Genomic DNA, 542,365 nt, shown 5'->3' on the forward strand with positions numbered 1-542,365 from the left:
CGGGCCGGTTTTGTTCAATATCTTCATAAGTGATCTGGAGGATGGTGCGGATTGCACCCTCAGCAAGTTTGCAGATGACACTCAACTGGGAGGAGTGGTAGATACGCTGGAGGGTAGGGATAGGATACAGAGGGCCCTAGACAAATAAGAAGATTGGGCCAAAAGAAATCTGATGAGGTTCAACAAAGATAAGTGCAGAATCCTGCACTTAGGACGGAAGAATCCCACGCACTGCTACAGACTAGGGACTGAATAGCTAGGCAGCAATTCTGCAGAAAAGCACCCAGGGGTTACAGTGGACGAGAAGCTGGATATGAGTCAACAATGTGCCCTTGTTGCCAAGAAGGCTAAGAGCATTTTGGGCTGTATAAGCAGGGGCATTGCCAGCGGTTGGAGGGACGTGATTGTTCCCCTCTATTTGGCATTGGTGAGGCCTCATCTGGAGTACTGTGTCCAGTTTTGGGCCCCGCACTACAAGTTGGATGTGGAGAAACTGGAAAACGTCCAGCGGAGGGCAACATGGGTGCCTCCATCCTCCAGAGATCAGTGAGACCTGCAGCCCATGGATTACTGCACCCTCCTGAAATCAGCAAGAACCACAGCCCGTGGGTGCCTCCATCCTCCAGATATCAGGGAGAACTGCAGCCCGTGGGTTGCTTCAGCATGCAGAGAGCTGCGAGAGCCACAGCCTATGAGTTACTGGAGTCTCCAGAGAGCTGCCAGAGTTGGAGCCCATGGGTCACTGCACCCTTCAGAGAGCTGCCTCAGCCGCACCCCATGGGTCACTGCATCCTCCAGAGATCAGCAAGAGCCACAGCCCGTGGGTCATTGAGTCCTTGAAACAGTTGTGAGAGCCACAGCCCACGGATTATTGCACCCTCCAGAGATCTGCAAGAACCGCAACCTGTGGGTCACTGCATCCTCAAGAGATCAGCGAGAACCAGACGTCCTGTCTCTGCAAAGAGAATGGCCGACGCCCTGTTCACTGCACCCTTCAGAGAACAGCGAGAGACATAGCCCATGGGTTACTGCATCCTCCAGAGATCAGTGAAGCCTCAGCCTGTGGGTCACTGTACCCACGAGAGAGCTGCGAGAGCCGCAGCCTGTGCATGACTCCATCCTCCAGAGATCAGAGAGAACTACAGCCTGTGGTTCACTACACCCTCCAGAGAGCTGCGAGAGCCACAGCCCATGAGTTACGTCACCCTCCAGAGAGCTGCCAGAGCCACAGACCATGTGTCGCTGGATCCTCCAGAGAGCTGCCAGAGCCACAGCCCGTGCGTCACTGCCCCCTACAAATATTTGCGAGAGATGAAGCACATGGGTCACTGCATTCTCCAGAGATCAGTGAGAGCTGCAGCCCATGGATCACTGAACCCTCCTGTGGTGAAGTGGGACTGTTCTTAAAGTTTTCTCTGAATACTGTGTGGGTGCCTCAGTTTCCCCTAGGCATGTCTTAAGTATCTAGGTGGTGGGATAAGGGTGTGTGATTGTCGCAGAGCCCTAGCGCGCCAGTGTGATGGTGTCTGCACAGAGAATGGTTGATGCCCTGTCTCCTGGCAACTGATGGTCTAGCCCCTCCTATGCAAAGGTGCCAACCGAAGGTGTTGCAGAACAAAGAGATCAGGTGGCCTCCTGGCCTGGGAAAGAGACAAAGGCCAGAGAAGGGGCTGGAAAGTTCAGTTTGGAGCTGGCTGAGGAAAGAGAGGGAGGCCCAAATGTACCTCACACCGTGAATGGCACTTCTGGCAGTAAGTGACTGGGGAGCAGTAAAACAAAGGGGGATTAACGAGGACCAGGTATGCTGAAGGCTCAGAGAGGGGCAGTTTCAGGGGGTGAAGGAGCTACGCTTAACCCCTGGGAGTGTGTGACCAGCAAGAAGGACAGTTGCAGTAACGGGGTCCCCCTGGCCACTGCAGCAAGCAGTCCCACGGAAGGAGGAGTCTGCGGCTTGACCCTGGAAGAGAGGTGGTGACCTGGAGAAGGGCTGGCCCACTAGGGGTTCTTCCTGGAAACCATGGGGAGCTGAGAGCACACAGGCCTGTGAGTCCACAACGACTTGGGAACAGCAAAGTGATGGCCTATCACCATCTCCTTAAGAAGGACATTGTAAACCTGTGCAAAAAGAGAGGGTTACACATTGGAAAGTTCACCAAAGCACAGTTAATCATGCAGCTGGAAGATGACGACCACTCTAAGGAGCAGATTCCTGACCCAAATGGGGCTACAAGAGGATCTGGGAGCAGCTGGAGCAGGAGCCAGGCATCCCCAAGACTACCAGACTGACCAGAAGGGGGTCTTCATGATTGGGTTCCCCATGAGGGGATCGGAGATGGCTGGGATTGGAGCTGAGTCCGAAGGAGTGAGGGGACCGTGAGAGACAGTGAGAGCCTGAAAAAGAGCTACAAGAGAAGCAGCAGCAGCATGAACTGGCGATGGTGGAGTGGAGAGGCATAGGGGACTTCCCAGGCTTGAGTGGGGATAGACCCTGAGGTGCCAGTTCCACAGGGAACCTCGATACTAAATTGCTGCCCCTGGTTAAGGAGTGGGGAGGGATGTGGTTGCCCACCTCACTGCCTTTGAGCAGGCTGGCGATTTCAACCAGGGGGACCCTGTGGAAAAGCCCCAGTATCTAGCTCCCTTGCTGGGTTCCACAGCCATAGATGCTGCCAGCCAGATGGGTGGGGTGGTAGACAGACTTCCACTCGTGGCCCCAACCTATATGTCTGCATGGAGTCTCCTGGGCTCAGGCCCCTTGGACCCACAGTGGGAGCAGAAGGTGGTGGTCAATGGGGAGACATTCCTGGGGTAGCGAGACCCTGGGATAGAGAGAACTGGTGGAGCCCCACCGGGTGCTGAAGGGCTGTGAGACCTGGGTGAAGGCCCCAGGGATGAAGTCTCTTGCCCTGCCCATGGCCCAGATCCCTGTGCAGACACAGGAGGGGTCGGGCTGGATGGTCGTTGGGTTTCTCCAGGATAACAGCTGTGAGGTCCTGTTGGGGGATGACTGTGTCTCTTTGGGACAGGATCCAGCCCTGCTCCTGTAACGGCCGAGGATTTGAATTTGAATCCAGGGAACCATTTGGCTGAGACTGAAATTGTCAATGAAAATGGAAATGACCTGGCTGGAAGGGGGGAGGAGCTGCTAAACTTGGGATACCTGCCTGCCTGTAACTAGACCCCTGGGGCTGAGTGGGACAGAGAGATGCTTCCTGCCCCACTGCACACTGGAGAGGGGGCGCACGCTGGCTGTGAGGAAAGCAGTGAGCTCACTGTCTACCCCCACTGGGACAGCAAGGGCAGCGCTGAGCATGGTGGGAGCTGAAACCCCAGCTGAGTGGAGGGACACATAGGCAGGGCAGGATAGCTGCCAACCAGGTTTGCCTTGTCCAGACGTTCTGCTGGGAAGTGATTCCACGGCAGGGAGGGCGCTACCAGGGACAGGGCTCAGCAGGGCTGTGACCCCAGGCCCAGCCAGCGAGAGGGAACAGGCTCCACTCCTTTCCCCAGCAGCTGAATTCCAGACTGAGCTGCAGAAGGATCCCTCCTTGGAGAAGCTGAGGGAACCTGCTGGCCACAGCTCTGCAAACCCCCTTGGGGAAGGCTGCCAGGAAAGATTCCTCTGGGAGAAGGGATTCCTGTACCAGGAATGGGCTCCCCAAGAGGAAGTAGAACTGTGGGGAATCAGGAGGCAGCTGGTGGTCCCCCAAAAGTACCGCCACAGGCTATTGTACCTGGCCCATGATGTCCCTATCTCAGGACACCAGGGGATCCAGAGCACCAGGCAGCAGCTGCTGCAGAACTTTTACTGGCCCAGAGTCTGTGATGCAGCCCAGCCGTACTGCAGGTCCTGCGACTCCTGCCAGAGGGTGGGGAAGGCCCAGGATAAGAGTGACGCTCCCTTGAGACCCCTACCCATCATAGAAGAACCTTTCCAGAAGGTGGCTATGGACATAGTGGGGCCTCTCAGCAAAGCGACCCGGTTGGGGAAGATATACATCCTCGTGGTGATGGATTTCACCACCCACTACCCAGGGGCGGTGGCTCTGTCCTCCACCAAGGCAAACACCATAGCAGACACGCTGCTGACCATCTTCAGCAGAGTGGGGGTCCCCAGCGAGGTCCTTACAGACCAGGGGTCCAATTTCATGTCAGCCCTGCTCCGGGGTTTGTGGGAGAAATGTGGGTGCTGGCCCACCTGGGCCTCTGCATATCACCCTCAGTCCAATGCACTGGTGGAGAGATTTTATGGGACCCTGAGGATGATGCTGAGGACTTTTATGAATCAGCATTCGCAGGACTGGGACAAGTACCTTCCCCACCTGCGGTACAGGGAAGTGCCCCAGGAATCCACAGGGTTCTTCCCTTTCAAGCTGCTGTATGGGAGGAGAGTGAGGGGACCCCTGGACCTGGAAAGGGACAATTTGGAGGAGAAGGGGGAAGACCCCCTGGTGGATCTCTTCCCTGAGATGGGAGCCAATCCTCCCATCAGGTGTCCCCCATTCACAGTCACTGGGAAAAACACACAGAACCTGGAGAGAGAGGTCAAGGACATGTTGGCATTAGAGGTGATCCAGCCGTACAAAAGCCCATGGGCCTCACCTGTGGTGCTGGTCCCCAAAAAGGATGGGTCAATCTGATTCTGTGTGGACTATTGCAAGCTTAATGCCATCACAGTGTCTGATGCCTACCCCATGCCTGGGCCTGGTGAGATTCTAGACAAGCTGGGGGTCGCTCATTACCTCTCTACTATAGATCTCCCCAAAGGCGACTGGCAGGTCCCTTTAGACCCAGATGCCAGGTTGAAATCTGCCTTCCCCACCCCTTTGGGGCTCTTTGAGTTTCTGGTCCTGTCTTTCGATCTCAAGGGGCCGTCGGCCACCTCCCAGCGCCGGGTGGATCAGTTACTGAGGGGGATGGAGGATTGGCCCTGGCATACATTGATGACATCTGTGTCTTTAGCCTGACCTGGAGGAACACGAGTCTCAGGTGAAGAGGGTACTGGGGTGCCTCAAGGAGGCAGGACTGACAGTAAAAGCTGAAAAGTGTAAGGTGGGAATGGCAGAGGTATTGTACCTGGGCCACAAGGTGAGGAGTAGCTGCCCAAGCCCAGAGCCAGCCAAGGTGGAGACGATCAGAGATTGGCCAGTTCCCCAGACCAAGAAACAGGTCCAGGCCTTTATCGGGATGGTGGGGTACTACCGGAGGTGTAAGCTTTAACTCCCTAGCTGCCCCCATCACTGAGCTATGTAAGAAGGGGAAGCCAGACGAGGTGGTCTGGACCGAGCAATGCCAGAGGGCTCTCTGGGCGCTGAAGGAGGCTCTAATCTAGGGTCCAGTAAATCTAGTAAACCTGGACGGTGCCAAGCCCTTTACAGTGTTTACCGACGCCTCAGACGCAGGACTGGGCATGGTGCTGATGCAAGCCGATGCTAAGGGGGGAGACACCCCATCGGGGACCTGAGCAAAAAGCTGCTGCCCTGGGAGCAGAACTATGCAGCCATAGAGAAGAAATGCCTGGCCATGGTGCAGGCCCTTAAAAAGCTGCAGCTGTATCTATTTGGGCTTTATTGTGTATACTGACCACTTTCCTCCAATGTGGCTGCCATCAAATGAAAGGGGCTGATGCTGAGCTGCTGGTGACAGAGACACCTGGTCAGAGGGTGGCCCAGGTCAAGATGGGGGCTCTTAACCAAGAGAGCCAGAATCACAGCCCTCCAGACTGGAGTGCTGGGAGAAGACCCAATCCCAGTTTGAACGCCAGGGGTTTTGGGGTGGCAAAAGGGCACGGGCCGCATAAACCTTCCCACATATGGACTGTGAGTGCCATTGAGCACACCCAACCTAAGGGAAGGCGTGAAACTGGAAGAGCCTGGTGTAACTCCCACCAAGGAATGGGAGAGATGTTGGGGCATCCATTGGAATGTTGGTGGATTCGAACTTCCCCAGGTCACCAGCTAAAGTGACCCTGCTCAGTTCAGTCTCGAAGGAGGGAGAGATATGACAAAGTGAGACTGTTCTTAATGTTCTCTCTGAATACTGTGTGGCTGCCTCAGTTTCCCCTATACATTTCTTAAGTATCTAGGTGGTGGGATAAGGGTGTGTGATTGTCGCAGAGCCCTAGAGGGCCAGTGTGATGGTGTCTGCAAAGAGAATGGCCGATGCCCTATCTCCTGGCAACTGATGGTCTGGGCCCATCCTCTGCAAAGGTGCCAACTGAAGGTGTTGGAGAACAAAGAGATCAGGTAGCCTCCTGGCCTGGGAAAGAGACAAAGGCCAGAGGAGGGGCTGGAGAGTTTCAGTTTGGAGCTGGCTGGGGAAAGAGAGGAAAGATGGACCTGACTGAGGTGTCCTGTTTCCTATCACTACAAGCTCTGTTTTGGACTATGTTCCTGTCGTCTAATAAACCTTCTGTTTTACTGGCTGGCTGAGAGTCACGCCTGACTGCGGAGGTGGGGTGCAGGGCCCTCTGGCTTCCCCAGGAGCCCTACCTGGGCAGACTCGCTGTGGGAAGTACACGGTGTGGATGGGGATGCTGAATGCTCCGAGGTCAGACCCAGGAAGGTCGAAGCTGTGTAAGCTTCTTGCCCTGGAGACAGTCTGCTCTCCGAGAGGAGGCTCCCCCAGAGTCCTGACTGGCTTCATATGGAGTAGTTCCAGAGCATCACCCTGGTGACTCAGTGACACCTCCAGAGAGCTGCGAGAGCCACAGCACAGCGGTCACTGAAACCTCCAGAGATCAGTGAGAACTGCAGCCTGTGGGTCACTGCACCCTCCAGAGATCAGAGAGAACTGCAGCCTGTGGGTCACTGCACCCTCCAGAGATCAGTGAGAACTGCAGCCTGTGGGTCACTGCACCCTCCAGAGATCAGAGAGAACTGCAGCCTGTGGGTCACTGCACCCTCCAGAGATCAGAGAGAACTGCAGCCTGTGGGTCACTGCACCCTCCAGAGATCAGTGAGAACTGCAGCCTGTGGGTCACTGCACCCTCCAGAGATCAGAGAGAACTGCAGCCTGTGGGTCACTGCACCCTCCAGAGATCAGAGAGAACTGCAGCCTGTGGGTCACTGCACCCTCCAGAGATCAGAGAGAACTGCATCCTGTGGGTCACTGCACCCTCCAGAGATCAGTGAGGACTGCAGCCTGTGGGTCACTGCACCCTCCAGAGATCAGTGAGAACCACAGCCCGTGAGTGACTCCATCCTCCAGAGATCAGGGAGAACTGCAGCCCATGGGTCACTGCACCCTTCAGAGAGCTGCCTCAGCCGCACCAGGTGGGTCACTGCACCCTCCAGAGATCTGTGAGAGCTTCAGCCCATGGGTCACAGCACCACCTGGAGATCAGCAGCCCTTTGATCTCTGCACCCTCCAGAGAGCTGCGAGAGCCACAATCCGTGGGTCACTGCAACTTACAGAGAGCTGCGACAGCCACAGTCCATGGGTCACTGCCCCATCCAGAGATCTGCAGAGTTCTGCGGAAAAGGACCTAGGGGTGACAGTGGACGAGAAGCTGGATATGAGTCAGCAGTGTGCCCTTGTTGCCAAGAAGGCCAATGGCATTTTGGGATGTATAAGTAGGGGCATAGCGAGCAGATCGAGGGACGTGATCGTTCCCCTCTATTCGACATTGGTGAGGCCTCATCTGGAGTACTGTGTCCAGTTTTGGGCCCCACACTTCAAGAAGAATGTGGATAAATTGGAGAGAGTCCAGCGAAGGGCAACAAAAATGATTAGGGGACTGGAACACATGAGTTATGAGGAGAGGCTGAGGGAGCTGGGATTGTTTAGCCTGCAGAAGAGAAGAATGAGGGGGGATTTGATAGCTGCTTTCAACTACCTGAAAGGGGGTTCCAAAGAGGATGGCTCTAGACTGTTCTCAATGGTAGCAGATGACAGAACGAGGAGTAATGGTCTCAAGTTGCAGTGGGGGAGGTTTAGATTGGATATTAGGAAAAACTTTTTCACTAAGAGGGTGGTGAAACACTGGAATGCGTTACCTAGGGAGGTGGTAGAATCTCCTTCCTTAGAGGTTTTTAAGGTCAGGCTTGACAGAGCCCTGGCTGGAATGATTTAACTGGGAATTGGTCCTGCTTTGAGCAGGGGGTTGGACTAGATGACCTTCTGGGGTCCCTTCCAACCCTGATATTCTATGATTCTATGATTCTATGATCTGTGAGAACTGCAGAAGCCAAAGGGTTATTTTACATCTTTATTCCATTCCAAGGATAGGTGGCAGTAATTAGGAGCAGAGCAGGGCACAGCCTCCCTCCCACCTAGTCTATCCTTAGGAAGCTCATTTTTCAAGCAACCTCATGAAGAGGAGCATAAATATAAATATATCGATGAACAGTTATGTTTGGAGTAAGCTGCAGGCGTGTTTCAGAGTGAAGCCGTGAAGCGAGTAAGAGAGCCACTTGCACTTCCCCAGCTCACCCTCCTTGAGGCCTCCAGAGCCCAGGCAACCCCCATCCAGCAGCAACCAGGTGGGGACAGGAAGTTCTGGGGTGCTGTCCTGGAGTACCTTTGGCTTTGGGATAAGCAGTTCTGCCCTCCTACCTGGGGGATGGACTGGAACATCAGCTCACTTCTCTGTAGCTCCTCCAGCCCCAAACTCTATGAAAGTCACTTTGCCTGCTTCTGGGATGCAGCCACCTCTGGTGTAGAAGGACAGCAGCCAGGCAACACAGCAGTGTGGGCTAAAAGGAGGGCGGGGGGGATTGGCCAAGGATACCAGTGGCACCAATTAGGGGGAGCACATACCCCTCTCCCCCCAGACATTTACACTTGCTCAAAGCTGCATAGGCTCCTGAGCTGGGGGGGGGGGCAGGGCCCAACCTCTTTGAAGCAGTGGCCTCATGTTAAATGAGCACAACTCCCTTGGAGCGGACTGGAACATGCTCCGACTGTGTGGGGTGGCCAGGCCAAATGGCATCATGTCCTGGCACAAGGGAGCCCGGTCCTGAGTCCCCCGAGAACTTGACTCCAGACTGCACCAGCTCATGTGCTGGGTGGGTAAGAGACGGAGAGACTGCCAAGTCAAGGGCGACCCAGTGTCCCTGTGTAGGGAGGGGGGAAGAGAGGAGCAAGGACTGGAACAGGGTCCCTGTCAGGGGAGGGAAAATAGGGGCTGGAATTTGTCGTCTCTTCCCCCACCCCCTGCAGACCCCCCCTCCCTCCAAAACGTTGGCACCACTAAGGAGAGGAACTCATACAAAACTGTCATGGAATCTGCACGAGAGCAGCCTGGTAAGCTCTGCTCTGAAAGACCCTTCCCCCCACCCACCCACACTAGTAATTGGCATGAGACTCGGTTAATCGACCAAAGAAGGGTGAAGGGCTGAGCCAGTCCCAGCAGGGCTCAGATCCGGGCTCCCAAGAGAAACGAGGTAAATCACTAATCACGCCCTTGTAGCATTATATTCAGAGGTGCTGTATCCTGCCGGGCAGCATCCCTGCCCCGCACACAGGGCCTGAGTATGCTGCTGCCTGACCATCACTCCCAAAGCCTTTCCAGCAAGAGGCCAGGTACTGAGCCTGGTCTCTTACATGGAGCCCAGCCACTGCATGCCAGCAGTTCTCACGCATCCATGCAGGGCGGTGCTTCTGCTTTCCCACATCCTTGCCAGCTAGAAGAGGCCACAGGAGTACTTTGCTGAAGGACACCTCTCCAGCGCTTTCAACAGCAACAGACACAAGCCTGCACCTGACACTGAACCACGGTGCCAGAACCGTGGCATCCACAATGCATGTGATTCCCTCTGCCTCCGCGCTCGTGCTGCGAATACCACAGGAATTCACCCATTGAAACAACAGAACCCTCATAATCATCTCAAGAGCGGTCACCGCTGCAGTGCAGCCATCTCTGGGACAGAACATGACAGCTGGTCAATGCCACAGAGCAGCGCTACACAACAGGTTCAAAGAGATGAAAGGAAGGCCAGCCCCATGGTTAAGGCAGTGACGTGTATCCCACGAGAGTTCAGTTCATTTCCTGGATTTGCTACAGGCTCCCTGTGTGTCCCTTAATCTATCTGGGCCCCATCTGTAAAATGGAGATAATACTCCCCACTCTATTTACATTGTCTGTGTTGCAGGACAGGGGCCGCCTCTTGCTATGTGCAGTGCATGTACTAATCTGAGCAGGGCTGTAAGGGGAAGTGGGCATGCAGGCCTTTGAGTTGCCATGGGTAGAGCTTTAGGTAACAGCAGGGACAGTTTCTTATCTCTCAAAAAAGAAAAGGAATACTTGTGGCACCTTAGAGACTAACAAATTTATTTGAGCATTAGCTTTCGTGAGCTACCGTTCACTTCATCGGATGCATGCAGTGGAAAATACAGTGGGGAGATTTATATACACAGAGAACATGAAACAAGGGTGTTACCATACACACCTTACCTGATCACTCTTGTTACAGTGTGTATGCTAACACCCATTGTTTCATGTTCTCTGTGTGTATAAATCTCCTCACTGTATTTTCCACTGCATGCATCTGATGAAGTGAGCTGTAGCTCACGAAAGCTCATGCTCAAATACATTTGTTAGTCTCTAAGGTGCCACAAGTACTCCTGTTCTTTTTGCAGATACAGACCAACACGGCTGCTACTCCGAAACCTTTCTTATCTCTGTTGACTGTCGGCATCTAATTTTGATATTGTGTCTAAATTACCTCCTGGGTAGCCCTGAGAGAACATGCAGGACATAGTCCTGTATAAATCGGAGAACACAGCCATGAAACGACACCTTGCCCCCCATGACCCAGCTAGCTTAATTCCACGCTAGGAATCGGATTATTATTCTGCACAAACTCACACACATCCAGCCCTCTGAACCAGTCTCTCACCAAGAGCACTTGCAGGTGAGATGCAGTTACAGCAGCGAGCACTGGGAATGTGAAAGGAACAGAACAAGGTGGTTACTTAGAGCACAACAGCATCCAGTTACTGACAACAGTCACTCATGCTTCACAAGTGCCCATTTCTTTACAGTGCTTTTCCTCCCCCTAAAATGTGATATCTCACAGCGGAGGGAGATTATCCATCAAGATTTGGAGTTTTAAAAGAACCTAAGGGAGTCAGGCGCCCAAACCCCATTGATTTTCAATGGAAGTTGGGTGACTAACTTTGAAAACGCCAGCCCTAATTCTTTTATAGCCACCTATTATCTGCCAAGGTGATTTGTGAATTGTGCACAGGCCTCATCTGAAAACTACTATCTTCTGAGATCCTGTGCAGGCGTAGATTGGCATCGAGCCGGTAAAGGTCCCTTCAGCTCATGGAGTGCAGAACTTGCGATAGCAGGCTCAGGGCGGCCTGTTTGCTAGGAAGGTCAGGGAGAGAAATCAGTCCTCTGTCTTACAACAGTGAAAGAAAGAAGTACATTGCCACCTTCTGGGCTAAAGTCTCTCCCTAAAGCTCCCTCTTCGCTTCCAGCAGGTACATCAACTCATCTACATCAGTGTTTCTCAACCTGGGGGGGCATGACCCCCAGCGGGGTCACAGGATAGGTGCGGGTAGAGTCACAAGTGCAGGGCCGGTATTGGGGGTTGGCAAGCAGAGCAATTGCCAGGGCCACATGCCACAGGGGGTCCAAGCTGTGTCATTTGCTTCAGCCCCAAGCAGCGGGGCTCAGGTCTCAGACTCCTGACAGGGGTTTGCAGTCGGGAAAGGCTGAGAAGCCCTGTCCTAGTCTGTTCTGTAGGACAATGATTATGAAATAATAGCTTGAAACCTGGACCTAGGATAAGTTTACTGAAGCCAGAAGCAGCACTCAGGCCTAAGGAGAGTAAATCAGACTTAACTTGATGAAAGCCATAATCCAGAAGTGTCATTACATTTCGGTCCAGATTTCTCACCCCATCTCCCCTTGCCAGAACTGGCAGCTGGGAAAAGTTGATGCTGAGCACCTTGGGGATAACAACTTACACCTCACTAGCGGTGCGGTGACCATTCCCCATTTCCAGCCACCATGCACAGAGGTCAGGGAAATCCTGCAAGGGCCTGGGGAGTGGCACTAGAGGATAAAGGGAAGGCCCAATCTGTAGGAGATAATCCTTCAGATCGGTTGCGCAGATCATTATTAGAAGCAGACGTGATTTCTTTCCCCTCCCTTTGATCCTCTGCTTTGCAGAATTGTCATTCCTGCCCCTCAGTTCAAACTCACCTTCCAAGCCCTGTTGCTTCACCCTTGTTAATGTCTATTCACACAAACAGGCCATGGAGACTAGTCCACACAAGAAAAGAGGGCTGAGGCTTAACTCCTCCCCACCAGGCTTGGGGCCCAACAGGAGGCTGCAGAACAGAGAGGAAAAAACACCTGCCCTGCAAACCCTCTCCTTCCTTTCCCATGTCTGGCGCCTTAGCGCCGTGCTGCTAAACAGTCTTCACGCTGCATTTATCACCCACCTTGCCTGTTGCTGTCACTGCTGCATCTGGGCAGACAGGAGCACCTGGCTGTGTTGTTGGGGAGCAGCGCGCCTACCTTTTGACCAGGCCAATGGGTCAACTCTCAAATCCCAGCTGGGCCGTCTTGTGTTCTGATGCCACCTGAAGGGAGTTGTCATCTGGAGTTGTTAACATGAGGGAAAGAGCAGGAGGTACCTGGGGGGTGTCCTGGCCAGGGTTCTCTCTCTGCAGAAGCTGTTGCTTAGCAAACAACATTTGCTGCATACCTGAGGGCACAGCCAGCATCTGTGATGTCCTTAGTGCCCAGCCTAGTACAGGACAATGGAGCACCTGAAATGGGGTCAGTCCTGAAGGAACCATCCCATGGTTTGCCCCATGACCACTGCATTAGGAGACGAGTTGTCATTTGCCTGTCTAGATGCACTCCCACCCCTCCACCGGATTCAATAAAGCTGCTGCTTCTTTGAGTCTCAGGGATTATTCTAGGCTCCTGGCCACCTGAGACACAGCAGCACCAAACTCATGGCTTTGGCCAGCATCCTGAGGAGCCTTTGATTAAATATCTAACACCACTGGATCTGTATTAAAGGTCCCTGTCAGCTGGTGGACACCACAAACACTTCATAAGCTTTAGGGGCCTGCTCCTTCTTGGACTCCTTCCCTTTGCTGCCCTCTGGTGCCACATGGCGGGATGGAACCTGGCCCTATGTGGATGTGGAGCCAGCTTAGGTAATGGTTGCTGTGGGGGGATGCGTGCCAGCTGGCCCCCAGGCTGCTCTAAATTCCACCAAAGCCAAGGCTGGCACAGAACCAGGCAGAGAAGCAGGGAGCCATAAGCAGCTCCCCCATCTTCAAAGAGGGGAACACTGGCCCACCAAAATCAGTGTCCGTACAGGTCTAGGCTTTCTCAGCTACATCCACCCAAGGTGCTCAGCAATGGGAAGTCCACTGTGAGGAGACTGGGGTACAGGAAAATGACCAAAACCCACCCTCTACTAGGTGACCCACAGGAAATGGAGCACTCCAAAATTAGCCTTTCTGTCTGGAGAGGGGAGCATAGTTCAGTGGCCACAGCACCAGTCAGTGCATCCCCTGAGGGGACTCCGCCAACCCAATGCCCAAGGGAGGGTGGCAGTGGAATCGCTGGCCATGAATCCGCCCAACAATGGGCCTCCTTGAAAAGCTGTCAGCCTCTTCTGAGAGATTGGGGACTTTAGGATGACTCAGTTCCCCTCTCATCCCGTGGTCAGGATCGAAGCACATTCGCCTGGGGACACCATAGAAAAGGTGGCATGGCCACTGCCCATAGAGTCATAGAATCATAGAATATCAGGGCTGGAAGGGACCTCAGGAGGTCATCTAGTCCAACCCTCTGCTCAAAGCAGGACCAATCCCCAACTAAATCATCCCAGCCTGCGCTTTGTCAAGCCTGACCTTAAAAACTTCTATGGAAGGAGATTCCACCACCTCCCTAGGTATGCATTCCAGTGTTTCACCACCCTCCTAGTGAAAAAGTTTTTCCTAATATCCAGCCTAAACCTCCCCCACTGCAACTTGAGACCATTACTCCTTGTTCTGTCATCTGCTACCACTGAGAACAGTCTAGAGCCATCCTCTTTGGAACCCCCTTTCAGGTAGTTGAAAGCAGCTATCAAATCTTCTCATTCTTTATTCTTCTCTTCTGCAGACTAAACAATCCCAGTTCCCTCAGCGATTCCTCATAAGCCATGTGTTCCAGTCCCCTAATCATTTTTGTTGCCCTCCACTGGACTCTTTCCAATTTTTCCACATCTTTCTTGTAGTGTGGGGCCCAAAACTGGACACAGTACTCCAGATGAGGCGTTACCAATGCCGAATGGAGGGGAACAATCACTTCCCTCGATCTGCTGGCAATGCTCCTACGTATACACCCCAAATGCCATTGGTCTCCTTGGCAACAAGGGCTCACTGTTGACTCATATCCAGCTTCTCGTCCACCGTAACCTCTAGGTCCTTTTCTGCAGAACTGCTGCCTAGCCATTCGGTCCCTAATCTGTAGCGGTGCATTGGATTCTTCCGTCCTAAGTGCAGGACTCTGCACTTGTCCTTGTTGAACCTCATCAGATTTCTTTTGGCCCAATCCTCTAATTTGTCTAGGTCCCTCTGTATCCTATCCCTATCCTCCAGCGTATCTACCTCTCCTTCCACTTTAGTGTCATCTGCAAACTTGCAGAGGGTGCAATCCACACCATCCTCCAGATCATTAATGAAGATATTGAACAAAACCGGCCCCAGGACCAAACTTTGGGGAACTCCATTTGATACCGGCTGCCAGCTAGACATGGAGCCATTGGTCACTACCCACTGAGCCCGACAACCTAGCCAGCTTTCTATCCACCTTATAGTCCATTCATCCAGCCCATACTTCTTTAACTTGCTGGCAAGAATACTGTGGGAGACCGTGTCAAAAGCTTTGCTAAAGTCAAGGAACAACACATCCACTGCTTTCCCCTCATCCACAGAGCCAGTTATCTCATCATAGAAGGCAATTAGATTAGTCAGGCATGACTTGCCCTTGGTGAATCCATGCTGACTGTTCCTGATCATTTTCCTCTCGTCTAAGTGCTTCAGAATTGATTCCTTGAGGACTTGCTCCATGATTTTTCCAGGGACTGAGGTCAGGCTGACTGACTCTTCCCTTTTTTAAAGATGGACACTACATTAGCCTTTTTCCAATCTTCTAGGACTTCCCCCAATCGCCATGAGTTTTCAAAGATAATGATCAATGGCTCTGCAATCACATACGCCAACTCCTTTAGCATTCTCGGATGCAGCGCATCCGGCCCCATGGACTTGTGCTCCTCCAGCTTTTCTCAATAGTCCCAAACCACTTCTTTCTCCACAGAGGGCTGGTCACCTCCTCCCCACACTGTGCTGCCCAGTGCAGTAGTCTGGAAGCTGACCTTGTTCGTGAAGACAGAGGCAAAAAAAGCATTGAGTACGTTAGCTTTTTCCACATCCTCTGTCTTTAGGTTGCCTCCCCCATTTAGAAAGGGGCCCACACTTTCCTTGACTTTCTTCTTGTTGCTAACATACCTGAAGAAACACTTCTTGTTACTCTTAACTCCAGGTGTGATTTGGCCTTCCTGAATTCACTCCTGCATGCCCGAGCAATATTTTTATACTCTTCCCTGGTCATTTGTCCAATCTTCTACTTCTTGTAAGCTTCTTTTTTGTGTTTAAGATCAGCAAGGATTTCACTGTGAAGCCAAGCTGGTCGCCTGCCATATTTACTATTCTTTCTACACATCGGGATGGTTTGTCCCTGTAACCGCAATAAGGATTCTTTAAAATACAGCAGCTCTCCTGGACTCCTTTCCCCCTCATGTTATTCTCCCAGGGGATCCTGCCCTTCATTTCCCTGAGGTTGTCAAAGTCTGTTTTTCTGAAGTCCAGGGTCCGTATTCTGCTGCTCTCCTTTCTTCCTTGTGTCAGGATCCTGAACTCGACCATCTCATGGTCACTGCCTCCCAGGTTCCCATCCACTTTTGCTTCCCCTACTAATTCTTCCCAGTTTGTGAGCAGCAGGTCAAGAAGAGCTCTGCCCCTAGTTGGTTCCTCCAGCACTTGCACCAGGAAATTGTCCCCTACACTTTCCAGAAACTTCCTGGATTGTCTGTGCACCGCTGTATTGCTCTCCCAGCAGATATCAGGGTAATTGAAGTCTCCCATGAGAACCAGGGCCTCATGTAACTTCCGTTAGTTGCCTGAAGAAAGCCTCGTCCGCCTCATCCCCCTGGTCCGGTGGTCTATAGTAGACTCCCACCACGACATCACCCTTGTTGCTCACACTTCTAAACTTCTAAACCCATGTTGTGTGATAGAGGGCATCAGCCTTCACAGCTGTCAGCTCAACACTCCCCGCATGAAGAAAAACCACTAGCACCAACTGGTTAACCCACGCTCCCATGAACAAGCAGGTTAAAGAACTGAATCATTCCCATGCAGTCTACTTGCTTATTGGACATGGTGGCTAACACTGGAGCTGGTTGTGAATTGTATGACTGGCGGGGAGGAGGGAAGGAGTGTCAGAAAATGCTGATTTGGCAAAACTGATACTGCTGGCAGGAAAGGGTCGGCTTTGACAAATCTCCCACTTTGAAAGCTTTTGGAATTTTTTTCCAAAGTATACCAAACATCCCATTTTCACATTACCTAAAGGACACTTGCGACTTTTTGTGTAGAAATTTTAGTTATTTATACTAACAGAAAAAAGGTTAAAACAGTTTTTAAAAAGTCGACTGAACACAAACCATCCTGACTGCCCGGAGCTGAGTGGTTTTTCAGATTACCAGTTTGAGACAATTTTCAAGCTTTCAACTTTTTGTCCCAACTGGAGATGGGGAAAATATTCCATATTTGGAAAACTCTTGCAGCCTAGGAAGACAGTTTCCTGCCCAGCTCTTCTTAGTGTGGCCAGAGCCTCAAAGGCCCAGATCCTCCAAGGTACTTTGGCACCTAACTCCCATTGATTTCAATGAGAGCTGGGCACCTAAAGACCTTTGAGGATCTAGGCCTAATAAACTGGCCCCACCTCCTGTAGCAATCCATTTCACCGCTGTCTCACCCCTACACTGCAAACTAGGTTGACTTTGTGTTGGAGTCAGCTGTGTCTTTCCCACAAGTCTTGTGCATGGGGTAGTGCATGGTTGTGCTTCCCTGGAACAAACATGGAAACCCAATAAAAATTGAGAATCACATTCTGCCTCCCAGAGTCTCCCTGTCCTGAGGAAAGATGTAGCCTGCACCAGTCCTAACCTTGACACATCAGGCATCCCCAGCAGACATGCACCAGCCAATGCACTGGGAGGATGGAGTCAAGTCTCCGCCCATTCCCTGACCTTCCCCACCCACAGGGAGCAAGACAAATAGTTATTTTCTTTAAATTAATAATTCACTTGAAGGCTGGCTCCAACGCATCACAAAGGGTGCTATATAATGCACTATGTACAGCAGGCCTGAGAGTATAATGTATACTCGGAGCCATTCTGAATCCCTCCAAATTGATAATTAGGATCCAGCATAGGCTGGCAGAACAAAGTACCTATTCAGGTGCTGTTTGTGCAGGGAAAATTAATGATAATAAAATAAAGGCCCTGTAATTAGAGACAGAGAGAGTGTGTGTGTGTACAGGATACAATGGTGTGATGGTTCCGTTGGCGTGGGGGTTGGGATGGTCTCATGCAGTCTTGGGTGGGGAAGCCATGACTGAGTTACACCAGCAGTCCCCACTGAATGCAGATAAAACATCTGCCCCACTCCTCACCATTGTGTAAGAGCACAGGACTGGGCCACCAAGTCCAGTCCCCTGCTATTACAGCCAACCCCATCACACAATCCCATTCATAAACTTAGCAAGGGCCTTCTTAAAACCAGGTAGATTGTTTGCCTTCCACTGCTCCCACTGGGGGGCTGTTTCAGACTCTTGCTCCCTCCCTCTAATGGTTAGAAACCTGCTTCTAATTTCCAGCTTCATATTACTCATGGCCAGTTTGGAGCCATTGGTTTGTGGACGGTCACCTAGCTCTTGTCTAGCACGGTTCATCAGCAGATCTCCAGCCTAAGTCTCATAGGATAGGCTCTCCAGTCCCCTGATCATCCTACAGCCTTTCTCTGCATGTGCTCTGGATACGCCTCATGTGCAGCGGCTTTTATTTTGTTTCATGGAGTTCTGAGACATTTTTATCCATGCAGCTTTAAAGCTAAGCGTGTGCTTTTGTTACCATGAGTCCAACTAGACAGGGGTAGAGGGAGCCACAAAAATGACCTGAAATAGTGTCTCTAGGACTAAAATGTCATGATTTTAAAATCTGATATCTCAGGCCCTTCTAGGGGCAAAAGAACCCCTGTTTCGCCTGGGAATCTCCCCTGTCCCATGGTACAACATTCTCATTTCTAGCTGCGCTGGACAACTCCACAGCCCCAGCTGATTTCACCAGCTCCTGGGCCCATCCATCAGTGTCTCCTGAGTGCATGGAACTGAGGAAAATTCAACCAGGGAAGATGCTATTTTTGTCCCTTCATGACACAAACCTGCTGTTGCCAAAGAGACCGACCCCTTCCCATTCAGCTCAGCTTTGTCCCCCAAGGAGAATGGGGAGGGACAGCTCAGTGGTTTGAACATTGGCCTGCTAAATCCAGGGTTGTGAGTTCAATCCTTGAGGGGGCCATTTAGGGATCTGGGGCAAAAATTGGGGACTGATCCTGGTTTGAGCAGGGGGTTGGACTAGACGACCTCCTGAGGTCCTTTCCATCTCTGATATTCTATGATTCTGTGACCGAGAACTCCTGACCCCAAGGAAGCATTTGAATCTCTGAGTGAGGGCAACCCCAGTCTCTCAACCGCTTGGAACATTGTCACAGGTCAGGTGGTTCCAGGGTTCCATCATGCCTTCTTTCCATGGATGATATAGGATCCCCAAACTCTCTGGGTTGCAGCAGCAGCTCAGCATGCAATGTCTGCCATCGCCTCCCCAGGTCTGATCCATCCTGCTGCCGCTTTCCTGCTATCAGTCCTACACAGACAGAGAAATGGGCTGCTAAACATGCCCTTCACATTATCTGTCCGCTAGCCTGTCCCTGCTGGAAATGCAAAACCCTTTCAGCCAAGGAACCTGACTTCCTGGTTCCCTGTATTCCACACACACCCTGATTATTTAATAGCACGTTGCTGTTGACAATAAAAGACTGACTGCGACAAAGACAAATGTGATCAAATGGCTTATATTTCTTCAGGTGACTGCTGGCTAGTTGCATTTTCTCAGCACCGAGGGTCCACACCAGCCAAAGGGTGCTTGGCATGGTCCTTTTGTTTCAAGAACACCCCTGTGGCTGGCAAGGCCCCGGGCATTCCTACGCGCTCCCCAGTCCAACGAAAGGTCCCATCGCAATCCGTGCGTCTCCTCTCCCCCTGCTGGCTTGTAAATCACGCTCCTGCATTCTCAGCTTCTGGCTCATTAAATGCTCTTCTAGCTTGCCTCTCTCTGTATTCTCTGGCCCATGTTATGCAGGAGGTCAGACTAGATGAGCTAATGGTCCTTTCAGGCCTTAAACATCTCTGAATCCATTGTTTCTCTTTCCTTTTTAACTCCCACCTCTTCCTCTTTTCTGTGTTCTTCTCCTTCCCTTTTTTTTCTCCTGTTCTCAAAAGCACAAGGACATATACCTGCCTTGACATTTTTTGATTTATCTCCCACATCTGTCTAGGGTACCAAACGATCCTCTTTAACACGCACAAATGTTCTCCATCCCTCTCTCCTTTTTTAAAACAATGCAGAGGAGTTTCTGCCAGCACAATTAATCACCTTAGAAAAACAATCTCTGGGTCTTGCATTAATCAAGTGAAGAATCAAGTGTCCATATTTGTTCCTTCAATGAGGCAGTAAGTTTAGCACACTCCGGTCATTGCCAGAGCTTTGCTCAGTGGCTAGGAGGCTGTACATTCAGGGTTTACCTCTCCCCGCGCTGAAGGTCTCCATTGGGCCTGGAATGGTCTCTTCTGTCAGACTTTTGGCACAATCAGAAGTAAACATAATCCAGCATTTTGACATAAAAAGCCCTTCAGCCAAAGGGGGCAAGAAGAAAACACCCTGAATATTAAAAGCAAAGCCAGTGGCTATTAAATTTCACTTCATACCTTGGCTGGTAAGCTAGAGTGAATCAGAAAAAGCAGCGAGAGCTTATTAGCTGCTAGTGTAACGATCTCATCTTCTGTTGGCCACAGGCCTGGAAAGAAGATTTTAGCACTGACGGTGCTAATAGCATCTCTTCCAAGCTCTCCAAAGCCTCCAATTTCTAGTCCTGCTCAGAACCCAAAATCAGGGTTCAACTAAACCAAAAGTCCCAGGTCACTGGCTGCCAAATTGCCTAGGCTGATTGCTGACAATGTCACATCACTAGCCAACTAGAAGGCAAGTGGCTCCATCTTTCAGTGCTGGCCATCACCCAGGCTCTGAATTAGAGGGTTTCCACTGGCCCCAGAGGATCCACCCATCTTGTCACAGCTGTTAAAAGCTTGATTTAGGAAGCCATTTCCAATGCATAACAACTTCATTGAAGTTGCTGATTAACGAACAAGACAACAAACCCTGCTCTTATCTGCCAATAGTTGTCGCTCATTATAAGATGTTATAGGTTGGCTTAAACCTAGCTTAAACTGTCTTTCATTAAGTGTAAAAAGTAACTGTGGTATTTTGTGGAACCAGATAGCTGATACATAGAAGCCAGCTCCCAAAATACAAGCCTATATCCAGGCTTGAGTAGAAACTGAACCATGTGACCCAAGGGTCAGTCCTGGGGCCAGTTTTGTTCAGCAAGTTTGCAGATGACACTAAACTGGGAGGAATGGTAGATACGCTGGACGGTAAGGATATGATACAGTGGGACGTAGACAAATTAGAGGATTGGGCCAAAAGAAATCTGATGAGGTTCAACAAGGACAAGTGCAGAGTCCTGCATTTAGGACAGAAGAATCCCATGCACTGCTACAGACTAAGGACCAAATGGCTAGGCAGCAGTTCTGCAGAAAAGTACCTAGGGGTTACAGTGAATGAGAAGCTGGATATGAGTCAACAGTGTGCCCTTGTTGCCCAGAAGGCTAATGGCATTTTGAGGTCTATAAGTAGGAGCATTCCCAGCAGATTGAGGGAAGTGATCATTCTCCTCTATTCGACATTGGTGAGGCCTCATCTGGAGTATGGTGTCCAGTTTTGGGCCCCACACTACAAGAAGGATGTGGAAAAATTGGAAAGCGTCCAGTGGAGGGCAACAAAAATGATTAGGGGGCTGGCTTATGAGGAGAGGCTGAGGGAACTGGGATATTTAGTCTGCAGAAAAGAAGAGTGAGGGGGGGAGGGTTGATAGCTGCTTTCAACTACCTGAAAGGGGGTTCCAAAGAGGATGGATCTAGACTGTTCTCAGTGGTACCAGATGACAGAACAAGGAGTAATGGTTTCAAGTTGTAGTGGGGGAGGTTTAAGTTGGATATTAGGAAAAACATTTTCACTAGGAGGGTAGTGAAGCATTGGAATTGGTTACCTAGGGAGGTGGTGGAATCTTCTTCCTCAGAGGCTGGGATGATTTAGTTGGGGATTGGTCCTGCTTTGAGCAGGGGGTTGGACTAGATGACCTCCTGAGGTCCCTTCCAACCCTGATATTCTATGATTCTAAGCAGTTTTCCTGAGGGCTGATATACCAAATGCAGGGGCCCGGGCCTGGATTGGTGGAGCTGTCCATGTGTGAGAGAGAGAAGCAGAAGAAACCCAAGCACACAGCTAAGAGAAAAAGCTAAGAGAGAGCTTTTGGGACAAGTGCTGCCTAGAAAGGGGCTTGGAACTGTGAGCAAAACTGTCCCCGGTTGTCTGATTCCTCCTGTGTTCAAGGAAACAGGGCACTGTACAGTCCTCTGTAAATAAACAGGATTGCATCAAAGACATAGCTGACTCCATCATCAATTTCTCTTTCTAATGGAAACAACCAGCTAGACCTTGAAAATTTCCTAACTCTTGGGTGAAAAAGGGGTCAGTTACTAACAACATTTCTAACTGCTATACTATATTCTGTATTAACTTATGGGACCACCACTATCCTGGCTGAAACTTGGGATTGAACCTGAACCCTCTACAGCTAAACCCGTCAGTTCTCACATTGAGAGCTGTAACTGATCCATAACCTCTAGGGATCAGGGTGAAGCCTGACATGCTCTGACCAGTGGGTCATAATAGCACAGACCCCAACTGAAGCAGCATATCTGACACTGCATAGAAAATACAGCCTTCTGATTAGGGCCCTACCAAATTCATGGTCCATTTTGGTCAATTTAATGGTCGTAGGATTTTTAACACTGTAAATTTCATGATTTCAGCTATTTAAATCTGAAATTCCAAGGTGTTGTAATTGTAGGGATCCTGACCCAAAAAGAAGTTGCGGGGGGGTGGGGAGGGGTTGGGCGTTGCGGTACTGCTACCCTTACTTCTGCACTGCTGCTGGCGGCGGTGCTGCCTTTAGAGTTGGGCAGCTGGAGTGCAGCGGCTGCTGGCTGGGAACCCAGCTCTGAAGGCAGACCCGCCACCTGCAGCAGTGCAGGAGTAAGGATGGCAAGATATGGTACTGCCACTCATGCTTCTGCACTGCTGCCTGCAGCACTGGGCCCTCTGTCAGTAGCCACCACTCTCCAGCCACCCTTTTATGGCAGCAGTGCAGAAGTAAGAGTGGCAACACCATGACCCCCACCCCAAAATAAACTTGTGAGCCCCTGAAACTCCTTTTTGGGTCAGGACCCCCAGTTTGAGAAATGCTGGTCTCCCCCTATGAAATCTGTATATTATCGGATAAAAACACACAAAAGACCAGATTTCATAGTCCGTGACGCATTTTTCATGGCCGTGAATTTGGTAGGGCCCTACTTATGATTCATGTAAACTTGTAGCTGTGACCAGCTGATGAACAGCTTGGATTCCTCCCGCTTGGGCTGAACGTAAATATCCTATTTGAAAAACAATAGTATAGATCCCGAGTGGAGTGACATGGCTGCTTATAAGGCGCAGCCTTACGATTCACATAAACTTATTCCAGTAAAAGAAAGAAAGAAAACCACATGCTTAATTTTTTGTAGCTCCTTGGGGAAATCATCAGCTTGTGCATAAAACATGAACAGTCTAATCCTTGAGCTAAAAAGGTTTTAGCCAAGGAAGAGCATGTGGCTTCTGCATTATTTCACCTGATTTATTTTTAATTTTTAGCCCAAATGTTTAATTCTAAAAGAACATAACCTGGAATTGACAGTCTTATGAGCACAGCATTAGGCCCTTAACATCCCATCCAGTTGCGGGGTGGGGTGGGGAGGGAGGGTCACTCCTGCCTTTGCTGTCATTAGAAGGTGCAATAACAATGCACCAGTTTTTGTAACAATACCACCATAAAATCAGCACCAGCCACCTGCCTAGGGGCTACAGACTAGATTGTGAATGTATTTCAAAATCACATTCTAGGGGTTAGAACATTATGGGCTGCATGTTCTCAAGAACTAAAAGGAACATTTCCCAGCAATCCATAGACCCATTTGGGCCATATGATTGTCATTACCACACTTCAGAAAGCACCAGCAAAGGCTAATGCTACAGGGATACCTCATGCTTATTTACATTGTTCTTTAGGATGACTGCACAGCTCTGGCTGCTTTATTCCCCATCTAGCACCAGGCCTGAGCCCTCTCCCTGATTCACCAGGTCAAGGAAGGACCTAGCACAAGCATCATGACTCTGCAGGGAGGACGCAAAACCAAGTGCATGTGCTTTCAGGATAATAAACCAAGCAGAAACTGAGCAGGGACCACTGGGAATTTGCTTTGGAGTGTGAGAATATAACCAGTGCTGGTCTGGACAAAGAGTTACACTTCTGACAGATCCCTTCCCTCTTACTGCTGTCTTTGCATCTCCCATGGGCATGCTGTCCCTACAATGCAAAGTGTTGAACTCTATTACTATGCTATGCATCTATAGCACCAAGCAGAGAAAAGCCCTATTTATGGGAATGCAGATGGCTGGGTCAGATTATCTTTGCCATTCAAGCATCTGAAGTACACAACACACCAGTGACACCTTCACCAGTAACATGCACTGGAGTAGATCTACTATACAAAAGTAGATCCTATGATGGCAAGTTTTCAACTTGGTGTCACATGGGAGAACAGTTGTATAATTATAAGGGGTTTAATACAGTCAAAGAAGTGTAGAGGCTGGATCAGCTTCACACTAGGCACTGCGGAGTGGTGCATCTGTAGGACATCACCGGAATTTGGGTGATTTGGGTTAGATCATGTCACTAAAGAGGAGGCCCATGGCTTGTTTGGCAAATCAAATGGCAAGGAATCTGCTGGACATGGGGTCCCTGGTCATGGTCCAGGAACCAATGGCATTGCCTCCACAGGGATTTTGATAGCCCTTTTGAAGACTTGTGAGCTGTGAAGGTTACTCAAAGTGGTCAGGCATTTGTGGATAATGATCGCCCAGCCTATCGGCAGTTGTATACACCCTCCAGTTGCCATGACCTACCTGAACACCAAGTAAGCAACAACAGAGCTCAGCTAGGTCTCATGAGTCTGAAGCTTTTCTGAAGATGTGTACATCAAATGTGCCCACCCCATCCAGTCACCAAGAGCTCAGCAGAAATAGACATTCAAGTAATTAAACAAGCCTTGGGTTCTTCCCAAGAAGCATTTCTTCCTGAAGATCAAGATAATTTAGCACCGTACCAAAATGCAACTAGAACTACAGTGCCGCCCCCAGCGAATAGCATAGTCCGCAGGCAGCGTAAACCCTGCTTCAGATTGCTGACATCACCAGGGATGGCATACGTGACCCAGGCAGGACCACAAGCAAGGTTATAAACCAGGACAAGCAGCATAAACTGATGACTTTACTGCGGGGACTAATGACTGCTCGGTGCAACAAAAATAACCCTCCTCACAGGATCATTGGCTTGGAACTTGCTACTTTATGTATCTGTATCACAAGAGTGTACAGGAGGGAGTGGGGCAGGAGGCACAGCCTAAACAGAAAAAAGGGGTGCTGCATGGCTCCACACCATAATACTCTGGGCTATGCAGGTAACCCTATCATGACCACTTTACAGCAGCTCCTGCTGTAGCTGTTGCTAAGACACAACCAGTGAACACACAACATGGTACACATGGTGGGGAGATGTCTGTCAGGCACTGCAAATGCCTTCAGTGGCTGAATCAGACAAAGCTTTGAACGTTTCATGCAGAGAATAGCTTGACGAGGCACTTCTGTGCCAGAACCCTCCATTATGGAGCCATCTCAGCAGAGGCTCATCCCAGGTCAACTGCTATTTCCATGACTACTCATTTCAGTGGAGGAGACCAGGCCAACAGCTGTTTCCAGACCAGTCCCTGATTTGCCATCATGTCTATCACACCAGGCACTGATGAAGAAAATCAAGCTCCCCATCATCCTGCTGGCATTTAGCAAAAGACAGGCGACCATTTCAATGTATAATTAGGAGAGCTGACGTTCATGTCTGAGGGCAGAATAATCCCTGGGCTGAACCACAATTTGAAGTTGCCTACTGTCATTTCCTAGTCAATACAGCATTAATACAGGGAATATTATAGGTTTAGCTGGTAGCAACCCCTATTTTTAAGGCTGCAGGATGCAAGTGTTTCATGGGGAGAACAGCATTAAGAGGAACCTTTCTCCCGTTCCAAAAAGGGGGGACCTCTGGGGCTGGAGCCCTTGGACCCAGTGAATATCACATTAGATAGACCATATTTCCAATGAGGTGAGTTCATGCAGGACAAGGCAAGTCCAGGAACAGAGAGATGGACAAGGTAATTAACTAATACCTTTCCAAAGTCCTCACCTACCCCACTCTACCCACCCCCTCAGGTGCCACCTTAAGACTTTGCCCTTCTCCCAAGGAATGGGTGTCTCCATGCAATTAACATCTGAACTTTCAAATGCTTCTTTGTCTTGCATCTTTGAAGCTCTAAGCTTCAGACCCTGCGCTAAGCTGGAGTTTCAATTCCTTCACGTCTCTTTGCTGATAGCAGTGTTATACCCATAACTGAAGGAGCCAGGTATTTGAGTGGCATTTCCTGCTTAGCTCCATTCCTTTCCTAACAGGCTAACATTACCTTGTGCTGTCCCTACCCCTGCAAGTTTTTCTTTGAATTTAGTCACAAAACCATAAGTTACAGAAGGTGCCTTCCGTTACCACCACTCTAGGCTAAATAACTGGGGCAGACGGCTCCCTTTGTCACCTCACACCACTTGGGTCATCCTTAAAACCTTGTTCCAAGGCTGGCTTTGGACAGAAATGAAGTAGGAGTGCTGAGCTCAGCTGAGTTCCATGAGTAGATGCAGGAGTGGTCTCATTTCCTTGTTGTGAGGCTCATGGGCTGGGACAACCCTAAGCCGCAAACTGCTCTCAACAGCAGCAGCCTTTTGACAGTGTAACGCAGTTGGGAGCCTTAACTCAAGCAGCTCATACTTTTCACTGAAGGGCCCCAATGTCCCAGCCATGGCCCCAGAGAAAGCTGCTACCTTAGCAACATACTGGAAGTGACATGTAAGCAGCTCCATCAAGCCAGCTGCACATGCTGCTCTCTGTCATTGTGACTGCTTGAGAGCAGTACAGCTTCTGAAGTAACCATGCCCTTGCAGGGCCAGGTGCTGTCAGAACAGCTTGTGAAGATGGGCACAGGGAAAAGGAGAGATCAGTTCAGAGTATAGTTGGGGAACTGACTTTATGGGAGATGGGCTAGTCTCCACCTCAGGGCCAAACCCTTATGGATAATGGAAGCCAGGTTAGATCTACCCATTTTAATCAATGCCAAAAATCAGCCTTATGTTCACACCCCATGCACTGGTCTCAGCCAATAGTACAAGGGTCCAATGACTTAGAAGCCTTTCCCCAGAAAGCCTCTTCCTCTCCCTAGAGGAGGCCAAGAAGATCTAAGGGCCAGCTGAAGGACTCCTCACAGGGGGGTGCATGGGGACATTACATGTAGTTTCCACACCTGAAAAGTGAAAAGGTCTGGGGACAGACTAGGCATCATTAGTCACCCCCCAAAAAAGTCACTTAATTAGATCACAGCTAGAACCAGTTGCAGCAGCCCTTAAAACTGCCTCAGCCCTGTCTGCTATCTTCCATCAAGCACTGTCCAAGTTCCTATTGGTGACATCTCAGCCAATCAACCAAGGTCTGACCCCAATCATAAAATCCAAAGCCTGCTGGAGACATTCCATGTTCAGGGTGAGCATAGTCTCATTTAGTGGAGAGGGCCAGAGGGTGTTGCTGTGCCCAGAAGATGCATCGTTATATGAACTGGACCTAGCATGCACTGCTAACCCAGCAATTTCTACCCTGCACTCCCCACCAGGAAAGAATCAGCAGAATCATGACTGGAAGTGCCACCTAGTGCAGCATCCAGGTGGTATGGGAGAGCCAATGGATTTCTGCAGCCCCCTTGTCTGACCAAAAATATTCAGTCTTGATTTTCCACTGGCCCAGCACTACAGATGGCTGGTGGTATGAACCGTATAAGTACGTGTGGCTTTTCTTCCCTGAGCAGGTTACAGTTGACACCATGAAGTGTCCTGTGTGATGTTAACTGTCTTAAATAGACAGCCTGCACCCTACCTGTGAAACTGCTATGCTATCACTCAAGAGCACCAGCATCTCTTCACACCTCATGGGGACTAGGACTCTAGGTCAATAAACAACTGAGACTGAGATGGTATCACTGCCTGGAGCCAGATCAGATATTAGCCATAGTAGGGAACAATAGTTGCAAACTGATGCAGCAGTTCATTAGCAGCATCCACGCTTCAGTTGTTTGCTTTCATTTGTAAGTACAAGTCATCCCCTCATTAGAATCAACTTTAAAGGAAGGCTTCCATATTTAGGAAGGCTTGCATCAGAGAGTGTTGTACCTGGCTGCCTGCAACACACACCTGCAGCCACGTGAACAACTGGGTGTATAGGAAGAGGTTCTTGAGGCAAGGCTGCTAATGGTGAGGAGAGCAGAGGCAGGGGCAGGCGACTCTACCAATTTTGCCACCCCAAGCAGTCGCTGCCAAATTGCTGCCACCCCAACAGCAGCGGAGCTACCGCCAAAAGCCGCCGTGGTGGGAAGAGGGGCAGAGCTGTCGCTAAATTGCCGTCGCAGGACACGGACGGCCGCCCCATTCTGATGCCGCCCCAAGCAGCTGCTTGGAAAGTTGGTGCCTGGAGCCGGCCCTGAGCAGTGGGAGCCCACACTGGGTCTTGAGGGCTGCTTTTGCTAGAGCAGAGCACAGCGCTGTTTCAGAAGCAGATATGAGAGCAGGTAGCTTTTATGGGGGAACAGCCGGTGGCAGCAGGACTGCAAGCCTGAGTGCTCCAACAGGGCTGCCTAAGGAGCCCCAGTCAGTGAGTGCTATTCCAGATTCAGGTCACTGACCACAAGGTCCCATTGCCCTGCCCATAGCTGTCTGGCAGGCATTGGTTTAGAACGGGGTGGGCAAACCTTTTGGCCCGAGGGTCACATCTGGATATGGAAATTGTATGGCGGGCCATGAACGCTCACAAAATTGGGGTTGTGGGTGAAAGGGGGGCTCTGGCTTGGGGTGCAGGCTCTGGGATGGGGCCAGAAATGAGGAGTTTCAGGGTGCAGAAGGGGGCTCTGGGCTGGGGCAGGGGGTTGGGAGGGGATGAGGGTTCTGGCTGGGGGTGCAGGGAGGTTGGGATAGTTGGGTTTGGAGGGCAGGAGGGGGATCAGGGCTGGGGCAGTGGGTTGGGGCCCAGGAGGGAGTGAGGGGGGAAGTCTCCAGGTGGCGCTTACCTGGGGGAGGGATAGCTCAGTGGTTTGAGCATTGGCCTGCTAAACCCAGGGTTGTGAGTTCAATCCTTGAGGGGGCCATTTAGGGATCTGGGGCAAAAATTGGGGATTGGTCCTGCTTTGAGCAGGGGGTTGGACTAGATGACCTCCTGAGGTCCCTTCCCACCCTGTGATTCTATGATTCTATGAAGCAGCTTCCAGAAGCAGCGCCATGTTCCCACTCCAGCTCCCATGCGGAAGCTCAGCCAGGTGACTCTACATGCTGCCCCATCTGCAAGTGCCTCCCAGCAGCTCCCCAGTGGCCGCAGTTCCCAGCCAACGGGAGCTGCTTGTGGTGGGGGCAGTGTGTGGAGGCCCCTGGCTGCCCCTACACATAGGAGCAATAGAGGGAACATGCCGCTGCTTCCGGGAGCTGTGCAGAGCGCCCCCCCAACCCCACTCCCCGACTGGAGCGCAAGAGTGGGGCAAGCCCCAGATCCCTCTCCCCAGCGGGAGCTCGAGGGCCAGATAAAATCAGTTAGCAGGCCGGATGTGGCCCACGAACCATAGTTTGCCCACCCCTGGTTTAGAATGAGGAGTTAGATAAGGTGGGTCAGTACACAGCACCCACCACAAAACAACTCAGAAGGAGTGCTCGGAGGGACAGAAGGGCTGCATGACAATAGCACCTGTCCACAAGCAGAGCTAGTTCTGTCAAGAGGGGAATTAAGAGGGACCCAACCATGTCTTTTAGAAGTTACTGTAGACATTTAGCTGTCAGCTGGACATCCCAGAGAGATAGAAAGGACTAGTGTATTCACATGTGTCCTGGTGCACAGCCAGAATCCTTCAGCCTTCAATCCCAGCAGCAGTTGTTTGCCTTGTTGCCAAGTTGCATCCACCAGTTCTGTCCCTCCCTGACCCAGTGTCTGCAGTAAGGAGAGACACGTTAGCCAGACTACAGTTGAGTTCTCTTTATTGCAGAGCTGCTGTTACAGGACAGCTCAGGAATTAGGACGGCTGCATTTTTTGTACACAAGACAGAATCCCAGGGCAACTAAGGCCACAGCCAAGGCTGCTGCCACCACTGCTAGCCCACCATCAAGCTGGGCCCCTCTGCTGCACCTGTAGAGAAAAGAAGTTAGTTTACAGCATGAGCAAGGAGCTTTCTACCCACTTCTCCCATCAGTTAATGGCCTCCATACCCTGCAATGACATCTTCAGTGCTGCCACTTGGCCTTCTGAGGGACCCCACAAGCCTTGAGCTGGGTCAAGGATGAACAGTGGTCCGACTGCAACATCAGCCTCAGATCCTGATACTGAAGACCCATCTGGATAGAGATGAGATGTGAATGAAGATTAGTAAAACGCCCAGGTCTGAGTGGAATGACTTTATGGTGCTCATTTTCTTTAGGCCACTAGTCCTCAGCTCCTGGGAGAGCAGGGTTAATAAGAGTTTCTTTTATAGATGGAGGGGAAGGAGGTACAGAGACTGCATGACTCACCCAGGGTCAGATGGGGGCCTGATCCTGACTCCTAGCTTCTCCCCAAGTCCCAGTCCAGTCCTTCCTCTCAACCCTGGATTTGGGATAACTGCCGTTGACAGTCTGAATGATACCATCTCAACTGGAAGACATGGCCACCCCATTCAGTAAACACAGTGCATTAGACAGCTCACGATTCCTAGAAGGCATCTCTCTCTGGAAGCGCCTTCCCGGCCAGCTGTCCAGAGTGTTCACTCTCCTGGACTGTCCAAGTTGTCCACAGTTCCCAGTCTCACAGCAGCTGCAGATGTTTCTGGCGCCTTCCACTGGAGACCAGCTGGAACAGAGCATGAGCTAGAGTGAGAATTGTTCTCTGGGTCCATTTCCCCCTTCTTTATGTTTTACTCCAGCTACTCACAAATTGCCGGCTTTGTAGAAGGAACAAGCCTTGTTCAAGGGATCTGGAGCTTGGTCAGCTGAGGTGACCTTCAAATGTCAGGTGATGTAGATCTGAAGAGGGAGTGAAAGCATGGGGATCATCCCAGAGGTTAGTTACAATAAATCTGTTTAGCCAGCATTACAGCTGTGCTAGTTGGTTTGGCCAGTGAACCAAAAAACTAAGTTAAAAAAATTTTGGATTGGGTCAAACAAAGCATTTCACTTGACCCAAAGTGAGTTGTTTCATTTGAAGTTTTTACTTTATAAAAACACTAAGATTTAAACAAAGTTGTTTTGAATAAAAGTTATTTTGAAAGTGTCAGAACCAAATGTTTTTATTTTATAGTTTTTGTTCACTGAATTATTTGTTAGCCCAAGTTCACATTTTCAGCAAAGAAGTCTTGGCTGAAAAAAAGTTTTGCCTTGCTCTGATCAGATTAGCAGACTCAGGAGAGGGATAAAGGCATCTCACCAAATTGCTGGTGTCTCCTGCAAACCTGAACGCATCCACCATGAATTTCAGCATGTCCTGCCTGGGCCTGGGGGATACGAAGGCTGAGATGGGAAATCATCTGATTTCCCATCCAACAGGCAGCTAGACACAAGAGTCATGGTCAATGAGGTGCTAACCAAGCATAGTTCCTTACCAGCTACATCGGTAAATATCCCCTAGAAGGGACGCCCCAGCTCTTACCCATTAAAGTCAATGACAGCATAGCTGGGAGAGGAGTCCCTGTCTGGGCTCAGGGTAGCCACACAGCTCTCCACAAAGAGCCTCAAAGCCACATGGTTCCCAGTGCTAACATCAGCTTGGATATGCATGACCTCCCCAAGCTGGAATCCATTGGAGGGTCTCTCAGTGCTCCAGTCATCTGCAAGGCAAGTTCACCATGAAGAATTTCAAAGGTGCTGGGTGCTTTATGAGGCCCTGACTGTCCAAGGGACAGTATAAATCAGCTAGGGAAGGGCCTAGACACTAGTACAGGGATCTCAAACTCAAATGACCACGAGGGCCATATGAGGACGAGTACATTGGCCTGAGGGCCGCACCACTGACCACCACCCCCCGCTGCCCTGGCCCCTCCCCCACTCCACCCCTTCTGTGAGGCCCTGCCCCTGCCCCGCCTCTTCCCACCCCTTCCCTGCCCCCATTCCAACCCCTTCCCTGAAATCCCCACCCCAACTCCACCCCCTCCCTTCCCCCAGGGGGTGCAGGAGGGGTGCAGGGTGTGGCAGGGGGCTTAGGGCAGGGGGTTGGGGTGCAGGAGGGGTGCAGGGTGCATCAGGGGGCTCAGGGCAGGGGGTCAGGGTGCAGGGTGCGGCAGACGGCTCAGGGCAGGGGGTGGGGTGCAGGAGCTGTGCGGGGTGCAGCAGAGAGAGAAGGGGGGGCTGGTGAACCACAGAAAATAACCCCACGGGCCGCGTGTTTGAGAACCCTGCACTAGTATACCATGGGAAAGGAATTATTCTTCTTGGGAGAGAAGTTCCTGCTGCAAGCACATCATTGCTCTGCCATTCAGAAATACTCAAACCTTGGGAGATTTAGAGTGTGGCAGCTGCCGCTGCAGTCCATCCCTAGTGGAAGTGGTTGTGCTATCAGAGTGAATAGTGCTTCCTTTTCTTAAGTAAACTTGCACCTACATCAGGTGCAGGGAGAAATCCAGCCTCTCCTCCGCAGACAGGGTAGAGCTGAAGGGAACCCATGTCAGCTTGATGGCTCTACTGCTCACATTGTCCTTCCTGGGAGAGGAGGAAACCTCAGATGCTGAACCTGCTCCTAGGACAGGGACTGGACGCAAGCGATAGGGACAGAGAATCTGTCAGGGTTCCCTCCACACTCTGAACTCTAGGGTACAGATGTGGGGACCTGCATGAAAGACCCCCTAAGCTTATTTCTACAGCTTAGGTTAAAACTTCCCAAGGCACAAATTCTTTGCCCTTGGAGGGTACCCTGCCACCACCAAGTGATTTAACAAAGAATCAGAGAAAGGACCACTTGGAGTTCCTATTCCCCCAAAATATCCCCCCAAGCCCTTACATCCCCTTTCCTGGGGATGCTTGAGAATAATATCCTAACCAATTGGTTACAAAGTGATCACAGACCCAAACCCCTGGGTCTTAAGACAATAGAGAAATCAGTCAGGTTCTCAAAAGAAGGATTTTATTTTTAAAAAAAAAGGTAAAAATCACCTGTGTAAAATCAGGATGGAAAATAACTTTACACAGTAACAAAAGATTCAAAAACACAGCAGAAGTTCCTCTAGGCTTAGTTTTCAAGTTACAAAAAACGGGAATAAACCTCCCTCCAGCAAAGGAAAAATTCACAAGCAGAACAAAAGATAATCTAACATGCCTTGCCTGCCTTTTACTTACAATTTTTGTAATATGAGAGGCTTTTAGGATGGTTTTAGGAGAAGGAGTTTTCCTACCTGATGCTTCTCTGCTTCCCAAAAGAACACACCAAAACAAAGCCTTTCCCCATTGGTCCTTTTGGTCAGGTGCCAACCAGGTTATTTGAGCTTCTTAACCCCTTACAAGTAAGGAGGAATTCTAAGCTACCCTTAGCTGTATGGTTATGACAGCATCTCAGTCACCCACCTGGGATAAAAAACAACAAGGAGTCCGGTGGCACCTTAAAGACTAACAGATTTATTTGAGCATAAGCTTTCGTGGCTAAAAACCTCACTTCTTCAGATGCAGACATAAATATACTGACACATGAAGAGAAGGGAGTTACCTCACAAGTGGAGAACCAGTGTTGACAGGGCCAATTTGATCAGAGTGGATGTAATCCACTCCCAACAATAGATGAGGAAGTGTCAATTCCAGGAGACGCAAAGCTGTTTCTGTAATGAGCCAGCCACTCCCAGTCCCTATTGAAGCCCAAATTAATAGTGTTAAATTTGCAAATGAATTTTATTTAGTTCTGCTGTTTCTCTTTGAAGTCTGTTTCTGAAGTTTTTTGTTCAAGAGTAGCTACTTTTAAATCTGTTATAGAATGTCCAGGAAGACTGAAGAGTTCTACAGCTGGCTTTTGTGTGTTACCATTCCTGATGTCCGATTTGTGTCCATTTGTTCTTTTACGTAGGGACTGTCTAGTTTGGCCAATGTACATGGCAGAGGGGCATTGCTGGCACATGATGGCATATATCACATTAGTAGACATGCAGGTGAATGAGCCTCTGATGGTGTGGCTGATGTGGTTGGGTCCTCTGATGGTGTCACTGGAGTAGATAGAAAAAGAAAAGGAGTACTTGTGGCACCTTAGAGACTAACCAATTTATTTGAGCATGAGCTTTCGTGAGCTACAGCTACATCGGATGCATCCGATGAAGTGAGCTGTAGCTCACGAACGCTTATGCTCAAATAAATTGGTTAGTCTCTAAGGTGCCACAAGTACTCCTTTTCTTTTTGCAAATACAGACTAACACGGCTGTTACTCTGAAACCTGTCATTAGAGTAGATATGGGGACAGAATAGGCAACGAGATTTGCTACAGGGATTGATTCCTGAGTTAGTGTTTCTGTGGTGTGGTGTGTAGTTGCTGGTGAGTATTTGCTTCAGGTTGGGGGGCTGTCTGTAAGCAAGGACTGGCCTGCCCCCCAAGGTCTGGGAGAGTGAGGGATAGTTTTCCAGGATAAGTTGTAGATCATTGATAATGTGCTGGAGAGGTTTTAGTTGGGGGCTGTATGTGATGGCCAGTAGCATTCTGTTATTTTCCTTGTTGGGCCTGTCCTGTAGTAGGTGACTTCTGGGCACCCATCTCATTCTGTCAATCTATTTCCTCACTTCCTCAGGTGGGTAGTATAGTTTTAAGAATGCTTGATAAAAAGATTTTGTAGGTGTTTGTCTCTGTCTGAGGGATTAGAGCAAATTTTGTTGTATTTTAGGGCTTGGCTATAGACAATGGATCGTGTGATGTGTCCTGGATGGAAGCTGGAGGCATGTAGGTAAGTATAGCGGTCAGTAGGTTTCCGGTATTGGGTGGTGTTTATGTGACCATCACTTATTTGCACTGTAGTGTCCAAGAAGTGGATCTCTTGTGTGGACTGGTCCAGGCTGAGATTGATGGTGGGATGGAAATTGTTGAAATCCCGGTGGAATTCTTCAAGGGCCTCCTTCCCATGGGTTCATATGATGAAGATGTCATCAATGTAGTGCAAGTAGAGGAGGGGCGCTAGGGGACAAGAGCTGAGGAAGCGTTGCTCTAAGTCAGCCATACAGATGTTGGCATACTGTGGGGCCATGTGGGTACCCATAGCAGTACCGCTGACTTGAAGGTATAAGTTGTCCCCAAATCTGAAATGGTTGTGGGTGAGGACAAAGTTACAAAGCTCAACCACCAGGTGTGCCTTGGCCTCATCAGGGATACTGTTCTTGACAGCTTGTAGTCCATCCTCATGTGGAATATTGGTATAAAGAGCTTCTACATCCATGGTGGCCAGGATGGTGTTTTCAGGAATGAAGGGTTCATGTTTAGCTATTCCACCTGGAAACAGGCAGGGCACACCCTGACTGTTTTGTAGAAGCAATGCACACATTGCTCTATCCAAGGACAAGGGCTAGATATGAACCATGAGAACTTGATTGTTGGGACAGCAACTGTGGGAAGCTTTCTTAGCCTGGGCTCAAGGCCTGAGAACCAGGATTGTAGTAGATAAAGGATGGTAAATAAGTATATTAATCAACGTCATACATTCCTTTGTGTATCTTTTTGCGGTAGCAGTGTGTAATGCTAAGGGGGGAGAAATATAATAAAAGGAGAAGGTGGAAGGCGGGGGGGCAGAACAGCCCATCTCAGCTGACCAGCCTGCTTGCTTGCATAACGCTGTGTTCTGTCTCATCATTGAACCGCCACAACTGGCGCCCAAATGTGGGGCCCTCAGCACTCACCTCGCCCGGCAAGGGTTTCAGACGCGTCACTCATCCGCTTCGTGGATCCCGGTGAGTATTTTTCATTGTGGTAAGTATGGGAAGCTCCCTCTCTGCTTTGCAAGTGCAACACCGCAATGAGCTGCAGTATTTGCTGCGTAAGGCTCAGCATGACTGCCCGGCTCGAGCACTTACTCTCCTGCTACAGGAGGTGCGTGCCCAGTGCCCGTGGTACCCTGAAGCTGGAAGCCTTAAGCTAGCAGACTGGGAGCAATTGGGCCAGACATTGCACGAAGAGCCTCGGGCGCCCGTGCAGGCTTTACATGCCTGGCACCTCTGTCGCAACGCAATACTGCGTGTCACCTCGGATAGGCCCTCTTTCACGAGGCTGGTGATCTCGCCACGCCCGTCGGCTCCTGTAGCCATCCCCGTTGGAGCTCTCCCCCCTTCTACTGATGCAACCCAGCGTGTCGCTTCGGAAAGACCCTCTCCTGTACCCACAGCCCCCCCTCTCCCTGATTTGCCCCCAGTGTCTTCATTACCACCGCCTCCCTTGCCTTCCCCACCGGAGCCAGTGTGTGATCACCCTCCCCCCGTGGGGCCCCATGCTCTGGGGCCCCCCGGAGGGTCATCTGCATCTGCTCAGAAGCTTTCGCTGGTGCAACAAATGGTTCACGCAGCGAAAGCTCGATCAGATCTTACAGCGGAGGAGCTGGCTGATCTGGTCTCAGTTTGCCCGGTGACCTGGCAGAATGATGACCAGGGCAACCCCGTGGGCACCTGGACCACTTTGCCATACTCGGTGGTTAGAGAGGTAAAGAAAGCAATTTGTGAGTTTGGCCTGACTAGCACCTTTGTGCGTGGTCTCATTGAAGGGATAGGTACTGGGTACTCCCTAATCCCTGAGGATTGGAAAACGCTGCTGCGCATGATGTTATCACCCAGTCAGTATGTTATTTGGCTTAGTGAGTATCGGCAGATGGCAGAACGCCAAGCTCAGGTACATAGAGAGCACGGTATCATTTATGAGCATTTGGCAGGGGAGGGCCCGTTTGCTACTATTGAGATGCAGTCTCAACTCCCTCAGGCCGTCTTCCCCATTATTTCCACCTGTGCCCAGCATGCTTTCAAGAAGGTCCCGGATTCAGGCAAGCCTACCAAAAGCTTTGTCAGTATCCGTCAGGGTGCCTCAGAGTCCTTTTTGGATTTTACCAACAGATTGCATGAGGCTATCCTCCGACAGGTGGATAACACTGAGGCAGCTCACGAGCTCCTGTTAAAATTGGCAGTTGAAAATGCAAACGAGGATTGCCGCCGTGCTCTCCAGGCAGCGCAAGCCTCTGGTATTTTAGAGCTCTCAGACATGCTGCGGGCGTGCCAGAACATTGGCACACAAGCCCACAAGGCTGGAGTTCTGGCTGCCGCCCTGAGAAAAACCGGGAAGGAGGGGAAGCGTTGTTACCGCTGTGGTAAGGAGGGTCATTTTCAGCGGGAGTGCCGCTCATCTAAGGCACCAGCCCGACCCTCCAAGAAGTGCCCCAAGTGTGGGAAAGGTTATCACTGGGCTAATCAGTGTCGTAGCGGGTCGGGAAACCGCGCGACGGGTCCCCCCCGAACCCAGGGCCAAACGGGGGTGTTTCCCACTCAGACAACCGCTCCTCTGCCTTAAAATCTGTAGACTCTATGAGGGCGGCGACTGCTGGAAGTGCAGGGCTTGATTTGATCATGCAGGAGGACACTGACTTTCGGCTGCCAGGGGAGGTCTGTGCCATACCTACACAGGTGACGGGACCTCTCCCTGCCGGCTTTGTAGGTCTTGTTCTCCCTCGCTCACATGCTGGGAAACAGGGCTTTTTTGTCATTCCAGGGGTCATTGATGCTGATTACACTGGCATTATTAAGGTTCAGGTGTGGACTCATCTTCCACAGTCGCTCCCGCGTGGACGGTCAATTGCACAATTGATTTTAGTCCCCTATCAGGTGCCAGCTGCCGAGGATCGAACTCGGGGCGGAGGCGGCTTTGGATCGACGTTGTCTCACTCGCCGTCTCACAGCGCGTCTTCTCCACTTGTTGCTCTGACAATGTCAGTCTGCTCCTCGAAACCTCAGTTAACACTTCTCTTAAATGATGTTCCTTTTACAGGTCTGGTGGACACTGGAGCTGACGTTACGGTGATTCGTGATCTGGAGTGGCCGGTTAGTTGGCCTACGGTTCCTTCTAAAGAATTGTGGGGGATAGGGGGTAGTAAACCCGGGCGCCACAGTTTGTCTTGGGTCACAGTCTCTAAACCGGGAGGCCGTACCCTTGCTACTATCCGCCCTTTTGTACTCCCTGTCCACCTCAATATTTGGGGCCGTGATTTACTTACAAAGTTAGACACCACCCTCGATATTAACATCTGATGGCCCAAAACCCTCCCTCACCCACCGTGCCCTCCGCCTTACCCTTGGTATGGCAATCCTTAGAGCCCGTATGGATTGATCAGTGGCCCCTCCCTCTAGAAAAGCTAAAAGCACTTCATTCGCTTGTGCAACAGCATTTGCAAGCACAGCGACTGGAGAGCTCCACTAGTCCCTGGAACACCCCGGTGTTTGTTATTAAGAAAAAATCTGGTGCTTGGCGGCTGTTACATGATTTAAGGGAAATAAATAAACGCATCCAACCTATGGGCCCCTTGCAATTTGGCTTACCAAATCCAAATTTAATTCCTCAAACCGATCAACTTTGTGTGTTAGATTTAAAAGATTGTTTTTTCACCATCCCCCTTTGCCCTCAAGATCGCGAAAAATTTGCATTTACGGTGCCACAATATAATAATCAACAACCCTCTCAAAGGTATCAGTGGAAGGTCTTGCCCCAGGGAATGCAAAATAGTCCAACCTTGTGTCAGCTTTTTGTGGATCGGGCCCTTGCCCCTTTCCGTGCCTGGTACCCTTCGCTAAAGGTCTACCCTTACATGGATGACATTTTGCTAAGTGGTCCCCGGGTCACGGCACAACAGCTTGAATCTTTATCTCAGATTCTCGGCCAAAATGGCCTGTTAGTGGCACCAGAAAAAATCCAACGCTCTTATCCCTACCACTACCTCGGATATAAGGTTTTACAAACCTATGCTGCTCCGGTTCGTCCGGAATTAATTCTACCTCAACCCCTAACCCTTGTTAAATTACAACAGATTTTGGGCCATTTAAATTGGATTCGGCCCTACTTTCTTCTCCCCACTTCAATGCTGCAGCCATTGTTCGAGCTCCTGCGTGGAGCCCGGGCACCGGGTGCGGTTATTGCCATCACTGAAAAGCATACTGCCTGCATTCGACAAATCAATGCAGCATTGAGTCAGCAGTTTGTGGACAGACTCCCAGAGGTCCGTCCCTTGCGATTGGTTCTTCTTGCCACCCCTCATACGCCAACTACGGCTCTGTTTGTACCCCGTACAGACACAGCCGTCTCTATTATAGAGTGGCTGTACCTTTCATCCACCCCCCCTTGAAATATTTATCCGTATTTAGATGCCCTATCTGATCTTGTTCGTAAAGCCCGCCACCGTGCAGTGCAACTCACTGGCACTGATTTAGTTGCCATTGTGCTCCCCTTGTCCCGTACTGAATTTGACTCTTTGTGCCACACCTCCTTGGCCTGGCAGGTTGCTCTTTTTGATTATGTGGGAGAGATTTCTTACAATCCTCCAAAAGATCCTCGGTTGGTCATTACCCAAAAGGTGCCCCTAGTTGTTCATCGTCTTAGCCGCTCTCAACCCATTGTTTCCGCTGTCACTCTTTTTACTGATGGCTCTCCCCACCGAGGTGTAGTCACTTATCAGTTGGGTGACCCCCCTCGTTGGCATTCTCGTTTTACACTGCCTCAGTGTTCTGCACAGCGTTCAGAATTGGCTGCTGTTATTTTGGCCTTTCAACTTTTTGTTGATTGTCCCTTTAATTTAATTGTGGATACCCATTATGTTTATCAGGTAATTGATCATTTACCCCTTGCCCTCATTACCCCTCAGGTTGATGCAGACCTCCTTCGCCTGTTTTTGTCTTTGCAGCACCTTCTTGCCACTCGTCATTTCCCTTACTTTGTTGCTCATATTCGCAGTCATACCCCTCTGCCTGGGCCACTCACTGAGGGCAATGCACGCGCCGATCGCGCGTTGCGTGGTCAGGTAAATTCCCTTTTTTCTGACCCCATTGAAAGCCATGCCTTTTTTCATCAGTCTGCCTCTGTTTTGGCCCGGCAGTTTCACATTCCTGCTGATCATGCACGTTCCATTGTTCGTTCCTGCCCCGACTGTGCTGCTGCTGCTCCTACTTTTTCTTATGCCGTTAACCCCCGAGGTACCGCAGCAAATCAGCTGTGGCAAATGGATGTTACTCATGTGCCATAATTTTGCCCCTATTCGTTTTTACATGTTTCCGTTGATACTTATTCAGGCTTCCTTTGGGCAACCCCACAACGTGGGGAAGCCACTACCAAAGTTATTCACCATTTGCTGGCCTGCTTTTCCGTTATGGGTCGCCCCTGCCAAATTAAAACAGATAATGCCCCAGCTTACTGCTCTGCAGCCCTCTCCACCTTTTGTGCCTGCTGGGACGTCCGTCTTAAACACGGAATCCCTTATAATTCCACGGGCCAAGCCATTGTTGAACGTGCCCATTGCACACTCAAAACCTTGCTAGATAAACAATTAAAACAAGGGGAGCTGCGTCTCCGAACCTTAGGAGACATTCAACAACAAATGCATATCCTTTTGTTTACTTTAAATAATTTAACACTGAATGCAGATCAGCAGACCCCTGCGGATAGGCATTTTCACAAATCTGAGGTACTGGAAAGACCGCGTGTCTTTTACCGTCAGCTGCCCGATCCACAGTGGCTGGGCCCAGTACCTCTAATCACTTGGGGTCGGGGATATGCTGCTGTGTCTCTCCCTGCAGGACCGTTGTGGGTTCCAGCTCGGTGTGTGCGACCGGCACTGAAGCAGCATGGCGTGGCACCAGGGACTGTCGAATCCCATACCAGAGTTTCAGCTGACTTTGGAGGAGACCGCGTTGCCCCCCGAGTCGACAACGACGGGACGGAAACGGAGGAGGCGTAGTGTCCCAAACCGGCCTGTGACATGGGGAGCAGTAAAAGCATTGGTCGCCGCGGCCCAACGAAGACTGGCAGCAGATCAACAGCCAGAGACTCCTGAGACTTTGTTTGTGGCGATTCTCGCCCAAATCACTGCTAATTCTGTGATGATTGTGTGCCTTTTGTGCCTGCTATTTCCTGTAGGGGTTGGCTCGGAAGCGCTTCCCCCGTTACGAGCCCGAATGACATATAACATATGGGAAAGATTGGCTTCAATAGCAAATGTTACCCACTTTTGTCTATCTAATTCTGTAGCAGACGGAGATTTGTTAGGTACATGCCTTATTCCAGTATGTCATCACCCTGAGGAGATGGAGAATAAGACACTGTTCTCTGCTTATGCGAATCTTTCCTCCCAGTACTCTAGCATGGCTAATTGGGGCCCAGCCAACTATACTCTGCCTCGCACGGCTATATCCCTCCACACACCATACCCGGCCGGGGCTCACAATGTCACCTGTGCGCGTGTAGTTAACTGCACTAGTACAAAGGTGCCCTTGGGCTGTCGAAAAATTTCTCAACCCCTTTTAAATTGTTCCCATGCTGTTAATGTTTCATATAATTATGGCCATATCATCCTACCATCAGGATGGTTTTTTACTTGCGGTTCACGCACCTTTAATTATATTCCTGCAAATTTAAGTGATGGCACCCTTTGCTGTCTTAGTAGAATGACACTTATATTGCCTTTTGCTGGTCAAAACCGTAGTAAAAGAAGTGTACCCCTTTCAGATGATTGTATTGCAGATGTTGAGCTTTTTAGTCGTGCTGAGTATACTGCCTTAGCGGCCTCTATTGTTGGGGTCCCCGCGCTTGCTATGTATTCCGCCAGAACTTTAAATAACCTGGCATGCTTTGCAGCAAAGGCAATTAATACAACATCCCAGGCTATTGCCTTACTTAACACAGAACAACACGAATTAAGGGATGCAATTTTGGATAACAGAGCAGCCATTGATTTTCTGCTCCTGAAACACCATCTAGGCTGCTCCACATTTCAGCACATGTGTTGCTTTAATTTAACTGATAATAGTCGCTCCATAGAAACTAGACTGGCTGAATTGGCCAGTCTTACAACATACATACGCCAAGATCTGGGGTTTGAGGGTTTTTGGAATTGGCTTACAGGTTGGCTGCCCTCTCTAGAATGGCTGCGACAGCTTTTTGGTTATTCTGTGTTTGTAATCATTGGGCTTATTTTTTGCTGCTGCTGTGTACAATGTATTCCTTCCTTGTTAAGACTTTGTAAAATTTCGCCCTGGAAAGCTCCCCAGGTTATGTCCTTGTCTGTCTGGGAGTTAAATAGCATGACAAAACAAATTGACGGCTACCATGAGATGGCCAAATATCATTAAATAAAAAACAGGGGGATGAAGGGTTCATGTTTAGCTATTCCACCTGGAAACAGGCAGGGCACACCCTGACTGTTTTGTAGAAGCAATGCACACATTGCTCTATCCAAGGACAAGGGCTAGATATGAACCATGAGAACTTGATTGTTGGGACAGCAACTGTGGGAAGCTTTCTTAGCCTGGGCTCAAGGCCTGAGAACCAGGATTGTAGTAGATAAAGGATGGTAAATAAGTATATTAATCAACGTCATACATTCCTTTGTGTATCTTTTTGCGGTAGCAGTGTGTAATGCTTAGGGGGGAGAAATATAATAAAAGGAGAAGGTGGAAGGCGGGGGGGCAGAACAGCCCATCTCAGCTGACCAGCCTGCTTGCTTGCATAACGCTGTGTTCTGTCTCATCATTGAACCGCCACACAGGAAGATCACCAATGCATTGTAGTTTCCTCAGGAAGTCGGTCGTGTCTAAAAGATAGCTAGGAGTGCTGGTAGCGTAGGGTCTGAGGAGAGAGTCCAAATAGCCAGATAATCCTGCTGTAAGAGTGCCGATGCCTGAGATGATGGGGCGTCCAGGATTTTCAGGTTTATGAATCTTGGGTAGCAGATAGAATACCCCTAATCGGGGCTCTGGGGGTGTGTCCGTGTAAATTTGTTCCCGTGCTGTAGCAGGGAGTTTCTTGAGCAGATGGTCTAGTTTCTTTTGGTACTCCTCAGTGGGGTCAGAGGACAGTGGCCTGTAGAATGTGGTGTTGGAGAGTTGCCTGGCAGCCTCTATTCATAATCCGACCTGTTCATTATGACTACAGCACCTCTTTTGTCAGCCCCTTTGATTATAATGTCAGAGTTGTTTCTGAGGCTGTGGATGGCGTTGCGTTCTGTACGGTTGAAGTTATGGGGCAAGTGATGCTGTTTGTTCACAATTTCAGTCTGTGCACGTCTGCGGAAGCACTCTGTGTAGAAGTCCAGTCTGTCATTTCGACCGTCAGGAGGAGTCCACCCAGAATTCTTCTTCTTGTAGTGTTGGTAGGAGGGTTCCTGTGGGTCAGTGCACTGTACAATGGTGTGTTGAAAATATTCCTTAAGTCGGAGACGACGAAAGTAGGCTTCCAGATCACCGCAGAACTGTAGCATGTTTGTGGGGGTGGTGGGGCAGAAAGAGAGTCCCCGAAATAGGACAGACTCTTCCACCGGGCTAAGTGTGTGGTTGGATAGATTAAAAATATTGTTAGGTGAGTTGAGGGTACCACTGTTGTAGCCCCCTGATACTTGTCACCTGGGATAGTGACACTCAATAGGGATCACAGCTGGACTCGTTCTCAGGATTGTTCGGTTGCTGGCAGGGGTGGAGCTGTAGGGCAGGCTTGTGCTGTAGACCAGGTAATCTGGGATCATCTGGGGAGAGGCAGACAGTGGGGCGGTTAATACCATGTTAACAGGATGAAGCTGGCAAGACTTCTACAGTTCAATAGAAGCAACATTCTTCCCCCTGCACCCACCCTCCCCATGGGCAGCACAGAAGACAGCCAAAGCTTGGCTCCATCACTGATTATTAGACTATAGAGCTTGGTAGTGGCCCTTCCCCTATCAGCAGCACCAAAGCTCAGAAGAAAGCTCTGTACTACTGGGACAGGACAACTGCATTCTGGTCCACAAGAGAGGCCGCAGGAGCAGCCTCTTCTCAACAGTGCAGCCAAGCCCACCCCTTGGCCAAAGGTTACTAGCTCCCAGCAGTGTGCAGTTTGGGCATTGTAGAGCATGGGTTTCTCTCAGGGTGGCTTCACCCTAAGAGAGATTTTTTGTTAAATCTGTTCAGCCAAATATGCCTTTGACTAACTGTAGTGACCTTTAATAAGATCAAGGCCCATCAAATTAAATATGGTTTACAAGCTGTCTCCAACCCCCTAGAGCTGGCAGCAGGGCCTAGTCTTTTATCTGTCACAAGGCAGAGCACCTAGGCCCCAAAGGTACAGGAGGTACAGTCAGAATGGTACCTCCAATTCCTGAAACCTAAAGCCCTACACCGTGCCTCACAGGGCTACAGGCACCAGACAGCAGCTGTGCTCTTAGCTCTGGAAGGACATTGGGCACCCTAGCCGTAATGGGAGACAAGCTCTGGGTGCCACAGCTTCCCTACCATTTCTTGGAGTTACTTGACTAGCTTTTACGAGTGACAGCTGTGAGACAGGCAATTCAGTTGACTAAGGAGCCCTATTGGCCTCTCAGTGAGGTTTCGCAAAAAGAAAAGGAGTACTTGTGGCACCTTAGAGATTAACCAATTTATTTGAGTATAAGCTTTCGTGAGCTACAGCTCACTTCATCGGATGCATACTGTGGAAAGTATAGAAGATCTTTTTATACACACAAACCATGAAAAAATGGGTGTTTACCACTACAAAAGGTTTTCTCTCCCCCCATCCCACTCTCCTGCTGGTAATAGCTTATCTAAAGCAATCACTCTCCTTACAATGTGTATGATAATCAAGGTGGGCCATTTCCAGCACAAATCCAGGGTTTAACAAGAACCTTAGCTGTGCAGAACACAATGCCATCCACAGCCTCAAGAAACAACTCTGACATCATAATCAAAAATGCTGACAAAGGAAGTGCTGTTGTCATCATGAATAGGTCGGAATATGAACAAGAGGCTGCTCGGCAGCTCTCCAACACCACTTTCTACAAGCCATTACCCTCTGATCCCACTGAGAGTTACCAAAAGAAACTACAGCATTTGCTCAAGAAACTCCCTGAAAAAGAACAAGATCAAATCCGCACAGACATACCCCTGGAACCCCGACCTGGGATATTCTATCTACTAGCCAAGATCCATAAACCTGGAAATCCTGGGCGCCCCATCATCTCAGGCATTGGCACCCTGACAGCAGGATTGTCTGGCTATGTAGACTCCCTCCTCAGGCCCTACACTACCAGCACTCCCAGCTATCTTCGAGACACCACTGACTTCCTGAGGAAACTACAATCCATCAGTGATCTTCCTGAAAACACCATCCTGGCCACTATGGACGTAGAAGCCCTCTACACCAACATGCCACACAAAGATGGACTACAAGCCATCAAGAACACTATCCCCGATAATGTCACGGCTAACCTGGTGGCTGAACTTTGTGACTTTCTCCTTACCCATAACTATTTTACATTTGGGGACAATGTATACCTTCAAATCAGCGGCACTGCTATGGGTACCCGCATGGCCCCACAGTATGCCAACATTTTTACGGCTGACTTAGAACCCATGGAAAAGAAGCCCTTGAGGAATTCCACCATGATTTCAACAATTTCCATCCCACCATCAACCTCAGCCTGGTCCAGTCCACACAAGATCCACTTCCTGGACACTACAGTGCTAATAAACAATGGTCACATAAACACCACCCTATACCGGAAACCTACATGCCTCCAGCTTTCACCCTGACCACACCACATGATCCATTGTCTACAGCCAAGCTCTGCGATACAACTGCATTTGCTCCAACCCCTCAGACAGAGACAAACACGTACAAGATCTCTATCAAGCATTCTTACAACTACAATACCCACCTGTGGAAGTGAAGAAACAGATTGATAGAGCCAGAAGAGTTCCCAGAAGTCACCTACTACAGGACAGGCCTAACAAAGGAAATAACAGAACGCCACTAGCTGTCACCTTCAGCCCCCAACTAAAACCCCTCCAACGCATTATTAAGGATCTACAACCTATCCTGAAGGATGACCCAACACTCTCACAAATCTTGGGAGACAGGCCAGTCCTTGCCTACAGACAGCCCCCCAAACTGAAGCAAATACTCACCAGCAACCACATACCACACAACAGAACAACTAACCCAGGAACCTATCCTTGCAACAAAGCCCGTTGCCAACTGTGCCCACATATCTATTCAGGGGACACCATCACAGGGCCTAATAACATCAGCCACTCTATCAGAGGCTCATTCACCTGCACATCCACCAATGTGATATATGCGATCATGTGCCACCAATGCCCCTCTGCCATGTACATTGGTCAAACTGGACAGTCTCTACGTAAAAGAATAAATGGACACAAATCAGATGTCAAGAATTAGAACATTCATAAACCAGTCGGAGAACACTTCAATCTCTCTGGTCACGCGATTACAGACATGAAAGTTGCGATATTACAACAGAAAAACTTCAAAACCAGACTCCAGCAAGAGACTGTTGAATTGGAATTCATTTGCAAATTGGATACAATTAACTTAGGCTTGAATAGAAACTGGGAGTGGCTAAGTTATTATGCAAGGTAACCTATTTCCCCTTGTTTTTTCCTACCCCCCCCCCAACGTTCTTGTTAAACCCTGGATTTGTGCTGGAAATGGCCCACCTTGATTATCATACACATTGTAAGGAGAGTGATCATTTTACATAAGCTATTACCAGCAGGAGAGTGGGGTGGGGGGAGAGAAAACCTTTTGTACTGGTAAACACCCATTTTTTCATGGTTTGTGTGTATAAAGAGATCTTCTGTACTTTCCACAGTATGCATCCGATGAAGTGAGCTGTAGCTCACGAAATCTTATGCTCAAATAAATTGGTTAGTCTCTAAGGTGCCACAAGTACTCCTTTTCTTTTTGCGAATACAGACTAACATGGCTGTTACTCTGAAACCTGTCAGTGAGGTTTAGCAATCAAGCTTGTCTACAGCTAAGGCAGGGCATGAAGCTATTTCCCTGCTGTATAGTTTGAAGAGTTACTCTACTGTAGAGAGTACAGAGATCAATACACCATCTGGCTGCTCTTGGTGTTCTTCCCCTCCCCTTTTGAACTTAGCAGGATTTGAAGCCAAGGGACTATAGGTGATCCACAGGGCCAGCTGGAGAGTAGAGGTCTTAATTTTCACAGGATGGCTGGAGATGAAGGTGTCATTTACAACCACTAATAATAGCATTCAAGGAAGCCTTGAGAGCCACATCTGCAAGAACTCAGAGCCCATCAGCCCAGTTTGACCCAGGTGATGGTACTTAAGAGCTGGTTGGAAAAAAACCTGACAGAACAGTTTTCCATCAAAACATGCAGTTTCACTGAAATCTGTTTCATGGAAACGATTTCAACAAGAAGTTAAAGTGTTTTGTTTTGATTAATATTTTAAACGCACTGGAGTCAAAGCACATTGACTCAACAGGATAGAAATGAGATATTTCATTGGTTCCAGAGAAAGACATTTTCTGGAATTCTCGTTGTGGGAAATTTCCTTGTGTTCCAGCTTAGAACAGAGGTTGGAAGTTTCAGAGTTCCCCACGGAATGGAAGTTCCAGTTCCTGACCTCTTCTAGTGATACTTCCCAGGCACCACCCACTCTCCCATGTCCCAGGACTGTGGCAATGGGCAGATGCCATCATGACCTGTGCCTGAACACCTTGACAGAGCAGTGCAACACCATGATGCATCACTACAATGACTGCACTGGGAGTGCACTGGGATGTGTTGGGGCCCCATACTGCACGGGATGCACAGGAGTCCCTCAATAAGCTGTACTCTTCCTGGGCAGAGGGTGCTTCCCAGATGTAGCCAGACAGATGGCCCTTGGAGCCTGCTGCTCCTCCAGCAGGCAAAGGACTCTCGGCAGCAGCTCTTGCCACTCTCCACCCCCACATGTTCTCACAGGTGGCGCAGCAGCTGCCTCTGCTGAGGATCTTAGGCCAGTCTCAGACACCCAGACTTTTGAATTTTTGCACCATTGGCCAGGGACACTGGAACAATTTGTATAGTGCAGGGGAGGGGCTGAGAGCCACTGAACCAAATAAACCCCAGCACCCCTAGTTCCAGCATCTATGGCCCTGGCCACATTTGGCCAGTGACTCTAACAGAGACCAGACAAAATGGCAGCAGCTCAGAGGGACTAGCACCGCATCTACCAGCTGTTTGAGCCTCATTAAGGCCAGACTTTGTGCAGAGCTCAGCTCCTGTTCAGGTACCTAGAGGAAGGCCAGGTCCCCAGGAGTACTTAGCACCCAACATGCTGCACTCATGTGTAAGGTCTGGCCCGGTTAAGGGTGTTAGGATATAGATATTCAGACCTGTCTGTAAAGGCCTATACTCTAAGAATTTAGGTGTATTCTTATCACTTGGCTAGTGATAGAGGTATAAAAGAAAGAGTCAAAATCACTGTCTGCTGGTGTAAGGGCCTTCTCTTACTGTGACAGTCTGAGGCCCTGTTCTTAGGCTAAGGCCTTTGGCTAAGCAGCAGAGGCAGCCATAAGCTGGGAAGCCAACAGTCACCTCCTCACATTCCAAACTAGTCACACTGAAATAAGGTGCTATTTGGCTGTTAGGAATACAATCCTGTCCTGATAGTTCCTATCACCTCCAGAGAAAGAGAAGTGCCTAGAAAATGTAAAAGGAAACTTAGTTTGATAGCATCCTGTCTTGCAAGAACTCACTTATCAATAGCTGGGATGTGAAATCCTCACTTCTGTATTGTCTTGTCATTATAGTTCCCACTTTGCTGTTGTTTGTCTGTATAATCTCTGTCTGGTTCTGTGATTGTTCCTGTCTGCTGTATAATTAATTTTGCTGGGTGTAAACTAATTAAGGTGGTGGGATATAATTGGTTACATAATCATGTTACAATATGTTAGGATTGGTTAGTTAAATTTCAGGAAAATGATTGGTTAAGGTATAGCTAAGCAGAACTCAAGTTTTACTATATAATCTGTAGTCAATGAGGAAGTGACTGGGTGGGGGTGGGCATGGGCATGTGGGTGTGTGAGATGGGAACAGGGAATGGGGGTAAGAAAATTGGAATCATGTTTTGCTAAAGGGGGAAATGGGAATGGGAGTAAGGAAGTTGGAATCATGTTTGGCTAAGGGTAGGAATGGGAACAGGGACACAGGTGTAAGGCTCTGTGGTGTGAGAGCTGGGAAGGAGGATACTAAGGAAGGAAACTGGAATCATGCCTGCTGGAAGTTCACCCCAATAAACATCGAATTGTTTGCACCTTTGGACTTTGGGTATTGTTGCTCTCTGTTCATGTGAGAAGGACCAGGGAAGTAAGTGGGTGAAGGAATAAGCCCCCTAACAAAGGGTACTGCTGTCTCTTGGGATTCCCAGCCCTGATTAGATGTAGGTAGAGCCTAGAGAACAGGACACATTTATCCCTCTCACAAGTTTGCTATTGGGGGGACAAGTCTCAGCCTGTACCTCACTTGGGAGTGGAGATAATATACCTGCTTTAATACCGGAGCTGTGCCTTGGTCACTTAAGCCACATGGTATTGGGTCCAATACCCCATAGCATAATTTAATTTACATGCCGGACTTCCAGACAAGACAGGGTTGTGTCCATCACAGAATGACAGCTCAGGCTGAAGTCTGATTTCCATGATAATTTGTATGACTAAGACTGTTTGCAGAGAGAGAATAACCAGCATTGTAAACAGTCCAAATGAAACACTACTGGGGCTAGTTAATGTACTTGCAAATAATCTCTCCATCTGACCAGCTCTAATCACAACCAAAGTTACGATGCTCCATCCCAGACGTACATCTCTGAGCTCTTGTCTGATGCTAAGAGGAGACTGGGGAGGGGAAAGAGATTCTGTACCCATTTGGGGCATCTTACTTGCAAGGTGCTGCCACATTCATGGAGCCCAGCTGCAAAGGTCACCATGTTTTCGGCAGCATTAAGGGACGTGTACCCGCAGGCAGCTGGGCCAAGGCTCAGGTCAGCAGCTTTGGTCAGTTGCCTCATCCCAAACAGACCCCTGTGCACAGTGATCACCCTTTGAGCTTCCTCACACTGCACCGTTACAGGCTGCAGTGGGGACACAGCCCTGAGCTGGGAAGCATCTGCCCAAGACCAAAGGTAGGGCTGGGCAAGAGAGGGCACATGGGCTTGTCTGAGAGGGGGCTCAGCCCTGGGGGTGGGTCTCCAGATGGCTGAGTCACTCCTAGAAAAATCCCAGGAATTGTAACAGGCCACCCTACTGACTGCCCAGGATAGGAGAGCAAAGCAGAGGTTGTGCCCCATCCTGCCTGCCTGCAGCAAACCCAGCCTGGAGGGAAACTGCTGCTCTGGGGCCCTTTATCCTCTGACCTAAAGCCAGCTCCCAGCTGCCCCAGGTAATTAACACCCTCCACTAGACTGCAGGCAGCCGGGGCCCAATCACAGCCACTGCCCTGCCCCTGGGGCAGGGAAATAATGAATGGGGATTCATGCCTCCTGGCAGTCAGTGCCCTCCAGCCTTTGGGAAGTTCCTGCTGCGGTTCAGAAAACTGATCATAGAATCATAGAATAACAGAGTTGGAAGGGACCTCTGAAGGCCATCTAGTCCAAACCCCTGCCCAGAGCAGGACCAATCCCAACTAAATCATCCCAGCCAGGGCTTTGTCAAGCCTGACCTTAAAAACTTCTAAGGAAGGGGATTCCACCACCTCCCTAGGTAACGCATTACAGTGTTTCACTACCCTCCTAGTGAAAAAATTTTTCCTAATATCCAACCTAAACCTCCCCCACTGCAACTTGAGACCATTACTCCTTGTTCTGTCATCTGCTATCACTGAGAATAGTCTAGATCCATCCTCTTTGGATCCACCTTTCAGGTAGTTAAAAGCAGCTATCAAATCCCCCTCATTCTTCTCTTCCGTAGACTAAACAATCCCAGTTCCCTCAGCCTCTCCTCATAACTCATGTGTTCCAGTCCCCTAATCATTTTTGTTGCCCTTCGCTGGACTCTCTCCAATTTCTCCACATCCAACTTGTAGTGTGGGGCCCAAAACTGGACACAGTACTCCAGATGAGGCCTCACCAATGTCGAATAGAGGGGAACGATCACATCCCTCGATCTGCTGGCAATGCCCCTACTTATACACCCCAAAATGCCATTGGCCTTCTTGGCAACAAGGGCACACTGTTCACTCATATCCAGCTTTTCGTCCACTGTCACCCCTAGGTCCTTCTCTGCAGAACTGCTGCCAAGCCATTCAGTCCCTAGTCTGTAGCGGTGCATTGGATTCTTCCGTCCTAAGTGCAGGACTCTGCACTTGTCCTTGTTGAACCTCATCAGATTTCTTTTGGCCCAATCCTCCAATTTGTCTAGGTCCCTCTGTATCCTATCCCTACCCTCCAGCGTATCTACCACTCTTCCCAGTTTAGTGTCATCCGCAAACTTGCTGAGGGTGCAATCCACACCATCCTCCAGATCATTAATGAAGATATTGAACAAAACCGGCCCCAGGACCAAGCCTTGGGGCACTCCACTAGATACCGGCTGCCAACTAGACATGGAGCCATTGATCACTACCCGTTGAGCCCGACAATCTAGCCAACTTTCTACCCACCTTGTAGTGCATCCATCAAGCCCATACTTCTTTAACTTGCTGACAAGAATACTGTGGGATACCGTGTCAAAAGCTTTGCTAAAGTCGAGGAATAACACGTCTACTGCTTTCCCTTCATCCACAGAACCAGTTATCTCATCATAGAAGGCAATTAGATTAGTCAGGCATGACTTTCCCTTGGTGAATCCATGCTGACTGTTCCTGATCACTTTCCTCTCATCTAAGTGCTTCAGAATTGATTCCTTGAGGACATGCTCCATGATTTTTCCAGGGACTGAGGTCAGGCTGACTGGCCTGTAGTTCCCAGGATCATCCTTCTTCCCTTTTTTAAACATGGGCACTACATTAGCCTTTTTCCAATCTTCCGGGACTTCCCCCAATCGCCATGAGTTTTCAAAGATAATGGCCAATGGCTCTGCAATCACATCCGCCAATTCCTTTAGCACTCTCGGCTGCAACGCATCTGGCCCCATGGACTTGTGCACGTCCAGTTTTTCTAAATAGTCCCGAACCACTTCTTCCTTCATTGAGGGCTGGCCACCTCCTCCCCATGCTGTGCTGCCCAGTTCAGTAGCCTGGGAGCTGACCTTGTTCGTGAAGACAGAGGCAAAAAAAGCATTGAGTACATTAGCTTTTTCCACATCCTCTGTCACTAGGTTGCCTCTCTCATTTAGTAAGGGGCCCACACTTTCCTTGGCTTTCTTCTTATTGCCAACATACCTGAAGAAGTAACCTTCTTGTTACTCTTAACATCCCTTGCTAGCTGCAACTCCAGGTGTGATTTAGCCTTCCTGATTCCATTCCTACATGCCCAAGCAATATTTATATACTCATCCCTGGTCATTTGTCCAATCTTCCACTTCTTGTAAGAGACTTTGATGGTTCAAAGTCTCTAATTTACGCTGTTGGGGCAGAGACCATATTTCTGTTCTGAGTCTGTCTTTACAGTGCCTCACCCAATGGGTGCCCAGTGCTCCCAGATGCTACTAAATAATCATTGGATGACACGTCTCAGTTGGGGTTAATTCATACAGCTGCTGAATCCCACAGGGGCAAGGCATATTACATAGTGGCACATCCATTGCTTGGCTAACAACTGTACCTTTGATGGGTAACGTGATTAAGGTATCGTCGTAATCAGAGTTTCATTGGACTCATTTTACTCCTGTGCCTTTTCTGGAAGCTCACAAATTGAAAGATGGTTGTAATAATTATACTCAGCACTTTTCATCAATAGATCTCAAAGCACTTTACGAGGGAGGGCAGTATCATTGTCCCCATTTTATAGGTGGGGAAACTGAGGCACAGGACTTTCCCAAGGTGGACCAGCAAAGCAGCAGTAGAGCCCTGGCTCTACTTGAACCCAGGTCTCCTGAGGCCCCATCCACTATGCTCTCTACTACCCTGCCTCTCCACTGCGCATACACCCAACAGGCTAGACTAGCTGGGGGCTACAGGCCAAGATTGAGGTGCATGGGCTGAGCTGTGTGTGGGAGTCCAGAAATGGACTAGCAGGGAATGCTGTGGGTCACTAGTGAAGGGCATTGCAGAACAATCAGGGAGACAGATCTAGAAGAGCTGCAGGTCTCCCCTCCCCCATATTTCCATGCTGATGTTGGTAAACTGTATAGTTAATTGCTGGACCACTCTTCAGCTGATTATGAAATATACTCAAGAGACCAAATAACCAATATCAATCAGGTTTAGTGCTAAAAGTCAACACTAGTATAGGTTTCAGAGGAACAGCCGTGTTAGTCTGTATTCGCAAAAAGAAAAGGAGTACTTGTGGCACCTTAGAGACTAACCAATTTATTTGAGCATGAGCTGATGAAGTGAGCTGTGGCTCACGAAAGCTCATGCTCAAATAAATTGGTTAGTCTCTAAGGTGCCACAAGTACTCCTTTTCTTTTTGCGAACACTAGTATAGTACAGGAAAAAAGGTTTCGTACAATACTCAGGTCTGGGGTGCCATTTCATGCAGCACTGGTGAATTTGAGTTACAAAGAAGGCTTGCTTCCAAAGCCACACCCCTAAAGCTCTCCTTTCTGTACCCAGCGTGCTTATCAATAACAAGGCAACAGCTGAGCTAGAGGTAACCAATCATCTTTCTGCCTTGTTTTTCCAGTACCATGGTGTACCCTTATCTCTCTGTTCTGAACACATCCATTCCAGGTACCGAAGGCACTGCCTAGCCTTGTACCAGGGGAGAACACTCATATAGCTTGTCCTTTTCTTTGGGACAGTCCAGTCCTGATTCTGATGGAGTCCAAAAGCTTACTTTGGCGAATGCAAGGTGTTATAGGAAGCTTAAGCATCGATGAACAGGATCATAGAAAGACATAGGCCAATTCAGGCCATGTAATGCTAGAAATATATATACACTATAATGTTATATTGATATTGTGTGCTGAATGAATATATGTGGTGTGAATAATACATACTGATAATGTGAGATAGATAAGATAGATAGAGGAGGTGTATGGGGATAGAGAGATTAGATGATTAGATATTAGCCCAGCATGTATTGATCAGCACTGGAAATTACAGTACCATGTAGGCTAGAACTCCAGTTTATTCTCAGTCTCTCCCCACAGTGCCCAGCCACGTGATTTGCACTATGTAGGGTCCTTAGTTGCAGATGTCCCTGCCACCCATCTTTAAGCAATCCGGTGTGTACCCAGGTGGGTCAGCCTCGATGCCTATACTTCTCTCTTTGCACCTTGTGGCCAAAGAAGTCCTTGGCATGGTTTCAGGGTTGAGGAGGCCTTCTGCTCACCTTGGCCCAATAATTTTGAGGGGACATGTTTGATCCCTTTGAATCTGGGGGGGGTGTTTGGGGCTGGAGCCATCCTCCTCACCAGCTTCCAGTGGAGTATTATCACAGTTGATTATCTGGATTGCCTGGACCAGTGCCTAGGTTCACAGGTTCACCTTGGTGTTGCAATGCCTAACTCCCTGGCACATAACCACCCCAGGGAATTCACAGCCCGAGTTAGGCACCTAAGGAAGGAAGCCTCAGCAGCCAGCAAGCTGAGTGGGGGAGCCACCCAGGCCAGCCAGGAGTGAAATGCAGATGGGCTCTGGGCCCCGATCTACCAGGTATTTAGGCACCTCTCTCCCACTGATCTAGGCCATAGGCACCTGAGTGACAGGCCCGAGGGAGGAACCCGTCTCTGCTCAGGATTCTCAGCCAGGAGCCCTCTCCTGGAGTTAGATGCCCAACCAAGGTCAACCCCTTCTCATAGAAAGCCAGAGGAAGGAACCTCGCCCATCATAGCCAACAGCACAGTAGTTAGGGCAGGCACCGCCCTGGGCTATGGAGCCCCTGCTCAAATCCCTGCATTTCCAGAGCGGGAGCAAGGACTAGAACTCCCACTTGCCAGGCGGGCACGCTGACCACCAGCCTGTTCTGGGGGTCTCCCCATGCTCTCCTGCTAAAGCTGTTCCACTTTGTATTAAATAATCCTTAAATGGACCAGCAAAAGAGAGCAATTGTCCCTGAAGCCCAGTGGCCACCTGGGCTCACCAGCAACTGGAAAAACCAAGTCCCTGATCTAAGTCTGGCAGAGTCTTCCACCTCCTGGGTGAGTGCGCTGCCCACTGGGTATTCCAGGGTGCACACAGCCCTGATGGCTTCCCACCCTGCTCACCCCAGCAGTTCTGTTGCAGGCAAGGACACTCAATGCACACAGCTGGCAAACTGGGGGCACCTCATATGAGAATCCCACTGGGACTTTTGCTTGAACAAAGGCTCCAGGCAGCTCAAGACTTGGGCAGCTCTGCCAGGGCCCCCCGGGGGATTGAGACTTCAGCTGCTGAAAGGTTTTGAGAATGTCCGTGGCCCCTGAAGGTTGGAATCAGGCACCTAAGGGCAGCTGGGCTCCTAATCTGGCCTAGGACCCCAATGAGCAGTTCTGTGCAGAGAGATTCTGGCCTGAGGCACTTCCTCCAGCTCTCTCCTCCCAAAGGCCTCTTCCTCTCCTGTCACTCTGCATGGCAACTGGGGGGTTGCTGGTGGGCAAGAGGAAGGGAAAGAGGAGCTGGAAGCTCCTTGTAACCTTGATGGTGATAAATGCCTAAAAACCCATTGCAGGAGCTCCTTGTATGGGGTGGGAGTGTCTCCAGCCACCAAGCCAGCAATAAAACGGCATCTGGCTAGTGCTCTGAGGTCATGGTGAGCCACCCCATGGCGGGCGACCTGCACCCTCAGTCTAGCAAGCTGGGGAACATTGCACGATAGGCAGGCTGGCGGAAAAAATGGCATTTGACTAGCAGCATAATAAACCATCCTGGCAGCCTCCCCTCCACCTGCTCGTTGAGCACGGACGCACAGGGAAAGGAGGTGTGGCTGGCGCAGGCTGGCAGGAGGACAACAGGCACAGTTGGGCCTGTCTGTCAGGGGCACATGTGAGGTAAGGAATGGGGGCTGTAGAGAGCGCATACATGGAAGCAGAGTGCTTGTGCATTGCCAGAAGCGTCGTGAGCGCCAATTCCAGGGCAAAAGGTGGGCTGAGCTCCCTGGTGAGTAGCACTCATCTGACATGTGGCCTCAGTGCCCACGGGGGCTGCAGTAAGTGTAAACATGGGGCTAGAGATGGGGCAGCAGATCCTTCTGGCTCTGTCTGCTGCCTGGGGTAGGCAGAGGCTGGGGCGGGGTGTAGACAGAACATTCCAGTTCGAACCCAGGGGGCAGGAGGGAGAGCCTTACACTGCTGCAGTGCTTCCATCTACAGCAAGGCATTGAAGTGTGACTCATCTGGAAAGGGGTTGGGCATGTGTAGGGCAAAGAAGGGCAGGGCTAGTGGGGCTGGGAGTCAGGGCATGGCAGTTCTATGCCCAGCTCTGCTACTGAGCTGTTGCAACTGTGGACAAGCCCCTCATTGGGCCTCAATGTCCCCATCTGGGGAAAATTACACTGACCTGCCTTTATAAAGTGCTTTGGAACAGATGGACAGCAGCTAAGTGTTGTCCATAGGAAGGGGCTGTGTGAAACATGGCAGAGGCCTCACAAATGGAGTGAGAGAGGAACAAGAACAGGAGAAACAAGAAGCCCCCAAATACCCAGCTCTGCCATGGCATGCAAACCCTGCCCGACAGCATCCCTGCAGTTCCACTCCCCAGGCACCAATGTCCCTCAGTGCCAGTTGCCAGCACTCACATACCTAGACCTGCTCTCCCAGGACACCTCACAACTCACCTGAGGTGCAACCTCCATGGGAACATTCCTCCATCAGACTGTGGCTCATGAGAAACTGACTCTGAAAGGAGAACTGCCAGCCACCAGCGGACTTTGTGCCAGGCCTGAAGAGGCCATGCTCTTCCACCATCCACACAGTGTGGTCCATGGCTCCCTCCATCCCTGCCCTACAGGGCAACCTGGTGGATGGCAGCTGGGGACGCCAGCACATATGCAGCCCATGCCTGAGTTCCTGTCAGCCCAGAAAAAGACAGATCACAGCCGGGAAGGAGAAGGGAGCTGCCCCTCAGCTCCCATTCATCCCCAGAGGAGATACATAATGAGAGCACTTCACAAACAGAAAGAGCTGGTCCTCCATTGCTATTAAACACCAGCAATTACAGTGATGAATCCTGCATTAGCAGCAATGACAGAGCTGGGAAATAGTGAGTGGGGTTTGCTGCTTATTGATCACAAGCTGCTAATGCACCAGTGTGGGATTTAACACTCCCCCACTCAAGCCCCAAACGAGCAGCATTTAGAGCCCAGCACCACCCATTATCCTTCCCTCCCAGGGGGTGAAATTCCCTCCTGAGCAGACACACATGACCTGGTTTAGCACTAACCTCCACATTTGCAAATCCATTTAGGGCCAGATTTTCAAAAGGGCTCAGCCTGTTAGGGGATGAGGTTCAGATATTGCCAGGTATTCAGGTGCCTAACTCCTACTGGAATCAATGGGAGTTAGGGATCTAAATACCATGGAGAATCTGGGCCTGAGCTCTTTTGAAAGTCCACCCACAAGTGGTTCAATGGGAGCCTGGTGCAACTCTGACCCTTATTTCAGCACCTCCATGGCTGCTGACCTCTTTGGAACATCTGGCCCCGATGATGGGTGCTGAGTCCTCAGAATTCCAGCTCCGTGTCATCCGTGGGTTGTAAGTCAGGTCTTGGGCTGGCTCCCTGCACATGGGCAGATTTCACAGAACAGAACTGTTGTCAGAGGAGCCTCCTCAGGCCAGGAGACGCTTTCAGTGTTTGAAACAGGTACCTGATTACAGAAGCCATAGATTGATTCAGTCAGCACAGTGAGGGAGCACAGGCGTTATTAGAGGTGCCCAAAGACCAGTGCCACTGAGCATCATCAGCATCAATTTATAAGGTGGCCGATTTCAAGGGGATGATCTCACATGTCCTATCCTCATATCTGCTTGAAAATATCCTCCAGATTCTAAGGGGTCTCAAAGCTGCCTAAGGGATTTGGACATTGCTGAATTAATGGTCTCAATGGCTAAGCAGAGTTAGTACGTGAATGGGATTCCAACTACAGTAGGGGATACATTTGGATACAAGTGGTATAGATGAGTCAGCAGGAGGTACCTGTCACTTACTCAGTGCTGAAACACGCCCCTGCCTGGTGCTAGGGGTGCCAGGCTGCTTGCGTCCCTGATCTTGCAACTAGCTCTGAGTGGGTGGATCCTAGGTGGGCACAGGGGTTTATCTGAATGGAGTTTGCTGCAGGATTGGGTCCAGGTCTGGTCACCAATAGAACATTCCAGTGACTATTAAGCAAGACCAATTAACCATGGGAAGAGAGTGCACAATTTCCCTTCACCTGGAGTCTTTACATTGGGACTGGATGTCTGTCTAAATGATAGGCTGCAATTCAGCCACAAGTTATTGGATATGATGCAAATCACTGAGTGAAATTTCATAAGCAGGAAGCCGGACTAGACAGAAGATCATCAAAGAGTTATTTAAGTGGAATGATGATCCAGTGGTTAAAAAGATAGTCTGAAACTTGGCTGACCTAGGTTCAATTCCTAGCTCTGCCGCAGACTCCCTGCATAACATTTGGCAAGTCATTCATCGTCCCTGTGCCTCAGTTTCCCCATCTGTACAATGGGGGTAATAGCACTGCCAGGCCTCACAGGGGTATAGTGAGCATCTTTCTTGCCTTCATCATGTCCCGCCAATCGGGGTCAGCAGCTCTTGTTCTTCGTCTCCAAGAGTTCTTGTCAAGAGCGTCTTCCCAACTGACACCAACCTTCTTCATGTCCTCCTACAGAGTCTTGACCCACCTTCCTCATGGGCTTTGTCCCATGACTACCCGCATTTATACTGTGAAGCAAGGAGATTCTTTTCCCCAAGGACTAGGCAGCACAGACAAAACTGAAGAGGTTTATTCATGGCACCGGGAAGACTGATAAACAGCTTTAAAAGTGTGATGTTACAGTGACCAGTTATATACATTTTTTTATTAATTTATTTTCATTTATTTTGTATTTACAGAGACAAACATTGTTTCAGAGAGAGAATGAGAGAGAGAGAACACTTAACATGATAATGACAGGAACAAAACATATGCATAGAAACCATCCTGATTACATTAATTATTTATGACTACCCTTAAGGTGAAGGGGTGGGGTTGGGGGTAGGGGTGAGTGTTCACAGATATCCAGAGAGCTGTGGAGGGTTTGTACTATTCTTTCCCTACTGAGAGGCCGAGTTAGGAGGCAGACATCTGACCATTTAAGTTCTTAAGTGTTTACAGCTGCCATTGTCCTTGGGCCTTTGGTATGCCTGCTTGTTAGTTATGTGGGTTTCTGCCTCAGCTGCTAACTGAATTTTTAACTCTTGCCTAACAATACTCTCTGGGCAGCATAGCCCCCATCTCACATGACACAGCCAACTCAGGTGATACTCCCTCAGCCTTTCTGTGATGGAGGCTACTCTCATCTTACCCAGCATCCACCTGGGCATTCTCATTTCAGCAGCGTACAGCAGGGCGCTGGGACATTTTGTATAGTGTGGGTGCGGAAAGCTATTGAACCAAACTGTGAACCCTGAAACCACTTCAAGCCAGGGGTGCAGGAGCACCCCTAGTTCCAGCACCCTGGTGTGCAGTGGTTGTTCTTTGCTCTCCCTCATTGGCCAGCATTCCGACCAGTATGGCAAGGCTGGTCTAGTCATGATTTAGAAACTTTGCCCTTTAGCTTACTTGGCATATTCTTATCACAGAGAATTCCCATCAACTCCCCTCCATGTACACCAAGAGCTCCTCATGCAACACTAAACATTTACGTCCACATTTCCACCATGACTCAGGTTGAAAGGATAAATACACTGAATATTGTGAGGTGCTCAGATCCTATAGTAATAGGGGCTGTATAAGTACCTAGGATGGTACAATATTCCTTCTGGCCATCAATTCTATGAGCACTTATGCACCTGCTTATCATCAGTGATGATATTTTTAAGGCCAACACAAAAGCAATGTAGCATGCTCCCACACTTCTTTTCCTGGCTAGCTTCCAGCCACAGTTAGGTTACAAACGCTGGTCCCATTCCTGCACCCAGTACTCCCACTGCATCCAGGAAGACAGAACTTGGCCCATTATTCCATGAGCTGTAGCAACCGGGATGGTGGCAAACAAAGACATGAACAACAGGGGAGATCAGTGAGTGCTGGAGCCATGAGAAAGGCAGGAGGGGAAATGTCAGCAGGTCTGAGGGTATGTCTCCACTGCAATTAAACACCTGTGGCTGGCACATGCCAGCTAACTCAGGCTTGCAGGGCTCAGGCTAACGACCTGTTTAATTGTGGTGTAGACATTCAAGCCCAAGATCTAGGACCCTGTGAGGTGGGAGAGTCCCAGAGCTCGGCCTGCAGCCCAAGCCCAAACATCTACACTGCAATTAAACAACCCCTTGGCCCAGACTGCGCAAGCCCGAGTCAGCTGGCACAGGCTAACTGCAGGTGTCTAATTGCAGTATAGACACACCGAGAGTCACCACTGATGGTGCAGGCAAAAAAAGCCTTATTACACCTCCCTTTCCCAGTGAAGGCCCCTAAGGCCTGAGGGCAGGATGGTTTTGAATCTCCCTTAGAATCCCTGCCAGCTAGAGGAGTAGCAGTACTTTAGAGCTGGGAAACCAGGGGAGACAGCTGAGGGGATGTGCCTCATGAATACATTTCCCCATTGGCCTTGGCTCTGTCCCTTTCCCATGCTGTGCCAGCTGCTTTGAGAAGCTCCCTAGTGGTCTTTCTGCCTTGGGTGCCTCTTTGATCCAGCAGAGATTGGTGTAAATCCAGGCCAAATCCAGCCCAGAGGAACGTGGCAGGATCTGTATGGAGACTTAAGTGCCATTTTCTAGCATGACACAAGGCACTGCAGTCCAGCATGCCCAACCTTTAACTGCGCAATCCATTTGGCTCCACACACTGGTAATCTGTCTGCATTAGATTTCATGGGTATCAGCTCCGGGTAATTGTATATTGGTAATGAAGGCATCATGACTTAGTTATTTGCATAGCAAGCAGAGGTACAAAAGCTGATCTTAACATAATAGCTTCAGATAAGTGAATGGCAGGCATAATCAAGAGATTAATTGGCCTTTGTGTGTTAATTATGTTAATTGGTACAACTGTTTTTATGTACAGTACAAAGAAAAATGACTCTCTGGCACCGGGCTGTAGAAAAAGGTTGTGGTCATGAGCAAATATTTGCTGAAGTGACACACGCTGTACTCGTAATGTCACACTGTCATGTTTCCCTGTGCACAAAGAGTAAACTGGTGCTTTCCATGGCCATTATAATAGATAACCCCTGCTCTACACACACAGTTGGTACAGGTAGGGGTGTGATTTGTTACTGGTATAGTTAGACCAGTACAACCCCGAGTGTGGCTGCAGTTACACTGGTATAAAGCAGGCTTATACTGGGTAGCTGTGACATTATTGACATGAACTATGACCGTATAGATCATTGTTGCAAGCATAGCCCTATAGTGGCATCAAATCTTGTACAAAGGAGGTCATGTAAGGTGTCCATCAAAAGGTTATAATTTGGTAGTTATAATTATGCTGTCTGTATGTGTGTATCATTTTTCTATTTGAAGTTATGAATATTGGCTATGTACTTATATCTCAATGTATTTGATTCTAAATAGCATCAGTGAAGCATTTAGTCAGCTTCTTGAGAAAGGACTATTCTGACTAAGCGCCCCATCAAGAAACACTTAACTGACAATGGACCTTGGGAGACTCCAATCCACATCTGAGGAGTCTTCCTGGGACCTTCAAGGTAGCATGTGAGCAATGGCTGCCGCCTGCAAACTGAGTCATGCATGGACATGTGACTTGCCCATGTGACTCCAAACTCCATCTTGCTGCTGTGATTTTCCACAGTAAGAGCAAAGGGATTTACTTCTGCATGACAGAGGATATAAAAGGCCCTAGAAACCCCTCCATTTTGTCTTCAATACTGCTTCTTACGTCTGGAGGAACTTTGCTACAAACTGAAGCTCTGAACAAAGGACTGAATGACCCATCCCAGCTGTGGATGTACTCCAGAGACTTGATTTGAAACTGCAGTTTATTCCATCACTGCTACAAGCCTGAATCAAGAACTTTGCCATTATTGTATGTAATTCATTCCATTTAACCAATTTTAGCTCTCATCTATATTTCTCTTTTTATGAATAAACCTTTAGATTTTAGATTCTAAAGGATTGGCAACAGTGTGATTTGTGGGTAAGATCTGACCTGGGTCTGGGGCTTGGTCCTTTGGGATCGGAGGAACCTCTTTTTCTTTTACTGGGGTATTGGTTTTCATAACCATTCATCCCCATAAGGAGCGGTGCTGGTGGTGATACTCGGAAACCGGAGTGTCTAAGGGAATTGCTTGTATGACTTCTGGTTAGACAGTGGGGTAAAACCGAAGTCCTCTCTGGCTGGTTTGGTATGCCTTAGTAATAAAGGACACCCAGCTTTGGGCTGTGACTTCCCTATTTTAAGCAATTTGTCCTGAATTTATACTCTCAATAGTGTCCCCCAAGAGCACACTTGGTTACAGTAGCTCATTCCCCTTCCCAGACGGGAATAAGCTAGACTGATATAAGCATTTTTCTACCACTAGGGGAGGCTGAACAGCTTTAGAGTTAATTCAGTACAACTTGTGTGTGTACACAAAGCCTGAGAACCCAGCAAACCAAGGAAGAGAGCCCAGAGTGTGTGTAACTTGGGCCCTGGTGTTCTGCCATGAACTGACCACAAAATGGCTGCCTGGCACTGCAGACCACAGACTCCTTAGAGATCGGACACATGGGTATAACAGGTATGTACTAGGCTAAAATAAAAGGCTCAATATACCACAGTCAAGTGCTTATATACAAATGCACAAAGCCTTGGAAACAAGCAGGGAGAACTGGAGGTCCTGGTGATGTCAAGGAACTATGACGTGATCGGAATAACAGAGACTTGGTGGGATAACTCACATGACTGGAGTACTGTCATGGATGGTTATAAACTGTTCAGGAAGGACAGGCAGGGCAGAAAAGGTGGGGGAGTAGCACTGTATGTAAGGGAGCAGTATGACTGCTCAGAGCTCCGGTACGAAACTGCAGAAAAACCTGAGTGTCTCTGGATTAAGTTTAGAAGTGTGTGCAACAAGAGTGATGTAGTGGTGGGAGTCTGCTATAGACCACCGGACCAGGGGGATGAGGTAGATGAGGCTTTCTTCCGGCAGCTCACGGAAGCTACTAGATCGCATGCCCTGATTCTCATGGGTGACTTTAATTTTCCTGATATCTGCTGGGAGAGCAATACAGCGGTGCATAGACAATCCAGGAAGTTTTTGGAAAGCGTAGGGGACAATTTCCTGGCGCAAGTGCTAGAGGAGCCAACTAGGGGGGCGCTTTTCTTGACCTGCTGCTCACAAACCGGGTAGAATTAGTGGGGGTAGCAAAAGTGGATGGGAATCTGGGAGGCAGTGACCATGAGTTGGTTGAGTTCAGGATCCTGATGCAGGGAAGAAAGGTAAGCAGCAGGATACGGACCCTGGACTTCAGGAAAGCAGACTTCGACTCCCTCAGGGAACGGATGGCCAGGATCCCCTGGGGGACTAACTTGAAGGGGAAAGGAGTCCAGGAGAGCTGGCTGTATTTCAAGGAATCCCTGTTGAGGTTACAGGGACAAACCATCCCAATGAGTCGAAAGAATAGTAAATATGGCAGGCGACCAGCTTGGCTTAATGGTGAAATCCTAGCGGATCTTAAACATAAAAAAGAAGCTTACAAGAAGTGGAAGGTTGGACATATGACCAGGGAAGAGTATAAAAATATTGCTCGGGCATGTAGGAATGATGTCAGGAGGGCCAAATCGCACCTGGAGCTGCAGCTAGCCAGAGATGTTAAGAGTAACAAGAAGGGTTTCTTCAGGTATGTTGGCAACAAGAAGAAAGCCAAGGAAAGTATGGGCCCCTTACTGAATGAGGGAGGCAACCTAGTGACAGAGGATGTGGAAAAAGCTAATGTACTCAATGCTTTTTTTGCCTCTGTTTTCACTAACAAGGTCAGCTCCCAGACTGCTGCGCTGGGCATCACAAAATGGGGAAGAGATGGCCAGCCCTCTGTGGAGATAGAGGTGGTTAGGGACTATTTAGAAAAGCTGGACGTGCACAAGTCCATGGGGCCGGACGAGTTGCATCCGAGAGTGCTGAAGGAATTGGCGGCTGTGATTGCAGAGCCATTGGCCATTATCTTTGAAAACTCGTGGCGAACCGGGGAAGTCCCGGATGACTGGAAAAAGGCTAATGTAGTGCCAATCTTTAAAAAAGGGAAGAAGGAGGATCCTGGGAACTACAGGCCAGTCAGCCTCACCTCAGTCCCTGGAAAAATCATGGAGCAGGTCCTCAAAGAATCAATCCTGAAGCACTTGCATAAGAGGAAAGTGATCAGGAACAGCCACAATGGATTCACCAAGGGAAGGTCATGCCTGACTAATCTAATCGCCTTTTATGATGAGATTACTGGTTCTGTGGATGAAGGGAAAGCAGTGGATGTATTGTTTCTTGACTTTAGCAAAGCTTTTGACACGGTCTCCCACAGTATTCTTGTCAGCAAGTTAAGGAAGTATGGGCTGGAAGAATGCACTATAAGGTGGGTAGAAAGCTGGCTAGATTGTCGGGCTCAAGGGGTAGTGATCAATGGCTCCATGTCTAGTTGGCAGCCGGTATCAAGTGGAGTGCCCCAAGGGTCGGTCCTGGGGCCGGTTTTGTTCAATATCTTCATAAATGATCTGGAGGATGGTGTGGATTGCACTCTCAGCAAATTTGCGGATGATACTAAACTGGGAGGAGTGGTAGATACGCTGGAGGGGAGGGATAGGATACAGAAGGACCTAGACAAATTGGAGGATTGGGCCAAAAGAAATCTGATGAGGTTCAATAAGGATAAGTGCAGGGTCCTGCACTTAGGACGGAAGAACCCAATGCACAGCTACAGACTAGGGACCGAATGGCTAGGCAGCAGTTCTGCGGAAAAGGACCTAGGGGTGACAGTGGACGAGAAGCTGGATATGAGTCAGCAGTGTGCCCTTGTTGCCAAGAAGGCCAATGGCATTTTGGGATGTATAAGTAGGGGCATTGCCAGCAGATTGAGGGACGTGATCGTTCCCCTCTATTTGACATTGGTGAGGCCTCATCTGGAGTACTGTGTCCAGTTTTGGGCCCCACACTTCAAGAAGGATGTGGATAAATTGGAGAGAGTCCAGCGAAGGGCAACAAAAATGATTAGGGGTCTGGAACACATGACTTATGAGGAGAGGCTGAGGGAGCTGGGATTGTTTAGCCTGCAGAAGAGAAGAATGAGGGGGGATTTGATAGCTGCTTTCAACTACCTGAAAGGGGGTTCCAAAGAGGATGGCTCTAGACTGTTCTCAATGGTAGCAGATGACAGAACGAGGAGTAATGGTCTCAAGTTGCATTGGGGGAGGTTTAGATTGGATATTAGGAAAAACTTTTTCACTAAGAGGGTGGTGAAACACTGGAATGCGTTACCTAGGGAGGTGGTAGAATCTCCTTCCTTAGAGGTTTTTAAGGTCAGGCTTGACAAAGCCCTGGCTGGGATGATTTAACTGGGAATTGGTCCTGCTTCGAGCAGGGGGTTGGACTAGATGACCTTCTGGGGTCCCTTCCAACCCTGATATTCTATGATTCTATGATTGTCATTACTGGCTGGAAGTGTGCATGTGACAAGGAAACTTGAAAACACAGAGACTCCAAATAACAATCTTCAAGGCAATGGGAATTAACTAGAGCCAGGTCTCAACGGTTCCAAAGAGTAAAAACATTGAGAAGGTCCATATCCTCTAGATAGTTGGGTGCCTACCTGATTTCAATAGGAGTTAAATGCCTAAATACCTCTGATGATCTGGGCCAAGTAAATAACCCATACAGGGTGGGATATTTCACTGGCAAATGGGAGATGTGGTTGAAGCCTTCACTGCTTTGGTGCCCAATACTTCCAGGGGCTGACTTCCTGCTGTGAAGTGCTGAGTGTCCTTAATTCCTATGAACTTCAGAGGGAGTCAAGGCTGCTCAGCCCCTGAAAGGATTGGGCCCTTAGCTAGGAAAGAAGCTGGCAAATGCTCATCAATGAGCAAGTCCTCTTCTGATGGAGGAAACCAACTACTTGTGAGTTAGGAATTCTGTGTTTTGCTACAACTATCATGGCTGGCTACAAAGAGAGACAGTACAGTGTCAGGCAATAGTGTAGAAACAAGTAAGTTGCCAATAAACTTCCTGCACCGTTGCAAGTTCTTCCAGGTCTCATGCTTTTGTGTTCAAACGCATGGTAAATACTGATACTGTGCCCATATGATATGCTTTCTTACAGGGGACTTTGCCACCCTGTGTTTGAGCTGTGTTCAGGACATCCAGCTGGCAGATATTGCAATAATTTTTCTGTCTGCTAGCAGGATGTCCTGGATTCAAGTCAAACCATAGGGCTTCACAGCCACATGTAAGAAGATGCACCCAGCCCTTTTTCTTGGCCAAGTTGCTGGTGTCACCAATCCAGGAAGTCACCCCTAGGTTTGTTGAATTAGTTGAATCCATGTGGGAAGCAACTGAAAATCCACCCCATCCTGTTTAGAGTGAAATGAGTTGGTAGGTCTCAGTCCAGTTCCCATGTCCAGATCCTCAGCTGGGGTACATCAATACAACTCCACTGAGGTCAATGCAGCCACGCTGATTTACCCCAGCTGAGGATCTGGACTAGAAGGGCCTGGAGACTGAGCTAACCTAGCACTTCTGGAAGAGTTCCTTCGAGGTCAGAGTTGATGCTCTATGAACCAGGAACAATGGGCTAGGTGGAAGGGAGGAGGAATGCAATGCTACTACTTGACTGCACCTGATCAATGAAAACATAAAGGATGTCAGTCTCCAGGGCTGTGAGACCCCGCTCCTTTCATTATTGATTTTACACTGGCACCCACATTGTACTAGGTGATGGCCAAACACAGGGCTGTCCCTAGCTATTCTGGTGCCCTACACAGCCCACCCATGGGAGTGGGGGGGGAGGCCTCTGTGGGGCGGAGCAGGGGGGCTGGCCCCAGGCCTCCATGGGAGGAGTGGGGGGTCAGGCCTGGCTTGGGGAGCAGGGGGGAACCACCCCCCAGCACTCACCGGTGGCGCGGAGCAGGCTGGGGCTAGATCGCTGCACTTCCCGCCTCCGGTGAGTGCAGCCCCGGCCCTGCCGCAGAGCTATGGGGAGTGGGGGCAGGGCTGGGGCGGAGCAGGGGCAGGAAGAGGTGGGACTGGGGTGGGGAAGAGGCAGAGCGGGGCAGAGTGGGGGTGGGGGCCATGGGGAAGAGCCGGAGCAGGGGCTGGAGCAGCACACAGCTGCGCAGGGCACCATTTCCTGGTGCCCTACAGAGATGCGTACTTTGCATATGGGTAAGGATGGCCCTGGCCAAACACTCTTTTTTTTCCCTCTGTCTTCACGAACAAGGTCAGCTCCCAGACTACTGCACTGGGCAGCACAGCATGGGGAGGAGGTGACCAGCTCTCTGTGGAGAAAGAAGTGGCTTAGGACTATGTAGAAAAGCTGGACAAGCACAAGTCCATGGGGCTGGACGCACTGCATCCGAGAGTGCTAAAGGAGTTGGTGGATGTGATTGCAGAGCCATTGGCCATTATCTTTGAAAACTCATGCCGATCAGGGGAGGTCCCAGATGACTGGAAAAAGGCTAATATAGTGCCCATCTTTTTAAAAAGGGAAGGAGGATGACCTGGGAAACTACAGGCCAGTCAGCCTCACCTCAGTCCCTGGAAAAATCATGGAGCAGGTCCTCAAGGAATCAATTCTGAAGCACTTAGACGAGAGGAAAGTGATCAGGAACAGTCAGCATGGATTCACCAAGGGCAAGTCATGCCTGACTAACCTAATTGCCTTCTATGACGAGATAACTGGCTCTGTGGATGAGGGGAAAGCACTGGACATGTTATTCCTTGACTTAAGCAAAACTTTTGATACAGTCTCCCACAGTATTCTTGCCAGCAAGTTAAAGAAGTATGGACTGGATGAATGGACTATAGGATGTATAGAAAGCTGGCTAGATCGTTGGGCTCAACCAGTAGCAATCAATGGCTCCATGTCTAGTTGGCAGCCGGTATCAAGCGGAGTGCCCCAAGGGTTGGTCCTGGGGCTGGTTTTGTTCAATATCTTCATTAATGATCTGGAGGATGGCATGGATTGCACCCTCAGCAAGTTTGCAGATGACTCTCAACTGGGAGGAGTGGTAGATATGCTGGAGGGTAGGGATAGGATTCAGAGGGACCTACACAAATTGGAGGATTGGGCCAAAAGAAATCTGATGAGGTTCAACAAGGACAAGTGCAGAGTCCTGCACTTAGGATGGAAGAATCCCATGCACCGCTACAGACTAGGGACCTAATGGCTAGACAGCAGTTCTGCAGAAAAGGACGTAGGGCTTACAGTGGATGAGAAGCTGGATATGAGTCGACAGTGTGCCCTTGTTGCCAAGAAGGCTAACAGCATTTTGGGCTGTATAAGTAGGAGCATTGCCAGCAGATCAAGGGACATGATCATTCCCCTCTATTCGGCATTGGTGAGGCCTCATCTGGAGTACTGTGTCCAGTTTTGGGCCCCACACTACAAGAAGGATGTGGAAAAATTGGAAAGAGTCCAGCGGAGGGCAACAAAAATGATTAGGGGGTTGGAGCACATGACTTATGAGGAGAGGCTGAGGGAACGGGGATTATTTAGTCTGCAGAAGAGAAGAGTGAGGGGGGATTTGATAGCTGCTTTCAATTACCTGAAAGGGTGTTCCAAGGAGGATGGATCTAGACTGTTCTCAGTGGTAGCTGATGACAGAACAAGGAGTAATGGTCTCAAGTTGCAGTGCGGGAGGTTTAGGCTGGATATTAGGAAAAACTTTTTCACTAGGGAGGTGGTGAAGCACTGGAATGCGTTACCTAGGGAGGTAGTGGAATCTCCTTCCTTAGAGGTTTTTAAGGTCAGGCTTGACAAAGCCCTGGCTGGGAAGATTTAGTTGGGGCTTGGTCCTGCTTTGAGCAGGGGGTTGGACTAGATGACCTCATGAGGTCCCTTCCAACCCTGATATTCTATGATTCTGTGAGAGGGAGTCCCTGCCCCCAAATGCTTGCAGTTTAGTGAGATGGGGATGTAACTTTCCCAAGGTCACCCAGCGGGTCAGTAGCACTCAGGCACAGAACCCAGGGTTCTTAAGCCCCCAGTAGCACTGTACGGCAGCCAGTATTTCTGTTTGGCAGGAAATTCCCCTCTTTTGACCTTTGTAGTCATGCCAAATTTGAACAAAAACAAAGATTGTCAAAATGTACTGCAAAACAAAACATAAAAAAGAGTCGTGGGTCAATCCAAATGTTTTGTTTTGATGAAACTGAATCGGTTCGTTTCAATTTTGACTTCTTAAATTGTATATTATAATTTGAAATAAAATAAGTTACTAATTGTAGTAATTTCACAATGAAAAATCAAAATGTTCCATTCTGATTGGGCCAAAACAACCTTATCAAAATGCTTCATTTGTTTTTTTTGTTTTCCCAAAACGGAATTTTGTTGAAATTGTCACATTTCCACACTGGTTTGATTTTGATGAATCAGCGTTTTCGGACAGGAAAATGTTCCGTTGGGAAATTTTCAACCAGCGCTAGTCCCATTCTGGTTCCAGATCCACTCAGCCATCCTGCCTCTCTAGGTAGCCCTGCTCACCAGTACTCATCTAAAACTGACTTCATATCAATGGCTCAACTAATCTAAGCAGGAAACATGCCCATTGCAGCAGAAAGCCCCTTTCTTTGGGAGGAAAATCTGTCACATAAAATCACATCCTGGAGATTCTTTTTGCTCCCCTCATTTCTGTCTCAGAGCAGGGCACATCTCCAGAGCTCTCTGGGCCCTTCATGTATAATAAATATACAGTACGGGAACTTCTCTTAAGTGCTTATCAGTCCCCTGCTTCCATACCACACTGTAGCCTCAGCTACAGCGTGCAGTGTAAGCTCATGTTGGACAAATGAGGGCCACATCAAGGCAGCGTTAACAGAGAGGAAAAACAGGGTGCAAAGTTTGCTTGCAGGGATTTCCGAGTGCATGATAACACAACCAGTGGCATGTATCCCCAGCCAAGAAAGGCAACAGTGACTGTGTTTGCAATCCCTAGAGACACCACTGCCCCATGCCTTATCCTTTCTCTATGGTCTCTTTGTGCCGAGAAAGCCATCAGTAAAACATGAACAACTCCCCACACAGACTGTCTTGCTCCGAGTAGATCTACATGTCCTGGAGTTGCTCCATGACATTTTTAGTAACGATGAATAAGTTATGCCACAAGAAAAACCTTTTTGGTGGTGCGGCTGCTCTTTATTAATTCAGGGAGGGATATAGACAATCTAGGCACCCCAGCACATTGTGCACCTCAGCCTGCCTGGGTTACCTTAGCTGTGCCGGGTTACCCAGCTAAGACCTATGCTGAGTGAAAGATCTCGATGCATCCCATTCAGTTGTGCTGCTCAAACTCACAACAGAGTTAGATTGCAAAACTGGACACATTAGAGTCAAGCAGGCTCTCTTGTGCACCAGACTGCATGCAGCTGAGTGCAAGGAGAGACGTGGTGGTGCACTAGAGCCTAGCACAGAACTTCATCATTAAAACAAGGAGGGTGAACTCAGAGTACTGGTCATCGAGACCTGAAGTACCATTGTTGATACATATACTGGTGGTTGGGAACCACCAGGTTAGAGTGTGTAGAAGAATATGTACTAGGAGGACAAACCTCATCACTGCTGTTTATATTTCTATATACTTCATAATGCTTATTAGTGAGCAACCTCATACCTCAGTGCTAGAATGTAGGCAAGCATCTTTCCAGTCATTTTGCAAACAAGTTAACTGGGAGGCAGCAAACACCAATTTCTGGCACTGCTGGGACTAGACCCCTGCTTTTTAATAGGGCCAATTAAGTCTCACCCACTTTGTCACATTTGGTACATTCATTCTGAAAAGCAATCTATGTACTTGACTCTCCTGCCTGTAACCACTGCTCTAAGCAATAGACCACCCATTGACAGGAATAGAATCAGGATTCTTTAGTTCCTAACTTTTTTATAGCTGCCTCACAAATGGTTGTATAACTCACTGGCAAAGTCTATGCCAAGTCCCCCTCTAGTGGCTGCTCCACATGAAAGAAAAAGGTTATGCAATTAGGAGGCAGAGATCTGCACTGGGGATCCGAAAAGCTAGTGTGGAAACCCTGCTATCTCACGTGACGAGTCCTTAGGGTTGTTTTTCCACTTTCTTCTTAAAAGCCTAGTGTATTGAATTGGTACAGTGAGAAGAGAACCTTAACAAATGGTTTTATAGTTAAACGTTACAAACTGTCAATTATGACACAACTCATAGCAAATTCCAGGTGCTCTCTATGACCATGCACTGTCAAACACACATTTCTCTTGCTCCTAACACGCACTGGCAGGGTTGAAGCTTGAGAAGCATGATGGATATATTTATCAACATTAAGTTATGGGAGAGAAAGTTCCTGGGTGTAAGTGCTGCTGGTTCTTGACAGAGTTGAAGAGGATAAATTTTGGGGTGAGGGGAGTGTTAAATCCTACACTGGTACATTAGCAGCTTGTGATCAATAAGCAGCAAACCCCACTCACCATTTCCCAGCTCTCTCATTGCTGCTAATGCAGGATTCATCACTGTAATTGCTGGTGTTTAATAGCAATGGAGGACCAGCTCTTTCTGTTTGTGAAGTGCTCTCATTATGTATCTACTCTGGGGATAAATGGGAGCTGAGGGGCAGCTCCCTTCTCCTTCCCGGTGTGATCTGTCTTTTTCTGGGCTGACAGGAACTCAGGCATGGGCTGCATATGTGCTGGCGTCCCCAGCTGCCATCCACCAGGTCGCTCTGTAGGGCAGGGATGGAGGGAGCCATGGACCACACTGTATGGACGGTGGAAGAGCACAGCCTCTTCAGGCCTGGCACAAAGTCCGCTGGTGGCTGGCAGTTCTCCCGTCAGAGCCAGTTTCTCATGAGCCGCAGTCTGATGGGGGAATGGTCCCATGCATGACTCCAGGTGAGTGATGGAGCACAGTGGGCAGGAGTGAGATGTGTCCCAACAATCTGTGCCTTTATTCTACACTTTACCAAACGATGTGCTCTGTCTCACTGGGGGCTTCACCAAAGGATATTGCAAAGGGGAAGGTCCCATCCAATGCTGAGTTTCAGCTAGTGCTATCATTCAGTGGTCAGGAGAGTTCTTGCACTTGACACGCAGTGGGGCTGCAGGTCATGACAGGGGTGCACTGTACTGGCAATATGGTGTGAGGTCTAGGACTGGAGTAGAAGGTGCTGCAGAGTTGGGAGGCAACAATTTTTCCTATTTCTTCTCTGGCATCTTTGCCTGGTCTTTTCATCTGGCCTGAACATCCGCTAGGGTCTGCTCCCTGCTGCACTCTGCTGACATGTTCCCTGCATTGATGTCATAGCCCTCTCACCTGCATATGACAGGGACATACACTGAGATCTCTAAAGAGACTCCCTGTTCCCTCTCGGCAGCAGATCCACAGTTCCACTGCTCCTACCACTCAGCCAGAAAATTCTCAGTGAGCATGGCCCAAGACAGTGTATCTCTGCTCATCACACAGTCCTTAAAGGCCCTGTTCTAAGGGCATGCTCACCACCAGAGCCACCCCCGGGGCCACGATGTTGCACTGCAGAGGTTCTCCCACTCTAGCACCCTCTGTTGTCGGCCAGTTTGGTTCTCCAGCAGGCTGTATCTGTCATGGCCCAATCCTCCAGCCAACTCAGCTTTCCAATTCAGTTCTCTTCTGGGAAAAGCCAAAAACCATCCAAACAAAACAGTTCTTCTGCCCCTCTTAGGCTACATGGACATTCTCGGACTTATACCCCCACTCTTGGGCTCTGCAGAGGCTAAGCATGGCCTCCCAGGGCTTTCCAATGGAGGCTCTTTTCCTCCTAGCTGCTTCCCACTGCCTCCCCTTGCCAGGAACTCTGGCAGCTTCTTCTAGGGACCTTCCTCCTTCCTACAGAGCCTATCTCAGGACCCCCGCATGTGCCCACCTGCTGCCCGGGCTTCCCTTTCCCTGCAGGAGTGTCCCCCTCTCTGCAGCCCCTGCCATGACTTTCTCCTCCCAGCTCTGTTCTCTCAAGCCTTTTTCTGAGCGCTGGGTGCTCCCCATACTGAGCCCAGAAGTCCCACCTCCTCAGGCTAGGAAGAAGCTAATTGTGGCACAGATGGGGCTAATTGATCAGGGCTGGCTGGCCCAAGGCCCCTTGGCCATAAAGGGACAAGCTTCCCTGTTCCACATGCCCTTCCTACCCAGGACACCTGGAACCAACTGATACAGCTGCAGGTTTGGAAGTACCTCCTGGCCTGGGTCAGCAGTTCCTCAGCATGAACTGAGGGTTCATTACCATGCTGTTACGGTCAGATTCCTCCTCTTCCCCATTATCCCTGCTATTGCAGGCACCCAGGCCCTTTGTGAGTAAGGTGGGGCCAAACTCACGCTGGAACAAGCCACTGGCCCCTCTGTTGATTCCACGATGAAAGTGACATCTGCTTGGGCGGAGGGAGGGGAAAAACACTTTCTGGAAACGGGAGGAACTACCGAGACTCAGCAGAGCGAGTGGAGCTGGGTCCAAGCCAGGAAGGATGGGGGTGGGGTGATTCACACTCATAGGCTTGCTGTGTGAAAAGGGTTGCCAGTAAAAAAGTTTGAGACCCCCTGCTCGAGAAGCTCTGAGGATTCCCCGTGGCCAGAGGGTGGGGTGGGGACCAGGAGGGGGAGTTACAGGAGTAATCCTGGATTGTCATTCAGCCCTAGCAATTGAAGGCCTCCCCAGAACAAAGAGGGTGAGGCACTTAGGCCCAGATCCTCAAAGGTACTTAGGCTCCTAATTTACATTGATTTCAATGGGTGTCAGGAGCCTAACTACATAGAATCAGAGAATATTAGGGTTGGAAGAGACCTCAGGAGGTCATCTAGTCCAATCTCCTGCTCAAAGCAGGACCAACACCAACTAAATCATCCCAGTCAGGGCTTTGTCAAGCCAGGCCTTAAAAACCTCTAAGGATGGAGATTCCACCACCTCCTGAGGTAACCCATTCCAGTGCTTCACCACCCTCCCAGTGAAATAGTGTTTCCTAATATCCAACCTAGACCTCCCACACTGCAACTTGAGACCATTGCTTCTTCTTCTATCATCTGCCACCACTGAGAACAGCCTAGCTCCATTCTCTTTGGAATCCCCCTTCAGGTAGTTGAAGGCTGCTATTAAATCCCCCCTCACTCTTCTTTTCTGCAGATTAAATAATCCCCTTTCCCTCAGCCTCTCCTCGTAAATCATGTGCCCCAGCCCCCTAACCATTTTCATTGCCCTCCACTAGACTCTCTCCAATTTGTCCACATCCCTTCTGTAGTGGGGGGACCAAAACTGGATGCAATACTCCAAGTGTGACCTCACCAGTGCCGAATAGAGGGGAATAATCACTTCCCTCGATCTGCTGGCAATGCTCCTACTAATACAGCCTAATATGCCGTTGGCCTTCTTGGCAACGAGGGCACACTGCTGACTCATATCCAGCTTCTCATCCACTGTAATCCCCAGGTCCTTTTCTGCAGAACTGCTGCTTAGCCAGTCAGTCCCTAGCCTGTAGCGGTGCATGAGATTCTTCCTTCCTAAGTGTAGGACTCTGCACTTGTCCTTGTTGAACTTCATCAGATTTCTTTTGGCCTGAGCCTCCAATTTGTCTAGGTCACTCTGGACCCTATCCCTGCCCTCCAGCATATCTACCACTCTCCCCCAGTTTAGTGTCATCTGTGAACTTGCTGAAGATGCAATTAATCCCATCATCCAGATCATTAATAAATATCTTGAACAAAACCGGCCCCAGGACCAACCCTTGGGGCACTCCGCTCGATACCGGCTGCCAACTAGACATGGAGCCATTGATCACAATCCATTGAGCCCAATAATCTAGCCAGCTTTCTATCCACTTTATAGTCCATTCATCCAATCCATACTTTTTTAACTTGCTGGCAAGAATACTGTGGGAGACCCTTCTTGTTACCCTTCACATCTGAGCACCTGGACTTTAAAAAGGAAAGACAAGGTTTGCCCTGACACCTAAAGGGTTAATCGCCCATCCCACACCCAGTTCTCCATCTCAAGCAGCTGCTCACATGGAGCCCGCAACCTTCAGTGTCTCTCCTGATTTTTAGACCCAATTTGTTCAAATCTGCCCCCGGTGCTAGTTCTCCAGCAGGGTTACACACAGGAGCAGTGGGAACTCATACAATAGGGTTTCATGCTCCTCTCCCATACATTGGCTTTACACTAGGGTTATTCCCTTGTCTTCAGTAGCGTTACTCCAGATTTATGCCAGGGTGAGAGGAGGATCAGGTTCCAATTTGTTTCTTAGCTCTGCCTTCCCAAAGGAAGTATGAGGTGCTACATTTTCAGGGGACTTGAACTCAGTCAATTTGCTTTTCAGATAGTTCTACTGTGGGCTGAAAGAAGCATAACCATTTCCAGGCCAGAAGTAACTGGGTATTTGTTTTGGGGGGGGTGGGATGAAAAAAAAGGTAGGGTCTGATCCTGCTCCCATTGAACTCCCCAGCAGATCTCCCAGTGGGAGCAGGCCATTACAGAAAAGAAAACAAAAAAAGAACTTATATTGGAAGCCTGCTTGCAACTATGAGATCGCAACTGTAGCTTCATAATTCCAGGGACTTTATTTCTAAATTCTGCAGCAACTATTGTTGGATCAACCCCTGAGGGCGAGAGCCCCCGCTGCTCCCATAGCCTTCAGGAGGCCTTCTGGGTGCTCAGCAACTCTGAATTTGGCCTGGCTACACCAAGTGTGAGGGCTCTGACATGCAGTTCTGTAGCCACAGTCCTATGGTAGGTCATGTCTGTCGGTGAAGCCGGGCCAGTGCATTTGGACTCTGCCTCTTTACCTTGCTTTCCCAGGAGTTCTCAATGATAGGCAGTAAGTACTTGAACTCCTTTAAGGATGTGTCTAATCTAGGGATTTTCAATGGGCCAATAGCAATGGTATCCATAGAACAAAGACTGGCTCATCTGAGCCTCTCACTACACCCCACAACAGGTCACAGCTTGGTGGCCCGTGCAACAGTCTGCCAAGTTCCCCAATCCCTGGCGGGTCAGAGACCCTGTTTCATGGATATCCGGCTTGCGGTGGCAGCAGGGAGTGCACCAGTGCTGCCTGTTCAGCCTGCCTCAGTCAGTCACGCGTTAATTCGGAAATAGAGTCAGTGAACCTTGTGAATGTCTGAGTCGCTCCTCATTACAGTAGCAGCTTGGCATCCAGCCTCTAAAAAAAGACCTGTCAGCTGAGGAGAGTGTGCCAGGCTGCATTAATGGGGAGAGTGCCCTGCTTCAGCACTGAGCAGAGATGTGCCTCTTGTGGTTTCTAATGGGCCTGGCCGAAAAATCAGCAAAGACCCAATGAGTGAAACCCACCTAACGTGAAGGTAGTTTTAATTCCCAAGGTCACTCGGATGCTCCTAAATCCTAAGACCTCGGTAGGTCTTTTCCTTATATGAAGAGCAAACCACATGCTTTGAGTCTGACGGGCTGTTATTTTGGATGAAGGAAAACAACAACTTCAAGAAAGAACAAAAGCAAAGCCTCCATGAGAGAGCACAGCATGTGTGCTCCTCTGTAGCAGGCTGTAGCAAGCATGACAGCTAAATGGCAGCTGTCTGTGGAGAAAGACAGAGTTTGTAGAAATATTTAAAGGTGCAGTACAAAGAACATTAGAACGGCCATACTGGGATTAGAGCAATGATCCATCTAGCCCAGTATCGTGTCTCCATCAGTGGCCGTACCAAAGCTTCAGGGGGAGTGTATCAAACAGAGCAATTTTGGGGAGATCCACCCCGGTCTTCCCCTCCTGGCTTCTGGCCGTCAGAGGTTTAGGGTCACTCTGAGTATGGGTTTACATCCCTGACCATCTTGTCTGATAGTCATTGACCACATCTAGTTCTTTTTTGAACCCAGTTATACTTTTGGCCATCACAACATCCCATGGCATCTGATTCCACAGGTTAATTGTGCGTTGTGTGAAAAGGTACTTCCTCTTGTTTGTATTAAACCTACTGACTATTCATTTCATTGGGTGACCTCTGGTTTTTGTGTTGTGGGAAAGGGTAAATAACACTTCTCTATTCACTTCTCCATAGCATTCATGATTTTATAACCTCTATTGTATCACCCCTCCTTAATAGTTTCTTTGCTAAGCTGAACAGCCCTAATCTTTTTAGTCTCTCCTCATATGGTGTTGTATGTTCCACACCATGATTATCTTTGTTGCCCTTCTCTGAACCTTTTCCAGTTCCGCTGTATCCTTTCTGAGATGGGCCAACCAGAATACAGGGTGACCAGATGTCCCGATTTTATAGGGAGAGTCCTGATTTTGGGGTCTTTTTCTTATATAAGCTCCCATTACTCTCCACTCCCATCCCAATTTTTCACATTTGCTGTCTGGTCACCCTACCAGAATAGGACACAGAATTCAAGGTGTGGGTGTACCATGAATTTATATAGTGGCATTATTAAATGTTGGGTCTTATTTTCTAACCCTTTCCCAATGGGTCCTAACATTCTGTTAGCCTTTTTTGACCATTTGTCAAGGTTCCCTCCCCACTCTGAACTCTAGGGTACAGATGTGAGGACCCTCATGAAAGACCCCCTAAGCTTATTTCTACCAGCTTAGGTTAAAAACTTCCCCAAGGCACAAATCCTTCCTTGTCCTTGGATGGGTACTGCTTCCACCACCAAGTGAGTTAGACAAAGATTCAGGAAAAGGACCACTTGGAGTTCCTGTTCCCTAAAATATCCCCCCAAGCCCCTTCACCCCCTTTCCTGGGGAGGCTTGAGAACAATATGCCAAGCAAATAGGTAAACCAGATTCTTAAAAAACAGAACTTTATTATAAAGAAAAAAAAGTAAAAAAAGCATCTCTGTAAAATCAGGATGGAAGGTAACTTTACAGGGTAATCAGATTCAAAACACAGAGGATTCCCCTCTAGGCAACACTTTACAAAAAACTGGGATAAACCTCCCTCTAAGCATAGGGAATATTCACAAGCTAAAAACAAAAGATAATCTAACACGCCTTGCCTTATTTACTTACTCTTTTTGCAATATTGAGACTCATTTTAAGATGATTTTAGGAGAAGGAGTTTTCTGACCTGATGCTTCTCCGATTCCCCAGAGAACATACAACACAGAGCACAAACAAAGCCTTCCCCTCCCCGTGATTTGAAAGTATCTTCTTTCCCCATTGGTCCTTTTGGTCAGGTGCCAACCAAATTATTTGAGCTTGTTAACCCCTTACAGGTAAGGAGGAATCCTAGGCTACCCTTAGCTGTATGTTTATGACACCATTGCTGAGCATTGAGCTGAAGTATTCATAATGGCTTCAAGGTCTCTTTCCTGGGTGGTAACAGCTAATTTAGACCCCAGCATTATATATGTGTAGTTGGGATTATTTTTTCCAATGTGCATTACTTTGCATTTAACAATGTTGTATTTCATCTGCCATTTTGTTGCCCAATCACCCAGTTTTGTGAGACAAAGGAGTTAGCATTTCAAAGTTGCTTACATCACTGCCTTGAGAATGAGGTAGGTAAGCAATTAGCATTATTGAGCCTGTCAGCACTGTGTGAGCTTTCATGCAGCTCTGACAAAGTCCGCTCCAAACATGTATTCATAGGGCCAGTGTAAGAAAGCCCAGGATGGCAGCCTCTTTGGTCACCGTGAAGTCCCATTCAGCACTCTAGAGTGGATGCAGCCAGGCCATTACAGCAACTGGGGATTTTGAATGCACGAACAAACTTGATTTGACCTTCACCAACAGCCTGTGAGCAGCTGAAGGCCATGCTGTATGTCACTGGGAAGGTTATTTCCCCCCCACTCTCAAATGAAGTCTAGGATGTGGCCTGTTCACCCAAGGCTGTGAATAGCTGGACATTGTCAGTTTACCCAGTACTCAAACCTCACTCATGCAGACCCTGATTTCCACATGTGTGCTGGAGGCGTCCTCAGTCCCATTCACCAAACCATACCGTGCCTCCCTCTGGATTAACTGTGGTAAGACACAGCCAAGAAAGCAGCAGGATGACTGACACCTTTTAGCCCACATCAGCAAGTTAAGGAAAGGCTTTGCACTCCGTAGGAAAGCCACAGCCACTCCTCGTTGGGTGAGAGGAAGGCAGCTGTGAATTGTGATGCCATGATAAAGACACTAGGGGTGTTAAAGTCTAGACAACACAGGTGGGAGTGTGTAGCAAAGTTGCCACTCCAGCACATCCCTTGTGTCTGGACATAGTGATGCAGCAAGTCTGCCTCAGTTTTCCCACTGTCCTTTCTCCTACTCTGGCCATAGGAGTGTCTTGGCCCTCCAGCCAGACAACCTGGCAGAATCTAGCTCCTTCCAGGGTCATGGAGTTCTTTACCAAAATCCAAGAGAAACAGAAAAACATCCAAACCTTCCCCTTGCTCAGCTGGCCAGCACCTTGTCACAGGCATGCCTCTGCTGCTCCAGGCTGCCCTCCTGCCTAACCACAGGCTCCTGTGCCTTGCGCAGCCTCATGGCCCAGGGGCTGGCAACACTTCCCCCCTCACTCAGCGGCTCTAGCTCAGACTACAGCTCCTCAGGACCCTGTCTCCAGTCAGGCTTCAGCTCAGGCCTGGCAAAGATTTTCTGCTCCTTCCTAGTCTTCTCTCAGGCCCCTTCCCAGCCTCAGAACACTCACAACATCCTCTCCAGCTGATGCTGATCTTGGTCCTCTTTCACTTCTACCCCTTTGTTGGGGACACTGGGGCATGGCAACTAGGTAACTCGAGGGGATGGAAGACCATGAGTGTCGATGAAGTCCCCTCGCACTAGGCCCAGGTGTCCTTGGCCCCCCCTCCCGCCTGGAGGCACTCGCAGCAGCTCTGCGTACTAGGCCCAAGTGTCCTTGGCCCCCCCGCCTGGAGGCATATGTTGCAGAGTCAGACTGCCTGAAACTAAGCAAGGCCAAACAGGGGAGATATGGAAGAACAATGCTGAATAAAGCAGCTTTATGTATAGTTTAACAAATGATACAGAGAACCAGGGAACTAGCTGGGAACTGGATTGGCTAGCTATATGGATACTTGGGGCAGCTTGCTATTGGATAAGTATGCTGGGAAAAAGGATGTATAAAAGCCTGTGTAACTTCCTGCTCTGTGTACAGGATTTGAGATTCAAATCTCCCTGTACCTTTTTGAAGCTTCAAATAAACTTTTCTGCTTCTCCACCCCGTTATGATTATTGGGTGTAGCACACCGGGTCACGAACCAACTTCAGCTGTTGTTTAGCCTCTTGGCACTGGGTGCCGGCAACACCTTCATCTGGCCACACCCTCTTCATCCTCAGGGGCAGTCAAGGCTCCCTTAGCCCTGGCCGGGGTTCACACCATCACACAATGCCATAGGGGTTGTGGTACACCCCAGGAGAAACAAACCAGCCCAAGCTTATGCCTGTGTGTCTCTGGAATCCACTGCACAGTGTGTACAGGCCCCCTCTGTGCCCACAGCATACAGGGCACAAGTCTGTTAGAGCCCCGCCTTGACACTTTCGTTCATGCTTTTAGCTCTGGAGGGCCCCAGTACAATCCCCAGGGTGTGAACCAAGATGGCTGCACTCACCGGTGTGTGTATTACATCTCAGTGCTGCAGCATAGGTGGTGTCCAATGGCACCATCTCCTCTGGCCCCCTGGCAGATGCAAAGCACGGATAGCAGATCAGTGCTAGTCAGAGCTGGGATTGCACCCCTAGCTGAGCCCATATGCTAGTGCAGCAGATGGTTGGTGAGTGGAGCTCTTGGGGCTGACCTGATCTCATAAAGGGCATGGGTGGAACGCTGTGAACTACTGTTCACCAGCCAATGGGATAAGCTCAGCAGCAACCATACAAACACAGAAGCAAGGTTACCACCACAGTCTGAGTTCAGCATGCCTTTTTTCAAAAGGCTCTGGGGGGTGTGGATTAGAAAGTGTGTGGAAGCTCAATTTAGTAACAGCATATAAAGTGCTCTCTGATCTCCACTGGAATCTCCTCCCTCACCACATCACCCCCGGGATTCACCACCTGTTCCTCATACCTAGCTAGCAATAAGAGATCAGACTAGCACCATTACATTAATCCAAATTAAACCCGCTGGTTTCCAGGCTGCAAGATGGGTGGAGGAGAGTGGGAAGGGAGGGCATGGAGTTAAATATGAGCAGTGTCTTTACTTTCTTCCCCTCTGTAATTAGGTCAATAGAAGAATCGGGCAACCTTTATTTCTTATTGATGGAGGGAGTCAAGCCTCCATTGATCAGAGCCAGGGGAGTGTAGCCCTGGTGCTTTCGGAACTAACCCAGCAAATGAGATGTTCGTTTTGAAGAAATGAGGCTGTTTGGATCAACTCTCAGCCTCACCTGCTCCTCCAGAGGCTGCATCAGAAAGTGAAGAACACACACAAGTGAACTCTACCAGCTGAACTGCAGCCAAGATTCCTGCAGGCTTATCCCTCACTCTGTGCACGTGAAGAGCATTAGCCTCTCCACTGCTATCTCCATAGCAGCCATGGGAACCTGTACTGGACTCTCCTGCTAAAGGGGGTGGCACTGAATGCAAGAGCTGAGCTGAGCAGCTGCTGTGAGTGTCCCTGCACCAGCTCTGGCACATGCTGATGACTACCTAATAAATAGCAGGGTCTTCTCTTCCTTGACAGCCCACCCACTCTTTCCTCCTGTATCACCCCGCCCAGAGAGACACACACTGTAGCCAAATGCCGCACCCATGGCACAAGCATGTGTGGTACCTGTTATTACAGGTGCACACTGCCAGTGGTAGTTAGGGAATTGCACTAGTGGGGGTGTTACATTTGGGTCTAACGGGTCGCATGTTCCTTTTCCCATCAGTAGATAGAGGGAAATGGGTGCTCCAGACTCTCTGAGCTAATGCCACACCTCTCTTCCCCCAACTCCTCCGGGTTCGGGTCAGATCAGCTGGGCATGCAATGGAGCCCCTGAATCAGACAGGGAGCCAATGGAGAACTGCATGGACCCTGATCTTTCCCTGCAGAAGGCCATTCCCTCTGCCCAGGTTTCTGGGCTCCTCTCCATAGCAGCATGGGTCCCTTTGGATCTGTTATTGCCCCTGCACCACCCACCTCCAAGCCTGCACCCCCTCCTTCCTTGTGAAAAGCGATACTGTGAGCAGAGAGGAATCTGCCTCTGAATTCCCTGAATGTGCAAACCTGGGCAGGAATCTCAGGAGAGCAGCTTTCTGACTCTCCCAGGCCAGGGTGGGCCCAGGAAGGGCAGATGTTCACCAGAAAGAAATAATGGTGAAAAATTATCCCCAAAATGCTGAAAGATGAAGAAAAGTTGTTCTCTTGTGCCACAGAGGGCAGGACAAGAGGCAATGGGGTCAAAGAACAGCACAGCAGATTTAAATTAAATCTCAAGAAAAACTTCATAGCTGTAAGCACAGTAGGACAATGGAACAGATGCCTAGGGAGGTCACAGAAGCTCCTTCACTGGAGGTTTTCAAAAGGAGGCTGGGTTGACATCTGTCCTGGAAGGTTTGGACACAACAAATCCTGCATCTTGGCAGGGGTTAGACTACATAACCCTTGCGGTCCCTTCTAGCCCTTCTAACAGTTTGTGTTTCTGCAAATGGGCATTTTTCAATGAAAAAATCTTTTGTCTAAAAATTCGCAACCAACTCCTCTTATTTTTTCTGCACCTGCTATTAATGGCTGAAAGAAAGAACAAACAGCATTGTATATTTATATATCACCTTTCCAACCCACATTATGTCACAGACACAGCGTTACGTCACCTGCCAGTGACAGGCAGCCACCTCTGGGGTGGGAGAAGGCAGCAGATGTTTAGCAGTGTGCAATAATGTTAAACAAAAGACTGTCCAATCAAAACTGCAGGGGAACGTCAGGGAGACTGTATGATGTTACCCGATGTTGACTTTACTGTGACTGTGGGCCTAACGCCTGTAGCTTTGGTGGAAACTGTGAGGGGATCTTTAATGCTGAATTCCCAAGACTGTATCTCAGCCGGTAGTCAGGGGATCAGAGTCACACCAGCATTAATCCACAACAACTAAGAGCAGGATGTGCATAAACCCAACCCTGCCCTACACAGAGTTGGGGTATCACCCTGAGAGGCTGAGAAAAGAGCGCCCCCCGCTGAACCACTTCCTACATCCCGCTGGGTTTTCTTCACTGGGCTCCCATCATGGTATTGGCCAGGCCCGGACCCTGCTTGCTTAACTCATGAGATCTGGTGGGATCACTGGCTGGCTGTACGGAAGGCGCCGGTGATACCCAGATCAGAGTGGCCAGCATTTGCTGGGGGTGTCACACAATCCCTGACCTCTGGAGACACCTGGGAGCGTGTCTGTTTTCTTGCCTTGACTGGAAGAGTTAGCGTCCCTTCATGGCTTATTTCCCAGCAGAGCCCCTGCCTGCAGCCGTGCCGTTGAGAGCAACGAAATCGGCTGCAGCTGGGCAAAGAGTTCTGGGGGGCACAGGGGAGGGAATGCCCTTAAAGGACAGTGTAGGATGAGGTTCCTGGTGCCCACAGCCGGGAAGTGGGGATAGGGCTCGGTGAGTTGGGGTGAAGCTGGGGGTCCATGGCTACCATTCACTTCTCTCAAAAGGGGTGTTGGGAAATGGCTCTACTGCCACTCCCTGTCCTGAGGCTGAGGGTTCCTTCCCACCCCATACCCCCTGCAGCTCTCCCCAGCCTGGTTCTACTGGAGTTTTTACTTTTCTGTCACTCAGGCGGTACTGGAGGCAGGACTGTGCCCATAGGAATGGGCATCTCTCTGGGAAGAGGAGAGCTGTCCCAGCAGCTGTGGTCTCTCTCTGTCCCCAGCCCAATCTACTCACTAGTTTGAATCCAGGCCCTTATTCCGGAGGCCAATCAGCAGCCAGACTGATTGTCAACCTCTCCTGGCTGTGATGGCAGCACACACCTGGCTAGCGGGCGCTAGGCCACGCCTCACTCCATCCCAGAGCTGGGGCCAGCCTGAACTGGTGCAATTAGGCCAAGATCTCCCTATCCCCAGGGACTGACGGCCTGACACGGGAAAGAGAAGGGAACTGATCTAGGCTCATTACCCTACATCTCCTGCCTTGACCAGGCCTTTAAAAGAGGGAATGCTGTGGAACGGCCAGGGAAAGGTGTCCTGTTGGAGGCGAGCGCAAGCAGCATGGGTGCCAGCAAACCTCACTTTTCCCACCTCTCTGAGCCTGACAATTCATGCTAATTGGTGGCTCTGGGCTGTGAATGCCTGACTTGGTAACCAATAAAGTCATACCAAGGAAGTCTGTTCAAACTCGCTGCTTGGAACTAGACTAACCCCGCCTCCTCCCACCACATCCGGACTACTAAACAGCTATCAGATACTAATAACTTTGGATTGCTACCAGCCAGCATGGACTTAAACCAGTGACCTACATGTACCAAGATCCATTATGCCCTTGGAGGCCTCCTTTATTCCATTCCCCAATTTTCTGAGTCCCCCCATTCTCCCTTTACCCCAGCCCCTCATCCATTGTGATCCCCTGACTGCACCGCACCACTAGAATTATTCACAGAGCAACAGGAAGCAGAGCAGACAATCGCAGCCCCACCCAGAAGCTGCCCACCTGTCTGCCTCGCCCCCAGAGCCAAGGTGGGGGAACAGCAGTGGGGGTGTTCTGCTGGCTAGATTCCTTCGCCTGTGGCATTGCGCCTGGGTGGTAAATTATATTAATGGCACTTCAGGGCCCTCTTTAAAAATTGCATCACAGCTTGAGTCAGACCATATATACAAGGGGAGTTTGCCTCATGCCCTGACGCTGGACGAATAACTGATTTTTCAGCTCACAGGCAGTTCCAATAGATTAAAAAAAATGGGTCAGTTCAAACTGAATTTGGAATTTTTGGTGAATTGAAAGAAGGCCATTTCTGGGTCTGCTCCACAAATGAAATAACCATCCATTCCCTCTTTAATACGACTTTGATACCTACAGGTTTTAACTTGTCTCACTCTCAGAAATATTTTTTCTATTAAAATGCAGAGCCTGGCTTTGTGCCCAGGAAGGATGGCTAAAAATAATACTCTCCCAGCCACAGTATCCGTCCCACCTCTCCAAAAGGCTGTCCTACCTCAGGCCCTGCCCCACTTCCTTCCCTCACCCTCCCCACCTTGACATCCAAGTCAGAGCTCGGGTCTGAGCTCACGGGTGAAGCACGTGCCTGACTCTGCCGTCTCCTGAGCTGGGATTTACAAGCCTCTTGCGGCTGGCAGGGGTGTGAAAGGCTGGATGTCAGACAGATTCTCCAATGGGACACACACATAGGTCAGGCTGCCATTATGTTTATGTCGCTAATGTCAGGACATGTTTTTGCTGCAGCAGCATGTCACAACACAGTTTAGCACACTGTCACTGAGCAGAACGTTACGTTGGTTACACGGGCCCTGCAGTAATGTCAGGGCAAGGGGTGCTGGCAGGATGTAAGCTGGCCTCTTCGAAATCAGGGTGTTCTACTCAGGATCTTACACTGCTCCCATCTCCATGGTATCTGAGCACCTTCAGAATAACAGAGTGGCTAGTCTGGGACTACTAAGACAGGTGGCATTGCTAGGAAAGCAGCCTGGGGAGTTTGCCTCATGCCCTGACGCTGGACGAATAACTGATTTTTCAGCTCACAGGCAGTTCCAATAGATTAAAAAAAATGGGTCAGTTCAAACCGAATTTGGAATTTTTGGTGAATTGAAAGAAGGCCATTTCTGGGTCTGTTCCAGAACAGGGATTTGAACCAGTGTTGTTTCTGCCTCCAAGCTAAGTGCCCTAACAACTCAGCTAAAGGCTATTTTGGGGGGAGAATGTTGGGGGCAGCAGTGGCAGCAGCTGCATCTCCTCCTCCGACTGTTTCATGAATGGACAAAATTATTCATGTAAAATTCACCCATAGCTCCAATGGAAACTGCTTTTGTTGTTGTTGTTGAATAAACTATTTGTCCACAAAATTTCCCCCAGCTCTGCTCATCACACGTTAGATGTTTCAACTAGTAGGTGATTTTCTTTTCACTGCTGTACAGTGCTGTTCTGGTTCTTTCGCACTCCACTATTTGCGATATCTACAGCAAATAAGCTATTTTTCCCTTGGGGGATGGTCATGGATTGAGAAATGCTGCATTCATTAGGACTCACATGTTCAACAGAGCTGTCTAAACAGCAAACCTGTGCCAGGCTCTGACTCAAATCGAGAAACTATCCAACAGCGCCAGTGTATCAGCTGCACAAATCTCTACCAATTGGTAATGTGCAAGGACTTTGTTCCCCGCCCCACAAATTCTGCCCTCTGGATGGCCATGAATTCCGTGAGCTGGAATTCCATGGTAGCACAATGGAGAAGTCTTTGTCAATCGAACACTGGCAAAGCCACAATATCCCCTTGCATTGGCTCTCCACAGTGAGGTGCTAGCGAGCCTAGTGGCTGGAGCTTGAGATGGGGACTCAGGAGACCTGAATTCTACTCCCAGCTCTGCCACTGACCTGCTGTGTGACCTGGGCCAGGTCACACCACCAAAGCAGAGAATCCCATTAAGTCACGTGATGAGTTTCCTCCAGTCTCAGAAAGGGGATGAAAGCCCAGCAGTGGGAGCAAACTCTCTTGCAATCAGCACTTAGCATAGCTGAGAGAGACTTTGGTTCCCAGGGAGAGGGCAGATCCTCATTGACTTGAAGAGAGGTCCTAGCTAAAACAGAAACAGGAGGAGGAGGTAATAAGATTCTCCTAGAGCGCAGTGAGTGGGAGAGAGGCCGGGTGTGATTGGAAGAGAGATAGAGCCCGGCTTGAGCTTAGACATGAAAATACAACCTCCCTTTGGGAATTGGGTCTAGATGCTGCTGTTCTAGTTATTAAAATAAAGAGATGTTACCAGGCAGGGATCTTGCTCCTGCCTTGGCCAGAGGGATTTTCTCTCCGTACCTGCCGCTGGCTGATGGATGAGCCTGTCAAGGTATCAGGTGCAGCAGCACTGGCAAGGCGAGCGAGATGCTTATCTGGAAGGTGGGTTGAGGATGATCCTCCTCACGTGCAGCCGGTCCTTATCTGCTGACTCATAGCTTGTGCTAAGGAGCATGGTGCTGGAGCTACAGGATGTGTGTGCTGAACCTGAAATGCTCCCTAGACTCAGCTCAGGTTCCGCTGCCCTTAGGAAGCTGGGGCACATGAGCGCTCAAGGCTTTCTGCAGAATCAATACACACATTTTCCTCTCCTCTCATGCACGAATCCATATCTCCCCATTCACATCCAGAACCGGGCACTAACTGCTTGCCAGTGTTGGCCTTGCCATGGGCTGGAGCTGAGCAAACTTCCAACCCAGAGCTCAGCCATTGCACCTTGATACTGAACTGCAGCACGCCCTGCTGGTCCAGACCTGACCAATGACAAAACTTGGTCAAAGCATCTTAGATCTGACCCACGGAGTCTGCGGTTCTAGTCTAAAATCCCCACCGGGGGCCTGCAGTGCCATCTTGTCATCCAGCACTGACCTTCCCCCTCCCCTATCTAGATCTGCAGCCCTCCTGTTCTTCTGGCCCTGGGCCCTGCACAGCTCTCTGAATGCCCCTCAATCCAGATCTGCAGCCCCCCCTCTCACCCCATTCCCTGCTATTCTTGTCCTGAGCCCCTATCCAGCTCTGTCAATACCTCTTGCATTGCCCCTGCTGGTCTAATCCTGGAGCCACCTGAGCAATGCTTGCCAGTGCCCCTGTTCATAAAGTGCTGTATGCTGGCATCACTCGACAGATAATTTTCATTATTAGTAGCTAACATAAAATTAATAAGAATTCATCCTGGTGGCAGTTTGGGGATAGGGACAAATATCCATAGGATGAGACTGACCAAAGTCACTGCATTGGTGGCCAAACTTTCCTATTTTAAGTCAGCTCCCAAAAGTGCAGTAAGTCACTGTGACACACTGGACCTCAAAGTAGCACCCTGTAACCCCCATATTTATTATTTGTATGTGGTTGTGATATTTCATACAAAGCATGCCTTGTAAGGTACCACATGAAAGGCGACGGTCTGCTGAAATTCATTGTTCTGTCAAAATATGTATATTGTTAGTGTGGATGAAGTTATGAGATGTGCTGTATGGCTGTTATTGAAATATGCTGTGAGTTTGGGAGACGCCCACAACTAGCTCTCCAGTGACTAAAAGAGAGGTGACCCAGATAGGTGTTAAATGATCATTAATCAGCAGGGGAATTGTAAAAAAGGGATTTACAATTTTGTAAGAGACAGTTGCACAAGCACCACACAATGGGAATTGCTCAACTCTGACTCAGCAAGCCCCACCAGAACATGCCTGGGTCAGTATCTTCCCTGGGACATGGATTGAGAGTATAAAATAAAGGACAGTGGCATCATGAAACCACCTCTCCCCTCCCCCACATATACTGAAGACAACAAGAACGCTGGAAAGACAAAGACTTTGAACTGGGAAGATTGTTCCCAGGTTAAGAAGGAAATTCAGCCTGTGTATTAAGAATTATAACCTATCTGTAACATCCAGTGGGGTGAGAAAAGCTGTTTGATTCCAATCTTGCTTAGTCTGATAAAGTTCAGAATTTAGACTGCGATTTTACTTTTATTTCTTTTGTAACTATCTTTGTCCTGTATGTCCACCACTTACAATCACTTCAAATCTGTCTTTCTGTGGTTAATCAATTTATGTTAATGGTGTATCTTAACCAAGTCAGTTTGTCTAAAGTTCTTGATTACAAAGGCTGGTGCAGGTCCATTATCCTTTGATGAAGTGGAGAACTAATTAATGATCTTGCATTGTTCAAGAGGAGGTCTTGAGCCGTGTAAGACGGTACAGGTATAGGGTGCAAGGCTGGGGGCTCAGGTAGATTTGCTGGTGTTTCCCATTTCCTGTTCACAAGTGTCTTGGAGAGCATTTGTTCAATATAGCTGGGTGTCTCTCTCCATACTGGTGGCTGAGTGATGATAGCTCCCGGAGGGGGTTGCTGCTTGTCACTAGCAAATCATCGTGAGAGACAACCCAGGCTGGAGAACTAGGGGGGCACAGCCATCCCCCAGTTTCAGGTTGTACCCCAGGATCTCATCACAGTCACAGCCCTCCAATCCCCTGCACCATGGCCCAGAGACTCCTGTGTTAGAACACATTCACATAGCACTTACTGAGAAGTGGCCTAGCAATGATACAACCTGCCCCACAAACTCACATCTGATTCCTTTGGGTAGATAAATTATGGTCTAATATAAATACCCTTTCCTACTAATGATATTTGGGACCTCTTCCCACCCTGAGGCCAGATTAATGGAGTGCTATACTTAACGCCTTTGATAAAGGCTCCAATGCCCTTTGATATATGGACACATCAATAGAACGCATGTAGGCATTTGGAGAGGGTGAGGTTTCTATTTCATTCTGCCCCATCCACCACAGTTAGACGCTGTCTCATGAACTCAGAAGTTCCCAGGGGCTATCTAGGAGAACCTTAGAAAGAACCTCATTTATATATATCTTGGGCTACACACACACTCACCTGCCATTGTCCGGCTGCTTATTACTATGATGCATGGTGCAAATACTGAGCCAGAATGTAACAGGGATTAGAAGACACTTGATACATGATACAAAATATGACTCTCAGTTTATTCCCAGCAACCATTCCATCCTCCTCCTCCCTCCACTATTCCTTGTCCTTCAGGAGCAATCTGTGTCACATATTTTAAAAGGCGGTAACTCCCATCTTTGGTAACCTCTGGATACAGGGAGCAGAGCTGGTTGGGGGAAAATGGGTTTTGTTTCCATGACAAATTTTGACAAAACTGAAAAATGTTTTCACTTTTTTCTTCAAAGTTTTCAGAACCTCCAAAATTTTAGTCCAAACCAACATTTTCAATTTTCAGCAGAATTCTTTCAGTTTTCAGCCAACATTTTTCAGCTTTTGATTGCCAACATGTGAAATTTTTTTTTCCAGTTTTTTGATCAAACCCCCAAATTATTATCAAAAATGGATATTGTCATTTTGACAGAAAAGCCATTCCTACTGAAAAAATGTTTTGAATGAATTATCTGAGCCAGCTCTCTTAAGGAGAGATGCTTACACCCATCATGCCAAATTCTGATCTCACTTACACTGCTGTTAATCTGGTGTAACCCTATTGATTTCAGTGGCATCTCGCTACAGTGGTGTAGATCTGGAGCAACCCCATTGACTTAACTAGTGGGTGAACCTTGTAAACTCCAGAACTGGGGAAGCAGTGGAGATGGACTTTCTGAATGGATCCATACCCCAGTGCTTTTAGCAAGTGCCCCAAGGCTCCCAGGCTGCTTCATGGCCATTGCATGTCAGATATCCTTAAACCATACACTCTCCACCTGCCCCCCATGACCTCAACACTTGAAAAGTTGGCTTCATGGCCAGAGTACAAACCCTTCAGTGACACAGCATGAATCCCAGCACCTTCCCAGGGGCAAGACATCACCACAGGAGAACCTGAGATAGCTTTTGCAGGCTGGGTGCACAGGGCCTGGTTAGCACTTGTGTGTGCTGCCCCTGAGTACCTCTTGTATGCTGGGACAATGACTGGGGAGAGTGGCTTGAGGTTGAACGCAGGATGGAAACAACCCCACATGGCTCCAGCCTTGACTACTGACAGAACTATGCAATGTAGTAACACCTAAGACCCCTCTTTACACCCAGCTCCAGAAAGCGGGAAGTTCTTCTGTGACCTGGCTCTCTCGTTTGCAGGAGCCCGTGCCTCTAATATGGGAACCCCTCACAGCAGGTTTGAATGGAAGGAGTTTTAGCCTCTCCAATACCCACTGGAGCTGGAGAGCTGGAGTGTCCCCAACAGCTGGGATGGGGCAGCTGAGGATCCCTGACAGTGGATGTGGGTGGAGGCTGCCTCTAAAGGGCTACGTCTGCACGCCGTTCACATCTGGCAATGAGTCCTACCATGGGATGAGGACATCAGGGACTCCTCTTGGTCTAGCCAGAGATCTAGACCCGCACCCCTCTCCCTAACATAGGGCTGACAGAGGAGTCCCAGGTTCTCCAGGGTAGGGAAGTCCACAGGTTCTGGCAGGGCCCTAGCAGGCAGCTGGGTTCTCCTAGAACCCCCAGTAGATCATAGGAAAATACATATCCCCCAGCTACTGAGTTACAACTCAGGTCTTTCTACGGCTGATGTTCTCTCCTTATGCCAACGAGGACTGCTGGGCCTGCACACCAAACCATACTACAAACCACACCAGACCCCAGGAACTTTGTCAAAAAGAACCAAGCATTTATTCCCCCCAAAATGTGTCAAGGCACAAAATACTCCAGCTTCCAGAATTTAAGTAATTAAAAAAAATACCAAATCAGACCTTGATTCTAGCACAATGGTATCTCCCTGCCTGAGTGGGGCCAGAGACGAGTGCTGAGGATATCTGAATGCAACATGGTTGGGCCTGAGTGTGAGAAGCAGGGATGGAGGGTGAAGAAGGCAGCCAGGGATCAGAAAATGTGCATAAGGTAGGCTGGCTGGACAATGCTGGCATCTCCCTGACTTTGGTCTGTCCCTTTATGTTTCCGCTGGTGCTGTGAGCACAGCTTAAATGGCTCTGCTCCTTTTATGGGCCAGAACATTCCATCTTAGGCCCCTTAACTCAAACATTCCGTGGCCTGCACAGGTCTTTGTTATGCACAAAAGCTACATTAAAAGGAAGCTATTTAGATTGCAAAGTCAAGCCATCAAAAGTTAGGAAATGTCAGAATTAAGGCCACCGTGGCCATCTAAATTCGGTCCCTGGTGCGTACGCTTTATGACAGTCTTTAATTACACAATCTCATACTGTTTTTTCCATCATGATGCACGGTGGACTCTGTTCCCTTAATGGGCAGTTAGTCAATATTTTGTTTTCGCCTCATTGTTCCATGTGAGGCCCCTATGCCCCATCTACTGCCCACTATTCAAACCCTGCTCTGAGACAGAATTATTCATTTCCTCATGGGCTTTTCTCCCGCACTCATCATTAGAGTAGCGAAGTGCTTCACCAAAATTAACGAATCCCCCATCCCCAGCATCTTGGAGAGATGAGAGATATTATCCACATTTTACAGGTGGACAGCTGAGGCACAAAGAGATTAAAGTCAAAAGTATCTACTAATTTTGGTGCCCAATACGAGGCACCTAGGGCCTGACAAGCATTATATAGCACTTTCTATATTCAATCACAGTTCTCACTGACCGGCTGCAGCAGGGCGTGCTCAACACTTCCACGCAGGGTCTCCAGTCAGGCACCCCCAAAATGAGGAACACAGTCAGTGGTCCCCTGTTAAGAATTGGTTTGACTTGCCCAGCATCACACAGGGACTCAGCCTCAGGAACAGGAATAGAATCCACTTGTCCAGGGCAGCATTCAACTGCCTTTCCCATGAGACCCATGCCTTTCTCTTCTTGAAGCTCCGTTCCTCAGCAACAAACGAGACAGGGTCCTGCAGACTCCATTCATTTAGTTTGCAGAAGAGAAGAATGAGGGGGGGATTTGATAGCTGCTTTCAACTACCTGAAGGGGGGTCCAGAGAGGATGGATCTAGACTGTTCTCAGTGGTAGCTGATGACAGAACAAGGAGTAATGGTCTCAAGTTGCAGTGTGGGAGGTTTAGGTTGAATATTAGGAAAAACTTTTTCACAAGGAGGGTGGTGAAGCACTGGACTGGTTACCTAGGGAGGTAGTGGAACCTCCTTCCTTAGAGGTTTTTTGAGTCAGGCTTGACAAAGGCCTGGCTGGGATGATTTAATTGGGGATTGGTCCTGCTTTGAGCAGGGGGTTGGACTAGATGACTTCCTGAGATCCCTTCCAACTCTGATATTCTATGATTCTATAATTCCTAGAGTAGGTCTAGCCAGTGCACTGAAACAGGAAGGGATCCTGTGGAAACAACAGTATGTGACCATGTCATTAAACACTGTACCATAATACACATGCACAAGGCGGTCACATATTTTCCAAAGTTTTAAAAAAATAAACTGAAAGATCAGGAATTCCTTTGTGTGGCATATTGACACCGATATGCATCAGCAGCAGGGCTGGAACTGTTAGATTCACCCCACAGACCTCTGCCACTGGAGCTCATGGAGTAACTGGTAACAGTAGTGGGTTGTCATCCTCTATGTGGCTCAGAGGGGGATGAGATCCACACTTTGCCAGATGCTTGCTGATGGCAGAGGAATGAGCCTCAGTTGGGTTCCAATCCAGCTCTGGAGGGCATGGGCTCTAGTGGCACAGACTCTTCCCATCATTGCTCCCAAGCTTGATCCCTTCTCCCCAACAACCTATTTCTGTCTCTGTCCCAGCCCTGGTTCCTTGTTCCAGTCCCATTCTCCTGGCCTACCCTGTCGCCTTTACTGCTCAGGCTTCTCATCCCAGCCCATCTCCTTGTCCAGCCTGCATTAGTCTCCCTCTCCCCCACTCCACCCCCCCGCTTGCTCTCCAAATACCAAACTCTCTCCCAAATCTCACTCACACCCCATCACAATTCTCCCCATTTTGCCCCAACTCCTCTCCCAGCCAGTTCCCTCTCCCAGTTCCACATCTGAGATCCCTCTTCTTCCCACCCCCACAGGCTCCCACTCCTAATCTCCCTCCCTGGGCTGCTCATTTAAATTCAGTCTCCCCTTCCCACCCTCCTTGCCCTGTCTCTTTGCCCAAGCAGTCCCAATTCTCCTCCCACATCCCAACTCCTTCTCAGTTGTCCTCCTCCTTTGCCCCCCACCACTGGTCCCTAATCCCAATCTCACTGTCCAGCCAGTGTCAGTCCCCCACCCACCCCAGCCAACTGGCTCCCAGTCCTGTCCCATTTCTCTCCCTGGTTCCCAGTCCCTCCCCCAGTTGCCAGTCCCAGCCTCCTTATCCCGCTAGTCCCAGTATCCCTCCCCCCTGCAACCCCAGGCTCACTAGATTCACCAATTTACTCCTTCCCTTGTCTTGATCCACCTTTTGTCCCCTCTGCACTCACATCAGACAGCTTTCTCCCCCAGAGTGCCTGGATCCCAGCAAGGCAAGGGGGCCCTGAGAGCACAGGAGAGACAGCCTCTCTGCTCTCAGCTCTAGTGCCTAGCCACACCTGGCCTAGAACAGCAATCATAGGGCAGGCCCAGCTTTATCCCAGCAGCCCTAGTCTAGCAGCAGCATGCACAGCTGCTCTGTGGGGATGGCACATGCAGAGTCTGGTCAGCGCTAAGAGCTGAGAGAGCCTTGAGCATGCTCAGTGAGGATGGAATCATCAGAGATTTTTGCTGGTAAAACTGAAGTCTCTGGGCACATGCAAACTGCAATTTTAAAAAGAAATTTGAGCAAATGTGGGCAGATTTTCACCAGGGTGGCAACAGGCACATCCGACACAGAGGCCATGCCCCCACCAAATTTCAAGTGTCACTCCAAAGCACAGGGTGCTAAAGCTGCTCAAAGAAAAGGGTGCCCAAATTGTTTTTAATGTGGACTAAACAATGTCCTTTCCCTTAGCCTCCTTCTCAGAAATGGCCAAGCCATTCTGGCTGAAATTTGCCAAATGCATTCAGCCTGAGGCAGACCTCTGGCATGGAAAATCTCTGCCCAAACAGCTAAAGCTTGGCAAAGCTATAAAACAAATGAAAGCAGGGTCTTATATAGGGAGGTGTCAGCAATCTTAATGATAGGAGGTGCTCCCCACCACCCCCTATAATAGCCCCTCAACTGGGATACGAGTGCATCCCCAGTGAAGTTAATCGCACCACCCCCCATCGACAGAGCTGGGAAGCCCATAGTGATTTTAGTGCTGGTGAGAGGGCCAATGGTAGCCTCAGAAACCAGAGCCTTTAGTCCATCAGATAGGCCCTGGCACCCATCCCCTGCTTTGCTCCACCATGGGGCCTCTCTCTGGATTCAGATGAACAATGTGTGGAGCTGAGAAGGCAGGTGGGCCTCCATGGTCCATTGGATTCTCTCAGCCTAGCTTCCCCTTGCTTCTCGCTTTCTGATAGGAAAAGCTTAGGGTCACAGCCAGGTACCATGCTGCTCAGTCAGGTATTTTCCATTCACCTCAGGATTGCTGGCTCCGAACACATACTTTAGAGGCATCAGCTCATGGGAAACCTTGGCTTCAAAATGGCTACCAGATGCCCAGGAACACACTGGCCAGTGTGTTAGAGCTACAGCCATGGGGGAACTCCCATTTAACTTCACTGAGGTGCCTGACCCAGCGCTCCTCACAGGGAGCTGAGGTGGTGCCGTTGGCCTCTCTGGCCCTGGAACCGATGGACAGATGGACAGAGCAGGAAATGGGAATAGCTTTGTTGCAGAAAATTGTGGATCATCCCTCCCAACCAGGGATGCAAAAACCGTGGGAGAATCCATCTCTGCCTCTGCTCATGCCCATCCCCTTCTCCAGCAGGGATGCAAGCAGCTCGGGAGATAGTAGCCGAGGGTCACATCTGACCTGCAAGTTCCCCTCCTCACCGTTGGCCCAAGCAGGCACAACATCCAGTTACCGATACTTCCTGACTCTTTGTTAAAGCAAGGCCAAGGCAGGGGGGTGAGATCTATGAAGTTTCCTCTCCCTCTCCTGCCCCACAAAATCCTCTGGGCCAAACCCACCCCTGGGGTAACTCCACCAACCTCAATGGAATTAAGCCAGGGACAGATCTGGCTCCAGGGGCTTAAGGCAAAAGACAAATGCTGGTGACAGTGGTACAACATTAAAGATAACAAGACACTCTCTGGAGCTGTGCCTCTGCCATAGCCAGGACCAAGAGCATGGACCACTTCCACTTAAGTCTATGAGCTCCATCCTCACAGAGCCTCTACAACCATACTAGGCCACTCTCCATCTCTACAGCCACCTGGACCCACTGTCCATCTCCAAGGAGCTTCAAAGACTTTCTTGGGCCCATTGTCCACCTCCACAGGCCTGCCTCTTGGAGGTTGTTGAACCTTGTCCATGAAGGCATCTTGGGGGGAGGATGGTCCAACGATCAGCAGGCTCCCCTTGGTTGAATGGAGGAGAGCAGTTGTGGTTAGGCATCAGGCACCAGGTGCAGGACAGGAAAGACAGACAGGAGGGCACAAGGATACTCAGAGCCTCTGTCTTTAGGATCTTCTGAAAGACATGGACACCTGGTCCCATCCCCTCCCCCCTGTCCGCCTGCTTTAGAAGCTGAATTTGGGGTGTGGGAATAAGTGGAGCCTGCTTTGTGGTGAGAGCGGGGGAAGGATGGCTGGAAGTGGGGAGTGGGGAGGAGGGACATCCATGGAGCCATAGAGCTGGCTCTCACGTTAGTCACATGCTACAAGGGCCAAGACACCAAGAGCTGGTGCTGTAATGGGGCACTGATAACCAAATATCCCCTTAACCATAGATATTGCCCACCCTACCACCCACCCCACCTGCCCACACACACGTTTGACACAGGACAAGAGTCCCCACTGCATCCCTCCTGGCTGCTCAGATTCTGCTGGCTGCACCTCCTGTGCAGGGAGGGTTCAATCTCACAAGGGGCCAGAGCCCTCCAACCCATCCAGCAGAGCACTTAAGCGCCTGCTTAACCTTAAAAGCAGCAGTAATCCCACTGATCTCTAAGTTAATCACCTACAAGAAAGGGCCCTTCACATCCTGGGCCCAACTCTCCACTGCCCTGCATCTTGTGCAGTCATTTCCACCAGGGCAGCGTGAGTGCAAATGCTCACCATTGGGAGCACTATGCACCCACTTTGCACTGGTAGAAGTGAGCACCCAAGGTGCAGGACAATGGAGAATCAGGCCCCTTTGGGCTGCTTGGGCCAGGAAGACAATAACTCCTGGGAATAAAGTGTATCCAGCCCCGTGAGGAAGCGAGCCCTACATAGCAACACTGTCGCGTCTACCCTGTGTGTGTGTGTTGGTGGGGGAGATGGTTATGGTGAAGCAAACAGAGAAAACAGGCTGAAGCTGCTGTCCTTCATGGCCAGGGTATGTAGCAATGGTGGCACAGGCGATGGGATGTTCAGTGTCTCCTATAGGACATCCCCCAGGAGGCTACAATGGTCCGAGAGGACAGGCTGCTAGTCTGTGGCATGTGGCATTGTTTCTGTGTCTCCTCCATTTCCTGTCAGTCAATTTCTTGTTCGTTGCCTGAAAGTGAAAGAAAAGTGAATAATCAATCCACTGACCTTATGCGGGGGGAGGGGACAAGGTGAGAGAAACAGAGAATACAGAGAAACCGAGAATGGCTCCCAGGCGGGTCAAAGGGCACAATCCATACAAGGGGCCAGTTTTCACAAGATTCAGCCTACTGGGTGAATGTTAGATGATTAATAGGACTGGTGGGAAATTTTATGTTGAAACTTTTTTGATGCAGAATTGGGATTTCGACGTAGTGAAAGTTTTCACAAAGTGTCTATTTTCCATAGAAAAATTCAAATTTTCATTTAAAAAAAATGAACGCCAGAAAGCCAAAATATTTTAATTGTGAAATGCCATCATACTGCTTCATGGGAATGGTAGTTTGGATGCTTGTATTCCCATTCTCTTCTATGGGTGGACTTCATTTCCCATGATGCCCTGCGGCTACACCACTGCCATGATGGATCACCTCCCCTCCCCTCATCAGGTAGTTCAACCAGGGATTCCAACCTATAGAGGAGAATGGGGACATGAAGTACCTGAACTACAATTCCCATGCGCCACTAGGTCGGCATTTCAGAATCACAGTATTTCAGCTTTTCGACAAAATACTTCAGATATTGATTTTTTCCACCAAAAACTCAAAAAAACCCAGTCCTGTGCGCCAGCCACTAGCTCACACTCCTGCCCTCATCCCAGTTAACAAAAATTGTCAGGAAAACCTCGACCAGCCCAATATAGCAAAATGGCTGATATTTAAAGTAAAAAAAAAGAAAGATAAATCCATCAAATCACCCATTTCAATAAATGACCATTCAAAGTTACAGCAGCTCAACCGGTGCCCTGGGGTTCATGCTTATATCACTCATGCTCTGCTAAGGTTGGCACCGGATGAATAATTTATGGAGAAAATGCTTTACGAGTCTCCATGAGGATACAGACAACTCACTTAGCATTCCCCGCGGGCACAGGAAGGGACTGAGGTAGGTTTTAGTTACTGTAAGATGCATGCATTGAAGGGCATGGAACTGTTGCATTGAGCATGATACGGGGAATGAAGTGGGATCTAATGCAGTGGTATGTGTTCTATCCCATCCATGGTCCCTCTTCCATAGCAGGAGCCCCTTAGGAGCTCCCTCCCATCCCTATGGGACTCTCTTTCATTGAGCAATCTGGGAAGGATTGGGTAGCTTGCTGCGTTGTGACCCCCAGTGAGAGAATATCCCAGAGTCTAGTGGATAGAGCAGGGGACTCACAAGAGAAATTCCAGGCTCCTTCACTGCTGTGTTGGAAGACCCTGTAACTTCACCCATCTGAAAAATGGGGATATTCACACTTTCCTTCCACGAGTGTAAGGAGACTTCCTCCATTCCCCTTTCCAACGCTCTCCGGAGAGCCTCAGGAGAGAAGAGTTCAGGGAGCGGAGAGTATTGCTATCATACCATGGCACACTGTGGATCCAGAGCTCATGCTGCAGGGCCATAAAGCTTTTCCTCCAGCACTCTCATCAAGGCAGGTGATGTGCCATAGGGCTTGTCTGACCAGCACGGTGCTTTTACTGCATCAAAATCCACACTTCTCCTACCACACAGGGACCGCCAGGAGGCCAGCACAGAGAGCACGGTTGTGCACCTCCTGCAAAATGCCACGCATTTCCAAGTGCTTTACGGAGCATTAGACGCTGGCACTGCAGTGACTGCACTGGCAAAGGCAGCAGCTATTGTGTGGCCAGTCCACTGTGAGGGCTGTTTACACTGCAGGCATGGATGGTACTCCTGAATGTGAACAACCCCACCTGGGAGCAAGTGCCTCATGCCTAGGAGATACAGCCTTTAGTAATGAGGCTGTGGGTTCAAACCCCATGTGGGCTGGAGTGCCCACAAGCTGTTCTCCTGTGGCAGCTTTGCAGCGGCCTGCATGGAATGCGTTGGTGTCTCAGGACAGTTCTCAGTAACCTGGTTCCCACACCACAACTGGTCCCAGTGATTCCCCGCTGCCAGCCTGGGCTGGGGGCATCATGGAGGCCAAGTTCCTCTCTTCAACCTAAAGGTGAACCTGCCCAGGCAGGTAAGCATGGAGAAGCCTGCACCACTGCTGTCCAGCCTGGGCCTGCTTCCGACTCCAGGCCCGATCTCCCTCCTCACCACTGGATTCACTTACAAAGCGAAAATTCGTAATCTCAGAGTGGTCGCGAGCCTGCTCCTGGGAGATGCTCAGCTCCTGGCACGCCCCTCGATGTCAATGTGGGTTCCAGATGCTCAGCACCTCTCCGGATCAGGCTCCACAGGCCTGAAATTGGATAATCTGGAGGCTGTTGCGCAGAGCTTCAGTTTTACATGGTCATTTAAATGCCCTCCATCCTATGGCCCCAGACCAGTATGCCCAGGCTAGAACGGGGTAGGTCTTTGTCCCTCTCTAGTGGCTCGTCCCCACACACAGGCCGAAGAGCCTTTTACTGCGGGCCCTGGCAGCTTTGCTTCTTTCGTTCCAGCCGTAGCAGCACATGCTCTTTCAATCCAGCTGCCCAGAGTCTGATCCCTGCAGACAGCCCCAGCAGGGTGGTGTTACATTATGCGACTCTACATGCTGCGGTCCCTGCCCACAACCTTCCCCTCCATACACTGGGATCTCATGCTTGACACAAAACCAGGAAGCAATGAAATGATGGCCCAGTTCTGCTCACGCTGGTGAATGAACTGAAGTCACTGGAGCTGCACTGGAGTAAGTGAGAGCAGAATCAGATCCAGTATTTACAAACCTCTGATGAAGTTTGGGGTTTCTTAATACTGGACAGAGCCCTACTCTGGAAGTGGACACATTGACATCCATGGGATTAACAGTGTGGGGACCTTTCTGGCGTGACCATAACACTCAAGGTCATCTCTGCTCTGCAGGGGCTTGCAGAAGCCCAGGATGATCTTCCCCTCAGTCTCTGGCCAGCCCCCAAGTTTCAGGGTTTGCATGGGATGCAGGGCTCCCAGGCAGGCCCTTGCTTTGCCTGAGCTGATGAGGGGCAGTTGGCATGTATCAGCTGATTTCCCATGAGCTGGAGAGCAACCCCCATCACTGCTTCCAGCTAGCAGAAATGCTGCCCAACCATGACGTTAATCTGCATCCGAGCAAAGCACCTTGCTCCTCCCCCCGAATCTGCTTTGTGTTGCTTTAATGGTTGGCTGTTTGTTTGAATGATTTACAACCGGCAGTAGCTTAAAAATATGGCTTTGGCACAAGGTGGCTTGTACCCAGTGTCCTGGGTAAGCAGCTTTCTGGCCGAGCTCAGCCAGCAGGCTGGCACGGGCAGGCTGCCAGCTTTGACAGCAGCCCTGCAGCACGCAGACACTGCTCGGTAGGTAGGACAGACCCTTCTCTTCTTGTCGTGGCTGTTAGTGGGTTTGCCACTGGGTTTGTTGGGGGATTTTCATCCCTTGTGCTCATGCTGGAATCCCCTAGTTAGCTGCCTCTGTATGGTGAGCAAGCACAGTCCCTAAACAAGCATAGACACATGTCCATGGACTCACTGCTGTGCCCAACTAACAAAGGCTGGACTACTAAGAACTGTGCATGGCACGTGCTCGCAGGCCCACCAGGTCTGAGGATAGGAAGGTTGGTCACCAGCTCCCATGCCTTCTCGGTTAGAGCTGGTTTTCTGGACTACAACAATATTGCATTCTCCCATTGCTGCTGCAGGCCATGGAACTTAAAGGGGTTTATAAACCTAGATGAATATAGCCCCACAGGAGGTGCTATTACTGTCTAATTACATATGATGAAACCAAGGCACAAAGCCAGTAAAAGACTTGTCCTCGTTCACACAGTGATTGAGGCTGAAATAGACCCCAGGAGCTCAGATCCGTGGTGCGGGCCATAAGCACCTGGCCATCCTTCCTCCTCCCACACAACACTGGAACAACTCCAATACGTTTACAACAAAGTGACATCTTTAATTTGGAGTGCAGTGCCACAGTGGGAACACTCCCCCCTGTGATGACTGACTCAAGATGCAAGGAACCCAAGAGCGCACCCGGGACGTAGGGAAAATGAGAACACAGGTAGGAATAGAGCTCCAGGCAGCTGTGCAGAGGACCCCATGCCTCCTGCAAGCTTCACACAGGCCTAATCCTTATGATGCACCCAGTGCTGGAGGGCACCAATCTCTATGCTTGTTGGAGACCCCAGCTTCCCTTAAAGTCATATACACCTAAAGGGAATAATAATTACAATACAAAGTGCCCTATTTATGGTGCATTGAGCCAGCACTACCTTTCACTTTAACCAACATTCTGCTATCGAGTGTCTGCAGGCTGTGTTGATGGGTTTCCCTAAGCATTGATTTGTCCGGCAATGTAATGGTTAAACAGCCAGTCTCACTCAGCCATATTCCACAGGAACTTCTCCTTACACTAAGGCATAGAGACAGGGAAGCAGGAGTGGTCAGATCATCAGGGTGGGGTGGTTTGTCAGACAAAGCCAATGTTGCAAAAGGTCTGGGCTGCCAAAGTGCAGAGAGTAAAGGCTGAGAGATTTCCCCCCTCATTCCCAGAGGCTGAGCCTGCCTACACAGCAAGGCCTGTGTGCATGTTGAGAGAGAGTGTGTTTTCAAAGCTCATTGTACAGCACTGAAAAACCCTCATCAGCTGGAGAATCCTAGGAGATGCCATTATTCATACTACATTTCTGCTAAAAAAAAAAAAAGCAGCAAGGAAGGATGCAAAGGGATTCCTCAAAGCTGTGGGGTTAAGCAAACAATCTGGCTTGGAGATGAAAAGTGAGGAGGCAATGACAACAAGCACAGACTGTTTAGGCTTGCAGGGGAAAGATAAGGGCAGCAAGGGGAGGAAGAGAAAGCAGATTGAGATAATGCTCTAGCTAACGGAGTGAAGAGGAGTAAGAAAAGGTTTTTATAAATCCAGAAGGAAAAAACGCAGCACTAGAGAGAAAGCAGGGCCATTAATAATGGAGGAGAGGGGGTGAAATTAACCATGACTTAACAATAGCTGAGACCCCAAGCTGCTTTAGGAAAATCTGCCTTTAACACCAAAAGAAATAAATTTTGATGACTGAGAAGGAAATCTGCATGTGCAACCCAAGGTAGTTGGACCCTAGGATATTAAAGCAACCAGCTAATTAATCAGGGGAAGAAGGGAGGAGAAATTTCAAAGGCATAAATGGGAGTTAGGTGCCCAACTCCCATAGATTTTCACTGAGTTGGGCATCTGGTTGCCTTTTGGCCATTTCCTCCGCAGTGCACCTGGGAAATGATTGCCTGTATCGCAGAGAACTTGGGAAGCCAGGATGTTCTCAGCAAAAAGGAATGAATGAATCATTCTGGCAATTACTGTCTCATTAGCCCAGCTTCTAGCACTGGTGAAATGATGGAAATTAAAAGAAAAAGTCAATAAATAGCTAGAGCATAATGGATGCATGAGCAATAAACTGCGCTGGATGTTGGGAAAGAATAAATCTTGGCAAACTTGATTGCTCTTTTTGGGAGAATTACAAAATCAATGGACGAGGGGAATGCAGTAGATATCAATAAAATACACTTGGATTTTATTAATGCGGTTAATATTGTATCTAGCAAAAACCTGATTGGCTTGGGATAAAATCATTGATGTGAACTGAAAAGTGGCCAAGAAACCACAAACAAAGGGTAGAATTAAACAGCAAGGGATCTGTTGTGGGGGGGTTATGGCCTCCGAATCCAATCTGGTCTAATTAACACCTTCATTGCCAACCTGGCAGTGAGAGCCAACAGGGTGCTAATGAAATACACAGCTGACACCAAACTGGGAGAAGTTGCAAACACCATGGAGATGAGCAAATCTAGAAATCAGAAGAGTGGGCAGAAAACAATCATCTAAATCCCAGATACACAAAGCATCCAGCAGATGGTTGGGGTTCTGCATTAGGCTTTGGGTTGCTGTTTTTAGATAACCAACAGCTCAGATCTCCAACTGTCCCTGCTGAGCTAAACAGCCAGTTGGCTGTAATAGCAGTTAGGTTTCAGAGGTTTAAGGGTACAGAAGCCAGTGGGTCTGCCAGCCTGTGTAGTTGTTGCAAGAGACCCTGTATGCGAGTGCAAAAGAAGAGAAGAAATGCCCTTTACCTTCTTTGTTCTCTGGGGTCTTCAGAGGCTGCAAAGCTGTTGTTGAGAAGAGAGAATTCTGTCAAACTCAGGCCTGGGACCACAGCATGCAGCAAACAGAGCATTAGAGCAGCAGAGCATTCAACCACACTGGGCCCAGATCCACCAACTCGTCAGGGCATCCTGGACATGCTCTTCCTCCCAGCTCTCCTCCACCCCAAATGGATCCTTTTCTTCCTCCCCAGTGATGTAGTCCTGCCCAGCCGGTTCTGCTGGCCCTGGCTGCCCTGCCCGGGACTCACTGCCGCATCTGAGCTGCCTCTGATCAAGGAGCCAAACAACCCGATTTAATTGTTTTGCAAACTCTGTCTTTGCCTGCTCCCCCTGTTTGTGATCCTGCCTGTTTGAATCCCAGGTCGGTGGGCAGAGTCCATGAGAACAACAAAAGCCTGCCCCCTCACATGAGAGAGAGGCAACAGAGCCCAGACCTCAACTGAGTACAGGTCAGACAATCAAAACAAGGGACCCAGAGGACACTGAGCAGAGCCCCTGGCCTGACTGCCCTAGAGATCACATTCTCTACATACCCAAAGCTGCCCCTCTTTTATGAGCCAGAGTCCAATTCTGGAGACACCACCCCTAGGCATGAGTGGAGAGTTTGAAATCCATTGTCTGCTCAGTCCTTGGCTTCTTTAATTTAGTCTGCTATCAGTGTCAATTATTAGTAGTGGGATTGTGATGGGGATGCCTACTGATTAGGAAATGGACAGAGACCCAGCCATATCTTTGAATGATAGTAAAATCCAAGATCTCCCTTCCCCTCCACTCAACCCCTGTAATTTGTAACGAAAGCAACATCTCCTGAGTGCGGTTTCAGGAATGCTCTAGTAACTAGCCCATTAATAGATATGGCACTCAAGATACGGAGCTGATTTTGCTAAACACTGGTGGTGACTGTAGCCTGCACATGGCTTCCTCTGGGCAGCTCTTGGCATCAGCGCTTAACAAAAGTGAATTTCCTGATCAGGCAGGGACAGGGTGCTTCGTTCTGACTATGATCTCCCCACACACAAACCCCCCCTATAGAAACTACTGCCACAATATGAAAAGAAAAAAAGAGGACAAATACCAGGCTATGCTACCATATCCTTCAGCTTCCAAATTCTGACACTGAGGCTCTGGAAATTAATTGCTGAAATTTATAGTAGAGATCTGAAATCAGTCTCCTGTTGGTTTGGGGGGTTAGGAGAAAGGACTAGGCTAGAGGAGGGGAGGCTGTATGGTTTATCTCCCACCACTAATGAAGGTAGGGGGAAAAAATCCATTTAACAGTTCATAGCATTTATCAGCCTTCCACAGTAATTACACTCGCCAACTTCCACCACCAATCAAAGCCCCAGCCCTTAAATCTCACAGGCAGCTACAAACATCAAGAAGTCTGCGTTGGGAGTGCGCTCTCTCCCAAGGAGAGATTAGGCGCAAGCCAATCTGTATACAACAAAGCTATTGTTGTGCTCAGAGCAGATAAAGGGAATCACCAGGCATATAATTAACTCATTTGAGTAAAGCAGAGCGCCACTATCACTTTTTATTAAAAGATAACACAGCTTATCTCGGCCCTGCGAAACTGCCAGTCTGCTCACAGCTTGGAGGGGTTCATTGACAGCCAGCTGGCCTGCCTCAAAGAGTCGTGCGAGAGGGCACAGGCGCCAACGTGAGACTGGCTGTGTTGGCATGTGTGTGATCATGCACACGACAGTGCACTTCTGTGTGAGACTATGCGCATGTTCATGTATCAATGTGTGTGTTTGCAACAGTCCATGTGTACACCATTGTCAAGGTTCCTCCCCCATTCTGAACTCTAGGGTACAGATGTGGGGACCTGCATTAAAAACCTCCTAAGCTTATCTTTACCAGCTTAGGTCAAAACTTCCCCAAGGTACAAAATATTCCACCCTTTGTCCTTGGATTGGCCGCTACCACCACCAAACAAATACTGGTTACTGGGGAAGAGCTGTTTGGAAACGTCTTTCCCCCCAAAATACTTCCCAAAACCTTGCACCCCACTTCCTGGACAAGGTTTGGTAAAAAGCCTCACCAATTTGCCTAGGTGACTACAGACCCAGACCCTTGGATCTTAAGAACAATGAACAATCCTCCCAACACTTGCACCCCCCCTTTCCTGGGAAATGTTGGATAAAAAGCCTCACCAATTTGCATAGGTGACCACAGACCCAAACCCTTGGATCTGAGAACAATGAAAAAAACATTCAGTTTTCTTACAAGAAGACTTTTAATAGAAATAGAAGTAAATAGAAGTAAAGAAATCACCTCTGTAAAATCAGGATAGTAGATACCTTACAGGGTAATTAGATTCAAAACATAGAAAACCCCTCTAGGCAAAACCTTAAGTTACAAAAAAGATACACAGACAGAAATAGTTATTCTATTCAGCACAATTCTTTTCTCAGCCATTTAAAGAAATCATAATCTAACGCATACCTAGCTAGATTACTTACTAAAAGTTCTAAGACTCCATTCCTGGTCTATCCCCGGCAAAGACAGCATAAAGACAGACACACAGACCCTTTGTTTCTCTCCCTCCTCCCAGCTTTTGAAAGTATCTTGTCTCCTCATTGGTCATTTTGGTCAGGTGCCAGCGAGGTTACCTTTAGCTTCTTAACCCTTTACAGGTGAGAGGAGTTTTCCCCTGGCCAGGAGGGATTTCAAAGGGGTTTACCCTTCCCTTTATATTTATGACAAACATGCACAACTGTATGCACATACTTGGCAATGTGTTTGTATATGCAAGTGTATCTGTTTGCATGTATGCAATATACATGGACAACTGTGTGCACATGCTCATGCCTTAGTATGTATATGTGCGAGCTTGTGCTCTTAACTGGATGCACGACTGGGTGCTTATGCTTGTGCATCCATACGTGCACATGGAAGAGTGTGCGACACTATGCATTAGCATGTGTATGTGTGCGTATGCCTTTATATTCATGCACGACTGTGTGCGCATGCTCATGCATCAGTGTGTGCACATGCAAGTGTGCACCACTCTGTGTATGCACATGCTTGTGCATCAATGGGTTCACATGCCACAGCGTGCATCGTTCAACGCATACATGACTGTTTGCTTACGCAACATGTATGAATATACCAGTATATGCAAGCAGAACTGTGCATATGTGACATGTGTGTTTCAGTATGTGTTCATGATATGTTGTGTGCACACCCAGGCTGTGGCACATCGGCTCCATCTTCCAGGTCAGACATATTCTCTGACTCAGGGCTGGGCTCCTTTTTTCCTTAATACTCTTGTGAGTTTCATGCAAGAACATACCCTGTCTCATCTGCACTAGGGAAACTACTTCCTGCTGACCACAAGGTCAGCATTGGGTGTAGCTGACCCAGCAAGGGTCACTGTTTAAGAGCAAGAACTGTGTGTGGCCCAGTCACAGTGCTAACCAGAGCCACCAGGGTCCATTTTCAACTGTGTGTTCTGGTTGAAAACCAGATGCCCGGCAACCCTAGCTAAGACTGAGCAGGTGACAATAAGAAACAAGCCAGGCAGCACAGAAACCAGTGGGAAGGTGCAGGGAGGAATTAGACCCACCCACCCATTCCAGCCCCCTCCACAGGGTGCCCCCTGGAACTCATGCAGGAGGCTGGGGTGGGAACACAAGAACCCACCTTCCCAGCATGCACGTTGGTTTCTCCTTTAGCAATCCCAGCCCCAACATGAAATTCAGTGCCCCAGCCTCCACCCTGGTCATCTACACAGAATGTGGGCTTTGAGATCTCACCAACCTGTTTTGGGTTCTCCATCATCCTCAATCTGCTCCTCCATCCCTGAAAAACAAAAGCCATGTGTGCATGAAGCCTCCGGAGGTGCGCAGAGAAATCACTGAGAAAATGGGGATGGGTAGGTAGAGGAGGCTCTCAGACCCAGCTCTACGGATAGTCCCCATCCCACAGCGCTCTGGCTATTCCAACCCTGCCAATGCCCCTAGGTCTGAATCTGCAGCCCTATTATCCCAGCCCTGCCCTGCCCCCACAGCTTTGCTGATGCTCCTCAATCCTGGCCCACAGCCCCTCTTGCTATCTTAGCCCTGGAACCCCATTCATTATCTGAAGCAGGGAGGACTGAGCAGAGGAGAGAGCCCGATTCCAGCTCTCAGGAGCCCATGCACCTGCAGTGGGAACAGGGGAGGGAAGCATTTATATGCAACAGTGATGGGCATGCATACTCTGATACAGATGAAACAGGCAGGAACTTGCTGGGGATAATGGCTCATCCGCAGCTAACAGGAAAGGGGGGAGGCTGTTTGCAGGTTGAGTCTGTCTGACGGGGCTGTGTGTACAGCTGTGTGTACAGGACTCTCCTTGAGCAGGGGCCTGCAGAGAAGGCAATTTTAGCCTCTGGTAGCTGGTCAGGCAGCAGACCCTGTGATCCCAGACACAGAGCCTTGTCCTGTCCTAACTGTGATGCTTTGGTGCTATGCTTTGGTGCTATGGCAGTTCCTCTCCCCATCCCAGTGCAGAGCTAGGCCCTTGGCTGAAGCAGCGATTGGTAAGCGTGATCCCCTCTCCTCAGAGTGTAGAGGACACCCACCAATCAGTATGACGTGACACAGATGCCTGGCTGCCAAACAAAGGCTCTCCCGCCACCAGCTCCCCTATTTATAGCAAAGCTGCCATCTGGAGCAGTGCTCTCTGAGTGGCTTAACAAGGCTCAGCATCCCCAAGCAGACACCTGGAGAGGACAGGTCTGGAGAGCTCCAAAGGGGCCTAGACCCAGGGGAGTTCCGATCGCTGGCATCTGCTTTCCAAGGTGTGCTCCTTCTGCTTCCATGCACGCACCACATCGTGAACACATACTGGAACACACGTCACATATGCACATTTCTGCCTGCAGATACTGGTACATGAACACATGCTGTATAAGCGAACAGTCATGTATGCACTGAATGATGCATGCTGTGGCATGTGAACCCACTAATGCACAAGGCCAGCATGACTGCACTTCACGCCACCTTCATCCTCCTCACTCCAAGCCCATCGCAGAGGGACACACCAGTCACACTAGGCTGTGCAGTCTCCAGCCCTTTGTATTTGTCCTGTGGGGCACCATAAGGGCAGGACTGCATCATGCCATTGTAACGTGCACAGCCTGCTGTGACACTGCCTCCGTGCAGGGTGACAGGCCACTGCTACTGACAGGCTGTAACGACGGTCTCCTAGCTGACTCACCCAAGGCCACAGAAGAGTCCTTATCAGAGACTGCTTTGAGCAGGGGGTTGGACTAGATGACCTCCTGAGGTCCCTTCCAACCCTGATATTCTATGATTCTAAGACACTGAGCTAGAACCCAGGAGCTCCTGGCTCCCCAACCTTGTGCTGAAGCTGCTAAGCCACAACCAAGATGTAACATCACCCTGCTTTGGTTCTGCCTGGCAGGGCCCTGCAAATTCTACACTCAAGACTGACCCACCACTTGTGACACCTTCCGAGTGTCTATGGGATTGCACCTGCCCTCAACAGAACAGACCCTGGACGTGCACCTCGGCTGCTCTGCAGGAATCCATCCTGACAAATCCTAGAGAGCATCCTCCGCATTCCTTCCCTCCCCTGGGTCCTTCGCAGGGCAAGTCGCTCTCCCCACCCCACCCCAGCAGCCAGACAGCTGAAATGGCACCAGGCGTGCCGAGATGGCAACGTCACCAGGGTCCCACATCAGCCCTGGAAGGTTCATGTAGCAAGCAAACAGGCCAGAAGGCTCCACGTCTATTCCATAACACTAATGCACTGTTAAAGGGGCACTACCGAAGTTAATAGCCCCCCAAGGGCAACCTGCACTTAGGAGCATTGGGATTGCCAGACTGGATCAGAACAGAGGTCCAGTGTCCTGTCTGCAACAGTGGCCAGCTGCTCCACAGGAAGGGATAAGACCCCACACAACAGCTGTGGAATAATCTGCCCCCTCGTTACAATTTATACTGATCTCTACCAGACAGAAACTGGCTGAAGTACCAGGCATATTATCCCTTCCAAAATTTGTTAGCATTAACTAAGATAACTTTGCATATTTTTGTTATCCATCTAGACGTAACAGTCTCTTAGAAACGAGCTAAGATCTTGGCCTCAACAATTTCATGTGGCAGAGAGTTCCACAATCAAATGATACAGTCAAATTTTTGTGGAAAAAAGTATTTCATTTTATCAGTTATAAATTTGCCCTTTTAATTTGGTGGAGCAATGGAACATTTTTTGTTGTGTACGCTAGTGGCGGCAGGTTCAAATCCCACCTAATCTGCCACAGAAGCAAAGAAAATGGCTGGCCCTGTTGTGTTGGGTTATGGTCTTGCTTTATATTGCCAAAGATCCCGGATTTAAATCCTGGGGCAGCAGAAATGAAAAATAACTATGACCCGTGTTACACAGACGATTTGACTAGATGATCTTAATGATCCCTTCTGACCTAGGAATCTATTAATGTGACATTATTGACATGAACTGTGACCGCATAGATCATTGTTGCAACCAAGGTCCTATAATTGCACCAAATCTTGTACAAAGGAGGTCAAGTAAGGTGTCTATGAAAATGTTGTAATTTGTTGGTTAGGATTATGCTGTCTGTATGTGTGTATCATTTTTGTATTTGAATTATGAATATTAGCTATGTACTTGTATCTCAATGTGTTTGATTCTAAGTAGCATCAGTGAAGCATTTGGTCAGCTTCTTGAGAAAGGACTATTCTGAGTAAGTGCCCAATCAAGAAACACTTAACTGACAATGGACATTGGGAGACTCTGATCCACATCTAAGGAGCCTTCCTAGGAACGTTCAAGGTAGCATGCGAGCAATGGCTGCCACCAGCAAACTGAGTCATGCATGGACTTACCCATGGGACTCCAAACTCCAGCTTGCTGCTGTGACTTTCCACAGTAAGAACAAAGGGGTCCCTCCACATGGCAGAGGATATAAAAGGCCCTGGAAACCCCTCCATTTTGTCTTCAATCCTGCTTCTAACTGCTGGAGGAACTGTGCTTGAAACTGGAGCTCTGAACAAAGAGCTGAACGACCCATCCAAGCTGGGATGTTTGTACTCCAGAGACTTGATTGGTTTAAATCAGCAGTAATCCCAACAAGCCTGAACTAAAAACTTTAACATTGTTGTATGTATTTAATTCCATTTAACCAATTTTAACTCTCATCTATATTTCTTTCTTTTTATGAATAAACCTTTAGATTTTAGATTCTAAAAGATTGGCAACAGCGTGATTTGTGGGTAAGATCTGACTTGTATATTGACCTGGATCTGGTACTTGGTCCTTTGGGATCGGGAGAACCTTTTTTCTTTTACTGGGGTATTGGTTTTCATGACCATTCATCCCCATAAGGAGTGGTGCTGGTGGTGATACTGGGAAACTGGAGTGACTGAGGGAATTGCTTCTGGTTAGCCAGTGTGGTAAAAAACAAAGTCCTCTCTGTTTGGCTGGTTTGGTGTGCCTTAGTAGTGAAGGACCCCCAGTCTTGCTGTGACAGCCCTGCTCTAAGCAATTTGTCCTAAATTGATACTCTCAGTCGTGTCCCGCCAAAGGCCGCTTTGTTACACCTGTTGCATAGGGTTATGGTCTTGCTTTATAATGCCAAAGGTCCCGGGTTTAAATCCTGGGGCAGCAGAAATGAAAAGTAACTATGACCCATGTTACAGAGAAAATTTGCCTAGATGATCTTAAAGATCCCTTCTGACCTAGGAATCTATTTATGGTTTCACTGATTGTCCCTTTGTTCTTGTGTTAGCAGACTCTCCCTGTCTACCTTCTCTTGACCATTCATCATGATTTGCTTACTTCACTGACAAAAATCACTCATCAGTCATGTAGAAGCAGCCCACCTACCAGGAGAGCCAGCCGAATTCTATTCTGCTTGTGCAACAACAGACTCATGAAGCGAGTTCCATCTGTAGAATCTTCTTCATCTCTGGCTCCGAGGCTGAAGGAGGAGGAAAGAACCCAGCCAAACTTCCCACACCTGGGTGGAGTTTGAGTGGTGGCAGCTAGAAAAACCCACCTTTTTTTGCTTTCGCAAATTGAGCCCATTGGTTCCGGAACCAGTGGGAGACAATAAGTATGGAATGCCAACAAAGCTGGTTTTACAGCCACTCCGAATGTGCAACTGCACTTAAAGGAACAAAGATCCCCTTTTCATACAAATACCTTTCAGAAATAAAGAGCAGGGAAAAGGACAAGGATGCAGAAAATAGAGAGCGAGGGGGAGAACAGTTTTTCAAACAGGGGCTTTCAAAGTGCTTCCAGCGAGACATTGGCAGGGCTTTAATTAATTCTTTCAAAGCTGAACACACATGGGCAGGGATAAAGGAACAAGAGAGGCAGAGCACAGAGCATCTGTGTCTCATGCTATTTCCTTGACATTTCCATGGTGGCAAACGCTAGTGATGTCTTCTCAGATGAGAAGATGGGTACAGAAAGGAAAGGAGCTATCCCGAGTGCATACTACCCTTTGTGTGTTTGCACTTGGCCAACTGTCACTTTGCACGTCACATCTCCTCCGTCGAGGGTGGGGTGAGGAGTCGCGAGGGAAGGGAAATGTCAGAGAAGATTGAGAGGCAGGTTCTGAACATCTGCCTCTTGGCTGGCGCCACCTCGCTGCTTCCAAAATGTCAGCTGCAAACCTCAACAACAAAGATTCCACCCCCCCCCAGGCAGATCATCTCTGTTTGCTCCCCAGGGAGATGATGCATAATGTTTGCAACAGGCGCATCCATCCCAAGGTATCCCAGGGGATAGACTGCTGCTGCTAACTTGGGTCCTTGCCCCACCGCTGTGGTTAGGCAGACACGTGTGGACAACACAGGACACCCTCCTTGGCATAGGGTGCATCCAAACTCTGGGAATGCACATGGCTGGGGAGAGGAGAGATACCTGGTGCATCTATTACGACCCCAGAGAGTAGGAACCCAGCTTGGGCTAACTGGGGCATCGCACTAAAAGGGATTAAATCCTGTGGTCCAATTTCTTTGGTCCCACTTTGTAGTAGCAGCATTGCAAGCTTTCACCCAGCCGCCCCCACAAAAATACTACCACTAAATGTGACTTGACTGAAAAACCAGCCATGTAACCCAGAAACCTGCCTCTCAGTCATTTTGATTCAGCCTTCTGGTAGAGGTGGAACACTAGTTTGCCCCTTTTCCAGCATCTTTCATCTAGGGATTTCAAAACCCTGGAATGAGTTATGCCTCCCAACCCTTCTGGGAGGTGGGGACATTTCACAGCTGGAAACACTTTCTACATGTAACACTTTACAAAGGAGTATCATTATCTCCATTTTACAGATGGAGAAACTGAGGCCCGGGGAAGTGAAGTGACTGGCCCAAGATCACCCAACTAACCAGTAGCAGAGGTACAAACAGAACACAGGTCTTCCCAGTCCTGTGCTCCATCCCTAAGGCTCACCTCAAGTCAGGGCAGAGCCCAGCACCCAAGAGCCTGAACTCCCAGTCTAAAGAACCCAGTGTGTCATTTACAGAACCCATCACTGCTGGGTGATTTTCCCTGGTCCATTTAGAGCAGGGAATCGGTGCTGGAGCATAGGAAATACACACCTTGCTTCCACTCTCTGTGCCTTTATTCAGTTCTCTGCTGGGATTGTTTAGCCTACAGAAGAGAAGAATGAGGGGGGATTTGATAGCTGCTTTCAACTACCTGAAAGGGGGTTCCAAAGAGGATGGCTCTAGACTGTTCTCAATGGTAGCAGATGACAGAACGAGGAGTAATAATGCGTTACCTAGGGAGGTGGTAGAATCTCCTTCCTTAGAGGTTTTTAAGGTCAGGCTTGACAAAGCCCTGGCTGGGATGATTTAACTGGGAATTGGTCCTGCTTCGAGCAGGGGGTTGGACTAGATGACCTTCTGGGGTCCCTTCCAACCCTTATATTCTATGATTCATGGCAGAGGATTAAGGAGGCGGTAGAAGAATTCTTAGATTATTTTGCCAGTTTTTACGGACATTTAAACATTTTCACAGATTTTATTGATGGGCAATTCCCCCCCTCCCATCCCTGGTTTCTTTTTTTTCCCCCCTCTCTCCTTTTTGCGACAGGCTGTGAATTTATCCACAACCCAGATGGCACTGGGACTAGAAGTTAGCATCATTTGTAATATTAAACCAGTTCCTCCACTCCACTTCCCTCCCACAGTAGTACCCCTTTGCCAAACACAAACCTGCACTCTCCCCACAACTGTTCCATTCAATGTAGCAGGTGCCTGGGTGCAGCAGCCAGCATGGGTTGTAGGTAAACCTGCTATTGAAAGTGCTAGTTAGTGTATGTGTATTTACCATGGCCTTCTAGTGGCTGGAGGCCTAAAGAAGATAAAAGCCCTACTGCTCGTGCCAGCAGCTGTTTTCACTCCAGTGTGCTGGGTTCTGTCTGCAATGCTGCATGCATGTGGCTTCGCAGACAGCTCAGGGGTCTGTAGGGATGCAGCTACTCAAACATGGCAGCCCTCCAGCACTGCCACTTTCCAGGGAAATTCTGGCTGTGTTAACTTCCGAGGCATGATGCCATTTTTGGAAGCCAGAGAGCCATACAGAGGGGCTCACCCTGAGACTTCTCCGTACCTTGGCAACATTCCATTGCTATTGATTGAAAGGGCCATTCATCAGTGCCAGGAGCCTTGATATTCAAATTGCCTTGTGTCTGGGCCACATGGAAGGCAGCAAGCCTGAGGCCCTCTCACAATGCACTCCCTGACTGTGAGAAGGCAGGGGTCTGCGCCAGGTAAGCATCCTGCTCTCCTGGTACCCTGGAGGATTCTCGGGTGTTTCAGTCCCCTGCTGTGCTGCAGTCCCCAGCACTCCCTTCTGCAAACCACAGGATCCTGTCTGGGTCCAGCAGCCTGAATTCAATAGCAGTACAAATAAGCCCCCTTTCTTCTCTCCCACATGGGGGCACTGCACCTGGCCATTCAATGGGCATGTCTAGACAGCAATCAAGATGTGTGATTGCAACATGTGTAGACAGACCCAAGCTGGCTTTGATCCAGCAGTAAAGCTATGGCAGCTGGACTTAGCCCTGCCCCTGCAGGACCCTGAGCTTTGATCAAGCTAGCCTGGGTATCCCTACACATGCAGCAGTCACATGTCCGGAGAGCAGCAGAGACACACAAGGCGCAGAGAGTCTTGTGGGCAGGCCCATTCCTGTAGTATGGGCCTCCCTCCCGTGGTACTGCAATATCAGCACAGGCAACACATTGGCTAGGGCTACCAGACAAACCCCTGAGACTTTGCAACACAAACCCAGCAGCCACAACCATCCCTATGTACACATGGGTTCCTTGATCTTCTGTCACCTCCCGCTGATAGATGCACAGGGTTCTTGGACTGGCCTGCCTCGTTCTCACCCCTTGCCCCCAGGTGTGCAGCCCAACAGAGGGTTGATCCGGCAGAATGCAGCTCATCTGCAAGTGTTTCCTTCCCCCACCGTGAGATGATGGTGATTGCGAAAGCAATCAGTGCCAGGTGGGGGAAGAAAGACACTTCAAAAGCAAGCGGGACTGGAGTTGGGAGGCTGCACCCCTCTGGCACAGCTGGGTCCCCCAGAGGGGGGCACTAGCCCCTCCCGTGGGGGGTAAGGAAAGCAGAGCACATGCCATAGGCTATTTCAAATGAGTTAGGGGGTGCTGGAGGCACACAGGAGCTCAATAGGCCATTAGCTCTCCATGGAGTCAGGTACAAGGCAGGCCGGCACTATGGCAACCTTCCCATACCCAGCTCCCCAAGGGCGCTCAAACCTCCAGCCGCAGCTCAGCTGGCTGGCACAGTAGAGGGACCAGTGCTGCGATGTGCTGGCCCCAGGACTGGAACAGCAGGGCGTGTGCAGACTAGGGCAGACAGGGTGGGGTTCCAGGGCACAGGCAGGAGGTACAGTGTGCGAGTTTGAGCAGCACCGGCCTGAACAGACCCCATATTGCTCACATTTAAGTTCACTAAATTCACTCTAACCCAGGCTCCTGCCGGAAGCTGCCTGCAAACCTCCTGCCCGCCCGCCTGTTCCTGGACAGAGCCTTGCTGAAATCAGGCAGCAGTGAAACACACATGGACATGTAGCTATTGGTACCTCCCCATTGGCCATGTCACAGGTCTGGGATAGTGGAGCTGGCGGCTTACGACCATCCATCAAGCAGAGTGGGAGAATTTCACACCCAACACCCTACTGCCTCTCACTTAGCAAAACCCTCACAGCTCTGCTCCAAGCTGGGCTGCCACATAAACACCCCTCTATCGTCTCCAGCATACAGGGCTTCTCACCATTGGCAGAGCCTTTCACCCTACACTGACACAATTAGAGGCCTTTGAGTGGTAAAGTTTCCCCCAGGCACTGTGTGCATACTGCATTCTCCACCGCGCACAGCTGCCTGCAGCAGGGCGAATTCCCTGGAGCTGGGCTCATCCTTAGAGGTGTAGGTAGTGGTGATCATCCATAGTTCAGGAGGTTTTCTCCACCCAGTCAATAATATTTGGAATAATCAGCTCCTCCCAGGCCAGCAACATCAAAACTGCCCTCAGCAGGGAAGTCACAGCCAGGGAGATGGGCATCAGATCTGCCAGAAGCCCAGCATCTTCCTCCCCAAAGTGCTTCAAGCACGCCAGGACAAAGGGAGTGGAAACTGCCTACATCTCCCAAGCAGCAGAATTGCTGAGCCCATTGAATTCAGAGGGACTCAAGCCCGTGCATAAGTGCTACCCTGAATTGGGCCCTGTCATAAATATAAAGGGAAGGGTAAACACCTTTAAAATCCCTCCTGGCCAGAGGAAAAACCCTTTCACCTGTAAAGGGTTAAGAAGCTAGGATAACCTCGCTGGCACCTGACCAAAATGACCAATGAGGAGACAAGATACTTTCAAAGCTGGAGGGGGGGGAACAAAGGTTCTCTCTGTCTGTGTGAGGCTTTTGCCGGGAACAGAAAGGAATGGAGTCTTAGAACTTAGTAAGTAATCTAGCTAGATATGCCTTAGATTCTGTTTTGTTTAAATGGCTGATAAAATAAGCTGTGCTGAATGGAATGTATATTCCTTTTTTTTTGTGTCTTTTTGTAACTTAAGGTTTTGCCTAGAGGGACTCTCAACGTTTTGAATCCGATTACTCTGAAAGGTATTTACCATCCTGATTTTACAGAGGTGATTCTTTTACTTTTTCTTCAATTAAAATTCTTCTTTTAAGAACCTGATTGCTTTTTCATTGTTCTTAAGATCCAAAGGTTTGGGTCTGTGTTCACCTATGCAAATTGGTGAGGATTTTTATCAAGCCTTCCCCAGGAAAGGGGGTGTAGGGTTTGGGAGGATTCTGGGGGGAAAGACGTTTCCAAGTGGGCTCTTTCCCTGTTATATATTTGTTAGATGCTTGGTGGTGGCAGCAATAAAGTCGAAGGGCAAAAGGTAAAATAGTTTGTACCTTGGAGAAGTTTTAATCTAAGCTGGTAAAAATAAGCTTGGGGGTTTTCATGCAGGTCCCCACATCTGTACCCTAGAGTTCAGAGTTGGGAAGGAACCTTGACATGGTGGAAGCAGTGGGATTAACTTGAAATCATTTTGAGATCAATTTGAGATTTTTTGAACAAGAAGCACAGATTTTAAAAAGCGATTTTTTTTTTCCCTTTGGGCTGCTGGAAAGCAGGTTTTCAGCTGAAAGCAGTTAAGAGTTTTTTTTTTTGTCTCTGCTTGGGGTCCAGAGCAGAGACAAAAGGGAATTGTCTTTTGTGAGCTGGAGTTTTCTCTACCAAAAGGCAGGGTAGTTAACCTCCTGCAGGGAAATTCACAAGTCTTCACAGACCTGAAGAAGATTTTTTTTACCTAAGAGCAACTAGAGGAGTTTTCTGTCTATTTGCCTGGAGACAAAGGTGTTAGGGGTTTTTTTAAGGATTTTTCTGTAGGCTGACAATCACTGTCAGAGAACATAGGTATCTGGTTACAGCACAGCAAAATTTTACAAGCCAAGTTTTTTGTTTGTTTTATTTCTAACTCTCGGGTGTAAAGTTAGTTAAAAATAGAGAGGCAAACATGACAGAGCCCAAAACAGAAACAGCCAAAGAGGCTGCCCACAGGAGAGCTATGGAGGCAAAGGAAAAAGAAATGGAGGAAAAGGAAAAAGAGAGGAAGCATCCCTGGAGATAGAGAAGGCAAAGGCTCAGCAGAATAGCAATCCTTCTCCAGGTACCATTTCACATCCCAGGAAGTTCCCCACCTACAAGTTAGGCGATGATACCGAGGCCTTCTTAGAAAACTTCAAATGGGCCTGCCTTGGGTATAGCATCTCTACAGACCAATACATGGTAGAGCTGAGGCCGCAGCTCAGTGGACCCTTAGCTGAGGTGGCGGCTGAAATGCCTAAGGAACACATGAACAAGTATGAACTGTTTAAAACCAAGGCGAGAGTCAGAATGGGGCTAACACCCGAGGATTCCTGTAGGCGGATCAGAGCCCTAAGATGGAAACCAGACGTGTCATTTACCCGACATGCCTACCACATTAACCAAGGGGTACTGGCAGGTACCGCTAGATGAATCCGCCAAGGAAAAGTCAGCCTTCACCACACAGGTCGGGCTGTATGAATTTAATGTATTCCCTCTCGGGCTGCGGAATGCACCCGCCACCTTCCAAAGACTTGTAGATGGTCTCCTAGTGGGATTAGGAGAATATGCAGTCGCCTACCTTGACGATGTGGCCATATTTTCAGATTCCTGGGCAGAACACCTGGAACATCTACAAAAAGTCTTCCGGGGGGAGGGATAGCTCAGGGGTTTGAGCATTAGCCTGCTTAAACCAGGGTTGAGAGTTCAATCCTTGAGGGGGCCATTTAGGGATCTGGGACAAAAATTGGGGATTGGCCCTGCTTTGAGCAGGGGGTTGGACTAGATGACCTCCTGTGGTCCCTTCCAACCCTGATATTCTATAAGAGAGGCAGGACTAACTGTTAAGGCTGAGAACCTTGACAGGCCCTCCGGGCTCGGAGCAGACAGGACTCTGAGAATTCACACCCTCGCCATACACACACACACGAGAGAGAGAGAGAGAGAGCGCTCTGGGCTCCTTACCGGCATTCTCTTCCTCTTCCTTGCAGCTCTGGCGAATTTTCTTCCGGCACACGTAAGCCAGGGCGCCCAGTAGCCCCAAGATGCAGATAGCGAGTCCCACGGTCACCCAGAGAGCCACGGCAGGGAAGGTGAGGTGCTGGCCTTCAGAGAGAAAAACAGAAATGCCACCATGGTCAGTGCTGCTGCTACAGAGAGAGAGGGAGCACATCCCAGAGGAATGCCAAAAGCTATGCCCTGGCTCCTTGCTCCCCTCCTATGGGAAGGGCGTTTGGTGGGACAGAGACACTGAGGGGCTCTTTGTCCTGTGCCTCCCCCATTAGCAAGGTACTAGAGCACACACCGAACTACATGCTGGGGAGCACTGCCACTGCCTTCAATGGGACAACTCACGTGCTTGGAGTTAGGCATGTACTGAGTCAATGACTGAGTGCATCATAGAATCATAGAATATAAGGGTTGGAAGGGACCCCAGAAGGTCATCTAGTCCAACCCCCTGCTCGAAGCAGGACCAATTCCCAGTTAAATCATCCCAGCCAGGGCTTTGTCAAGCCTGACCTTAAAAACCTCTAAGGAAGGAGATTCTACCACCTCCCTAGGTAACGCATTCCAGTGTTTCACCACCCTCTTAGTGAAAAAGTTTTTCCTAATATCCAATCTAAACCTCCCCCACTGCAGCTTGAGACCATTACTCCTCGTTCTGTCATCTGCTACCATTGAGAACAGTCTAGAGCCATCCTCTTTGGAACCCCCTTTCAGGTAGTTGAAAGCAGCTATCAAATCCCCCCTCATTCTTCTCTTCTGCAGCCTAAACAATCCCAGCTCCCTCAGCCTCTCCTCATAACTCATGTGTTCCAGACCCCTAATCATTGTTGTTGCCCTTCGCTAGACTCTCTCCAATTTATCCACATCCTTCTTGAAGTGTGGGGCCCAAAACTGGACACAGTACTCCAGATGAGGCCTCACCAATGTCGAATAGAGGGGAACGATCACGTCCCTCGATCTGCTCGCTATGCCCCTACTTATACATACCAAAATGCCATTGGCCTTCTTGGCAACAAGGGCACACTGCTGACTCATATCCAGCTTCTCGTCCACTGTCACCCCTAGGTCCTTTTCCGCAGAACTGCTGCCTAGCCATTCGGTCCCTAGTCTGTAGCTGTGCATTGGGTTCTTCCGTCCTAAGTGCAGGACCCTGCACTTATCCTTATTGAACCTCATCAGATTTCTTTTGGCCCAATCCTCCAATTTGTCTAGGTCCTTCTGTATCCTATCCCTCCCCTCCAGCGTATCTACCACTCCTCCCAGTTTAGTATCATCCGCAAATTTGCTGAGAGTGCAATCCACACCATCCTCCAGATCATTTATGAAGATATTGAACAAAACCGGCCCCAGGACCGACCCTTGGGGCACTCCACTTGACACCGGCTGCCAACTAGACATGGAGCCATTGATCACTACCCCTTGAGCCCGACAATCTAGCCAGCTTTCTACCCACCTTATAGTGCATTCTTCCAGCCCATACTTCCTTAACTTGCTGACAAGAATACTGTGGGAGACCGTGTCAAAAGCTTTGCTAAAGTCAAGAAACAATACATCCACTGCTTTCCCTTCATCCACAGAACCAGTAATCTCATCATAAAAGGCAATTAGATTAGTCAGGCATGACCTTCCCTTGGTGAATCCATTGTGGCTGTTTCTGATCACTTTCCTCTCATGCAAGTGCTTCAGGATTGATTCTTTGAGGACCTGCTCCATGATTTTTCCAGGGACTGAGGTGAGGCTGACTGGCCTGTAGTTCCCAGGATCCTCCTTCTTCCCTTTTTTAAAGATTGGCACTACATTAGCCTTTTTCCAGTCATCTGGCACTTCCCCCGTTCGCCACGAGTTTTCAAAGATAATGGCCAATGGCTCTGCAATCACAGCCGCCAATTCCTTCAGCACTCTCGGATGCAACTTGTCTGGCCCCATGGACTTGTGCACGTCCAGCTTTTCTAAATAGTCCCTAACCACCTCTATCTCCACAGAGGGCTGGCCATCTCTTCCCCATTTTGCGATGCCCAGCACAGCAGCCTGGGAGCTGACCTTGTTAGTGAAAACAGAGGCAAAAAAAGCATTGAGTACATTAGCTTTTTCCACATCCTCTGTCACTAGGTTGCCTCCCTCATTCAGTAAGGGGCCCACACTTTCCTTGGCTTTCTTCTTGTTGCCAACATACCTGAAGAAACCCTTCTTGTTACTCTTGACATCTCTGGCTAGCTGCAGCTCTAGGTGCGATTTGGCCCTCCTGATATCATTCCTACATGCCCGAGCAATATTTTTATACTCTTCCCTGGTCATATGTCCAACCTTCCACTTCTTGTAAGCCTCTTTTTTATGTTTAAGATCCGCTAGGATTTCACCATTAAGCCAAGCTGGTCGCCTGCCATATTTACTATTCTTTCGACTCATCGGGATGGTTTGTCCCTGTAACCTCAACAGGGATTCCTTGAAATACAGCCAGCTCCCCTGGACTCCTTTCCCCTTCAAGTTAGTCCCCCAGGGGATCCTGGCCATCCGTTCCCTGAGGGAGTCGAAGTCTGCTTTCCTGAAGTCCAGGGTCCGTATCCTGCTGCTTACCTTTCTTCCCTGCGTCAGGATCCTGAACTCAACCAACTCATGGTCACTGCCTCCCAGATTCCCATCCACTTTTGCTTCCCCCACTAATTCTATCCGGTTTGTGAGCAGCAGGTCAAGAAAAGCGCCCCCCCTAGTTGGCTCCTCTAGCACTTGCGCCAGGAAATTGTCCCCTACGCTTTCCAAAAACTTCCTGGATTGTCTATGCACCGCTGTATTGCTCTCCCAGCAGATATCAGGAAAATTAAAGTCACCCATGAGAATCAGGGCATGCGATCTAGTAGCTTCCGTGAGCTGCCGGAAGAAAGCCTCATCTACCTCATCCCCCTGGTCCGGTGGTCTATAGCAGACTCCCACCACTACATCACTCTTGTTGCACACACTTCTAAACTTAATCCAGAGACACTCAGGTTTTTCTGCAGTTTCGTACCGGAGCTCTGAGCAGTCATACTGCTCCCTTACATACAGTGCTACTCCCCCACCTTTTCTGCCCTGCCTGTCCTTCCTGAACAGTTTATAACCATCCATGACAGTACTCCAGTCATGCGAGTTATCCCACCAAGTCTCTGTTATTCCGATCACGTCATAGTTCCTTGACATCACCAGGACCTCCAGTTCTCCCTGCTTGTTTCCAAGGCTTTGTGCATTTGTATATAAGCACTTGAGATAACCTGTTGATCGCCCCTCATTCCCAGTATGAGGCAGGAGCCCTCCCCTCACAGACATTCCTGCCTGTGCTTCCTCCCGGTATCCCGCTTTCCCACTTACCTCAGGGCTTTGGTCTCCTTCCCCCGGTGAACCTAGTTTAAAGCCCTCCTCACTAGGTTAGCCAGCCTGCTGGCAAAGATGCTCTTCCCTCTCTTCGTAAGATGGAGCCCGTCTCTGCCCAGCACTCCTCCTTCATGGAACACCATCCCATGGTCAAAGAATCCAAAGCCTTCTCTCCGACACCACCTGCGTAGCCATTCGTTGACTTCCACGATTCGACGGTCCCTACCTAGGCCTTTTCCTTCCACGGGGAGGATGGACGAGAACACCACTTGCGCCTCCAACTCCTTTATCCTTCTTCCTAGAGCCACATAGTCCGCAGTGATCCGCTCAAGGTCATTCTTGGCAGTATCATTGGTGCCCACGTGGAGAAGCAGGAAGGGGTAGCGATCCGAGGGCTTGATGAGTCTCGGCAGTCTCTCCGTCACATCGCGAATCTTGGCCCCCGGCAAGCAGCAGACTTCTCGGTTTTCCCGGTCAGGGCGGCAGATCATCAAGGGAGATGATCCCAGGCCAGTGCCCGGGGGGATCTCAGTGGCCCCCAAAGCTCAGGAGCTATCGCAGTCCCCCTTGCTGCGGCGATGGGCAGCCCGCAAAAAGGTGGAGGTGGCTCAGTGGGGATGACACAGCCCTAAGTCAGGGTTCATCTCCGAGTCTCGGAGTGTGCAGAGCAGAGTGGGAAATCTGACCAGAACAGGCGGCCTTCCAGCACCTCCTGCTTCTGGGAAGCCAGCCCAGCTACGGACACCTCAGAAATAGAGTGATGGGGGCTTTGGGGTAAATATGGGGGAGTCTGATTTTATCACCCATTCCTACCCTGCTCTGCCACGAGGGGGCGAGGCTAGCTGATGCCCAGAGTACTAAGGAAAAAGGCAGTCAGTTCAGAGGGTCTCCTCTCCCCACGGCAGAGCGTGTTTTAGGTGGGTTAGGCTGACTTCCTCCGCCAGTTACTTGCATTTCAGACTACCTCAGTCAAACACAATGACTGGTGCAAAAACACTCCCACCATGGGGTCACGGGTGCACACATTACACAGAATGTGGATGGCCGCCAGGCCTGCAGCTGACTCATTCAGCTGAGAGATCTTGAACCAAGCCAAAAGGAGAGAACGAGTCACTCCCAAAAATATGTAGCAATAAAAAAAAAAAAAAAAAAGTGTGTGAGAACTGCAGTTCTCAAAAAGCCATTCAAAACCACCTGGTTTCTAAGTTCTCTCAGTCACTGCTTTGTGCAGCCTCGGTGTAATGTTTTATGCGAAATAGCCTAATTTGCATAAACACAAATAATTTGCTTATAACCATAAACTTCAGCACAAAAGGAAAATCTGCATGGGTTTAATAATGTTGAAAAGCGTTGGCTCAGCAGCCCTGGTGAATGAAGCGCCCCGCCAGCTAGTTGCAGGGAAAATGGGTTCTCGATGTGAGAGCTAGGATGGCCCAGTGGTTAGGGAGATCTGGAGATCTGGATTCAAGTTGCTGCTCTCCCATCATCATCCTGTGTGACCCTGAGCAAGTCACTCTCTCTCTCTCTGTGCCTCGGTTTCCCCATCTGTACAATGAGAACAGCCCTGCCTCCCAGGGATGCTAAAGTTTATGAGGTGTTCCAATGACATGGTAATGGGGGACAGCCAAGTACCAAAGTCCCCATCCTGCCAGCTTAGCTAAACGCCATTTGCCTGAGCAGTGGGTGTAGCCTGAACTAATACTAAAATGGCTTAATTGCAAAAGTACCGTAAAGACGAAAGCGTGTACAATTGAGATCAAAGCCAGGCCCAGCTGTTGGTGCTGACCGGGGGTTAGTCCTGCCTATGGTTGCAGCTAAAAACTCTTCAGAGCAGGATTGGTCCAAACTGCTAACAACAAGAAGGGGGAGTCGCTCCTGGTACAGCCAAGACCTAAACTATCCTAAGAGTGAGTGAAGATGAGAAGGCAGAGGCGGATGTGTGTCTGTATAAATTAGATAGAGGAAAGCTGTTTGCTGTGACAGTACTTTAACCACAGTTCATGCTACTGGGTTAATATGTTTAACTTTCTCTCTTCGGGGTTCATTAAATAGTATTTAGATGAACACACTCTAGCTCTCAGCATAGCAGAGGAAGAGAGACTGCAGTGCATCCTACGGGATATGCTGCATGTTCTGGTGAAGTTTGCTGGGGAAGATAGTGTGAGGATTGGTCCCATTATTTAGAATATGCTACAAGTGCCTCACCATCAGCAATCATCTGCAAAGATGCTTCTCAGAACTGCTAAATTTCCTCATTCCATCCCATATGGCTGAAGTGGGCTATAAGTGAGGCAGCATGGCCTAGTGGATAGAGTATCAACTAGCACTCAGGAGAGTTGGGTTCTAGTCCCAGCTCTGCCACTGGCCTGCTGCCTGAACTTAGGCTTCACCGCCCTGTACCTCAGTTTCCCCATCTATAAAATGGAGCCAATTCTCACCTCCCTCAAGATCTACAGGGGAAAAGGGCTTTGTGAGAGCTAGGTATTATTACAGGGTGCCTTGGCCTTGTGCCCATGGTGATGGGGCTTTAGAGTTAGATTAGCTAGTGGTAGATCAGGTGACTGTTTGTCAAACTAGGCCAGCTGCAGCCTCTCAGCCATCTCAACAGCACCTGTAGAACCGTGTGGTGCTCTCAGGCCATTTGGATCTTTGGATGTTCTAACTGCCACCTTCCACCATGGTTCTGGATGCAGCAGGCAACGCAGGAAAGCAGCTGGTTGAGTCACTCCATAAAACACTTCATCAACCTTTAAATAATTATACTAATACATTCAGATCAAACGCTGATCTGTCTCATGTTAGGAGTCTGGAGAGGAGACTCAGGTGCTGCTTCATCCTTCCCCTGCAATCTAACTCCAGCAGTGAGTGATAGGAGCAGGCACGGCACGTTCCCACCACAGGTTCAGAGGTATTCACGCACGTCCTGGCATGCACCTCAGTGGGTCACCCATGCCACCCATGGGCTGGGGGTGGTATCTGGCCACGGAAACTAAGCTGGGGCATATACAAAAGCAGCGGACGTGTTGTTCCTTGACTTTAGCAAAGCTTTTGACACAGTCTCCCACAGGATTCTTGACAGCAAGTTAAAGAAGTATGGGCTGGACGAATGGATTATAAGGTGGATAGAAAGTTGGCTAGATTGTCAGGCTCAACGGGTAGTGATCAATGGCTCCATGTCTAGTTGGCAGCCGGTATCAAATGGAGTGACCCAAGGGTCGGTCCTAGGGCCGGTTTTGTTCAATATCTTTGTTAATGATCTGGAGGATGGTGTGGATTGCACGCTCAGCAAGTTTGCAGATGACACTCAACTGGGAAGAGGGTACACTGGAGGGTAGGGATAGGATACAGAGGGCCCTAGACAAATTAGAGGATTGGGCCAAAAGAAATCTGATGAGGTTCAACAAGGACAAGTGTAGAGTCCTGCACTTAGGACTGAAGAATCCCATGGACCGCTACAGACTAGGGACCGAATGGCTAGGCAGCAGTTCTGCAGAAAAGGACCTAGGGGTTACAGTGGACGAGAAGCTGGATATGAGTCAACAGTGTGCCCTTGTTGCCAAGAAGGCCAATGGCATTTTGGGATGTATAAGTAGGGGAACTGCCAGCAGATCGAGGGACGTGATCATTCCCCTCTTTTCGACATTGGTGAGGCCTCATCTGGAGTACTATGTCCAATTTTGGGCCCCACACTACAAGAAGGATATGGAAAAATTGGAAAGCGTCCAGCAGAGGGCAACAAAAATGATTAGGGGACTGGAACACATGAGTTATGAGGAGAGGCTGAGGGAACTGGGATTGTTTACTCTGCGGAAGAGAAGAATGAGGGGGGATTGGATAGCTGCTTTCAACTACCTGAAAGGGGGTTCCAAAGAGGATGGCTCTAGACTGTTCTCAGTGGTAGCAGATGACAGAACAAGGAGTGTGGTCTCAAGTTGCAGTGGGGGAGATTTAGGTTGGATATTAGGAAAAACTTTTTCACTAGGAGGGTGGTGAAACACTGGAATGTGTTACCTAGGGAGGTGGTGGAATCTCCTTCCTTTGAAGTTTTTAAGGTCAGGCTTGACAAAGCCCTGGCTGGGATGATTTAGTTGGGGCTTGGTCCTGCTTTGAGCAGGGGATTGGACTAGATGACCTCCTGAGGTCCCTTCCAACCCTGATATTCTATAATTCTATGATCTACAGGGGGAAGGGAGGAATTGAGCTAGAGCTGCTGTTATGGTACAGCATTGGCCCAAATACTGTAGCAACTCTACAGCCTGTGTAATATGTTGGCTAAGCGGACTCCTCCCTCTAGCAGCTGGTCCAAACAGAAGATAAAAAGCTGCCTACTAGTGCAGTTTTTCTTTTAGCTCAGGTAGCAGAGGCCTGTGCTTATAGTGCCAAAGGTCCCAAGTTCAAAGCCTGCTGACAACCCATGATATGGGGATGTTACACAAAGTGGAAGTGTTTGGGCTACTCCTGAATAATAAACAGCTCACTGGGTTTGTTTTAAATAAAGGAAGATGCAGACCTGGGCACCAGTCCTTCAGAGGCAGCCAAGTAGTAAATAAATAGGCAGATTCTTTTTTTCATCCATTTTGTCTTCAAATTCCTTGATCATCAGGAGTAGCTTTGGTCATAAGAGATCTGGATTTTGTTTGAGGAATGAGAATACAGGAGTACCTCTGGTTACACGAGCTGGGATTAAAAACAAAAAGGCCCCTCAATCCTCAGGCTTCAGGGAAACAGCCAATCGCCCTTAGGGATCAGGAAGGGATTTCTTCCCATGGCTCTGCAGGGTATCGCACAAGCAGGTCAATTACAGTGGCTTGCACGTATCTGGCACTGGCCGCTGCTGAAGAAAGGAGAGTGGAGTATATAGGACACATGTACGTATGGTCCCGCCACAGGAAAGCCTGCTACCTCTGCAGCCGCCACAAAGGACCTGAAGCAAACCCAACACCGGTCTCCCCTACACATACACACACCCCTCTTGCCCAGGAAACAAAACTGGAGCAAATGAGTTTACATTTACATGCTAATTTGCCCAGCAATTAGTTCTGTGGTGCAAGGTTGCTCTGCTGGGAGGGAGGAGAAAAAAAAGCTGGGTACAATGCCAGAGCAGCATGACAGGACACACATCAAATGCATGAGACACAGAGCAAGGGCTGCCAGCCAGCTACAGAAAACGCTGGGCAGTTCTGATTCCCAGAGTCCTGCCCTGGAGCCTGCTGGAGGAGAAGAGAATCCTGGACTTGAGCATTGGACACAGGATGTGGGGGAGTAAATGCCATATCATTATTTTGCCCATTGGACAAACACATGGAGGTGGCAACTCCATTAGGAAAGTACCACGACTCCCAAGGGAAACCTCAAGTGGGCTGCACATGATGAATGGCAATGGATTCAACAGTGAGTCTGTTACACAACCGACTGTTGTGTGCTCTACTGAGAACATACCAACCAAGCTTTCTCTCCAGACATAGAATTCTGTTGTCCAGGGTCTGCAGAGAGAGAATCCAGGGTACAGGCTGAGCAGTCTGAGGGTGGGACTCTAGTGGCAGGCAGACCGGACAGCAGCGTCAAGGGGATGTGTCTGCATAGTGCAGATAACTTCATGAGCCCAGAGATTTGCCATGGCCTGTCTTATTGCAGGAGAACTTTCATCTGGGAAGTTCTGTTCAAAGGAGACAAGCCTTGGGACTCCGTCTAGCTCTGCAATAGGTTGGCCAACAAGCTGCACACTTGCTTTAGTAGGTTGGCCTTGCTCAAGAGAAATGAGTTTGCGAATCTTACTGGGGATGGGGAGAGGATTAAAGAGCGATAAACAGCGGTGTTCAAACCCATCTAGAAAATTGCATGACTGGGGCAGTTATAGCCCTATCCACTCACATTCCTTTAGTGCTCTAAGAGGAAGTGCTGAAAGTCTGGGAAGATACATGTTCTTCACAACCAGTGGTGCCCTTTATTCTTATAAATATTCCATTCTGAGCCTAGAATTGCCCTCAACTGAGTGGTAGACAGCAGGAGTCCAGGATCTTGCAGATCAGCTTCTCAGTAGAAGAGAAATCAGTTATGTGAAATCCGGGTAAATTCTAAGTGTAATTTTTTTATTTACCTGTACATCAGCCCCTCAGAATCTCAGCTCAGCACCAATGTTTGGTTCCCAGAGGGCCATGCTGCCTCAGGAATTAACTCTCAGAGATCAAGGCACACAGAAATCTCTCCTAACGCTCACACAGCTCCCTCTTCACAAGACACTGACTCTACCCAGAATCTCACCTCACCAAAATCTAGCAACAACACAGCATATCTTCCCAAGGCATGTTCCAAGACTTTTTCCTCACAAGAAAAAGACTTGGATAACTATAACAGCACCACCTGGTCCTCCCTGAAATAAGCTTATCCACTTCGGCCAGCCTATACAGCAGGCCCCTGGGCAGGACAAGTAGTCTGTATCCTCCCTCTTTCTCTTCACAGGTCAGGATTCTGGGACCTTTACCCGGCAGGCTCTGCCACCCAAGCCAAGAAGCAGCAGGCTGGAGCTATTGGAATGATATGTGACCACCCACACTCAGGTACCAGACTGAAGCCAGACACCACAGACGTATGTTTGGCGCTGAGAGGCGGCAACAGCACTCCAGCTTGAGACTTATCGACTCAGTAAGCAGAACGACCATCTCACCGAGTGCTCTTCAGTACACGTCCACCCTTCTCCGGCAGAGGACATATGCTGGATCTTAGTCAGCACGGCATCACTCCCATGCTCAACCCATGTAACTACACTGAAATCACAGCTTACCACAGCTGGACAAGATTCCATTAGTGCTCTGCAAGGAGTGTTGTCTAGCGCTCACCCATCACTGCCCTCCCCACGCGTTCCCCTGGGACATTCAGCAGAGGTCTGGGACCCGGGGAATGCAGTTCCCTGGTGCCACCTGAGCCCACCACCTCTATTCCTCTAGTGGTGGTGCCTAGCACTAGCTGTGTCTGTACGGAAGAAATCCTGGTCCTCCATCCTCCGCCCAGCATCTGCACAGCAGTGCTTAGCTTGCTGGAAGGAGCGCCATGAATCTAGCCAAAAGCTTTATGCTCCACCCGGGACCCTCCTTCACATCCCAGCAAGTGGTGTACCAAGGATAATTAAGCACTAAATTAATGTTACCGGTAAGTGTGCAAGGTTATAAAGATCTCCAAGGCAGCTATAAAAGGAGAGCTAGCAAGGACAATTGGAAGCCCTTTATAACCCAGCTGCGACCTAGTCACCTGCGCAACTGAGACAGGCCCATAAAGTATTTTACTGAGAAGTCGAACTTCTCCTGCCAGCTCAGCTTCCACGAAACGGAGCCTGGGACCCACCTGGGTCCCGCTGCATACAATGGGAGCGGCTCTGCCCGGGGCCAGAACTGGGCAGAGATTTCAAGCACCCCCTTTACCAATGGAGTAGCTGGGGTAGTTCAATCATGCAGCAGGAACACAAAGGGCAGAAAATGACCCAGGACGAGTAGCCAACCCAGGACGCCTGGCTACTCCCAGACCAAATTCACTCCGTTCTCCTTGCTTTCCTCTTTAAAATGGAGCATGAACATCCCCAATCCCCCCAGAGTCTGGACTATCTAGGCACTAATGAGAGGGGGAGGGGAGCTGACCACAGAGCAGGGGAACACGACAGGTGTCCAGGAGAAGGGGAGCAAGATTCCTCCAAGAAAACAGGAGGAGGGTGGAAGAGCAAAGCCACATGAATGTTCCCCTCTGCCCTCCCAGAGCTGGGGTTGAGCCCTGCTCCCTCTTCAGGGATGGCAGGGGACAGTGGGGCAGCCAGCACCGTCTGCACCCCAGAGCAGCCTGACCCATCGCTCTAGGTGAAGCACACCACACAAATTGCACCCCTACACCCATTTCCTCAGGAGTCGTGTCCCCCAGCAGCAGCAGCTGGATGGGTGGACTGTGTGTTTTGGAGAGGAAAGGGGACCGGAAGGGGTGCCAAGCAGGACTGTAGGGCTGGGTGAACTTCATCGAGGGGGCTGAGGGGCACCAATTATGTCTCAGGGCAGTAAAGGGCTGAGCCACAGCACAACCCGTGGCTGGACAAGAGAGACCCAGGTGGAACAGAGGGTCTGGCTGGACTGTTGCCTATCTCCCCTTCAGATGGGGTCCCTAGTCCCTGGGGAAGGTTAGTGCTGCCCCGTGGTCTGGGGGAAGGTGTGGCTGTTACAGCTCTGCTGACCAAGGAACTCTGCGTGCCCCAGATGGCTCTAACCCTCCCAGCCCTGCTGCTCTCCTTTGCCAGTCCTCCTTCGGCTAAGGGCTGCGGACGGTGGCCACTCTCCTTAGGTCCCTCAGGCTCACAATACCACAGTCAGGATCCGTGCTTCATGTGTCCTGGGCCTGGCTCGTGCCCATTACGCTGCAGTAAGAAGAGCTGCTCTGCCATGGGCTGTCTTGCAGCCAGTCAGTCTCACCCAGCTGGGTGGAGGGGGTGGCACATGTGTAACCTGCTCACCCACTCAGCGCGGCACTCTTATCCCCTCTAGCCGGGGCTGGGCCCATACACAGGTTAAGCCTGCTGCAGCCTAGGCTGACAGCTCGGATTTGGCTCAAGTAGTAGAAGGTCACGCTTTAAGATCCAGCATCCACACCCCAGGTGTAAGCCCCACTGCAGACAACCTGCGCAGGGCACAGGCACTGCAAGTGATGGCCTGTATGGGGAACTAGTCTGCAACCTTGGTATTATCAGTTGCCAGTCTCCTTGAGCGACAGTCTCCTGACTGTGCTCCCTTGGCAGCCCCAGCTGTGACAATTCTTTATTTATCGAGCCAGCAGAGCAAGACACTTTCAGAGGGAAGTGGCTAAGTTGAACAATGCTCTTATGGCGCAGAACCTCCTGTACGATAAACAGTGTTTAATAAACTGGGCCTGTTTATATTTATGATCTGTTTTCTCAATTCCCTCCTCCTCCTCGCTCAGTCATCAAGTGGAGGGAACAGCACTGAACAATCAGCCATCAACAATCCAGTGGTGCCACTGACAGCCTGTAGGAATCAAACTGCCAGCATATTAGCTGAACGGAACTACCCAAGAACTTCACCAGGACATGAAAAAAGAAAAGGAGTACTTGTGGCACCTTAGAGACTAACCAATTTATTTGAGCATGAGTTTTCGTGAGCTACAGCTCATTTCATCGGATGCATACCGTAGAAACTGCAGAAGACATTATATACACACAGAGACCATGAAACAATACCTCCTCCCACCCCACTGTCCTGCTGGTAATAGATGGACAGTGGGGTGGGAGGAGGTATTGTTTCATGGTCTCTGTGTGTATATAATGTCTTCTGCAGTTTCCACGGTATGCATCCGATGAAGTGAGCTGTAGCTCACGAAAGCTCATGCTCAAATAAATTGGTTAGTCTCTAAGGTGCCACAAGTACTCCTTTTCTTTTTGCAAATACAGACTAACACGGCTGTTACTCTGAAACCAGGACATGAGTTACACTGGAAAACGGTAGGCTCCTGGTTGGAAGGATTACTGTAATTATAGGTATATTTGTAGCCCAGGAATAGCAGGGATTTGCTCAGGGAAGTTACTTATTAGGATGGTTAGTGGAACTTAACAGTAATCTTACAGCCCCAAGGCTCCCAGTGTGCTCTGTGGTGAACACATAGGGATCACTGCAGCTACTTCTAGGGTGGAACACACCAACTCTTTAACAGCTCACAGCTGCACAACAGTGTAAGAAAAAGAGTGAAAAACACCTTACCCTATTGAAACATACTGAGGTGATTTAGGTTGGTGGAATGTAACTGCCTGAGTTGAGATCTATGCAGAATGCTGGGGCTTTACTAATAGGATCTTTAATGATCTCAAGCAGTCAGGACCTCTATTTCCATTTCAGCTGGGACTGCATCTCTGGCAGCATAGCACCCCCTGGTGCCATGCTGGGCACTAGCTCCATGCTGACTCAGAGAGAAGAGCACCACCTACCAAACCATGCACATCACATCCCCTCGCTCCCAGGCGTCCCCTGGAGGTCTGTCATACAAGCAGCTGGCAGGACTGCAGACAGAGTAGAGATGCACATGGAGGCGAGGAGCCAGATTCTCCAGCAGCATATAGGGGCAAGGGAGAACTCCCAGCATAAGCAGCCCCACACTACCACACTCCTCAGGCCCCAGTGTTGGTGGCATGCCAGGAGTAGGAGAGAACGCAGGGATTTGGGGCTGCTGAGCAGTGCAGGGGAGGCTGCCATAAGACCAACCCTCTGGGCTACTCCAAGTTACGGTGAAGGTTGCTTCCGTCCCTGCAGCAGCCCAGAGTGCAGGCGATGTGAAGCCACCTTTGCCCCCCTGCTCCTCCCAGGCTGCACCTTCCAAGCGGGGTGTCTTCCACAGGCCAGCATCTGCCCCTCTATGGACGCAGGTGTCCAGCTGGTGGAATGATTTGTCATGCACTCCCCTTGACTCGGCCCAAGGTCCCCCTGAAGCGTGGCACATCAGAGAGACTCAGATCAGCCAGTGAGGGCCAGATTCCTGCAGCATGGCGTGGAGGCCAGGAAGAGGCAAAGAAGCCAAAGGAAAGACAGGAAGACGGCTGCCTAGGCAAGCTCTGGGCCCCTTGACAGGCTGGGCTGGCGTCTAGGGGGAAGATTTGGCTCAGACCTCATTTTCCAGGACCACCTTCACCCTTCTCTAGGTTTTATCTGGGAGGCCAAAGCTCCAGCCTGAGGATCTGAGTTCTGGATGCCCAGGGCTGTTGGGCAGTAGGCCCATCCCCGCCATAACGCCCTGCCCGGCTCACCAGTGATGGTAACAGAGGCGTGGGTCTCCTGCTGCAGCACGGGGTTCCGCACCAGGCAGGAGTAGGTGCTGTTGGGCTCCAGCACCACCTGGAGGACACTCTGCACGTCAAAGAGTCCTTCCTCATTGGCCACCTGGGAGGTGGTGACATTCTCTGTGATGTTGTTGCCCTGGCCATCCTGCCAGAGTACCGTGGCTGCAGGGTAGCCGCGGAAGGCGTGGCAGGTCACTGTCACTAGGTCCCCTGGCTTCAGGTTCTTGCTGGGCTCCAGGTTCAAGTTGGGCTTGGAATACAAAGCTGAAAAGGAGAGGAGAGCCAGTATGATGCAATGGAAGTTAGCCAGCTGGCCAGAGGTGGGCACTGATGAATAATGCAAGGTCATTTCCCCTTCCTCCCCCATGGCCTTCTCACCCCATAGTTATCACACCACTGGGACCCAGGGCACCATTCCCACCCCACCCCTTCCCTTCGCCTCAGAAATACAGCAAAGGGCATGCTAGGATAACTTTCCCACAATGCTCTCGGCTGGGAGGCCATGGAGAAGCTGACCCACGGAGCTGGAGATGGGGGAGGGAGCTGCAGATGCCCCAGACAGCTTAACAGCCTGCCAGGCAAAACGCTGAGCTGTGCAGAAACACCCCACAAAGTGCAACCCCTCTGCGCCCTCTTGCTGGGCATTGGTTTGGCTCATGGTGTCTAACCCCCAACCCAATATACATGACACCTATTCACTCTAATGGGACCTGGGGGCTGAGAACGTATGCCCTCTCCCCTCCCCATAGCGTGTTTCTGTGGACAGCAAACAGCATCTAGCACATCAGAGGCCAGGGTGAGCCAAGGGGGACTGGCAGGCTGGGGCCATCCCTTCACATGCTCCAGGCTGGGCAGCATCAACGACCCAGCTGCTGTGACTGCATCCCCATGAGGGCTAACTGCACTGGGCCGGCTACAGGATTTTGGTGCAGTGGGGAGGTCTAGGTTGGATATTGGGAAACACTATTTTACTAGGAGGGTGGGGAAGCACTGGAATGGGTTACCTAGGGAGGTGGTGGAATCTCCATCCTTAGAGGTTTTTAAGGCCTGGCTTGACAAAGCCTTGGCTGGGATGATTTAGTTGGTGTTGGTCCTGCTTTGAACAGGGGGTTGGACTAGATGACCTCCCGAGGTCTCTTCCTACCCTAATATTCTATGATTCTTTGGTGCAGTTGTTTAGCCGAGCTCCACAATGGATTCCTGGAGCTAGCAGCTTTCCCCAGGGGAGGGAGGTCAGGCAGGCTATCCAGATAATTTAAATTGTCCCCATCCCCACAGCATCTGAGAGGGGCTCTCCAGGGCAGGGGAGTACAGCGGGACGGGGTAGAGATGGGCCCAAATTGCCGAAGTAGGGGAGCCCCATGTCTAACCCTTCCCAGACCTGGGGAGGTTGGATTTCGGGTTCAAGCTCAGCCCTTATTGAAAGAGAGAATCACAAAACTCAGCTCAGGACCCTGAACCCTCCTAGCCCCCACCCACCCATGGTTGGGCTCTGGGTCAGGCAAGAGGGGAAAGAGACAGGAACCGTGTAGGAAAACAGGGGAAGGGATGGAGCGGGAGAGGGGGGGACTATGGAGAGCAGGACAGCAGGTGCTGTGGGAGGGCAGTGGGTGAGGGGATGAGACACTAGATTGCAGGGCGAACCTGGGGTAAGCCCCAGGTGAGCATGGCTCTGCCAGGGGGACATGAGGGGCTGGGCCTGCCCAGGTGTCTCTCTACAGCCAGCACCTCCTCCCGTCTCTCACCAGCCACCTGTAGCGTCACCGCCGCGCTGCTGTAGCTATGGACCCGGACAAAGCAGGTGAAGCTGCCCTCATCGGAGATCTGCACCCGCCGCAGCAGCAGCGAGACATTGCCCCGGGGCAGCTCCTCGTAGAAGAGGGCCGTGCGGTTGACATAGCCGCTGCCCTGGTCAGCCAGCTGGTCCCGCCCACTGGCAAAGCTGTGCACCAACCGCTTGGTGTCCGTCAGCTGCCAGATGAGGCTGAGCTCGGCCAGGCTGAAGCTGGTGTCAGGCAAGAAAGAGCAGTGGAGGACGGTGTCCCGACCAAAGAGGGCGATCACAGGGTCATCGGGTACCCGGATATCCACTGAGCCTGGGGGCAGAGGAGAAAAAGGCAAACAGCAGTGAGACACCGCTAAAAACACTGCCATGGCACAGCCCCTCCCAGCTCACGGCACCATGCAAACCAGGGCTAGAAGCAGAAGGCCCCTGGACAAGGGGGTAACCTCAGCCTAGCTTTCCCTTCCCCTAGACTGGGAGGGGGCCTCTGGGGAGGTCACGCTTTACCCCCCAGGACCAAAGTGCTGAGGTGCCTTTCCATTTCCTTCTCTGCACTGGAGTCAACAGGCGCTACCCACACCTGGGTTTTGCAGGATAGTGCTGCATATACAGACACAACCATTATGGCCACCTCTGGGGAGGAACATGGCAGCTGCCTGGCAACAGAACATAGCAGTTTAGGGCAGGAAGCAAAGGAGCACTCTGAACCCAGCTGGCACTGCTGGAGGGATTTGAGGAAGGCAAACTACAGTTAGAATTTGGCCAGGACACTACAGGTTAACAACCCTGCCTCTTCTGATCCTTAATGATCACAGTGGTCAGGATGTGAGCTCTCACCCAACAGCACAGCATCCCCTGCTGCTGGCCAGAGCTGGCTGTCAGGGAAGAGTGCCCCCTATTGATTCACCAGCACTCTGTCCTGCAGCGCTCTGTTTTACTTGGAGGTCTCCCATCCCAGCAATGACCCAGCCAACCCTGCTTAGCTTGTGGGAGCTCTCAGGAATACAGCTCACACTGGTGTGATTGCAGAGAAAGCACCATTAAATCACAGCATCCATATCAAGTCCCTTTGGGTTAGGGCATGCCAGAGCTGAGCCAACACAGCCTGCTGCAGCAAGAGCCAGTCTCAGCAGGCATCACAGAATAGGCACCCACATCTGCACCACTGCTGCCCTCAGCTGGCCACCACCACTAACTGAACCCTCTTCCAATGGCAGAGACCCATGGATGGCGCTGCCCAAGGGGAATCGCAGGGTACGGATCAGCTACCCAAGCCTAGAGGGGACCTTCTGCTCTGCTCAGCTCAGCATTGGTGCAGGGTATTCATGGCTGTAACTTCTGCCTGGGCAATGTGCCTGTAAGTCAACCCACACCTTCCTGCCAGTTCTGCGATATTGTTAGCAGCATGCCCTACAGCAAACAAACATCCTCTGCTGAAATCCTCTTCCATTTAGGTCTCTCATCGCCACAGGGTGCAGCCATCCTGAAAGAGTAACTCAGCATTACTAACGAGGGCAGCGGTCTCCTTTTATACCCAGGGCTCCTGCCTTGGCTGTAACAGGAAGGTGCTAGCAGGAAAAAAGAGTCTCCACATATTTTACCCTTGGCTGTGTCTCTGCTGTCAGAGGAATCTGGAGACCAAGCTGACGTTAGCATGCTGTACCGGATGTTATACCAACAAAGATTCAACCCAATTGCTAAAGTGACAATAGAGGTATCGGTCCCAAAACATTATTATTGATATTCCACCACTGCCCAGTGGCTCTAGCTGAGATCAGGACCCCATTGTGCTAGGTGCTGTACAATCACATAGTGAGACAGTCCCTGCCCCAAAGGGCTTACAAGCTAAAGAAACAAGAGACAAAGGGTGGGAGAGGAAACTGAGGCACAGAGCAGGGATATGACTTGTCCATGGTCACCTAGCAGGTCAATGGCAGAGCTGAGAGGAGAGCCCATATCTCCCAAGTGCCAGGACAGTCCTTAGGCACCAGCTATCTTTGGGCATTTAGGGGAACATTCTCAATGACCCATGTTCTCTCAGTGAAGGGTGCATGAATGTGCATGTGTACACACACACGCACGCACGCTCTATGCTTTGCTCTAAAGAAGCAACTTGATTCTGGAGGAACACACTCTGTTCTTTTCAACTCTATTGCCACCATTCCAGAACTAACATGACATTTCCCGTCTGTTCTCTGTGGATCTCTTTCCCCTCCCACGATCTCATTCAGACAACAGACAGTGACACAGCCCTGTGCATGTATCCCCACAGGAAGGAGTCGTTCTGAATCTGGCTTTAATGGCCCTGACCGTACTGCCTCAGGATGAATGTAATTTTGTACATTTCATCACTCTGCCAGTTTCCCGTCTTGTGGGGTCTGAGTTAGATGCCCATCTACTTCAACCAGCTTCACAGATGCAACCATTCCCTGCCTCTGCAATTCTCCCAGCTGCCTTTCTCTGGCCTCCTGCTCAGCTCAGGGGCAGGGCGAGCCTGCACAAATGGCACTTGCCCACCGCATGCAGCTCTGCCAGCACAGCTTTTACCAACATTCCCGTTTCAAATATGGATTGACAGAAAACAGAGAGATGGGGAGAAAAAGGGATTTAGAAATTATCCGGATATGAACGAGGCCTGATCTATACTCCAGAGTTAGGTCGACATAAGGCAGCTTACATAGACCTAACTCTGGAAGCGTCTACTCTACAATGTCGCTCCCGCCGATGTAACTCACCTGCTACGCCAACTTAATAACTCCACTTCTACGAGAGGAATAGCGTTTAGGTCAACATAGTTAGATCGATGCAGCATCAGCGTAGACACTGCATTACTTATGTCAATTTTAGTGGCCTCCAACAGGTGTCCCGCAATACCCCACACTGCCAGTCTGGTCACCGTTTCGAACTCTGCTGCCCAGCCGCCCTTTTAAAGCCCCATACATTTTTGAAATTCCATTTCCTGTTTGGTCGTCATGGATAGTTCACATAGCAACTGCCCAGTTGACCCTGCTGGCTCCATACAGCAAACATGTTCCTGCCTGGGCTACACAGGAGGAGGGGGATCTCCTAGGTCTGTGGGGAAAAGAGGCTGTTCTGGCATGACTCTAATCCAGCAGTAGAAACAGCGACATATAATGAGCAGATCGCCCCAGGGGAAAGGACTACGACAGGGACCCACAGCAGTGCTGTGTGAAAGTCAAGGAGCTGTGGCAGGCATACCAGAAGGCAAGGGAGGCAGTCACTCTGGTGCAGAGCTGCAGACATGCCGCTTCTATAAGGAGCTGCGTGCCATCCTTGGCAGCGACCCCAAGTTCCCCATGGATACTTTGGGGGAGCTGGAGACACAGGCCCCTGCAATGCACAGTGAGCAGGAGATGTTGGGTGAGGAAGAGGAGGAGGAGAAGTATGGGGGACAGGCAACCAGGGAATCCAGTGGGGTGGCCAGCCAGGACTTCTTTCTGATGCCACAACAGTCGAGCCAGTCCCTACCATCCAGCACCAGCAAGCCAGATGCAGGGGAAGGAACCTCTGGTAAGTATGCAGTTTGCTTTGATATTGCAGGGACACATCTGTTCATTTACTATTTTTTGATCAGGCAACAAGAGGTAGTGAAATAAACAGTGGAGGTAGAGTTACTGTCTGCTTCTCATTCCCCTGTACAGTTAGACAAAGGGGGCCCTGTGAAATAGTTTGTTTATGCGCACTGGGATGTCCCATGAATCCTCCACAGAGATCTTCAGGAAACTTTCTTGGAGGTGGTTTGCAATCCTCTGCCAAAGGTGTATGGGAGGGTGCTGTCTTGTTTCTTCCACTGCAGTAGGACACTATCCCACACCACTCAGCAATTACTTCAGCAGGCACCATTGCAGCACACAGGCTAGCAGCACGCAGACCCAGCCTGCAGCCGGACGTGTGCAGGACCTGTTCCCTTTCAGCCTCTGTTACCCTCAGGAGTGAGCTATCAGCTAAAATCACCACCGCCTGTGGAAAACGGTGCCAGTATTCGGTTCAGTTGCTGTATCTGCAACCACTGATCCCTATGTGCTCCCCGACCCTTACTGTCCCAAATTAACCGCTCCACCAGGCAGTACTCACCATGGCTGGGACTACTGCCGTGCTCTATGAATCCCAAAGGGAAGTGAGAATGTAGTGCTTGTAACGTGTGTGAATCAAGGGGAGTGAATACACTCACAATAGTACCTCCGTGCATTATGTCTTTTGCAGATGGAAATGTGGCCTTGAGATCCCTCCATCCACATCAGCAGAGCGGCTCAGCAAGATAAAGAGCAGAAGAAAGAGGACACAGGACAACATGTTCTAAGAGATCCTGCAAGCTCTGATGCTGCAGATACCAAGCAGAGGGCTTGGAGGAGCCGCCTTGCAAACAGAATGGAAAGGGAGAGTGTGGAGAGCAGAAACGCGTATCAAAAGGACAGAGACTCAGCAGGACATGATAGCACTTTTCAGTGACATGTTGGAGACTCTTACAGACCTTCAGGTGGAAAGAATGGTTGAGTTTAGAAAGGGGTTCGAGCAGATTATGGCGCAAAGGCATGAGGTATCTGAAGGGAAAAGCTCAGACTTGCAGATGGAAGCAGGACTGAGGAATTCTGAGGGGAGACTGGGTGAGGAAAGTGGTCAGTGGAAGCATGTTACTAAAAGAACCAGGCAGAGAAAAAGAAGGGCGAGTGAATGAGAAATAGAGCTCAAGAACCGGTTTGCAGAGTTGGAAAATGACGAAGGGGCTCAGCAGGTAGTCATTGAAGGTGGAAGGGCAAGGAAGAAGAGAAGAACGGCTAGTCCTATAGGAAAAGGGGAAGAGGCAATGGAGACTATACCAAATATGAGCCCCAGGAGGATACAGGATGGGTTGAAGAGGATTAAAAGGGAGAATAGGAATGGAAAGAACTTGCAGCCAGAGGGGACAGGGGATAGACTGGAGAATAGCACCGTCACCAGGAAAAGGCAGGTCTATGTGATCGGGGACTCTTTGCTGAGAAGAATAGACAGGCCTGTAATCAGAGCTGATCCAGAGAATAGAAGGGTGTGCTGTCTTCCAGGTGCTAAGATAGGGGATGTAGACCTGAGGTTGAAAAGGATCCTAAAGGGAGCAGGAAAGAATCTCCTAATTATCCTTCATGTGGGAACAAATGATATGGCTAGATTCTCGCTGGAAAGTATTAAGGGACACTATGCTAGGCTGGGGAAGACGCTTAAGGAAATCGAGGCTCAGGTGATCTTTAGTGGGATTCTGCTTGTTTCTAGAGAAGGGCAACAAAGGTGTGACAAGATTATGACCATCAACAGATGGCTTAGGCAGTGGTGCTATAAGGAGGGCTTTGGGATGTATGGCCACTGGGAGGCATTCATGGACAGAGGACAGTTCTCTCTCGGACTTCATCTGAGTAGGGAAGGAAATAGACTTCTAGGATGGAGGCTGGCACAACTGATTAAGAGAGCTTTAAACTAGGAATTTGGGGGAGATGGCTGGGAGATGTCCAGGTAATCTCCACGCCGGATTTTAGCATTGAGAGGGAAGAAAATGAAGTAAGAAAGGATACAGCCGTGGGTAGGAGAATGTGTAGATAAGGAGGAAGGGTAGCGTGGATACCAGTCTAGTAGGTTATACTGGCTGTAGAATGACCATGCCTAATAGGGTACAGAATGTGAGCGAGGCCAAACAGCAAAAATTAAGATGTTGGTATACCAATACGAGGAGCCTACGTAACAAAATGGAGGAACTAGAGCTACTAGTGCAGGAAGTGAAACCAGATATTATAGGGATAGCAGAAACATGGTGGAATAGTAGTCATGACTGGAGTACAGGTATTGAAGGGTCGTGCTGTTTAGGAAAGACAGAAATAAAGGTAAAGGTGGTGGAGTAGCATCGTATATCAATGATGAGGTAGAATGTAAAGAAATAAGAAGCGATGGAATGGATAAGACAGAGTCTGTCTGGGCAAAAATTACATTGGGGAAGAAAACTACGAGAGCCTCCCCTGGGATAATGCTTGGGGTGTGCTATAGACTGCCGGGACCTAATCTGGATATGGATAGAGCCCTCTTTAATGTTTTTAATGAAGTAAATACTAATGGAAACTGCGTTATCATGGGAGACTTTAACTTCCCAGATATAGACTGAAGGATGAGTGCTAGTAATAATAATAGGGCTCAGATTTTCCTAGATGTGATAACTGATGGATTCCTCCATCAAGTAGTTGCTGAACCGACTAGAGGGGATGCCATTTTAGATTTGGTTTTGGTGAGTAGTGAGGACCTCATAGAAGAAATGGTTGTAGGGGACAATCTTGGTTCAAGTGATCATGAGCTAATTCAGTTCAAACTGAATGGAAGGAAGGATTAACAAAAATAAATCTGTAACTAGGGTTTTTTATTTCAAAAGTGCTGACTTTCAAAAATTAAGGAAATTAGTTAGGGAAGTGGATTGGATTGAAGAACTTATGGATCTAAGGGCAGATGAGGCCTGGTATTACTTTAAATCAAAGCTGCAGAAGCTATCGGAAGCCTGCATCCCAAGAAAGGGGAAAAAAATCATAGGCAGGAGTTGTAGACCAAGCTGGATGAGCAAGCATCTCAGAGAGGTGATTAAGAAAAAGCAGAAAGCATACAGGGAGTGGAAGATGGGAAGGATCAACAAGGAAAGCTACCTTATTGAGGTCAGAACATGGAGGGATAAAGTGAGAGAGGCTAAAAGTCAAGTAGAGTTGGACCTTGCAAAGGGAATTAAAACCAATAGTAAAAGGTTCTATAGCCATATAAATAAGAAGAAAACAAAGAAAGAAGACGTGGGACACTGAGCATGGAGTGGAGGTCAAGGATAATCTAGGCATGCCCCAATATCTAAACAAATACTTTGCCTCAGTCTTTAATAAGGCTAAAGAGGATCTTAGGGATAATGGTAGCATGACAAATGGAAATGAAGATATGGAAGTAGATATTACCACATCTCAGGTAGAAGCGAAACTCGGACAGCTTAATGGGACTAAATCGGGGGTCCCAGATAATCTTCATCCAAGAATATTAAAGGAATTGGCACATGGAATTGCAAGCCCATTAGCAAGAATTTTTAATGAATCTGTAAACTCAGGGGTTGTACCGTATGATTGGAGAATTGCTAACATAGTTCCTATTTTTAAGAAAGGAAAAAAAAGTGATCCGGGTAACTTCAGGCCTGTTAGTTTGACATCTGTACTATGCAAGGTCTTGGAAAAAATTCTGAAGGAGAAAGTAGTTAAGGACATTGAGGTCAATGGTAAATGGGACAAAATACAACATGGTTTTACAAAAGGTAGATCATGCCAAACCAACCTGATCTCCTTCTTTGAGAAAGTAACAGATTTTTTAGACAAAGGAAACGCAGTGGATCTAATTTACCTAGATTTCAGTTAGGCGTTTGATATGGTGCCACATGGGGAATTACTAGTTAAATTGGAAAAGATGGGGATCAATATGAAAATTGAAAGGTGGATAAGGAATTGGTTAACAGGGAGACTACAGAGGGTCCTACTGAAAGGTGAACTGTCAGGCTGGAGGGAGGTTACCAGTGGAGTTCCTCAGGGATCGGTTTTGGGACCAATCTTATTTAATCTTTTTATTACTGACCTCGGCACAAAAACTGGGAGTGTGCTAATAAAGTTTGTGGATGATACAAAGCTGGGAGGTATTGCCAATTTAGAGAAGGACCGGGATATCATACAGGAAGATTTGGATGATCTTGTAAACTGGAGTAATAGTAATAGGATGAAATTTAATAGTGAGAAGTGTAAGGTTACGCATTTAGGGATTAATAACAAGAATTTTAGTTATAAGCTGGGGACGCATCAATTAGAAGTAACGGAGGAGGAGAAGGACCTCGGAGTATTGGATGACCACAGGATGACTATGAGCTGCCAATGTGATATGGCCGTGAAAAAAGCTAATTCAGTCTTGGGATGCATCAGGCGAGGTATTTCCAGTAGAGATAAGGAGGTTTTAGTACCGTTATACAAGGCACTGGTGAGACCTCACCTGGGATACTGTGTGCAGTTCTGGTCTCCCATGTTTAAGAAGGATGAATTCAAACTGGAACAGGTACAGAGAAGGGCTACTAGGATGATCTGAGGAATGAAAAACCTGTCTTATGAAAGGAGACTCAAGGAGCTTGGCTTGTTTAGCCTAATTAAAAGAAGGTGGAGGGGAGATATGATTGCTCTCTATAAATAGATCAGAGGGATAACTACCGGAGAGGGAGAGGAATTATTTAAGCTCAGTACCAATGTGGACACAAGAACAAATGGATATAAACTGGTCATTGGGAAGTTTAGACTTGAAATTAGACAAAGGTTTCGAACCATCAGAGGAGTGAACTTTTAGAATAGCCTTCCAAGGGAAGCAGTGGGGGCAAAAGACCTATCTGGCTTTAAGATTAAACTTGATAAGTTTATGGAGGAGATGGTATGATGGGATAACATGATTTTGGTAATTAATTGATCTTTAAATATTCATGGTAAATAGGCCTAATGGCCTGTGATGGGATGTTAGATGGGGTGGGATCTGAGTTACTACAGAAAATTCTTTCCTGGGTATCTGGCTGGTGAATCTTGCCCATATGCTCAGGGTTTAGCTGATCGCCATATTTGGGGTCGGGAAGGAATTTTCCTCCAAGGCAGATTGGAAGAGGCCCTGGAGGTTTTTTGCCTTCCTCTGCAGCGTGGGGCACGGGTCACTTGCTGGAGGATTCTCTGCTCCTTGAAGTCTTTAAACCACGATTTGAGGACTTCAATAGCTCAGACATAGGTGAGAGGTTTTTTGCAGGAGTGGGTGGGTGAGATTCTATGGCCTGCATTGTGCAGGAGGTCGGACTAGATGATCATAATGGTCCCTTCTGACCTTAGTATCTATGAATCTAAGCCATCCGTGCTTACCTCCCACTGCAGTCTATCGATAACTGCATTCCAGAACCTCCCTACATGCCCCACCCCCCATCACATTCCACATATTTTCCAGGGCTGCTGCACTACCCCTACCAAATCAGCAGCCAGCTATTCCACCTCCGCACTCCACCCTGGCGGAACTTTTCTCCCCTTTGCTTCACAGATATTATGAAGTGCACAGCAGGCAGCTATAACCAATCCATGAGTAGAGAGCACCAGCAGCCTTTCAAATGGCCAAAGACACATTCAACAGTTATGCTGCCCCTGCTGAGCCTGTAGTTGAAGCTTTTCTTGCTGCTGTCAAGGTGGCCGGTGTACAGCTTCATGAGCCATCGGAGCAAGGGACAGACTGTGTTGCCCAGGATCACGACTGGCATTTCCACATCCCCAGTGGTAATCCACCAGTCTGGAAAGAAAATCCCTGCTTGCATCTTCCTGAATAGGCTTGTGTTTTTAAAGATGATGCTATGCACCTTCCCTGACCAGCCCGCACTGATGTCGGTAAAACATCCAGTGATCCACCAGCACTTGCAATACCGTAGACAAGTAGCTCCTTCTGTTGACGTACTCCATGGCAAGATGGTCTGGTGCCAAGATAGTGACATGCATGACATCTGTTGCCCCACCACAGTTCGGGAACCCCACTGATGCAAAACCATCCACTATGTTTTGCACATTGCCCAGAGTCACTGTCCTTTGTATCAGGACATAATTAATTGCCCTGGACAGTTGCTTCACAGCAACCCCCACAGTGGATTTTCGAATTCCAAACTGATTCTCAACTGATCAGTGGCAATCTGGTGTTGCAAGCTTCCACACGGCAATTGCCACTGACTTATCCACCGTCAGTGGAGCTCTAATTTTGGTGTTGCTGCGCTGAAGGGCTGGTTCCGCAAGCTGATCCAGAAATGTGGCTTTGAGCATCCGAAAGCTCTGCAGTCACTGCTTGTCATCCCATACCTACATAACGATGTGATCCCACCACTCAGTGCTTGTTTCCTGGGCCCGGAACCGGCACTCCACCACGTGCAGCTGCTCAGTGAATGCCAACAGCAATCTTGAATTGTTTCTTTCAGTATCAGGTCAGCAAGGCATCCTGCAAGGCACTGTCAGATCCTTCGCAGCTCCTCCAGCAGCTCTGGAAATACTGAAGTACCAGGCACATTATGTCGGTGTCGGTCAGCACAATACTGAAAAGCTGTGCAGGATCCATGCTTCTCACAAAGACGGCAGATGCACAGGTTTGTGGGGATTTTGAAAAGAGGCATGAAACATTATAGGATGCAGATAATATTATGGGATGGAGAAAACTGCATCATGGGACATTGACCCCATGTTCCCAGTCACCCCTGCGTGACTCATTGCCCCCATAAGGCTTTGCAAACCCTTCTCAAAACACTTTGCGCCAGATGGTAGTGAGTTGCACAGTGGGATAGCCATGGGCAGCGGATATCATAGGCTGCGGGAGGCTGTGCCTACCCAAACAGCCAGGCATGGCCCCACCCACACTCCGTCCCCAGGCTCCCTCCTGCTTAGCACTCTGGTGCTCCGGGGCTGGGCCCGCGCCATCCACCCTCCCGGTGCTCCAGGGTTGGGGGCACAAGCCTGGGGCAGGGGCTGAAGGCCATGGTGGGGGGCCTCTGGGCTTGGGGCAGAAGGGGCGGGGCCTCTGGCAGAAGGGGCGGGGCTGGTATTAGCCTACCCCAGCCAGCAGGTCACACGCCGCCTATAGGGATAGCTACCCATGTTGCACTGCTATCCACATTGATGCACGCACGGCTAATGAGGACGCACACCACCGAAACAAGAAATGTGGTGTGGACAGGCAAAAGCAATTGAACTACTGTATATCGATGTAACTTAGGTAGACTTAAATTATTAGTGTGAACATGCCCTGAGAAAGAGATTTTTTTAGAGGAAAAAAGAGAGGGAGTGAAATATTTTAAAAGGAGGAAAAATAATGGACTAACTCATACAAGGGGAACACAGGCAAAGGAAGAGAGTGAGGAAAGACATCACGGCCTAGGGAAAAGTGGAGACTAGAGAAAAAGGAAAGAAGGAATCGGCTCGGGAAAGGCAGTACGCCACGGATTTTATGCTGTAGGAAGTTCGCTTTAGATCCAGCACTTCTCACACTAGGCGCTCAGTGTGGCTTAGATGTTTCAAGAAAAAACAAAATCTGAAAATTATCCCAGCTCTGGAAGCGGGGGTGGTGACACCACTCTGGACTCCTACCATCCTGCAGCTGCCACAGGTGTTAGGCAATTAACAGGTACTGCGCAGCAGCCACATCAGTCCTTGCAAGCTGGAATAAAGCCCAGTGGAAGATGTGTGTGACTCCTTCTCAGACACTAGATGGAGCCAGAGGTTTGACTTTATCAAACCTCCAGCCAAGTCAGGGAGTGACCCTACCTCACCTGCCTGTCTCTCCCTCTCTGGGAGCTATCTGTGCTGGCCTTTAAACCAAGTTTGTGAAAACGAGACCTGCTAGATCAGGGGTGGGCAAACTTTTTGGCCTGAGGGCCACATCTGGGTGGGAAAATTGTATGCAGGGCCATGAATGTAGGGCTGGGGTAGGCGGTTGGGGTGCAGGAGGGAGTGCGGCGTGTGGGAGTGGGTCCGGTGTGCAGGAAGGGGCTCAGGGCAAGGGGTTGGGGTGCAGGAGGGGGTGCGGAGTGTAGGAGGGGGCTCAGGACAGGGGGTTGGGGTGAGGGCTCTGGCCCAGCACCGCATACCTCGAGCTGCTCCGGGATGGCAGCAGTGTGCAGCAGGGCTAAGGCAGGCTCCCTGCCTATCCCGGCCCTGCGCCGCTCCCAGAAGTGGCCAGCATATCCAGCAGTGGCTCCTGGGGGTGGGGCAGGCAGCTGGGTGCGCCCTTCCCTTGCTTGTGGGTCCCACCCCCAAAGCTCCCATTGGCCACAGTTCCCTGTTCTCAGCAATGGGAGATGTGGGGGGGCAGTGCCTGAAGGCGAGGGCAGCGCACGGAGCCCTCTGCCCCCCTCCTCCGGCCCCAGGGACATGGTGCCGGACGCTTCCGGGAGTGGCATGGGGCCAGGACAGGCAGGGAGCCTGCCTTAACCCGTGCTGCACCACGGGGCTGGCAATCCCAAGGGCAGGATTGAAAGTCCTGACAGGCCAGATCTGGCCCGCGGGCTGTAGTTTGTCCTCCCTTTGCTAGATGGTTCAGTACTGTCCAGTGCCCCCTGATGTTCTGGTCCTCCCCTCCTCCCCCTCCCTCTGATCTGCCATTGCAACCTGTTCCCAGCCCAGCCGTTACCCCTGCTCCCCCACCTTTCCATTTGCACTATCTGACCAGGGCTGCAACTTCCCACACTCAGCCCTGCCCTGCCAAGCCTACTGGGGACACCCATTGCAGAGGCACAAACCAGCCTGGCTCCAAGCCCCTGAGCTGGACAAGAGTCACACCGCTGGAGCCTCTTCCTCCAGCCCCACACTTCCATGGCGCATCGCCAATTAAACAGCTCCTCCAGGACTTGGAGGTGGGACAAACAAAGACATCTGAATTCAGCTGGTCTCCCTGCCACACAAGATCCGTCTTTCAATCCTCTATGGCATTGGCAGCAAGCAGGACTACATGATCTAATGGGGCTGCTCCACCTCTGGATTTGATAGGGCTGCCCCAGTGTGGGGGCACAGCTGGAGAATTCGCCTTTGCCAATGTTGCTCCAGAGGAGCCAGCCATGAGATGGCTGCAGAAGCTCCTGTGAACACAAGCACGGAGGCCACTAGTGCTACCAGCAATACTGGGCCACGGCTCTGGTCCCGCCCTGCCAGTCTCCCCTTGCAGTGGGTGCAGGGGGAAACCAAGCGACCTCTCTCCCAACAGTGTAGCAAGGGCTGCTGGTGAGCATGTTTCTCCCACCGGCACCATGCCTGCCTCTGCCCTTTGCTGCCAGAACATCTCCCACCCACCAGCATGCCCCTCCCAAGGACCACAGCCAGGTGCTGTGACTCTAGGGAAGTCAAAACCTATCTAAGTTTACACCCAAAGTGGGAAACAAACACTATGTCTGTGTTGAGGTTTCAGTCAGGAGTGGGAGCAACTGAAATGCAGCCAGACAGACCATTCTCCTGACAGCCCAGCTGAAACCTCCAGATCTGAGACGTGTCTGAGAACATCTGTTCCCAGAGACTCCCATGGGATCAATTGCAGGGCCAAAGACTCTATTGTGGTTCATCAGTCCATCTATTGATGGCCTGCTCCCCTGCCCACACCCAGCACATAGGTGACAGGTACTGTATTGCGGGAGATGATCTGGCCCCTTCTGCTGGAGTTTTCGCCCCACATCTGTCCGTCCCCTGCCCAACAATTAATCCTATCCCCACCATCCATTCTGCCCCCTCCAGCCTCACCTCTGCTCCTCCTGGGGTCTCCATCCCTCTCCCAGCCCTGGGAGGGCTGCAGAATGGTCCTCTCTCCCCCTTCCAGGCTGGGGAGGAGGGGGGAAGCTCCAGAGGTTCTTCATCTTCCCTCTGCTCCTTCCCAGACTGGGTGCTGGAGGGAAGGAGCAGGGCCGGGGGGGGAGAAGAACCTTTTTGCCCTGGTGCTCACAGGAGAGGAGGGAGCAAAGCCGCACCGAGCTGCTGGGCTCTTTGCTCCTTCTTCCCGCCCTGCAAGGGCTGAGGAGCAGAGGGGAGAGACAGCCGGGCGAGAGGGTCTCACGTCATCGCCAGATGAGCTCCAGCCCCCTCTGAAATCCTGACGCTCACACCACACATCCCAGGAGTCAGCGCCATGGAGAAAGGTCCCGATCCTGTTCCTCCCCAAGTCACAGCCCCCACTGACCCCAATGGGAATGGGACCTGGGCCTACGGCAGCCTGTGGGGATTGTAACTCAGGCCAAAGGTCTCACTCGGGGCATTGCACCATCCTAGTGCCCCACCTCCCATCCTGAAGTGCCCCACACCGCCCAGCCCCACTCACCTGCTGGAGCGAGCACCAGCAGGACCAGGATGAGCAATGGGCAGGGCATCTGTGATGCAGGGCGAGATCCCAGAGCGTCAGTGGGGGGTAGTAGGGAGGGGAGAGCAAGGCTCTGTGTGTCCTTGGAAAAGGGAATCTTCCCTCTCGGCAGGAGCTGCCCTGAGCTGAAAAGAAAGAGACACAACAATCAGCATGAATTGCCGTGGACAGCAGGGGCTCCGGGCTGGGCCCACCAGGAACAGAGCTGAAGGCACAGCTGAGCTCAGCCCCACCAGCACAGAAGAGTCAGCACATCGGCTCAGCCAGGGACCCACCTCGGTCTGTGTCCTGCCGCTACCTATCTCCCTGAGGGCTTTACACTGCTGCCCATCACCATGGCATCTGAGCACCTTCCATGTACAACAGCAATAGCAAGGTCCCTGGTGCACATCATGGATTTTCTGGCACTCTTCTTTCTTGGAAGGGTCAAACTCGGCTTGCCTCTTGCATTGGCTCAGACAGGCCATCGGCCCATACAGCCCAGTGGCCCACTGTCTGGCCATTGGTTCTCCAATTCGGTATTTCCCCCCGCGGCTGCACCAGCTCAGAGTGTGGGTGCATCCAGCTCAGGATCCCACCTCCTGCCATGCTCAGTCCAACCGCCCGAGATGGCTGAGTGGGTCAGGCACTGGCCTGGGATTCCAGAGAGCTACATTCTACTCCCTGCTGCCACCAACTCCCGGCACAGCCCTGGGAGGGTCAGTTGGTCTCTGTGCCTTGGGAATAAACAGCCCTTGTCTTATCTGGGGCAGGGGCAATCTCTCCTGAGAAGGCCCCAATCTCAACAGGGCCGCTACACACTACCAGGATGCAAATAATCCTGCCCCAAGCAACGGCCACTATTACCAGCCTCTCTCACCCACATGCTTCAAAGAGGTCAGGCTTGTCCAGCTTTGTTCCCATTGGAATACGTGCAACAGGACAGACTCCAACCAGCTTCGGAGCAGCCCAAGGGCCAGAAGAGTCACAAGACCTCGGCTGGCACACAGGGACCCTCCATATGCGTTATACGCCGCGTGGGGATTTTATCATTACGTATTGCTCTCCTCCCCACATTCCTTCTCCTCTTTTTCAGTCTCTGGGCGCCACTTTTCACAGCCTACCACTACAGAGCCAAGACCCACAGGTGGAGTCAGAGGTCTCTCCTCCAGGAGGCAAGGCAGCCAAGTCTCATGAGCCTCATGCTGTTGGTGGCTAGCCTCATCTCCTGGAGTCAAATGAATACAGCAAAATCTCAGCTTTCCTTTAAAAAAAAAAAAAATGTCCATTTCTGGCAGAGACAAGCCGGAAAGCGAGACACCCCCCCGAAGGCTCAGGGAGCCAGAAATAGGCTGTTCTTGGTCAAAATTAGGGTTTTTAAGCCACTCCCATTATTTTTAGGGGGCCCAACTCAAGATTTGTGAATACATGGGGCTGGCAAGGCTGAGAAGGGCTAAGCAAGCTCAGAGCAAGGCCTGGCAGCCCTGCTCGGCTCTAGGGTGCAGGGGCTGAGATAGCATAGGGATGGGAGGCAGAACAGCGGGGGCAGGGGGGGAGCGATAGAGGTGGGGAGAGACCAGGAGGGGAGCAAAAAGGATCGTTGCCCTTTAAAGGCTTTGGTAGACCCACAACGCTTTCCCCTTCTCTTTGGGCCAGACCCTGGGGAGTGCTGAAGCCAAGGGCAGGGGAGGAAGCTCAGCCTCCCTCTCCCCGCCACAGGACCCAGCCCTTTAAGTGCTGCCAGGGGAGCCCACAAAGTCACTGGCAGAGTTTGCATTAAAAGGCAGGATTTCCCCCCACCCCCATGCCAACCCCCTACCTGGGCATACCCAGTTCTCCAGCACTCTTCTGCAGTGGTCATGCAGGACGGGCAGCAGAGCACGAACCAGTAGGGAGGGCATGAAGGGCAGAAGAAGAGACCAAATAGCCCTGAAATGAGTGTGGGGACCCCCAGACCTCCCTTTGTCCCACTGACATTGCTGGCAACTCTGGACTCTACAGCTGAAAGCGAACATGGCAAGCCCCAGATCGCACACAGCCCTGCAGCCAGTGGGGCCCAGCAGTCCCCAGCCCTGAAATTGAATAGCCCACTGAAATAACGTACACTGTGATAGCATCCTAGAGCTAGGGATTAAGGTCTCACTGCACTAGGTGCTGTACAGCACACATAAACTGGCTGGTGGCTACCATGACTGGCTTACACTCCAAGATGGCAAAGGGTACAGGCTGCAGCAGAGCTGCCAGGATCCACTTCTCCTGCAGAGGGCACTGGTTGCCACCCAGAGCCTCCCACACACCCTCAGTTCATAGAATCATAGAATATCAGGGTTGGAAGGGACCTCAGGAGATCATCTAGTCCAACCCCCCGCTCAAAGCAGGACCAATCCAAAATTTTTGCCCCAGATCCCTAAATGGCCCCCTCAAGGATTGAACTCACAACCCTGGGGTTAGCAGGCCAATGCTCAAACCACTGAGCTATCCCTCCCCCCAGAATATTGGTCCCTGACCGGGAATCGAACCTGGGCCATGGCGGTGAGAGTGCCAAATCCTAACCACTAGATCACCAGGGAAGAGCTAAATGATCCTGGGATGGTTTGACAGGCCAGCCCAGAAATAATCATGTCACTAGCCCTCCCAAAAATCCTTCATCCCGCCTGACTTGAGCCCTAAACTCACTCGGCCCGGGAAGACCTGAGCCCTTCATTTCCCCACCACCCTGCACCTCTGGCCCTCATTTCCTGGGTTAGACAATGCCCCCACACTTTTAGCAAAACAAGCAGCCCCATTGCCTAAGCCCGACGGTCTCTCCTCCAGTCATCCTTCACTGCCTCCCTGCTGGATGCCTTGGTTTGCTTTAATTAGATCAACAGGGATTTTAGTGCCAGGTGGGGGCCAAGGGGAATAAATTACATGTAACATAAATCAAAGTATGCTGGGTAATTTGGGGAAATTAAAGTAGAATAGTGGTCTCCAAACTTTTTTGGTCGCATCTCCCCTTACCTGGTCTTGCCCACCCAGGAGCCTAGGTCTGGAGCTGGGACCAGGGCCAGGGCCAGGAGCCGCAAGCCAGGGCTGGGGCCAAACCTGGAGCTGGCACCATGGCTGAGAGAGGGGCCAGAAGCCAGGGGCCAAAGCCAGGGCCAGAGTTGTCGCTGTGACTGGGCCAGAGCAGAGATGGGGACAGAGCGGGGCTGAGAGGCACTCCTCCCTGGCCCCCATGGGGGCTGGCCCAGACCCCATTGTGCCCTACCGTCACAAATGTTCCTCTGCACCCCCGGAGGGGAGCACACCTCACAGTCTGGGGATCATAGCAGTTGAACCTCAGAGTTACAAACACCAGAGTTACAAACTCACTCGTCAGCCACACCCCTCATTTGGAACCAGAAGTAAGCAATCAGGCAGCAGCAGAGACACACACAAAAAAGCAAATACAGCACAGTACTGTGTTAAATAGAAACTATGAAAAAAATAAAGGGAAAGTTTTAAAAAAATGTTTAACAAGGTAAGGAACCCGTTTCTGTGCTTGTTTCATTTAAATTAAGCTGGTTAAAAGCAGCATTTTTCTTCTGCATAGTAAAGTTTCAAAGCTTACTCCTGGGGGAATTCTGCACCACTGCGCAATGCAGAATTTTGCAGAAATTAACGTCATGCACACAGAATTTCCTTTCCCCCCACAGAAACGGGCTGCAGTGCTGCTGGTGGCCACTAGGGGACGCTGGACCTGGCATATCCCAGCTTACACATAGAAGACACTGCTGGGGGGAGGTGAAGGGAACAAGAGGGTTCCTGGCTGCTGCAATTCCCAGCATACTCTGAGGGAAGGACAAGGCGGCGCACAGGAAACTCCATACAAGCCTGGGATCGAGCATCAGGCTATGTCTCCCTCTGGATCCCTGGGCTCTGGGGAGAAGGGGGGTGGGAGTCTGGGCAAGTGGGGCCCTGCGGCTGGGCTCTGGGGGGGGGAAGGGGGTTTGGGTGTATTGGCTGGGGGGCACGATGGCTGGGCTGGGCAGGAGATGTGAAGGGGGCAGAGAAACAGGAACTGGGTAGTAATAGGGGTTTCTTTAATTCCCTACTCCTGGAATTTGTGTGTGCATCTGTATAGTTACAGACATAGTTGCTGACAAGTATTTGGAAATAAATTACCAAAATAATTGAAACTGGAGTGATTATGTAGTGTTATTTTGACAAATAAAATTTGCAGAATTTTGCAAAATTTTAAAATATCGTGCACAGAATTTTTATTTTTTGGCACAGAATGCCCCCAGGAGTAAACGCTGTATTAAGTCAATGTTCTGTTGCAAACAGTTGAAAGAACCATAACCTTTTGTTCAGAGTTAGGAACATTTCAGAGCTACAACCAACCTCCATTCCCGAGCTGTTCGTAACTCTAAGGTTCTACTGTATTGTCCTTGCTGAGACGTCAGCTCTCCTCCTGGGAAGTCGGCAATGCCCATGGGAAGGGGAGAACCTCTCTGGGAGGCATGAGGTGCTCAGAAGACCCCCACTTTCCAGGGGCTTTGCAGTTTGTTTTGGTTGGTTTTAGTCTTGCTGTGGAAGCGTGGGATGGAGGAGATAGGCTGAAGATCCAGAGGCAAAGGCAGAGCATGTGCCAGTGTACTCTGCTCCCCAACAGCCCTGCTATTGTAGTCCAGAAACACCCCCCACACACACACTCCCCACAAACACATCCCCTCACTCTGTCAATGCACAGACCTGCAGCACCCCATTACTTCAGTCCTGGACCCCCACAAAGCCATGTCAGTGCACCCCCCCCTTGAACCCCTGCAGTGGGAGCGCTTCAGGGGAGGCTGGGAGCACACTGCTCTGCAGCTGCTCTGGGCTGTGCTGGGGGCAATCGTTGACAGATAGAGCTTGCTTTGGAGGTGCTGCCGTTTACATTGGGGAGAGGGATGAGGACAGCTCCCAGCCACTTTAAGCATCCAGGGGGCCATAAAAAGGTGCCCTGTAGCTACCCGTTCCCTGTGCACTCCCTTTTGCCTCCAAGGTGCAGCCAACCACATTCTTTTACAAGAAACCTCCTTTTAAGGGCCCGATTCTGCTCCCACCAAACCCAATAGCTAAACTACCACTGACTCCAATGGAGCAGGATCGGGCCCTGCATATGCATTTCAGCTTAGTTTGATTTCCCATGGAATCAGAGCCAGTACAGGCTGGGAGACAACAAACAGACAGAAAAGAGCACCCACTTGGTTCCTGTCAAAAGCAGCTATTCACCTTTCATACCAGCACCTCCCCAGCCACATCAACAGCCTCTTTATTCAGCAAGGCCCAGGCATTTCCATGGGTTGGCTGCGATGGCATAAAGCCAGCAGCACCCAACAGAGCTTCCAGGCAGCGGAAATGAAATGAACAGCAAGCACAGGCAAGGACTAACACAGGGTTTAGAATCATAGAATATCAGGGTTGGAAGGGACCTCAGGAGGTCATCTAAGTCCAACCCCCTGCCCAAAGCAAGACGAGTCCCCAGTTTTTGCCCCAGATCCCTAAATGGCCCCCTCAAGGATTGAACTCACAACCCTGGGTTTAGCAGGCCAGTGCTCAAACCACTGAGCTATCCCTCCCGCAGTTTCCTCCAGCCTCTCCCAGGAGAGGCCTGGCTACACCCAGACAATGGGAACCCCGTTAGTGTTATCTGTATTACACTAGAACCTAGCAGCCCAGACAAGCCTCTAGCAGGGATCGTGGCCCTACTGGACAGGGCATTGTACAGAGAAAGAGACAGGCTTTGCCCTGGAGAGCTTACACTCTAAATAGACACAACAAACGGCAGTAGACAAGCCTGTTACAAGCAACCACTGTCAAGTATTCTCAAGAGGTCTACAGCACAATCTAGTTCAGTGGTTCTCAATCCGCAGCCCGCTTGCAGCCCCATCAGAACACAGCTGCAGCCCATGTGATGTATTGTGTGGCTGTGGCCCACATAGAGAGCTGCATATGCAGTCCACAATGACAAACAGGTTGAGAACTAAGTTCCCTGTAAGCTGCGTGGCCGCCCAGCAGCCATCTTAGCGCCATGCAGGCACTCAGGGAACCCACCTGGGGACCTGCCACAGCCGAGGGAGGGGTTCCCCTCCCCCAGCCCCACCTAGCCCAACCCCCCGGGGGGGGGAGTCCTCTGTCCCCGCTGTAGCCCCGGAGCATCCTCCTGCACCCCAAAACCCTCACCCCCGGCCCCACCCCAGAGCCCGCATCCCCAGTCGGAGCCCTCACACCCCAACCCTCTGCCCCACTTTCAACCCCTTGGCCCCACCCCCACCACATGAATTTTTTTATGTGCACCGATATGAAGGTGATGTGTCACACATCACCTCCATATTGGTGCACATAACAAAATTCATTCCGCACATGGGTGGGAAAAATTAGAAGGAACACTGGTTGAAAAATCACTGATCCAGTTCAACACGGTGTTAATAACCATCTACCAGGGCACTGATTCCTGCCAATCCTTTGTGAGGCTGTCGCTAAGTCTCTCTGGTGCTTAAAAAGCACAGCAATCAGTAGGCACCCATTAGAGAGCTAGCAATCGCCAGACCAGTATCCCGTCTCTGAAGTACCTGGTGCCGGTAAGGGCAGTGGCTTCAGCAAATGTTACTGAGCATGCTCAGTTTGTGTGAGTAGCAAATTAAGTAAGTTGCAAATTAAGTCAGACAGCAGTTTTTCACATTACAGACTTCGGAGGTGTCAAGGTTCCTTCCCCACTCTGAACTCTAGGGTACAGATGTGGGGACCTGCATGAAAACCCCCAAGCTTATTTTTACCAGCTTAGGTTAAAACTTCCCCAAGGTACAAACTATTTTACCTTTTGCCCTTGGACTTTATTGCTGCCACCACCAAGCGTCTAACAAATATATATCAGGGAAAGAGCCTGCTTGGAAAAGTCTTTCCCCCCAAAATGCTCCCAAACCCTACACCCTCTTTCCTGGGGAAGGCTTGATAAAAATCCTCACCAATTTGCATAGGTGAACACAGACCCAAACCCTTGGATCTTAAGAATAATGAAAAAGCAATCAGGTTCTTAAAAGAAGAATTTTAATTGAAGAAAAAATAAAAGAATCACCTCTGTAAAATCAGGATGATAAATACATTACAGGGTAATCACATTCAAAACATAGAGAATCCCTCTAGGCAAAACCTTAAGTTACAAAAAGACACAAAAACAGGAATATATATTCCATTCAGCACAGCTTATTTTATCAGCCATTTAAACAAAACAGAATCTAACACATATCTAACTAGATTGCTTATTAGCCCTTTACAGGAGTTCTGACCTGCATTCCTGCTCTGGTCCCAGCAAAGGCAACACACAGACCGAGAGAACCCTTTGTTCCCCCCCCTCCAGCTTTGAAAGTATCTTGTCTCCTCATTGGTCATTTTGGTCAGGTGCCAGCGAGGTTATCTTTAGCTTCTTAACCCTTTACAGGTGAAAGGGTTTTTTCCTCTGGCCAGGAGGGATTTAAACGTGGTTAGCCTTCCCTTTATTTTTATGACAGGAGGAAAGGGAACCAACCCCAGAGAAGATAGTTATGGGATAACTTGCCCCTAGAAGAACATTCTTCTTACCCCGTGGCCGTTAGAGGTTGCCTTACGCCGTGAACCATGAGTTTAGATTCCCTCCATCCAACGTAACTGCACATGTTTCTTACACACTGGCCCAGCGATAGAGTGGGGGCCAGCTTAAGCCTCCTCTCTTCTGGGTTGCACAGGCCAGCATGCCCCAGGCACAGGCTAAGTGAGCCCTCAGGGTTGCTCTAAGTTGTACCTTTGCTTCATAAACCCATTGGAGCATGCTGGGGTGGACAATCCCTAGGAGACAGGTCTGCCCTGGCCAGACCCCTACAATCCCAACATACCCCTCCCTTCCTGGCCCGCCCCCACCCAGAATGCCCTGTGGATCAGGGCTGCTGAGGAGGCTTGGCTCTTTGTTTCCGAGCTGCTATGGTGGAGGTGTGGGTGCCCCAGACTTTGTGGCCTGGTACCTGCTCCGTAGGTTTGGACAGTTCCTTCCTCCCTCGAGCGAGGTGGTTTGAGCCTAGTTTCACACAGAGCTCAGCTGCTGTCATGATGTGTGTGTGCATGCTTTTTATTTCATTTTCCTCTGAGTCCCAGTGTCCAGACCACGCCCGTCAGCACCGGGCATGCTGGGAGGCTGTGGTGGGAAAGCAACTGGAACAGAATATTCAGTAAGCAACAAGACATGAATTATTACTAGAGATGGGACCAAACCTGAACTCCAACTTCAAAAGCTCCCAGACTTTAGATTTGCATTTGAGTGTGAATTTGCTGGCTTTGGGGTGGTTCTGATACTAATTTAGCTATCACCGACATCCACTATTCTATAGACAGTTCAACTTTTGAGGAGGAAATCTACCAGGACAATGAGTCAGCACACAAGAGAAATACCAAAGCGAGAAGTATTTAGGCCCAGGTTTCTAAAAGGTATTTAAGCACCTCTCACTGAAATCAACCTCATCTCGGATCAGCCCAGGAGGCCAGCTTCCACTGCCCACTGGTGAAGTTTTCAAACAAACACCTTCCTGCTTTCTGCCACCCTGCCCCATACACTTGTGAGTTGCTCCCAGTAAACATCTGCAAAGCTACCTCATTATCTGTCAAAGACCCTCCTCAGCCCTGTGGCCTACAAACAGCTCAGCAAAAGGCAGGCTGTCAGTGTGCAGAGACCACCCACCATGCTGACCAATACTAGCTCCTTGTTTTCATCTACTCCCCTGTGTCTATACCCAGCTGTTGTCTCTAACCGTGGGGGCAGGGAGGGACAGTCATTTGTTCTGTTTGTGCAGCACCTTGCACAATGGGTCCTGGTTCATGTCAAGGGCTCCCAGGCACTACAGTAATAAAAATAACCAATAACAACAATAAACACTGTTAATAATCTGGCCCTTAGACTCCAGCCTGCAAAGAGACCTATAAATATGGATTCTTACTCCTACAGGGTTCATAGCTGTAGGTCCCTTTGCAGGATCACAGCTTTGGAGATCAAAAGAATGGGCATCTTATAAATACCATACACAGCCAAATGCAGGGAGAGACAGACAGAGCAACAAGATCTTACTCTAGGTGGTCAAGCCACCCTTAGTTTCACATAACTGGGGCCACAGCAGGATTGTTACAAGGCAGGAGAATATTCACTATGTCCAAGATCACCACTATCCTAGAGAGAGGCCCAGTCTAGGCTGGAGCCAGGAACTCCTGAGTTCTCCTGTCTCCGACACTGTGCCCCTATGTCCGAGGCCTTGGGCAGCTCCCTTAGTGTCTCTGCCCAAATCACTATCAGTAAAGCAGGGATGGTAAGACTGCATTCACCCACGTCCCAGGAGTGGGGACTGTAACATGCTTTGCAGACAGAGAGCATCAAGCAAGGCATGTAACACCATGTGCTGTGCAAGGACACCCTCTTGCTCCCAGCTCCTCACTGTCCAGTTATGGCTCCATACCTTCAGCCCTATTTTTGGCAGTCCTGGGATTTGGCTGTTTAGAAATCTATGTATTTATATTTTTAATTCCATGGCAATTTCTCTCTTAGTCTTTTCCCATCTCTCCTTCCTCCTTGCCCCAAAAGCTTTTTTCTTTCCCCTACCAACCGTCAGTTTAATCACTTGGTTTTATGCACACAACTAGCCTGTACACGTTCCCTCAGCCCCACTCGTACCCTTGGCTGCCTGGCCTTTACACAAGGGAATCTGCCACTTACGGCAGCCAGGCACCCAGAGGGCAGGCATGCAGCCCTCTGCAAACAAAGCCAGGTATGCACAGCCTGCAGCCACAGAGAAAGTCAGACAGGCTGGGCTGCAGCAGCCCATTAGTCATCACAGCACCTGGAGCTGGCAGCTGATGACACCCTGCATACCAGCTCCATCTAGAGCGTCCACCTTTAACCCAGAGAATGGCAGAGAATCCACCCTGAAAGACAAACACACAGCTGTTGCTCACCCAAGCAGGGGGTCCAAACTTTGTCCAAACTCTGCCCAACCAGAGACCTCTCTGGCCTCAGATCAAGAGGACTATTAATGCTGCAGTCCCTTAACCCAAATGGTGAGCCAATACTGGGGCCTTCCTCAGTTCTTTCCATCAGAAGGAGAACATGAGGATGGACTCAGGTATTTCTGTAGTGAAATCCTGCTTAATTTACACAGAATGCGCACAAAGTCCTGTTTCCCTGAACACAGTAGGATCAAACTGAAGGCAGTTTCTTTGCTCACAATTTTCAAGCCAGTCCTGTACCCCACGGGGCTCTGCCTCTGTCCCTCTCAGGGTCACACTCATGACAGCTGCCCTCACAGTCTGCTGGCTTTTCTCTGTGCTGTCCAGTTGCTTTTCTCAGGCTCTCTCTCTCACACACACACCCTGCAACCAATGCCCCAGCTTCTGTGTTAGTAATTAGAGAATAAGCCCCTCATTCTCCCTGAGTTAGTCCTTGCTAAGGCCTAGTGCCTCGGTGGTGGCCGTGACACACTGAATTTCCTGCAGTATCCTGAATGAACTTTACTGAATTAAGTTAAACCTGAGTGAATTAGATATAATACCTTGGGATCCATTATATTAAAAATGCAATTGTGCATGTATGCAACTTCTCTAGGAGAGGGACTCAGGGCTTGTCTTCACGTACAGCATGGCAGCTGCACCGCTGTAGCGCTTTAGTGACAATGCTAATAAGTCAATGGGAGAGCTTCTCCTGTCAGTGTAGTTACTCCATCTCCCCGAGAGATGGTAGCTATGTAGATGGGAGCAGCTCTCCTGTCGAAACAGCGCTGTCCACACCGGGGGTTAGGTCAGTATAACTATGTCACTTGGGGAGACATACCGACACAGGTCAGTAGTGCAGACCTGGCCTAATGCAACCTCCAGAAGATATTAGGAACTTCCTGATACATGTGAAGTGGATTTCCTAGGAAGTACCTGGGAATAAGGGGAATTCAAATGATCCACTTGGAATCAACCCTTTTGGAAGCTATGCCCTGGGGACCAAATCCCATGATCTAATATTTAACTGCTCCTGGAAACTCAAGAGCAGAGACTCCTGAACTGTATAAAGGTGGACTATTTCTGAACAGAGGCTGTTATGAACTTGTCGCCATAGAAGAGACCCCCCTTGTGGGGCGCTGAAGGACTGCTCTTGCCAGAGCCCATGTTGGAGTTGGGGTGATCTCCAGTATTAGCATGTGTGCAAGTTATTTCATTGGTCTTAATGTTTTCTCCATAGTGTCTTTACCAAGACAATAAAACAGGCTTGCATAAAAAAAGAGCTGGGTGGTATCTATAACCAGGGGCAGTCACACTGTTAACCATCTCTGAATAGAAGCAGTCAGATGTCCTTGGGCAGCCTGTCTGTGCTAGGAACAACACAGTGAAGGCAGGGAATTGCGCAGCCTGGAAATACCCTGCTTAGAATGGATTGAGACGTGGGTCTCCACCCAAGAAAAGCAACAGCTGGGGAGCTGGGAGTGGGTGCCCATGCTGGGCCACTAAGGGGAGATATCAGTGCAGCTGCCCTGACCTGGGACAGTGGCTCCCAATTTTTTCTAGAAATCTCACTCCATAAAGGAGTTATTCATTCTTTCCATTTAGCTGGAATAAATGGTGGCTACATGCCCATCAGCTTTAAACTGTCTCTGTGACTGATCCATAGAGCAAAGACACACTCAATGGCGGCCACTGACATCTTCTAGTATAGTAGCACCTAGAGGCCAAGATGAGGGTCCCATTGTGCTAGGTGCTGTACATGCAACGGCAACCACCTTGGCCAACACACTGAGAACTAAAACACCCAAATCCCCATTCGCAAGGTGCGGATGCTTAACACTCACTGACCAGTAGGTTACAGCCACACACAGCGAGAAACAGTCGCTGCCCCAAAGAGCTTACAGTCTAAACAGACAAGACAAAAAGGCTAGGAGAGAAAACCAAGGCACAGACGGGGGAAGGGACTTGCCGCTTTACAAACGCAATTCCCCAGCAATGGCCTCAAAACATGACAAGCTCACCACAGTGCCACAGCAGGACTCTTCCCTGGAGAGCACAGCACTGAAGGGTTGCACAGAAGAGATTTCAAACCTTTTTCTGTTGGAACTTCAGCTCCTGCCCACCACTCTTCAAAGACCCCCCACAGCAACGCCTCAGGATCAGCCCCAAGCAGTGCAGGTACCCTCAATCCGTCACTGTCATTCTGGGGACCAGACTGCAGACCACCACATTTTTTATTTTTTAAATCTCACATGGGCTTGCAGAAACAGAAAAGAAAAGCCATACTGCTATGTAGCAACCCACTAACGTTTCACTCATAGGTCTCAAAGCACATTAGGAGGTGCCATTATCCCCATTTTACCAGTGGGGAAACCAAGGCACAGAAAAATGGAAGTTCTTGTCCACCCATTGCCAGATCTAGAAACAGAACCAGTCTCTCCTGACTCCCTGACCACATTTCCTCCCAAGCAATAGCTGTCCAGGCCTCTGTCCATCACCTGTTACCCTTACATAGCAATTCTGGTTGTTGGGAAAAGAACAGAGATGAAACAAACCCACTTCTCCTTCCCAGGCTCCTCTATTCTCTTTGAATCACATGGTTTCTGTCCTGGAAATAAATGGTTGGGCTGGGCTGGTTTTAACCACTGACCTCTGTCTTGATGAGCACAGCTTTTTCTAAATCTGGAGAGAAAGAAGCCAACCTCCCTTCCCCACCCCACCCCACCCCCAAAACCCCAAAGAGGCAGGAAGCGAGTGAATCATGGTGGGAGGGAGCAGCGGGGCACAGACACATCACACTCCGCTGTTCAACTGACCACGGCTCTCCTTCAGCTAGAGTGAGTCATGACTGGGGAGTTTTATATTCCAAATCATTTCTTTTAACAGAGGATTTTCACCAGCAGAGATAAGGGCTGTGTGTGTGGAAAGTGGGGTAAGCCTGCACGTCTAGCTAGCAGGGTTCCCAAATATGCTAGTGGCTAGAGCACTGGATTAGGACTGGAAGACCAGAGTTCTAGTCCACTGAGTGGCCTTGGGCAAGTCACTTCCATGCTCTGTGCCTCAGTTTCCCCATCTCTTTGGGGCAGAGCAGAATAAGGGATCTGGGGAACCAGCCACTCCATAGAGCATACCTCCCATCAGGGCAGTTAACAGGGAGTTAATGCTGAAGTAGCTTTAGATCCCACTGGGCCCATCTGAATCTCCTAGTACCCCAGGGGGACATGCTCAGTGCAATGCAGCTCCTCTCTGCTGCCAGGAGAGGCAGAGCAGCCATCCATGTGGATTGAGCCTCCATCCTTTGAACTGAGGTTTCCTCCTGGCAGACCTCCAAGAAAAAACGGATACCTATCTTTCGTAACTGTTGTTCTTTGAGATGTGTTGCTCAAGTCCATTCCATTCTACATGTGTGTGCAGCCGAAGATTTTTGCCTTAGCAGTAACAGTAGGGCTGGCTGTGGCCCTCCCACGTGCTACACTCACACTGCAGTATATCACGTGCCGCTGGCCCACGCCCTCTCAGTTCCTTCTTGCCAACAACTCCGACAGAGGGACAGGAGGGCGGGTAATGGAATAGACATGAGCAACGCATCTCGAAGGACAACAGTGTTTCTTCTTTGAGTGCTTGCTCATGTTGATTCCATTCCAGGTGACTTGCAAGCAGTAACAATGCAGGTGGGCTCGGAGTTCACCGTTGCGCAGCTTGTAGCACAGTTCTGCCAAAACCAGCATCGTCTCGTGCCTGCTGGGTCAGTTCCAGGTAGGTAAGCGGCTACCAGTGGCTGGCGTTCTGCACACAAAGGTTCCAGAGGCTGAGCACCTCTTGACAGGGCCGAGGACCTCGAGCTGTCCTGCCTGTTGATGCCATGCACAGCACAGCCATGTTGTCCATGAGGACCTGCTCCACCTTGCCTTTCAGGTGGGACAAAAATGACTGACGGTCAAGGCACACCACCTTGAGCCCCCTGACTTTGATATGAAGAGCTCAGTTGTGCTGCATCCAGTGACCTTGGGTGCTGAGCTTGTCCAGGTGGGCTCCCCAGCCCAGAACTGACACGTCCGAGACCAGGGTGAGCGACAGTGATGAGGACGCATAGGGAACTCCTGCAGCACTGACTTAGGGTCTAGCCACCAGTTCAAGGATGAGAGGATACAGTCCGGCACTGTGACCGCTTGGTCCAGGGGGTGCCTGCTGGGAACATAAACCATTACCAGACACATTTTCAGAGGTCGCAGATGAAGCTGGGAGTGCCTGACCATGTACATGCACACCGCCATGTGGCCCATCAGCTGCAAGCAAATGTGTACCATGGTGATCGGATGTCTCTTTATGTGGGCAATGAAATCCACCATGGTCTGAAAGCGTACTTCCAGAAGGAAGGCCCTGGCATGCATGGAATCAAGAACCACTCCGATTAATCCTGATCCAGTGCATAGAGTTTAAGTGCACTTTTCTGTGTTTATTACCAGGCACAGATCATTGCAGGTGGAGCGCACCAGATCGAGGCTTCTCTGCACCTGTCCTGGAGACCTGCCCCTGATGAGCCAGTCGTCGAGGTACAGAAAGATCTGGACTCCCCTGATATCTGAGGTAAGCCGCGCCACGCATTTCGTGAACAACCTGGGGGCTGAGGACAGGCCAAAGGGTAGCGTCATGAACTGGAAGTGGTGTCCTGCCACTATGAAGCGTAGGAAACATCTGTGTCCTGGGAATATGGAGACATGGAAGTAAGTGTCCTTTAAGTCAAGAGTGGCGTACCAGTCCCCCAGATCCAGGGAGGAGATAATGGAGGCCAGGGAGACCATGCGGAACTTCAACTTCTTGAGAGACTTGTTGAGGCCATGCAGGTCCAGGATAGGTCTGGGGCCCCCCTTGGCCTTTGGGATTAGGAATTATCGGGAGTAGAATCTCTGCCTTCCGTCTCCACAGCCCCCAACTGCAGGAGTTTGTCGACCTCCTGGACCAAGAGGCGCTCATGAGAGGGGTCCCTGAAAAGGGATGGGGAAGCAGGGGGGTGGGAAGGAGGGGTATCCACAAACTGCAGGGTGTAGCCCCAAGCTACTGTGTTCAGGACCCAGCAGTCCAAGGTAACCCACGACCAGGCCAAGTGGTAGGGAGAAAGGCAGTTGAGGAAAGGATGGGCCGGGTCTGACCAGATGACTGGGGCGTCGCTCTCGAGCGCACCCTCAAAACGATCGCTTTTGGCCCCCGGGTGCTTAGTAGGTCCAGGCTGGGCTGGCGAGCGAGAGGAGGAAGGGCGACGATGGCTAAACCCAGCATCCCTTCTTCTTGTAGATCCCTGCCAGGCTTGGCAAGGCATCGACAGCGGTGGAGACCGGAATGGCTTTCTGGCAGACTGCGGGGTATGCATGCCCAATGAGTGAAGGGTAGCCTTAGTATTCTTCTGCCCGTGTAGCCTAGCATCTGTCTGATCGAAGAAGAGCCCAGCTCTGTCAAAGGGGAGGTCCTGAATCGAGGCCTATGTCTCCTGGGAGGGGCCCACTGTCTGGAGCCAGGAGCTGGGTCGCATAACCACCACCACTGATGTGACCACCCTCGCTGCTGAGTCCGCTGCATCCCATGCCATTTGCAGGGAGCATCTGGCTGCCACAGTCCCTTCCTCTACCAGCGTATCAAACTCCTGAGCCTGACCCTGAGGAAGGGAGTCCTGGAACTTCTGGAGGCTGTCCCAAAGCTTAAAATTATATTGGCCCAGCAGGGCCTGATGGTTCACCACCAGGAATTGTAAGCTGGCTGTTGAATATTTTTTTCTGCCAAATAAATCCAGTTTTTTGGCTTTTTTGTTCTTGGAGGTAGAGGCGGTGGGGACCTCCTTGTCCTTTTTGCTGGCTGCCGACACCACCAGCAAGCCGGGGGAGGGAGGGTATACAGGTACTCGAAACCTTTAGCTGGCACAAAGTACTTTTTCTCAGCCTAATTCGAGGTGGGCAGGATGGAGGATGGGGTCTGCCACAGAGCTTTAGCAATCTTGAGGACCCCCCAAAGGGTGTCCTCCTGCTCTGCCATCTCCTGTACTTCCAGCCCCAAGTTCTCAGCCACCTGCCTGAGAAGGGCTTGATGTTCCTTAAAGTCATCCGGGGGACTGGCCCTGGAAGAATCATAGAATATCAGGGTTGGAAGCAACCTCAGGAGGTCATCTAGTCCAACCCCCTGCTCAAAGCAGGACTAAGCCCCAACTAAATCATCCCAGCCAGGGCTTTGTCAAGCCTGATCTTGAAAACCTCCAAGGAAGGAGGTTCCACCACCTCCATGGGTAACCCATTCCAGTGCTTCACCACCCTCCTAGTGAAAAAGTTTTTCCAAACATCCAACCTAAACCTCCCCCACTGCAACTTGAGACCCTTACTCCTTGTTCTGTCATCTGCTACCACTGAGAACAGTCTAGAGCCATCCTCTTGGGAACTCCCTTTCAGGTAGCTGAAAGCAGCTATCAAATCCCCGCCGCATAATTCTCTTCTGCAGACGAAAAAATCCCAGTTCCCTCAGCCTCTCCTCAGAAGTCATGTTTTCTAATCATTTTTGTTGCCCTCCGCTGGATGCTTTCCAATTTTTCCACATCCTTCTTGTAGTGTGGGGCCCAAAACTGGACACAGTACTCCAGATGAGGCCTCACCAATGCCGAATAGAGGGGAATGATCACGTCCCTCGATCTGCTGGCAATGCCCCTATGTATACAGCCCAAAATGCCATTGGCCTTCTTGGCAACAGGGGCACACTGTTGACTCATATCCAGCTTCTCGTCCTCTGTAAGCCCTACGTCCTTTTCTGCAGAACTGCTGCCTAGCCATTCGGTCCCTAGTTTGTAGTGGTGCATGGGATTCTTCCGTCCTAAGTGCAGGACTCTGCACTTGTCCTTGTTGAACCTCATCAGATTTCTTTTGGCCCAATCCTCTACTTTGTTTAGGTCCCTCTGTATCCTATCCCTACCCTCTAGCGTATCTACCTCTCCTCCCAGTTTAGTGTCATCTGCAAACTTGCTGAGGGTGCAGTCCACACCATCCTTCAGATCATTAACGAAGATATTGAACAAAACCGGCCGCAGGACCAACCCTTGGGGCACTCCACTTGATACCAGCTGCCACCTAGACATGGAGCCTTTGATCACTACCCGTTGGAAGGTCCTGTGACCACCTCATCGGGGAAGAGGAGGACGCTCTGGCCACCGGTGGAGGCACTGAGGGCTCGGCAGCCGCTGGAGAGGGAGGTTTGGGGGTGGGTACCAGATCCTCCATCCCGACCTCGGAACTAGCTTCCAGTACCAGGCCCGGTGCCAGTGGGGCCGTCAACCTCTGCTCCGATGCGGCTACTGAAACACACTGAGACGGGGGCATCGTCATCACTGGAACGCCCCAAGCTCCCCAATACAGCCACTGTGTTGGCCACTGGCCCTGCTGCCACTGCAGTGCCAGCAGTCACCAGTGCCCAATCCTGTCGCAAATGGGTGATGGGCTGAACTGGGTCTTCATGCCAGAGGAACCGCTCTCTTGTGACCAGAGAGGAGCCGTCAACACCTGGGTCCACTTGCTGGTCATGGCTAACGGTGAGCACTGACCAGGTATAAGCGACCGGTGGCTATACCAGGGAGAACGGTCCTGGTGCCCGGAAGATTGGCTTCAGGGGCAATGGTGCTGCAGAGACCAGTAACACAAGGGGGAGCAGTCCCATGGTGCCGACAACCAAGACCAATGTCTAGACGCGGATTGGTGAGAGAGCAAACGGCATCGGTCATAATATGGGCAGCGTTGACCCCGCACTAGGGAATAACATCTCGGCGGCCAGGGGGAGAGTTTGGGCGACCGACAACGCAGTTGCAACCTGCCACGGGATTGTTTGTTCTGCGACCGACGGCATTCCCCCACTCCCTGGAAGGGTCTTAACGGCTGGCTTGCCCTCTCAGGGAGCCTTACCCAGAACTGTGGCACCAGAGACATCATAGGAGCAGGTGGAGACCTGTGTTCTCTCTGCACTTGGGCTTGGAACGAGGACGGTGCAGGCAGGATGGTGGGTCCCATACCTCTCACCAGAGTCAGCGATGGACCTTTAAGAGGGCTAAGAGCCCCAGCTGTGGAGGCATACTCACACTGCTCTGGAGAAGGCTGGCAGGCAGGCCTGGGTTCTTTACCAGATGACCCCTGGGCCTTCTTGCTTGGCATCAGCGAGCACTTCTTTGACTTCTTTTTCAGCACCGGCAACAGTGAATGGTGCTGAGAGCAGCCGGGCACTAGCAGCACACTGCGCACAGAGGCCAGAGTACTTGGTGCAGCCTGTGTAGAAGGCTCGGAATCTGGACGCAGGGCAAACTCCATCAGGAGGGCACTGAGGCGAATGTCCCTCTCCTTCTGGGTGCGAGGCCGAAACTTCTTACAGATCCAGCAACTCTCCTTGACATCTGATTCCCGCAAGCGCAATGCTATCTGTACACAGGTGAATCCCAGCTCTAAGACTTATTGTCACACACCCCCAGATGGTGCAGTACATTTGCTTTCCCTGTGTCCAGCTGACAGCAAACTGGTTGAGACACCCCCAGCGAGGTGGAGGTGATGCTGGCTGATTTGTGGAAGCACATGGGAGAAGTGCAGGGATGGTGCTTGCTCCCTTGACTGAAGGAGTACCAGAAGTCCTTCTAGACCCCCAGTTTCTCCCAGAGTCCCAGATGGTGCCAGTAGCCAGCAGTAACTCCCCCCAGCCCATCTGGTTTTGGAGTGACAGTTCTCTGATATGTCAGGCTCAGCAGAGGGATCCAGACTGCTGGGGGAATCTCCAAGTTGGGCTAGATAGGTTTCTCCCAGTAACCACTCTATTCCAGTATCACACTTTCTCAGCTGCGTTAGCCGCAGAGAATAAAAATGTTTAAATTAAAGTTTATGTTTAAAATCAAATGTACACAAGTTAAGAAGGAAGGTACTGTACATCTGGGGTCAGGCTTAAATTATGAAAGGTTACAAGTGTCGGTTACAAGTGTCGGTTACAAGGTTCACAAGATATATACATAGTACATAACCAGCATAGCCCCAGATTGGGGAGCAGAAGTTTTTTAAAAAGTCAGTGGATAAGTGATCTCGGGTACATTGGTATTAACATCAGCCTTGGCTTCTGAATGCCATTCATGGTCTTGACGCATTGACTTCTTGATCTTAGGCAATAACACAGCGACAGTCACCATGGTATCTAGGCTCCAAGTGACCTGTAAAGCCCGCCTTGATTTGGGTCAAAGCTACCCACGTAAGTGCCTCTTCCCTTATGCACCATTGCAATTAGCTCTTGCACTCATCGTCCCTAGATCTGAACAGCTGAGGCAGGACATTCTCACTGACGGGCTACCACCTCTGGATTTTGCTCTCCTCATTGGTCCAGCAGCCCAGGCACATTGGCCTTTATGGCACTACATAAAGCTTTCGCTCAAGGTGGCAATAGTGGAGCCTCTCTGCTTACAGTGGTTGTTAATGGCGAGTCTCTTTAGATTTAATTTGATGTTGGTGAGCTAATTTAATGGGGCTTAGCAATCTATGTGTACATGTCCAGAAGCAAAAAAACAAACAAACATGCAACTAACCAGTCCTTAATTTCATACCCATCCAGCACACTGACACTTACAATGCAGTCCTAAGGATCTAGGGGTCTACCTTTTTGCACAATCCCCATGAAAGGAAGGGACCTTTTTTCTTTCATAGATAGCAAAGGGAGAGGAAGCATGGGAGGCACTGTGTTTAGTGGTTAGATGAAGACCAGGACTCCTGGGGTCTGTTCCCAGCTTGGGGAGGGAGCTTGATCTGCACAGGGGACTAGAAGTCAGGATTTCTGGGTTTCAAATGTCCTTCTGCCACTTGCTGTGTGATTTCAGGCAAGTCACTTCACCTCTGTGTCTCAGGGTCCCATCTGTAAGAGACAGATAATGCCCACTGCACATACGGAATGTCAGGCTTCAATAATTAACATCTAAGTCACATTGACCCACTCTGATGATATGGCAGTGGTTCCCAACCAGGTGTCTGGGGCCCCCAAGGGGGCCATGAGCAGGTTTCAGGGGGTCCACCAAGCATGGCTGGCATTAGACTCATTAGGGCCCAGGGCAGAAAGCCGAAGCCCAGCCATGCAGGTCTGCAGACCGGGCTCTGAGTTCCACCACCCAGGCTGAAGCCACAGCCTGAGCAACTTAGCTTTATGGTGTTATGGGGCCACCCATACCCCCTGTGGTATGGGGCCCTGAGCAATTGCCCTGCTTGCCACACCTAACACTGACCCTGGCTTGTATACGCAGAAAAGAGTTGTTGTTGCCCAGGTGGGCCGTGGAGCTTTTATAGCGTGTTGAGGGGCCTCAGAAAGAAAAAGGTTGAGAACCCCTGCTCTAGGGGAACACACAGGTTTAAGTTCTAACCCTCCAGACACTGAAGGCCAAACACTGTTCACTCTGCATGAGAAATGAAGGTCGTGTGTGTGTGTAAATCAGTGCTCCGGGATATAATCTCCAGTTTACATATCCTGGACATGCAAGTGTTTCCAGTCCGCAGTTTAGGAAAATACATGATTTATACAGCAGTATAAATCACAGCCAGCACAGCCATATAAATTAGTGCCACGCTCCCATAAACAGTTACAGTCACATTCTACACTTAATTAGCACTGGATCTCACAGCCCATGATATTTCCGGAGAGCCTTTTCAAGGAGGGCATCGCTGATGCCAGAACCAGGCCACACCTTGGTCCCACAAAGCCCAGGGCTGCGGTCCTGCGAGGCATACTGCAGTCCAGTGATCTTAAACCGGTATTGGGTTGCCTGGAGGAAGATTTTGTTATTTGTTTCACAGAGTGGCTGACTCAGGGACTTTGTCCTGTTTGACTGTATTTTTAAGAATTCCTATAGCCTGCAGGAGGCTCCAGGGAATCTCAGGGTGAGGGGGCCACCTTTGTTGGATGGAAAATTAAAGGAAAACCACATTAAAAAAAAGGGGGAGGAGAATCCTTCATTTTAAAGGGACATTTTAGAGACACACACTTCTCTTGTGCAGTGGGGGAGGTTTAGATTGGATATTAGGAAAAACTTTTTCACTAAGAGGGTGGTGAAACACTGGAATGCGTTACCTAGGGAGGTGGTAGAATCTCCTTCCTTAGAGGTTTTTAAGGTCAGGCTTGACAAAGCCCTGGCTGGGATGATTTAACTGGGAATTGGTCCTGCTTCGAGCAGGGGGTTGGACTAGATGACCTTCTGGGGTCCCTTCCAACCCTTATATTCTATGATTCTATGATTCTTAGCATATGTATTTTTCTCTCAAGTGTACATGTCTACTGCCCCCAAGTATACAATGCAATTATCATAAGCTTCAATTTATTGTTTGAAATGTAATGTATCAGAACTGAAATATACCATGGGAACACATCTTAAAATAAGGGCTGGGTGGTCACCCTGTCTCAGGGACAGATTCTGGCACACCTACACTGAGTCCCATTGAAGCGAATGGACCTTATTTGTGCCGTAAAGATATTACTTTGGTAGGGTTGCCAACTTTCTAATCACACAAAATGGAACACACTTGCCCCGCCCCTTCTCTAAGGCCCCGCCCATGCCCTGGCCCTTCTCCAAGGTCCTGCCCCCGCTCACTCCATCCCCCTTCTCTCTGTCACTTTCACCAGGCTGGGGCAGGGGGTTGGGGTGTAGGAGGGGGTATGGGCTCTAGGCTGGGGATGCAGGCTCTGGAGTGGGCTGGGGTTGAGAGGTTTGGGGTGCAGGAGGGTGCTCTGGGCTGGGGCAGAGGGTTGGGATGCGGGGGGGTGAGGGCTCTGGCTGGGAGTCTGGGCTCTGGGGTGAGGCCAGGGATGAGGGGTTTGGGACACAGGACAGGGCTCCGGGCTGGGGCCGAGGGGTTCGGAATGCGGGTAGGGGTGTGGGCTCTGGAATGGGGCCAGGGATGAGGGGTTTGGGGTGCAGGATGGGGTGCAGGGTCCTGGCAGCGCTTACCAGGACTCCGAGGAAGCAGCCACCAGATCTCTGCAGCCTCTAGGCACATGGGCAGCCAGAAGGCTCTGCATGGTGCGCGCTGCCTTTGCGCATGCAGACACTGCCCCCCACAGCTCCCATTGGTCGCGGTTCCCTGCCATTTCTGCAGCTCCCATTGGCTCTCGGGGCGGGGGCAGCGTACGAAGCCTCCCAATCCTTGGCTGCCCCAGCACCTAGGGGCTACAGGGACCTGGTGACCAATTCCGGGAACCGCACAGAGCAAGGGCAGGCAGGGAGCGTGCCTTAGCCCCAGGCCCCCACTGCGCAGCTGACCAGACTTTTAATGGTCAGGTCCAGAGCAGCCTGGATCCCCTTTCGACCGGGCATTCCAGTCGAAAACCAGATACCTGGCAACCCTATATCAGAATCTGGCCCTGAACAAGTATATAAACAGATGAAGTCACTTCACCAAACATGTAAACAATTTAAAATCTTGGTTAACACACTTTCACAGAGCGTGTGCTGTTTAGTAAACTAAATACAAACCACACAGAGCATAAATCACTAGTTACCATGCACTATTTACTAGTGAACTCCATTTTTAGAGAGATACAGAATTTCTACCTCCATTTCAGAAGAGTACTTTACTCCCTTCAAAGCATCATGTGATATGAAAAGAACCTATCCCCTTTGCATAGATCCTCTAAGCACCCAAAGGAATCAAACCTAACACCTTCTGCACAAGAACCACTTGAGCGAAAACAATAACCATGAACCACACTTAAGTAGCAGGGCATTATAGTTGCTACTAGAGAGAGTTATGCTCGCACATGCTAAGCCAGTGCACAGCACACCTGTTAGACAAGCTTGCCCCAAGTGTATGAGATCTGCGGATGCAGATATCCACGATTGTAAAGCAGATAGCCACAGATTTGCAGAGCTCCAGTTACATGCTCTTGCTCCCTCAACCTGCTCTTGTTACGGAAGTGTGGCTTGTCCAACTGATGCTCCTACCAGCACAGGAAAAGCAAATTAATAATGGTTTCCTTTACTGATTTGTATTGCACATGGTTAGAGTGCTGGAGCAAAGGAATCCGTGTGGCACCTCGACACTGAAGTCCTCCAGTTAGCTTCAGAGCAGAGCAAGGTTCTCCCAGCACAAACATGAAGAGACCAAAGCTAGGCTGAAAGGGGAATTCGGCCTCTCCGCTGTGATCATGAACATGGGGGGGACTTAGTGTCAGCTGCGGTGGTTTGTGAAGAGGACACTTGCTCATTAGGAAATGCACTGAAGTTACCAGCTCAGGCATAATCCATTTTTAGCTCAGGTTCATAGAATCATAGAATATCAGGGTTGGAAGGGACCCCTGAAGGTCATCTAGTCCAACCCCCTGCTCGAAGCAGGACCAATTCCCAGTTAAATCATCCCAGCCAGGGCTTTGTCAAGCCTGACCTTAAAAACCTCTAAGGAAGGAGATTCTACCACCTCCCCAGGTAACGCATTCCAGTGTTTCACCACCCTCTTAGTGAAAAAGTTTTTCCTAATATCCAATCTAAACCTCCCCCACTGCAACTTGAGACCATTACTCCTCGTTCTGTCATCTGCTACCATTGAGAACAGTCTAGAGCCATCCTCTTTGGAACCCCCTTTCAGGTAGTTGAAAGCAGCTATCAAATCCCCCCTCATTCTTCTCTTCTGCAGGCTAAACAATCCCAGCTCTGAAGGGTTCATGTAGCGTTCATGCACCTGGAAACAGTCAGGGCACACCCTGACTGTTGTGTAGGAGCAATGCACACATTGCTCTGTTCTATCCAAGGACATGGACCATGAAAACATGGACCATCTGGGAAGTCAAAATAAGGACATCAGCCATGGGAAGCTTCCTCGGCCGAAACTCAAGGCCTGAGAATAAAGATTGTAGTAGATAGAGGCTAGTAAATAGGAATATTAATCAAAGTCATATTATTTCCTTTGTTGATGCCTTTTGCGGTCGGTTGGGGTATGTGATGCGCAGGGGGGAGAGAAATAAAAGAGGTGGAAAAGCTGACAGGGAGATCCCATCAGCAGACCAGCCTGCTTGCTTGCCTAAAGCCGTGTCCTATCTTGTATTGAACCGCCACAACCGGCGCCCAAACGTGGGGCCCTCAGCACTCACCTCGCCCGGCAAGGGTTTCAGATGCGTCACTCATCCGCTTCGCGGATCCTGGTGAGTATTTTTCATTGTGGTAAGTATGGGAAGTTCCCTCTCTGCTTTGCAAGTGCAACACCGCTGTGAGCTACAGTATTTGTTGCGTAAGGCTCAGCATGACTGTCCCACTAGAGAGCTCACTCTCCTGCTACAGGAGGTGAGTGCCCAGTGCCCGTGGTACCCTGAAGCTGGAACCCTTAACTTAGCGGACTGGGAGTGGTTGGGCCAGACATTGCACGAGGAGCCTCGGGCGCCCGTGCAGGCTTTACATGCCTGGCACCTCTGCCGCGACGCGATACAGCGTGTCGCCTCGGACAGACCCTCCCTCGCGAGGTTGGTGATCTCGCCACCCCCGTCCGCTCCTGCAACCATCCCTCCCCCTGCTTCGCCCCCAGGGCCTCTATTACCACCGCCTCCCTGGCCTTCCCCACCGGAGCCAGTGTGTGATCACCCTCCCCCCGTGGGGCCCCCCGGAGGGTCATCCGTGTCTGCTCAGGGGCTTTCGCTGGTGCAACGAATGGTCCATGCAGCGAAGACTCGCTCAGATCTTACAGCGGAGGAGCTGGCTGATCTGGTCTCAGTTTGCCCGGTGACCTGGCAGAATGATGACCAGGGCAACCCCGTGGGCACCTGGACCACTTTGCCATACTCGGTGGTTAGAGAGGTAAAGAAAGCAATTCGTGAGTTTGGCCTGACTAGCACCTTTGTGCGTGGTCTCATTGAGGGGATAGGTACTGGGTACTCCCTAATCCCTGAGGATTGGAAAACGCTGCTACGCATGATGTTATCACCCAGTCAGTATGTTATTTGGGTTACTGAGTATCGGCAGATGGCAGAACGCCAAGCTCAGGTTCATAGAGAGCACGGTATCATTTATGAGCATTTGGCAGGGGAGGGCCCGTTTGCTACTATTGAGATGCAGTCTCAACTCCCTCAGGCCGTCTTCCCCATTATTTCCACCTGTGCCCAGCATGCTTTCAAGAAGGTCCCAGATTCAGGCAAGCCTACCAAAAGCTTTGTCAGTATCCGTCAGGCTGCCTCAGAGTCCTTTTTGGATTTTACCAACAGATTGCATGAGGCTATCCTCCGACAGGTGGATAACACTGAGGCAGCTCAGGAGCTCCTGTTAAAATTGGCAGTTGAAAATGCAAATGAGGATTGCCGCCGTGCTCTCCAGGCAGCGCAAGCCTCTGGTATTTTAGAGCTCTCAGACATGCTGCGGGCGTGCCAGAACATCGGCACACAAGCCCACAAGGCTGGAGTTCTGGCTGCCGCCCTGAGAAAAACCGGGAAGGAGGGGAAGCGTTGTTACCGCTGTGGTAAGGAGGGTCATTTTCAGCGGGAGTGCCGCTCATCTAAGGCACCAGCCCGACCCTCCAAGAAGTGCCCCAAGTGTGGGAAAGGTTATCACTGGGCTAATCAGTGTCGTAGCGGGTCGGGAAACCGCGCGACGGGTCCCCCCCGAACCCAGGGCCAAACGGGGGTGTTTCCCACTCAGACAACCGCTCCTCTGCCTTAAAATCCATAGACTCTATGAGGGCGGCGACTGCTGGAAGTGCAGGGCTTGATTTGATCATGCAGAAGGACACTGACTTTCGGCTGCCAGGGGAGGTCTGTGCTATACCGACACAGGTGACGGGACCTCTCCCTGCCGGCTTTGTAGGTCTTGTTCTCCCTCGCTCACATGCTGGGAAACAGGGCTTTTTTGTCATTCCAGGGGTCATTGATGCTGACTACACAGGCATTATTAAGGTTCAGGTGTGGACTCATCTTCCACAGTCGCTCCCGTGTGGACGGTCAATTGCACAATTGATTTTAGTCCCCTATCAGGTGCCAGCTGTGGAGGATCGAGACCGGGGCGGAGGCGGCTTTGGATTGACGCTGGCTCAGTCGCCATCTCACAACACGTCCTCTCCACTTGTTGCTCTAACAATGTCGGTCCGCCCCTCGAAACCTCAGTTAACACTTCTCTTAAATGATGTTCCCTTTACAGGGCTGGTGGACACTGGAGCTGACGTTACGGTGATTCGTGATCTGGAGTGGCCGGTCAGTTGGCCAACAGTTCCTTCTAAGGAGTTGTGGGGGATTGGGGGTAGTAAACCCGGGCGCCAAAGTTTGTCTTGGGTCACGGTCTCTAAACCGGGAGGCCGTGCCCTTGCTACAATCCGTCCTTTTGTGCTCCCTGTCCACCTCAATATTTGGGGCCGTGACTTGCTTACAAAGCTGGACACCACCCTCGATATTAATATCTAATGGCCCAAAACCCTCCCGCACCCACCATGCCTTCAGCATTACCCTCGGTGTGGCAATCCTTAGAGCCCGTATGGATTGACCAGTGGCCCCTCCCTCTAGAGAAGCTAAGAGCACTTCATTCGCTTGTGCAGCAACATTTGCATGCGCAGCGACTGGAACGCTCCACTAGTCCCTGGAACACCCCGGTGTTCGTTATTAAGAAAAAATCTGGTGCATGGCGGCTGTTACATGATCTAAGGGAAATAAATAAACGCATCCAACCTATGGGCCCCTTACAATTTGGCTTACCGGACCCGAATTTAATTCCTCAAACCGATCAGCTTTGTGTGTTAAATTTAAAGGATTGTTTTTTCACTATTCCCCTTTGCCCACAAGACCGCGAAAAATTCGCGTTTACGGTGCCACAATATAATAATCAACAACCCTCTCATAGGTATCAATGGAAAGTCTTGCCCCAGGGAATGCAAAATAGTCCGACCTTGTGTCAGCTCTTTGTGGATCGGGCCCTTGCCCCTTTTCGTGCCCGGTACCCCACACTAAAGGTCTACCATTATATGGATGACATTTTGCTTAGTGGTCCTCAGGTTACGGCAGAACAACTTGAATCTCTGTCCGAGATTCTCGGCCAAAATGGCCTATTAGTAGCACCAGAAAAAATCCAACGCTCTTATCCCTATCACTACCTCGGACATAAGGTTTTACAAACCTATGCTGCTCCGGTTCGTCCGGAATTAATTCTACCTCAACCCCTAACCCTTCTTAAATTACAACAGATTTTGGGCCATTTAAATTGGATTCGGCCCTACTTTCGTCTCCCCACTTCAATGCTGCAGCCGTTGTTCGAGCTCCTGCGTGGAGCCCGGGCACCGGGTGCGGTTATTGCCATCACTGAAAAGCATACTGCCTGCATTCGACAAATCAATGCAGCATTGAGTCAGCAGTTTGTGGACAGACTCCCAGAGGTCCGTCCCTTGCGATTGGTTCTTCTTGCCACCCCTCATACGCCAACTGCAGCTCTGTTTGTACCCCGTACAGACACAGCCGTCTCTATTATAGAGTGGCTGTACCTTTCATCCATCCCCCCTCGAAATATTTACCCGTATTTAGATGCCCTATCTGATCTTGTTCGTAAAGCCCGCCACCGTGCAATGCAACTTACTGGCACTGATTTAGTTGCCATTGTGCTCCCCTTGTCCCGTACTGAATTTGACTCTTTGTGCCACACCTCCTTGGCCTGGCAGGTTGCTCTTTGTGATTATGTGGGAGAGATCTCTTATAATCCCCCTAAAGATCCCCGATTGGTAATTACCCAACAGGTGCCCCTGGTTGTCCATCGTCTTAGTCGCTCTCAACCCATTGTTTCAGCCGTCACTCTTTTTACTGATGGCTCTCCACGTCGCGGTGTTGTCACCTATCAATTAGGTGACCCCCCTCGTTGGCATTCTCGCTTTATGCTGCCTTAGCGTTCTGCGCAGCGCTCAGAATTGGCTGCTGTTGTTTTGGCCTTTCAACTTTTTGCTGATTGTCCCTTTAATTTGATTGTGGACACCCATTATGTTTATCAAGTAATTGATCATTTACCCCTAGCCCTCATTACCCCTCAAGTCGATGCAGACCTCCTTCGCCTGTTTTTGTCTTTACAGTATCTCATCACCACTCGTAATTTCCCGTACTTTGTTGCTCATATTCGCAGTCATACCCCTCTGCCTGGGCTACTCACTGAAGGCAATGCGCGCACCGATCGCGCGTTACGTGGTCAGGTAAATTCTCTTTTTTCTGACCCCATTGAAAGCCATGCCTTTTTTCATCAGTCTGCCTCTGTTTTGGCCCGGCAGTTTCACATTCCTGCTGATCATGCACGTTCCATTGTTCGTTCCTGCCCCCACTGTGCTGCTGCTGCTCCTACTTTCTCTTATGCCGTTAACCCCCGAGGTACCGCAGCAAATCAGCTGTGGCAAATGGATGTTACTCATGTGCCACAATTCCGCCCCTATTCATTTTTACATGTTTCCATTGATACCTATTCGGGATTCCTCTGGGCAACCACACAGCGTGGGGAAGCCACTCCTAAAGTCATTCACCATCTGCTAGCCTGTTTTGCTGTTATGGGTCGCCCGAGCCAAATAAAAACAGATAATGCCCCAGCCTACTGCTCCACAGCCCTTTCCGCCTTTTGTGTCCAATGGGACGTCCGTCTCACACACGGGATCCCTTATAACTCCACGGGCCAAGCCATTGTTGAACGTGCAAATCGCACACTAAAAACCTTGCTTGACAAACAATTAAAACAAGGGGAGCTGCGTCTCCGAACCTTGGGAGACATTCAGCAACAATTGCATATCCTTTTGTTCACTTTAAATAACTTAACGCTAAACGCAGATCAGCAGACCCCCGCGGATCGGCATTTTCATAAATCCGAGGTGCTGGAAAGACCACGTGTCTATTACCGTCAGCTGCCTGATCCGCAATGGCTGGGCCCAGTACCTCTAATCACTTGGGGTCGGGGATATGCTGCTGTGTCTCTCCCTGCAGGACCGTTGTGGGTTCCGGCCCAGTGTGTGCGACCGGCACTGAAGCAGCATGGTGTGGCACCAGGGACTATCGAACCCCATACCGGAGTTTCAGCTGACCCTGGAGGAGGGAGCGGTGCCTCCTGGGTCGACAACGAAGGGACGGAAATGGAAGAGGCGTAGTGTCCCAAGCCAGCCCGTGACATGGGGAGCAGTAAAAGCATTGGTCGCCACGGCTCAACGACGGCTGGCAGCAAACCAACAGCCAGAGACTCCTGAGACTTTGTTTGTGGCAATTCTTGCCCAAATTACTGCTAATTCTGTATTGATTGTATGCCTTTTGTGCCTGCTATTTCCTGTAGGGGTTGGCTCGGGAGCGCTTTCTCCGTTACGAGCCCGAATGACATATAACCTATGGGAAAGATTGGCTTCAATAGCAAATGTTACCCACTTTTGTTTATCTAATTCTGTAGCAGCTGGAGAATTGTTCGGTACATGCCTTATCCCAGTATGTCATCACCCTGTGGAAATAGGGAATGAGACGATGCTCGCTGCTTACGCGAATCTCTCTTCCCAATACTCTGGTATGGCTAATTGGGGCCCGGCCAATTATACTTTGTCTCACACGGCCATATCCCTCCACACACCGTACCAGGCCGGGGCCAACAATGTCACCTGTGCACGTGTGGTTAACTGCACTAGTACAAGGGTGCCCTTGGGCTGTCGGCAAGTTTCTCAACCCTTTTTAAATTGTTCCCACGCCGTAAATGTTTCATACAATTATGGCCATATCATCCTACCATCAGGATGGTTTTTTACCTGCGGTTCACGCACCTTTAATTATATTCCCTGCAAATTTAAGTGATGGCACCCTTTGCTGTCTTAGTAGAATGACACTTATATTGCCTTTTGCTGGTCAAAAACGTAGTAGTAGAAGTGTACCCCTTTCAGATGATTGTATTGCAGACGTTGAGCTTTTTAGTCATGCTGAGTATACTGCTTTAGCGGCCTCTATTGTTGGGGTCCCCGCGCTTGCCATTTATACAGCCAGAACTTTAAATAACCTGGCATGCTTTGCGGCAAAGGCAATTAATACAACATCCCAGGCAATTGCCCTACTTAACACAGAGCAACACGAATTAAGGGATGCAATTTTGGATAACAGAGCAGCCATTGATTTTTTGCTCCTGAAACACCATCTAGGCTGCTCCACGTTTCAGCACATGTGTTGCTTTAATTTAACTGATAATAGTCGATCCATAGAAACTAGACTGGCCGAATTGGCCAATCTTACAGCACACATATGCCAAGATCTGGGGTTTGAGGGCTTTTGGAATTGGCTTACAGGATGGCTGCCCTCTCTAGGATGGCTGCGACAACTTTTCGGTTATGCTGTGTTTGTAATTGTTGGGCTTATATTTTGCTGCTGCTGTATACAATGTATTCCCTCCTTGCTAAGGCTTTGCAGAGATCCGCCCTGGTAGGCTCCCCGAGTTATGTCCTTGTCTGTCCGGGAGTTGAATCACTTACAAAAGCAAATTGATGGCTACCATGAGATGGCCGAGCATAATAACAACAAAAGGGGGGATGAAGGGTTCATGTAGCGTTCATGCACCTGGAAACAGTCAGGGCACACCCTGACTGTTGTGTAGGAGCAATGCACACATTGCTCTGTTCTATCCAAGGACATGGACCATGAAAACATGGACCATCTGGGAAGTCAAAATAAGGACATCAGCCATGGGAAGCTTCCTCGGCCGAAACTCAAGGCCTGAGAATAAAGATTGTAGTAGATAGAGGCTAGTAAATAGGAATATTAATCAAAGTCATATTATTTCCTTTGTTGATGCCTTTTGCGGTCGGTTGGGGTATGTGATGCGCAGGGGGGAGAGAAATAAAAGAGGTGGAAAAGCTGACAGGGAGATCCCATCAGCAGACCAGCCTGCTTGCTTGCCTAAAGCCGTGTCCTGTCTTGTATTGAACTGCCACACAGCTCCCTCAGCCTCTCCTCATAAGTCATGTGTTCTAGACCCCTAATCATTTTTGTTGCCCTTCGCTGGACTCTCTCCAATTTATCCACATCCTTCTTGTAGTGTGGGGCCCAAAACTGGACACAGAACTCCAGATGAGGAATAGAGGGGAACGATCACGTCCCTCGATCTGCTCGCTATGCCCCTACTTATACATCCCAAAATGCCATTGGCCTTCTTGGCAACAAGGGCACACTGCTGACTCATATCCAGCTTCTCGTCCACTGTCACCCATTGGTCCTTTTCCGCAGAACTGCTGCCTAGCCATTCGGTCCCTAGTCTGTAGCGGTGCATTGGATTCTTCCATCCTAAGTGCAGGACCCTGCACTTATCCTTATTGAACCTCATCAGATTTCTTTTGGCCCAATCCTCCAATTTGTCTAGGTCCTTCTGTATCCTATCCCTCCCCTCCAGCGTATCTACCACTCCTCCCAGTTTAGTATCATCCGCAAATTTGCTGAGAGTGCAATCCACACCATCCTCCAGATCATTTATGAAGGTATCGAACAAAACCGGCCCCAGGACCGACCCCTGGGGCACTCCACTTGATACCGGCTGCCAACTAGACATGGAGCCATTGATCACTACCCGTTGAGCCCGACAATCTAGCCAGCCCTCTACCCACCTTATAGTGCATTCATCCAGCCCATACTTCTTTAACTTGCTGACAAGAATACTGTGGGAGACCGTGTCAAAAGCTTTGCTAAAGTCAAGAAACAATACATCCACTGCTTTCCCTTCATCCACAGAACCAGTAATCTCATCATAAAAGGCGATTAGATTAGTCAGGCATGACCTTCCCTTGGTGAATCCATGCTGGCTGTTCCTGATCACTTTCCTCTCATGCAAGTGCTTCAGGATTGATTCTTTGAGGACCTGCTCCATGATTTTTCCAGGGACTGAGGTGAGGCTGACTGGCCTGTAGTTCCCAGGATCCTCCTTCTTCCCTTTTTTAAAGATTGGCACTACATTAGCCTTTTTCCAGTCATCCGGGACTTCCCCCGTTCGCCACGAGTTTTCAAAGATAATGGCCAATGGCTCTGCAATCACAGCCGCCAATTCCTTCAGCACTCTCGGATGCAACTCGTCCGGCCCCATGGACTTGTGCACGTCCAGCTTTTCTAAATAGTCCCTAACCACCTCTATCTCCACTGAGGGCTGGCCATCTCTTCCCCATTTTGTGATGCCCAGCGCAGCAGTCTGGGAGCTGACCTTGTTCGTGAAGACAGAGGCAAAAAAAGCATTGAGTACATTAGTACATTAGGTTCAGGTATTAAAACCCATCATTTGCACAGGACAACTCCAAATGTTCAAAAATCATGAATCAGGGCCCCAACAATCCTAAGACTGGTTTAAAAATCAGGGGATTAAAAAAACTGGAGTTCTTTGCCCTCTGGATTTTGACCTTTAAGATGCACTCGCGTCACATTTTCAAGCTTCTCTGCAACCATGAGGGCTAGAAACTCTCATTTAAAAATAGGAAGATGGGATTCCCTCATAATCCCTGTTTCCAGAAGCTGGAGCTGTAAGTAAAACTTGCAATATTGGATGGACTGGCAACACTGCATTTGTATCCTGCATACTGAACTGGAAGTTCTGCCCTGGCCAACTCCTAAGTGGAAATGATCCAACAAGAAAACAACCTAGCCAATCTGCCCTTATCCATGTGTTTAAAATTATGCACCAAGGTTTCAAAAATGTCTGAAGGAAGATTTTCCTTCTGCCTTCACCCGATCTCCTTTAAACTATTTCTCTCAGAGGAGAGGTGAGGATTTGTGCTAGCCCCAATAGTTTCTCTCTGGCAATCCAAAACCCCCTACACTGGGACAGATTCTTTCATCCATTCCTGGTTCCAACCCTTACCCTCCCCCAGCAGCAAGAGAAAAACCAGCAAGGAATAGTCTGTTTCCAAACTGCAATAGGCCAGGCTGGCCTTTTAAGGGATCAGTCTCTGCCTGATTTTAGCCTCGAATGGGGCCAGCACAGCAGGGAATGCTGGGAGAGGCGGGGCTATAGAAGGGGTGTCAAACTTGTTCTTTGGGGAGGGAGGCAAATTATCCTTTCACCAGAGTCTAGGGGCCAGGAATAACAAATTCACTAGCAATAGGCTACTTGTCCCAGTGCAGAATGTGCCTCTTGAAATGCAGTATTTATTTAGCTAAAGGCAGACATTTTATAAGAGAAACACATTTATGAAGCCACCCCTCTTCTGCCCATTAACTCCCCACCGTGCATCCCTGGGGACCCCTACACTGCTTTGGGAATTGTCCTTTCCCAACACTTTGGAAATCTCGCCATCTAAGGTACGTAAACAGCTCCATGACCACAGAATCCGAGTGCCTAATGCGCATAACCTTACAACATTCCCTGAGGTAGGGCAGTGCTTTTGTCCCCATTGTACAGACAGGGACCGGAGAGACTAAGTGACTAGCCCAGGGTCACACAGGATGTCTGTGGTAGAGCAGGGAGTTAGATTCAAGTCTCCCAAGCTCAGATACCCACGGCTCAGCAGGAGGGGACGAGGGGCAGGGGTCTGGCTCCTGAGCCCAGCCAGGCTCCTCATCCCCTCCCACTCCAGCTCTGGCCCTTCTTCTCTCTAGCTGGGTCTCTGAAGCTGGGCTGAAGGTAATACCCTGATTGACGCCCATGATCTCGGAGCCCAGGGACAAGGCAAGGCCTGGTATGGGTTTCCTCACCAAAGGAACACCAGAAGGAGCAGCAGCAGTAATGACGTGCTCTCAAGTGCCCTGGGCCTGGCTGAACCAGGGGCAGTTCCCTGTGGAGAGGGAGCCCAGGACGGAGGGGAGGGGCTCAGAGGAGGATTGGTGGAGAATCCCAGACACTGGTTGTGTAGGATGGTGCCCTGGGAAGCACGATCTTGAACGCCGCGCATAAAGAGACTTTCAGCTGCACATGACATGGACAGAGGCACTGGGGAGAGGGCTGCATGCACATGCACACACAGAGTGAGTACCAAAGTGTGTACACTCTTAAGAACATAAGAATGGCCCTACTGGGTCAGACCAAAGGTCCATCTAGCCCAGTATCCTGTCTTCCGACAGTGGCCAGTGCCAGGTGTCCCAGAGGGAATGAACAGAACAGGTAATCATCAAGTGATCCATCCCCTGTCGTTCTTTCCCAGCTTCTGGCAAACAGAGGCTAGGGACACCATTCCTACCCATCCTGGCTAATAGCCATTGATGGACCTAAATAAGGGGAGAGAGACCACTTTTTGTCCTGTGTTAACAAATGTGATGGGGCGCCTGCCCCACACTGGGCTCTCAGGGGTTAATAGTGCCCTAGGGAGGATGCATAGGAGGCAGCCAATCACAGAAAGGCTTATAGGAGCAGCCGGTCAGGGCCGGACAGGCCCATATAAGAAGAGCTGCAGTACAGTGCAATTTCAGTCATCCCTGGAGTGTGAGGAGGGAGGTGAACTGGCTACCTTGCAGGCGGAGGGCAGAATGCACCCTGGACATAGCAGTGCTGCAGGCAGAGACCCAAGGAACTAAAAGCAGCTCCTGGCAGGGTGCAGGGATCTCTCAGGCTGAGGCAAGGGCAAAGAGGGTGCTAGGGCTGCGGGAAATTGGCCCAGGGAGATCTACAGAGGAGTCAGCAAGGACACAGAAAGTGGCGGCCATCTACAGGGCCCCTGGCCCATGACCTGGAATAGTGGGTGGGCCTGCGTCCCACTCACCACTGGGGAAGTGGCTAGACTGTGATACTGTCCTCAGGAAGGGGGGAACAAGGAGTATGGTACAGCTGAAGGGCTGTGTCACAAGCAGGGTGCTGTGGTTCTGGGAGTGATGTGGGTCCCTGGAGCAGAAGTGACAGTGGGAAGATGCCACCAGAGGGGGACGCACTAGCATATATAGTTAATCCCCAGGACAGCCATCAGGAGGCGCTGCAGTGGTGAGTCAACCCTGTTACAAGTGTTGGAGAACATGGGTATTCGGTCACCCCTGAGGGAAGGGGACTCAGTGAGGGACTCAGAGACTGTTTGACTGCTGCGCCTGATACAAGGGGAATTGGAAAGACTATCTGAGAGACAGTAAGTGTGGAGAGACACTGGAGCCACAATATGGAGAAGCATGTTTTGCTGAGGGCTTATATATCCTACCAGACTGGACAACTGAGTCAGTGCCGCTATGAAAAGGGGCTGACAAGCAGCCAGGGCAACTTCAGGCCCTGCTGCAGGTACTCAAGACCCAACAGAGACAGTGGAAGGTACAGGAGTACTTGCAGCTCTGTGTGGCTCAGCTAGATGAGCAGCAACTCTATAGACTTAAGATGCTGTGAGGGGGGGTCCATAGAGGCCACAGGGAGCGAGAGGGGAAGCAAGGCACCAGGGCCGTGAGGCTAGTGGCTGGGCCAAGTGAATGTTATGCCTATGGACAACAAGGACATTGGAAGAGAGGTTAGGGGACAGAAGCCTCTCCCGGAGACTGGGAAGAAGTGAGGGCCCAAAGAGTCCCACCTGTGAGGAGAACAGGGCAGGGATGGGCATGTTGGGTCTGTGGGCAACAGGGACACCTGAGGAGGGAGTGCCCTCTTAGTTGCAGGGCTGAAGCTAACCCAGGGAAAAGGGCTGAGCAAGGGAAGAACAATGAGAGGAACATGGCCAAGGGAAGGCAAAGGACTTCCTTCCGGTGCCATGAAGAGGGCCATATCAAACAGCACTGCCTCCTTAGGAGAAGGTGGGATAGAAGAGGGCTGCCCAGGAATCCGGCTAGGCCAGGGACTGCCAAGAGGAATGTGGCAGTGATGACCATGGACCAGGCAGGGGGCTATCTCCCACACTCAGCAGGGGCTGGTAGGGAGATGATGGATATGATGACTGGGATGGAGAGGACCCAGAAAGACAAGAGAATCCACACTGTAGCAGGACAAGCTGTGGTAGGGGCTCAGACCCTGGGAAAAGGGATACTGGGAAAGCCTGCGGAGTAAGGGCCAGGGTTATGGGAAAAACTGAAAGCCACTGTGCTGCGGGCTGCCTGGAAGAGGGTGGGAGGAGAACGGACCACAAGGCTCACCCCACTCTCTCTGAGGACAGTAGAGAATGGCCCCTGCGTCCTGAAGGCACTAAGGGCCAATCTAGCCCAGCTCAGCCAGGTCGGGCAAGCAGGGCCTTGAGGTTTTATGGTCTTCCCTGAAAGTTCCCCACACAGGTGACTCCCATTTACCTGCCTTGGAAGGCCTAAGCTGATCATGTGTGTCCAGATAGCACTAACCTATCACACGTGAGGCTCAGACCGCTACACCACTCCTGCCAGGCCCTGGACATTGTTTTTCCCGCCCCCGACCTCTGGAAGAGGCTCTTTTCTCTCTCCATTATTTCAGGTGCCACTGAGTGACTGGTGCTTAATAAGCTGATGAAGAGGCAATCATTCTACAGTGCACTCATCCCTTCTATACATCCTGGATCTGAATGAAGCATCTGTTTCAAACTCATTTTTGCGGGGGGATCAGTGTCATCTGGCTGCCTCTGGCCAAAAGCACAGGCAGGGATTGATCTCTGTGTGTCAAAACCTGGCGTGTAAATAATGCCTCCATTGATCTCGTTTGTGGAGTGTGGGAGGAGAGCTGAGGGGCCTGCCAGGCTCAGCCTACATGTGCTGAATAGACCTTGGAGTATGCTCTCTCTGGCCAATCAGCTCTGAAAACCACTTAGGCAATCAAATAAACCCAAGCACTTTGTTACTGAAGGGTCTGCACACTACAGACCTGACACCTCCCCTTAGTTAAGTGCCAGGACAATGCTGTGAGCTACCAGAATTCCCAATCATAGAATATATGGGTTGGAAGAGACGTCAGGAGATCGTCTAGTCCAATCCACTGCTCAAGGCAGGACCAACACCAACTAAATCATCCCAGCGAAGGCTTTGTCAAGCCGGGCCTTAAAAACCTCTAAGGATGGAGATTCCACCGCCTCTCTAGGTAACCCATTCCAGTGCTTCACCACCCTCCTAGTGAAATAGTGTTTCCTAATATCCAACCTAGACCTCCCCCACTGCAACTTGAGACCACTGCTTCTTCTTCTGTCATCTGCCACCACTGAGAACAGCCAAGCTCCATCCTCTTTGGAACCCCCCTTCAGGTAATTGAAAGCTGCTATCAAATCCCCCCTCACCTCTTCTCTTCTGTGACTAAATAACCCCAGTTCCCTCAGCCTCTCCTCATAAGTCATATGCCCCAGCCCCCTAATCATTTTCATAGTCCTCCATTGGACTCTCTCCAATTTGTCCACATCCCTTGTGTAGTGGGGGGACAAAACTGGACACAATACTCCAGATGTGGCCTCACCAGTGCCAAACAGAGGGGAATAATCACTTCCCTTAATCTGCTGGTAATGCTCCTTCTAATACATCCCAATATGGCATTGGCCTTCTTGGCAACAAGGGCACACCGCTGACTCATATCCAGCTTCTCATCCACTGTAATCCCCAGGTCCTTTTCTGCAGAACTGCTGCTTAGCCAGTCAGTCCCCAGCCTGTAGCAGTGCATGGCATTCTTCCTTCTTAAGTGTAGGACTCTGCACTTGTCCTTGTTGAACCTCATCACATTTCTTTTGGCCCAATTCTCCAATTTGTCAAGGTCACTCTGGACTCTATCCCTACCCTCCATCATATCTACCTCTCTCTCCAGTTTAGTGTCATCTGCGAATTTGCTGAGGGTGCAATTCATCCCATCATCCAGATCATTAATAAAGATGTTGAACAAAAACGGCACCAGGACCGACCCCTGGGGCACTCTGCTTGATACCAGCTGCCAACTAGACATCGAGCCATTGATCACTACCCATTGAGCCCGAAAATCTAGCCAGCTTTATATCCACCTTATAGTCCATTCATCCAATCCATACTTCTTTTAACTTGCTGGCAAGAATACTGTGGGAGACCGTATCAAAAGCTTTGTTAAAGTCAAGATATATCACATCCACTGCTTTCCCCATATCCATAGAGCCAGTTATCTCATCATAGAAGGCAATCAGGTTGATCAGGCATGACTTGCCCTTGATGAATCCATGTTGACTGTTCCTGATCACCTTCCTTTCCTCCAAGTGCTTCAAAACGGATTCCTTGAGGACCTGCTCCATGATTTTACCAGAGACTGAAGTGATGCTGACTGGTCTGTAGTTCACCAGGTTCTCTTTTTTCCCTTTTTTAAATATGGGCACGATATCTGCCTTTTTCCAATTGTCCGAGACCTCCCCCGATCGCCACGAATCTTCAGAGATAATGGCCAATGGCTCTGCGATCACTTCAGCCAACTCCCTCAGCACCCTTGGATGCATTGGATCTGGACCCATGGACTTGCGCATGCCCAGCTTTTCTAAATAGTCTTTAATCTGTTCTTTCACCACTTAGGGCTGCTCACCTACTCCCCATGCTGTGCTGTCCCGTGCAGCAGTCTGGGAGCTGACCTTGTCTGTGAAGACCAAGGCAAAAAAAGCTTTGAGTACTTCAGCTTTTTCCACTTCTGTCACTACTTTGCCTCCCCCATTCAGTAAGGGTCCCACACTTTCCCTGACCTTCTTCTTGTTGCTTACATACCTGTAGAAACCCCTCTTGTTACCCTTCACATCCCTTGCTAGCTGCAACTCCAACTGTGCTTTGGCCTTCCTGATTACACCCCTGCATACTCTAGCAATATTTTTATACTCTTCCCTAGTCATCTGTCCAAATTTCCACTTATTGTAAGCTTTCTTTTTGAGTTTAAGTTCACCGAAGATTTCACTGTTAAGCCAAGCTGGTTGTCTGCCATATCTGCTATGCTTTCTGCACTTCGGGATGATTTGTTCCTGTGCCCTCAATAAGGCTTATTTAAAATAAAGCCAGCTCTCCTGGACTCCTGGCCCCCTCATATTAGCCTCCCAGGGGATCCTGCCCATCAGTTCCCTAAGTGAGTCTAAGTCTGCTTTTCTGAAGTCCAGGGTCTATATTTTGCTCCTCTTCTTTCTTCCTTTTTGTAAGCAGCAGGTCAAGAAGAGCATGGCCCTAGTCAGTTCCCCTAACACTTGTACCAGGAAGTTGTACTAATCAATGAAGCACGGTCTGCACAAGTTTCCAGACAGCCATGCTGAGCGACTGGCTTCCTCTTGCATCCATCTTTGCTTCTCCCCCTCCCAGCTGGCTTCCTACAAAGTCCAGCTTTGCTCTCTCCACCCTCAGGCCCCAACCCCAGTCTTCCTGCCATGGCACAAGAAAACAGGATGCTGAAAGACTTCCTAATTTCTTCTTCCTGGAGCAAGAACAAACAGCCAGCACCAATTCCAGACCAATGACAGATGAGCCTTGGAGGTTCAGTGCCCAAAATTTATCCTTTTTAAGGAGCCTTAGAAAACTCTTCCGGTGGGGCTAGAAATACTTTGCTGATGCCATCTCTACTTTTCCCATCACACCTCAGAACTGGGGGGCAAGGGGAGGGGGAGGTCATTTAAAGGGATACTGTCCACTTGAATCTAATTGTCAAATTATCAGAAACTGGATTTTTTTTAAAGATCCCCCTTTAAATAGTATTGACTTGAAAACATCCCTATTTCTTTAAAGCTATTAGAGGGGTTCGTGTTGTCTTGGCTCATGTTCAGAAGGGTCTTTGGGGTGGAACGGAGACCAATACCAATGAACGTGGTCAGGCCCACCCTTGCCCCTCCACTCTGCACACTCCTGCCAGCTGCCTCTTTAGTTTCTGTTTCAGCTCCATTACTGACCACCCTCTTGCAGGGCCTGGTACACAGGAAGGACTGTCCACCACTTAGGGCGCTAGCCAGAGACTCAGGAGATCTGGGTTTAATTCCCTGCTATGCTGAAGAGTTGGGGACTTGGTCAAGTGACTTAGAGACCAACAGCCAGAGAGACTATGGGAATGATGGTACTTGTGAAGACGAGTGCATTAGAGGTGCTCACATAATGTGATGATGGGAGCCATATAAGTACTTGCACATTTGCTCACCCAGAAGATAGGGTTTAATGAGCAACCACTGAGAGAAATTCTAAGATCTGTGTCATGCAGGCCACACTAGATCACAGTGATCCATCCTAGCCTTACAAATCTATTAAGATGTGAAGGGGTGAGTTTCCTGCAGACCGGGATCTGGGACAGAGCGTGTCATAAATGAGCGCCTTGCCAAGGAGTACAGACTAGGAATGATGTTCTCACGCTAAGCCTTAAGATGAGAAGTGCATCTGATTGCAACGAAACAATGAAACCGGCAACACGGCAATTATTGTCAAATGCACAAAATGAACTGGAAAAGAAATAGAGTTGTTTCCCCCTCTTGTCACTTTCACCAATAGGAATCCAAGTGTCATCTGTAAGTACAGCAGGTATTTTCAGAGAGAAATGTAACTTTCAAGTTGACAATGTCCCTTTTAATTGAACTTTTTTGGAACACAGTGTTCGGTTTAATTCTGGACAAAGGTTCTCATCCAGTTATGGCTGGAACATGTCCATTTTCCCAAACGCTGGAGCCAGCTGGCATACTTATGGGCACCCATTGCCCAGTGGGAACTTCACACAGGGATTTGTTTCTGGCTAAGAACACACAGAGCTCCCTGATGGAACTAGGTCTGGGGTCAAGAGCCCACCCTGTGCCTGCAACAATGCCCCTCAACCCACGCTGTGTGCCTGCAGTTTTATAAGCACCACCTTCCCAGCCTTACACCAAAGCTCTGCAATCAGCATTTTCCAGCACTATTGCCACATGCACCATGCTACTGACACAGCTACTTCCAGGAACAATAAGAGGGTGGGGGAGAGAACATGTGCCCACAGTGGTGGATAGCATAGTATCCTAACCAGGACACAGAGTCTCCCAAGCAGGTCTGGTTCCTGTCTAGATGAGGATTGTGAAGCGTGGCCCTCCCTTTCCCCAGGACACCCTAGGCAGAGAATCTTATATTGGTGTCTGGATCCCTCCCCATCCCTTCAGTCACTCAGGAAGCTCGCTCTGGCCAGCAACCCTCCTGCTCTAGGCGCGTGATAGAGAAACAGCAGCTAGCCAGCTTCTTCCCGCACTGAACTCCACAGTACTCCCTCCTGCCCCAGCGGGCCACGCCAAGCGGCCTCCAGTTCCGAAAGCCAGCGCGGGCCACGCCGGCTCTTTGCTCCCTCTTAAAATGTTCCTAATCCAGCAGGACGCTCCTAGGGATGTCTCGATCCCACAGCCAGGTAGAGCTCCTGGCGGTGCTAAGACTGAGCACACAGTGAACTTAATGAGTGATTTTTATGAGACACACACTGCAGCGTGTCTCTCGTAGATAGGCATCGATAAATATGTGGCAAGAAGGATATACACTATAAAGGGGTGCGTGGCTGTAGGGTGGGGGTAGCCAAAGCACCCAGGGGAGTTAGGCGGTGCGTACCTAACTCCCCTGGTGCTTTGGCTAACCCCACCCCGCCCGCAGGCATGGGGCAGCCCGCTCCTTGCAAACTCGCAGGGGAACTGCAAGCGACGGCGGCTGAACACCTCCACGGCCGGGCCCAGTTTCTCTCCCCCCAGCAGCTGCGGGCTGCTCCCCGCCCAGCCCCTCATTCAAACAATGGCCCCGCGAGCACTCACCCAGCCTAGGCCGGCGGCGGCAGTACGCGGCAGAACCGGCCGGTTTCTTCCCCCGCCTGCTACGGGGGGCAGCGGCCAGGGCCCCGAGCCGGCCGGACAAGGCAGGCCTTGCAGCGAACTCCACGGGAGAAGCGGGCAGAGGCGGAGGATAGTGCGGTACCAGCTGGGAGCAGTGGGGGCCGCCTGTCTGAGCCGGGAGTGATCTCATCCCAGCCCCCAGGCTGCGGGGGAGCTACCCGATTGGCTAGGCCGGCTGCCCCCGGGAGGGGCCCGGATCCGGGCAGGCCTGGGGAGCTACCGGGCAGGGTTGGGAGCGAGAGGTGGGGCTGCGGGCGGGTCTCGGGTTCTTGGCGCGGAGAAAGTGGGGTGAGGAGCAGCCGGTGGACAGGCCAACTTAACTTACCCTATTTCGGAGAGACGGTGCCTGTGTTACAGCAAACCCTTCATCCTCGTACCCCAACCTCCCCTCCATTGCGTTCCAAGGGGCGTCAGGGGGGACATCTGTGCAAGAGGGGGAATGGTCATAGAATCATAGAATATCTGGGTTGGAAGGGACCTCAGGAGGTCATGTAGTCCAACCCCCTGCTCAAAGTAGGACCAACACCAACTAAATCATCCCGCTATTGTGGGGAACTTTCCGAGCTTATACACTACCCTGGTGAAGAGGGCTAGCGAAAGGAGCTGAGTCCTCACTCCCTTTACCCAGAGGCCTGCCTGACCTTGAGGGCTCCCTTTCCATGCTCTGGTGTGGCAGAGTCCTTGTAACCCCAACAAGGCTGGGCTCAGGACTTCTGGGGGCTTGACCTTCAACATTGTCATGATCACTTAGGGCAGGGGCTAGGGTGTCCCAATTCTGGATGCTTCCCTGACCCACTGATCATTACGAACAGTTTAAAGCAAATACAATTTATTAAACAGCAACTAATTACAAAAAATAAGTGGGGAAATGGGAAAGGTCAAAGGAAAACTCATCACCCCGCTCTGTGGGCACAGGGAACCACGAACAGCCATCGCTGACATGTCAGGGCAGTTCACAGTCTGTTCCTCATATTCCCAGGCCTCCTGCCCAGGCCCTGGCTGTGCTACAGGGATGCCGCAGGTCGGACACTTGCTCTGGAGGTGGTAGGACCCTTCTTTCCAGCATCAGCCTCTCCCCCTTCTCTATTGGGGTTACATTCCCCCTCCAAGCCTGGCCTGCAAGGCATCTTTCTGCCTGGGGGTGTCTCCCTGCACTGGACCTGCTGTCCAGAGTCCCCCCTCGCTCTCCCCAGGTGCTCACCGCACCCAGCTCCAGACTGCTCCAGCCCCAGCACTGCTGCTGCTCTGCCTCCAGCCCTGTGGGCTGCTTCTGTGGCTCTGGTTGCTGCAGCTCTCCTCCCAGCGCAGGTCTGCTCCCTGGGCTGCTTCTCTGGCTTTTGTTGCTGTGGCTCTGCTCCCTTTGCTGCTTCTCTGATTCTCTCTGGCTGGCAAAGCCCTGCTTCCCAGCTTAACTCAGGCCCAAGCTTCACCATCATGGCTGTCACCCCCACCATCTCCTGTAACCTTGGACCTTCATTGTCCTGATCCTGAGATATGGCCTGACCAGACTGGGTCAAGAAAGAGGGACCCAGATAACATTGGCATCTCCACTGGCTCTGGCTAAATCCCAAATACCATCTGGTACGTGAGAGTTTGTCCCACACACCATATGTGTTCTTTTTCTTCCCCACCTTATTTCTTCCCTCTCCCTTTCCCTCCTGTCTAATAAGAGTCTTGCTCAGCTGGCCAAGACTGTGTATTTTGCAACTCTGCTGTAAGCCTGTGAGCAGAAAGAAAAGGAGTACTTGTGGCACCTTAGAGACTAACCAATTTATTTGAGCATAAGCTGTAGCTCACGAAAGCTTATGCTCAAATAAATTGGTTAGTCTCTAAGGTGCCACAAGTACTCCTTTTCTTTTTGTGAATACAGACTAACACGGCTGTTACTCTGAAACCTGTGAGCAGAAAGGCAGCTAAAAGCAGTGCCCTGAACAGCCTGACATTGGTACAAGTTTGCCAGGTCTCAGAGTGGCTGATAAGGCCATGTGCTGGGCCTCTGTTTTTCCAGCAGTGAGGGTGCAAGTGGAAGTTGACACCAGAAACAGATTCTGCATTTTCTATCTTTGCTGTTCCTTTATCTCCTCTTTTGTGTGTGTTTGTCTTGTTTTGTCATCTAGGACACAGGTTCGGACTTTAACAACACTAGCAACAATGACAGCTCCAGCCCATATCTACTAACGTCTTTGTTAGGACAGTTATTACCATCTTTTATACCATCTAATTCCATCACAGGGAAGGAGTTCATTCTAAAAACTCTCCCCAGTTACAACAACGAGGAGTCATTGTGGCACCTTAGAGACTAACACATTTATTTGGGCATAAGCTTTTGTGGGCTAAAACCCACTACACCAGATGCATGGAGTGAAAAATACAGTAAGCAGTATATATATTACAGCACATGAAAAGATGGGAGTTGCCTTACCAAGTGGGGGGGTCTCCATCTAAATTAATGGGGCTTCAAAGCCACTTATATCTGGGAGGGGTACAATGTGGTGTTGGGGGGCCATTGTGGTACTGTGGCTAAATCACAGGACTGGGGCTTTCGGGTCCTGAGTGCTAAACATAGGTCTGCCCGTGTTTGATTGTATGGCCTTGGGCAAATTGCTTTTCCTTGAATCCTTTGTCTGTCTTGGCTAGTTAGATGGTAAACTCCTGGAGACAGTTCCTGCCCCTTACTGTGTCATTGCAACGCTTAGCACAATGGGGTCCTGATCTCAGGTCCTTTGGAGCATTTAGCAACCCCTGCAGAGCACAGTTTGAGCCTTAATCCTCCACCACCAGGAGTTTGTATTTGCCAAATGCAAACCAAAAATCCCCCTCCACCTTTGTGACCTGTCAGGCTTTATCCTCCCCCAGCCCTACTTCCCTGGGAACACACCAACTGCAGCAAATATTCAAGCACTGGATGGATCTTAGCTCAACACTGTGACGTTCCAATTTTTAAAACATTGCTGAGGCCAGTGGGATTGGCTTGTTGTGAAGAGGGGGAGGATTGAGAACTACCCCCTCCCCTGCACATGCAGACAATGTGGTCCCTTTGAGCTGTGGCCAAAAACAGTCTGCCTCTGTGCATACAGCCAGGACCACAACCCTCCACTCCCAGAAATGGCTGGGGTAGATAGGAAGCATGGACATATAATAGCATGGGGCAAGGGTGGCCAACCTGAACCTGAGAAGGATCCAGAATTTACCAATGTACATTGCCAAAGAGCCACAGTATTTCATCAAAAAGAAAAGGAGTACTTGTGGCACCTTAGAGACTAACCAATTTATTTGAGCATGAGCTTTTGTGAGCTACAGCTCACTTCATCGGATGCTGTAGCTCACGAAAGCTCATGCTCAAATAAATTGGTTAGTCTCTAAGGTGCCACAAGTACTCCTTTTCTTTTTGCGAATACAGACTAACACGGCTGTTACTCTGAAACCAGTATTTCATCAGCAGCCCCACATCAGCTCTCCCCACCTGCTCCCAGCACCTCCCGCCTACCAGCAGCCCCACTGATCAGTGCCTCCTCCTCCCTCCTGATCAGCTGTCTCGTGGAGTGCAGGAGGCTCTGGGGGGAGGGGGAGGAGCAAGGGCATGGCAGGCTCAGGGGAGGGGCTGGGAAGGGGTGGAGTGAGGGCAGGGCCTGTGGCAGAGCTAGGGGTTGAGCAGTGAGCATTCCCCAGCACATTGGAAAGTTGGCACCTGTAGCTCCAGCCCTGGAGTCGGTGCCTATACAAGGAGCAGCATATTAACTTCTGAAGAGCCACATGTGGCTCTGGAGCCACAGGTTGGCCACCGCTGGTGTGGGGGTTGGGGACAGAGAGAGATCCAATCAAACAGGGAAGGGAAGAGGAGAGGGAAACAGGAGAAAAGACCCGTGGTAAGAGAAGAGTAAGTGGGGTTTGCTGGTGGAGTTGGGGGCATTCTGTTGGGGGAAGGGGGTGAACGACTCTGTGCATGTGATGTATTTGTGCCAGGAAGCTCTGCTCAGATGATGGCTATGTGATGTATTTTCTTAGAGGAGCTCATTTTCAGATGCATGCAAGTGTGCGTCAGATGTGTTTCCCCACAGGAAATGGCTTCTTGTTTTTAACCTGTTTTCCATCCTGGCTGACAGGCTGTATGGACGCATCAGTGTTGCCAGCTTTTGTGAACTGATCATGAGTTTCATGATGTTTTGTGTTTGTTCCTGAAGCCCCAGCTCCAGGGGTCAGGTGACTAAGTGAAAATCTTGGCTCACTATTTTTTAAAAAAGGAAGTTTCTAGCCCTCATGATTGGGAAGAAAAGCTGAAATCAAAGAGCTCAAAAAGAATCTGACATTCTTTATTTTTATAATCTCAGGATTATCTGTTAGGGGGCTCACTCCGGATTTTTGAGTCCTTGGGCTCGACTTGCCCCAGGTCATGGCTCATATGAGTAGGGGGAAGGATAATCCTGCAAAAGTCTAGGACCGAGGCTTAGTCTGCATGGCACAGTTTTTGCCAGAATAGCTGTGTTGACGAGGAGTATGAAAAAGTCACACACATCCCAGTGGATGTAGCTATGCCATGCCAGCAATTCCCCTGCTGTAGGTGCAACTGTACTGACAGAAGAGTGCCTTTGGCGGCATAGCTAAGGTCATTCGGGAAGCGGGGTAGCTAAGCTGGCGGAATTCTTTTTGTGAGTATATGTTGTGTCTCCCCTAGGAAGCTTTGCTTGCATAACTGTACTGGGAAAGGTTTCAGAGTAATAGCCGTGTTAGTCTATTCGCAAAAAGAAAAGGAGTACTTTTGGCACCTTAGAGACTAACCAATTTATTTGATGCATCCGATGAAGTGAGCTGTAGCTCACAAAAGCTTATGCTCAAATAAATTGTTTAGTCTCTAAGGTGCCACAAGTACTCCTTTTCTTTTTGTGTATACTGGGAAAGGCTCTGTAGTGTAGACAAGCCCTAAGTCAGGAGTTCTCTTTGATGCTGGGCAAGTCAGCAGTGCAACTGGGTTTTTTGGGGTGCTCAACTTGAGATACCTGCAGCCTGATTTTCACAGGTGCTGAATACTTGCCCCTGAGCTCAACTGGAGGGAAAAGCACTTCAGAAAAGCAGACACAAGCTGTCTCATGTTTACCACCCAACAATTGGGGCACCCAGAGTCACTTTAGGTGGTAAACTGTGCCTCAGTTTCCCCCAAGGAAAAGCCTGGTTCTGAGACAAGCAGAATACTCATAAGCCCTGTTGATTTCAGAGAGAGTTGCAAACACTCAGCACCTTACAGGATCAGATCTTTTAAGTGATTTTAAAAGTGGCAGAATTTGATTGTAATCAGTAAATGTCTGTCACTGTCAGTTTCTCCCTCAATGCAAAAAACAATTGATATCCTGAGCCATCAAAAGGCCTGGAGAGGTTAAGTTACAAGCATTATTTATATTGCAGTAGTACCTAGGAGTTGCAGTCACAGACCAGAACCCCATTGTGCTAGGTGCTATACAAACAGAACAAAAACAATCCCTATCCACAAAGGGCTTACATGCAACATAGGGCACTTGTAGGCAATTGATGCTGGTTGTTTGTTTTGGGGGGGTGGGGTGGGAGAGGTTGGCTGTTCATTCCTTCTGGCAATCAGGTCTCTAAATATCAATATTATCAGATAGCATGGTTTTCATATAGGATTTCACTTGAGTCTGCCACAGATCCTGACAACTGCCCTCATTAGGCTCTGAGGAAGTAACAATCAGTATCTGAGCATTGTTGACTTTTTTCCCCAATCCAAACAACCATAAAACTCAAAAGAAATAATTGAAAATGAAGGCAGATTGAGGAATTGAAATTCAGTTTAAAGTTTAAATTAGACCCTCCTAAGTCTGCTTTGAATTAATAAAAGAGTTGCAGGGAAGGAATTTAAATACTGTATGTTCTTTGTCCAAATGATTATTTCTGGCTAATTTTTCCTTCTCAGAAAATGAACTATCCAAGGTATGTCCGTAAAAATGTGCTTAATAATGAAGCCATCGCCCCCTCCCCAAAAGGGGGGGGGGGGGGAGAGGAAAAAGAGCAATCTGCAATTTTAATTTTGCACTCATCTAATATTTGATCAAGGAGCCAAGTGAAAGCTGGAAGGGAAGTTTCCATTATCTTGGCAAGACCTTAGTATTCTGACAGGGCTTCAGAAGTGGCATGGAGATAGTGAGCAGAAAGCAAAGAGTAGGCTGAAGGTCAGCTTTCTGCTTCTCAGTTCTCCCAGTGTTTATCTGGGAGGTGCTAATGTTTGTTCTTTTTTTCATTCAACAGCTGGTTAGAACTATAGGCTTAGATCATTGGCAACCGTAGTGACGTGAAGACTCACCAGCACAGCACCTCCTGCTGGTCATCTCAGGAATTAACTCTTCCAGCCCAGAGCACCCTCTGCAGGCCGGTGTCTCACCTGCCACTGGCCCCCAGTGCCCCTTTAGCTCAGGGTTCTGCCCCAGCAGTACCCCTACACTCTGGGTCTCCCCTCCCTGGGGAGCTTCCAACCCTCTAAATCCACCTTGCCTCAGTGGCTACTGCCAGTCATCATCTAGCCCCTGCTTACTGGGGCAGACTGCAATATAATGGCCACTCATCACTGGAAAAGGGTTAGGACCAACTGCCTCTGCCTATTCCCAGGCTGCCCCTCTGCAGCCCCAGTACCTTTCTGGGCCTTTACCAAGGCCTGCAGCCTGGGGGTTTACCAGGCTAGAGCTCCCCAGCTCCCTTTGCCCTTCCCCAGCACTGCTCTACTTAAGGTACCTTGTTCCCAAACAGCTAGCCCTTCCTACTCCAATGCTAGAGTGAGATTCCTCCAGTTTCTGGCCCACAGCCCTCTTATAAAGGCCAGCTGTGGCCTGATTGGGGCATAGCCCCAGCTGTGGCTGCTTCCCCCAATCAGCTTAGTTGTTCCCAGCCACAGCCCTCTCCAAGGCTGCTTTTAACCCTTCAGGGCCGGAGCAGGGTAACCACCCTGCTACAGCAGCAAATCTGTGGATGTTTAGCATTTCACACTGTGGCCACTTGGGATTTCAGGGCAACAGCAGAGACAGAACCTCAGGCTCCAAAAGACACAGACATCTACCAAATAAGCTAAAGGAGAATCTCTGCTAGTTCCCATCCATATAGGGTTTACCACACATAGCTAAGTAGTTCTGATCTCATCCAATAGAGGGTAGTAGTGTGGATGGGCTAAATTCTAACTCAGGCAATGGCCGATTTCCATCTCCCTAAATCCCCTTATAGTTTTATCAGGAGAAATTCTTCTTCTCTCTTCCTTCAAAGGGTTGTATGTTTGTTTTTTCTGGCACACAATGGCAGCTGTGCTCCACCCAAGCAGTGACTGCATTCCATTGATGAGTAAGTGATCACTGACACTCTGTAAAGAGCTTTATGATCATTTGAGATGAAAAATGATCTCTACATGGGAAGTTATAGCCCCAGATCCTCAGCTGTGGCCAAGGAGCTCATAGAAAGTAGAGTATATGGCTCGATAGTATTCATCACTGTCATGAATAGAGGGGGAACCTTTATGTATCCTTGGCAGCTGAACTGGATTGCCTTACCTGTAAAGGGTTAAGCACTTCAAATAACCTAGTTGGAACCTGACCAGAAGGACTAATGAGAAAAGAAGATCCTTCCCCACCAGATTTGAAAGTATTTGTTGGTTGTTGTGTGGGTTGTTCCCTCTCTGGATGGAGGGAGAAGCCAAGTAGGTACAATATCTCCTGAAAATATACCTAGAATAATCCATCTAAAACCACAGAAACTGTGAGTAGGGCAAGGAAATGCATTAGATTATCTTTTGTTTTGGCTTGTGAATTTTCCTATCCTACAGAGGTAGTTTCATTCCTGTTTTTGTAACTGTGAAGCTGAGCCTAGGGGGGGAATAGTCTGTGTTTTAAAATCTTTTTATTACCCTGTAAAGTTACCTTCCATCCTGATTTTGTGATTAGTTTCCTTTTTTCTTTATAAATAAAGTTCTTCTTTTAAGAACCTGATTGATTTCAGTGTCCTGAAGACAAAGGCTCTGGTCTGTGCTCACATTGCTAAGGCAACTGCTTGGTAGTTTATTCTCAAGCCTCCCCAGGAAAGGGGGTGAAGGGCCTTGAGATATTTTGGGGGAGAGGGATTCCAAGTGACCCTTCCCTGTAAATCACTTGGTGGTGGCAGCAATATTAGGCTAAGGAATTAGTGCCTTAGAGAAGTTTTAACCTAAACTGGTAAAATATAAGCTTAGGGGGTCTTTCATATGGGTCCCCACATCTGTACCCCAGAGTGGTGGGGGAAACCCTGACAATCACCATATATTTTTGACAGGTTTCTATGCCCTATTTAGGGCTTATGTCCTGCTCTCCATTCCTGCATCTGATTGGTCTGACCCAAAGGTGGAAATAATTAGCCTGAGGGATTGTGAGCCTTGGAACTCACTCTTTCCCTAGGAACAGTCACAAGGGTAAGATCTCTCACTCTGACTTAACCATGTGCTGCCTATCTTTGCCCTTTGCAAAGGGCTTTCTTTTCCCTTTTTTTGCCATGTTCTCTTTTAATCTTTCTTTTTAAATGCTCTTTTCTTAACCTAATTTTATATTTAATATTTTAAATGCTTTTCTATTAACCTACCTTTATATTTTTACCATGTGCTTACTAAACAGTCTTCACTTTATAAAATTCCCTTTTTTCTGCTATGTGCTCTTTTTTAGCAAGCTTTATATTAAACCTTTTACATTTTAATTTTTTTATTCTTTAATAACATGCCAAACTAGTCCTTTAAAATCATCTCTCCTTACTAAACATAAGGAGTCTTTTTTCTGTTTAATAACCTCTTTCCTCTAAACCTAACCAAAGCTTTCTTTTTTTAAATCTTTAAGCTCTCACTGCATTCTTTCAATCTTTTTCTCTAAAGAATCAACCAAACATATCAAAGCACAAGCACACAACAATCCCACTATTCAAACATAAAAAAAATTCAAAATGGCCAATGGCACCACACCTCAACACCAATGGAAACAGGAATGGAGGGTGGGACATAAGCCCTAAATAGACTGATTAATTCTATCGAGTCATGTACTACTGACAGTGCATCTCAAGGGGGTTTCAAGTTGCCTTTGGGCTTCCCTGTTCTTGGGTCAACTGATCCCCTGACATACATCAGAGCTACTAGAAGGACACCAACCCTTTCCCATAGTTCCACCCTCTCTGCCAGCTACAGGGAGGGGGGGTGCTCCAGAAGCAGTGATGCCTACTCTAGATCACCCACAGAGCCTGTAGCAAAGCAGTCTGCCCCTTTAAAGGCCTGCAGAGCCAAGAAGCAGCATGCCCTGGCCTAAGGAGAAGCTCAGCAGGTAGATACTGGGAATCAGCAGCTCCAGCTAAGTGGCAGCTAATGATTGACCCTGAGTACCAGCTGGAAGATGTAAGAGCAGAGCTGGGTTCTATCTTATAACAGAGACAAACACTTCCTGAGCAGCAGCAGAAGATAATGATGACAATGAACTGATGACTGCAACAAGGTATGTAGGCTGGCTGGCCCACGCTGCCCTGCTACAGGCCTCCTACAGATTTGTTTCTCTGCAGGCAAGTGTAGCCGGACTCTCTGTCTGACCCCCTGTAATGGCTTTCTCTGTCACCATTCCCAGATCTCTCTCTTGGAGATCCACTCTGTCTCCAACTGTTACCTTGACCAACCCCTGTAGGCTCCACCCCTTTGGTGATGTCACCAGCCTCAGAAATTCCTTCACAGGTTGGCTTTACAACAATGTGGAACAAAGCAACTGCAGCCCAGGGGCTGGGCTATCTTTACTGAGCAGCAAGGGATTGCTCCACTCACTGACTGCCCCAAGTCCAGTCCCAGAACCTGGCCTAGGACAAGAAAAATAATATGCAGAGGGTGAGGAGAATGGGGGGCACCAGAATGAGTTAGCAAAGCTAACACTGGGTCTGTGGAGAGCAAAGGAACGAGGAAAGGCAGGAAGCATATTCTTCTGGCTGCTTCAAATGGCAGGCTGAGCATCAAGCCCTTGCCAGGAGTGGATCCATGCCAGCCATATGCCCACAACGCTGAATTGTTGCTGATTTCAAGCTCCGTAGCCTTTTTGATAGACTGTGTCAGAGATATCATAAATCCTGCTCGCCCACGAGGCACAGAGATAAAACCCTTCGGATGTGCACTGGAGATGGGTCTGGGCTGAGGGGTGAGCCACTATGATGTTCCCTTGCTGTTATCTAGATCGGTGATCTGCTAGGTCGCTCCAATCCCCGACGCTGGGAGCCAGCCTCTAGCATTGGATTGTGCAAGCAAATGACACTAGCCAATATCTCCGGTCCCAGACGCAACTCTAGGAACCTGTCTTGCAGTGTCCAGTTATGCATGATGGACACTGCAACCTTATATGAGTTCATCAATTTAACAATGAAATTGATATGTACCAGGCTTGTTATCCCAAGGGGAGTTTCTGATACACTTCAAACCAAATACACTGCTTCAGGTAGAATAAACAAACAAAATGTATTTACTACAAAAGATAGATTTTAAGTGATTATAAGTCAAAGCACAACAAGTCAGATTTGGTCAAATGAAATAAAAGCAAAACGCATTCTAAGCTGATCTTAACACTTTCAGTACAGTTACAAACTTAGATGCTTCTCACCACAGGCTGGCCAGTTGCTCTTCAGCCAGGCTCTCCCCTTTGACCAGTGCTTCAGTCGCTTGGTGGTGATGTCAGTAGATAGAGGTGGAAAAGAAAGGAAGAGCATGGCAAACATCTCTCCCTTTTATCATGTTCTTTCTTCCCTCTTGGCTTTGACCCACCCTTCAGAGTCAGGTGAGCATTACCTCATTGTAGTCCCCAACTGACCAAGGGAAGGGGGGTTATTCACTCTAGAGTCTAATAGATCCTTTCTTGCTGCCTAGGCCAACGTCCTTTGTTCCTCTGAGGCTGGGCTGGGTTTGTCCTATACATGCCCTGTTGAGGTGTGAACTGCCCCTCTGTTCCTGGAGAGTTTTGCCTGGGCTTGTTTTAAGCCATGAGGACACATTTTTAGCCTCATAACTATATACATGAAATTACAACCTATAACATTACTATAACAACAATGTTCAGTGCCTCATGAGCCTTCCAAAGACACCCGACATAACAAACTTTGCACTGGATACCACACAATCATATTATAAGGATGAGGGGTTCAGGGTATTCCCCCGAGGTACAAGGCGACACACCTGCTCCCTTAGTCAGTGACTAATCCTCTTGCAGTAAACTATCTCAAAGGAAGTTTGTGTTATAGTTCTCTTAGCATCCAACCATTAAGGCCATGAGGCAGTGTGCCTCAATTTCCCCCCTCACCCAGCAAACCAGGTTTGTTATGGTTTCTCCACTGTGGTAAGCTTTAAGTCTGTTTACAGGTATTCATTGAAAAGTAGCTGTCAAGGTTCCTTCCCCACTCTTAACTCTAGGGTACAGATGTGGGGACCTGCATGAAAACCTCCTAAGCTTACTTTTACCAGCTTAGGTTAAAACTTCCCCAAGGTACAAATTATTTTACCCTTTGCCCTTGGACTTCCACCACCAAAAGTTAATCTGGGTTTATTTTTATTAGGAAAGCGTCGTTTGGAAACGTCTTTCCCCCCAAAATCCTCCCAACCTTTGCACCCCACTTCCTGGGGAAGGTTTGGTAAAAGTCCTCACCAATTTGCATAGGTGACCACAGACCCAAACCCTTGGATCTTAAGAACAATGAAAAAGCATTCAGTTCTTGAAAAGGAACATTTTAATAGAAGAAACAGTAAAAAGAATCACCTCTGTAAAATCAGGATGGTAAATACCTTACAGGGTAATTAGATTCAAAACATAGAGAATCCCTCTAGGCAAAACCTTAAGTTACAAAAAAAGACACACAGACAGGAATATTCATTCTATTCAGCACAGCTATTTTCTCAGCCATTTAAAGAAATCATAATCTAACACATACCTAGCTAGATTACTTACTAAGTTCTAAGACTCCATTCCTGTTCTGTCCCCAGCAAAAACATCACACAGACAGACTCAGACCCTTTGTTTTTCTCCCTCCTCCCAGCTTTTGAAAGTATCTTGTCTCCTCATTGGTCATTTTGGTCAGGTGCCAGCGAGGTTACCTTTAGCTTCTTAACCCTTTACAGGTGAAAGGATTTTTCCTCTGGCCAGGAGGGATTTTCAAGGTGATTACCCTTCCCTTTATATTTATGACAGTAGCATTATCATAAGGTTTGACATCTGTGTCAAAATTCTTATCCCCAAAACTTAACATTAATACCAAATTTTTTATCACAAATGGGTGTTGTGATACAGCGTGGCCAGGGGGCAGCAGGAGAGTGGGGTTTTTTTTGAAGCAAAAAAGGTGTTTTTATTTGCATAACACACTTACAAAACAAAACAGCAGCATATGCAATGTGTAACACAGCAACCAATCACAATTGTTTTCTCATTAGCTTCAAGTGTTCAAGCTTGCCTGGGACCAGAGCGGGGGGCTTCCTCGACTCTCGTAGTCTTCCACCCTTCCGAGTTACCTGATGGCCCAGAGCGAGGGGGCTTCATCGACTCTCGTGGTCTTCCACCCCCTCGAGTTACCTGGCACCATGCCCGAGTGTCACCAACAATTCTCTCCTCTGAAAGCACCCAACAAGAGGGGCAGGCTGGGGGGTGGACAATCCGGGGGGGGACATGTGCACCCACGTGTGAAAAGACCCCTCTAAGGTGGTGGTGTCCGCAGCTGCAATGGCTGGGGCTGGGGTCCCTTACTCTCTCCCCCAATCAAAGGGTCAGACAAAGGGACCCGGACGGGGACACCGAGCAGAGAACCCCGGACAGCGCCCACTGCTCCTCAAAAGCATCAAGGGAGTCGGTGGATGCCGCCCAGAGGAACTCCGCCCGGATACGTGAACGGACCGAGGATCGGAAAACGGCCCCACAGTCACAGGAAACTCCATCGGCCAACTTCCTCTCTCTGGTTTTATAGATGGCCGTGTTAGCCAGGGCCAGGAGAAGGTTAACTAGGAGATCCCGCGACTTTGTGAGGCCACGGATGGGGAGTGCATAAATAAAAAGGTGAAGGGGAAAATGCAACCAAAAACGTAATAGAAGATTTGTGAGGAGCTGGAACAGGGGCTGCAGTCTGGCGCACTCCAAATATACATGCGCCAGGGTTTCCCGCACACCACAAAAGGGACAAGAATCTGGGATGGGAGTGAACCGCGCCAAGTACATGCCCATGCTCACAGCTCCGTGAAGGAGCCACCAACTGATGTCCCCGACGGGCCTCGGAACCAAGGTGGAATATAGGCTGGCCCACTGGGGCTGCTCACCCTCCAAAGGTGGCAGAAGGTCTCGCCACTTTGTGTTAGGGTGGGACACTAGGGTGAGGGCGAGAAAAGTGTGGAGCACGAGCGTGTATAGATGTTTCCTTGGAGCGGTTTGGAAGCGTACCGGCTGCAGTTCATGCAGCCGGCTCGCAGTGAAGGGGTAAGGGGGTCAATTGGGTCTGCGGGGCAGGGGTCCAATTAAAAGGTCCGGCGGGGCTGGGGTAGAGGGTGGGCGGGGCGTGCCCTCGAGCAGGACCCGGTTGAGGTAAGCTCGAGCAGCGGGCAGCAAAGCGGCCTTCACCTCCTGAAGTATGCGCCGGGGGGTGCGAGGTCTGGAGAGCCCCATGCACCGGGCGAGCGTCAGGGGATCCAGCCAGTCTCCCCGGTCATAGTCCAGGAGGTCTCCAACTCCCATGACTTCTGCCAGGATCAACCTCTGGCGCACCGAGCGGGACTCCGCCACCTGCACACAGAGCTGGGGGTTGTGTAGCAGGGGCTCCACGAGGAGATCTACCCTCTCAGTAGGCGCCACAGACCTGGTCGTTAAAAACAGTTTCCAAGTCCGGAGGAGGTCCTGGTAGAAGACCGGCAGCCTGGAGAGGTCTCGCGGAAGACCTCCCGGATGGAGATAAAAGAGCTGCCGGTCATATCGGAGCCCTCGGATGCGGCGCAGGATGGCATGCACCAGTATGCTCCATGCCAAACTGCCTGCACCATAGAGGAGCCTCTGTAGGGCCTGGAGGCGGAAGACGTGGACCTGAGTGTGCAGACACTTCAGGCCCTGTCCTCCTTCCTTCAGGGGTAGATGAAGAACCCCTACAGGGGCCCAGTGCGTTCCTGACCAAAAGCACCCCAGAATCGATGTCCAGAGGTTGGTCAGGAAACCCGGGGCCGGGACCAGGGTGTTGAGATGGTACCAGAGCATGGACAGGACTAGTTGATTAAGCACCAGCGCTCTCCCTCGGAGGGAGAGACATCGGAGTAGTCCCGTCCATTTCCGGAGCCACTCTATCACCCCGCCCTCTAAATTTTCCCAGTTTTCCAGCGGAGAGGGATGCGTGGCAGAAAGGTAAACGCCGAGGTAGAGCAGCGGATCCGCGCTCCACCGGATGGTCTGAAGCGCGGGTGGGAGGGAGCTCACCTGCCGCCAGTCGCCTACCGCCAAGCCAGAGCTCTTGACCCAGTTGACCTGGGCGGAGGAGGCTGCCGAATAGATGGCCTGGCAAGCCTCCACCCGCGCCAAGTCATCAGGGTCCTGGACTACGAGGAGCACGTCATCACCGTACGCCGACAGGACCAGCTGCAGCTCCGGCTCCTGCAGCACCAACCCTGTCAACCTCCTGCGGAGGAGACAGAGGAAGGTCTCAGTTGCCAGAGCGTACAGCTGGCCCGAGAGGGGGCACCCCTGCCACACTCCTCACCCAAAGCTGACCGGTTCGGTCAGGGTCCAGTTGAGCTTAACCAGACACTCTGCGGAAGTGTACAGCACCCAGAGAAAACCCACAAACTGGGGTCCGAAGCCAAACGCCTGCAGAGTGCTCAGGAGGTACCCATGGTCCACCCTATTGAACGCCTTCTCCTGATCTAGGGACAGGAGGGCGAACGACAGACTGTCCCTACGCTTGAGTTCCAAAAGGTCCCGAACCAGAAATAGGTTATCAAAGATACTGCGGTCCGGGATGGTGTATGTCTGGTCTCAGTGGATCACGTCCACCAGCACAGACCTAGCCGCAGCGAGATGGCTTTCGCTACGATTTTGTAGTCCGTGCTGAGGAGCAAGACGGGACGCCAGTTTCGTAAATTGCGGAGGTCCCCCTTCTTCGGTAATAAGGCGAGCACAGCTCGCCTGCACGAAAGAGGGAGGACCCCGCTCTGCAGAGACTCGGCCCAGACAGTGACTAGGTCTGGGCCGAGGACATCCCAAAACATGTGGTAGAACTCCATGGTCAGCTCGTCCATACCCGGAGACTTATTAGTGGGCATGTGACGGAGGGCTTCCGAGAACTCAGCCAGAGTGAGAGGCAATTCTAGTCGGTCTCGGTCGCTCCCACTGACCGTAGGGAGCTCCTCCCAGAGCACTCTGCAAGCGCTAGGGTTGGTCGGATCCGGGGAGAAAAGACTTGCATAGAAGGCTCGGGCCCTCCCGCACATCTCCACCGGTTCCGTGAGGGGGGTGCCATCTTCTGCTAGGAGGCAGGTGACGTGTTTCTTGGCCCCCCTCCTTTTTCTCCAGGGCATAGAAGAAGCGGGAGCCGTGATCCATCTCCTAAAGGAGGCGGATGCAGGATCGAACAAAGGCGCCCCAGGCCCGATGGTTCTCGAGGGCCCGGAGCTCCTCCCGCTTCTCCAGGCACGTTCCGCAGAGGAGCAGGTCCTCAGGACTGGCGGCCAGACACCTCTCCAGCTATAAGAGCTCCCGTTCCAACTGCTCTATTGCCTCATTTCTCTGTTGGCTGGTGCCTCGGGTGTAGTCGCGGCAGAAAAGCCGGGCACACACCTTCCCCAGGTCCCACCATCACCGCGCCGAGGGAAAGTCATGCCGCTGCCCTCACTCGGGCAGCCAGAATTCCCAGAAGGACGTCACGAAGCCCTCATCCTCCAACAGGCTGTTGTTAAAATGCCAATAGGCTGGCCCCGGCCTCTCCGCACAGAGGGAGGCTGTCACGGTGGCTAGGTGATGGTCTGAAAATGGGGCTGGCCGAATGCTGGAGGAGTGAGCTTGTGAGAGATGGAAGCATGATAAATAAATGCACGACCAATGGGCCTCCACCCGGACAAAGGTGAACGTGGAAGTGTCATCCGTGTGGTGGTCACGCCAGATGTCCACTAGGGAGTGATGTTCGACTATCTCCCGGAGGGTGTTCGCGGCGGCCAGGCTCTGCTCAGTCCCCGAGTGGTCCCGCTCCTCGAGGGTGGTATTAAAATCCCCTCCCAGGACCAGGCACTCGTGAGAATTTAAGGTGCCGAGGAAGGCGGACGCCTGCTGACAGAATTGCAGCCGCTCCACTCCCGATGTCGGGGCATAGACGTTAACGAGGTTAACCATGAGCCCCTCCATACGGACCCGGAGATGCAGCAGGCAACCCGGCACGGCCTTGGCGACCCCTAGCACCTCGGGCCGTAGGTCGGGGGAGAACAGAGTTGCCACTCCAGCCTGTCGAACCATGGAATAGCTAAAGTAGACCCTGTCCCCCCACTCCAGCCGCCAACTGTCTTCGGCGGTCAGATCCGTATGGGTCTCCTGCAGGAAAACCACAGAGTACCCTCCCTCCCGAAGGAAGGAGAGCACCTGGGACCCGCGGAGAGCCATCCTACAACCCCAGGTGTTCAACGTTGCGATGGTGAGAGGTGTCATGGGGAGGGCCGGGGGGGATCCTCACTGGCAGGGACGCTCGTATCCCCCAGTGGGCTGCGCAACAGTCCTTGACCCCTCCTGTAGGTGAGTAATTGTTCACGGAAGACGTGGACCCGCCAGTAGGCCGCGGCATCCCGCTTCCCCATCCCTTTACCTTCCCCCATGAGGGCCCTTGTGGCCCAGAGGATTTGAGAAAAGTCCCCCCATCGCTGGAGAGCAAGCTGTACCTTGTTGCGGGAGCCACGGGCATCTTCTAAAAACTTCCGCAGTGCTCCTCACAGCTCATGGGGGGGGTGGGGTTACGGTTTTCCGATTGTTCCCCGGCAGGGCCCTTGGTGCAGCCCCATGGCCCACTAAAATAGGCAAGCAGGGTGCGGACCCCCGATGGGGTGCCTGATGGGCTGGAGCTTCTAGGCCCGCCTCAAACCCTGGGGCAATAGGGGGCTGTCATAAATATAAAGGGAAGGGTAAACCCCTTTAAAATCCCTCCTGGCCAGAGGAAAAATCCTCTCACCTGTAAAGGGTTAAGAAGCTAAAGGTAACCTCGCTGGCACCTGACCAAAATGACCAATGAGGAGACAAGATACTTTCAAACCTGGGAGGAGGGAGAAAAACAAAGGGTCTGAGTCTATCTGTGTGATGTTTTTGCTGGGGACAGAACAGGAATGGAGTCTTAGAACTTAGTAAGTAATCTAGCTAGGTATGTGTTAGATTATGATTTCTTTAAATGGCTGAGAAAATAGCTGTGCTGAATAGAATGAATATTCCTGTCTGTGTGTCTTTTTTGTAACTTAAGGTTTTGTCTAGAGGGATTCTCTATGTTTTGAATCTAATTACCCTGTAAGGTATCTACCATCCTGATTTTACAGAGGTGATTCCTTTTTACTTCTATTAAAAGTCTTCTTGTAAGAAAACTGAATGCTTTTTCATTGTTCTAAGATCCAAGGGTTTGGGTCTGTGGTCACCTATGCAAATTGGTGAGGATTTTTACCAAACCTTCCCCAGGAAGTGGGGTGCAAGGGTTGGGAGGATTTTGGGGGGAAAGACGTGTCCAAACTACATTTTCTCAGGAACCCAGATAAAGTCTGGTGGTAGCAGTGGAAGTCCAGGGGCAAAAGCGTAAAATAGTTTGTACCTTGGGGAAGTTTTAACCTAAGCTGGTAAAAGTAAGCTTAGGAGGTTTTCATGCAGGTCCCCACATCTGTACCCTAGAGTTCAGAGTGGGGAAGGAACCTTGACAGGGGTGGTGGAGGGAAAATAGCAGCCCCTAATGGGTCGGGGCAGGAGAACACAAAGGCTGCTCCCTGGGGGTTATCAGTTGAAAAAGGGAAGGAGACAGCACTGGGGGCAGCAATAACATTGTAGGAGATAAACTGGATAGGGGTAGGGGCAGGGGCATGGGCAGAGGCGAGGTTCTGGGTTTCGGGAGGCAAGCAGCTGGATGGTGGCGCCTCCCCATCAGGCTTGAAGGTTAAGGGGGTGGGGAGGGAGCTCTCAGTGATACCAGGTGCGGGCACTATGGTGGATTTAGCGGCCACAGCATCAGGAAGCGGATTATCTTCTGTAGGGCCCCCGCCTGGGAAGGAAGTCGATTGCTCCGTACCAATGGGGGGGTGCCCTGGCGACTCGTGTCCCAGCCGCGTGGCGCCGGCTGTCACCTGAGCAGGCTTGGTGGTCATCAGCGGGGTGCCATTAGCAGCCGGGTCGATTGAGGAGTCCAGGGGCTCCTCAGAGGTGGGAGCAGAAGCAGCAGTTAGGGGGAGGGAGCATGGGGAAAAGAGCGGTGGAGTGAGGTCGCCCAGATCGAGGTTTGCTGGCAAAAGGTCGTCCTCCCCCTGGGCGACCGGGGTCAGATCTATGGCCTCGATCTCCTTGAACATGGAGGAGAGGACACTTTCCGCCGCCCCGGGGTTCTCCCTGTTGGCACCCGCCACAACGGTTGCCTTGGGGTTCACGGGGGCTTCGGGTAGTGTCAGGACAGGAGGGGCTTCCTCGAGGGTCTCGAAGGGGAGGGTCTCCCGTGGAGGGGAGACACTACCTTCCGGTGCTGCCACGTCTTTCCCGGCTGACACTGGTGGATGGGATGCACTCGTGGGCAAAGCAGAAGGTTCAGCATCGGTGCCCCCCTTCCTGGTCTTCCGGGGGGCCTCCGCTTCGGGTAGATGAGGCGAAGCTCGAGCCTTCTGCTTGCCTTGCTTCCCCTAGACGAGGGCCCAGCCCTCCATGGCATCATCTGGGGGCTGGTTACCAGGGGTTGTATCAGGGGGTAAAGGCAATGGCTCAGGGACTTGGGGAGGGGGTGACGGTGGGATGGCATAAGGGAGGGAGGATTCTCCCTGGGGCAGGCTCTCTCCCATGCTTGGCGGTATCTCTGCCACACCCTCCTCTATAGGCCCCGCCAGATTGTCAGCAGCGTGGGCGGGGCTCTCCTGCTCATCTGGGCGTTGTAGGGGAGGTGCTCCTTGGGCCTGAGCGGGAGTAGTGGTGGTTTGAAGTGGAGGGGGGGCGGGTTTGGGTACCGGGCGGCCAGGGGCGTCGGCAATGATGGGGCCGATGTCCTGCCGGGTCTCAGGGATCACAGGTGCCCCTCCTTGCGGGGCTAAGGGGCAGTCCCTCCGGCCATGCCCCGACGTCCGGCAGAGGTAGCACCGCGCTTCCCCCGTGGAGAAATACACCCGGTAAGAGGCCCCCTGGTGGGGACTAGGAAGGACCCCTTGAGCGCCTCTCCGTCACGCGCCGCTGACAAAAGTAGAAGCTGCACTTGCCGGCAGAAGGAAAAAATGTGACGGAGGGTGGGGTCCTTGCAGCCCAACGGGAGAGGGCTGATGACAGAAACAGGTTTCCCCAGGGTGGAAAGGGCGGGTAACAGGGCAGCATTGAGGAGAAAAGGAGGGATAGAGGTCAGGACCAGGTGGACGCCCAGGTCCTCCAGCAAACACCCCCCCACCGCCAGGCCCCTCTCCTCCGCTTCCTGGGTGGCAGTCTCCAATGCTAAGAAGAAGACGACCTTCCCGTACATTTTGGAGGCCACCACAATGGCCGAGGGCCCCACCACCCTTGCCAACGCCCGCACGTAGGTCTCCACGTGGGGCGAGGTGGGCACTAGGAGGCATCGCACACCGTGCTTCCTTGTCATGGTGGGAAAGGGGCCCCGGCCGCTATTGATGGTGGTGGAGGCGGTGGCCAGGAGAGATGACGAGGCAGCAGGCGGGGGGGCTGCCGCCGCCCGGGCATGCATCCTGGGGGCTGAGGGAGGGACACCCACAGAGCCGGTGGAGGGGGCAGCGGGGAAGGACACCGTGGTCGATGGCGGGGCCGCAGCAGCGGGGGTGGCCCGTGCCATGGAGGGCCTGGTGGTTTTAGCGGGGCCCTTCCCCTTCTTCTTGCCCTGGCCTTTCCCACCGGCTGGGAGGGCTCCCCTAGAGTCTAGCGAGGCGATGGGCATGGCAGCGGCGGAGGTCACCCCGGTGCCCTCCATTGCCGATGCCCCAGCGGTGGCGGTGGCAGGTGGTTAACAGGAGTTGGGGTCAGGTAAAAAGGGACAAGCTGTGGGATGGACAGTTGGGGGGGTGCACATGAACCAATGTACCCTCGTACAGAGTCCTGTTTGGTTGGCTGGTGCTTCTGGCCCACATGGTGGAATCAAGGCGAGCAGCTGAGTCCAGAGGCAGATGTTAAACAGCCAGCAAAGATGGTGGAGGGGGGCTGTGGTGAGGATAGTAGTGTGGGGGTTGGGAGGACACAGATGGATCGGGGGGCAGCTCTGTGCCACACCCCCTCTGTCCCTACAAACACTGTCAAGACACAGTCAAGGCCTCCCCCCACACGAGAGCACAGTTCGAAAGTTACTCAGTCTTAAGGCCCCCTTCACGGCGACTTTTGTAGATTCCCCGGGCGGTGTTCCTCCGCTGGACAGCTTTTTCCCTTTCTTTTCCGGGCTTCCTTTGCAGCTGTAGCATTCCAGGGATGCCAGAGCAGATAATAAGAGACTTTCTCGGCTGGATACGGGTCCACAAACAAACAGCAAGCGACTGGGTCTGGGGGCTGGGTCCCTCCACTCCCCCCCTCTGGGGAGGGGGTCAGCAGGCCCCCCCCCCCAGGGGGACTCACCTTATATCCACCTAACATACTTGAAGAAACCCTTCTTGTTACTCTTAATATCTCTTGCTAGCTGCAACTCTAGGTGTGATATGGGCTTCCTGATTTCACTCCTGCATGCCTGAACAATATTTTTATACTCTTCCCTGGTCATTTGTCCAATCTTCCACTTCTTGTAAGCTTCGTTTTTGTGTTTGAGATCAGCAAGGATTTCACTGTGAAGCCAAGATGGTCGCCTGCCATATTTGCTATTCTTTCTACACATCAGGATGGTTTGTCCCTGTAACCTCAATAAGGATTGTTTAAAATACAGCCAGCTCTCCTGGATTGCTTTCCCCCTCATATTATTCTCCCAGGGGATCCTGCCCATCCGTTCCTGAGGGAGTCAAAGGCTGCTTTTCTGAAGTCCAGGGTCCATATTCTGCTGCTCTCCTTTCTTCCCTGGGTCAGGATCCTGAACTCGACCATCTTATGGTCACTGCCTCACAGGTTCCCATCCGTTTTTGCTTCCCCTACTAATTCTTCCCCGTTTGTGAGCAGCAGGTCAAGAAGAGCTCTGCCCCTAGTTGATTCCTCCAGCACTTGCACCAGGAAATTGTCCCCTACACTTTCCAAAAACTTCCTGGATTGTCTGTACACCACTGTATTGCTCTCCCAGCAGATATCAGGGTGATTGAAGTCTCCAATGAGAACCAGGGCCTGCGATCTAATAACTTCCATGAGTTGCCGGAAGAAAGCCTCATCCACCTCATCCCCCTGGTCCGGTGGTCTATAGCAGACTCCCACCACGACATCACCCTTGTTGCTCACGCTTCTAAACTTAATCCAGAGACTCTCAGGTTTTTCTGCTGTTTCACACTGGAGCTCTGAGCAGTCAAACTCCCCCACCTTTTCTGCCCTGCCTGTCCTTCCGGAACAGTTTATATCCATCCATGACAGTACTCCAGTTATGTGAGTTATCCCACCAAGTCTCTGTTATTCCAATCACATCATAATTCCTTGACTGTGCCAGGACTTCCAGTTCTCCCTGCTTGTTTCCCAGGCTCCTTGCATTTGTGTATAGGCACTTGAGAACTAAGAAGGGGGGAAAAGCCCAAAATGGATGTGTTGCAACTTCCATCCAGGCTGCAATTTTCAGGCAATGTTGCAGAGAAGTGGAAAAAAATCAGACATTGATTTGAATTGTATTTAGCAGCAATAGGGGCAGAGGAGAAAAATGTTAAAGTGAAATCATCAATCTTTTTGCATGTTGTTGGGGAGGAAGCATTGGACATTTATAAAAACTTCAGGTTTGAAGAAGGGGAAAGCATGAGGTAAAATACTGACTCTATTTGAGGAATATTGAATGCCAAAAAGGAATGAAACCTTTGACCGATAATTTTTTTATGTGCATGCAAAAAACAAACATAAGAACACAATAACAGCCACACTGGGTCAGACCAAAGGTCCATCTAGCCCAGTATCCTGTCTTCTGACAGCGGCCAATGCCATGTCCCCCAGAGGGAATGAACAGAACACAGAATCATCAAGTGATCCACCCCCTGTTGCCCATTCCAAGCTTCCAGTAAACAGAGGCTAGGGACACCATCTCTGCCCATTATTACCAGATTTGCCCATTACTTTGGGGTATGATCATTTTTTAGGATTACTCTTCTGGAAGGGGGTGTCTCTAATTCTATCAATGTACTGCTTGTGTCACTTGTGTTCTCATACATAGCTCTACTTCTCCCTGCTGCAAGTTCCCTCCAGGAGCTATCCTGCAGGATCTAGGTTCCCCAGGGCCAGTTCTTCCAGCCCCAGAATCAGATGAACTCACACACACATTAACAGAGCACATCTGAGAGGACCGGGTTAATCAGCACTCCCAAGCTGACCCCTTATATGTCCCTGGACTCAGTAGGCTGGGTCAAGCAGCACTTCCAAGCTGCCACCCTCATACGTCCCAGCTTCAGCATGTCTCTATCTCCACTTTCATGTTACAATTGTTCTGGTAGTTGTGACGTTATTGACATAAACTATGAACGTATAGATCATTGTTGCAACCAGGGTCCTATAGTTGCACCAGTTCTTGTACAGAGGAGGTCAAGTGGGGTGTCTATGGAAAGATTGTAGTTTGCCGGTTATGATTGTGCTGTCTGTATCATTTTTGTATTTGAAGTTATGAATATTGGCTATGTATTTGTTTGATTCTAAGTAAACTCAGTGAAGCATTTGGTCAGCTTCTTGAGAAAGGACTATTCTCAGAAAGTACCTAATCAAGAAACACTTAACTGACAATGGACTTTGGGAGATGCCAATCCACGTCTGAGCTATCCTGGGAAAGTTCAGACTAACATGTAAACAATGGTGTCGGCCTGCAAAAAGCTGAATCATTCATAGACATGTGATTTGCCTAGGTGGCTACAGACTCCATCTTGTTGCTGTGATTTTGCACAGAAGAACAAAGGGGGTGATGCCCACAAGAGAGAGAATATAAAAGGCCCTGGAAACCCCTCGATTTTATCTTCAGCTGGCTCAAAAAATAGCCTCTCCACCCCAAAGAAATGCCTGAAAGAAACTGGAACAAAGGACAGTAACTATGGGGGTGTGAGTGATTGCTGGACCGAGACTCGGAAGGAGTCTAGTCTGTGAAAGAAGCTTATTGGAACATCTCTGAGGGTGAGATTTACCTGCATTTAGTTTCCTACTGTATTAGGCTTAGATTTGCATGTTTTTGTTTTATTTTGCTTGGTAATTTACTTTGTTTTGTCTGTTATTACTTGGAACCACATAAATCCTACTTTTTATACTTAATTAATAAGTAAAAAGTGATTTTATTAACCCAGAGCAAGTAATTAATACCTGGGGGAGCAAACAGCTGTGCATATCTCTCTATCAGTGTTATAGAGGGCGAACAATTTATGCGTGTACACTGTATAAGCTTTATACAGAGTAAAACGGATTTATTTGGGGTTTGGATCCCATTGGGAAGTGGGTATCTGGGTGCTAGAGACAGGAACACTTACTAAGCTGTTTTCAGTTAAGTCTGCAGCTTGTGGGGGACGTGGTTCAGATCTGGGTTTATGTTTCTAGCAGGCTAGCATGTCTGGCTCAACAACACAGGGTACTGAAGTCCCAAGCTTCCAGGGAAAATGGGCTCAGAGGTAGTCTCAGCACATCAGGTGGCAGTCCCAAGGGGGTCTCTGTGACCCAACCCATCAGAGTAGTAACCCACTTGATGAGCAAACCCCACAGGATTTTTGGGCATTGCAGGAAACTTTTAGCTTAGGTATGAGAAGCGTTGCTGTAGAGTGAATGAGGAAGCCAAAAAACACCCGCAGGGGGAGGGGGAGGTTGAGGGAGAGAAGCAACCAGCTTAACCATGGAAGTTATTTATTGCCAGGTAATAACCATAAGGAAGCCAAACAAACAAAACAGTTATAATAAATCTAATTTAAATTTGATTACAAAAGTCAGGTTTAGAAAACTATAACTGATCACACAAGTCAGGGTCAGAAGGCTATACCTAGAGAGAGAGAGAGAGAGAGAGAGAGAGAGAGAGCTGGATTCTCACCACTCCATGAAGCTTGAGTCGATCGAGGGTCCCAGGTGGTGGTGGTGGTAGTGGTAGCTGAAGGGCCAGAGTGCTGGAGACAGGCAGATACCCCAGTACGATCAGTCAGGAGAAAATGAAGTCCCAATGGCACTGATGCAGATTTTGGATCCAGGCATCAGAACACTTACTTAAGCATGGGTAGGGGTTTTTCAGTGCCGGCCCACAACATTTTGGCACCTGAGAGGGGAGCTCAAATGACACCCCCATGCCCCCTCGCTTGGGCCAAAACTTTTTGAAAGGTCTCAATTCTGCCTTCTTCCTGTTCTACTCCTCTCATGGTACTGCTCTGCTACCTACCCCAATAAAGGAGAACTAACAACTTAAAATGCCGTGTTCAAAAATTTTAAGTAACACTTTCAAACACCTGAACAGCAAATGTAACTTTTCTCGTCTGCATAGTAAACACTGGTGTTTTTATCTGTTTAAATAATCAAAGTGCTGCTTTCTGTGCCTTCTTGGTTGCAAAGATTTGAACTGCTTCTGCTGAAGGTCCACAGTCTGGGCCAGCTCATGCTCTATTGAGATGGTTGCAAGGCCGACCAGCCTCTCCTGTGTCATTGTGGAGCTTAGATGTGTTTTTATTAACTTTGGCTTGGAGAGGCTGCGTTCTCCACTGGCAACTATTACAGGAAGTGTTAGAAGTATGCGCAGAGCAACAAAAGCATTTGGAAAGAGGGTGGTCATCTTATTTGTGCACATATATTCCAGAACAGCCTTTGGAGTTCTTCCTGCTGAAATGTATCTTAAAAGGGTTTTCAGTTCATCACCTAAATCACTTGCATCAATATCACGCAATATCATCATGTGTCAACACTGTCCCTGCATTGCTGGTAGTACGTCTTCTTCAGGTATAGTGAGGAGTTTTGGAATATCATACAACATCCCAAATATACTGCTGTGTTCCTTGAGCTGCATGAAATGTTCTTCAACTGACTGTATTGCACAATCTAGCACCTGGTTAAAGAATTCAACTTTGAATTATTGTTTGGGGTCTCTTATGGGATTATCCCATGCCTCGTAATGTCTTCTTCTTCGGTGACTCTTGTATTCTTGAACGGGTGGGAAAATAGCTTCAGTGTGAAGTTCCTCTGCCAACTTCTGTGCACTCTCCAGAATGTTTTGAAATCCCTCATCTGACGGGTAAGACTGTAAGCATGACTTTGCTTTGTCCAGTTTTTCCATTGCTCCAGATATATCAAGGTCAAGACCTTGGAGTCTCTTGCTTACAACATTTATTTCAACAGTATGTCATGCCACAACACTAGCCCACACAGAAATTTGAAGAAGTTATGTAGGTTTCTGGTGATTCCATTTCCCTCTGCCACTGTTCTCCAACAAACAGTTCCTGTCATAGCATTATCCTCCCTAATGGCAACTATGGCATCATCTATCTTCCCAATTTGGTGTTTGATAGGCTTTATCACGTCGTCTCAACTTTCCCATCATGTGGCACTCAGTGGTTTCAGTTTCAGAGAGGATGTTCCCAAATGTTGCTTCAAAATTTGCCATCGATGAGTTGATGCACAGAAAAATACATAGATGCTTTGAATTACATTAAAAAATTCAGCAGCCTCACTAGAAGGCTGCATCACTGACCACCAAGTTCAATGAATGAGAACTGCATGGGACAAAAAGAGCTGGAGGGTTTAACTCTCGAATCCATGTCTGCAATCCTCTGTTCTTTCCTCTCATGTTGGCACCATTATCGTAGCCCTGACCTCTCATGTCAGCTATTGCAATTCCCATATCTTCCAGCTTTTTAAGAAGCACATTTGTCATACCAGCTCCTGTAGTATCATCAATGTCAATAAATTCTAGAAAATACTCTCTGACAGTCACCATTGCAGGGACATTTTCACTAGGTTCTGTTGTTGTTACAAAACGCACCATTAAATTCATTTGTTCCGTGTGGCTGATGTCAGGTGTGCAGTCCAGAATAACAGAGTAATATCTTGCTGACTTCAGATCTGCCACAATCTTCTGTTTGACTTTTGTTGCCAATAACTGTATGATCTCATTTTGAATTGTTTTTCCCAGGTAGTGGTGTGTGTACATTTCTTGGGTGGCAACTCTTCTTCTTCCTGGAGTAGAGCATCAGACTCAGCCATCAGCTCCACAATTTTAAGGAAGTTTCCATTGTTTGGTACATACAGCTGATCTGAAGTGCCACACAGTGCTAGATTTTGGGTAGCAAGCATTTTCACAATGGCAATGAGCCTTTTCAGAACATTTTGCCAGGAAAGACACTCTGATGCAATCTTCTCTTGATGCTGATCATCTATGGTGGCCTTTAACCTTAGTCTCATCTCAAGCTCTTTCCACCTATAGAATGCTCTCTGGTGATTTGCTGCCTTCTCATGGCATGCCAGATTTCTAGCCAGATTTTTCCAGTCCTTTGTTCCTGTAGAACCCGGTGTGGCTGGAACATTAGACTGGAAGAGTTTGCAACAAAAACAATATGCAGCATTCTGGGCTTTTGAGTACATAAGCCATGGCCTCTCCAATTTGTCGCCATTGGGGATTTCACACCAGTAATGTGCTGGATGGAAACATCTATTTTCATTGTCTTTGGGGAACATGAAGTTTTTCACTTGCTGTGGCCCATGCAGTACAAGGAAGTCCCTCAGGCTACTGCTCAAGTGGGTCCACAGTCCTGGATCATCTAGACTTAAGGAACTAAACTCAGCAGCAGCTGTTTCTTGCGCCTCCACCACACTCTTCTCTGATCTACACTTTTCTTCAGGAATGTGCATGGTTACATCCATTTGAGATGGAGCTATGGATGCTGCAGTAGCTGCCAGGTCACCTGCACTCTGACTAACTGGAAGATCAGGCATCTCCTCACCACTCACATCCTCGCTGGGGCTGGAAGGCTCACCGTGAACATTTGTGTCTATGTATCTCAGGAGGGCTCCTTCCTGCTTAGATAGAAAAGCTTCCTTTGCTTGCTTTCTTTTTCTGAATGCTGCCACAGAGGGGCGTTTTCTTCTTTCACTCAGGACAGCTGTTCTGTCCCAGCTATAGTGGCTCTCAACACTCAATTGAAGGGGACAAAGAAGCAGGCTGCTTACAGGGTCTGAGTGAGGGAAGATATCAGCGTCTGAAGGGCCTAACTGGCTCCTACTACTTCAGTTGACTGCCTGTTCTCCTCAAGTGGGTTCAGGGAAGCAGCAGGAAACAGGAAGCTCCCTGACAAGCTGGTGTTAATCACTCCAGACTCCTGGGGGTGCTAGAGAGGTGCATAAGAGGCTCCTCCTCCTCTCTCCCTGCAGCTCCTGCTGCTTTCTGTTATTCCCTCTCACCTTTTCTCCTGCCTGCCTGTTATGTCTCTTGTGCCCTCCTTCCTCCAGCACAGCACTCCACCATCTCTGTGCATCTAGAACAGAGAGAATACATATGCACCAGCAGCAGACACAATTTTCTATACTGTGTCCTAGTGGAGCCCCCCCTCCCCTCACAGCTAGCCCTGGTTTTTGTAGGGAAACAATAATGGTTCACAGGAGAACACTAGATTTGTTAATGTGTAAACTGATGACTCAAGGGAGTATATCAAAGTTGTTTTGTTCAGCCTAGACAATAGGAACTGATAATTCCTAACTTTGGGTGGTGGTCCTTGGAGGGAGGTCACAATGCAATTAGGGCACTTCACTATTTTGCATACCAATAAAGGAACTGGAGTACTTGTGGCACCTTAGAGACTAACAAATTTATTAGAGCATAAGCTTTCGTGGGCTGCAGCCCACTTCATTGGATGCATAGAATGGAACATATAAGAAGATAGATACATACATACATACATACATACAGATAAGTTGGAAGTTACCATACAAAGTGTGAGAGGCTAATTAGTTAAGATGCGCTATTATCAGCAGGAGGAAAAAAAAAAAACTTTTGTGGTGATAATCAAGTTGGCCCATTTAGACAGTTGACAAGAAGGTGTGAGGATACTTAACTTAAGGAAATAGATTCAATATGTGTAATAACCCAGCCACTCCCAGTGTCTATTCAAACCCAAGTTAATGGTATCTAGTTTGCATATTAATTCAAGCTCAGCAGTTTCTCGTTGGCGTCTGTTTTTGAAGCTTTTCTGTTGTAAAATTGCCACCCTTAAATCTTTTACTGAGTGGCCAGAGAGGTTGAAGTGTGCTCCTACCGGTTTTTGAATGTTATGATTCCTGATGTCAGATTTGTGTCCATTTTTTCTTCTGCGTAGAGACTGTCCGGTTTGGCCAATGTACATGGCAGAGGGGCATTGCTGGCACATGATGGCATATATCACATTGGTAGATGTGCAGGTGAACGAGCCCCTGATGGCGTGGCTGATGTGATTAGTTCCTATGATGGTGTCACTTGAATAAATATGTGGACAGAGCTGGCATCGGGCTTTGTTGCAAGGATAGGTTCCTGTGTTAGTGTTTTTGTTGTGTGGTTGCTGGTGAGTATTTGCTTCAGGTCGGGGGGCTGTCTGTAAGCGAGGACTGGTCTGTCTCCCAAGATCTGTGAGAGTGAGGGATCATTTTTCAGGATAGGTTGTAAATCTTTGATGGTGTGCTGGAGAGGTTTTAGTTGGGGCTGAAGGTGATGGCTAGTGGCGTTCTGTTATTTTCTTTGTTGGGCCTGTCCTGTAGTAGGTGACTTCTGGGTACTCTTCCGGCTCTGTCAATCTGTTTCTTTACTTCAGCAGGTGGGTATTGTAGTTTTAAGAATGTTTGATAGAGATCTTGTAGGTGTTTGTCTCTGTCTGAGGGATTGGAGCAAATGTGGTTGTATCTTAGAGCTTGGCTGTAGACAATGGATTGTGTGGTGTGTCCTGGATGGAAGCTGGGAGGCATGTAGGTAAGTATAGTGGCCAGTAGGTTTCCGGTATAGGGTGGTGGTTATGTGACCATCGCTTATTAGCATAGTAGTGTCCAGGAAATGGACTGCTTGAGTGGATTGGTCTAGGCTGAGGTTGATGGTGGGATGGAAATTGTTGAAATCATGGTGGAATTCCTCAAGGGCTTCTTTTCCATGGGTCCAGATGATGAAGATGTCATCAAAGTAGCGCAAGTAGAGTAGGGGGGTGTCATAAATATAAAGGGAAGGGTAAACCCCTTTGAAATCCTTCCTGGCCAGGGGAAAGCTCCTCTCACCTGTAAAGGGTTAAGAAGCTAAAGGTAACCTTGCTGGCACCTGACCAAAATGACCAATGAGGAGACAAGATACTTTCAAAAGCTGGGAGGAGGGAGAGAAACAAAGGGGTCTGTGTGTCTGTCTATATGCTGGTCTTTACTGGGGATAGACCAGGAATGGAGTCTTAGAACTTTTAGTAAGTAATCTAGCTAGGTATGTGTTAGATTATGATTTCTTTAAATGGCTGAGAAAAGAATTGTGCTGAATAGAATAACTATTTCTGTCTGTGTATCTTTTTTGTAACTTAAGGTTTTGCCTAGAGGGGTTCTCTATGTTTTTGAATCTAATTACCCTGTAAGATATCTACCATCCTGATTTTACAGGGGGGATTTCTTTATTTCTATTTACTTCTATTTTTATTAAAAGTCTTCTTGTAAGAAAACTGAATGCTTTTTCATTGTTCTCAGATCCAAGGGTTTGGGTCTGTGGTCACCTATGCAAATTGGTGAGGCTTTTTATCCAACATTTCCCAGGAAAGGGGGGGTGCAAGTGTTGGGAGGATTGTTCATTGTTCTTAAGATCCAAGGGTCTGGGTCTGTAGTCACCTAGGCAAATTGGTGAGGCTTTTTACCAAACCTTGTCCAGGAAGTGGGGTGCAAGGTTTTGGGAAGTATTTTGGGGGGACAGACGCGTCCAAACAGCTCTTCCCCAGTAACCAGTATTAGTTTGGTGGTGGTAGCGGCCAGTCCAAGGACAACGGGTGGAATATTTTGTACCTTGGGGAAGTTTTGACCTAAGCTGGTAAAGATAAGCTTAGGAGGTTTTTCATGCAGGTCCCCACATCTGTACCCTAGAGTTCAGAGTGGGGGAGGATCCTTGACAGGGGTTAGGAGACGAGAGCTAAGGAACCATTGTTCTAAGTCAGATTTAAGGGTGGCAATTTTGCAACAGAAAAGATTCAAAAACAGACTCCAACAAGAAACTGCTGAGCTTGAATTAATATGCAAACTAGATACCATTAACTTGGGTTTGAATAGACACTGGGAGTGGCTGGGTTATTACACATATTGAATCTATTTCAGTAAGTTAAGTATCCTCACACCTTCTTGTCAACTGTCTAAATGGGCCATCTTGATTATCACTACAAAAGTTTTTTTTCCTCCTGCTGATAATATTCAGAGTAACAGCCGTGTTAATCTGTATTCACGAAAAGAAAAGGAGTACTTGTGGCACCTTAGAGACTAACCAATTTATTTGAGCATAATCTTTCGTGAGCTACAGCTCACTTCATCGGATACATACTGTGGAAAGTATAGAAGATCTCTTATACACACAAAGCATGAAAAAATGGGTATTTACCACTACAAAAGGTTTTCTCTCCTCCGACCCCATTCTCCTGCTGGTAATAGCTTATCTAAAGTTATCACTCTCCTTACAATGTGTATGATAATCAAGGTGGGCCATTTCCAACACAAATGCAGGGTTTAACAAGAACGTCTGGGGGGAGGGTAGGAAAAAACAAAGGGAAATAGGTTACCTTGCATAATGACTTAGCCACTCCCAGTCTCTATTCAAGCCTAAGTTAATTGTATCCAATTTGCAAATGAATTCCAATTCAACAGTCTCTCGCTGGAGTCTGGTTTTGAAGTTTTTCTGTTGTAATATCGCAACTTTCATGTCTGTAATCGCATGACCAGAGAGATTGAAGTGATCTCCGACTGGTTTATGAATGTTATAATTCTTGATGTCTGATTTGTGTCCATTTATTCTTTTACGTAGAGACTGTCCAGTTTGACCAATGTATATGGCAAAGGGGCATTGCTGGCACATGATGGCATATATCCCATTGGTGGATGTGCAGGTGAATGAGCCTCTGATAGTGTGGCCGATGTCATTAGACCCTGTGATAGTGTCCCCTGAATAGATATGTGGGCACAGTTGGCAACGGGCTTTGTTGCAAGGATAGGTTCCTGGGTTAGTGGTTCTGTTGTGTGGTATGTGGTTGCTGGTGAGTATTTGCTTCAGGTTGGGGGGCTGTCTATAGGCACGGACTGGCCTGTCTCCCAAGATTTGTGAGAGTGTTGGGTCATCCTTCAGGATAGGCTGTAGATCCTTAATAATGCGTTGGAGGGGTTTTAGTTGGGGGCTGAAGGTGACGGCTAGTGGCGTTCTGTTATTTTCTTTGTTAGGCCTGTCCTGTAGTAGGTGACTTCTGGGAGAGTTCCCACTCCAAGCTTGTACTAAACTCCCCAGGTTACAGTTTCTCTCTGACCTTGGATGGGTAGATGCTGCCACCACCCAAGTGCAAAAAACCCCTTTTTGGAACCCAGAAAGGCACACTTGGGAATTCCTTCCTGAGGGGTGCCCTCAAGCCCTTTCACCCGCACTCCGGGGAAGAGCTGAGAAAGAAAACAAAGGAAATTAGCTGTTGCCACCAGCTAATTAAACAACATATGCACAAACCAAAAATCCTATCCTGTTCTTAAAAGAGGCAAATTTTATTTAAAAAAAAAAAAAGAAAGAAAATACATCTGACAACTCAGGCTATTGCTAGATTTTAAAAGAGCAATTCCAAAAAATTAAGCACCCAAATTAGCTTTCTTGGGAGTTCAGCTTAAAGGTCACAAGCAAACAAAAGAATCTGGGGTTAGCACAGAAGAATTCACTAGCCATAAGAAATAAACAGAAATAAACCTAATTGCATCTTTCTAAACATTCCTGATCTACTGACATATCTGGATTGTTAATTAGGTAGTTCTTGATATGATCTGATGATTTTCATATCTGGCCTTCAGCTTCTCACAGCATAACTGCTGCCCTGTTCCTCTCTTTCCCAGAGAACCACAACAGACACAAAGGGGAAGTTTTTTCCCCATTTTAAAAAGTTCCAGCCTTCCCATTGGCTTTTTTGGTCAGGTGCCCACTCCCTTTCCTTTACCAGGGGACTTTTTTAACCCTTTACAGGTAAAGCAAGCAGAGAACAGCCACCAAGAGGGACCTTATAGCTAACTGGCTGGCTGGGTGTCCATAAAAGGGAGCTACCTCCACCCCTTAATTTATCACAAGGTCAAATCAAAGAGTGGAACCGCTTGCTATGAAACCACTGCTAGGGGAAAGACTGGACACAGACAGTCATGTGGAAGGTGTGGATCAGAGAATGGCCCCAAATAGTGTTTTCCCTTTGGGAAACTCTGTCATATTTTGCAAAATGCTGCAGATCCCAGATGCAGAAAAGTCAAGTGAATTCAGTTAAAGACAATCTGGTTGAGACATTTTTCATAGATGCACTGGGATCTAGCAAAACGACTGGATACTGCCTATGACAATGAATGGAACAATTATACCACTAAAACTGGCCTCAGGAGCTCAAGTTACTATTCTGTCTGAACAAGATTATGAGAGACAGAAAATAAGACCGAAACTGGAACTAACAAAAATAAAAGTAACTGGTTATTCTAGAACAAACATATCAGTGAAGGGGAGGTGTATTGCTAGCATCAGCCATAAAAACATCAGGTACAGGTTCCCTTTCACTGTAGGGCCAAAGGAGTTGATAGCAATTTTAGGCCTGGCTGCATGTGAGAAACTCAGTGTGGTAAAACTGATGATTTCACAACAAGAGCACACTGAATCTGTCTACAAGGCACTTATTTGGGAATACCATGACCTGTTTCAAGGTTGGGTTGCTTGCAGGGTGAACATACAATCTGGATAAACAAGCAGGTCACTTCAGTTATCCATCCATATCGAGAGGTGCCATTTGCACTCCATGATAAACTCAAGGCCAAGGCCCTCAAGATGCTGGCGGAACTGGATGAGTCAGGTGATGAAGAGTCCATGTTGCAGACAGACAAGGCAGAGCTGCAGAGCATGCTGTGCACCCTATCCAGCAAAGTGGAGGACTTGAGCACATGCAATGGCCAGATCGCCAAGCACGGCATGGCACTTCAGCATTCCCTCAATGAGCTGGAGACCCTCAAGTTGCCCGCTGAAAGTAACGAGACAATCAAGCAGGTCAATGAGTGTGCCACACTCCTCCGCATCACCTCCAATGTCATGATCAATGCCTGCTGAGACTTGCTAACCTGCCTGGAGAAGGGGTATTTGGGAAAAGTGAGTGGTAAAGACTCACTCCAGAGCGATGTGATGGTAACCTCTCCTCTCTAGGCAGCTGACACATGGGGTTTATGGAAATATACTACATGGGTTAAAAATTTAATACATGTGTTATTAGATAGTTGTTAGTTGTTTTATATATACAAATGAACTTCTATAGCCAAATATATATAGCTATAGAAGTTCATTTGTTTTTCTTTAAGAGGGAAGATGTAGAGATATGTTTGTAGAAGATTATAATTTAGAGATGCTCCCTCATAAGGAGATTATAATTTAGAGAAGGATTATAATTTAGAGATGCTCCCTCATAAATATTATGAATATAGGCATTTGGAGATGTGCTCTGGAGGTGGAGGTTGGGAACATCCCATGGCTGTATGCAGCAGTTCACTACCGAAGCTCTTCTGTTTGTTTTATTAAAAGTTTTATTCCTTTCTCATTCATTTGGTTTGTTGTTTAATGAATCCCAAGATAGTTACAAAAACTGCATCCGTAACTAGTTACATTCTAATTCCTATCAAAAACCAGATGCCTGGCAACCCTATTCCTGCATGATGACTATGAAGTAAATAGCAGCATTACAAATTATGCAGCTGGAGAGTTCAGTGAGCCATAGAGATGCACTGTGAAATTATTTAAATGCAGGATGCATCAGAGTTGGAATATTTGGTGTTGGTCAGCTTTAGAACTGCAGCTTTGGTTGGAGAGATCTAAGCCATAATTCCACAAAGTACATCAACACATGCTTAAGTCCCATTGAAGTGTGTTATCAATATGGGGCTTTATGGTACCAATGGTTGCATTCCATGGCTGTCAGTGACTTCTTGCCATACTCCTAGGGACAGAGTTTCATTGTCTTTAGCTGAGTAGTGAGATTTTCTTAGAGAGACTGGGCCAGATTCCCATGTCCCATCTGGCTTCTTTGTGCCATATAAATGACACAAAGGAACCAGACTATATCTGTTACTGGCTGGCTGAGAATACCCGAGGCAGGGAAGGGGAAGCTCTCGGATGGTATAAACCTAGCCGAGCTGGCTACTGCAGCAAACACCAGCTGCTGCTCTGGCACTAGGGTGGAGGTGTGTGTTGGGGGGCTGGAAAGGAGGTGTAATGCACTTTTGGCACTATATGTAGCTGGTGTCAGTTAGAGCAGGCCCTAGCTCCTGTACCTCTACCTGGGCTGTCTGCCCCCTTTTCTGACTCCCAGACTGTACAGCTCCATTGGAATCAGGCTGCCTGAGCTTCCTAAATTGACAGTTGTCCCCAGGATCCTCTATGAAGGGATTACGGATCAGAATGGTATTATTATGACTTTTGTTACCATAGCCCAAGTCATAGACTGGGACCCCATTGTACTAGGCACCGTATAAACACAGAATAGTAGCATTAACACTGCAGAATAGTAAGCATTTTCACAGGTGTAAGTGACTGCACAAGGTGCAGGTCAGTGGAGAATCAGGCCCTCAGTGCTTCAACCCATCCTCCTGAACCTTGTATACTCTGTCTCTTCTAGTCTGTTGTCAAAACAGCTCTGGTGGAGTCATGCTAACAGAGCTTTCCCAGCTACCCACTGACCCTGGAGTTCCAGGGCATGTATGGCAGACCTCTGCAGGAAAAGTTATACAGCATCAGGCTGCATCACCTTTCCCCTAGAGGCCTACTGGGTTTTTCCATGGATCTGGAACCGGGAGCAGTGCCATGCATTCCTTTACATACAGAAATGGCGAGTGCCATGCACCAAGGGATCTCACTGTTTCTGCTCTGGATTTCTTGAGAGCCTTTCATCCAGAAATCTCTCAGTGCTTTACAAACCTCATAGCCATGTTCACCACCACACTCCAGCTGTTTGTGCATCCTTTTGTCCTGTGTTTGTACAGCACGTAACACAATGGGGTCCTGGTCCCTGACTCCCAAGCGCCATGGTGGTTTTAATGGTTTGACCATGGGATGGTGTTCCAATAAGAAGGAGTGCTAGGCAGAGACGGGCTCCACCTAACGAAGAGAGGGAAGAGCATCTTCGCAAGCAGGCTGGCTAACCTAGTGAGGAGGGCTTTAAACTAGGTTCACCGGGGAAAGGAGACCAAAGCCCTGAAGTAAGTGGGGAAGTGGAATACCAGTAGGAAGGACTAGCAAGAGAGCGGAAGAGGGGAGCACTCCTGCCTCATACTGAAAAAGCAGGACGATCAGTGAGTTCTCTCAAGTGCCAATACACAAATGCAAGGAGCCTGGGAAGCAAGCAGGGAGAACTGGAAGTCCTGGCACAGTGAAGGAATTATGATGTGATTGGAATACCAGAGACCTGGTGGGATAACTCACATGACTGGAGCACTGTCGTGGATGAATATAAACTGTTCCGGAAGGACAGACAGGGCAGAAAAGTGGGGGGAGTTGCATTGTATGTAAGAGAGCAGTATGACTGCTCAGAGCTCCAGTGTGAAACTGCAGAAAAACCTGAGAGTCTCTGGATTAAGTTTAGAAGTGTGAGCAACAAGGGTGATGTCGTGGTGGGAGTCTGCTATAGACCACTGGATCAGGGGGATGAGGTGGACGAGGCTTTCTTCAGGCAACTAACAGAAGTTCCTGGATCACAGGCCCTGGTTCTCACAGGGGACCTGCTAGGAGAGCAATACAACGGTGCACAGACAATACAGGAAGTTTTTGGAAAGTGTAGGGAACAATTTCCTGGTGCAAGAGCTGGAGGAACCCACTAGGGGCAGAGCTCTTCTTGACCTGCTTCTCACAAATGGGGAAGAATTAGTAGGGGAAGCAAAAGTGGATGGGAACCTGGGAGGAAGAGACCATGAGATGGTTGAGTTCAGGACCCTGACAAAAGGAAGAAAGGAGAGCAGCAGAATACGGACCCTGGACTTCAGAAAAGCAGACTTTGACTCCCTCAGGGAACTGATGGGTAGGATCCCCTGGGAGAATAACATGAGGGGGAAAGGAGTCCTGGAGAGCTGGCTGTATTTTAAAGAATCCTTATTGAGGTTTCAGGAACAAACCATCCCAATGTGTAGAAAGAATAGTAAATATGGCAGGCGACCATCTTGGCTTAACTGTGAAATCCTAGCTGATCCTAAACAAAAAAAAGAAGTTTACAAGACGTGAAAGCTTGAACAAATGACCAGGGAGGAGTATAAAAATATTTTGCTCAGGCATGCAGGAGTGAAATCAGGAAGGCCAAATCACAATTGGAGTTGCAACTAGCAAGGGATGTTAAGAGTAACAAGAAGGGTTTTTACAGGTATGTTAGCAACAAGAAGAAGGTCAGGGAAAGTGTGGGTGCTTTACTGAATGGGGGAGGCAACCTAGTGACAGAGGATGTGGAAAAAGCTAATGTACTCAATGCTTTTTTTTGCCTCTGTCTTCACGAACAAGGTCATCTCCCAGACTACTGCACTGGGCAGCACAGTATGGGGAGGAGGTGACCAACCCTCTGTGGAAAAAGAAGTAGTTCAGGACTATTTAGAAAAGCTGGACGAGCACAAGTCCATGGGGCCGGATGCACTGCATCCGAGAGTGCTAAAGGAGTTGGCAGATGTGACTGTAGAGCCATTGGCCATTATCTTTGAAAACTCATGGCGACTGAGGGAGGTCCCGGATGACTGGAAAAAGGTTAATGTAGTGCCCATTTTAAAAAAGGCAAGAAGGAGGATCTGGGGAACTATGGGCCAGTCAGCCTGACCTCAGACCCTGGAAAAATCATGGAGCAGGTCCTCAAAGAATCAATTTTGAAGCACTTAGAGGAGAGGAAAGTGATCAGGAACAGTCAGCATGGATTCACCAGGGCAAGTCATGCCTGACTAATCTAATTGCCTTCTATGACGAGATAACTGGCTCTGTGGATGAGGGAAAAGCAGTGGACGTGTTATTCCTTAACTCTAGCAAAGCTTTTGATACAGTCTCTCACAGTATTCTTGCCAGGAAGTTAAAGAAGTATGGGATGGATAGAGAGCTGGCTAGATCATCGGGTTCAACAGGTAATGATCAATGGCTCCATGTCTAGTTGGCAGCTGATATCAAGCAGAGTGCCCCAAGGGTCGGCCCTGGGGCCGGTTTTGTTCAATTTCTTCATTAATGATCTGGAGGATGGTGTAAATTGCACTCTCAGCAAGTTTGTGGATGACACTAAACTGGGGGGAGTGATAGATACACTGGATGGTAGGGACAGGATACAGAGGGACCTAGACAAATTAGAAGATTGGAACAAAAGAAATCTGATGAGGTTCAACAAGGACAAGTGCAGAGTCCTGCACTTAGGACGGAAGAATCCCATGCACTGCTACAGATTAGGGACCGAATGGCTAGGCAGCAGTTCTGCAGAAAAGGACCTAGGGGTTACAGTGGACGAGAAGCTGGATGTGAGTCAACAGCTTGCCCTTGTTGTCAAGAAGGCTTACGGCATTTTGGGCTATATAAGTAGGAATATTGCCAGTAGATCGAGGAACATGATCATTCCCCTCTATTCGGCATTGGTGAGGCCTCATCTGGAGTACTGTGTTCAGTTTTGGGCCCCACACTACAAGAAGGATGTGGAAAAATTGGAAAAAGTCCAGCGGAGGGCAACAAAATTGATTGGGGGCTGGAGCACGTGATTTATGAGGAGAGATTGAGGGGACTGGGATTATTTAGTCTGCAGAAGAGAAGAATGAGGGGAGATTTGATAGCTGCTTTCAACTACTTGAAGGGAGGGTCCAAAGAGGATGGATCTAGACTGATCTTAGTGGTAGCAGATGACAGAACAAGGAGTAATTGTCTAAAGTTGCAGTGGGGGAGGTTTAGGTTGGATGTTAGGAAAAACTTTTTCACTGGGAGGGTGGTGAAACACTAGAATGGGTTACCTAGGGAGGTGGTGGGAACTCCTTCATTAGAGGTTTTTAAGGTCAGGCTTGACAAAGCCCAGGCTGGGATGGTTTAGTTGGGGATTGATCCTGCTTGAGCAGGGGGTTGGACTAGATGACCTCCTGAAGTCCCTTCCAACCATGATAGTCTATGATTCTATAATAATACTCATCAGGCTTTAAGGGTAGGTGGTGCTAATGGGCTGAAGCAGAGATCAGGAGGGGCTGTGACGTTATTGACATAAACTGTGACTGTATAGATCATTGTTGCAACCACTGTTATATATTTGCAGCAAAGGTGGTTGTGTGAGATGTCTATGACAAAGTTATGATTTGCTGGTTATGATTATATTATCTGTATGCATGTATCATTTTTGTATTTAAAGTTATAAATATTGGCTCTATACTGTCTGTATTTCAAACTTGTGCTGTGCTTCTGGGTGACACCCCAGAGAATTTGGCATCAGCTCTGCCTAGCCTGCTTGATGGCCCATTAAGGACCATCAACTATAGAATTGATCCACTGAGAGAAGGCAGATACACCTTGTGACTCAGCAAGGCATGCAGTGACATTCCTAGGGACAGAACTCTAAGGTTTTTCCATGTCATGTGCTGGATAGCTTGTTTTTGAAACAAAGAAAGCAGAGGCCACATGGCAAGAGACTATAAAAGGCTGCAGCATCTCCTCCCTCTTGTCTTCAATCCTGCGTCTGCCTCTGGAGGGAATTTGCTACAAACTGAAGCTCTGAACAAAGGACCGAATGACCCATTCCAGCTGTGGATGTACTTGAGACTTGATTTGAACCTGCAGTTTATTCCATCCCTGCTACAAGCCTGAACAAAGAACTTTGCCATTACTGTATGTAATTGATTTCATCTAAACAATCTTAACTCTCTCATTTATATTTCTTTCTTTTTATGAATTAACCTTTAGATTTTAGATTCTACAGGATTGGCAACAGCGTGATTTGTGGGTAAGATCCAATTTGTATATTGACCTGGGTCTGGGACTTGGTCCTTTGGGATCGGGAGAACCTTTTTTCTTTTACTGGGGCATTGGTTTCCATAACCATTTGTCCCCATAATGAGTGGCACTGGTGGTGATACTGGGAAACTGGAGTGTCTAAGGGAATTGCTTGTATGACTTGTGGTTAGCCAGTGGGGTGAGACCAAAGTCCTCTCTGTCTGGCTGGTTTGCTTTGCCTTAGAGGAGGAGACTCACCACCCTGGGGCTGTGACTGTCCTGCTCTAAACAATTTGTCTTGACTTGATACTCTCAGAAGTGTCCCACCAAAGGGAGCATCATTACAGGGGGACTCTGGGTTGGTGGAGGGGAGGTGGCACTAAGGGGCTGCAACAGGGTTGGGGGGCTCTGAGGAGGGGGAAGTGTCAGTAAGGGGTGCAGCAGGGACAGGGGGCTCTGCGCTGGGGAGGGGGTGGCACTGAGGGGGTGCAGCAGGAATAGGGGCTCTGAGCTGGAGAGGGGAGGGAAGGGGGCAGTAACGGGCTGCAGTACGGTGGCCGGGCAGGTTAAGGGCCCGTGCTGTCACGTGACACAGGTCACTTTCTCCCAGAGCCTGTCACGTGAGCATGCAGCTCCATGGGTGGAGCTTCGCTTCCTCCCGCTCCGGCGTCTCGCGGGGCTTGGCGCTGCGGTAGGAGGTCGGAGGCAGAAGGACGGAGCCGGTCCCTGTTCGCTCCTCGGTGTCGCCGCCGTTCCCCTCCCGCCCCAGGCCGTGTCGCGCTGTGTCCGGCCTGAGAGGAGGATGTCGGGCTCCGGGTCGCTCTGCCTGTTGCTGGCCGCCGCCTGCCTCATCTCGGGTCCCGCCGCAGCGCAGAACGGTGAGTGGGAGCGGAGCCGGGCACGGGGGCTGGGGAGGGGAGCCGGGCACGGGGGGCTGGGGAGCGGAGCGGGGGGAGGGAGGTGGGCTGGGGATCAGGGTATGGCTGGGCTGAGGAGCGGGGTGGGGGTTGTGAGGGGGCTACCTCCCATATATGGGGAGGCAGCATGGTGCTGGAAGAGAAGGGGGGTGAAAGGGACAGGGGGATGGGCGGTGGGGTGCGGGGGCAGGTGTGTGTGAAGGGTGAGAGCAGGGTACAGTGGTGCTGGGGAGGAGCCTGAGAGAGGCTGGTAGGAAGCAAGGCTGATATGTGGGGGTGGGCAGAGAAGTGGAGAGGAGTGTGGCTGTGGTGGGGGGAACTGGAGGCTGCTGAAAGGGAGAGCAGAAACAGCAAGAGATGGGGAGATTAACAGTGAGGTGTGTAGAGCTGGAAGGGGTGAGTAGGTAGTGTGGAGGGAGGTATGTTTCTGAGGGTGGTTTGAGAGAGAGTGAGGCAGGGCAGTAGTGAATCGGGGTGGTGTGTGGATAGCAGAATAAATTTGATTCGCCTGGGTAAGCAGCAAGGCACAGACAGAAGCAGGTGTGCACGCTGGATGCCCTGATCTCTTAGGGCAAGTCTGCACTACAAAATTAAGTTACATCGACATACAGCCATCACAATAATTAAATTGTTTTTGCATGTCCACATTACACTCCTCGTGTTGGCGGTTCGTGTCTTCACCAGGAGCGCTTGCACTGATTTAGCTGTCAGGGTAGGGCAGGGGTGGCCAGCCTGTGGCTCCGGAGCCACATGCGGCTGTTCAGAAGTCAATATGCAGCTCCTTGTATAGGCACCAACTCCGGGGCTGAAGCTACAGGCGCCAACTTTCCAGTGTGCAAGGGGGTGTTCACTGCTCAACCCCTAGCTCTGCCACAAGCTCTGTCCCCACTCCACCCCTTCCTGCCCCCTCCCCTGAGCCAGCCATGCCCTCGCTCCTCCCCCTCCCCCCCATAGCCTCCTGCATGCCTTGAAATAGCTGATCGGCAGGTGTGGGGGAGAGGGAGCTGATGGGGGCCTGCTGATATATTACTATGGCTCTTCAGCAATGTACAATGGTAAATTCTGGCTCCTCCTTAGGTTCAGGTGGCCACCCCTGGTGTAGGGCATTGTGGGATGGCTTCTGAAAGGCAGCAACAGTTGATGTAAGCAATGCAGTGTCTACACTGACACTGTGTCGACGTAACTATATAACCTAAGCGCTACACCTCTCATGGAGGTGGAGTAATTAAGTTGGTGTAGTGAGTGGACTGCATCAGTGGGAGCTGTATTTTAGTGTAGACGCTTACCAAGTTTGGTCAATGTAAGCTGTCTTATGTTGACATAATTCTGTAGTGTAGATCCGGCCTAAGCGCTGGAGCAGCAAAAGCAATATGATCTGCTGAATACTGGAGTGTGGAAAGTGGATCTGGAAATCTAGTGCCGTTCTGTAAGAAGAACGTAGAGAGTCAATGTGGCTATATGTGAAAAAGATTGTTTATTTATGCAGAGTTCAGCAGTTGCCACTTTAACTACTCTCTGCCAAGATATAAATATATAGTTTAAAAAGTATACTTGTGCTAATAGTTACTGTGAAAACATAATGCTTTGGATCAGTCATCCCACTTAAAATCTCTGATGGCCCGTCTGAACCTGTTCTGAATAGCAGAACCTGTTCATGCAGTGCAAATATTATTTAAACAGTAAATGCTGTCTGCAATGTCAAGACCCATAGCTTTAAATCACAGCTGCTTTCTGAATTTTTGTATCTCAAGGAGCTTCTGAGGCATATAACGCCTTATGCAGCATATGAGATGCTCCTGGTAAAATGGAATGTCTCTGTCCGCCTACTAAATCTGCATCTGCTGAGCTGCTTTAAATGATTTATAATGGAATAAAATTGTAGTTCCTTAGCAACCAAAGAGAGATCCTCTGATAGGGCCATAAAGGAAAAACTGTTTGTTTTCTCATAGGGTAGTGTGTGCTAAATCTAGCATAGCATACCATCTCCATGGTGCGAGTTTGCAGCTAAGTGCATGATAATGGCGATGTAAAGCAGGGCCAAGAGGCTGGGTTAAATGAGTGAAACTCTTTTCAAGGAAGGTCACGCAGAGCTTATAAAAATGAATAAGAACGGCCCTACTGGGTCAGACCAAAGGTCCATATAGCCCAGTATCCTGTCTTCCAACTGTGGCCAGTGCCCCAGAGGGAATGAACAGAACAGGTAATTATCAAGTGATCCATCCTCTGTCGCTCATTCCCAGCTTCTGGCAAACAGAGGCTAGGAACACCGTTCCTTCCCATCCTGGCTAATAGCCATTGATGGACCTATGTGACTTGATGAGACATGTGATCCTAAAGCTAGTGCAGCGGTTCACTAATTGTGGTGTGTGAAATTGTTGCAACTGGGACCCTGTAACAGGGTGTTCTGTCCCCTTTAAGGGGTGGAACCTGGGGCTAGCCAACCCCTGTTCCGTGACCTGATTCTTTAAGGAAACAGGTACTGAAGAGAGCAGTGGACTGGCACCAGCTGTTAATCAGGTAGATACCTCCTTAACATGATAACATCCAGCGGGTAGGTGAGGATCAGAAGTAGAGCCTGGAGAGGAGATTTGCAGGGGAGCATTGAGTCAGGAGGGAGGCTCCTTGGGATGGGAACCAGAAGCAGAGGGGAGATTGTGCAAAGTAATGCATATTGGAAAACATAATCCCAATTATACATACAAAATGTATAATATATAAATTATAAAATGTATAATATAATCTGAATTAGCTAAAAGAAAAGGAGTACTTGTGGCACCTTAGAGACTAACCAATTTATTTGAGCATGAGCATTCGATGCATCCGATGAAGTGAGCTGTAGCTCACGAAAGCTCATGCTCAAATAAATTGGTTAGTCTCTAAGGTGCCACAAGTACTCCTTTTCTTTTTGCGAAGACAGACTAACACGGCTGTTACTCTGAAATCTGAATTAGCTGTTACCACTCAAGAAAGACATCTTGGAGTTCTCTGAAAACCTCCTCTCAACATGTACCAGCAGTCAAAAAAGCTAATGGAATGTTAGGAGCCTTTAGGAAAGGGATAGATAATAAGACAGAAAATATTATAATGCCATTATATAAAGCCCTAGTACACCCACACCTTGAATGCAGTGTGCAGTTCTGGTTGCCCCATCTGAAAAAAGGTATGTTAGAATTGGAAAAAGTACAGAGAAGGGCAAAACACATGATGGGGGTATGGAACAGCTTCCATATGAGAAGAGATTAAAAAGACTGGGAGTGTTCAGTTTGGAAAAGAGACAACTAAGGGGGGGATATGATAGAGTTCTACACAATCATGAATGGTGTGGAGAAAGAGAATAAGAAAGTGTTGTTTACCCTTTCACGTAACACAAGAACCAGGGGTCACCTAATGAAATTAATAGGGAGCAGGTTTCAAACAAACAACAGGAAGTACTTCTCCAGACAAGACATAGTCAATCCGGAAACTCGTTTCCAGGGGGTGTTGTGAAGCTCAAAAGTATAACTACGTTCAAAAAAGAAGTAGATAAATTTGTGGAGGATAGGTCTATCAGTGGCGGTTAGCCAGGCTCTGGGTGTCCCTAAGCCTCTGACTGCTGGATGCTGCAACTGCACAACAGGGAATGCATCACTTGATAATTGCCCTCTTCTGTTCGTTCCCTCTGAAGCATCTGGCAGGCAACTCTCAGATGACAGGATAGTGGGCTAGATGGACCATTGGTCTGACCCAGTATGGCTGTTTTTATGTTCTTATTGGTGTGCTGGGGAGCCTGTCTGAATCACAGCCCAGCTCCGAGGAGGAGGGAGAGGGGCCAAGTATAAGAGTCCAAAGACCACAGGAGCCTCTATGTAGTGGGGCTGGAGCTTGGATACTGGTGGGCTGGGGAAGCGTATTTGAATCACGGCACAGCTCCATGAAGGAGAGCTGTGCAGTCCTTTTATGAAGGGGAAAGAAGTTCAGTCCAATAACCAGGGCAGGAGGAGACCTGTGGGAAAGACTGTCCCGTGAGGCCAGGGCCTGCAGTGGGACTGACCGAACTCCCTGGCTCAGAGGGAACTGGGGAGGGGATCTGGGAACCTGAAGCCTTGGAACTAGGGTGAATTGGAGCTGAAGCTTCCTGGTGCTCAGGTAAGAATCAGGGATCCATTGTTAATAGAAATCAGGCCAGATGGCTTCCTGTCAAAGGAAAAGGAAGAGTTGATTAAACTGTCATAGGGTGGGGCACTCAATTTTGAATTTAACAAAGTGCTGCTCAGTAACTTGTGGTTAAGAAGAAGAGAGGACTTTAGCCTGATACCTGACAGAATTTTGGGATTTTTTTTTTTATGCCCTTCAGCACTAGGTATCTCTGCAAGCATTTTTTCCCTGATTGCCATTAAAAATAAGTATAGGACGAACCTCAGTGTAGAACTGGACCTCTGACAAGCTCTCTAGTATCTAGTGAGTATCACTATATATTCTGTGACGCAAGCACACCCTTCTCATTAACGACAGTTTTAAAATTTTCTCTGAGCTATTCAAAATGTTTAATATTTTTCTTGATTTTAAACTTTGTAAAAAGTAAACAAAGTAAATTTTGGCTCATGTTCAACAACAATCCAGATTAGAATTAAGCAGCAATTTCAAATTAGACAAATTAAAAAATCAAGCCATTGACTTAATTTAGCAGCATATAAAAACATCATTTGACATATTTCATTGTTTTCTATAATTTGAGTAACATAACCGACATAAATTAATAATTGATGCTTTCGATTCACTGTCTAAAAACCCAAGATGTTTTATAAAAAGAAAAGGAGTACTTGTGGCACCTTAGAGACTAACCAATTTATTTGAGCATAATGTGGTACATGAACCAATAAAGTTTGAACAGCTAAGCTGGTGAGATATATAGTCTAGGTGGGTTCTGCAACCAGGAAGTATACAAGTGCAGTGGTAAAACACTAAAAATTAGCTAGTAAATATTAAGACATAGTTGAAAGTATAAATGCTGTAGGGCTTAGAGGTTTTAGTGCAGAAAGATGGGACTGCAAATCTATGCACATTTTGAAATATATCTAAAAGGAAGGCAATCACTTACTATAAGTAAGGCTAAGATTTTGTCACGCATGTTTTTAGTAAAGTCACGGACAGGTCACAGGCAATAAAGAAAAATTCACTGAAGCCGGTGACCTGTATGTGACTTTTAGTAAAAATATGCATGACAAAATGGGGAGCTGCAGGCTCCCTACATCACCCCGCGGGGCCTGGCTCGGAGCTGCAGGGTCCCCCCCACCGCCGGTGGCTCTAAGCTTGGGGCACCCCCGTCGTCTGTGTTGGCTCGGAGCTTCAGGGGTCCACCTACAGCGGCTCCATGCTCCAGGGTATCCCTGCCGTCTGCGGCATCTTCGTGCTACAGGGTGCCCGTGGGGGCTGGAGTTGTGGGGCGGCCCCCGGGAGTTCCCGGGAGCCCCGCCATCTGGGAGTGCTGGGCACTCCTGCCTCTGCCCCGGCTGGGAGCTCGGGCCCCTGCAGTTCCCAGCCGCCAGGAGTAACGGGGGACCCTGCAACTCCCAGACGTCTGGGGCTCAAGTCACAGAGGTCTCTGGAAGTCACGGATTCAGTGATCTCCTTGACAAAATCATAGCCCTAACTGTAAGTCACTGGTTTGCAATTTTTTCTTCAGCAGTGCTGCCATCTCTTCTGTTTTCAGACTTCTAAACATGGCAGTATAGGTTAAAGATTTCATATCTTCTCCAAGTCTCCATTTGTTTGTTTATTTGCAGAGGTTCTCAAATAAAAAGAAAAGGAGTACTTGTGGCACCTTAGAGACTAACCAATTTATTTGAGCATAAGCTTTCGTGAGCTGTCGGATGCATTCAGTGGAAAATACAGTGAGGAGATTTATATACATAGGGAACATGAAACAATGGGTGTTACCATATACACTGTAACGAGAGTGCTATTACCAGCAGGAGGGTGGCGGGCTTGGGTGGGGTGGGGAGGAGGGACCTTTTGTAGTGATAATCGAGGTGGGCCATTTCCAGCAGTTGACAAGAACGTCTGAGGAACAGTGGGGGATGGAGGGGGGGTATATATATGGGGAAATAGTTTACTTTGTGTAATGACCCAACCACTCCCAGTCTCTAGTCAAGCCTAAGTTAATTGTATCCAGTTTGCAAATTAATTCCAATTCAGCAGTCTCTCATTGGAGTCTGTTTTTGAAGTTTTTTTTTGTTGAAGAATTGCAACTTTTAGGTCTGTAATCAAGTGACCAAAGAGATTGAAGTGTTCTCCAACTGGTTTTTGAATATTATGATTCTTGATGTCTGATTTGTGTCCATTTATTCTTTTACGTACAGACTGTCCAGTTTGACTAATGTACATAGCAGAGGGGCATTGCTGGCACATGATGGCATATATCACATTGGTAGATAAGTGTTTTAAGGGGTCTGCATTAGTTATTCTAAACCAGCAATTCGTAGGAGGCAAGTCAATGGAACTGACCTATGTTGACAAGATAATAGTCTCAACCTGCTGCAAACATTATTGTTTTTAGCATTTACTTTGCAGCAGGGTGAGACTAATGGGGAATAGGCACCTAACTTCCTCTGATCCCTGTAAAAATGCTGTTTGGAATGTGCTGTGGATAAGTCTGACCTCCCTTCTGTCAGAGAAATGCTGTCTGACTCTTGTGGTCTGATTACTTTCCAGGTGTCATCTCTGTTGAGTTTCTGTCTCTCTGTTATGTTTTCTATTTTATGTAAGTGAAGTGGGGGGAGCATTGAGTTAAATGGGTCATGTGCTTGTAACTGTTGTTTCATAGCAATGGCAGGTAGGATATAGAATAATGGGATTTGGTATAAGAAATCTATGTAGACTGCATGCAGATCTGCAGCGTAAACCTTTGCTTTGTGACAGTGAGTACCAGTCTTCAGATTAGTGAATGTTGACATAAAGCTGGGGTTAGGCTAAAGTGTTTAGCCCTGTAGTGCACTGATCATGATTTCTGTTGCTGGCATAAAGGCCTACCTAGCTAGCCAGGTAGTATCAGGCGCTGGCATAAAGCAAGTCCTTTTAGACACAGAACTAGAACCCTAGTTAAGGCATGTGGTGTTTGGATGGAGTGGACTAAGCTCATTAATTAGAATATTTATTACTTAGCACACACCCATCCCAACTTTTCAATTGGAATAAATGATGGTTGTCCCAGTATTTGATAGATTGCCTCAAGATGCTTTGAGATTGTGCTCAGTTGTAGGAAATGTAGATAGCCTTAGTGCAGAGTTCAATTTACCTATGTCTACTTTGGCAATTGAACGACAACACTTCTGTCTTTCAGAGGTGTTAGTCGTCGTCCCCCAAGCCCCAGAAAACAAAAGTTTTGCCATGACAAGTGCCAGTGTGAACAGTGCGTTCCTGCCGACAATGCGAACGCCACTTGTTGGGAGTGGAAGTGTTTTGTTGGCAGGAGAGCCGACAGTGGCTACACCGCACGACTTTTAGTGACATGGCTGTAGCTGTGTAGTGTAGACATAGTCTTAATGTCACAAAAGGAAACTTTTCAGAGTAGCAGCCATGTTAGTCTGTATTCGCAAAAAGAAAAGGAGTACTTGTGGTACCTTAGAGACCTTAGAGACTAACCAATTTATTTGAGCATAAGCATAAGCTTTCGTGAGCTACATCCAATGAAGTGAGCTGTAGCTCACGAACGCTTATGCTCAAATAAAAGGAAACTTGTTTGTTTCTTAAAGAATGTGCATTGCCACTAATAAAATCAAAGATCAGTGACTTAAAAATGCAACAAAAACAAATCACTACAGCTTGAATAGGTCTACTTAAGTATTTTAAGTTTGGTAATAACTTGCTTAGAAATGTGACTTTTAAATACAATAAATATTGTATTCATTCCTATCATGCTGAAGGATCCCAAAATGTTTTACAAACTATACCTAGGGATCACACTATCTATTTGAAACCTAGTCATCATTGTAGTGTAAGGTTTCAGTGTTTCACAGTGCACAGTAACACTGCAAGAGTTTAGGACAGGAAGTTAAAAGCATAGCAGTTGAAATTGAAGAAGACATTACCACAGTATTTTGATGAAACACCTTGCTCCTCCAAAAATGCTACGGTGTCTTGAATGGCCCACAGGCAAGCAAATCTCTGTATTTCGGTCTCAGACAAAAGATTGTCATTGATTCGGTAGGGTGAACTTAAAAAAAATTACTGTGAAGTTTCCTCTTCAGATGAATGGGGAATAATAAGTTATTTTTAATAATTTAAAATTCTATTGGAGCTTTATTAAGTGCTTTTTAAGATTGTGTGAAGATTCTAAAAACATATCAAATTTGAAGCATTTAGAGAAATTGACATTCTTGCAATTTAAACTTTCATGGGAATTCCTGGGAGAAACTTGTCAGATTTTGCAAGACTGAGTGGATGTCTACTTTGCAATATAAGCTAAGGGTCAAGGGGACTCAAGCCCACTAGTTCAGTATTTGCAAGCCTGGGCTTGAATGTCCACACTAAATATTGACCCTAGGTTTAGAATTTCTGAACCCAGGTCTCTCACCCATGCTTGGGCGTTGACACTGCATTACACAGACCTGAGTCAAACCAGCCTATTCTGAGCTTCCTAGTGCCCTTCCCAGCTGTAGCTGCTTTAGCCCTTTGTTTGTGGTGCAGTGTGGGAAAACTTGACTGTCTACCCCACAGCTCGCAGGAAGTTGTCACAGCCTGCCAAAATATTCTGCCGAGCTGTCTTTTGGGTCTGCACACTCTCGGCAACATTGAAGAGTCACCATTTGAAGAACTTGTCTTGGTTGTGCTTCCACTCCTGTTTCAAGATATGGGCAGAGCATCTATGAGACACTAGTGGACATTTAGATGGTGTTTTATGACCCTACTGAAAGCATCTGTTGGAGAAGGAGGAGCATGCAGACATGGCAAACTCGATGTGGCTGATGCCTCTCGTGACTCCTGGTGTAGCTGCTGATACCCCCTTTGCAGACCAGCACTTCTGGAGGTGGGCCAAAAACACAGACTTTTGGGATCACATTGTCATGCAAACCTGAGATGACCAGAAGCGGTCCAGAGCTTTTTCAGGCAGAAAGCTACATTTCTGGAGCCATGTGAGCAGCTTGCCACAGCTCTCCAGCGTCACAACACATGCATGAAGGCTGCTTTGCTGGTCCAGAGGCAGGGGGCTATAACCATCAGGAAGCTGTCTACCCCAGACTACTACAAATGTGTTGCTATCCATTTTGGTGTTAGAAAGACAGCTGTGAGTAAAGTGGTTGCCTCAGAAACCTCTGCCATCAGGCATGTGATTTAACCAAAGGTGGTGGGCATAAACAATATCCCTGAAGTAACTGCTAGTTTTGAGAAAATGGGGTTTCCAAACTTTGCTGGGGGTGTTTATGGGACTCATTTATCCATAGTTTGCCCTCCTGAAGGAGCACGTGCATACGTAAACTGTGAAGGATACTACTCCATTGATATTGTGGACTATAGAAGCTGATTTATGGATGCCAGCATGAGCTGTACTGGAAAAGTTCATGGTGCTAGGACAGGGGTCGGCAACTTTTCGGAAGTGGTGTGCCAAGTCTTCATTTATTCACTCTAATTTAAGGTTTCACATGCCAGTAATACATTTTAACGTTTTTAGAAGGTCTCTTACTATAAGTCTATAATATATAACTAAACTAATGTTGTATGTAAAGTAAATAAGGTTTTAAAAATGTTTAAGAAGCTTCATTAAAAGTTAAATTAAAATGCAGAGCCCCCCGGACCGGTGGCCAGGACCTGGGCAGTGTGAGTGCCACTGAAAATCAGCTCAAGTGCCACCTTTGGTATGTGTGCCATAGGTTGCCTACCCCTGTGCTACGATTTTCCGCTGTTTGGGAGTCTACCTCCGTGGTCAGGCTGGGACGCTGTTTCCACCAAATGACATTGTCATAAATGGAGATGTTAGGGGGCTTATTCCTTCACCCACTTACTTCCCTGGTCCTTCTCGCATGAACAGAGAGCAACAATACCCGAAGTCCAAAGGTGCAAACAATTCGATGTTTATTGGGGTGAACTTCCAGCAAGCAGGATTCCAGTTTCCTTCCTTAGTATCCTCCTTCCCAGCTCTGACACCACAGAGCCTTACACCTGTGTCCCTGTTCCCATTCCTGCCCTTAGCAAAACATGATTCCAACTTCCTGACTCCCATTCCCTGTTCCCATTTCCCCCTTTAGCAAAACATGATTCCAATTTTCTTACCCCCATTCCCTGTTCCCATCTCCCCCACACACCCACACCCACCCACTTCCTCATTGACTACAGATTATATAGTAAAACTTGAGTTCTGCTTAGCTATTCCTTAACCAATCATTTTTCTGAAATTTAACTAACCAATCCTAACATATTGTAACATGATTATGTAACCAATTATATCCCACCACCTTAATTAGTTTACACCCAGCAAAATTAATTATACAGCAGACAGGAACAATCACAGAACCAGACAGAGATTATTCAGACAAACAATAGCAAAATGGGAACTATAATGACAAGACAATACAGAAGTGAGGATTTCACATCCCAGCTATTGATAAGCGAGTTCTTGCCAGACAGGATGCTATCAAACTAAGTTTCCTTTTACATTTTCTAGGCACTTCCCTTTCTCTGGAGGTGATAGGAATACAATTCTGTCCTGATAGTGCCTAACAGCCCAATAGCACCTTATTTCAATGTGACTAGTTTGGAATGTGAGGATGTGACTGTTGGCGTCCTAGCTTATGGCTGCCTCTGCTGCTTAGCCAAAGGCCTTAGCCTAAGAACAGGGCCTCAGACTGTCACAGTAAGAGAAGGCCCTTACACCAGCAGACAGTGATTTTGATTCTTTCTTTTATACCTCTAGAACTAGCCAAGTGATAAGAATACACCTAAATCCTTACAGTACAGGCCTTTGCAGACAGGCCTGAATATCTTTATCCTAACACTCCACCCCTTTTTTTTCTTTTGGGATCCTCCTGCCCAGGTATCCCTGGAAAAGCATTAGGATATATGGCGACACATTTCCTGATAGGGCCAGGCATCAAGGTGGAAGGTGTCGATATTCCATTTGTCCCACTGCCCCTTGTGTAGTATAGTGCCCTGCACCTTCTCTCGTACGGGCATACCACGCCTATTCCAATTAGTGTTCCAGACTTCCCATTATAGTGGGCCCGAGAAGGTTAGGTCCAGGTTGTCTAGTACACTGCGGGATTTGGAGGGCTTATTACATTACTTATAGGTTATCTCCCTATGCAACATAACACAAGTACAGTTAACAATTCAAAATCCACAGCAACACCAAGTCCTGACCACTGCAGCATGGTCCAACATCCGAGACACCCCCAAAACACTGCCTCTCCTCCTTCGATGGGGTCACGATCTTGTGTCCAGTTGCTGGCAGTTGCAACAAGCTGCCCCTGGAGGTTTTGCTTGCTTTTGTCCATATCATAAGTCCATTGAATGTTCACAGAGAGGCTATCCCCTTTTGCCTTGGTTTATGAAGTCATATCCTGATCTCAGAGGGCCTGGCAAATGAAGGTTTAATTATACTCTCAGTAGGTAGAATAGTGGTTGAATGCGTATTTGGCAGATTGACATCCTGTTGGTGCTGTTTACAGAAGTGTGTGGATTCCAGTGGAATTAGTGCTGTCTGCATTTACTGTGGCTTGCTGTGCTCTTCACAAGCTTTGTGAAACCAAAGGTGAGCCATTTGCCCCTGAATGCACTTCTGACAGTAATGGATTGCTGAACTGGTACACTCAGCCAGAAAGTTCACCTGTCACTGTCTGGAGCAGGATCTGCCTGGACAAAAAATCAGGGCTGTTTTGTGCTCCCATATTATGGACTTGCATGGGCCAATGGAAGAGGAAGAGTAGTATGTTTCTGAATGTGTTTATATAACAGTTAACAGTAAATGAGGAACTGTCACTGTATGCAATAAATGGGCGGTGGGGAGTGATCGCCATGATTTTTAATTATGGATGAGATTACTTCTTATGAAAAGGTGTGTGTGTGGGGGGGGTGCACTGTGTGGCAACAATTGTGGATTTTCATCATGGATTGATGTAAATAGATGTATTGAGAAATTGTGTTTGGAAACAACTTCCCAGTTGTGCTGTATCCTGTGTTTCTCTTTATTATTCAACAAGGAATCCGGTGGCACCTTAACGACTAACAGATTTATTTGAATATAAGCTTTCGTGGGCAAAAACCCCACTTCTCCATGCATCTGAAGAAGTGGGGGTTTTACCCACGAAAGCTTATACTCAAATAAATCTGTTAGTCTTTAAGGTGCCACCGGACTCCTTGTTGTTTTTGTGGATACAGACTAACACAGTTACCCCCTGATACTTTGTTATTCAAAATACACATTATATGATATGATATGATGCAGTGATGGAAATAAACTTTCTACAAGTGCTTGCTCATGTCGATGCCATTCTAGGTGTGTGCTCGTCAGAGATTTTTGCCTTAGTGGTATCTGTAGGGCCAGCTGTGGCGCTCCCTTGAGTGCCACGTTCATGCGTCATTATATCAGGCACCACCGGCCCTATGCCCTCTCAGTTCCTTCTTACCACCCTTTGTGGTTAATCGGAGCGCCTTTTCTTGCATAGCAAGGATTAGCAGTCTCCACCATCCTTTCTGGTTCGCAAGTGTAGACACTTTTGATTCTTCTCTTCTCACCCATGCTAATCCTATCTTTAAATCCCACTGGACGTTGCTCTAAAATTGTTACTTGAACTATGATTGTATCCCATCTCTACTACTGTAGCCATGTTCCTATACCTCATGCCCCTATTGTCCATGGAAAAAAAAAATTATACGTTTCGCATCACTAGATTGGTGTCCATCTCCTCTTCAGATTCATTCATTGTGGTTTCCTTTTGATTTCTATATCAAATTCAAGTCTTGTCTTTCAAAGCTCACATAGCTTGACTCCTGGGTGTCTCATTGGCAATCATTTTTTTTTTTCTATTTTTTTGGTCAAACCCAAACCACATGTCTAATTTAACCTCCACTTTGTCTCCTTTCACTTTCTGGGCTTTATTCCTTGTGGCCACTGTGCCTAGAAGCCCCTTGCAGAATCCTCAAAGTACTTGTGACACTGTCCAAAGCAACCAGTTGCTTATTGTTGCAAACCACATTGTCCTCTTCCCCAACCGCACATTTTAACTTGGGTTTCAACTGAAGCTGTTCAGAGCAGGGCTATATCTTATTTGGCTATAAAGTTCCATGTTGTATAAATAACTAAAATAACCCTAGGTAATTAGATAATTAAAATACATTCAGCTCATCTTTAAAGTTGTACTTTTAAGCCAGAAATAAACTTAAAAAAAACAAAAAAACAAGCTGATTTTAATCAGTCCAAGGATCAGTAATAATAAACAAATCAATGTACGTACATTCTCCTGGTTTTAGAAAGCATATACAGTAATCTCTTGATGTAGGACCTATACTATGAGATATTTGCTTTTAAAATATGTCCTGGATCTGATGGGATGGAAAAGCAAATCATCCTCTTCCTCACTAAAGTAAAGTTGTCCCATATCCAAATATAATATTTAAAAGCACATTTATATAGTGCTGTATTGTACACATGGTTTTACTAACCTTGATTAATACATATTCTGAAGAGCTTACTGTTTAACAAAGAAAACAAACACACGAAAAATTTGGATAGCATTTTAGGCAAAGGAGAAAGTAGGGTTAATTGCTGACGAGCAGCAGGGGTGCTTGAAGAGATGAGTTTGAAAGGGGGGAGAGGGCTCTTGGCAGGCAAGGGAAGTTTGAGGTTGTTTCAGGTATGGGGGAAAAGCATGACAGAAGGTGCTGTAGAGAGGGGAGAAGGAGACTAAATATTCAGTAAAGCATACATATTGGGAAGAGTGCAAGATGTGGGATGAAGGGCACAGAATTGGGGGAGACAGGTAGGGCCAAGACTCTGTAGGGCTGGGGTCGGCAAACTTTTTGGCCTGAGGGCCACATCTGGGTATGGAAATTGTATGGCGGGCCATGAATGCTCACAAAATTGGGGGTTGGGTGGGGGGAGGGCTCCCGCCAGGGTTTAGGAGGGTGCTCCAGACTGGGACCAAGGGGTTTGGAAGGAGGGGGATGAGGGCTGGGGCAAGGGTTTGGGGTGTGGGAGCGGGTCAGGGGTGCAGGCTCCAGGTGGCGCTTACCTCAAGCAGCTCCTGGAAGCAGCGGCATGTCCCCCCTCCGGCTTCTATGCCAGGTGGCTCTGTGTGCTGCCCTGTGCGCAGGCGCTGCCCCTGCTGCTGTCATGGGCCACGGTTCCTGGCCAATGGGAGCTGTGGGGGCAGCATGTGGAGCCCCTTGGCTTCCCCTATGCATAGGAGCTGGAGGGGGGACATGCCACTGCTTCTGGAAGCCGTGCGGAGTGGGGTAAGTCCCAGACACCACTCCCTGGCGGGAAGACTCCCTGGCGGAACTCGAGGATGGATTAAAATGTCTGGAGGTCCGGATGCGGCCTCTGAGCCGTAGTTTGCAGACCCCTGATGTAGGGCATTGTAGATGAGTATCTTAAATTGGCTTAAGATGAGAAGTCAGTGGGAAATTCAAGAAAGGGGCTGATTTGACCAGAGGAAAGGGATGGTCACTGTAGTTGGCGTGTTTAGGACAGAAAGACAAGGACGTGAAAGGCAGAGGTTAGAGACGTTGTGGTCAAGGTGAGAGATATCCACAATGTGAACAAAAGATTTTTTTTTAGCAATGATGTGAGTGAGGAAGGAGAAGATTTTGGTGCTATTACAGAAGCAGCATCAGTAGGATTTAGCAAGAAACAGGATATGGTGGAGGAGGGGAGCTTGATTACATTGAGTATGGTCTGGGAGATGGGAAGAATAGAGGGGTCAATAGAGAGAGGGAAAAAAAGCAGAGGAGAGGGACAGGATAGAAACAAATTTGCTTTTGGGGAAAAACGGCAGAGAATGCAGTTTATAAGGCAGTTGAATATCAAGATTTTGAGGCAGATAGAGATGTGAGATTTTGACAGAGAAGAGACGTCAGGGTTAGAGAGGTAAACTTAGGAATCCTCAGTATCAAGATTGTATTTCAAATAATGGGAGTAGATGAAGGTGGCTGTAGTGAAATAACAAAGAAAGGAGCAAGAACAGAGCCCTGGGAATGCCAGCTGGTAGGAGGGAGAGTGAGGAGCCAGCTATTAGGGAGATGGTCAACAAGGTAAGAGCACAGTTCTGGAAACCAAGAATTGAGAGGTTTCAGAGTAGCAGCCATGTTAGTCTGTATCCACAAAAAGAAAAGGAGTATTTGTGGCACCTTAGAGACTAACAAATTTACTTGAGCATAAGCTTTCGTGAGCTACAGCATACGATCAAGTGAGCTGTAGCTCACGAAAGCTTCTGCTCAAATAAATTTGTTAGTCTCTAAGGTGCCACAAATACTACTTTTCTTTTTTCAAGAATTCAGAGTGGAGGAAAGCAAAGAGTGTTTTAAGGCAGGAAAGAAATTACAAATTAGAACGAAGTCTTAGATTGTTGGTGTGTCAGAGCAGTTTTAGTGAGATGGAGAGGCTTGGAAAATATTCTGATGGGGATCAAGGAGGGCTTGAAAGAGACATTGAGGTAGATCACGGAGAGGAAGCAAAGGGTAAACAGCACACTACAGGATATTCAGATACAGCAGACTAAATTTGGGAGTCCAAATATTTTGACAAAGTTCCTCTAATTTTGTATTGGTAAGACTCTTCCATCTGAATTTCTTATAATGGAATGAAATAATGAACATGAAAAGTGTAGCTGTATTGTAAACCAGATAGTTACCAGTTAAGGCAAAATGACAGACAGAATCACAAAAGCAAACCTTCAGTTGTTTTAGCATGATGGATTATGTTATGTTTGTAGAACAGTGTGTAACTAAAAACTCTTGAGTTTGGGATCCATCAGTAGAGAGGGTTTACTTGGATGGTTAAACTGCCTTAATCTCTGCAGGAAGTGGATGAGAAGGTCAGAACGGACATGGTGATTTGTTCAGGGCTTACATCCAGAAAATTGGGGTATTGCATTCTGTACTGGGTTTCTTGTAATCTCCTTTGCTGTAATTGCAAGCCTGGCTAGCTAGTGAGTTCTCCAGTTCTAAGGGTGATGAACTGTATTAGGTAGAGTTACTAGTTTGACAGGAAAGAGAGACTTCTTGGGATATTTTCAGAGTCCCAGAGCAGTTGGGCATCAAAGTCTCATGAAAAGTTAATGGGAGTTAGGTATCCAGCTGCCCTTTGTGCCTTTGAAAATCTTCTCCCCAATATCCTTAAATGGCACCTGATACAGTAAATAGAGGTAAGCATTGGTTTGATAAAATGTTGCTACACTTTTACACTTTAAAATGTGACAAATACAAGAACTTTTTTTTTTTTTACACTATGCAGCTTAGCAGCAAATGTAACATATCAGGTGATAGGTGAGTGTTATGGTAGCAAACACAGTTCAGACCTGGGATTATTTTGGGTTGGTATTGGGGAATAGAGTACAGGTATTTCTCAGGGGCAGGCTAAAGAGAAACTTTGTGCCAGGGACAAGTGGTGCAATTGTGCACGCTCCATGTTTTAAAAGATGGTTAGAAAGAGCTTTTATTGTTATTAAAGCTGGCGTTAGAGTGCTGGTGCTGGAAATGATGGTTTTATACCCACAGAACATAGGCAGTAGTACTACGCGGTCCCCGCACCATGCTGCCAAATTACAAATGTGCTTTAATTCCCACTAGGAAGGACCTCTTAATGGTTGGCATGGTTCATTCTTGATGCCTATGGAATACTTGTCTTTGGAGATTAACAGTACCAACTATTTCAGTTTGAGTTAGTGTTTCATTGTGGATACCTCTTTTCTTGGAACTTAAGAGTATGTCTACCAGCCTGCAGAAGCGAGCCTCTATGCCCAGGTCAGTAGGCTCAGGTGGTGGAGCTCATGCTAGCTTTCTGAAAAGAGCTGTGTAGACAGTGCTCTGAAGCCCACTTCCCTCCATAGGCTTCAGAGCTTGAGCTGCAAATTCAAAGCATTGTCTGTACAGCTGTTTTTAAAGTGCCAGTGCAAGTCCTGCTTCCCTTGTCAGTTGACCTGGGCTTGGAGGCTCGCTCCTGTGGGCGGCGTAGACATTCCCAAGGAGACCACCAGCTAATCTTGCGTAGGCCTAAGAAGAGTCATCAGATGGCAAACACTCTGTGGGCAGCGTAGACATTCCCAAGGAGACCACCAGCTAATCTTGCGTAGGCCTGAGAAGAGTCATCAGATGGCAAACATTTTCAGTGGCCGCTAAATTGGGCTAGATTTGAACACCTGAAGCCAAAAAGGCTCCATATCCCATTAGTATTACTAATGCTCTGAGCTGTTCAACAGCTTGGTTTTAGTGTTTTACTTGATGGCTCGCTCCCACCCGTGTACCTGTAGTGGAAGACTTCAGCAAAATTGAGACAACAGCTAATCAGAACACTGCTTGTTTTAGTAATTTGAAACAAAATTAAAACTAGAAAAGTAAATATGGGATCATTTGACTTGTGGTGCGAGAATTTTTAATTACAGATTTATCTTAAAGTTACAAACTAGCATTCATATCTGGGAGCTTAATGTACAAATAGTCAGATGCTAATCATTCTTTAAGTCATTCTGAACCTAGATTTCCCTCCCCCCCCCCCCCCCACCTTCCCCAATATTTGCATTAAGGTCTCGGATTTGACCTGTGACATTAAGGTCATGTATCTAATTTCTAGCTCTCATCTTAATTACTGTGGACAAGTCTGTTTCCTTGGATTTCCCCTATTAAAGTACATTTTACAGACATCCAGATTAGGATTCCAAATGTTTCAGATGAAATTTCAACTGAGGTACTGCAGTTAATGTCTGTGGAAGTTCTTTATATTTCTTATAAGAACAAATGCTTGTAAAAGATCACATGCTAAATGTCTAACACCTTGATTTTTACATTACGCCTTTGTGGGGTTTGGTGGCAGCAGTCTTTAGTTTCTAACCATTTCTCTTGCTTGATTCTCCTGCTTTCGCGCACTCTTCTTTTAAATTACTCTTCCTTTAATATTGCTTTTGTCAAACGTCTCTTCTGATATTTATGCTTTTTGTTTTTACCATTGCTTAGATGACTTTTTCCAGCTGCTGCTGCTTTTAAAATTTTTATTTTTATTTTCTTTAAACGTTAGGGCTCTTTCTGTTCTGGACATGGCTTTACAACCCTCTTTTCATTGCACTCCATCTTGCCTTCACCTTTTTCTTTACAGTCTGGTGCTATCACCTCTTTCCTTTGCTCTTTCAGAACTATTTGAACTTTGTTCCACCCCCCTTTCTGCTGACTGCTCTATAACCTGCATTGAGGGGTTGGGTACTGAATGGAACAATTGAGAGAATTTTATGGTGGTGTAAAAACTTCACTCCCTAACCTATGGGCACATATTTTCTATTTGACATTCCTATACCTACTTCTTCCTACAAGCCAGGAGGATGTTTGCTATCTGAGATGGGCTTGTTACTGTGAAACTTTGTTACTTGCATTTCGGTCTTTCACGTCTTCTATATGATATCCAGTAGGCCTATTTGACAAGAATAAATATGGCACCACTGATGTTACCATGCAGTCAGGGTACACTGTACTCTGTGATTCTGAAAGTGTGGAATTTGCCACAGTGTTGTGCTCCATAATCCTAAGCTTTCATTTATAAAACTTCCTGGCCCCTTGTGGTTTTGAAAATAACCTTGGAAACATGAATGGAGTGTACAGCGATGCAGTGGTCTCTTCTTGGATCAGCAGACAGTCTGACTTAACTACTTTGAGGTGTGAACTGTCACATTTGCTTAACTCAATGTGAAGACAGTACAAACTTGAATTTAATATTGAACTAAATAACTGTCATGATGATTCACTTTCATATTTAATCCCTTTTTTAGCTGAAAGGAAGTTTCTGCTGTGTTTGTAATTTGCCACACCAGAGTTCTACATAATGTATGCCCAGTTTACCCTTTTGTAAATGAGGCCTCATGTGCAATACATTGCATATCTTCAGTTCCTCTTGGACCGAGAAATATGCAGAGTGAGGGACATGTAGAAACTCAGGCTGTCAGGAGCAAACATGAGAAGCAGCCTCAGCAGAGATCCTTGGACACTGATAGGAGACTGCTTACAGTTTCCACTCTAAATGTTCTCTCCACTGTGCAACCTTCTCTCACCCCCTTCCTCATGTTTCTTAATCCCTTGCTTTGTCGTCAGGGCTACAAGTATGTTTACATAGCAAGATAACTAAATGTGATAGTTCTTCTTAGAGTGCTGGTCCCTATGTGTATTCCACATGTCGGGACGTTTGCATGCCTTGTGCCTGAGTCCATAAATTCTAACAAGCAATGTTTGTTGGTCTGCGCATGCCCAGTAGATGTCCTCATGCTCCCAACCGAGGTCATAAGAGGCAGTGTGGGCCAACACCTCTCCAGTTCCTTCTTACTGCTGCATGACCTGAGTTGGAATCCTGCATCCTCAGATTTTTTTTATAGAATCTATAAATCTGTTAATACTCTTTATACATCTAAGCCTTGTATTAGAGTTTTATAGTACTGTTAGGGTAGCTTGTTTTCTCGTGCTGGAGACTTCCTCCCTGCGATTTGGGACTATGCCCAGGGTCCTAGAGTTCAGGAACTCTCTCTCTTGCCCTCACTCTTTCTCTGTCCACTGCAATCACCAGCGCTGCCTCTACTGCTTGAGTGAGATGCATATCTCTGCAAAGTGCTGTACTGGTCATTCATTTCCACCAAGACCTCACAAAGCTTTGCTTAAGGAAAACACCTGATGGAGAAGGCTATGAGGCCCCTCTCTGGTCTGGGTCAGGGAGACCTCTCCCTTCGCTCTCCGGTACATTGGCCCCAACAGATGAGCAGCGTCCCTCAAAGAACATGCTTAGAAATGGATTTTGCACCACCTAAGCCCAAGGATTCTTTCTCCAGGGCTTCCCATGAGAGTAGGGGGCACTCTCATGGTCACAAAGAGAGTTCCCGATCAAGCATGCAGTCCCTCCCCGAGCCTGTCGAGGTCAGGTGAGCCTTTGTTGCAGACCCTAATGGACCAGCAGTGCTGGAAAATCCCCAGGCTGGAGGGTAAAGTGTTCAGGAAGAAAGATCTGTTGGTGACTCCTGCATTACTACACTGGAGGATGATTCTAATTTGGTGTCTCAGGAACTGGCTTCTCTCCAGCCGTACACCTACAGTGGAACGCCCCTGGGGGACACACATCTCGAAGAACCATCGTTACTGCACAAGGTGAGTAACTTCCTCTCCCTAACAATCCCTCCCCCCACTTCCCCCCCCCCCCAAAAAAAACGCCCAACAACCCTGTTCCATATTTTTCCCACCCATACCCAACAACCCTCCAAGTTCACATGCAGGCTCCTTCCCAGCAATTTACTTCCCTCTCCCTCAGCTCCTCCATTATCCTTGACTCCCCCAAAACTTTGCACCGCTTCTAGTGGGTGCGGGAAATACAGTTCTATGTTGTAGTTTAAATGAATTATTACTCAAGAGTTCTGTATTAATATGCCTAGTAAGAAAGCTATTTGTCAAAAAACATTTCCTAAATCTTTTTTTTTGTCTGTATTGTTACAGACATACTTGCTGATGGGTACTTTCAAATATTTTTGGTCATTTATTTCAAACTGGTGAGATTATATTGTGTTGTTTTGACAAATAAAATATGCAGAATTTTAAAATATTGTGGGCAGAATTTTTAATTTTTTGGCACAGAATTCTTCCAGGAGTATCATGTGTTCTACTACCAGTGTGCAGCTGAGCTGCTGTGGAAATGTCAGACTGTTCAGAGTCCTTGCTTCTTGGTCCCCTCTACAACCACAAGTTCTACCCATTCCCAGCCACCTGCAAAGGGCTACTTCTGGCATCTTGGTTAAGACCCATCTGCGACCCACCTCTTCTCCCATCACCTTTTGGGGGCCGTCTCGTACTCTTCCCCTGTCACAAACCCCCTTCCCAGTCCTCCTCTTGGGACGACTCTTATGAGGTGATTCTTCCACGAGAGGTAGACTCCCTCCTGCAAAGAGGGGCAATAGAGCATGTCTCAGTTCACTATCAAGGGAGAGGGTTCTATTCCCTGTATTTCCTAGTCTCCAAAAAAGACGGAGGGTGGAGACCCATTCTGAACCTATGACAAGCTCAACATCTTTATTTGAAAGTTGAAATTCAGAATGGCTGCGTTAGCATCCATAATCCCCTCCCTACTGGAGATGATGTGGTTCAGGGCTCTTGACATGATGGACACGTACTTTCTTATTAGACATTCATTACTCCACAGGGCATTCCTTCTGCTTGTGGTTGGCCAAGAACATCTCCAGTTCAGAGTCCTTACTTTTGGGTTGGTGACAGCATCTAGAGTGTTCATAAAAGTTTTCTTCGTGGTGGCAGCCCAAATGAGACATCAGAGTTTTCTCCCATCTGGGCAACTAGCTCTTGGTAGGCTGCTCCTGCCAGGAGGTCAAGCTGGCAGTTGTTGTTTCTGATCCATCTTCTAGTAGCCTTGGGCATTTGCATAAACAAAAGTCCATTTTATCACCCACAAAGATGATGATAAACTTTAATGAAGCAACACTGGACTCTGTTTCTGCAAGAGCTTTCCTTCCACAGAAAGATTTTTGTTAATGAACAGCCTGATCTCATGAATTTCCTGAAGTCCAAGAATTATAGACCAGTCAGTCTGATTTTGTTGCCTGGGCAGCTACTAGAGCAATGTATAAAACATTCAGATTGTAAATACCTGGAGGTTGAAGGGGTAATCACTGGCAGCCAGGGTGGATTTACCAAGAACAAATCATGCCAAACCAGCTTGATTTCCTTCTTTGATAGGTTAACTGGTTTGGTGGGTGGGGGAATGTGGTGGACATCAGCAAGGCTCTGTTAGACAGTCCCACGTGACATTCTGCTAAGTGAGCTGGAGAAATGCGGGCTTGATAGAACTACCATTAAATGGATACATAATTGGTACCGTTGTAAACAAAGAATTAACTATTAATGGAATGATGTCAGATTGGAGGAAGGTCTCAAGTGAGGTTCCACAGGGATCTGTTCCGGGTCCAGTGTTACTTAACATCTTTATTTAAGGAATTGTATGTAGAAATAGAGAGCATACTGATCAATTTTGCTGATACACAAAGCTATGGGGGGCTTAGAGCTAAGATTCAAAGGGATCTTGATAAATTGGATAACTAGGCTATAAGACGACAAAATGAAAGAGTAGGGGTGCTACGCTTAGGGAAGAAAAACCAAATGCACAAATACAGAATGGGGAATAACTGGCTTGGCAGCAACACTGCTGAGAAGAATCTGGGAGTTGTGGTGGATCACAACCCCAATATGAGTCACCAATATGATACTGTTGCACCCCTCCCTCCCGAAAAAAAGGCAAATGCAGTTTTAGGTTGCATTAACAGAAGCATAGTATGCAAGTCACAGGAGGTGATAGTACCACTCTACTAGGTCTGAGTAGGCCTCAGCTGAAGTATTGTGTCCCAACTTTGGTCACCAATGTATAGAAAAATCCAGAGGTGAGCAACAAAGATGGTCAAAGGGATGGAATGCAAGTCATCTGAGCAGAGGCTGAAGGAACTAGGTATGCTTAGTTTGGAAAAGAGGAGCTTGAGGGGAGACATGTTAGTGGTCCTCAAATACCTGAAAGGCTGCCATAAAAAAGATGGAGAAAAGTTGTTCTCTCTTGCCACAGAGGGCAGGACAAGAGGTAATGGGTTCAAACGACATCGTAGCAGATTTAGAGTAAATCTCAGAAAAACTTCCTAATTGTAAACAGAGTAGGACAATGGAACAGACGCCTCAGGAGACCATGGCAGCTCCTTCACTGGAGGTTTTCAAAAGGAGGCTGGGTAGCCAGCTGTCTTGAATGGTTCAGACTCAACAAATCCTGCCTCTTGGCAGGAGGTTAGACTAGATGACCTTTGCAGTCCCTTTTGAATCTATGATTCTAATTACAGTGAGAATGTGCCTGTTGCTGTTGGGCCGTATGGCCTCATGCCCTTATGTGACACCGTTCACCAGGCTTCATCTGTGATATTTACAGGGCTGGCTCTGCTTGGTCTACTCACAGAACAAGGATCACATCAACTACAAGGTTACTGTTCCCACTAGAGTCATCACCTCCCTCACTTGGTGATCAAACCTGGAAAAAGTCAGAGTGGGCATCCCCTTCAATACTCCCACCCCCAATGCCACTGTTGTAACAGATGCTTCCCTTCTGGGGTGGGTGCGTACCTAAATAGCAATGCTGTTCAAGGTACTTCGACCCCACAGGAGGCCAGACTACACATGAACATACTAGAACTGAGAGTTGTCTGCCTCGCTTGCAAGGCCTTCCTCCTGCTTATACATTCACTCTGTATCCAAGTGACATCAGACAGTATCACCATGGTCTTTTACGTAAACAAGGCAGAGCAAGATCTCTTCCCCTTTGCCTAGAAATAGTCAGGCTTTGGAACTGGTGCATCAGAAACCACATCACTATCCAGGCTGTATACTTCCAGGGTATTCAGAACTCCTTAGCAGAAAATTTGAGCAGGCACTTTTCTGTGGACCACAAGTGGAAGATCCATGACTCTGTCCAAGTGAAATATTCACACTGTGGGGTACACCTCAGTGGGACTTCTTTGTGACTCAAATGAACAAAAAATTTCCTCTGTGTTGCTCCAGAGAAGCTATGGGCTGCTGCTCCTAGGCAAAGTGCTTCTGTTGTCATGGACAAACTATCTCAGTTATACATTCTCCCATTCCCCTGCTTCCACAGGTCCTAAGAAAGATATGTTATGACAGGGCCAGCATCATTCTCCTAGCACCCAATGACCCAGGCAGTTTTAGTTCTCTGAACTCCTATCTCAGCCCACCCTCCAATCAAAATTCACCCCTTCCTGGACCTACTAACTCAGGAGGGGGGCAGAATCACATGCCCTAATCTGGGCTCGCTCCACCTCATGGCCTAATGTTTGGATGGGTGTCAGAAATAGAATGCTCCTGCTCATCACCCATTTAGACTGTCCTTATCCAAAGTAGGAAAGGTTTATATAGGACCTGTCATCTACCTAAATGGAGGTGTTTCTCTGCCTGGGTGCAGCACAACTAACTTTATTCAGTCACTGCAGATATGCCGGTCGTTTTAGATTATCTCCTGTCTCTAAAAAAAACACTCCAACAACTCAGGACTTTCTATTAGCTCATTACAAGTCCACCTTGCAGCAATTAGTGTCTTCCTCCCTCCAGTAGACAGACTTCACCCACCCAACTACAGCATGATTCATGGAGGGCCTGATTAGGATCTTGCTGCCAGTGGTCAAACCTACGCCTCAGTGGGACTTCAATCTTTTTCTGTTGGTACTCACCAGACAGACCACCATTAGAACCCTTGATGACATGTTCCATGTCCCACCTGTCCATGAAAGTTCCATTTTTAGTGGCAATCACTTTGGCCAGGAGGGTCAGTGAGTTGGGAGCCATCATGACAGACCCTCCTTAGTCTCTAAGGTGCCACAAGTACTCCTTTTCTTTTTGCGAATACAGACTAACACGGCTGTTCCTCTGAAACCTCCTTATACAGTTTTTCACAAGGAAAAGGTATCCTTTTGCCTCCATCCTTAATTTCTCTCACAAGATTGTTTCTGAATTCCACATCAACTTTTGTTGGGGAAAGAGACCAGCTTTTCCTCTCCACAGAGGAGTTCTTTAGTTTTATGAAGCTCAAAACTTCTTTCACCAATAGAATTTGGTCCAATAAAATATATTACTTCACCCACCTTGTGTGTCTGTTCTTGGATCAACACGGCTACAACAATGCAAACAAACATGGAGCTAACATGACACTTGCAAACAGTCATTCTTTTCACTATTCACTCTGCTTCTATATTACCTCCCTTTCCCCTAACCTGTGTCTGTCTTGTCCAGACTGTAAGTCTTTTTGGGGGAACAGATCATCTATTACTTTTTGTATAGGGCCTGTCAAAATGGGGTCCTGTTCTTGACTAGTCAGGCAATACCATGATACAAATAAGGATGTTTTGCAATGCCTCCTCTTCTCCATTTTATGGCCTAGTATTGTCTGTAAAAAATCAAATCAGTAGAGGCCCAAACTGATGTCCTGTTCTTGTGCACAAATGGGCTTTGTCCCAGGAGAGACAGGAAGCTGGCAAGGGAAACCCTTCAGCTACTTGGAAATATCAGTTATCTCAGTGCATGTCACAGCAGGCTGTAGATCATAGGCCCTCCCATTGCAATAATAAAACTTCTATTAAAATATTTTTTAAATGTGGCTCCTCTCACATGTTCCTACAGCCACTTCTTATTTGAATGCAGCAGCTGTTTAACAGTGCGCAGCACACTACCCTGAAAAATAGTTCAAATATAACTCTTCGATTAATACAGCAGGTGGAGTTGAGGGAGGTAGAAAGGAATGGGGCAGATCATCTGGATTAACATCAGTACTCGTCCAGAACATATGAGATTTCCAGTGAACATGATTTCATCAGAACTTTGTTTTAAGTCTCATCTTATAAATGGTATGTCATATCGATATACCATGATAATGCTGGGCATTGTTTCAGCACTGTCAGGACACGAAGAACACCCGCTATAGAATCACCAGCATCACTTCCTGCAGCCCATTTATTTTGTTCTTGGATTCCCATCTGACAAGGTGTTGCTCAACTTAGTTTGTGAGATCTGAGTGGATCACTGTCTTCGGCATTCACTTCAGGCAACTTTGTTTAAATATGTGCCCATAGGCAGGCAGAAACTCGCTTATTTTTGTAAAAGTCTTTAATGCTGCACCTGACTAAATGAATTAGGAAAAATACAGACAGGCTATGTAGAATAGTAATTTTTAGTGCGGCGGAGAGATTATGCTCTGCTATACAACAGTGAGAAAGCTAATAGAAGGTTGAGCCTGCTGGCATTCATGTTTAAGTTAAGATTATGTATATTTCAGTAGCTACTTGAAGCTAGCTTGGGAAAGGCTTTATGTGGTTGTGTTTTAGTAATGGTTTAGCAGAGTTATGTTACCCTTCTGCAACATTACCACTGTTACAGAAAGACATTCCCTCAGTCTGTTTAGTAGGCTACATTTTTAATACGGATATAACATTTGAAAAAACTTGTCCAGTACTGTTGGTTGCTTTGGGTCATACTTTACTGCTGTCTTCACTACGGCTAATTTTTAGGCATGCCTACAAAATGGTATAGAACATGGAGTGGCGGAGGACAGATGGTGGAACCTTCTCATAGCCAAACTCATTGCAGTGTTCCCACGCCCTTCCTATCTCTCTCCATTCTTGAATGTTCTGAGCGTGATGTTATAAAAGGGGTATGCGGCGCCCTAGCCACCTCCATTTGTTCCACTGCTTCTTCAGGTCTATGATTCTGTTAGGACTCTGAGGAAGAGGGGAAGGTGTGTGGTGAGTGTGCATATGCAGAGTCCTTTTCAAAGAACTACAGTTACAGGAAACTATTATTTAGTAGTGTTGTTGTGCCTAGGAGCCTTAGTCATGAATCAGGACCCCATTGTTCATGGTACTGTACAAACACAGAACAAGAAGACAGTCCCCTCCCCAAAGATCTTACAATCAAGTATTATGCCACAACAGACGGATCCAGACAGACCAATGGCAGAGTGCAAAATAAAAAATGAGACAATACTGGTCATTATAAGTTGTGGTCTCAGCCCACCAGCAGTGTAACACTTGGGTTTTTTTGTAGGCATCATAGAAAAGTGTATTCCTGCTAATACTATAGTTTGATAACCAGTGCATCATGTAAGGAAAATTTGTAATCTGAGCTTAATTGAGTAGGGATTGAGGTATTGCTCTATTAAACTGAGTGTGCAGTTTAAATGCTGGGTCTAGAGAGTAGTGTTTGTAAATGTTTATAGCCCTACAGATTGCTGCAGTTGGAGTATGCCTAAAACATGCTATGCAGGCAGCCATTGCTCTGGAATGTGACCCAACCGCTACAAAAGGTAGAATAGATGATAGTTTATAGCTTTCTGTTGTGCACTTTCTACACAAAGACTGGCTTTTGTTTTACTGATGCATGGTGAGCAGATATAGCTGCTAAGTGAACTTTCAAGGAAGATATAGAAGTCCTGAGAGCTTTAACTGAAATATTCAAGAGTAGACTGAATTTGTGCTGGTAGATCGGCCTATCCTTTTTTCATTTGTCTGCTTTACAGACCTACTCCATTTAAGAGCATAGTGCCTTCTAGTTGACGTTCCTAAAGTTAGTCAATACTTGGTGCACTTCGCAGGGGCAAGATTTCTCAAGATTCAGTAGAGACCTATAGCCTGTGCAATTGGGTGCAGGGACAGGAGGTTTCACCTGCCTGTTGTGTTAAGTTTGGGGACACAGGAAGAAGTTTGATACCGCCTTGGAGAACTGAAGATGTTCCAAGAACTATTGTTGCCTGCCTATGTTAGAGTAACAAAAATTATTTTGGCATTGTCTGTACCCTCTGGATGAGAAGAAAGTGCAGAAGGCATAGAACAGACCCTTCTTCACACCCGGAGAGAGGTATGTTATATGGCTAAAGTGTCTAGATTATGATTTTTTAGATGAAAGACGGAGGATGTCAAAAATGGGCTGGGAGGTCTCTTCCACTGTGACTGAAGGAAGTTTCAATGTTGTTGCATTTCTGTGCATGTTAGTAGAATTGTAACGACATCAGAAGGAGAGGATGCAGAAGCAACCATAATGTTTTTGTCTGGGAAAGATTCATCATCAGGTTCTGTCTTCAACTCCTGATATTCAGCCTATGCTGCAGACTGCCGGTTCTCCTCTGGTAGTGTCAGAAATTACAGTGGAAGAATACTTCCTATAAGGAGGTGAAGTCAATTGATCCAGGAGTCCTGATATGAGGAGCAAGACTTTCTCTGACCCTTAGGAGGAGAGGAGTTTTTATCTGGATGAGAATGTGGAAGATTCCTATACTGCTTAGGAGAGGGTCAATAGAACCAGTCATGCCAAATTGAAGTTCCTTGTCATTCTCTAGGAATCGTGTTTATTTAGAGGTGCTTTTTTTTTCTTGTGAGAATGGAACTTAGGACATATGTCTAATGCATTCCAATTATTTTTTGGACTGTGATTCTGATCTTGGATCTGGCTCAAACTATGGATGAAACTACAGGTCCTGGCATGTGTATGACTGAGAGACATAAAATGTTAGCGGATGAGCCTGTAAGTATGTAAGAGGGCTGAAGGGGAACGTTGGGATATCTGCAGTGACTTATCTGACTGCCTCTTCTGTCTGTGGGGGGAGTTATGACTAGAGAAATTACCTGGGGTTTTCTTCTCCCCCCCACCTCCCCCATGCTCTTTGGAGGATGATACAACCTTACCCACCCAACTGCACCTTTTGGATCCATTGTTTAAACTGCCCTTGAGCTTCCTTTGTAAATGTTGGTGCAGCATGGATGAGTGAACAAGAACAGAATCAGGAATATTCTTTGGATCAGGAATGTTTCTCTGGACCACAGTTGATTTTCCATAAGTCTTGAAACACTGGAGAAGTTCCAAATTTTCCAGATTATACCAATACTTAAAGGGTAAATTGGGTAACCTGGGTACTTACAGGCCTGACAGTCTGATATCAATTCCAGGCTAGATAATGGAGTGGCTGGTATAGGACCTGATTAATCAAGAATTAAGGGTCAGTAATACAACTGTCAGTCAATATGGGTTTATGAAAAATTGATCCTGTCAAACTAACTGGATATCTTTTTTTTAAAAATCAGATTACAAGGTTGGTTGATGAAGATCAGACTTCTGTAAAGGGTTTGACTTAGTACCACATGACATTTCGATTAAAAAAAACAAAACAAAAAACTAGAATGATATGAAGTTAGCATGGCACACATTCAGTGGATTAAAAGCTGGCTAACTGGTGGGTTTCAATGTAACTGTGTAAAGGAAGAATTGCCATGGAGCAGGTTTTTTCTAGAACAGACCCACAGGGATCTGTTGGCCCTATGCTATTAGTATCAATTTATATCAATGACCTGGAAGAAAACATAAAATCACCACTGATAAAACTTGAAGATGACACACACATTGGGAGAGTGACAGGTTTCAGAGTAACAGCCGTGTTAGTCTGTTTTCGCAAAAAGAAAAGGAGTACTTGTGGCACCTTTTATCCATCACAAAAGCTTATGCTCAAATAAATTGGTTAGTCTCTAAGGTGCCACAAGTACTCCTTTTCTTATTGGGAGAGTGGTAAATAATGAGGAGGAGGTCACGAATACAGAGTGATCTGGGTAGCTTGGTGTAAGCTGGGTGCAAGCAAACGATATTAAAGTTGAACATGTACATCTAGGGACAAAGAATGTAGGCCATATTTACAAGAAGGGGGACTCTAGCCTGGGAAGCAGTGACCTTGAAAAGATTTGGGGGTCATGGTGGACAATCATCTGAACATGAGCTCCTTGTGCAATGCTGTGGCCAAAAGGGCTGATCTGATCCTTGGATGCACCAGCAAAGGAATCTCAAGTAGGAGTAAGAGAGGTTATTTTAGTTCTGTATTTGGCACTGGTACGACAGCTGCTGGAATACTGTGTCCAGTTCTGGTGTCCACAATTCAAGAAAGATGTTGATAAAATGAAAAGGGTTCATGGAAGAACCACAGGAATGATTAAAGGATTAGATGACATACTTTATTGTGATAGTTAAGGAGCTCAATCTGTGTAGTTTAACAAAGAGACTATTAAGAGGCACTTGATTAGTTTATAAGTACTTACATCAAGAACAAGTATTTAATAATGAGCTCTTCAAACTAGCAGGAAATTTTTTTTAACATGATCCAACAGCTGAAAGTTGAAGATAGACAAATTCAGATTACACATAAGACATAATTTTATAACAGTGAGAGTAGTTAACCACTGGAAAAATTTACTGAGAGTCATGGTGGATTATCCATCACTGACCATTTTAGAATCAGGCTTGGATGTTTTTTCTAAAAGGTACACTGTATGAATTGTTTTGGGGAAGGTCTATGGCCTGTATTATACAGGAGGTCAGACTAGATCACAGTGATCCTTTCTGGCCTTGGACTCTATGAATTAGATAAACTTTTCAGAACAGGAACATGGCTCTTAACCCTCTACAACATCGTTATTCTTTGGTGGTCTTGAGTCTCAGGATTCTCCTGAATGTGACTTGGTCTTCTAACTGGAGCCTTTTTGACCTTAGTAGCTCATCTCAGACCAGAGAGAGAAACTGATCCGAAGATTTCTCCTATGTTTTTGATCTGATGCCAGAGGCTGACACAGACCGTTTCACTGAGTGCTTTCACATTGAATCTGATGGTCTGGGATCCATCTTGGATCTAGACTCTGGCGCAGAGATTGGTCCCTTCTGCATTCTGCTCTTAATCTTCTTTGTCTCTAAGGCCTTTTAATCTTTCTTACAGCCAAGGTCCTTTGGATGTGAGAGATTTTGCAGCTAGAGCTTATTGCAATATAAAGCTTGTAGCCTTTTCTGGCACTCCTTGTAGGGCCTCAGGGTAAAAGTGTTGTGAATTGAGCACTGTGAAAGGAGAATGTCCCTTTGAGGCACACCAGGCATCTGATACCGGAAAGACTAATAGACTAGAACCATGCTTCTCGAAGCCAACTCTCTGAGCTTTCATGTCTGCATGGGTTTGGTGGTCAGAATCAAAATCTGAACTAAGTAATCTAACCTAAAAACAAAATAAATTAAAATAAACAAGAACCTCAGATGAGCTTAATGTTGTTCTTAAGTGATAAAGCACAGATCCTTCTTAAAGAGAAGGTGCAATAACACAGCTAGCCTAGGCTGTGCTAACTCTGAGGAGAGACAGAAGCAAACTAAGACAAAAGAGAGAATTTAAAATTTTTAGAACTTTATAAGGGAAAACCCAAAAATTGTACCAGGAAGATAAATAATATAGATCATTACCAAGTACTTACTATTTCATAATAATAAACTATAGGTAGGTAACCAATACATTAATCTTTGTGAGCTTGTACAGGATACTCTTCTTCACTCTGTGCAGTTAATACTGTGATAGACCCAGGCCAGTTGGGTACAGCAGAGTAGCCTTATTGGGCAAAGCCCACCCACTGCTAAAGGATCCCCCCCAGCCTAAGGGGCGGGGGGTCCATAGGATCTGGAAAACCAAATAATTACAGGGGACAACTAATGAACAACAGGGACAGGAGTGTGGTCAAAGGGTCAAACGAAGGGAACCAGACGGGGACACCGAGCAGAGGACCCCGGACAGCGCCCACTGCTCCTCAAAGGTGTCAAGGGAGTCAGTGGATGCCGCCCTACAGCAGAGTAGCAGAAGGCAGATATACTGGCCACTGGATTAACAGTTTTCTGTTCTCTGATTGACCAGAGCAGGGGCTGCTCCAGGCTAATGAGAACACCTGACTCCAATTAACCTGCAAAGAGTCAGGTGAGGCCATTACGCTAATGTGACCACCTGACTCTAATTAAGGCCCCTTTGATAATATAAAAGGCTCACTCCAGTCAGGCAGAGAGGAGCCAGGGGAGAGGAAGTGCGGCTGAAGGGCTGGTTAATTAAGACACCCTCAAGTCATTAGTAAGGGAACCCTAAGGTAAGGGTGAAGAAGGGAGAAGCAGGAGAGCTGTGGGGAAGTGGCCCAGGAAAATGTAGCAACTCTGGCAGTAAAAGGTTGGCTGCCAGCAGCTGCTACCATTAGGGTCCCTGGGCTGGAACCCAGGGTAGAGGGCGGGCCTGGGTTCTCCCCAACCCACCACTACAGAAACACCTCCTAAGAGGGGAAAACAGGCCCCTGTCAGGACAGGAGGCTAAACTGTTTTGGCATGAGGCCGTAGGAGCAACAGAGACTGTGGGAATTCTCTCACCAACCTCCATTGCTGGCTTATGATGAAAATGGCTCAGTAGACTGTATCCCTGGCCCTAGAGAGAGAATGGTTATGTGGAGGGTTGCAGTGAGCCTCTGAAGCTAGAATAAACCACCTGGAAGTGCGGGACCCACGGGGACAGGGTTGGAGCTCTGCCACAATACCAAATGGCACGGTATTAAAAAGAACAAAAGAGATTACTCAGCATGTCAGTTCAGGGAAAGAACCAACTTTTCCTCTCCTTGGCTGTAGGTTCAGCTCCACTCTTGCTGTCTTGCTTCTCTTTGGCTTGAAGTGCTCCTTAGATTTGATGATCTTATGACTGTACCTCTCTTCACCCAGTTTATCCTCAAGTGGGGTTTCTTCACCCTGGTGGGCCCTCACTTGTCCATATTAAGAACCTTTGAACTGTATTCTTTCAATAGATATCGAACAGTCATTCTCTCTGTTCATATACTTCAGTTCTTTTGTGGGTGGACTTCTCGTGTACTGTTTTCAGGATCTGTTTTAATCTAACACAGCTTTTTGATCAATTCCCTCTTCCCCCAATTATATTTTCCTTTCACTTTTTTCCCTTGATACTCTCCAGTATGTCTGTAGATGTTATTTTCCTCTACTTCCCTTCTCTTGTAGTGTCTGCTCACATTACTCACACATTTTCCTTCTCCTGACCTGAAACCTTTTCTATTTTCCTTCTTTCCTCCTTCTGGCTTACCAGATCCCTCCTGTACTTTATCATCTCACCTCCTACCCCAGCTCCGGTTCATCTGCTAACTCAGCATCTCAATTCTTCTGCTTCCCTCCGTCTTCTCTAACATCTTTTTCCAACTTCCCCCTTTGGTGTAACCTCCCCAGCTTGATCTGCTGTCGTCTTGGCTGCCTCTCTCCCTAGGGTAGCATTCTATGCTGCTTCAGCACGTGCTAGTGCCGGGGTCAGGGTTACTACAAAGGATCCAGATCCAGTGGACCCGGAAAGGTTCATGACCATGTGTTGCTACAGTTGGAAGGAACTGAGGTGGCTTGAGTGCCACATCGCCTTTTGTAGCCTCGTCCTGAAATCCTTCAAGAATGGAGAGGGAAGGAGTGGGAGGAGACCCATGAATGTTACAACAGGCACTGTTATGAGCAATGTTCCTTCTAATTTTTTCCATCCATGTGTGGAATAAATGATGTGCACCACCAGTAGAAACAAAAAAACCTAGGTATAATATAATATTTTTAAAGAGTTACCATAGTGATAATTACTCTAGTCAGGACAGGTTAGGCATTTTAGAACTCACTACTCAAAGAACCAGATTTAAGTATGAGAGAGAAATAAAAATTATGAAATGCATAGACCAGTCAAAAAACTAAAATAACACACTTTGAAATAATAAAATTACAGAGAATATATGTGCATTGCAGGAAGTACCAAGAAGTAACAATAACACACGTGTTGGGAGGTGAGTGTGAAAGACTGTGTGCGTGTGCGCACGTGCATGGGGGTGCATGACACAGAGACTGTGTGTGTGTGCATGTGCGCTGGCCGCTGGGAAGTTTCTGAGAGACGCCGTGCACTCTCTCTTGAAGGCAGTCACTGAAAGCTCCCCTGCTCCTGAGCCCTTCCCTCGCTCTGCAGAGAATGGCGTACATGGGCAGGGGGGAGGGTAAGAGACTTTGTGTGAGAGAGAGAGAGAGATTGTGTGAGCTGGCTGCTAGGGAAGTCCCTAAGAGACTGTGCGCTGTCTCTTTAAGGCACTCACTCACCGCCCAGAAGGCTCGTTCAAACCTCAGACCGCAGCAGCTCTCTCCGGCTCCAAGTCCTGAGCCCTGTCCCCTCTCCCCTGCTCTGTGGGGGCACGGGAGAGGGGGACACCCTGACATCAGCTTCCCTCTCTCTCACCCCCCCCCAGCATTCTGCACAGCCAGCAGGAAGGTCCCGGGAGCAGCTGCAGGAGCAACATGACTGCAAAGCAGCTGGGAGAGGGGCACCTGAACACACATTGCTGGATGTGCGCAAGTCTGCTAATCAAGTGTGTGGTACTTGAATCACTTCTGGGGGGCTGCGCGACCTCACAGCTTAGAGGGATCACAGATTGAGTGGGTTCCACCGTAGAACTGCACCCTCCAACACTTACAAGTGAATATTCAGAGGACACTCAGAAAACTTACTACAGGGACTACTACTCAAAGTGCAATTATATTTTGGAAGGTGTTAAAAAAATTACATCATAGGTTTCTGTATTCATTACTTACTTAGTAAATTGACTTCTTTATTGTGAATCAAACAAACAAAAAACAAACCAACAAACCGCCCCCCCTGCCCCCTCCCCCCCCAATAACTTTTCTAACTTCCAGTCTTGGTTCAGATCTAACTCTATCTGTGTTTGTTTTTCCTGCCTCTTACATCACAAGTGCGAGTAGTAGATGTTACGCGGTTGCTTTGCTAACACTTATATTTGAGGCAGAACAGAATTCAAACCACTCTTCCAGACCTGAATTGCTGCTTTATTGCTAACAGGATTTAGCTTATCTTTGTCAGTAGAGTAATGCTCCTGGAGGCATTCTGCACCAAAAAATTTAAAATTCTGCACACAATATTGAGAAATTCTGCAAATTTTATTTTGTCAAAATAGCACTACACATGCAGGTTTCAATTATTTTGGTAATTTTTTTCAAAATACTTGTCAGCAAGTATATCTGTAACAGTACAGACACACAGAAATTTTCCCGAGAGTAAAAAGTTAAAGAAACCCCATGACAACCCAGTTTCTGTTTCTCTGCCCCTTTTCCCCCCCTCAAGCCAAGCCAGAGGGCCAGACACCCACAACCCTTCCCCTGCAGAGCCCAACTGTGGGCCAACCCAGCCCAGATACCAGTCCCCGCCCCTCCCCGAGCCCAGCCATGGGGCCCCATGGCTCAAGATACTCCCACCCTCTCATCCCTCAGAGCCCAGCTGCAGCGCCCCCCTTTGCCCAGACAAACCTGTCCCCTTTCCCCCTCGAGCCCAGGGATCCAGAGGGAGAAACAGCCTGATACTCGATCCCAGGCTTGCACAGTTTCCTGTGCACCGCCCTCTCCTTCCCTCAGGCATGCTGGGAACTGCAGCTGCCAGGAACCCTCTTATCTCCCTCTCCCCAGAAGTGTCTTCTATGTGCAAGCTGGGCTCTGCTGAGTCCAGTGGCCCTTAGTGGTGGCTAGTAGCACTGCAGTCCATTTATGAGGGGGAAAGGAAATTCTGCATGTACAACGTTAATTCCCAGGGCCAGGGCACCAGCTCACGGTGCTCCTGCTCGGTGCGCTCAGTGCAGATGCTGGAGCATGTCTCACTATTGAGCCTGGTACCGATGCTGGACTACTCCATGGTACCAAGGTCAGGACCGGGACTGATCAACCAGAACAAGCTCCTTGGCAGCGTATGGCTACTCATTTTTCCCAGAGGGGTCCTCTCCGCCTCAGGACGACCTTAGAGCCCACCAGGACTTGCTAAAGCGGGTGGCCTCCAATCTAGGGTGGCAGGTGGAGGTTGTCAAGGAACCAGCAGATGGGTTCCTGGATATTTTGTCAGCCACAGCTCTTGCAAGGGTTGCCCTCCCCTTGCACAACACTATCATGGGATCGATCAAGGCTCTCTGGCAAAATCCTGCTTCCATTCTTCCTGTGGCCAAGAGAACAAAAAGAAAATACATTGTGCCTGCGAAAGGCTACGAGTTTCCATTCTTGCATCCTCCACTGGGTGCTCTGATTGTAGTGGCTGCCAACAAGAAGGACCACCATGGATAGGTGGTTTACCCCCAAGCCTAAGGGGCCCAGGAAAATGGACCTTCCGGGGAGGAAGGCATACCCAACGGGACAGGCTTCAGCTAAGGATAGCGAACCAGCAGGCGCTGCTGGGTCATCATGACATTAACATGTGGGAGTCTATGAACAAATTTAACGACGGGCTTCCACATGATAGTCAACAGGAGTTCTCAACCCCCATAGATGAGGGCAAGACAGTGGCGAGAGCCTCCTTGTAGGCAGCCCTTGACACTGCAGACCCAGCAGTCAGATCTGTGGTCACAGCTGTGACTATGCGTAGGAGCTCATGGCTGCAGGCAGCAGGGTTTCCTCAAGAAGTACAACAATCAGAGCAAGATTTGCCATTTGAGGGACGCTCGCTCTTTTCGGAGCAAACTGATGCCAGGTTCCACGGGTTCAGAGATACCAAGGCAACACTGAAGTCCCTGGGTCTGCAGTCACAGCCTATGAGGCAATATAGGCTACAGCAAAATAGTCGTTTCTACCCCCACCAGAACCACTATGACCACAGGAGACAGAGGAACAAGAGTTTGGGATGTAGACTTCTCCCACCTTCCTCCTCCTCTGGATGCCTGGCACAATTGGCCCCACGTCACTCAGGTGCCTCGGAACACATGTTTTGATGGGTTTGTCAAGGACAGCATACCAATTCCTCATGGTCGGGATTCAGTTACCCCTATTTTTTCTGACAGTCTTTCCCACTTCCTAGAGGCCTGGAAATGGATCACCTCTGACCACTGGGTTCTAAATACAGTGGAATTTGTTTATACCTTCCAATTTATTTCAACTCCACCTTCCCAGTCCCTCTTCCGGGACCCCTCTCACAAGCTTTTGCTAGAGCAAGAAGTTCAATCCCTCCTCAGCATGGGAATGGTGGAGGAGGTTCCGCTACATCTAAGGCAGGGGTGGGCAAACTGTGGCCCATGGGCTGGATCCGGCCCATCAGCTATTTTAATCTGGCCCTCGAGCTCCCACTGGGGAGCGGGGTCTGGGACTTGCCATGCTCTGGCACTCTAGCTGGGGAGCAGTGTCGGGGGCCACTCCACGCAACTCCTGGAAGTAGTGGCATGTCCCCTCTCTGGCTCCTACGTGTAGGGGCAGCCAGGGGGCTCTGCTTTGCACGCTGCCCCCACCCCAAGTGCCGCCCCTGTAGCTCCCATTGGTCTTGAACCGCAGCCAGAGGGAGCTGCAGGGGTGGCACCTGGGGACGGGACAGCGAGCAAAGCTGCCTGGCTGCACTTCCACATAGGAGCTGGAGAGGGACATGCCACTGCTTCCCAGAGCCGCTTGAGGTAAGCGCCGCCTGGAGTCTGCACCCCTGAGCCACCTCCTTGGGCTCCAATCCATTGCCACAGCCTTGGTTCCCCTCCTGGCCGCCGAACCCCTCAGTCCCAGCCCGGAGCATCTTCCTATGCACCAAACTCTTCATCCCCAACCCCACTCCAGAGTCCTCAATCCCCCCACCCCCCCACTCATCTGCCTCAGCTCAGAGCCACCTCTTGCACTGAACTCCTCATTTCTGACCCCACCCCAGAGCCTGCACTCCTAACCAGAGCCCTCACCCCCTCCCGCACTCCAACCCCAATTTTGTGAGCATTCATGGCCCGCCATACAATTTCTATTTGCAGATATCTCCCTTGGCCCAAAAAGTTTGCCCACCCCTGATCTAAGGGGAAAAGGGTTTTACTCCCATTTATTTTTTGATACCCAAGGCCACAGGAGGTCTCAGGCCCATCTTAGACTTGCATCGACTCAGCCATCTTAAGAAGTTGAAGTTTCTCATGGTCTCCTTGGGGTTGATCATTCTGTCACTGGATCCAGGGGATTGGTATGCTTCCCTCGACTTAAAAGATGCATACTTTCACATGTCGATCTTCCAAGGACACAAGATTCCTGAGGTTTGTGGCAAACCAAGGACATTACCAATTTGTGGCCCTGCCTTTTGGCCTCTCAGCGGCCCCGAGAGTCTTCACCATATACATGGCAGTGGTAGGGGCCTTCCTCAGGAGAAGAGGAGTTCATGTATTCCCTTACCTCGACAACTGGTTCATCAAGGGCAGGTCTTGAGTGCAAGTGTAGCCAAACATCAGTCAACCTTCTGGGAATTGGGCCTTTTGATCAACATTCAGAAATCGACCCTGGTATCTATTCAGAGAATAGAATTCATTGGTGTGGTTCTCGACTCCCAGCTGGTGAGGGTTCTTCTCCCAAAGAGTCATTTCCAAGTGATCACAGAGTCAATACGTTGCATGCAGTCTCAACTGATCACCACGGTCAGGCTTGCTTTGAGCCTCCTCAGCCATATGGCTTCGTATGCATGTTGCTCATCACGCGAGGCTGAGACTCAGACCTCTCCAAGCCTGGCTTGCAATGGTCTGCTCTCCTTCAAGGCACCATCTGGACAAGGCAGTCATGGTGCCACCTCATATTCTCAGCTCCGTGCCATGGTGGCTGGATCCTCAGGTGATCTGTGAAGGGATTCTCTTCACAAAACCTAAGCCATTGGCACACCTGATCTTCAACGCCTCGGAGATGGACTAGGGAGCCCATCTAGGGATGTTCAAGATCCAGGGTCGTTGGTCCTCAGAGGACCTATTGCTTCAGATCAATGTGAGGGAGCTCAGGGTAGTCCGATTGATATGCCAGGTGTTCTTACCCCATATTGTGAACACAACAGTCTCGATCCTTACGGAGAACACATTGGCCATGTACTACATCAAGAGACAAGGAGAGGCTCGTTCTTGCCCCCTGTGTCGAGAAGCAGTACGTCTAGGGGAATTTTGCTTCGAACATTCGATCGAGATCAAGGCCTCATATCTGCCAGGGGTACAGAACCAGCTTGCAGGCTGGCTCAGCAGGTCCTTCTCGACTCATCGCGAGTGGTCTGTATGCCCAGATGTTGCGATGAGCAACCCCCACAGATGGGGATTTCCCCACATAGACCTGTTCACCACATTGTCCAACCGGAAGTGTCATCAGTTCCACTCTCTGAGGGGTCACAGCCATGACAGACGCCTTCTTGATGACAGTAAGTCAGTGTTTTCACATGAAATGGTGATTTGTTTCCTCAAACATCTAGAAAAGACTTTTCTGTAGATAAGAGAACCTCTCCATCCATGGGACTTAAACCATGTCCTCGCGAAACTAATGGGGCCACACTTTGAGCCGATGGTGATGTGCCCTCTGCTGCATCTTTCATGTGAGACAGCCTCCCTGGTGGCGATTACTTCAGCTAGGAGGGTTTCGGAGATTCGAGCCCTCACGGCAGAGCCCCCCCTATAAAATTTTCTTTAAGGACAAGGTACAGCTTCAGCTGCATCTGAAGTTTCTTCCAAAGGTTGTGTCCCAATTCCATTACAACTAACCTATCTTTCTGCCAGTCTTTTACCCCAAGCCTCATGCAAATAGGGAAGAAAAATGCCTCCATTCCCTGGACATCAGATGTGCTCTTTACTTTGAAAGGACCCAAACTGTTTCATAAGTCACCACAGCTCTTTGTGGGGATTGCTGAGAGAATGAAAGGGCTTCTTGTCTCTGCCCAAAGGATCTCATTTTGGATCACATCATGCATAAGAACATGCCACGACCTCGCAGGCATTCCCCCTCCATCGAACTTAACTGCCCCCCCTGCAAGGTCCCTAGCCTCTTTGGCAGCCTTTCTAGTGCAGATCCCGATCCAGGACATATGCAGACCAGTGACCTGGTCCTCTGGGCACACATTCTTGGCGCACTATGCTATCACACAGCAGGCTAGAGACGACACCTGCTTGGGCAGTGTGTTTCTGCAGTTGGCTTCTCCTTAATTACCTCTCAGTCTACTACTTGCTAGTCACCTAAATCGGAATGGACATGTGCAACACATCTTGAAGAACAAGTTTTACAGAAACGTTCGTAACTGTTTTTTCCAAAGGATACAGTTCGGCACAAGCGCATGTAAAAAGCCAAGACAGCAGAACTCTGGCAAATTAATACCTGGTTGAAAGGATAACTCTCTTGTTTCTGCTGCAGTATTTTAAATATTAATTTGTTTCATTGTTTTTCTTCTTTATTGGAAGTGTGCCAAACACCCTAAGGTATTTTTCTAAATGAACTTATCAGGGATGCCCAGCCTCCTGTGTAGCTTGCGGAGTTAGTAGGGTTCTCCATAAAGTTCAGTCCCAAACGGTCCCAAAACACGGACTCTAGTCTGCATGCATCCAATGTAGTGGGTTTTAGCCCACGAAAGCTTATGTCCAAATAAATTTATTAGTCTCCAAGGTGCCACAAGTACTCCTAGTTTTTTTTGCCGATACAGACTAACACGGCTACCATTCTGAAACTAGTCTGATCTTGTAGCTTGTGGGCGTATACATCATATCATATTTGTTTGATACATGCCATGCCAATATTAGATCAAGACCCAGCCCTGTGGTATACAGAGGTGTCTAACAGCAGAATTCTCTGGTGAAGCTAATAGTTCGTAAGTCATCCCGTGCTAATACTATGGGGAAGAGAACCCATATGTATGTTTCTGCCTTCATACCTGCTGCTTTGGGTTTACTAGGGTCAATCAGGTAGATCTTGCTCCTAGCTGAGGTCACAGTTCTTTCATCAGGATGCTGAGAATATAGAAGTCTTCACTAATAGCTAGATGGATTTAATAAAACTCAATCCTACCTTTTAGGGCAGTTGCTGTGCAGATTCTATGACAATTAATTGGATTGTGTGTCGTTGCATGTTGGTGGGAGGGCATGTTTCAGGGAGGCACTTCATATCTTTTCAAAAGCCTTTTCCCCTCGTCTTCCACTGCAGTGATTTCCCCACCCCCCGCTTGTAGCTAGAAAGAGTTGGATTGGCTCTGGAGAGTGCCCCATTTCTACTAGCACTGAGCAATTTTTTGGGTGGGGTGGGTGAAAAAAGAAAATTTAGGTTTGTTTAAACCAGAATGCTTTTTTCCCCCTGAAACTTACAATTGAAAATGTTGTTTTAGGTCAAATGAAACATTTTATTTGACCCGAAATAATTTTTTTTGGCTTTTTCATTTTGTTTCAGGTCATTTTCAGTTTCGTGCTTTTTTGGTTTTGAGGGGGAACAATGCTAAATTAAAAAAAATTTTTTTTGAAAGGAAAAGTTGGAACAAAACTTTCCAACTCTAATTTTTTGTCCGTTTTTATGTCAGCTAAAACAGTTCACAAAATTCTACCTGCATGCAGTTTTGGGGGACAAGATCACTATTCCTATCCCTCCCTCCTCCTAAAAAGTCTCCCAGCTCGAATCTCTACCACTTCTTTGCTTGAATGGAGGAGGTTTCTGGAGAGGGACTGATGGTACAGATCTCTTCTCACCTCCCTTCTCTTACTCTCTGCAGGCAAGTATCCTTCTGCTGCAGCACTCCCAAGCCCTGTCAGGGAAGAAGCTGTAGACTGAGTTTGCGTTTTTTTTCTTCATCATGTAGCAGAGCACTGATCTTGTCAGAGTAACCACTTCTTTAACTCTTTTGGGTTTGTTTAGTCTGGAAAAGAGAAGACTGAGAGGGGCATAACAGTTTTCCAGTACATAAAAGTTTCTTACAAGGAGGAGGGAGAAGAATTGTTCTTTTTAACCTCTGAGGATAGCACAAGAAACAATGGGCTTAAATTTCAGTAAGGGAGGTTTAGGTTGGACATTAGGAAAAACTTCCTAACTGTCATCGTGGTTAAGCACTGAATAAAAGACTCCACTTAGGAAGGAACAATCAGTTGCACACACACAGAATGGCAAATGACTGCCTAGGAAGGAGTACCGTGGAAAGGGATCCGAGGATCATAGTGGAACACAAGCTAAATATGGGTTAGAATTGTTACACTGCTGTAATTTTTTTTTTTAAAATGAATGTCATTCTGTCATGTATTAGCAGGAGTGTTGTAGGCAAGACACGAGAAGTAATTGCTCTATTCTATGCTGATAAGGCCTCAACAGGAGAATTATGCCCAGTTCCAGGTGACACATTTCAGGAAAGATGTGGACAAATTGGAGAAAGTCCAGAGAACAGCAACAAAAATGATTAAAGGTCTAGAACAGTGAGTGGTTTTCAAACTTTTGTACTGGTGACCACTTTCACATAGCAAGCCTGTGAGTCCGACCCCTCTTATAAATTAAAAACACATTAACACCATTTTAAATGCTGGAGGCGAAGCAGGGTTTGGGGTGGTTTGGGGTTTACACGTGACCCCACATGTAATAACCTCATGACCCCCGGTTTGAGAACCCCTGGTCTAAAAAACATGACCTATAAGGGAAGATTGCAAAAATTGGATTTGTTTAGTCTGGAGAAGAGAAGACTGAAGAGGGACAGGATAACAGTTTTTAAGTACATAAAAGGTTGTTACAAGGAGGAGGCAGAAAAATGATTCTCATTACTTTCTGAGGATAGGACAAGAAGCTATGGGCTTAAATTGCAGCAAGGGAGGTTTAGGTTGGACATTAGGAAAAACTCCCTAACTGTCAGGGTGGTTAAGCACTGGAATAAATTGCCAAGGAAGGTTGTGGATCCATCACTGGAGATTTTTTAAGAGCAGGTTAGACAAACAACTGTCAGGGATGATGTAGATCAGTGATCTCCAACCTTTTTATGCACAACATCACTTTTTGAATTTAAGTGTAATTCAGGATCTACTGTGCCCCTTCCCTGAAGCCTCACCGCGCTCACTCCATTTCCCCTCCCCACCCCCGTTGCTCGCTCTCCCCCACCCTCACTCACTTTCACTGGGCTGGGGTAGGGGGTTGGGGTTCAGGAGCAGGTGCAGGCTCTGGGCTGGGGCTGAGGGGTTTGGAGTGTGGGAGGGGGTTCTGGGCTGATCCTGGGGCAGGAGATTGGGGTGCAGGAGGGGGAAAGTCTCCAAGATCGTGATTGACCAGTTGGTGACCACTGGTCTAGATAATACTTTGTCCTGCCATGAGAGCAGGGAACTGGACTAGATGACCTCGAGGGCCCTTCCAGTCCTGTGATTCTTTATCTAATCCATTTATGTATAATTTAGCTTTGTGTGATGAATACATTGGTGTGCACAGACAGTGCTGGACAAGTTTCCATAGCATAGGTAAGTGATGTGAGCAAGTATAAACCAGTTTGTTTTTCCTTTTCATGTGTAGAAAAAATCCTTTTTAAGGATTTTTGTACTTGAATATTCAACATTACATTTCTTATCGTAAACTGGCTTACATTAATGTCTAGTGACGGACTCACTGCTTGCATCAAATGTCAGTCCTTCCTGTGGTATATGTGCAGCCATTTTGCTGAAATCTCTGAAGTGCACACTTTGATAAAACTAGTTTCACTGACAGCATGCCATTTATGTGCAATACTGCTTCCTATTGAAACTACTGGGCCGAGGAAACTGGGTGCAGCTCTTTTAAGCAAGATTGCGATCAAAATATTACACAGCTAAACAACTCTTTTTGAAAGCAGTGGTCTGCATTTATTACAATTAGGGCTTGTCTACACTTAAAATACTACGGCAGTGCTGTAGCGCAGGGGTTCTCGAACTTCATTGTACCGCGACCCCCTTCTGATAACAAAAATTACTACACGACCCGAGGAGTGGGGACCAAAGCCTGAGCCCACCCACTACCCTGGGTGGAGAGGCCAAAGCGCCTCCAGTTTCGGCCTGGGTAGCGGGGCTCAGGCTTCAGTCCTGGGTCCCGCAGCAAGTCTAAGCCAGCCCTGGTGACTGCATTAAAAAAGTGACCCACAGTTTGAGAACCGCTGCTGTAGCGCTTCACTGAAGACACTATCTGTGCCGACAGGAGATCCCCTCCCATCTGCGTATATACTCCACCTCTCTGAGAGGCAGTAGCTAGATTGATGGGAGAATTCTTCTGTTGACCTAGTGCCGTCTACACCTGGGGTTAGGCCAGTCTAACTGCGTTGCTGAGGAGTGTGGATTTTTCATATCCCCGAGTGATATAGTTAAACTAACCTAATTTCCTAGTGTAGACCAGGCCTTAGTCCAGACCCTTGAGTTGTCCTATTGTGCATCTCCTATGCAGTTTGATATATTGATAATACTAAATCAAAAGGTGTCTATGGGTAGTTCTTGACAGGTGTCTTCTAATTTCTTTAGCTAATGTGTCTAGGATGTATACTTTTCAATATACTGAACATTGTGCTTTCTTAATCTATCTTTAGATCCTGTTCAGGGTAGTTGTACCAAGAATATGTAACTGTTATAGTCTTTTGCTTTTCCTGTTACTGAGATGTTGAATCTTCATACTACAACAAACTCCAGAGTGTTGTGTTTTTTTTCTTAAACTTCATGAAAACACAACTCATACAATGTGTGTTTTCCATTGGGCACAATCTTTTTGAACACTTTTCCATCTGGAGTGACTGAGGCACAAGGAAGTAAAATGGCTGTCCTGAGGTTACATAGTGAGTCAGCTCAGTTGGATCTTGGAGTCAGAGGAGCACTGTATTCCACTCTTTTATTCTAACCTCTAGGTCAGAATTCTGGAGTGAGCGGGAGCGAGCCTCCCAGCTGGGCTGACAGACTTGGCCAGTGGGGCTCATACTGATGCTCTAAAAATAGCTGTATAGACCAGGGGTGGGCAAACTTTTTGGCCCAAGGGCCACATCTGGGTGGGGAAATTGCATGCAGGGCCATGAATGTAGGGCTGGGGCAGGGGGTTAGGGGGCTCAGGGCAGGGGCTTGGGGTGCAGGCTACAGCCTGGCGCCGTTTTCCTGGAGCAGCTCCGGGGTGGCAGTGATGTACAGCGGGGCTAAGACAGGCTCCCTGCCTGCCTGGGCTACCGGAAGCGGCCGGCACCACGTCCCTGCGGCCCCTGGGGGAGGGGGAGCAGAGGGCTCCAGGCTCTGCCCTTGCCTGTGAGTACCGCTTCTGAAGCTCCCTTGGCCGCGGTTCCCTGTTCCTGGCCAATGGGAGCTGTGGGGGGCGGAGCCTGCAGGCGAGGGCAGTGCAGGGAGCCCTCTGTCCCCCTCCCCCAGGGACTGCAGGGACTTGGTGCCGGTCACTTCTAGCAGCGGCCCAGGGCCCGCGGTGCCACGGGGATGGCAATCCCGCAGGCCGGATCCAAAGCCATGACAGGCCGCATCCGGCCTGCAGGCTGTAGTTTGCCCATACCTGGTATCGACAGTGCTTTGCAGTTGCCGCTCAGGCCCTGAAGCCAACCCCCCTCAGTCCCTGCAGGCTTCAGAGTCCGAGCTCCAGCCCAAGCCACAATTTCAAGCGCTGTCTATACAGATGTTTTTAGAGTGCTAGCCTGAATCTGTTGACCCAGATTCCTCCTGCTCAGTCCAAAATGCTGCGTAAATGTACCCTTGGTAACTCTGGGTTTACAACAGAAAGCAAGCATTGGAAATGGAATGTGTTTTGCTCGGGACAGAAAATGGTGGCTGTGTTAGAACTTCTGAATGTTTGAGAAGCGTGATTCCCCAAATGTTTAAAAATTGCATCTCATTACTCATATCTGTCACTAGTGTCTTGCAAATCATTTTTGCAAACTACTGCATCAGCTACTGTCCTCTCCTCTGAGCCAAACTGCCGAAGAATGAATAGGATTTCTATGCCTTGTGCACCATCAACAAAATTAGCAATTCAGTAGTGCTTCAGAATCTTTGGTGTACAAATCAGAAAATGGCTTTATTTCCTCTTTCACCCCACTCCATACTAAGCTAAGTCTGAAGTTCTTTTTCACTTGTAAATCATGGAATCATAGAATATCAGGGTTGGAGGGGACCTCAGGAGGTCATCTAGTCCAAACCCCTGCTCAAAGCAGGACCAGTCCCCAATTTTTGCCCCAGATCCCGAAATGGCCCCGTCAAGGATTGAACTCACAACCCTGGGTTTAGCAGGCCAATGCTCAACCCACTGAGCTATCCCTCTCCCCAAAATGTGTCAGAACACCCAGGAGAGGGGAAGACAGAGCCTTGAGTCTGGCGCCTTAGACCACTCGGCCATCCTGACACTGGCTCAGCCATCCTGACATTGAAGTAGAATGTTAACCTGTTTTGTGTTCTTCTGACTACAGTCTCTCTCTAGTAAAAATCATATTTGGATGCATTTTGCTTTGATAATCTTGTTCAAATGTTACATTCTGAAAACATACAATAGTCAACAGATTAGCATAAGCTTGGAATCTTATCGCTTGCTTGTTCAAAATATTGTAGCAAATGGCGAATTTTCAGGATCTGAATTCTGTAAATTTACCTTTCTTATAATTACTACATATGTGCAGGCACCAGAGGAAATCTTAGCAGTATGCCCATAGATAATGATATCTTGCAGTAATACCATAATAAGGTTCAAGAGAAGTTGCAGTTACTTTGAAGCCCTGAGTGACTAGAAAGAATAATCTGGCTGGTACATAGAAATTATATTCATATTGTTTGTGAAATGGACTCATGGGGCGGGGTGGGGGAGGGCAGGAGGTTCTGAGCACAGTTAATAGATAAAGATGTATTTTAGAAGAAAAGTAGTTTAGGAATATTTCTTAAAAGTGAAGAAGCTGAACAGCAGGAGCCTTAAATAGGAGCAGCAGTATTTTTGAGAATGGTGTCATCTTTAGTGTCGTCTTTCAAAAGGGCAGTTCTTGACTGTTACTACATGATGATCCTATATGAAGAGAACCTCCACCCACTCACACATTCTAATCATGCATGGAAGTGTTTGCTTTGTGGAAGTAAACATTATACTTGAATGTTTACATTGAGGAAACTTAAGATTTTTATTTTAAATTCCATCAGGACTCATGTGGGAGAAGACAAATAGGTCACTAGTGGTCTGTAATTACTACCTTTCTATCTGAGGTTGAGGTTCTTAGTCTGGGTATGGTGGCCACATTGTCTGTTCCCTATGGATAGATATGAGGGTTGGGGAAAGAGGTGCTGTTTCCTGGCTAGATGGGAGGGATTACAAGGGTGGTCCTGGTATGGAAAAGGTTCAGAACCACAGACCTAAGTTATTTTTGATTAAATCTTGAAAAGATAGCTAGTGAAATGAGTTTTTCTATAATTGGGTTGGTTTCATTTCTCACAGTTTAAATAAAGATGCTATACCTTGTCTGAAGTGTTACAGTTAATTAATGTGTTACACTAAAGAAGAAAGTTCATAGCCAAAAAAACTAGTGTAATTAGTATGCACTCACAATATACAAGATGCCAAAGCCCAAATAAGGGCTTCTACAGGAGGAGTGAAAGGAGATATTTATGAAGTCATTGGGAGGTGAACTATCTCCAATTCAAGAGGTTAATCATTAGTATTTGGAGGATTTTCTTGCCATGCTGTATTAGGAGGAGAACATCACCAGACAGACATTTAAATTGCTTTATTTAACTAAAACAACAACATTATGTATTCTGGATATTTTTTCTTCAATAGCAAACATATAATATTTTAACAAAACAAGCATATGCAGTTTTGAATGTAGTTAAACATTCAAGTTTTTTAAAATCAGGTTTGTTTTTGTTAAAATTGTTTTAAACTAAAATAGTTAAATGAAATACTTTAAAAAAACAAAATAAAAATTAAATTGACTGTCAGCCAGGTCAATATGAGAAACTTAAAATATTGGCTTCTGCAGCTAACTCAGTCATCTTCACCTTCATTTTCCTGTTTGTTCATAATCTGGAAAAGAAAAACAAGTTTTCCTGCTTTTTCAGGTCCCAAACGATTTCTCAATTTGGAATGAATTAGTGCAAAGGAAGAAAATATTCTTTCTACACTGGCAGAAGAAGCTACTGCTGTTAAAAGTGACATTATCACTTCAACAGTCTCTGAATCCAAGTGCTTAAGTGACTTCCACCAGTTCAGTGGTGTGACTTTCTTTAAAACACCATCAGCAAACATATATTTCTTGAATGGTTCACCCTTAGCTCTGAAGTTTATTATAGTTGGCATTATGGAGGGATGATTGCTGGATGTCCATGTGATAGCCAGCTCCTCTTGTTCAGAGTTAAGGTTTGACCCTGGTATCAAGTATTGAGACTATCTGCAAGAAAATGAGCTGGAGATAGTGCTTGTCCCATTCGGTTTTTTTTTAATGCTCTTATTTTAACTCTGTCATTGCAAATTTCTCTTTTAAAGATCTCACTCAGTTCCTTCCAAATTTCAGCAGCATCAGCAATAAAACAACTATTTCCCTGCATTTTGTTCAAGGCTACAGAAATAGGCTTCAGGGTACTCAGCATGTGTTCAACCTTTCTCTGAAGCCCAATGTTGAGAACTCTGGCTGTGACAGTGCCAGCTATTTTTTCACGATTTTGTTCACAAACTGTCATCAGATTAGGCCAGTTCTCGATCTAGTGCTCAAAACAGTCCACTCCTGAGATCCATTGCACGTCTTGTGGGAGAGTTAGCTTGGTTCCTCCCACTTTTTTCAAAGCAGCTGCTGCAAAGTGGTTGTTACAGAAGTATTTTGCAATTTCAACAACATTAGCCTTTATTTCTGGAACACTGAAGTCTTTGGCTAGGTGGTGCATCAAATGAGCACTGCAACCGTATGTTATTAGCTTAGGACTCTCTATTCACTCTCTCGTCTAAATTTCTTTTCATCTTGGATACCTTTGCAGCATTGTCTGTGACCAAGCTGCATACTAGGCACTTGAATTATTTTTCAGTTTGTTATAGCTTTTACTGCTACTTCTTTTAAGTATTCTGCTGTGTGTGCATTTCCTGATGTATCAGTTGTTTCTGTAAGGAAGACGTTCATAGAATCGTAGAATATCAGGGTTGGAAGGGACCTTAGGAGGTCATCTAGTCCAACCCCCTGCTCAAAGCAGGACCAATCCCCAATTTTTGCCCCAGATCCCTAAATGGCCCCCTCAAGGATTGAACTCACAACCCTGGGGTTAGCAGGCCAATGCTCAACCCACTGAGCTATCCCTCACACAAGCACATACAACAGGATCATTGTGGACATTGCTTCACCCATCAAGACTCAAGTTAATAATTTCACCCTCTACACCTTTTGCACACGGCTCAATTTCTCTCTCATACACTTTATTCAGTGATTTGCCTGTGACATCTGCTCTGTTGGGTGGACTGTATCCTGGTCTTAATCACTGACCCATGTTAGTGAAGAATAGGTTCTCAGTCGTATGGAAAGGAGAGTCTGTTGCATAAACAAACCGGGCAATTTTTTCATCAATTACCTCTTTTTCTGATCTGCTGGTTCTTATCACAAACTTATCTATCGTTGTCTCTGGATGACAGATTTTTGTTTCTCTTTGCTACAGGTGATATACTGTTGCTATGTGATACACATGATGTGACTGAAACACTATCATTGGCAGATAACTCTGAAACTAGAAAATATTGGTGATCTTGAAGGTGGAGAGTCTTCAGAATCCTGTATGTTGAAGATGGATTCTCCTAAATAACTGCATTGACTTATTTTGTTTAAGTATTATTACCATACTGCTCATTTAGTATTACTCATAGCATTCACTGACGCTCAGTACTACTTTAAAGGTGAAATTGTAAAAGGAAGAACTGCCTATTTCAGCTATTTAGTTTTTATCCCAACTGCATCTGAAATGATAGTACCATAGAGTAACAAACTATATTTTTTGTTCAAACATGAGAATTCAAGAATAGTCCAGAAGGAAGACAGGCAATCCTTAAGAAAGACATATGAAATAAAAAAGTTTACCAACCTGAAGATCCTGCATGTTCAGACATGTTCCTTTCATCATCTTCAACGCAGCCTTCCTCCTGAGAAGGAACACGTCTCATGATGTTTTCATTGGGGAAACCAGGCCTTGCATTTCTTTGTTGCGCTGTTTGCATTTTTTATGCATGCCTGTCTTACCCACAGGTAGAGGAACTTCATTAAAATATTCCCAAACTGGGTCTCTTTTATGGCCTGCTGCCATTATAGGTTTTCCCTTCTAGTGAGAGAATGGTATGGTAGATCTCAAATCAATGAAGGCTACACGCAGAAAGACCTCAAGACTTCTGAAATATGCTGCTCAAACAGTTTCACTTTTGTTTGTACTGCCTGTCCCTCCCTTCTCACATTTATCTCCAGACTACTTCTCCTTGTCCAGCTCTATTCTGCCCCCAACAATCTTCTGTTCACAGAATTTTTTGAAACTTTGCACTTTTAGAGAGAGGTAAGGTATTGACTCTGTGTACACAAATTTGCAGAGGGACAATAGGGTTGAGGTCTGTTATTTCTCACCTCTATTTATTTTAAATCATTTTTGCTGTTAACAAACATGTTATCTTTGGAGACACAAATCCACAGTTTGAGAACTGCAAAACTAAGCATCTCTGATGGTGTCTTCTAGACTGAGTACTGAGTCCCAGTCGGTAGATAAAAAGATTAACCTAAATAATCTATACAGAAGCCTGTGGAACCCCATATGATTGGGTCCCTAATCCATGAACTATTGGAACTCATTTACAAAACATTTCTTAAACATTACATGAATATATTGTCTCATACTATAGAATTTATAATCCCCATTCCATGATGAGATATCTTTGAGCTATAGTGTATCTTAATTAAAACTATCTTTAGACAGGTTTTTTCCTCAAAAAGCATTTTTGTAAAAAAAAAAAAAAAATCCAATTTGAATTAAAAAATCCTTTTTTAAAAAAATCATTGATTTTTATCGACCCTGGTAAGATCCTGTCTGAGCTATAAAAAGGTAATACATTTTGGGTCCTGGTTACAGAATGGTGGTTTCTCTCTGATGTTGGTGAAACACTGTTTGGCTTTGCAGTGTAAAATGAACCGAATTTTGGTCCAGCCTTGGACTTAGCAGCACTGTAGCACAACTTGGGAGCATGATTAAGATGGTTAGAGTCTTGTCTGTGCTGTAAGTTCAGTATTGGGCACTACCTTGTGGTAATAGCTTTTTGTAGTGTAGTGTGGACCCTAAATCAAATTACACTTCATATTCTTCCAACTCTTTTAAGGGTACAAAGTCAAGCACTCAGAAAGAAAAATGCCAGAATTAAGGTTGCCCATGCAAATACAAGGAAGACTAGGTTTTATTTTAAACCACCTCTTGTAGACCAGATAATTGCTTACAAAGATTAATGTCCCTGATGCTTTGACCCTGCAGACATCAATATGTTTACAGCCTAAGACATCAGTTATGAAGTCTTGGTAATAAAAGGCAATAGATGATTCAGAATCAAAATAGTCTCTTCTGCCAAAAGATAGTTATCTGCTGAATTCTGAGCTATTTTTGGACTGGTAAAGAGATAGATGGTAGCGAATATATTTTCCTTGATTGCTCTCTTCCCCCCACCGAGATCGTTCTTTCCGCTAGAAAGAACAAGCGGAAAGGAAGTAGGCATCTTTTAAATTTTTAATGAGGTTGTTCAACAATTAAGGAATCCCCTTTTGTGGTTTTAAATTGGACTCCAACCAAGATGTCATGGAGTTGCCATACGTATTTAAATCATGCTTTCTAAGATTTGTAACATTGCATAAACATTTTATTGCAATTAGGCTTTGTGCATGTGATTGCCTAACCCTTATGTAACACGACCTATGGTAAGGTGACAAGACAGATGACACAACAGCCAGCAGAAAGGGGCAGGAAAGCCTATTCCGCTCACCTGCTATGTCATAGAATCATAGAATATCAGGGTTGGAAGGGACCCCAGAAGGTCATCTAGTCCAACCCCCTGCTCGAAGCAGGACCAATTCCCAGTTAAATCATCCCAGCCAGGGCTTTGTCAAGCCTGACCTTAAAAACCTCTAAGGAAGGAGATTCTACCACCTCCCTAGGTAACACATTCCAGTGTTTCACCACCCTCTTAGTGAAAAAGTTTTTCCTAATATCCAATCTAAACCTCCCCCACTGCAACTTGAGACCATTACTCCTCGTTCTGTCATCTGCTACCATTGAGAACAGTCCAGAGCCATCCTCTTTGGAACCCCCTTTCAGGTAGTTGAAAGCAGCTATCAAATCCCCCCTCATTCTTCTCTTCTGCAGGCTAAACAATCCCAGCTCCCTCAGCCTCTCCTCATAAGTCATGTGTTCCAGACCCCTAATCATTTTTGTTGCCCTTCGCTGGACTCTCTCCAATTTATCCACATCCTTCTTGAAGTGTGGGGCCCAAAACTGGACACAGTACTCCAGATGAGGCCTCACCAATGTCGAATAGAGGGGAACGATCACGTCCCTCGATCTGCTCGCTATGCCCCTACTTATACATCCCAAAATGCCATTGGCCTTCTTGGCAACAAGGGCACACTGCTGACTCATATCCAGCTTCTCGTCCACTGTCACCCCTAGGTCCTTTTCCGCAGAACTGCTGCCTAGCCATTCGGTCCCTAGTCTGTAGCTGTGCATTGGGTTCTTCCGTCCTAAGTGCAGGACCCTGCACTTATCCTTATTGAACCTCATCAGATTTCTTTTGGCCCAATCCTCCAATTTGTCTAGGTCCTTCTGTATCCTATCCCTCCCCTCCAGCGTATCTACCACTCCTCCCAGTTTAGTATCATCCGCAAATTTGCTGAGAGTGCAATCCACACCATCCTCCAGATCATTTATGAAGATATTGAACAAAACCGGCCCCAGGACCGACCCTTGGGGCACTCCACTTGATAAAACCGGCTGCCAACTAGACATGGAGCCATTGATCACTACCCGTTGAGCCAAACAATCTAGCCAGCCCTCTACCCACCTTATAGTGCATTCATCCAGCCCATACTTCCTTAACTTGCTGACAAGAATACTGTGGGAGACCGTGTCAAAAGCTTTGCTAAAGTCAAGAAACAATACATCCACTGCTTTCCCTTCATCCACAGAACCAGTAATCTCATCATAAAAGGCAATTAGATTAGTCAGGCATGACCTTCCCTTGGTGAATCCATGCTGGCTGTTCCTGATCACTTTCCTCTCATGCAAGTGCTTCAGGATTGATTCTTTGAGGACCTGCTCCATGATTTTCCCAGGATCCTCCTCCTTCCCTTTTTTAAAGATTGGCACTACATTAGCCTTTTTCCAGTCATCTGGGACTTCCCCCGTTCGCCACGAGTTTTCAAAGATAATGGCCAATGGCTCTGCAATCACAGCCGCCAATTCCTTCAGCACTCTCGGATGCAACTTGTCCGGCCCCATGGACTTGTGCACGTCCAGCTTTTCTAAATAGTCCCTAACCACCTCTATCTCCACAGAGGGCTGGCCATCTCTTCCCCATTTTGTGATGCCCAGCGCAGCAGTCTGGGAGCTGACCTTGTTAGTGAAAACAGAGGCAAAAAAAGCATTGAGTACATTAGCTTTTTCCACATCCTCTGTCACTAGGTCCACAGATAACATGTTACCATCTCATTACCAGTTTGTGTGCAGTTTCAGAGATTGTTGAACTGGCAGTGCTCTTCAACTGAGTTCTGTGTAACTCATGTATGCCAGAGGGGCACAGAGTTTAGCTTGGCATCACTCTTGATCCTTGGCAGATCAGTTATTCCAAAATTAGCTGCATAGAATATGCATATCAAAAGTATGCTGGACAAAAATGCAGCTCTTGGTCCAGCTGAGAAATTGCATGTCTTTGCAGATAGGACCTAGTCAATGAAAGTACTGCACTAAAGGGAAAATCTGACTTTTTTTTTTTTTTTTTAAACCAGGATTACTAGAATTTCCTGTCTCCTATTCACTCTGGGTCTGTTATCATGAAGTTTTCCTAACATTCTGGTGCTGTTTACTTATGTTACATTATATGTCTCCTTTCGTTGTATAAACTAAGTACTGACTCTCAAATATTCTTTAAACCTTTGAGTTTTCCTAGCTGTCCTTTCAGAAAAAAGTGTTCCTTTAGCATTTGAATTAAAGTAATTTCTCATTCTAGGTCTTAGTGAATCTCCACATTGTACAACTACTGCACAATCTGTAATCTGCAGTTCTTAGACAGGTACAGCAGGAGCTATTGCAGGTCAGTCTTCATATGCATTGGTGCAGATGCACATGGAAAACTTTATCCACTTTGACTAGTTCTATGCTTATATACTTAAAAAAAAAAAGAAGCTATTTTAGCTATTGAGCTTCTAATATAATCTCTTTCATTTACTCAAACCTATGACTTTATCTGAAGAACAATGCCATAGAAGAAAATAAATTACAAAAATTAATACATCAGTTTATGTTGGTGACAGCAAGTAAATGTTACTCTGAAATGGCAGAGCTTCCTGGACTGTCCTGTAGTGTAACATCCCTGGTCCTCTGGTGTATCATGAAATTATATTGAGACTTTGTGGTAAATCTTGTGGCAGACTTCACAGTAACTCTCCACTTGCTCAATGCTACCACATACAATAGAACAATGTTTTTTTTTCCATAGTGCATTTCACTCCCTAACAGTTTACAAAGCAGTCGGTGGCTTACCAGTGATTGTAAGCTATTGGTAGCTTTACAGCCATGCCCATAAGAACCTGCCTTATTGAGAGGGAGAATATTTTTCATAAGCATTTCCATTTGCTAGTTGTCAGTAAGTGGTGTCTGAGGCTGAGCCCTTTTTGTCTAGTGCACCAGGGCTATTCTATAACTTGCAACAGGGCCTTAGTTCTTTACCTTGTACTTGAAGAGCTACCAGGTGAACTGGAGACCTTAGTTAAATATATGCCTCTCCCACTCCCTTATCTTTTTTGCTCTACAGCATCAGCATCAAATGTCAGCCCAAATTTTACGAGACTTAGTGCTGCCAACTGTGCCTTAATGACACTTGTGAAGTCCAAACAAGACTGTTGTTCTTTCTGAATTGTTTTGGGGGTTCTCAAAATGTGAGAAGGGTGCATTCAACTTTAAAAGCTGCAGGCAGCTAGAAAATCTGAATGAGGGCAATTTTCAGATGTAAACAGATGTCCAGATCAGTAAACTTGGACCTATTTTTCTCCCTTATCTGTTGAGAGAGAGAGAGAGAGAGATTGTCTTTTGTGGGGGTCTCTTCTTAAGAATATGTTATTATTCTTTCTTGCTCTAGCACCTACCTCCTGAATATCTGTCTTTATGTGCAATGCTGCAAAACCCCCCCAGTGTATACATACCATAGGGAAAACCGAGTAAGGAAACTTTCTGGCTTCAGAAGCCTCTTATATAAGCAGTGAAATCTGTACATTGTCTTTCTCTATTTACTTGGTTTTGTACACTTTGATGGCAAACGTTGACAGAATTGCCAAACAGCATGAGTTCTCCAGATAAGTTTCTAGTCTTTTCTTCCATTATGGAAAGTATTCTGTTTGGTGTGCATTCCATTTTTTGAGTAATCGATGAGGTGCAGATGGATTTCACCTCTACTTGTAGCTTCCTCTTGGAACTCTTTCCTTATCAGAAATGGCTCACTGAAAGTACTGCCTGAAACTTGCTTTATGCCTAGTTTACATGTGCATATAGAATTTTAGGCCTTGTTTATACATTGTTGTAATGGATTATCTCAATTGCTCTGAAGGAACCAGTATTAGAACAGCAAGAGAAGCTTTTCCTGTTCATACTTCAACTGCCTGTGGCCTGAGTAACATGAATACAAAATTCCTCCTAAATCTACAGAAATGCTTGCTGTAATATTAGCTTTCCAGTGTGCATTTATTGTTCACTTAAATTTTATTTTACCCCAGCTCATCAGTTACCTATTGAGTAGCAGAGAAGAGAGTACCTTGGAACAAGAATAAAAGGATGCGGTTCAAACTGTCCGACAAGGGACTGAAAAATTTCATCTAACCAGTATGCATGAAAAGTTTAATGGAATAAGCATCTCATTCCTCCTCTCCCTTATAACAGAGCCCAAAGGCTTGTTTCCCCACACCACTTTCTGAAATGGATTGTGTTTGGGAGTGGGGGAAGAGTGTGGGGATGCGTGGGGTGGAGCAGTCTATTTGATCAGTGGTGTAGATGTTCGGAACACTGTCTGCCCTTCTTGCTTGCTGCTGTTGCTGATCCCTGGTGCCCAGAGAGAATTCAACATAGAAATGACAGGTTTTGCTGCATTATCTAGCTGGCCAGCTGTTTTTTCAAAAATTTTCAGTATACAAAATAGACTGGCTTTAAATCTGCACTATTTTCAGTGGGTCACTTCCAAAATATGCTTTGGAGGACAACTTAAAACAAAGGCAAGTGTACTGATGTAGTAATGCTGGTAAGTAGCAGGGAAATGTATATCACAGAAGGGGCTCCAATGGTTTTAGTACTGAATTACAACCGTGCATCTTTTACAAAAGGTACAGAAGGACTTCCTTTATAATGTATCTAGTTACTCAATGCTGTCAGTTTCTCAATTAGTGAATTTTTTTGTCATTTTATATGTGTAAGATGAAAATCCCTATCATACTTTTAACAGAGATTGTGAGAATCTACTGCTTTCAGCTGCAATGATCTAGCTACTGCCAGAAAGTAGGTCACTTATATCTCAGGGAATTCCCTGTCTCGGAAGTTCAGAATAGATGGAAGAAAAGGTCAAAGTAGAGTTCATGATGGAGAGGTATATAGGACAGAAGCTTGCTATTTTTTTTTTCTGTAGGTGTTTGATCAGTTTTCTGTTTTAATGAGAGGGCTGAGAAAGGACAGGGGAAGGACTTCTGCTGGACATTTGACTTTTATAAACCAAACAGTTCAAGCAGCTAGAAAAAGGACAACCATAATTCACAGTCTGCTTTTCCATAGCTCCCTGGTGCCATTTCATTGCTTTCCAGTTCCAAAAGGTGATGTGTGTTTGCTGTAAATGGTTCCCCTGATGCAGTCTCCTATAATCCAGTTTGACACTCTAGAGAACCCATCATAAAATACTTACCTCGGTAGTCTGTCTCCCAAGAACTCCTCTTCCTTGAGAAAAAAGAACAGGAGGACTTGTGGCAGCTTAGAGACTAACAAATTTATTAGAGCATAAGCTTTCGTGAGCTACAGCTCACTTCATCGGATGCATAGAATGGAACATATATATATATATATATATATATATATATATATATATATAATATAGCTATAGATAGCTATAGATAGATGATATATACATACAGATAAGTTGGAAGTTACCATACAAACTGTGAGAGGCTAATTAGTTAAGATGAGCTATTATCAGCAGGAGAAAAAATCTTTTGTAGTGATAATCAAAATGGCCCATTTAGACAGTTGACAAGAAGGTGTGAGGATACTTAACTTAAGGAAATAGATTAAATATGTGTAATAACCCAGCCACTCCCAGTGTCTATTCAAATCCAAGTTAATGGTATCTAGTTTGCATATTAATTCAAGCTCAGCAGTTTCTCGTTGGAGTCTGTTTTTGAAGCTTTTCTTTTGCAAAATTGCCTCCTTAAATCTTCTACTGAGTGGCCAGAGAGGTTGAAGTGTTCTCCTACCGGTTTTTGAATGTTATGATTCCTGATGTCAGATTTGTGTCCATTTATTCTTTTGTGTAGAGACTGTCCGGTTTGGCCAATGTACATGGCAGAGGGGCATTGCTGGCACATGATGGCATATATCACATTGGTAGATGTGCAGGTGAACGAGCCCCTGATGGCATGGCTGATGTGATTAGTTACTATGATGATGGTGTCACTTGAATAAATATGTGGACAGAGTTGGCATCGGGCTTTGTTGCAAGGATAGGTTCCTGGGTTAGTGTTTTTGCTGTGTGGTGTGTGGTTGCTGGTGAGTATTTGCTTCAGGTTGGGGGGCTGTCTGTAAGCGAGGACTGGTCTGTCTCCCAAGATCTGTGAGAGTGAGGGATCATTTTTCAGGATAGGTTGTAAATCTTTGATGATGCGCTGGAGAGGTTTTAGTTGGGGCTGAAGGTGATGGCTAGTGGCATTCTGTTATTTTCTTCGTTGGGCCTGTCCTGTAGTAGGTGACTTCTGGGTACTCTTCCGGCTCTGTCAATCTGTTTCTTCACTTCAGCAGGTGGGTATTGTGGAATGCTTGATAGAGATCTTGTAGGTGTTTGTCTCTGTCTGAGGGATTGGAGCAAATGCGGTTGTATCTTAGAGCTTGGCTGTAGACAATGGATTGTGTGGTGTGTCCTGGATGGAAGCTGGAGGCATGTAGGTAAGTATAGTGGTCAGCAGGATTCTGGTATAGGGTGGTGGTTATGTGACCATCGCTTATTAGCACCGTAGTGTCCAGGAAATGGACCGCTTGTGTGGACTGGTCTAGGCTGAGGTTGATGGTGGGATGGAAATTGTTGAAATCATGGTGGAATTCCTCAAGGGCTTCTTTTCCATGGGTCCAGATGATGTTGATGTCATCAATGTAGCGCAAGTAGAGTAGGGGTGTTAGGGGACGAGAGCTGAGGAAGCGTTGTTCTAAGTCAGCCATAAAGATGTTGGCATACTGTGGGGCCATGCGGGTACCCATAGCAGTGCCACTGAATTGAAGGTATATATTGTCCCCAAATGTGAAATAGTTGTGGGTGAGGACAAACATACATGTATATGTTCCATTCTGTGCATCCGATGAAGTGAGCTGTAGCTCATGAAAGCTTGTGCTCTAATAAATTTGTTAGTCTCTAAGGTGCCACAAGTACTCGTGTTCATTTTGCGGATACAGACTTACACGGCTGCTACTTTGAAATCTTCCTTGAGAGGGTATGTGCTGTGCTATGAAAACTATAACACGCCTTCAAACCAACAAAATTAGCAAGCGCTCTGTGTGTTGTGCTTTCTTTCTATAAAAATCTTGTTAACACCTGGTTTCTGTAAATTATGGTGTTTTATCTAATCCTTTGTCTGTTTTCTGCAACTCGCTTGCTTTGTTCTTTATAACATCTGTTATTTTCTGCTGATCTATCACTGCATTTCTGCTGCCCCTCCCTCTAGCTGGGTTTGTCAAGTCGCCCATGTCAGAAACTAAATTCACAGGGGATGCTTTTGAGCTGTACTGTGATGTGATTGGGAAACCCACTCCAGAGATCCAGTGGTGGTATGCTGAAGTCAACCGGGCTGAGTCTTTCAAACAGCTCTGGGATGGCGCTCGGAAGCGCCGTGTCACCATTAACACTGCCTACGGGGTGAACGGCGTGAGTGTGCTGAGAATAACCCGCCTTACATTGGAAGACTCTGGGACTTACGAGTGCAGGGCCAGCAACGATCCCAGGAGGAATGACTTGAGACAAAATCCCTCCATAACGTGGATTCGAGCCCAGGCTACGATAAGCGTCCTTCAGAGTGAGTTCAGCACCGTACAGTAGTAGTAGTGTAGTAACTAGAGGCAGTCCAGTGACCCTTCTCCCTCTCCCATGACCCTTGATATTACCACCCTTTGTCTTGTTTTTTGAACCCAAGATTATTCCTCCAGTTGTAATGCTTGAGAGTGTCCCTGCCACCTTTTTTTGTTGTTGTTGTTGTTGTTGTCTCTCTTCCGTAGGATCAAAGGACTTGGGGAAGTCTACGCAACTGTCCTACAGCTCCTGTGTGAAAACAAGCTCAGTCTTTGATTATTTTTTTTTCTTCCACAACCCTTTACTTTTATAGTAGGTTTCCTGCACCCTGTCGCTGGCTTCTTCATGAGTGCCTTTCTGTTATGGTTTTTATTCTTTCCTGATCTAACCACTTTTATTTCTTCTTTTTTCTTGGAATCTCTGAATACCTTCCTTATTTACATGGTTTTGAGTTCATAAGCTTCTGTACAAATCCTTCCCATTTTGATTTTGTTGTTATATGTGACCTTTAAAGCCTGGATTTTTCCATAAAGTCATAGAGCTTCTTTTCTTTTTTAAACAACAGTATGTGTCCTAACGGATTCTCTGATGCAACAGTACATTACTGATACAGCTGTTCTTACATGGTGGTGTGAAAGTAAATGCCACTCAGAGTGAAGGGATGTTATCAATTTAATGTGCACTAGCTTTAGCCAAATCACTCCCCACTAGGAATGTAACATCCCTTTTAAAAAACTTATAATGGATAGCATGAGTTGATTCTCAGTTGCTGTTTGTTCCATTTATTGTCCTAGATTTTGTACACATTTTCTGCTGTCTTTATTAGGTTCCACATGAGTTTTGGTTCTGGAAATTTCAGAACCATTTTAACCCTCAGTCCTATTTTTATGTACATTGAATAGAAAGAATGCTGTTTGCTTTCTCTGAGATGTAGTGATTGATATACAGCTTAGATCTACACACATTCACAATGAAATACCTGCAGAGAGTGACTTAACTGTGTACAGGTGTGAAGAGCAGAATGTAAAGGACGGTTTTTTTGATTTAGTGTAAATGTCTCAGGGCTGTGAATAGTAGAGGACGGATGTTATCTTTAACACTATTCTGAGTGTTTGTATACATAAACCAGGATAGCATAGAAATGTAATTTCTCACTGCATATATTGAGCTTCATATTGCATAACTCAAGCTCTCAAATTGTGTAGTGACATCTGTTGAATCGATGTAGTGGTATCTGAAGGAACCCCGTGCAGACGTAAATCTGGTAGCTAGTGCTCAGGTGGGGTACCAATCTGAACTATCTTGGCAGTATTACAATGCTGCATTAGACTGCTGCAATATGAAAATGATTATGGATGAAAACAGGTGACTTGTTGCAGTCAGTACTGATGGATCAGAGAACCTGCCTCTGGAAAATTGAAAGAATGTGAATGTATGTGGAAAAATAAACAGAATTAACCCAATGACATGGATTTAGTTTAAAACCTAAAAAACATTGGGTGGTTCGACTTGATAAACCTGTTCAGCTTCCAGTCCTAAGGCTTGTCCCCTCCCTAGCCCTTTCAGGTCTGAGTCCACTGTGACCTCTAAGTTATTAACATCAATCACAGCAGCAAGAGCCTTCGGATTTCAGGGAAAGGTGTTATGTCAAGATAAAGCTGAACTGTCCTGCAGCAAGTTTAACTTCTGGAAGTCTGGTTCCTGTCTCAGATACAGTGTAGTTGTAGCCGGTAGTGTAGTGTAGTCAGTCCCAGGATATTGGAGAGACAAGGTGGGTGAAGTAATATCTTTTATTGGACCAACTTCTGTTGGTGAGAGAGAGACCAGCTTTCGAGTGACACTGGGCACTTCTTCAGGTCACCAATAGAAGTTGGTCCAATATAAGATATTACACACCTTGTCTCTCCTATTTCATATGATCATCTGCTTCTGCTGCCCATGAAGGTCTGTTGTATTTCCCTTCTCTATTCTTCGCCTAGCCAGTCTCCTTTTAGTAGTTTTTTGGGAGGAGGAAGAAGCTTTTTGAATGAAAAGCTAATTATTAAGTTCTTGAAGCATTTTTCTGATAGAGTCCTTATGAAAATGCCTCAGATTGTGTTTCCTATCTTCCTCAAATAGGTCATTTGTAACTGAATGTATTTTTTGGGATGGAGGTTCTAAGCTTCCATCTCCTTCCCCAGTTAAAGCCCTGTCTTGTCTCTTGCATACCTGCAGTTCAATTATCCAGTGTTTCCTAATTTTGTATTGTGTATTATGACTATATTGCCAAGTGCCTTGTGTTCAGGACACACTTTTGTTTTTGTTGTTTTCATATTGGTGAGTTCAGTGTTTTTCTCAAACACACTTAAACAACTGTACTGTGTCCACAAGGGAGGCTTAAACTGTTGTAGTTTGTGGGAAGCAGAGCGCTTAAGGTTTAACCTCTAGGTAACTACACACTGGAATTGGAGCTGAAGGGAGACCGAGCTAAAGAATCTCAACCTGTACCTGGAAGGCAGGAGTATAAGTTTGAAGTATCCCAGAGTGTTTAAGATTGCAGAGACAGAATACAGTAGTGCATTGAGTAGAAACTATCCTGTAATTTTCCATTAGGAGAGATGCATCTTACAGCTTGTTAACTAAATTGTATTTGAAATGAAGGCTTCTGATTAAAATGGTGTTGGAATCTTCGGCTAATGGTGGTCACTCTTCCTCTGATCTCATTTGACACCATCTTGGGCATTCAAAAATAGACACAGTAAACTGGTAGAGCCTGCTTTAATTGTGGTGGCTAAAACAAAATGTCATTGTTAATATCAAAACAGAATGCAGTGAAAATTAGCATTGAATACTGATTTGAAAAGTTAAACAGTTAGGAGAACTGGAAGTTGGTTTCCAACTAGACACTAAGGCTCCCATGCTGCCCTTCCACAAGATGGTGGATTCCAGTAGGATGCACTTATTTTAAAACCACTGCTCATATAAAATTGACACCTCAAATGTGAGGTATGGGGAGGATTGTCCTCATGAGGATCTTCAGGATGTTCCTTTTTGGAGTGGGATGGCTTTTTTTTGTGTACACCTAACCCTGTACCCCTTCCACAATGCATTATCTCCTCAGAACTAAACAGCAATGTCTGCTTGCTTGTCTGCTTTCTTACAGATTGATGAAACGTTAGTGTCTTCTGCTTACATTTTAATACTTAAAGTGATCAGCCATCAGGAAACTCTAAGTTACATTCTCAGACTTTAACTCTTCTTGCTTCAAACATCTGTTTAGTAATTTCCATATATTTCCAGGATGGATATGAAAGCTCCCAACATGTCCTGTAAAATTCACAAGCTGCTTGTTCACTTGGTTCCCATTATTTCATTCAGCGCCACAAACTGTTAAGTGACCACCTATAAATATCACAAACATTACTATGTAACTGACAGGCGGGTAAGAATAGTTCTAAACTGGCAGAGATAGCCATTAAAGTCCCAAATAGCTTGTTTGTTCTGAGTGCCAGGTCATCAACTTACAGTCTGAAAAGCAGACCTAAAATGGTCCATTATTGGCTACATATGAAAAACATTTAGAAAATAAAGCAATTCCCAAAGGATTTCTGGATTAAGTCTCTCTTACACAAATTTTTTAGTTCTGTAGACTAGATTAAAACTGTTTTCCATTACTTGCTTTTTGAAGGTATGGTGCTTGGAACATTCTCTGATGGCAGCATGTATGCTTTCCATTCCAGAGTCACCTCATGGTGCACTGTAACCACCACCATAGTGTGTCCATGGCTTCAATCCAGTGTACTGCAGACAGCATCAGACTGCCTCTACTAATGACTCTGTTTAAAGCTATCCAGTTCACTATTACAGTGGCCAGTGCACTTGTTTTACCAGTTTTGTCTTTTGACAGGAAAATGCTATTTATAGTACACTGACATAAATAAAACTGAAGATATTTCTTTTCATATTGAATGAAAATCTGTAAAACAGAAGCAAATATCAGTCAGTTCTAGCAAAGCTGATGTCTGTCTACAAAATTCCCAGAAATTGAGTTAATGTTGCTTCAAAGGGGTATTTTCACAGTTGATAGTATTTTTTTGTTTAGGTGAAAAAATCTTGTGTGCTTGCTCATTGGGGATAATATTGGGGTATGAAGGGAGAGGAGAGTAGTGGTGGAGTGGTAAACAAATGATTTTCCTCCATCTAGGACCTGATCTTGTGGTCCTTGCACAGGTAAAATTCCTATTGCAGGACATAGTGGGGCAGAGTTGCAGCTGATGGACAGTAATAAAGTTTCTACAAGAAAGGATAGAAGGAACTCCAGCATTTTGATAGCTGCAATATTGTATCTGGGATGGGGTGGTTAATATTGGGACTTCTAAGTAACTGCAAGAGGGAGTTTGCATAGCCAACCTCATAGAATTAGGCAGAAAAAGATATGCACATATCAAGTGGTGACGTAAAGAGTTTATTAGTCATCAGTAGTCAGATTCTCACTTTGCCTCGCTGGGCAGCAGCAAGAAGGGCAAGTACTATATTATTGTAGAGATTAATGTTACATTATGAATAACAATATAACCTTTATGGTGCCTCATTTTTTTTCCCGATTCAATTTAATAATTTGCGTTAATAATTTGCTTTCCAAGTGCTTTACAGGTGAGACTTCAGAAGACTGTATGGTGTGACTTAATCTGTACTCCAAATGTGTTTAAAATAGCTGTCAGCAAGATATATGGAACCAACTGGAATAAATATTCTTCATTAACTTTCAGACATGGCTATGGAATGTTAATCAGGAATTATATGAATGTGTTTGTATAAACCACACCCACACCTGGCAACCCATCTGCAGTTTTCTCTCCTACTGTTTGGAATGCAAAGGAAGTTCTTGTATTCTGAGATATTGGCATTTTTCCAAGCCTAACCGCCAAAAGTTCTCTCATCTTTTAAACCTGTGATTTTTCATGCTTAATAATTTTTTAGTTTGAAGGTAGATAAGATCTTTTCTTAGTCTCAGTAGAAAAAAATCCTTGCTTTGCAGTTTTGGAAAGGCATTTTGTCCACTCATAGCTCCAATAGCCAACTTTCAAAATTTGGTGGTTGTGGATATTAGCCCTTAATTGTGCATAATGCTGCTTTCAAATTTAAGGAGAAAATTCATAATGTCCAAGTTCCCAATGCTAATTTCTGCAAGGCTTCAGATATATAGTTGGACTCGTACAATTTATAAGTTCTCACACTGCCATTCAGGATTGAAATGTGAGATATTCAAGGCTTCAGAAAATAACTAAAAACTTGTCAGGGGAGTACCACTGGGACTCAGTGTTGAAAGCAAAGTCTATTCAAGTGAACAAGAAAATGATTCCTAGTAAATAAAACTAAGGACACTCCCAGTCAAACTCGTTTGAGTAAAGGTAGGAAATCTATTCTTCCCCCTTTATTTAAAAAAAACAAACCTTTTCATCCTCCAACTACTGTACAAGTTGGAGATTCTTCCCTCAACTACAAATGCTGTTTCCAGTATGGGCTACAAAGTACCAACTCACCTCCCTTGTTGGCTGCCCTTCTACCCAGCCATACAGTCCGTTCTCTGCCAACTTGTGTCAACTAATGAGGTCAACAGAAAACAACTTTTCCTTTTTCTCTCTGGACAGAGATTCTGTATACCCCCTCCCAACAGGAGCCAGAGATTCCCCTTTCCTCTCCAGTACTTGGTATATGCTGAAAAGATAGATGTGGATTATACTGTGCAACTAACTTGCATACAGTTGTAATTCATATAATGTGTGCAACAGCACAATGCTGAGTGTCATGGACACAACTGATCAGGGTCTTCTGGCCTAAATGTAGAATGCAATTATAGGGCCAGAGTTAAAGATGGCCTGCAAAAGAGAGAGCATATTTTGTCTTTACAATGTATAAAGAAAGCTTAAAAGCTTTTTAAAAAATCTGCTAGATTTTTAACTTTAAAAATATCAGGAATGTCAAGTCTTGTCTACCCACTTTGCGGGAAGACTTACTGGATGACTAAAATGAGGACTAGGGCTTTGGCATACTTGTCTACACTGGGGATTTGCTCCAGTTTCAGCCTTCACAGGCTACCAGTTGGTGAAGCTGCACCCTCATGTGGACAGGATAAAAACTGTTTATAAACCAGTTTGCACTGGTGGAGCCTACCCTTAACTTCAAGTGGGAATAAGACCAGCAGAAAAAGAAATTCAGCCCATTTCCAGTAGGGATTTGTACTATTGCAGCTACACTGATGGCAATAATGAGAGCATATCCCCCTTGTAGACATGGCCTTGTTCCTAAGACTCTTGACGTGGTTTCTTCCCGGGAACTGGGTACCCAAAGAGATGCATATTATTCACCAAAGCAGGCTGTTTTTGCTTGAAGTTTCTGCATATAGAAAGGGTTTTGCTTTATTCTGAATGAATAAAACTGCATTATATTGCCCAGAAACAATGACTTCCTTCCTTCAGGAGGTGAGGAAAAGAAGCTGATTTTGCTTGCATAGTCACCAAATATGCAGCTTACCTCTTTGCGTTCCACCATATGCAAAAGATTTGTAAAAATCTTACTTCAAGGTGTGTAGAGGTTGTCTGAAGTGTGAAAGTGAAGAATCTAAAATTTTTTTCTTTATATAGGGGAACTGGTCCTTAAACTGTTGCCTTCACTAGTGGTCAGCTGTTCGTGATTCTTTCTTTGTCTCCCAAATTAGTGAAGCAATAGTTTCTTCCCTCCCTATCTCCCAGCTGACCATTAGACCTGGGTTTGAGGTGTAGTTGTTAGCTGAGATTTATGACTCTCTTTAATGTGCACTTTGTTCCAGAGCCCAGGATCAATGCCAGCGAGGCTGTGAACATTCACCAGTATAGTTCTCCCATCGTCCTGCAATGTAACCTCACCACAAGTCCCAGCCCCCTCACTTACAGCTATTGGGTGAAGAATGGGGAAGAAATTTCTGGCACTAAGAAGAATTCCAGCACCACAGAGCACAAGTAAGTCTGTAAGAGGAGACGTCTCTTCACTATAGCATCAAACGTGGTGGCCTTATGATTTAAAGTAGGGGATAAAGTCAGGACTTCAGGGTTCTGTTCACATCTCTGCTACAGGGTGGCTGGACAGTTTGCATGAGATTCATCTGCAGTAGAGGGGTGTGCGATTTCTAGGCTAAACAGAACAACTAAATAGTTCTAGAAAAAGCTAATTCTGAAAGGGATCAGTGTTCTCCATAGCTATCCTGAGTAGTTCATATCCACATACTATTTGCACATATCCCATAATTTAAGGCACAGCTCTTTAGAACTTTCTTGGAGCAGGTGTGTATTGTATGGATAGAAGTACAGATAATGGCTTCCTTTCTCAGCTGAGTATACTATATATTGTACAATATCCTATTACATACATTGCAGAATGTGTTCTTGAATCTGTGCATATTGTGCCTGAACAGAAGAGCTGGTCTGAGCTGAGATTACCACCAGCTTGGACTTGACAGATGGAGACATCCTCTGGGCCTTGACAGATGAAAGCCAGTGCTCTGAGCTGTCATTGAAGTATAGACAGGAGTATTATGGACTTGCTAATTATGGATGAGATAATTGAACTAGTGCAGCTGCCTGAACTTCTTGTTTTTGTCAGCACAGTAAGATTTTAGACCGAACTCTGCTCAGAGCTTATCATTGCCAACCCTCCAGGATTGTCCTGGAGTCTTCAGGAATTAAAGATTAATCCTTAATTAAAGATTGTCATGTGATGAAACCTCCAGGAATATATCCAACCAAAATTGGCAAACCTATAGAGCTAGTGCATTAGTACTGGAGCCTGTAACATTTGTGACTAATATTTCCATACGCTTGAGTCTATGCCGTTACATGCCAGTATTCTTTAAGCATTATTTTTATGAGTTCCCTTTATGATTGGCATGTACACATTGACCTCATGAGATTGGAATTTTGAATATGCTAACCATACCTCTGTCCTAGCATCTCCTGTCCAAAAGTGTATAAGAGGGTGATGCCCCAAATCCCACTCATATATCCTTCTGTATGATGTTTGCAGTAAGGAAAAATTCTTGTGAGGTGTGGCTCCCCTGGCACTGAGCTGTGAAACTACCTTGAAAAGCCACATCCATTGGGGGTGTGCACAAGACATCTTGTGCAATGGTGATGTCATCAACATACTCTATGTATGGGAGCGCAACTGCCTCAGTTCCCTTGTTGTTCCAAAAGAGAGCATACAGAACTCTCCTATGTTTCCTCAGGCTAGCTCTTTCCTTAGTTTAATTGATCTCCTTGTAGTTAGTGTAGAGTAGTATAGGATAGCTTAGTGTACATAGTCTGTCCACTAAGCTTAGCTAGGAAACCATGGCCCTTTGGTTCAAAGATCTGTTCCATGAGAGCCACTGAACAAGAGCTACTTCTGCATCAGTGGCTTAAGCAGGTGGGGATATGCAATGCAATTCAGCAGCTTTGAGTTTGTTGTACAGTTTCACCAGACAACCTCCCTGGATTTAGCATTGCACCCAGATGGGGAGAGCAGGGCTGCGGGTCCATATTTAGTTAAGAACACTTCACCCACCGTCGTCCTGAAACGGCACTGCTTGTTAATCTTGTGCAGGAGGAATGCCTGCCCTTCTTCCCCATTATTTCCAAGTCTTACTGTATATTCTTGATATTTAATGGGAGGAATTGATTGGCTGGAGTTGACTTGGGTGTTGTGGTACAAGGATATCGGCAGGGTGCACTTGCAGCATCAGTAGACAGTGTTGTTCAAAGTTTCAAGTTTGTGTCCCCAAGCTACACATTGCCTGCAATCTGAATCCATGAAGGCAATTGTCTCTAGGAACCATAGGTACTATAGTAAGCACCCATTCTTTCTCTGGTGTAGAAGAACCTTTAATTTACTGCTGCGTAAAAGGGGGGTATGGAGGCTTGATATTGATACACCACTTTGAGATTCTCTGATAAAAGAAGCTAGTGCAATGTATCATGTTAAATTCACTGGCTGCTTCTAAGAATCTTGACAATTGCTCTGTGCTATTCAATAGCTCTTTTACTGGAAATATCTTTTGTAGGCTTTCTGATCATCTGCATATTACTTCCTTTCTGTAAGAGGGTTGGATACATTTCAGTAAAGGGAGGGGTGGGAGAAACATTAGCAACATTTGCTTTAGGCAGAGTGGATATGACTTCTGTGTTTAATACTGCAGGACAAAGCACATCTATTTACCTGACCCTCAAGCTGTTTGTAGGCTAAATATCAACTGAACTTAGCAAATACTCTTTATTAGATGAAGAACTTACTGCATGCAATTGAGTCAAAGCTTTTCTTGTGACATTGAAGGTTCCTAGGCTTTAAGTATAAAATATCTTTGATATTTTTAGTCTCCAAAACTAGAACTGTAGCATTATCCTAGCTGGTTCACAAGAACAGAGCTAACCGAGGGAATGGAGAAGACAGTGAAAAGTCCTCGTGTGGAAATATTAATACTGATTGTTATTCTAGTGTGTTAAAGTTTGTGTATTTTATTGCTGAGGGAATACTATGCAAATACAACATATATTTATACTGCAGGATAAAATCATAATTACCCAACACAATTTTATCAGTTTGTGATACCATTCTGAAATTCAGATTAAAAAATGAAAATCTCCAATATATTTTGGTTTCCTGCGACCTTTCAATTGCTAAAAATAATTCCCAATACCACTAACACACATTCTCTCCTTGTACCTACAGGATTTTGAAACTCCGAGCAGATGAGTCGGGGGAATACTTATGTGTGTTCATGTTTGCTAACTCGCCAGTAGCCAACTTCACTATAGAAGTGAAAGGTATTTTCGGTTTTTCTCTCTCCTGAAAGCTATGTCTGAGCAGTGCTCTTTCCTTTCTTCTCTTCTGGGTCCTCTTTGTCATTAGTCCTCTCTGGGTTTGTCCATACTACATAATTAACGCAAGTGACCCTCCCTTGAGTTACTTCCCTTGTGTTAGCTTATCACGAAGTAATGTTCTGCATCCACACTGGCATCATAGTTGCTCATATGACTTCTGGAGGCACATCCTTTGGTTCATAGCATTACAGTGAACTGTACCCCACTATGACTGCTTTGCAGTGTATAATGATAACTTTTCTGTCCCTTTTTTGGATACTGAATGGAAATGGTATGAACCCAGCAACTAATTAAAGTAAACCAGTTTAGGTTGTCACGCTCTAGATTTCTCTCCGGAGTCTTCATTCTACTGAGAAAAGAAAAGGAGTACTTGTGGCACCTTAGAGACTAACCAATTTATTTGAGCATGAGCTTTCGTGAGCTACAACTCACTTCATCGGATGCATACCGTGGAAACTGCAGCAGACTTTATATACACACAGAGATCATGAAACAATACCTCCTCCCACCCCACTGTCCTGCTGGTAATAGCTTATCTGAAGTGATCATCAAGTTGGGCCATTTCCAGCACAAATCCAGGTTTTCTCACCCTCCACCCCCCCACACACAAACTCACTCTCCTGCTGGTAATAGCCCATCCAAAGTGACAACTCTCTACACAATGTGCATGATAATCAAGGTGGGCCATTTCCTGCACAAATCCAGGTTCTCTCACCCCTTCACCCCCCTCCAAAAAGGTGAGGGGGTGAGAGAACCTGAATTTGTGCAGGAAATGGCCCACCTTGATTATCATGCACATTGTGTAGAGAGTTGTCACTTTGGATGGGCTATTACCAGCAGGAGAGTGAGTTTGTGTGTGGGGGGGTGGAGGGTGAGAAAACCTGGATTTGTGCTGGAAATGGCCCAACTTGATGATCACTTCAGATAAGCTATTACCAGCAGGACAGTGGGGTGGGAGGAGGTATTGTTTCATGATCTCTGTGTGTATATAAAGTCTGCTGCAGTTTCCACGGTATGCATCCGATGAAGTGAGCTGTAGCTCACGAAAGCTCATGCTCAAATAAATTGGTTAGTCTCTAAGGTGCCACAAGTACTCCTTTTCTTTTTGCGAATACAGACTAACTCGGCTGTTACTCTGAAACCTTTCATTCTACTGGTGGCAAGGTATGGATTCAGTTTGCAGAGGTTACCTGTACCAAATGTTGGCACTGGTTTCTCAGTTATTCCCCACGCATGTGGCCCTTTTTCCTGCCCTATCCGTTTAACAGTAGGTGTATAAACTACTTCAGAGCTTAAAACTGGACTTGGTGCACTAATGAAAAAACAGATTAGAGCTTGGTCAGTTATAAGAAAAGGCAGCTAAGTAGTCTGCAAGGTACAAAATTCTCATAACCAACTATGTAAACCTCACTCCCTTTCAGGTTTTGTATTGCCCTTTGCCTTTACATAGGTCTGTCATATACTGAGTCCCTAAACTTACATTGAAGGGGTTCTGTTTCCAACCCATCCTCAAGCTCAATTAAAAAGTGTAAAGCTTTGTCTGTTGTTGTTCCAGTCCTAATGGCAAGTAACAAGGGAGGACAGATCATTGTCTTCTAAATGGGTTGTTGGTTTTTTTGGTATCCCTGGGGGTAGCTTCTGACCTCAGTTATTTGATATGTTCCTGTGATATTACCTAAGGAAGGCCCTCAGGAAAGTCAAACACTGTTTATGGATACATCAGGAACTTCTCTGCCCCTGACTGAAGATATGTTGTATGGCTGAGCTACTGAATTAAGCATAGCAGGAAAGTGGAGGTAACAGACTGTGCAGTCCAAGAGACAACTTACTTGATATTAAAATAAAATTAAGAAAACCTAATAACTGTAAAATTATGGTTAAAAGTGAGTTACATTGTTCTAACGCCTTCAGACAAAGAAAGCAAACAATTTCCTGAGGCTTAAAACTATTGTCGTGTTAAAAAGATTGTATTCTGGTCAAGATGTATGAAAAAATACTGTCAAATGTGTGCCTCTGTTCAAAGTGTTCCTTTTTGCAGTGGGCTCTGAGAGAAGATCTTTACATAAAGACTATCTAGAGATAGTGAATTTTTGTTAAATGTTGGGTATTGTGCTCATAAGGAGAAAGTGGTGATAAGCTCTCTAAAATATACAATTAGGAAAACGTAATTAGGAAGGCAAGAGGTCATTTTGTGTGGGAGGGGAGAGGAAGAAGAAATTCACTGCTGAACAGGAATCTGACTGAAATTTGAGCACAGTCACACAACTCTAAGAATGGTTTCAGATTAGCAGCCGTGTTCGTCTGTATCAGCAAAAAGAACAGGAGTACTTGAGGCACCTTAGAGACTAACAAATTTATTTGAGCATAAGCTTTCATGGGTTACAGCTCACTTCATCAGATGCATAGAATGTAAGAGGCTAAATTAGCTAATTTACACTTGGTATGGGTATTTCCACCTTTTCATGTTCTCTGTATGTATAAATATCTTCTACTGTATGTTCCATTCTATGCATCCGATGAAGTGGGCTGTAGCCCACGAAAGCTTATGCTCAAATAAATTTGTTAGTCTCTAAGGTGCCACATGTAGTCCTGTTCTTTTAACTCTAAGAATGCAAGTTCTATCGCTTTGCTTGAATCAGTTTAATAGAAGATTGTGCCATATTTAGTGAGCCTGTTTTCCAGGATTTAGATTGGCCACGATTTTGTGCCTCTTAATCTTGTTTACTGTGATTTTGCTCAACTAGTTAAATAATTATTGCTTTACATAAAATAACTTCTGCTCTTAAGCGTGACCCTTACAAGTCATTTCCAGAGAGAAGGAAAGCTTCTTAGCTTTGATAAGGGGAAAAGATGGCCAGCCTACAGCACTCTGTCAAAAGATGCAGCATGGGGCTGTGCATCAGAGTGACCAACTTTCACATGGTAAATAAGCACCCCGACTTTCACAATAAGCCAAAAATCAAGCTAATCCCATTTCAAAACAAGGCCGAAACAAGCCAATCCCTAAGAACCCCAACACTCTATGGGACTAGATCCCCCCGGCAATCTGGGACTGTGGTGGGCCCGCTGTGTACCCCTGACTCTTTCCTCCCCTTCCCCCTGCTTGCCAGGAGCTGATCAAAATAAAGAAGCAACAAGCTACAAGCCAACAAGCAACTCACAAGCCAATTAAACCAAAAACAAGCCCAATTTCTGCGTTTTTTTTCGCGGGTTTGGCATGTCTGCTGTGCATTCCCCAAAAGTGCTGTTACTCTGCTGCCCAAGGATAGCTGCAGACGTGGAGAAAACCTGGTGGTACTACTGAGCAGTGGTAGAAACATGGGATTGTGGCTTTCACAGGGAAAACTCAGTTTCCTAGATTGAACCATTGGCACAAAGGGTAGAGGCAGAAAAATAGTTAATTACATTAACCACTTTCCATAGAAATTATGTATAAATACCTGTGACTGAGTAATCATTACAAATTATAAGTTAATGGCTGTTAAGCACTACTCTCTGGAGGAGTTACACTTGCAGATTGCACAGCAGTCAGTAACTTGAGAGGACTCCTGAACCCTATTCTGAAGCCACTCCGTACAATATCACTGTTAGTTCCTAGACCAATAGGCATTAAACAAATTCGTAGACATACAAAGTATGGGGTGTGGAGGAATGGGAGAATTCTTTTTAAACATCCTGAAATTGTGGCAGGCAAATTTTTTTAGTTGAAGGAAAACTCAAAACTTTTGTACAATATAAATTATTTTCCTGTGTAGTGGCTACATAGGACTGTATTTAGGAGGGTCTTCTAAGCTACTGGTGATTACACTGTTTAACTGCAGAACCAATGTCTTCCTAGAACTGCATATAAATTTATTATGTTGAAAATGATTACTCACTAAATTTATTGCTACTGCAAGAACCACTGTATAAAAGCTGGAGCATGTATGGTGTCACATGTATTCTCTTAAATGTAGAATGTCACTAAACTAAAAAGAAAAGGAGTACTTGTGGCACTTTAGAGACTGACAAATTTATTTGAGCATAAGCTTTTGTGAGCTACAGCTCACTTCATCAGATGCATTGAAGTGAGCTGTAGCTCATGAAAGCTGCTCAAATTTGTTGTCTCTAAGGTGCTACAAGTCCTCCTTTTCTTTTTGCAAATACAGACTAACACGGCTGCTACTCTGAAACTAAGTGACTAGTTTGTATGTTACAAGTATACCGGTTTCTCCCAACTAATAAACCTTGTTGCCAGTTCAATGGGAGTTTTTTAATATTCATACTGCGATGGCATAGTAGTTCAAAAATTCTGGAACCAAGACTTAAAGATCATTCTTCTGGATCTAGACTACTATGCTCTAGCAGTAGTGCTGAAAACAAAGAAATTAACTTTGCTATTGCCTTATCAGGAGGAAATGTAGATTAGCATGTTTATTGCTCAAATAATGTAGCAAGCTAACTCAAAAAGCTACCTATGGGCCAAAGTTAGGTGTACACATTTGCATGTGCCTAATTTATTTGTCCATATACTCAATGTGATGCACAAATAGGGTCTGAGCATGCACATGTGGCCATTTAGCACTTGACTGGTCGTGAGTGTGCACATTGGGTATTTGCACTCATAAATTAAGCACAAGCAAATGAATATGTTTAACTGCAGATGTAACTTTGCAAATATGATACTGAATGTGAAAGTGCCTGCATACAGAACAAAATAGTGTTTTTTTTCATGAGATAAAATCTGGGAACAACTTGCTGTGGGGTATCAGTGAAGATATAACCTAAACAGCATTAGAGGTGCTTGTCTTTTTCTGTTCCTTTCCCTGCTGTAATTTTACTGTATATATGTCAATCTAAATGAGTGCTGTTTGAGTAAGGAGAATCCAATTTATTTCTGAATTTCGTTTCCAGTTAATAGTGTAGCTAGTAGTGTTTCCGTTAGGTTAATATTCTCCTTTTATTTTAAAAAAAAAATTCTTTTTGTTTTCGAAGACAGTTATCTCCCTGTCCTTAGTTTATTTTCTTCATCTCTTCCCTTTTGTGAAGTGAAATCTGACAAGGGTATGCCTGGCTCCTGGGTTTAAATGCTATGTGTCCTGCAGCGAAGCTATTACAGTTAGCAATGGCCATTTGTGCTGCATTTGCTGCCTTGGAGAGTCCCACATACCACGGAAGTGCACTTTATTTTAAATTTCAGGCAGAAAGGTTAAGAAAAAACCGTGAGCTGAAGTTCAGACTCCTCATGGTGGAAAGTTTACTTACACCAGCCTCCAGACCTGGAACAACTTTCCCTCCTCCCCATCCCTGGCATAGCAGTCCCTGACAAGACCAATCACATCAATGTCTTCCATGCAGCACTCTCCAGTGGCTGCAAAGAGGAAACGTAGTGATTCCTCTCAGAAAAGTTCAAAAAAGCGAGCGATAAGTCCCCAGACTAAAGAATTGACTGGGGAAAAAAGAGATCCACATCAAGGTCAACCACCTTGGTTACAAGTGACCGGTGACTGGGCTAGAGACTTTCTCAAGTACTAGTACTGCCAGTAAACCTAAAGACCTGAAGGGCACAGGCTCGTGAACATCAGTACCATCAGGGGAAAAGAGCAGTAGAATGTGTACTAGCGCCACTAAAATGGCATTGCTGGAGACAAGGTGAGCCTTGGTGCTGAGCACTTTGACCGCACCATCTTATCTCCGCTCTTCAGAGCACTGAAGACTGCAAGTACCATTGACTCCCTCTGTGTCGCTCTTGGCAGGCCTTAACGGTACTGACTGCTACCACAATACCGCAGGAATTCCATTTCCTTTTCACCAAAGACCTATTGGTCTCAGTTTGTTACGCCAGAATCCTTGGTACCAGCACAACTGCAGTACCAACTGCATCTCAGTCTCCTGAATTCCCTACAGTGCCGAGACAATCACCGTCAGCTTCCTGAGGAAGAGGAGGATGAGAATAACATATATTCATTCTCAGTGGAAAGCTCTCCAGGGCAACATCAAGGGACCAATCACCCAGAACAGTCTCAGAGCCACAGTACTGCCATAAAAGACAAGGCACACCCACTTGGTATGGACACCCTTGGATGCCACCACCAATGTCCTTTGCACCACCTCAATGACTGTACTGGGACCCATGGGCAGAGAGACAGTTCTCTAGGACCTTGAACGTTTCACATCGGGATAGAGGAAGACAATCTCCCTCAGCCTGTGATCCTCAAGAGGAGACTTTTGAGGAACAGGAAGCAAGACTGGACAAGGAGATCACTTCAGCAACAAACATCTCCTCATCCTCTCCTGTTGAAGCTGTTATGCTTCCTCCACCAACCATGGCAGATGACTTCAGACAATTCCAGGACCTTACTAAGAGGGTAGCAGACTCACTACAGATTCCCCTCAAAGAACTGAAGGAGTTGTAACACAAGCTGCTTGACATCCTGCATACTTTGTCATCAGCTTATATTGCGCTCCCTAACAATGAGGCCCTGCTAGACCCAGCAAAAACCATCTGGCAGACATCAGCCAGGATACCATTCATATGCAAAAGGGCAGATAAAAAAATATTATGTCCCCTTTAAAGACATGGAATTTTTCTTTTCTCATCCATCCCCAAATTCCCTTATTGTAGACAGTGTAAATGAACATGGAAGATAGCACCACGCTAAACTATATTTTGGGGTTGCCTTACTGAAAGTTGAGCAGTTGATGGGCAAAGATTTTTATTGTGATGTCACTGTTTTATTAGTTCTCTACTCAGTTTTTCAACTTAGACAAAACCAGAATTTTAATGTGATTAGTGGGAGACTAAAACATGTTTCTGGTCTGCTTTATGCATAGTAAATATGGAAAGAGCACTGGACCCACTGTTTTCCTCTGCTAGGCCACCTTTGTATTCCCATAACCCTTTGTATTTTTAGCTGGTTGCTTGACATGTAATTTTTCCCATTTAAAAATTCAAAGAATTAAGGGAAACTGGGCATGGTTGTGAACTGTTCATCTGTGCACCAGCGCTCCCTACTTATAAATTTCTACCCACAGATATGTGCATACAGCTCCCTTTGTCTTCACTGGAAGCTTGGGACCAAATTCCATCCACAGGTCAAAAGCAGCATTGTAAACTTGTGCTTGGAAGGAAATTTTCTTTCAGGGATCAGTTCTAAACATACCATGTCAGACACCTGTGGTGCTGTGTATTGTGTGGCTGTGACATAGTTAAGTGTTTGAAGATATGGGCGTGGGAAAGGGCTCGCACCCAGTTTGTCTTCCTAGGAGAGCATCTCTCTCTGTCACTGGATTATCTTCCAGGATACACTAAATGGAGAGATGCAATTTCTAACTAACAGGAAATTGGTGCTAGTAATATAAAGAATTTCCTCTTGCTTTCAGAATGGCTCAAACATAATTGTTAGTTACAAAATTATTAAGTGAAGTATAATTCAAAGTGGCCCTTTTTCTTGTTGATCTGCTTACACATTATATTAAAAATTTCTTCAAACTGAGGATCTATTTTCCTCTTTTTTGTGATGTAGAAATAAAAATAAGATGCATAAAAGCACTTCATAAAAATTACCTCTGAGGTGTAATGAATGAGGAAGCTATTAGCCCATTTTTATGAATGGGGAAACTGAGGCAAAGCATGTGGCTTGTCCAAGATCACACATCAAGTTAGTATCTGAGCAGGGATTACAGTGTGGCTTCCAGTCCTCTGCTTTTCTGACCAAACACTACTGCTCAAAAGCTTAAGTGAAATCTAAATCCAGTGTGAAGAGAAAAGAACTAAATTTGTGCATTTGATTTTTTCTTCCTAACTACAAAGTGGAGACTAACTGGCTAGGTGGTAGTACTGCTGAAAAGGACCTAGGGATTGTAGTGGATCACAAATTGAATGAGAGTCATCATTTAGGAGATGCAGCTGCAAAAAAGGCAAATGTGTGTCTGGGGTATATTAACAGGAGTGTCGTATGTAAACACAGGAGGTAATTGTTTCACTCTACTTGGCATTGGTGAGGCCTCTGCTGGAGTACTGTGTCCACTGTTGGGAGTGACACTTTAGAAAAGATGTGGACAAATTGGAGAGACTCCAGAGGAGAGCAACAAAAATGATAAAAAAAATTTAGAAAACCTGACCTATGAGGAAAGGTTTTAAAAAAACCAACTGGCATATTTGGTCTTGAGAAAAGATGACTATGACCTTGTGACAGTCTTCAAATATGTTGAGGACGGTTAAAAAGAGCACAGTGATCAGTTGTTTTCAATGTCCAGAGAAGATAGGACAAGAAGTAAGGGACTTAATCTGTAGTAAGGGAGATTTAGGTTAGATATTAGGAAAAATTAAATTGTTCTGGAATAGGCTTTCAGGTGAGGCTGTGGAATTCCCATCACTTGTGGTTTTTAAGTACTGGTTGGACAAAAATCTGTCAGGAATGATCTAGGTTTACTTTTTCCTGCCTCAGTGTAGGGGGCTGGACTAGATGATCACCTGAGGTCCCTTCCAGCCCTACATTTCTATGATTCTGTTGCTAAATTCCTGATCCAGGTGAACCAGTATGGTCTCTGCTGCTTAATTGCAATCTGCACAGTAAAACACAACTGCCAGTTAGCCAAGGCTCTCTGGCAGAATAAGCATTGGGTTAATGTCTCAGCCGTAGTTGAAAACCAGCTAGCATAGGAGGCTCTGGAATATTAATATTCCATATCATGCTCCCTTCAATAGATTGCAAGCTAGAAATAGTCTTTGTCCTAGTGGAATTGTAAACATCCAGCTATAAAATAGAATGTATCCTTGTCACTTTGGGATAACCCAACACAAATGTCCTCTCCTTAAAGGAATGTAATTATCTCCTGACTCTAGGAGGTCACTCTGCAGTTGGAGTGACTGTCCTAGAAACCTCTCTTCTGCCCCCCCCACCTTTCTTTTTATAAAAGGCTACTGATGCAGTAAAAGTGGGCCAGCATTAGCAGTGCTGATTTACTGCACCTTCCTCCTCTGCAAGGCTCTGCCCTGCTTTCCTCTCTGCTGATATATGGCAGTGAAAAGCTCAGTGCTGACAGATGGAGACTCTGAGAGGTTGCAGTTTAAGCCGATGAATCCTGTTTCTCCTTTTCCTAATGGGAGTAATTTACAGTCACTCTCGATATTCCTGTGATGCCGGCTTTGGGACTATCACCTTGTTGCCTGCTAGCCTTTCTCTTCTTCCTCTCCCTCCTGCCTCGTATGTCCCATTTCATGGAACAGAATCCCTGAATCTCACATTCTCAGTGCACAACATAGAAACATCTCTAGGGCTCACCCTGACTTTTCATAGAATATCAGGGTTGGAAGGGACCTCAGGAGGTCATCTAGTCCAACCCCCTGCTCAAAGCAGGGCCAATCCTTGGCCTTTGCCTAATTTCCCTATTGCTAGCTTCCAAACTAGTGGGAAGGAGGTGACCTCCGTATCAGTTAGGGGGCCCATGAATCCTCCCACATGCTCCACAGGCCCTTGCCTTTTGTCCACCCCCTTTCAGAACTCTGCTAATAAAAACTGGTGTCCCATCCAGTAATAAAGACTGTTGCTGAGCAAGTGCCTCATTCCTGCTGGAGGCTACAGTAAGTGGGCAGTGAACCTAGTTTCCCCACATGGCAGTGCAGAGCACGAAGGTAGCTTTCCCTTAGCTGTTTAGAGACCGTCAGCATGTAAACCTCATTTGTCTGAAAGTCTAGTGTGTATCATAGTCTCAGGTAACAGCTAGAATCACTATAATTGAGGGAGAAAAGTGTTGCTAACTCCTTTATTTCTTTAGTTTGTTTTGTGCATTTGACTGTCCTTTGAATGTAGTCTGTCTCATGGTTTATCATGGATAATCAATTTTCCCCTGCTGAACAGACCACTAAATTGAAATCAGAGCTGGAAACCTCTTTACTATTTTACAGGATTGTTTTTAAATTCTCAGAGCTTACTGGTTAAAATGGGGATCTACCAGAAACTTCTGGAATTTTTTCATATTAGTCAATTAAAAAAAAAATCCAGTTGCCAGTATTCCTCTATTAGAGAGTAAGCCTTTTTCAGATTAACTCTGTGGTCCCCAAACTTTTACCTTGCCTCCTCCCACCCCCTCTTTGCCCCGTCCGCATGCCGCCCCCAGAGCCGGGGCTGGGAGTGGGGCCTTCACTGGGGGGAGGGAGGGGAGGGAGCAGAAACAGGGGTAAGGGACCAAGGTTGTGGCCGTAGCTGGGGGCAGGCGTGGGGCCAGCAATGGAACGCTGGGTCAGCAGCCAGGACCTCAGGCGAGGAGCCAGGAGCGGTGCTCCGGGTGCGGCCAGTTTGGCCAATGTACATGGCAGAGGGGCATTGCTGGCACATGATGGCATATATCACGTTGGTACATTGGCCAAACTGGACAGTCTCTACGTAAAAGAATAAATGAACACAAATCAGACATTAAGAATTATAACATTCAAAAACCAGTCGGAGAACACTTCAATCTCTTTGGTCACTCGATTACAGACCTAAAAGTGTCAATTCTTCAACAAAAAAACTTTAAAAACAGACTCCAATGAGAGACTGCTGAATTGGAATTAATTTGCAAATTGGACACAATTAACTGAGGCTTGAATAAAGACTGGGAGTGGATGTGTCATTACACAAAGTAAAACTATTTCCCCTTGTTCCCCCCCCCCCCCCAACATTCTTGTCAACTGCTGGAAATGGCCCACCTTGAGTATCACTACAAAAGGTTTTTTTTCTCTCCTGCTGGTAATAGCTCACCTTACCTGATCACTCTCATTAGTGTGTATGGTAACACCCATAGTTTCATGTTCTCTTTGTATATAAAATCTCCCCACTGTATTTTCTACTGCATGCATCCAATGAAGTGAGCTGTAGCTCACGAAAGCTTATGCTCAAATAAATTTGTTAGCCTCTAAGGTGCCACAAGTACTCCTGTTCTTTTTGCGGATACAGACTAACAGGGCTGCTACTCTGAAACAATGCAAAATAACTGTCATGTTGAGACCATGAACTTCTCATTCTGGCTGAGAAGTATTTTCACAATAAACGGCATGATGCAATTATTTGCCAGCAAAGGGCAGATTCAGCCTCTATTGATCAGTCGTTTTGGCGGTCTTGTTTATTCCATTTGCTGGACTGACTTGAATAATCAAATTTATCTAGCTTCCCAAACTAATTTTCAGCTGCACGTGTGCTGTAATGAACACAGATTTTCTTCCTTTCCTTCTGTAAGGATGACTGTCCAGTGCTCATTTGAGCAAAGTGGAGAGTGGCAAAGGAAGCTTTGGCATTGAGTGAGCCCTGGAATAATTTCCAGTGTCTGGGGTCTGTTGCTGGAGCACTTGGCTTGGACTTTGACGGGATTAACAGTTCACTGCCCAGCAGTCACATGGCAGGCCACGTGTGACATCATTAGCAGGCTAGAAAGGGAATGGCTCTTAAAGGTGGTGGTCACTGCAGAACACTAACCCATCTGCTAAGTGAAGGTTCAGCTCAGGCAGTCCATTGATCCATTCTAATCTCTCAAGGTATTATAGTGCAACAGGCTACAGTGGCAAAACTGGCAAAGCGATGACAACAGTATTATTTATAAACAAATGCGTGCCAGCATGGTGTGTTCCAGTGTAAAGGCCCCATTCTGTGTACATAGTTCCCACGCTTATCCATGACTTCCTGTGGAATGTAGGCTTATGAGTAGGATGGATGGGAGAACCCCAAGATAAAGGAGAGATTCCAGTATCTGCAAGCCCTTCTATACTGCAGATACCACCCCATGTGAGAGTGAGAAGTCTCTAAATCATGTCTGTTTAATGGTGGTGGTTAGAATTCTTTTTACTTGTTTTTCTAAGCCCATCCCTATTATGATGTAACAAGTCTTCACTTGGGTGGCAGGAGTCTGAACAGCAGCCAGGTTCCTATATCTTGGTCTCAGGTCAAATCCAAGATCTTGCTTCAAGCCTTGGGAAATTTGCTTTTCAGCTAGCGTGGCATGACCCTGAACTCCTGCAAATTAGAGTTCAAAGCAGACTAAATCTATTCAGAATCCTCAATTATAGATGTTCCACCAGACGGGAGACTATTCTGAGAACTTGTAAATCTGTCCCTAAATCTGAAAGCCCTTGCAGCACAACTGGAATTGATTTGTGTGTGATCCTGCTGCAGTTGAGATCAGTGACGGAACTTCAGCCTTATAAGTCTCTTCCCTTAATAGGGAAGGGGCCTAATCAGAAGATGATGAATGTGACTGTAAGTAGTCCTCAACACTGAGGCTGAGACTCCTCCATATCCCATCCATTCGCCTCACCCCACCCCACCTCACCCACAGTCTTTACAGCCTGAACTTCTTAACTGGGGCAGATGTGGGAGTTTACTATTTTATGTGATTTACATTTTGTAAGTTGGACTTGGCTTGGAAGGGTAGGTGTCCACTTCTTTGTGCATTTTATAATTTAAATATCTGTTCAAGCTCTCTGAGCTTGATATCACTTTTGAAAGGAATGGTTTGTAAATGCAAAACTTCTGTTTGTGTTTTGTAGCTATTCCTGATATCACTGTCCACAAGCGAAGTGAGAACAAAAATGAAGGGCAGGAGGCAGTCATGTATTGCAAGTCTGTGGGCTTCCCCCACCCCGACTGGGTGTGGCGCAAGAAGGTCAATGGAGTATTTGTGGTGAGTGAGAGCCATAATGTCAGTATGCAAGCCTGAATTAACCTGCTGAAGCTTCTGATAGGCGAGAGAACTGGAATTCTTATTTGTTCCCAGTGTTTGAGCACTCTGCCTTTTGTAACTTCTTTGAAAAACTGATTGGGGTGGGAGAGGGAGAGAGGTGTCTGTTTGAATCTACTGAACTGGAGCTGAAATGATTTGTTTAATAATGAAATAGGTAATTCTGCTTATCTTTAAAGTTAGTAGCTGAAATATTTAAAGCTTTCTAAAATGGTCTCCTTTGTTTATATCCTCCATTCCAATGCAAGTAAAGCTGCTTGTTACACTGCTGCTGGGTGTGACCACTAAGTGAACTGCCAAGAACGTGGAAGGATGGTGTAATTTGAAGTGGGCAACTGGAACAAGACACATTCTCAGAGTCCCTTCAAATCTGTGTTTAATGGGCAAGAATACCAATTCCAGAAAAAAATCTCATCAGCATTTTATCATTTGCTTTCATTTTAAGCAGGTTCTCCAGATACCCTGGAAATCCAATTTTCCACTTATACTATGTAAAGAAATTATCTTTGGCATTCACATGTGAGAAGCTACAGCTAAGCTTAGTCATTCCTATCTATATTAGAATGCAAGATGAATGTTGATGTCACTGGCTGCTTTAATCTTATGCACATTCTGTGCTATTGTAGTACAGGTGCATTTTGTTGCAGTGGTGGTGATAACAGTAGTAACACAAGCCATTCCATGGTGGGTAAAGCATCTCAGACAAAACAGTGCAAAATGGTCCATTTTCCCATTATCTCTACTAATGTAGATTGATTTTCTTATTATGAAGCTAATTTATTAAGTTCACTGTGAGGGTGGCAGTAAGAGCTTTGGCAGTCATATTTTCCATGTGGATACTTGTCTCTTGGGCAAAAGATTTAACAAATGGTTGAAATTATAGATTGTCCTGGCTTTTACACATTGCTTGTGGGTCAGAAACATGCTTGTAAGCAGAGAAAATATCATGATATACCTGTAATGGAATAAATGTGTTCTTTTAAGTGAAAATTTCCCAGCTATCTCTTTGATGGTGAAAGCCACATTAGTTATTTCTTAGGAAAACCAAAAATGGATATATCAAGTCCAAACTGGACATGGTGCAAGCAAATCTGTTGCACCTCAATCCTAACCTGCAGAGTTTCTTTTATTTCCAGTCCTGGGTCCCTTTCCCCCAAACTCTACCCTGACACCTTGATCCTAACCTGCAGTTCTTCCAGTGTTTGTATGTTCTGCAGCTGACTTTACAATGTGGACAGAGTCACCCTGTGCGCTAGATTGAAACAACACTCACTTTGCTTGTGACCTAATGGCCAGCCTACACTTGCAATGCTAAAGTGCTGCCGCGGTAGCACTTTAACATGCCTTGTACGGTCGCCTTCATGAGGGGCGTAGCTCCCAGCGCTGGGGCACTGTCTACACTGGCGTCTTACAGCGCTGAAACTTGCTGCGCTCAGGGGGGTGTTTTTTCACACCCGTGAGCGAGAAAGTTGCAGCACTGTAAATTGCCAGTAGACAAACCCTCAGTCGCATATGAACTCAACTCTCTGAGGTAAAAGGCCCATTTCCAAGATGTCGTAATTTTAAGAAGCAGCCTTCAATGCCAAAGAGTGAGATCTTTCATCCCTGAAACTGAGAGTGGGTTTATGTATACTAGACACCCTTATGTGGAAATTACTTAAGAGAATCTGTGTGCTGTGCATTGACTTCAGTTGACTCTGAGCCAAAGTAATAGGGTCCATACATTTTAAAAGTGAGGTGGAAGAATGATACTCAGAAAATGCATCATAGAATAAAAACTCTTTTACATAGCACAGTCGTATGAGTCCAGACATCCCGCTGGGTGACGCTCAGAAGTGACTTGATGAAAGTGGCATGGGAAAAATGTGCAGCTTCACATGACTTTCAGATCAAAATGTGTTTTACCTGCTAGCCCTGCAAATATATCCTCCCATCATCAGTAGTAATGTCTGAAGTTTAGCGCCATCTGTGCAAGCTTATTGCTTAGGGCATGGCCACACTTGTGAGTTAGAGCGCATTAAAGCAGCCCTGGGCGCCCTAACTCATGACGCGTCCATGCTGGCAAGCCATGTAGAATGCCCGGACTCTGCGGCTGGAGCGCTCCTGGTAATCCATCTCGAGGAGAGGCATAAAGCTTGGTGTGCCCTGGCTGGAGTGCCGCGGCGCCAGTGTGGACGCCCTGGTCTGTTAATGCGCTCTGATCGGCCTCCAGAAGTGTCCCACAATGCCTGTTCTAGCCACACTGGTCATAGAATCATAGAATATCAGGATTGGAAGGGATCTCAGGAGGTCAGCTAGTCCAACCCTCTGCTCAAAGCAGGACCAATCCCCAACTAAATCATCCCCTCCAGGGCTTTGTGAAGCCTGACCTTAAAAACCTCAAAGGAAGGAGATTCCACCACCTCCCTAGGTAATGCATTCCAGTGCTTCACTTTGAACTCTACTGCACTGCCTAAGGTGACCAACCGTCAGACCTGCCCTTTAAATTCTATGGGAATTTTGAAAATCCCCTTCGTTTGCTCAGCAAGTTGTGGAGTGCTGTCAGCAAATCTTTCCAGGTGACCATGCTTCCATATGCCAGGAGATCCCCCCATATGGAGCAATGGCAAGGTGCTGGACCTCATCAGTGTTTCGGGGCGGGGGGAAGCTGTCTAGTCCCAGCTGCAGGAATTACGATACCTTCGGGCAGATATCAAGGGACATGATAGAAATGGGCCATGATCGGGATGCACTGCAGTGCAGGGCTAAAGTGAAGGAGCTGTGGAATGCTGCAAAGCCCACGAGGCAAACCGCCGCTCCAGTGCTGCTCCTGTGACCTGCCATTTCTACGAAGAGCAGGACGCAATACTGGGCGGCAACCCCACCTCCACTCTGAGGACCAACATGGACACTTGCGAGCCCAATTCAACAAGGCAGGAGGAGGAGGAGGAAAGCGGGAGCGAAGGTGCTGAGGAGGGGGAAGACACCCCGGAACCCCTAGATGCATGCAGCCAGGAGCTGTTCTCAAGCCAGGAGGAAGGTAGCCAGTCGCAGCGGCTGGTGCTTGGGGAAGGACAAACACCAGAGGAGGTGTCCGGTAAGTGGCTTTTATTTTGGGAAGTTATTTGGTGTGGGCTCTTGGGGTGAGGAGGGTTAGGGCTGCATGCATGCCCAGATGCAGAATAGGGCGGTGATGTGCTCTCTCACATCACGGTAATCGGCCTCAGTGACCTCTTCAGAGGTCTCATGCAGAAGCTGGGCAATGCGCTTGCACGGGTTCCTTGGGAGAGCCACTGTGCTCCTTGTCCCAATCAGGCTAACATGTCCGCGCCACTGTGCCGTGAGGGGCGGCGGGACCATTGCTGCACACATGCAAGCTGCATATGGGCCACAGCAGAAGTCACATTGTAGTAGAAGACCCTCCTTGCTTCCCAGGTCACCCTCAGCAGCGAGATATCTTTCAGGACGAACTCCTGTGGAAAATGTGGGGACAGTGTTTAGTAAAGGGGTTCCCTGCAGCTGTTGGCTCTCCCCAAGGCACAGAACCCCAGAGGACAGTACAGCAGTGAAACTATCAGTCCCGCTTGACCCTGTGCTTACTCACCATTTTGGGGCTCCTGTGGGTTATGTGTGCCCGCTTTGGAAAGGGCAAATTGTGCTATTGTTTAGACTGTGCTCGTCTTTAAGTACCGGCGAATCATTGCTCTGTCTGGTGTGAACAATGCTGCCTCTGTTAAGTGTTGCATTTTGCCTTTACAGTGCAACTTTGAGATCTCAGCCATCCATGTTATCACAGGCCGAAAGACTCCAAAGAATTAGGAAGAGGCCACGTAGAAGCAAAGAAGACATGCTGCATGAAGTAATGCAGCAGTCCCTTCATGAAAATAAAAAAGTGCAGGAGTGGAGGGAGAGTGAAAGAAGGTTCTGCTAGCAGAATGCGGAGCGCTGGCACCGAAGTGCAGAGCAGCTGCTAAGCATTATGGAGCGTCAAGCAGACTTGATCCAGGCACTCATAGCCATGCAGGCAGAGCACTATCGTGCCCACCCACCCCCTGCAACCCTTGTCCCAAAACTCTTTCCCTTGTGCCCCCATGTCATCTCTAACCTACTTTCCGCAACATCCATGTTCTTATCTCCACCAGCTGCCACCAACACCTGTAGCTTCACCACCCAGCCCTGCAAACTACGACCCTTACCCACTGCACTCAACCCCGATCACCATGCATTTTAGCCAGCCTGAAGTGCAGCACTCCAGACAGGAAAGCTGAGTATGAGAACAGGACGTACGCAAATCTGTGATTGAACCGTTACCCACCCCACCCCTTTGCCCTTTCTGTTTCCCAAGCAGTTGGGTTTCTTTTCAATACATGAATTTTCTTTTAAATAAATGGCTTTTTTGGCTTTGAAAACATTCTTTATTATTGCATTAAGTAAAAGATACCTTAGCCGCAGAAACCAACAGGCACTGCAAGTCAGCATAGCAAACACAGATTCCTACTAACATTGGAACCATTGCACTTCATTCCCATGCAGGGCACCAAACATTACTGGTTTCAGAGTAACAGCCGTGTTAGTCTGTATTCACAAAAAGAAAAGTAGTACTTGTGGCACCTTAGAGACTAACCAATTTATTTGAGCATAAGCTTTCGTGAACTACAGCTCACGTCATCGGATGCATACTGTGGAAAGTGTAGATCTTTTATACACACAAAGCATGAAAAAATACCTCCCCCCACCCCACTCTCCTCCTGGCAATAGCTTATCTAAAGTGGTCACTCTCCTTACAATGTGTATGATAATCAAGTTGGGCCATTTCCAGCACAAATCCAGGGTTTAACAAGAACGTCTGGGGCGGGGTTAGGAAAAAACAAGGGGAAATAGGTTACCTTGCATAATGACTTAGCCACTCCCAGTCTCTATTCAAGCCTAAGTTAATTGTATCCAATTTGCAAATGAATTCCAATTCAACAGTTTCTCGCTGGAGTCTGGATTTGAAGTTTTTTTGTTGAAGAATTGCAACTTTCATGTCTGTAATCGCGTGACCAGAGAGATTGAAGTGTTCTCCGACTGGTTTATGAATGTTATAATTCTTGACATCTGATTTGTGTCCATTTATTCTTTTACGTAGAGACTGTCCAGTTTGACCAATGTACATGGCAGAGGGGCATTGCTGGCACATGATGGCATATTTCACATTGGTGGATGTGCACGTGAATGAGCCTCTGATAGTGTGGCTGATGTCATTACGCCCTGTGATGGTGTCCCCTGAATAGATATGTGGGCACAGTTGGCAACGGGCTTTGTTGCAAGGATAGGTTCCTGGGTTAGTGGTTCTGTTGTGTGGTATGTGGTTGCTGGTGAGTATTTGCTTCAGGTTGGGGGGCTGTCTGTAGGCAAGGACTGGCCTGTCTCCCAGGATTTGTGAGAGTGTTGGGTCATCCTTCAGGAGCCCCCAACTAAAACCCCTCCAACGCATTATTAAGGATCTACAACCTATCCTGAAGGAAATGCAGGAAATTTCCTGCAGGAAATGGCCCACCTTGATTATCATACACATTGTGAAGAGAGAGGTCACTTTGGATGGGCTATTACCAGCAGGAGAGTGAGTTTGTGTGTGGGGGGGCGGAGGGTGAGAAAACCTGGATTTGTGCTGGAAATGGCCCAACTTGATGATCACTTTAGATAAGCTATTACCAGCAGGACAGTGGGGTGGGAGGAGGTACTGTTTCATGGTCTCTGTGTGTATATAATGTCTTCTGCAGTTTCCACGGTATGCATCCGATGAAGTGAGCTGTAGCTCACGAAAGCTCATGCTCAAATAAATTGGTTAGTCTCTAAGGTGCCACAAGTACTCCTTTTCTTTTTGCGAAGACAGACTAACACGGCTGTTACTCTGAATACTGGTGAGACTCATCAGCATATTCCTCAGCAGTTTGGGCTCCATTCCTGCAGTCTGAAAGGGAAGACAGAGCGCACGGTACAAACAATGTTGAATGATGATGCCAAATGTGGACAGAAGCACAGGGATTGCTGGGATGTGAAGCGATGCATCACAGGGCATTGGGACAGCACCCAGAATGCCTCGCATCCCCCACCCCCTTCCCACAAGCCACAGCGCTAGAATGGGAAGAAGTCCTCTGTGGGATAGCTGCCCAGAATGCACCGCTCCCAATGCCACTGCAAGTGCCGCAAATGTGGCCACGCCAGTGTGCTTGCAGCTGACAATGTGGACAGACTGCATCACTCTCTGAGGGCTGGTTTAACTCTCAGCGCTCTACGGGCATGACTACACTTGCAGATGTAGAGCGCTGTTAGTTAAACCAGCCCTCGGAGACCGCAGTAGGGAAAGCACTGCAGTGTGTTCACACTGTCAAGATTCAAGCTCACTGGCTTGGCTACATGAGCAGCAGCTCTTGCAATGGCCACAAAGAGCAGTGCATTGTGGTAGCTATCCCAGCATGCAAGTGACTGCAACGTGCTTTTCAAATGCGGGGGGTGCGGTGGAGTGTGACGGGGAGTGTGTTGTGTGTACGTGGAGGTAGAGAGACTGGGTTTTGGGGGGGCCGAGAGCATGTCAGCATGCTGTCTTGTAAGTTCAGACAGCAGCAGACCCCTCCTCCCCCCGCCTTGCTCTCTTACAGACAGCATTCCACACTAATAGCTTGCTTTATCCCGGAACAGATAAGCAGCGGGTTGTCAAAAATGGAGCTTTGAAAGGGGATATCCACATTCCTGCAGCGATTACAAAACAATGACAAGAGTGGCCACTTGACTTAAGGGGATTATGGGACGTTTCCGGAGGCCGATCAGAGCACAGTAATGCAACACCTGGTTCACACTGATGCCGGGGCATTGCAGCCGAGGTATACTAAGCTTTATGCTGCTCCTGGAGGTGGATTACCAGGAGCACTCCAAGTGCAGAGTCCAGGCGCTCTAAGTACCTTGCCAGTGTGGATGGATTGTGAGTTAGGGCGCCCGGGACTGCTTAAATGCGCTCTAACTTGCAAGTGTAGCCAAGCCCAAAATCTGCAAGTGTAGCCAGGCCCTTAGAATTGATGATTGGGACTTGACAATTCCACTGATACACAAGCCAGAAAAGAATTCTGTTTACATGATCATGGCTGTGTTGGTGTTGCAGGTCTGACCGTAGTAAAAAGGAGTGAAAAAAATGTCGATTTTGTCACTGCAATGAGCAAGTCTGCTGATTTAAGGTGCCATTTTTATATTCCTTTCAGAGCAGAACTGCATTTTAAGTGACTGGAGACTGACTTTAGCTTTGTAAATATTTCGGAACTTTTTAAGACTGACCCCTTAAACATTGGACTCAAACTGTTGAATAGTCTGAAGTAACCAGCCTCTTCACTTTTACAAGAATCTCTTTACATTTTCCCACCTAGCACAGTGACTGAATGGAAACTGTATGTTTACTCTGTAATGGTGGGGATGGGGGGGAACACCTGCGGCAGTGAATCTCACTGACTGAGGTTTGCACTATAAGGGCTAAAAATAGCAGTGTAGATGTTCCCTCTGGAGCCCAAGTTTTGAGACCCCTCCACCTTGCCAGTTTTCAGGGTCTGGGCTGCAGCCCAAGCAAGAATGTCTACACTGCTATTTTTAACCCTGTAGTACGACACTGAGTCAGTTGACCTGGGCACCGAGACTTGCTGCCGCAGATTTTTCTTTGCAGTGTAGACATACCCTAACACCTTGTGTCACCTGGGCTTACTCAAAGTTCCCATCCCCCTGTTCCCTTTCTGCTTTTTACAGGAAATCAACAACTCCTCTGGCCGATTCTTCATTACAAATAAAGACAATTACACTGAGCTGAGTATCACAAACCTCCAGATAAGTGAGGATCCCGGCGAGTATGAGTGCAATGCAACCAATCCAATTGGCTCTGCCTCTGCCACCACCATCCTGCGAGTGCGCAGCCACTTGGCCCCTCTCTGGCCCTTCTTGGGGATATTGGCAGAGATTATCATCCTTGTCGTTATCATAGTGGTTTATGAGAAGAGGAAGCGGCCAGATGAAGTCCCAGACGGTAAGAGTGTTCTCAAAGCCACTTGTAAAACTTATGGAACCAGATCAATGGGAGAAAATAAGCACCACAGTCCATGAAGAGTTCTGAAAAGTTCTCATTTGAGCAGCTGTTCTCGCCTCAAATATTAGGCCCTTCACAGTAGCTCTGAAGAATCTGTAAATTAATTCCTAGCTTTGCTTGTCCCTGATTCCTCATGCTATGGAATAGGTGACAGTTATTACTGGATCTTTGAAACGTTCATTGTAAAACTGGTAGTGGTTCCATGGTTCCATCTCTCTTCCCTGCTATAGCTTTTAGATCTGACACTTCAGTCATGCAACATAGGAAAATAAACTGAACCCCCCAAGTCCTTAGTGTGTCCTCCTAAATTTGGCAAGCTATGTTGGATTGAGCAAATTCAGGGATAGTTTTCATGTCACATTAAAGGGATCTTAATTTTGACTTCAAATGACCATAGGGAGACATTGATTTCATTTTTCTTATAGTCATTCATCAGTTATTTGATATTTAAATAAGACTCTGGTCTCATAATCTGTTTTGCATCCTGGTCTCTGGTGAAAGCATCAGTAGTTTTTAACAGTGTATTTTATGAGGTTACATAATGTAATTAAGGAATGTTGTGGAAATTTTAGTCTAGCTGTGTCCGCTGGGTTAAATTCCAAGTTGAAAGGAGCTAGGTTATCTGCCTTCCATGCTGGTGGTAAGATTCATTAGTTAATGCATGTACAGTGTTTAGAAAAGGTAGAGTTTTTATTTTATCCTTATTTGAGCTCTTTGCACTATATCTTCCTCTCTTTAAGGAAGAGGGAAAATTTCAGAGAAGCTGGTGTATGAAAGACATACTGGTGAACAGACTTTAACGTAACAACTAGTTGCTTACAATGTTGTCTGTGAAAAGCCTACCCAAGGAGTCCTAGTGAGGAACTTATTGCTCACTATAAGGATGTGATGTTTTCAAGTAATGGATCAGATGAAGAGGGTGCAGCAGGGAGTGACCATGTCCATATCATAATTCACTATCATTTTATAATACTGGAGAATCCTTCTGGTGTATCAGACAGGTAACACAGTGCTCCTGAGTACTGTAGCTTATGCAACAATAACTACTGTAGCTGAGGCATTACAACAGATTGATTATTCAGTGGTCTTCAAATGTTCACCTATTGGGATGAAAATTTCTGAGCCTAACGGTGAACTTCTTTGCGAAGTTTGAGTGAAAATAGCTCTACCATTTCTGAATAAAACCTTGGAGAACAGAAAGTCTTAATTAAAAAAAATTTTTTTTTAATAAACAACCTCATATCAAAACAACAGAGGCTTGTAAGTTTCAATCTGACATGGAGCAAGGTATACCCTGGGTTCTGAGAAAACCTGCTTTGGTTCAGCCAAGTCAGGTGAATGTAAAAATGCCTACAAAGCATGCACAGAGACTTTGCTAAGCTTGTTAGAAATGCACCTAGGGACAAAGTGGTGCACAGTGATGCATACTCGCTGTAGTTATGGGTGACAGTATAAAACTCTAACCTAGTCCCAAGGTGGCTCTCAACCAACCCACAAAACGTTACATTGTGTGCTGATAAACTTTGAATTTTAAAAAACTTCTCCTCCTTACTAGTCTTTTTCTCTGTTTACGAACCTCTCGTTGCTTAGCAGAATATACGCTAGGCTAGGAGTTAGAAAAGCCTGTGTTATAGTCTCACCTTTTCCATTGGTGGCTCTTCATAATTCATTGCACTTTTCTACCCTTTATCTAGTGAGGTTACAGCAGAATCTTAACACTTGCAATTTGGCATGGAAAACAGTCCTTACTAAGGAGCAGTGCATGGGTTTATTCCAGAGGAAACTGGTTTTCATTTGGTCAAGTTCCAAGCATTGTAATGACATTATCTTAAACTCATTAACTGTGTACCTAAAATGATGTGTCAACAATTAAGTGTAGTGAACTTAGGCTCCCATGAAGTGTCCTCATTTGGCTTGGCCACTTTTCTCAAATCCCCAAGATCATCTCCTCCAGTTGAGACATTCTGGTAATGATAGGCCAAAGAGTTGAGATTACTGAATTTGCTTGTTTTGTTCGCTATTTTCAAGGCTACTAAGCTCAAGGCCCTCGAGATGCTTCTCTTCTTCTCCCTCTTCCCACTTCCTTTTCTAGGGGAGGAAATTAAATGTAAATATCTACATGTGTGTGCCATTAAGGTTACCTGGATAAAGGAAATCCAACATCTTGAAATCCACTTGACTTCAAAAACAGTTCTGCGTCAGACGAGTGTCCTGGAGTCCCTTGGCTATTCCTGTGCTTTTACAATCACACCATAAAGTTTTTCATTGCTGTGGAAAAGACCCTCACAAGTAGGGGAAAGCGACTGTACACACAGTGCTGTCAAATGCACGTTAAAGAAAATGAAAAACCTGGAGAAGCTTTGAGCTTTCAGTTATATTAAGCAAAACATTCCAGGGAGAAGCAATTTTTAAACTGACTGCCCCTTTGAACACTAGAGTCATGAAATGCCAAAGTTAAGGGTGAACTTTAACTGTGCTTTTGTGTGTGCCATTCACATTGAACTTTCAATTACATCTAAAACCCATGTAGTACCATTCTCCTCTCTACATATCAGTCTATGGAAGTACTAAACAGTGAGCTGTATTTAACCTGCTAAAGAAGAAGTTCATATTAACCATTGTATAGCATATGCCAGAGCATTTTGTAGCATTTCATTAATGCATCTTGCTCTAAATAACACTAATTATATTAACAGCTGGAAACACAACTGTGATCCGTAATCTGCACTGGCTATCAGTTAATTTCCTTGGGGCTGTTTTAAGGTGTTGGTTTTGATCTATGAAGTCCCAAATGACCTGGTTCCTAGCTATCTCTCCCCATGTAATACTACTGCAGCTGTAATCAGTGGAGATGCTTGAGCTATCTATCAGTCCTTCCTGGCTTACCTAAGAGGAGGGTTAGTGGCAGGAGGACCTTTGACTCTGGGATGTGTACTCACCACCAGATCTACCAAAAATCTTTCCACAGACTCCACAAGCTACCTCCTTCCTTGAGCTTTGGCAATTTTATTCAAAAGTTATTTCTCCTCTCCTGGTATCCTGCTGTTAATTGATTTATCTTGTTAGACTGACCTAACACTTGGTAAAGCAACCCACATCCTTACATGTATTTATACCTGCTCGTGTATCTTTTATTTCATACATCTGATGAAGTGGGTTCTAGCCAGTGATGAGCTGCCAAAATCTTAACGGGTTCCCTCCTCACCCCACGAGGGGGTCGTTGCCCACCCCCGCCCTCTGGGACTCCTGCCCCATCCAACCCCACCCCCCCACGTTCCTTGATGCCCCCACCCCCCAGGACCCCGGCCCCATCCACCCCCCTCTCCTATCCCCTGACTGCCCCCAGAACCGGGGCAGGAGGGGCTCGTGGGCCACCATACTGGGTGCCCACCCCACCCCTAAGAGCCAGAGGCACCTGCCGGGTGGGGAGTCCTGGAGGAAGCATCTGGCAGGAAGCATTCGGTAGGTCCCTCTGGCTCCTAGGGGCGGGGGTGCGTAGCTGGGGGGGGAGCAGGGGGAGTGGCTGCTCCCCCACTGATCACATCAAAAGTGGCGCCTTAGGTGCTGACTCCCTGGGTGCTCCGGGGCTGGAGCACCCACAGGGAAAATTCGGTGGGTTCAGAGCACTCACCGGCAGCTCCCCACTCCGTGCCCGGCCCCGGATCACCTCACCTCCGCTCCTCCTCCTCCACTGAAGGTGCTGCCCCACTCTGCTTCTCCGCCCCCGGCTTCCCGCGAATCAGCTCTTTGGCGGGAAGCCTGCGGGGGCGGAAAAGCAGGTGGCGGCTTCACCACTCAGGCCGAGGGTGGTGGAGGTGAGCTGGGGCGGGGAGCGGTTCCCCTGGCCCGCCCTCCCCCCCCTCGGGGTTACTTGCTGTGGCGCAGGCGGCCCTCCCGCCCCAGCTCATCTCCGCCTCCCTGGGCCTGAGCGGGAAGCCACGGCCTGCTTCTCAGCCTGTCCCAGTTTCCTGCGCGAACAGCTGATTCGAGGGAAGCCTTGGGGGCAGGGGTGGAGAAGCAGAGTGGGGCGGTGCGTTCAGGGGAGGAGGCGCAGCGGAGGTGAGCTGGGGCCGGGGGTGGGGCGGCACCCACCAAATTTTCCCCTTGGGTGCTCCAGGGCTGGAGCACCCATGGAGTCGGCGCCTAAGGCGCCACTTTTGGCCAGTTAAATTTAGAAGCCCTTTTAGAACCGGTTGTCCCTTGCGGTTCTAGCAAACCGGTGCGAACCGGCTCCAGCTCACCACTGGTTCTAGCCCATGAAAGCTTATGCCCAAATAAATTTGTTAGTCTCTAAGGAACCACAAGAACTCCTTGTTTTTTATTCCTAACAAAGAGATTTTCTTGTGGAGTGGCAATTAGGAGAGGCAGTCAGGAGAACACTATGAATGGAATTACATGGCCATTTGTGTCTTAACTTGAGACCTGTATGCTCATAGGTCATTAAGATCTATCCAGACAATTTAGTCTGCTCCAAGCTACCTACTTTGGCTTATCAAGTGGCTGCTAGTAGTAAACAGTCTGAGTGACACAGCACACACACTTTTCATCTATAGCCTAACTTTCTGGTATACTCCATCCCAGTTCAGAGCCCCCTGAAGGCAGGCTTTGGGGGAGGAGGGGAGATCTGTGTCCGGTCTCCTCTTCTTTTAAAGATCCCCAAGGCTTTTTAGTAACCTGCTGGACTGTCTCTGTAAGCAGATCTCAGGAATGTGAATCTCTCCATAATACATCTCTATGACTGAATGCAAATGAGACCTCTCATGATCTTTATCAGGGAGAAGGAAACTTCATTTTTTTTCTCCACTAGAATATTTCCAGTTACACAGAAACTCAACAGGGCCAAATTCCAGAAACTTTCTTTTTCTAAGGCACAAAGACCGCCACACAGCTGGAGCAGGATTACTTCAATGTCTTGAATGCTCCTATTAGTTCAAAAGGGGTATATCATAAACTCCCTCCCTTTCATTACCCCCAGCCCAGTTTCATCTTTCAGAAATCAGCAGCCTCTTCCCAGACGATAGGAGTAAAAGAGTGTACTTGATATTTAGTTCTTCAGAGGCCTGGAAAGTTATGCCACATACTGTATCTTAAGAGTCTAAACCAGCTTGTGAAACAGCATACATTCAAGATACCTCAGCTCAACTCTGACTCTGATGGACAAGGAATGGGGGCAGGGAGCATCATTGCTGAAAAGGATGATTTGGTGCTCTTCCCCACACTGGCTACTTGATGAACAAGGAAGACTCACCCCATAGCCTGTAAATGGTGTTGCCAGGATGCACACATGCAGGTGTGGTGCTGGTACTAAAACACACAAAACTCACTCCATAAACAGGAGAGGGCAGTCTTTAACTCTGGCATTTCCTGACTTGAGTTCCTGTGTATTCAGCCTCAGTACTGCGTGAACATAGCTTTTAGCGTTCAATTTAATCATGTCTCCCATTCCAAGGAAAAGGGGAAGACAGTAGTGTAAAGCTCTTTTGTTAGTATTTCTTTCCTGACATACTCAAGTTGCTCACCTTTTTGCTGCTGATGTGTAGCAGAAAGAGGAAAACCAGTCTCTGAATCCAGTGAAAACTGTATTCCCAACTGGAAATGTGAATAGTGTCTGAGTTCTTACAATTTTTGCTGTAGTGCCTTGTTGACTAGGGGTATCCTTTCACATCCCACAATAAGAGATTCTTGTAGTGAACACTTCATTTATTTGCTTGCTAAATGAATCCCTTGCTTTCACTTGTGTGCTGGAGGGAGGGAGAGACTGTGCTTTGACCCCCTTCATAATTTTTAAAGAAAAACCCAACCTTGCTTCCCCCATGACACACCAATGCATTTCTTTTTGTAAACAGCTGTCAGGGTTCATAGGCTCTGATACAGTAGTTGAATAGTGTGCAGCTTTCAACATCAGGAGCTGTTCAAAAGTCACATATCAAGTCCAGGCCAAGAGTGCTGTCCCTTCACTGCATGTAGGACCAAAAGTTTTCAGTGAGGCAGTGCTGATTCATTTTGCTCAGCACATATGTTGGTTGGTGGGCATTTTACAATGAAAGGAGGCAAATAGCTCTCTCCCCCCTCCCCCTGGTAGTTTAAGCTGCTTAATTTTTTGAGACTGTAATGACAGTCCTAGAAATCAGCCATTGTGACCCCTATAATATTTTAAAGGCTCTTAAATGAAGAAAGTTCTTTTATTTAGCAAATCACTTTTTAAGAGGGTGTGTTCTTGGGTAAGTAGAAAGTAAAAACTCGTTGGTTACATTCCTACCAAAGATTGTAGCAAGTGAACAGTTTTTACTTCCAAATCCATTTTCTACATATTCTTTAGTTTAAAGCCAAGAAATAACTTAGTTATTATAACATGTGTCTTCTCTTTCTTCCCTTTTCATTGTCAGCTTAATCAGAAGTAAACTATTTCCATAAATGTTTCTGCTCCAGCGGTGCAGCAGTTCCATTTCATTACCCCAAGTTTTTTCTAATACTCATTTTTCTTGCTTTTCTATGGTACTGCTATTACTGTAAGTAATTTAAAGAACAATATGTTTATTTCACTAAAATGGTTTATCTTGTTACAATTTTTTTTATTTTTCTACTACTCTTCACCTTTCTCCCCCACACTTAACCTCACCAAGGAGAGCAAACTGTCCGACACAAACTGTAAAAATGCATAGGTGTTAACTATACCTGCAACTGAGGATTACTATAGCATAGTGACAGCCAAATGGCATCACTTCTCAGGTGGCTTTGCCCTTTAGCACCGTATAGGTTTGTTAGATACTATTATAGGAACAGAATTCATTATACGCCTGATTTGACCACTCTTGGCCATATGTTTTGTTATAAATCTATATTTATGCCTACATTCCATTTCAGATTGTTTGCTTTTTTGGTACATGAACTCTTCACTAATATGCACGTTTTATGCAGCCCATGAGTCCCTTATCCCATTTTCCTACTGGTCATGTAGCATGATAGAAAAATAGCATTAAAACCATTCCTATTGCAAATTTGGGACTTAGTGGTTATAAATGTTGCCTCTAAATCTTTGTGTATAACAAAAGCCCTTGACAGTTAATAAGAAGGGTTTTAACTCACAGCTCTTCTAAAGCTTGCATATCTCCAAAAAATTACTAGTTTTTAAGAACACAGTATCATCCTGCATTTTGGAAGTCATCAGATCATCTTGAATACTGATCGTGCTTTTTGGGAACCTGAAGAATAAAATACAAAAACTTAATATTGGACAAATAAAGTCTAAAACTCTTCTCACTGATAAAGTTCTCTGGAAGTAGAATGTTCAAATTTCCCTTGAGATTGTTTTGCTTTTATTTCTCTTTCTGGAGAGGCAAAATATTAAACTAGCTTTACACTTAGGTGCTGGTTTTTGTAGCAATTTTATAGAGCTGCTATAAAGTGTTATAAGCAGTTCCATTATAAAACCAGACTTCCAAGTGGCTTAGACTGGCCATTTTAAAAGAAGGGGGAAAAAAAAGTCCTTGAGTTGAAATTTGGCATAAGCCTGGGCCGTGAGTATTTAGCTGAAGTAGGGTAAGCGAGCAGAATTGACTGCTGCCCTGTGACTCTGGTCTATCTGGCAAATGTTCATCTCTTATGCTGCTGCTTCTCTCTGAAACTTCACTTCAGTGAAACATTGAACTGATACTTACATTAGGTAAAGGGATATTCAGCAGCAAAATGGACTTTGGGGGAGAAAAATATTTACTTATGCTGTAAACTTTTTTTTTAAATCCACTTCTGAAAATTAGTTCTCAATGACCCCGGGAGTAATTTAAAAAAAAAAAAGTTATTCCTACTAGGAAACTAGATAATGAGCACGTCAGAAATGTTAAATTTATGATGTCCATGTTACAGTAGCATCATAACGGGCCACACAAAGTATTAATCCAGGACAAAAAATGGTGGTATAGTGTGATTGTTCCAAAGGACCCAAATTCTGTGCCGTTAACATACTTCCCTTAAACACACACAATAACTGGGTAATATGAGAAATTAAATGAAAAAAGTAGAATTAGAATTAAATTAATGTTGACTGTGACAAGCAAGGAAATTAGAGCTGAATGGTATTAGTTTCTCTACTCATCCTGCATACTACAAATGACCCCAAACACTGTTAGCCATGTACACTGCAATGTGAAGGAGGGCTAGTTAAGTATAGATACTAGAGGTTGTAAACTTTTCAGTTTCGGAATACACTATTTCAGGGCAATGTTAAGCAGATAATCACTTTACCTACAAGCAAGGTTTGTTGTTAATCTTGCATTATATAAACAATGATTCACAGAATCTGCCGATCCTCCAAATTAAAAAGCAAATTCCTAAAGAGTGAGGGGTGTAGTGCAGTTAGCTTGTACAACTGAAGACTGAGTCACAGTATTTCAAGAGCCTAGCACAGTACTGATCATCTGCACACATTTGAATGGAATGAAGAGACATGTTCACATCTTCTCTGACTATTGGTTTCAAATACTAGTGAGTTAGAGACAGTCAGTTACTAGAGCAGGCCGTCTGGCATGAGGGATTTGGGTTATATTGATATTTATCGGTTACTATGACTTCTTTTTTTTCCCCCTCAATTGCATCATACCCTTAAAAAAATGGTGGTAAGTGAGAGATCTGCATGCTTTGGAGTTTGTTAATCTCCGCTTCAGTCTATACGATGCACAGTTCATAATGTTAACACTTTTCTTAAAGTTTCTTCATTCACGTTCACAACTAATTTGGATTTCAGTTTGCTGTTTTTAATCTTGATTTACTCTTAATTTTGTACTTATTTTTCTGTACTTCTGTCCCCCCCGGGGCGATTTTTTCATTAGGGTTTTGGTCTTTTGTCTGTACTGTATTGTACTGTACTGGGGAAGATTTTGTAGCAGTTAAATGGCTGACCAAGAAGCTAGTGACATACAAAGGCATTTTCTTTCATTTTGTTTTATATTGAACCTATAGAATTTAGATGGGTGGTGGGAGGAAGCTATCAGTCTCCAAATTTATGCTTAACTGTAACTATTCTTACAGGCACAGCTCCTATAGTTATTAGATCTTTGCTAGGACAAGACCCACTGGTAGCCTTTGTAAGTCAGAAAAATGTTAGACTAACAAAACTATTCATCTGGAATCTGCATCCATGCTACATGTATTTTAGTTAAGATCACAGAATGGTTACCGTAACAAGAGATGGCTTGCATCCTATTAGTATAGTTTTATGTTTCTGAAGTCTAACAAAACTCCCAGAGATGTTGTTCATTATATTGGTAGAAGGCTGAGATGACAGTCTTGAAGTAGAATGTCTGCTTTCATATGGCATTACTAACCAATACTAATCCTTACAAAAAACAAAACCTAAGGACTCACTGATGTCTGTCCGATTCCATTAAAAGGTTCCCAAATAGTGTGTAGTTTAGTTTGTAGAGTATGTAGCATCATCTGTTTTGAAATCTTTTAGGAATTGAAGATGTTTGTGGAGGCAGGACTTAGTTTTATTCTACTGTGCTTTGTGTTTCAGTTCCTGGATGTGTCTCTGTATATCTCCACTGTATATACAGCACATTGATGTCTGGTTGTCCTTACTAGTCCTAGTTTTCTCTGTACCGTGTCTTGATAGTGTATTGTTGCTAGTGATGGACTTCTGTGGACACGGGTGTATCGCTAGTGTGTTACTTTGGTTGCAAAGCTGTTGGTTTGTGGTTAGTTCTTTATTTTTTTGAAATATTTTTTTGTTCCAGTCACTGTTTGTGCTGGCAGTGGCTTTGCCTATCCGTTGCCTTGAAGGTACAGGTGGAGTAATGTCCTATTTTTGACAGACATTACTCCTAGTGTGTGCTCATGCAGATGCCTACACTGTTAAGACTGTAATTTCCATAACTGCTTCATGTGCACTAAGCCCCCTTGTGGAATCCTGCTGAGAGTTTCTTAAAGGAGTCAGTGAAAAAAATCATCAAACCTTTAAAAAAAAAAAAAAGTTGAGATGCTTAAAACAATGGATTAGCAATTGCTCCCCAACAGTAGTTCTACAAGGAGCAGTAACACAACTTTGTGGATTAATTTTTATGACACTGTGTACCCAATTACTATTCTCTATAGTGCAGCCTGAGGGCAAAATAAGGCATTTATAAATCCTAAAGAATAAAATGTTAATGAAAGCATATGTTGCAACATCACAAATTATTTGATTTTTTTCCAATTTCTAAATGATATATAACTTTTTTCTGGTGTTTTTGCCAAGAGACACAGGCAGATCAGAGCTGTCAGTCTGCTGTAGCTGAAGTCTGTTGTCTCTAGGGGAGTTGCAACACCATTTAACTTTTCCTGGTATTTTACATGAGTCTTGTCCTGATACACACATGCACAGTGCTTGCTGCTATGCAAGGGACTGCACTTGTTTATAACGTCACATTAAAATATTGCTGCTTCTACCTCCCCCAAAACTGGTTCAATGTGAATCTGGAAAAATGGAATATGAAATAGGTTGTATAATCCTTGGGGGAGAAGAGATGGTATATACCTTTTGCGTATATACTGCTACTTGTCCATCAAGAGTTGACAAATGTGTATTTAAAAACAAAGTTAATGCAAGAAAACAAACAGCAGGATTTTACAACTGAAATGTTGGTTTGTCTTCTCATCTAATTTATAAGATTGAACCACTGGAACTTGGGGACAAGATGAGTATGACCATATTGCAACAATCTGTCCGCTACAGTTGCAGTTCTTCATGACGAGCATTCAAAGTGTTAACTCAAACCATTGAAACAACATACTTGCCATTTAAAACTTGAATCCAGAAAAATAACTTCATGAACCTTTGCACTACCAAGTGGAATGGCCTTTAATGCATAATAGATCAATTTGCTGTTCACTGTCGAGCTAGAGTTTAATATAGAACCTGACTGCACTCTTTCCTTCCTTTGTCTTTCATTGGATCACAATGGAACTCTTGCTGCAGACGACGAACCAGCTGGGCCAATGTAAGTACTTTTATCTGAATTTCTTAAGATAGTTTTATCTAGTTCAGTCACTATTACTAAATTTGTAGCCTAAAATTGCTTAGTTGAAGAGCTTGATGGCTTACGGGATTTTGTAGTGCATGAAACCTAAGATTTAGGTATGATAGCAATTACTATTTGTATTGTAGTACTCAGTTTCTGATGGGGATTGGAGTATTGTGCTAGATGGTATTTAAGCAAATAAGAAAATACTTCCTGCCCCAAAGAGCCTGTGGGTTAAGGCCATCTACTTTAGTGTTCCTTCCCAGGCCAGGAAAAGCTATACAAATTCAGGTGGATGTGAGAGGTATGAAGGGCTTAGTCACACAGCTTGACAAATACAGGAAAAATATTTGCAAATATCCTTACTAATAAAACCTGCTGATTTTCACTGGTATTTGTGCCCCCAATGCTTTTTCTTGCTTATTCATGACCATTTGGATGAGGGAGATTATATTTGCAAGAACCTTCCTGCAAAAGCAAGTGTCAGTGGAAGCAAATATTCACAAGATTATTCAAGACAGAAGAGCTCTCCTGGCCCTTACCTTGAATGACTTAGAGAGACATGGTGGGTGAGGTAATATCTTTTATTAGACCAACTTCTGTTGGTGAGGGACAAGCTTGTGTGCTCTGTATAAGCTCGAAAGCTTGTCTCTCTCACCAACAGAAACTGGTCCAATAAAAGGTATTACTTCACCCATCTTGTCTTTGTAATGTTCTGGGACCACCATGGCTACAACACTGCATACTGTAAGTGACTTGTCTCTTAACCACGCTGCTGTTACATTTTCAACAATTTTGATGTGACTTTTTTCCCTCTAAAGGAAAAGCAACTCTACAAACAATCACAAAGATAAAAACTTACGCCAGAGAAACACAAATTAAAAATAATGCGTGTAATGTAAGTATGACTTTAGATGTTTAAAAAATATTCTTACTATTTAAGCACTTCTATTCTTTCAGTAAGGTGTAACTAAAAATGTAAAGAATAATCAAAAAATACTGATCAAACAAGCCATGTGTAGGTATTTCAGTGAATTGCAAAGCTATCTGAAACTGTTTTGAATAAAGCATCATTTCTACTGAACTCTTCCATACACTGCTGAAAAGGATACACTACCCAAGAATTTTTATAAAAGATCCCTGCCATAATAGGTTAGGCACAGTAGTTAGTGCATATTCACAGAACTCTAGTCAAATTCTAACATGATTCTTACCTGTGCAGCACTTACGGCTTCAGCAGCAAAGTAAATCTTAACACAAGCACACCCACCCACCCTGAAGGATAATTTCTGCAGATTTTATACCATAAAAGTGAATTTGCTTGCTAGGTGTAAGCAGTTCTAGGATATGGTATGAAACTGATGTTTTTAGGTTGAATCAAAAATAGACAAGCCTTTATCTTAATAGCAAATCTGACAGCAGTTTTATGATGTGCATTATGGCATACTGTAATCAGGGTGGCATTAATCATTGACTAATACCTTTTGTTCTCAATTCTTTTTTTCCCTACAGAGCTTTAAGTTTCTGAGAGACTGATGGCAATATAACCTGCTAAATTAATGGTTGGAACTCTTGGTTCTAGAACTCCAGTTCTATTTGATTTTTCCTTTCAAGTGAGCAACAATATGACTGTCTATAAAAGCATGCCTTATTTAGCCTGTCCTGTAAGAATGACGTACCCAGACACATTTTAACAATGCTTCAGTGTAGAAGGTGTAAACTATTTTGGGCTTGATGTGCTGTGAATGTTGCTTTTTTCCTTTATGGTATATAAACATTAGAAGTAAGGTCAAATCATGCATGCGCCATTTTTTACTTTCTTAATGTAGCTCTTAAATTGGCAAAGCTCTAAAATGCACTGCTGCCATCTAGTGATAACTTTTTGTAAAGTACAGCAAAACCTAAAAATATATACCGTATATATTTATATTTTTGGGGAAGAGGAAAACCAAAATACAGTAAGTGTTTCATTTTTAAATTGCTGATATTCATTCCTTATATTGTATGTCTGAGAGATGAGAGAATTATACTGTTCTGGTACTTAAAGAGGAGTAATATAAATTGAAATTATTTTAAGGGCTTAACCTATATAGAAAGATTTGGGTGTCCTATAATCAAAGACTTTAAAAGCTGGAACAGTCCAACAAGTGGTGATGAATTGTAGTACAAACTTCAGTTTATAAATATATATGATGGCTTTTTAAGTGATTTTTTTTTGTTTGTTTGTTAAATCATGTAAATTCTCAAATCCTTTTGCACTGATGTGTTCAACATATTCTTGTACATTCAATTCAGGCAACTTTTATAATTTACTTTTTTGTTTTAAATGACGTTGAAATGTTACAGCATGGTGATATTCTATGCAACTAGTAATACTCTTCAGTTTGACACTGTAATTTCTCATGTTGATTTAAAGATTGATTGTAGAATTAGACCTTACAGGGTTCTCATGCCGTGCATAACTGTAGATGCATGAACTTGTGTTCTGTGTATTTGTTGAAGTGCAATGATGTATAAAAAGTGGATTCACCTGTTTTTAAAAATAAAACACTGACCAAAAAAAATCAGATTTTCTCAAATTTGTATCCACTCTACTTGTTATTACCTGAAATACAGAATTAACATTTCCTCAACCTTCTGTCAGTTTTTTCAGCTCCTTCTCCACTTCTTCCACAAATGCTGGGAAATTCTGATCCATGAGACATAGGCGAATAAAAGGTCCTAATTCTTCAGCAGTCCACACGGAATGCTGATATGCAAGGGGGAGCTCAAATGTTGATGATTTCAGCACAGACTGCAAAAGCAAAGGCAAAGGTGATTTTATTTAAGGTGCATTGTCAGTGCAATTGAGTATGTTTTGTAAAGTAGTGTTCATGAGTCCACAGAAATGCTTGTTTTACTACACATGCACGCTAAAAATCTACATGGCACCTGTTCATTACAAGTATAACAGTCCAACTAGGTCAGATCTTTCTTTTATGTTAATTGCTAACACGTTAAAAAAGACAAATCTACTGTTTTTGCTTGCTATGGTCTAACATCTAAATACTAGCCTATTTCAGATGGAGTCACTGTTTTAAAGTATTTTCCAAACAATAGCATTTAATGTATGTTTGACCTCTGCACACAAGAAGAGATATTTGCACCCTTTTCCTTCATGGCTAGTCTTTCTCTGACCTCTTTCCAATCTCTTTTCCCTAAGTCAGGAACTCAGAAATTAGGAAATGCCAGTTTTACAGTTGCAACCTTATTTCCGCCACCTGTATGCCCATCCTGTACACTGAATGAGGCAAGGATTCTATTCTTATCTGTTGCAGAGCTTGCCAGGCCAATTTGTGGCAGCCTCATCAGCAAAGTGCACAGCCTTCAGACCACTATCAAATCTGGTCAGAGAGTAGTCATCAGTGAGGTGTGACATAGTCTGTCTTTGGCCCTAGTTGCATGTGGGGATCCTTGCGCTAGACCTAGCTATGAAGGCTGGCTGCACGTTGACCCTTGCCCCTTCGAAATCGATTCAGAAGTGCCTGTGAGCAGCTTGGTAGGGTCCGTTATAAGAGACTGGTTTCTGATATCAGTTGCAGACCATTCTTCACACTACCTCGATGTTGCAGAGAAATCTGGGCAGGGTAAGTGGGCCCACAAACAGGTGCCTCCATGACTAGTGCACTCCTGGATGGTCAAAGAGGTTGGTGTATACTGATAGGCTCAGGTTTTCCCTGATCTTCTCAATCATTCTGGCTGCAGCATCCTCATAACAGATGTCTGGAGGAGTGATGTTGCTTAACACAGAGAGCCACAGTACTGATGTGGGTCGAATCGTCCCAGTTATGATGCACAGGGTTGAGTGTAGTTGTGTGCCAGCCAATTTGATCTGAGATGAATGGAGCCAGAGTGGAGCGCAGCATTCTGCTGCAGAGGAAGAGAGGGCTAAGATGGATGATCAGAGTTTAAGCGTTTGCTCTCTATAAAGTGCCAGCCAATTTGCTTAGAAGGCTGTTATGCATCCTTACCTTAGCAGCAGTTTTCCTCAGGGGTTTAAGATATGTGAGACATCTATCTAGGTTTACTTTGAAGTAGAGTGAGTGGGATTCATGTTTCAGGTGAGGTCCACTGAGAAAGATATTTAGTTCCTGGCCTGCTCTGGTGTTGTAAACATGGAATACACTCAAAACTGTTCTGCTCACACTGAGTTGTAAATGCCACCGACTACTATCTTGCCATCTTAAGTCAGCATTTAGGGCATCTTCGAGTTCTGGAAATGATCTTGCTTGGATGCCTAAGCAAATGCCTTCATCTGCATACAGGAGCACACAGTACTGGGTGAGTGGAATGTCATTCATGTACAGTTTGAAAAGCGTTGGTGCCAGCACACAGCCTTGAGGTACGACCATTGGTTTGTCTTTTCCATGTGATAACTCTATCTCCCATGTGCATTCGGAAACATCTGTTGCAGAGGTCAGTGATGTTGATTATCCATGCTGGCAGTGCTCTTGATAATTTGACTAAGATTAGTGGCTCTCAACCTTTCCAGACTACCGTACCCTTTTCAGGAGTCTGATTTGTCTTGTATACCCCTAAGTTACAACTCACTTAAAAATTACTTGCTTACAAAATCAGACATAAAAATATAGAAGTGTCACAGAACCCTATGACTGAAAAAATTGTTTACTCATTTTTACCATATAAATATTGTACTTACATTTCAGTGTATGGTATATAGAGCAGTATAAACAAGTCATTGTCTGTATAAAATTTTAGTTTGTACCGACTTCACCGTTGCTTTTTCTGTAGCCTGTTGTAAAACTAGGCAAATATCTAGATTCACCCCTTGGAAAACTGCTGTGTACCCCAGGGGGAACGTGTACCCCTGGTTGATAACCACTGTGCCAGACCATGTCATATGCTGCTGTCAGGTCCAGAAATATAGCTCCCGTCTTTGGGTTTTTTCTGAAAACCATTTTTAATTAATGTTTTCAAAGCTAGCACTTGATCACAGGTACTTCAAACTCTCTGAAAACTTGCTTGCTTGACACAGAGTATTGACTCCACAAGGAGTCTATGGATTCTAGATTGTATGGGGGGAAAAAAGTCTAATTACATGATTCTGTACTATCAGTACATGTGTACAAGGGTGTAAGATGAAGGCTGCCTGGCAAGCCATAAATCTGGCATTTCCTAGCCTTTGAGTGCTTGACTCTGCAGCCTAAATAATATCTCAACAGCTTTTTTTTTTTTTAAGGTAACTTTTCTTTTAAAAAAGCCTAGCACAATTTACAATAATAATAATAATGCCAAACAAAAAAATCATATAACAGCAATAGTATTACACAGCTGGCAGCAGAAGGCGACTGCTATTCCTGGAAGGGTCCAGAAGGGAAAAAATCAGCAACTGGCACTATGTGCTGCATTGGAGGGCACTGGCCCACCTCCCTCCAGCAGGAGGTGGGGGCTCCTGTCCCATGTGGTGATGCCAGAGGGGAGTGTGAGGCCATGTGTCAGGTCTAGGGAGCGGTATGGAGGAGGCAGCTCCCAGGATTCCCTGTGCTCTTACTATTTTGGCAGCAGCTGTTTTAAAACGTTCATGTTCAATTATTTTGGGATGCTGACAAAACTTCCTGAGGAACGCAAGTCACTGTGGGGGAAATGGCAATTTGACCATTTACATCTCAACCAAATGGGAACAGATTTTCCTGGGGCAAAGAAAAGACACTTCTGACACCAGAGCTTTCTAAACTGTAAGTGCCTGCTGCAAACAATACAGGTGCTAGAGCTTTGCAAGCATCTTTTATAATGGACAATATTATGCAACCTAAATACCAGGGTCACTGCCAGCATCCTCTCTAATGAAGAAAGGACAGGCAGGGGGAAAAAAAGGGTTGTGTTGTATTATTTATACACCAGGAACGTATACGCTTGTTCTGAGTTCCAGATGTAGGTAAGAGGCAGACAACTTGAAAGCCTGTGGGTGAAGATAAAAGGGTGGAAGGTGGTGGATGAGGCATTTCTAGAACAAATACAGAAATAGCCAAAACCCAAGAGTTGCTAGCCAAGGGGGATTTTACCCCAACAGCTGTTTGACCAGTAATAATGCAAAACACAAAATGTCCAGTAAGTTCTTGGAATGTACTGGGGATGACTTGTTTCAGAAGGTGAGGGAGGCAGCCATTTTATACTTGATTGTGACTAACGGGGGAATTGGTTGCAAATCTGAAGGTAGGAGGCAACTTGGGTGAAAGTGATCATGAAATGATATAATAATGTAATCTAAGAAAGGAAGGAGAGAAGATAGAAAAATAAAAAGGCAGAGACTTCAAAAAAGCAGACTTGAATAAACTCAGACCTGGTAGGTAAGGTCCCATAGGAAGCAAATCTAAAGGGAAAAAGGAGGCAAATCTAAAGGGAAAAAGGAGTTCAGGAGAGCTGGCTGTTTCCCAAAGAGATATTAAAAGCACAAAAGCAATGTATCCTGATGCAAAGAAGAATAAGAGGCCTTTATGACTCTGTCAGGTCATTAAAGAGCTCCTGATGATCAAAGAGGAATCTTACAAAATGTGGAACTATGGATGAATTGCTAAGGATGAATACAAAAGAACAGCACAAGTATGTAGGGACTAAATCAAAAAGTCTAAGGCACAAAATGAGTTACACTCAAAAGAGACATAAAAGGTAATATGAGGTTCTATAAATATATTAGGAGCAAGAGCCAAAGGAAAGTGCAGATCTACTACTTAATAGGGAAGGACAGCTAATAACATATTATCAAGGAAGCTCAAGTGTTTAATGCCTATTTTGCTTCAGTCTCCACTGAAAATATTGTGACCAGATGCTTAACACAATTAATAGTAATAACAAGGGGGGAGGATTATGAGCTAAAATAGGGGGAAAAACAGGTTAAATATTTACCCTAATGTACTTACAGAACTAGGTGAAGCAATCTTTAAAAAGGGGAACAAAAGGGACCTGGGGAATTAGACCAGTCAGCCCAACTCTGATATCTGTAAAGGCACTGGAACAAATTACTAAACAAACTGTTTGCATGCACCTAAAGGATAACAGGGTTATAAGTAATAGCCAACATGGATTTGTCAAGAACCAGTCATGCCAAACAAACCTAATTTCCTTCTTTGACATGGTTACTGGCATAGTGGATGGGGGGAAGCAGTAGACATGACACCTTGATTTTAATAAGGCTTTTTAGACCCAGGCCCACATGGCATTTTCATAAGCAAACTAGGGAAATGTAGTCTAGATCAGCGGTTCTCAAACTATGGGGCAGGCCTTCCACGGGAGGCGCAAGCTGTGTACTTTGTCGACCTTGAGTGGCTGGAGCTTGTGCAGAAAGACATGCATACGCAGGAAGTGGGGATAAAGGGACAGCCAGAGCCCCACCACCTGGGCTCGGGCTTTTCTTCCCCTGCCCCCACCTCAACCCCTCACCTGGAGGCAGCGGGGTGGCAGGAGCAGTGCAGAAGTAAGGGTGGTAATGAGGTGCTAAGTTTGCTGTGAAAAGTGATATTGACAAATATCACTTTTCACATTGCCACCCTTGTTTCTGTGCTGTTTCTGGTATGGCACTGCCTTCAGAGCTGGGTGAAGGTATATATACTTGGGATGGGGTGTGTACATGACTACAGACACACAGAAGGAAAGCCCGGTCAAATAAGTTTGAGAACCATTGGTCTAGATGAAATTACTATAAGGTGGCTACATAACTAGTTGAAAGACCATATTCAAATAACGGTTATCAATGTTTGTGTTCAAACGAGGAGGATGTATCTAGTGGGGTCCTTCTGGAGTCTGTCAGTACGATTCAGTTACTTGGATAATGGAATGGAGAATATACTAATGAAATCTGTAGGCTCCATGTCTAGTTGGCAGCCGGTATCAAGTGGAGTGCCCCAAGGGTCGGTCCTGGGGCCGGTTTTGTTCAATATCTTCATAAATGATCTGGAGGATGGTGTGGATTGCACTCTCAGCAAATTTGCGGATGATACTAAACTGGGAGGAGTGGTAGATACGCTGGAGGGGAGGGATAGGATACAGAAGGACCTAGACAAATTGGAGGATTGGGCCAAAAGAAATCTGATGAGGTTCAATAAGGATAAGTTCAATAACTTATGGACGGAAGAACCCAATGCACAGCTACAGACTAGGGACCGAATGGCTAGGCAGCAGTTCTGCGGAAAAGGACCTAGGGGTGACAGTGGACGAGAAGCTGGATATGAGTCAGCAGTGTGCCCTTGTTGCCAAGAAGGCCAATGGCATTTTGGGATGTATAAGTAGGGGCATAGCGAGCAGATCGAGGGACGTGATCGTTCCCCTCTATTCGACATTGGTGAGGCCTCATCTGGAGTACTGTGTCCAGTTTTGGGCCCCACACTTCAAGAAGGATGTGGATAAATTGGAGAGAGTCCAGCGAAGGGCAACAAAAATGATTAGGGGTCTGGAACACATGAGTTATGAGGAGAGGCTGAGGGAGCTGGGATTGTTTAGCCTGCAGAAGAGAAGAATGAGGGGGGATTTGATAGCTGCTTTCAACTACCTGAAAGGGGGTTCCAAAGAGGATGGCTCTAGACTGTTCTCAATGGTATCAGATGACAGAACGAGGAGTAATGGTCTCAAGCTGCAGTGGGGGAGGTTTAGATTGGATATTAGGAAAAACTTTTTCACTAAGAGGGTGGTGAAACACTGGAATGCGTTACCTAGGGAGGTGGTAGAATCTCCTTCCTTAGAGGTTTTTAAGGTCAGGCTTGACAAAGCCCTGGCTGGGATGATTTAACTGGGAATTGGTCCTGCTTCGAGCAGGGGGTTGGACTAGATGACCTTCTGGGGTCCCTTCCAACCCTTATATTCTATGATTCTATGATTCTATGACACCAAGCTGGGAGGAGTTGCAAGCACCTTGGAGGACAGGATTAGAATTCAAAACAACCTTGACAAATTGGAGAACTGGTCTGAAATTGACAAGATTAAATTAAAGACAAGTGCAAAATACTACACTCAGAAAGGAAAAATCAAATGCACAGCTACAAAAGGGGGAATAACTGGCTAGGTGGTAGTACTGCTGAAAAGTAACTGGGCATTCCAGTAGTTCAGAAATTAGATGAGTCGTCAATATGATGCAGTTGTGAAGAAGATTAATATTCCAAGTTGTATTAAGAGCAGTCTGGTACGTGAGACACAAGAAGTAATTGTTCTGCGCTGTCTGGCATTTGTAAGGTCTCAGTTGGAGTAGTGTGTTCAGTTTTGGGCACCAGACTTTAAGAAAGATGTGAACAAGCCAGAGTGAGTCAAAAGGAGAATTACAAAAATAAAAGGTTTAGAAAACCTGACCTATGTGCTAAGGTTAAAAAAAACTTGGCATGGGTTAGTCTTGAGAAAAGATGACTGAATAGAGACCTGATAAATCTTCAGATATGTTAAGGGCTGTTATGAAGAGGATGGTAATCAACTGTTCATGTCCACTGAAGGTACAACAAGAAGTAATGGGCTTAATCTGCCCATTACTAAATCTGAGATTTAGGTTAGATATTAGGAAAAGCTATCTAACTATAAGGGTAGTTAAGTTCTGGAATAGGCTTCCAAAGGCAATTGTGGAATCCCCATCAGTGGAGTTTTTTAAGAACCAGTTCGAGCAACACCACTCAGGAATGGTGTTGTAGACTTGGTCCTGTCACTTACAGCCACATGGACTAAGACAACTCATGGTCCCTTCCAGCCTGACATTTCTATGATTCTCTGAAGTCTCTTACAGTGACCTCTCCACAGATCAGCTAGTAGGAGATGCTGCTACTTGTGCCATTGTTCTCTAAATCCTCTACTCTCAAGACCAAAGATGAGGAAAATAAGAAACCAGATTTGCTCTTGCATAGCAGTACAATAAGATCCTCCCATCATTGGACTATAACTTTTAAAGAAGGAACTGCTTCATTTCAAGGGGTTTAAAAAAACAACTGTGACAGGGTTGGGCCAGATGGCTACAGGAGAGTGTTTTTTTTTATAGGAAGGTAATTTTTTTATTTGCATAACACACTTACAAAGTAAAAACAGCAGCATATGCAATGTGTAACACAACAACCAATCACAATTGTTTTCTCATTAGCTTCAGGGGAGGGAAGTGTTCAAGCTTGCTTGGGCCCAGAGCCGGGGGCTTCCTCGACTCTCGCTGTCTTCCACCCTTCCAAGTTACCTGGTGGCCCAGAGTGAGGGGGCTTCATCGACTCTCGTGGTCTTCCACCCCCTCAAGTTACCTGATGCCACGCCCGAGTGTCACCAACTATTCCCTCCTCTGAAAGCACCCAACAAGTATCGGGGGGGGGCACGTGCACCCACGTGTGAAAGGACTCCTCTAAGGTGGTGGTGTCTGCAGCAGCAATGGCTGGGGCCCCTTACTCTCTCCCCCAATCAAAGGGTCAGACAAAGGGACCAGGACGGGGGCACTGAGCAGAGAACCTCGGACAGCGCTCACCGCTCCTCAAAAGCATCAAGGGAGTCAGTGGACGCCGCCCAGAGGAACTCCGCCTGGATACGTGAACGGACCGAAGATCGGAAAACGGCCCCACAGTCACAGGAAACTCCATCGGCCAACCTCCTCTCTCTGGTTTTATAGATGGCCATTTTAGCCAGGGCCAGGAGGAGGTTAACTATGGGATCCCGCAACTTTGTGAGGCCACGGATGGAGAGTGCATAAATAAAAAGGTGAGGGGAAAAATGCAACCAAAAACGTAATAGGAGATTTGGGAGGAGCTGGAACAGGGGCTGCAGCCTGGCGCACTCCAAATATACGTGCTCCAGGGTTTCCCTCACACCACAAAACGGACAAGTATCTGGGACGGGGGTGAACCGTGCCAAGTACGTGCCCGTGCTCACAGCTCCATGAAGGAGCCGCCAACTGATGTCCCCGACGGGCCTCGGAACCAAGGTGGAATATAGGCTGGCCCACTGGGGCTGCTCACCCTCCAAAGGTGGCAGAAGGTCTCGCCACTTTGTGTCGGGGTGGGACACTAGGGTGAGGGCATGAAGGGTGTGGAATGCGAGCGTGTATAGATGTTTCCTTGGCGCGGTTTGGAAGCGTACCGGCTGCAGTTCATGCAGCCGGCTCGCAGCGAAAGGGTGAGGGGGTCGATTGGGTCTGCGGGGCAGGGGTCCAATTAAAAGGTCCGGCGGGCCTGGGGTAGAGGGTGGGCGGGGCGTGCCCTCGAGCAGGACCCGGTCGAGGTAAGCTCGAGCAGCAGACGGCAAAGCAGCCTTCACCTCCTGAAGTATGCGCCGGGGGGTGCGAGGTCTGGAGAGCCCCATGCGCCGAGCGAGCGTCAGGGGATCCAGCCAGTCTCCCCAGTCGTAGTCCAGGGGGGGTCTCCGACGCTCGTGACTTCTGACAGGATCAAGCTCTGGCGCACAGAGCAGGACTTTGCCACCTGCACACGGAGCTGGGGGTTGTGTAGCAGGGGCTCCGCGAGGAGATCTATGCCCTCGGTGGCTGCCACGGACCTGGTTGTTAAAAACAGTTTCCAAGTCCGGAGGAGGTCCTGGTAGAAGACCGGCAGCCCGGAGAGGTCTCGCGGAAGACCTCCCGGACGGAGATAAAAGAGCTGCCAGTCATATCGGAGCCCTTGGATGCGGCGCAGGATGGCGTGCACCAGTGTGCTCCACGCCGAACTGCCTGCACCATAGAGGAGCCTTTGTAGGGCCTGGAGGCGGAAGACATGGACCTGAGTGTGTAGACACTTCAGGCCCTGTCCTCCTTCCTTCAGGGGTAGATGAAGAACCCCTACAGGGGCCCAGTGCGTTCCTGACCAAAAGCACCCCAGAATCGATGTCCGGAGGTTGGTCAGGAAACCCGGGGCTGGGACCAGGCTGTTGAGCCTGTACCAGAGCATGGACAGGACTAGTTGATTAAGCACCAGCGCTCTCCCTCGGACGGAGAGACATCGGAGTAGTCCCGTCCATTTCCGGAGCTGCTCTATCACCACGCCCTCTAAATTTTCCCAGTTTTCCGACGGAGAAGGATGCGTGGCAGAAAGGTAAACGCCGAGGTAGAACAGTGGACCTGCGCTCCACCGGATGGTCTGAAGCGCGGGTGGGAGGGAGCTCGCCTGCTGCCAGTCTCCTACCACCAAGCCAGAGCTCTTGACCCAGTTGACCTGGGCGGAGGAGGCTGCCGAATAGATGGCCTGGCAAGCCTCCACCCGCGCCAAGTCGCCGGGGTCCTGGATTACGAGGAGCATGTCATCAGCGTACGCCGACAGGACCAGCCGCAGCTCCGGCTCCTGCAGCACCAAACCTGTCAACTTCCTGCGGAGGAGACAGAGGAAGGGCTTGATTGCCAGAGCGTACAGCTGGCCCGAGAGGGGGCACCCCTGCCACACTCCTCACCCGAAGCTGACCGGTTCGGTCAGGGTCCAGTTGAGCTTAACCAGACACTCTGCGGAAGTGTACAGCACCCGGAGAAAACCCACAAACTGGGGTCTGAAGCCAAACGCCTGCAGAGTGCTCAGGAGGTACCCGTGGTCCACCCTATTGAACGCCTTCTCCTGATCTAGGGACAGGAGGGCGAACGACAGACTGTCCCTACGCTTGAGTTCCAAAAGGTCCCGAACCAGAAATAGGTTATCAAAGATACTGCGGTCCGGGATGGTGTATGTCTGGTCTCAGTGGATCACGTCCGCCAGCACAGACCCTAGCCGCAGCGAGATTGCTTTCGCTATGATTTTGTAGTCCGTGCTGAGGAGCAAGACGGGACGCCAGTTTCGTAAATCGCAGAGGTCCCCCTTCTTCGGTAATAAGGCGAGCATAGCTCGCCTGCACGAAAGAGGGAGGACCCCGCTCTGCAGAGACTCGGCCCAGACAGTGACTAGGTCTGGGCCGAGGACGTCCCAAAACACGTGGTAGAACTCCATGGTCAGCCTGTCCATACCTGGAGACTTATTAGTGGGCATACGACGGAGGGCTTCCAAGAACTCTGCCAGAGCAAGAGGCATCTCTAGCCGGTCTCGGTCGCTTGCGCTGACCTTAGGGAACTCCTCCCAAAGCACTCTGCAAGCGCTAGGGTCTGTCAGATCCGGGGAGAAAAGACTTGTGTAGAAGGTTCGGGCCCTCCCACACATTTCCGCCGGTTCCATGAGGGAGGTGCCGTCTTCTGCCAGGAGGCAGGTGACGTGTTTCTTGGCCCCCCTCGTTTTCTCCAGGGCATAGAAGAAGCAGGAGCCGCGATCCTGAAGGAGGAGGATGCGGGATCGAACAAAGGCGCCCCGGGCCCGATGGTCCTTGAGGGCCCGGAGCTCCTCCCGCTTCTCCCGGCACGCTCCGCAGAGGAGCGGGTCTTCGGGGCTGGTGGCCAGATGCCTCTTCAGCTCTAAGACCTCCCGTTCCAACTGCTCTATCACTGCATTTCTCTGTCAGCTGGTGCCCCGGGTGTAGTCGCGGCAGAAAAGCCGGGCGCGCACCTTCCCCATGTCCCACCATCGCCGCACCGAGGGAAAGGCACGCTGTTGCCCTCGCCCGGCCAGCCAGAATTCCCGGAAGGACGTCACGAAGCCCTCATCCTCCAACAGGTTGTTGTTAAAATGCCAATAGGCTGGCCCCGGCCTCTCCGCACAGAGGGAGGCTGTCATGGTGGCTAGGTGATGGTCAGAAAATGGGGCCAGCCGAATGCTGGAGGAGTGGGCTCGTAAGAGATGGAAGCGTGATAAATAAATGCGGTCCAACTGGGAGTGGCTCGACCGATGTGTTTTCACCCGGACAAAGGTGAACGTGGAAGTGTCATCCGGATGGTGGTCACGCCAGATGTCCACTAGGGAGTGATGTTCAACTATCTCCCGGAGGGTGTCCGCAGCGGCCAGGCACTGCTCGGTCCCCGACCGGTCTCGCTCCTCGAGGGTGGTATTAAAATTCCCTCCCAGGACCAGGCACTCGTGAGAATCTAAGGTGACGAGGAAGGCGGACGCCTGCTGATAGAATTGCAGCCGCTCCGGGCCCGATGTCGGGGCATAGACGTTAATGAGATGAACCACGAGCACCTCTATACGGACCCGGAGATGCAACAGGCGACCCTGCACGGCCTCGGCGACCCCTAGCACCTCGGGCCGTAGGTTGGGGGAGAACAGGGTCGCCACTCCAGCCTGCCGAATCGTGGAATGACTAAAGTAGACCCTGTACCCCCACTCCAGCCGCCAACTGTCTTCGGCGGTCGGATCCGTATGGGTCTCCTGCAGGAAAATCACAGAGTACCCTCCCTCCCGAAGGAAGGAGAGCACCTGGGACCGGCGGAGAGCCATCCTACAGCCCCGGGTGTTCAAAGTTGCGATGGTGAGAGGTGTCATGGGGAGGGCCGGGAGGGATCCTCACTGGCAGGGACGCTCGCATCCACCAGCGGGCCGCGCAACAGTCCTTGACCCATCCCGTAGGTGAGTAATTGGTCACGGAAGATGCGGACCCGCCAGTAGGCCGCGGCATCTCGCTTCCCCGTCCCTTTACCTTCCCCCATGAGGGCCCTTGTGGCCCAGAGGATTTGAAAAAAATCCACCCATCGCTGGAGAGCAAGCTGTAGCTTGTTGTGGGAGCCACGGACATCCTCTAAAAACTTCTGCAGCGCTCCTCGCAGCTCATGGGGGGGTGGGGTTACGGTTTCCTGGTTGTTCCCCGGCTGGGCTCTTGGTGCAGCCCTGTGGCCCACTAAAACGGGCAAGCAGGGTGCGGACCCCCAATGGGGTGCCTGATGGCCTGGAGCTTCTAGGCCCACCTCAAGCCCTGGGGCAATAGGGGGCGGTGGAGGAAAAATAACAGCCCCTAATGGGTCGGGGCAGGAGAACGCAAAGGCCGCTCCCTGGCGGTCATCGGTTGGAAAAGGGAAGGAGACAGCCCCGGCGATGGCAATAACATCGTAGGAGGTAGACTGGATAGGGGTAGGGGCAGGGGCAGAGGCGAGGTTCTGGGTTTTGGGAGGGAAGCAGCTGGATGGTGGCGCCTCCTGATCAGGCTCAAGGGTTAAGGGGGTGGGGAGGGAGTTCTCAGTGATACCGGGCACGGGCTCTATGGTGGATTTAGCGGCCACAGCATCAGGAAGTGGATTATCTTCTGTTGGGCCACCACCCGGGAAGAAAATCGATTGCTCCGCACCAATGGGGAGTGCCCCTGGTGGCTCGTGTCCCGGCCGCATGGCGCCAGCTGTCACCTGAGCAGGCTCGGTGGTTGTCAGCAGGGTGCCATCAGCAGCCGGGTCAATGGAGAAGTCCAGGGGCTCCTCGGAGGTGGGAGCAGAAGCAGCAGTTAGGGGGAGGGAGCATGGGGAAAAGAGGGGTGGAGTGAGGTCGCCCAAATCGAGGTTTGCTGGCAAAAGGTCGTCCTCCCCCTGGGCGATTGGGGTCAGATCTAGGGCCTCGATCTTTTTGAATATGGAGGAGAGGACACTTTCCATTGCTCCAGGGTTCTCCCCGCTGGCACCCGCCACGATGGTTGCCTCGGGGTTCACAGGGGCTTCGGGTAGTGTCAGAACAGAAGGTGCTTCCTCGAGGGTCTCGGAGGGGAGGGTCTCCCGTGGAGAGGAGACACTACCTTCCGGTCCTACCACGTCTTTCCCGGCTGACACCGGTGGATGGGACGCACTCATGGGCAAAGCGGAAGGTTCGGCATTGGTGCCCCCCTTCCTGGTCTTTCGGGGGGCCTCCGCCTCGGGTAGATGAGGAGGAGCTCAAGCCTTCTGCTTGCCTTGCTTCTCCTGGACTAGGGCCCAGCCCTCAATGGCATCATCTGGGGGCTGGTTAGCAGGGGTCGTATCAGGGGGTAAAGGCGATGGCTCAGGGACTTGGGGAGGTACGGTGGGGCTGCATAAGGGAGGGAGGATTCTTCCTGGGGCAGGATCTCTCACATGCTTGGTGGTATCTCTGCCACACCCTCCTCTATAGGCCCCGCCAGACTGTCAGCAGCGAGGGCGGGGCTCTCCCGCTCGTCTGGGCGTCGTAGGGGAGGTGCTCCTTGGGCCTGAGTGGGAGAAGTGGTGGTCCGAAGAGGAGGGGGGCGAATTCGGGTATCGGGCAGCCAGGGGCGTCGGCAATGACTGGGCCGATGTCCTGCCGGGTCTCAGGGATCACAGGTGCCCCTTCTTGCCGGGCTAAGGGGCAGTCCCTCCGGCCATGCCCCGATTCCTGGCAGAGGTAGCACCGGGCTTCCCCCGTGGAGAAATACACCCGGTAAAGGGCCCCCTGGTGGGGGACTCGGAAGGACCCCTCGAGCGCCTCTCCATCACGCGCCGCCGACGGCAGTAGAAGCTGCACTTGCTGGTGGAAGGAAAAGATGTGACGGAGGGTGGGGTCCTTGCAGCCGAACGGGAGAGGGCTGATGACAGAAACAGGTTTCCCCAGGGTGGAAAGGGCGACTAACAGGGCAGCACTGGGAAGAAAAGGAGGGACAGGGGTCAGGACCAGGTGGATGCCCAGGTCCTCCAGCGGCTCTAGGGGGACAAACACCCCACCACCACCAGGCCCCTCTCCACCGCTTCCTCGGCGGCAGCCTCTGATGCTAAGAAGAAGATGACCTTCCCATACATTTTGGAGGCCGCCAAAATGGCCGAGGGCCCCACCACCCTCGCCAACGCCCGCACTTAGGTCTCCACGTGGGGCGAGGCGGGCACCAGGAGGCATCAGACACCATGCTTACTTGTCATGGTGGGGAAGGGGCCCCGGCCGCTGTTGATGGTGGTGGAGGTGGTGGGCGGGTGAGATGATGAGGCGACAGGTGGGGGGGCTGCTGCCGCCCAGGAATACATCCTGGAAGGTGAGGGAGGGACACCCACAGAGCCGGTGGAGGGGGCAGCGGGGAGGGACGCTGTGGTCGGTGGCGGGGCCGCAGCAGTGGGGGTGGCCCCTGCCACGGAGGGCCTGGTGGTTTTAGCGGGGCCCTTCCCCTTGTTCTTGCCCTGGCCTTTCCCGCCGGCTGGGGGGGCTCCCCTAGAGTCTGGGGAGGTGGTGGGCATTGCAGCAGCGGAGGTCACCCCGGTGCCCTCCATTGCCGATGCCCCAGTGGGGGCGGTGGCAGGTGGTTAACAGGAGTTGGGGTTAGGTAAAAAGGGACAGGCTGTGGGATGGGCAGTTTGGGGTGGGGGGCACATGAACCACTGTACGCTTGTCCAGAGAGTCCTGTTTGGTTGGCTGGTGCTTCTGGCCCACATGGTGGAATCAGGGCGAGCAGCTAAGTCCAGAGCCAGATGGACCAGGGGGCAGCTCCGTGCCACACCCCCTGTGTCCCTACAAACACAGTCACGACACAGTCAAGGCCTCCCCCCACACGAGAGCACAGTTCGAAAGTTACTCAGTCTTGGGCCCCCTCTGCGGCGATTTGTAGATTCCCCGGGCGGCGTTCCTCCAGTAGACGGCTGTTTATCTGTTCCGGGTTTTCTTTTTCGCATTCCAGGGATGCCAGAGTGGATGATAAGAAATTCTCTCAGCCGCAGACAAACAGCAAGCAGCTGGGTCTGGGTCCTTCCACTCCCCTGTTCCGGGGAAGTGGGCCGGCAGGTCCCCCCTCTCTCGGGGTGGGGGGGGGGGAAGGGGGGGTTCAGCTGGAGCGGCAGCAGCGTCCGAGGGCAGGCGGGGCTAACAGCCGGCCAGCACTCTAGTAACAGCGGAGAAAGAAAAAACAACAACAAAAAGAAAAGAAAGGGGGGAGAGTGTCTGGCTCGGTTGGGGGGAAGCCAAAAACAGGGGTAAAAGCAAGGAAAGCCTAGGCCGGAGAGCAGGCTAAGTAGGTCCCTTTTCCCTGGGTAAGGTAACAGGGAAGGTTTTTTTTTTTTTTTTTTTTTTTTCACCTTAGAGACTAAAATTTATTTGGGCATAAGCTTTCGTGGGCTAAAACCCACTTCATTGGATGCATGCAGTGGAAAATACAGTAGGGAGATATAGATAGATAGACAGTGTGACAGGGTCGAGCCAGATGGCTACAGGAGAGTAATAGAAGGCAGATATATTAGCCCCAGGCTAAGTATGTCCCTTTTCCTTGGGTAAGGTAACAGGGAAGGTTCCAGAACAATCAGGAACCTTCTGGAAACAATTAAGGCAGACAGGCTGATTAGAACACCTGCAGCCAATCAAGAAGCTGCTAGAATCAATTAAGGCAGGCTAATCAGGGCACCTGGATTTAAAAAGGAGCTCACTTCAGTTTGTGGTGTGTGTGAGGAGCTAGAAACAAAAAGCGCAAGAAGCTGAGAGTGAGAAGGCATACTACTGGAAGACTGAGAAGTATGAGCATTATCAGACATCAGGAGGGAGGTCCTGTGGTGAGAATAAAGAAGGTGTTAGGAGGAGGCCACAGGGAAGTAGCCCAGGGAGTTGTAGCTGTCACACAGCTGTTACAGGAGCCACAGTAGACAGCTACAATCTACAGGGCCCTGGGCTGGAACCTGAAGTAGAGGGCGGCCCCGGGTTCCCCCCATCCCTCCAACTCCCTGCTTGATATCGGAGGAGTTGAACTGGACTGTGGGTTCCACTAGAGGGGAAGGTGTCTGGCCTGTTCCCCGATCCACTAGGTGGATCAGCAGAGACTGTGGGGATTGTTATTCCTTTCCCTATGTTGGCCAGTGATGAATGGCAGATTTGAGTGAATGGCAGATTTGAGCCATGAAAGTGGCCAAACTGCAGTGAGAAAATCTGCCAATAAGCCCAGGACCCACCAAGGCTGAGGAGGAACTTTGTCACACAACTAAATCTTCGCAAAAAGAAAAAGAGTACTTGTGGCACCTTAGAGACTAACCAATTTATTTGAGCATAAGCTTTCGTGAGCTACAGCTCACTTGATCGGATGCATTCAGTGGAAAATACAGTGGGGAGATTTATATACATAGAGAACATGAAACAATGGGTGTTACCATACACACTGTAAGGAGAGTGATCGCTTAAGATGAGCTATTACCAGCAGGAGAGCAGGGGCGGGGAGGTGAACCTTTTGTAGTGATAATCAAGGTGGGCCATTTCCAGCTGTTGACAAGAACGTCTGAGGAATGGTGGGGGCAGGGGGGAATAAACATGTTGAACTATTTACCCATGTTTATTCCCTCCCCCCATGTATCTTAACAGCTGACTTGAAAGCACACAAACCAGTAAAGGATTATTTGACTGCTTGATACAATCTCAGTGGACATAGAAAAGCAGTTGTTTTTCCAAAAGGGAGAACATTACCTGGTATAATCAAGTAAGAGCAATCTAAAAGTTCTAGCAATTGTAGTAATGGCTGCAGTATGTAACTACTGTGTATGTCATGAGAAAAGTCTCAATAATTGCTACTGCCCTGCTCCCAAAAACCTTTGACCTGGAGCAGGTATTATAAATATCAGAGATGTGTGTGATTAGACTAGGATGATATATATATTCTTAAAAAGTTTAGTCTGTGTTTAGACAATTTAGTAACTAGATGGCTCTCAAAGCAGCCAACGTAAGAGTGTCATGCAGGAGCTGGGGGGGGAGGGAGAGAGAAGATGGTCAGAGGAGAGTGTGTCTGATGCATTGGAGTTCACAGCCATGCAATAGAGCTGACCCTCAGCTTGCCTCCACCCCATGCTGCACAAGCATGTGTAGCTGTCTACAGCACATCTACTGTTCTTGGTGAACCTCTAATTTACCACAGCAAGGCAACTTCCAGAGCAGACCCCATTCTGCTTTCAGAATTAATGTCTCTAACTGAGATTGCCATTGTGAGAGAATCAGTGGCCCACTCCAACTGTCAACTTAAGGAGTGGACAGTGGCCACATTCCTCCCTCTGATACTACAGCTGACAAATTAGCATTAGGCTTTAGCATTTTGATGGAAGTATTCTATAGTTTGCAAACAGACCAGTACACAGGTGAGAAACAGCCTGTGTGCTAGATCTAGGCTGTGATATATTTGAGGCCTATATGCCATTCACCTAATGCAAAATCTCCACTGTGTTTAAAAAAAGTTTAGGGTTCCCGGTTGCAAAAACAACCTTCCAAACATGAACAGACACTAACCCATGCATTGATGTCTACGGAAATCAATAGCTTTGAGAGGGGTGAACTCCTAGGCCCCTATTAATGTCACTGAACTATCAACTCTAAAGCCAATGACTTCTAAGGAAAGTTTTACTATTCCACGGCCCTTCACATGGGTAGTGGAAATAGGGTAAAAGGGTAGACGTGAAGCCCACAGGGAACTGGGAGCTGTTGCTAGGAAGGAAGTGTAGGGGAAAGACACAGAAACAAGGGACAAGAATAATAGTGCCATGTTGTCTTACTGATACTGAATGTGATAAGGTACTGAACAAATAAAAAAATGTAGTTACTATATACATGCCACTCTACCTTGTTCTTTGAACTTTCTATTGATAGCAGTGGCAGTTCTGGATCAAGGTTAGTATGTGTTTCTAAATTTATTCACCAGCCCACAGTTAAGTAAAAATTGGAATTTGTCTCAGCACACTAGATTGGTTTAAGTGCATCTAATATTTTTCTTTCTAGCCATAAGGGCCTGAATGTTAATTAGAGTGAAATCTGAGGTTCTGCAGCCAAGTCCATGGCTACTCAACAGCAGACACACAAGGTCCTGCCCTTTTCTCAGTGTATGGTCTTTGTGTGCTTCTGTCTTGATGTCTGCAAGTTACTGTTTCACTGAACAAGCTGGTACATCATCAACATAGGAAAAACTTAATATCATATAGCCTGCCATAAACTGTCTCTCCCTGCCAGAGAGAAGCGGTGTCTTGTCATATGACAGTGTTTGACTCTACCTGTGCTAGCTCTGTCACGGATCTCTGTCTCTCTGGAAAGCTTGTGCATGACTGGGCTGGAGGTTTATCTATAACATGACTTGGCTGGAAAGTATCAAAACAGAATTTAAATTAATAAAATCACAGTTCAATCAGTGCAATAAGGATAAATGAAAAGTATTCCACTTAGGAAGGAACAATCAGTTGCACACACACAAAATGAGAAATGACTGCTTAGGAAGGAGTACTGCAGAAAGAGATCTGGGGCTTATAGTTGACCATAAGCTAAATATGAGTCAACAGTGTAACACTATAGCAAAAAAAGCAAACTTCATTCTGCAATAGTAGGAGTGTTGTAAGCAAAACACAAAAAGTCATTCTTCCTCTTTACTACATGCTGATTAGGCCACATTGTGCCCAATTTTGGGGCAACTATGGAAAGATGTGGACAAATTAGAGACAGTCCAGAGAAGAACAACAGAAATGATTAAAGGTCTAGAAAACATGACCAATGAAGGATGATTGAAAAAACTGGGTTTGTTTAGGCTGGAGAAGAGAAAACTGAGAGGGGACACAATAACAGTTTTCAAATACATGAAAGGTTGTTATAAGGAGGAAGGAGAAAATTTGTTCTCCTTAGCCTCTGAGGATAGGACAAGAAGCAATGGGTTTAAATTGCAGCAAAGGTGGCTTAGGTTGGACATTAGAAAACATTCCTGTCAGGGTGGTTTAGCACTGGAATAAATTGCCTAGGGACGTTGTGAAATCTCCATTATTGGAGATTTTTATGAACAGGTTAAACAAACACCATGAGTGCAGGGGACTGGACTAAATGACCTCTTGAGGTCCCTTCTAGTCCTACAATTCTGATTCCCCCCAGGAGGAAATGTAGGGTAGTGGTGATTGGTGACTCTCTTATAAGGGGGATGGAGACACCTCACAGATGGCCAGAAGCAAGGGCAGGAGTAGCTGATCCCCTCGGTGTAGGTCACCTGGGGGAAACTGCACAGCATGTCCTTCATAGTACGGTTAAACCATTCAACCAAGCCATCTGTTTGTGGGTGATATATGGAGGTGCGCAGCTGCTTAATCCCCAGGTTGCACATCAGCTGCAGCAGCTGGGAGGTGAAGTTGGTGCCCTGGTCAGTGAGGATTTCCCAGGGCAGGCCCACGCAGGTGAAGACCTTCAGAGTTAATCAGCAACTGTTCGGGCAGTGATGCTCCATAGTGGTACTGCTTCGGGGAAACAGGTCATAGTCCATGATGACCAGTATGTACTGAAATCTGGCAATACTTTTCGGAAGGGGGCCCACCAAGTCCATGGCTACTCACTTGAACGACTTTTCTACAATGGGCATGGGAATCAATGGGACCTTGGGCGTCCATGGCGGAGCAGGCTAGCTGGCATTCTGGACAGGAACTAGAATAGTTTCTCACCTCCTGGTGTACACCGGGCCAGAAGAACCTCGTCAAAATTCGGGCGAGGGTCTTTTCATGGCCCAAGTGCCCTGCGGCCGGGATGCTGTGGGCGAGTTTCATTACAGCTCGTCGGTGACATTAAGGCACAAGAAGTTGGGTCTGGAGCTCTCCGTTGTGAGGGTCTCATTCCGCCTAAAAGAGGTGGTTGCAGCGAAACTCGAAATGGGGCCACCACTTTGTCTGGGACTGATCGATCAGAGTCCCATCAACGGCTGCTAGCTGTTCATATGCTTGACTGAGGGTGGGGTCCTCCCTTTGGTCCTGGCAAAAGTCGGTGCTAAGCATGGGTTCGACGGCGGGCCCCGCCGGGGGGTCCTTAGGCTCTCCTCCCTGTCCGTTGGGGTCTGGTTCCTCCGGCTCCTTGGAGCAGGTCTCGGGGCAGCCCCCTCCAGGTGCTAGGGTGACCTCAGGGCCTTTCTCAGCACTTGAGTGAAAGACCTCTGGTCACTAGGACCAATCAAGTCCCAGGATCACCGGGTAGGCTAGTTGAGGAGCCAGGCCGACCACCATCAGCCGCATGACTCCGTCAATGGTTAGCCGGATTCGGGCACTGGGGTAGGGCCAGACATCATCGTGGATGAATTGCAGTCGAATCATCCCCAGGTGCAGGTCAGCTGGAAGGCCTAAATTTTGGCAAATGAGCATCTGGCCGCATCCTGAATCAATCTGGGCCAGGGTCGGGCAATCCCCAACAACTACTGGCACTGTAATCTTGGTGGGGTGTGGCCATCAGGCGTGGGTTTCTCCTGCACAAATGTGACCGGAGTTGCAGTCCATCTCAGTGAAGTCACGCTGTAGGTGTCCGTATTTCCCACAGAAGAAACAGGGTCCGAGCTCTGGATGCCCAGGCTGGGCAGATGTCCCCACAGGGCCCCTTGGGGGGCTTCGATTGGTCCTCCTGACCCCTGGCTCAGCAGTCGCTGGGGCTTGTCGAACCGGCACCTCCGGACTGCTATAGCGGGGCTCCTGGCCCCGTGAAGGGTTTCGTAGTTCGGTCCGGGAGCTCCCCTTCTTCTTTAAGTTAGGGCGCTCGGGCCCTGGTGTGTGGGCTCAAATCACCAGTCCCCACAGGGCTTCAGCTGCGAGGAAATCCTCCATCAGAGTGACGGCGGCAGCCAGTGTCGCAGGCCAATGGCGGAGGACGCAGGCCCTTCCTTGCGGTGGGAGCATGTGGACAAATTGTTCCATAATAACTTGCTCAGTGAGCTCGTCTGGTGTTCGCCTCTTGGGCTGTAGCCATTGCTTGCATGCCTCCCTCAGCTCTTGGGCCACCAACCAAGGTCGCGCATCCGTAGGGAAGGTCAGACTCCAGAACCGCTGCCAGAAGGTTTCCGGGCTGACGTCCAAGGCATCTAGAATTGCTGCCTTTACCTGGTTGTACTCTGTGCCTCCTCCATCGATAGTCTGCAGTACACAGTGTGTGGTGGTCCTGGGCAGATACGGGGCCAGGAGGGTGGCCCACTGGTCTTGGACCCACCCCACGACTAATGCCACCCTCTCAAAGATCACAAGGGAGGCCTTGGGTTCATTGTTGGGGCCCATCTTGGTCAACTGGATCGGCGGGCTACACTGGACAGCCCAACGGTGTCTCCTGGCTGGGGTTCTGCAGGACAGGGGAGCAGAGTTGCCAACTGCTGCAGGCATTGTTGCTGGTGGTCCTGGTTCTGGTGTCCCAGCTCCAAAATCAGCTGTTGCTGTTGTGCCCCTAACTGCTGGACCAGCTGCTGTTGCTGGGCTGCCGCTTGCTGCTGCTGGCTCTTAGCCAGGAACTTAATGAGCTTGTCCATATCCATGGCCATCCTGGGCACGTTCCTCCTAAGACCCCTTCTCACAGGGATCAGGGGACTGCTGCCCACATTCTTCACATGTGGAGAGGTTTGGCCAGGGCTCGTCCCTCTCCGGGGCGGCGGGAGCCCACCCTGCCTTGCTACGTCCTTTCAGTTCTTGACGGTGTATTAGCCTGGTTGTGGGAGTCTCTCACCATGGAGCAATAAAGTCAAACACAGACAGTTATTTGTACCAGCCCGTGGTTGGCGGCAATAGCGAGTCAAGGGCTCAGGTCCTCAGGCAGAAGCTGAGCAAAAGCAGGTAAACAACAAGCCCAGGCTCTTAGCTCAGAGGGGCCAGGGAGAGGGGGAGACTGCCACCCACAAGTTGGGTGGCAGGGGGGGAAGTAGGCCCACCCACTCCACTGCATCCTAGCAGAAGGCCTGCTGCTGAGTCGTGGGGATCCTGGCTGCAACACATTGACATAGGCTCTGGCAGTGATACAGCCAGACTAGGGTTGGATGCCCCCGGGTTAATTCCTAACTCCCCCTCTAGAGGTACCTGGGTCCGGACGGTGTCCTCCGGGGGGGTCAAGTACCATGGGCTCCTCAGGGTAACTGGCGAGGGGTAGGCTTGGCAGCTCCTCTGGGTAACTGGCGAGGGGCAGGCATTGGTCAGGCGGGTGAGTCTTTGGGTCTGCCGCCTGTTGCTGGAGTCTCCCAACCGGGAGCTAGGCTGCAGGCAACTGGCCTCTCTGGTGGCTGCTCCTCCAGTGAGCTCTGGGGTTGGGCTTTTATACTTCCTGTCCTGCGCATTGACCTCTGGGGGGTGGGCGCAGGAGTCACTGGCTCTGCCCCTTTAGTGTCCGGAGGGGCTCGTCCCTCCCCGGGGTGGCAGGGAACCACACCGCCTCGCTACAGACCCCCTCCCTGGCCAGCTGTACGCTCTGACGATCGAGCCCTTCCTCTGTCTCCTCCACCGGAGTTTGATGGGGTTGGTGCTTCGGGAGCTGGAGCTGCGGCTGGTCCTGTTGGTGTACGCTGACGACGTGCTCCTCATGGTCCAGGACCCAGGTGACCTGGTGCGGGTCGAGGCCTGCCAGGCCATCTACTCAGTGGCCTCCTCTGCTCTGGTCAACTGGGTCAAAAGCTCTGGCCTGGTGGTTGGGGACGGGTGGCAGGTGAGTTCCCTCTCACCCACACTTCAAGCCATCTGGTGCTCTATCTTGGCGTTTTTCTTTCCGCCACGCATCCTTCTCCACTAGAGAACTAGCAGGATTTGGAGCCTAGGGTGGGTGAGCGGCTGCAGAGATGGACAGGACTGCTCCAGTGTCTCTCCCTGTGAGGGAGAGTGCTGGTGCTGAACCAGCTAGTCCTGTCCATGCTCTGGCACCGGCTCAACACCCTGAGCCTGGCCCTGGGGATCCTGGCCAGGCTCCAGAGGACAGCCCTGGAGTTTTTCTGGCCAGGACTGCACTGGGTCTCTGCAGGGGTCTTGAGTCTTCCCCTGGAGGAGGGAGGGCAGGGCATGGTCTGCCTTCGCAGCCAGGTCTGTCTTCCGCCTCCAGGCCCTGCAGAGACTCCTTTATGGTACAGGTAGTCTGGCGTGGAGCATGTTGGCACATGCCTTCCTCCGCCGCCTCCAACGGCTCCAATAAGACTGGCAGGGGTCTTCCGTGAGACCTCTCCAAGCTGCCGGCCTTCTACCAGGCCCTCCTCCAGACCTGGAAGCTCTTTTCGGCGACCAGGTCCATTGTGGCCACCGAGGGGGCAGACCTCCTTGCGGAGCCTCTGCTACACAACCCTGATCTACATGTGCATGTGACGGAGTCTCCCTCGATGCGCCAGAGTTTTGTCCTGGCAGAAATCAACAGGGTCAGAGACCTCCTGCACTATGACGGGGGGACTGGGAGGATCCCCGGGTGCTTGGTCGGCGTATGGGGCTCTTCACCCTTCCAACCTCCCTGCGCGTACTCCAGGAGGTGGGGGCTACCTTGTCACCCACTTCTCTCATCTTCCTGGGGCGGGCCTTAAGTTAAGGCTCCCTGTCCATCCTCACCCCAGGCCCTCCGGACCTTTTTATCGGGCCCCTGTTCCGTGAACCTCCCCCAGCCTCCCCACTCCCATACTTCGAGCCAGCTGCATGCCCTGCATCTGATTCACTTCCGAACCACGCCCTATACATGCTCGTGCTCCACATGTTGCATTTCCTCACCCTTGTCTCCTGCTCCGACACCAAATGGCAGGACTACTTATCATCTGTAGAGGGTGAGGAGCCCCGGTGGGCCAGTATCTATTCCACCCTGGTCCCACGGCCTGCCGGGCACATCGGTTGGTGGCTCCTTTACGGATCCGTGAGCACAGGTGTGTAGCTGGCGCTGTTCACACCCATTTCTGATGCTTTCCCGTTCTACGGCGTGAGGGAGAACCTGGCACACACCGATCTTGAATGCGCCAGGTTGCAGCCCCTCTTCCAGCTCCTCCAGAACCTCTTGCTGAGGTTCTGGCTGCACTTTTCCCTGCACTTATTCATTTTCGCACACCCTGTCTGTGGCCCCACAAAGTCACAAGATCTCCTCATTAACCTCCTCCTGGTCCTCACAAAGGTTGCCATCTTTAATACCAGGAGCTAGATGCTGGATGAGGGGATGCTCTGCAATTGTAGGGTCAATTGTCTCACGCCTCCGGGCAAAGTTCCTTTGGGCAGCATCCGCTGGCTCCCTTTGAGGAGCAGTGGGAGCTGTCCGGGGTCCTCTGCTTGGTGTCCCCATCCGGTACCCTTGTTTTGAACCTATGACCATCACTCCGACCCCTGTTTTCTCATTAGTTGTCAAGTAATCAGTTAGAACCCAGGTCCAGTGGTCCCTCCCGCTAGGCTGGGTGAAGGGCCTTTAGAAGTGGGCGTGCTTGTGCCTACCCACCTCCCAGATTTTTCCAATAAGGCATAGAAGCATAGAATATCAGGGTTGGAAGGGATCTCAGGAGGTCATCTAGTTCAACCCCTTGCTCAAAGCAGGACCAATCCCCAACTAAATCATCCCAGCCAGGGCTTTGTCAAGCCTGACCTTAAAAACCTCTAAGGAAGGAGATTCCACCACCTGCCTAGGTAAAGCATTCCAGTATTTCACCACCCTCCTAGTGAAAAAGTTTTTCTTAATATCCAATCTAAACCTTCCCCACTGCAACTTGAGACCATTACTCCTTGTTCTGTCATCAACTACCACTGAGAACAGTCTAGATCCATCCTCTTAGGAACCCCCTTTCAGGTAGTTGAAAGCAGCTATCAAATCCCCCCTCATTCTTCTCTTCTGCAGACTAAACAATCCCAGTTCCCTCAGCCTCTCCTCAGAAGTCATGTGTTCCAGTCCCCTAATAATTTTTGTTGCCCTCCGCTGGACTCTTTCCAATTTTTCCACATCCTTCTTGTAGTGTGGGGCCCAAAACTGGACACAGTACTCCAGATGAGGCCTCCCCAATGTCGAAGACCTCACTACAGAACCATTAATAACTACTCTGAGAATGCTCTCCCAACCAGTAGTGCACCCACCTTGTAGTAGGTTCATCTAGGCTATATTTCCCTAGTTTATTTATGAGAAGGTCATGTGAGACAGTATCAAAAAGTGCAATGTGACATACTTCCAGCTGGGCAGAAACAAAGAAGCCCAGGATACAGGAGTCACAGGCTGCAGCTACAGAGTAGTAGGAAGTTTGTTACCTCATTGCTATACATAGTTCTTGTTCATAATAAAGGGTTTATCTTAATATTGGTCTGCTTGTCAATAAGATACTACATTAGCAGATAGCATAGTTTTGTTTCTGGACAAATGCATAGATGAAATGCCTCTTTTCAAAAATTTGTACTATTAAACAACAGGATTAAAATAGTGATGTCTTATACCCAACAACCACACAAGGACCATATTCTTATTAGACTACACATCCTAAAGCAGTGGTTTTCATCCTGTGGTCCACGGACATCTGGGGGTCCGCAAACTATGTCTAAGATTTCCAAAGAGGTTCGCACCTCCATTTGAAATTTGTAGGGGTCCTCAAACGAAAAAAGGTTGAAAACCACTGGCTTGAAGGAGTATGGACATGGCACTTAAATTAGGCAACCATTATATTTCTCAGTTTCACACACACACTCTTCCGGCTTACTCCATGCAGCATGGATGTATTTTGTTCGGAGTCCTTCACTTGACTTTCACGGTTAGCCAGCTGACTATGACCTTGGTGCAGCTCTTGGCTTTGCTCATCTGTTACCTGAACTGTTACATAGTCTGCAAGTTTCTGCACACAATTATAGCAGTGTTCCAGCGCCTGCTCTTTTGAATCTCCACCAAACTGAATACGAAACATGCGGCATTCGTTCTGTTTAAAGCCAAAGAGAGAAATTAATTTGAGTGTGCATCCCACCAAACAAATTTGTTTTTAATTAAATTTGTATTTATTGTAGCCAAAACAAAATAGTGATAGTTACTGGATCACTGCACCAACTATAAACACAAGGTTTTTTAAATTTCTCCTTGCTGTATAAGAACGGCCATACTGGGGCAGACCAAAGGTCCATCTAGCCCAGTATCCTGTCTTCCGACAGTGGCCAAAGCCAGGTGCTTCAGAAGGAATGAACAGAACAGGTAATCATCAAGTGATCCATCCCATCACCCATTCCCTGGAAAACAGAGGCTAGGGACACCATCCCTGCCCGTCCTGGCTAATAACCACTGATTGGCAAAGAGTTCCACAGGTTGACTGTGTGTTGTGTAAAGAAATGCTTCCTTCTGTTTTGTTTTAAACCTGCTGCCTATTAATTTCCTCTTCATTTACTCCAAAGGAGCTGTGATGAAGTGGGACTGTTCTTAATGTTCCCTCTGAATAGTGTGGGGGTGCCTCAGTTTCCCCTATGCAGTTCTTAAGTATCTAGGTGGTGGGATAAGGGTGTATGATCACTGCAGAGCCCTAGAGGGCAGGTGTGTGCAGGAGTCTGAACACAGAGAATGGTCGACACCCGGTTTCCTGGCCACTGATGGCCTGGGCCCTTCCCCCCTGCAAGGTGAGAGCTAAAGGGTTGGAGAAAAAAGGAATCAGGTGACCTCCTGGCCTGGGAAAGGAACAAAGCCCAGAGGAGGAGGGGCTGGAGGGAGTTTCAGTTTGGGGCTGGCTGGGACATGGAGTGAAGGGCAGACGTGGTTGTCTGGCTCACTGCCCCCCAAAATGGACCCAGCTGAGGGGTCCTGTTCTCTGCACCTGCAAGCTCTGTTTTAGACCATGTTTAATAAACGTTTGTTTTACTGGCTGTCTGAGAGTCACATCTGACTGCGAAGTTGGGGTGCAGGACCCTCTGGCTTCCCCAGGAGCCCCGCCTGAGCGGACTCGCTGTGGGAAGTGCACGGAGGGGCAGAGGATGCTGAATGCTCAGAGGTCAGACCCAGGAAGGTGAAAGCTGTGTGAGCTTTGCGTCCTGAAGACAGTCTGCTCCCAGAGAGGAGACTTCCCCGGAGTCCTGGCTGGCTTCATGGGGAACAGTTCCAGAGCATCGCCCAGGGACTCCGTGACAGGAGCTACACCGGAAATGTTTTGTCAAATAGTCAAAGCTGTTTCCCAGTGCAAATATGGAACCAGGAAATGTAAGGAAGAAGCCTTTACTTTTGCACATGCCACTATCTATCTGCATCTTAAAGGGAGAATTTTCAGTCTGCCATAAGTTGATGCTGAAATATTAAGGCACATTCCACTTCAATTTATCGCTTTAACATTTTTGGAAAGTTGGTGGTTCACTGCATTTCTAATGCAACACTGGCCAACATAAAGGCCATGAATGTTTAACTATTAGTGTCCATGGCTGCAAACGTGATTTCCTGAGAAGTAGCACTCTGCCTGCAGCCAGACCATCAAAGACTAATCAGAGCTCTCACCATCTAAGCCTGGTGGGGCTTGGGCAATTACTTGAATCAGAGATTGCCAAAAAATAAAGCAGGCTGCTGTAAGTATTTCTGGGGAAGTAAGAAGCACATTCTTTTGGTCATTATTAAACCAATGTCCCAGGGTACAATTAAGGGCCCTCCCTGGGGTATTGGTTTAATAATGACCGAAGGAATGTAGAATCTTTTAGAGGATACAAACCAAGTTCTAACCACTTCTGGCTACTAAAAATCCAACGTCACTACAGAGAGGAGCAGAGGTATTAGCTATGGAATCCAAGCCAAATTCTGACTTTGGTATTATTATTACATGGCAATTAAATTTTCCATTTCTAAATTTTCCTTACAGTTTCAATTTATTAAGTTATTCTTCATTTCAGACTCTCTTGAACCCACAGTTTAGTGTGAATATGCATAGTTAAGCAGTTGTTGCCTTCCACCCTAGAGACAGCTGCACTTCAGTGGTGGATCAAATGCAATGTACAGCTGTTTAAGCTTATGTAGTGAGACAGACTGACTTCCCTCCCCTGGGTGGGCAGAGCCAAATCCACCCCACCCCACTCACTGGAAGTACCAGGGCGGGACAGGAAGTAGAGAAGGAGAGCCCTGGACCTCAGTTGCTGCTGAGCCACAGGAGAGTGGAGGTCTCTTCTATGGAGCAAATGCTCCTACAAGAGCCAAGCCTAGCCCAGTCCCGCCATCAGGGGATGCAGATGAGGACCGCCGGGGGATACCAGTGGCTGAATACCATGAGGAGACAGGGGATTTTTTTGGACCATGGGCCCCTACACTCAGACTCTGGTAGGAAATAGTCCAGGGGGATGAGACTCTAGTCCAGTTCTGCTGTGTGAGTGTAAGTCAGTGTGTTGTCTGGATTCCCCACTGACCCAGTGGTGGAGCACTCTGCCACTGTTAAGGCCCTGGGCAGGGACCCAGTGAAGTTGGGTGGGCCTGGGTTCCCCTACCCCCTGCTGCGAGCCCCCACCCCTTGGGTAGCAGCCTATTCGCTCCTAGGCCAGAAGGCCCTGTGTGTTGTCTGCCCCAGCCAGGTGGCTGACGGCTTAAGACTGATTGCGGCTCTGCCTTGCCCAGAGGGCCAGAGCTTCCTGTTAATTATAGGCTGTTAATTACTGTCTTCCCCAGCTAGGTGGCTGTGGGTTAAGGACTGTTGTGCCTCACCCCACACAGGGAGCTGGAGCTCTCCCCTATAAGACTGTTACTTGCAGTCAGCCAGTAGTAAGGTTTTATTGGAAATCCTCCCTACTAGAGGGTGAGGGACCACTAGAGCTTAGAAAGCACATTGGGATCCTTCAGGTTGAAAGATGCTATGTAAATGGAAGGCTGTTGTAATCACTTTTTGAAATCTGTCTTTGGAAGCACTTATTAGTGAAAACCAGCCTCACTCAATCCACTCCCCCACAAACAATGCCCTCAGTTCCATGAGGTTCTGGATCACTTTACACTCATGGAATAGCCAACAATACATACAATGGTAACAGAGTCTCACATAATGTTACCTTTTACTTATATAATGAATGGAGAACTTGTTTCTAAATATTAAAACAATATCTTATAAAACCCCCTCATCAGATGGATGCTGTATAATTTCTAAGGTGAGTTTGATAGCATCCGCCTTGATAGCAGTCACATCACACAATAGACTGGAAACTGCAACTACTAGATATAATTCTGTAAATCATTTTGAAAATGCAGGCCAAAAAAGGATTCAAGTATCTGTCATGCATGTCTTTCAAGTGAGCTAGCATGCCTTAAGGGCTGATCTATATACTTAACAGCATGCAGGATGCAAAAGCTTGTGATGTGCAAATTATTCAGACTTTTATGCTGATCTTGAAATTTTAAAACCGAAAATGGGCTTAAGATACCAAACATGAACAAGTCTCATTTAGATGGACAATGCTTAGTTGATCCTGGATGTTTCTGAATAGAGCTCCACATCACTAAGCCAATATCATATTTATCCTATCTTTTTCTTTAATGACCAGATCAGTAGACTGTACTACTGCAAATGGTCCAGCTTGATTATCATACACATTGTAAGGAGAGTGATCACTTTAGATAAGCTATTACCAGCAGGGAGAGTGGGGTGGGGGGAGAGAAAACCTTTTGTAGTGGTAAACACCCATTTTTTCATGGTTTGTATGTATAAGAACATCTTCTGTATTTTCCACAGTATGCATCCGATGAACTGAGCTACAGCTCACTTCAGCTTATGCTCAAATAAATTGGTTAGTCTCTAAGGTGCCACAAGTACTCCTTTTCTTTTTGCGAATACAGACTAACACGGCTGTTACTCATTCATCTTTACTAGGTAGTCAAATACTTGGAAGTTAAATGTGAAGTCCTCTAAATTTATGTAGCTCACCGAACAATCTGGCATATTATTACAGGCACATTATTTTAAGACACAGCTATTATATAATGTGATTTAAAGGCACTGCAAGTAAATAACCCTGTTCTAATGCTTTTTAAATGGAAAAATGTCAAAGTGATGGTTCAGATTTTTAACTCTCTTTATCCGTTGTACCATGAAAAGCTTGTGGGATTTTTCTTCTAGTTTATTGAGCTGATAGAGGAATTTGATCAACTCCTCCCAGTTCAGAAGTAACTCATGGAGATGCAAGGCATATTTTTAATGGGAGAATTTACCTATATTGGACAAAATCAGAAATGACATTTTAATTTGAACTCCTTTTGGAGGATTTTCACAAGAGACAAATAATATCTTTATGGTCTTTTGGGGGCACTGTAAAATATTCAAATACACTCCAGCTCTGATGAGCTACTGTTCCCTTGCTGTGTATATGTGGATCTGAATTATACAAAAGTTATAACATCGGTGCTTATAATTGAATTTCTGTTCACCATTGATTTATTTTTGTTGTAGACATTTATTTTCTTTATGTAGAAGGAAGGCAGCAACAATTTAGCTAAGGATGGATGTGAGCACAAACTTCAGGTCCGATGCACAGCTAAGTGTGCTATTCAAGTGCAGAGTGTACCCTGTAAGGATTTTTAAATAGTCTGATCATGTATATTGTGCTTAGTCACCAATAGAGTTTCAGTGAAAATAAAAGTGTATAAAGGAACATTGCTTCCTACAACTATCTTAAAGAACACATTGCACGATAATTTTTATATAAGAATACTTTTCCATTTTATAGGTGGTGGTAACTAACAGACTATGTAATTTTGGGGGATAGTTAATAACCAGAAGAGTTTTGTGCCTTGAGTAAACGATAAGAAGCTGTAATATGAATGACAATTACAAGTTTGTTCATAATTCTGTTTGCGCAGTGTTTTAAAGTTTCCTTCACTCTCATTCATGTAAATATTTATATAACTTGAATGCACTTCCTATTTGTGAGGTATCAATCCTATCCTTGGATAAAATAACTTGGAGTCTGAAGCAGGGGCACCTGAACAGGGGGAAGGCCATGGTCCTCCCACTTTTTACTGTCCATAAGGACGAGTGAGAGAGGAGCGGGGCCATGGTTTGGGTGCCAGTGGGGGTCTGAAATGTTTATTAGGCCAGGATATAGTTAATAAGCAACACTCCACTTCATATACTGAAGTGATGTGTTTAGAAAAAACAGGGTTAAAATTTTTTTTTCTCCAGAAGAAGAGATGAAGGTAATAGGTCACCATAGTGACAGTCAAGACAGCTGTAGCGGCCCAAGAGCTAGCAAACAGAGCTGTAAACAGGGGAGTTTACACACAAACCAGGAAGAATTAGTGGGGGAAGCAAAAGTGGATGGGAATTTGGGAGGCAGTGACCATGAGTTGGTTGAGTTCAGGATCCTGACACAGGGAAGAAAGGTAAGCAGCAGGATACGGACCCTGGACTTCAGGAAAGCAGACTTTGACTCCCTCAGGGAACGGATGGGTAGGATCCCCTGGGGGACTAACGTGAAGGGGAAAGGAGTCCAGGAGAGCTGGCTGTATTTCAAGGAATCCCTGTTGAAGTTACAGGGACAAACCATCCTCATGTGTCGAAAGAATAGTAAATATGGCAGGCGACCAGCTTGGCTTAACGGTGAAATCCTAGCGCATCTTAAACATAAAAAAGAAGCTTACAAGAAGTGGAAGGTTGGACATATGACCAGGGAAGAGTATAAAAATATGGCTCGGGCATGTAGGAATGAAATCAGGAGGGCCAAATCGCACCTGGAGTTGCAGTTAGCAAGAGATGTCAAGAGTAACAAGAAGGGTTTCTTCAGGTATATTGGCAACAAAAACAAAGCCAAGGAAAGTGTGGGCCCCTTACTGAATGAGGGAGGCAACCTAGTGACAGAGGATGTGGAAAAAACTAATGTACCCAATGCTTTTTTTGACTCTGTCTTCACTAACAAGGTCAGCTCCCAGACTGCGGCGGTGGGCATCACAGCATGGGGAGTAGATGGCCAGCCCTCTGTGGAGAAAGAGGTGGTTAGGGACTATTTAGAAAAGCTGGACATGCACAAGTCCATGGGGCCGGACGCGTTGCATCCGAGAGTGTTAAAGGAATTGGCGGCTGTGATTGCAGAGCCATTGGCCATTATCTTTGAAAACTCGTGGCGAACAGGGGAAGTCCCAGATGACTGGAAAAAGGCTAATGTAGTGCCAATCTTTAAAAAAGGGAAGAAGGAGGATCCTGGGAACTACAGGCCAGTCAGCCTCACCTCAGTCCCCAGAAAAATCATGGAGCAGGTCCTCAAAGAATAAATCCTGAAGCACTTACATGAGAGGAAAGTGATCAGGAACAGTCAGCATGGATTCACCAAGGGAAGGTCATGCCTGACTAATCTAATCGCCTTCTATGATGAGATTACTGGTTCTGTGGATGAAGGGAAAACAGTGGATGTATTGTTTCTTGACTTTAGCAAAGCATTTGACACGGTCTCCCACAGTATTCTTGTCAGCAAGTTAAAGAAGTATGTGCTGGATGAATGCACTATAAGGTGGGTAGAAAGTTGGCTAGATTGTCGGGCTCAACGGGTAGTGATCAATGGCTCCATGTCTAGTTGACAGCCGGTATCAAGTGGAGTGCCCCAGGGGTCGGTCCTGGGGCTGGTTTTGTTCAATATCTTCATAAATGATCTGGAGGATGGTGTGGATTGCACTCTCAGCAAATTTGCGGATGATACTAAACTGGGAGGAGTGGTAGATACGCTGGAGGGCAGGGATAGGATACAGAGGGACCTAGACAAATTGGAGTATTGGGCCAAAAGAAATCTGATGAGGTTCAATAAGGATAAGTGCAGGGTCCTGCACTTAGGACAGAAGAACCCAATGCATCGCTACAGACTAGGGACCGAATGGCTAGGCAGCAGTTCTGCGGAAAAGGACCTAGGGGTGACAGTGGACGAGAAGCTGGATATGAGTCAACAGTGTGCCCTTGTTGCCAAGAAGGCCAACGGCATTTTGGGATGTATAAGCAGGGGCATAGCGAGCAGATTGAGGGACGTGATCGTCCCCCTCTATTCGACATTGGTGAGGCCTCATCTGGAATACTGTGTCCAGTTTTGGGCCCCACACCACAAGAAGGATGTGGATAAATTGGAAAGAGTCCAGTGAAGGGCAACAAAAATGATTAGGGGTCTGGAACACATGACTTATGAGGAGAGGCTGAGGGAACTGGGATTGTTTAGTCTGCAGAAGAGAAGAATGAGGGGGGATTTGATAGCTGCTTTCAACTACCTGAGAGGTGGTTCCAAAGAGGATGGTTCTAGACTATTCTCGGTGGTAGAAGAGGACAGGACAAGGAGTAATGGTCTCAAGTTGCAGTGGGGCAGGTTTAGGTTGGATATTAGGAAAAACTTTTTCACTAGGAGGGTTGTGAAACACTGGAATGCGTTACCTAGGGAGGTGGTAGAATCTCCTTCCTTAGAAGTTTTTAAGGTCAGGCTTGACAAAGCCCTGGCTGGGATGATTTAATTGGGGATTGGTCCTGCTTTGAGCAGGGGGTTGGACTAGATGACCTCCTGAGGTCCCTTCCAACCCTGATATTCTATGAGTTTCAGTGGGAGTTCTGTTGGAGGAGAAGAGGCTTGTAGGGGCTTTGTGCTGGGAGAGAAGCTGAGCCCTGATTAGGGGGTGGGGCTTCTCTGAGGAGGGTCCTATAAAGGTAGCCAGCCAGCCAGTCAGGCAGTGGCACAGACAGCTGTAGCGGCACAGGAGCTAGCAAACAGGGGAGTTTCAGTGGGCGTTCGTAAGGGGAGTTCGTCTTGTGGTACTTGTTTCGGGTTTGTTTTTGCTGTGGGTGGTGGTGGTTTGGTGTGGTTTGTGTTTCCCAGATTAACAGGATTTAGGTGGGAAGGCTATGACAGATACAGAGGCAGCAGTGGGAGTGACTCATGTAGTGGAAGACACAATGAAGATGACTGGATGTGGAAGCTGCGGTATGTACATAATCCTGGGGGGGAGTACCTGATAAGAGTTTTGTCTACCTGAAATGCTGTCTGATAGAGCCGATGGAGGAAAAGATCCGAGGTTTGGAGATGCAGGCGGAAAGTCTGGTTGAGTTTAGAAAGGGGTTCGAGCAGATTACGGAGCAAAGACATGAGGTATCTGCAGGGAAAAGCTCAGACTTGCAGATGGAAGCAGGACTGAGGAATTCTGAGGGGAGACTGGGTGAGGAAAGTGGTCAGTGGAAGCATGTGACTAAAAGAACCAGGCAGAGGAAAAGACGGGCTAGTGAAGGAGAAACAGAGCTCAAGAACAGGTTTGCAGAGTTGGAAAATGAAGAAGGGGCTCAGCAGGTAGTCACTGAAAGTGGAAGGGCAAGGAAGAAGAGAAGAGCAGCTAGCCCTATAGGAAAAGGGGAAGAGCCAATGGAGACTACACCAAATATGAGCCCCAGGAGGATACAGGATGGGTTGAAGAGGATTACAAGGGAAAGTAGGAATGGAAAGAACTTGCAGCCAGAGGGGACAGGGGATAGACTGGAGAATAGCACCGTCACCAGGAAAAGGCAGTTCTATGTGATCGGGGACTCTTTGCTGAGAAGAATAGACAGGCCTGTAACCAGAGCTGATCCAGAGAATAGAAGGGTGTGCCGTCTTCCAGGTGCTAAGATACGGGATGTAGACCTGAGTTGAAAAGGATCCTAAAGGGAGCAGGAAAGAATCCCCTAATTATCCATCATGTGGGAACAAATGATACAGCTAGGTTCTCGCTGGAAAGTATTAAGGGACACTATGCTAGGCTGGGGAAGACGCTTAAGGAAATTGAGGCTCAGGTGATCTTTAGTGGGATTCTGCCTGTTCCTAGAGAGAGGCAACAAAGGTGTGACAAGATTATGACCATCACCAGATGGCTTAGGCAATGGTGCTATAAGGAGGGCTTTGGGATGTATGGCCACTGGGAGGCATTCATGGACAGAGGACAGTTCTCTCTCGGACTTCATCTGAGTAGGGAAGGAAATAGACTTCTAGGATGGAGGCTGGCACAACTGATTAAGAGAGGTTTAAACTAGGAATTTGGGGGAGATGGCTGGGAGATGTCCAGGTAATCTCCACGCCGGATTTTAGCATTGAGAGGGAAGAAAACAAAGTAAGAAAGGATACAGCCGTGGGTGGGAGAATGTGTAGATAAGGAGGAAGGGTAGCGTGGATACCAGTCTAATAGGCTATACTGGTTGTAGAATGACCGTGCCTAATAAGGAACAGAATGTGACCGAGGCCAAACAGCAAAAATTAAGATGTTTGTACACCAATGCGAGGAGCCTAAGTAACAAAATGGAGGAACTAGAGCTACTAGTGCAGGAAGTGAAACCAGATATTATAGGGATAGCAGAAACATGGTGGAATAGTAGTCATGACTGGAGTACAGGTATTGAAGGGTATGTGCTGTTTAGGAAAGACAGAAATAAAGGTAAAGGTGGTGGAGTAGCATCGTATATCAATGATGAGGTAGAATGTAAAGAAATAAGAAGCGATGGAATGGATAAGACAGAGTCTGTCTGGGCAAAAATTACATTGGGGAAGAAAACTACGAGAGCCTCCCCTGGGATAGTGCTTGGGGTGTGCTATAGACCGCCGGGATCTAATTTGGATATGGATAGAGCCCTCTTTAATGTTTTTAATGAAGTAAATACTAATGGAAACTGCGTTATCATGGGAGACTTTAACTTCCCAGATATAGACTGGAGGATGAGTGCTAGTAATAATAATAGGGCTCAGATTTTCCTAGATGCGATAGCTGATGGATTCCTTCATCAAGTAGTTGCTGAACCGACTAGAGGGGATGCCATTTTAGATTTGGTTTTGGTGAGTAGTGAGGACCTCATAGAAGAAATGGTTGTAGGGGACAATCTTGGTTCAAGTGATCATGAGATAATTCAGTTCAAACTGAACGGAAGGATTAACAAAAATAAATCTGCGACTAGGGTTTTTGATTTCAAAAGGGCTGACTTTCAAAAATTAAGGAAATTAGTTAGGGAAGTGGATTATGGATCTAAAGGCAGAGGAGGCCTGGGATTACTTTAAATCAAAGCTGCAGAAGCTATAGGAAGCCTGCATCCCAAGAAAGGGGAAAAAATTCATAGGCAGGAGTTGTAGACCAAGCTAGATGAGCAAGCATCTCAGAGAGGTGATTAAGAAAAAGCAAAAAGCCTACAAGGAGTGGAAGATGGGAGGGATCAGCAAGGAAAGCTACCTTATTGAGGTCAGAACATGTAGGGATAAAGTGAGAGAGGCTAAAAGTCAAGTAGAGTTGGACCTTGCAAAGGGAATTAAAACCAATAGTAAAAGGTTCTATAGCCATATAAATAAGAAGAAAACAAAGAAAGAAGACGTGGGACCACTAAACACTGAGCATGGAGTGGAGGTTAAGGATAATCTAGGCATGGCCCAATATCTAAACAAATACTTTGCCTCAGTCTTTAATAAGGCTGAAGAGGATCTTAGGGATAATGGTAGCATGACAAGTGGGAATGAGGATATGGAGGTAGATATTACCAGATCCGAGATAGAAGCCAAACTCGAACACTTTAATGGGACTATATCTGGGCCCCCCATTTATCTTCATCCAAGAATATTAAAGGAATTGGCACATGAAATTGCAAGCCCATTAGCAAGAATTTTTAAAGAATTTGTAAACTTAGGGGTTGTACCGTATGACTGGAGAATTGCTAACATAGTTCCTATTTTTAAGAAAGGAAAAAAAAGTGATCCGGGTAACTACAGGCCTGTTAGTTTGACATCTGTAGTATGCAAAGTCTTGGAAAAAATTCTGAAGGAGAAAGTAGTTAAGGACGTTGAGGTCAATGATACTTTGAGAAAGTAACAGATTTTTTTAGACAAAGGAAACACAGTGGATCTAATTTACCTAAATTTCAGTAAGGTGTTTGATACCGTGCCACATGGGGAACTATTAATTAAATTGGACAAGATGGGGATCAATATGAAAACTGAAAGCTGGATAAGGAATTGGTTAACAGGGAGACTACAGCGGGTCCTACTGAAAGGTGAACTGTCAGGCTGGAGGGAGGTTACCAGTGGAGTTCCTCAGGGATCAATCCTTTTGGGACCAATCTTATTTAATCTTTCTATTACTGGCCTCGGCACAAAAAGTGGGAGTGTGCTAATAAAGTTTGCGGATGATACAAAGCTGGGAGGTATTGCCGATTTAGAGAAGGACCCGGATATCCTACAAGAGGATCTGGATGACCTTGTAAACTGGAGTAATAGTAATCGGATGAAATTTAATAGTGAGAAGTGTAAAGTTATGCATTTAGGGATTAATAACAAGAATTTTAGTTATAAGCTGGGGACGCAACAATTAGACATAACAGAGGAGGAGAAGGACCTTGGAGTATTGGTTCATCATAGGACGACTATGAGCCACCAATGTGATATGGCCGTGAAAAAAGCTAATGCAGCCTTGGGATGCATCAGGCGAGATATTTCCGGTAGAGATAAGGAGGTTTTAGTACCGTTATACAAGGCACTGGTGAGACCTCACCTGGAATACTGTGTGCAGTTCTGGTCTCCCATGTTTAAGAAGGATGAATTCAAACTGGAACAGGTACAGAGAAGGGCTACTAGGATGATCTGAGGAATGGAAAACCTGTCTTATGAAAGGAGACTCAAGGAGCTTGGCTTGTTTAGCCTAATCAAAAGAAGGTTGAGGGAAGATATAGAATCATAGAATATCAGGGTTGGAAGGGACCTCAGGAGGTCATCTAGTCCAACCCCCTGCTCAAAGCAGGACCAATCCCCAATTTTTGCTCCACATCCCTAAATGGCCCCTTCAAGGATTGAACTCACAACCCTGGGTTTAGCAGGCCAATGCTCAAACCGCTGAGCTATCCCTCCCCCCCCTCTATAAATAGATCAGAGAGATAAATACCAGAGAGGGAGAGGAATTATTTAAGCTCAATGTGGACACAAGAACAAATGGATATAAACTGGTCATTGGGAAGTTTAGACATGAAATTAGACGAAGGTTTCTAACCATTAGAGGAGTGAGCTTTTGGAATAGCCTTCCAAGGGAAGCAGTGGGGGCAAAAAACCTATCTGGCTTTAAGAGTATACTCGACAAGTTTATGGAGGAGAGGGTATGATGGGATAACATGATTTTGGTAATTAATTGATCTTTAAATATTCATGGTAAATAGGCCCAGTGGCCTGTGATGGAATGTTAGATGGGGTGGGATCTGATCGCCATATTTGGGGTCGGGAAGGAATTTTCCTCCAGGGCAGATTGGAAGAGGCCCTGGATGTTTTTCGCCTTCCTCTGTAGCATGGGGCATGGGTCACTTGCTGGAGGAGTCTCTGCTTCTTGAAGTCTTTAAACCACGATTTGAGAACTTCAATAGCTCAGACATAGGTGAGAGGTTTTTTGCAGGAGTGGGTGGGTGAGATTCTGTGGCCTGCACTGTGCAAGAGGTCGGACTAGATGATCATAATGGTCCCTTCTGACCTTAGTAACTATAAATCTATAAAATGGCTTTCAGAAATAAAACAAACTTTCAGGGGAAGCTAGGATTAGATATCCCTCTACTTGGTTTTAATTTTCTTTTAAAAAATGTAAAGTAGTATTTGCTATTATCTTTCATTCAAGAAAAACACCATTATTGATTTAGTGTCTGAAATGTGCCATGTGCTTTCCAAGCAGAGGAAGATATAATCAAGATCTGAATGCCTAATCTAAATTTTAGAGGACTTTTTCTTCTGATTTTTTTTTTAAAAGGATATTTTAGTAAACTTGTCAACATATCCAACTTCTGGATCTCTGTGTAAAACTCACTGAAGTGTAGCACAGAATTAATTGATTTTAGTTTCAGCAAGAGCTCCTCCCCCCCTCCTTTGGTAAGCTGAAGAGGTAAAAATAATAGCAACGGTACATAACATGACCAAACTTTTAAAGTAAAAACTTCAATACACAACTGGAGATGGGGAAAATCTTGGAAATCAGCTTCTGTATTTCAAAGTTTTCGTGTACAGCCATCTCAATTATTTGGGTAACTTAAAACTAGCTAATAGTCTTGATAGTATTTCCTCCATGAAATCTTTTGCCTTAGATATGCTTTAATTTGCAGATTTTTGCTTTTTAGAGGGAGGATTCTCTTAAAATTTGATCTGGTCTTCTTAAACATCAGACCTGGAATAAAAAACTTTAAGGATAAAATAATGGTCACTGAAATCATAGGTGTTTTGCCATTGACTTCATTGGAGCCAGAATGTCACCCTAAATGTTGAGGGAAATGTGAACAACCTAGGCAACAAGACTTGTGAAACAGTTAGAAGGGTATTCAATATCTAGCAGGAATTTAAATAAAAATAATGCTTTTGCATATGTAAAACAAGGAAAACTTTAAAAAATATCACTAGTGTCTAGAATTGTTGAAATGGGGAGTTATTTTAAAAAAAAATCTTATTTGCTGAATTCCCTGACCAAATGTTGCCTCTTACTGCATGTTCTAAAGATGGTCTGTATACCCCTTAACTCTGCCCTACTTAAATCATTGTCTGACTCAGCTACATGAGCTAGAATATTACAGGACTGTTAATCTATTATGAATGCAGTGTGGGGGAAAAGGGCCATGTATAAATTTTAGGAAAAAAATCTGTTAATATCAGACAAAATTACTACTCAAAATCAAGAAGGAAATTACTGGCCCTCTGCCCAAAATTCTTTCTTGCTATAGGCTTTAAACTACTGTGTTCTTTTTGGCAAAACTGGAATTTATGGGCCATTTTTAATTTTTTTTTAAACTACAAATACACCAAAGTAGACCTTTGAACACAATTTGTCCAAAAAGAAGATCATTTAAATGAAAATGATATCGGGGTGGATTTGATTTAAATCTCTTAATCATGATTTAAATCACTAGTCAGGAAGACTCTATTTAATCATGGATTTCTACATAAAAGTGCATTCTTGTTGGTTGTTATAACCTTAACACATATTCTTCACAACTCAGATAGGTTTCATTTTTAGAAGGCACACTCTATTTATATTTTTAAGTGATTTAGTTTGAAAACTTTTCAGATTAGTTTTACAGCTATATCAGAAAATGTTTGGTTATTTCATTTACCAAAGGTAATTGAAGCAGATAGTTCACCTCCCAATGACTTCATAAATACCTCCAATTCAACAGGTTAATCATTAATATTTGGAGGATTTTCTTGCCATGCTGTATTAGGAGAACATCACCAGAGAGACATTTAAATTATTTTATTTAACTAAAATAACAACATCGTGTATTCTGGATTATTTTCTTCAACAGCAAACATATAATATTATAACAAAACAAGCATATGAATTTTTTAATTTAGTTAAACATTCAAGATTTTTTAAAATTAGGTTTTTGTTAAAATTAACTAAAATATTTAAATGAAATTTAAAAAAAATTAAATAGACTGTCAGCCAGGTCAACATGAGAAACTTAAAATATTGGCTTCTGCAGCTAACTCAGTCGTCTTTACCTTCATTTTCCTGTTTGTTCATAATCTGGAAAAGAAAAACAAGCTTTCCTGCTTTTTCAGGCCCTAAATGATTTCTCAATTTGGAATGAATGAGTCCAAAGGAAGAAAATATTCTTTCTACACCGGCAGAAGAAGCTACTGCTGTTAAAAGTGACATTATCACTTCAACAGTCTCTGAATCCAAGTGCTTAAGTGACTTCCACCAGTTCAGTGGTGTGACTTTCTTTAAAACATCATCAGCAAACATATTTCTTGAATCGTTCTTATTCCCAAACTGGGTCTCTTTTATGGCCTGCTGCCATCATAGGTTTTCCCTTCTAGTCAGAGAATAGTATGGTAGATCTCAAATCAATGAAGGCTATACTCCAAGACTCAAGACTTCTAGAATATGCTGCTCAAACAGTTTCACTTTTGTTTCTACAGCCTGTGCCTCCCTTCTCACATTTATCTCCAGACTTCTTCTCCTTGTCCAGCTCTATTCCAACCCAACAATCTTTTCTATTCATTGAACTTTTTGAAACTTTTAGAGAGAGGTAAGGGATTGACTCTGTGTACACAAATTTGCAGAGACAATATAGCTGAGGTCTATTATTTATTTATTAAAAACATTTTTGCTGTTAACAAGCATATTATCTCTGGAGACACAAATCCACAGTTTGAGAACTGCAAAAGAGAAGGTTACTCACCTGCAGTAACAGGTTCTTCGAGATGTGTGTCCCTGCGGGTGCTCCACTCCAGGTGACAGTGCGTCCCAGCACCGTTTATCGGAGATCTTCTTCTGTGGCAGTGCCTAGTCGGGATGCATGCGCTCAGCTGCTGTCTCGCGGCGTCGTTAGGGGACACACATCTTGAAGAACCTCAGTTACTACAAGGTGAGTAACCTTCTCTTCTTCAAGTGCTGTCCCTGTGGGTGCTCCACTCCAGGTGAATGTGAACCAGTGCCCATTATAATTGGTGGGATTTTGGAGTTGCAGCAGTAATAACGGTAGACAGTACTGTGTGGCCTACTATGGCATCTGCTGTGGTATCCTGTGTGATAGCACAATGTTTTGCGAATGTGTGGTCAGATGTCCACGTGGCCACCGTGGATATGTAGGTAATAGGTACGTTGTGGAAGAAGGCAACAGATGTTGACATCGCCTGAGTAGAATGAGTTCTGATGACCTCAGGTGGTTGAGCATTCCAAGTCTGGTAGCAGGATCTGATGCAGTCAGAGATGCACTTGGAGAGTTGTTGCTTAGAGATGCCATCACCCCTTGATCTCTCGGTAGTGGAGACAAATCACCTAGCCATTTTGTAAATCCCCTTAGTTCTGTCAAGATAGAATGCAATTGCCCATCGGACGTCGAGGATATGTAATGCTGCTTCCTGTGGAGTCTTATGAGGTTTGCGATAGAATGCAGGTAAGTGTATTGGTTGGTAAAGGTGGAAGGCAGACACCACACTGGGGAGGAATTTGGGGTGGGGTCGCATTGTAACCTTGTCTTTAGAGAAAATCATGTAGGGAGGGTAGGCCATCAGGGTGCTTAATTCACCGACCCTTCTCGCTGATGTTATGGCAACCAAGAAAACTACTTTCATAGGCATATGGAGCAGGGATGAGGTAGCCAGGGGTTCTAAGGGAGGTTTCATGAGACCTTGGAGAATTAGGCTGAGATTCCAGGAGGCTGCTGATGGATGAATCTCAGGGTAGAGATTTTGCTGGCCTGAGAGGAACCTTTTTATGGTGGGGTGGGCAAAAAGTGAATATCCATCCAGCGGGTCATGGAAAATGGTGAGGGCCATGAGGTGTACTGTGATAGAACTGAGAAAGAGCCCGTCCTATTTTAGTTTCAAAAGGTAGTCTAAGATGTCAGGAAGGGTCACGGTCAGGGGTGTCAAGCGTCTGTGGAACCATCATATGGAGAAGCGTTTCAACTTTTGCAGGTAAGTCTTACGAGTGGAGTCTCTTCTATTGTGCAGGACGACTTACTGGACCTGTTCCGAACAGGCTAATTCATGGGTCTGAAACCATGAAGGAACCACACCATCAGATGGAGTTTCCGGAGCTGCGGATGCAGAAGCCAACCATTGTCCCGGGAGAGCAGATCTGGTCTGTTGGGTAGAATCCTTGGAGGACGGATGAACATACCATGTCTGTCTGGGCCAAGCTGGGGCAATAAGTATGACCGTGGCCTTGTCCTCTCTGATCTTGCGTAGACCCCTCTGTATCAGTGGGATCGGCTGAAAAGTGTGCATGAGGGATTTGTTCCACAGAATGAGGAACGCATCCCCTAGGGATGCTGTCCCAAGTCCCGCTCTGGAGCAAAATACATGGCATTTGTGGTTCTGAGTTGTTGCAAACAGGTCTATCAATGGGGTGCCCCAGTGGGAGAAGAGTTGTTGGACTATCGTGGGATGTAATTCCCATTTGTGCTCCTCAGAGAACTGTCTGCTGAGTGTGTCGGCAGTAGTGTTGTGACACCCAGGCAGGTAAGAAGCGGTGATTTCTATGTGATGTTGTATGCACCAATTCCATAACCAGACGGCTTCTGTGCATAGGGAGTCAATCGTACTGCCCCCTGCCTGTTAATGTAGAACATGCATGCTATATTGTCCTTCAGGACCCAAATGGATTTGTTCTTTATGATGGGGAGAAACTGAAGGCAGGCGTACCTGATTCCTCTGAGCTCTAGAAGATTTATGTGCAGATGTGTCTCTGATAGGGGCCAGAGGCCCTGTGCCATGTGTTCCCCTAGGTGCGCTCCCCAACCTATCAGGGAAGCATCTGTGGTGAGTATGAATACAGAGGCGTGTGGATGGAAGGGGACACCCATACATAGGTTCTCTGGTTTTGTCCATCATTGTAGGGAGCACTCTATCTGCTGTGTGGGTATCAGGGTGGATTTTTGGAAGTTTATTTGCAAGCCTAGACTGTGGAAGAGGGAGATGGTAAAACGCATTGCTTTTAACATCTCATATGAGCTGCCCTTGATAAGGCAATCGTCTAAGTAGGGGAAAAGTATAAACCCATGTTTGCGGAGGTGGGCCACGACTATGGCTAGGGTCTTGGAGAATACTCTCGGTGCTGTGGAGAGACCAAATGGAAGTACTCTGTATTGAAAGTGGTCATGTCCGAGTGTGAATTGCAGGAAGCATCTGTGTGCTAGATGAATGGATATGTGGAAATAGGCATTCTGTAGGTCGAGGGCTGTGAATCAGTCCCCTAGTTCCACCGTGGGTATTATTGTGCCCAATGCGACCATCTTGAATTTCTGTACACATACAAATTTGTTCAGTCAGCATAGGTCTAGTATAGGCCTCCATCCCCCACCTTTCTTTTGGGTCAGAAAGTAGTGGGAGTAGAAGCCTTTCCCCCGATATTGCATTGGTACAGGTTCCACTGCACCTAGCTGTAGAAGATGAGCCACTTCTATGCAAAGTAGGTGCTCGTGAGAGGGGTGCCTGAAGAGGGACAGGGAAGGGTGGGCGGGCAAGATATGAAAGGGTTGGAGTAACCCGACTCAACTATTTCCAGGACCCAGCGGTCCTGGGTGACCTGTTGCCAGACATGGTGGAAAACCTGGAGGTGGTGGGCAAATAGGCAGAGGAGTCAAAGGGTGGTTACGCAGACCCCCTACCAGCACTTCAAAATTGCTGTTTTTGTTTCCCGATGGGTGGGAGGTAGCTGGTTGCACATGGTTTTGTCTGCGCCTAGGTGGTCTGTTGCGGTTTCTCCCAATATCATATGGTCTGGGCTGGGGATGGTGATCTTGTTGTGCATGGGGCCTCTGATAAGGTTGATACCATTGTCTCCTGGGGAGGGACGGGTATATGCCCAGTGTGCGCAAGGTGGCTCTAGAGTCTTCCATAGTGTGAAGGACTTAGTCAGTTTTTTTAAGAAAAAAGTTCCTCTTTGTCAAAGGAAAGATCTTCGGCTTTGGTCTGCAGATCTTTGGGGATACTGATGCAGTCAGCCAGGAAGACCTGCGCATCACCACCGCAATTGCAGTAGTGCGGGCTGCTGTGTCCGCCATGTCCACTCTCCTGTCCTCTGGGATATGGGAGGCAAAATCAAAGAGCTTGTTGTAGTTGTCGTAGTCATAGCTTGCAAGGAGGGCGGAGTAATTTGCCATTCTAGAGTGGAGGAGGTATAAACCTTGCGGCCCAGGAAGTCAAGGTGTTTGAGGTCTTTGTCTTGCAGAGTGGGCCGGTATTGTGGCTGTTTTGTTCTGTGCATCACTGCATCCACCACAAGAGTAGGGTTGTGGGTGTGAAAATAAGAAATCTACGTCCTTAGCGGAACATAATATTTACGTTCAGCCTTCTTGCATAGAGGCAGGGGTCTGCTAGAGAGTATCAGCTGGTTCCAGGAGGGTTTCATTTATGGGTAGCGCAATCTTTGAAAGCACAGAGGGTTGGAGGATTTTGAGGAGTCTGTGTTGTCTCCTGGACTTCCTCCAAAGGAATGTCCTGGCTGACTGCCACCCTCTTGAAAAGTTCCTGGAATTGCTTAAAGTCGTCCACATTTTGTGGAGGTGGAGGCATGGGGGCTTCATCTGCGGCAGATGGAGAGGCAGGAGCCAGTAAATCCGGGAAGGGTTCATAACCCACATCTTCAAGAGGGGGTTCAGGAGCTCTAGATGTAGATGGAGGTGGAGACAGAGGCGCAGAACGGGCTTGCAGTCTGGTGGAAGGGGCACGAGGAGGAGTGGTGGCAGGAGCCAACCAAGGGTACCACTGAGGCCAGGGCATGGGGTAGGAAAAGTGGGGCCCCTCCCACAAGGGGACAAAATAGGGAAACTGAGGCTGGTTCTTGTGAAGTGCCGAGCCTTGAGACAGATATGGCTCCAGTGGAGGAGGAGAATCGGGCAGGGAGAACTCTGCCTGCTGCTGCATGTCATTCTCGCTGTCAGTGAAGGTAGCCAGGTCGGGTGGCGAGAGCGGTTGTTCATACAGTTAGCACTGTGTGTCGAGGAGCGGAGAGTCAGGCTCAGGGGCCATGGAGATATCATCCTGATGCAGAAATTGTTGCTGCTCTCTGGGCTGTGGTGCTGCGGAGCGTGGAGTGTGAGCGACAGCCCACAGCAGCTTTTGTTTAGCTTTAGCAGGAGCTGCGGGCCATTTGTAGGAGCCCTGCAGAGGTTCCGTATCTGCTGCAGGGGTGACGGGCAGGCTCAGTGCCAATGTTCTTGTCAGCATTTCACACCGAGTGAGTGCCAGTCAGACCATGGCATAGGACCCCGGCATCATGGAAGTATGACTGCTTGGGGGGAAGACTCAACGGGAGATGAACATGAGAGAAAAGTGTGTGTTTGGTTTTGTTCGTTTTAAACTAACAAACTATTCTAAAAGAAGGTAGAGAACTGGGATATGTCTAGCTAACTATTTCTATTCCTTCCTACTTGTCACTGAAGGAAATCAGGGAAGAGGTTAGCACTGCCCCGAGTCCCGTCTTCAACCGAAGAAGGTTGAGAAGGAACTGGGGGGGGAGCGGGATGTGTGCATTCCAGCAGACCCTAATGACGCCACAAGACAGAGCTGAGTACGTGTATCCCAACCAGGCACTGCTATGGAAGATCTCCGATCAATGGTCACCTGGAGTGGAGCACCCACACTGTCACCTGGAGTGGAGCACCCACAGGGACAAAGAAGAAGAACTAAGCATCTCTGATGGTATCTTCTAGACTGAGCACTGAGTCCCATTAGGTAGATAGAAGGATTAACCTAAATCATCTATACAGCAGCCCCCTGGAACCCCATAAAATTGGGTCCCTAATCCATGAACAATTGGAACTCATTTACAAAACTTGTCTTAAACATTACATGAATATATTGTTTCATTCGATAGAATTAGAATTTATAATCCCTATTCCATGATAAGATACATTATAGCTCAAAGATATTGCATCTAAAACTATCTTTAGATAGGTTTTTTTTCTCAAAAAGCATTTTATCAAAATTTGATTTAAATAAAAAAAATTGGATTTTTTTATTTAAATCATTGATTTTTATCCACCCTGGATGACATAGATCCCAAGGAGGATGTTTTGGACAATTCTTTCTTCTTTATCTCACGTGGAACAGTATATGCAATTGATCTTGACTTTGAACTGCTAACATTTCTCTTTTTACTTCCCTTTTTCTGTTCCTTTTGGTAGATTTAGTGGAATTTGATAAGGCTACTCATTTTTCCTTTGAAATTATGAAAACCCTTATCCTTATTTGATTCCCTTCATTATATTTACAAAATATCAATAAATAAAAAGAGTAACAAAATGGCCATGTCAGAGATGTCCATGACTGCTTGTAAGGCTATTCTGGTCACCATCTGACCACCTCTAATGGTCTCCTTTAACTCTTCCCTGGTATCCTTTGCCCCTTTCAGCAGGAGGAAGGGGTCACCCTGTCCCATGTCAAATTATATTTGGTGAACACCTGGTAGTTTGCCACATAGTTTCAGTGAGGCAGAGAAGAGGCTTTGCACTCAGACAGGTCTAGCTCTTTGGCTGCCTTGTCCTTGGGCCTTGTTTTGATTTTTGAGTTTTCCTGCACTGTTGCAACTACCAGTGATCCTGAGTTTGGTAAGAGTAAAAGTGTTCAAAATTTTTTGGAGACACTTGATCTCACTTCTCCACTTGTTTAAACAGAGGCTGGATAACAACTCAGTTTTGCCTGCGCTCTTTGGCTGGTTCCAGTATTTCTTCAAATTATTTCTAAAAGATGAGTTCGAGGCTAGGATAAATCTGGCAAAAGGCTTAACTTACTACATTTCATCTTGTTGCTACAGATGGTAAGGAGAGTAACGGAGGGTGGGTCATGGCTGCTTCACGAAAGCTTATGTTCAAATAAATTTGTTAGTCTCTAAGGTGCCACAAGTACTCCTTTTCTTTTTAGTCCAAAGGTGTAAATTGTAACCACTAACACACTATTATGTGGAACTTTATTAAACAGATCTCAAGGGACATATACAAAGGTAAACATAAATATTACTTTATGGATATGATGAGTGAGCGATAGAAGGTTTCGATTTTGCCTTAAATCACACAGTTAGCAACCCAGCCAGTCTTCCAATTCTCAGTCCAGAGCCCTTCCTCTTTATAAGGCAACAAAGACAGCCTTCTCAGCCCCTAATTGCACAACTGCTACCCAGATTTCCTACTACCACCAATGTGAATTTCACACCTGGAATGGTTATATAATTGAGGACCTGAGGAAATATCCTTTAAAGAAAAATACAGCTGTGGTGCAAAAAATTCTGACTAGTTCTGATTTTCTTAAATGTGCAACTCATCTAAATCAAGACGTTTCCAAACTAAATTTCTCAATTAAAACAGCAGCAGAATGGGTTTCTGAACTGATAGTTTGCAAGGCATTGTTTAAAAACAGACTATTTCACTAGAAATGCAATATTATCAACTGAGTGAATGTCAAATTGGTTTTCATAAATCTTTTTCTCAAGTATAAATCCCAGTCATTAATCTCCATGTTTCTTTGATGAGGATCATTCTTTAGACTCTGTACAGCTGTGAAGCAGGTAACTGGGAACATAGAGAACAGGAGAAAAGAGAAGCAGCAAAATAAATGAAATGTGGTTTGTGTGTTTTTTAATTTCCTACTATGTCAACAAAATAAAAAGCAAGGAGCATCACAAAGGAAAAGCAATTTTAGTAGAAGACCATTCGTTTCTCTGTTTACGGAGAAATAAGTCCTGTTTTTGAAAAGAAATAAACAGCTTTCCCCTATTCAAAGGGCTCCTGCCTCTCTCTGTGTCTCAATATTTTGCAGGAATTTCAATGTTTTTGGTTTATCAACGTGGAAAGACAGGCCTGAAATTTAATACACCAACTATGCACAGGAATGGGGGGGAGGAATAGCTCAGTGGTTTGAGCATTGGCCTACTAAATCCAGACTTGTGAGTTCAATCCTTGAGGGGGCTATTTAGGGATCTGGGGCAAAAATTAGGGATTGGCCCTGCTTTGAGCAGGGGGTTGGACTAGATGACCTCCTGAAGTCCCTTCCAACCCTGACAGTCTATGATTCTAATATCTTCTCCACCAGTAAAATGCAGCCATTTCTGGTGTGAAATAGGGCAAATGTTTAACAGGACATGCTAAAACCACCACATCCTATTGAAAGTGCAGGAGGAATTTAGGTAAATAATATGGCAATGCAGGTTGAATTTACCAAAGACACTGCTGTTAATATTCCTCCTCCTTCTGAAATATGTCCTTGTGCTCCATGTAAACAAAAGCTGTCAAAACTTTGATTTTTATCTCTTAACTGAAAGGTGCAGCATAGTGCCCTTTTAACACTATGCTGGGGTGCTCATTGGGAAAATGATAATCTATTGATTCACCAACACTACTTACTACTGAACCTCGACATTTTCCTCCAGTAGGTCTCCCATCTACATGCTGACCCAGGTTCAGTTATGCGATCATATGTGGAAATAGGTTGGCTATGGGTCATTATCATCCACGGATTTAAAATCAGCTGAGAAAGATATAAGCTCTTCATAACTGGGGAAAAAAGTAAATACATTTTCTGATGCCACACCAAGGTAAGAGGAAGTAGTAGTTACCTTGTGCTGTAACAATGGTTCTTTGAGATGTGCGTCCCTATGGATGCTCCACTGTAGGTGTTTGGGGGTCACTGCGCTTCTGATTGGAGATCTTTGGTAGCAGCGTCTGTTTGGCCTGCACACATGCTCTCTTCTCCTCATGCTATGCCTCAAGGGTAATTAGTGCTGCATGCACAAACCACCCTCAGTTCCTTCTCTACCACAGAGTTCCTATCAAGAACTCTGAAGTAGAGAGGAGGAGGGTGGGTCATGGAGCACCCATAGGGACACATGTTTCAAAGAACCATCATTAACTGCACAAAGTAACTACTTTTCTTTGAGTAGTGTACCTATGAGGCTCCACTGTAGGTACCTCCAGAGCAGTATCTCAAAGGGGAGTGTGATGGCCTGTACCCGCAGGGTGAAGCCTGGAAGCTGTTGGAACTACTGGGCCCCTAACTATTCAGCTGGGTTGGCCTCTTCCCTTTGCTCTGCTGGTGACACACAGCCGAACCCTCTGGGCCCTGTTATCACCCAACATGACAGCAGGTGGCACCACACACCCAACTGAGTCACCTGAGTGCTTTACCTAAGTCACTCACAGACCAACAAGGGAGGCATCAGCCAATTTCTCACTCCTGAGCCTTGCACCCCCTACTGGAGTATAAACCCAGAATTATGCCATCATGCACTGCACAGTCTGCTCCCCTCTCAGTGTGGGGAAGATATACAACAGGCTTTGTTAACAAAGCTAACATTCCCTAACACTTAACTTAAAAACACACTGGTTAAGATAACAGATAACAAGTTTATTAACTACAGAAAGATTAAGTGATAGCAAATAAACAAAAGTGCAATCTAAACCTAATATACTACACAGGATTTGAATTAAACAGTCTCACAGTTTGTAGATGTCTCATAAACAGGCAGGGTTTCCTTCTTTCTTGCCTGGGACCAGCAATTCACCAGTTCAAAATCTTTATTCTTCCAAAGGTATTTTCAGGGGTTGAGTTGTGGAGAAAGTGAGGCTCCTTGGTGATGTCACTTCCCCATTTTATAGTTTTTTCCACAGGGCGAGAACGCCTTTGTTCTAAGTCAGGTTCCCAGCCCGGTTTGTGGAAAAATACAGGTACCAAAATGGAGTTCAGTATCATGTGATCTAGTCACATGCTCTTGCATACCTTGCTGAGTCATAGCAGCCATTACTCATAGGCTGGCTGAAGCATCCCCAGGTGAGGACAATCCTTTCCCAAGGCCCACTGTCTTTGCTGATGGGCTATTCTACTTGGATAGGCCATTCATGATGTGCTAGCCTGAATGCAAACGAACTTTAGGGTTCAGAGTAACAGCCGTGTTAGTTTGTATTCGCAAAAAGAAAAGGAGTACTTGTGGCACCTTAGAGACTAACTAATTTATTTGAGCATGAGCTTTCGTGAGCTACAGCTCACTTCATTAAACTTGGAGAGTAGCTATTCCCAGCAGGAGAGTGAGTTTGTGTGTGTGGTTTTTGGACGGGGTGAGGGAGTGAGAGAACCTGGATTTGTGCAGGAAATGGCCCACCTTGATTATCATACACATTGTGAAGAGAGTGGTCACTTTGGATGGGCTATTACCAGCAGGAGAGTGAGTTTGTGTGTGGGGGGCGGAGGGTGAGAAAACCTGGATTTGTGCTGGAAATGGCCCAACTTGATGATCACTTTAGATAAGCTATTACCAGCAGGACAGTGGGGTGGGAGGAGGTATTGTTTCATGGTCTCTGTGTGTATATAATGTCTTCTGCAGTTTCCACAGTATGAATCCGATGAAGTGAGCTGTAGCTCACGAAAGCTCATGCTCAAATAAATTGGTTAGTCTCTAAGGTGCCACAAGTACTCCTTTTCTTTTTGTGAACTTTAGGGTGTTACCCAGGGTTGAGCACATTTGAAATACAAAGACACAGTCGATATTCATATCTTCAGATACAAAAATGATACATGCATACACATAAGATAATAATATTCAGCAAATTATAACTTTTCCATAGACATCTCACATGAGACATTTTGCACAAGATACCTCATAATTATGTCATAAACATATCATAATTATACCATTATATAGTGAATATAGGGCAGTCACAGGGAGGCTGGGGCTTCAGAGTTGAGTCTGTTATGGATGATAATACTGCGGAGCCGAAGCTAGTGTTCGAAGCAGAGTCTGCAAAGGTATGTATGGACACCCAGGTGGCTGATCTGCCGATTTCTGAGAAGAAGGCAAACTGATTTCATGGAGTATGTGCGAATTCCGGATGGAGGTACTATCTTGAGATGGTCGATACTGAGGGCGTACATACTGATGCTGTCTTCCTGGAAGCGGCATGGTCTCCTTTCCTGTACCTGACAGGCATTACTGATGCTTCGAAGCCTGTGTCCTTAGGGTCCTTAGGCATATCAGCAGTATCTTTTGCACTGGATCCGCGTGATCTATGGGTACCATGCTTAGATGCCTTCAGTGCCATCAGTACAGGGGAGACCGAACATGCTGGGGATCTCCTCTAACTGGTTCAGGTCTCACTATGAGGGCTTGAAGCTCTCTTTTTGGAGGTCTTACGTGGAGAGTCTGAAGGATTTCTGTCGGTTCACCGGCCTTGGAGATGGAAGGCTGTGGAGAAGACTTACATCACCTGGGAGACTCTGGGCCCAGGTCAGACACCGGCTACTGAGCTCGCTCCATGAGGAGCAGATTTAATTTCAGTTCCCATTTTTTCAGAATCTGGTTTTGGCTGCTGACAGATGGTATGCTTCTGTGGAATGTGGCCCTCCCCGAGGCAACGGACACAAAAGGAATGCCCAACCATTACCAGAATGGACTCCTTGCAGGAGAGGCACCTCTTAAACCTGGGCAAACCAGGCATACCTGTTACTGAGGGCAATCCCCAATTAAGGGAGAAAAAAGAGAAGAGAAAAAAACTAAAGGAAACTCTATGATACTAAGAAGAAAAACACTAAAACTAGCTAAGAACGAATTTCTAAAGAGTAAAGTATCTGTGAGTGCACTGCTAATCACTTCGTTTCTAGCCCGGGTGCTTTAGAAGGAACTGAGGACAGTTCTTCCACACAGTACTAATTAGCCTCGAGGCAGATCATGAGGAGGGGAGAGTGCATGTGCAGGCCCAACACACCCTGTTACCAAAGATCTCTGTTCAGAAGTGCAGAAGCTACAGTGGAGCACCCATAGGGACACTACTCGAAGAAGAAGTAGGCTATTTCTGAGGCAAGAAAATGTCTTTCCTATTCACTTGAACAATCTTTCAAAAAAGATTTCCACTTTCAAAGAAGTGGAAGGTTGGACATATGACCAGGGAAGAGTATAAAAATATAGCTCAGGCATGTAGGAATGATATCAGGAGGGCCAAATCGCACCTGGAGCTGCAGCTAGCCAGAAATGTCAAGAGTAACAAGAAGGGTTTCTTCAGGTATGTTGGCAACAAGAAGAAAGCCAAGGAAAGTGTGGGCCCCTTACTGAATGAGGGAGGCAACCTAGTGACAGAGGATGTGGAAAAAGCTAATGTACTCAATGCTTTTTTTGCCTCTGTTTTCACTAACAAGGTCAGCTCCCAGACTGCTGCGCTGGGCATCGCAAAATGGGGAAGAGATGGCCAGCCCTCTGTGGAGATAGAGGTGGTTAGGGACTATTTAGAAAAGCTGGACGTGCACAAGTCCATGGGGCCGGACGAGTTGCATCCGAGAGTGCTGAAGGAATTGGCGGCTGTGATTGCAGAGCCATTGGCCATTATCTTTGAAAACTCGTGGCGAACGGGGGAAGTCCCGGATGACTGGAAAAAGGCTAATGTAGTGCCAATCTTTAAAAAAGGGAAGAAGGAGGATCCTGGGAACTACAGGCCAGTCAGCCTCACCTCAGTCCCTGGAAAAATCATGGAGCAGGTCCTCAAAGAATCAATCCTGAAGCACTTGCATGAGAGGAAAGTGATCAGGAACAGTCAGCATGGATTCACCAAGGGAAGGTCATGCCTGACTAATCTAATCGCCTTTTATGATGAGATTACTGGTTCTGTGGATGAAGGGAAAGCAGTGGATGTATTGTTTCTTGACTTTAGCAAAGCTTTTGACACGGTCTCCCACAGTATTCTTGTCATCAAGTTAAGGAAGTATGGGCTGGATGAATGCACTATAAGGTGGGTAGAAAGCTGGCTAGATTGTCGGGCTCAACGGGTAGTGATCAATGGCTCCATGTCTAGTTGGCAGCCGGTATCAAGTGGAGTGCCCCAGGGGTCGGTCCTGGGGCCGGTTTTGTTCAATATCTTCATAAATGATCTGGAGGATGGTGTGGATTGCACTCTCAGCAAATTTGCGGATGATACTAAACTGGGAGGAGTGGTAGATACGCTGGAGGGGAGAGATAGGATACAGAAGGACCTAGACAAATTGGAGGATTGGGCCAAAAAAAATCTGATGAGGTTCAATAAGGATAAGTGCAGGGTCCTGCACTTAGGACGGAAGAACCCAATGCACAGCTACAGACTAGGGACCGAATGGCTAGGCAGCAGTTCTGCTGAAAAGGACCTAGGGGTGACAGTGGACGAGAAGCTGGATATGAGTCAGCAGTGTGCCCTTGTTGCCAAGAAGGCCAATGGCATTTTGGGATGTATAAGTAGGGGCATAGCGAGCAGATCGAGGGACGTGATCGTTCCCCTCTATTCGACATTGGTGAGGCCTCATCTGGAGTACTGTGTCCAGTTTTGGGCCGCACACTTCAAGAAGGATGTGGATAAATTGGGGAGAGTCCAGCGAAGGGCAACAAAAATGATTAGGGGTCTGGAACACATGAGTTATGAGGAGAGGCTGAGGGAACTGGGATTGTTTAGCCTGCAGAAGAGAAGAATGAGGGGGGATTTGATAGCTGCTTTCAACTACCTGAAAGGGGGTTCCAAAGAGGATGGCTCTAGACTGTTCTCAATGGTAGCAGATGACAGAACGAGGAGTAATGGTCTCAAGTTGCAGTGGGGGAGGTTTAGATTGGATATTAGGAAAAACTTTTTCACTAAGAGGGTGGTGAAACACTGGAATGCGTTACCTAGGGAGGTGGTAGAATCTCCTTCCTTAGAGGTTTTTAAGGTCAGGCTTGACAAAGCCCTGGCTGGGATGATTTAACTGGGAATTGGTCCTGCTTCGAGCAGGGGGTTGGACTAGATGACCTTCTGGGGTCCCTTCCAACCCTGATATTCTATGATTCTTTGTTATTCTTCTTCGAGTCTACTAGCATTCTGCAGACAATAAGGTGTTTTTCCCTGCAAACTGTAGAATACCACTTCTCTGTTTATAAATCAAACATACCTATATAAAAACAAAATGCAATCACTGACTGTTAAGCAGTCTTGTGACGGGTCCACATGAATCTTTCATAAGGAACAAAGCAAGAGCTATGCTAAACATTGCTTCCTTCACTTACAGCTATATTAGCCAGTTCTGCACCTCCCTCACATGATCCTGGAAATGTGGTATGCTGGAACAGGTCAAAGAATCACTGGGGCATTCTTATGCCCCAACTATTCTACACCTGAATGGGAAAGGCACAGTCCATGACCCATAACACAGCACTCAGTTCTGAGTTTCAGATTTACACATCCTAGGAAACTGATGTCATTTCTACCGAAAATCTTGTTTAGATGTCTAGGACAATCTGGAGTACTTTTAATTATACCAAATAAGCACATGTAGTTAAAATTTTTATCCATGGTCACGTATGATGAATTCAAAAGTGTCTAGGCTCCAAACCATCTACTTGCAAAGAAATTCAAGTAACAAAACCATAGGTCCATTAGCTTGAGGAAAGGAGTTCCTTCATCTTCACCTTAAGCATACAAATAACTCACTGTACCTTTGAACTTCCTGTTGAATTTCACCAAAATCAACACAAAAAATGACATTGCAGATATTAAGTTCAGACATAGCACCCAGATTTTTCTAGCAGAAACAACAATGCAACTTACTTTAAACTTTGAACCAAACAACAGACAATCTGCTCTTCTTACTATCTTCAACCATTTGTGGGCATCAATTAATGAAAAACCTTCCTGAAATTAAGCAAAAAAAATAGTGATTTGTACATAAAACAGAAAAGCAGAAGGACTTAGTTATGCAAGCTAATAAACTGACCGTGGTCAGTAAATGAGAAAATATTTACAACATGAATTTAAGGTGAAGAAATTCTTTCAGAAATAAAGAATGTAAATACAAATCTTATATATTTTGAAAGAAAAATATTGTAATAAACAATATTTATCATACATAAACATAACACATATACAATACAAAATTTCCAGGGTTTCATTTGTTTTTACCACAGTATGAATTAAGTTAAAAATATATCTACAGCAGTACCAGTATATTAAACTAAAGTTTTATTTTTAAATATATTTCACAATTCATACATAATGAAAGGCAATTTGACTTGTACTATATAATGCCTTCCACAAAGAGCTTTGAATTCTACTCACAAATCCCATGCAGTACCCCTAGAGGGCAGCAGAGGACATGCAAGTCTTGAGAATGTGGTAACAGTGGGCTTGTCTAAAGCTGAGAAAGATACTTAGGTATTTTCTTAAGATATACTTAAAGAAAACAAAAATGTTCTATCAAATTATTAAAGATTATACACCAGTTATGTTGACTGTGAATCTCCTCACATAAGCAGTACATTAAGCTACAAAGTTTAGCGTGTGGTACTAATTTAGGAAGCTGATAAGCTGACTTTACAAATTTTGCATACAAACTGGCTATGCATGTCAAAGCTATTTCACAGAGTGTTGTATACTCAGCACTAGACTTCCACCATGGAACTCTAGTACACTGCTGCCCAGGTTAAAAGAAGTTTAAACATCACCTGAAATACTCTAGCAGGGGGGAAATGCTCCATCTATTATCTCCAAGCTATTGCCTTCTTGGGATATAGCAATGAAAAAGTTGAATTTATGTACTTATTTAAGTTATATAGATTTCATCTTTTAAAAGATGTGTTGGCAAAAGAATTAATGTGAAATCTTTATGTATTGTAAATAAAATTAGATTGCTCAATAAATACGTCAACAGGATCTCAAGTGAACAGTTTTTATTAATTCATCACAAACAGTTTAGAGGAGCATGAAGGACCCCCAGAAGGATTTCTGAGGCAGTCAAAGATAATAGAAAATCTCAAAGGGGACAAATGGCAATGACAGAGCTCAGAAGACTATTTAGAGAGGCAAAAGGAAGATGAAATGAAGGCAAAGATGAAGGAAGAGAGTAAAAAACAGCACAAAGGGAGTTAGCTAAGCATGATGTGAGCTGTACATGATCTGAAACCATACCAATTGTAGGCCTGTTGACTCAAGCCAAGTGTTTCTATTTGAGTTTATAACATAGATATTTACTGAAATAGCATAAATCCCCTAGAACTAGGGTTCTCAGACCTTTTTCATAGTGAGGACCATATCTTAATAGAGAGACAATCTCCTTACCCATTCTTGAATGTATAGCATGCTTGTGGCAACTACTACAGTTGCTTACCTGCAAAAATAGTATCAGGAAAGGATTTAATGTATTTAAGCTACCTTTCAATGAAGATCAGCAGCTAGAAATAAGGAAGAGAGCCAACACCATTTTACCAGCCAGCTTTCCTCAGACTACCAGCAGTTCACTGACCACAGTTTGAGAACAGCTGCTCAGGAGTCAAACATAAGTAAAAAGGAAACAACTACAAAAAACAAGGAAGTAGAAACAATCTAGCAAACAACAACAAATCATAGTATCAGATGCAGAAGCAATTCCTGAACCAAACTGGCTGTATTGAGTCACCGAGAAGCCAAACAACAGAAAAGTAAGACCACAAAATGAGTTTTGTCATGACCAACATACAATTTTATGACTATTTCTTCCCCTCAAGAATAGGATTCTGAATCCTGCTAGCTGGAAAAGGCAGCTGTGATGGGTTGCAGATAGCAATCAAGGATTATTCTAATTTTCAGCAATAGCTGCATACAACATATAAAAGGGAAGACAGACAAAAAAAGGGGAGGTAGAGAAACTGAGGGTAGATATAAAGAAATAATGGAAGGGAAAAGGGAAATCCAGAAACTCAATGGAGGGTGAGACACCCCTCAGCCCCCAAGAAAAAAAGTGCTTTCAACATCTGCTCAGAGAGAGGTAGCTGAATTACCGTTTTTCACTATATATAAATAGGTTTGATTTTATATACCTAATGACATGAATATCTCAGAAGACATGCCTAGTAAAGCAACACCTGTCTGGTCTTACTGATCAGAACTGGTCAGTACTTTAATGGGAGACACCTCACACCTTACTCCCACTCCTGCATTGTAGGTTATTAGGTTGTACTGGGGAGTCAGTAGATGGCATTCTTTTCTCCAAGTAAGAACTAAACCAGTGTACCATGCCTCAGATAAAATTTAAAACCAAAATGCTGAGTACCTATTACAGTCATTAAGGATACCATCGCACTTTTCCAGAGAATACTGGCTAAATTCCATTTTGGTAACTTCAGTCCACATATCTAAATTCTACCAATTCTATTTAATTGAATATGGTATTCCTGAATTCCTGTAATGTTATTATTACACATACAGTATTTCTAAAGAGCCCAAAACTGTTTCACCTGGGCACACTTCACATGAATTATCAGTTAGCAACATGAGAATTGCCAATACCAGATCAGACCAATGATCCAGCTAATCCACCATCCCATTTTAGGCAGTAGCCAGTTTCAGAAGAAGGCACAAAAATCTCCATAATAGACAATAATGAAATAATGTGCTCACAGAGGAAATGTCTTGCTAATCCCAGGCAGTTAGTGGTCACACAGTTCTCTCTAAAGTATACAAAAGTAGTAGGAGATTACAAATGTATCCATTCTAGTATGCCAAATTTCCAAACACATTTTAAGTGCTTTCCTAATTTTAGCAGTAAATCTGTTGAGGCATGTACATGTTTTGAATATCCTAATTCATATTCATTCTGTTGGACCCACTGGGGAGAAGATAAGATTTACATGTTGAGATGAGATGGAGTAAAACAACACCTACAGTAAATGGTATAAAAATACAACTAAAATTTCTAGAGTATTGGGTAGCATTTTACAGTAAGTGTTTATAAGTTAACTGTACACTGTACCGTGTACTTAGAGATATTCTGCCTAATTATGTTCTCAGTTAAGTAGAAATTGACCCACAATACAAAGTATTACTGAATACTGAATACAGAGAAGTATTAGTAACTTACTGGCTAAAAATATACTGTGTGCACATAACTTTTTTAATTAAATGTTTGAACAAAATTCAGACAATGTTAAATCTGAGTTTTCAATCACTAACACAGAAATTATGTTACATTTCCTACAGAAATGTCATCCTTGTTTAGCTGTGCAGATACAATAAAATGAGGTGTCATTACATGAACACATAAAATAAAGCAAAATGCTAAGTGTGCATCTACTGTTAAATTAAAGGTGTGGTTTAAAACTAAAGGTGGGTCAAAATGAAAAGTCCGAATCAGAAACTCTACAAATGTGGAAGGGGATTCACTTCTGATTACCCACATCCACCCCATATTTTCAACTATAGCAAAATATTGTCATATGCAAAATCCAGAAGGGATCTCTGGTTCCTATTCAGTGAGAGAACAAATAATCAAGATTTTGCACCATTTAAGATGGTAGAAGTTTTAAGAGAACAGAATGTAACATTTCACTGCCAGCAATGTACTATGAAACCCAGCCCTAGACATATGCTTCAATTCTTAACCTAAACCTTGATGTGGATCTAAAGCACTGTCTCCTTGGCTAATTTCCAGATTTAACACTCATATTGATCTTATAAATGAAGTTTTAAAATATTCTTACAGAAACAAAAGTATTTAAAAATCTGTGTATAAAATGTGCTGTGCATGACCCATGGGGAGAAATAAAAGGACTTCCACCTTACCACTTACACAAAAGTATAATTAAGGCTGAGAGTCATTCATGGAGGGAAAGGAAGTCACTGCTTCTGCAACCTCCGTGAATTTTGCAGCACTGGTGTGGCTGACCCCAGGACCATCCCAGCAGCTAGGGAAGCCCTAGGGCTGCTGCTCTCGTAGCCCCAGGCAGCTGGTCCCTGGCGCTGCCCTGGAACAGTGGTCCAGAACCAGCGGCGGTGGCGGCGGGGCCCTGGGACGTCGCCCGCCTGGAGCAGTGGGGGGGGACTCGGCTGCCCCCACCCAGAGCAAAAGCGGAACCGTGGGCCGCCCCCCAGCAGCAGCGGGGCCCCAGGCCACCCCCCTCCCCAGGAGTGGCAAGGGGCCCTGGGACACTTCCAGCAGCAGCGGGGCCCAGGCCACCCCCTCCCCCAGCAGAAGCATCATCCCACACTGCTCCCCCCTCCCCCCAAGAAGCAGTCTTCAGGAGTGCCCCCCTCCCAGCAGGTAAGAGGTTACTGGTATTTTTAGTAAAAGTCATGGACAGGTCACGGGGCTGTGACTTTTTGTTTATTGCCCATGACCTGTCCAAGACTTTTACTAAAAATACCTGCGACTAAAAGTGTAAATGAAGACGGACCAAGTACTAAGCCTAGTAGTTTTCCCAGGAGCAGAGCAGTCCACATGTATATTATAAGCACAGAAGACAAGGCATACTTTGATCGAAAGCCACTATTCACACCCTCAGTATCTTAGAAGCATTTTAATGGATGAACAATCTCTTCCTGGGGTAGATCCTGTGACTGCTAGCTTAACTGCTAGCAGTTGTTATCAGATGCTTGGAAATGATATCAGGGAAGGCACTAAGTATGAGCAATGCCTCCCCAGTATCACAGTTGTGAGTTGGGAAGGGGGAGGGAATTCCTTCTTGGCTCACAGAATGGCTTAGCTGCATAGCTTAAAGAGATTCTTCAGGTGACAGCACTGAAACAAGAAATAGTAGAGGGAGCTGTAACAAAGGGCAAGAAATTGCAGCTATGTGGGGCAGAGAAAGAACAAAAGCCCCGTCAGTAATCCCTTTATCCATGCAAGTGTCAGGGACAGGCAAACAGGGAGTTTGCCTGTGAGTTCGCCTGTGGGGAGATCACACAGTGTGTTTTTTGCCTTTCAGATTCCTGTGAGCAGTACATACAACATCTGAAGAGCCTCTGAGAAGGAAGACATGGATGGTGAGCAATCAGCTGTTGTGACCTGCTCAGAATGTGCCCATGTTTGTCTTTCTCCCAGAGGACAGAAGCGACTTCATCTGTACAAAGTGCAAGCTAGTCTGCATATTGGAAGAGAAGGTTAAAAAGGACTAGAGAACCAAATATCAAACCCGCATTGCATCAGAGAACATGAAGATTTTCTGGACAAAAGTCAGCGTTTGGTGCTGAAAGTACAACATGCTGAAGAATCAGAGAGTGCAGTGTAGAATGGGGAAGAATATTGGGAGCATGTGACCTCCAGAAGAAGAAAGACGAGAACCTACCTATGCCCAATGCAGATAGAGGTGCGAAATCGCTTTCAGGCTCTCTACACAAGTACTACTGCCGAGAAGGATTTGGAAGATCCCTCTGAGGGAAGGGATCAGAAGGAGACCCCATCAGCAGGAAGGCATGGGATGCATTGTCCTAGGGATGGGGGTTCCATGATCACAACTCCCAAGAGGAGGAGATGGGTGGTGGTGGTAGGGGACTCCCTCCTAAGGCGGACAGAGTCATCCATCTGCTGACAACACTGGGAAACTCAAGAAGTGTGCTGCTTTCCTGGAGCTAGATCCAGGATGTGATGGAGAGTCTACAGAGACTGATCAAGACCTTGGACAGCTAACCCTTCCTACTTCTCCACATGGGCACCAATGATACTGCCAAGAATGACCTGAAGAGGATCTCTCTAGACTACATGGCTCTGGGAAGAAGGATAAAGGAGTTTGAGGTGCAAGTTGTGTTCTTGTCCATCCTCTCTGTTGAAGGAAAAGACCCAGGTAGGGACCGTCAAATTGTGGAGGTGAATGTGTGGTTACACAGGTGGTGTCGGAAAGAGGGCTTTGGATTCTTTGACCATGGGATGTTGTTCCAGGAAGCAGGATTACTTGGAAGAGATAGGATCCACCTAGCGAAAAGAGGGAAAAACATCTTCACAGGCAGGCTTGCTAATCTAGTGAGGAGGGCTTTAAACTAGGTTCGTTGGAGGATGGTGACCTAAGCCCAGAGGAAAGTGGGGAAGTGGAATACCAGGAGGACACAGAAGGAGGAGGGTACAAGAAGCCTCCTGATTCATACTGAGAAAGTAGGGCAATCAGCTAGTTATCTTAGGTGCCTGTATCCAAACGCAAGAAGAATTGGAAGTCCTGGCAAAATCAAGGAACTATGATGTGATTGGAATAACAGAAACTTTGTGGGCAGTTCACATGACTGGAGCATTATCATAGATGGGTATAAACTGTTCAGGAAGGAAAGGTATGGGAGGAAAGGTGGAGGAGTTGCACTGTATGTAAGAGAGTGGTATGATTGCTCAGAGCTCCAGTATGAAACTGGAGAATTACCTGTTGAGAGTCTTTGGGTTAAGTTTAGAGGCAAGAGTAACAAGGGTGATGTCATGGTGGGTGTGTGCTATAGACCACCGGATCAGAAGGATGAGGTAGACAAGGCTTTCTTCGGACAACTAACAGAAATTTCCAGATCACAGGCCCTGGTTCTCATGGTGGGGGGTGAGGGACTTCAATCACCCTGACATCTGCTGGGAGAGTAATACAGCAGTGCACAGACAATCCAGGAAGTTTTTGGAGAGTGTTGGAGACAACTTCCTGGTACAAGTGATGGAGCAACCAACTAGGGGCCGTGCTCCTCTTCACCTGCTGCTTACAAACAGGGAAGAATTGGTAGGGGAAGTAGAAGCGGGTGGCAACCTAGGTGGTAGTGACCATGAGATGGTTGAGTTCAGGAACCTGACAAAAGGAAGAAAGGAGAGTAGCAAAATAGGGACTTCAGAAAAGCAGACTTAGATTCCCTCAGGGAACTGATAGGTAGGATCCCCTGGGATGCTAACATGCGGGGGCAAGGAGTTCAGGACAGCTGGCTGTATTTTAAAGAAGCCTTATTAAGGGCACAGGAACAAACCATCCCAAAGTGCAGAAAGAATAGCAAATATGGCAGGCAACCAGCTTGGCTTAACAGTGAAATCTTCGGTGAACTTAAACTCAAAAAGGAAGCTCACAAGAAGTGGAAATTTGGACAGATGACTAGGGAGGAGTATAAAAATATTGCTCGAGGATGCAGGGGTATAATCAGGAAGGCCAAGGCACAAATGGAGTTGCAGCTAGCAAGGGATGTGAAGGGTAACAAGAAAGGTTTCTACAGGTATGTTAGTAACAAGAAAGTGGTCAGGGAAATCCTTACTGAACAGGGGAGGCAACATAGTAGCAGATGATGTGGAAAAAGCTGAAGTACTCAATGCTTTTTTTGCCTCGGTCTTCACAGACAAGGTCAGCTCCCAGACTGCTGCACTGAGCAACACAATATGGGGAGCAGCCATCAGTGGTGAAAGAACAGGTTAAGGACTATTTAGAAAAGCTGGACGTTCACAGGTCCATGGGGCCAGATGCAATGCATCCAAAGGTGCTGAAGGAGTTGGCTGATGTGATTGCAGCGCCACTGGCAGCCCTAGATGGACCTTCCGGGGCAAGGATGCCCACCATCGGGTCCGACTCCTCCGTGACCTCCTCCACCTGGAGGTTTAAGTTGAGGGCCACCTTCCTAAGAAGGTCCTAGCGTCCCCTGGTGTCCATCGCCGGTATGGTGTTGGTGGTGCCCACCATCACCTCGTCCGGAGAGGAGGAGGAGGCAAGTGGGACTGGGTCTTCCTGCTCTTCTGGCTCCCCAGAGGCAGAGTCGGGTGCATCGATCCCCCATGTGACTGGAAGTGGCTCCTGTACAACTGGTGGCGCTGGTTTGGATGCTATGCCTGAGTGTGAAGGCCCAGAATCTTTGTCCCACGCGGGGTCCTCCAGAGCCCTGGAGGTGTGGCGTGACACCGATGTTGCTGAAGGGGGAGCACGAGGTGTGGATGCACCAATGCAATCCTGGAGCCCTGACCCTGAGCCTAATGATAGGCCCAAGGAGTCCAAAAGGGCCATTGTACTGGGCCCTGCCACTAGGGTGGCAAGGATACCGCCGGTGCCGAAGAGTCCATGACTCCGCAGTGCCGGGATTGCGAGTGATGCCGGCTGTGTTGGGAGACAGAAGACTCAGCCTCCAACTTGAAAGAGTACTCTGAGCCCAACCACGGGTGGGAGGAGCCTGACGGTGCCAGGGAGCTGCGCCATAACATCGTGGACTTGCCCTGATGATGAACAGGGGGCTGTGCCACCATCGGTGCCGTGAAGGGTGTCGGAGATAGTGCCATATGTGGCGCCGTCATAGATGCCGCTGACGGTGCCTGAATTTGAGCCGGCGTCTGGAGTGGTGCCAGAGCTCACGTCTGCGGGGTCAGGGACTGTGCCACCATGGCAATAAGGTCCTGTGCTGCCTCGTAGGTATCTGGCGTGGAGGGGAGATCTAGCTCTTCCTCCAAATCTTCTCGGGTCGGGGGGTCCACCAGCACTGGACTCGACAGACCTCCGCTTGGGGCCAGAGTCAACATTGCCGGGTCTTGAGGGCCAGGCTGTGGGTATCCTGCCATGGGATGCATCCCGCTGGAATCCCCTCATGGTTTCTTAACAGGGGAATGAATCCTGTCCGCCTTCTTTTTCTTATGCAGTGCTGGGGACTGTGAGCAGTGCCGCCTGCTACAGCTGACCTTACGAGTTGGGGAGCAGTGCCAATGTGCCTTGGAGGAGTCATTCCTCGGTGCCGGGGCATCCCGCACTGAGGCCGGGGCACTGCGCACCGATGATGCCAGTGCCATTTTTGGAACCAGCTGAGGGCCAACTCCATCAGGAGTGCTTTAGACGATAATCCTGCTCTCTTTTTGTTCTGGGTCTAAAGCGCCTGCAAATTGGGCACTTGTCTGTCTGATGACCTTGTCCTACGCACTTAAGACAAGCAGCATGCGGATCACCTCTAGGTATAGGTTTCGCACACCTCTCGCATGCCTTAAACCCCGGGGACTGAGGCATGCCCCAGTGCCTGGGGAAAACTGGGGGGGGGGGAAGAGCCCCCCAAAGTAAGCTTAACTCTAAACTACTATACAACTATTGTTACTACAACTCAATTAAACTATTTACAAATAAGAAAAGGGAACCACTAGGTAGCCACTTGCTAATGCAAGGAACTGAGCTGCTCCAACAACAGTCACTGCGGGTAAGAAGGAACTGAGCAGGCAGTAGGTTGGCAGGGACCTACATACACCACCATGAAGATGCCACTCCAGGAGTCTCCACAGATGACCCAACAGGTACCTCTAGGAGAAAAGCCTTTCGACAATCGTGCACATGGCGCACGCACACATCTATTGGAATGCACATGAACAATCACTCGAAGAAGTAACCTCTTCTTCGTCTTCTTCGAGTGCTGGTCCCTATGTGCATTCCACTGTGGGTGACTGACAAGCAGTACTCACGTAGGAGGAGGGTGCAAAGATACAAATGGCAGAGCCGAACGAAGGACCCCCCATTCCAAAGGATGCATCAGGCAGAGGAGTCCTGTACCAAAGCATAATGCCTAAAACATGTGGATGGAATTCCCCGTAGCTCCTTTGCAAGTATCAGAGAGGTACTTCTTGAAGTCATGCCTCAAACATTGTGTGTGCTCTCGTGGAATGAGCTCTCACTCCATGAGAGAGAAGGTGAATAGCTAGCTCATAGGCTGTATTTTGCACTGCTGAGATCCATTTTGAGACTCAGAGGATATAGCTTGACCCTGAACTTTTTTCGTTATGGCAATAAAGAGTCTGGGAGATTTTCTGATTGGTTTTATTATTTGCAGGTAAAAAGCTGAAGCCCATGTACGTAGAGGAAATGAAGCCTTCTTTCTTCTGAGTATGAGTTTGGTTTTGGAAGGAACATCAGTAAGTGAACTAACTGGTTCAGACAAGGGACTGAGTGGCTAGGCAGCAGTTCTGCAGAAAAGAACCTAGGGGTTACAGTGGATGAGAAGCTGGATATGAGTCAACAGTGTGCCCTTGTTGCCAGGAAGGTTAATGGCATTTTGGACTGTATAAATAGGAGCATTGCCAGCAGATCGAGGGACGTGATCATTCCCCTCTATTTGGCATTGATGAGGCCTCATCTGGAGTACTGTGTCCAGTTTTGGGCCCCACACTACAAGAAGGATGTGGAAAAGTTGGAAAGAGTCCAGCAGAGGACAACAAAAATGATTAGGGGGCTTGAGCACATGACTTATTATTGGATATTAGGAAAAACTTTTTCACTAAGAGGGTGGTGAAACACTGGAATGCGTTACCTAGGGAGGTGGTAGAATCTCCTTCCTTAGAGGTTTTTAAGGTCAGGCTTGACAAAGCCCTGGCTGGGATGATTTAACTGGGAATTGGTCCTGCTTCGAGCAGGGGGTTGGACTAGATGACCTTCAGGGGTCCCTTCCAACCCTGATATTCTATGATTCTAAGAGGCTGAGGGAACTGGGATTATTTAGTCTGCAGAAGAGAAGAATGAGGGGGGATTTGATAGCTGCTTTCAACTACTTGAAAGGGGGTTCCAAAGAGGGTGGATCTAAATTGTTCTCAGTGGCAGCAGATGACAGAACAAGGAGTCTCAAGTTGCAGTGGGGGTGGTCTAGGCTGGATATTAGGAAAAAACTTTTTCACTAGGAGGGTGGTGAATGCGTTACCTAGGGAGGTGGTGGAATCTCCTTCCTTACAGGTTTTTAAGGTCAGGCTTGATGGAATGATTTAGTGGGGGCTTGGTCCTGTTTTGAGCAGGGGGTTAAACTAGATGACCTCCTGAGGTCTCTTTCAACCCTGCTATTCTATGATTCTATACTTAATGGGTGAATTTAGGCTACAGATGGAATTAAACCTTGTCTTTATGAAATATGGTGTAAGGAGGTCTTGCCATCCAGTGTAAGGAGGATTTGCTCCAACCTCACCTGCTGTCCTGGCTGAAGTGGTGGCAACTTAGAATGCAACCTTCATGGATAGGAAAGACATGGCACAAGTAGCTAATGGTTCGAAGGAAAGCTTTGTGAACAAAGACAAAACAAGATTCAAGTCCCGTTGAGGTGTAGGCTTTTTTTTTTTTTAATTGGCAGAAAAGTTTTGATTAGGCCTTTCCGGAATCTGTTAGTCAACAGGTGAGCAAAGACTGAATAAGCCTGTGAAGGTGGACTAATTGCTGCCAAGAGGACCAGTCAAAGAACTGATGGAAAGACCTGCTGTTTTTAGAGAAAGGAGATAGTCCATGAGGAATATCAGATGCTTCTGGGGATATGTCTTTGCTGCACCAAAACAGAGAAATGCCTCGACTTGGCTAAATAACATCTTCTAGTGGATTCCTTTTTGCTATAGGTAAGGATGCTTCATACAGCTTCATAACATAACCATTCTAAGGTTAACACTCATTCAAAAAACACAGTCTGAGATGGAGTGGTTGGGATGTTTGATTTTGTCTTTCCTCTGGGTCAGGAGATTGGAAAAGGACTGAATGATGATTGGCAATTGAGACAATATGAGTATGAGCCTTGGGAACCAAAATTGTCTGGGCCGGTTGGGAGCGATGAGGATAACTTGCACCGTGTCCTGACAAATTTTCCATAAAAGACTTGAGGTAGGAGTGGTAATGGAGGGAAGGCATAGTTCAGATGGTCTGACCATGGAATAAGTACAGCATCACCTTGAGAATGGCATCTTATGACTCCTCTGGAGTAGTATATGCTGCATTTTCTGTTTATCTGAGAGGCAAACAGGTCCCTTGGGGGGTCCCCCATAGGACAAAAACACTGTTCACTAAAGTCGTGTAACTCCCATTCATGGTCGATCGTGAAATATTTGCTGAGGGAATCCACTAGCACTTTCTGGTTCCCTGGAAGATAGGGAGGATAGGGAGTGATCACCCTTGCATTCCTGGTAAGGATTCTTCCACCATAGCACAGATGATATTATTGTGGCGGGAACAATTAGTATGGTGTTCATGGACTGTTAGACTGGTAAGTACACTATTTGAAGCCACCCTTGTAGGCAGTGAAAATGGAGTCTGGCAAACGGAGTGATGTAAGTACATGAAGCCATATGATCCAGGAGGGAAAGGCAGATTCTGAGGGGTGCTTAAGGGTTGCTTATGATTTGGTCTCCAAGGTCATCCATCACCTGTGCATTGGCAGAAAAAAACTTTCCTGTGATTGAACTCAGGGATGTTCCAATGAAATCTAAAGTCTGACAAAGAATAGGAATGAACTTCTCTGAGTTTACACTGACCCCCAAGAAAGACAGGAACTGAAGCACTGACAAAGTCAATTTTTAGGCCTCACAAGATGCCTTGGCAACAAGAAGCTAGTCATCAAGATAGGAGAAAATGGCGAAGCTACAATGTCTGATATGGGCTGCTACTACATAGAATAGCTTGGTAAAGATGCTGGGAGGAGGGCGGGAGAGCAAGAACAAACAGGAACACCTGTAAGGTCTCAGGCCTTTTTCTAAAGTCACATTAGGACAGTATCAGCCATGAAATAAGAAGCAGAAAGTCACATCCTCCCATTCCCTCTAAATCACTGGTTTTCAAACTTTTTTTCTGGCAACCCAGTTGAAGAAAATTGTTGATGCTCACAATCCAACGGAGCAGGGGATGGGGGGTTTGGGGTGTGGAAGCGGCTCAGGGTTGGGGCAGAGGGTTGGGATGCGGGGGTGAGGGATGCAGGGTGGGGCCTGGAATGAGGGGTTCGGGGTGTGGGGGGGACTCAGGGCTGTGGCAGGAGGGTTGGGTGCGGGAGGGGGTCGGGGCGGAGGGATTTGGGTGCAGGAGGGGGCTCCAGGTTTGGGAGGGGGCTCAGGGCTGGGGCAGGGAGTTGGGGTTACCTCCAGCGGCTCCTGGCCAATGGCACAGCTGGGGTGCAGAGGCAGGCTTCCCGCCTGTCCTGGCACCACAGACTGCACTGCGCCCCGGAAGCAGCCAGCAGCAGGTCCAGCTCCTAGGCGGAGGTATGCAAGCAGCTCCGCGCAGCTCTCACGAGCAGGCACCGCCCTCCTCAACTCCCGTTGGCTGGGAACCAGCCAATGGGAGTGTGGAGCCGGTATTTGGGCAGCGTGCGGAGCCCCATGGCCCCGCTTCCTAGGAACTGGACCTGCTGCTGGCCACTTCCGGGGCGCAGCACAGTGTCAGAACAGGTGGGGACTAGCCTGCCTTAGACAGGCAGCACTGCCAGCGGGACTTTTAATGGTGGTGACCAGAGCCGCCGTGACCCAGTCCCTTCCATTCCATGACCCAGTTCTGGGTCGCGACCCACGGTTTGAAAACCACTGCTCTTAATTATATCAAAACAATGTAATATCAGTCTGTCAAAAAGGTGCTCATGTCCTAATAATACCCACCATCACCAGATAAAGAAACAGAGCTTAAGATGTTTAAAGAAAACCTTGTTTGACAGCATTCTGTTTGGCAATGAATCACTTATCAACAGTTGTGATTGTGAAATCTATACATCTTTATTGTTTTTCCTTTACGGTCCCAACTTCTCTATTGTTTATCTGTATAGTTTGTCTGGTTCTTTGATTATTTCTGTCCGTTGCATAACTAATTTTGCAAGATTTAAATCAATTAAGGTGATGGGGTATGATTAGTTAAGGAATTGTTTCATAATATGTTAGGATTGGTCAAAAATTATTTTGTAATATTTTAGAGAAGTGTTGGCAGGAGTTAAGTTTCACTATATAAACTGGGGTCCCAGAAGGAGATCAGCAGGAAAAAATAAGAAGGAAAGACCTGCAGGAGGAATAAGAACTCACCTCCAAGACACAGCCCAAGATCAGAGTGGCTAGAATCCTGTAAACAACAACCATGATGTGCAGCAACCAGAACCCAGATAACACTGACCTTGCCTGGCCAACAGGGAAAGTCCACTAGCGTGATCAGTATTGATGAGCATAGGATTGTATGCTTAGCATATGTAATTCCATGCTCTAATAATAAGAATATATCAGTAGGGATATATTACTGACCACCTCACTAGTATGGTGATAGTGACTGTGAAATGCTTAGAGAGATTAGAGAGGCTATTAAATTAAAAAGCTATCCCCATACGGACTGGGTACATGTCGCCTCAGAATGGGATTCAGAGATAACATTTCTTGACACCTTAAATGACTACTTCTTGGAGCAGCTAGTCCTGGAACCCACAAGAGGAGAAGCAATTCTTGATTTAGTCCTAAATGGAGCATGGGATCAGGTCCAAGAGGTGCATATAGCTGGACTGCTTAGTAATAGTGCCCACCACAGCAGCCCCAACACTGTAGCATTTAATTTCAGAAAGGAGGACTACACAAAAATGAGGAACTAGTTAAATAAAAATTAAAAGGTACAGCGCCAAAAGCGAAAGCCCTGCAAGCTGTATGGAAACATTTTCAAGACACCATAACAGAGGCTCAACTTAAATGTGTACCCCAAATTAAAACACAGTAAGAGAACCAAAAAAGTGACACTGTGGCTAAACAACGAAGTAAAAAGCCATGAGAAGCAAAGGGGCATCCTTTAAAAAGTGAAAGTTAAATCCTAATGAGGGAAATAGAAAGGAGCATAAACTCTGGCAAATGAAGTGTAAATATATAATTAGGAAGTCTGAAAAAGAATATGAAGAACAGCTAGCCAAAGACTCAAAAAGCAATAGCAAAAAATTTTTTTAAGTACATCAGAAGCAGGAAGCCTGCTAAACAACCGGTGGGGTCACTAGATGATCAAGACGCTAAACAGTAATAAGTCCCCAGGACCAGGTGGCATTCACTCAAGAGTTCTGAAGGAACTCTAATGTGAAATTGCAGAACTACTAACTGTAGTCTGTAACCTATCATTCAAATCAGCTTCTGTACCAGATGACTGGAGGATAGCTAATGTGACGCCAATTTTTAAAAAGGGTTCCAGAGGTGATCCCGGCAATTACAGGATGGTAAACCTGACTTCAGTACCAGGCAAACTGGTAGTAACTATAGTGAAAAACAAAACTGTCAGACACATAGATGAACATAATTTGTTAGGGAAGAGTCAGCATGGCTTTTGTAAAGGGAAATCATGACTAACCAATCTACCAGAATTCTTTGAGGGAGTCAACAAGTATGTGGACAAGAGGGATCCAGTCGATATAGTGTACTTAGATTTTCAGAAAGCCTTTGACAAGGCCCCTCACCAAAGGCTTTTAAGCAAAGTAAGCTGTCATGGGATAAAGAGGGAAGGTCCTCTCATGGATTGGTAACTGGTTAAAAGATAGGAAACAAAGGATAGGAATAAATGGTCAGTTTTTAGAATGGAGAGAGGTAAATAGTGGTGCGCCCTAGGAGTCTGTACTGGGACCAGTCCTATTCAACATATTCATAAATGATCTGGAAAAAGGGGTAAACAGGTAGGTGACAAAATTTGCAGATGATACAAAACTACTCAAGATAGTTAAGTCCCAAGTAGACTGCAAAGATCTACAAAAGGATCTCTCAAAACTGGGTGACCGGGCAACAAAATGGCAGATGAAATTTAATGTTAATAAATGCAAAGTAATGTACATTGGAAAGCATAATTCCAACTATACATATAAAATGATGGGATCTAAATTAGCTGTTACCACTCAAGATCAGGGGTATGGAATAGCTGCCATATGAGGAGAGATTAATAAGACTGGGACTTTTCAGCTTGGAAAAGAGACAATTAAGGGGGGATATGATAAAGGTCTATAAAATCGTGACTGGTGTGGAGAAAGTACATATGGAAGTGTTATTTACTCCTTCTCATTACATAAGAACTAGGGGTCACCAAATGAAATTAATAGGCAGCAGGTTTAAACAAACAAAACGAAGTATTTCTTTACACAATGCATGGTCAACTTGTGGAACTCCTTGTCAGAGGATGTTGTGAAGGCCAAGACTACAACAGCGTTCAAAAAAGAACTAGTTAAGTGCATGGAGGATAGGTCCATCAATGGCTATTAGCCAGGATGGACAGGGATGGTGTTCCTAGCCTCTGTTTTCCAGAAACTGGGAATGGGCGACAGGGGATAGATCACTTAATGACTATCTGTTCTGTTCATTCCCTCTGGGACACCTGGCATTGGCTACTGTCAGAAGACAGGATACTGGGCTAGATGGATCTTTGGTCTGATCCAGGATGGCCTCTCTTATGTTTTCTGCTTCGTGATTGTTAATAGAGATTAAAGAGATATTATGGTGTAAGGCTTGTTCACTGGAAAAAGGCCCCCAAACCCACCAAAGATTACACTCTGAGCCCTAGGAACTGGGTAAGGGTGTGTACCTGAATTAACCAGGTTGTGCCATGAACTCTAGGAACTGGATAAGGATGGTCTTGAACCATAGGAACTGGGTACAGGTAGATGCCTTTCACCCCTAGCCCTGTGAACTGGGAAAGGGTGGGGATGCCTAAATTAACCAGGTTACTTCTTGAGCAACGGAAGGGTAAAGATGGGGTGTCCTGCCTAGAGTGTGCAGGTAATACACTCTGAATTGAAAGTCAACCATACCCACCATGAACCTGAGAAAATGTCTGAATGGGGTGAAAATATGTGCCTTTTATGTCAAGAGCTGTAAAACAACACATCTTTTTCTAGGGATGGGATTACAGATATCAGAGTGACCATGCAAAACTTAAAGGAGGACTTGTGGCACCTTAGAGACTAACAAATTTATTTGAGCATAAGCTTTCGTGAGCTACAGCTCACTTCATTGGAGCTTATGCTCAAATAAATTTGTTAGTCTCTAAGGTGCCACAAGTCCTCCTTTTCTTTTTGCGGATATAGACTAACACGGCTGCTACTCTGAAACCTGTCATCATGCAAAACTTGAGTTTGCAAATAAAATGACTGAGGTGGCAGAGATTGAGCATAGGTCTTCAGCAGCTTTTCTTCTTAGATACTAGGAAGTAAATTGAGTAAAAACCCTTCTGGTACTGAAGAGGTACCCATTCTATTGCTCCTTGCTGTGAGACAGATTCTACTGCTTGTTTGAGAATCTCCACATGAGAATGGTCCCTGAAAGCAGGTGGTGAACGGGTTTTGGAGGAAGCAGGAATGTAATCTTGATCACATAGGCAAAATGGTTGACATTTAGCAACCACTTGTCCATTGTTATTGCACTTCAGGTGTGGAAAAAAAGAGTGCTGGACGACCCCTAAAGGGTATGTGGAAATTGGCAGGTGATAGTATTACTGACCTGCAGCTTTTGCGCTCCCATCAAAAATAATACTTATGCAGAGGATGAGATTGGAATGAGGATGCAGGCACAGAAGGTGCAGAAAAGTGGGACTTCTGAGTCCTTTGCCTTTTATGGTGTGGCTCATACAGTCTCTGAGGTAGAATTTGAGTTATCAGTCCAGATTTAATAAAAAAAAAAAAAAAGAGGAGGAGTCCTCCTTGTGGCACCTAGAGACTAACAAATTTATTTGGGTATAAGCTTTTGTGAGCTAGAACCCACTTCATACAGTAGCAGGTATATACATAGTACATGAAAAGATGGGAATTGCCTTACCAAGTGGGGGATCAGTCTAACAAGACAATTCAATTAAAAGTAGAATACCAAGGAAGGAAAAATTACTTGTGATGGTAATGAGGGTGGCCCATTTCAAACAGTTGACAAGAAGGTGTGAGTAACAGCAGGGGGAAATTAGTTTTTGTAATGACCCATCCACTCCCAGTCTTTATTCAGGCCTAATTTGATGGTGTCCAGTTTCCAAATTAATTCCAGTTCTGCAGTTTCACGTTGGAGTCTGTTTTTGAAGTTTTTTGGTTGAAGAATTGCCACTTTTAAGTCTGTTATTGAGGGTCCAGATTTGTATGACTTCCTTTAGAAGTTCCTTTTCGGGGCAAATGTATATATTCCCAAGGAGTGGATGGTGGCCCTAGAGTTTTTCCGGTTTGTAAAGACTTGGTTAAACATATGAGCTCTGAAGGGTTAATGTTTAGCTATTCCACCTGGAAGCAGGCGGGGCACACCCTGACTGTTTCGTAGAAGCAATGCACACATTGCTCTATCCAAGGACAAGGGCTAGATATGAACCATGAGAACTTGATTGTTTGGACAGCAACAGTGGGAGGCTTTCTTAGCCTGGGCTCAAGGCCTGAGAACCAGGATTGTAGTAGATAGGGGATGGTAACTAAGTATATGAATTAACGTCATACATTCCTTTGTGTAGCAGTGTGTAATGCTTAGGGGGAGAAATATAATAAAAGGAGAAGGTGGAAGGCGGGGGGGCAGAAACGGCCCATCTCAGCTGACCAGCCTGTTTGCTTGCATAAAGCTGTGTTCTGTCTCATCACTGAACCGCCACAACTGGCGCCCAAACGTGGGGCCCTCAGCACTCACCTCGCCCGGCAAGGGTTTCAGACGTGTCACTCATCCGCTTCGCGGATCCCGGTGAGTATTTTTCATTGTGGTAAGTATGGGAAGCTCCCTCTCTGCTTTGCAAGTGCAACACCGCAATGAGCTGCAGTATTTGCTGCGTAAGGCTCAGCATGACTGCCCGGCTCGAGCACTTACTCTCCTGCTACAGGAGGTGCGTGCCAAGTGCCCATGGTATCCTGAAGCCGGAAGCCTTAAGCTAGCAGACTGGGAGCGATTGGGCCAGACATTGCACAAAGAGCCTCGGGCGCCCGTGCAGGCTTTACATGCCTGGCACCTCTGCCGCGATGTGGTACAGCGTGTCGCCTCCGACAGGCCCTCCCTCGCGAGGCTGGTGATCTCACCACGCCCGTCTGCTCCTGCAGCCATCCCCCCTCCTGGCGATGCGACACAGAGTGTCGCCTCGGAAAGGCCCTCTCCAGCACCAACAGAGGGGCTGCCGATCCCGCCGCCCCCGTTCGCTCCTGCAGCCATCCCTCCCCCTGCTTCGCCCCCAGTGCCTCTATTACCACCGCCTCCCTGGCCTTCCCCACCGGAGCCGGTGTGTGATCACCCTCCCCCCGTGGGGCCCCCCGGAGGGTCATCTGCATCTGCTCAGAAGCTTTCGCTGGTGCAACAAATGGTTCACGCAGCGAAAGCTCGATCAGATCTTACAGCGGAGGAGCTGGCTGATCTGGTCTCAGTTTGCCCGGTGACCTGGCAGAATGATGACCAGGGCAACCCCGTGGGCACCTGGACCACTTTGCCATACTCGGTGGTTAGAGAGGTGAGGAAAGCAATTCGTGAGTTTGGCCTGACTAGCACCTTTGTGCGTGGTCTCGTTGAAGGGATAGGTACTGGGTACTCCCTAATCCCTGAGGATTGGAAAACGCTGCTGCGCATGATGTTATCACCTAGTCAGTATGTTATTTGGCTTAGTGAGTATCGGCAGATGGCAGAACGCCAAGCTCAGGTACATGCAGCGCACGGTATCATTTATGAGCAATTGGCAGGGGAGGGCCCGTTTGCTACTATTCAGATGCAGTCTCAACTCCCTCAGGCCGTCTTCCCCATTATTTCCACCTGTGCCCAGCATGCTTTCAAGAAGGTCCCGGATTCAGGCAAGCCTACCAAAAGCTTTGTCAGTATCCGTCAGGGTGCCTCAGAGTCCTTTTTGGATTTTACCAACAGATTGCATGAGGCTATCCTCCGGCAGGTGGATAACACTGAGGCAGCTCACGAGCTCCTGTTAAAATTGGCAGTTGAAAATGCAAACGAGGATTGCCGCCGTGCTCTCCAGGCAGCACAAGCCTCTGGTATTTTAGAGCTCTCAGACATGCTGCGGGCGTGCCAGAACATTGGCACACAAGCCCACAAGGCTGGAGTTCTGGCTGCCGCCCTCAGAAAAACTGGGAAGGAGGGGAAGCGTTGTTACCGCTGTGGTAAGGAGGGTCATTTTCAGCGGGAGTGCCGCTCATCTAAGGCACCAGCCCGACCCTCAAAGAAGTGCCCCAAGTGTGGGAAAGGTTATCACTGGGCTAATCAGTGTCGTAGCGGGTCGGGAAACCGCGCGACGGGTCCCCCCCGAACCCAGGGCCAAACGGGGGTGTTTCCTACTCAGGCAATCGCTCCTCTGCCTTGGAATCCGTAGACTCTATGAGGGCGGCGACTGCTGGAAGTGCAGGGCTTGATTTGATCATGCAGGAGGACACTGACTTTCGGCTGCCAGGGGAGGTCTGTGCCATACCTACACAGGTGACGGGACCTCTCCCTGCCGGCTTTGTAGGTCTTGTTCTCCCTCGCTCACATGCTGGGAAACAGGGCTTTTTTGTCATTCCAGGGGTCATTGATGCTGATTACACTGGCATTATTAAGGTTCAGGTGTGGACTCATCTTCCACAGTCGCTCCCGCGTGGACGGTCAATTGCACAATTGATTTTAGTCCCCTATCAGGTGCCAGCTGCCGAGGATCGAACTCGGGGCGGAGGCGGCTTTGGATCGACGTTGTCTCACTCGCCGTCTCACAGCGCGTCTTCTCCACTTGTTGCTCTGACAATGTCAGTCCGCCCCTCGAAGCCTCAGTTAACACTTCTCTTAGATGATGTTCCTTTTACAGGGCTGGTGGACACTGGAGCTGACGTTACGGTGATTCGTGATCTGGAGTGGCCGGTTAGTTGGCCTACGGTTCCTTGTAAAGAATTGTGGGGGATCGGGGGTAGTAAACCCGGGCGCCAAAGTTTGTCTTGGGTCACGGTCTCTAAACCAGGAGGCCGTACCCTTGCTACTATCCGCCCTTTTGTGCTCCCTGTCCACCTCAATATTTGGGGCCGTGATTTACTTACAAAGTTAGACACCACCCTCGATATTAACATCTGATGGCCCAAAACCCTCCCTCACCCACCGTGCCCTCCGCCTTACCCTTGGTATGGCAATCCTTAGAGCCCGTATGGATTGATCAGTGGCCCCTCCCTCTAAAAAAGCTAAAAGCACTTCATTCGCTTGTGCAGCAGCATTTGCAAGCACAGCGACGGGAGAGCTCCACTCGTCCCTGGAACACCCCGGTGTTTGTTATTAAGAAAAAATCGGGTGCTTGGCGACTGTTACATGATTTAAGGGAAATAAATAAACGCATCTAACCTATGGGCCCCTTGCAATTTGGCTTGCCAAATCCAAATTTAATTCCTCAAACCGATCAACTTTGTGTGTTAGATTTAAAAGATTGTTTTTTTTACCATCCCCCTTTGCCCTCAGAATTAGCTGCTGTTATTTTGGCCTTTCAACCTTTTGCTGATTGTCCCTTTAATTTAATTGTGGATACCTATTATGTTTATTAGGTAATTGATCATTTACCCCTTGCCCTCATTACCCCTCAGGTTGATGCAGACCTCCTTTGCCTGTTTTTGTTTTTGCAGCACCTTTTTGCCACTTGTCATTTCCCTTATTTTGTTGCTCATATTTGCAGTCATACCCCTCTGCCTGGGCCACTCACTGAGGGCAATGCACGCGCCGGTCGCGCGTTGCGTGGTCAGGTAAATTCCCTTTTTTCTGACCCCATTGAAAGCCATGCCTTTTTTCATCAGTCTGCCTCTGTTTTGGCCCGGCAGTTTCACATTCCTGCTGATCATGCACGTTCCATTGTTCGTTCCTGCCCCCACTGTGCTGCTGCTGCTCCTACTTTTTCTTATGCCGTTAACCCCCGAGGTACCGCAGCAAATCAGCTGTGGCAGATGGATGTTACTCATGTGCCACAATTCCGCCCCTATTTGTTTTTACATGTTTCCGTTGATATTTATTTAAGTTTTTTTTGGGGCTTCCCCACAACGTGGGGAAGCCACTAACAAAGTTATTCACCATTTGCTGGCCTGCCTTTTTGTTATGGGTCGCCCCTGCCAAATTAAAATAGATATGCCCCAGCCTACTGCTCTGCAGCCCTCTCCACCTTTTGTGCCCGCTGGGACGTCCGTCTTACACACGGAATCCCTTATAATTTCACGGGCCAAGCCATTGTTGAACGTGCCAATCGCACACTCAAAATTTTGCTAGATAAACAATTAAAACAAGGGGAGCTGCGTCTCCGAACCTTAGGAGACATTTAACAACAAATGCATATCCTCTTGTTTACTTTAAATAATTTAACACTGAATGCAGATCAGCAGACCCCTGCGGATCGGCATTTTCACAAATCTGAGGTACTGGAAAGACCACGTGTCTATTACTGTCAGCTGCCCGATCCACAGTGGCTGGGCCCAGTACCTCTAATCACTTGGGGTCGGGGATATGCTGCTGTGTCTCTCCCTGCAGGACCGTTGTGGGTTCCAGCTCGGTGTGTGCGAGCGGCACTTAAACAACATGGCATGGCACCAGGGACTGTCGAATCCCATACCGGAGTTTCAGCTGACCTTGGAGGAGACCGCGTTGCCCCCCGAGTCGACAACGACGGGACGGAAACGGAGGAGGCGTAGCGTCCCAAGCCAGCCCGTGACATGGGGAGCAGTAAAAGCATTGGTCGCCGCGGCTCAACGAAGACTGGCAGCAGATCAACAGCCAGAGACTCCTGAGACTTTGTTTGTGGCGATTCTCGCCCAAATCACTGCTAATTCTGTGATGATTGTGTGCCTTTTGTGCCTGCTATTTCCTAAAAGAAGTGTACCCCTTTTAGATGATTATATTGCAGATGTTGAGCTTTTGGTTATTTTGTGTTTGTAATCATTGGGCTTATTTTTTGCTGCTGCTGTGTACAATGTATTCTTTCCTTGTTAAGATTTTGTAAAATTTTGCCCTGGAAAGCTCCCCAGGTTATGTCCTTGTCTGTCTGGGAGTTAAATAGCATGACAAAACAAATTGACGGCTACCATGAGATGGCCAAATATTAATAAATAAAAAACGGGGAGATGAAGGGTTAATGTTTAGCTATTCCACCTGGAAGCAGGCGGGGCACACCCTGACTGTTTCGTAGAAGCAATGCACACATTGCTCTATCCAAGGACAAGGGCTAGATATGAACCATGAGAACTTGATTGTTTGGACAGCAACGGTGGGAGGCTTTCTTAGCCTGGGCTCAAGGCCTGAGAACCAGGATTGTAGTAGATAGGGGATGGTAACTAAGTATATGAATTAACGTCATACATTCCTTTGTGTAGCAGTGTGTAATGCTTAGGGGGAGAAATATAATAAAAGGAGAAGGTGGAAGGCGGGGGGGCAGAAACGGCCCATCTCAGCTGACCAGCCTGTTTGCTTGCATAAAGCTGTGTTCTGTCTCATCACTGAACCGCCACAGAGCTCCATCAAAGGACAGGTCCTCCATGGTGTTCTGGACCTCCTTTGGAAACCCAAAGCGTGAACCTATCATTCTCTATGCATTACAATAGCAGAACCCATTGCACTTGATGTATCCACTGCATTTTCCACAGATTGAAGAGTGGGCCTGGGATCCATCTTGCCCTCTTCTATGAGATCCTGAAATTGATTTCTATCCTGGTGTGGGAGCTTGTCAGTGAAGTCATTAAACCTGGAATAGTTCAGGTAACCATACTTAGCCATTAGTGCTTGGTAGTTGGCTATCCTGAACTGGAAGCTAGTAGACAAGAACTTCCTACCCAATAAGTTGAGACATTTGCCTTCTTTGTCAACCGGAGTACATCAATGATGTTGTTGCTTAGATCTCTCCATGGCAGCCTGGACAACCAAGATGTTAGGAGCAGGATGGAATAAATCTTCCCCTTCAGCTGGAACAAAATAACATTTCTTTGCTCTCTTCAGTGTGTGCACAGATGGCTGGAGTATGCCAGACTGCTCTAGTTGGATCCAGTATGACTTTGTTAACAGGAAGCACTATATGGCTGGAACCAGAGGACTGAAGGATGTCCAGGAGCATATGCAGAGGATCTTGAACTTCCTCAAAAGAAATCTGCAAACTCCCCTGCAAGTCTACATAACATGTCCTGGAACTGCTTATGGTCATCAGGATGGGACTGAGACATTGGAGCCATTTCGTCATTTGGAGAAGAGGACAATCTTGCTGGAGCCAGTGCATACTCTTCCTCTTCAATAGGGTCAGGAGGAAGGTCCAGTTGTCCTCTCAGGGGAAACAGTGATGGACTGACTCCCTAGCAGATCGAACTGACCCCACGGGATGGTACAGGTCCCACGGTCCCCAATATGGCCAATAAGATGGGTCAAATGGAGATTGTAGAGGTCCCCTGGCATGATCTGAGGTAGATGTTGAGTTGGAGGTTGGTTCACACTGGTCCACATCCCTTGCCCAGGAAGGCATGCCTTGGAGGAGGAAACATTGGTTCATCAGGTGGCTCAGAGTCTCCCAAAGAGGTGAAGGCCTAGTTCAGATCCACCATTGGTACCAACAGTTCCACCGAAGGGACGTTATAAGTGCAGGATGGAATGGAGACAGGCTTCTCCCATAAATCACCTGGTGGAGGCAGGACCTTCCTTGTGAGGGAAGGATCTGATAGGGAAGGAGACACCACATATAGGAGAGCAAAAATGTTCTCAAGAGAAGCATAAGACTTAGCTCTTCCAGAGCGCAAGAGGTCCTGTTTTCCCAAACCAATGGAGCCAGAGCCACAGTCTGTGCCACAGGTATGCAAAAAAGTCAGTACCATTGGTAGCCAAGGCTCTCAATGGCTGCCTTTTATCGATGCCATTGAATCCCAAACCAACATACATGGAGGGTCCCCCAGCCTGGATTTGACTGCAGCCTGATGCCCTTTTCTCTTAGCAAAAAGAAAAGGAGTACTTGTGGCACCTGTTAGGATATAGATATTCAGGTCTGTCTGCAAAGGCCTGTACTGTAAGAATTTAGGTGTATTCTGATCACTTGGCTAGTTATAGAGGTATAAAAGAAAGAATCAAAATCACTGTCTGCTAGTGTAAGGTCCTTGTCTTACTGTGACAGTTTGTGGCCCTGTGCTTAGGCTAAGGCCTTTGGCTAAGCAGCAGAGGCAGCCATAAGCTGGGAAGTGAACGGTCACATCCTCACATTCCAAACTAGTCACATTGAAATAAGGTGCTACTGGGCTGTTAGGAATACAATCCTGTCCTGATAGTGCCTATCACCTCCAGAGAAAGGGAAGTGCCTAGAAGATGTAAACGGAAACTTACTTTGATAGCATCCTGTCTGGCAAGAACTCACTTAAAAATAGCTGGGATGTGAAATCCTCACTTCTGTATTGTTTTGTCATAATAGTTTCCACTTTGCTATTGTTTGTCTGTATAATCTCTGTCTGGTTCTGTGATTGTTTCTGTCTGCTGTATAATTAATTTTGCTGAGTGTAAACTAATTAAGGTGGTGAGATATAATTGGTTACATAATCATGTTACAATATGTTAGGATTGGTTAGTTAAATTTGGTGTGGGTGTGGGTGGGTGGGGGAGATAAGAACAGGGAATGGGGGTGCGGAAATTGGAATCATGTTTTGCTAAAGGGGGAAATGGGAACAGGGAATGGGAGTAAGGAAGCTGGAATCATGTTTGGCTAAGGGTAGGAATGGGAACAGGGACACAGGTGTAAGGCTCTGTGGTGTCAGAGCTGCGAAGGAGGATACTAAGGAAGGAAACTGGAATCCTGCTTGCTGGAAGTTCACCCCAATAAACATTGAATTGTTTGCACCTTTGGACTTCGGGTATTGTTGCTCTCTGTTCATGCGAGAAGGACCAGGGAAGTAAGTGAGTGAAGGAATAAGCCCCCTAACAGCACCTTAGAGACTAACAAATTTATTTGAGCATAAGCTTTCGTGAGCTACAGCTCACTTCATCGGATGCATTCAGTCCACTTAATGCATCCGATGAAGTGAGCTGTAGCTCACGAAAGCTTATGCTCAAATAAATTTGTTAGTCTCTAAGGTGCCACAAGTACTCCTTTTCTTTTTGAGAATACAGACTAACATGGCTGCTACTCTGAAACTTTACTATTAGGTGCTTCTTAAGGCATTTAAAATTTGCATCTCTCTCAGGTCTGACTGGGAAATCAGTGGCAGATACTGCATCTTGCCGCGATGTGGGCTTCCCTGTGGCAGTAAAAGCAGTGTTGATGGTTTGTTACTGATCAAGAAGGGATGTCAGCAGGAAGCACAAATTTTGAGGCCCAGAATCCAGGGCCTAGTCCAGTACCTGTAATGGGGTACAGGGAGGGCTCCCCAGGATGGGGAAGCTAAACTAACTATAAAAACTCTAAGTAAAACTATTGTATACACTCAAATTCTAAAATGTCTAAAAATTATTTGCAGAGATATATATTTTTTACAGATAAATGGGTAAAGGAGATGAAGCTCTGGACACTAGAGGTTCCAAACCAGGCCATGTGGCGGTAAAAAGGAACTGGAGAGGCGGTCAGACAACCCCTCCACCCCCAAACCCTTTATGTTCTCAGATGGAGGTACAAGGAGAGCAAGGGAGCACGCACAGACCAACGGAAACTTCTTTCAAAATTCTCCAGCTCTGGGTGCATGGAACACATGTGTAGCCACAGTGGAATACACAGAGGGGCATGCACTCAAAGATGAATGATTATGCTTTCAAACAGTATACTAAAAAGGATGAATATTTCTCTTTAGCTTTTCCACTAAGTACCCTAATTCTAGTTTCTCAGGTTGTTTGTAGTTCCTCTAAATGATGTCCTCTGTACTGAGAGAATAAATCAAAGCATCTGAACATTAAAAAAGAATTCTTGCATTTTTAATGCAATGACAACTTCCAGGGAACCTTAACATTCAAGAAACTGCAGTACTAAGCAGAATCACTTGCTTTAACCTTACACTTCACTTGTGGTTGATTTTGAATTACACAAGCAGAGGGATACAGACAGGCAACTGAGAATAGCTAAAAACTAGACATGAACCTCAAAAGAATATTCAAGCTGCTGAGAACAGAGCAGCTAAATCAGAACTAGAATCAATATTACTGATTTACTAAACGGTACATTTTAATAAATTGATTATTCACTATGCAATGCTTTATTACAATATCCAAGCTCTACTATTCAATTAGTTATGCAGATGGAAGGGATTTATATAAAGAATAAATATTCCAAAAATATTATATACACCATAATTACCACGTTTATTATCCTATAACCACTGAAGCCTTGATACTATAAGAATCTGTGTGGATACTCCAGGAAGCACCAGTCATTGCATTCTAGTTTAGGGGAGGGATAGCTCAGTGGTTTGAGCATTGGCCTACTAAACCCAGGGTTGTGAGTTCAATCCTTGAGGGGGCCATTGAGGGATCTGGGGCAAAAATTGGGGATTGGTCCTGCTCTGAGCAGGGGGTTGGACTAGATGACCTCCTGAGGTCCCTTCCAACCCTGATATTCCATGACTACAAATAGACACACGTAAGTTAAAGCAAGAAACACAGCTCTTCATAGTGTGACAGTTCAACCCTCATATGAACCAGCTCCTTTATTTTCTAAAAAGGATACAAGAGAGATAAGGGAGATGGATACGGTGTTTAAGCAAATATGGACTTACACATTTCTGAAAATCTCATCCTAACTGTATTTTCCACTGAATGCATCCGATGAAGTGAGCTGTAGCTCACGAAAGCTTATGCTCAAATAAATTTGTTAGTCTCTAAGGTGCCACAAGTACTCCTTTTGATTTAGGAGCATAAGTCACACTGACTTTCAACAGAACCTTTGTTCATAAATCATTTAGGTATGATCCCACCCTTAACTGTTATTTTCAGGGTGCTAAACAGGCACTGATTATGTTGGACATTAGGTGCCTAAATACCTTTGAAGATCTGGGCCTTAGCAACTCACCCTCTCCATCTATCAGGCAGGACTAACCTGGCAGCTGTATAGCAGTATGTTAATTAATACAGGATCAAATTCCCTTGCACTCCATGTCCTGTTCACCATTTCTTACCTTGAATTTATATTCACAACACTCCTTACCTATGCCATGCAGAATCAACATACTGTTTGAACTGCAAGCTGAGAGAGCAAACTATGATGTTTTACACTGTATTTGCTATGTTAAGTTATTGCCATTAAGGAGAGCGGGTGATAATTTTTATAAGAAAATTAGTTTAAATTTAAAATGGCAAACTACTTAGTCTTTTTATGATGAAAAGCAATCTTTTACTTTTTTCAAATTTATTGCTTACATTCAAGATATTTTCAAATAACTGAGCTTTATAAAAAGACTGCAGGAACCTGCTTCTCAAAATTAGTGAGTCAAACATGATTGATGAAAGTCAATATGGCTGGATTTTGTGTCTACTTTGCAAATGCCATTACTTCTAAAATATGTCAATACTGTATGTTTCACTGCATGCCTCATTTCACAATACATCACAGGTACGCCTCATTTCAGTCTTTATCTACAATTGAGGAGACACTAAGATTTATAAATCAAAAAATTTCCCAACTAGTTATACACTAGGTATGTGTAACACCAGGAAGAATTATAAGATAAAGAGTATGCCAGTTTGGAGTGGGGAACTGGAGGGTACTTTCTGTTATTTTGTGCAAGAGTGCACAGAGTGGGAAGAGTAAAGTGGCATTCTATTATGGAAGAGTTGTAACTCCATAGTGAAGGGTTCTATTTTACACTTGAAGTAGGAGCTTTACTTCTGCTTTCATATGAAAAAAAACAACATTTCTGGCCCCCAAATTCAATACAGTCTCTATGAATAGCTTGTCTTTTTTCACGATTTTCATATAAAACTGTTAATTAGATTCTTGGTTCTAATCCTAGAATCATAGAAGATGAGGGTCGGAAGAGACCTCAGGAGGTCATCTAGTCCAACCCCCTGCTGAAAGCAGGACCAACCACAACTAAATTATCCCAAGGAGGGCTTTGTCAAGACAGGCCTTAAAAACCTCTAAGGATGGAGATTCCACCACCTCCCTTAGTAACCCATTCCAGTGCTTCACCACCCTCCTAGTGAAATAGTTGTTCCTAATATCCAACCTAGACCTCCACTACTGCAACTTGAGACCACTGCTTCTTCTTCTGTCATCTGCCACCACTGAGAACAGCTGAGCTCCACCCTCTTTGGAACCACCCTTCAGGTAGTTGAAGGCTGCTATCAAATCCCCCCTCACTCTTCTCTTCTGCAGACTAAATAACCCCAGTTCCCTCAGCCTCTCCTTGTTAGTCATGTGCCCCAGCCTGCTAATAATTTTCGTTGCCCTCTGCTGGACTCTCTCCAATTTGTCCACATCCTTTCTGTAGTGGGGAGCCCAAAACTGGACACAATACTCCAGTCTGGACACTGGCCTCACCAGTGCCGAATTGAGGGGAATAATCACTTCCCTCAATCTGCTGGCAGTGCTCCTACTAATGCAGCCCAATATGCTGCTAGCCTTCTTGGCAACAAGAGCACACTGTTGACTCATATCCAGCTTCTCGTCCGCTGTAATCCCCCGGTCCTTTTCTGCAGAACTGCCACCTAGCCAGTTGTTCCCCAGCCTGTAGCAGTGACTGGGATTCTTCAGTCCCAAGCGCAGGACTCTGCACTTGTCCTACCTCATCAGATTTCTTTTGGACTAATCCTCTAATTTGTCTAGGTCACTCTGGACCCTATCCCTACCCTCCAGTGTATCTACCTCTCCCCACAACTTAGTGTCATCCGCAAATTTGCTGAGGGTGCAATCCATCCCATCAACCAGATCATTTATTAAGATGTTGAACAAAACTGGCCCCAGGACTGACCCCTAGGGCACTCCGCTTGATACAGGCTGCCAACTAGACATCAATCCATTGATCACTACCCATTGAGCCCGATGATCTAGCCAGCTTTCTATTCACCTTATAGTCCATTCATCCAATCCATACTTCTTCAATTTGCTGGCAAGAATACTGTGGAGACCGTATCAAAAACTTTGCTAAAGTCAAGGTATATCATGTCCACTGCTTTTCCCATATCCACAGAGCCACTTATCTCATCATAGAAGGCAATCAGGTTGGTCAGGCATGACTTGCCCTTGGTAAATCCATGTTCACTGCTCATGACCACCTTCCTCTCCTCCAAGTGCTTCAAAATGGAATCCTTGAGGACCTGCTCCATGATTTTGCTGGGGACTGAGGTGAGGCTGACCAGTCTGTAGTTCCCCGGATTCTCCTTCTTTCCTTTTTTAAAGATGGGCACTATATTTGCCTTTTTCCAATCATCCGGAACCTCCCCCCAATCACCATGAGTTTTCAAAGATAATTTATCCAGTTCTCTTTTAAATCCTGTTATAGTCCTAGCCTTCACAACCTCCTCAGGCAAGGAATTCCACAGGTTAACTGTGCTCTGAGTGAAGAAGAACTTCCTTTGATTTGTTTTAAACCTGCTACTCATTAATTTCATTTGGTGACCCCTAGTTCTTATATTATGGGAACAAGTAAATAACTTTTCTTTATTCACTTTCTCCATACCACTTTCCAAGCTGAAAAGTCCTAGCCTCTTTAATCTCTCCTCATATGGGACCCATTCCAAACCCCTAATCATTTTCGTTGCCCTTTTCTGAACCTTTTCTAATGCCAGTATATCCTTTTTGAGATGAGGGGACCACATCTGTATGCAGTATTCAAGATGTGGGCATACCATGGATTTATATAAGGGCAATAAGATATTCTCCGTCTTATTCTCTATCCATTTTTTAATGATTGCTAACATCTCGTTTGCTTTTTTAACTGCAGCTGCACACTGCGTGGACGTCTTCAGAGAACGATCCACGATGACTCCAAGATCTTTCTCCTGATTAGTTGTAGCTAAATTAGCCCCCCATCATATTGTATGTATAGTTGAGGTTATTTTTTCCATTGTGCATTACTTTACATTTATCCACATTAAATTTCACTTGCCACTTTGTTGCCCAATCACTTAGTTTTGTGAGATCTTTTTGAAGTTCTTCACAGTCTGCTTTGGTCTTAACTATCTTGAGCAGTTTAGTATCGTCTGCAAACTTTGCCACCTCACTGTTTACTCCTTTCTCCAGGTCATTTATGAATAAGTTGAATAGGACTGGTCCTAGGACTGACCCTTGACGAACACCACTAGTTACCCATCTCCATTCTGAAAATTTATCATTTATTCCTACCCTTTGTTCCCTGTCTTTTAACCAGTTCTCAATCCATGAAAGGATCTTCCCTCTTATCCCATGACAAATTAATTTACGTAAGAGCCTTTGATGAGGGACCTTGTCAAAGGCTTTCTGGAAATCTAAGTACACTATGTCCACTGGATCCCCCTTGTCCATGTTTGTTGACCTCCTCAAAGAATTCTAATAGATTAGTAAGACATGATCTCCCTTTACAGAAACCATGTTGACTTTTGCCCAACAATTTATGCTCTTCTATGTGTCTGATAATTTTATTCTTTACTATTGTTTCAACTAATTTGCCCAGTACTGACATTAGACTTAAAGGTCTGTAACTGCCAGGATCACCTCTAGAGCCCTTCTTAAATATTGGCGTTACATTAGCTATCTTCCAGTCATTGGGTACAGTAGCTGATTTAAAGGACAGGTTACAAACCATAGTTAATAGTTCCGCAATTTCATATTTGAGTTCTTTCAGAACTCTTGGGTGAATGCCATCTGGTCCCAGTGACTTGTTACTGTTATGTTTATCAATTAATTCCAAAACCTCCTCTAGTAACACTTCAATCTGTGACAATTCCTCAGATTTGTCACCTACAAAAGACAGCTCAGGTTTGGAAATCTCCCTAACATTCTCAGCCGTTAAGACTGAAGCAAAGAATTCATTTAGATTCTCTGCAATGACTTTATCATCTTTAAGTGCTCTCGATCGTCCAGGGGCCCCATTGGTTGTTTAGCAGGCTTCCTGCTTCTAATGTACTTAAAAACATTTTGTTATTACCTTTTGAGTTTCTGGCTAGCTGTTCTTCAAACTCCTTTTTGGCTTTTCTTGTTACCTTTTTACACTTAATTTGGCAGTGTTTATGCTCCTTTTTATTTACCTCACTAGGATCTGACTTCCACTTTTTAAAAGATGACTTTTTATCTCTCACCGCTTCTTTTACTTGGTTCTTAAGCCACAGTGGCTCTTTTTTAGTTCTTTTACTGTGTTTTTTAATTTGGGGTATTCATTTAAGTTGAGCCTCTATTATGGTGTCTTTGAAAAGTGTCCACGCAGCTTGCAAGGATTTCACTCTAGTCACTGGTTTCAGAGTAGCAGCCATGTTAGTCTGTATTTGCAAAAAGAAAAGGAGTACTTGTGGCACCATAGAGACTAGCAAATATATTGGAGCATAAGCTTTCAGGAGCTACAGCTCACTTCATCGGATCCATTCAGTGGAAAATACAGTGGGGAGATTTATATACATAGAGAACATGAAACAATGGGTGTTACCATACACACTGTAAGGAGAGTGATTAGATAAGGTGAGCTATTACCAGCAGGAGAGCCGGGGGGTGGGGTGGGGTGGGGAGCCTTTTGTAGTGATAATCAAGGTGGGCCATTTCCAGCAGTTGACAAGAACCTCTGAGGAACAGTGTGGGGTGGAGGGGGGGAAATAAACATGGGGAAATATTTTTACTTTGTGTAATGACCCATCCACTCCTAATCTCTATTCAAGCCTAAGTTAATTGTATCCAGTTTGCAAATTAATTCCAATTCAGCAGTCTCTCGTTGGAGTCTGTTTTTGAAGTTTTTTTGTTGAAGAATTGCAACTTTTATGTCTGTAATCGAGTGACCAGAGAGATTGAAGCGTTCTCCAACTGGTTTTTGAATGTTATAATTCTTGACGTGTGATTTGTGTCCATTTATTCTTTTACATAGAGATTGTCCAGTTTGACCAATGTACATGGCAGAGGGGCATTGCTGGCACATGATGGCATATATCACATTGGTAGATGTGCAGGTGAACGAGCCTCTGATAGTGTGGCTGATGTGATTAGGCCCTATGATGGTGTCCCCTGAATAGATATGTGGACACAGTTGGCAACGGGCTTTGTTGCAAGGATAGGTTCCTGGGTTAGTGGTTCTGTTGTGTGGTATGTAGTTGCTGGTGAGTATTTGTCAGCAAGTTAAGGAAGTATGGGCTGGATGAATGCACTACAAGGTGGGTAGAAAGCTGGCTAGATTGTCGGGCTCAACGGGTAGTGATCAATGGCTCCATGTCTAGTTGGCAGCCGGTATCAAGTGGAGTGCCCCAAGGGTCGGTCCTGGGGCCGGTTTTGTTCAATATCTTCATAAATGATCTGGAGGATGGTGTGGATTGCACTCTCAGCAAATTTGCGGATGATACTAAACTGGGAGGAGTGGTAGATACGCTGGAGGGGAGGGATAGGATACAGAAGGACCTAGACAAATTGGAGGATTGGGCCAAAAGAAATCTGATGAGGTTCAATAAGGATAAGTGCAGGGTCCTGCACTTAGGACGGAAGAACCCAATGCACAGCTACAGACTAGGGACCGAATGGCTAGGCAGCAGTTCTGCGGAAAAGGACCTAGGGGTGACAGTGGACGAGAAGCTGGATATGAGTCAGCAGTGTGCCCTTGTTGCCAAGAAGGCCAATGGCATTTTGGGATGTACAAGTAGGGGCATAGCGAGCAGATCGAGGGACGTGATCGTTCCCCTCTATTCGACATTGGTGAGGCCTCATCTGGAGTACTGTGTCCAGTTTTGGGCCCCACACTTCAAGAAGGATGTGGATAAATTGGAGAGAGTCCAGCGAAGGGCAACAAAAATGATTAGGGGTCTGGAACATATGAGTTATGAGGAGAGGCTGAGGGAGTTGGGATTGTTTAGCCTGCAGAAGAGAAGAATGAGGGGGGATTTGATAGCTGTTTTCAACTACCTGAAAGGGGGTTCCAAAGAGGATGGCTCTAGACTGTTCTCAATGGTATCAGATGACAGAACGAGGAGTAATGGTCTCAAGTTACAGTGGGGGAGGTTTAGATTGGATATTAGGAAAAACTTTTTCACTATGAGGGTGGTGAAACACTGGAATGCGTTACCTAGGGAGGTGGTAGAATCTCCTTCCTTAGAGGTTTTTAAGGTCAGGCTTGACAAAGCCCTGGCTGGGATGATTTAACTGGGAATTGGTCCTGCTTTGAGCAGGGGGTTGGACTAGATGACCTTCTGGGGTCCCTTCCAACCCTTATATTCTATGATTCTATGATTCTATGATTTGCTTCAGGGTTGTTGCAAGGATAGGTTCCTGGGTTAGTGGTTCTGTTGTGTGGTATGTGGTTGCTGGTGAGTATTTGCTTCAGGGTTGGGGGGCTGTCTGTAAGCAAGGACTGGCCTGTCTCCCAAGATCTGTGAGAGTGATGGGTCGTCCTTCAGGATAGGTTGTAGATCCTTGATGATGCATGTCAAGGTTCCTCCCCCACTCTGAACTCTAGGGTACAGATGTGGGGACCTGCATGAAAAAACCCCCTAAGCTTATCTTTACCAGCTTAGGTCAAAACTTCCCCAAGGTACAAAATATTACACCCGTTATCCTTGGAATGGCCGCTACCACCACCAAACAATTACTGGTTACTGGGGAAGAGCTGTTTGGACGCGTCTGTCCCCCCAAAATACTTCCCAAAACCTTGCACCCCACTTCCTGGACAAAGTTTGGTAAAAAGCCTCACCAATTTGCCTAGGTGACTACAGACCCAGACCCTTGGATCTTAAGAACAATGAACAATCCTCCCAACACTTGCACCCCCCCTTTCCTGGGAAATGTTGGATAAAAAGCCTCACCAATTTGCATAGGTGACCACAGACCCAAACCCTTGGATCTGAGAACAATGAAAAAGCATTCAGTTTTTACAAGAAGACTTTTAATAAAAAATAGAAGTAAATAGAAATAAAGAAATCCCCCCTGTGAAATCAGGATGGTAGATATCTTACAGGGTAATTAGATTCAAAAACATAGAGAACCCCTCTAGGCAAAAGCTTAAGTTACAAAAAAGATACACAGACAGAAATAGTTATTCTATTCAGCACAATTCCTTTCTCAGCCATTTAAAGAAATCATAATCTAACACATACCTAGCTAGATTACTTACTAAAAGTTCTAAGACTCCATTCCTGTTCTGTCCCTGGCAAGAGCAGCACACAGACAGACACAAACCCTTTGTTTGTCTCCCTCCTCCCAGCTTTTGAAAGTATCGTGTCTCCTCATTGGTCATTTTGGTCAGGTGCCAGCGAGGTTACCTTTAGCTTCTTAACCCTTTACAGGTGAGAGGAGCTTTCCCCTGGCCAGGAGGGATTTCAAAGGGGTTTACCCTTCCCTTTATATTTATGACACGCCCCCCAAATCTCAGCTAGGGTGAAACACTGGCTGGGATTTCTTCCTGGAGCTCTAGGAAAAACAGAGTTAATAAGACACATGCATCTCTAAATATACTACCAAGTACATAAAGACTAACAATATTTTCCACATCTCAAGGACGATTTTAACCAGTTGACTCTGAGAAACTTTCACGGGAGAGTGCATCAGCCACTTTGTTAGAAGCTCCTGAGATGTGTTGGATGTCGAAATCAAAATCTTGGAGAGCTAAACTCCACCGAAGAAGTTTTTTGTTAGTTTCTTTGACGGTGTGAAGCCACTTCAGTGCAGCATGGTCGGTTTGCAGGTGGAAACGCCGTCCCCAAACATATGGGCGTAGCTTTTCCAGAGCGTAGACAATGGCGTAACATTCTTTTTCAGTGACTGACCAGTTGCTTTCCCTCTCAGACAGTTTTTTGCTGAGAAACACTACAGGGTGGAATTCTTGATCAGGTCCTTTCTGCATTAAAACTGCTCCCACACCATGCTCGGACGCATCCGTGGTTACTAGGAATGGTTTGTCAAAGTCTGGGGCCCTTAGTACAGGGTCAGACATGAGTGTCGCTTTAAGCTTGTTAAAGGCCTTCTGACACTTTCCGGTCCACTGAACAGCATTTGGCTGTTTCTTTTTGGTTAGGTCTGTCAGTGGGGCAGCGATTTGGCTGTAGTGCGGTACAAATCGTCTGTAATAACCGGCCAAGCCTAAGAAGGATTGAACCTGTTTCTTTGACTTTGGGACAGGCCACTTTTGGATAGCATCCACTTTGGCCTGTAGGGGGCTGATAGTTCCTTGACCCACCTGGTGTCCAAGGTAAGTCACTCTGTTTAGGCCTATTTGACACTTCTTAGCCTTAACAGTTAGTCCTGCCTCCCTTATGCGCTCAAGGACTTTTTGTAGATGTTCCAGGTGGTCTGCCCAGGAATCCGAAAATATGGCCACATCGTCAAGGTAGGCGACTGCATATTCTCCTAATCCCGCTAGGAGACCATCTACAAGTCTTTGGAAAGTGGCGGGTGCATTTCGCAGCCCGAAAGGGAGTACATTAAATTCATACAGCCCGAGATGTGTGATGAAGGCTGACCTTTCCTTGGCAGATTCATCTAGCGGTACCTGCCAGTACCCCTTGGTTAAGTCCAAGGTAGAGATGAACTGGGCCTGTCCCAGTTTCTCTAATAGTTCATCTGTGCGTGGCATTGGATAGTTGTCTGGGCGAGTTACAGCATTTAGCTTACGGTAGTCCACGCAAAAACGTATTTCCCCATCTGGTTTGGGAACTAGAACCACTGGAGATGCCCATGCACTTTCAGAGGGGCGGATTACCCCCATCTGTAACATATCCTGGATCTCCCGTTCTATAGCAGTTTTAGCTTGAGGAGACACCCGGTAAGGTTGGACCCTAATTGGGTGAGCATTACCTGTGTCAATGGAGTGGTATGCCCGTTCAGTCAGTCCTGGGGTGGCTGAGAACGTTGGCGCGTAGCTAGTGCACAGCTCCTGGATCTGCTGTCGCTGCATACGCCCAAGGGTCATGGAGAGGTTCACCTCTTCCACACCACCAGCACATTTCCCTTCGTAGTAAACACCTTCAGGCCACTCAGCGTCGTCTCCTCCCTGGGCTGTAAACTGACAAACCTTTAATTCTCTGGAATAAAAGGGCTTTAGAGAATTAATATGGTACACCTTAGGCTTTCGGTTGGAGGTGGGGAATGCTATGAGATAATTAACAGCTCCCAGGCGCTCCTGGACCGTGAATGGCCCTTCCCACGATGCTTCCATTTTATGGGCCTGGAGCGCCTTTAAGACCATGACCTGGTCTCCTACTTTGAAGGAACGCTCTCTGGCATGTTTATCATACCAGGCTTTTTGCTCTTTTTGAGCATCCTGTAAGTTTTCTCTAGCAAGGGCTAAAGAGGTTCGGAGGGTGTTCTGTAGGTTGGTTACAAAGTCCAGAATGTTAGTTCCTGGAGACGGTGTAAATCCCTCCCATTGCTGCTTCACCAACTGCAATGGCCCCTTAACCTCACGGCCATATACAAGTTCAAATGGGGAAAACCCTAAACTGGGATGTGGTACAGCTCTGTAGGCAAAGAGCAACTGCTGCAACACTAGGTCCCAATCATTGGAGTGCTCATTTACAAATTTACGTATCATGGCCCCCAAAGTTCCATTAAACTTCTCCACCATGCCATTTGTTTGATGGTGGTAAGGAGTGGCAACCAAGTGATTTACCCCATGAGCTTCCCAAAGGTTTTTCATAGTTCCTGCCAGGAAATTAGTCCCTGCATCTGTGAGGATGTCGGAGGGCCAACCTACCCTGGCAAAAATGTCTGCTAGTGCCTGACACACACTTTTAGCCCTGGTGTTGCTTAGAGCTACTGCTTCCGGCCATCGGGTGGCAAAATCCATGAAAGTCAGTATGTACTGCTTTCCTCTGGGTGTCTTTTTCGGAAAAGGACCCAGAATATCCACAGCTACTCGCTGAAATGGAACTTCAATGATGGGGAGGGGTTGTAGAGGGGCTTTGACCTGGTCTTGGGGTTTTCCCACTCTTTGGCACACCTCACAAGACTGGACACAGGTAGAAACATCCTTGCCCATTCCCTCCCAGTGGAATGACCCCCCCAAACGGTCTTTGGTCCTGTTCACCCCAGCATGGCCACTAGGGTGATCATGGGCTAAGCTCAAGAGCTTGGCCCGGTATTTAGTTGGAACTACCAACTGTCTCTGAGGATGCCAGTCTTCCTGGTGTCCACCAGAAAGAGTTTCCTTGTATAAAAGTCCTCTTTCTATAACAAACCTGGATCGATTAGAAGAGCTGAGAGGCGGTGGGTTGCTCCGTGCCGCCGTCCAAGCTCTCTGGAGGCTTTCATCTGCTTCCTGTTCGGTCTGGAACTGTTCCCTTGATGCTGGAGACATCAGTTCCTCATGGGATTGTGGACCTAGGCTTGGTCCCTCTGGAAGCGATATAGGGGATGGAGCTGTTTCTGTTGACTGTGAACCGCTTTCCGCTGGTGCACTATGTTGGGATTCAGGCTCCGGCTGAGCCTCTTGTGTAGGGTTATCGGCTGCTGCCAGTTCAGGTTCGGTGGGGCCCTCTGTTGTTGAGGTTGCAAGTACTGGATTCAGTGCTGACACGGGGTCTGGTGTTGGTTGTTCGGCTGGTTCCGGTTCTGGGACTGGTTCCGTCTGGGTCTCTGGGACTGGATCCACTACTGCTGTTGCAGACATTGGCCTGGGGTCCAGGTCCATCACCTCTGACTGGGTCCTGATAGAAGTTTCCGGAACAGAGCTAGGCCTCACGGCTTGTTTAGCCTGGCTGCGGGTGACCATTCCCACCCTCTTGGCCTGCTTCACATGATTGGCCAAGTCTTCCCCCAACAGCATGGGGATGGGATAATCATCATAGACTGCAAAAGTCCACATTCCTGACCAGCCCTTGTACTGGACAGGCAACTTGGCTGTAGGCAAATTGAAAGAGTTGGACTTGAAGGGTTGAATCGTCACTTGGATCTCTGGGTTGATTAAATTGGGATCCACTAAGGAAGCATGGATAGCTGACACTTGTGCTCCGGTGTCCCTCCACGCGGTGACCTTCTTCCCACCCACACTCACAGTTTCCCTCCGCTCCAAGGGTATCTGGGAGGTATCTGGGCCTGTGGACCTCTGGTGTGATTCCGGTGCAATGAACTGTAATCTGTTGGGGTTCTTGGGGCAGTTGGCCTTTACATGCCCCAGCTCGTTACACTTAAAACATCGTCCAGCTGACGGGTCACTGGGGCGAGGAGGGTTGCTGGAGAACGGGGTGGTGGGACGATAAGGGGTCTGGAGGGTTCTTTGGGAGGTAGGTGGGGCTTTGGGCGGCCCCCGGTAATAGGGTGTGGTCTGGGGTGGTCCCTTCTGGTCTCCGCTCCAACTGCGACCAGTTTTCTTCTTCTCTGCCACCTCCACCCATCTGGCTCCAATCTCTCCTGCCTCAATTACAGTTTTGGGTTTCCCATCTAGGATGTATCTTTCTATTTCCTCAGGAACACCCTCTAAGAATTGTTCCATTTGCATTAGGAAGGGCAAATTTACTGGAGATTCAACACTTGCTCCTGATATCCAGGCATCCCAATGTTTCACAATGTGGTAGGCATGTCGGGTAAATGACCTGTCTGGTCTCCACCTTAGGGCTCTGAACCTCCGACGAGACTGCTCGGGTGTTATCCCCATTCTGACTCTCGCCTTGGATTTAAACAGTTCATACTTGTTCATGTGTTCTTTAGGCATTTCAGCTGCCACCTCAGCTAAGGGTCCACTGAGCTGCGGCCTCAGCTCTACCATGTATTGGTCAGTAGAGATGTTGTACCCAAGGCAGGCCCTTTCAAAGTTTTCTAAGAAGGCCTCAGTATCATCACCTGCCTTGTAGGTGGGGAACTTTCTGGGATGGGAAGTGGTACCTGGAGAAGGATTGCTAGGGTTTGTTGGTATATTCTGCTGGGCCTTTATCCTCTCCACCTCCTCCACATGCTTCCTCTCTTTTTCCTTCTCCTCCTCCACATGCTTCCTCTCTTTTTCCTTCTCCTCCTCCACATGCTTCCTCTCTTTTTCCTTCTCCTCCTCCACATGCTTCCTTGCCTCCATTTCCCTCTTGTGGGCAGCCTCCTGTACCTCCTTCTCCAGCCGCATGAGTTCTATCTGTCTTTCATGTTCCCTTTGTCTTTCCTCAGCCTGAAATTTGGCTAATTCCAGCTGTAGTTGAGCTGAGGATTTGGTCATTCTAACCTCTCTGTTTTTAACTAACTTTACACCTGAGGTTTAGAAATAAACAAACAAAACTTGGCTGTAAAATTTTGCTGTGCTGCAATAGAATACCTATTCTCTGATAGTGATTGTCAGCCTACAGAAAAAGACAATTCCCTTGTCTCTGCTCTGGGCCCAAATTAAAGCAAAAAACCTCCAACTGCTTGGAAACCTGCTTACCCAGCCCAAAGAAAAAGCAAATGGGTAGAACACACACCCCCTATTTACTTTTAGGAAGAAAAGAAAAAAAAAACCTCTGGATTGGAAGATTTCCCTGCAGGAGTTAAGTACCCTGCCTCCAGGCAAAAAAAAACCTGCAATTCACAAGATAATCCCCTTTTGTCTCTGCTTGGCCACAAAGCAGAGAGAAACCAAGCTGCTTTCAGTTTCAAAGCTGCTTTCCGGACTTTCTTTCCAAAGAAAAAAAAATTTCCTTTTTAAAATCTGTATTTCTAGTTCAAAAAATCTCAACTGGATCTCAGATGATTTCAGGTTAATCCCACCACTGTGCCACCATGTCAAGGTTCCTCCCCCACTCTGAACTCTAGGGTACAGATGTGGGGACCTGCATGAAAAAACCCCCTAAGCTTATCTTTACCAGCTTAGGTCAAAACTTCCCCAAGGTACAAAATATTACACCCGTTATCCTTGGAATGGCCGCTACCACCACCAAACAATTACTGGTTACTGGGGAAGAGCTGTTTGGACGCGTCTGTCCCCCCAAAATACTTCCCAAAACCTTGCACCCCACTTCCTGGACAAGGTTTGGTAAAAAGCCTCACCAATTTGCCTAGGTGACTACAGACCCAGACCCTTGGATCTTAAGAACAATGAACAATCCTCCCAACACTTGCACCCCCCCTTTCCTAAGAAATGTTGGATAAAAAGCCTCACCAATTTGCATAGGTGACCACAGACCCAAACCCTTGGATCTGAGAACAATGAAAAAGCATTCAGTTTTTACAAGAAGACTTTTAATAAAAAATAGAAGTAAATAGAAATAAAGAAATCCCCCCTGTGAAATCAGGATGGTAGATATCTTACAGGGTAATTAGATTCAAAAACATAGAGAACCCCTCTAGGCAAAAGCTTAAGTTACAAAAAAGATACACAGACAGAAATAGTTATTCTATTCAGCACAATTCCTTTCTCAGCCATTTAAAGAAATCATAATCTAACACATACCTAGCTAGATTACTTACTAAAAGTTCTAAGACTCTATTCCTGTTCTGTCCCTGGCAAGAGCAGCACACAGACAGACACAAACCCTTTGTTTGTCTCCCTCCTCCCAGCTTTTGAAAGTATCTTGTCTCCTCATTGGTCATTTTGGTCAGGTGCCAGCGAGGTTACCTTTAGCTTCTTAACCCTTTACAGGTGAGAGGAGCTTTCCCCTGGCCAGGAGGGATTTCAAAGGGGTTTACCCTTCCCTTTATATTTATGACAATGCATTGGAGAGGTTTTAGTTGGGGGCTGAAAGTGATGGCTAGTGGCGTTCTGTTACTTTCTTTGTTGGGCCCGTCCTGTAGTAGGTGACTTCTGGGTACTCTTCCAGCTCTGTCAATCTGTTTCTTCACTTCAGCAGGTGAGTATTGTAGTTGTAAGAATGCTTGATAGAGATCTTGTAGGTGTCTGTCTCTGTCTGAGGGTTTGGAGCAAATGCAGTTGTATCGTAGAGCTTGGCTGTAGATGATGGATCGTGTAGTGTGGTCTGGATGAAAGCTGGAGGCATGTAGGTAGGAATAGCGGTCAGTAGGTTTCTGGTATAGGGTGGTGTTTATGTGACCATCGCTTATTAGCACAGTAGTGTCCAGGAAGTGGATCTCTTGTGTGGACTGGTCCAGGCTGAGGTTGATGGTGGGATGGAAATTGTTGAAATCATGGTGGAATTCCTCAAGGGCTTCTTTTCCATGGGTCCAGATGATGAAGATGTCATCAATGTAGCGCAAGTAGAGTAGGGGCATTAGTCACTGTACCTTTTAATTTCTGTTTAACTAACCTCCTTCATTTTTACATAGCCCTTCTTTTTCCCTTGTCCTTTCCCGCCGGCTGGGGGGACCCCCCAGAATCAGAGGGGGTGAGGGACGTGGCAGCAATGGAGTCCACCCCTTTTCCCGTCACTGCTGGTGTCCCAGCAGGGGCGGTAGGAGGTGGTTTGGCAGTGGCGGTTGAGGTGGGAGCCATAGGGGACGACGGGGGGGCAGGTGGAGGAGGGGCAGTGGGGGCTGCCCAAAGGGTTCCACCCGCCTTGTCCCCCGCCATAGTGAGCAGGGAGGGAGGTGGGGAAAGGGGGGGGCAGGTCGACCACTCCTCCCCACTAGACTGCAGGCAGAGGAGGAGGGCGCCAAAAGGGCGGGCTGGACGGGGGGCCTATGAAGGCAAGGATTTGGGGTTGGGACGGATTCAGTCACCGACACACAATGGGATTCCGGCTCCTCTAGCTGCACTAGGGAAGGGAGGTTATAACAGCAATGTGGAGTGCAGTGATACCAGGGTTCAAACTGAAACAGGGGAGGGGCACAAGCACATGGGAGGGGGCATGGGCGCATGGAGCGAGGGGCTAATCAGGTCAGGTGGACCGCGGGGGAGGTGGGGGGGAACAACCAGGCTAGAGGTAGGACAGGGAAACCAAGGGGTTAACTGCAGAGGTTGGGGTGGGGCAAACAAACAAGCAAAACTGCAGAGGGAAAAGGACAGGGCAGGCAAACAAACTGAAGCTGCTCAGGGGCTAGGGAAAAGCGGGGAGCAAAGGCTGTAAGGGGCAGATAGTAAGGGGAAAAGCTGGGGGTCTGCTGGGGGGGAGGGTCAATCCAAGGGGAGGGGGACAAGTGCCCACATGCACTTGGAAAATGTCAGTGTTTGGTAGCTGCTGCTCCAGGCCCAAATGGTGGCAAAAGGGCATAGCAAGCCAGGCAAGCAACTGAGTTCCAGAGGCAGGAGCCGAAGCAGATGGTAAATGGCCAGTGGGTGTGGTGGAAGGGACACACAGATGGACCAGGGGGCAGGCTCCAAACCACACCCTCTGTGTCTCCACAAACACAGTCAAAACCCCCACCACAAAAACACAGCTGGAAAATTACTCAGTCTCAAAAGGCCCCCTCCACAGTAGTCTGCAGAGTCCCTGCGTGCTCCCACAGCAGCGAACCTCTTCTTCTCCACCTCAAGGCTCCAGCAGCTCCCAGGCAGCAAACACAGCAGCAGCGGCTCCAGCAGGCCAGGCAGGAGGGACCCTGTCCAGGTGGTAGTGGTGACGGTGTCCACAGCAGCAGCAATAGCCAGGACTGGGGTCCCTCACTCCCCTCTCCTGGGGAGCGGGCCATCAGGCCTCCCCAAGGGGCTGCAGCAGGAGCAGCAGCAACCGGAAGGGGGGTGGTCCACCAGCCAGCCACCAGGTAGCAGAGAGGGAGGAGCTGGAGCAACAGCAGGAGCAGTAACCCCCTGCCTCCCTCCAGGCCAGAGTGGAAGACAGGTAGAGTAGCCACTGGAGAAGCAGGTCCCTGTTCCCTTGGTAGCCGAACAAAGGCTACTCCAGACCAATCAAGACACCTGATGCCAATTAACCAGTTCATAGAATCATAGAATATCAGGGTTGGAAGGGACCCCAGAAGGTCATCTAGTCCAACCCCCTGCTCGAAGCAGGACCAATTCCCAGTTAAATCATCCCAGCCAGGGCTTTGTCAAGCCTGACCTTAAAAACCTCTAAGGAAGGAGATTCTACCACCTCCCTAGGTAACGCATTCCAGTGTTTCACCACCCTCTTAATGAAAAAGTTTTTCATATCCAATCTAAACCTCCCCCACTGCAACTTGAGACCATTACTCCTCATTCTGTCATCTGCTACCATTGAGAACAGTCTAGAGCCATCCTCTTTGGAACCCCCTTTCAGGTAGTTGAAAGCAGCTATCAAATCCCCCCTCATTCTTCTCTTCTGCAGGCTAAACAATCCCAGCTCCCTCAGCCTCTCCTCATAACTCATGTGTTCCAGACCCCTAATCATTTTTGTTGCCCTTCGCTGGACTCTCTCCAATTTATCCACATCCTTCTTGTAGTGTGGGGCCCAAAACTGGACACAGTACTCCAGATGAGGCCTCACCAATGTCGAATAGAGGGGAACGATCACGTCCCTCGATCTGCTCGCTATGCCCCTACTTATACATCCCAAAATGCCATTGGCCTTCTTGGCAACAAGGGCACACTGCTGACTCATATCCAGCTTCTCGTCCACTGTCACCCCTAGGTCCTAACAGTTAAGGCTGTTAGGCTAATGGAGACAGCTGGAACTAATCAAGGTCCTACTCATACTGCTTAAAAGGTCTCCTTCCAGCTCACTCAAGAGAGCCTAGGTGAAAGGAACTGGAGGAGAGGAAGTGTTGCTGAATTCCAAGATAAGGGTGAAGCTAGGAGAAGGGGACCACAGAGAAGTGGCCCAGGGAATCAAAGCAGCTCCAGTGGTGAAGAGGAAACCATCAACAGCTGCTCCCATTAGGGTCCCTGGGCTGGAACCCAGAGTAAAGGGTGGGCCCTGGTTCCTACACCGTGCCCTACAGAAACTCCCTTGAGAGGGGAAGCAGGCAGGAGGCTGGACTGTGCCTACTGAGCTCTAAGGAGCAACAGAGACTGTGGGGTATCCCTCTTCCCACCTCCCACACTGGCCTGTGATGAAAGTAGCTCAATATGCTGTGACCTTTGCCACTACACTAAGAAAGGGAGGTCATATTGAGGGCCTTAGCGAACTTCTGAGGCCACTGAATCTACCTGGAAGCATAGCATCCATCAATACAGGCTTTGAGCTTTGTCACAATACCCATCCATGACAGTGCTCCAGTAATGTCAGTTACCCCACCAAGTCTCTGTTATTCCAATCACATCATAGTTCCTTGACTGTACCTGCTTGTTTTCCAGGTTTCTTGTGTTCATGTACAGGCACCTAAGATAACTAATCGACTACCCTACTTTCTCAGTATCAATCGGGAGGCCTCCCAGTTGTGTTTCCTCCTGATATCCCACTTCCCCACTTACCTCAGGGCTTAGGTCTCCATCCTCTAGCGAACCTAGTTTAAAACCCTCCTCACTAAGTTAGCAAGCCTGCCTGCGAAGATGCTCTTCCCTCTCTTAGTTGGGAGGATCCCATCTCTTCCTACCAATCCTTCTTCCTGGAACAATATCCCATGGTCAAAGGATGCAAAGCCCTCTCTCCAACACCATCTGCGTAACCACGCATTTATCCACAATTTGATGGTCCCTACATGGGCCTTTTCCTTCAACAGGGAGGACGGCCGAGAACATGACTTGCACCTCAAACTCCTTTATCCTTCTTCCCAGAGCCACATAGTCTGCAGTGACCCACACAAGGTCATACTTGGTAGTATCATTGGTGCCCACGTGGAGAAGTAGGAAGGGGTAGTGGTCCGAGGGTTTGATCTGTCTCTGCAGACAGTCCATCAGTTAAGAACTGTCCTTAAAAAGTTCATATTTTATATTTTGAGTTAAATAAATAAATGTGATTTTTTTTCCAGAATGGTGGAGAAAGGATTGTGGGAGGAAATTCTGGTTTATTTCTTGTGGTGGGGAGGAAGGAAGGGTTTTTGGGGAAGGGTATTCTGGAACTCTAACTCCCAGCAGCACAGAGGAGATTGTACCCACCTCCACCTCTGGCAGCCTCCTCTGGCTGCAGGAACCTCCAGGGCTGCTGCCTAGCCCCAGAGCATCTTGCAGCAGGGGGAGGCACCCGGAGGTGGGTCTGATCTAGCTCCCAAGAGCAGCTATGCATGGGAAGAACAAGTCCTGTCCCTTCCCAGCCTGACCAGGACTTGCAGCTAGGATCCCCTGGCTGGGGCACTCTCAGCAGCATGGGGGAGATCAGATTTCATGGGGAAGGGCTTATTTCAAGGTCCATGACACGTTTTTCACAACTGTGAAATTGATAGGGCCCTAGCTATGACCTTGTAGCGTTAGAATAAGATTGATGCCCTAAGGAAGCAGTTAATGTTGGGATGTGCACAAACTTTCTTTTCTTGAACATGTTGAGAACATTATACTATAGAGACTTGACCATTTTTCTTGCACAACTCTTTTATACTCGCAATAAAGCCCTACTGGACTATGGCCACTCAAGTCTATGTTTCATTGGTTTGACATGTTAAACTAAGGACCTTGCCAGTAGAAGAAGATATATTTATTTGTTGGATTTCTCTTTTGAAGTCCATGAGAGCAATAATCACTTCATCCAAGCATTCATTTTAAACCTGTCTGGTCCCTGATGGAGACTTGATCTTGCCACAGTAGACCACCTCTGTGAGACAAAGGCATCCAAAGCTCCAAGGCTAGGTTAATCAAGCCTGAAAGCTATAGTCTCTTCAGCCAGAAAGCATAAATAGTATCACTGCTGCTCTCTCATGCCTCTTTTGTACTACCTGGGGTGCAGTGGAAGAGGTGGGAAGATGCATAGCAGCATCCTTGCTCAGCTTTGCAATATGTCATTTACCACTTCATATCCCAGGTCCTGACACACAGAGAGGCCACTGGCCCCTTTATTGACCTCTTTGCATCTGGAAACAGTAAATCAAATAGATTTACCAGTGAGATTTCTGGGTATAGAAGCCATTCTGCTAATCCAATTTCTGCCATGTAAATTTTGGTGGGCAGTGCACGCAGAGATAGGAAACTTTGCTCTAGACAGGATGGAAGAATTTCTCTAGAGTCGGGCTGATTATGTTCTTCATAGTTGTTATCCATGGAGAAGATGCTGGTAAATGTTGTATGCTCTTTCTTTTTTTTTTTGTTTTGTTACCCATTCCTGAATTGAATCGGGAAGATCCATTCAAAACATTTGAGTCTCTGCATTCACCAAATGTGGAGGGAATACTTGGAGTTACAGGGTAAGTATGATATGAACTCTGGATTTGTGTTTCTGTGACATCACTTGTTGTCCATTATGGCTATCTTCATCTTCTGTTAATGTTCTTCTGATAAGACTTTGTACCCAATAGTATTCATCCTCAGACCAGGCCTATGATTGGTTTTCATGGCATCAAGTGTTTGTGTTTATTATGAATCAATGCATTTCCTTCTTTCCTAAAGCCAATATTATTGACATTGATCCTGAAGAGACACCCTGAGAGTAGATATAAGATCAAATGGCAATGATGGAAGTTGTGAAAAGAAAAAAAGGCTGCAAAACATAAGAATTGTCTCAGGATGGTAAAAAAGGAATGCTTTGAAGACAGGCCTCCAGTATGAACTTACATATATGTTTCAAACAGGGCCTTGTTCTGTCTGTATCTGATTCTCTGAGACTAGAAACAGGATGAGGGGAGCAGGTTTCAATGCTCCAATCTGATATAAATAATGGAGACTTAATTCATGTCATAGCCTTTCTATGGGTTTCTGAGATTGTGAACAGGACAAAGTGGTTCCTGAAAATCTTGAAGAGCTCCATAGGGTGCCCCCTATGGACAATGTCCAGTGGCCTCATTTGATCAAAGCAACGGATAGCCCTTTTGCTCCCAAACTGAGAGCATGGCATCAATCAGGGGTTTAACTCCAGACAGGGCTAGTTGGGATACCTGCAGATAGACAGCTCTGAGGCAAGGGAGAGCAGCTACCAATTCTGCACTTGTTCTAGCTACCATGTGCAAAGAGGAAATTTTTTCCTGTTATATACTTCAAAGACTGCTTTAGATTGCCAAATCTGAATTCTTTTCTATAGCATCTGGCAGGAGTCAGGATTGTAAACAGACATGTCTGATGACTCTGAATAGCCTCAGCTTTCTATAAGGTTTCCCACTGTATCACTAAGATAGCTGGGAACTGATTTGTCTGAACATCTGATCCCAAAGTTTCATATACCCACAGGAAACAGATTTGAATCCTGTTCCCCCCTCCCCCCCCGGGAAGAAGCTGTTAGGCCACGCAATTCGTAGGTTGACAGCATTGCTTGTGAAAGCATGCAGAGGCACTTTGAGTGTCAGATGACAGTTCTTATGTGCTTATTTTTTGTTGGCCTGATGCCACCTGAGATTTTCATGCCCAAAGAGGGGGGCTGAGGCAATGCCTGGCTGAGACTGGCTGCCTGTAAAGGGCTGGTATTGTGAGAAGGCCACACTGTCAGGTAAAAATGATCTCCAGTTAGAAATGCTGGGTTCCTGACTACTAGGGAAAATGGCCACATTTATCTTCAGCAGTGATACCAAACTAAATTTTGACTGGTGCACTTTGAGAACCTTCTGATATTATAAAATGGAAACCAGGGTAGAACGGTGTATTGTCCCTCATTTCAGAGTCCGGGAGTTTGAGAGATGTGCTCACATCTCATGACTGTTTTCTGAGATGTGTTGAATATGTCCATTACACTAAGTGAGTGCACATCCCATCACTGGTGCTGGAGACTGTTTTCCTTAGTGACAGGTTTCAGAGTAACAGCCGTGTTAGTCTGTATTTGCAAAAAGAAAAGGAGTACTTGTGGCACCTTAGAGACTAACCAATTTATCTGAGCATAAGCTTTCGTGAGCTACAGCTCACTTCATCGGAGTGACTAACACGGCTGTTACTCTGAAACCTCTCCTTACAATGTGTATGATAATCAAGGTGGGCCAAATCCAGCACAAATCCAGGTTTTCTCCCCACCCCTCCACCCCCCACACAAACCCACTCTCCTGTTGGTAATAGCTTATCTAAAGTGATCACTCTCCTTACAATGTGTATGATAATCAAGGTGGGCCATTTCCAGCACAAATCCAGGGTTTAACAAGAACGTCTGGGGGGGGGGGGTAGGAAAAAACAAGGGGAAATAGGTTACCTTGCATAATGACTTAGCCACTCCCAGTCTCTATTCAAGCCTAAGTTAATTGTATCCAATTTGCAAATGAATTCCAATTCAGCAGTCTCTCGCTGGAGTCTGGATTCTTGACATCTGATTGTATCCATTTATTCTTTTACGTAGAGACTTTCCAGTTTGACCAATGTACAAATGACAATGTACAAATCAGATGTTAAGAATTATAACATTCATAAACCAGTCGGAGAACACTTCAATCTCTCTGGTCACGTGATTACAGACATGAAAGTTGCGATATTACAACAGAAAAACTTCAAATCCAGACTCCAGCGAGAGACTGCTGAATTGGAATTCATTTGCAAATTGGATACAATTAACTTAGGCTTGAATAGAGACTGGGAGTGGCTAAGTCATTATGCAAGGTAACCTATTTCCCCTTGTTTTTTCCTACCCCCCCCCCCCCGACGTTCTTGTTAAACCCTGGATTTGTGCTGGAAATGGCCCACCTTGATTATCATACACATTGTAAGGAGACTGATCACTTTAGATAAGCTATTACCAACAGGAGAGTGGGTTTTTCTGTGGGGGGTTGGGGGGGGGAGAAAACCTGGATTTGTGCTGGAAATGGCCCACCTTGATTATCATACACATTGTAAGGAGAGTGATCACTTTACATAAGCTATTACCAGCAGGAGAGTGGGATGGGGGGAGAGAAAACCTTTTGTAGTGATAATCACCCATTTTTTCATGGTTTTTGTGTATAAAAACGTCTTCTGTATTTTCCACAGTATGCATCCGATGAAGTGAGCTGTAGCTCACGGAAGCTTATGCGCAAATAAATTGGTTAGTCTCTAAGGTGCCGCAAGTACTCCTTTTCTTTGTTCCTTAGTGGTTACCTTAAGGGCAGCCACACCTGCACTCTGGTGTTCCTTGTGCTCCAAACTGAAGATGCACAGAGAAGAGCTGCACACCCATGATTCAGTTTCTTTGTACTTGACTTTTAGATGATAAAAAGAAAAGGAGTACTTGCCGATGTGCTGGGGAATGAGGGTGGGAGTGTAATGGACATGTGTAATAAATCTAGTGTAACTGTTGCTCTTTGAGGTCAGTAACTGTTTTTCCCCCTCTTGGCATTACTGCATATGTCAATTACACAAGGTGACTCCCAAGCAGTTTCTAATGGAGGTGGTTGTAGGAGTCTCATTGGAAAAGGAACTGCTTTCCCCACACTTGTATCTTCTCTTGATGAGATAGTAATAGCATAATGTCTAGCAATAGCGTGCACTGAAGATCATGCTGCTGTTCTACAGATGTCCACTACAGTGACATTTCCCCCAAATGCTGTGGAGGCTAAGTGCACTCTGATTGAACGTGCAGAGTTTTCCAGGAGGCATGATGCCCTTGATCTTGTAGCACAAGACCAGAGCTGGTGGTCCACCTGGACCAGTGGTTCTCAACCAGGGGTACATGTACCCCAGGGGATACGCAGAGGTCTTCCAGGTGATACATTATCTAATCTAGATATTTGCCTAGTTTTACAACAGGATACATAAAAAGCACTAGAAAATTCAGTACAAACTAAAATTTCATACAATGACTTGTTTATAGTGCTCTATATACTATACACTGAAATGTAAGCACAATATTTATATTCCAATGGATTTATTTTATAATTATATGGTAAATATGATAAAGTAAGCAATATTTCAGTAATAGTGTGCTGTGACACTTTTGCATTTTTATATCTGATCTTGTAAGCAAGTTGTTTTTTAAGTGAGGTGAAACTTGGGGATATGCAAGACAAATCAGTCTCCTGAAAGGTGTACAGTATTCTAGAAAGGTTGAGAGCCACTGACCTCGACAGTCATTGCACTGTTACAGGATGTCCTCTTGTTTGTTTTGTGCAGGATATGAACAGGTGGGAAAAGACCCGAAAAGGCTTTGTTCTATCCAGATAAAAAAACAATGCGTGGCAAACATCAAAAGTGTGGAATTTTGTTCATCTTTATGACCATGTGGCTTTGGAAAGAAGACCAGTAAATGTATTGATTGGATATTACTTGGATCCATCACCAGGGCTTGTAGCTCCCCTAATCATCTTGCTGAGGTGATGGCTTTTAGAAAGGCTGCCTTTCTTAAGAGATGTAAGAACAAATAGGAGGCTAACTGTTTGAAATGGGGTCTCCCATAAGGGCTGATAACACTAAGTTCAAATCGCATTGTGAAGTAGTATCTCTGATAGATGGGAACAATCACCCCAGGCTTTTTAGGAACCAGGTGGTCATAGAGTTGGAGAATACAGTCTTACTCAAAACATGTGGGTGAATGTTGAAACTGTGGCTAGGTATATTTTGATGGAGCTCCCTGCCAAACCTGTCTCTTCTAAGTTTAACAAACCATCAAAAATATTTTAACTCAGATTACATAGGCAACACATCATGTTTAGTTGCCAACATAAATGCTATCACTTACGAAGGTAAGCAGCCCTTGTGGTTTCCTACCAATAAGTGGGACTTTCTGGACTGCTTCCAAACAGCATGCTGACTCTGGGATTTCAGGTCCTTGACTAACTGTAAGGGTAGGAGTTTCCTGATGGACAGCTTAAGCAGGTCTGAGAACCACAGCTGCCTTGCCCAGACTGGTGCAGTACATATCATTTTGCCTAGCTCTTGCTTCAGTTTGAAAATGATCTTGGGAATTAGTGGCACTGGAGGGCCGGTACAGAGCAGGCCCTTGTCTTGGGGAAGAGAGATGCATCTGCTCTAGGGCTGTGGCCCACCCTTCAACAGAAAAGGGAGCATTTCCTGTTTTGATGGGTTGCAAGAAAGTCCACCAATGGGACTCGCCATATTTGAAATACTGCTCTTAGAATGATCCTGTTGAGAGACCATTCATGGTCGAACGACCTGCTCAGTCTGCCAATGCATTCTGAACACCTGGTAGGTCTGATGCTTTGACAGTCAAGAAATTCTGCATACAAAAGTTCCAAAGCCTGACTGCCTCCTGACACAGGTTGTTTGATATGGCACCCCCACCCCTGCTTGTTCACATATAACGTCGCTGTGGTGTTGTCACTAAGTACTTGGGTAGTCCTGTATATGAGGCAGGAACCAGTGTCAACTCTGGCAATTGTCCATAACTGTAAAATGTTTATATGCAGCCTGACCTCTTGAGTGGATCACAAGTCTTGAGCTTGCAGCTCCCAGATGCATTCCCCACCCCATTGCTGAAGCATCTATTAAGAAAGTCATAAAGGGGAGAGACAGGGAGAAAGATACTCCCCTGAAAATGTTGTCTTCATTCATTCACCAATCCAAGAATGACAGGATTGTGTGTGGGATGCATACCAGTCTGTCCAGGTACCTCAGGGTGGTTTGCTAACTTGAGCCATGTCTGTAACCCTCTGAGATGCAATCTGGCATGCAGGGAGGGAGGTTCACAAAACTGCATAACCCCAGGCAATTCCTCACTGAGGTTTATGGATGGCCCTTGAAGAAAGCACAGAGGTCTTGTATAGCTAGAAACCTTGGTAACAGTAAAGTCCTGGATAAGGTTGAATCCAGGACTGCTCCAATAAATTCTGTTTTCTGGAGGAGCATGAGGATCAATGCTTTCTGGTCACTTCCAGGTCTAAGCATGAAAAGATGGAGTGCTCAATGGATACTCCTCTCCACCTGCTGAAGGAAGCAACCCTACGCCAGCCAGATCATCCAGCTCTGGGTATACCTGGATGTCCCATGACAAAGGTAGGATGCTACCTCCACCATGCACCTGGTGAAAACCCTCAGTGTGGATAAGATGTTGAAAGGTAGAAGTATGGACTGGAAGTGGATTCCTCCTACTAGAAAGGTTAGAAATTTCTTGTGGCCAAGGTGAACTGCCACATGGAAATGAACATCCCTCAGGTCAAGGGCAGCATACCAACCTCCCAGATCTAATGAAGGGATAATAGTTCTGAGGGAAGCCATATGGAACTGCAGCTTCTTGATATACTTGTTCCAAAATGGCCCTGAGACACCCTCTTGTTTTGGGTATTAGGAAATAGCAGGAGTAGAATCCCCTGCCCCAGTACTGAAGGTTTCTTCTACAGCTTCCAAAGAATGTAGCTGAACTTCTTTCCTTAATACAGACTCATGAGATGGGTCCCTGGAAAGGGAAGCTGGGGAGAAGGTGGGGAACACAGAAACACACAATTCCACTGTGCTTAGCATGGACCGCCATAACTTAGGAAATGTGACAGCCTGCTCCCAAATGAGATAAGATTTTTGGATCTGCAATGGTCAGTATGCCTTCCTCAACAGAGGAATCAAACAGGCTGATTTGAGCCACGCTGCCTGGAGGAAGAGGTGGTGGGTATGGACAGAGGGGACCTCCTTTGCTGCTTGTGCTTTCACCTGTACTGATCCCATGGCATGTAATATTGTTGCCTCAGTGGTAACTGAGGATGAAACTTTGTTCTTTTCAGGGCTGGTATACACAGACCCAGGGATTTCAACACTGACGTCAAATCTTTTAATGTGTACAATGCTTCATCTGTCTTTCAAGAAAAATAGAGACAAGGGGAGTAAGGTAATATATTTTATTGGACAAGCTTCTGTTGGTGAGAGAGACAAGACCTGAGCAAGAACTCTGAACAAGCTCAAAAGCCTATCTCTCACCAACAGAAGCTGGCCCAATAAAAGACATTTCCTCACCCACTGTGTCTCTCTAATATTCTGAGATCACCATGGCTACAACATCACTGCCTATAAGGAAAACATAGCACAGCCCTCAAAGGAGAGATCTTCAAGCTGGATATGAGTCAGCAGTGTGCCCTTGTTGCCAAGAAGGCCAATGGCATTTTGGGATGTATAAATAGGGGCATAGTGAGCAGATCGAGGGACGTGATCGTCCCCCTCTATTCGACATTGGTGAGGCCTCATCTGGAGTATTGTGTCCAGTTTTGGGCCCCACACTACAAGAAGGATGTGGATAAATTGGAAAGAGTCCAGCGAAGGGCAACAAAAATGATTAGGGGTCTGGAACACATGACTTATGAGGAGAGGCTGAGGGAACTGGGATTGTTTAGTCTGCAGAAGAGAAGAATGAGGGGGGATCTGATAGCTGCTTTCAACTACCTGAGAGGTGGTTCCAGAGAGGATGGTTCTAGACTATTCTCAGTGGTGGAAGAGGACAGGACAAGGAGTAATGGTCTCAAGTTGCAGTGGGGGAGGTTTAGGTTGGATATAGGAAAAACTTTTTCACTAGGAGGGTGGTGAAACACTGGAATGTGTTGCCTAGGGAGGTGGTGGAATCTCCTTCCTTAGAAGTTTTTAAGGTCAAGCTTGACAAAGGCCTGGCTGGGATGATTTAATTGGGGATGGGTCCTGCTTTTGAGCAGGGGGTTAGACTAGATGACCTCCTGAGGTCCCTTCCAACCCTGATATTCTATGATTCTATGATCTTCATTGGTCTGTTATACTTCTACAGGAATCCCTGATGACCGGGGCCATGAGTGGCGCATGCTTACTGTAAAAAGAAAAGGAGTACTTGTGGCACCTTAGAGACTAACCAATTTATTTGAGCATGAGCTTTCGTGAGCTACAGCTCACTTCATCAGATGCATCCGATGAAGTGAGCTGTAGCTCACGAAAGCTCATGCTCAAATAAATTGGTTAGTCTCTAAGGTGCCACAAGTACTCCTTTTCTTTTTGCGAATACAGACTAACATGGCTGTTACTCTGAAACCTGTCATTATGCTTACTGTAGTTGCCAAGTCTGCCACATCCAAGGAAGCCTGCAGCGCAACCTTGCAACAAGATGATCTTCCACCAAGAGAGACTGGAACTCGTCCTTGGGCATTTATTGAGGAATTCAGAGAAATCATCCCAATTGGAATAATCAAAATAGGTCCAAAGGGGGCTGATGATTAGCTATGCATAGTTGTAACCCTGCAGATAAATAAATTTTTCTACCAAAGAGGTCGCTCTTTTTACATCTTTATCTTTGGGAGTCACTTTTGTTTTACTATGGCAGTGTCTTTCATTTACTGCCACCACTCTCCGGGAGCTTAGTGTGGGGTGCTGATAAAACTATTCATACCCCTGTGAAGGAACTTGGCACTTGCACTCCATGCACTAAACTACCAGTATGAGGGATGATGAGGTTTGCCATAAGGCTTTATTGTAGGCTGCATAACTGCCTAATTTATAGAGAGGACAAATTTTCCCTGCTGTAGCCAAGTGTAAGATGACTATGAGATTATGGGGATTTTCCTCCACAAGCTTCATAGTATCCCCAGGGACAGAGATCCTTTCCAGAAGCTCCGTGTAGGCCTTAAAATCATCTGGTACTGGAGAAGACATCTCTGATACCAGGGCATCTTCCATTGAGGAAGATGAGATGCTCAGATGAGGCACGTTAAAACCTTACTGGGGCTGGTCTTCCACTATCTATGTACAAGGCCTATCTGAAGCAAGTAACAGTTGGTGCCAATCCTCAATGCCCCACTGAAGCTCAGTACCAACGTTGAGTACGTCTATCAGTACCACATGGAGAAAATTCATCTCTTGGGGAAGTGTTTCCACCGTGGTTGCCCAGCACCAACTTTGGATAGTCTCAGTTCTGGTCAGGGAGACTTCCTTTCTTGGGGATCTATTTCTGTAGTACAGTAGAAACAAGGATCTAGACACTGAAGGCATCCCCAACACTAACCAATAGGCTAACGATGCATCTGATATAGTACTAGAGACTAACTGTGTCTTGACCAGGCACTCCATTCCCTTAATCTCCTCTTGCCAGGACAACGCCTACAAGAGTTAGGACAATCCCTGGAAGAAGCCTGATTCTCCGAAGTGGGAGACACAGTAACCCACTTCAAACTCCAAAAAGGAGTTAAGAGTACTCCAAAGGCCAAGGTAAAGCTGGAGATCAGAACTGTGATCCATGATAGGCCTCCGGTACCAGCAGAAACTCTGGGGGCTTCCTGGCTATTGGTACTTGTAGTAGAAAGAGAGCCTAAGACATAAGGCCTTGTATCAGAAGCCTGGTGTGAGGCCTAAGGCCTGAACTAAAGTAGTGGTCAAGCTTTGCTGATATAAAGAAAGGAGGAAAGTTAGCAAAAGTCAGGCTCTGCCTGCTTGCAAGCTCACAGAATCTGGCACGAACAGGGTTGGTATTGCAAAAACACACACATTCCTACAAAAGGCTAGGCCTAGGACATTCATGTAAACTTATTCCAGAAGGACGACAGTCAATAAGGTACAAACACTCCCCACAAGGTAACAAGAACACACTGACCTAAAGATGAGGTCAGGATGACAGTGTGATGGATAGAGATGTTTTGATTGAACCAACATGTACAAGGTGATGGGTGGTAGCTTAGCACATCAGAGGGGCAATATGTAACTTGTTTGTACTGGTGTATAAAATGAAGTCTCAGAGGAAGTGTCTTTGGCTAGCCTTGGGGACACTGGAAAGTCCTACCACTGACTCAGCTGCATCTATTGTGACAGGCATACATGTGCTAGTGTAACCGTAGATATTGATCCGGGGAGCTAGGACCATGCTTTGTCAACAATAAACCTGGCCAGGTGCCTTCATACATTAACGGATCTTGTGCTCATTGGGCAGTTCTTTTGAGGTTTGCTGTCTGGGCAGAGCTGGGATGGGACACACAGCTGAATGTATGATGACTGTGCAGTGAGGGGGAGCAGTTACAATTGGTCTCAGAGCTGGCATCAAGATTGCTGGAAGTGCTACCAAACCAGAAGTCACAGGTGCCATAACAGATCCTGAAGTGTTAATCAATGTGTGTACCATGTGCGACAGCCCCAGCAAGGCACTGTTGATCTGAATAATTGGTAAGGGCAGTATTGAGAGGCTCAGCAGATCCTTCACAGCTATGTTGGCCTCCAGAGTTGTCAGTACCGAAATGGATCTGTGTGATCAGGGGCAGTGGCTCCAGTGGCTGCACCAAGGAAGCAGCTGGCCTTGACTGTCCTAGCACGGGCACCAGAGTCAATGGCTGTGGCCTGGACAAGCCACTAGAATGCAGTACTTGGGAGTGGTGGGCTGAAAGATGTGCTCTACCTTCAGTACCAGCGTGGTTAGCCTCTGCATTTGAAGCATCCCACATCAAGAACTTGGACAAAGTATAAGTCATTATCCTCTTTGGCTTAAAGGTCTAGAGTGCTCTGAGCATTTGTACCTCTTTGAAGACTGCCCAGCAAAGGGGATATCCTCCTATCTCTACCCGCAGGTAAGGCTGGGATAGCACTCCTAAACGGAGAGCAAATTCCTCCAACCAGCTGAGGTGGTTCCAATGCCAGGCAAAGAGCAGCTTCCATAAGGATGTACCTGAGGCATTCTTCTCTCTGCTTCTTAGTTGTCTTGAAGCCCAGCCGGGGGCCTGATACCCACAACCCCTGCTCCCCAGAGCACAGCTGCAGGGCTCCCCCCCCAGCCAATACACCTGAAACCCCTCCTCCCCAGAACCCAGTCACTGGGGACCCCTAGCTCAGATACCACATTCCCTCCCCCCGACCCTAGCCATGGATCCCCCCAGCCCAGTTACCTTCCCCCCATCTTCCCCAGAGCCCAGTCACAGGGCGCCCCCCAGAAAATACATCTGCACTCCTCCCCCCTCCCAGAGCTCAGCCACATACACCCCTGCCCAGACACCTGCACCCTTCCTCCCCAGAGCCCAGCCACCCGCCCCCTCCCACCTCAGAGCCCAGAGATCCAGAGGGAGAAACAGCCTGATGCTCGGTCCCACCTGCATGGAGTTTCCTTCTCTCAGGGCATGCTGGGAACTGCACGTGCCAGGAATCCTCTAGCTCCCTCTCCCCTCCCCCTCCCCCAGCAGTGTCTTCTATGTGCGAGCTGGGTTCTGCCAGGTCCAACAGCCCATAGTGATAGCTATCAGCACTGCAGCCCATTTCTGTGGGGTAAAGGAAATTCTGTGCGAAGAGAGAGATACAAGGACCCAAAACAAGTACTACTAACAAAAAGCAATTAAGCATAATGGTACATTTGTAGAAGGAACGAACTGACAGCATGCTTCAAACACTGACCACAGATGGTAAGGAGGGGCGGGGTGACTCCACCTTTTATTGCTCAGCTTGGAGCACAAGGGACTCCAGGGCACTGGCATGGTCGCCCCTACAGGCACCAGTAGGGAAAACTCTCTGGCACTGGTGCACAAGATGCATATACAACTAGTATAATGGACATATGCAATAACTGGAACTACCATTTATTTCACATCTGGAATTCTGTCCCTCTTATGACTGACACAGCCCTCCACTATGGGGAGGCGTTGGTGAGACATGGCAACCTGCAACAGAAGCTAAGTGCCATGGCCTGGACATGAGGGCACGGTGACTCAAGTAGCAGCTGGGAATGACAGCCGAATATTTTTCCAATCTTGTAGAAGTGGCAGGAAATTCCTATCCCTCTGTTACACCACTTTCCAGGATGCATGAGGAATAAATAGCTATAACTTGTCTAGGGCAACTGCAGACCACTTATGGTTTCACAATATTCAGTACACTTTTGTACTGATGGAGTCTATCCTCTTGTGTTTTTGTTTGTTTGTCTGTAAATATATTTTACTATTTGATTCTTAATCTGATTTGGACTGCTGGCCTTCCTTCCCTAAAGAGGAAGAATTGTCTTTGAAGGGGAGGGGGTGAACACCTACAGGAATGAGCACAGCAATGACCTAATCTTTTTTGCACTGGTTTGCCATACTTCTGTCCATGAAGATAAGCAGGGGAACCAGGCACTGAGAATTATCCCCCATGCTGCACTCTGAAAAGGTGAGCAGGGAAACAGACAGCTGAGAACTACAAGCCCTGCTGCACTCCATGAAAGTGGCAGCAGGTGGAGGGAGCTGTGGTAGAAGGCCCCTTTCCACCCTCTCCAGGGTTGGCAATATCTGTACTGTGTGTGTTGCCTTCCATTCTTGACCCACAGGGAAGCAAAGGAGAAGAGGAAAGAGGCAGCTGAACTCGAGTCAAAGGCATTACTGCTTGTATGGGCTACTGGGACTCAGGCATGATCTTCCATCTGGCACACTGTTCTTCTGGCTTTGTCTGCCTCATGGTGATGGGGAGAGGAGCTGATTGCCCTGGAGCCAATTCTTTTCCAATGCTGCCTGCTTTCTTGTTTGTCAGGAGGAGAAGGGCTGAGGCAACCCTACCCACCCTGGGCTGCATTTGGCTTAGCAGAGTTGGCCTCTCCCTAATCTTGTCTGGCTACTTCCCTGCTCAGGGAAGGAGGACCTAGTCAACCCCATCTGGACTGGGCTGTGAGAGGAGACTTTGCATCCTCCCACAGAGCTCCCCAATGAGATAATCAATAAGAGAAGGGGTGGGAGGGTTGACTTTCCTTTTGCATCTGGCTTTTCTGAGCCTAATTCGCTCCCTGAAGCTTGCAGGGGCACCAGCTGCTGCAAATGACTCAGCAGGGGAAGCAGAGCATAGGGAACAATCTCCCCAGATATCAAATGCAGCCATAGGACACAGCTGAAAATTAGACTGACAAATAATTGAGCTCAATTGTTAGTCTAAAGAATTGAAATAAAGTTTGGAATTCTCCTCAAAAAAAGTCTGTAACAGAGGTCTGATAGAGCCTGCCTGCCACTGTGGAGGCAGAAAAAAAAAATAGAAGAAACTTCAGAAGGCAGAGCATTCTCCTGCTGCTAGTGACTGACAGTTGTAGCTCTGTCTCCAAGCTGGAAGCAGGCTGAGGCACCCATTGTAACAGCTATATGGACCTTCACACTAAGAAGAAATGCAGAGCCCCAAATCCATAGAGCTCCTAGGAGACAAGGCTGGTGCTACTTAACTGCGTTTCTCTGCTCCTCTTCTAAGTGCACTATCCAACTCTGATCTGTACTTGTGAAGGTTTCCTTTCTTCCACCTGCACATTTTGATGTTATGGTTCAGCCCTTTATTTTCCAGAATTTTTTATATTTGAGGTTCTTTACTTTAGAAAAAAATCTATAAAGGTTTTCTTCTTATCAATTTCCATTAGGGTGTAAGTGTCCCTTTCAGATCCACATCCTTATATTTTTATATCAGTTATTTAAGACCCTTATCTACAAGCCTATTTTGTTTCTGGTTAATCCACAGTAAATTTATTCGTTTAACAGTTTTGATCCTTCAACTGTTTTGCATTTGCTAGAGGTGAGGAGGAGGAGGAGTTCCACTGCAATGGGTAAACATTTAGAAATACAAGTGTGACAGTGTAGTGATATACCCTGAAGGGAGCTAGCGCACAGAGACTGCTGCTCTCTAATTCTAGTCTGATTATTGGCAACATTGCTCTGGTAAACAGCAAACTCTTTGCTCCTTATATGCCAGAAATATTTCTGGTTCAAGAGGTGAAAAATCAGAGTAATCATTCAAAAATTTCTAACCACCATTTATTTTCTGGACACATCTATGCTGCAAGATTTAGAATCATAGAATCATAGAATATCAGGGTTGGAAGGGACCCCAGAAGGTCATCTAGTCCAACCCCCTGCTCGAAGCAGGACCAATTCCCAGTTAAATCATCCCAGCCAGGGCTTTGTCAAGCCTGACCTTAAAAACCTCTAAGGAAGGAGATTCTACCACCTCCCTAGGTAACGCATTCCAGTGTTTCACCACCCTCTTAGTGAAAAAGTTTTTCCTAATATCCAATCTAAACCTCCCCCACTGCAACTTGAGACCATTATTCCTCGTTCTGTCATCTGCTACCATTGAGAACAGTCTAGAGCCATCCTCTTTGGAACCCCCTTTCAGGTAGTTGAAAGCAGCTATCAAATCCCCCCTCATTCTTCTCTTCTGCAGGCTAAACAATCCCAGCTCCCTCAGCCTCTCCTCATAACTCATGTGTTCCAGACCCCTAATCATTTTTGTTGCCCTTCGCTGGACTCTCTCCAATTTATCCACATCCTTCTTGTAGTGTGGGGCCCAAAACTGGACACAGTACTCCAGATGAGGCCTCACCAATGTCGAATAGAGGGGAACGATCACGTCCCTCGATCTGCTCGCTATGCCCCTACTTATACATCCCAAAATGCCATTGGCCTTCTTGGCAACAAGGGCACACTGCTGACTCATATCCAGCTTCTCGTCCACTGTCACCCTTAGGTCCTTTTCCGCAGAACTGCTGCCTAGCCATTCGGTCCCTAGTCTGTAGCTGTGCATTGGGTTCTTCCGTCCTAAGTGCAGGACCCTGCACTTATCCTTATTGAACCTCATCAGATTTCTTTTGGCCCAATCCTCCAATTTGTCTAGGTCCTTCTGTATCCTATCCCTCCCCTCCAGCGTATCTACCACTCCTCCCAGTTTAGTATCATCCGCAAATTTGCTGAGAGTGCAATCCACACCATCCTCCAGATCATTTATGAAGATATTGAACAAAACCGGCCCCAGGACCGACCCCTGGGGCACTCCACTTGATACCGGCTGCCAACTAGACATGGAGCCATTGATCACTACCCGTTGAGCCCGACAATCTAGCCAGCTTTCTACCCACCTTTATAGTGCATTCATCCAGCCCATACTTCCTTAACTTGCTGACAAGAATACTGTGGGAGACCGTGTCAAAAGCTTTGCTAAAGTCAAGAAACAATACATCCACCGCTTTCCCTTCATCCACAGAACCAGTAATCTCATCATAAAAGGCGATTAGATTAGTCAGGCATGACCTTCCCTTGGTGACTCCATGCTGGCTGTTCCTGATCACTTTCCTCTTATGCAAGTGCTTCAGGATTGATTCTTTGAGGACCTGCTCCATGATTTTTCCAGGGACTGAGGTGAGGCTGACTGGCCTGTAGTTCCCAGGATCCTCCTTCTTCCCTTTTTTAAAGATTGGCACTACATTAGCCTTTTCCCAGTCATCCGGGACTTCCCCGGTTCGCCACGACTTTTCAAAGATAATGGCCAATGGCTCTGCAATCACAGCCGCCAATTCCTTCAGCACTCTCGGATGCAACTCGTCCGGCCCCATGGACTTGTGCACGTCCAGCTTTTCTAAATAGTCCCTAACCACCTCTATCTCCACAGAGGGCTGGCCATCTCTTCCCCATTTTGTGATGCCCAGCGCAGCAGTCTGGGAGCTGACCTTGTTAGTGAAAACAGAGGCAAAAAAAGCATTGAGTACATTAGCTTTTTCCACATCCTCTGTCACTAGGTTGCCTCCCTCATTCAGTAAGGGGCCCACACTTTCCTTGGCTTTCTTCTTGTTGCCAACATACCTGAAGAAACCCTTCTTGTTACTCTTAACATCTCTGGCTAGCTGCAGCTCCAGGTGCGATTTGGCCCTCCTGATATCATTCCTACATGCCCAAGCAATATTTTTATACTCTTCCCTGGTCATATGTCCAACCTTCCACTTCTTGTAAGCTTCTTTTTTTCTTTTTTATTTGTCAATAGTGTCACTAAGCAGCGAGTCCTAAAGAGGCATGCAAGTCCCTCGCTCCAAATGTAGGCAAGCACACTATCCTGAGCAATCCCAGCAACGTGACAGGGAATCACAGAGAGCCTTCCCATCCCTGACTTCACCAATCAGCACTGCTCCTGAGAATGCAATAACACCCATGGAGCAGTTGTGGGAGAGAGAAAGAACGCCTCAAAGAGCCAGCTGATGGATGAGAGGGCTAGCTACAGAGGTTGTAAAGCCCTGTATTAAGGTACTCTCTCTCTTCCTCTCCAGTTTGTGGGAGTGGGAAGATCATGGGAATCAATTGGTGTTAAGAAGCAGATAACTCTGTTTTGGAGCTGTTCACTACTGAGCTCCCTCTCACTATCTCCTCTGTGGTCATTCAATTGTGAAAATCTCAACTCCCCACTGGAATTAGGAGGGAGCCATCATTTCCTCAGAGGCTACTCTTCTGCACCCCCAAAGCCATACAAGGGAATATTACTATCTTCATCTCTAAAGAAGGGGCAGGATACTCCTGGGGGAATTCTGCACCAAAAAATTTAAAATTCTGCACTCAATATTTTAAAATTCTGCAAAATTCTGCACATTTAATCAAAATAACACTATATAATCATACCAGTTTCAATTATTTTTGTAATTTATTTCAAAATACCTGTCAGCAACTATGTAACAATACAGACTCAAAAAAATTCCCTACAACAATCCAGTTCCTGTGTCTCTGACCCCCGAGCCCAGCCGCAGGCCAGAGCCCAGCCACAGGGCACCACCCAGCCCAGACATTCGCAGCCAATCCTCCCCAGAGATCAGCTGCCTCTCCCGCCCACACACTCACACCTCCTCCCCTTCCAGAGCCCAGGGATCCAGAGGGAGAAGCAGCCTGATGTCGGGTCCCAGGGTTGTACGGAGTTTCCTGTGTGCCACCTCCTTCCTTCAGGATGTGCCAGGAACTGCGCCCACCCATCTTCCAGACTTCAACGGGGTCCCCCTCCTCCCAGCAAGTGTCTTCTATTTGCAAATTAGGGAACTGAGCTCTGCTGGGTCCACTGGCCCCTCGTGGCAGCCAGCAACTCTGCAGTGCCAATTCTGTGAGGAAAAACAGAAATTCTGTGCAGCACATTAATTCTGCAGAAATTCTGCATTACGCAGTGGCATAGAATTCCCCCAGGAGTAGCAGGACAGCTGGTACTAGTGGGAGTCTCCACCTCTCACCTAGCCCAGAGTCAGGATTTTATCCTGTATTTGGAGGAACTTGAGAAAAGATGGGAAAGAAAATACAAAAGCTTCCTTTAAAGTTTACTTCCCAAAGTTTTATAACTTACAAATTCCTCTCTATTTAATTTTTAAAATTAAAACATGAATCCACACTCGTTAAAAGAACTACACTGCCATTATTTCTGTAAAATTGATACATAAACCATTAATGCAGAACAAGCCAATAACATTCCTGTGTTTTGAAATGAGATTTTGGAGCTATGCTAACAGGACTGGACTTAAATCCTCTCATCAGTGCTCATATATGATGGACAGAACATAAACCCCAAGATGTACGACCATATGATTGATATCTCAAAAGAAAAGAACTTGGATTATGAGTCAATCCTGTCAAAAGCTTTGTAGCCAACTCTGGGATATAGAATCATAGAATCATAGAATATAAGGGTTGGAAGGGACCCCAGAAGGTCATCTAGTCCAACCCCCTGCTCGAAGCAGGACCAATTCCCAGTTAAATCATCCCAGCCAGGGCTTTGTCAAGCCTGACCTTAAAAACCTCTAAGGAAGGAGATTCTACCACCTCCCTAGGTAACGCATTCCAGTGTTTCACCACCCTCTTAGTGAAAAAGTTTTTCCTAATATCCAATCTAAACCTCCCCCACTGCAACTTGAGACCATTACTCCTCGTTCTGTCATCTGCTACCATTGAGAACAGTCTAGAGCCATCCTCTTTGGAACCCCCTTTCAGGTAGTTGAAAGCAGCTATCAAATCCCCCCTCATTCTTCTCTTCTGCAGGCTAAACAATCCCAGCTCCCTCAGCCTCTCCTCATAACTCATGTGTTCCAGACCCCTAATCATTTTTGTTGCCCTTCGCTGGATTCTCTCCAATGTTTCAGACAGTATTAAAACTTTATACTTTAGAAGTATTTTGGCCTATCGAGTAAATAATATGTACTTACAAGGTTTTTGACCACATTCCTATCCAGCTGAAGAGACTGTTAAGGTCTAGCAGGTCAATCTGAATAAATCACTACATACTTGGGGCTAAACTATGACTCAGTTTTTCTTTTTTGGGGGGTTGGGGTTGCGGTTTTTTGCACATTGTGGGGGGAGATGGCAGGCAGCAAGGACAGGGTCTCAATGTCTGTGATGCCCAAGCAGTGATGGAGAAAGGAAGTATGATTGCATAAGGCATATTGCCTCCATGGGTGCTGCAAAGAAGACTCCTTTAGCAGAGGTACTTGCCACACGTTAAAAGTGCTGCCTGCATACATCCACAGCACTGTCCTCCCTGGTGTGCAAAATGGATGGAGCTCTGGCCTCACTCATAACCACTCCAGACACTTGATTTTAGGTGCGCAATATGGCAAGCAGCTCTACAGACCATCCTTGTTTTCAGGGTGCACAAGCATTCACTTGATTACTGCCTCTCATCAGGTTGGGGTGGAAGAAATGGGCTTCTCTTGCATCTTCCCAGTATACCATAAAAGGGCTGTGATAAACTGCTCTTTAGTTAAAACAGCATTTTTACATTGCCTATATGTATGTATGTATGTGTACGTGTGCAAATATACATATTTGCAGTACAGTATCAATTATTTTTAGGACTTTAACACAAAACTCACTGCAAGCAATATTCTAACTCGATCCTGTGCATCTTTTTAGATTTGTTTAAAGTTTTAAAATACACAAAAAACTATGTTAAAAAAGAATATTAAGGTTACAATGTCAAGCACTCAAAAATTAGGATATGCCTAAAGTAAAGGTGACTCTATAACAGCAGTAGGTGAAAGCAGCAAGGTCCACGTGGCCACTAGTGCACAGTAGGCTAGAGCACTGTATAGAGAACCTTTAGATGTGAGATTTGAAAACTTGTACTCGCAAGTTAATGTTTTTATAGTGATTTTGCTGACAGAGATTCAGTCAGTGATAAAGATTTCTAGTACAATAACTTTTTTTTTGAAATTATATATTATTCAAGCCTAAACAGTGCATGAGTACTTTAGATATTATTTGTGAATTTGAGTAAGTTTCCATTACTGTGCAAGAGAACGATTAGTTCTGAAAAGTTAGGCTGAAAAGGCATCATACTTTACAAAAGAACATATTTAAAGGTTGTCACAGGGTATTTGGACTCTTTGTGTGAAGTGGGTCCAGCTCCCGAAGATGGGAGTAGGCTGGGCCTACTGACTGGCAAGGGGATAACTGAGTTAGGGGATAAAAATAATGCTGCAAAGATGCAGACTGGGAGGAGCAAGTTGGAGCAGGGCAGCCCAGAAAGAGTCTGGCAGACGAGCCTAGGGTAGGGCCACAAGGACAGCGGCATGAGGGGAGTTAGCTCCTGCAGTATTTCCCCCCAACAATGGGCCAGAAAGAGAATGGCTGGGAAGCTGCCTGAAACCTTTGGAAAGAAGGTAAGGCCCAACAAGAGCAGATATACACTATGAAAAGACTGTGGATACCCTGGGATAGGGGGGCTAGAAAGAATCATAGAAATGTAGGGCTAGAAGGAACCTTGGTAGGCCATCTAGTCCAGCCCCCTGCACTGAGGGAGGACCAGGTATACCTAGAACATCCGGGACATGTTTGCCTAACTTGGTCTTAAAAACTTCTAATGATGGGGATTCTACTACCTCCCTTGGAAACCTATGCAAGTATTTCACTATCCTTGTCATTAGAAAGTTTTTCCTAATCTCTAAACTACATTTCCTTTGCTGCCCATTACTTCTTATCTAACTGTCAGTGGACATGTAGAACAACTGTTAACTATCCTCTTTAAAACAGCACTTATTTGACAACTTATTCAGTCCCTCCTCAGTCTTCTTTTCTCAAGACTAGACATGCCTAGTTTTTTTAGCCTTTCCTCATATGTCAGGTTTTCTAAACCTTTTATCATTTTTGTTGCTCTCCTCTGGATTCTCTCCAATTTGTCCACTTAGGTTCCACCAGTGCTGAGTTGAATGGAACAATTACCTCCCATGTTTTACATACAACACCCCTGTTAACACACCCCAGAATTATTTTGCCTTTTTCACAACAGCATCACACTGTTGACTCTCATTCAATTTGTGATCCACTATAAGCATGAGTACCTTTTCAGCAGTTCTACTGCCTATCCATTTTGTAGTTGTGAATTTGATTTTTCCTCCATAAGCATAGTACTTTGCACTTGTCATTATTGAATTTCATATTGTTGATTTCAGACCAATTCTCTAATTTGCCAAGGTCTTTTGAAGTCTAATCCTATCCTCCAAAGTGCTTGCAACCAGACATGCCAAACCCACGAAAAAAACGCAGAAATTGGGCTTGTTTTTGGCTTAATTGGCTTGTGAGTTGCTCGTTGGCTAGTTTTTGACTTGTAGCTTGTTGCTTGTTTGGCTTGTAGTAGCTTGTTGCTTCTTTTTATTTGATCGGCTCCCAACAAGCAGGGGCAAGGCGGGGAGAGAATCAGGGGTGCACAGCGAGCCCACCACAGTCCCAGACTGCACTCCAGGAGATCTAGTCACATAGAGTGTTGAGGTTCTTAGGGATTGGCTTGTTTTGAAATGGGATTAGCTTGATTTTTGGCTTATTGTGAAAGTCGGGGTGCTTATTTACTGCGTGAAAGTTGGCAACTGTACTTGCAACACTCCCAGCTTGGTGTCATCTGCAGATTTAATAAACATAGTCTCTATTCCAGTATCTAAGTAATTAATGAAAGTATGGAATAGTATCAGACCTAGGAGAAACCCATGTGGGGCCCCAGTAAATACATCTTCTAGTTTGACAGTGAACCATAGATAACTACTGTGAGTAGCCTTTCAACCAGCTATGCGCTCACCTTATAGAAATTTCAGCTAGACCACATTTTTCTAGTTTGCTTATGAGATTATGTGGGTCTGTGTCAAAAGCCTGACTAAAATCAAAATACATTTTGTCTACTGCTTCCCCCCACTTCCATTAGGCCAGTAACCTGTCAAAGAAGGAAATTAGGTTGGTTTGCCATGATTTATTCTTGACAAATCCATAACAGGTATTACTTATAACCCTATTATCCTCTAGGTGTTTACAAACTGATTGTTTAATAATTTGTTCTGTATCTTTCCAGATATCAAAGTTAGGCTGACAGGTCTACAAATCTCCGGGTCCTGTTTGTTCCCTCTTTAAAGATAGATACTGATTGCGCCCTTCTCTAGTCCTGTGGGACCTCACCTGTCCTCCATGAGTTCTTAGAGATAATCACTAATGGTTCTGAGACTGCTTCAGGTAGTTCCTTAAATATCTAGAGTGCATTTCATCAGGCTCTGCTGACTTGAATATATCTAATTTATCTAAATATTTTTCAATCCGTTCTTTCCCTACTTTGGCTTGTGTTCCTTCTTCCTTGTTAATATTAATTGTGTTAACTATCTGATCAGAATTTACCTTTCTGTGAAGACTAAAGCAATCACTGGGAAGCTACCAAAAGACTGATTACCCTGGGATTGGAGGATATCATTTTGGTTGACTGTTTCATTTATGAAGGAACACTGAGGGCCTGTGCCCAGTACTAGGGAGTCTATTAGACTCAGACTTTAAGGCCAGAAGGAACCATTGTGATCATCTAGTCTGACCTCCTGCACATCACAGGCCACAGAATCTCACCCATCCACTCCTGTAATAGACCCATAACCTCTGGCTGAGGTACTGAAGTCCTCAGATCACGATTTACAAGACTTCAAGTTACAGAGACTCCACCATTTACTCTAGTTCAAATCAGCCAATACTGGAAGAACCTAGTGCAGAGAAGAAGGGGTGACAGAGAACTTTAAGTTGTCATAAGAACATAAGAAAGGCCATACTGGGTCAGACCAAAGGTCCATCTAGCCCAGTATCCTGTCTTCCAACAGTGGACAATTGCCAGGTGCCCCAGAAGGAATGAACAGAACAGGTAACCATCAAGTGATCCATCCCCTGTCACCCATTCCCAGCTTCTGGCAAACAGAGGCTAGGGACACCATCCCTGTCCATCCTGGCTAATAGCCATGATTATCCATGAACTTACCTAGTTTGCTTTTTGAATCCTGTTATAGTCCTGGCCTTCACAACATCCTCTGGCAAGGCGTTCCACAGGTTGACTGTGCATTGTGTGAAGAAATACTTCCTTTTGTTTGTTTTAAACCTACTGCCTATTAATGTCATTTGGTGACCCCTAGTTCTTGTGTTATGAGGAGTAAATAACACTTCTTTATTTACTTTCTCCATACCAGTCATGATTTTATAGACCTCAATCATATCCCCCCTTAGTCATCTCTTTTCCAAGCCGAAAAGTCCCAGTCTTACTATCTCTCCTCATATGGCAGGCGTTCCATACCAATAATAATTTTTGTTGCCCTTTTCTGAACTTTTTCCAATTCCAATATTTCTTTTTTGAGATGGGGCAACCACATCTGCACACAGGGTTCAAAAAGTGGGCATATCATGAATTTAAATAGAGGCATACTGGCCATGATTTTATTTATTTATTTTCTGTCTTATTATCTATCCCTTTCTTAATGATTCTCAACATTCTGTTAGTTTTTTTGACTGCTGCTGCACACTGAGTGGATCTTTTCAGAGAACTATCCACAATGACTTTAATAGCTCTTTCTTGAGTGGTAACAGCTAATTTAGACCTCATTATTTTATATGTATAGTTAGGATTATGTTTTCCAATCTGTATTACTTTGCGTTTATCAACATTGAATTTCATCTGCCATTTTGTTGCCCTGTCACCCAGTTTGTAGAGATCCTTTTGGAGCTCTTTGCAATCTGCTTGGGACCTAACTATCTTGAGTAGCTTTGTATCATCTGCACATTTTGCCACCTCACTGTTTACCCCTTTTTCCAGATCATTTATGAATATGTTGAATAGGACTGGTCCCAGTACAGACCCCTGGGGGACACCACTATTTACCTCTCTCCATTCTGAAAACTGACCATTTATTCCTACCCTTTCGGCATAGCTGTGGTGTGTTGGGCTGCACTTGGAGACAGAGACCTCTGTTACAAACAGTTATTTTTAAGTTCTTGTAATTTGAAATATATTTTTTCTGTGCTGTTGACATTTTAGAAAATGTTGTCTTCACATTAATCACAGAGGGCTCCAAAGGAAAATCTCATTCTTGTGTAAACTTAGGAGCTGTGAACGTTAGGCTTAGAATGAAACTCTAATTATACTTTCAACTACTGACTTGTGACCAACACCTACAGTAGAGGAAATTTTTCTTGACTGTTATTTTTCATTCTTTGAGATCTTCTATAGCAAGCTAGATGTTTGGGTTATAGTTCCAAGGATCTGGCTGGTTTAGAAGACTGAAGACAGAATAAGAATATCAAGACCTGCACAAACATCTTAGTATTCATGTGTCATAAATATAAAGGGAAGGGTAACCACCTTTCTGTATACAGTGCTATAAAATCCCTCCTGGCTAGAGGCAACATTCTGTTACCTGTAAAGGGTTAAGAAGCTCAGCTAACTTGGCTGCCACCTGACCCAAAGGACCAATAATGGAAAAAGATACTTTCAAATTTTGGGGGGGAGGGATGAGGGTAGGCTTTTGTGTGTGCTCTTTGTTTACGTGTTTGTTCTCTCTTGGGACTGAGAGAGGCCAGACAGAAATCCATCTTCTCCAACCCATCCTAATCCAAGTCTCCAATATTGCAACCAGTATCAGTAAGCCAGGGAAGGCGATTAGTTTATCTTTTGTTTTATGTGAATTTTCCCTGTGTTAAGAGGGAGGTTTATTCCTGTTTTCTGTAACTTTAAGGTTTTACCCAGAGGGGGATCCTCTGTGTTTTGAATCTGAATACCTTGTAAAGTATTTTCCGTCCTGATTTTACAGGGGTGATTCTTTTACCTTTTCTTTAATTAAAATTCTTCTTTTAAGAACCTGATTGATTTTTCATTGTTCTTAAGATCCAACGGTTTGGGTCTGTGTTCATCTATACAAATTGGTGAAGATTATTATCAAGCCTTCCCCAGGAAAGGGGGTGTAGGGCTTCGGGAGATATTTTGGGGAAAGACGTCTCCAAGTGGTCTCTTTCCCTGTTCTTTGTTTAAAACGCTTGGTGGTGGCAGCATAGGGTTCAAGGACAAGGCATAGTTTGTACCTTGGGGAAGTTTTTAACCTAAGCTGGTAAGAATAAGCTTAGGGGGTCTTTCATGCAGGTCCCCCCATTTGTACCATAGAGTTCAGAGTGGGGAAGGAACCCTGAAACTGAAATAATGATGTTGGACCATAGATAAGACATTTCACCTAATTGTACTGTTTTGTACAATAGACATTATGAAAATTAGTGCTTGTAAAGCACTCTGAATTCCTGTGATTAAAGGCAGTACAAAATTACTGGTGATGGGAAAGATCCTCTTTGAGGACCCAATTCTCCCAGGAGCTGAGTGTCCTCTCCCACACAACACTCCTCCAGAGGTGCTCAGTACCTCATAGGATCAGGACCTTAAAGAGATGTGGTTAAAAAAGTCATTTAAACATTTTCTAGAAATTTCTGTACATCACATCTATTTTCACAGATCAATATAAAAAAGTACTATTTGGTTTTAGGATAAGTATATTTCATCTAAGACACTTCTCTCTCAAAACAATAGCTGTACAAGTCCAGTTTGAAGAAAAAAAAAAGACAAACGTTAAGCCTTCAAAACTCTTTACTGCTAACATTCATCTGTCTAGAACAAAAATCTACAAGCACAGACCAAGTAAGAAAAAGCAGCCCAAGAAATGTATGCTCTTCAACTATATAGAAGTTGTAAATGCAGTTTCCATCACAAAATTTGTTTCAATGTATCCAAGGTCAATACTTAACATTCATATTTTTCTCCAAACTGTAAATATTAGTTTTATTCCCTATAAATATTTGTTTTATTCACAAGGACCAACAACATTTCTAAATGGAGGCGTTATAATGTTCACATACATTACAAAATTGTGTTCTGAGCTGGACAAAAAACGGTTACTCACCTTCTCGTAACTGTTGTTCTTCGAGATGTGTTGCTCATATCCATTCCAATTAGGTGCGTGCATGCCATGCACAAAGTCGTCAGAAAGTTTTTCCCCTGGCACCATCTATTGGGTCGGCTGTGGAGCCCCCTGGAGTGGCACTCAATATATGACCCTGCCAACTTGGCGCCTCCTCGGTTCCTTCTTGCTGGTTACTCCGACAGAGGGGAAGGAGGGTGGGTTGGGAATGGATATGAGCAACACATCTCAAAGAACAACAGTTACAAGAAGGTTTCAGAGGAACAGCCGTGTTAGTCTGTATTCGCAAAAAGAAAAAAGAAAAGGAGTACTTGTGGCACCTTAGAGACTAACCAATTTATTTGAGCATGAGCTTTCGTGAGCTACAGCTCACTTCATCAGATGTATACCGTGGAAACTGTTACAAGAAGGTTACAAGAAGTTGAGTTACAAGAAGGTGAGTGTTAGGATATAGATATTTAGGTCTTTCTGTAAAGGCCTATACTCCAAGAATTTAGGTGTATTCTTATCACTTGGCTAGTTCTAGAGGTATAAAAGAAAGAATCAAAATCACTGTCTGCCGGTGTAAGGGCCTTCTCTTACTGTGACAGTCTGAGGCCTTGTTCTTAGACTAAGGCCTTTGGCTAAGCAGCAGCGGCAGCCATAAGCTGGGAAGCGACCAGTCACATCCTCATATTCCAAACTAGTCACATTGAAATAAGGTGCTACTGGGCTCTTAGGAATACAATCCTGTCCTGATAGTGCCTATCACCTCCAGAGAAAGGGAAGTGCTTAGAAAATGTAAAAGGAAACTTACTTTGATAGCATCCTGTCTGGCAAGAACTCACTTATCAATAGCTGGGATGTGAAATCCTCACTTCTGTATTGTTTTGTCATTATAGTTCCCACTTTGCTATTGTTTGTCTGTATAATCTCTGTCTGGTTCTGTGATTGTTTCTGTCTGCTGTATAATTAATTTTGCTGGGTGTAAATTAATTAAGGTGGTGGGATATAATTGGTTACATAATCATGTTACAGTATGTTAGGATTGGTTAGTTAAATTTCAGGAAAATGATGGTTAAGGTATAGCTAAGCAGAACTCAAGTTTTACTATATAGTCTGCAGTCAATCAGGAAGTGAGGAGGTGTGTGTGTGGGGGGGGGGGAAATGGGAACAAGGAATGGGGGTAAGGAAATTGGAATCATGTTTTGCTAAAGGGGGAAATGGGAATAGGGAATGGGAGTGGGGAAATTGGAATCATGTTTTGCTAAGGGCAGGAATGGGAACAGGGACACAGGTGTAAGGCTCTGTGGTGTCAGAGCTGGGAAGGAGGATACCAAGGAAGGAAACTGGAATCCTGCTTTCTGGAAGTTCACCCCAATAAACATCGAATTGTTTGCACCTTTGGACTTCGGGTATTGTTGCTCTCTGTTCTTGCGAGAAGGACCAGGGAAGTAAGTGGGTGAAGGAATAAGCCCCCTAACAGTGAGTAACCGTTTTTTCTTCAAGTGATGAAGCCTGAGCCCTCGTGGAATGTGCTGTAAGAGCCGGGGCTGGTGTTTTGGCCAGCTCATAGCATGTGTGACCATGACATGATCCAGGAAGTCATTCTTTGAGATGAGACTGGGAGTCCTTTCATCTGGTCTGCCACCGCTATGAACAATTGGTTCGACTTCCTGAATGGCTTAATGCGCTCGATGTAGAAGGGTAGTGCTCACCAAACATCCAGGGAGTGCAGCCTCTGCTCACGGCTACTGGCATGAGGCTTAGGATAAAAAACAATCCGGAAAATGTCCTGACTAGTGTGGAAGTGTGACACAACCTTAGGAAGAAAGGCCGAGTGAGGTCTGAGTTGCACCTTATCCCTGTGGAAAACCATATAAGGTGGGTCTGAGGTAAGGGCCTTTAACTCAGACACCCTCCTTGCTGATGTAATGGCGACTAAAAAGGCTACCTTCCACAACAGATAGAGAAGGGAGCAAGTCACCAGCAGTTCAAATGGGGGCCCCATTAGCCTGGAGAGGACCAGATTAAGGTCCCACATGGGGACAGGCTGTCTGATCTGGGGATGTAGCCATTCCAGACCCTTGAGGAACCGACCAACCAGGGTTGGGAAACCAGGGTTGGCAAAGGTGGAGAGTTCAGATGCTCCTGGGTGGAAAGCCGAGATAGCAGCAAGGTGTACCTTTATAGGGGACGCTGCCAGGCCTTGCTGTTGAGGTGCAGAAGGTACTCTAAGATGAGATATAGGTGCCTGAAGAGGGGGTGTACGACCCTGGTCACACCAACAAGTAAATCTTTTCCACTTTGCCAGATATGTGGCTCTAGTGGAGGGCTTCCTGCTGCTGAGTAGGATCCCCTCTTACCTGTTTGGAGCACAGAAGCTCCATGGGGTTCAGCCATGAAGCTTCCAAGCTGTGAGGCAACGTGATCAGGCATCCACTGACAGTCTCACGAGTATGGTGTACCAATGTTGTCGAGGCCCCGCTGGTGCCACCAGAATTATCTCTGCCCAATCCCTGCAGACTTTGAGTAGGACCTGTGCACAAGAGGGAGGGGGGAAAGGTGTAGAGCAGGCAGCCTCCTTAGGGTAGCAGGAATGTGTCCATGATTGAGCCTGGGCTGTGTTTCTGGAAGGAGCAGAACATCGGGCACTTTCTGTTGCTCCGGGTGATGAACAGATTGATCTGGGGAAACCCCCACCTTTGGAAGATGAAGTGTATGACATCCGGCTAGATGGACCACTCATGATTGCAGAAGCTCCTGCTGAGGTGGTCTGCCAGTGCATTCTGAACTCCTGGTAGATTGGATGCTTCCAGGTGAATGGAGTGGGCTATGCAGAACTCCCACAGCCAGAGGACTTCCCGACATAGGGGAAAGAACTGGGCTCCACCCTGCTTGTTGATGTAAAACATGGCAGTGGTGTTGTTCATCAGAACTGCTACGCACTGACCTTGTAGTTGGGCCTGAAAGGTCTGGCATGCTAGTTGCACTGCCCTCGGCTCCTTGATATTGATATGGAGTGAGAGCTCGTCCTGCGACCAAAGTCCCTGCATTTGGAAGTCTCCCCATTCCAGAGCTGATGCGTCCATTATTAGGGACAAGGAGGGCTGAGGGCCATTGAAGGGGACCTCCACACACCGTCCAAGGGTTGAGACACCATTGAAGTGCTTCGAGCAGCTGCCCTGGCACCATGACCACTGAATTCATGCTGTTGAGTCCCAGGCAATAGCCTGAAGCGAGACACACCTGTAGAGGCCTGAGCCTCAGTCTGGCATGCTGGGTCACGTAAGTGCAGGCTGCAGTGTGGCCGAGGAGACTCAGCATCCCTTGCTGTAGTGGTTGGGTATTGCCTGAGGCCTTGAATGATGTCCGCCATGGCTTGGAATCAGGACTCTGGCAAAAGGGCTCTTGCCTGAACCAAGTCCAACACTGCCCCGATGAATTCTATTCTTTGGGTCGGTGACAAGGTTGACTTGTTCAAATTGAGAAGGACACCCAGTCTCTCAAATGTGGCTCTGACCAATCGGACTTGAGACTTCACCTGCCCCCTGGTGTGGCTCCTGAGCAGCCAGTCGTCAAAGTAGCGGTATACCTGCACCTGCCTCTGATGGAGGAAAGCAGCCACGACCAACATGCACTTGGTGAACACTCGGGGGGGGGGGCTGTTGAGGGGATGAATGGAAGGACCATAAATTGTTAATGTTTGTGGTCGACCACGAACCGTAGGAATAGTCTGTGTGCAGGCCAAATAGCTATATGGAAGTACGCGTCTTATGTCGAGGGCTGCGTACCAGTCTCCTGGATCCAGAGAAGGGATAATTGTGCCCAGGGAGACCATGCGGGAACTTCAGCTTTACCATGAACTTGTTGAGTTCTCGCAGATCTAGACCCATCCTTTGCTTTGGGGATTACAAAATATCAGGAATAGAATCCCTTGCCCCTGAGGAACCCTCCTCCACAGTTCTCATGGCGAGGAGCACCCACACCTCCTGGATAAGGAGTTGCTCGTGACAAGAGTCCCTGAAGATGGACGGGGAAGGGGGGTGAGAGGGAGGGTCGGAGCAGAATTGGAGATACTATCCCACTTCTACCATACAGAGAACCCAGCGGTCCAAAGTTATTTGGGACCAAGCATAGTAGAAGTGGGACAGATGATTCAAGAAAGACGAGGAAGGATCCGGAGTTGTGGCTGGTGCACCATCCTTGAGCGCACCTTCAAAAGGCCTGCTTTGAACCCGACGATGGTTTAGTTGGGCCTTGGCCCTGGCTGAGCTGGGAAGGCTTGTGTCTGCCACTCCTGCCCATTCTCCTATAAAAGTCCTGCCTTGGCCGAGGAGGATAGGAGTCTGCTGCTGCTGGGGCTTGAAATGTTTACGTTGGGTTGCCGGGGTGTGCATACCCAAGGACTTCATGGTAGCCCTGGAATCCTCTAGGCTATGCAGCCTAGAGTCAGTCTGCTCCACAAACAGATCTGCCCCATCAAAAAGCAGGTCCTGCATAGTCTGTTGAATCTCGGGTGGGAGTCCCAAGGCCTGCAGTCAAGAGCTACAGCTCATGGTGATACCGGAGGGTAAGGTGCATGCCGCTGAGTCCGCAGAGTCCAGTGAGGCTGTAAAGAGGTCCGTGCCACCACCTTCCTCCTCCACTATAGCTCCAAATTCCTCCCTGGACTCTGCTGGCAACAGCAAATAAATCTAGGTGTTTGGCATCCTTGGACTTAGGTATTGGGGCTTGTTGTCCCTGCCTCTCCTTTTCATTTAATGAGCAAGGTTGTGGATGTGTGAAGAGGTATCCGTACCCCTAAGATGGGATGAAATATTTCCTCTCTACACCCTTCGCAGTGGGAGGGATGGAGGCCAGGGTCTGCCAAATGCTCTTAGCATTGGCCTGTATAGTCTTGATGAGGAGTAGAATCACCCTCGATGGGACTTCCAGGGCCAGGATGTCGACCAGCGGGTCCTTTGACTCCACCACCTCCTTGGCCTGCAGGCCCATATTTTGCACCATACTGTGAAGGAGGTCCTGATGGGCACAGCTGTCTCTGAGGGGCGGTCCAGAGACAGAGGTGCCTACAACTGCCTCATCTGGGGAGGATGACGAGGAGGCTAATGGGGGAACAGGGTCCTCCTGACCCTCTCGGTCTCCAGGGACCTCCTGTCCCGCCTCTCTGTTGGGGCCAACCACACCTGGATCAGGCTCAGGAACTGGGGTTCGTTCCAGGAGAGGCAGTGTGACTGGTACCTCCTCAGCACCCCAAGGGGTGGGGCAACTGGCTGATGCCTCCGGCACCTGCGTTTCAGAGGCCACCAAACTGGAACCTTTGGATTGGGTGCCCTGGGCCTGGTAGTACACCCATGGGGTCCAAAACGGCCACTGCACTGGTCCCTGCCATTGCCTTCCATGGCCTGATCGGTGCCGGTCCTAGTCGGAGTATCTAGACCCCATCCCCGAGTCCAAAGACGGGGACTGGGACTGCGATGGCCAGGATGGTGCCGAACGAAGCTGGACTGGGGAGCAGTGCCGCGATCTGGAGCAGTGCAAGGACACTGACCGGTGCCAGGATGACTGGTGCTGGGAGTGGGACCTGGGATCGGCATCGCGATTGGGAGTGCTGGCACAACCTGGAGTGGTGCCGCAAGTCCAGCGGGCGCCGCAAGTCCAACTGGCGCTAAGGGACGAAGGCATCAGTGGTTTGCCTCAAGACGGTGCCACATGCTGTGGTACCGGAGGCTTGGCTCGAAGACCATGGACCACAGTGCTGTCATGGTGATTAGGTCCCTCACAGCCTCAAAGGTGTCTGGGGTAGATGGCAATTCCACCTCCTCAATGATCTGGCTTGGGGAGTCCAACGGCACTGGACTCGACAGTCTCCCTTGCAGGGCCGAAGTCAATGGTGCCAGTTCCAAAGTCTTCATACCTAGGTGCTCCTGTCTGGGTGCTGCATACCTGGGTGCTCCATTGGCTGGCTCCAAAGGGGTGGCTCTCTGAGTCAGAGATCCACTCCCCCTGCTTCCGGTGCCACTTCTGCATCGGGGAATGGGAATAGTGCCAGGTCGATCCCACCGGTTTCAGTGTCGGGGAACAGTGGTGCTGCGGGTTCTTGCAGAGTCCTTCCGTGGTGCCGCTTCTACCACTGCTGCTGGGGCGCTGCGCACCGATGAGCTCGGTGCCAGGTCTTGCTGGTATGATGTAGGCTGTGGTCTAAGTGCCACCTCCCTAAGGAGCTGCTTGAGGCGAAAGTCTCACTCCTTTTTTGTTCTGGGGCAAAGCCCTTCATAAATCCTGCACTTTTCCGCTTGCTGTGTTTCCCCCAGACACTTTAAACAAGCGTCATAGGGGTTGCCTGTTGGCATGGGCTTGTTGCAGGACTTGCAGGTTTTGAACCCTTGGGACTTAGGCATACCCCGAGTCCCAACAGGGAACACAGTTGGAGTGAAGGGGAAAACCCCCCACTCCCAACAACTATCTGCTGTAACAATTGAAAACACTAAAACTAAACTTAACGAGGCTAGGAATAACTGTGAACTAAACTGAAAGCTAGGGAAAACGAGGGGAGCTTGCTAAGCAAGTCACCACAGTTCCAATGACCGTCACTGGCGGTAAGAAGGAACCGAGGAGGTGCCAGGTCAGCAGAGTCAATATTGAGCGCCATGAGAGCGCCACTCCAGGGGTCCCGACAGCTGATCCAATGGGTGCTGCTAGAGGGAAAACTTTCTGATGACTATTCACCGGGTGCGCACAAACCTAATTGGAATCAATATGAACAACCACTTGAAGAACAGTGTTTCTTTTTTTTTTTTTAAAAAGAAATATGGTCATGAATTGTATTGTTTGAAATACTCAGATCTCCAAAAATCATGGATTTTTGCACCTGTTTTATGATTAAGCTTTCTGTGTGTGTCCCGCTTCCCAAAATTAGTTCAGTTCTAAAGAGAATTAGATACTATTGTGGATATAAAAATCCACAGTTACATTAGACCCATGGTTCTTAAACTATGGGGAGGGCCTCCCAAAGGAGGTGTGGGAATAGGCCAAGGGAGGGGTGAGCTGTGTGTTGTTGGGTTTTTTTGAAGAGCTCTGGCTGTCAGCCCCAGTTGGCTGGGGCTTGCGCAGAAAGTCATGCACACCCAGGAGGCAGGGCTAAAGGGGACAGACAGAGCCCTGCCACCCAGGCTTGAGCTTTCCTTTAATCCCCACCCTCCCCACAATCTCTCACCCGGAGGCAGTGGGACTCTGGCTGTCAGCCCCGGCGTGGCAGCAGCACTGCAGAAGCAAGGATGGCAATGGGGCGCTAAATCTGCTGTGAAGAATAATATTGACGAATATTACTTTTCACATTGCTACTTTTATTTCTGTGCTGCTGTTGGTGTGGCGCTGCGCTGCCTTCAGAGATGGGCACCCAGCCAGCAGCCACTGCTCTCTTCTCTGCCTTCGGAGCTGGGTGGTGGTATATGTACTGGGGAAGGGGGCATAAATTACTACAGACACAAAGAAGGGGTCCCAATCAAAGAAGTTTGAGAACCACTGCATTAGACAGACCTGTACAATAAACTATAGACTGACAGGATTAAGAGAGGCACTTCAGCTTGAGACCCACTGTAATAAACAAGAGGGGATGCTGGCTATACATTCTTTGTGAGGGCCCTCAGCTTTGGAATTCGTTCCCCCTTTTATCTGAAATATCCTGAATCTGGACCAGTGTTTTCCCCAGGAATTGAAATTAGGGGGAATGTTCGGATATACAGTGGGGGTGAGGGCCGACCAGGATTGAGACCAGGAGGGTGAAGGTTGGGGCTGTATGGCATCATAATAAAAACTGAAAAATGTTTCATGACCATTTTATTAAAATTTAACTCATTTTAAAATCACCACCGAAATTAAAGTTGGCTACTCAAGCCTACTATGAAGCACAACATCTACATCCTTCTTGGTTTCTTGTTGTAATTTTTGCACTACTGTTCGGTGTCTTCTTGTGGGTCCGTTAACGTCCAGTCCTTCATGATATATCATAGAATCATAGAATATCAGGGTTGAAAGGGACCTCAGGAAGTCATCTAGTCCAACCCCCTACTCAAAGCAGGACCAATCCCCAATTTTTGCCCCAGATCCCTGCTCATGATCAGGCAGAAGGAGACTTCTTTCAGAACACAAAGTTCTATTCAATGAGGAAAAAGAATGCTCAACTGTAGCTGTTGTGACTGGGAGTAGCGAGAGATGAATTCCTACTTCTTTCATCCCAGGAAACATAGCACAAAGATTGGGTCGAACCACTAGTGATAGTAAAGAAGAAGCTGAAGTTAAATCTTCATTAGTTTGTTGTATGATATTCCACTCTGTGTTCAAATTCTCTATTCTGTCCTGATCACATGTCAGCCCCATTTCTGGTAGTGCCTCACTCCACTCAACTGTAGGTGTTTTATAAGACAGGCATCTGTAAAAGCTACGTGGAGATTGAGTAGAATCCAGAAACTGCTATTGTAGATTTGTAAGAATCAAGTCTATGTACTTTTTCAGCTGGCTTAACACACACTTCTTGTCCTCTTCACTTACGGAGTTAATATAAGTACCTTCATTAGTCAACTTCTGGACTGAAGTTTTTGTTTCATCCAGTACATTTTCAATGGATATCTCTGATTGATCCAAGGGTAGCTTCTATTGCTAGACAGGGATCTACTACTGTTGTAGCAGATGCCTGGATGACATTGTTTAATCCTGTTGGATACTTTCCAAAGCCAGTAATAACGGTTGCAGTAATTTTAAGACAACAGCCAAGAATCGCTCATTAGAAAGCCAGCAGGTTTTCCCAGGTTGGACTAATTTGAACTTCAGTCCCAGTGTATCTTCTATTTGTTTCCAAGCCATTCAGTCCTTCTGTACTCTTGCTGAAAAAAAGAGTATAACAAAGCCATTAAATTTATAGCTTTTTAATGTGTTTTGAAGATTCTGCAGCTCATACTAGCGCTAACTGGAGTAAATGGCCTTTGCAGTGTGTATAGGAGAGATTAGGGTTACACTTTTCTCGGAGCAAAGCTTGTGCTTCACTGTGTCTTCCAGAGACGTTTGCAGCTCCATCAAATGTACAAGCAGCCATCTGTTTGGGGTTCAGTTTACAAGCATTTAACTCTTCTAAGATGCCACAGATGCAGCTGATGCGTCTTCTATAACCTGAACATCTAGAATGCATCTATTGGCCTCTAATGGACATCAAGATAATATACACAATGACTTAATCCTTGATGCCTATTTGCATTGGTGCATTCATCAGCCATGTATGCACATTTTTTGAATATGGTGAGAGAGTTCTTCACTTTTTCAACTGCTGAGTCTTTAATTGTTGTACCACATGCTTCTAGAGAGTCAGCTGAGTTTTTTTCCAGAAAGATAGTGAGCATTTGCCAGTCTTGTTCGAAAGCAGTGTTCAGCATCAGGATTAATAAGTGACAATGTACTTAACATTGGCCTCCAGTTTGCAGTGTGTGGTATCTCTTGCTTAAAAAGAAAGTATGATGCAATAGCCATGTTGGTTCACATAAACTGAGTTGTGTCTCCAGCATTCTTAACAGAGGTAAATAAACTGGTTCAAGTAAAAAACAATTTTGGTGGACAGAAATTCCAGGGCAGGCCTGAGAATCACTTCAGCTGGGAAAAAACTGCATATAGAGAAAATCTCCCTGAGCATACTAGCTCTCCTGGCCAATGTAATTGCTAAGAGGAAAAACATTTAATAGAAAGTGTCAAGGTTCCTTCCCCACTCTGAACTCTAGGGTACAGATGTGGGGACCTGTATGAACACCCCCTAAGCTTATTTTTACCAGCTTAGGTTAAAACTTCCCCAGGGTACATACTATTTTCCTTTTTCCCTTGGACTTTATTGCTGCCACCACCAAGCGTCTAACAGATATATAACCGTGAAAGAGCCCACTTGGAAACGTCTTTCCCCCCAAAATCCTCCCCAAACCCTACACCCCCTTTCCTGGGGAAGGCTTGATACAAATCTTCACTAATTTGCATAGGTGAACACAGACCCAAACCCTTGGATCTTAAGAACAATGAAAAAAGCAATCAGGTTCTTAAAAGAAGAATTTTAATTGAAGAAAAAGTAAAAGAATCAGCTCTGTAAAATCAGGATGGTAAATACCTTACAGGGTAATTAGATTCAAAACATAGAGAATCCCTCTAGGCAAAACCTTAAGTTACAAAAAGACACAAAAACAGGAATATCCATTCCATTCAGCACAGCTTATTTTCTCAGCCATTTAAACAAACAGAATCTAATGCATATCTAGCTAGGTTACTTACTAAGTTCTAAGACTCCATTCCTGTTCTGTTCCCGGCCAAAGCATCACACAGACAGACAGAGAGAGCCTTTGTTTCTCCCTTCCTCCAGCTTTTGAAAGTATCTTGTCTCCTCATTGGTCATTTTGGTCAGGTGCCAGCGAGGTTATCCTAGCTTCTTAACCCTTTACAGGTGAAAAGGTTTTTCCTCTGGCCAGGAGGGATTTTAAAGGGGTTTAACCTTCCCTTTATATTTATGACAGAAAGTAATAGAAGATTGAGGGACGATTCCTCCATATATTCAAAGAAAGAAGATTCACAGATTACCTGAAGAATCCTATCCTTCCACTAGTCTCCTGACAGCCTCTCTATAGACACACTTTTCTAAGGAACTGGGAAGAGTTAACATGTTGCATAAAAGGCGTGGAAGGAATGTGCTAGAAATGGAGGGAATTTGCTACAAAACTCCTAATGCTGAGATTTGGAGCATCAGGAAGCTAGGACTCATACCCAATCAGGGGCCTATCTAGAAGGTGTTCCAATATATCTAGGCTTGGAAGGGTTATATTTTTATTGGTAAATGTGAGTAAACACCAATTTTACCACACACACACAAACCTATGAAAAAATATTTCCACTGACGATAATCAAAATATACAGCCAGGCAAATTAAGAAAAATGCTCCTTGAGAACTTATTAGAGTTTGATTTAAGGATATTTACTTTGTAACATTTTGACATGTAATGTGGACAATTTTTATCTTAACGGTTATAAACCTAACTTTTTGAATCTCAGCATCTACTGTCATTAAGTATTGTCTGACCCCACCTACTGTCTGACTCTCCCATAATTCCCACAACTATGTGAATTTAAATTGATAAAAATAAAAAAATACTTAAAACCCATAATTTTGTGTAACCCACCCACTGCCTGGGTGTGGTGTTCTGTCCCATCTAGTGACACCGAGACCACTTAGAGAGAGAGATTAATTAGTCTGCTCTACAGCCTTGGCTAAAAGCCATATGGCATTTAGCTCATGCAGTAGAAGCTCATGCACTAAAGTCCAGAGGTCCCAGGTTCAATCCCACCTGCTGACAACCAGGGTGTGTAGGCGTTACATTTGCACAACTGTGAAAATTTAAATTGATTAAAAATGCTTAAAAATAAACATTATCAGTCAAAATTAAAAAAAAAATCAAATTCTGCCAAGCCTAACAACTACTCTGGTTGCAAGACAAAATAGGATTCTTGTTCTCTCAAGAGCATCATGAAGATCAAGTTCTCTGAGTTCCAGATTTGTGGACGGTTTCTCCGGTTGAGCAGGAAGTCCATGAGCTATCTTGAATACTCACGTTCCAGAAGGTAAAACCTCTTTTGTTCCCAGACAAGAATCTCAGGTGCTATAGGTCTGGGAGTATGAGGATCCTGGAATAGAACCTTCCCGCAATTCAGGAAGTTCAGGACTTGATGATTTAGTTCTCATTCTCATGCATCCGACTGGTGCTTAGTCAACTGGCTTACAGGCTCTTCTTTTGCTCAAATGTGGGTTGTTGTAATAATTAGATGTCTTATGTTGTGAGCACCTCAAAGCAGAGGCAGTCCTTAATGAAGGCTTGGTAAGCACCTAGCAAATATCGCTATAAACAATACAAGTAATAAGTAACCAACAAAACTGCCTGTCCAGGAGTAAGAGATTTCCCTTGTTTCATTCAGGATTTTTAACTATACTTTCTCATTTTATCCTGGAAGTGCAAGTATGCCACAGAGGCCCTATTGCCACTTTACATCTGAATGGCAACTACCAAACACAGAGGGAAGAATAAAGCTATCCTCTTAACTGCATATAACACTAAAACGTTGTTCTGATGAGTTGCCGGAGACAATCATTTGTCTTGAATTGAATGGGGCTCCCTCAGTAGTGCAGCAGATAATCTGGTTCTTGAAGCTGATAACTCCACTGATGAGCAGGATAGTTTGTAGGATAGAGAGATGCATCATACCACAGAACAGTTTCCACAAAGTAAGTGAGGTCCCTGGTAGGCAAGTACTTGAGAAGGTCCTAGAAGAAATACAATTTGTGAAATCTTTCCTTCAGCAAGACTGGACTTGAAGCAGAAAAGTCTGATAAAAGTAGATCAACTCCTGAGAAGACACTAAGTAGCTTCTCTGAAAACAGAAGTCAAAGAACCAGCAGTTGAAACATCTGATCAGTGTGTACAGACACAATCTCATGTGGACGGGCTATCAACAAGTCATCTATGACCTTTCTGTTGTAGATTGGCCATCCGAGATTCCACTGGGCTGGAGAAGTCAAAGAGAAAGCTATGCAATAATGCGCAAATCCACATTTCTCTAGGTCCTCATATCCAGACTGTCTAAATCTTGCCAATTTTTTTCTACATACCATGTCAAAGATTCCACCTTTCCCTATCCATCCACACAGCTCAAACTTTTGTCCAGGCTCTCATCTTGCTTCTCGATTACTGCAACAACCTCTTCTCTAGCCTTGACAAATACGATTTTGTCCTGCTTGTATTCATTCAAATATTGCTGCAAAGATCATTTTCTTAGCCCATCAGTTTGACCAGTTCACCCCTTTCTTTGCATCCTTCAACTGGCTACCCTTCTCTATCGCACCAAACATAAGCACTTGCAAGGCCTTTCATGTCCTAACTCCACCTTTCCTATTATCTCTCATTCAATATCAACATGTCAACTCCCACCTCTGATGGGCCAACAAAGTTAGCCTCCATCGCCCACTTGGTAAAATTTCAAACATGCTTCCTCCCATACTGCCTCTCTCCCAGGGAAGGAGCTCCCCATAAACATCTGCAAAGTGATCTCATCCTTTTTCAAACCCCTTCTTAAAAGTCTCCTTTACCATGACACTTACAAAATACTTGCCAGCTGTTAGGCCACTGGTATGCTGAGACCACCGCCTATCATATTGACCAATACTATCTCATTGTTCCTTGTACTCCCCCATGTGTTGTCTGTATCTATCTGTTGTCTAAATCTATACTTAGACTGTAAGCTCTTTGAAGCTCTCTTTTTGTATTCTCTGGTACGCAGCAATTAGACATACTTCAGGGTGGATTTATTTAAATCATCAATTTTAATCTTTTCCATTTGTACTTCAGCTATTTTCTAAAGAAAGGTGCATTCTCATTTGTTGATATAACCATTGTTTCCATAGTGGATGGAGTCAAATATTCATAATTTAAGAACTGAGCCAATGAGAACTCAGATAGGGAGAAGCTATAAAATAGGAATATGAGACCTGATCCTGATAAGATACATGATGTCTCCCAGAATCAGAGGTTGGGTCCCAAGGCCTGTGATGAATCTGCCAGTCCCTTATACCCAGTAGCACAGCCCCTGTGTTCTCCACAGGATCAAGCCCTGAATACGGCACATGACATATGCCATAGTTATAAAGCTTGACATCAAAATTTACATATTTTTCCTCTGATTCCTTCTTAATAAAGAAATGCTGCCTTTAACTCCAAGTTTTTGATAGAGGCTCACCATATTTACTTTTATTTACAAGTCTTAAAAGATAATAAATTTAGACCTTAACATATTTTGTGTTAAATTCAGATTTCATTTAAACAGGCTTGTTTTTAAAAAGAAAAATTATAATTTAAATACAAATTTTAAAAAATATTATTCTGATTTTTTTAAATACATCAATTTTTATTCACCCTGACATCTATAGTAAAAATATGTTCAAAAAATATTACCCTGTGTAATTTGATTCCAGATAAAGAACTTCATATTGGAAAACCTGGATTTGAATCACACCTCAGGAATTTTCTGTTAATTACAGAATTATAATACGAATAAAACAGGTAATCATCCTGACAATTCATGGAACCTCCACTTACCCTCATTTGGGGTCTGTTAGAATCTTCTGATTTCAGCCAATTTTACAAGGAAAGTGACTGTTCCGTGTTATTGTGCAGACAAGATGGGTGAGGTAATGCCTTTCATTGGACCTATTATTTTGTGAGAGTATGTTATTGTGGATAGACACAATCAAGTCTTGGGCAAAGCCATACAAGAATGTGTACAACAACAAAAAATCTTGAAAGCATACCCATTATCCACCTGAGATGGAGTGTCCACTCCACACAGGTGTGGAAAGGGTTAAGGTGGCCACCTAGACCTATTAACTCCACAGGTTGCACCTGGAGGAAGAGCCAGGGAGCAGGGAATTGATTGGAAGCAGGTTCAGCTGTGCAGGAATAGGCGGGGCCTATAAAACCCAGAAGCTAGAAGGGCAGTCATTCCCTGGGAAGAGGGAGGCATGTTTGGATGTTACAGAGATGTGTAGGCTGCAGTCACGCCCTGGGAAGTGGTTTGGAGCTGGTACACCCAGGGCAAGGAAGGAAACCAGGAGTTGTAGGAAGCAATCCAGGGACGGAGCACTGAGGGCTGGGAGAGGAAAGCCAGAACAACTGGAAAGAGGGTCCCTGGACTGGAACTTGAAATAGAGGGTGGGCCCGGGGTTTCCCTACCTGCCACTGGGGAAGTGGCACCAATGAACTGGAAGACTGCCTGAGTCACTGTGGGAGTAACAGAGAATTTGGAGAACAGTACTCCAGAATGGGGGAATGCTGACTGAACTGACCAGAGGGCTGAGTCATGAAGAGGACACTGCAGTTCCTGGAGTGGGAGAGGGACTGCAAATCAGAGAGTGTGATGGCATGAGACCACAGGATGGGGTGTTGGCCTCAAGAGCTAATCCCCAGTTTCCAGGAGGAGGCGCCATACCTGCAGTGAGTAGAGCAATTCTGTGAGACCACCAAAAGGCAAACTGATTAGTTCTTTGTGCATCTAACAGAAACACTGAAGTTGCAAGCAACCAATTACCCATTACAGCTGCATGTGCTTTAATAATTCACTTTGAAGCATCCTCAAACATTTTCCAAAACATTGTTTTGGAAGTTATCATGAAGCCCAGGGATTCGCTTATTCTGGCCAGAGGAACCAACAATTCATTATTTTTCAAAGCATAAGATGTTACACAGGTCCAGTTGCTTTAAAATAGTTGATTTTGAATGTTAAACTACTTTTAAGTAAGTCCTTTTGGCAAGAAATTTTTAAATTTCTAATTGCAAAATGGCAGGTAGACATTAATTCATTAAATATCACACTTCTGACTGTTCATGGACACAATTCTACAATTTGCAACAGGAATTGAGAATATGAATGGTTACCTAGCAGAAAAGGAAGAGTGATAGGATATGTGAAGATATAATTATTTTACAAATATTTTTGGCAGTGGTAGATCACAAAATACTCCCAGAAGTCATTCTTAGCACATAGATCATACACTTCATACATCTATGTTAATTTTGTATCTTTTAATCAAAAGTCACATAGTACTAAGTGAAACGCCCTACAGAAATCTAAGTATATTACACACCAACACAAACACCTTTATCAACCAAACTTGTAGTCTCATCAAACTTGAACTCATCACTCTTCTATAGTAAACTGAGATGTAAATTCCATCTAAAATATAGAAGTTTTATGTTCAGACTTCAGTATTTAACTCTCATGTCTTGGTGGACTTTTTAAAAAAAAATCTATCCACAAAATTTTCAACATAAAAGTGAACACACCCACACACCACTGAAGAACAGTCTTGTTCTAACCTTTTATCACATTAAGAAAAATAGGAGGTATACAGAGTGAGCCATTTTCACTCTAATGTGCTGATTTAGCTGCATTTGGTTCCTTATTCCATTCTGGTTGAACATTTGTATAACATCAGTTGAACTCATTTTTTGTTTAAAACAGGCAAAACTGCCGTTTGAAATATTCTTACATCCCCTTTTTACCCAACTGTAACAAAGGAAATTTCTCCCCCCCCCATTTTTTAATGTAATCTATCAAATTCTCCTATTTTCGGCTCCAGCTCCTCAATCATTGCTGAAGCCAGAAAAATCTCATTAGAATTTGTCTCTACAGTGCTCTGCTGGACTTGCATAACAGTTTAGTCTATTGTTTGTTTAATGTTAGAGGACGTGAAATTACATGATCAGTTGAATTAGAAATAAAAAAACAGAAAAATGCAACAATTCAGGACTAGGAGCAGACATGCCAAACCCATGAAAAACACACAGAAATTGGACTTGAGAGTACTCCTTTTCTTTTTGCAAATACAGACTAACACGGCTGCTACTCTGAAACCTGTCATTATGCAAGGCACTGAATTTAGCCGTATGGAGTGGCTGATGAAGTGAGCTGTAGCTCACGAAAGCTTATGCTCAAATAAATTGGTTAGTCTCTAAGGTGCCACAAGTACTCCTTTTCTTTTTGCGAATACAGACTAACACGGCTGCTACTCTGAAACCTTTAAAGTAGTACTGAGTGTCAGCGAATGCAATGAGTAATACTAAATGAGCAGTATGGTAATAATAATTAAATAACTGCATTGACTTATTTTGTTTAGGAGAATCCATCCTCAACATACAAGGATTCTGAAGACTCTCCACCTTCAAGATCACCAATATTTTCTATAGTTTCAGAGTTATCTGCCAATGATAGCGTTTCATTCACATCATGTATGTCAAACAGACACAGTATATTACCTGTAGCAAAAAGAAAAAAAAATCTTCATCATCCAGAAACAACCACAGATAAATTTGTGATAAGAACCAGCAGATTACAAAAAGAGGTAATTGATGAAAAAATTGCCTGGTTTGTTGCAACAGACTCTCCTTTCTGAATAGTTGAGAGCACACACTTCATTAACATAGTTCAGTCACTAAGACCAGGATATAGTCCACCCAACAGAGCAGATGTCGCAAGCAAATTGCTGGATGAAAGTATATGAAAGAGAAATTGAGCAGTGTGCAAAAGGTCTAGAGGGTAAAATTGTTAACCTGAGTCTTGATGGGTGGAGCAGTGTCCACAATGTTGTGGAGCAATGTCCACAGTTCTTATGTGACAACAGAAGAAGGGACTGTCTTCCTTACAGAAACAATTGATACATCAGGAAATGCGCACACAGCAGAATACTTACAAGAAGTAGCAGTAAAAGCTATAACAAACTGTGACAAAAAATTCAAATGTCTAGTATACAGCTTGGTCACAGACAACGCTGCAAATGTGTCCAAGATGAGAAGAAATTTAGAGAGTGAAGAGAGTCCCAAGTTAATAACATATGGTTGCAGTGCTCATTTGATGCACCACCTAGCCAAAGACTTCAGTGTTCCAGAAATAAAGGCTAATGTTGTTGAAATTGCAAAATACTTCTGTAACAACCACTTTGCAGCAGCTGCTCTGAAGAAAGTGGGAGGAACCAAGCTAACTCTCCCACAAGACATGTGATGGAACTCAGTAGTGGACTGTTTTGAGCACTACATCAAGAACTGGCCTAAGCTGATGACAGTTTGTGAAGAAAATTGTGAAAAAAATAGCTGGCACTGTCACAGCCAAAGTTCTCAACACTGGGCTTAAAAGAAATGTTGAACACATGCTGAGTATCCTGAAGCCTATTTCTGTAGCCTTGAACAAAATGCAGGGAAACAGCTGCTTTATTGCTGATGCTGTTGAAATTTTGAAGGAACTGAGTGAGATCTTAAAAAGAGAAATATGCAATGACAGAGTTGAATTACAAGCATTTAAAAAAAACAAATGGGACAAGCACTATCTCTAGTTCATTTTTTTGCAAATATTCTCAGTACTTGGTACCAGGGTCAAATCTTAGCTGCTGAAGAAGAGGAGTTGGCTATGACATGGACATCCAGCAATCACCCCTCCATAATGCCAACTATAATGAACTTCAGAGCTAAGGGAGAAATTGTTTGGGACCTGAAAAAGCAGGAAAACTTGTTTTTCTTTTCCAGATTATGAATAAACAGGAAAATGAAGGTGAAGACGACTGAGAGCCAATATTTTAAGTCGGCTGACATAGTAGATTTAATTTTTGTTTTTTAAATATTTCATTTAACTATTTTAGTTAAAAACAATTTTAACAAAAACAAACCTGATTTTAAAAAACTCAAATGTTTAACAAAATTCAAAAATTCATACGCTTGTTTTGTTAAAATACTATGTTTGCTGTTAAAGAAAAAAATCCAGAATACAAAATGTTGTTGTTTTAGTTAAATAAAGCAATTTAAATGTCTGTCTGGTGATGTTCTCCTCCTAATACAGCATGGCAAGAAAATCCTCCAAATATTAATGATTAACCTGTTAAATTGGAGATAGTTCACCTCCCAATGACTTCATAAATTTCTGCTTCAATTTCCTTTGGTAAATGAAATAACCAAACAATCATTCATTTTCTGATATAGCTATAAAACTAATCTGAAAAGTTTTCAAAATAAATCACTTTTAGAAGGTACAAGCTACACAGTTTTAAAATGAAACCTACATCTATCTGAGTTGTGAAGAATATATATTAAGGTTATAATAACCAACAAGAATGCATTTTTATGTAGAAATCCATGATTAAATCAAGTCTTCCTGCCCAGTGATTTAAATCAATTTGATTTAAATCAAATCCACCCTGTAACTCCTATAATCCTATGTTCTGTGATTCCTTAAGGTCCTCCTTAGACAAAAAAATAAGATTTTTCAAAAAGGTTCTAGAATCTAAATAAAGGCTGTTTTCTATGGCATTTAATTCAGGAAAATCAGACAAAACAGAAACTTATGTGGAACAGTACCAGTTGATGTTCTCCAGAAAGATGATACTGCAAACAAAAAATGTCATTTCAGTCTAAATAAAATTTGCAACATCCAGAATAGTTTGTGCAAGAATTGGAACATGTCTTGATGACAAACCATAGAGGTATTTCCAGATCAACCATATTTAAGCCACAGAAGTTTAAGTGCAGCTGTTTAATCATTTTAATATTTGCTTATAATCTAGAGTAGATATTACACGACACAGAGAAAGCATCAAGAGGGAGGTTAAAAAAAACATTGGATTGTTTTAGCATGATACCCATTGTGTTAATACCATTTTTTAAAAATGTAAACATTAGTTTAGATTTTATAAGGTTGGTGTAGAAGTGTGGTCATTGTTGTAAAGACATTGGAAAGGGGAAACTTTTAGGGATGAGATCATTCAAGGTCTAAGGAGTAGTGTGAGAGAAAGCAAAGGTGCTTGTGAATGAACAATAAATAAGGGAAGCAGAATTAGTAGAACACAGAATACATAGTACATATGTGGGCCACTGCTGTGTAACTCTTTAAAGGTGAGGACAAGGAGTGTAAAACTGAAGCAAAACTGTACCAGCCAAATTTAAGCATCAAGGACATGGCAGATGTTAGATAAACATGTAGTTCCTTTCTAGAAGAGCATCTCACCCAGCAATGCTTTGGACCACAGGATTTCTATGGCAAAAATTCACCAAGCAGTGTTTCTACTCCATGTTGCTGCACAATCTAGAGCAGGATTTGGTCAGTTTTCTGCATACACTGAGCATACCTGATCCCAGTTCCCAGCACAGACCCAGGCAGTCATGTCTAAAGCTACCTACCAGGAGTTCTACAAGCCCCTCCTGGCACAGAACCGATTCGTTCTGGCTGAGACTCTGATGCTGGCTTCTCTGGAGTCATTGTGACTTTATTTAAATAATACAAGCTGGCTGGCTTGTAACCTAGGCTACAGCACAACCAACTAAAAATTTCAAAGTCTACCCGTCTACACATGGTCGTAAGGTGTGTTTTAAACCATTTAAACTCCATTTAAAAACACAATTTCCCCACCCCCATCATTGAGGATGAACTCTAAACGCCACTTAAACCATATTTTATGTAACTATTTTTCAATTACATTTTTACCTGATGTACTCAAATAGGTGAACTACACATGTGAAAGTATCCAGCATATTGCTGACAATGACATTCTTTGACACCAGTGGCACAGTTTCACCACACTTTTTAAATTTAGTTTATCAGCCACACAAAAAAAACACCACTATTCAATAGGGAAAGAAAAGTGCACTTTAAGTATTATATAGGTAAGTTCAGAGAACTTCTTCCAACCATGAGAATTTGCATGTGCTAAGTAAAATTGGTACAGATATCTTTCAGTAACAGACCTCATTAAATTGAGGAAGGACAAAAGACCCAAGACTGATTACTAACTTGAGTTGAGAAATGTATTTAAGTACATGAAACTGAAAACCTACCTGTACTGCCCGTCTTTGGGAAATAAAGAAATGGCCAGATACAACAATGGTGAGAATAAGATAGCCTGATTCTTCATTTGACTCCAAAACCTTTAAAAACACACACACAAGAGAGCAATCAATTATATACATGAAACCTGTATATCCCACTGCCAGTATAATGGGTTCAGGTAAAACCAAAGTTTTCACTCTTGGGTGCCAGAAGTTAGGCACCTAAAGAAGCTGCTTAGTTTTCAGTGATAGTGAGCACTCCACTCCTATTGATATCGATGGGAGTTGAGAAAGCTCACTGATTCTGAAAAGGATCTCTTATTTAGACACTAAAATATAGATTTAGATACCTAACTATAGGTAACCAAGTTTGAATTTTTCTCATCTGAAACTGTGGTTCTCAGCATTCTTGATACCACAAACCACTTGTGAAAGAGGGGAAAAAGATCAACCACTATTTTATTAATTTTAATATTTATGTTCAACAATTAATCATGATTTCATGAACAATTCAATCTAAAGCAGAAATGATGCATTTAGATATTTAAATACAGGGGTTGCTCCTCAATTTAATCAATTTTATGCAAGAAGTTAATGATAATACAAGTCAATCTTCAGCTGTACTGCTATTCAGTTCTAAAGTCCTTTGGAGTACTGACAAACTCTATAATAAGCAGAGCTGCAGTAAGCAAGATTCACACTGACTTTCTTCCCTTCAACCTTGAATCTCCTGTCATGCAAAGAGCTTGATAAGCTGTATAACATTTCTTTTCTTTCACATGAAAGGAAGTTAGACCAGTTGATTCACCCAGATTCTTTTAATAAAGTTTCAGCAACTATCATACTTCAAAGATTTGTATGGTTTATTTTTCAGGCAACCAATATTTATACCACCGATCTAGATTTCAGAATCTTAGAAATGTATGGATGGAAGGGATGACAAAAGGTCATCTAGTTCACCCTTTTATGCTATTACCAGCAGGAGAGTGGGGTGGGGGGAGAGAAAACCTTTTGTAGTGATAAACGCCCATTTTTTTCATGGTCTGTGTGTATAAAAACATCTTCTGTATTTTCCACAGTATGATTCCAATGAAACATCTTCTGTATTTTCCACAGTATGCATACAATGAAGTGAGCTGTAGCTCACGAAAGCTTATGCTCAAATAAATTGGTTAGTCTCTAAGGTGCCACAAGTACTCCTTTTCTTTTTGCAAATACAGACTAACACGGCTGTTACTCTGAAACCTTTTATGCTGAGGCAATTATACGTAGATAATCCCTTATAGGTGTTTGTCATTAGGTGTCTGTTCTTAAAAGCCCCCTAATGGAAGGGATGCCACAACCTCCCTTGGAAGCCTATTCCAGTATTTACCTATCTTTATAGTTAGAAAGTTTTTCCCAATATCTACCTAACTCTCCCTTGCTGCAGATTAAGCTTGTTACTACTTGTCCTACCTTCAGTTAGCATAGAAAACAATTGATTACAATCCTCTTTACAATAGCCCTTAACATATTTTTTATCAAGTCCCCTTTCAGTCTTCTATTCTCAAGACTAAATATGCCCAGATTTTTTAACCTTTCCTCACAGGTTAGGTTTTATAAACTTTTATGATTTTTGATGGACAAAATACTCCAGCAAATCTTTTTTTTATATTCAGATTGTTCTGAGCCCTCTCTTGCATTTAAATTTTGCCATTCTAAAAATGCCATACTGCTTCTGGCTTGGTTTTGCTTTCATCCTGCTAAATTATGAAATGTTTAGTACTTAAACTCCAATTTTCCAAGCTATAAAACTAAACATTTATGCAAGAATGAATATTAAATGCACACAAGAGATGGCCCTCTCTGTGAAGCCTGCTCAGTGCCATACAAAATAAAAAGAAAGACACAGTCCATTCCCACATAGTTTACATTCCCAGTGTATATTTAGGAAGATCATGAACAATATTTGGGGGGTAGCCGTGTTAGTCTGTATCCACAAAAACAACAAGGAGTCCGGTGGCACCTTACAGACTAACAGATTTATTTGAGCATAAGCTTTCGTGGGTAAAAACTCCACTTCTCCATGCATCTGAAGAAGTGGGGGTTTTACCCACAAAAGCTTATGCTCAAATAAATCTGTTAGTCTTTAAGGTGCCACCACACTCCTTGTTGTTTTCATGAACAATATAGACATTTGACAAAATTCTACTGTTCATGACTAGGTTTTCAGATCAATTGAAATAAAAAGAAAAGTAGTAGCTATTCCACTGACATTTTTTGTTCAAAAAGATTTACAGACATGTAAAAGGAAGGCTTAGGTCTCTTAAATCCCCCCCCCCCAGGTTTAATACCTTTTTTGTTTATTTTAAATATATAGTTTGTAAAACAGTGTAAACAGCAAAATATTGGTTTATGAAATCACATCAGTCTCCATATTCTTAATGACCATATGTAACACAAAACATAATTTGTGATTATGGTGAAGTTAACAGCACCATCGAACATGAAATTGTTTCCAAAGTATTCATTCCCTACATAGAATCATAGGGCTGGAAGGGATCTTGAGAGGTCATCTAGTCCAGTCCCCTGCACTCACGGCAGGAATAAGTATTATCTAGCCCTCCCCTGACAAGTATTTGTCTACCCTACTCTTAAAAATCTCCAATGATGGAGATTCCACAACCTCCCTAGGCAAATTATTCCAGTGTGTAACCACCCTGATACTTAGGAAGTTTTTTCCTAATGTCCAATCTAAATCCCCCTTGCTGCAATTTAAGACCATTGTTTCTTGTCCTAGCCTCAGAGGTTAAGAGAAAAATATTCTCCTTGTAATAACCTTTTATGTACTTGAAAACTGTTATGTCCCCCCTCCGTCTTCTCTTTTCCAGACTAACAAACTCAGTTTTTTCAATCTTCCCTCAGAGGTCATGCTTTCTAGACCTTTAATCATTTTTGTCGCTCTTCTCTGGACTCTCCAATTTGTCCATATCCTTCCTGAAATATGGTGCCCAGAACTGGACACAATACTCCCATTGAAGCCTAATAGTGTGGGGTAGAGCAGAAGAATTACTTCTTGTATCTTACTTACAACGCTCCTGCTAATACATCCAAGAATGATTGTATTTTTTGCAACGATGTTACACTGTTGACTCCTGTTTAGCTTGTAGTCCACTATGACCCCCAGATCCCTTTCCGCAGTACTCCTTCCTATGCAGTCATTTCCCATTTTGTATGTGTGCAACTGATTGTTCCTTCCTAAGTAGAGTATTTGCATTTGTCCTTATTGAATTTCATCCTATTTACTTCAGACCATTTCTCCAGTTTGTCCAGACCATTCTGAATTATAATCCTAACCTCCAAAGCACCTGCAGCCCCTCCCATCTTGATATTGTCTGCAAACTTTATAAGTGTACTCTATGCCATCATTGATGAAGATATTGAACAGAACTGGACTCAGAACTGATCCCTGATCACCTCTCAGTAGTGTGGAATTCAACATGGGCTACTTCTAAGTTCATTCATTACACAGCTGAAGGCAGTACAAACTGCATACTGTGCAACAGAAATGAACACTGATACAAAAAAAATCATAATCAAATCTTAGTTCCATTAAATCTTAAGACTCTCAGTCAAGAGCTACTGTAACTGCAGCTACCACATTTTGCCACACTTCATAGAATCATAGAATCATAGAATATCAGGGTCGGAAGGGACCTCAGGAGGTCATCTAGTCCAACCCCCTGCTCAAAGCAGGACCAATCCCCAATTAAATCATCCCAGCCAGGGCTTTGTCAAGTCTAACCTTAAAAACTTCTAAGGAAGGAGATTGGGGATCTTCAGACCACAAGAGATTTTACAAGGATAAATCATTGTACAAAGAGAACAACTAACAGTTCAGACAGCCCAAGTATCTTGACAGAGATAAACAACCCATCATTTCTTTTGTGCGTTTACTTACACCAATACAAAGTCAGCATAAATCATTACCATTCTGTTTTACTAGCCTTTTCCATACCCTTTCTACTGGTATAAATGACTGCTACCCAAAGTGCTGGGCAATGGACAATCCAGTCCAATAATTTTCATTTTAAATCATAAAAGGCTGTTTCAAATTATTTGTTAAGAGCACCCAGGGTACATCTCTGTACTGTCAAAGCCCCTATTTCTTTTCAAGGACAAGCCCCATTACATTTAATTTTACATATTAAGTAGAGCAATCATTCTATGTCCTTACTATTTATTTTAAATGTGAACATTTTTAAGCATAAAATCACCTAAATAGAACGAAATCCTTTGGGAATCTTGAGAGCCTAAAAAACTAATTTATTTTTGCTTTTAATGCAAAGGGTAAGCTTCCATCATTAAAAAATTCTTTTTAAAATTTTTCAAACCAGCAGAATAAAAAAGACTCTGTACAAAAGTCATGGAATAAACCAAACGTAAAAGATTATGTCTAAGAACGCATGCAAAGAGCAGAAAGATGCAACAGGAAGAGAGGTTTAACATCATGCAAGCCCAAACAATGTTCCTGCTAGTGTTTTGTACCAAGAAATGAACAGGTTGATCAAAGTTTAGGCCTGCCTATATACTTCCCAATTATCTCTTTCAAACTCCGATTTACTTCACTTTCAAGCAAGTCCAGTGCTCTCATTTTAGTTGCAAATTATTATGGCAGCATCAGTAGTAGCAACTGCATACTTAGGGATGCAGGTAGACATCCATTATGAATCCTACATTCTCCTACCTTTTGATTGGACTAACTGATTTGAGTAGTGGTACAGAAGTGTTTGGTTTTGTTGGTTTCTCTTAAAAGAGATTTTGGTACATTCAGGACGTACAACACTAAGTACAAAATTAACCTGGGTTTTCAAGATATTCCTATGCAACACAATGGCAGTGTCCCATTAAATTTCTATCTAAATTTTCTTCACAGAATGATGGTTTGAAAACTTCAAGTTTCACATATTGGAGCACTTCAGCACTGCTGAAGCTGTCTGTTGGGAAGCCTAGTCACAGAGGCAACCCAGAAGAGGTACCCTCTAGCTCTGCACCTCAGTAATGCCAAATCCAAGTATTCAAATCATAGGTCATGATTTGCGGGAGGTCTAGGTTGGGTATTAGGAAAAACTATTTCATGAAGAGGGTGGTGAAGCACTGGAATGGGTTACCAAGGAAGGTGGTGGAATCTCCATCCTTAGAGGTTTTTAAGGCCCAGCTTGACAAAGCATTGGCTGGGAGGGATAATTTAGTTGGGGTTGGTCCTGCTTTGAGCAGGGGGTTGGACTAGATGACCTCCTGAGGTCTCTTCCAACCCTAATCTTCTATGATTCTATGATGATCATGGTTGGCTTTAACAATAAGACATGTAGAGTTTTTTTGTTTTCCTTCTCGCTTTTGCCCTTTTGGGCGTTTGTGCTTTCAAGCTTATCTCCACAACCATGAAGGCTAGAATTTTTGTGGATTTTTTTTTTTAATAAAAGCTGAGATTCTAGCATATTCATGTAACTCTAAAAGCTTTGAGAAAGTAACCCAATATCACAAAACTCATGATAAAAAAAAATCACAAGAGTTGGAGAGACTGGCAAAGAACCCTAGTATTATGATTCATTATTTGTATAGCAGTAGCACCTAGGAGTCCCAGTCATAGACCAGGGCCCCATCATGCTTAGCTTGTACAAACAGAACAACTTCAAGTCCCAGCTCTAAAAAGCTTATGAGTCGGGCCCTACCAAATTCATGGTCCATTTTGGTCAATTTCATAGCCAGTGGGTTTTAAAATTAGTTAATTTCATCTTTTCAGATCTTTACATCTGAAATTTCATATGCTGTAACCATGGGGGTCCCTCCCAACCCAAAAGGTGGACAGGGTGAAAGGGTCGCAAGGTTATTATAGGGAGGTTGTGGGATTATCACCCTTACTTCTGCCTTGCTGATGGCAGAGAAACTGTCTTCAGAGCTGAGCAGCAGGAGAGGAAGTTTGCTGGCCAGGCATCCTGCTCTAAAGCCAGCGCCACCGCCAGTGCCAAAGTGAAAGTCATATGATATGGGGTGTGGGTTACCATATGTTCGGTCACCCCGGCACTCTCCTGCCAGCACTGGAAGGTGACAGCTCACCTCGAGCCGCAGAGCTTCCTGCAGCTGGGGAAGATCCCAGAGGTGGGTCTGACCCACACCAGGAACAGCCCTTGAAGGGGAAGAGGAAGTCTGGTCCCTCCCCATCCCCAGCCAGGACTAACAGCAGCTGGAACTCAGGGTAGGAGCCCCTGGCTGGGCACCAGCTTTCATGAGGGAGATCAGATTTCATGGTCCATTTCACATTTTTCCTGTGAATTAGGTAGGGCCCTATTTATAATCTAAAACGCCTTATCCTTATTTCCTACCCACCACCATGTCCTCTGCAGATTTCTCTCTCCCACACTTCATGTCCATCCTGTTGCTTCCCATTCAAGTTGGAAACATCCATAAAGTCAGTGGGTAACAAATACTGTTTAATTGTAAGATATGTTTAAATGCAGTTTATGGGATGTGACAAAGGACCACAAAGCGAGGGTGTGAGGAAGACTCGGCAGCTACAGCGCACAGACTGAGGGTATACAAGAGACTAGGGGGTCCAGAGAGGCTGGGGCACGGAGTGAGGGTACGCAGGACAGGAGGCGGGGCCCTGCAAGATGGGGCGGACACACGGGCGTCTGGGGGCAAGTACTGAGGCTGCCGGGAATCAGGGCAGTGACGGTGAGTGCAGCTCCACCCGGGACACCCAGCGCACAAACCAGGCCTCACCTTCCAGGAGGCCGAAGCTCCCATCCCGCAGGGAGGGGCTCCCGGGGAGACAAAGCGGCCGTAGCGCTTGAGCGGCCACGTCTCGGTGCCGGAACACGGGAGCGTCCCAGCCGGCTCCGAGACAGAGCCTGAAACCTTCCGCCCCAGCCAGACACGGCCGTCCTCGGCCGCAGCCGCCATTCCACCGCTAAGGGCGATAACGACTGCGCCACAGGAGGGCACCCGGACGCCAATCACGAGGTGAGAAGTAGACGGCAGCCAATGGGGTGGCGTCCTCTCTTTCCCGCTCGAGCCTTCCCTGCCCAAAGCCGACCGACCCAGCGCAAAGTCCTAAAGCTCGCGGGGCGAGGTGTCCAGAGACCGCACCCTGCTGGTGGGGGCAGAGACAGCAGCGTGCCCTTCCCTCAGAGTCCCCGGTCCCTTCCCTCTCTTAGATCCCCTCACTCCCCTCATCCCAGCTAGCTCCATTCTCTGGCTTCATCTGTTGCCTACATCGCCTCAGCACCTCCCCCTCCTCGGACCCTGTCATAAATATAAAGGGAAGGGTAAACACCTTTAAAATCCCTCCTGGCCAGAGGAAAAATCCTCTCACCTGTAAAGGGTTAAGAAGCTAAAGGTAACCTCGCTGGCACCTGACCAAAATGACCAATGAGGAGACAAGATACTATCAAAAGCTGGGAGGAGGGAGAAAAACAGAGGGTCTGTGTCTGTCTGTGTGATGCTTTTGCCGGGGACAGAACAGGAATGGAGTCTTAGAATTTAGTAAGTAATCTAGCTAGATATGCGTTAGATTATGATTTCTTTAAATGGTTGAGAAATTAAGCTGTGCTGAATAGAATGGATATTCCTGTCTGTTTCAGAGTAAGAGCCTTGTTAGTCTGTATTCGCAAAAAGAAAAGGAGTACTTGTGGCACCTTAGAGACTAACCAATTTATTTGAGCATAAGCTTTCGTGAGCTACAGCTCACTTCAGATCCGATGAAGTGAGCTGTAGCTCACGAAAGCTTATGCTCAAATAAATTGGTTAGTCTCTAAGGTGCCACAAGTACTCCTTTTCTTATTCCTGTCTGTGTCTCTTTTTGTAACTTAAGGTTTTGCCGAGAGGGATTCTCTATGTTTTGAATCTAATTACCTGTAAGGTATTTATCATCCTGATTTTACAGAGGTGATTCTTTTTACTTCTATTAAAATCCTTCTTTTCAGAAACTGAATGCTTTTTCTTTCTTCTTAAGATCCAAAGGTTTGGGTCTGTGGTCACCTATGCAAATTGGTGAAGATTTTTACTAAACCTTCCCCTGGAAGTGGGATGCAAGGGTTGGGAGGATTTTGGGGGGAAAGACGTTTCCAAATAACGCTTTCCTAATAAATAAACCCAGATGGACTTCCACTACCACCACCAAACGTTTAAGGGCAAAGGGTAAAATAGTTTGTACCTTGGGGAAGTTTTAACCTAAGCTGATAAAAGTAAGCTTAGGAGGTTTTCATGCAGGTCCCACAACTGTACCCTAGAGTTCAGAGTGGGGAAGGAACCTTGACAGACCCTGTCATTCCCCATTCACGTCTTATAGAATCATAGAAGATTAGGGTTGGAAGAGACCTCAGGAGGGCATCTAGTCCAACCCCCTGCTCAAAGCAGGACCAGCCCCAAGTAAATCATCCCTCCCAGCCAATGCTTTGTCAAGCTGGGCCTTAAAAACCTCTAAGGATGGAGATTCCACCACCTTCCTTGGTAACCCATTCCAGTGCTTCACCACCCTCCCAGTGAAATAGTGTTTCCCAATATCCAACCTAGACCTCCCCCCACACTGCAATTTGACACCAGTGCTTTTTGTTCTGCCACCACTGAGAACAGCCCAGCTCCATCCTCTTTGGAACCTCCATTCAGGTAGTTGAAAGCAGCTATCAAATCCCCCCTCACTCTTCTCTTCTGCAGACTAAATAACGCCAGTTCCTTCAGCCTCTCCTCATAAATCATGTGCCCTAGCCCCCTAATCATTTTCATTGCCCTGCGCTGAATTCTCTCCAATTTGTCCACATCCCTTCTGTAGCGAGGGGACCAAAAATGGACGCAGTACTCCAGGTGTGGCCTCACCAGTGCCGAACAGAGGGGAATAATCACTTCCCTCAATCTGCTGGCAATGCTTCTAATAATACAGCCCAATATGCCATTGGCCTTCTTGGCAACGAGGGCACACTGCTGACTCATATCCAGTTTCTCATCCACTGTAACCCCTAGGTCCTTTTCTGCAGAACTGCTGCTCAGCCAGTCGGTCCCCAGCCTGCAGCGGTGTATGGCATTGTTCCTTCCTAAGTGCAGGACTTTACACTTGTCCTTGCTGAACCTCAGATTTCTTTTGGCCCAATCCTCCAATTTGTCTAGGTCATGCAGGACCCTATCCCTATCCTCCAGCTTATCTACCTCTCCCCACAGTTTAGTGTCATCTGCGAATTTGCTGAGGGTGCAATTAATCCCATCATCCAGACCATCGATAAGGATGTTGAAGAAAACTGGCCCCAGGACCGACCCCTGGGGCACTCCACTTGATACCAGCTGCCAACTAGACATCAAGCTGTTGATCACTACCCATTGAGCCCAACTATCTAGCCAGCTTTCTATTCACCTTATAGTCCATTCGTCCAATCCATATTTTTTTAACTTGCTGGCAAGAATACTGTGGGAGATTGTATCAAAAGTTTTGCTAAAGTCAAGGAACAACACGTCCACCGCTTTTCCCATATCCACAGAGTCACTTATCTTGTCATAGAAGGCAATCAGGTTGGTCAGACATGACTTGCCCTTGGTGAATCCCTGTTGACTGTTCCTGATCATCTTTCTCTCCTCCAAGTGCTTCAAAATGGATTCCTTGAGGACCTGCTCCATGATTTTGCCAGAGACTGAAGTGAGACCTTTTTTAAAAGATGGGAACTACATTTGCCTTTTTCCAATCATCCAGAACTTCCCCCAGTCACCATGAATTTTCAAAGATAATGGCCAATGGCTCTGCAATCCCATCAGCCAACTCCCTCAGCACCCTTGGATGCATTAGATCTGGACCCCTGGACTTGTGTATGTCCAGCTTTTCTAAATAATCCTTAACCTGTTCTTTCATAACTGAGGGCTGCTCACCTCCTACCCATACTGTGTTTCCCAGTGCAGCAGTCTAGGAGCTGACCTTGTCTGTGAAGACCGAGGCAAAAAAAGTATCGAGTACTTCAGCTTTTTTCATGTCATCTGTCACTATGTTGCCTCCCCCATTCAGTAAGGGCCCCACACTTTCCCTGACCACCTTCTTGTTGCTAACATACCTGTAGAAACCCTTCTTATTACTCTTCTCATCCCCTTGCTAGCTGCAACTCCAACTGTGCTTTGGCCTTCCTGATTACACCCCTGCATGCTCTAGCAATATTTTTAAACTGCTCCCTAGTCAAATTTCCACTTCTTTTAAGCTTCCTTTTTGAGTTAAAGCTCACTGAAGATTTCACTGTTAAGCCAAACTGGTTGCCTGCCATATTTGCGATTCTTTCTGCACTTTGGGATGGTTTGTTCCTGCACCCTTAATAAGGCTTCTTTAAAAATACAGCCAGCTCTCCTGGACTCCTTTCCCACTAATATTAGCTTTCCAGGGGATCCTGCCCATCAGTTTCCTAAGGGAGTCCAAGTCTGCTTTTCTGAAGTCCAGGGTCCCTATTTTGCTGCTGTCCTTTCTTCCTTTTGTCGGGTTCCTGAACTCAACCATCTCATGGTCACTACTGCCAAGGTTGCCACCCACTTCTACTTCCCCTACCAATTCTTCCCTGTTTGTAAGTAGCAGGTCAAGAGGAGCACGGCCCCTAGTCGATTCCTCCATCACTTGTACCAGGAAGTTGTCCCCAACACTCTCCAAAAACTTCCTGGATTGTCTGTGCATTGCTGTATTACTCTCCCAGCAGATGTCAGGGTGATTGAAGTCCCCCTGTAGTGAGGTTGAGACTCACCGGCGTAGCACCTCCTGCTAGAGCCCCTAGTGAGAACTGAGTGAGTTGCTGGGATCAACTGCAAGCAAAACCACCCCTTACAGGAGTGGTTGTTTACTATGCAGAGATACTATCTGTGGAACTCACCCCATACAAATCCTAGATTATGTTAACTAGGTAATAAATTGGTGACGAATGCTCTTCCAATTCCAAATATCATATGACAGAAAAACAGATGGTTTGCATTGGACACAGAATGTTTCTTAGTATGTCCTGCTTCTGCTATGCCCTGGGACCTTGCCTTCGTTGGCATGCTAAAGCTAATGAGGGTAGCTAGCATTGACAAGTGCAAGTGAAGGGCACATGGCACGCACAAGCCAAGGTCACATGCCACACACATGCCAAGGGCTTATGCTCATACACTTGGCAAATATTAGACCGTAGATCAAATGAAGAATGGAAAAGATTTCATTTGTCTTCATCATCATTGTTGCGCTGACAGATGGGAATCAAAGAAAAACGTAATCTAGATCAAACTTTTAGTCTAAATTTTTTTTCTTCTGAGCCTTACTCTCCACCATTTCCCACTGGTGTCATTTCAGCTGGAAGCTCCAAAAAACATCAACAGAAAACTGATCGTGAGTCAGACAGGGATTTGTGGCTATTGAAATCTGGATAGACAAAAAAATCATAAATAAATTAATTATTAGTCGTTGTTTTTTGTTCTGATTTACTGTGATGAAATTTGTACAAGGTACCATCTTTATTAAGTAAACTCCTGTTTTAAGGAACCACCCCAAAGCATTCCCCAATGTACTGAATACAGTTCTGCTTCCCCTTTATGACAAGATGGTCTCCATTAAGCAACTGATTTTTGTAAGTCCGTTGCAAGGTTTCATAATATCTTTATATTCACAGGTGGCCCAAAATGTTTGGGAATTGTTAGGAAAAGTAATGGGACTCATCATTGCTGTCATTTTGAGCAAAAACTATCAGATGCTACTCTTTTGGCTAATGATTTGTGTGGCTGCTAGCAAAGTGTGAAGCATGAAACATTGTGAAAAAACACTAAAGTATTGACTTGGCCCTGCTTTTTGACAGTCTGCCACTGCCATGAGGTTGGCACTCATGGTTGTGACCCATTCCAGACAGTGTGACAGGAGCTTTATAAAGTAAAATGTTGTAGTTATTATTTTAGGTCCAGATTGTGCTCTTGCCTGAGTGTTCAAAGGAGAGAATGGGCACAAGGGTCCTCTTTTCCCTCTTTACCTCTCTGGGACAGAAACCAGTCATAATGAGAGTCTTTGCACCCCCAAAATTAAAATGATAGAATTTTACACTCATTATGTATTCACTTTGCAAAGGTCTAATTGACTACGCAAGGTTCAGAGCAATGAAAAATCAGGCCCAGTAAGCATAAGGACTATGCCAAGGTTATGTTTCCAGTATCAACTACACAAAAATGAGGAGGTTAGTTAAACAGAAATTAAAGGGTACAGTGCCAAAAGTGAAATCTCTCCAAGCTGTGTGGAAACTTTTTAAAGACACCATAATAGAGGCTCAAATAAATGTATACCCCACATTAAAAAAAACATTAGTAAGAGAACCAAAAAAGAGCCACTGTGGCTAAACAACAAAGTAAAAGAAGCAGTGAGAGGCAAAAGGGCATCCTTTAAAAAGTGGAAATTAAATCCTAGTGAGGAAAATAGAAAGGAGCATAAACACTGGCAAATGAAGTGTAAAAATACAATTAGGAGGGTCAAAAAAGAACTTGAGGAACAGTTAGTCAAAGATTCAAAAAGTAATAGCAAAAAAAATTTTAAGTACATCAGAAGCAGGAAGCCTGCTAAACAACCAGTGGGGCCACTGGACGATCGAGGTGCTAAAGGAGCACTCAAGGATGATAAGGCCATTGTAGAGAATGTGAGGGAGATTCCCAAACCTGAGCCATTCTTTTCAGGTGACAGATCTGAGGAACAGTCCCAGATTGAGTTATCATTAGAAGAGGTTTTGGAACAAATTGATAAATTAAACCTCAGTTAGTCACCAGGACCTAGATGGTATTCATTCAAGAGTTCTGAAGGAACTTAAATGTGAAATTGCAGAACTACTAACTGTAGCCTGTAACCTACCATTTAAATCAGCTTCTGTACCAGATGACTGGAGGATAGCTAATGTGATGCCAATTTTTTAAAAGGGCTCCAGAGGTGATCGTGGCAATTATAGGCCTGTAAACCTGATTTCAGTACTGGGCAAACTGGTTGAAATTATAATAAAAAACAATATTGTCAGACATATAGATGAACATAATTTGTTGAGGAAAAGTCAACATGGTTTTAGTGAAGGGAAATCATGCCTCACCAGTCTACTAGAATTCTTTGAGGGGGTCAACAAGCATGTGGCCAAGGGCATTCAGTGGATATAGTGTACTTAGATTATCAGAAAGCCTTTGACAAGGTCCCTCACAAAAGTGATTGCCCCACTCCTGGGGAAAAGGGATAAAAGCAGCCTGGGAGAGGGCTACTGCTGGGGAAAGGATGAGTGGGGAAAGCAGCCTTAGCTGTGGCCATGCCCCAATCAGGGCCCAGCTGGCCCTTATAAGAGAGCAGTGGGCCAGGAGCAGAGAGTCTCCCTCTAGCTGAGGAGGGAGATGGACCTAGCTCTCTGAGTGCTAAAGGGTACTGGAGTGAAGCAGGGCTGGGGAAAGGCCAGAGGAGCTCCGGAGCGCCGGGCCGGCAATTCCCCAGGCTGCAGGGCCTTGTACAAGGCCCCTGGAGGTACTCGGTTGCAGGGGAAGGCAGTAGGTCAAAACCTCCCTTGCCTATGATGACTGGCTTGTACAGACTGCAGTCGGCCACAGTGAAAGGGGGCTAGATGGTGATTGGCAGTAGCCCATAGGCTGAGGCAAGTTGGGGGTTCCCCAGGGAGGGGAGACCCAGGAAGCGTTAGGGGTACTGCAAGGGGGCAACACCCCAGGTAAAAGGGCACCGGGGTCCGGGAGGCACACCAGCAGAAGGCACTCCAGAGCTGGTGAAAGAGCTAATTCCTGGAGGACCAGCAGGAGGCGCCGCTGGGTGAGTCTGCGTCCCGCTACAACTCTTACACAAAGTAAGCTGCCATGGGATAAGAGGGAAGGTGATCTCGTGGACTGGTAACTGATTAAAAGATAGGAAACAAAGGGTAGGTATAAATGGTCTGTTCTCAGAATAGAGAGAGGTGTATAGTCGTGTCCCCTAGGGGTCTGTTCTGGGACCAGTCCCATTCAACATATTCATAAATGATCTGGAAAAAGGGGTAAAAAGTGAGGTGGCAAAATTTGCAGATGATACAAAGCTACTAAAGATAGCAAAGACCCAGGCAGACTGCGAAGAGCTACAAAAGCATCTCTCAAAACCGGGTGACTAGGCAACAAAACGGCAGATGAAATTTAATATTGATAAATGCAAAGTAATGTATATTAGAAAGCATAATCCCAACTATACATATAAAATGATGGGGGTCTAAATTAGCTGTTACCACTCAAGAAAGAGATCTTGGAGTCATTGTGGATAGTTCTCTGAAAACATCCACTCAATGTGCAGAGGCAGTCAAAAAGCGAACAGAATGCTGGGAATAATTAAGAAAGGGATAGATAATAGGACATAAAATATCATGTTGCCTCTATATAAATCCATGGTATGCCCACATCCTGAATACTGTGTGCAGATGTGGTTGCCCCATCTCAAAAAAGATATATTGGAAAAGGTTCAGAAAAGGGCAATAAAAATGATTAGGAGTATGGAATGGCTTCCGTATGAGGAGATATTAATAAGACTGGGACTTTTCAGCTTGGAAAAGAGACAGCTAAGGGGATATATTATTGAGGTCAATAAAATCATGACTGGTGTAGAGAAAGTAGATAAGGAGGTGGTGTTTACTACTTCTCCTAACACAAGAACTAGGGGTCACCAAATGAAATTAATGGGCAGCAGGTTTAAAACAAATTAAAGGAAGTATTTCTTCACACAATGCGCGGTCAACCTGTGGAACTCCTTGCCAGAGGATGTTGTGAAGGCCAAGACCATAACAGGGTTCAAAAAAGAACTAGATTAATTCATGGAGGATAGGTCTATCAATGACTATTAGCCAGGATGGGCAGGAATGGTGTCCCTAGCCTCTGTTTGCCTGAAGCTGGGAATGAGCGACAGGGGATGGATCACTTGATGATTACCTGTTCTGTTCATTCCCTCTGGGGCACCTGGCACTGGCCAGTGTTGGAAGACAGGATACTGGGCTAGATGGACCTTTAGTCTGACCCAGTAGGGCAGAGCTGGCCAGGTACAGAGGAGCATTGTCTCCAAGGATATCACAGCACCCACACTGTGCCCCTGGGACCAGTGAGAAGCATTTTGTACCTGCTTCAGGAAGTATGTCTTTTGGAACTTATGTGAGGCTGTGACTATAAATCACAATCCAGCCCTTATTGTTTTAATATTAATCTGTGTGAAATGTGGAAGCTACAGATCTTAAGGATTTGCTGGAAGCTTTTTTCAGTTACAGTTCTCATGAGGTTTACGGTCTCCGAATTTCATTTCCAATTTCATTTTCTAACAAATACAAAAAGCTCAAGAGAAGTTGGGGAGGTTTATGTTGGATATTAGGCAAAAATTTTTCACTAGGAGGGTGGTGAGACACTGGAATGCGTTACCTAGGGAGGTGGTAGAATCTCCTTCCTTAGAAGTTTTTAAGGTCAGGCTTGACAAAGCCCTGGCTGGGATGATTTAATTGGGGATTGGTCCTGCTTTGAGCAGGGGGTTGGACTAGATGACCTCCTGAGGTCCCTTCCAACCCTGATATTCTATGATTCTAAGTTCATTCAAAACTTCCTATTTTTGCCTAGTTTTCACCGAAGGCCTTACATTTGTCCTTGGTTCAATTAAAGGTCTGTAAACATCAGCAAAACTAAGTAGATCATCCTCAACTTCCCATTTTGCAATGAAATCTGAAACCAAGTGAAATGGTTTTGGGTTTCATTATGAACGGTTCACCCAGTTCTCATTCTAAGCTCCAGGGCTCTGTGTGAGTTATTAGTGCAGCTGACTTCTGTACTTCCTGGCACAGCCACTGCTCTAACAGTCTCTTCTGACCAAGGATTGTAAAGCACTTTGGGATATCACTGTAAGTAGGAAATGCACTACATTTAAAAACCAATTCTATTTTAGTTTTATGGTGCCTGTGCTTAGCTAACATTGGATTGTATATCTTGGTAATAAAATAGAAAATTGCATGCATGCGCGCTTTCTCTCTCTCTCTGTGCTCTTGGTTTTATATAATCCTCTGAGCAGCCTAAATTTTCTCTTTTTTTTTTTTTAAAAGAGTGATAGTACAGTGACTCATAGTAACGCTTTGCACTTTTATCCATTTCACTTATAGGATTTACCTATCATCAACCTCTAGGCTCACTACGCATCAGCCATCCAAGGTCATTGACAGGGCTGTGATAGGGGCTGCAGTCTCTGTCCAGAGAGATTTTTGGGAATCTGTGCTAATAAAGTGAGCTGGGGTGCCACTCTTAAACCACCTCCTCAACTAACCCGCTCAGAACAATCCTGAATAAACAGCCTTAAAACATTTTACAAAGTTAAGTGTTTGGGTTTTTTGCCCATTTCACAGATGGGGAAACTCGGGCGTAAAGAAGTTAAATGACTTGACACGGTCACACAGAAGGTCAGTGACAGAACAGGAATACATGTCTCCTGATTGTCAGTTACCTTCTCTAACCAACAGACACATTGCTTTTCATGAGTGAAAGGGAAATTTCAAAAAGATTTTTGCCAGCAGATTTCATCCTGCTCCTGTCAAATGACCAGAGTTGACCTGTAAACTTAGGACTTTCACATTATTTTCCTCTGTGGTTTCCAAGAATGTCAGAGAAATAAAGAGTGTGAGAGTGAGCATATATCAAATGCATTTTTCTTCAGTGCAACAAAAACTGTTGTGGAAAGTGGTTTGTCTGCAACATTTTCTAGTGTCTGATTGTTTTGCAAGAAAGAATTCTGACAGACATGCTCAATGTTCCCATAAAAGAAGGAAGGAAGATAAAAATCTCAGTTTGCATCTCAATTTTTTAACAAAACCAAAAAAGACCAAATGTTACTTTGGAAGAAACAGAGCTGAAGCAAGAGCAGCTGTGAAATCAGATGCTTCTATCAAATTTTATTTTAAAAAAATTCTGTTTTGAATTTGATGCCCATGAAATGGAAGACCTAAATTGCAGCAGCTAGAGCTAGAGCCGTAGTATGGGTAGAGGATATGCAAACTTCCCCACCCTCACAGCTTTGCCAGTGCACTTCACTCCTAAACTGAAGTGCCCATGACTGTTCCAGACATGAAACCCTCACACAGCTCTGCTGCTCTACATCAGCCTTGAACCTACAGTATCCCCAGGCCTCACAGAGGTTTCTGAGGGCTTGGGGCAAAATGCAAAACTGAGGACCCTCCCACTCAAACTTCTAAACAAATTATCACTGAGGGGAGGCCTGACGGGAGGATGTTGGAGAGCAAGCCCACTTCACACTCACTCTGAAGCAATGGCTCCTGTCCTATGGGGCTGGGCCTAGATCCCCACTCCAGACATTGCGACCTGGCGCACAGGGTTGCAGCACCAATCTGGTTTGGCGTGGCCACCCTTCCATCATGACAGCAGGCCAGCAAGGCCAAAACTGTGTGGCTCTCTGATCCCACAGTCCTGGTTGTGATGCCACATGGTTTGGGGACCTTCTCAAACAGGGGATGTGGGTGAAACTGCCCTTTTTGTCACACCTCCATCCCCAGGTGGCCCTGAGTATTGCTTACTATTCTGGTTGTGAGGCACCACTTCCACATATATCTCTGCTAGTGGACCTCAGGGAAGATTTCATCACTCCCTGCTGTTCCAGCCCTGAGTGTCCCCTGAACAGAGACTACCAGTGTGTCACTGGCTCTGTGGTCTGACATGTGGTTACATGAAGATTATCGAACTCCAGTCTGTCTTCTATACTAAGTAGGATTTGAACCCAGAGGAAAAGGCTAGTTCATTAAGCCCCTGATCTCCCAGCTCCTGACAACGCTGACTTTCCTGGAACATTGCACCATTATTTCTATAGCTAGAGGATAAACGTGTGTGAAATTGGTTAAAATGCAATTCTTGCAAAAGGCTACTGAGGCTGCCAATTTTAAACTACAAAAAGAGGAGAGAGAAAAAAGTGTCTGGTAGGTGAAATTGACAAATTCACATTTCATCAGAGATATGGTGGCAAATCCGTAGCCACCTAGGACTTCACCATTGTCACTGTGCTGCACACTGTGGCTGCTTGGAACTTCACAGAGACAGCAGTGGTAGAAGTCAAATCCTCCTGCTACAAAAGCACAGGAACCTAGCAGTGAGAATCCCCGTGAGCTAGAAGAGCATAAATATATTAGGGGATGTAGCCTAGGGGAGATGAGGGTGAAACTAAAAGCATTTTTTTACTATGCTGTGATTTTGCAGAGTTTTACATTATTTTATATCCCATATCTGCAGTTTTCAAATTTCTTGAGTGTAGGGGCCCAAAATTATTTCCCTCCCCAGTCAAAATTGTGTGTATCATTCTATACCAGCCCCCTCCAGTCTTGCAAGTGACTGTGGCTCACCTTTGTCTGGGGAGTTGCTTTGGCAGCTGCAATGTGGCCTGGGTGTACCTCTTCCCTTGTGCATTTAAAAAACAAAACAAAAGCAGCTATAATCTGCAAAAAGAAAAGGAGTACTTGTGGCACCTTAGAGACTAACACATTTATTTGAGCATAAGCTTTCACGAAAGCTTATGCTCAAATAAATTTGTTAGTCTCTAAGGTGCCACAAGTACTCCTTTTCTTTTTGCGAATACAGACTAACACGGCTGCTACTCTGAAACCAGCTATAATCTGGTGCATTTCAAAAGCCAAACAGGCTCTTTAAGATGTAGGAATAAATGTCAACTTTGGTAAGAATGATTTAGGTAGATGGGGATAGATTACAAATATCTCTTACATATTATGTCACAGTTCCTGGGCTAACTGCACATCTGACCCCTCCGGGTCCTCAGAATTCACCTACTGCAGGGCTCAGGCCTCCAGCCATATCGCTATGGTGGCACCGTGGAATCAGGTGATTCTCCCCCTCTCAGATCAGGCTTTGGGTTGCAGTCTGTAGGTGCTAACTGTTATTACCTCAGCAGGCCTGACATCTTTAGCACCCATAGTTTGTGTTTTTTTTCCCCTCCAGAAGAAACAACAGTGGTAACCAGTCACCAGACAGCTTTCTTAAAGCAAGCTAGTATTTATTTAGAACAAAAGCATTTAAGAGAAAACAAATCTTAAAACAATAAACAGCCTGCATGCTAGCCTGTCTTTCCATAAGGCTTACCATTCCCTGTAACTGGGGAGAGAGCCAACTCTTTCAGACTTCTCCACAGAGTTCTATCTCTGTGTCAACTTGTCCTCCTGACAGCCCCTGACAATTCACTCTCTCCTCTGCTGCAAATGGCTTTTTAACTGTTTAGTGTTCTTTGGATCTCTTTATTCCCAGCATTGGCAGAACAGCTGTGTCACTTTAGCTTGGAGCCTGGAAATATGCCGTTGTCTTGTAATTGCCACCCATGTTTGTTGGAAGGGTTGCTTATCTATAGCTCTTGTGTTGCTTTCCTGCTTGCTTTTCCCACAGCCCCTTATTAGGTTACAACATTTGATGAGGAAAATCTTACAGAATACAATAACTTCACCTCACTGACCAGGCCACACACAATGTTCATAAAATTGTTATAGCACAGTATTCTTAGACATTGCAATTCCACATCAGTCACAAAATAATGTCTTTAAGATCTGGTGATAAATGTTAACCATGGTCAGGATGGTTTAGCTGGATGGGGATGGATTATAAAAGATATCGTAAACACACTCAGATTTAAAGCTCAGAAGCATGGAAAGGGGACCCTTGGAAATCCTTGTGGGCCCACCTGGAGGACCCCAGTTTTAGAGACTGCCGGAAGTTCTGTCCTCCAACCAATCACCTGCCAACAGAGATTGTTTCTCTGAGAATCATCACAGCAACTTAGGCTTCAGTATGAAATTTTACTCATGATATTTAGCCCTGGCTTCACATTTTCCTCTGACAGAAAATCTGTTGCAGTGAGCTTTAGAATGTTTAAGTAATAAATAGAACGGGCAATGCATTTCTGGGTGTTTGTAGCACAGTTCAAGTAGTGTTAAAAAGCATGAGTCTGAAGGCTGATAGTTTGTATTAGATTCTTTTTGTACAGCTATGGCTACAAATAATGCCCGGGATCTGAACGTCACAGATGTCCCTTTGTCTATGATGGGCCAAACCAAAACCCTGGATCCAAACAGCCCAGAAATTCAGTAAAGTTCCAGTCAGCATCTAGACTTTGTGACTCAGGCCCATCTCTAATTTTAAGTGATTGAATCTACATTTTGCAACATTTCCCCTCAGCCTCCCACTTTCTGTTCTCCAAGTACTAGCCATCTCCTTGAATGCAATCCTCAAACTCACTTTTTTTCCTGAAGCCATCCAAAATTAGTTCTTCACAAATAGTATCTCCATATGTTCTTACACTGCACCTGTTCATTTTATCTAATCTAGGCATTTCTAACCTATTTATATAGCAATGGTCCCCAAACTTTTTACCTCGCAGCCCCCTTACCGTGTCCACACCCCATCTCCAACCGGCCAGGCCCAGGAGTGAGGCTGTGGCTCCAGGAGGAGGGGACTTGGGCAAGGGTAAGGGGGCCAAGGCTGGGGACACAGGTACACAGGTGGAGTTGGGGACAGGGCCAGGAGGGGAGCCTCGGCGAGGGGCGGAGGCCAGCAGCCGGGGTGCAAGGCTGGCAGCCGAGGCCACGGGCATGGGGCTGGCAGCCAGGGCCAGCAGTAAAGCCCAGGACGTGGGGCTGGCAGCCAGGACCCTGGGATGAGCGGAGCCCCGGATGTGGGGTTGGGAGTGGAGCCAGCAGCCAGGGACAGGGACATGAGCCAAGTTGGGTGGTGCTCCTTCCCCGCCCTGCGTGGGGGCTGGCCCAGGTCCCAGACATCCCCCCCCCCAAATATTCCTCTGCACCACCCTAGGTGGGTATGCCCCACAGTTTGGGAACCTCTGTTCTACAGTGACTTGGCACCATGTTCATAATTAAGTATAGCATTTCTCTCCAGAAAAGGAGCAGACTCTCAATTTCTCTCGCATTTTATGCCACTTCCTTAAATTAGATCAATCAAAAAGGGTGTCTTCTAGAACAACCGAGGGATCTACTAAACAGTGTCTGATCATATGAGTTAGGAGCCATAAAGGAAGTGGAAACAGCCCCCAGAAAATACTCCCTGTACAGGAAGCCTTTCTGGCTGGTGTAGAGCTGGCATAAGAGCTCTAAGCCAGCCTTGCTTCTAGCCCCTAGCATGTGAGGCAAGGGGAGGAAGGACAAAGTGGGATGTGAGGTGAAGGCATGGCTTGAATATACTGTGCTATGGCTATTCTCTGCTTCCTAGTACCCATAAATGACCCTGGGAAGCAGGGTATCGGTAAGAGCAAACCAAAAGAGCTCTAATTTACACTGGGGGCTGGGTAAGCTCCTGAATGCCCCAAAATACAGGGAGGACAGTCCTGGTTTAAAGCCATTTTTTCTCTCCTTCCATTCCTGCCCCAAGCACTAGAATGAAAGAATTGGTCATTGAGGCCTTTGTCTCTTTATGTTTTTATAAAGTACCCTACATTTCTGGTGAACCAAATTTATCTGCATCATTTTCCCCCCGTGTTTTATTATTATTGTTGTTTTTTTAAAGATTTCCAACTTCAGCACTTGCAAGGCACAGATGAAGGAGCTTCTGCCTCACAACTTTTCCACTGACATAAAAAAAAATCCCCACTGTCACTGCATTTGTTTTGCTGAATGCCTTTCATTTTCTGTGACCTTAAAAACTTAAGGGCATTATTAATTAATTCAAATTTACACTTGGATGGAGGGGGGAACTGCAGATCAGAGAAGTGTGTTTTGCTATCTACCCCTCATTTGAAGTAGGTTGAAGGAGAAGTATTTTTTATGGAAAGCCAAGCCTTCCCCACCCCACTCAGCTATCAGGTATTTTCTCTTTCTGCATTAGCCCTTGTGGTAGAGACTAGGCGGGACTTCATAGTGGTTAATATGCAAGCAGGATCTGAATGAGCTCTCCCCTGACATCTAGTGATGAGCTGGGCAAGAAGACTTCAGGAATTGACCTTGTTTGCATAGACACACCCACTCTGCCTATGTGTGCAGCATTATGGAGCTGCTTTGCCTAAAAGATCATTTTTGGCTGGGCTTGTATCATGTCACTTTGTTATTGAGTGTCAAGGTAATAAAGTGTTGTTATCCTTGTTGTGTGAATCAAGGACAACAGAACTGTGCTTGGCATACCCTGACTGAGGGACTCGCCCTCAACTGAACTGCACTCGCTAGGCAGGGGACAGGAGCCAACAGCTAGTGGAGAGAAGAGAGGTTGGGGATAGGTGTTTGTACCTGGTGATGTGGGTGCTGCCTGAGGGTCTAGATGCTATTTAACCTTTTCCTTCTCCACAGTGTAATGATAGAGCAATTAAACTCAATTGTGAGTCTTTTGTTGTGGATCAATTGAGCTGAAGTCTCTAATAACTAGGTCTAAGTATTAGACCTGTGGTGAGATAACATCTCTGGTGAAAGAGACTTCCCAGCCTACACTAGCAGTGAAGCTTCCCCCACTAATAGCTGAAATCACTGAGAGCTGTGCTAAGTGGTGGGACCGCAAGACATGCCAGAGGGTGTGATGGAGCAGCAAGTGGTTGGCAGATCAAGCAGGGCAGCCGGAGGAGTGAGCAAAGTGCCTTAGAATCATAGAATATCAGGGTTGGAAGGGACTTCAGGAGGTCATCTAGTTCAACCCCTCAAAGCAGGACCAATCCCCAACTAAATCATCCCAGCCAGGGCTTTGTCAAGCCTGACCTTAAAAACTTCTAAGGAAGGAGATTCCACCACCTCGCTAGGCAACACATTCCAGTGCTTCACCACCCTCCTAGTGAAAACGTTTTTCCTAATATCCAACCTAAACCTCCCCCACTGCAACTTGAGACCATTACTCCTTGTTCTGTCATCTGGTACCACAGAGAACAGTCTAGATCCATTCTCTTTGGAACCCCCTTTCAGGTAGTTGAAAGCAGCTATCAAATCCCCCCTCATTCTTCTCTTCCGCAGACTAAACAATCCCAGTTCCCTCAGCCTCTCCTCAGAAGTCCGCTGGACGTTTTCCAATTTTTCCACATCCTTCTTGTAGTGTGGGGCCCAAAACTGGACACAGTACTCCAGATGGGGCCTCACCAATGTCGAATAGAGGGGAACAATCACATCCTTCGATCTGCTGGCAATGCCCCTACTTATACATCCCAAAATGCCATTAGTCTTCTTGGCAACAAGGGCACACTGTTGACTCATATCCAGCTTCTCATCCATTGTCACCCCTAGGTCCTTTTCTGCAGAACTGCTGCCTAGCCATTCGGTCCCTAGTCTGTAGCGGTGCGTGGGATTCTTCTGTCCTAAGTGCAGGACTCTGCACTTGTCCTTGTTGAACCTCATCAGATTTCTTTTGGCCCAATCCTCTGGTAGCTATATTTCAAAGTAGACTTGTTTCTGGCTTTCAGTTGAGGGTTGAGGTGTGGGGCTGAGAGAGAGGTTAGTAACATGAGTTTCCTGTGCTGTACTATCAGGCAGAAATGAATTTCTGAATGTGGATAAATTGGAGAGAGTCCAGCGAAGGGCAACAAAAATGATTAGGGGTCTGGAACACATGACTTATGAGGAGAGGCTGAGGGATCGTTTAGTCTGCAGAAGAGAAGAATGAGGGGGGATTTGATAGCTGCTTTCAACTACCTGAGAGGTGGTTCCAAAGAGGATGGTTCTAGACTATTCTCAGTGGTAGAAGATGACAGGACAAGGAGTAATGGTCTCAAGTTGCAGTGGGGGAGGTTTACGTTGGATATTAGGAAAAACTTTTTCACTAGGAGGGTTGTGAAACACTGGAATGCGTTACCTAGGGAGGTGGTAGAATCTCCTTCCTTAGAAGTCTTTAAGGTCAGGCTTGACAAAGCCCCGGCTGGGATGATTTAATTGGGGATTGGTCCTGCTTTGAGCAGGGGGTTGAACTAGATGACCTCCTGAGGTCCCTTCCAACCCTAATATTCTATGATTCCTTGGTAATAAAGCAAACCTTTGGTGTTTGAACTCAACTTTACAAGGTTCCACACTGGGGAAATGTATCTTAAGAAGTTATCTTTGCAAACCTGAAATCAAATGCTGTCCAACCTATTCCCCTTAAAGCTGAAATAAATGGTCTCAGGAGTTGAATGGGATGGGGGAATCCTTACCCCAGCCTGATGGCTGGTTTCTCAGAATCTGCACGGCCACTTTACTGCTACTACTGCAGCTCATGTGCTGAATTAGCCATTGGAGCCTCTGTGAGCTCCCTCTGCAAGGATTTTAGTCCTATGGATCTACTCTGTGGCAGCTCCACTGGCTACTCCCCTGGCCTACAACACTCCAAATCACTCACACCATTGCCATAGAGAAAGATGTAGAGAGGCAAAGGGTCCTTATGCAGGGCATCTCCACAGCCTGCTCTACTTTGTTGCAGAATCAAAATGATTGTATTTAGGGCCTTGCATAATTGAGGAGGTGGTTGGGGAAAAAAATTCTAGACACACATTGTACCTCTTCCACTAACTTAACCATTCTCATTGCTTATTATATAAGATAAAGGGACTGTACTCTCAGACTCCATCTGCCCCTTTCCCGTGATCCTGGAGTGAAGTTATGGGGCACATTTCTCCCCTCAGATCCTCATAGCAGGTCTTGCCCCCAGTACCAATGTCAATGAGAGTTATATGCGTGTAGGGACAGGAGAATATCGATCAAACTCTTGCATGTAGCTCAGAGGGAATCTCTTCTTTTTTTCAAAAAAAGAAAAGGAGTACTTGTGGCACCTTAGAGACTAACCAATTTATTTGAGCATGAGCTTTCGTGAGCTCATGCTCAAATAAACTGGTTAGTCTCTAAGGTGCCACAAGTACTCCTTTTCTTTTTGCGAATACAGACTAACACGGCTGTTACTCTGAAACTCTTCTTTTTTTCAATAATTCTAAATCTGTGCTATGGTCATCATTTCTGGATAGTAATGTCATCAACCTAGGATTCACTACAGGAACAGACAGAAGGAGAAACATGTACAACTCTTAGACATGTACAATTCTCCGCCATAGTAGTACAATAAATCTATGGCCCCCCAGGACTTCATGTGTGCCACCACGCTGCACACAATGGCCACTCAGAATTTCATGATGGTAGCAGGGCTCGACTCTTAGATCCTCCTGCTCCAAAAACACAGGCCCCTGCTACTTGAACTAAAGGACAACCTCTGCTAATTGCAAGTACAGTAGAATCTCAGAGTTATGAACACCAGAGTTACAAACTGACCGATCAACCACACATCTAATTTGGAACCAGAAGTAAGCAATCAGACAGCAGCAGAGACCAAAAAAATAAAATAAAATAGCAAATACAGTACAGTACTGTGTTAAACACAAACAACTAAAAAAATAAAGGGAAAGTTTCAAAAAAAGATTTGACAAGGTAAGGAAAGTGTTTCTGTGCTCGTTTCTTTAAATAAAGATGGTTAAAACCAGCATTTTTCTTCTGCATATTAAAGTTTCAAAGCTGTATTAAGCCAATGTTCAGTTGTAAATTTTTGAAAGAACAACCATAACTATTTGTTCAGAGTTACAGACATTTCAGAGTTACAAACAACCTCCATTCCTGAGGTGTTCATAATTCTGAGGTTCTACTGTAGTATAGAGCCTATGACACATAATTGAGTAGTTAGTATTCTCTCCAGTACAGGGCAGTAGTAAAACATACATTAACTCCCACAATTAATAACAATAGCAAATGAAATACTAAAATAAGACTGAACATTTTTTTATGTATAACATTCACCTACTGTGTAAAAGTCCCTCTTTACATACTGGGTTTCTTCTTAGTCCATATTACCTGACATTCCTCATAACACACCTTTCTGAAAATGACACAAGTGCTTGCAATTAGACCTGTACATTTAGAAGTTTTCATAACCATGCAACTAAGGGTAGCCTAGAATTCCTCCTTACCTGTAAGGGGTTAAGAAGCTCAAATAACCTGGTTGGCACCTGATCAAAAGGACCAATGGGGAAAGAAGATACTTTAAAATCTTGGGGGAGGCTTTATTTTGTGTGTTCTCTTGGGAAGCAGAGAAGCATCAGGTCAGAAAACTCCTTCTCCTGTAAACCATCCTAAAAATCTCACATATTACAAAAATTGTAAGTAAAAGCCAGGCTTTTGTTCTGCTTGTGAATTTTTCCTTTACTGGAGGGAGGTTTATTCCCATTTTTTGTAACTTTGAAACTAAGCCTAGAGGAAGTTCTGCTGTGTTTTGAATCTTTTGTTACCCTGTAAAGTTATTTTCCATCCTGATTTTACAGAGGTGATTTTTACCTTTTTTTTTTTTTTAAATAAAATCCTTCTTTTAAGAACCTGACTGATTTCTCTATTGTCCTAAGACCCAGGGGTTTGGGTCTGTGATCACTTTGTAACCAATTGATTAGGATATTATTCTCAAGCCTCCCCAGGAAAGGGGGTGTAAGGGCTTGGGGGATATTTTGGGGGAATAAGACTCCAAGTAGTCCTTTCCCTGATTCTTTGTTAAATTACTTGGTGGTGGCAGCGTACCCTGCAAGGGCAAAGAATTTGTGCCTTGGGGAAGTTTTTAACCTAAGCTGGTAGAAATGAGCTTAGGGGGTCTTTCATGCGGGTCTCCACATCTGTACCCTAGAGTTCAGAGTGAGGAGGCCACCCTGACAGAAGTAACCAATGGTTAATCAATAAAAATATTGAGAACAAAGCAGCAATTCTTTAAGGAATCACTATTTAGCTTGTTTCTGGATTCAGCATTGGTTCACCTGTAGTAAAAGGCAGCCTCTCCATTCTAAATCAGGTAAATAATTTGAAAAACAAAATGAAAGTGGGCAGGAGCCAGTGTGTCTGCACTGATTTTTTAAAAATAATGTTAATTTAGTGAAATGCCCTGGATACGGATTTGCTTTCTCTGTTCAACATTTATTGGTGTTTTGCCATTCTTAATGGGAACTGCATGCACTTAGTTAATTGGATTGAAAAGTTGTCTTATATCGTAAACTCCTTTGTCTTTGGCTGAAATGCTGTTGGGTAACTTCCTACAACAATTGTCCTGAATTTATTACAAGCTGTCTCTGCCTCCTACAGAAAAGTATTATTGGGAGTGTCAAAATGTCTACTTTTGGTCTCTCTTTGCAGTGGAAGTACACCAGTTGCACAAAAATTCTACCTGTAAACTTGTTGAGACATAGGTATCGAGGACCTGCTCCTGCTCTTATGAACTTAATAGAAGAGCTTCCATTAACTTCAGTGGGAGTAGGACTGAGCAGGTTAATGGCTGATCAGCAAAAATGGAATTTTCAGCCTCAAGACCAAGGTATATGTGCAGAGTGATAGGACAGCTAGGGGAGTGGCTAAATATTACAGGGTCAGACAGATGCATGACTAATACAAAAGAGGGAAGATGATCTGGTGGGTAGGCAATAGTCTGGGACTTGGGAGATCCTGCTCTGTCACAGGCTTCTTGTGTGACCATGGGCAAGTCACTTAATCTCTCTGTGGCTCAGTTCCCACTCTGTAAATGGAGATAATAGCACTTCTCCATCTCCTAGGGGTGCTGTGAGGAGACATACATTAAGGATTGTGAGGTGCTCAGACACTACAGTAATGAGGCCCATATGAGTACCTAAGATAGAAAGATAATAAAATAGCCCAAAGATTAGACAGAGAATTCCACAGGTAAGTGACAGTAATGATGATAATGAAGAACATACATAAAGCCTGGTAAATGTGCACAGTTCTTGTCAGAACAAAGGAAAGGAGGAGACACAGGGCCAATGTAGAAAGCCTGGAGACTGGGAGATGATGGAAGAGCTGCACTGGCACAGTGAAGTAGAAACACAGTTTATACTCGAGATTGGTTGGTGTCTTGGTAAGGGCCATGTGGCTTTGACCCTTACTCAGCCCTGTTGTGCTGTTTGAAGTCTCAGTGGTTAATGACTCCCAGGCAGCAATAGGGTAGAGCCGAGAGGGAGGATAGGGTCTCAGTTTTAGATTGTGAGCACCAGTTCACTCATAAATCATCATCATGACCTGGCTTAATCTCCCCAGGAATCTTGTATTAATCTGGGTAGCATAAGAGCAGTGGTGTGCTTATGTAACAAATATTTTTTCTTTAATTTTAAGGTAAATGGGCTTACCTACATTTACCTCACTCACACCCTGGAGGCCTTAATCTCCTGCTGCAGGACACAAGTAACTTCAATGAGAGCTAGTTATATCCTGTAGCAGGAGAGTAGGGACCTGGGAATGGAGGATCAGGTATTTGTACATTTCTCCAAATCACATAACATTAAATCATAGAATATCAGGGTTGGAAGGGACCTCAGGAGGTCATCTAGTCCAACCCCCTGCTCAAAGCAGGACCAATCCCCAACTAAATCATCCGAGCCAGGGCTTTGTCAAGCCTTACCTTAAAAACTTCTAGGGAAGGAGATTCCACCACCTCCGTAGGTGTTTCCAGTGTTTCACCACCCTCCTAGTGAAAAAGTTTCTCCTAATATCCAACCTAAACCTCCCCCACTGCAATTTGAGACCATTATTCCTTGTTCTGTCATCAGCTACCACTGAGAACAGTCTAGATCGATCCTCTTTGGAACCCCCTTTCAGGTAGTTGAAAGCAGCTATCAAATCCCCCCTCATTCTTCTCTTCCGCAAACTAAATAATCCCAGTTCCCTCAGCCTCTCCTCATAAGTCATGTGTTCCAGTCCCCTAACCATTTTTGTTGCCCTCCGCTGGACTCTTTCCAATTTTCCACATCCTTCTTGTAGTGTGCGGCCCAAAACTGGACACACTACTCCTGATGAGGCCTCGCCAATGTCAAATGGGGGGAACGATCACGTCCCTCGATCTTCTGGCAATGCCCCTACATATACAACCCAAAAAGCCATTGGCCTTCTTGGCAACAAGGGCACACTGTTGACTCATATCCAGCTTCTCGTCCACTATAACCCCTAGGTCCTTTTCTGCAGAACTGCTGCCGAGCCATTCGGTCCCTAGTCTGTAGCAGTGCATGGGATTCTTCCGTCCTAAGTGCAGGACTCTGCACTTGTCCTTGTTGAACCTCATCAGATTTCTTTTGGCCCAATCCTCTAATTTGTCTAGTTCCCTCTGTATCCTATCCCTACCCTCCAGCGTATCTTCCTCTCTTCCCAGTTTAGTGTCATCTGCAAACTTCCTGAGGGTGCAATCCACACCATCCTCCAGATCATTTATGAAGATATTGAACAAAACCGGCCCCAGGACTGACTCTTGGGGCACTCCACTTGATACCGGCTGCCAACTAACATGGAGCCATTGATCACTACCCGTTGAGCCCGACAATCTAGCCAACTTTCTATCCACCTTATAGTCCATTCATCCAGCCCATACTTCTTTAACTTGCTGGCAAGAATACTGCAGGAGTCCGTGTCAAAAGCTTTGCTAAAGTCAAGGAACAACACGTCCACCACTTTCCCCTCATCCACAGAGCCAGTTATCTTGTCGTAGAAGGCAATTAGATTAGTCAGGCATGACTTGCCCTTGGTGAATCCATGCTGACTGTTCCTGATCACTTTCCTCTCATCTAAGTGCTTCAGAATTGATTCCTTGAGGACCTGCTCCATGATTTTTCCAGGGACTGAGGTGATGCTGAATGGCCTGTAGTTCCCAGGATCATCCTCCTTCCCTTTTTTAAAGATGGGCACTACATTAGCCCTTTTCCAGTCGTCCGGGACTTCCCCCGATCGCCATGAGTTTTCAAAGATAATGGCCAATGGCTCTGCAATCACATCCGCCAACTCCTTTAGCACTCTCAGATGCAGTGCATCCGGCCCCATGGACTTGTGCTCCTCCAGCTTTTCTAAATAGTCCCAAACCACTTCTTTCTCCACAGAGGGCTGATCACCTCCTCCCCATGCTGTGCTGTCCAGTGCAGTAGTCTGGGAACTGACCTTGTTTGTGAAGACAGAGGCAAAAAAAAACAGAGTACATTAGCTTTTTCCACATCCTCTGTCACTAGGTTGCCTCCCTCATTCAGTAAGGGGCCCACACTTTCCTTGACTTTCTTCTTGTTGCTAACATACCTGAAGAAACCCTTCTTGTTACTCTTAACATCTCTTGCTAGCTGCACCTCCAGTTGTGATTTGGCCTTCCTGATTTCACTCCTGCATGCCTGAGCAATATTTTTATACTCTTCCCTGGTCATTTGTCCAATCTTCCATTTCTTATAAGCTTCTTTTTTTGTGTTTAAGATCAGCAAGGATTTCACTGTTAAGCCAAGCTGATCGCCTGCCATATTTACTATTCTTTTTACACATTGGGATGGTTTGTCCCTGTAACCTCAATAAGGATTCTTTAAAATACAGCCAGCTCTCCTGGACTCCTTTCCCCCTCATGTTATTCTCCCAGGGGATCCTGCCCATCAGTTCCCTGAGGGAGTCAAAGTCTGCTTTTCTGAAGTCCAGGGTCTGTATTCTGCTGCTCTCCTTTCTTCCCTGTGTCAGGATCTTGGACTCGAGCATCTCATGGTCACTGCCTCCCAGGTTCCCATCCACTTTAGCGTCCCCTACGAATTCTTCCCAGTTTGTGAGCAGCAGGTCAAGAAGAGCTCTGCCCCTAGTTGGTTCCTCCAGCACTTGCACCAGGAAATTGTCCCCTACGTTTTCCAAGAACTTCCTGGATTGTCTGTGCACCGTTGTATTGCTCTCCCAGCAGATATCAGGGTGATTGAAGTCTCCCATGAGAACCAGGGCCTGTGATCTAGTAACTTCCGTTAGTTGCCAGAAGAAAGCCTAGTCCACCTCATCCCCCTGGTCTGGTGGTCTATAGCAGACTCCCACCATGACATCACCCTTGTTGCTCACACTTCTAAACTTAATCCAGAGACACTCAGGTTTTTCTGCAGTTTCATACTTGAGCTCTGAGCAGTCATACTGCTTCCTTACATACAGTGCAGCTCCCCCACCTTTTCTGTCCTGCCTGTCCTTCCTGAACAGTTTATATCCATCCATGACAGTACTCCAGTCATGTGAGTTATCCCACCAAGACTCTGTTATTCCAATCACATCATAATTCCTTGACTGTGCCAGGACTTCCAGCTCTCCCTGCTTGTTTCCCAGGCTTCTTGCATTCGTGTATAGGAACTTGAGGTAACTGGCTGATCGTCCCTCTTTCTCAGTATGAGGCAGGAGCCCTGCCCTCTCGCACACTCCTGCTCACACTTCCTCCCGGTATCCCACGTCCCCACTTACCTCAGGGCTTTGGTCTCCTTCCTCCAGTGAACCTAGTTTAAAGCCCTCCTCACTAGGTTAGCCAGCCTGCTTCCGAAGATGCTGTTCCCTCTCTTGGTTAGGTGGAGCCCGTCTCTGCCTAACACTCCTCCTTCTTGGAAAACCATCCCATGGTCAAAGAATCCAAAGCCTTCTCTCCGACACCACCTGTGTAGCCATTTGTTGACTTCCACGATTCAACGGTCTCTACCCAGGCCTTTTCCTTCCACGGGGAGGATGGATGGGTACACCACTTGCGCCTCAAACTCCCTTATCCTTCTTCCCAGAGCCATGTAGTCTGCAGTGATCCACTCAAGGTCATTCTTGGCAGTATCATTGGTGCCCACGTGGAGAAGCAGGAAGGGGTCGCGATCAGAGGGCTTGATGAGTCTCGGCAGTCTCTCCGTCACATTGTGAATCCTAGCTCCTAGCAAGCAGCAGAGTTCTCGGTTTTCCCGGTCGGGGCGGCAGATAGATGACTCAGTCCCCCTGAGGAGAGAGTCCCTGACCACCACCACCCGCCTCCTTCTCTTGGGAGCGGTGGTCGTGGAACCCCCAAACGTGCATCACATGCCTTCCAATCGGCGGAGTCTCCTTCTGTTCCCTTCCCTCAGATGTATCATCTGGTCCACTCTCCGCATTAGTACCTGTGGAGAGAACATGAAAACGGTTACAGACTGAGGGAGCCCCAAATCAGAATAGCTCAGAGTGGTTAGAGAACTCACCTGAGAGTTAGGAGAGGCCATTGTTAAAGAACCTTCCCTCCAGCCCTTGCTAGAGAGGGGAGAATTGAACCTGGATATCCTGTCTCCCAGGTGAGTGTTTTAACTATGAGCTAACAGTTACAAGGTAGGCACCACTTCCTCCCCTCCAGATTTTGAATGGGGCCTGATCCGGTAGGTGTGCTAAGAGGCCACCTTCCAGATCAGGCCCCTTGGGCGAGTTAGGTTCCAGCTGCCTGTCTTCCCCAATTCATGAACTGGGGCTTAGGAGGGAGGGAGGCACCGAGAAGCCAACAGTGAGGCAATAGTGTGCATGCCCAGAGGCAGAAACATAGGCATGCAGGGAACTTTTACACTGAAAAACTTTGGTGCCAAATGACTTAGGCCCCTACAGGATTTGGCAGGGATTTTGTTGAATGCATTGGGGATTTAGGTAGCTAACTCTGGGGTTTAGGCGCCTACATAGCTTTCTGGATTCCACCCTTGGTGCCTCCACTCTACTTCCCAAGCCATCCTCTCCCATAAAGGTATGGCTTCCTCAAAAGCGATGCGTAGTGCAGGCTCAAATAACTGCAGCTCCTGCACTAGGGAGAATCAATGGACTGAAAAGTAGTGGACATCTGGTGGTCTCCCCTCTCTCTCCACGAGGACTACCTTGCATTAAGCACTGGAGAGCCCAGGGAGAGATTGTGCCTTCACGTCCCATTGCTCCTGGTGACTCTGCACTGCCCCAGCACAAGGTTGTTCCTTAAAGGCATAGTCTAGCCCTTATGTTGGAGCCCATCACCAAGACACCTGGGTGCCTGCCATTAATACAACAGTGAATTACTAAATATGATCATCTACCCGTAACAACATTTGCTCATCCTACTCCCTGTTATTAGTAAATATTAATCAAAAGTCTGTCTAAACCAATCGGTCTTATGGTCTGGCCTGTATATTGCTAAACTCAGGCTTTGGCAGAGGGTTGGACAGTGTAGGATCACAGGTTTGGACCCTCCACTGATAACTCTTTACAGTCACCAATAGTGAATATAACCTGATCCTCTTCCTAGTTTATCAGAAAGCAAAAGAGAAATAACAGCCAAGAACAATACCAAGACCATGAAGTGTTTTCCCTTTTGAATTTGGCTTTAGTTTTCCCTGTTATAAACCCTTCCCACTCCACCTGACATGCACACACACTGTGGAAAGTGCTTCAGGAATGGTGTAAAATACCTAGCCTCCACCCAATCATTAGGAATGGGATGTATTTACCCTGTGACAAATCTAGTCCCCATCAATCTGAAGTGTGAGTCTCCAAGGCTTCGCTATGAATATCAATCTCTCGGGATCCAATAAGACACTGAAGGCTGAAAGTTGCTTTCCTCCAGAGTCCCTTTGATTTCAGTGGGACCTATAGCCTGAGAAAGGTGAACAGGATTTCACCCTGGATATTTCTTCAAGAGAATATTTCTGTGATGGTGGATTCTCTCTCCTCCATGTCTGCATTTTAGACTGTAACCTCTTTGCGGTAGGGACTGTCTTAATTTTCACCTATTTTACAATGCTAAGCACACTGTCAGTCCTTAGCAAACATTAAGTATAGAATGTATTCCCAGTGACTATAAATTATGTTTGGGTTAATTTTAATACAATCAACAAATGCTTAATTCAGGTTAATTTCGATGCTGTTTGAAAATGCAGAGACCTCTCCAATTACTCCTTGCAGAACCTTGGTCTGATCCTGATTTCACTTACAGCTGGTTTTACACCAGTAAAACTCCATTGACTTCCATTGATTGATTCCTGAAATCCACCACCAAGAGATAAAAGTCTAACCCTCCTCCCCGCCCGCTCATCTCTTCAGTCTTACTCCTTGTTGTTGTTTTAAGAGGTTATATTGGAACTGAACAGTCAGGGCCTTCAAGAAACAAAACCTTCATTAACATTCTCAGTGAAATAACAAGTGTGTTAGATGGAATGCCATCTGGGAGACAAGGTATTGTGCGTTCCTTTCTTAGCAGTCCAGGGACAGGGCTTGCTAACACATTTGCTTCGCATTTAACAGGGGCACGATGTCAGTGGAAAGCTTAGGATGTCTCTTTACATAAGCTCTCAAGTTAATCAAGCAAATTCTACTTTTTAAGAGACATTTCTGCTATCTGAGCAGATACGAGGCCTAAGGCCAAAATGAAAGGTTGGAGACCATTCAACAGCTTCCATATTTCCTGCATAGAGCAGTGTTTCTCAGATTTTCAAGTTGGCAACCCCTTATTCAAAGTCAAACGTTTTTGTGTCCCTTATATTTACTATAAAAGTAAGAGTAAAATATATATTAATAATCACCCTATATAATTCATGTTTTGAGACACTGACAGAGAATACAAAAAGAAAAGGAGTACTTGTGGCACCTTAGAGACTAACACATTTATTTGAGCATAAGCTTTCGTGAGCTACAGCTCACTTCATCAGATGCATGCAGTGGAAAATACAGTAGGGAGATTTTATATACACAGAGAACATGAAACAATGGGTGTTACCATACACACTGTAATGAGAGTGATCAGGTAAGGTGAGCTATTACCAGCAGGAGAGAAAAAAAACGTTTTGTAGTGATAATCAAGTTGGGCCATTTCCAGCAGTTGACAAGAACATGTGAGGAACAGTAGGGGGGAAAAATAAACATGGGGAAATCGTTTTACTTTGTGTAATGACTCATCCACTCCCAGTCTTTATTCATGTCTAATTTAATGGTGTCCAGTTTGCAAATTAATTCCAATTCAGCAGTCTCTCGTTGGAGTCTGTTTTTGAAGTTTTTTGTTGTTGTAATATTGCGACTTTTAGGTCTGTAATCGAGTGACCAGAGAGATTGAAGTGTTCTCCAACTGGTTTTTTCAATGTTATAGTTCTTGACGTCTGATTTGTGTCCATTTATTCTTTTACATAGAGACTGCCCGGTTTGGCCAATGTATATGGCAGAGGGGCATTGCTGGCACATGATGGCATATATCACATTGGTAGATGTGCAGGTGAAGGAGCCTCTGATAGTGTGGCTGATGTGATTAGGCCCTATGATGGTGTCCCCTGAATAGATATGTGGACACAGTTGGCAATGGGCTTTGTTGCAAGGATAGGTTCCCGGGTTAGTGTTTAACACTAGTGGTTAACAACTGATCACTCAGAAGCCTGTGTGCAGCTTAAAGTATCCAAATACATGCCAGACATTGGAAAACTAAGCAAGGAAAAGCAAAGGCAAGGATCACACTAAACTGATAAGATCTGCATTTTAATTTAATTTTAAATGACACTTCTTAAACATTTAAAAAACCTTATTTACTTTACGTACAACAATAGTTTAGTTATATATTATAGACTTATAGAAAGATTAAAATGTATTACTGGCACTCAAAACCTTAAATTAGAGTGAATAAATGAAGACTCGGCACACCACTTCTAAAAGGTTGCTGACCCCTGCTGTAGAGAGTACAATACCTTGCCAGAGATCAGTCAAGTTTGATTTCCAGTCTTGTATTTCCTCAGTACAAAGTGACTGTAGTGTGGTTTCTACCTATTCCTGACCAGTAGTTCATTCTGTGACAGGGTCAGGCTGGACAGCTACAGGAGAGTGCAGGAAGGAAGGTATTAGCCTGGGAATAAACAGGTCCCTCTTCCCCTGGTACCTGAGCAGGAGTTACTCCAGCTTAATTAGGACACCTGGAGCCAATTAAAAACCTGCCAGAAAGGGTTAAAAGCCTTCTCCCCAGCCAGTCAGGGGAGATGATAGGTGGTGTGAGAGTGAAGGTGAGTTGTTGGAGAGCTTAGCAGTGCGGAAGCTGACAAGGACCAGGGGAGAACCCCACAGGTACAGAGATTGGGGAGAAACCCTCCCTAAACAGGAGCTAAGGACCCTTCCAGGTCCTAAGACCTCAAGAAAAGGACCCCACCAGAGGGGAGAGACTGAGCCATGCATTTGGTGTGGTGCTGCCATGCCTGGAAGGGCTACCAGAGACTAGGGGCTCTCCCTCCCCTGGCAGGAGGGTTGGGAGGTACCCCGCCCAAGCGAAGTGGGGACAGTAAGCCAAGGGGTGTGGGGAAGTAACCCAGGGAAATTAGCAGCTTTCCTGGGAACTGTCAGCATGAGGCTGTTACTTGTGTGATCTCTGGGTTGGGGCCCAGAGTAGAGGGCAGAACTGGGCCCCTCCCCTACCCCTTTTTTCCTCTCACTGGATGTCCACCGAGGAGGCCAGAAGCCCCAGTGAAGCATTGAGGGCATAGCAGGCCCAGAAACGGGAAGGCTGCTTGGAGACAGAATTTCCCCACCCACTATAAACAGAGCGGGGGAAATTTGGAGAGACAAGACACTATCCTGACCCATCGCTAGAAGGAAGTGTGGGATCTACCGAGGCGGAGAAGAAGCCCTGCTACAATTCATACTCAGTGGATACTGGTAGCAGGCAAAATGGACATGACAAAGGTATACTCAAGCCAGATCACACACAAAGGTTGCCTTGCCTGGGCTGGAGAGCTTTGCCTGCTGTTACTGGCAGCACCCGGCTGAAGAAAAGGACTGGTGCTCTCAGCCATGGAGGTCTAGCCCAGCTGTAGGTTTTATGGACAATTTAATATAGTGCAAAAGATACTGTCTGCGAGAAGGCCCCAAGTACTAAACAGAAACTGCTCTTCCTTTCCACTCATAGAACCCTCCCATATGGGATGGGAGCAGGGATACCAAGGCTACTTAGGTCTGAGCGGAGTAACATAATCGCTTCTTGAAAGCATTGTACAAATATCAAAGCTTTGTTGCACCATGCACAGGAAGGGGCACAAGGCTGTGCTCTCCAGTGCAAGTGTAGGCTGCATATAGGCGCCAATAAGGCGAAGCACTCACCGTATTGAGAGGGAGTGTCTCTCGAATGCCCACTGCATGCTGCTTTACTCTCAAAAGTGGCAAAGTGAGGTCATGTAATCTGCAGCTTTTCTCCCTCAGCTATAGAGAGTGCTGTTCAAGGTAGTTTTTTTTGTTTGGGGAGGGGAGAGAGGAGGGTGTATCAATCTGAAGGTTTGCTATAAACTAAATCTGTTAATATCTTCTCAAATTCTAAGGTTTTTATTATTAAGCAAAAATAATAAGCTAGAAATTCATATAATAACTAAAACTAAACCAAATAGACTAAGCTAACTAAACTAAACCAATAGACTAAATGCTCCACTGAGATATATCAACCCATAGGGAAATATACACTACACCAGCCTTGCAAAATTTTCAGAAAAAGTTACCAGCCCAGGCACTCACCAACCCTTGTCATGATGACGATGATGGGAAATGGAATGATAATTTACTCATCCATAAAATCTCCCCCCAGGCAAGTGCAAGTGTAAAATTTTGTAAGGTTGTGACGTGCATATGTGCAGAAGATTAATTCCAAATGCATATGCACATTCAAATCCCATCATTTACCTGGTTTAATCATAAACTTCCAAGAATCAGGATCATGTGTCCTGAAACATCCATTTTAGTGATTTATAATTGCTAAGTGACCTTTTCTAGGGTTGCCAAAAATCATTTAAGCCCAAGCACCGCTCTGCAGTATTTAATAAATACCATGAAGTGGTACTTGATTTTCAGGTACTTAGTTCTGAACTGGATTCTTAACCTCAGCTCATCTGCTTCTATTACTTCTTCAGATAGTATATTTCCTCAAGGGAGGATTTCAGATGTATTGCATGAGCAGAAGGATGGAAGTGGAGAAGTCTGGAAAAATCCCACCTGAAGTACAGCACATGAAATGTGCCATTAGTTGTCCATTAGAATCAGGCCCCCGACCCCGCTTCCCTGCTAGATTGTGGGAGCAGGGCAAGCCCCAGATCCTGCTCCCCAGCAGGAGCTCGAGGGCCAGATAAAATCGGCTGGCAGGCCGGATGTGGCCCGCGGGCTATAGTTTGCTCACACCTGCTCTGGACTATGGATTTATACTAATGGGAACATTCTAACCAAGGAACTGAGGTCCTTCCAATGATTTGGAAGCAGCCAGAGACTTGACTTAAGCCAGCAGTTTATTCCATCACTGCTACAAGCCTGAACCAAGAACTTTGCATTTAATGTATGTATTTCATTCCTTTAACCAGTTTTAACTCTCACCTTTCTTTCTTTTTATAAAAAAATCTTTAGATTTTACACACTAAAGGATTGGCATCAGCATGATTTTTGGGTAAGATCTGAGTTATATATTGACCTGGGTGTGTGGCTGGTCCTTTGGGATCAGAAGTACCTTTTATTTGATGAGACTGGTTGTAAATAACCACTTATCTTTAAATCCAGTGTTTTTGGGGGTGATACTAGGACTGGAATACCTAAGAAAACTGCTTTTATGACTTCTTGTTAGTGTGGTGAGACAGAAGTTTACTTTTGTTGCTGGTTTGGTATATCTTATGGAAGAATAACCACCAGGGGTGTAGCTGCCCTAATTCTCAACAGTTTGTCCTGAATTTGGTGTTCTCAGTTGTGACCCACAAAGGCATGGTTACAAGATCCCTGTGAGATTTATAACAGATGTTAGTGCCAAGCTCCCACTCACCCACCCCTTGAGCAAGGGCTTACCCAGGGTTGCCAATTGCCCAGTGAGTGAGAACAAACCCACTTGCAGTCCCACACCTGCCTCACCCTAAGCCTGTGCCCCGTGGGGAATCTACCCAACCTGCACACACCCCTCCACGATGACCACCAGCCAGGGTGACCCACTTCTGCAGAAACTATGCAGATTCTCCAGATCCCTCCAACCAATATAGCTCACAGAACTGGGCAAAGCTAACACAATAAGTAGAAGCAGGTCCCACCTCTGATTCAGAGCAGTGGGGTTCATCTGACAGGGTTTATATTCCTCTTCTCCCCAAATTCAGGCTCTTCTGCAGGAGCATGAGACAGGAGTCAGTGGGAAAGCAGGTCAGGAAGCTGGTCGGGCCCATCTGAAGAGTGAACACCAGACCATTGTAGGGAGCAAGGATGGACTTCTGGCTAAAATGCAGGTACAGAAGCCAGGACATCTGGGTTCTCAACTTAGCTCTGCTGCTATGTCACTGGGGATTCTTGGGCAAAGTCACTTAGTGCCAGGTTGTCTAAACTGACCAGACCCAATCCTGAGCCCTTTGAACCATCCCCCAGATGGAAACACTGCCCTCTATCACCCACCCAGCTACAGAGAGACATTGGAGTTAAAGCCAGAAGTGGTTCCTACCTGAGTTATGGAGGCCTTGGAACTGGGAGACAATCTTGTTCCTCCTCCAGCTCCAATGTGCTACAAGTCCGCTAGCTGGGGTCACAAAGTGACTGACGGGCAACCTGCATAGAGAGAAAGAGACAGACCCTAAACTCATGAATTCAGGCAGTGCGACCTCTCCTGTGCTAAGAAAACTCCCTAATCTCCCCCCCCCCCCCGCAGCCCCAATCCCCATGGAAAAGCAGAGTGACAGCTGAGGAGCAGTTCCTAACTCTGACATTAGTCTGAGAGCTGTGGGGCTTGGCCACTCTCCCGGGGTCTCTGCAGAGTCTCTGCAAGGAACATGAGACAAGGAGTATCCAGGGACATTGGAGGGCAGATGGGAGACTCCTTTGGATGACATGGGAACTGAAAGCAATCTCCCCCACCTGCAGCCTCAATCCTTCTGGGATGTATGGCCCCCATCCCCACCTGGATTTTTATTAGATTTGCTCACAGTGACTATCCCGAAGGAGTAACTCTCCCTCCCAGGGATCCTCAAGGCATTTCCCTGAATTCCAATCCTAGTCCCATTCCTGCTGCTTAGTGCTGACCTTCTGGAATTGTCCATGCCATGCAATAGGAGATGAGGTCCTGGAGCGACACCATCCTGCAGCTGCTTCTGTCACCAATCAGAGCAGCTGGACCAAATGATGCAGTTCTGGCCCATGGGAATCCTAAGGATTCTTATCTGAATGGAGGGAGAGTTGTGTTTAGGCTCCCCAAGGAAATGGGACGACGTCAGTGATCCCACTGGAGATGAGGGACATCATGACCTTGTGTCACACACAGTCCTCTGCTTGGAGGTGTCAGTGGAGGCCCTACAGCAGGAGGTCTTGGAGTTAACATCCCATTGAGACACATGGGGTAGTTCACCCCTCTGAACAATTGTTTCAGGCTGGCTGCAGACTCAGGCAGACACCACTGCATCACACACCATTCACGTTTTCAAGCCACAAGGGCTAGAAATTTAATTTTTGTTTTTAAATGAAAACTGAGATCTCAAATTAATCACATGACTACATGAACTCAACTCTAGGCATGGACCTATAGTGCTTAGGCCTTAATTTGGCCTGGGTGTGGAGGGCCAGCAAAGAATGGTGGTGGGGATGAGTTATTGTGGGGGTGGAGAGAGGAGTATGGAACAACCAAGAAAGAAATGTCAAAAAGGGTGTTAAAGTCAACAGAATTGAAAAGGCAAAAGATGACTCTGTCCAAGCATCTGAAAGTGCTGTTTTAAATGGTGTGTGGATCCAGAAGCCAGTCTGGCACATTGTTGCTGATTAGCGAGAACAAATCAGGAAGCTCAGGTTCCAGTTGATGACTTTTTTTATATATAAATGTTTACAAAATCCAATACACTTATGTCAGTTTCAGAATTGCTCTTGCTAACTTTTTCCATTAAAGTGCATGGTTCAAAACTTGATGAAAAAGTAATTATAAACTTGGCTCAGAGTGGGGAAGGAGCTTTGTTTAGCTGGGTCTGCGGCTGTTCAATATGCATTTTTTTTCCTCCTTCTCATGGTGAAAGGGCCCAATTTAATTTTATAGTCGTAGCATCACATTTGGAGGATGCAGTCAGGTAATTCCTTTGGTTGGGATTGGCAAACGTTCTTCTCCTGAGACAAGCAGCTACTCTTAGCGCACCCTTTGATAGATCTTAAGGGGAGAGGATGAGAAAACAAAGCTTATGTTGTTAGACACATGCTTAAGGTACGATTGGAAGATGTTCTGATACTATGGTAATGAGAACAGTGCAAGAAGTTAAGTCTTCACCCAGTGACTCCTTTGCCAAGCTAAGCAACCTGTAGTTAAACTACCAAGTATCTTTAGAAAAGACCAATTTGATCTTGATTTAAACCCTCCAAGTGGCAGAATCACTTATCTGCCACCAACTCAGTTAGGATGGGGAAAAAAGAAAATTCACTCTGTAAATGCAAAGACAGCCTGGAATTTTTTTACATGATCTTTCTGCTTCTGTTGGAAGGCTCAAATCCTAACAAGTCAGGCATCACCAAGAGGGAGTCTTCTGTGACATCCCCTCCTGTGAATCTGTAAACAGCTGGCTGTTGGCACTCCTTGACTGGTACAAATATCAGTGTCTCTTGGTGCGGGAGGATGTGGGCCACATAGTGATGAACCCAGCTTTCACTGCTGGAGGAAACATAGTCTTAAAGGAGGGACTGTTTGAAGGTCATTTTATAGGGTTCAAAATCAGGGAAATCAGTGTATAGCCTTTTCCAAGAAGGGGAATGCAGAAATAAAAGGCATTAAAATGAATTAGACACTTTTCTCTCTTGCGCTCTTCTAGAGGTGAGTGGGAGGGAGTGTTCCCTGTCTTGGTACCACAGGCAGGAGTGTACCCACCATTGGCACTGCTGAGTGAAATGATGATCTGGATGCCACAGGGCAAGTGGGTGGGAGTGTGCTCCCATCCTGGTGCCATGGGGCAGAAGAGTGGGAGCATCTCCTATATAACCACCTGAGGAGAGTGGTTGGAGCATCCCTGGTCTTGGCATTGCAGGATGAGTGTTTGGGAACATCGCAGGTCTCAGCACTGGAGGGCAGGAGCATTTTCTTCGTCAGCCTGCCTGCTGTCTGCAGGAGCGGGACTCAGGAGAGTGGTGAAAGACAGAAACCCAGGCTCAAATAACATCAGGAAGGGTAGAGTACACAGTAGGCTCATTATTATCCCTCTCAGCCCCCTGGTTCTCATTCAGTGGCTGCAGCACACTGGCCTCCATTCTCAAACTCATCCTCATTTTCAGACAGTTGCTACTGTGCAGGGTATTAGCACTGGCACCCCCATTACTGGGGGAGGCTAATGTGCAGCATGCTGTTATTGTTATACCAATAAAATAAAAACCAGGAGGATCTTATTAAAGGGGAAAAGGCAAATTGTCACAGTTATTGTGAATGCAGAAAGAATCATAGTAAGCAGTTAGTTGTAGCTATAACATTCCATTCAATTTCATATTTATTCACACATTCATTCATACACACACAGGTTCTGCAAGGTTGTTATCATAGTTACCAGCCTTAGAGTTGCTCATGCCAACCCACTGGCTAGGTGGCCTGGACACGAGGAGGGAGCAGGGCCTTGTCAGATGCACATCTGATGCTCCTAGAAGTTGGTTTGCAGAATCAGACCCCAAAGTTCTCACTTTCTAGAGTCCATTTTTATAGGAATTTATTCCTATGCCAGTCTATGGGAATTGCTTCATCATGCTGTTGCTGAATCAATCAGCAGATGGCACATTCCTGATGGCTCTGTGCTGCCAGATGTTATCTTGTTTTTCGGTTCTCCCATCCTTGAGGCTGTTGGGTGAACTCCAGTCTGCCCTCTGGGGGTCCTCTGGTTGTTTCCACTTGACGCCTTCTTCAGTCAATGGAGACTGGATTCTTAGGCTGACACCTCCCTTATCATTCAGTTATTATCCACACCAAGCATCTATCCACATACATCCTCTATCTCTATTTTAATCACAATTGTTAACAAAGCGAGATAAATACAACAAAAGGGCGGGGAGTCTCTGTGTGTGGTTTCTGTTTTTACAGAGTATTGCTTTGAGTCACTCTTTCTGTGTGAGTAGTTGTTGTTACAAAGAATTGCTTTGAGAACAGACTCTGTCTTAGAATGTACTAACACAATTAGCAGTTTGCAAGTTTCACACAGAGAGGGAGAGAAACAGTACCAAAAACCAAGAGACCTCTTAATTAGTAATACCCTGGAATTTAAACTATGGGGAATCAAACTCATTTGTGATTTTAATACGGAACTTCTTTAATATGATCCAACATTATCACCAAGCAGTTGTGCACATGGGCCTGGGCTGGCTTTGTTAATCTCATGCCCTTCTGAGCTCTAAACTCCACCAACCCAGAGTAGAAGAGCTCTGAGGTCATATTAAGATGTCCAGGTTCTGTAGAAGAACATGCTGCTGCATGTCTCAGGAGGCCTGTGGAGATATTCTACATATTGTAAAAGGTTGTGAGTGGAAATAATTGATGATGAGGTTGAGGAGGATGATGAAGTGGCTGAAAGAATGTCAAGTGTGCTTCTCACAGGGAGCCTGAAAGCCTAGGGAAGCCATGGCTAACTCAACAGCTGCAAAATTGGAGTGTGCCATAGATTAAACAATCTGTCCTGCCCATGCATGGCTATGATCAGTGAGAAATCTTCCTGGTGGGCTTCAAATCAGTACTAGGTGCCAGAGGGCTCCAGTTCTTTTACCCCTAAAGGACTCAGAAGAGCAATTTCAGTGGGGGGGGGGGGTGCAAGCCGAGGAAGGAGCCATGGGCTCTTTCTGTATTCAGATCCAGTGGCTCCAAATGCACCTGGAAGAGGTTTGGGAAGGCAGTGGCTGCTATTCCAGCCACCAAGAGGCTGCTTGCAGGCTAGGATATGAATTCTCTTCCCTCTTTTTGTGAAGAGAAGTGTGTGCACATGCATGTCTGTACATGACACACATCCTTTGGTTAAGCCAAACCCATTCTCAACTGATGTATTTAAAAATAACATAAGTGAATGTAGCACAGGCTGGACAGTCTCTGCGTATCCTCAGAACAGCAATAACTCGGGCAGCTGCAGAGCAAGCTGCTCCTTGCTGATAATGTGCCTCAACCCATCTCTGGAGAGGGCACAGCTAGATGTGAGATGAGATTGATATGCTGGCATTTTGAACATGCCCAGTGCTGTTGGTGCTATGTATTCAGGCCTTGCCTCTCTTCTGGGACTGTCAACAGTGGGTTCAATGAATGCCACTTGCTACAGGATGATATTGACATAGCCCATTATGCACTGGTCATCAACTCACTTCACTGAATGCCCATTCAATGGTTAAGACCTCCAGGTGCTACCCTCCTTCTTCAGATTTGAACTGTTGACCAGATGATAAAGGGCTTGTTAACCTGTTCAGGCCAATTCAGTCCTTCGACATCCGACATTTAACTCAGGTTATTCACTTGCTTTTCTTTCTATTACCTGTGTCTTGTTAGTAAGTGGGTCATGAATTCAGACCTAGGGGCTTCAGAGAACTAAAGTGGTTGCATTCACTTCTGGCCAATCAGGTAACCTGAAACTAGTTACCTGTTTTCTCCCCATATGGCAAAGCAGTAAGATCACTTCTGTAGTGGTAACATTATTTTTTCACCACTGTTCTTGCTCTGAAGGCATATTCCAAAGAGTCTGTCTAACTTGTTCTATTATCAATGGCAATTGGACCTCTCTGCTCTACCACCTTGAAGGAGGCTATTTTTAGGCTCTTTCCTCTAAGCATCTGTAATCTGAAGAGAAGTATGTTAGTTAAATGGATGGTGCATTGGGCAATAGTACCTTTGTAACTGTGCAGTTAGCTGATTGTTAACAGTGTTAGAAACAGGGGTTCTAGTGAGAGCCAGTTTGTTTTTCTGGGCAGAGGAAACAGGCACAAAAGTTTGGACTTGCTTATAGCCAAAGACGAGCCATCGTAACAAATCAGTTATTCAAAGAGAATGAGAAGACCACGGGCAAGTCCTTTACTTGTCTGACAATGGTGCAGACTTTGTCAGCTAACAGTTGTCACTGGAGGCAACTACTAGTGAACCCATGACTTGGGCTACATTGTCAAGGATTGCACAGAGCATATGCTTGCTTTAACTAAAACTGGTTTTGGGTTTTTTTAAAATCAATTCAACTAAACCAGTGCAAACCCTCTGCATGGACCGATTTAAATATAAACCAATTAAATGTATCCACCCAAGTTTTGTATTGGTTTAATTAGCTAGATTTCAAAACCAATGCTAGTTAAAGCAGTGCAATGTTTACATGTAGACCAGCTCCAAAACAGGTTTTCACACTTGTAAACATAATGGTGCACATATAGTGGGTGCTTGCCTGAATCTCCATTGACACATGCAATTTCCTGGTTTCAACTGATGTACCGGAGTGTATGTGTGCGTCAGAGAGATTGTTGCCCTCTAATGGCTCATCCAAAAAGAGAATATAAACTCGGCATAACTGATGTTGCTAAAAAAGATTCCCTTTTAGCTCAAATGGTAGGGTCCTGTGTTTTGGGAGCAGAAAGTTCCAAGTTCTGCCCCAACTTAGAAGCCAAAATGGGGGGCTTTCCCATCCCATAACCCTGCGTGCTACCAGACGCATTGGAGAACACGCATTTGGTTTTTGTCCGTGTCAATTGTTTGTAAATTATGACCAAGCAGTATTTGGGATCCCATCTCTCAGTCCATTGTAGCAATGCTTCCTTGGTTTGAAATTAAACACAAACCTCACATCCTGACTCTTAAAAAAAATCAATTAATTGAGATCCAAATATTCCTTCTTAACTTTGAAACAAACACGGTCACAAACTGGTATTTTTCGAGCAATTTGAAATGATTTTTCTAGTGAATTTTCTTCTGTAACATTCAGTAATAGGTGGACATTCATTTAGCAATAACACAGGGGGGTTAGGGCAAATTGTATAATGCCAACAATAGCCTGATCTCAAGCTTAAAGATAAACAACTCTAACTATCCTAGAAGTGCAATAATTTCTGTGAAATACCAGCCTGACATGCTTTCTTATTGCTATGAAATAGAAACTGGTCCCTAAAATTAAGGAAAACAGTCAGAAATAAGAATTTGCTTGGCATTATTGAAGTGGGAATTCTGTCAATGATAGCCCATAAGAATAACACTTCTGTCACTGAAATTGGTTCATATATAGAGCAGCAGGTCAGTCTTTGCCTCTTCCACATAGACCTCTACTGTTCTTGCAGAGTCGAGGTTCCCAGCGACACAGAAACCTCCCTTTGTTAATATAGCAGAACAAATGTTCTGCAGATGTAAGGGATTAGGTATGGCTACAGGCCAGAGACTTGGGAAACTTGGGGCAGTTATTGGCTCAGCCACACGCTTCCCTGTGACCTTGGGCAAATAACTCGATCTGCCCTGTGCCTCAGTCCTCCAGTCAGTAAAATGGGCAAATTAATAATTCCCAACTTCACATGGGTGTTGGAAGCATTAACAATTGTGAGGCATTCAAATACTACCATGATGCAGGCCATATGATTAAACAGATAAAAGCAATTTCCAAATTAATGATAACTTTCAGGAAAATTGTTTTATTAGGTTTCTGTTAATTGCAGAGGACTCCAGCACCAATGGCATATCTCATTGCAGTCATAGGGAGGCACAACAGTTCTTTACTATCAATAAAATATTGTTTTATTCCCCCTGGAGTTTGTCTGCTTCCAGGAATACAGCAGATGGTTCCAATCAATCGTGTGCGGGACTTTTGCTTCTGTACCTTGCTCACCAAATACTGTAGCTGTTCAGAAATCCAGGGTAATTGTGGCACACACTCTGACCCTGCTTGTCAAAGCAATCTGTAACTTTAAAGAGAATATTTACTGAGGCTGCAGTATATTCCTGTGGGACATGGCAGCTTCTCCCCTGAGTAAGGAAGGACTTGATTAATTCTGACTGTGTTGACACAAGTAGGCTATTGACTAGGATTTCCTCATGAGTGGGCAAATCCGTCCCCAACAGGAAACCATTATAGAGACGTCAAACATCCTCCTCTTGTATGTTAAAAAAAAAATCCATACCAGGTCTGCAGAAAAATAGCCGAGGGTGTGCACAGTTAGAAGTTTACACTTCAATATAACCCCCACCCTCACAAGCAGTGAGTCTGAGAGCCCGGGTCAACTGATTTGGGCTTGCAGGGCTCAGGTGACAGGGATAAAAATAGCAGTGTAGTTATTCCCACTTGGGCTGGAGTCAGGGCTCTGAGATCTATCCCCCTCACTGGGATTAAAAATTCAAGCAAACTCCGCATATATGTTAAATGTCAATGACACTTTGAAAGCCTCCCACTATCCTTTGCCAATGATTGAAGAGATGCTGCCAAGACTCACAAAGGCCTTTCTACTGTACTGTCAAAGATGGTTTCTGGAAAGTAAAATTTGATGAAGACAGCCAGTATTTGAGGACCTTCTGGAGTTCTCCTGGCAGACATAAATGGCTGTGAATGCTACTGGAAATTTCTCCAGTGCCAGAAGGATATCAGACTTATCAACATAAAGTGCTAGAGGGATTGAAGGGGCTGGTGTAATTGCAGATGACATTTTAGTGCTTGGTTGTGGAGACTTCCTTGAAGAAGCTAATGTTGATTATGATCAGAATCTGATAGCAATAGTGTATATCAAGTGAATCTCAAGCTGAATAACTAGACCATGCCTGTCAGCTGTACCATGTATTGGACACCTAGCAGCAAAGGGCTTAAAACTAGACCCTGAGAAAGTTTGAGCTATTTTGGACATGTCCCCAAAATATGCAAGACATACAACACTTTTTGGAATTTGTTAATTACCCGTCCAGGTCTACCACACTTTTCCTGGGTCACTGAATCTCTTAGGGTATGTGTACATTGCAAAAAAAGGACCCACAGCAGCAAGTCTCAGAGCCCAGGTCTACAGACTCAGGCTCATGCTATGGGGCTAAAAACAGCAGTGTAAACATTCCCATTTGGGCTGGAGCCTGAGTTCTGGACCCAGCTCCCTCATCAGGTTGCAGAGTCTAAGCTCCAGCCCAAGCAGGAATGTCTACACTGCTACTTTTAGCCCTATACTGCAAGGCCCGTGACCCTGACTCTGTAGACCCAGGCTCTGCGACTCAGTAACTATGACAGAATGTCAGAAGCTAGCACCTGTTGAGTTCCAGGAATGGGTGGATGCAAGCTGGCCCACGTCTAAAGGCCTCTCCCCCAGCCTAAAGGGAGGAGCAACTAAACCCAGGGCTCAAATGATTATGGGGGACAATTAATGGTAAAACAAAGACAGGAGTGAGGGTCACAGGGTCATAAGCAGGGAGCCAGAAGGGGACACTGAGCAGAGAACACTGGACAGCACCCACAGCTCCTCAAAGGCATCCAGGGATGAGGCCAAGAGGAACTCTGCCTGGATACCTGAACCAAGAGAAGAGCGGAAATAGTTCCCACAGTCGCAGAGCACCTTCCCGTCCAACATCCTCCTCCTGGCATGGTGGATGGCCATCTGGCCAGGAGGAGGTTGAAAAGGAGGTCTTGTGGCTTTGTGGAGCTAGGGATAGGGTGTGCATAGAGCAGGAGGTGGGGGGCAAAGCACAGCCAGAACCTAAGGAGAAGGTTCTTCAGAAGCTGGAATAGATGCTGCAACCTGGCACACTCCAAGTAGACGTGTGCCAGCGTCTCCCTGATGCCTGCCGAAAGCTAGAGGGTCAGCCAGCAGTTTGGTCACTTAGCCACCAATCAGTTCCCCTACAGAGAAGCCTGACTGGGGATATGTAGCTAATTAGATGATCAGGCTGATGAACCAATTAGCCACCAGCAGAGATGACACAAGCAGGAAGTGAGGGGGAGGGTCTGGGCTAGGTGAGCTCAATATGTGCTGTGATCTTGAGGAAGGGAGTGCTCTGCTTTTTTCTGGCCTTGTGGGAAAGGGTAAGAAACACTATAAGGACTTTGCTGCATGAGGCTGTACTGGTGCTGGTGATGGGAATTAGGATTGCCAACCCTCCAGGATTGGCCTGGAGTCTCCAGGAATTAAAGATTAATCTTTAATTAAAGATTATGTCATGTAATTAAATCTCCAAGAATACATCCAATCAAAATTGGCAACCCTAATGGGAGTATAAGCCCTGGTCTACACTAGGACTTTAGGTCGAATTTAGCAGCGTTAAATCGATGTAAACCTGCACCCGTCCACACAATGAAGCCCTTTATTTCGACTTAAAGGGCTCTTAAAATCAATTTCCTTACTCCACCCCTGACAAGTGGATTAGCGCTTAAATCGACCTTGCTGGCTCGAATTTGGGGTACTGTGGACACAATTCGATGGTATTGGCCTCCGGGAGCTATCCCAGAGAGCTCCATTGTGACCGCTCTGGACAGCACTCTCAACTCAGATGCACTGGCCAGGTAGACAGGAAAAGAACCGCGAACTTTTAAATCTCATTTCCCCTGTTTGGCCAGTGTGGCAAGCTGCAGGTGACCATGCAGAGCTCATCAGCACAGGTGACCATGATGGAGTCCCAGAATCGCAAAAGAGCTCCAGCATGGACCGAACGGGAGGTACGGGATCTGATCGCTGTTTGGGGAGAGGAATCCGTGCTATCAGAACTCCGTTCCAGTTTTCGAAATGCCAAAACCTTTCTGAAAATCTCCCAGGGCATGAAGGACAGAGGCCATAACAGGGACCCGAAGCAGTGCCGCGTGAAACTGAAGGAGCTGAGGCAAGCCTACCAAAAAACCAGAGAGGCGAACGGCCGCTCCGGGTCAGAGCCCCAAACATGCCGCTTCTATGATGAGCTGCATGCCATTTTAGGGGGTTCAGCCACCACTACCCCAGCCGTGTTGTTTGACTCCTTCAATGGAGATGGAGGCAATACGGAAGCAGGTTTTGGGGACAAAGAAGATGATGATGATGATGAGGTTGTAGATAGCTCACAGCAAGCAAGCGGAGAAACAGGTTTTCCCAACAGCCAGGAACTGTTTCTCACCCTGGACCTGGAGCCAGTACCCCCCGAACCCACCCAAGGCTGCCTCCTGGACCCAGCAGGTGGAGAAGGGACCTCTGGTGAGTGTACCTTTTAAAATACTATACATGGTTTAAAAGCAAGCATGTGAAAGGATTACTTTGCCCTGGCATTCGCGGTTCTCCTAGATGTACTCCTAAAGCCTTTGCAAAAGGTTTCTGGGGAGGGCAGCCTTATTGTGTCCTTCATGGTAGGACACTTTACCACTCCAGGCCAGTAACACGTACTCGGGAATCATTGTAGAACAAAGCATTGCAGTGTATGTTTGCTGGCATTCAAACAACATCCGTTCTTTATCTCTCTGTGTTATCCTCAGGAGAGTGAGATATAATTCATGGTCACCTGGTTGAAATAGAGTGCTTTTCTTCAGGGGACACTCAGAGGAGCCCATTCCTGCTGGGTTGTTTGCCTGTGGCTAAACAGAAATGTTCCCCGCTGTTAGCCACAGGGAGGGGGGAAGGTTGAGGGGGTAGCCACGCGGTGGGGGGAGGCAAAATGCGACCTTGTAATGAAAGCACATGTGCTATGTATGTAATGTTAACAGCAAGGATCACCCTGAAAGAGTGTAGCCACTGTTTTATAAAATGTGTCTTTTTAAATACCGCTGTCCCTTTTTTTTTTCTCCACCAGCTGCATGTGTTTCAATGATCACAGGATCTTCTCCTTCCCAGAGGCTAGTGAAGCTTAGAAAGAAAAAAAAACGCACTCGCGATGAAATGTTCTCCGAGCTCATGCTGTCCTCCCACACTGACAGAGCACAGACGAATGTGTGGAGGCAAATAATGTCAGAGTGCAGGAAAGCACAAAATGACCGGGAGGAGAGGTGGCGGGCTGAAGAGAGTAAGTGGCGGGCTGAAAAGAGGGCTGAAGCTCAAATATGGCGGCAGCGTGATGAGAGGAGGCAGGATTCAATGCTGAGGCTGCTGGAGGACCAAACCAGTATGCTCCAGTGTATGGTTGAGCTGCAGCAAAGGCAGCTGGAGCACAGACTGCCACTGCTGCCCCTCTGTAACCAACCGCCCTCCTCCCCAAGTTCCATAGCCTCCACACCCAGACGCCCAAGAACGCGGTGGGGGGGCCTCCGGCCCACCAGCCACTCCACCACAGAGGATTGCCCAAAAAAAAGAAGGCTGTCATTCAATAAATTTTAAAGTTGTAAACTTTTAAAGTGCTGTGCTTAAAGTGCTGTGTGGCATTTTCCTTCCCTCCTCCACCACCCCTCCTGGGCTACCTTGGTAGTCATCCCCCTATTTGTGTGATGAATAAATAAAGAATGCATGAATGTGAAGCAACAATGACTTTATTGCCTCTGCAAGCGGTGATTGAAGGGAGGAGGGGCGGGTGGTTAGCTTACAGGGAAGTAGAGTGAACCAAGGGGCGGGGGGTTTCATCAAGGAGAAACAAACAGAACTTTCACACCGTAGCCTGGCCAGTCATGAAACTGGTTTTCAAAGCTTCTCTGATGCGTACCGCGCCCTCCTGTGCTCTTCTAACCGCCCTGGTGTCTGGCTGCGCGTAACCAGCAGCCAGGCGATTTGCCTCAACCTCCCACCCCGCCATAAACGTCTCCCCCTTACTCTCACAGATATTGTGGAGCACACAGCAAGCAGTAATAACAGTGGGAATATTGGTTTCGCTGAGGTCTAAGCGAGTCAGTAAACTGCGCCAGCGCGCCTTTAAATGTCCAAATGCACATTCTACCACCATTCTGCACTTGCTCAGCCTGTAGTTGAACAGCTCCTGACTACTGTCCAGGCTGCCTGTGTACGGTTTCATGAGCCATGGCATTAAGGGGTAGGCTGGGTCCCCAAGGATACATATAGGCATTTCAACATCCCCAACAGTTATTTTCTGGTCTGGGAATAAAGTCCCTTCCTGCAGCTTTTGAAACAGACCAGAGTTCCTGAAGATGCGAGCGTCATGCACCTTTCCCGGCCATCCCACGTTGATGTTGGTGAAACGTCCCTTGTGATCCACCAGAGCTTGCAGCACTATTGAAAAGTACCCCTTGCGGTTTATGTACTCGGCGGCTTGGTGCTCCGGTGCCAAGATGGGGATATGGGTTCCGTCTATGGCCCACCACAGTTAGGGAATCCCATTGCAGCAAAGCCATCCACTCTGACCTGCACATTTCCCAGGGTCACTACCCTTGATATCAGCAGATCTTTGATTGCGTGGGCTACTTGCATCACAGCAGCCCCCACAGTAGATTTGCCCACTCCAAATTGATTCCCAACTGACCGGTAGCTGTCTGGCGTTGCAAGCTTCCACAGGGCTATCACCACTCGCTTCTCAACTGTGAGGGCTGCTCTCATCTTGGTATTCATGCACCTCAGGGCAGGGGAAAGCAAGTCACAAAGTTCCATGAAAGTGCCCTTACGCATGCAAAAGTTTCGCAGCCACTGGGAATCGTCCCAGACCCACAACACTATGCGGTCCCACCAGTCTGTGCTTGTTTCCCGAGCCCAGAATCGGCGTTCCACAGCATGAACCTGCCCCATTAGCACCATGATGCATGCATTGGCAGGGTCCATGCTTTCAGAGAAATCTGTGTCCATGTCCTGATCACTCACGTGACCGCTCTGACGTCGCCTCCTCGCCCGGTATCGCTTTGCCAGGTTCCGGTGCTGCATATACTGCTGGATAATGCGTGTGGTGTTTAATGTGCTCCTAATTGCCAAAGTGAGCTGAGCGGCCTCCATGCTTGCCTTGGTATGGCGTCCGCACAGAAAAAAGGCGCGGAACGATTGTCTGCCGTTGCTCTGACGGAGGGAGGGGCGACTGACAACATGGCTTACAGGGTTGGCTTCAGGGAGCTAAAATCAACAAAGGGGGTGTCTTTACATCAAGGAGTATTTCAGGCAGGACTTCACGGAGGGTCCCAATAAGAAATGGTGCACCTAAGTTATCGTTGTTATTGGAACAAGGAGGTTAGCCTGGCCTCTGATTGATACATGGCTAGATTTACCTCGCTGCACCTTCTCTGTGAGTGACTGCAGTGTGACCTAGAGGAATGAGTCCCCTAGACAGGGGAGGAGGCAAATGAGTACAAAACAAATCTGGTCTATTTCTTGTTTTGATCCACTCCATCTATCTTTTACATCTTTGGCTGGCAGCAGACAGTGCAGAAGGACTGCATGCCATCCTCATCTCTTGCCTGCCTGGCAGAAGATGGTACAATACGACTGCTAGCCATCCTCATCTCTTGCCTGCCTGGCAGAAGATGGTACAATACGACTGCTAGCCATCCTCATCTCTTGCCTGCCTGGCAGAAGATGGTACAATACGACTGCTAGCCATCCTCATCTCTTGCCTGCCTGGCAGAAGATGGTACAGTACGACTGCTAGCAATCCGTATCGTCTGCCTGCTCACCATAAGATGGTTCAATAGGACTGACTGCAGGACTAAAGAGAATGACCTGGTCAAGTCACTCTAAATTAAGTCCCTGCGCCCATGTCTGTCTAGGCGCTCCCAACCGACGTGGCTAGGAGCACCTCGGACATGACGATGACGGCTACCAGTCGTACTGTACTGTCTGCTGCCACAAGGCAAGGGGTTGCTGCTACTGTGTAGCAAAGCCATACCGCGTCTGCCAGCACCCAGGAGACATAGGGTGATGGTTACCTGAGCGGGCTCCATGCTTGCCGTGGTATGGCGTCTGCACAGGTAACTCAGGAAAAAAGGCGCGAAACGATTGTCTGCCCTTGCTTTCACGGAGGGAGGGAGGGAACGGGGGCCTGACGATATGTACCCAGAACCACCCGCGACAATGTTTTAGCCCCATCAGGCATTGGGATCTCAACCCAGAATTCCAATGGGCAGTGGAGACTGCGGGAACTGTGGGATAGCTACCCACAGTGCAATGCTCCAGAAGTTAACTCTAGCCTCGGTACTGTGGAAGCACTCTGCCGAGTTAATGCACTTCATGCAGTTAGAGCATTTTCTGTGGGGACACACACACTCGAATATATAAAACCGATTTCTAAAAAACAGACTTCTATAAATTCGACCTTATTCCGTAGTGCAGACATACCCTTAGTAAATCCACCTGAAGTTGCTACTTACTGGAGGGTCAGAGGTTTCTGGGGCATTAGAACAGGGACAGAGCTTGTGCTTGTTACACTGAAGATGAGTGCTTGGAGATGACAGAGCAATGGGCTACCCCAGGGCTCTGTGCTCCAACCCTGTTCAACCCTGTTCAACCTTTACATCAATGACCTGCCAACAACAGACTCACAAAAGTTCATTTACGCAGATGACATCAGTTGCGGTACCCAAGCCTGGATGTTCCAAAAGCTTGATGGCACCTTAAACTGGGACATGATAAAGTTAGCTGACTACTGTAAGACTTGGTGCCTCCAGCCAAGCTTCATAAAAACAATCTCCAGTTTGTTCCATCTTCATCACACCAGCACAATCCGAGAACTGAATGTTTATCTGAATGGTCAGAAGGTGAAGCATGAAGTAGAACCGATCTATCTAGGTGTGACCTTAGACCACACACTGAGTTACCATGACCACCTGAAGAAGAAAGCAGCTAAAGTTAAGATGCGCAACAATCTTCTTAGCAAACTGGCAGGTTCATCCTGGGGTGCTCGTGCTCCAACTTTCTGGATGTCAGCTCTTGCCACCTCGTATTCGGTGGCGGAGTACTATGCACCAGTTTGGAGTCGATTGTCACACACCAAACTGGTGGATACACAGTAAAATGCTGCCATGCTTATCACCTCCGGCACCCTTCGTCCGACTCCACTTCCATGGTTTCCAGTTATAAGCAATATTGCTCCTCCTCATATCATAGAATCATAGAATATTAGGGTTGAAAGAGATCTCAGGAGGTCATCTACTCCAATCCCCTGCTCAAAGCAGGACCAGCACCAACTAAATCATCCCAGCCAAGGCTTTGTCAAGCCGGGCCTTAAAAACCTCTAAGGAAGGAGATTCCACCACCTCCCTAGGTAACCCATTCCAGTGCTTCAACACCCTCCTAGTGAAATACAGTTTCCTAATATCCAACCTAAACTGCCCGCACTGCAACTTGAGACCATTACTCCTCATTCTGTCATCTGCCACCACTGACAACAGTTTAGCTCCATCCTCTTTGGAATCCCCCTTCAGGTAGTTGAAGGCTGCTATCAAATCCCCCCTCACTCTTCTCTTCTGCAGACTAAATAATCCCAGTTCCCTCAGCCTCTCCTCGTAAATCATGTGCCCCAGCCCACTAATCATTTTCATTGCCCTCTGCTGGATGCTCTCCAACTTGTCCACATCCTTTCTGTAGTGGGGGGCCCAAAACTGGATGCAGTACTCCAGGTGTGGCCTCACCAGCGCCGAATAGAGGGAAATAATCACTTCCCTTGACCTTTGCAATGCTCCTACTAATACAGCCCAATATGCCATTAGCCTTCTTGGCAACAAGGGCACACTGCTGACTCATATCCAGCTTCTCATCCACTGTAATCCCCAGGTCCTTTTCTGCAGAACTCCTGCTTAGCCAGTCAGTCCCCGGTCTGTAGTTTCCCGGGTTCTCTTTCTTCCCTTTTTTAAATATGGGCACTATATTTGCCTTTTTCCAATCATCTGGGACCTCCCATGATCGCCACAAATTTTCAAAGATAATGGCCAATGGCTCTGCAATCCCATCAGCCAACTCCCTCAGCACCCTTGGATGCATTAGATCTGGATCCATGGACTTGTGCATGTCCAGCTTTTTAAAATAGTCCTTAACCTGTTCTTTCAACACTGAGGGCTGCTCACCTACTCCCCATTCTCTGTTGCCCAGTGCTGCAATCTGGGAGCTGCCCTTGTCTGTGAACACCAAGGCAAAAAAAGCATTGAGTACTTCAGCTTTTTCCACATCATGTGTCACTAGGTTGCCTCCCCCATTCAGTAGGGGTCCCACACTTTCCCTGACCACCTTCTTATTGCTTACATACCTGTAGAAACCCTTCTTGTTACCCTTCACATCCCTTGCTAGCTGCAACTCCAATTGTGTCTTGGCCTTTCTGATTACACCCCTGCATGCTCTAGCAATATTTTTATACTCCTCCCTAGTCATCTGTCCAAATTTCCACTTCTTGTAAGCTTCCTTTTTGAGTTTAAGCTCACCGAAGATTTCACTGTTAAGCCAAGCTGGTTGCCTGCCATATTTGCTATTCTTTCTGCACTTTGGGATGGTTTGTTCCTGTGCCCTCAATAAATCTTCTTTAAAATACAGCCAGCTCTCCTGGACTCCTTGCCCCCTCATATTAGCCTCCCAGGGGATCCTGCCCATCAGGTCCCCAAGGGAGTCTAAAAAAGTCTGCTTTTCTGAAGTCCAGGGTCCCTATTTTGCTACTCTCCTTTCTTCCTTTTGTCAGGATCCTGAATTCAACCATCTCATGGTCACTACTGCCTAGGTTGCCACCCACTTCTACTTCCCCTACCAATTCTTCCCTGTTTGTAAGCAGCAGGTGAAGAGGAGCATGGCCCCTAGTTGGTTCCTCCATCACTTGTACCAGGAAGTTGTCCCCAACACTCTCTAAAAGCTCCCTGGATTGTCTGTGCACTGCTGTATTGCTCTCCCAGCAGATGTCAGGAGTTATTGAAGTCCCCCATTAGAACCAGGGCCTGTGATCTTTAGACTTCAGTTAGGTGTCCGAAGAATGCCTCACCTACCTCATCCTTCTGATCCAGTGTTCTATAGCACACACCCACCGTGACATCACCCTTGTTGCTCTTGCCTCTAAACTTAACCCAAAGACTCTCAACAGGTTTTTCTCCAGTTTCAAACTGGAGCGCTGAGCAATCATACTGCTTTCTTACATACAATTGTGGTGGAAAATTAACCATGCATTGTGTTTGGTTTAGAACAAGCCTGAGGCCAGCTTTATTCAAGCGTGTGCATACAGGGAGAGTCAGCTGGAGCTGCTCTGGCATAAACAGAAAATACAGGGGTTTATATAGCTGAAAACCACAATTGGTCAAGCACACTTCCACCAATGGAGCTTTCCCTTATTTGGCATATAATGCGAGCCTTAACAGTAGTTTTGCCTTATTTGGAATATAGCAAAACAAGCTTTTCCTGTTATTGACAAGTTGTTCTTTTGTGATTAATGGTCTTTCCTAATTTCTAGCTGTTAGGGTGATGTTTCTTAAGCTGAGTTGCTCCAATTGCCCCACAATGGAATTTTCCTTACTCTCTTTTTAGGCTTCATATACACAGTTAGTTTGACCAAAGTTTTAGGCCTACTTGGGTCTACTTTTCCTCCACATTCCCCCCTTTGGTGCCTGGGGCCTAAAATTCCATAGCTATGAGCCTGTCAATTTCCTCCTTTTCTTCCTCCTGTTCTTTTGCCCAAACTGTATCATTTACAATTATCAGTGCCACCTGCTTTCTTGATCCGAGATTGGCAGGTCTAAGGCTGGATAGACGATTATGAATACATCTATTACAGCAATAATAACATAACCCTATGCTAAACAGCAGTAAAAGCAACAACATTCCCATGGTGAGAATATGATGTGGTTGGGATTGGTGTACAGCTTTATTCACAAAACATCAGTCTGGGTACACAAAGTAGACATTCTATAGGTAGTATAAAAGCATTCTTTTCTGCTTGATATATATTTTGGAGCATGTGAATTTGTCCCTGTAATTCGGAAATTTTCTGAATCTCTGGTAGGATTGAAAGCAAATTTTGGAATCGATCAGGTACTAAAGTAGTCCAGTTAGAGGGTATTTGGAACCTAAGAGCTAATTGTAGAATTTTATCCGCAGGCCAATGAATGATACGATTGCCTGCGGCTGTGGTGAGATTCAAATGTACATCATTCAAGGTAGTGGTCTTAATATGCACACAGCTATTATTAGCTTGGAAAAGTAGATGTCCGGTCTGGATAGTCCCGTGTCCCATACCCTCCCAACAAACGTTGTCATGAACAGTGACAACCTCTCCTGGTTTTAGTTTACGTACACACTGAAGTTGAGCGGGTTCTAACGGCCAGAGTGTCCATTGGCTTCCAATCCCTACCCAAATGTCAGGTGTTATTCCAGGAGCACTGACTACAAATCAGTTGGGCATACCAGGCAGTTCAAGTTCCCAAATGTCTCGGTGAATTATCCAGTCCCACATGCATCCTCCCCATGGACCCGGCAGGATTCGGTAGGTGGGAGCCCACACCCCTCCGACCGGCCCATATGCTTGGAAGGAGCACTGCGAACGTCTACATTTCCATCAGAAAATCTCCAAGTATGTCTCCACGGCCACAGATCAGATGGTACTCCCGAGGTGACTGTAAGGGCAGAGGGCCATGCCTGATGTTCAAGATCCCTCTGATGGCTGTGAGCTGGTCATTCAGAAAATCCTGAACCGCTGAACAAGCCTGATCCCACTGCAATGCCTTTCCAGCATTGGTGATACCCAGTACCATATCTGTTAACAACTTTTGGGTCATTGAACTAAGGGCCGAGATAACGTATAATTCACCAACACCAGCCTGAACCTGGGCTAGCTGTGCTCCAATAATAAGGCCCGTGGCTTTTTCCAACTCTCCCCATTTTTCCTCATGTTGCTAACCTTTATGGATATTCTAGATTGCGGCTACGGTATTTGCACCATCCCATAGGTGTCCAGCCAAGTCCCTTTTCTTTCTAGCAGAAACCCAGGTCCGTTGCTGTGCCAACCAAATGGCAGCTCCTTTTGAACAATTAGGATATATAGAGGTAATTTGAAAACTAGGTAAGGGTAGTGTAAATTTTACAGTCCCTAGTGTAGCATTAATTACAGTTTATTGAAACTTTAACCCATCTTTTTTTTTTGATGAAGTATTATGCCACATTTGATGGCTGAACACCCTTATATACTCTTGAGGGGCCTCAGCATCAATAGCATAGGACGGGGTGTACTGCAATATGGTACAGTTTAAATGATTTGTTATTGGGACATTTTCAGTACAGGTAATTTTTTCAGCAGCAGAACAAATCTTTTGGGTAATTTGTTTGATTATTTACCAGTTGGGTGACCAAATAACAATAAGGGCCCTTTTTATCTATTATGCTACAAACTCCGGGAATAGCCATCATATCTGTCCCGCTATGGGCCCCATCAATTTCAATTTCTGACTTTTGGGGCTTAGTTGCAGTGATATCATATATTTCTATTTCCACCAACCCATCTGTTCTCCACTCAATCATTCGCTCATATGAACGGTCCTGAACCTTAAAAAATAATTTCTCTGAACAAAATGTCCATAAATCACTTAAATGTGAAGGTTTTGGCCATTGGGTTTCATTTGAATATAGGGTATCATCTATATTTGGGTAGGTTGTGGGGGTGGTGGTGAGATTAATGGAGGAAGGGATGATGGAGTTGATGGTTGTGGTAGCAAGGCTTTCTGGATATACATTGTTTGGGAGTCAATTAGAGAGAGCAGTACATCCCCAGGGTACTTGCCCAAATGCGCATTCTGCCGCCCTCGGGAGAAACCCCAAATACCAAGTAGTACCACATTCCCAAGCAAAGAGTCCACAACTCCCTCCTTGCCAGTATTCAATACTCCGTCTCTTCCACCAGGGCCAGTTTTCAATGTCTTTTGTGGTCATGAATTCTTGTACCTTGGCTTCAGCAGAGCGGATGTTCCTCTTCCTTTCCTGGAATGTGCATGGCTTAACGTCATTCAAGGGAGAGGTTACTGGCACTGTATCCAGTCCTTCAAAGGGTTTTTTTGTTGACGAATCACTGGTAGCTTTGTCCATCCAAAAGAACATAACAGTATCATGAAAATTCAGCAATAGTAGCAAGAACATAGTTACACATACGAACCAAATAGAAGGCATTTTCGCACCATGGCTGATTCTTTTATTCTGACCGCAGGGTTGGTCATGGCAGCCGAGTGCCAGCGGGCAGTAGGCTCTCCACTGGACTTCTAAAGGCTTTATTCTGGCCTTTGATCTCCAGTGTCCCTTTTACCAGAAAGCCAACGCCTCAGCTGGCTATAAAGGCAAAACACTAGAGGTATTACTTTCTGTTCCTGAGGTTATATCTAGGTTCCCTTTCGGGGCCTGAAGCGGGGTTGTTGTCACAGTTACTCTGGTTGTTTTCGGGAACTGGATCTGCCAGTTGAAAAATCCCCAGCATCTGGGTCCAGAGGTGGCGTTGTTTTCTTGCAATGGAAGGCGTGGATCCAGCTGACGAGTCCCTTGCACTTGACTGCTGTATGGGTGGTCAGAAAGACCTGGTAGGGGCCTTTCCAGCGAGGTTCCAAAGAAGTCTTCCTCTGATATACCTTAATATAAACCCAGTCTCCAGGCTGAAGAGGATGGCACGATGTGTCAGCTGGTTCCACCAGGGCACTTTGGACCTGTGAGTGGATAGACCTAATGCAACGAATTAGAGTCTGACAGTATGTCATAACAGTATCATCGTTTAGTTGCAGGTCCAATTGGCAGGGGAGTGGTGGAGGGGATGCTGGCATATGCATGGATCTGGCCATAAGGTTTTCTTATGGGGATAGGCCATGTTTGCGTGCAGGTGTGCTCCTCATATACGTGAGAGCAAGGGGTAGGGCATCAGGCCATTTAAGGCTGGTTTCAGCACAGATCTTAGAGATTTTGTTCTTTAGTTCCCCATTTTTGTGCTCAACCGCCCCTGCACTTTGAGGGTGATGAGCACAATGTAAGTGTTGGGTGATGTTAAGAGCCTTGCAGATTTGTTGCATGATTTGGCCTGTGAAATGGGTGCCTCGGTCACTGTTAATAGAGAGAGGTAGACCAAACCGAGGAATAAAATCCCTTAACACTTTTTTTACTATGGTGAGGGAATCGGCCTTGGCACAAGGATAGGCCTCTACCCATCCGGAATACGTACAACACAAACAAGAACATACTCATAAGAACAACACTTCGCCATATTGATAAAATCGATTTGGATATTTACAAAAGGTCCCCACGAGGTAGGGTGCGCAGCTGGTTTTGTCCGAACTGGTCTGCCACTATTGTGGGCTAGGCAAATTGGACAAGAATTGCAGTACTGCTGTGCCATAATGGAGAAATTTGGGGCATACCAATGACACAGTACTGAGGCGATCATCCGCCCTTTGCTCACATGCGCCAATCCATGGGACACACGAGCGAGATAAGGGAGCACAGCTTTGGGCACCACCAAGCGGCCTCCTGGGGAGTGCCACAAGGCATCCGGATGCAAAGTACATCCATCCCGCCTCCATGTGTCCTTCTCTGGTTCTGGGGACGAATCTTGCATAAGAACTAAATTGTGGAGAGAGGGAAGCATGGAGGGGAACTGTGAACTGAAGAAAATAAAATCAAATGAAGCCGGAGACCCAGAAAGGGCCGCCTGTCTAGCAGTAGCATCTCCCAGTGCATTTCCTCTGGTAACATCATCATAACATGACTAGTACATTTTACAATGGCAATGGCAGAAGGGAGTTGAAGGGCAGAGAGAAGAGCATCAGCAAAGGGCCCATTACTAATCTTTGCCCCCCCGAAGTGAGAAATCCTCAGTGTTTCCATAGTTGCCCATAATCATGAACCACCCCGAAGGCATATCAAGAGTCTGTGTAGATGGTAACAGACTTGTCCTTGGCTAAAGTACAAGCACGGGTAAGGGCGACAAGTTCTGCGACTTGGGCTGAGTGTGCTCCTGGAAGGGAGTGGGCCTCCACAGGCTCGTGATGGGAACAAACAGCATAGCTGGCCACAAGCAGGCCCGCAGGATTTCTGAGGCAGAACCCATCTACACAGAATAGTAGATCATGATTATGAAGCGGGGTATCGTTTAGATCAATTCTAGGAGTAGAGAGTTCTGTTGTCTTAGCTAAACAGTCATGGGGTTCTCCCTCAGTTGTCGCGGGAAGTAGGGAAGCGGGGTTAAGGACAGGGTAGCGAGTAAGGGTTACATGTGAAGCATTTAAAAGCAGCATTTCATATTTAGTCTAGAGTTAGAGACATGCTGGGTTCTGCTTTTCAGAAGCAGGGTGGTCACAGCATGCGGGATGGCAACACATAAGGGGGAACTGAAAATGAGAGTATCAGAAGCCTCCACAAGGGAAGCGGCTGCAGCCTCCGCCTGAAGACAAGGAGGGAATCCAGCTGCTACAGAGTCCAAAGGTGAGCTATAATATGCTACGGGGCATTGTTTGTCACCATGAGTTTGAGTAAGGACCCCCAAGGCTATTCCCTCCCTCTCATGGCATTAGAGAGTGAAGGGCTTCTGATAGTCAGGTAGGCCCAAGGCGGGGGACCTGGTAAGAGCTTCCTTAATCTTAATAAATGCTTCCTCAGCTTTTGGGGTCCATGGAAGGGGTTCATGGACCATGTCAAGGGTTAATTCTTGCAGGGGCCTAACAATAGCTGTATACCCAAGGATCCACTGTCAGCAATACCCAGCCATACCTAGGAAGCTGCTCATTTGTTTCTTAGTGGTTGGTTTAGGGACTTGGAGAATGACTCATATTCGCGCAGAGGACAAGCATCTCTCTCCAGCTGAAATATCATGTCCCAAATAATGGACTTTGGGCAGACAGAGCTGCAGTTTAGACTTGGAGGCTTTATGACCCTTCTTGGCTAGAGCTTGCAATAGCATAAGGGAATCAGTTTTAGAGGCCTCTAAAGACGGCAATGCCAATAGCAGGTCGTCTATGTACTGGACTAGAGTGGACCCCATTTTGAATTCAATGTCATCCAAATCCCTTTTGAGGATCTGCGAGAACAAGGTGGGCAATTCAGTGTAACTCTAGGGTAACCTGGTCCAAGTGTATTGACACCCTTGGTAGGTGAAAGCAAACAGATATTGACTCTCTCTGTGGACAGGGATAGAGAAGAAAGCTGAGCAGAGGTCAACAACTGTGAAATAAACTGCAGAGGGAGGAATATAGGAGAGAATAATAGCAGGGTTCGGGACAACTGGGTAGGTAGGGAGAACAGTGGCACTGACAGCACGGAGATCCTGGACAAAGCGCCAAATCTGCTT

The 542,365-nt window shown here is 46.8% G+C and overlaps 3 protein-coding genes, 1 long non-coding RNA gene and 1 pseudogene across 7 annotated transcripts; 2 read left to right on the top strand and 3 right to left on the bottom strand.

Annotated features, from left to right (window-relative positions):
- Positions 1-29,947: 29,947 nt before the first annotated feature.
- LOC125644035 (zona pellucida sperm-binding protein 3-like) lies at positions 29,948-50,040 on the bottom strand (annotated as a pseudogene).
- A 39,587-nt stretch (positions 50,041-89,627) lies between these two features.
- CD276 (CD276 molecule) lies at positions 89,628-189,974 on the bottom strand. 4 transcript variants are annotated; one of them, XM_048866149.2, is made up of 8 exons: positions 189,709-189,969; positions 148,196-148,359; positions 134,280-134,630; positions 132,502-132,798; positions 118,341-118,481; positions 107,035-107,076; positions 103,237-103,272; positions 89,628-97,139 (listed from the first exon to the last, which is right to left on the bottom strand). In XM_048866149.2, the coding sequence occupies exons 2-8, from the start codon at positions 148,242-148,244 to the stop codon at positions 97,117-97,119; spliced, it is 939 nt and encodes a 312-aa protein (XP_048722106.1). In that variant the 5' UTR covers positions 148,245-148,359; positions 189,709-189,969; the 3' UTR covers positions 89,628-97,116. The 4 variants fall into 4 exon arrangements, with proteins under 4 accessions (XP_048722106.1, XP_048722108.1, XP_048722107.1 ...); XM_048866151.2 differs by lacking the exon at positions 107,035-107,076 and having other exon boundaries at positions 189,709-189,974; XM_048866150.2 differs by lacking the exon at positions 103,237-103,272 and having other exon boundaries at positions 189,709-189,973.
- On the top strand, positions 137,341-140,719 carry LOC142073358 (uncharacterized). Its single transcript, XR_012670188.1, has 2 exons — positions 137,341-137,848; positions 138,542-140,719. It is a non-coding gene; the product is annotated as an uncharacterized LOC142073358 (long non-coding RNA).
- A 39,818-nt stretch (positions 189,975-229,792) lies between the features above and the next one.
- On the top strand, positions 229,793-333,147 carry NPTN (neuroplastin). The gene is made up of 8 exons (XM_048866154.2): positions 229,793-230,048; positions 295,687-295,855; positions 298,596-298,690; positions 311,250-311,383; positions 319,187-319,460; positions 330,472-330,493; positions 331,336-331,412; positions 332,027-333,147. The coding sequence occupies exons 1-7, from the start codon at positions 229,973-229,975 to the stop codon at positions 331,394-331,396; spliced, it is 831 nt and encodes a 276-aa protein (XP_048722111.1). The 5' UTR covers positions 229,793-229,972; the 3' UTR covers positions 331,397-331,412; positions 332,027-333,147.
- On the bottom strand, positions 333,007-486,595 carry REC114 (REC114 meiotic recombination protein). The gene is made up of 6 exons (XM_048866159.2): positions 486,416-486,595; positions 479,663-479,752; positions 387,857-387,940; positions 358,628-358,840; positions 351,246-351,329; positions 333,007-333,308 (listed from the first exon to the last, which is right to left on the bottom strand). Exons 1-6 carry the CDS (start codon positions 486,593-486,595, stop codon positions 333,144-333,146), a joined length of 816 nt encoding a protein of 271 aa, XP_048722116.2. The 3' UTR covers positions 333,007-333,143.
- Between the last annotated feature and the right edge of the window lie 55,770 nt (positions 486,596-542,365).

This window comes from Caretta caretta, chromosome 10 (assembly GCF_965140235.1).
Source record: "Caretta caretta isolate rCarCar2 chromosome 10, rCarCar1.hap1, whole genome shotgun sequence".
NCBI lineage: Eukaryota > Metazoa > Chordata > Testudines > Cheloniidae > Caretta > Caretta caretta.

Excerpts from the sequence above, each read along its gene's own strand:
- NPTN (XM_048866154.2), top strand. The coding sequence starts at position 229,973 with ATGTCGGGCTCCGGGTCGCTCTGCCTGTTGCTGGCCGCCGCCTGCCTC. Across the intron at positions 298,691-311,249 it reads CTTCACTATAGAAGTGAAAG|CTATTCCTGATATCACTGTC; the intron begins GTATTTTCGGTT and ends TGTGTTTTGTAG. Across the intron at positions 319,461-330,471 it reads GCCAGATGAAGTCCCAGACG|ACGACGAACCAGCTGGGCCA; the intron begins GTAAGAGTGTTC and ends CTCTTGCTGCAG.
- CD276 (XM_048866149.2), bottom strand. The coding sequence starts at position 148,244 with ATGCCCTGCCCATTGCTCATCCTGGTCCTGCTGGTGCTCGCTCCAGCA. Across the intron at positions 118,482-132,501 it reads CGCCTCTGTTACCATCACTG|GCCAGCACCTCACCTTCCCT; the intron begins GTGAGCCGGGCA and ends TTCTCTCTGAAG. Across the intron at positions 107,077-118,340 it reads GGAAGAGGAAGAGAATGCCG|GGATGGAGGAGCAGATTGAG; the intron begins GTAAGGAGCCCA and ends TTTGTTTTTCAG.
- REC114 (XM_048866159.2), bottom strand. The coding sequence starts at position 486,595 with ATGGCGGCTGCGGCCGAGGACGGCCGTGTCTGGCTGGGGCGGAAGGTT. Across the intron at positions 358,841-387,856 it reads TGTTTGGTTCAAAGTTTAAA|AACGAATGCCGCATGTTTCG; the intron begins GTAAGTTGCATT and ends GGCTTTAAACAG. Across the intron at positions 351,330-358,627 it reads ATACATCCATGCTGCATGGA|CCAAGTCATGTTATAGATAA; the intron begins GTAAGCCGGAAG and ends GATACTTTCCAG.